The following is a 576,716-nucleotide window of genomic DNA, read 5'->3' on the forward strand; positions in this document are numbered from 1 at the left end:
GCTGACAGTGACCATCATCTTGGGTCTTCCTCTGGCTTTCCCACGTTGGCAGGCCCACCTAGCCCACTCTTGTACCTTTTTCATGGGTGAGGATAGCACTAAGCCTTGAAGAATAGCAGCCCAGGCTCCCACCCGTCCAGCTTCCTGTGAATACGACAGCCTACATAGGGTCAAAGTAAGAAAGGCCAAAACCCACCTTCCCTCGTTCATTTCTGGGTAACCCTGGGTTCATCTGGGCCAAAAGACCTCAGTGCGACTGGCACGGTGGTGTCGGAATATACAATTAAATGCTTGAAAGCTTGTGTGCTCTGTTCTCAATTAGAAGAGCGGGGCTGAGAATACTTTCCATACGGCTCAGGCCCTGCCACTGTCTGGCCTGGTCGTTGGAAGGGTTTTCTGTGGGGTCAGCCATGACGGTGAGAGACACAGGCCGTGATTCCGTGGCAGAGCGCCAGCGTGACATCTGTGGGCCCTCTGTGACTTCGGGCGCAGTTCTTCTCCTGCCAAAGAGACATCAATGGATCATCTGACAGCTCTGGCCGTGCTCACAGACTCGCTGGGAGAAATCCCCGCCCCGGCTCAGGGCCTCACTGTGGAGGTTTCGGGTCTTATCTGAGCCAGAAGGAAAGCTATAAGCTTCTCCCCCAATCGGTGACTTGCAGGTGACTCACCAGGCACTTCTGTTCGCATGTACCCCCTGGAAACCCATGTCTGAGAAGCTGGGACATGTGGCTCCTCAGTCAAATGTTTGCTTTTGCTCGCTTTTGTCTGAGAAAGCGCATAGCTTGGTGCTACCTAATGCTAAACATATGAATATCTGGAAACATCTAAATATGCTGTGCTCTATAGACAAAACATCTACACAGGGATGGTCTGATTAATGGAGTTTTCCAGTAAAGCAGAAACTGTTCCTTGTTTCATTCCTTACGGTTGCAAATCCTTCTAAACTTGGATTGACTTTTTCCCTGCCTCAGTAAGTGGAGGGTAGCGGGCAAAATCCAATTTTATCTAATGTTTGGGTATCATTATTGCCTCCACAGGCATTTTTGCGTCTTGACAGTATAGGCCATTATATTTCATTCATTCAATAGACAAATATGTATTGAGTACCTGTCATTGTTCTAGGCTCTGGGGATACGTCAGAACGAAACCTCTGCCCTTATGGAACCTGAATCCAAGTGTGTGCGTTTGTGTTGAGGTGAGGGGAAAGACAGGGATGAAAAATAAACAAGCAAATGACAGATAAATTCTACCTGGTGGGAAGTATTCTATGTGCTATTGCACACTTGAGGGGCCCAAACTGAGTCACAGAGCAGCCAAGCCTCCCCAATAGTGGGCTGTCCCCCACCCAGGAGAGATTTTGTTCCCTGCCCAGAGTCCCTGCTGCCTGAGAACCTGACCAATACCTTCTGTCCAAGCTCAACAGCCCCCTGGTTACCTATGGCTGAGATTTGCCAATTAAGCAGATCATTTGGTGCTCCAATATTTTCAGATTCATTTTCTGTCACTTATCTGCCACCGTCCCACCTCTACCTGGGCCCTCGGTTTCCTCTGTGATTGAAGCCATGACTGCGCGTGACACTCACCCTCCACAGGGTCCCCTCGCTATGGGAGGGGTGGGGATGATGCGTTTGGGGTGAGACAGCAGATGGGTTGTTTGCACCGTAAACTTTCCCCATTGTCATGAGGTTGGAGCAGTGATAGCTAGAGGAAATATAAACAACAATTTCCCATGCACATTTTATGTCTCTGTCATCCAGGAGTGCCACGCCGACATGAACACAGGATTCATTTGTTCAGTGTTTGAAGCTGCAATGTGCCATAAAATATACCATGGCCCTTCAAAGAGTCGGTTCACAACAGCCTGCTTTAAGAGGTCACCAAAGTGGCCTCTTTTTTTTTTATTTCAGGAAAATAAAACAAAAATATATTTACAAAACATTGCCCTTGGGGGAAGTCGAAAACATTTTTCCTATTTATGATCTGGTCCTTTTCCACTTGACAAATATCGCTTGCTCTCCTCCACCCACAACCCTGCCCTTCCTCCTGCTTTAGGTGGGGCCGCAGTTCACATGGTCTTCTGGTGAAATAACAAGTGTATCTGTACCCAGCCCCAGCCCAGTAGAGCCCAAATGCCAGCAACTGAGGGGACGTTTGAGGCCAGCACTATTCTAGGAAGGGGACAGAACAGAGAAGAGACACTGATTTGGGAACCCACCAGAACAGGCTGTGGTCTTCATTAGAAAAATGTTTTCAGTGTAGCTGGTGAGAGAATGTTAGGAGACTGGACCTATCATTAAATAGCATTAGGTCGATCCATATGAAATTATCATTTTTGAGTCAAAAATAGTCGTTATTGGCAATGTCATCTGGTTCCATCTGAAAATGAACAATAGCTACCAGTTATTGATTCCTGCTTGTGTGCCAGGCATTGAATTAAGCACTTGATAGCAATTATGTCAATTAATCTTTACAGTGACCCAACAGAGTGGTGTCTGAAGTTGGGTTCCCCAGGGGTGGACTCTAAGATGAGTATTTGTGATTTATTAAAGCAGTGCTGCCAGGACAAAAGCAGGACAGGGCCAGGGATGAAGCCAAGTGAGGATATGTGTTTTGGGCAAAGTCTCAGCCTCATCCTGCGTCGAGCTCTGGAGCTTCGTTTACTCCTCAGAGTTTGTCCCACCTCAAGACAAGTGAGCTGGGCTTTGGTGTGCCTGCGGGCCATCTCTGGTCATGGGTGCCCTCCGGAGTCCACGCTCAGACTCATGCAGCTCTCTGCGTACCTGGGTGAAGGGGCTCCAGTAGGCCACATGCAGCCTCTGAGCAAGGTCACAGGCGCTGGCCAATAGAGGCAAAGCACATGGAATCCGAGGGAGGGGAGGGCCACAGAAATGGTGAGGGGGCCCTGGGCCTCCAGGCAGAACATCTTTGGAGACCACTGGAGGTAGGTGTTAGTTTCATCTCCATTTCACTCACGAAGCAACTGAGATTCAGAAGGATAAAAGTAACTCAGCTCCTGCTACAAAGAGGTAGGACCAGAACTCTGCTGTCCTGAATGGGCCACTGTCATCCTCTAAATGTCAGTTCCAATGTCCTTGGTCACCAGGATCAAGCTGGTGGTACCCGGCTCCTCCTTCCCTTAGAATGAGATTTCAGAGCCTACTTGCCTCATGCAGATGGATTTGGGTGGCAGGGGGTGGTGCGGAGGCGGTGTTGCCCGAGTGACTGAGAGCCATAGCCTGTCGAAGTCCATTTAGCAGGAAGCTGGACTTTTCATCACATTAGCTCTCCCCTGTGCCTCTCTAGGTTGGAAAAGGGGCCTTTCCGGCATCCAGCTCTGTGGGATCTGCTCCCGTGTCCCTCCATAGTCCCTGGAGCCTGTCCTCCCACTCAGGGGTGCCCTGGCACAGGCAAGGGTGACCTGCTGCTCTCCAAGGCCATGGCCGACGGCAAAGCGCTATCCAGTGTCACTGCCTGAGAAGGGTATTGCTGCTGTGATCAAGAGCTCACCCCCAGCTGAGCCAGGCCAAGGGGCACATGGGCACCAGAACTCCTGGTGAGGGGGATCCCCTCCAGCTGCTTCCTCTGCCCTCCCTCCCCCGGCCAGGTGCCGTCACTTGCCCTTATTTAGCAGCCCAAGGCGGCCTTCCCGAGGGAGCTGAGTCAGAGCTCTCCAGCCGAGGACCTGCCATAGTGGGAAAGATACAGACTCTGGAGGCTGGATGGGAGTTAGTTCACAGTCCCTGTTCATCCACTTACTAACTGGAGTGGTTATTTAACTTCTTTGTACCTCCATTCTGTCATCCATAAACAGGAAATAACAATACTCTACCCGGCAAAGAATGAATGAGATGTTATCTGTCAGTGCCTAGCACAGAGTGGGGATCTGAGAACTGTTTGGTCCCAACATTTTTACCTTGGCTTTGCTGGCACTGTCTCCTGTCCCATTACCTGTCTTAACTTTGGGTCATTGTGTGCATTTTAATTCAACCTAGCTGCCCTGGGCTTGCTTGGGTGCAGGGTGCAAGCCAGAGAAATGTGTCCTTTATTTCCATGTGTTTTGAAAGGATTTGTCCCTTCTGGGTTTCCATCTGACTTCTGTCCAAGAACACAAAGGGCCTGCTTTTTTTTTTTCCCCATTGATCTTGACTAATGCAGAGCTAGCACCTGGCCCTCTTCACTGAATTCCATTATCCTCCACATGCTAATACCTCCTCAGATGAAGCTCTCTTGGACAGCACACCACAAGAGAAAAAGCAAAACGCTACAAGACCCTGAGATGATGGGTCCTGCCCTGCTCCAGCCTTCTCCCCCATACATAGAAATGCTGCCCTAGTTTTCAGCAGCCTAATTGAACATCAATCACTTCAGAAAAAAAAAAAAAAAAACCCTGGTTTGCCACCCACACCATTGTGCTAAGAATAACTTCTCTCCCAGCAGTAGAGCTGGTCAGAGTCACTTCCTAGTGTTTCCATCTGGAATTAGGTGTGAGGATTCAGAAAGTGCATTTGTCCATTTTGAGTCTGCAGCTGGCATGGGCCCTGAAACTTGAAGTCTGACAAGAAACCTAGAGTAAACATCCAAACACTTAAATACCCGAAAATCTGTCTCCTGTTGAAAGTCTTTTTCCCTTTAGTGTGTTGTTTGGATCTCATTGAGTCTGTTCTTCCTAGTTTGTCCAGGAGTCAGTTTTAAATACTGACTTTATTTACTGAGATGTGGCTCAGTTGAGCTCAGCATCTCATAGTTGAATTCTCAACCAGCAGGACTTCTTGATGAACAGGATCATGGGTTTACTGGTTTCAGGCTGAAATTGGGTTTTTGGAGTGACTGGATGTCTGGCTTTGGGGAAAGGATCATTTATCCTTTAATCTTCCAAATAAATAGAATCATCCACTCATTCAAAATCTATTTCCAGAATGCCAGCTTTTTGCCAGGCACTGTGCTACATAAGCGCCGAGGCCATGAAGTACACACAATAAGATGCCTTCTCTACTCTGTTGGAGATTACAGTCTGATACCAGAGATTCCCTAACCCTGGCTGCACGGTGGAATCATCCGGGAGCTTTTCAAAAGTACTTTTTACGTGTATTTTCTTCTTTAATCCTCACAATAATCCTACAAAATAGATACTGCTATTGCAGTCATCTTGAAGATGTGGAAACTGAGGCACAGTTGAGTGAGTCACTTGCCCAAGGATATTTAGCATCACAGAAATAGAATAAGACCCCAGGCGCTCTGCTTCCCGAGAGCTGTGCTAACCGCTGAACTGTCCTGCCTCTTCGTGTGTGGAAGCGTGAGAGGGGCTGGCATGTCTGGAGATGGATGGGGCATGTGACAAAAGAGAAACTAGGGAGAGGAAGCTGGAGAGGTGGGTGAGGGCAGGGCAGGAAGGGCCTAGGGAACCCAGACTAGGAGACCGGGTTTTATCCAGCGGACAGTCAGAATAGCTGCCACCTGTACCAATGAGAGTAAGAAGGCATTAGCTGCGGGGCTCGGGATACATTTCTACACGACAGAAAGTAGGTCAGTGTTTTGGAAGAGAGTGCGGAGGTGCAGGCGCTCCGTGACGACAATCAGCTCTGACAGCAGCTCCGTGCTGAGTGGGGAGGAATGTGAGAAGGGCCTCCTGCTCCTTTCCCCCCCCACTGAACTCTCGCTTCGACATGTTATCTGGACCTCAGGGGTCAGCCCCAGAGCATCTGGCTCTGTGCCTTCCCTCCCTGGAAGCTGCATGACCTACCCAGCGCCTGTGCCCACCAGAACCTTCCTACACAGCACCCGCTCATCGGAGCACAGGACTGAGTGCTGAGCGGGCGGCCACGGATGAACCGGAAACCCGCGTCCTGCCCATTATCTAAGCCAGCAGAGAGGCTACCTATCCCCTCAGAAGCAGTAAGTGGTAATAGTTACACATGAGCCTGGGTTTGAATCCCAGCTCCAGCATTTAACTATGTGATTTGGGGCAAGTCCCTTGACCACTGTGGAGATCAGTTTTCTCATCTGTAAAATGGGGTGGCCATTCCTACCTCTCAGGTTTGCTTTAAGAATTGTAGATATCATTCATAAGGCACCTGGTAAACGTGTCTATGGTTCTCAGTAAATGGCAGCTCTTATTATGCCCAGTTAACTGCCATTACCGTATCCTAAGCTCCTGTGGGTCTTGAGAGCCCAGGCTGAGCACCCTTTGTTTTGCAGCTGAGAAAACTGGGGCCTAAAAGGGATCCGTGGCTTTCCCAGGATCACCTGGAATCTGAACAGCAGAAGGGAGCAAGAGGTACCTGTGAGCAGCCTCACTGAGCAAGGGTGAGAAGTTCAGCTCAGGCTTGGCCATGGTCACTCACAGCCTTTGCTCTGATTTCCTCTCTCCATGATGGCACGGATACAGCCTTTCTGGAAGAGCTGTGTGTACGAATAAGCTGTCATTCCAAAGTGCTGAAAAGTACTCCACAGGTGCCAAATCATGACTCTCCATGGATTTCAACACCTCCGTTGGCATGCCTTCCTGCCAGATGCAAGCTGCATGAGGACAGTGTGCGTGTGTGTGTTTGTCTGTGTGTGTGTGCACGTGTGTGTGTAGGGGATAAGGAAAGGGACGAGGAAGAAGAAGAGCACACAGAAAATTCCAGATTTTCCAGCGCCTGTTTCCATACCTGAACCCCAGCACACTGTGGCTTAGCCCCCTGCCCTACTACTCAAACAGAAGTGCTCTCTTTCTTCCCAGGTCCTCTGCAACCTACTTTCAGCCACCTGTTGGAGGAAGGCGTGAGCCGTTTTGCTGAGAGGCAATGATTTGCCCAACCTTCAGTCAACAGAGCCAGGGACTCAGTCCCAGGTGGCTGGTGTCAGATAGGGTGTGGAATGGAAAAAGCATGGTATTTAGAATCAGACAGTTCAAGATTTGAATCCCAGTTCCACTGCTTCCTAGCTGTGTGACCTTGAAAAAATTACTTCTGAGCCTCAGTTTCTTCATCTGTAAAAGGAAGAAAATTTGCATTATTTGGAGACATTAAATGAGAGGACTACTCTGGCACATGACTGTTTCGTTCCCACCCCAAACCCTGCCCCCATCCCAGTGGCTTTCTGCACCCGATTACCACCGTGCCTGGGCTGATACTATGTGTTGACTTTAACTGTGGATTTGGAAGAGTCAGAGAGACACCAGTATGAAGAGGTGGCTGCTGAAAGCAAAGCCTGCCTCCCCCAAAGAGGCATCTTCCTTGGAGAGGATGGCCTCGGTACCTCAGGCGTTTGGGATAAAAGCAGCCATTGTTGGGGGGGGCACCCACGTTTGACATCCCGTGGCAGAAGAATGGTGCAGAACCCTGAGTGGGTGTCTTGGATATAACAGATATGCCCATAGCCTGATTGTGTACCTCTCTACTAACTGGGTTTGGCAGGAGGCCAGGTGAGGAGAGGGCAGATATGGGCTGGGGCTACAACGAGAGAGGCTGGACCTCTCTGCACCTCTCTCGGCCCGCAGAACTGCAAGGGAAGTGTTTGTGGAGAGGTTCCATGACCCTCTCTCTTAGCTTCTTTTCCCTGCCTGGCCCATTCTGGGTCCCCCAGTTCTGGGGATACAGATCCCTCTCCCAGGACAGGGGATGGTGTCCATGAACCCCTCTCAGAGAGGCAGAGGTCCCCACTGGGCTCCTAGCCTCAGGTTCTGGGCCTTCACTCAGTGTCTTAGCAATGGAAATTTCCAAACACTCAGATATACCCACCACAAGGGGTCATGTAGTGACTCCAGGGTAGGTGGGAGAGAGGAACTGTGGCTTGAACTTACTGTGTGCCAGGAAAAACGATCATCGTAGTGGTGGTAGCAGTGACCATGTATCCATCTCTGATTTAATGCTTTACACATATTAGTTCATTTAATCCTTCCAGCAACCCTGTGAGGGAGGTACTGTTAGAAACCCCATTCTACAGATGAGAAAGCTGAGGCATTAAGAGGTTAAATAACTTGTCAAAGGTCACACGGTTGGTTAGTGGAAGAGCTCAAAGGCATGTGATCAAACTCATGCAGTCCAGTTCCAAAGTCAGCCTCTTTTCAACAACTGTACCCTCCTCTACTGCTTCTCTTATTTAATCTTGCTCCAAAGTCCTAGGAGGTGGGTGTTACTCATGGCATAGGTGAGGCAACTGAGGTTCAGAGAGGTTCAGTGACTAGGCCAAGGTCACACAACCAATTAAGTGTCCATGCAGATCTGTGGGACTCTTTCCACTTCACTGAAGGGCTTCCAGGAGAGCAACTGAAACCTTGACATCACCTCTTACCCCATGGGTAACAGGGAGGAGTATGCAGAGGGGGCGCCCAGGTCTTTGCGCACTGCCCAGCCTTCCATCTCAAGCACACTGGCAGGCAGCCATGAAAGCCCCATCCCTGCCTCTTTGCCTTTCAGACCTCATCCCAGCATCACCCCAACATCACTTCTCCAGGAGCCTTGGCTGCCTCGACAGTCTAGGTTCTTTATCTGCTAACATAACACTTGCCTTGCTTAGTAATTATACATCCACAGATGTGATTGTGTAATTATTGTCCATTTTCCTGATTATATTGTAAGCTCCATGAGAAAAGAACTTTGGCTCTTACTAACATTATATCACCAGCAATTAGCATGCTGTCTGGCATTCAGTACCACTGAACGATGATTTAAGTGAATGAATGAATGAGTAGAGCACCTATGAGGTTCTAGATTCACACTTGGCCCTCTGTCTCCATTATCCCCAGTCCTGGCAACAACACAGTGAGCTAGTTACCATCATTCCCATTTTCCTGATGAACAAACTGAGGGCCAGAGATGAAATGAAGTGACCCTTGCTCAGTCAATGGGAGGTGAGATCAGGATTCACACCCAAGTTTGCCTGACGCCACCCCAGTCTTCTCTCTCCTTCACATCACTCAGAGAAGAAACTGGAAACAAAAAAGCAGTGATAAGCGTGGAATTTCCTGGTGGTCCAGTGGTTAGGACTTTTACTGCTGAGGGCGCAGGTTCAATCCCTGGTTGGGGAACTAAGATCCCACAAGCCATGCAGTACAAGCAAAAAAAAAAAAAAAAAAAAAAAAGCCGGGATAAGGGGCTCTGCTCAAGCTCCTCCTCTAGGGAAAGGAGAAGAAAATGAGGTTGTTGATACCGGACAGGATTGAAAGTCAAGAATAAAGGATCAAAGGCAAGGGAAGAGCTAAAATGGTCATGGGAGGAGATTCTAGCAACCTGTCTTTGATAATTCAGCAGGAAGTCAGTCTTACAGGCCAGATGCCTTGGAAGACTGGATTCTCCATCTCCACAGTCAACTCTTCAGGGTCCCCTCTACCCCCTTGGAAAGGATAAAACCCTAAGAAGCAAATGATTGTGAATAGGAATTCATTCACCATCCCAAAATTCAAAAAGACAGTCTTTGTGGAAACGAGGAAGCCAGGGTGACATGCCTGACAGTCTTCTTTGCAGCCTTAGGGAGACTGACTGTGTTAGATTCACATTTGATGTATGTCCAGACTGCCTTGAGGAAAAAAATTTTGATAAATGTATCAGTGAATGTCTAAAATTCTCGCACAATGTGGAGCTTCAAGAAAGATGCCATTTAAAAAAAAAAAAAGACCGAATGGTATCTTGCCCCACTGTTTGTAAAACCATCTTTCTAAGCCAAAAAATAAAAGAAAATCCTTGTATATTTTGTTCTTTTCCACCCTTCAAGCTCTTAGGTTTTATTTGCCTTGGGTTTGGAGAGCGAGTAGAAATCAACACAGCTGTTTATGTTTAGTGGCTTCGAATGATCTCAGGGCGCAAAAGATCCTCACGGGTGTCTCTGCATTGTTGACAGTTTTTAGACCAGCTTTCACTCAGCCAAGGGGTAGTGTGAACTAGAATTCCTTTTTACATGTGCCCAGCAGGGTTCGTTTCAGGCATACAGGGGCCTACTTTCTTCTCCGTCCTCTCTCTTTCTGCAAGATGAGGACTGTCTTCAGGCTAGCGTCGTGGCTAATAGAGACAGCTTGGTGGGTCAGTCAGAAAAGGATGGATTTCCTAGTCCCTCTCCTCGGGGGCGGTCTTGGCACTTCTGCAGAGGAGGATTCTATTAGGAGCTGCTTCCCTGGAAGGAAGGGAAAACAGGAAGGGTCTCTGGAGTAACTGTTCCTGGCTGTCTTAGAAGGACGGAACCCTGCTTGTTAGTGACTTTCTTATCTACAGTCATCCCTCAGCAAATGTGAGGGATTGGTTCCAGGACCCCCTCGGATACCAAAATCTGTGGGATGCTCAAGGCCATTATATAAAATGGCGTAGTATTTGCATATAACCTACATACACCCTCCTTCCGTACACTTTAAGCCATCTCTTGGTTACTTATAATACCTAATACAATGTAAATACTATGTAAATAGTTGCTAGGGCACGGCAAATTCAAGTTCTGCTTTTTGGAACTTTCTGGATTTTTTTTTTTTTTCCATCTGCTGTTGGTTGTATCTGTGGACCTGGAACCCACGGATACAGATGGCCAACTGTATATAGATCTTATATATGTATATATATATAACTAAACTGGATTTAACTGAACTGGATTTTAGTTTAACTAAAACTGGATTTTAATCTTTTATAGCTAACAAAGCTTTTGTCTGTTTGTTTGGGAGAGGACTCATCTCTCCTGCCTGAAAAGGTGGAGGGCAGAGGTGGATATAAGCTAGCTAACTTCTATATCACCAGCATTTGGCACAGGGCTTTGTTCACTATGGGGCGTAATGAGTGTTCCTTGAATAAATAAAAGTTTAAAACAAGTAAAGATACTTACTTGAAAAATGCAGCAAAATTGCATGGAAAAGTAAGTTGAAATCAACCATAATCCCAACCCTTTAAAACAGTGATAGAAAAATAAGAAGGAATGACCAGTCCCCTAACTTGCTCCTCCGAAATAACCGCTATTAGTATTGTGATGTGATTCCTTCCTTCTCCTTCTCTTTATAAACGTATTTATTTATATATATGTAAACACACATAAACATATTAGCAAGTTTTAACAGTAGCCAAACATGTATGTAAATAATAACATAAATACCCCCACGACAAATACTTTTTTTAAAAATAAATTTATTTATTTTTGGCTGCATTGGGTCTTCGTTGTTGTGTACGGGCTTTCTCTACTTGCAGCCAGCAGGGGGCTACTCTTCGTTGCGGTGCCCGGGCTTCTCATTGCGGTGGCTTCTCTTGTTGCGGAGCACAGGCTCTAGGCACGCAGGCTTCAGTAGTTGTGGCACGTGGTCTCAGTAGTTGTGGTGCACAGGCTTAGTTGCTCCGTGGCATGTGGGATCTTCCCGGACCAGGGCTCGAACCCATTTCCCCTGCATTGGCAGGCGGATTCTCAACCACTGCTCCACCAGGGAAGTCCCGACAAATACATTTCAAATAAAGGAAAAAGAACCACAAAGTACATACCAAAGTTCTACATGATTATTTTTGTTATCCATTGTTGAGATTTTTCATGCCAGCACACCTTTTCTGAGCACAGACCTTCATGAGTTAACTGCTCCAGGCCCTCCTCAGAGAGCCCTGAACCCTGGGCACCATGCACCTCTCCCAGGGCCAGGAGCCCCTCTGCTAGCAGATGCTTACCAGGCCCTGTACCTGGGGCAGAGTCAGAGGGTAGGCAGGAAGGCTCACAGGAGGAAAGCAGTAACCCAAAGAGGAAATGGGTGGAGGGAGCTTGGAGCATGCTGGCTCCTTGCCTGGGGGCCCGCACTGACCAGAGGTCAGGCTGCTTGATGCCGTCTGCATGGCTGACTCCCAGGCAGCATTTGGGCAATTACCCAGCTGCCTTTGGGCTGCACAGGCAGCTCGACTGGCTGAGTGTGTCTCTCAAAAAGAAGATCTTGCACAGAAAGTAATAGAAGGCCTGGGTTTTTCCAGATTGTCCGTTCACATTGATTAAAATTGTCCAGGTTCTTGCCTCTTCATCCCCCACTCTAAAGTGTTGAGGGAGCAAAGTCTTTGTAGCATTTCTTAAGGCGGCACTTTTCAATTTGCCTGCAGCCGGGAGCTTTATTAACAGACAAATGCTTGGACTCCATCCCCAGAGTCTGATTTAATTGGTCCAGGGTGGGGCCCGGGCAACCCTGTGTTTTCAGTTCCACAGGTGACTCTGATGGACAGCCAAGGCTGTGAAGCCAAGTGTGAGAACTGATTCAGAGTCCATGAGTGCCTGTTTAAAATGCAGACACGCAGATTCAGAATTCTAGGTCTGTTGGGGATGTGCGGTTAGGGTTTTGATCCTTTAAGCCCCAGTTATTCTTAGGCTTCTATTGGAGTGTTAGTTCTACTATTTGTCATTTATTTCCCTGTTTGCTTGCCCTGTTCTCTCAGTTTTTCAGTTGTGGAAAAGGGCAACCCTCAGGCTGGAAACAACAGTTGCATCATTCTTTGAACCTTGAGAGCAGGGAATGAGCACTTATTCTTATTTGCTCCCCGTCATAATGCCCAGAGCCTGGCACATAGTTGGCTCTCAGTTTATTCACTGAGTTAATGATTGAGCCACACCATATCAGATAAACCAGTGGTTTACCATATATTTGTTTGACATTTAGTCAGGGCTATTGCCTCAAACACCTGTAAACACACACACGCACACACACATTCACACGTACTCCTTACACTCCAGCCCTGCAGGTAGAAGAAGCCACTGTCTTCAGCTCTCAAAAAACAACCCAGAGATTACCGTTGAGCATACTGATCTGCACACATCCATCTGGAAAAAAGTAGATTAGAAGCAAGTGGAGGGGGAGGGGGGGTGAGCAGACTTTCTGAATAGCTGTTCTAAGGTTCTTACCCCAGTTTCTCTGCAGTCTGAGATGGGTGGGCTCTCATTTCAGCCACTACCAAAAGGTGAGCATTTGTGCCAGTGCTGAGATAGGTGTCATAAGTTGCCAACCCATGCCATAAAAAATTAAGGAAAAGTGCATTTTTGAAAATAAGCTAGTCTGATTTTTTTTTTTACTCTCAAATAAATTCAAGAATGTTTGCTTTTTATATTATTCTAGAGACTGGCAACATGTCCCTTCATCATTTATAGTAGGGGTCTCCAAGAGTCTGTTGATTCTTTCCCCAGATTCCTGCATTTTTTTGTGTGTGGTAGGCTGGGGTTTAGATGTTTCAGGCTCTCTTAGGGCTGTCTTCTTGGGAGGTCAGGCGCAGCCAGGGGTCTTTAAGTCAGATAAAGGATGGGTTGATGGGGTTGGTCACTTGCAGGTCAGCTCCGAAGCCCAATTTACACTCAACTAATCACCAGTGGCTGATGTATAGGATCAGAAAGCAGTACAGCTGGCACATCCTGACCTGAGGATGGTTCTTACAGCCAGAGAATTGCCGAACTCTTTGGATGATGATTCAGTGGTCCTGGGAGCTTTGGTAATATGTTTCAAATTGGGAGATTTTGGAAGTTTAGAGTCCAAAAGAGAAAAAGAGAGAAGGGTTGTCAAAGTTGGGATTTAAAATAGTGGGCTGGGACTTCCCTGGTGGTGCAGTAGTTAAGAATCCGCCTGCCAATGCAGGGGACACAGGTTTGAGCCTTGGTCCGGTAAGATCCCACATGCCGTGGAGCAACTAAGCCCATGCGCCACAACTACTGAGCCTGCACTCTGGAGCCAGCGAGCCACAACTACTGAGCCCGCGTGCCACAACTACTGAAGCCTGTGTGCCTAGTGCCCGTGCTCCGCAACAAGAGAAGCCACCACAATGAGAAGCCCACGCGCTGCACCGAGGAGTAGCCCCCGCTCACTGCAAAGCCCACATGTGGCAATGAAGACCCAAAGCAGCCAAAAATAATAAATAAATAAATAAATTTTAAAAAATTAAAATAAAATAAAATAGTGGGCTATCCACAGTGCATATCATTTTTTTAAAAAATAACGTTAAAAAAAACCTGGATAGTGTGTTCTTTCCAAAGCAGTTTGCCATACGCTGAACCAGTGTCTTCTTTAGCTGCCAATGCTTGCCAGACTTATTGATTTAAAATGACTTCATTCATGTTAACACAGCATCTATGTGGAAGGAGTAACTTTATAGGACATTTTTATAATTTGAGGTGATCTTATTTAAGGAGGAATCTTGCAATTATCTCTTTTGCCTCAGGGAAAATATAGCTTTTTTTCCCCTTTGTCTGGTTATAATGACAAATTATTTTGCTTTAAAGAAGGAAAATGAGGGAAAGACAGGAAAGATATAAAGGGAGATGAAAAATGTTCCAGGAAAGAGCAAATAAAATTGTTAAAGGGATGCAGAGGCCAGGAAAAACTTTGGAAGTAGACTAAAAGATTCACTCCTTTTCCATCAAGAAAGATGAGAAGTTATAAGACTTCAGTTAAATAAATCACATAAGGTTAAGGTGAACTGTCATGTGTTTACCAAATCCTAGAGTATTAGGAAGAGGTACTTTTCAAAAAAGAATGCATTGTTTTTCATATTAGTACATATTTGAGGGTCTCAGAATCCAAAAAAATGACCTTGGTACAAATATGATTTAAATGGGAGATCCAAGACGGCAAATACATAGCATGTATGTCATTAGGTCTCTTTCTGTACCCATGACAGACATTATTAATTGATCAGGCTGCTGTTTCCAACTTAACTAGATACATGCACCCTTGGAATTCTTTTCAGCACAGTGTGACAGAAAGTCAGTTAGCTAGAGATGGCCCTTGAGATGAACCCATTTTGCTACCTATGGATTAGCCTTACTACTCAAAGTGTGAGCCCAAGACCACCAGCATGGGTGTCATGTGGGAGCTTATTCTGAAACCAGAATCTCAGCCCCATTCTAGACCTACTGAGTCAGAATCTGTATTTTAGCAAGACACATAATTCTTATGTATATTAAGGTTTAAGTGGCCCTGGAGGAGCACTGAATGCATGATATATTCATTAGGGTGGAAGTTCTGAAACTTCAGAGTGCATCAGAATTGCTGGGTTAAACACTTGGTAAACCTAGATTGTTGGGCCCCAGCTCCAGAACTTTTGGTTTAGAAGATCTAGGGTGGGGCTTATCAAACAAGCTTCCAGGTGTTGATGCTGCTGGTGGTGGTCTGGGGACCACACTTTGAGAAAAACTACATTAAGGCCATGGAAATACTTTGGAATATCTCCATGACCTTTAAAGTCAAAGACTGCAGTATATTTCCATAACTCTTGCTACATCTGGCAGAACCAGAATTCTGAGTAGGAGAGTCCCAAGGTTTAATACAGCATAACATCTCTTATGACCTTATGTACCTGGATCTAAAAGGCTCTCCCCTGGTTAATTGCTGCTGGCACCATTTACTCATCCATTTGATGACAATCCGGGTAGCTATTCTGTCCACAGCATTATACTCAATGCTGAGAGAATCTAATAAAGGTTAAAAATGCAGTTCCTAACTTCAAGAGGCCTTCTCTTTAAGAAGAAAATAAACATGAAACCATAAATAACAAGGTGGCATCAGATGGTAAAGGGCTGAGTGCTAAGTAAGTGGCACGGGACACGTGTGCTTTAATTTCAGAGGGAGGAATACCTGAAATTGTATACAAGGCTGTGTGCATTTCAGTCTCGCTAGAGTAGAAAGTTGCTGCATAGAATGGGTGGAGATAAGATAGGAAAGGGAACAGGCCAGGGTAAGAGGCCTTCTTATTTCTTAATACTGCTTTGAGAGATTGTTTTAAAACTTTATTTCCTGCGATCTGGATAATGACAAATCAATGCTATCGGCATTGAAAATCAGGCTATAGGGTGGGCATACTGTGAAAACCTGTATCTCAGAGCCAGAGAAGAGAAACAGCTTATAAACAGAGATGACTGGGGTGGGGTGGGGTGGTGGGGGGGTGTTGTGAGAAGCAGTAATTTAATAATAGGGATAATAATACCCAACTTACTGGTCTCTCACATAGCTAAGTACCTGTGCTAAATGACTGTAATGAACGATCTCGTTTAACCAAACAACAGTATATTATATATATGTAGTCAAACCCCTTCCTTACTCCCAGTGAGAACCGAAGCTTTGTAAGCTTTGTCAGAGAACTTGCCCGATTTAAATCCAGGTAGTTCTCCAGGGGTGGGGGCTTCTCATCAATGAGGGGTCTGGCCTGCCTGTGTCATCTCTTCCAACTCTCAGCGAGGAACCCATAGAGCACCTGGGACAGGAGAGAAGTCCTCAGGCGAATTAAAGTCGAGGAACCTGTAGGGCCAGTGCGTCCGAGGCGCGGACAGGGAGGGGCTCCTACATGAAGCGCAGCAAACTTTAGCCCGAGCCCGCCGGGGTCATGGAGCTTCTCCTGGCTTCCTCTGGTCAGTCTGTGGTAGGTTGCAAGGAGGAACCGTCTTGGGGCGGGAGGCTTCGCGGGGTATTGTATGTGCCTATAAATACTTCAAATAGTTAAGTGAAATGTGCAGCCTTTGAAAGCTGGAGAGGAAGCTATTCGGAGGCCCCCCAGCCCGCCTGGAAGAGCTGGCAGAAAAGAGAAGAAATGGCTGGCGCGTCCTTAACGCGGGAGACGAGGAACGGCCCTGCCCAGACCAGATGGGGGGCCGCGGGGCTGCAGGCGCGACTCCGGAAGCCTCAGACCGTTAAGGTGACCAGAACAATTTTAAAAAGGAAACAAACTTCCCCGGAGCCTTTCCCGCGGGGCCCCGAGGCGGGCGCTTGCGTTCGAAAGGGCATTTTTCAAAAGGTTTCAGCGACGCGGGGGTGTCAGCCCGCGGGGGAGCGCGAAGCCCGAGCAGCGCTGCAGAGCGGCCACCAGCTGGCTTTGTACTTGCGGCCAAGCGCGGCCCTAGAGTTTCGGCGGCGGCCCGGGAGTTGAGGCCACGCCCCCCTTTGCAGTGAGAGCCGCGGCTGCAGATTGGCCCGCCACGGACCAATCGGCGCGCCGGGGCGGCCCGGGCTGTCAGCGCGCGCCGCAGCCGCGCGGGTAGCAGGCTGTCCTCCCCTGCGCGGAGCCCCGCAGCCAGCGGAGCCTTCCCGGGAAGCGCGGCGGCCGCTCGCGAGCGCTGCGCTGCCCTGCCCAGCCCGCCAGCCGCGCGTCCCGGTGCCCGCGCCCCACGGCCACAGCCTTGCTGCGCTATAGCGCACGGAGCATGTGCAGACCCGCAGGCGCCGAGGTGCTATCTGTCCGGCGGGCTTCTGGGCAGTGGTGACTGTCACGCGTAGAGAGACCTTTCGGGAGCTCTCGCCGCGCCTCTGCGTAGCGGGTGACACTGCGGTGCTCGCGATCAGGGCGCCAGCTGCCTCTCGGTGAAGACGTCTTGGGCTCCGTGCGCCCTCCCTCTCCCCCCTATCGTCCTTTCCCTTCGCCAGCTGCTTGCTCCTTAGCTCGCCCGCTCACACCCGCAGCCTCCCGGAGCGGGAGGCGTGGGTCCCCGCCGCTTCTCTTCCAAAGGGGCCTCCTCACTTCGGAGATGCAGTGACAAGTTAATATGGGCGTCCAAGCCTCGAGTTCCCAGGAGGAGAATCACAAGAGGCAACAGCTCCTGAGCACCCGGAGCCCTTGAACAGGCCGCCCAGGAGGGGCGTGAAACCCGGCTGCAGCATCCGTCCAGGTGGGACCAGCTGAGCGCCGCGACCAAGGCGAGCTCGCCGGATTGCTCCGAGATCCCCGACCCGGGGATATTTTTTTCTTTCCCTCGGCTGGTGGTGGGCGCCTCTCGGGCCGAAGCCCGGCGCCTGCTCTGCTGCCCGCGCTGCCTTTAGCGGTCGCCTCCGCCGCCGCTGCCAGGGACGTGCTGGGAAAGCCGAAGCCCCGGGAGAAGATGCCGGCCATCCTGGTCGCCTCCAAAATGAAGTCGGGACTGCCCAAACCCGTGCACAGCGCCGCGCCCATCCTGCACGTGCCCCCAGCCCGGGCGGGCCCCCAGCCCTGCTACCTCAAGTTAGGAAGCAAGGTGGAGGTGAGCAAGACCGCCTACCCTAGCCAGATCCCCCTGAAATCGCAGGGGCTGCAGGAGCCGGCGGGGGAGGGGCTCCCGCTGCGGATGAGCGGCTCGGTGGAAAACGGGTTCGATACCCAGGTGAGAGGTGCTGTGTGCCGGGGCACTGTTCTGGGAGAAGGGTGAATACTTGCGGGGGGGGGGTGTTGGCATGGCCGGATAGGGGACAGGGCTACCCTGTGGGCTGAGAAGGGAACCGTCCCACTTAGGCCGGCAGATTGGGGGTTGCGCGCGGAGAGTGGGCTGGCCAGTGGGTGTGGCCGGTGACCGAGGTTTGCCTTAAGGAGCTCTGTGAGACCGGGGTGCGGGCACGTCTGCGGCTTCCTTCTGGCGGGCACGGTCAGGGTGTTCTCAAAACTGTGCCGCACTGGAAAAGTCAGGTTCTGCATGTTGAGAGCTTGGCCCCAAGAAGGCAGTGTCTGCTGCAGCGTCTGTCTGTCTGTGTGTCGGTTCAGCAGAGATTCTGTCCCTGCCAAGGAATGGTCCGAGGCCTCGTTGGGCTCCACGCCCTCTGGCCTGGCTGAAAGATCCAGGGAAAGGGGTCTGGGGGTGGCAGTGTACCTGCTCCCCTCGTCTTGAAGATGCCTGCCCCTGCCCCATCCTTTGGGTTGACAGGAGTCCAGGCACGGTGCTGGGACTGCAGTAGAAGTGCTCGGTGCACCAGCGGAGGCAGGCAGCTGGAGACTCCTAGCGTCTCGGCTGGCTGTTGCGGTGGGCGGGGGTGCCTGCCTCAGAATGGCTGCCCGAAGCTAAGCCCCTCCTTCCTGGGTAGCAGATCCTGATGCCGGTAGCCCGGGTGACTGGGGCCGGGGTGGGGGGATGACTTGAAAAGAATTGATGACTTCTACCTTTCCAGACAGAGCCCGCATCACCCAATTCGGCTGGGTGACGGGCCCTAGCCATGCAATCTCTTTTAAGGAAATCAGCAAGGGCCAATCAGGTTCTCCTGGCCTCCTGCCCTCTCTGCTGCTTTTTTTTTCTTTTTTCCTCTTCTGGTAGGAGGGAGCAGGGGCGTGCTGTATTTTCTTGGCAGTTAGTCAGCAGGGACTTTTGGGGACAGGCAAACCTGACGGATGTGACTGTCCCGGTCAAGAGAGGCGGGAAGCCAGCGGGGGAGGTAGTTTGGGGCTGGTGTCAGGGAAGTGGCAACAGACCAGCTGACCTTTTTGGCACCTACTCTCTGCTGACACTGTCTCCACCTTCTCCTGGAGATTTCTCTGATCAGAGGCTAGAACTCAACACATTCCTAGCCTTTCTGATGGAGGAACTGGAGCTGGAAGCTAATTGTAAGCAGACTTTTGGAACTCTGGGTTGGAGAAGGCCCTCAAAGCAGATTAAGCTCCCACGCCAGGCTGATAAGCATGCCCCTTGCTGCTGCACTTGCTAAACATGTTTGGAAGCTGACAGGTTTGAGTGATGGTGTGTGGGAGAAAGATTTCCCCCAATGCTCCCAGGGCCTGTCTCTGCCAGGGTTTTGTGCTCTGCGCTCTTTTTCTGCCTTCGACACAGGTTTGTACGTGGGCTCTGAAATGGGAATGAGCTTGGGGGTGCAACCTTGTGAGGGTTTCCCCTCCATCCTTGGAGACGGGGCTGATGAGGTGTGGTGGGTGGTATGCAGGAGGCCAGAGCAGTGACTCCGGGATGTGACACACAGCCTCCAGCCTGATGAGGAGGACCCAAGGAATGAGGGGGAAAGTGGACACTGGGATCGTTGCTACCCAGGCAACTGTTCTACTGTTGCCCATTTGACCCTTCATTTAACAAACACTGTCGGTGGACTTGCCATGGGCAGGCTCTGGAAAGGTGATTCATCCCTCTTTTTCCTGAAAAAATGATCTCCAGCTGCTGCCGGAGGAGCTGGTGTGGTCCAGTTCCCTCGAGGCTTTTCTTCTCTCCCTCGCCCTTGGCCCACAGTCCCCTGGCTGCCCCCACGCCACCTGCCTTGCCCTCAGTGGGACCTTGTGTACTGACCATGTGGATGGTTTGGATGGATTGCTGAGGAAATTGGCCACTTCCCAGTGGGCTATCCTGTTTTTTACCAGCCTGCCCTTTCTTTATTCATGGCCGAGCTTCCTGGAGGCTCTTCTCTGTGGCAGGTACAGATCCTTTGTCTCACTGCCTCACCCTGGCATCCAAGTGACATTGGCAAAAGGGGTTTTCCCATCTTTGGACAAGGCTTCCTCCCCCTTTGCCTGACATGGTGTCCATTCACCATCCAGGAAAACCTCTCCATACGGATCGAGGACTGTGTCAGACTTGACACATCTGGTAGTCCTGGACTCAAAACCTGGTATTTATCACTAGAAGATACTCAGGAGATGATGAGTTAAATGGCAAATTATATCTTGGGGCATCTGACTCCCCTTTTATTCAGGGGGCTTTGGGGAGAAGGCTGGGTTGTGCAGTGGTCAGTAGCACAGGCTTTAAAGTCAGGTGGATATCCCTGGTATCCTGTCTCCACCGTGTACTAGCTGGTGACCTAGTCCATTAACCTCTCTGGGCCTCACTGTTCCCATCTGTAAAAATGGATGTTAAACAACCACACAAATTATGAGGATTAAGAAAAAGAACATATGTAAAGTGTCATATATACATATGTTTATATATAAACATATACATACATCATATAGACATATGTATAGACATATATAAGTAACATGTGTAAAGCCCAGTGTCAGGCAAATAGGAAACACTCAATAAAATGAGCTATTCGTATTGCTAAACCAAGAGATGGGGCATTGTTGAACGTAGATCTAATAGCCTCTCAGTGAGAAAAGGCATAGCTTATTCTGTCAAGCCCTTGAGAAGGTATCATTCAGTTTGCAAGGATTTACAGAGCATCTGTCACATGCCTAATACAGTACCAGCCATGGTGGGAAGATGAGAGAAGTGCCTGATGTGCCAGGCTCTTTACATACGATCTCATTTCATTCCCACAGTAACACTTAAAGCATATATAACATTTTCTATGACAGTAATTTCCTGTAACATCTTCTTTAATGACAATAATATAATAATGGCGAGTCATCACATAGCACTTCCTATGTGCCAGGAATTGTTCTAAAAGACCTCATTTGATTCTTACAACAATCCAATGAGATAAGTGTTATTATTCTCATTTTACACATGAGGAAACTGAGGCAAGGACCGGGTTAGTAACCCCGTGAGTAGCAGAAGTAGAATTAGGACTCGGACAATCTGTCTCTGGACTCCAAGTCCTAAACCAGCATGCTGTAGAGAGAGAATCATAGGGACTTGCCAGTTACTCGCAGGCCCTGATTTCTAAGACCACTGCTCTAGCCATTGAGCGGGAAGAGTAAGCAGGACTTAGCAAAAGGTAGAATAACTTGCTCCAGGTCATCCTGCTCCAGGGTGGCGAGTGGGGGACCCAGCTCAGGTTAGTCTGGCTTCCAGGCTGGGGGGGGTCTTCCCCTCTTCACAGCTGCCTTCCTCCTGGATGCTCTGGCGGATGTACAGGGTGATAAGACACGGCCTGGGCCTTGGAGATCTTATAGTCTAGTTGGGAGGCATGACTTGATGTACCAAGGGCATCAGGCACAACACGAAGAGGGCTGAGAGGTATGCTTGGGGCTGAAAGGAAGGAAAAGGCCACCATGGCTGGAGAAGTCCTGAGGGCCTCACGGAGGAGGCAGGAGATGGCGGGCTCCAGAGATGGGCAGGAATGGCTGGCTGGGGAGGAGAGGGGGTGATATGAGCATGCCAGGGAAGGAGGAGGAGCAGGGCCACGCAGTGGTGCGGAGCAGGAGTGGGTGTCACCACCGGGAAGCCGCACCTTCGCCTAACAGGTGATTGCTTCGTATCTGGTGTCTTCGTTTTGAAAGGTAATCATGAGCAAAGAACAAAGGCTTCTTGCAGTTGAGGGATTGGATTTGCGTGCTGCCTTCGTGGTCCGTAGTAATCCTGAGCATGCAGGGTAGTTATGAGAAGGTGGAAGGATGGTGTCCATAAAAGACCTGTTTCATAACAGCCCCTTGGGAAATGACAGTGATTATTATTATTAGCTTAGGGTTCAGGATATCCAACATGGTAGTGATGCGGAAAGGACGTGGGTCTCGTGGCTTTTATTAGGCAGCGACTCTCTTGAGCCAGTGACAACCTGTTCTCCCCCAAGCCTGCTGTCCATCGCCATCAAGTGTGAAAAGACCTGACACAGCCAGCAGCTAGCTTTTAGGTGCAGCCCCGCTGTCGACTTGCCAAACCCCTCACCTTGAATCTCTCCCACAAACCTACAGCTGGGGCTCGACCCCCAGAGAGAGGAACTGCTCTGCAGCCACACATCCCTCCCGAATTCCCCTCCTGGTGTTGGGATACCTGGGCCTTCCCCCAAGAATGAACATTTATAGCATCTGCTCTGTTAACATGGCGTATAAATTATGACCATGTGCAAAGAATTGTTTTAGAGATCTGCTCTGTGTTAGTTCAGAAACTCTGTCCGGCTGACCTTCAGATAAGGAATGCTTGTGAGCTATTTGAGGAGAGGTTAGCCTATTTTTAAGAAGCAGTTGCAGGGGAAAAAAATTATATATATAATATTTTGATATTTCCTGTTTTTAGGAGCCTGGGGTTCAACTTGCAACTCATTTCTTTAAAAAAGTAATTAGAAGTGATTGAAATCCTCTGTGGGTGTTTTAGATGTTTAAAAAGAAAGCGCAGGCGAGGCCCCTGGGAAGAGAGCGCAGCTCCAAGCTTGCAACCTGTTGCAACTTTGCCCCATTGTGTTTTGATTAGAATCCTTGCTCCATCATCAAAGTTGATTATGGATTTGATTAGTGCATTTTTCTGCTATTGTGTTATTCCCTTTCTTCTCTTCCTCGGTTCTTGGAGGGGGAATGTGTAGCGTGGTTATCTGCCAACATGCAAGAATGTTTATAGTTCACGTATTATTGCTTATTCCATGGGTTAATTTTCTGAAGACACTTTAAGGGTGGGACTGGTGGCTAATTTAGGGTATCATTACGTGTGTATATATGTGTGTATAAATACATCTACTTCTGGATATGTGTATATATACATATATACACACACATATACAAATATATACACATGGAACAGCTTAAAGTAATGAGCACATGTAAGCACACACACATCAAAGGCCAGGCTGGGGGAATTACAGCCCAATTTCCAGCTTTCAGAATAGCTAGGTTTGCTTCCCACTTCTCATACTCCCTTCCTCTGTGACCAAGATTGAAGCACCAAGTCTTGGTGTCCCATTTTATTGAGTTATAAGACATAAGAGATGTGGCCTTGAGAGAGGTGTTTTAATTAGGCCTTACTGAAGCTCCTGAAGCCAGTCTGAAAAAGCCAAACCACCCAGTGAGATTTTGGCTTAAGGTCAGAGACTCTTATTTCTTAGAATCAGTCTCATCAGCAGGGAAGGGAGTAGTTAGGGGGCATCTGCTATGTGCCAGGTAGTAGTAGACTGCTATAAATGATTTTATGTATATATAAATTTTATGTGTATATGAAATTTAATGTGAAGCACAAGAAACTGGGTAAAATGTAAAGTGGCCCATGCCTTTCATATGAGGAAGCTGAGACCAAGGGAAGTTATCACTTGGAGACAGTTTTAAATGGTAGATTACACTTAACTGAGAGACAGACCTGGGTTCAAATCCAGGCTTTGGGCAAGTTATTTAACATCTCTAAATGTGTCTTCATCTATAAAGCAGAAGCAATGATGCTTATAGGTTGTCTGTGAAGATTCAGTGAGATAATACAGGTAGGTTGCTGAGCACAGAGCCTGGCATGCAATAAGCAAGGAATATGTGATATTGCCTATTTTTATTACCCAAGGTCAGAGCCAAGTTTGGAAACCAGATCTGCCTCATTCCAAGCCTGTGTTCTTTCTACCCTACCTCTCTGCTTCTCAAGTGCACGGTTGATTACATGGAGGACAGATGACTTGCACTGTGGAAGCAGAGAGCATAGCGGGGCTTTGGTTAGATGAATGAGGGTCAGGGTCAAGAGTAAATTAATGTAGTCATATCCAGAGTTGTGAAATGAAACCTCCACATTTTGGTCCCAAACATGCCATCTCTATAGCACTAACCAAGCTGAGGGATCTGCTGCAAACCAAACTTATGGGAACCTCCTTTGTACACCCAGTCTGAGCTGGCACTGTCAAGGTGATTGAGTGGAGCTGGCCAGTCTGACAGCACTGCCCAGGACCAAGAATGGAACAGTCCCATTGATTGGGCTTCTGAATGGTTTCTTATTGTTCTGAAGGCAGAAGGAAAGCCCTCTTCTCTTACTGCTGGCATGATTGTGGTGGGAGCTGAACCTTGTGATCAGCTTGGTCATTAAGGTGCCCCAAGGCATGGCCAGCTGCCCAGTGGTGTTTTACTGATAGCCACGGGGCCACTTTCAATGGTGACTCTGTCTCTTGGTCACATTGTTCAGAGATGGACAATGTGTTCCTAGAATGTCTTGGGCAGAATGGTTCATGTGATTTTGGGAACAAAACTGGGTCAGGCTTTTGTGCTTCAGTCCACACAAGACACTAGTGAGTGACACAAAAGTTTTCGCAGGAACCCCAAGTCGCCCACGCAGAACCTAAAGAATGACTCATGACTTAGTGCTCCATTTCCCAAGGAAAACAGACCCTCTTTTGTGTTTTGCAAACAGTAGCCCCACAGCCTCAGAATATTTTCTCTTTCCTTCTAAGTGAAACCTTAATACCTTTAGTGAATTTTGGTTTGTTCCAACCTCCCCTGTCTTGGTGGAAGAGAAGATAGGGTAGGAAAGGGGGCTTGGTCAAGATAATTATAAAGTTCTTTTGGAGCCTTTGAACAAAATCAGTTACGAGAGTGTGACACCGGAAAAATAATAATGGGCACTGACACTGACAGAGCATAGCCTCTTACCAGCATAATGCATAGCACCAGGCATGCATCATTTCATTTAATCCTCCCAACATCCTGTTACATAGAAGCTACTTCCTGAAGAGAATAGAAATGACAGCTCTGGGAATCAGCAACTTTGGTTCTAATTTTGTCTCTTTAGATGCTTTGCTGCATGACCTTCAATAAGTTACATTGTCTTTTGAGCTTCAGTTGCCTAATCTATAAAATGAGTAGGATGATACTTGCTCTACTTTTTTTGAAGAGTTGTTGTAAAGCTTAATAGAGGTAATTATTATGAATGAGACTCTGGTTTACACATCTTACACCATAAATACCCTTTGAGGAAACCAAGGGTAAGAGAGGTTAAGCTACTTTTCCAACTAGCACAGCTGGTTAAGTGGTAGACTCAGGATTTGAACCCTTATCTGTTTGACCTCAAAGTCAAGGTTCTTAAATAGCAAGTGTGAAAGCACTTTTTAAAAAATATCTGAAAAGGCATTGTTAATACGGAATCAAAGTAAATTGCTGTAAAATTTCCTTTGGTGTGGTATATATGACATCTGGCTCCTCCCCTCTGCCCCAGAGTTTAGAAATATTGAATATATTCATTCAATATTAGATAAACATTAGCTGCTTCATCATATCAGTTAACCTCTCTGGGATTTGTAAAATTCTAAGTGTTCTGATGCCACAAGGTCCACTAAGGCGTTATCACTGTGTAACTGGCAAGGCTGGTTCTGGACAGAGGAAGGGAAAAATGGGGAATTTGATCATTTGTTGGCACGCAGAAGCAATCAGAAAAATTCAGATTATGGGTCATCGTTAAGACAACAGGCCTGGGATCTTCAAAACTGATAATGTCATGAAAAACAAAAAAATTTAAAAGGTAGATGGAGAACTAAACTATTCTAGAAAAGGAGACTAAAGAGCTATGACAACCAAATCCAATGAGAGATCCTTGACAAGCAAAACCATAAATGCTAGAAAGGTCGTTTTGGAGACAATGGGAGATATTTGAGTACAGATTGTATGTTAGATAGTATTACTCCATCGATGTTAATGGTTTGGGGATAATGTAAGAAAATGTCCATTTTCTTGGGAGTTACATGCTGATATATTTAGAGGTGAAGTATCTTGATGTCAGCAACTAACTCCCAAATGGTTTAGAAAAAAAAAAAAGGTGAGTATATCTGTAGATAGAAGGAGAAAGAAAATGTTGTAAAATGTTAACAACTGGTCAATCTAGGTGAAGATATATGTGCGAGTCTTTCAACTTTTCTGTGTTTGAACTTTTTCAAAATGTTGGGAAGCAAAACAAAGCCTTGGCTAAAGAGTATACATTAGCAATCCCCTTGACATCTGTGGTGTATCCATGAGAACATATATGAGGTAGGAGTGTGTGTCAAGTAGGAGTGTGTGTGTGTGTGTGTGTGTGTGTGTGTGTGTGTGTGTGTGTGTGTGTGTGTGTGTGTGTGTGTGTACGTACTCACTCACAGTAAATAGCCTGGCCAAGTTTGTTTCACTGGGTTTAGGGTCTGGACTCCTTATCTCCTTTCTGGTGTAGTGTGAGAATCTTGGCTTAATTCCTCTTCTTTTATGAGAAGGGTTGCTGAAATTTTATGGAAATCATAAGATCCAGGTTGATTTGATAATCTCTTATAAAAATCTGAGATGTTTCCAAGGTTGAAAGTATAAAAGAGATTTTTTTAATGAGGAAATTTTTTAAAATATGAAAATACCTGGTTGAATTTTACTCATCTAGGCATGAAGCAGGCAAGGACTATGAGTGGAAGCAAGCTCCTTTGTCTGCTTTAACCTCTTCCTCTCCTCACTACTTAGAACTCCTTTGCCTGGCTAAACCCGTCCCATCCTTGACCCGTTCAAGTTCAGGCTTAGTGCCATCTCGTCCAGGAAGCCCTGTGCCACCACCACAGTCCGGATGCAGTATCTGTCCTGTGTTCTCCCATAGCCTGCTCTGAGCCCCCATCGCTTGGACTATGGTTGCTTATTTAGCTGGACCATGGCTTCCGTGAGGTCAGGGATGTGTCTCTCATGATCTCTGCTGGTACAGCATCAACACATAGTAGGTTCTTAGTTCCTATTTGCAGAAGCAAAGAAGGATGGGAGGGCGAAGATAAAAGAAAGAGTTGAAAAACAGGATTGAGTGGATATTGAGCACCAGCTGTGTTCCTGAAGCTGCGGCTAAGCCATATGGCTTCTGCAGAGCTCCCTCTTGGCATGTGAGCTGAGATGATCCCATGATGGTGGGTGGCCAAGCGAGGCCAGTGTCAAAGCTTTCCAGCGCCAGGTCTTGGGAAAACTCACCTGGTTGGGTAGCAGGAGGAGGCAGATTCTTTACACAAGGCTGTTTACAGCATCCAAGCTGGCGGGCTGCTCCACTGGAAGAAGGTCTGTCCAGCTGTGATCATGGCGGTACAGTAGACGGGAAGGGTTGGATGGGCTTCGGAGGGCTTTGGCAGATTCCATCCCCACCCCCACCAATAACTTTGGAAGGGGGACCTGAGAAGGGTTCTGAAGGATTTTAGTAGGTTAAGAAAAGAGGATAGGACAAGCCTTCCAGGAATAATGATTTCAGCAACCACTTATGTGCCGTTTCCATACGAAATCTCACTTAATCCTCACACTAACTTTCTGAGCCCATGTTATTCACCTTGTCTTATCAGTAAGGAGAAAAGTGAGGAGTCAGTGGGCAGAGGCCTGAGAAGGGTCATGGAACTTTTACAGGTCACACAGCTGGTGTGAACATTTGCAGGATTCCAACCTGGTGTTTCTGAGTCCAAAATCTGTGCTCTTAACCACTGCCTTCTTCTGCCAGGAGTTGGAAGAGGCCTGAATCCTATACTAGGGTGCTGCTTTAGAAAACCAAACCTCCAAACCCTCTTCTCCTTGGAGCCCGCTCTCCATTTCCCTGGCCTTGGCCTCCTCACTGTCTCCTTGTCAGGGCCTCCTGTGCCTGTCCCAGCCTATTGCCAGAGGCTCTGCATTTACAGAATGAGGAGCCCCGTTGGATTTTGCTCACATCTTGCTGCAATCTGGGCATGGTCTCCTCTGGCTGCTGCGGCTGCTGTCCCCCAGGTCACCCCCGTGCTGGTGGGCTGGGCAGGGCCATGTGCCTGACAGCTGGCAGGACCTCTTTCCTGTACTCCTGCTGCAGCTCTGCAGACAGTCCCCATTTCATACTGGTTTGCTTTGATTCTTTTCAGACCTGAGAGTGACGCATGTTGACGTCAAAAAATGTGGGCCACGAGCATCCTGGAGCTGTCAGACCTTCCAGTGTGTGAACTTTGCTTGTTAACTGTCTCTGGACAGAGGAAGGCAAGCGCTGGAGGGGAAAGTACCATTTGGGTGACAAAACCAGATTTAGAAGAATCAGGCTTACTTGGATGTCTGCTTAGTGATCTGTGCCTCTATGGACTAGATATTTGGGATGTCTGAGACAGTGTAGACCTTGGAGGCCATCTATTCCCAAAGCTCCATTGTGCAGATGGGGAAACATAGCCCAGAGGGGGGCGTGACTTGCCCATGGTCACCCAGCTTTGAGGGCAGAGCAAAAACTGGGATCCAGGCCCCCTGACTCCTGGCCCAGTGTCCTTTCCACCTCACTCATGGCGATCAGATGTTCTGTTCTGAAGTGCCTGATGTTTTAAAGAATTAGAACCAGCCCTGAGCTATGTTCTTTTCCCCTCCATCTACTAAGTAGTTAAGTATTGTTTTAAAAGAAAAATTTATTGAAGTATAGTTGATTTACAATGTTGTGTTAATTTCTGCTGTAGAGCAAAGTGATTCAGTTATACATATATATACATTCTTTTTCATATTCTTTTCCATTACGGTTTATCACAAGATATTGAATATAATTCCTTGTGCTATACAGTAGGACCTTGTTGTTTATCCATTCTGTATATAATCATTTGCATCTGCAAATCCCAAGCTCCCAATCCATCCATCCCCAAACCCTGTCCCGCTTGGCAACCACAAGTCTGTTCTCCTAATTCTTTCATATTTGAAAGCTTTTGCATTTGGCTTAGCGGATCAGAAAACCAGGCCCTCTTTGTGGATCATATAATTGTGGCAACAGACCACCATTCAACACCTCCCATGGGCCACTCTCCATACATCATCTCATTTAAGCTTCACCACAATGTGATAAGGCTTGTGGCATTTCATCAGTTTCATGTATGAGGTGCAAAGGAGGTCGGTAACTTGACCAAGATCACACGGAGTCAGTATTGGAACTCTCTAATTTCACATCTGTGCTTTTTCTACCAAACACCTTAGAGCCCCACCCCCAGGCTGGAAGTCAGAGAGACCTAGGTTAAGATCCTACCTCCCCATTTATTTACTGGACATCTAACTTCCCCAGTGCTGGTGTAGGGCCTGGGACACTGTAGGCCCTCAATAAATAGTTGTTGAACTGCAGCTTGGACAAGTCAGTCTAACCAAGCCTCCGCTGCTTGAGGGAAAGTGTAGCATTTCAGTGGGTCATGCAGATCAAAGCAATAGTGTATATAAAAATGCCTGGCATGGGGTAGATAAGATCACTTATTTACTGAGCACTTACTATGTGCTGGGTGTTCTTCTAAGCACTTTATATGGATTTACCCATTTAATCATCATAAAAGCAATAACCTCTGAGGTAAGCACTTTTGTTATTCTCTCCATTTTACAGGTGAACCAAGGCAGGTAGACCATAAGCAACTTGCCCAAGGTCACCCACCTATAAATGGAGGAACCAGGCCTGAAACTCAGCAGTGCTGGCAAAGCATGCATCCTTACCCACCGTGTGGTCTTCCCTCCGTGCTGCTCCTAACTACACCCAAATCTAGTTGAGGGTGGGGAAGAGAGATGAGGGCACGGAGATGGAAAACAACTTGTTTAAGGTCCTTTAGCGTGAGAGGTAGTAAAACCCAACTAAGATTTGCCTTCCTAAAGTAGCCTGGGGCTCTGTTCTTTAAAAGGCGCTGCCTCTCTAGTGGGAAAGGACAAACTATTTAGTCCTGGGAAGCACTCCCAAACGGGAGATGGTCACTAAGAATCAGTGACTCCCAATTTGCCTGGGGGAACTGTGTGGTTTTCCCCTTGGGTCCCTGCTTCTCATCATTTGGAATCATTTCTTCTCTGGATTGCAGAGCAGAACCAATATAAATTTGACCTAGTCCCTAGAAATGTTTACCTGGCTAAAAATATGCCGGCTTTGATATATTTTTAGCCAAATTTAGATGTGAAGTATATGCATTGCCCACACCCATGTATTAGGCATGAACTGTTGGTACATTTTGTAACAGGAAACTGCTGGTTTTCCATTCCAAAGAACTGGAATTCGGTCAGAAATTTGTCATTTGCAAATGCCAACTCTCACCACATTCCACTGCTGTTTTTAAGAATGTCTCGTCACCTGGATTCGGAAGAAGCAGGCCATGGGCGAGGCCAGGCTGGTCAGGCTGTCTTGGTGCCTTTTCTCCGGGTCTGGTGCCTTCCAAGCAACCTCCGCCTGGCTCTCCCCAGGCCCACGCCATCTGCACTGTGTTGCCTTTGGATTAGTGTATGGGCAGACAGGGTGCTTATTTTAGAACTGGAAGGAGAAGAGATGTATCAATAAAAAAAAAAAAAGCTGGGAAGGAAAAATCCATTCAGTGGTTTTAAAATATCTCTCCCTTAAGAGGACAGATTATTTTTGTTTCTTAAAAACAACTGGGTGATTTGCTCCTCGAAACAGAGTTGGAATGAGAGATGTATAAGACTGTGAAAAAGGAGGGGGCTATCAAGGTGGCCTATGGGTTTCACCACCCTGGCCTTTTCACACAGCGCAGGTCATTTCCCCCAACCTCCAAAGCCTCTCCTGCTCCTGGCTGGCAGGCTCTGGAACCTTAGAACTGTATCACAAAGATCCTGTTTCCTTACCTCTTTATTTTGGAGATGATGAAGCCGAGCCTCGGGGCCTTTGCACTTGTTCTTTCTGCCTGGAATGTCTTCCCCAGATATTGACGCTGCTTATTCTCTTACCCTCAGTCCCTGCTCAGATGCCCCTTTATCGGTGGCGCTTTTTCTGACAACCCTATATAAAATAGCAATCCATCCTTTTATATCTCCTTGCCCTGCTTTAGTTTTCTCCAGAGCCAGAGCAGTCTACTCTAGACATGTTCTGTATTTATTATCTTGTGTCTTCCTCTATTAGACTTTCAGCTCCATGAGAACCAGGGCTTTGCCTCTCTTGTTCACAGCTGTATCCCCTGAACCTAGAACAGTGTCTAGCACATAGTAGGTGCTTACTAAATATTTAGTGAATAAACAGTAGGGACTTGTACAGGATTCCAGGCAGGTCTGGGACTAGCATCTAGGTCTGACTCAAAGTCAAGGACTCTTACTTACACTGTTTCTCCAGATGCTACTAAGAAATCTACAGTGATCAGGTTGGGGAATTCTTACCCTATGAGCAGACTCTTACTTGGTCCTAGTTGAGAGCTGGATCCACAGTAGAAGAGAGAGGTGAGAATTGGATTTGCCAGCGTACACTGGTTCCTTTTTGTCTTCAGTTTTCTTTCTTTCTTTTCTCCCCTCCCCCCCCCTCCTTCCTCCCTCCCTCCCTCCCTCCTTTCCTTTCTTTGTTCTGGCTACTTTTTGTGCTTTAACCCTCGTTAATAAAAGTATGGTCTATGGACCAGCAGTAATAGCATCCCCTGGAGGCTTGGTAGAAATGCAGAACCTCGGGCCTAGCCCCAGACTTTCTGAATCAGAATTTGCATTTTAACCAGACCTCAAGATATTTCATAGGCAAATTAAAGTTTAAGAAGCAGAAGAACAATTACGTCCTTACCCCTTCAGAAGTACTTAAGAGAAACCTTCCTATAAATACTCAGTTGCATCTTCTGTCTGGAGGCACAGGCCCCATTGCCTCTAATAACCCTACCCTCTGATTAGGGATGGGAGGGATGGACCCTAGAAGAGGGTACCATAAAAGAGACTTCTAGAATCTGTGGCCGCTTCATTTCTTACATTGCTCTGTCTTACTCACCTGCGCACTGGGCTTTGTGGCTAATGCTTGGTCAGCGTGATGGGAGGCTGTAATCTGCCTGGTAACTGCAGAAGGAAGGAAGATCTTGTCTTTGGCCTGGGAATTCAGGATCAATGGACCTCAGCTCTCCTCTCCGCTGGTGTGTTCTAGGCTGGCCGAGATGGCATCTTTCAGGACCTGGAGGCAGTTCCATCCCAGCCCTTCTCACAGCCAGCGGTGAAATCCTCTCCAGCCCCTTCAGCAAAGGGAGGACAGCCCTTCCCTTCGTCTGAATAGAGCCCAACTCCCAGGATCCTTTGCTGTTTGGAAGTCTCCTTCCAGTTCTCCTTGAATTGCAATAGGAAATTGCATTGCATGATTCTAGCATAGCTCCGTGAAGGAGTGTGCCCCAGAGAACGAAGGGGAGCGGCTCGCTCCAGTGGCCATGCTGGGGTCTCCATCCCCGCCTAGGGAAGCCCTGGGAATGGGCAGGTGCCGTGCAAATGTAATCTGTCTCCCTGCTGAGGCGTTTCTTTCAGTCATGCTGCGGCTGGGTACTGATTTGCGGAAAGCCCATTGATAGGAGCAGAGCAGATTAATTGAGCCCCTGGATCAGGCTGTTTGGTGAAATTATTGTCTAATGCTTTTAGAGGTGGGAGTTTTTTTGTCTCGTTCTGTGTAAATCAGGGCTACTTAAAAGCTGCTTACACGGCCACTGGTACCATAGAAACCGCCCATCCCTGAGCACATGCCTGGCCCAGTCAGGCATGGGCCACTGCAGGTGGAGGAAGAGGACTTGGTCACCTTGCTCTGGAGTCCACAGGAGGGAGGAAGGTGGTGGAGAGAGTCAAGGGGGGCTTTCTGTTCCTTCCCCAGCTCCCCTAGACTTGTCTCGTTTAACCCCATCTGAGTCACCTGGAGGAGGGACATCCCCAGCCCCCCTCAAGTCCAGACTGGGTCCTGATGGGAACAGGGAAGCTGTCCCATGACGGGGAGATGATGAGTCCGATGCTAAGATGTTTGCGGGAGTGTGCATGTATGCACGTGAGTGCACAGGCACGCGTGCGTGTGTGTGCGTCCAGATGCTCCTTGAGGGGCTAGAGGAAATCCATTTCGACCGCTGGCAGCACCCTAGCATGTGAGCAGTGAGGCTGAAAGAGCACTGTTGTGCGAGTCGAGAAACTTGAGTTTTCTCTCTAGACCTACTTGAGCAAGCCGCATGACCTGGGCGCGTGGCCAGTCATTCTTTGCCGGGACCACGTGGAGCTGTCAAAACAGAACACACGTCCAGACATCTCCCTTCCAGATATAGGCCTGGGATGAGGCTTCGGCATCTGTATTTCTCAGGGCTCTGCAGGGGATTCTGTTGCACGGTCTGGGGTGAGAGCTACTGGAGTTGAAACCAGCTCTTTCAGAGAGGTCAGGATAATGAAGTGGGTAAGAGCAAGCGGTCACGGCCACATGGACCAGGGTTTAGATTCCAGCTCTGCCCATGTAAGGTGAATTGCTGATAAACTTGTCCTTTCTTGCTCATCTGCTCTAGAGGCATGAGAGTCACGACCTCACAGGGCTGCTCTGAGCCTTAAAGTGTATGAAGCATGTGGCAAATACCTGGCATGTGATGAGTTCTCTGTAAATGTTAGGTCTCAGGTGTGTGTATTTGTGTTTTCTGCTGTACTCTAATATATGGATAGAAACCTCTCAAGTTAGTCCAAGGAGAATGCAACTGGGAAATGAGATGGCAGAGCTCAATTAGTGTAATTTGGCAATAAGGAAACCAATTAATTCATTCTTTCAGACAGTTATTAACAGGAAAGGGAGTGTGCAAAGAAAGGTCCTGCGGGGCCAGAGCGCGATGCCAGGCGTGCCCCTCTTCCTCCACAACGGTGGTTCTTAAACGTCACTGTGCATCCGTATGACCTGGGCACCAGTTAAATATGCAGAATCCTGGGCCCCAGCCTCAGAGATGCTGATTTTGTAGGTCTGGGGGAGGCCCAAGAATGTCTTTTTTTGGCAACTGAATGTGCAGAAGATGGTCTGCAGCCCTCACTGTCTGACAGAGGCTGGTCCAGAGGGAAAGGTCAACTTAGATGATTAAGAGAAGGAGGGAGCTTGGTGAGTGGGGGCAGGCAAGAATGGGAGCCTAGACAAGGTGAGAGGAGCTGGGTTGGAACGCATGCATGCGAGATGCAGAGAGAACAGAGCAGCATATTCAGGATTTCGTGTGCTGAGTAGAGGGTGGAGGGCTCTGGTGGACAGGGGGCCCCGGCTCCTCTCCCTGCTGCCAGGGGCCAGGGCTGCCATGGAGGGTGGGCGTCATACCAGGATGTCAGCCACTGGAAAGGGTTAACTGGGACTCCTGGTTAAGGGCTGTGAACCCAGGGTATGTGCCCCTTTGTCCTCTGCTTAAGGCCCAAGCTGGCTGCCTGTAAGTTGCCTGGCAGTGCCCATAGAGTTCAGCATCTGTCTCTCTGTTTGCTCATTTGGAAATCAGAGCCCAGGAACAGCCTGGGGGTGGGGAGACCTGGAAGGGTAAAGTCAGTATGAGATGCTCAGGACCCCAGAGCGGGGTGGCAGAAGGGGCGCCAGAGATGAGAGGAGGAGTTGTGTGTTGTGGGTCAGTGCTCCTTATCACGGGCTGTGTGGGCTGAGAGGGGCCTGAATCAGAGTGCCAGGTCTACGAGGGGCCCATTGTCCACTTGTGAAGGCCTGAACCAAGATATCCCCCTAGCAGTGGCCTTTGGATCTGCTGGTGACAGGAGAGCACATTTCCTGGGGTCTTCCATGGATCAGGAAGAGCTATAAGAAGGGATAGAGGGGAAGGGAACATTTATTCAGCACCTACTATGTGCCAGGCTCCATGCTACATGCTTACGTGTTTTACCTCATTCAGTGTCCACCTTAGGAGGGAGGTATCAGGAGTCTCGTTTTACAGGTGGAGAAAGAGAGGCTCAGAGAGGTGAAGCAACTCGCCTAATCCCACACAGCTAGGACTTGGCAAAGCCTGGGCTGGAACTCGCTCTGTCTGGCTGCGGCGAATCGCCCTCAGATCCTCAGTGAACGTAGGGGAGGCCCTGCTGCTCAGCCCTCAGGTGTGGGCCCCTCGGAAGCCTGGGCGCCCCGTCCGGGGCAGGGGCGCGGTGTGGGCAGAGCACCCCAGAGTCCCGTGACGTGTGGGGCATTTCGGTGCCCTCCGTCAACAATCCAGTCTTCAGTAACGCTGCCCTGGCTGCCGGCTGCTTTTGCCACAGCCAGAGACCCCACCCACACAAGCGAAGGCTGCGGCCAAGGGCACCCAGGAGGGGGGGAGGTGCCCTCCAGAGGGGCCTCTGCAAAGCCCCTGAATGGCCCCATTGAGGCGCAGGCAGGATGACAATGGCCCGTTGGGGCCCTCGGTCCGGGTCCGCTGAGCTGAGAGGGCTGGGGCCCGGCAGGCAGCGCCGGCTCAGAGGCCAGATGCTGACTTCCAGGGCAGGGAGCCAGCGCCCCTGACGCGCTCTGAAATGCCAGCCCCGCTTAATGGGGAGCAGCCAGTGCGGACTCCACACTCCTCCCCGTGCCGGGAAGACTGCGAACCCGGCTCCCAGCCACAGGCCGGCTCTCCGCCTCCTCCTGTGCCCAGGCCGGGCCCTGATCCGCGGACACTGGGGACTGTGGTCAGCTCTTTCCAGGGTCCCCTCGATCCTCAGGGCATCATTCTCAGCCCATTTGGAGAAATAACACCCACCCCAGTAACTTAGGGCACCCGCAGGTGGAGTGGCTAGGTAAAACGCAGGCACCCAGTTAAATTTGAATTTCCAATAAATAGTGAATAACTTAAAAATTATGTTTAAGTATGTAACAAATAAAAATAATCGATAAGGCCTGAACCAAGATGTGGGTCCATTTGGTGTGTCATGGACACACTTAAACTAAAAATTATTGGTTGTTTATGTGAAATTCACATTTAACAGGGTACCCTCTATTTTCCGTTGTTAAATCTGACAATCCTAGCTAAGGAAGCCATGGTGGGCACACGCGTGGAGGCGCTAGGACTCAGCTAGATTTTCATCCGTGCCGCCAGGGTGGGGCACTCCACCTCCCGCTTCCCGTACCTGGGGTGCTGGCTGTTCCACTTAGTAGGTGCTTTACTGAAAGGCAGCCACTGCCCCCTGGCTCTTCCTCACCCCCGCTTCCACGAGCTGCATCTTTCTCCCCCAGATCCCACAGTGGGAAGGGAAGCTTTGAGGTGCATTTCCAGTTGGTGACTATTTACTGAGCACCTGCCTGTCACACTGGGCTGAACCCTGGCGACTTAATGGTGAATGAGCCACACGTGGCCTCTGCCCTCAAAGGAGCTTACAGGCCAGTAGGGGAGACATGCAGTGAACAAACGAGCAACCACGATTCAGCAAACCATGAACACTGAGGGCGGGTGGAGGGAGTCACAGATGGGCTCTCTCTGAAATCCCAGGAGGACATCGCACCCACACCTGCACAACCATACTAACACAAAGAATAGGGGTCTTGGAGTTAGAGGATCCAAGTTGAAATCCTGGGCTGTATCGCATGGCTGACTAGCTGTGCGGCCCTGGGTAAGTCATTGAACCTCTCCGAGCCTCGGTTTTCCTCATCTATCAAGTGGGAACAATATACCTTGCCTCTGGGACTGGTGTGAGATTCCAAGTAAAATAGTGAAAGGAAACATGTACTGCCAATGCAGGGTTCTAGATGGAGTGAGTGTGTGTGTATGTGTGTGTGTGTGTGTGTGTGTGTGTGTTGGGGCATGGAGGGTAGGAGTGGAAGGAGAGGGGAAATACAGGGGGGCCAGGAATGTTTAGGCCCCAGGCCTTCTCCATGCCCCTCCGTCCTAACCCCCTCAGCACACTGGTTCTCTGCCTGGCATTGTTATTGTCAGTTTTTTATATCATTCTCCTTCTGTCTCAGGTGAATAACAGTGATACCAGATGTTTATATGGTATTTTACTTTTTGCAAAGCATAGTGATTAAGAGCATGGGCTGGGGATTCAAACAGGCCTGGGTTCAAGCCTTGTCTCTGCTCTGTGACCTCAGGGAAGTACTTAACATCTCCATGCTTAGTTTTCTCCTCTGTAAAATAGAGCCTCACATGTGTGGTTGAGAGGATGGAAAGAGACCCGTCACATAAAGCACTTAGTGTGGAGCCTGGCACGTAGCAAGTGCCCAAGAAATGGGCAGCTATTAACAGGGTCTTATTTGAGTATCTTAACAACCTTGTGAGGGAGTAATTATTAGGTGGAGAAGGGAAGGTTAGGGAGCTTAGGTCACCAGCCTAAAGAGGTATAGTCAGAGGGATGGCTGTGGAGACTGCACCCCTGGCTTCTCTGGAGGCCTTTGGTCACCCGGGCTTCAGGGGACTCTGCTTCTAGCTTTCATCTGGATGCCTCTCTGAGGAGTAGCCGGTTTCAGGCCCTCCTTGCCCAGTCGTGGTCTGGTCCAGACACCTGGGTGTCTCCCGAAGATCTTGACATGCCTGCTGTGCTAGGCCTTGCCCTGCCCAGCCCCCTGGGAGGCAGAGAGAAAGAACATCCTTTAGGAATCTGAGGATTTATGCGCGTCACACCATCCATTCTTCCTTTGCCGGGCTTGAAGTCTGAGATGTGGGCATCTTTATTACCCTCTTAAACCTTTTTGTCAGCCGATGCCTGCACAATTATGCTGTTGGCCTGGATGCTAGTTTTATTGTCTTGAACAGAAAAGCAGCTTTGAAAAGAGGGGGCATTTCTGAGGAGTGGGTGGGGTGAGCTTCTCACAGGAGAGGCCTTTCCACCTACTGCTTCACCCTCCTGTGGGAGCAGGTGGATTAAATTGCTACTTTAGGTGATACTCTGGTTTCCAATAGAATAATGATCAACAGCCTGCGATTGTTGAGGGGAGGGGAAGGGAGGTCATCTTTACTGAGCACCTGCTGTATCCACAGCACTGTAGTGGGGCTTCTTTCCCAGCATCGGGTTAGGTCCCCTGACTACCCTCTAGGGTCAGGCCTTAGACCCATTTTGCAGATGAGCAAAATGCGCTGGAGAGGCTGGCTGATTTGATCTAGGTCAAGTGGCTGGTAAATGGTAGCACCAGCTTTTGCGCTCAAGAGCGTTTGGCTCCAGAGCCCATGACTGGCTGTCTGTCACCCACACACCTGGGTCTGCATGCAGCATCTTCGAGGACATAGCGTGCTCCACCTATCAGACAGCGGGCATTAAGCCACTTGGTGCCATTAAGTGCCCAACCTCTGGACAGAGAACCTAGGCTTCTGAGGAAGATGGGACAAGAGCTGGTTTCTGATCTCCCGTCTTTCCTTAAAGAGGATAAAGGATTTGGGTACGTGGAGGGAGGAAGGAGGGTTTTCCAAGGACCAGAAGAACCTGTGCAAGGCCTAGAGGCAGTAATGATCATGGCCATCATGCAGTGAGGGGTGACATTGAAGAGACGTGCTTTGACCGAATATATATATGGGAAGGTGATGCTCAAGGCAGGCTGGAGGCTGGAGAATGAGGGCCTTGAAGACCAGTCAGGGACATTTGGTTTCAGTCCCAGAGAGTGAGGAGCCATGATGGGATTCTGAGTAGGGGAGGGCAGGCTGAAAACAGTATCTAAGGAGATCATCTCAGAACACTGCGATGAAAAGGATGGAGACTAGAGGCCTGACCAGGGATTGTTGGCAATCTTAGTACTAATATTGATGATGGTGATGGTGATGGTGACAATGGCCAATGTTTACTGAGTGTTTACTATGTGCTAGATACTCTTCTAAGACTTTTACATGTATTAACTTGTTAAAAGATTGCAGCAGTCTTATAAAGAAGGTACTATTATTAGCCCCATTTTACAGATGAGGAAACTGGCACAGAGAGGCAATAAGGGCTTGGAATAAGAACGGGCATTGAGGCTGGAGAGGAGCAAGTAGACCTAAGAGTCATTGGAGGAAGAACAAGCAGAGGGCTTGGCGCCCCGTGTTGAGGAAGAGATGAAGGAGGGGAGGCTGTGTAATGACTCCAAGGGAAGCTGTTGCTTTTTGATTGCAGCCAATTTCCAGGCGGGTAGTTACGGGTGAAGTGACCACGCAGCCAGCAAAGGGCAAGGTAGCAATTTCCTCAATGCCTGTGAGAAAATGTAAATGTAAGATTTGAAAGGCAGAATATAATAAACCAGTGCCAGACACAGACACCGCAGCACGAGCGAGGTCATCAGCTTCAGGACGGGGAGGATGGCTTAAGAGAAGGGGACCTGGATGGGTCAGTTTCAAGAAGGCTCGTACCAGCCGTTTCCTTCCTTCCACGTGCTGCCTCAAAACGTGACTGCGCTGGGTCCCTTTCTCTTGAGCTCTTTGCCCTTCCTTCCTACTCACACTCAGTCTGATGCAAAACAATTCATGCTCAAGCATTCCTGACCAGCTGGGTTAAGTATCTGTCTTTCCAGGTCACACGGTGGCATTTTAACAGACCTTTGGAAGTTTGACTAAAGGAGGTGGGGAAGTGAGTAATCCCTGTGGGCTGGGCAGGGACAGGAGAGGCTCACACATTTCCCCCCCCCAGAAAAAGGTGAGAAGGCTGGAGTCTCCGCCTGGGCCTGGAATCAGAGGCCTCGGACCTGGATCCCCAGTAAAGTCACGGACCGCACACTCTCTCGGCCAGGTCTGCCATGGAGGGCTGGGCCAGGCCCGCGATCCTCCTCTCAGGCTGGCGGTGTGGGAAACCACCCTCAGCCCTCCAGCCCCACCTCGGTGGTATGTAGTTATTATAAGCACAGAATCTCCGGTCGGCCAGGCCAGAGCTGGGTCCTGGCCTCATGCTTTCTTCTCTGTGACCTTAGTTTTCTCATTTGTAACATGTGGATAGTAATAATACCTTCCTCATAGCATTGAGGGGACTAAATCAGAGAAGGCCTGTAACGTGCTTAGCCCAGGACCCAGCATGTAGTAAGTGCTTACTAAATGTGAGCTGCAGTTGTCACTGCAGCCCCACTCTGAACCTCTCCAGGAGACCTAAGACTTCTCCATGGGTGTTGTGACTAAGCCTGGTACCTGGCAGCTTGGTGCCGCTGGTGGCAGTGGTGCCTGCCCACCCTCCCTGGCTCTCTCAGCCAGATACGTGGGTGGTATTGGGGTTAGCGTTGCCCTGGGAGCAGCCCTCTCCCCTGGCATCCTAGACAGGGTCTTGTAGCATTCCTTTCCAGCCCTGCAGAGGTTTCCATCAGAGGTAATAATAGTTCCAGCCAATACTTACAGACCACCTACTGTGTGCCAGGCACTGGACTGATTAATTTAATCCTCACAACTATTCAGGAAACAAACACTGTTGTTACCCACATTTTATATGGGAGGAGATGGAGGCACAGCAAGTTTAGGTCACTTGCTTGCGCTTGGAATCGTACAGCCGAAATCAGAAGCAGGACTCAGGCTCCTCACTTCTATGCTGTTCTGAACAAAGGAGTTTGAAGCCTTTCCCTCTGCACGATGCGTGAGATTTTAATAACTTCCCGAGAGCCCAGGAGGTTTGCTGTTTCTCTGAGCGCAAGGGACCAGAGCCATCTGTTGGGTGCTTTTTTGAGGGAGCTGGTGTGACTTGTTTCAGGGTAAAATGCAGAGAAATAGCATCACTTTTTTTTTCTCCCATGGTAAAAATAAGCTGCAGGGTTGGGAAGAACAAGCTGAAGTTGGGAGGCTGACGTTGTGGAGAGGAAGGTGCTTGAGTACTAGGGGCTGCCCACCTGGGTGCCATCTGCTGCCATCTGCCCAATTTGGGGCCTACATCAGCCTGACCTTCCAGCACCTGTCTGGTCGCCAGCATCAGCTATCAGAAGCACAGGATCTTTCCAAAGGGATTTTGGCTCAAGGCAGCTCAAGGGACAGAGAGAGGTCCATGGGGGGTGGTGACAGTTCAAAACACATTGTCCCTTCATAGTATGCGGCAGTGACCGTGTATCTCGCCCTCTTGGTATCAACCAGCTCCAGACATAAACTGGGCATGGCTTTTGATCATGAAACATGTTTTTTAAAAATGAAAAACTAGAAGTTGGTGAAGTTGAGATTATGTTAATGTATGCAGTTTCCACTGCTGCTAGGATTAAAAATAGCTTCCTCTTAGGAAAACTGGAGCTACTCACTGTCAGTCTGCCTTCTAGGCCACCTCTTGTTGGGGTCCAGGGCTGCCGGGCTGGACCCAGGGCAGCCTCCATGAGGACCTCCATGGCTGTCCCAGGCCCCGGAGCTTTGCTGAAGCAGAAGATAAAAGAGACAAGAGCAAAGTCTTTACCAGTATGTTTAATACAACATGATCTGCTGAGCTTCAGTGAGAACTCTTGTCAGCATTAAACACCCAGGGAATATTCTAGTCCTTCCCAGGGAATATCCTGGGGCACCTAGCATCTGTGCTAGGTTTGTGCTAAGCAAACATACTGATTGATTTGGAGATCAAAGTCAATAGCCATCATTTGTTGAATGCCTACCATGGGCTACGATTTTTTTATATATAAGATTTCTCATGTCTTGCTCATAATAAGCTTATAAGGAAATTACAATTATATCCATTTCACAGAAGGGATACCTGAGGGTTACTCTGTATATTTGACTTGCTAACAATCAGAGAACTAATTGATGGCAGAGCTGGGATTTGGACCAGGTGTCTACACTCATAATCACTTTGCCAGCCTGCCTTCCCCAGCCATCTGGATTTGGGCAACAAAATGCAAGTACAGTTTTGACCCTTGAACTACACGGGTCCACTTATATGCAGATTTTTTTCAGTAGCAAACACTACAGTACTACATGATCCGTGGGTAGTTGAATTCCCGATTGCAGAACCACAGATACGGAGGAACTGGTATACAGAGGGCAGACTACAAGTTATACTAGAATTTCCCACTGCATGGAGAGTCAGTGCCCCTAACTCCTGCATTGTTCAAGGGTCAACTGTAATTTGGAAAGATTTGGGGACCTCTAAATAAATTCACGAGGCTCCTAAACCAAAATGCTTACACTCCACTCCACAGGAAGGAGAGAGGGAACTTGCCCCATGTCACTCAGCCAGCAGACCGGCCGAGCTGGGATTCAGACTCACATCTGCCACCTCCAAAGCCCAAACTTGCATGACATCTTCTGCCCCAACTCTGCTGTTCCAGGTGTTGATCATGGCTACCCTTTGTGTTCATTTTAATCAGATTTCATCAATATAAACATTGGTGGAGTCTTCCTTTAGGGATTGCGTAGGCAAAGCCTCCCCTAGGCTATATAGGGCCCCTGACAAATATTTTTGAGGGGTTCTTATCTATATTAAAAAAGTTTGTTGCCAAAAGTCAGTGTGCCAGCACCATTTGGATAGGGCAACCTCATACAATCTCATGAAAGAACTTCAGTCCCAGCCAAGAGGATCCACACTCTTGCTCTCCCAGAATTGAGGCCCAGCCATGGAGCCCAAGACACCATTGGGGTAATTTCTGGAACTCCTTGGGGCATCTGGTCAACACCATGAGCGGGTAGAAGTTCAGAGGGGTCCCTGAAGGGAGAACTGAGGACAGGGAGCCCCATGATTCCAGGTGTTAATTGGGGCATACTGGCTGGTCCCAGGCTGTGGAGGGAGACTGAAGATTTCTAGGAAGGCACTCAAAAGCCTGATTTAAAGGACAATAGTGAGCACAGAGGCAAGAAAATATGAGGGAAAGAAAGGGAAGAAGGGAGTGAGTCTGTCTTTTTATTAAACATCTTCTATCTGCCAGGTACAGTGTTCAGCAGGGTGGGGAGGGAGAGGCCAGGATAGGGTGAACAAGGAGGACAGAATCCATGCTTTCCTGGATCTTACAGCCTGGTGGGGAAAACAGGCATGAATTACATCATTACAAGGAGGAAGGCATAGAATGAGTAGGGAGGCAAGGGGCCCATCTATCTAGTAGATAATTCCAAAGCAGAGTAACATGGTGGAAGGTGGTATACCATGATCACAGACTTTTGGGTCAAAGAGACTGGATTCAAGAACCGTCCTTGACTTACATACACTACCAAATGTAAAACAGCTAGCTAGTGGGAAGCAGCCGCATAGCACAGGGAGATCAGCTCGGTGCTTTGTGACCACCTAGAGGGGTGGGATAGGGAGGGTGGGAGGGAGGCGCAAGAGGGAGGAGATATGGGGATATATGTATATGTATAGCTGATTCACTTTGTTATACAGCAGAAACTAACCCACCATTGTAAAGCAATTATACTCCAATAAAGATGTTTAAAAAAAAGAAAAAAGAACCGTCCTTGCTCCTTCCTAGCTCTACACCTCTGTGCAAGACACTTAAACTCCAAGCTTAGTTTGCTCATCTGAAAAACGGGGATAAGAGTTCCTACCTCCCAGGGTGCTTGAGAGGATTCAGTGAAATCGTGCACGGAAAGAAAGCCCTCAGCTGGAAGTCTGATGCACACACAGTGCCCAATGAATGGTGGCTGTTGCTCGTTATTATCTGATTTCTCAGGCTTAAGTAGATCCAAAGCAACTGACTAGGAGGGCCGGGGTAAGTAGGCACTCTGACAGCCCAGTCGTCAGCTGGCAGTGAAACCACAAGGGAAGAGGGGACTGAAAAATCCACTGTTTTCTCAGCCCTGAGAGCGATTAATGATGGTTGTGATGCTTCTTGAGCCACGAGGAAGAGGTAAACTTCTGCTTAATGCATTCTGATTTTTGAGAAGGTGAGGATGCATAATATAGGGCTTTCGGGGGGATAAAAAGGGCTAAAATAACAGTTTGGATGCTGGTTATGTTTTGCACGTCGTGTGGCCCAGGCAGAGCAGGAGCCCCTAAATGTACGTGTTCTGAGGATGCATCTGGAGCCTGTCAGCCTTGCTTAGGCTGGATTTCCAGTTTGGGAGAGATGTAGATCTTAAATGGGGGTGACAGATGTGGGAGAGGCACATCCAGGAGATGAAGAGACAACTCCATCTGCTTGGTTCTGGAGAAAGTAGGGAGACTACAGTCAGTGGGTGGTGGCTTTTCCTAGTGAGGAACTTGCGGGTGAGATCTCAAGGCAGAGGCGGTGTTTATAGCCAACGTAGACACCTAAACTGGATATCCTGACGCCTGGCGTGGTAGCTGCAGTTGGCAGATGGGGCTTGTTTGTTAGGGAGACCAGGGAGGACCGTTCCTGGCCACTGTGAGGGGACCTCTGGGTCTCTCCCCGTGCAGGAGGTCACACGGCTTTTGGTGCACGGGCTCTGTGACAGTTCTCTGAAGCTGTCTTAACTACTGCAGATGGGAAACGTCTGCTGCTGTGCTGTTTGGCTGCCTATAGGAATGCAGAGCTATATGCTGGAGCCCAGAGCCACCCTTGGAGCGCAACAAGTTAGGTTCTGTCCCCTGGGCCGCACGTTGTACCTGTTAGAGAAGAGGCAGTAGCTGGAGAGAACACACAGCTTATACCAGAAGGAACAATGTAATTAGAAACATATACAAATCCTACCCTCTCCCCTTACAATCCTCCTGTTTGGTCAGTAACATTTAAAATCACTTAACATATATCAGATTCTATGTCAGTCTGTTCATGTATGTTTTCTCATTTAATCATCATAGCAACCCCACTAGACAGATTCTCATTCTATTCCCATGTTAATGATGAGAAAAGGGGTAAAGAGAGGGTAAAGTGTTCAAGATCACACAGCTAGGAAATGATAGAGTAGGAATTCAAATTCAGGTTTGTCCCCCTTAAGTATTACTTCAGAGGTCATACTGAGGCCCCTGAATCCCTCTGTTTTGAGGGTCAGTGGCAAATTTTTAAGGTAACGTTGGCAAGCAGATGGCCCTCAGGCTGCATTAGGTCTGTGGATACATTTGGCAAAATCTTTTGGGAATGACTTTAAGTAGTGTTCTCTGTTTACCACAGTCCCCTCCACTCCTGGCTGTCTTACACCTGGCCAAATGCTTGGCCCCTTTAGGAATGTGACCTTACTATTCTTGGCTAAATCTTTCTTTTGCTTGAGTCAGTGGTTGAGTCAGAGGGATTGACAGTGTCCTAGGGGGAAAATATCCTCTTTTTCCCTCTTAGGAGGAAAGAAGAGCTGGCAGTTCCAGACTTGGCCAAGCTGGGTTGAAGAATTTCTCAGGGCCTTGGGTTTTGCTTTTATGCTTGGAATTCAGCTTTTGTGAATTCAAGTTTCACAGGGTATCTAAAGAGGACTATGGGGAGGGAAATGCTTTATTCTGTCCTTGCAGAGGAAAAGGAAAGTTCTCCCATACTGATCAGTGCTCCAAGCAGGCACACCTCGGAGGGTGGCCATTTGGCCCACAGTGAGGAATCATTTGCACTGTGCCCTTCTGGGGGCACCTACTATGAACAAAGTAAAGTACTGTGTGACGTGCTGGGCGGGATGACTGCCTGCAAGCATCGAGGGACAATAAAACTTATTCACAAAGAACTAATTAAAGGCGTACTGTACTAATTTGTGGTGGGCCTTGAAGTTTGGAGGGGTTTTTTCAGCAGAAGTAGGGTACTTGGCGACCCAGGTTGAGTGAACATCACGGGCAAAGGCATGGAAGTCGGAAAACACGGGAGACATAATCAGGGAAGGAGAAGTACTGATGTTTGGGAAGATGCAGAAGGAAGGTCAGGCAGGAGAACCAAACCACCGCAATCCCCGCTTTGGTAGCCCAGTCACTAATAGTAGCATTTATTGAGCACTTACTGTATATCCAGGGCATGTTAAAAGCACACTCCATATATCATCTCCTCTGATCCTCACAATGAGCCTGTGAGGGAGATACTGTTTCTTATCATTATCATCAAGTTTGCAGAGTAGGAACCTGACGCAAAGAGCTCAGCGTCGTGTTCAAGGTCACCTAGCTAGTAAACCCGAGCGTCTGGCCCCAGAGTCCACACCCTAACCTCTGCCCTGTGCTGCTTCCAGTAGCAGCCAGCAGCCCCAGCATGACGGCTGTGAGACTGTGGTAAGAGGTGAAGAGAGTGAGTTAGACCCTGTCATGGCACCGTTTTCAAAGTCTGGAATCAGGACCCTTTCCTGGATGGCCTTGGCCTCCCCTAACAGTTTGTCTTCTCCCACTTACCCCTCCCAAGGCCCTTATACTCCAGTCTAGCCAAACTCTTTTGGAAGAGCATGAACTGGGGAGTTACGTGGGCTTAGGTCAAATTCTGGATTACTGCTAACTACCTCTGGTGACTTTGGACAAATTACTTATTTTCTAGCCTCATTTTCCTCATCTGTAAAACATGGGTGATGATAGCTCCTGCCCTCATAGGCTTGTTGTGAGAGTTGAAGGAGATAAGTGCATTTAACATGGGATCTGGCACATAGTTAGTGCCCCGTAAACAGCTGCTTTGAGCACAGAATTAATTTCACACGTGGTCATCGCCTAGGTCCAGGATTGGCAAAGGTGTGGGTGTGGTTTGCAGCGTTGGCTCATGGACTCCTGCTGCCCTCCACATGAGATGCTCCGGGTAGGACCTGGCGGCTAAGGTTTGATGCATCCTTGCTCTGCCCAGTGCCTGGACCGATAGCTGGGGCGCTGGCGCCAGGAAGGTTACAGGAGCTGGTTGCCGTCCACTGGGACCTGGGCTGGTGTCAGCCCTGCCTGGCTCTAGATAGTGGGAGTAGCGATACTTCGGTCCTGGTGCACAGACAGGCAGGGAATCAAGAAACCACCCCTGCCCCGGTCCAGACAAATTCACATGTGGGCAGCCGACAAGCCTAAGTTCCCCACTGCTGCCTGGGAAGCCATGGCTGCTATTGCCATCTGGTGGTGTTTTGCAGCAATGCACGCGTGGAGACTTCGGCAATATCATTATAAGCTTGTAGCATCCTGGGGAGTGAAGGTCCAATTCAACGTGCTCACAGTACAGAGGGCAAAACTGAGCTCCAGAGAGGGAAAACAAGTGAAGTTTAGGAGGAAGAGCACAGTGAGAGGAGTCATGTGACCTAGGTTGAAATTCCACTCCCGTAGTTGGGATTTCAGACATACGACTGAACTTCGATGTGTCTGTGTCTTATCTAAAATGTAATGAAAATCCTCCACATCTACTCACAAAGCCAATGTGAGGCTCCCATGAAGGGCTTTATAAACTGCAAAGGATTCTGTAAGTGGGGGAGGTGATGGCTATGGGGTTGCAGCAGCAAAGAGAGGTCAGTGCTTCTGAAGTTGTGAGTCAGGAGACTGGCCTTTCAGCTCCCCTGACCTCATCGGGAGGGACCACCGACCACCCAAGCCCAGCTTGGAGATAGGAGCAGGACTGGTTGTGGCTCATCCAGCTTTGCTGGCCCAGGATATCTTAAGGTGGGTGAAGCACAGGGGTCTCCAGTCCTAGCTGTGTGTTCCAGGCCCTTCTTCCTCCTGAGCCTTGTCTGTGGTCTCCTTACCTGAAGTGGAAAATGCCTGGTGCTTGTAATTCTCAGTTCTGGGCATTGGAGCTTGTGACTGGGTTTCCCCCAAGGACAAAACTCTGGGTCTGAATGAGGGACAAGACACAGCACTCCAAGATAAGGCCACATAGAAGGGCTGGACTCAGCCCCAAGCGGCTTCTCTTGCCCCAGGAATGTGATGGTGTCTGGACCTGGACACGGAGCATTAGCTCATCCCTTTCTGCTGGTGGACAAAGGGCCAGTGTGCTGCATCAGGCGGTCATCTCAGCGGCTTCTCCTTGTCCTGCTGCAGCAGCTGCTGGGCTGGTCCAGCTCAAGGAGCCTGGGGTGTCTGTGTGCCCCACCAGCAGTGGAAGGTTTGGGTCAGGCTGGGGCCATCCCCATCCTCAGGCCATAAGGGTCCTCTTCAGGCTGTGATGTGCTCCCCTGCCCATAGCATCGCCTTCCCCTCCCCTGAGTTCAGATGCATTTGATATTTCTTGAGTACCTAATATGTGCTAGACATGGTGCTGAATGTCTTCACAGAGCTTGTCTCATTTCCTCCTCAAAGAAGACTTTTAAGGGTGGGGTAGTTGTTCCCATATTACAGATGAAGAAACTGAGGCTTCCAGAAGGTGCCACTCAGCTAGTGAAGTGGGAACTTGGTTTTAAGCCCGAACTTTCTGCCTCCTTGTATGTATAGAGTCTAAGAGCGCAAGACCTTCCAGAAAAAGACCTGGAACGAAGAAGGCCCACCCTAGATTCCCAGGCTTCTCTGAGCAGAGAGGGAGGATCCCAGTGACACACTTTGCCAGAGACCCAGTGAAATGCTCCCCTGCCAGCCTCGCCCTGGCAAGGCCTTACTCTCCAACCAACTTCATTCCCACTCACCTAGCAATCACCTCTATGAACAGTTTATTGTGCATCCTTCCAGAAATTTTTGTACAAAAACAAGCATATTCAAATACATCTATTCTTTCCTCCCCAGTTGGAATCTCCCCATACACACCCTCCTACAGAGGTCTTTCTCTCCTCACCGTCTCTTGACACAGAGATCAAATGCCCTCTCTTTAACTGCTTTATTGCTGTCCATTGCATGGCTGTTGGCGCTACACAGTGTATTGGCTATTGCCCTCCTGATGGACATTTCGGCTTGTTCCAGTTTTTTACCACCATGAACAACGTGCTCATTATACCTTTATCTGTGCACAGTTGCACAGGAAGGACTGTAAGATGGATTCCTGAAAGCAGAATTGTTGGGTCAGAGTACATACTCTTTAGATTTTACTAAACACTGCCAAATGGCTCTCCAGAAAGTTTGTACCAGGTTATACTCCCACCAACAGTGGGAGTAGAGAGTATCTCCGCCTGGAAAATGAGTCCAGTGGTCAGGTTGGACAGCAGCTTAGAAGGTATGATTCCAGAGGCATCCAGAAACCGCTCCCCCTCCCCCCTCAGGAATCTCCCTTTCCATCCAGCCGTGGTGTCGGGAATTCCTATTCATTCCTTGACCTGGACATTGTCTCCAGAAGATTCCGATGTCTAGGAACAGACATCAGTCTCAGAGGAACAAATCTGGGCTCTGGGAAGGGTAACAAGGGAAGCCCATTTGCATTCATTAGCAGTGGACTTGGTCAGGGCTACATTATGACTTTGATGGGCCCTCACTTTTGCCTTTGTGGACCCCTTCCTCCATCAAAAACAGATTTTAAAAAAAAGTAAATTTTATAGCTGCATTGCTATAAGACCAATATATAATATATTGGTCTTATACAAATATAATCCAGGCTGGATTATATTTATTTTTTTTCTTCTGATTACAAAAAATTTAAAATATTTTCACGGGCCCTAAGCACTGTGCCTAATGGGTAAGTTGGCCCTGGACGTGGCCCCCAGATGAGCGCTCCACACACCTGCTTCCCTCCCTGTTGTCGTCCTCCCTGACCCTGGCTTTTGACACTAGGAAGGTATGAAATTCAGGCCATTTGGGTATAGTTGACCATCACATAAAACACTGGGCAACGTTTGGGTGATCACTAAGAAACTTGCAGTTTTCAAAGTGGTTTCACCAACATGGTTATCCTAAAGCATTATGCCCATTTTACAGATGAAGAAATAGAGACACTGACACAGAAAAAAGAGAAGTGACTTGTCCAAAACATATGGCTAGTAAGCAATAGTATTGTAAAGTCAGCTGCAGCCTCAGCCCCCTGCACACCCTCCTGCAAGACCAGCTCTGCTGCCCTGACTCAACTTGGATGTCATGATACAACTTTGTTCTCTGAACATAGTCAAGAGTGCAACTTTACAGACGACAAGGCAATGACAGTGCCACATCCCGACAGGCGCACAAGTGGAGCTCCACATATTTGCGTGACATATGGAAGCCAAGTGCTTCCCGAATCTCTCCCTAAATAACTGACTTCAGTTTGTGAGTGTGTGTTTTTTTAAACTAGAGTAAAATTGATTGTCGCACATGTCTGGAATCTCATTTTAATGTAAGTAGAGCATGATTAGAAATTCGGAATTAGTTGGCTCAGCATTAATTACCTCTCTACTACACTTTTTATTTATGGAGTGTGTTTACTGTCATTAACTAGGAGAAGGCTGGAAAAGCATGGAAGGAGGATTAATCAAAAGAAGGCAGATTTAATAAGGAGTTGTGGATGGCAAAATTAGAAATGGATTTCTTTCTTTTTTATTTACATTTTGTCTGATTTCCACATCCTTTTCATTCATCTAACCCCTTTGCCAAGTGCCCCCCTCCATCTCTCTTTAAGAATCCTGCTCTCACTCCCCTCTTGTTGCCATATCCACAGTGTCAGTCAGTCATATCCACCTTCCAGAATACTCCCTCCAGTCCCGACTGAGAGGAGCCACAAGACTAAGCTTTATAAAGCTAGGCTCTCATCATGTCCCTTTTAAAAAAGCCGTGATGATTATTATCATTATTGTCTACCTTTTATTGAATACTTATTATGTCATCACTCCTATTATTTTACTTGCCAATAATACTTTGGGGTAGGAATAATTATATCCAGCTTATAGATGTGAAACTTGAGGCTCAGAGAGGTTGAGTCAGTAATTTGAGGTCACACAGCACAGATGGAGGACTCAAATTAATCACCTTCCATCACACTGTGCTATTCTCAGACAGGACGACAGAAAGGACTGAATCAAGCAAGCTCACTAGATAGCCAGGAGTGGACAGGACCTGGGACAAGAGCTGAACATCCATGCGCAGATCACCCAGTGTCCAAGCTGCCCTTGGGAGGAGGCAAATCGACTTTTGTCCCATTCCCGGCCTCCGTTGCTTCTCCCTGACTGTCTCCAGGGAGTGATATTGATCTGGTTTCAAGATGTTTGGTTTTTTAAAACTAAAACTCGAGTTGGCGTAGGCTATTCACTTAATACTTTGCCTCAGCAGTTATTTCCCTTCCAGGAAATAGCCAGTGTCACTTTCCCTCTTGACAGTGATCCCATCTGGAAATGGAGAACTCTCTGCCTAGGTGGAGACCTGGGAGGGCCTAGAAGACTCGGCCGCGATGCCAGGGCCCCTGCCCACTGCCCCCAGGGCCCCACTGACCGGGTGGCAGGGAGATTGTGCACAGCCCAGGAAACCTGAGCACACGGGCAGTTGAGCGTAGCATTTGCGGGATGTGCTGGGCATGTAATGAGACCTTCTGGAGGCTTTGTGGGAAGGCTCTGATGTGCACTGAGGCCTGGGACAGGGCTGACCAGTGGAGTGGTGGAGCCAGGGAGATTGAATTTCCTGCAGAGGAAATCGCCTCCAAGTCGCATTTGCTTCCAACTTGTTCACAGGCCCTTGCAGATGCCCATATGTGCCCTGGGGTCTTCACATCCATCCCATGATACAGTGAGGCAGACCTGCTTACCTGCATTTTACAGATTAGGTAACCAAGGGTTGTGGAGTTCAGCTAAGCCAGCCTTGGTTATTGAGCATCTGAGAGAAAGGCAGGCAGGCACAGGAGACCTGGAGCCCACCTTCAAGGAATCTGGGAGAGGGAAAAAGAAATGTCCCTGGACAGCTGGGAGTGAAACAACTTAGGCTGGGGTTGAATCCCACCTCTGCTACTTCCCACTGTTTAGCCTTTGCTGAGTCTCAGTCTCCTCGCCTGTAAATTGGGTATAATAACACTTGTACCACGAGCTCCTTGGAGACAAGAGCTGTGCCTGCCTTGTTGTCCATCTTATCCCAAGCACCTAGCATGGTGCCCGGTACAGAGTAAGTGCTGGATAAACACCTGTTCATTGAATGAACATTGTTGCGAATATTCAAGGTGACGATATGAGCAAAATGCTTCTGTAGGGATTCTTGGGACACACTCGTGGATGGGGGCTTTAAAACTCCCTGGAGGGCTGAGCGCCACTTCTATAGAGAGCTGCAGGCCAAGGAGAAGTAGGCTCAGAGGAGAACAAGGGCATCTCAGCCGGGCTCCCGAGGAAGATCGGATGCTGAAAAGACAAAGATGTGCATGAACATGATCAAGGATACTGACAGGCAGAGATGGGGGAGGACTGACCAAACTACAAGGCTGGTAACTGGCAAAAGACCGGATTGGAACCCAGAGATTCTAACCCTCAGAGTGTCATTTCTGAACCACTCTTTTAAGTTTCACTGACAGATTGTTTAGGCATCCACTGTAAGATGCTCTTAGAATTTCAAATGGACTCATTTTTAGCAGCAACATCACGCTGAGCGTTTGACAATGATTGATTCATTTCTCAGTTTATTTTTAATAAGCTTAAACGCTACGGTTGCTAATCGTTTATAGACATAGTTAATGCAGCATTTATAGTTCCTGACTCCACAGGCCCAGAGCTCATTGTGTCTTCATGAAAATGATGAAACCAAGAGGTGGGAGGAGGTAGGGACGTCCCTGTTGCAGGTTTGTCCTCACTTCTTTAAACATCTACTTCGCCACTCCAGTCACCGGCTGCCACCACTGAGGTCCCAGTTTGACTAAACTGTCATTCCATTTTATTACAACTTTATTCTCTCTGTCCTAAGCTGGTTGATGAGGGGCTAGCTAGTAATTAAGCTCACCTGTCAGAGTTTGGCTTAAGTCAGAATGAAGTACATTTCTGCAGCTTCCCCCTTTCATTTCCCTGGATGTCAGGGCATCTGAATTAAGTTCCTCATGGGAACAATACCTGACCCAAAAATGTTAGAACAGGGGTTACCGAGATGGAAATTCAGTTAAGTTACCTACTTGTCATGACTTAGAAGAGCTGTGAGTTCTCAGGCTGCTTGAGAAAACTATTCGTTTGGGAGGAAAATTGAGTTCCAAACCATAATAGCCAGTGGAAGCAATTTCTGGGATCACAGCATTCAGATTTGATATTCATTTGTCCCCCCAGAGAAGAAATTCAGGCAAGTCCAGAGACTTTGACAAAGAAAAGTGCAAAGTCCACAAAATCTTTCAGGGCAGCTTGTCATCTGCGGGGAGGCCTGCCTCATGTCTGTGGCTTTGGGGGAGCCGTGGCAGATACTTTGTTCCTTCTGATGGGCCATATGAGCCAAAGGCTAGATGGAGCTTTGTTCTTGACTCTTGAAAATTATAGTCTGATGTACTTCAAAGGGATTCTAATGAGGACATTGGAGGCACAAAGAACTCAGCTTTGCAGATTCAGTTTTCAAGTCCCTGAAGTTTGGTGCTACTTGATGTCTCTAGCTAGCCTCTTGCTCTTTCTGCCTTGCTTGTGCGTGGTGGGGATGGTCTTAAAGGACCTTATCGTTCTCACCTTCCTTTTTCCCTCTTTGCCTCTGATGTGCTCATCTCGCCCAGCATTTCCTCAACAGCTCCTTTCTGAATTCTTTACGTGCAAGGTTTGGCAGAAACAGCCTTCCTTTCTAACATGTTTATTAAAGACATTTTCTGAAAGCCTATCAATCCTGACCTTACTCACTTAAACAAATGCTCCTTTTCTCTCACCACGGCCATAGGTCTCATTTTTTTTAATGTATTTTTCTCTCACTCTCTTGACCTTTTGAACAATTCTTTAGCCTTTGCCAGGAAAGAACTTGCTATCCCAGGCTCTGCACACATTTGCCACCTCTGTCCTGGTAGCTTTTCATACTGGTGAGAATCTAGCAAACTCTATCCCTCCCTCATGCTGCCTTGGTAGCCTTCAGCCACTTGTTCTTTCAATGCTATTTCCAGACCAGCCCCCAAAGTAGGAAGTTGCAGAATGTCCAGTCTGGAAGGGACTTTATCAATAGCTCTATCCCTCACTTCAGATAGAGTAACTGAAGCCCAGAGAGGGAAAGCCACTTGCCCAAAGTCACACAGGAGACAGAGACAGAGTCACACTAGGGCCCCAGTCTTCCTCTTGGCCCTTTTTACCTTCAAGAATCATTTCTACATGCAAAAGCCAAATTGAATACAAATTGTACCTCATTTATGGAGTATTAGCTGTGTGCCATTCATTATGCTAAGTGCTTTTAACATATACCGCATCTAATTCTCAGCAGGTACTCTTTGAGGTGAAATCCATTTTACAGATGGAGGAACTGAGGCAATGGTATGCTGGAGCTGGCTAGTACTGGCTCTCAAGAGCCAAACGTGTGTCTCTTCCCAATTCCATGTTCAGTGATTTCATGCTGCTGACTGAAATCAGCGACAGTGTGAGTATTTACACCACAAAAATGGGCGAATGCTACAAATCAGGGCTTTTCTCCATCCCCTGCCCCCCTCTCCTCCAGGAGATCTAGTTTACCGGCATACCCCTGGGCTTCCTGTAAGCTAAGCAGTTTGCCCAAGGACGCACAGCGGGGATGTGGCAGCGCTGGGACCTTTACCCAGGGGTGAGTGACTTCAAAGCCTGAGCTCTCAGCCATTACCCTATATAGTTAACAGGGCCAAGTTGTCAGACTCGATCCTCTTGGGCTGGAGGTGGTGGTAGGAGAAAGCTGATGCATAGGATTGTGGCAGGGTACGAGGTACCCGTATGCAGAGGGACCACGCCTGGTTGGCTGGATCTGGCAGCCCTGGGAGCATTTCTCAGGTTCCCTTGCTCCAGCGGCATTGGCTTCCTTGCTATTTGGGGGTTTTCCAAGCACACTCCTAACTCAGGGCCTCCGTCATTGCTGTTCCCACTGCCTTAAATGCTCTTCCACCCATCAACACAAAGCCTGCTCCCTCACTTCTTCTAGTCTGTGCTCTTCCCTGACCAACCCATCAAAAACAGCACCTCAGCAGTCTCTATTCACTTGCTTCAGTTGATTTTCATAGTGGCCTATGAAAATCATGGCCTGTCTTCATAGCACATACGCATTTGCTTTTTGTCTTTCTCAGCCAGGTCCGTGAAGGTTGGACCTGTGTCTACTTCACCATCATAGCTTCGGAGTGCAGACCAGGGAGGGATCAGATGGGTAACTTAAGGAATCTCAGCCGTTATTCTACACCACTGCTGCCTTTCTTAGACTTGCCTTAGGTAGTCAGCTACTAGCTCGTATTCATTTGTAAAGGTAAAGGGCTTCTCCTTGGCTCTCTGATCTCATGGGATCTTCAAAGTCTACAACCATCTTCTCTCCACCCTGGAGCTGTTTCTTTCATGTTCTCACCTTCCCCCCTCAAATAGACCAACAGTCACATCTGTCAATGCTGATTTGCTAACAAATAATTAAACATTTTACAAAGGAACCTTTGACCCCAAGAACTAATTACATTCCCATCTTAGAAGGTGAGTGTAGCTGTGTCCTTTAAACTAACTCTTTAAGCGGATGATTGGGACTGATTGAGTGTGACCTTTAGGGAAGCAAATACGAGGGGATTCAGGTAACAGTCAGCAATGGAGTGGCTGCAGGGATCCCTGCAAGGTGCCTGTTCACTCATTCTGACCTGGAGGGTCACACCAATGCGCTCTCCCACATTTCCTGGGTCATGCCTGGCAGTAAATACATAATCCCTCACGTGCATACACACACGCACACACACACCTTCCTTTCTGATTTCAAACATTTTACAAGTCCATTGTAGAAAATTTAGACTACATGGAAAGAGTAAAAGAATAGTTAAAAAATTACTTGTGATCTCACCCCTGAGATAACAACTGTGAATATTTTGGTCAGTTTTCTTTTAGTCTTTTTTTCTACCAATTACCATCTATGTATTTTCTGACCTATAGTTTAAGAAACTTAATACATCATGGACATCTTTCCATGTGATTAAATATGCTTATACACAGTCACTTTTATTAGCTGGAGAGTATTTAGTGTATGTAGGTACCATGATTTAGAAATAACGTTTGGACAGTTCCGTTGTTTCCAACTCTAGATTATCACAGATGATGCTGTGATGGACTGTCTTAGACCAACAGGGATTCATCTCATCGTCATTAACTTCAATTACTACAACTCAATGCTGTGGACTGAATGTTTGTGTCCCCCCACCCTTCCAAATTCACATGTCGATGCCCTAATCCCCAATGTGACTAGGAGAGGGGGGCCTTTGGGAGATAGTTGCGTTTAGACGAGGTCACAAGGGTAAAGCCCCTTTGATAGCATTAGTGTCCTTATAAGGAGATGAAGGGACCAGAGCGCTCTCTCTCTCTCTCTCTCTCTCTCTCCCGCATGTGAGAATACAGTGAGAAGGCACCTCTCTGTGAACCAAGAGTGCTCTCAGCATGAGCCCCACCATGCTGACACCCAGCCTCCAGAACTGTGAAAAATACATGTCTGTTGTTTAAGTCACCCAGTCTATGGTGCTCTGTTATCATAGCAACCTCACTGAGACCTCCTTCCTCACTAGAATGGTGCCTATATGGCAACCATGATTTTACCTCTGGGCCTTTGCATATTCTGTTCCCTCTGCTTGGGTAGCCCTTTCCACTTCTCCCTCAAGCTTTTTTTTTTTTTAATTTTTGGCTGCGTTGGGTCTTCGTTGCTGCGCGCGGGCTTTCTCTAGTTGCAGCGAGCGGGGGCTACTCTTCATTGTGGTGCGCGGGCTTCTCATTGCGGTGGCTTCTCTTGTTGTGGAGCACAGGCTCTAGGCTTGCAGGCTTCAGTAGTTGTGGCACAAGGGCTCAGTCATTGTGGCTCGTGGGCTCTAGAGCGCAGGCTCAATAGTTGCGGTGCACGGGCTTAGTTGCTCCACGGCATGTGGGAATCTTCCCGGACCAGGGCTTGAACCCATGTCCCCTGCATTGGCAGACGGATTCTTTTTTTTTTTTTTTTTTTTTTTTTTTTAATTTTTTTATTTATTTATTTATTTTTAATTTATGGCTATGTTGGGTCTTCGTTTCTGTGCGAGGGCTTTCACTAGTTGTGGCAAGGGGGGGGCCACTCTTCATCGCTGTGCGCGGGCCTCTCACTATCGCGGCCTCTCTTGTTGCGGAGCACAGGTTCCAGACACGCAGGCTCAGTAATTGTGGCTCACGGGCCCAGCCGCTCCGCGGCATGTGGGATCCTCCCAGACCAGGGCTCGAACCCGTGTTCCCCGCACTAGCAGGCAGATTCCCAACCACTGCGCCACCAGGGAAGCCCTGGCAGACGGATTCTTAACCACTGCGCCACCAGGGAAGTCCCTTCCTCAAGCTTTTTTACCTGATTATCATAGGTTTTTTTTTCTCCTCCAAGTCAGACGTTTCCGTATGTTTTAATATTTCTGAAATGACAATGACTGTAACAGCCAGTGTGTGTATTTGTGGTGGGAGTGAGTCATGGGCTTTGAGAAATATCATCATTCCTCTTCGTCCCTCAAGGCTCAGCCGGGCAGTAATTCTCTGGGTTTAGGTTGTCATAACCCCTTGGGCTATCACTGCACTACTCACACTGCACTGCACTTGCCTGCTGGTTTCTTTTCCCTACACGAGGACCTCCTTGAGAACAGCAAAAATGTATATTACGTTCCCGTGGCTACACCTCCCAGTAGTTCAGTAGCCTGAGCTCCAGAACGGGTGCTGAGGTCTGCGGGGAAGGGAGTGGTTTGTCCCCTGTCCTCCCAGCTGAATAGGTAAATGGAATTATTTCCTTGTTCCAGGCCCATTGAGAGCTCCTCTACAGAGCCCTTTGGGAGTGGATCAGAGCACTTCACCTGCCCTACCTTTGAGGTTAATGCCCAGTTCAGGCCATTGTGGATATATGTATTTGCTTTGAGCAAGGGCAGGGAGAAAACTTGGCAGGCGGAGGTTTTGGTAATTCGTGCCCACGTGGCTATAGAAAGCTTCCAAGAAACCACGTTACCAGCAGAGCAATTGTTTTCACTGTGCTTCAGAATGACACTCAAGAGTCAGGGGACATGCTTGAATTTCAGCTTTACAAAAGGCCCTACTTGTGATGTCACCTTTCCCCTCTGTCCCTCTCGCCCAACCCAGATACAATGACCGTGAATGAAGTTGGTCACTTGAGCTTCTCAGGACCCCTTCCTCCCACCTTCTCCCCCTCCCCCACTCCCTTCTGGGTCTTTCTCTTTGTCCTGAGTTCATCTTCCCTTATCTGCCTCTGCACAACTTTTTGTCTTGTTTTTTATTGATTAACTCTAACTCCAGAAAGACTACAGTGCGTACCTGTTACATGGGAATCCGGGCTGCACAAAGTTGGGAGAAGAGAGAGCGTCCCTTTCCAGCTGGGAAGGTGGGGGAAGGCTTCATGGGGAGGCAGCTGATTCTTGAAGGATGGGTAGGATTCAAATGGGTGAGGAAGTGGTAGAGGAAGGGCAGAAGTCACTCGAGCCTCGGGCAGGAGTCAGGCATGGTCAGGAAGGTGAGGACTGTGGCCAAAGGAAACATTTATGTGTAATGTTTATAAAGTACCTGCAACATGCCTGCCACCAAATGTCCCTGGGTCCCTGCCACCAGGTCCCTGGGTCTCCAGCTCATGTGTCTGTGTGGGCTTCTCTCATTTTTACCCCCGTGACAGCCCAGCCTTCCAACTTGGTACCTCTCCAAGTTCAAACTGAAAAAAACTCCGTGAGCATAAAAACATTGGTACCCAATTTAGTCTTTACTGGACATTTTGAGGGGAGGTGGGGAAAAGACCTTATCTTGTATACCTTGTCGCAAACAACTGAAAGTATCCAGTAGACATTTCTGTTTTCTCCAGAAGCCCTCCTTAGCCACACCATGGTATTGGGCAGGGCGGGGTGCTCCCTCCTTCCCCTGCTCTTGCTGGCCCTTTTTATCTCTTGGATTCTTTCTCTCCCTTTACATTCCTCTCTCTTTATCAGCCGATTCTTACCACCCAACTTACACACTACAAATCCATCATGTTAATCAACAGCCCTCTCCACCTCCACCCCCAGGTTCTTGATCTGAGCCCTTGAGATCCGCCCTCCTGCAAGTGGCCTATTAAGCTCTATTTTCCAAACAAATGTGATACCTCCTCAAGAGAAATCCTAGTGGCTACATATCAATAGTTTCCCTCTTGTTACACGTATATTTTCTCATTCAAACTCCCCCCAAAGCCCTTCTGTTACCTTCATTTTATAGCTTAGACAACTGAAAATAAGAGAAGTGAATTGGTTTGCTCAAAGTCACACAGCAGCCAAAATGGCAGAGGTGAGACCTGAATTCTGGTACTTAAAAAAAAATGTATAATAACCATCTCCTATACGTGGAGTGTGAGGAGGGTGACTTTAATGGGAGAAGGGCTAGGCATGTACGTGGGGACCAGTATTAGTTTCCTGGGATTGCCATTAAAAAAGTACCGTAGCAGGGTGGCTTGAGACAACAGAAATTTATTCTTCCCCAGTTCTGGAAGCTAGAAGTCTGAAATCAAGATGTCAGCAGGGTTGGTTCCTTCTAGTAGATCTGAGGGAGAATCTGCTTTATGCCTCTCTTCCAGCTTCCGGTGGTTGCTGGCAATTCTTGGCATTCCTTGGCTTGCAGACGCATCACTCCAATCTTTGTCTTCCTTTTCATATGGCGTTCTCTCTGTGTGTACCGGTGCCTTCATGACCTTGTTCTAAGGACATCAATCACTGGATTTAAGGCCCACACTAATCCAGTACTAACTACATCTGCAAAGACCCTATTTCCAAATAAGGTCACGTTCTGAGGTTCCAGGAGGACATGAAGTTTTGTTCAGACACCATTCAACCCAATACAGGACCAGTTCATGAAGCTCCTAGAAGGTAGAGCCAGGAAGTTTAGACTGTGAGCAAGGAACAATCATGAAGGGTTTTTGAGGAGGATGACAGAATCCAATCAAATTTCCACCCATTAACACCACCACCAGCCCCCGCCTGCTTCAAATCTAACTGGTTCTGAGTGATTTCTTTCTGGCTACAGCTCCTTGTGCCTTGTTGCTTTTTTAAGGAATTAAACTGGGTGGGTTTCCCTCAGCAGGTGGGTGTTTCCGAGAATGGCAATCTCTACTTCCTTTTGGAAACTTTGCATGTGAAACTAGTCAAAGCCTAAAGCATTAGTCACAACAAATCTGCTCCTACTGGACGTTAAAAAGACTGAATGGGGCACCAGGTTCTTTTTGGTGAATGCAGTTTGGCTCCCCTTCCCATCGTTTGCCTCCAGCCCCTTGGATTCCTTGGACTTTGTGCCCAGAGCCCCTTTCCTGAATTGTCCCTGGTGCAGGAAAAGCTGCCAAGTCCTGGTCAGGCCACCTCTGATAACCTTTCCGAGGACAGGGGCCAGGTACCGAGGCAGGGCAGGGGGTCAGCCTGGGAGGGGCCACTAGGCCTGGCTGATCCACGGGCAAGACCCTGGTGCCCAGTGAACTCACCTGCCAGCTGGAAGCGGATGACAAAGCCCTGGGTGACCGCTTCAGTGCCCCGCTCTGACCCACCCCCGGCCAGTGCTGAGCTATTTTGATGTTGCTTTGAGGCTGGGAGAGCACTAGAACTTTGGGCCTCCTCTAGTGGCCGAAGCCACAGGCTCCATCCGTCTTTGTGGCTTTGCCAAGCCCTCGACTGGCCTACGAGGGAGCGGGCTTGGGAGAGACGCACTTGGCCTCAGTGAGTGTGCAGAGGCCTAGGGCTTCTGTTTATTTTGAATACTCAAAAATAATACTCAAACAGCATGGCAGGGTTTCTCCATGTTGGGCCCAGCGTGCTGTCTTCAGATTCTGGACTGTAGGTTGGATGAGGACACAAGCATAGTGTGGTGACCAAAAGAGAGTTTGAATTCCTGATTCAGAGGCTTTTCCTCCACTGCTTCTGGCTAGCTGTGTGATCTCAGGCAAACTGCTTGACTTCTCTGAGTGTCCGTTTTTTCAGCTATAAAATAGAGTGGATAATTCCTAGTCCTCATAAGGTTTCAGAAGCAAGAGCTGAGAGACTTTATGTCAAAGTGCTAAAGGCTGGATAGTGTATAAGGAGAGAGCATAATGGAAAATGTATAGCCCTATATCTGTACACAGTAATAGCTTACATTTACTGAGGGTATAGTTCCTGCTAGACAATGTTCTGAGTACTTTTCATGGATTGTAGTATTTAATATGCACAATGGCCCTAGGAGTTTATGCCATTCTTTTCTTTTTTTTTTTAACATCTTTATTGGAGTATAATTGCATTAATGCCATTATTATCTCTATTTTACAGATGAGGAAACTGTGACTCAGAGAAGTTACATAATTTGCTGAAGGTCAAACAACTAATTAGTTGTAAAGGCCAGATTCAGGCTCTGGAGCCTGTAGGCTTAACCCCCAGTGTATGCTACTCCTCTCAGTGCAATCATAATCATCTTAAAACTGCCTGTTACTGGGACCTAGTCTCAGACAAACCCTGAAAATACATTGCCTGTAATCCTCACAGCAGCTCTGTGATACAAATATTATCACCTCCCCTTTAGAGATAAGGAAATTTGAGATGAAAGATTCTGTTCACTCCATTTATTGAGCACCTACTATTCTGTTTAAAACACTGGAGACACAACAGTGAACAAAATGGGGGGCTTCTGCCTTCATAGAACTTATATTTTTGTGCTGGGGGACAGGTGATGAAATACATAAACAAAATAATTTCAAATTATGGTGATGACGATGAAGAAAATAAATGTAGTGATGTGGCAGAGTGACAGGAGATCTGGTAAGGCCTCTCTGAGGAGGGGCTGTTGGAGCTGAGACTTGAATGGTGAGAAAGAGGCAGTGGTGTGATCTGCGTGGGGAGGAGCTATGTCAGGTGAGGAAGAGGAGAGGTCTGTGAGGAACAGAGAGGGGGCTGGAAGAGGCTGGGGAGGGGAGAGCAAGGGTGCTGGGGGTCAGGGGGACAGGAGGCAGTGGCCGTGGTGGAAAGCAAGGTGACTCTTGTAAGAGTCAGCGTGGACTCATTTCTGCCGAAGCTGATTCTGGGGGCAATTGTGCTGCCATGTCATCGGCCATGTGTCCAGTGAGGGATGATGGCCAGACCTGGGCAGGGCAGGGCGGGCTGCTGGGCAGCCTGCTTGGTTAGTGGGTGGGTGGGCTCGGGCTTGGCGCCTGTGGAGCCCTCTCTCATTTTGCTGCAGGGTAAACAGTCAGCAGGCCTGGGGGCTCAGGGGTTCCCTCCACACCCACACGGGCTGGTCGTCACACTCTGATGCATCTAGGAATCGGCACAGCTGGTAATCACCTGTGACTTAGACCCAGGCCGCTGGCAAAGTGGGAGCCAAGACCTCCCCAGGAAGGCAGAGCAGTTTCCTCGGCCCACTTTTACACATGCCCCTGGAGACCTTGGATCTTCATTTATTACAGATTTTGTAGGAACCCCACCATCTACAGAGAATTGCAGCGGATGTTTTAAAGAGCCTAATGAGAATTTTTCCCCTCTTGAGAGGAGGAAGACGCTTTGTGCAGTTGATCAGCATGAAATTGCAGCCCTTTGGACCTGGAAGATACTTTATTTTTTTTTACTTTTATTTTTTTTAAATAAACATTTATTTATTTTTGGCTGCGTTGGGTCTTCGTTGCTGCGCACGGGCTTTCTCTAGTTGCGGCGAGCAGGGGCTACTCTTCGTTGCAGTGCGCGGGCTTCTCATTACAGTGGCTTCTCATGTTGTGGAGCACCAGCTCTAGGTGGGCGGGCTTCAGTAGTTGTGGCTCACGGACTCTAGAGCGCAGGCTCAGTAGTTGTGGCACGCGGGCTTAGTTGCTCCGCGGCATGTGGGATCTTTCCGGACGAGGGCTCATACCCATGTCCCCTGCACTGGCAGGCAGATTCTTAACCAGTGTGCCACCAGGGAAGTCCTGGAAGATACTTCAGAGACAATCTTGTCCAACACTCTCACTTAGAAGAAGAGACTAAGGCTCAGGTGTTATTTTAATTTAGTGTCGTGAAAAACAGTTGGTAAAAGTCTTTGCGGATAATCAAAAACCAAACAAATATACCTTTTCTGATTTAGTAAACAGAGTAAATAGACTGATTGAGGAGCGGCTGGCAGCAGAGCAGAGCGGGACTGCTGGTGTCAGATACAGGATTGGTTCCCACCTGGTACTTACTAGCTATATGTTCCGGGGCAAAGTTATTTAATGTCTCAATTTGTAAAATATAGATAATAGTGGATGCTCAGCTCATGTAAACTGAATAAAATACCATATAAACTGAATAAAATACCATGTAAACTGAATAAAATACCATATAAACAACTGAATAAAATACCATATAAACTGAATAAAATACCATATAAACTGAATAAAATACCATATAAAGTGCTCATCGCATAGTAAGTATTCAATAAATGGCTGCTGCTGTTACCATTTGAAGGGGCAGACGCAGAAGATGCAGATGACTAGTGATGCAGAGCAAAGGAAAATGCTCAGTGATGGCAAGATGGGCTACAAATGTGATTATCTTGAGCTCAGCCGTCCATAGCATCCCTGAGAACTGATCTTTATTAACTCCCCTCCAAAAGTTTGTTATGTGATCATTTGCCTCTACTTCCTGAAAGGCTATTTCTAAGACAAAAATAGTCCCCATGAAGCGAGAGTTCCGGCACATGAATTAGCGGTTTGGAACAGAGATTAGTGTTTTTCATTTCAAGAGCAGCCCCAGCACATCTGCCAGTGTGTGAGCCTTGAGATGGCTCCTCAGAGAGACAGGCTGGAGAAAGAGGTGTCCAGCCTAACCCAGCTGTTCTAGAGCCTATCCTTTGTCCCATCCCAACTCAACCCTGGGGCAATACAGTAAGGTGTATTGTATTTTAAGGGGACAGTTTCTCTTATCTAATCAGTTCCACTATGGTTTCCCGTTGAAATTATCGTTGGACAGGGATGTCTGTTCTTAGTCATTTCCCTCTTGGCTTCGGGGAGACTGCAGGCATGAGGAAAAGATTAGAAGACTCATCCACAGCAGCCGCTAACTCACAAGCTCTGACAACTGACCATCCACTGGTGACTCAGGATCAACTCGTCCCTTCGGTGGGCTCTGCAGGGGCTGGGCCGGGCCTTGCCACTCCCTGTTTCTTTCCCCTCTGCAGAATGCAGTCTCCATCTTCCTGTTATGAAAACAGCATCTTTTCAAAATAAAATTCAAAGAGTAGGAAGAATCAAGAGCCCTTTGCAAGATAGAATTTAGCTGAGAGGACCAAATCGTGTCCAATATCTCGGGTTAAAAAGAATCAGCTGTGAAGTACAAATGCAGTTGACTTTGGCCCTGAGATCTATGGGGAAAACTGGGGGGAAAAAAGAGCAACGAATCAGCAGCACAAGCAATATTTGCTGTGAGCTGTTGCAGTCATGGGTGTGAGTAAGTAATTCTGTCCCAGGATCCTATCGAGTTTGGTTTGTGCCTTGAGGTGTGGAGTTTGGAAAGGTACCAATGCTGATGGTTCTTCTGCTTTGGGGAAGAAATGAAAGGAAATCCCTGTGGGAGTGCTGTTTCTTTCTTTTTTTTTTTTTTTAATTTATTTATTTATTTTTGGCTGTGTTGGGTCTTCGTTTCTGTGCAAGGGCTTTCTCTAGTTGCATCGAGCGGGGGCCACTCTTCATCGCGGTGCGCTGGCGCGGCCTCTCTTGTTGCGGAGCACAGGCTCCAGACGTGCAGCCTCAGTAGTTGTGGCTCACGGGCCCAGTTGCTCCGCGGCATGTGGGATCTTCCCAGACCAGGGCTCGAACCCGTGTCCCCTGCATTGGCAGGTGGATTCTCAACCGCTGCACCACCAGGGAAGGCCAAGGGAGTGCTGTTTCTTGAAAACCTGCTGCTTACCTGAGCCCTGTGTTCAGGAGGCCAGAGGGAGTCTGAAGGAGCTCGTGTGGAATCTGAGCACAGGGGCTGATCATCTGGGCCAAGGCTCAGAGCCAAGGCCAATGTGAATGTCCAGATCACCCAAGGAGAGGGCGGGGTGGGGGGGTGGCTTTGGTCTTTGGGGTGTCATTTATTCATTCATCTTTTTATTGAGCACTTACTATGCCCCAGGCACTGTTCTAGTGAAACAAGAATAGAGAAGTTTCTGTCATCATGGAATTTACCTTCTTGTGGGGAGATACAGACAAAACACAAGTAAACAAATGCATTAATACGTTTATTAATAAGAGAGTGACAAGTGCTGTGAAGAAAGTAGAGCAGGGTGATGTGTTCCAGAGTGGCTCAGTGAAGACCAGTCTGGGGAGGCAGCATTAGAACTGAAACCCCAAGCACATGAAGATGGGCAAGCCTGGTCCAGGCAGGGGAATCCCCAACACAAAGGCTCCGGGTAGGGACAGGCTTGGCTCATTCAATGAACTTATCAATGGCCAGTGTCCCTGGACCGTCCTGCATTTGTGGCTTGTTTCAGCTTTATACCTCGTGTACTATAACCCCAATTGGAGTATCCAGGAGTGTCTAGAACTGCTTTGGGGACAAGCAGAAATGATTACTCAGAGAACTAATGCTTCCTTCCTTCTCACCTCCACATCTAACCTACCATCAAGCTCTGCTGGTTCGTGCTCCCTGTGTTTTCTTAGGTGGGTCCACTTCTCCTTCTTCTCCACTTCTCCACCTCTAAACCAGATTCCTCACATGCAGTCTTGCCCAGTTCCCGTCCACTCTCCACACTGTGTTCAGAATGATCTTTTAAAACTTCAAATCTGGGGGGATTCCCTGGCGGTCCAGTGGTTAGGACTCCACGCTTCCACTTCAGGGGGCATAGGTTCAATCCCTGGTCGGGCAACTACGATTCTGCATGTCGCACGGCGTGGCTAAAAAATAAAACAACCAACCAACCAAACAAACAAACAAACAAAAACAAAATCCAAAAAACCTCAAATCTGCTCATGTCACAAACGCACGCGTGCACACACACACACACACACACACACATACGTACATACACTCCCCTCCTTGGTACTTTTTCATGACTCCTCTTGCTCTCAGCATAATCCCACAATGACATACAAAGCCCTGTCTATGCAGCTCCCCTATTTCTTCCCTAACCTTATTTCCAGCCATTTGTGGCTTCACTTTCCATGCTCTAGCTACACAGTCTTTCATCCAGTTCCTCCAAGTTGCTGTACTAGTTCTGGCCTCGGGCCTTTGCACAAGCCTCAATGGCTCCTAACCTGTTCTCCTTCCATGCATCTTGGCCTCAGCAACTTCTCCTCGGGTCTCTCAGCATAGCTGTTACTTCAGCAGGGATGGCTTCCTCGTTCTTTGACACTATGATATTACATAGGGTCTTTCGGTTTCATGTGCCCACTAGCACTTCATATTTTTTTCATAACTCTCAGCACACTTGTATTTACTTGTGATGTCTCTTTCTTGCACTAGTCCGCAAGCTCCACGAGGGCAGGAACCATGCCTGTCTTGTTTGTTGCTCTGTCCTCAGCACTTAGAAAGTTTCTGGAGCACAGTAGACACTTAAGATGTAGTTGTTGAAGGAATGAACACTTACAAAGACCTTGAATCTGAAATGTTCCACTTGAATGTGCTACTTGCTTTCAACAAAATGAAATAACAGGAGACCGTCTGTATTTTCTGTTCCATTTTCCTACCCTATAGAGATGGTGGTTGATATCTGGAGTTCAAGAATAAGCATAGCGAGCAGGAATTCTGGCAGATGCACAACCTGCTTAGGAAGTCTGTTCTTGCCTTCGACTATCAGAACAGTGTTATTTTCTTTGGCTCAAAGGAATCTAAGACTGTGTATATTCAGGGAAACAGTATAGACCCACGGTGTGGAGTCAGGGCCAGGGGTGAGACTCCAATAATAATCAAGTGAAAGAGGGTTGTGTGAAGCCTGCTAGGGGACATTGCCTTTCTCAGTGGCTGAGGAATTGGAACATTCCCCCTTGTGTCAATGTGGAAGTGAATGAATTAAGCTCCGTTTTTTGCGTCGCCTGGAAAAATACCAGTGCTGTACTTACCGAGTTCCTGAAAGCAAAGCCCACATGCCACTCAGTCTCAGCTCTATGAGAGACTGTTATAGGAAAAGAGAGTCAACATTCACAAACGATAGGAAGTATCACTGAAGTGGAAAAAGATTAGAGCCATGGATTTCGACTTTTTTGAGGTTACACACCCTTTCAAAATTCTGACAAAAGCAGTGGACCTCCCCTCCATACCCCTTCCCCCTCTGCAAAACGTATATTTATATAACATCCTCCCATCCATGGGGACCCTGGAGGGCCTCAGGTTAAAAATTCCAGTTAGAGGGTCTGATTGGAAATTGAGGAGAAATATAGCTAATAAGAGATGACAGTGAAGCACAACTTAGACAATGTTTGGTCTGAAGAATAGAATAGAAATGCTCCATAATTAGATTTTTCCATTCCTGAAGTTCTTTACTTTTTAGAAGTTGGTTGGCGAAGGGTGAACATGTGCATCAGAGTGAAATGAGGTAGACCTTTAGGACCTGGGGGCAAGCCACGCTGAGCATCTCCCAGATTTAACCACCCATGGTGATCCATCCACTAAAATGTGAGCCCCATGAGGCCACGATTTTAGTCTGTCATCTTCACTGCTGGTCCCTGGTGTCTAGCTCAGTGCCTGGCACTTAGTAGATGCTCAGTAAATATTTATTGAATGAATGAATCAATTAATTAGTCTATCCTGGGTTGTCCCTGTTCACTGTATCTTCCTCTCTTTAGTTTTGTTCTGAATTAATCAGATTCCTTAGTTTTGATTTATTTGTTCAAGAACTGTTTACTAAGCACCTCCTAGCCTTCTGGTGGACCATTGTTGTTCTCTAGAATAGAATAACATGAGATTAAAGGGCTCCTGCTCTGGGTTAAAGTCTCAGTTCTGCTGCTTGGGAGTGATGAAAGCCTCAGTTGCCTCAACTGTAAAATGGGTGTGAGAATTAGATAAGGTATGCAGCTTAAGCACTTAGCACAATTCTTGACACACATCTTTGTGTCGTTGTAATAAATGTCAGCCATTTTATTATTTATTACCTGGTTCCTCTGCCATATACTTCATTGGCTCCTTTGGGGACCTCTTTACTTGCTGAGCCCACGTTTCTGAACCTCAGAAACTAATTGTTATCTATAAAGCAGATAAAGTGTATGCAGCCTTTAAAAAGTCCCAGAATATTCAATCATGGCTATATTTAAGGATTGGGGACATGACTAATTTTCACCCTTTTCTATTTTTCTGTATTTTCAATTTTAATTAATAAGCATGTATTACTTTCATCAGTTAAAAAGTATTGTGTAAGAAAAAGTATTATAATGAAAAATGTGTATTTTCAATTTTACTAAATTCAGAGGTAGAAAACAAGGATATTTTATTGTATCTGGGCTAGAGAATCAATTCGAGAACTCAGTTTGTCCATTATGTTGCCCAAATAAAAATGCCCAAACACAAACACCAAAAAGGGAAGGGTGCCTTCCTGAGCAGACACGGTTGTGTTCAGTTTAGAGGACGTAGGATTAAGAACTTGGACTCGTGGCTTTGTCTCCCAGCTCTACCTCCGCTGAACTCCGTATGTAACGCTGGGGAAACTGTTCCACCTCTTTAAGCCTCAGTTTTCTCATCAGTGAAAGGGGAGAGACAGATGGAAAACATTTTCCTTATAGATTGTTATGAGCATGAATATCTTACTTCACACGTAAGTCTTCAATACACTCTTTTTTCTTTTTTCCAAGTACATCAGTAACATTATCATTCTTTACGTTGTATGTGACATGTTTGTCACAATAGGCATTCCAGAGTTGAGGCATTTGAGGTGACAGATACTAAATGGTCATCTGAGTCAGTATTGCCTTAATGAGAGCATCTGCGCATTCTCACAATTGTAAAGTCTCCATCCCCTTCATTTTGGTGACCAACAATACTACCGTAAATGTCTTCGGTTTTCTGAAGTTCACAGGGTATTAATATGCTGGAGCACTATGTAAATTTAAAGAAGTTATACAGAGCATTTATTACCTTGGTATAAAAAATTTACATTATATGCATTTTGTGCATGTGTGTATATACGTCTCCACTTTGATGTCTAATCATCATCTCAAACTGATCATGGCCACACCAGAACTTTGGATCTCTCACGCCCATCTCGCCAACTGCTTCTCCCTTAGTCTTCTGCACTCAGTAAATGGCACCAACATCTGCCTAGTTGTTCAAGCTGAAAACCCAAGTTGTCCTTCACGCCTCTCTTTCCCTCACCTCCCGTATGTGATGTGTCTCAAACCTGAGCCCTCCTCACCACCGCCACTGCCGCCATCGCAAACAGAGCTACCATCCTCTCCCTCCTGGGTGAGTAGACCAGCGCCAGCCCACCTCCCTGTGCCACCCGGGACCCCTACGGCCATTTCCCTGTGGTGGAGCCAGAGGAAGCGCTGACAGGTAGACCCAGGTTGTGCCACTGGCTTGCTCAGAACCTCCTGCCCCGATCCCAGCAACTTCCTATAATATTGGAAATGAAACTCAAAAATGGCTTACTGTCCTTCAGATCTCAATTTTAGGGGATAAGCCAACTTCTTCTGTAAAGGGCCAGATGGAAAATGTTTCAGGTTTTGTGGGCCACATAGGAGTCTATCACGTTGCCATCGTCTTCTTCTTCCTTGCCTTCGTATTTGTGTCTTGTTTCTTTCTCCATCTCTGTTTCCTTCTCCTGTAATACCACTCATTTGCGGCAAGGCGACCCTCTTTTAAACGCTCGGCCCTGTTGGCTCGGTCTAATAAAGAGAGATCAGGTGAAGACGCCAAGCTGTGCTCTGGATGATAGCGAGGACTGTGAGAACCTAGTTCCACGTACCGTCGGGGTCTGAAGGGTGAATCCGAGTGTGAACATGGGGGTGGGGAGGAGCAGGGAGAGGAGGGGAGCAAAGCAAGGCTTTGAAGTGAGGGGAACTGTCCAGCTCCCAGGAAGCTGATGTCATTGGAGCATCCCTGGATAAGTGCTCAGAGGAGCCAATTCCTGATGTCTCTCGAGGAGGGAGAGAAGCATCTCTTGGAGCCAGAGGGAAGCACTGAGATCAGCTGTCCTTCCCTGGAATATCCAGCTAAGCCAGCCTGTGATCCAGTTAGTACAGACATTGAAGAGATGGTGCTTATCCGGCCTAGACGGGACATGGTGGAAAGATCTGGTATTTCTGGAGCCATTGAATAGAACATGGTGACTCCCAGCCCCAGGCACAAATACCCCAGAGTCTCCTCCTAGGGGCCCCTTTGGATGGGTAAGCGAGAGGGGTGCATCTAGAGCAGGCAGGTATACCCTCCGCCCACCCTACACTCCCACCCTGCCTTGTTTTAGTCCAGAAGCTTCAGAAGAAATAGGCTTGGATCTGGATCATTGCAAAAGAGAGGCTGGGCCCCTTCCTGGGGCCATTGTAGGAGGCTACTCAGGGGCTGGATGGGGTGCTGCACGGGATGGTCCTGTGGAGGACTCCAGGAGGACTTGGTGCCACACACCCTCAAATTCTAGCTCAGGGTCAGACAATGAGCTTTGTATTAGGCAGTGAGCTTGGCTATAAACTGACTCATACACCAGGCAAGGACTGGACCAGCCCTGGCCCAGGAGCCAGGTTAGGGAGTGAAAAGATATAGGAATCTCTTCCTTGGATGCCCCTTAGGATAGAAACTGGGGAGTGTAGAACAGGGGAGTCCATACACTGTCCAGACTGGGGAATTTTATGTCTGAGATCATGAGTCTAGTTCTTGGTTTTAGAAAGTAAGACAGCTGTAGAATATGGGGGAAAATGCAATGATAGTGTAAATCAAACTGTCCATCACAGCCGTGCCTCAGGAGCTGAAGGCAGGAGGTCAGATGGTTTGGGATCTGATGACGGGTCTGCTGTGTGGCTTTGGACCAGTCACTTGACCTTTCTGGCCTTCAGCGTTTTCACTTGTACAATGGTAATGGTAAGTCTTGACATTGTCATCTCGTTGAGTTATTAGGATTACCAGAGAATTAAGAAAGTCTTTGCAAAGTTAAAAAGGCTCTAGTCATGTATAACTTGGTCCCTAATCAAGTTGTGTGAAACAGTAATACCAATAGAAATAAGAAACATCCAGTGAGCACTGACCATGTGCCAGGCACCATGCCCAGTGTTCATATGCATGTCACATGTGGTCCTCACAGCAACGTTTAGAGAGGGAACTGTATATATATATAGATAGATAGATATCCCCATGAACAGATGAGGTCATAGACCTCACAAGAAGTTAAATAACTTGCCCCAGGTCACACAGCTAGCCAGGGTGGACCAGAATCTAAATTCAAGAAGTTTGTTCCGGAGGATGCACTGGGACCTCGAGGGCCTGTAGCCCAGATCTCCAGGCTGCCTGCCCACCCTACTTGGCTTCCTCGGAGAAGATAACCACAGTCTGTCCAGAGAAAACCGACCCATCACTATCTCTTCCCTGCAGACGGGTTCAATCCCTGCCAACTGCAGAGAGGCTGTGGGGCTTTGACACAGCTTGATGTTTACCAACTCCAAGAGCCAAGGGTTCCAATGGGGTGGCAAATCCCCACCAGGCCTGGGACACAGGAGAGGTGCAGGGAGCAGGTGCTCCTCCAGGTTATGGGGGGCAGGCACGTGGGGTGGAACTTTCTCATTCAGGATGGGCCTCCCTCCCTGCATGTTGAGTGGGTCTTGGAAGAACATTTCCTTGAGAACGCAGAGGCAGGGAGGCAATCTCTGAAGGGCAGGCTGTTGTTTTCCATGTTCTCATCAGGAAGAAGAGAAGGAAAAGCAGTCAGTGCTCCCTCCCCGCAGCCCCTCCTTCAGGAAGGGGGCTATCCAGCCCTCCTTCACAACAGCACAGCGTGTGTGGCAGCCCAGGCCTCTTTGCTCAGCAAGCCTGATACTTTTCCGTGTAGTGGAGTTTGGCGAGTTCGGCCAACAGAAAGTGGTAGATAAGGGCTTCGGGATGCCCCTCTCTGAAAATTCCTCAGGAGCCTTTTCAGATGGATGGGGATGGGGAAAGGACATGAAAACAGGTAAAAGAGGAATTATTGAAAGAACTGTGGCCTTTGTCCTGGACAAGAGAAGACCCAGGAAGCCTGGGCTCTGTCCATATCTGAGGGGCCGCCCTGGGCAGGTGAGTTCGGAGTGGCCTCCACGGAGTGGAGGAAGGAAAGTCAGGGAATAGTGTAAGGAAACACGCAGAAATCTCACAGAAGGAAAACGCAGCATAACGGGCAGATGCTTCCAGAAGGGAAAAGAACCGCCCTGGGGGCAGTGAGCTCTCCATCACTGCAGGGGTTCAAGCAGAGGAAGGGGGTCCCCTTGGCAGAGGCTTTGCTAAGGCGGGGACGTGTGCCCCGTAGGAAGAGAACTCAGGGGTCCTGAGGACTGCACAGCCCTGAGAGTCTATGGTTGTGGGAAGAGGGAGGGTGGGAAATGGGATGGAATGGGATAGACTGGGATGGAAGTGGTGGCATATTCACTGCAGGCCTGGGCTGCCCTGGCCTTTCCCTGCCCCTACACCGGACCGCGGCTCTCCCTCTCCATTCTGTCTTGGCCCTAGTGCCCTGGGACCACCAACCTCCCTATTACTTTTCCTTCCCAAAATAACTACTAGCCCCCCACCCCTGCCCTAATGTGCCCTGCTTGTTGCTGGGTGGCACTACTGGATAATGGACCAGAGGACTCATTCTGGGGCTGTGTTACTTTTCTCAGGTAATAGGATGCCATCCCCTGGGTACAAAGCCCTTGCCCCAGAAGCAGTGGTTCTCAATCATTAGTGGGCCTTAGAATGAGCTGCAGAGGTTGTACAAAACACAGACTGCTGGATCCCACCAGAGATTTTCATTCAGTAGGTCTGGCGTGGTGCCCAGGAATTTGCATATCTAACAAGGTCCCAGGTATTGCTGATGCTGCCGGTCCGAGGACCACCCTTTGAGAACCACTGCTCTAGATGACCCATAAGGCCTATAATCCTAGGCCCAAGGCTATGGATTCAGACAAACCCGTGGTGGAATTCCAGCTACACCATTTATGAGCTGTGTGATGATTGGCAGTTTACCCCACACCTCTGTGCTCCCAATACCGGCTCTGTAAAATGTTGATGGTAATACTTTCACAGAGTTATTGTGAGGATTGAAGATGGCGATTAGCTTAGACAGTGCTGGGGACATTGCTAAAAGTAGGCAAGTACTCAATATATGTTAGCGACTTTTATTATCAGAATAAAACAGTGGGGATTTTTAGACATCCCACGTCCACCTCCATAGGATAGTGGTGTCAGAGCAGAGAAAGGCATGCATTCTCCTCCAATTGTGCTCCATGTGTTGGGCCAACCCCATGTTATTCTTTACACATCTGCTCTGTGTGTGCTGGAAGGATGGGGATTCATCATCATAGGGCCATCCTTCAAATCTGGGTTTTGTGTCGGTGGCCGGCCACACATTCTGGGTGACTAGCTCCTGGTGTGACTCTGCAGCTTGTAGGACACAAGAATTAGAGTTGGGTCATCTTAGGTCTCTTGTCACGTTTCTGTTGGAGTCCCAGAGCCCCTTTCTCTCGTCACTCATATCCTGTTATGAGGATATAACTGATAGTTATAATAATAGAAATGCAAGCTTAAGTCTTTTGCTGCAAAGTCTCAAAGTTAAGTGGAAAAATCTAGGGCTGACTTCAGATGGCCTGGAGCTGCTCTGAATGTTGCTGAAGAGGGGGACCCTCTGGGAAAATACATACCAGTTTCCACTTTGTGGGAGACGTATCTTGAAGTGTGTTACTTGGAATAGTAGCTGGAGAAATGCTTCACCCAAAGGGTTCTATAGTCAAATTTGGGAAGTACTCCATTTCTGGTTTCCTACCAAGAGCTCCAAGATGCTCACTAGCGTATTTAAGCTTCCCAGGAGTCCTGCAGTTGAGACACATATGTAAGTTTGTTGAACGAAGTAAACTTTGTTTACCATCAGTTAATTTTGGGAAACTAGTTCTAGGAATCTACAGTTTTCCAGGTCCTTCATATGTAGTATCTTACCTGATTTTCAAAACAACCCTGAAAGGTAAGTATGATCATACCCATTTTATGGAAGAGGAGGCAGAGCGGTTTATAATTTGCTGCAGGTCACAGAGCTATTTAAAAAAAAACCTACAAATTGCATGACCTGAGAAAGAATTTGGTGCATTTGGTGGAATTTTATTTGTAGTAACAACAATCATTAAAACTAAACAAAAACAAAAAACAAGCAAAAAACAAAAACAATCCTCCCCTGACTAAATGGGAATGGTACCTATTATTTGTCAAAACCCTTTCAGTGGAGTACATTTATATTATTTCTTGATCTTAGGCTCATGTTATGATTATGATGTCACCACACAGAGAGATAGAACAGCACAGGGTAAGAATGTAGATTCTGCAGCTAAACAGAGTTTAAATCCAAGCGATGTGACTCTAGGTGAGTTATTTAACTTTTCTGTCCTGATTTTCTGTACCATGTAATTTTCAAACCTATATCATAAGGTTACTATGATGATTCAATGAGATTTTACATGCAGACTTCTCAGAATGGTACCTGGCACATAGAAATTCAATGAAGGTATTAATTATGTTGCTGCTATTGCTTTTGTTAATAGTACTATTATTATGTAAAGTCCATTTGTCTTGAGAACCCTTGAGAGTGGATTTGGATAGCAGCCAATAAGGTCTAAGACCTAGTTTGGTGGTCTCATTAAACAGCTGTGCAACTTTAGACAGCTCACTTACCCTCTCTGTGCCTCAGTGTCCTCTTGGAAAATCATGCCAGCCGTTCAACTTAGTTCACAGAATAGTTCTAAGAGTAGTTACCTGGGTAACTGATGAGAAAGTGCTTTGATAAATATAACACCAGGTCACCTTGAGTTCTCGCTGTCCACATTTGACTGGAGCATGACCAGAGAGGAAGTTGTGTAAAGGGGTTGGCTTGGGAGAACCTCTCTACTTGTCTTACTCTAGGAGCTGAGAAATGCCCTGGACTGCCGAGGCCGTTTGATCAACAGCCGCAGTAATTATGACCAGTGTAATTTCATGGGCCTGTACGGAAGCCAAAAGCAAGTCATTAGTGGCGCTGGGAGTTTTCCTTTGCTCAACAATGGCGCCCTCATTCTGGGATTTCCCTGCTGTCCTCTGTTGACTTGGAATAGAGGGTGATTGTGTACACACACTCTCTCTCGGCTGGTGCATCTCAGACATCTGTTTCCTCCTGTTTATCCTCAGCTCAAGCCCTGTGTACTGGATCCAGAGAGCCAGCCCTGATCCTCTCCCCAGGGGCACTCATCACAGTCACCCTCTCCTGGGCTGCGGGGGAGGAGGAACCCTCAGTGTGGATTGTGTACACTGCTGGAGGGGTGTGTGTGTGTGTGTGTGTGTAGCCATCTCCTGTGAGATCAGGAGGCCTAACAAAAGTGGAATCAACTTACCTACTGCTTTTGTTCCAAGGGGAAAAAAAGCCCCCATTGGGGAATAATTTTTAGCCCACGTCTAGGGTATTTGTGTCCCTTTAATCGTTCAATCATGTAACTTTTCTGTTGAAAGCAACTACACTCCCAAGAGCAAAGTTATTAGAGAGGCGCTCAGTTCCTCAACAGTTCCCAGGAAGTGTAGACCATGGCCCCTTGGGAAAGGCGCTGCCTCTTAAATTGCTAACCTTAATCCCCAGGGACCAGAACTGGCCCAGAATGAAAAGGCTGATCCCACAGGGAAAATAAAATAAACGAAACCACACCACCCTCTCCCCCACCAAACCACAGCCACTGAAAACCAAACAAAGCAAAACCCAACACCCTAACACACCCCAGTGAGAGGTTGAGGGCAGCTCTGTTCCAAAATGTTTCTCTGAATCATTCAGATGCAAAACCAGAACAGAGGATAAAAATTAGAAGCCATTTAACTTTCTTAAGTGCTTCCACAATAACTATCCATATTTCTGTGGCCGCAGTTTTGCGGCAGAAGTTTTTCTAAATTTTTTTTTTCTTTTGCTTAAATCGTTTTATTTCACCTTATGTGAACCCCTAGCCCACCTAAGTGGACTCGATAAGCCTGAAACAAGTCTTTAAGCCACTTCCCAAAATGTCTGTGGGTCCCCATGCCCCAGCACCTCCCTGGGGTCAGAGCTGGAGGTGGCGGTCCTCAGAGTGGGGGAACTGGAGGGAGGACTGGCCAGGTGGAGGCCCTTCAAAGGGGGGTCAGAGGTCACCCAAAGATTGTGCAATTTCAACCCTTATCTGCCTCACTGAGGTGGTGGGAGGGGAAGGGGCTGGAGGAGGAGCCCCCAGCCCTGGGGTGCTGAGTAGAGCAAATAAATACCGGGGGCACCTGGCAACCCTCGGACGTGAGGGATAAACAAGCTCGCTCTTTGGAGGTGTGTCCTCCATTGCTTGGGACCAGTTCGGCTGCCTTGTATAAATCAAAACCTCTTGCCTTGGAGCTTTGAATTTAGTCTTTTATTCATTAACCGTGAAACTTATTTTTTACCCTACTCCCCCCTCTATGTTTGACAGTGTTTGAGCGGCTATAGAGAGAAATAAGATAGAAGCCTCACTCTCAAAAAGCTCTTCTTCGACTAATATTTAAAAGGAAATATCAAATATCCAGATTGCCAGCAAACAAGTGAATCTTTAGTCTGAGTCACCATGGATTTCTGATTTCTTCCTGAGGGCCTGCCCAAGATGCCATCATGCCCCGGTGCTTCCAGCCTCACAATTCAGTTGGGTTTATTTTTCATACATTTTTCATGTTACAGTGGAAGGAGCTGTATACGGGGATTCTTCTGGAAATTGGGGGTGGGGTGGGGGACTGGATGATCTTTCAGCCCCCTGTAGCCCTGACATTCTGAATTTAATTGTGTTTAATTATACCAATGATAAGCCAAGCACTATTCTGCATGTACAAAGATGAATAAGGTAGAGCACCTGTTTCTAAGCAACTTATAATCTAGTGGTAATAATATTAATATCAATACTAATACCCGTAACAGCAAATAAAACATACCAACCTCAAACTCCAAGAGAAGATGGACTATTATAAAGGCCGTCAAGAAGATAGAAACAAAATACTGGGGACCACAGAGGAGGGTGTAAATAGTTCTGATGGGGGAGAGATTGAAGAGCAATTCACCAACTAAGTTAGTTTTGCTCTGGGTCCTGAAAGAACAACATGATATCGTCCAGCAGAGAATGGAAGGAAAAGCACTTCTAAGCTGAGGGAACAGCCTAGGTGAGGGCGTGGCAGCGTGACCGTGAGTGGCCTAGTCCTGGGGAGTGAGCAGCTCACAGGTACATTGGGAGGGGCGATCGGAGACCCTGTTTTTCCCAGAAATTCTCTACCACCACCTGACCCCCTTCACTGGAAGGAAGAAAGTAAATTGTATGGGGAGCGACCAATTAAACCCTGTTCGGGGGAATACAAGAAAAGTCAGTGATATTTAGTATGTGCGCTGGGAGATGCCTTTACATAATTCTTTATATTAAGAGAAAAGGAAAGAAGGTGTGGGGGGAGAGGAATCCTTTGCTAGCCCAGCCAGCCCAGCCCTTTCTAGGGGCGTATTCATTCATTTGCGGACTTGTCACTGTGGTGCTGTGTCTGCCCTCTTGAAAGCCATACATCTTACTTTCAAACCCCCCAATTGCCTTGGACCCCCTGCAGACCCCAGCATTCCCAGGCTGACCTATAGGCAGGGGGCTCACTTTCCCGGAGGTTGGCAGAGGGGAGATGGCACCTCCTGTGCTCAGGCTCTCCTTGTCCCTGGCTTTCAACAAGAGTTTTTTCTTCTCCAGGAAGGTTTAGTGCTTTTCTTAAATTTGATGCTCAAGTCCTGAAAAGCCTGCCAGCTGTGTACTTTTTCAAGCCTTTTATTTTAATTTTTATACATCTTCTTTTTCCATATCCAAGATTGCAGGGCCCTTCCAGAGTGGGAAGGAGACTTAAAATAAGTCTGAAAGCCCCTTGCAAAAATATCTGCTCACAGGTCCTCTTCATTATCCCAGGATGGCATTTCTGTACTTTCATTTCCTGTAGGAAGTTTGACAATAACACAGACACTGCAGAGATAGTGGGTGAGGAAGGCTGACCTGTTTGGCGGCTTCTGAGATGGTTGAACAGAGCCAATCACTCTCCCTCTCTGAGCCTTTATCCGCAAAATGACCTTTCTTAGCAGGGCTGTGATGAGTAAGTGAAAGTTGCCCTGTGCCATGCTTAATACATAGCTGCTAATATGGCTAGGTTTTTCATTTGACAGGTGATGCTAAGCTCTTCTGTGGCATTTTTCTGTTCAAGCCCAGTTATTTGGGGAAAAATTAGTGGACTCCCCATGTCAAGCTGACTAGCTTATCCCTTCCTCTGGCGTGGCACACCGCTTCTGGTCTTAACTTTGTTAGCCTTGTACCACGTAAAAGCTGACATCTCCCCACAGTCTGCCTCACGTGTGGGTGGAAAGGCACCAGCCCACATTCAGGCCCGTCTAAAGAGCCCATGTTGTTTGCTGTTCCACGGGCCGGCCCCCACTGCGTCTGAACTTTCCCGTATTAGTCACTGCTTTGGCTGGGAGAGTGGAAGACCCCTGTTAAACTGAAATCCGTTATCTGGGAAACGCATTAAGCCATTAACAGCCGGACACAAATTAGTTTATCAGACAGGGGCTGGACTTGCAGGATTTAGGAGTGAAAAGGAGCTTCACAGATCATCAGTTTATAGGCAAGGGAAAGAAAGTTCACAGGGGAGCAGGTCTTTGGGATTCTAAGCCACAAACCCAGCTTTCTGGCCTGGCTCTCCTCCCCTCCTTATTCTGCCTTGATGAGCAAGATGGACGCTCCCACTTTTATTTAGGAGATATTTATCACATGTCTACTGAAGCTGGGCTGAAATTCAGAGAAGCAGACAGGAGGGAAGATAGATGTGGGAATAAGCGAATGCTGGATGATATGGGATGGATCTCTTGGATGCTGGGGATGGAAAGGTCTGGAACATAGGACACTGTCAGCAAAGGGCAGATTCAGCCTCTGGGGGTGGGCTCAGCACCACCAGGGAGGGGTTGCCCAGTACTAGAACCTGGAGTCCTGCCTTGTGGCTGCCATGAGAGTATAAGAGAGTTCACGCTCAGGGAGCTGGGCTAAGCTGCGGGTGTTACTACCTGCAAGGGTCAGCACTGAATGGTCAGGCCCAGGGGATGGGTCAGAGGCCATGAGCTGAAAAAAGAGGCTGACAGCTGGGAGGAACCAGACTGCACTTCAGGGCAGATCTTCACAAGCCTTGTTCCCACCGGCTCTGTCCTATGTGGCCCACACATAGAGAGGCTGATCTCTTTCTCTGAATTCATATCGAAGGCCTTGATGGGAGATTACAGAAATGAGAAGGAGAAGAAAGGTGCTGGGAGAGGCAGCCTGGTGAATGAGAAACAGCTCTCCAAGGTGTAGTAGGAGGTTTAAGGAGCCACGTCTGTCCCTGAAAATCTGCAGGGTCCTGACACCTACTTGGGTGAATGCACAGCCGTTACCCCTTGGAGCCACTCATGGCATCTGTGGCTTGCTGGTGACATCAGTCTCCTTTTCTATACACGTCTCCTCACTCAGGTCCTTATTCTGTCTCCCATGTGTGATTTCAACAGCCTTCCAACTGGTCTCCGTCCCTCCAGCCTCCACCTTGTCAAAGCCATCCTCTTGCTATTAATAGAGAGGTCCTCGTAAAATGGGAACTTGGTCAAATCACTCTCCTGATTTATAAGAATTAAGGGTAGAATCCCCTTTATAGGGACCTAGCCTGCTCCAGCCTAACAAATTGCCCCACTTCCTGCCACTTCATCTCCACATTCTGACCACACAGAACTTGCCATGCTTTTTCACTTCTCTGCATCCTTGAACGTGCTATTCTATCTTCCTGGGATGCATGCCTCCTCTTGTGCAGCCTGCCTTCATCCTTCCAGATGCAGGCCAGCGTCACCACTCTGAAGTTCTTCCATGCCTCCCAGTCTTGTTCGTAGGTTTTTTTCTTTCTGGGCCAGCTGTACACTGTATAGCCCTCTTCTGAAGTGCCTGTCACATTGCATTGCAACTGGTGGTGTATGTGTCCATCTTCCAGTAGACTGTGTGTGTGCACGGTAGGAGTACACACACACACACACACACACACACATCAGAGAGGAACTCCTCTGATTCTCAATACCCAGCACAGAGCCAGGTAAGTGCATCATGGTAGATGATCAAGGAGAATTTGGTAAACAAGGTAACATACCTGTGGTCTGAAGGGTGTGAGACCTGAAACGCAAGGCCACAGGATTTATTCTGTTTAATTAAAGCTGGGACAGGTGCCCTCTCAAAATCCCCACCCTTCAGATTCCTCCTTCCACTGTGACTGGTGTTTTCCATCTTTGACCAGCAAAGATTTTGATTGGGAACCAAATGCTCATTCAGTGACTTCTGGGAGACCTGTAGTTTTTTAATATTCTGGGTATCCTAGAGAATGTGATAAACCTATATGTGTTTCCCCAGAAAATGCACAAACGTCCAGTCTCACAGCATTTTCTCATAACCAGAAAGTTTCTGGACTCCAAGAACCCCTGGCTTAAAATAGCTGCAATAGAGAGCTTGTGTTTTGCTTTTTTGGCCAATACGATTTTGTCAAGATTTATTTTAAGAAAAAAAAAGTTATTTAGAATCTTGTTTTCCAAATACATATTTTAATATGGAATATACTTTTTTAAATGACACCTGCTTTCCCCTTTCTGTGTTTCCCTAGGATGTGCCCCTTCCCTGGAGGAGCAAAGGTGACTGCCTTTATTTCATTCTCCAGAAATATGTGTGGAGATGTACATAAAAGGGTCTCTTGTAGACATTCAGTCTAGGTCAGGGCCTCTGGCAGGATGTGGGGTGTGCTGCCTGGGTCTGGCTCAGTCCTCATTGCAGAGGAAGCTGCATGAACTTAGAGTAGGACAGTTGTCAACAGTTTTCAGTAGGGAAACATTTACTGAGCTCCCACTCTGAGCCATACACTGTTGCAGGCACTTGGGGACACCATGGAGTTTCTAGCCCAATGGGACGAGGCAGAAAATAAACAAGAATACAAGTTAGCTAAGTTTACAAAGTGAGCAGAACAAGGAAGGAAAGATGACTGTAATGGGATAGAAGAGTGTGGGAAGGAGAATGTCACTACAGGAAAAGTCAGAAGTCCCTCTAAGGAGGTGACATGAAAATGAGACCATGGTCAGGTCTAGGGGAAACTGTGATCTAGGGAGCAAGACTGTCAGGTGCAAAGGTCCTGAGGTGGGAAGGATTTCCATGTGTTTTTTTTTCTCAGTGCAGCTTGCAGGATCTTAGCTTCCCCACCAGGGATCAAACATGGGCTCCGGGCGTTGGAAGCTGAGTCCTAACCACTGGACTGCCAGGGAATTCCCCCTCCGTGTGTTTGAGAAAAAGAAAGAATGCCACTGTTGCTGGAGCACAGAAGTCAGAGGGAGAGGCTGGGAGATGAAGTTGTAGGCCATAGAAGAAGAGTTGGGATTTTTCAACTATGAAGGGAAACCAAATCCTGAAAGCTTTAGTTAGGTAGGGCAACATTTTGATCTAACTGGCATGTTTTAAAGATCACTTTGAAAAGATTAGGACCCATTTTATCACCTCCTGTCATTTTGAACAGTTTATTTATTTATTTATTTATTTATCTATTTATTTATTTATTTATTTATTTATGGCTGTGTTGGGTCTTTGTTTCTGCGCAAGGGCTTTCTCCAGTTGTGGCAAGTGGGGGCCACTCTTCATCGCAGTGCGCGGGCCTCTCACTATCGCGGCCTCTCTTGTTGCAGAGCACAGGCTCCAGACGCGCAGGCTCAGTAGTTGTGGCTCACGGGCCTAGTCGCTCCGTGGCATGTGGGATCTTCCGGGACCAGGGCTCGAACCCGTGTCCCCTGCATTGGCAGGCGGATTCTTAACCACTGCGCCACCAGGGAAGCCTCCTGAACAGTTTTGACTACTGAAATGAATGTGTAATAAGGCAATTGCTTAAGTTCTCCTCATAGCTCTCTATCAGCAGGGGAGAGTCAGGATTTCCATCCCAAGATGTCAGAGCAGCCCCAATCAGATACAGCCCTGAGGTCTGGGAGGCTAGTGTCATCTTGCCTTGGGGAGCTGAAGGATTCCTGAGCCTTTTCAGGGTACTAAAAATTGCTGGGGAGCCCTGGAGGGTCACTGCCAGATTAGGGGATGCTAGACCCAGGCCAAGGGTTGGGCAGGAAGGTGTGGAGGTGCCCAGCCCCCAAAGTCTCAGAGGAGGGCACAGGGTGGAGGGGACAGGTCCCTAGAAAGAGCCCGTGGCAGGTGGGAAAGGCAGAAGGGGAAACAAAGGCCACACAGCCTTTTCCTCTGTCCGCCTGTCGTCGTCGCCTGCCCCCTCCTCCTCCCCTCCACGGACGTCCTTTCGTTGGCAGCAGCAGCCAGGTGTGTTTGAAAACACTCGAGTCCCGTCCTTCACGTAGCAGGAAATAAATGCTGCTGGGGAAGCGGCGTGTGGGCTGGCGCGGGTGTGTGCGTTGCCGGGGGTGGGGAGGGGGAGCGGTGCAGGGGGCGGAGAGGGGTGGCGATGGTGCATTCACCTCCAGCTGCTCCGGGGGCGGCGGCCCCAGAGCCGCCACTGTCAGACAACTTGCATGAGTTCGGTGCGGAAACAAAATGCAGATGGAGCTGAGCACACTCGGTTAGGGGCGCGGGCTCAGGAGCCGCGAGGACCGGGGAGCCACTGACTGCGCTCCCGCAGCCCCCGGCCCACCAGACCTTCCCTATTTCTGCCTAGTCTGCTCCGCCTACCCACGCCCTCCCCGAAAGAGTTAAGTACCTCCCCGCTCCGACCACCTCTGCCCCCCCCTCCCCTCCCCCCGCCCCCCGGCCCCGCCGTGGGGAGCCGGCCAGTTGAAGCGCCGGGGGCCAGGCGGGGCAGCCCGCGGGCCGGCGAGGAGGCGGAGAGCCCGCCGGCCCCGACCCCCCTCCGCCGCGGCCCCAGCGGCCCCCGCGCTGCGAGGCGCGGGCGCTCGGACGCAGGGGGAGTTGTTTGATTTGGCGGAGGCGGGGAGGCCGGCTGGGAGCGAGCGAGGGAGGCACTAGAGCCGGGCAGCGCGGGCGCCGGGCTCCTGGGGAGGGTCCCCGCGCGCGCGCGGCAGCGGCCCCGGGCGGGGGCGAGGCGGCCGCGGGCGCCGGGGATGCCCGGAGGGGCCGGGGTCGGAGAGGACAACTCTGGACGGGGCGGCCCAACCTGCCGGGCGCGCGGGCAGGTGCTTCGGCCCCCTCCCCCCCTTTTTTCCTTTTCCTCTTTCCCTTCCCTCCTCTCCTTGAAGTAAGATGAGCGTGATGCTGTGGCGCTGGGACCAGAATAACACCACCATGAAGCTGGTAAGGGTGGACTGCAGCCCTCATTCCCGGGGCGCTGCTCTACTTTTTATTCCTCACCCCACCCCCCATTAGGAACTGTCTCCCGTGATGGAAAGCCCCTGAAATGCATCCAGTTCTTGGTATTTCCCTTACTGTTTTGAAAATAGATTTCAGGGTTTTTTTTTGTTTTTTAAACCAGGAAAGTCGATATGCGTATGTGTGTGAGCGATTGAAGGCGGGTGGGATGGGCTGCATTATCTCCCAGACCCTTCCACCTAGGAATTCCTGGGGCTTTCTAGGGTTGCACACGCTGGGGATTGTCTCCGGCGCGTAGGTCGGAGCTCTCATTGCGGGTCCCGGGTCAGCATGGCCTGCCCGCCTCTCCCCACCCCGCCCCCACTGTTTTGATAGTTTGGGGATGCGCGCGAGTGTTGATCTCTATTGCGGTTTGGCTTGTTTGGGCAAACAAACGCGAGCCCAGCTTGAATATGCACTGCGACCTCTTCTCCCGCCTCTCACAATGCCTTAGTTTTCTTTCAAGCTTGTAAGAACCGTCTAGGCTGCAGGTACTTTTTCTCTCCTCCGATTTCAAAAATAACCGCCCATCACTCCTGGGACGGCAGAGGAGAGCGGCGTTTTTCTCCCTGCCCCAGGAAGTCTGAATTGTTTCTCCATCACAAGGAGAAAATGTGATCGGAAGGCTCTTCTTTGGGTTTTGCTTTTGTGATTTGTTTTTTATCTGATGGTTTCAGCTGGCGGGGACCTTAATTCCCCATAGAAGTCAGTCAGCGCTGAGGCCAAGTGAGTTACCCCCTTGGATATCAGTTTCCTCCTCAGTAAACTGGGCAAGTTTTCACCTTGTAGAGCGGGTGCAAGGATAAGGAATGATATTTGTAGGTTTCTGACCCAAGATAAGGATTCAGTAAGGAATAGGTGTTATTAATAAACTGGAATTGATACTTATGGGGTGAACTCTTTAAAGATGCTACCAAAAAGAAAAAAAAAGTCATAGCAGCTGCAGTGGATACCAAGAGGCTAAATCAACCTAAGCTGGTTCTTCATATAATGAACTTATTTCTTGGAAAAATGGCACCTTGCTTTTCATACTTCTTGTGTTATGTTTGGCCTGTCTAACTTTAAGCTACTATTTTACAACTTCGTTTAATGTGCTATAACATTAGCAGATGTTATGCACCTTTGCTGCACTATGCCAGGACTCCAGTTCCCTAATCCTTTCCTGAAATCTTTCTCCAACCAGACTGTTGTGGGAGAGCCCAGAGTTTCGCACATTTTCTCTCCAAGCTACACCTGAGATGCTACTTTAAGATACAGCCCAGGAAAGTTGGGTCCTGGTCTGGACTGGGTAGTGTCAGGCTGCCAGACCTAAATGCTCTCAAGAAAAAAAGAAGAAAGAGTTATTTCCCAGGCAGGGAAAACGTGGAGTATGCCAGGGGACGGTTTTCTAGAGCTTGGTGGCAGGTGGCTGTGGTAAGGGCTGGGATGTCCTCACTGCTCCAATACAGCCTCCCTTTTAGCCTATGGAGGGAGCATTCCCCAACTTGAGTCTCACTTTTCGAATGAGCTGTGAGGACCACCCAAGGTAGCTGTGGTCTGACCAAAGTACCCCTGTGCCAGGTGGGGGAGGGGCTAGAGGCGCTCAAACAACCTGGGAGCACTGGGGGAGGCGGCAGCTACTGTCCCAGGCAGAAAAAGCTGATGACTGCATCTTGACATTCAGAGAGCCTCTGCTACCCTCAAGGATGGGCCTCAGCTTTTCCGCAGAATCCTAGAAACCACGGACACATCATTAGTTGACACCTCATTAGTCTGTCTTTGGTTTCATCATTTACTGTTTGATTTACCAGTTATGTTGTGTGTTTCCTCTGTGCAGAGCCCTTTCGTGGTGGGAGGCCGTGCTCCTTGCGAAAGACTTCGCTCTCAGGTGATTCTCAGTTTGAATTCCAGCCTTGCCACTTGCTAGTCTCCGAATCAGTTTTCCTCTTCTGTAAAAGACGGTTTTACAGCCCTCTTTCCCAGGTTGTGAAAAGATGAAATGAGAATGTAGAAACAGGATCCAGGACCAAGTCTGATATATGGGTACCTAAAAATGGGAACAACAGTTGTTGTTATTATTGTTATTTTCTTCAAAGGTAAATGTCCTGCTCTCCATTGTGCTCTTGGGTGAATGGTTTTTTCTCCTAATGAGCTTGAGGAAAACAAACCTTTTTTACCTTTGAGTCATTAGTGGCCCTCTATAGGAAGGAGCTCTCTGGGAACATCTTGGAAGTCAATTGTGTATGAATAACCATCCCAGAATGGGGCCTGGGGCCAGAGGTGGGTGCCTGAACTTTTATCACTGATGCAGTTCAATAAACATGAAGTCAGTTAACCCACAGCTTGCAAATTCACCGTTCTGATTGAATAGTGGAACCAAAGGTTTTGCTTCATGTTCTATTTTAAGGTTAATTGGATCAAAATAAGGCTAAGAGTAATTAGAGGCAGAACTTGCATCTTTATGTATTATCTCTGCAGGGGGATGTCAGAAAGGCACCTGCCCACCTAGGGTAGAAGGCAGTAGCTGATAAATCCTTCTCTGTTCAAATCCCATCTGACAGGGTCACAGAGCCTTTGATAAAAGTGAGAGGGGACTGCTCAAGCCTGAAGCACCCACTGGGAGGGGGTAAGCACAGGCCTAGAGCATGATGTAGATGGTCCTGACATCCTTATCACCCCCCTTCTCACTTCCCTTCTTTTAGATTCTTTCAACTTGGGCAGGGCAAGGAGAAAAAAATGAGGCCACTTCTGGAGCATCTAGTGTCCTCTGAGAAGTGGCAGAGCCACCGAATGGGGAGAGGAAAAGCAGGGTGGGGCGGCCACCCTTGCAGCCTGTCGTCAGGCGGAGAGGCAGGCACTCCAGCTAGAGAGGCCCACAGTCACAGCTCTGTTCAGGAACAGCTAGCCGTGCGACCTGGCTGCATAACCTCTTCAGCCTTGCTTTGCTCATCTGTAAATGGGTACCACAGTGCCTCACAGGGTTACCATGAGAATTAGAAGTGTGCCGCAGGCTTTGATCTCAGGGCCCAGCGATGAGTTGACAAGCGGCGGACGGTTGCTCCTGTGATTACAAGGTGGTCCAGTAGTGGGTGCATGTCTCTGTGCACAGAGGAAGCACTCAACAGAGATATTCCCACTGTTAACAGTGCTCAGTTCGGGGGGGAGATTATCAAGGATTTTTTTTGGTCTATACTTCTGCTTATATTTCAAATTTTGTGCAATGCCCATACTTTACATTTATCATCAAGGAAATATAGAAATAGTAGTACTGCTAAAATAATCATATAATGAATGTTCATCATATTAATAGCTAACATGCATTGATCCTTTACTTTGAGCTTCATTCCATTTCATCCCCGCCATAACCCTATGAAGGAGAAACTACTCTTATTCCCACTGCTCAGATGAGGAAATTAAAGCTCGGAGAGGTAAGTGACTTACCTAACATTCCAGGGTTAGTAACTTGTAGAACCTCTGGCTTGTCTGATGACAAAGTCTGTGCCTTGAATTGCTCTGTCGTAAAACTGTGGGTGCATCCTGGGGACCAGTGGGGCTTTCTGCTGAGCTAGGTTTGTGTGAATGTGCTGTGTACAGGCCTGTGCTTACCTCCGGGCTTTCTCTCTGTGAGGGGCCTTTCTGTGAGTTGCTACCCACTATTATCCTCTTTGGCCAGGGAGATGCAATGAGCCAGGTGAAGAGGAAAGGAAACACAGTGAGAGGGGCTGGGTTGGGTCATTGCCCTTCAGTGTCCTGGAAAACACTTATGGGGCCCTTCCTCAAAATGGGGGAGAAAGTAGCTCTGAATGAAGAATAATTGAGAATAATGATGATGAGGGAATGCGCCTCTGACCTTTGACCTTTCCCCAGAGAGGCATTGATCACAGGCCCCTTGGTCCTGCCCACAGCCAAGCTAACAAGCAGATTAAAAGAGGTCAGTGGGTTAAAGGGCCCTGTCTGCCTTTCTGCAGTTATACTGCTCCCTCCTAAAGGCAAGGAGGCCATGGACACTGCAGAGCCCATGTACGACCTGGTTCTGTGTTTAAAATGCAGTGGTCCTTCAGCTCTTATTTGTCTTTCTGTGCATAGAAAAGTGACAACTTTTGCTTTTTTTCCGGATAAAGCTCATTGACCACTCACCTGAAGGTATTCCCTTCTTCTGCTGGAAAATATCAGCAATTTCAACTCTCAGAAACTTCTAGAACTTTCTCCTGCTTTCCACTAATTGTAACTGGCATAGATTTTTACCATATCCCAGGTACTGAAGTCATCATGTCTTTTCTGTTCATTCCAAAAATCTCCAGAGCAAGAAATTCCATCCTTTCCTGGAGAAACCAGGTTGAAATATACAGGAACATTTCAGTATGCATTTCTGCTATAGGTAATGAGCCATCATAGCCTTGATAGAGTTTTCAGAATTGAAACCAAAGCATGTAAGGAAGGTTCTGACTCTGGTTAATTACTGAGAAAATAAAGAAATGGATATCGGGAGGGGAGGAAAGAAAACCGCTGAAATTAGTGACTTCCTTAGGATGACATTTTAAGGTAACACATTTTCCTTCATTTTGGTGTTGATATGGATGTAGAGATTTATAATTGGTCCCTCTGGTGACCCAGTAGTGCTCGCATTACTTTTGCCATCGTTTTTGTGTGAAGCCGGCAAAATATGTATATTTTTTGGTTTTGTTTCTGGTTTCTGTCATAAAATGCCAGTCACCCTGAAGGCATGTGGCTAAGCTTTTCTTCAGGGTGTCTAGGCTCTCCAGGATATGTGGACCAGACTGCCGTCATCCATCTAGCTGTGAGCCTAGGGTTCCTGGCTGGGTGACACAGGGGCTGTTCCAAAGGGTTGTTCGTTTTGACTCAGATGTTGCAGATGTGCTGGCTCTCATGTTATAGGAGTAGCAGCCAAGGAGGTGGAGAGGCTGTGAAAAGAGGGGAGAGGATAGAATAAGTTGACAGATAGTGTTTAAACAGGGTAATAAGAAGGTATGATGGAGATGTTTGGGATGGCTGGGGGATAGGAGAGGATGGTCCTTGCCACCACAGATACTAATTACATCCATTCAGGACACTGTGGTGGGGGACAAGGGTTAGCGCCTGCGTCATCTTTGTCATAGTAGAGAAGGGCAACATGCTCAAAGGAATATGATAGGACCCAAAACACAAATCTGTGGGAAGGAGTGTGCTTTAAACAGGGATTTACCAGCTCAAGTATGTGCCCTGGGCTTTTAAGAGGATGTATATCTGCAGAGGCTCCAGGGGGAGTCTTGGTCCACAGCTGAAGCTCCTGCCAACTCCTCTGGCCTTGTTACCAATGTGAAGTTTCAGGAATCCAGACTGCTCACTATGTCATTCCTGGTAGGAAACCTCTTGTGGGATCCTGCTTACTAGTGGATGAAGCTCAACCCCTCCATGGCATTCAAGGCTCTCTAAGTGACAGCAGTGTTTTTGTTTTTGTTTTAATTTAATTAATTAATTTATTTTTATTTTTTGGCCACACCATGCAGCATGTGGGGTCTTAGTTCCCCGACCAGGGATCGAACCTGCACCCCCTGCGTTGGAAGCGTGGAGTCTTTTTTTTTTTCTTTTTTTTAATTTATTTATTTTATTTTATTTTTTTTAATTTTTTGGCTGCGTTGGGTCTTCGTCGCTGCACGCAGGCTTTCTCTAGTTGTGGCGAGCAGGGGCTACTCCTCGTTGCAGTGCGTGGGCCTCTCATTGCGGTGGCTTCTCTTGTTGCGGAGCACAGGCTCCAGGCGTACGGGCCTCAGCAGTTGCAGCACGCAGGCTCAGTAGTTGTGGCTCGCAGGCTCCAGAGCACAGGCTCAGCAGCTGTGGCGCACGGGCTTAGTTGCTCCGCGGCATGTGGGATCCTCCCAGACCAGGGCTCGAACTGTGTTCCCTGCATTGGCAGGTGGATTCTTAACCACTGAGCCACCAGGGAAGCCCCGGAAGCATGGAGTCTTAACCACTGGCCCACCAGGAGAGTCCTGACAGCAGCGTTTTAAATCTTGCTCTGCAGGGCCTCCAGATAGAAGCTGTTTGTTCTAATCAGCCTGGGCAGCCCTGTGATTTTCCGCTTTCACTGCTCCCTGGGACTAAATACTTCTTCCATCTGTCCATGTTCTGTCCCATCCTCCAAAGCTCAGATCAAGTCCCCTTTCTCCTAAGAAGCCCTGCCTGACCACACACTCTCTGGGGATCTCTGACAGGCAGTAGCGCTAACCCGCCTTTGACCCCATACTGCCCTGAAGCCTTGTGGTGCTTGTGTGTGTGCTGTGTCTCTGCTGTCAGGCTTAAAGTGGTGGTTGGTGGTGTAGATGGTCAGCTTCACTTCCCTCCCAGCTCTGCCACCAACAGTCTGTGTGCCCTTGGAGAGTATCGCTTCATCTCTCTGAGGCTTCATTTCTTCATCTATAAAATGATGAGGATAACTCTTCCAAACTTGGGGTTGTTTGATAAAATATATGTATTTTGAGCAGCACCTAGCACATAGTAAATGCTCAATAAATGTTCACTGTTGTTCCAATGACGATGATGCATTCATTCATTCGACAAATATTTATGAAACATCTACTACAAATGGGGATACACAAGTAAACAAAAAGCCATTTTTGCCTGCATGGAACTTATATTTTAGTGGAGATGATAAGCAAAATCTGTATTTTTACGTTGAATGCTATGGAGAAAAATACAGCAAAGTAAGAAGAAGGATAGGGAGGGTGGGAGAGGTCTCTCTTTAATGTAGAGTGGTTAAGTAGGGCTTTACTGCAAATGTGACATGGTTGTTTAATAATAATTATTATCATTATTATCACCCCTCAGGGAGGCATTATAAGTAGGCGACTGTATAATTTATCATCCAAGCCGGGACACTTCTGAGAGTGAAAGGGGGTACTATGAAGAACTGCACAGGGATACAGGTGTAAATCAGTCCTGTCCTGGGCAAAGTGAGATGCTTTCATATTTATACTTGGTTACTCCAAGCATCTAGATCGGCTAAAATGTAGTATCACGTCAGAAAGGCCTGGTCTAAATCCTTGGTTCTGCCACCTCCTAGCTGTGAGATCTTGGCCAAATCATTTAATCTCCTTGCATCTCAGTTCCCTCCTATGTTATGTATACCTAAGAGGGATTTTGTGAGAATTAAATGAGATGATGCAAGTAAAGTATTCGGTGCAGGACCTGACACCTCATAAGCAGTTAATAAAAATTCATTACCATTATCATCACCAGATCAAGGACACAGATTATTCTTTTTTATCTCTCACTGTGCCTGGGAAGTGGTTGAGGATATGCAAGGTGGGTGAATGTCAGGGTTGGAAATTTGGCTGAGCAGTGGACTTGGGAGATGAACTGGCTTAGTCTGCAAGGTAGTTACTTCCATCCCTACTCATAGAATGTGTGAGTCACACAGCGTTTGGATGCTGGACTCAAATGCCCGTTGGGGGACTTTGTGCCCAGGCAGCCACAGGAAGAGTTGGACAGTGGAGTCTAGGACTAACAATCTTGGGATGTTCATTCAGGAAGGGGCCCCATGACTAGTGGCCCCTAACAATCCACTTCACAACGGCGGAAGCAGAGACTCAGAGATGAAATGACCTGCCCAAGGCCTCATGGCTTGCAAGCAGTTTTAATACACCTGCCATTACCCATCCAGCAAACTGGTATAACAAAGATTATAAAGAGAAGAGAGAGCACTTAGAATTCCACCTGGAAAAGCCATGTTTCTTTGGAAATGGGCCGCAGATGACGTAACCCGTCCATATCCCATTACCCGGTACTTGGCTAATCTTTGTACGAAACTTGTTTTGGTGAAACTTGAGCCTGGAAAAGCCAACTAAAGTATATTACTTTCTCACTGTTGAATGCCTCCTAGACTTGGGCTAACATTTAATCTAAAGAGTAAGGTGATATTTCCTGAGATAGCAATGAGTTCATGTTTTGAAATTAAATGAACTGAGTTTATTGTGTCGGTTGGCTTTTTCTTTTTCCAGGCGCTAACCACAGTAGTAAATGTTCTCTCCACAGTAATGTCTGGCTGCCGTATGGGGAGGAGCGGGGAGCTATAGACACGGTAGTGTTCAGTCCTCAGAAGTTGTCTCACTGCCTCTCTGGTTAGGTACTATTCCAGACTGAACTATATTTTGGTTTAAAGGGGCCCCTATTTGAATACATAGATTTCTGACCCAGGAAAACGTGGGGACAGCTAGGTTTGTGTTACTTTATATTTTCTGAATCCATGCTCTATGCCCTTTGCCCTCTCTCCCTCTTAAGTTGCTTCTCGCTCAGTAAAAGGGGGCTGCACATCTACCTTACACCAGGGAAAGAGGAGAAAAGTTCTCGGACAGAAAATTAGTCAAAAAAGAAAAAGCATGTATATAATCAGATAACACTAGGAATCTGGAGTTTGGTGCATTATCCTTTAACTTAGTTCCTGGAAGCGTTCTATATTGTAAGAATGTGAAGATTGATATATGGCTGTAGACTTCTTCAAGGAGACAATTGGGGTTTCAAGGCTGTATATGGTGCAGTTTCAAGATGTTTCAGTTGCTAAGCCCTGTAGGTTATGTCTCCAGAGTAGCCATTGTGGGTAAAGAATCCCCTTTCCCATGCCCCCACCTTGCTTTCGGCTTGCCTGGACCCTCTGCAGATGCCTCCTAGACGCCTGCAGTTGAATCTCCATCATCTTTGCCTTCCCCGGAACCAACATAGCACCTGGCACACATACGTGTTCAATGAATGAAGCAACTGTAAAGTCACCATTTTGATTTTTCATCATAATGCAGTGTTTTGTTTTTTTTTTTAGTTTTAAAATTCTGTTTTTTAAAATTTTTTTGAAGTATAGTGGATTTATAATGTTGTGTTAGTTTCTGCTGTATAGCACAGTGATTCAGTTACGCATATATATATTCTCTTACAGATTCTTTTCCATGATGGTTTATCACAGGATGTTGAATATAGTTCCCTATGCTATACAGTAGGACCTTGTTGTTTATCCATCCTATATATACTAGTTTGCATCTGCTAATCCCAAACTCCCAATCCTTCCCTCCCCCCATAATGCAGTGTTGAATTCCATAAAATGTAGTGTTGTGTACTGTAAGGTTAATGAAATAGCTGGAGTGAATCTGAGCAGTAGCTGGCAGGGGTTCCTTGGTTCTCTCTTGGGGTTCCCAATCAGTCTGGGTCCAGGCTGCAGTTTGGTTCCCTCCCAGTAGAGGTCCACTCCAGGTTCAGTGTGGGTTGAATGTTTTGGGGTTCTGCAGCTGCTTAGGAGGACCAAGAGAGTGGCCGTTATTCCCAGAGTTTTCTGATACCGTGGCTCCCTAGGCATATTGGGCCTGGGGAGTATGAGGGGTGTGGCTGTGGAGCTCTGCCTTGCGCCTCCCCAAGAGGTGGTCCTTTCCCCATCTCCCCTTCCCTCCCCTCCCCGCTCCTTCTCACACACATGCATAAAGATAAGACCTTTACCTACCCTTGTTGGAGAACGGGATTCTGGGCTGAAGCCTGGAGCAAATCACCAGGCCATTTAAATGGGAAATCAAGTTATCATGAGGCCCAGTCATCTCAGGGTTTTACTGTGTGTCCCAGCTGGAAGTTGATGGTTCTGGGGCTCAGCTCTTTGCAGGCGGAGTTCATTCACCTTGTACTATGTGTGGGGTGTAGCTGTGCTCTGGGAGCAGAGGGGTGTGGGGATCTGATGGTGACCTTTTGATTCTGATATTTGGTGTCACCTTTGCAAGAAGAGAAGCTGCAGGCCGTGCTGCCTGTGTCTCTGAATTTCCCTGGCCCAAGACTGTCAGCTGGAATGGTGGTCTTATACTTGCTCCAGGTTGTGAACATTCTGTGTGTGCCAGGTTCTGTGTTCTGGGGAAGGCAAAGATGACGACGACATCACGGCTTTCCTCCCAGGGTTTATGTTTTGGCGGGCTTCTCTCCATAGAGTGAACAAAAGCTCAGGTAGTGGCCTGGGAAAGACATTCTTTGGGTAGGAGTGTTGTTCGGGGTGGGGGGGTGGTGAGATTGTTCTGGTTGTCAGAAAAAGGGGAGTTTAAAGATTTCTGAGGCTTTTATCCTGGGAGAGCTGGGCTGTCGCACTGTCACTGACCGACATCAGGACCTCAGGAGGAGGAGCAGGTCAGAGAGGGAGGGGAATGGGGCATGATGGATAGGTTTGGTAGTGCCGTGTTGGAGTTATTCATATCATTTTCCAAGTTTTATTGAATTCTTATCTAAACTGTGACCCAAATTATGCAAGGGGGATGTGAATGCAACATAAATCAAGGCTGTGCCCTCCTCCCTCCCTAAGGACAAAGACAGGTGGCCTTTATTAACCTGGGTAAGCACCTTTTTGGTACGCCCCTTTTAACTCCCCAAATCCAAGACTTCTGATAAATTGTGAAGAACACAACGCAGGCCTGAGTCCAAAGGAAGGCTTCCTGCCTTGTCTCCCGTGAATTGGCTACAGGGTTGACCTAACTGGATTTCCAGGTGGAGACTCTGAACAGTGAGAGAAAAAGGGCCAGAGTCGCCTGCACCCCAGAAGTGAAAGAGACGGCGTGGAGCCTGACTCTTGCCTTTAAACACAGTCATCCACCCACCAGTAACCTGAGACCCCAAGGAGTACTAGTCTCTGCCAGGTCAGATTAGACCCAGCATCTCCTGTAGGTGTGCACATGCGGCCAGAAATCCTACTGGTGCTTCCTCTTTGGGGAATCCAATGGGATCTTGGGAAAGAAGGAAAAGCTGAGCGTTTCTGCTCTCTTCCCCAACATGCTTCCCTGCCTTCAAGCTCTTAACAGACCAGCTGGAAGGGCCAGGCTAACACAGGGGGAACACGCTTCTACAAATGATCGAGCACGAGCTGTGTGCCAGCCACTGGTAGGCACAGGAAACCAGTGTACCTGAGAGCTGTGGTCTAAAGCAGGACCTGATCACCATCCAGAGGCTGTGGACTGAGTGCTGTAGGAGATGAGAGGGAGGCAGCCTGTATGGTGCATTGATTTTGGAAACAGAACTTGGTCTACATCACCATCAACGTGGCCCACAAGTTACTTGTCTGAGCCTCAGTTTCTCTATCTGGAAGATTGGTGGAATCCTTTCCTCTGAGGGATGTCAGAAATCTAAAGGAGATACGTATGTCGTAGCAGGATGGCATACCTAGAGAGTTGCCAGTACACAGCAGGTGCCAGAAAAGTCAGACTCCTCTGAACTTAGATGCAGCAAGGATGGGTACCGTAGGGAAACCTTGAAAATCTAAGGCTTGGCACTGGGCTTGCAAAATAGGCAGAACTGGGGACAGAAGAAAGGAAGGGTTCCAAACATGGTGAGTGGCAAGTCTAAAGAGACTCCTTTTTTTTTTTTTTATTCTTTTTCAAATTCTTTTCCCAGTTAGGTTATTACAGAATATTGAGCAGAGTTCCCTGTGTTATACAGTAGGTCCTTGTTGGTTATCTGTTTTAAATATAGCAGTGTGTACATGTCAATCCCAAACTCCCAATCTAGCCCTCCGAGACTCCCATTTTTTGATTTTATGAAATTTCTTTTATAATTTAGCAGCAGAGAGGATCATGAGTAGGACCACTGGGTTTTTTGAGCCCAGAGAGAAAGGACTGACACTCTCTCCTCCTCCAAGGAGCCTGTTGCCAGTCCCACTTTTTACTTTCTTCGTTCTGAGCCGTGTGGTTCCGAGGACAATTTAACATGAATATTTCCAATTTAATATGTCCCAGATGTGGCGCTAAGTAACCCCTCAGACTGTCTCCCATCCTCACTGTTCCTACTTCTGAAAGTCAGCCTTCCTCAACCTTGGCACTAATGACATTTGGGGCCAGATAATTATTTAATTTATAGCAGCATCCCTGGCTTCTACCTATGGTAGAATATTTGGTAGCGACCCCCCCCAGTCGTAACAGTCAAAAATGTCTCCATAAATTTCCAGATGTGCCCTAGGGCGCAAAATCACTGCTGGTTGAGAACCGCTGCAGTAAATGGTCCTCTGTTTAGCAGAGGCTCTAGCCACTGAAGAACCATCCTGGAGTCCTTCTTTCCTGCCCTCCTTCATCCCAATAGCAAGTACTTCTGCTTGAAGCTTGCCAACAGATCTAGAATCTGACCACTTCTCATTTTCTCATGTGGCACCATCATCTTTCACTCAGAGAACTGCAATGGCCTCCTAACTAGACTCCTAACTAGTCTCCGTAGTGTCGCTATTGCCTGCCCGCAGCCCATTCTCCATACGGCACCAGAGCGGTGCCAAAAGAAAAATGGCGCCACTTCATTCTCTTGCTTCACGTACATTTCAGTGGCTTCCCTTTGCACAAAGAATATAATCCAAACTTATCACCTTGGCTTAGAAGCCCCTGCACCAAGTGCTCTGCCTGCCTCCCCATCTGTCATCTCTACCTCCTTCGGCTGCTCACCAGGCTCCCGCACCATCCTGCCTTGAACTAACCATGTCTTTCCCACCTAAGGGAGTTCGCCTACAGTTCCCTTGACCTGGAATGCCCTTCTCCCCACTTTTTACACGACTAGCTCTTTCTCATCCTTCCGGACTCAACCTAAATGGAGATCCTTCATAGAGACCTTCCCTGCCCTATCTATCTTATGTAGGTACCCCCTTCAAAATCTCAGTCCCTTGTTTTTTTCCTTCATCACACCCATTGCATTTAGTAATTGGCTGCCTGCTTAATTAGATGGCTGGCCTCCATGAAAGCAAGCATCACGCTTGACTGCTTTTCAACATATCTCTACTACCAGGCGCAAGATAGATGCCCAGTGTGAGTTGACTAAATGAATGAATTAATCTTATCATCCTTGAGGAAGAGAGACGCCATTGCTGTAGTTTAAAATTGGTAGCCGTGGACCTCTGGAATTAGACTTCCAATAAAATAAGTAATATACCAGTTTTCTTGTTTGAATCTCTCAGGACTGTTAGCACACTGCCTAACAAAGAGCAGCTGCTCAAGGAATAATTGTTGAATGGATGAATGACTCAATCTTATGTAGTAAGAATTTGTATAATACATATTATATGAATGCATAATGATTAAAATAAGCAGACTTTAAGCAAGTAGTTGAAATTCCAAAACCATTCTTTGACCTTCTCAGATTTTTATAGGGAAGGTTTGATTACCCGCCTCCCACCCCCAGCTCCAAGCTTAAGACATTGATGCTATTTTCAGCCATTATTGTTATGTAGTTTTAAAAAGTAGCTGGAATGTACAAATGGCATACTGCCTGGCCCATGGTAGACGTTCAGTACATGTTTGTTGACTTGAGTTGAATCAAGTCACTTAAGAAAAAGAGAGGAGAATTAGGTAGGTTAATGTACAGCGAAGCGAATTTGGGTCTCATCTTGGAAGTGAATCAGCAAATCTACAGGTTATGATTAGAGAGAGACAAATTTAATAGCCTTTAAGAATTTACAGTCCGATGGGAGAGATGAAGACTTTGGAGAACTGGATAGCATATAATTATACTAAACAGCATAGTACTGTTTTGAATATCTTCTGAGTTGCTTTGATTTAGCATTGGGTTTTTTTTTCCCTCTTTCTGGACCAGACTCAGCTGTAAGAAGCATGGAGAAGTAATGAAGATTCTTGACATTCTCAGACTGCTTTCTGGGAATCCTGCAAAGTCCCGACTTCTTCTCTGATTACTCTTCTCATGGCTGAGTTCAAGAGCATTTTGCAAACCCGGACTCTGAATCTGGGAAAATGCTTTATGACCATTTTTATGACCTCAAAGCAACCTTCTGAGGCAAGTTATTTCCCTATCTTTGCCAAAGGGGAAAAACCAAGGCCTGGTAAATTGCCCAGGATCTCCCAGGCTCAGATGCTCGCTTGTGGGCGGCTCTCATGCTCCCGGCCACATGCCATCTCCTTCCATTAGATGTGCTTTGGCTGCCCTGAGAAGGGCCTGTCAGCAAGCTCAGCTCACAGTTCCATGGACTTCATGGTCTTCCTCAGGAAGGAGGAAGGCCCATTTCAGAGAACCATATACTGTTAGTGCTGTGAGATGGCAGTGCAAAGTCCTAGCCCAGACCAATCTTTTTCTACTTGGACCAGCTGACATCCAGAGAGGGAAAGTGATTTGCTTAAGGTCACAACCCAGTATTTCCAACTTCCAGCCCATTGTATTTTTGATTCTGACACAGTTGTCTCTGATTAGAAAAGCATTCTCAGCACCCATGAGGTTCCATTTTTTAGAGGCAGGATAGTGCTGTGAGCAGAGCAAGGCCTTTGTTTTTTTTTTTTTTTTGAGAGGTAGTTAGGGCAATGGTTAAAGCAACGCCTCTGGAGCCAACCTATCTCGGTTCTTATTCCAGCCCAGCTGTCCACTGTATGACCTTGCTTGACCTGTCTGGGCCTCAGTTATTCTCATCTGTGAAGTGGGATAATCATAGTACCTCCTCATCTGGGGTGTGTTGAAGATTACGTGGGTTAATATGTGTAAAGATCTCAGAACAATACCTGGCGCAGCGTAAGGACTATGTAAATGTTGCTCTCATTATTATTGTGTGATTCCAACTGCTCCTTCCTGGCTGTGTGACTCTGGGCAAGTTATTTGACATCTCTGAGCCTCAGATTCCTCCTCTGTGGGAATAATGCTGGCCTTACAGGATTGTTGAATAGATCAGAGGACATGCATATGAGGCACCTGCCTATAAGTAGGTGCTGAGCGAATGGCCAGATCGTTTACTGCCTCTGAAGGGGTGAGAATGTTGTGTTTGGGAGCCAGCCGGACACAGCATCTGCCACCAGGTTGGTGCTTAAGTTGTTCCTTTCTCTTTCTGTTTCCAGAAGGGGGGACTCTAAGGACTGGAACTGCTGCCGCTTCCAGGGAAGAACTGCAATTCCAATGACTGACTGACTTTAAAAGAATGTTACTTGTATTTTTTAAAACGTTTATTGAGTACTTGCTAGGTGGCAAGCACTGTTCTGTGCCTTTACATGCATTATCTCATTTAATCTGCACAATAGCCCTATGACATAAGTACTGTGATTATCTCCATTTTATATATAAGGAAACTAAGTCTCAGAAGCTGATAACTTATCCTGAGTCACATAGTTGGTGAGAGGGGGAGCTACACTATTGAACGCGGATCAATCTGGCTTGAAAAGTTCACACCCTTAACCAGTGACTGCTAGGAACTGTGGCAGGCCCTGGTTGCAGATGAGTCCTGCGGTGGGGGTGGGGGGGGTGACATCACTCACACCAAGGGCACCAGAGGAGGACGCGGAGCACCCTGCCGGGTTAACCATTACCACCTCCCCAGCTGCCAAAGGAGCCACGTCCTCGACTCCTCCCCTTGCCCTCCCGCCCAGCCCCGCACACCGCATACGCCAATCTGCTGCAGCCTGGGAGCGCGCCAAGCCTGCCAAGTTCCCTTCCCGCCCAGGTGCGGAGCGCACGGGGAGCAGGTCTGCAGGCCCGGAGCTGGGCAGGAAGAAGCTGAGCCTGAGAGCTGTTCAAAGGCACATCTTAATCTGCAGAGGAGAGAGACCCTGCAGAGGAGAGAGCACATGGCTGCCGGGGAATACCCGCAGTAGCAGAGTTCGGGCACTATAGAGTTCTTTCCTCAAAAAGAGTTCACAAGTGAGAACATCTGTGCCTGGTCACCTTTCTTAAGCTAGGTAAGAGCTTGGAGCAAGCTGAGTGGTTGGGTTGGAACCCCGGACTGTAGCCATCCAGAGGGCAGGCACTCATCCCCCTAGGGGAGAGTGTGGCTGGGCTGAGGGCAGCGGCTGGCAGGTGTGGAAAGCGCATGGGACTTGGAATTGACTCATTCAGACTACAGCTTTGCTGTGCACTGGTTATCTGACTCTGGACCTCATTTACTCCCCTCTAGTACAGAGACGGTCTTTCCTTCCCACCTAAGAGGATTTCTAGCAGGGTTATATAGTGGACATATGTGAGTGAAGGTGCCGGGCCCCTAAGAGATGCTTTGCGAATGTTCCCCTTCTCCTGCCAAGTCTGTGCAGCCCCACTGCTGGGCCCCCAGGGGGGCAGGACTGCCCTGGGTATGCCAGGGTGCCTGTTCTTCACATGCATGGCTAACTTATATACCTAGGTGGTAGTGAGAGGTGATGAAATTCAGAAACTGAAAGGAGAACCTTCCTTTATGCCTGTCTCCCTAGCAATTACATGTTTAGATCCAGGTCACAGGCTTTAGGAACTCCTGTGCCAGTGACATTCATGGGTTCTTTAGCCCCTCCCCACCTTCCCCCATGAGTTTTTCTGGAAGTCAAAGCCCTCACTACCAGGGGGATTTGGTTCTAAGCAGTAGAAAGCATGACCCCCTAATGGTGTCAGGCCCAACACGGTGGTCTGCTGCAAGGGAGAGCACGCCTTGGAAACCAAAACCATTTTCCAGGACCACCGATGACCCACGTTCTAATTGTCTGGCATGTGCATCAGGCTTCCAGAGGAATGGAGAAAAACCTCTGTTCCTCCATGCTGCCACCCCTCTGCTGCTCTTTGAGGAAGCTGGGAAGCAAAAGCCTTCTCTGCAAACTTGCCAGCAATTATGGAACTCAGCCTCTGCCTGGATGCAGGCTCTGGTTTATATGTCTCCCTTTGGGACACCTCTGCTTTATTCGGGACGTCCGTCTTCATTAATAGGTACCCTTAATACTCTTATCTCAGCATGCCTTCTGGGTTTACTGAAGCATGATGCCAGACCACATTCCTCCTTGGAAGTTACAGTTCGTTATGGGGAGGTTTCAGCCTCTCAACTTTGAAACTGCGAAGTAAGAATGGGCTCGGGTTATGGGGGCAGGTAGGAGGCAGTGGAAGACAGACTGGAAGCTCCTGACAGCACGGTTTTGAGTGAGCCGTTTTTCTTTACTATGGATAGAGATGCTGCCCTGAGCTTATCTTAACGCCTACTTTATATAACAGCAGTTGATTGTTGTTCAATTCAAAGATGTTTGTTGCCCATCTCGGAGTTAGAACAGGTGGCTGGGTGTATGATCAGTTTCACTTTTTATGATGGTTGAATTTCGAAAAGCCAATCCAATCAGGTAAAATTCCAGCCAAGTTATAAGTATTCATTCAGGAAGCTTTGATTCAGTGCCGAAGTGTGCCTAGGCTTTTTCAATTGCTTTTCCTCACTTCCTTCAGTCTCCACTACCATCACCTGGCCCAAGCCTCTCACACCTGGACTACGCCAGCAGCCAGGTAACTAGGCCCCCTACTTCCAGTCCTGACCCCACCCCCTCCGTCCATTCTTCCCACAGGGGCCAGAGTGACCTTTTGAAAGCTTAGATCGTTTATGCTCCCTGTTTAAACCTTCCCATGGCTGCCCGTTGCATGTCGAATAAAATCCCCTCCCCCGCACCATCGTGGCTTGCCGGGGTCCTGCGCCATCCGGGCCCTGCCTGCCGCCCAACATCACCCCACATTACTCTTTTCTCTTTGGGGGCAGGCACTGGGGACGGGGTGCCTTTCTGTTCTTCTCACAATGTCCGGCTCTTTTCCACCTCTGGGCCTTGGTCTTGGCTGTTCTCTTGCGCAGAATCTTCTTACCTGGCTCTTCGCATGATTCTTCCTTCTCTTTTTATCCTCAGAGAAGCCTCACTTTCCACCCGCCCTCACCATAGCAGTGACCCCTTCAGTCACTAGCTCTGTCGCTCTCTTTCCTTCCCTCGTAACACACCACATGCACTGATGTTGTCTTGTTTATTAATACATTAATTTCTGTATCATCCATCTCACCCAACTTATAGGTCAGTTTCATGGCTTCAGGGTCATGTCTGTTTGGTTTTCTACTGAATCCCTGACACCTAGCACAGTATCTGGCTCAAAGGTAGGGGCCAATAAATATTTGTCAAATGAACGAATGACCAAACTAATGGGCAAGGTACTTGGCGGGGTCTTCTGGAAAGGGACATCTGTACTTGGAGTTGTAAGGAGGCTTCCTTTTCACCTCACCTGAGCCAGCCATGTTCCTCCTACCGCCAGCTATTGTTAGGATCCCACGCCAAGTATACCGTTGTTACATTGTATGTGAAGCCTTTCTTACGTTGCATTTCTCGCATCCTCTCTGAGGTCCTAGTCTTGTGGACAAGCTGCAGCTGCCAAAGAACCCAACTTGGCTGCCTTACGCAGTAGATTTGACCTCCCCTGCCCCCCACCCCAACCCTGCCTCAAACGGTTGTGGACCAATGTGGTATTTGCAATGAACATCACAACCATTTCCCCAGAAGACTTTTTCCCTTATCAAACATATTCTAGGATGTGCTTTGTGACATCTCTGCTAAAAATGACCATAGTAGGTCCACAGGGAATTTAGCCTCATCCTGCACAAATTCATGGTGAGTTACTTCATTGGCCTTATTGTCACCCTTTTCTCTTTTGCCCTCTTACACTGGGTTTTGGGGGCCCCTAAGTGCCAGTAGTATTTTCGTGGGATGGCTAGAGAGAAAACCACCCACCTCCTTTTCCTCTCATAATTGTGGATCTACATCATGGGGTTACCTTAGCTCTGCAGCCATATGTCTATGGCTGAGGGAATCAGCCACAGCCTAGTGCTATTTTTATTTGGCACCAACTGTATGCCAACACATTGTTTCTTGACTTTGGAAGCCAGCTTCTCAGAAGAAAACTGGTGTGTTTGTATCCCACTGAGGATGCCTGGAGTATAGGCACTTGACCCCTTGTGGCCACACCTGCTTCAGTTTTGGGGGGGGGGCATCCAGTTGGAAGAGAAGAAGCCCATGACCCTGAGAATTGCTTAGAAACTCTTATCCCCCTCTCTACGCTGGCAGGAATGGAGGGGAGGTAGGCTGTTCATTCTAGCTTCAGTATCATTTCTGTTCATGAATATTCACAAGGACCCAAAAGAAACAAGTATGTTTTAAAAGGGTATATCCGGATACTAACATTTCCCCCCATTAAGATTCATTTATTGGAATAATTTATTGCAAACCTTTCTTCTCCCCCAACCCTGGGATTATATGTATCAAAAACTGTATTTAGATAAATCAGTTCAACTAAAGACAATCATTGAAATTAATGATTTCATTTAGAAGGCATAGCTGCATCTTTCTGTTCTCCTCAGCACCCCATGGAGTAAGTGGGCACCTGAAGGTTTCCTTTCCCAGGCACAGGAGTGAGCCAAACGAGGTTGAATAACCTGCTCAGGGCCACAGTCTGCAAAAGGCTATTGAGATTTCTGATGCCATTGGACAGTCTTCCTGGAAGACCAGATTATTCCCAAGACCCTGAGAAGAGAAGTGGGACAGAAAGTTATGTAAAATGAATTATGAATGTTCTCAGAGCCATCTCATACTATCCTGATAAGATCATTTGAAATTCCCCAGAAAATATATTTATTTTGATTTTGATTTAAGTCAATGTCACCCAAACTTAGTCATTCTTATGCCATATTCATAGTTTTGCCATATTTGTCTACCACTTGTATTGCTTATTTACTTACTAGTTTTCTTCACAGTAACTACTTAATTTGAGGCAGTTTATTTAAAGAGGAAACTATATACTCCAACTACAAATGCAAAAGCAGTATCATTGGGCATAATAGAAAGTAATCACAAAAATAAATACATAGGCATTACAATAAGATGTTCACCAGTGTGCAGTCTAAAATTTTACAAAGCATACCACCAGGGGTTCATCTACCACACTTGTGAAACACAGACTTACAAAGCAAATCTGACTCTTATTGACCAGAGAGAAAGAAAGACAGACCAGGGAAAGAAGGAGGAACTATCAAAGCTCACAGAATGGTCAGAAAGTTTTAGTCTAAGTCTTAGTGCTGAGTTTGCCACCTCATAAGTGTGGTGAAAATTTGTCCCAGTGACAGATCTGCTTTTGTCATCCAGGTTTGCTTTGGGACAAGTGTTGTCAGTTATTTCTTTTTCCCAGCATATGATTTTTGTAGATACTTGGAGCCCTCCTTGGCCGTGGGCACTGTTGGGTAATATACACTCTCGTCTATCAGTTTCACAGGCTGTGGCTTTGAGAGGTGCTGTGGGAAGGTGGCTGCTTAGGCTGAGTCAGCTACAAGGATGAAAATAAATCTGGATCCCTGATGGACTCATGATACAGTGAGCAGCCCCTACAACCAGAGCTAAGCACTAAACTACATACAGATAATGTGATAATTACTGAGCTTGAGAAGCTGAAGAGCAAACTGGGTGGAGCGGGGGGGGGGGGGGGGGGGTGTCTCAATAATTTGGCATCAGTCCAGGAACTAGGAACCATTCTAGGTAACTCAAGCAGGAAGGGATTTAATACAGGGAATTGGTAACATACAAAATCGCTAAGAAGGACAGAAGTTAGGAGGGTGCAATTGGACTCTTCATCTTAAGGCCAAGCCACCACAGCTGAGATCTAGAGGGCCTGTTATGCTAGAGTTGTTATACTCCCCTGCTGCCCCCACCCACCTACCTCTGACTCCCACGAAGCTGATTACCAGATTCTGAAACCTGGAGTCTGGCTTCCACAATCACTCCCATCTGTTGTAATTTGCTTGCCAGTCCCCTCTGCCTCATGCCTGCCTTCTAGACCTCATGCAAGTGCAAGTTGTTGGCAGAACCTAAATCACACCCAGAACCCCCGCTGCAAGGGAGTCTGGGATATGCTTCCACGCTGCAGTATGGAAGTGGAAGAGAACATAGCAGGGGACAGAAATGGATGCCGAATGCCAATAGACAACATAACCATGGGGAGATAAGGCAGATAACTAACCAGGATAAGTGTTCCAATCCCAGTTAAATGGTAACAAGCAGTACCAGCAAGGTCACAGGAAAGAGAGAACAGTATTGGTGTGATCTGGACCTTGCAGAATTCTGGTCAGGGTGTGTAGGGGGATGTGGTAGAGAGGTCTAGGTCAGGAAAATCAAGAGGTGGAACAGCGCAATGGTATCAACCTCTCTCCTGGCATGAAGGCTTAAAAATCTCCAATTTCTTTTTTCTTGAATGGGCCCTAGGTTCCATGCATTATACCGAGTATGTTTCACATGCAGTGTTTCCATTCTTCCTCTGAATGTTATTTCTTCTCATTTTAGCTTCAGAGAGCCTTAATAACCCACCTCAGGTCACACAGCTATTAGGCAGCTGAGCCCTGTTGCTAAACCCAGGTTAGGCTGACACTGAAGCCAGTGTGCCCAGTTGCTAAGCCACACTGCCTCTCTCTGCAGGGGAGACTGAGGCCAGGTTATCATGAGCCATGAATGCCAAGCTAAGGATTCTGAACTTGATCTCAGATGGTAAGAAGTGTCGCTAACGGGCGGTGTGAGAGCAGGAGTGTGACGTGGTGGAGGTGCAGAGATGAATGTAGCAGGAGGATGTGGGCTCAACCCGCATGAAAAAGGCTAGAGTCAGCAAGAGATGAGCTTTTGCTCCTCCCGGTTTTTCCCCTTCATTTCAAAGAGAGTGAACTCTCTGCTTAACAGATCCTGAATCCCAGGTGATTTTGGGTTTTCATTTTGGTCAGTGAAGCAGATTCCTTCTGCTAAGGAAGGCTAAGAGGCTAAGAGCATTTTCCCTTCACTCACTGATAGTTTTTTTTTTTAAATTTTATTTATTTATTTATTTATTTTTGGCTGTGTTGGGTCTTCGTTTCTGTGCGAGGGCTCTCTCTAGTTGCGGTGAGTGGGGGCCATTCTTCATCGCTGTGCGAGGGCCTCTCACTATCGCGGCCTCTCTTGTTACGGAGCACAGGCTCTAGACGCACAGGCTCAGTAGTTGTGACGCACGGGCTTAGTTGCTCCGTGGCATGTGGGATCTTCCCAGACCAGGGCTCGAACCCATGTCCCCTGCATTGGCAGGCAGATTCTCAACCACTGCGCCACCAGGGAAGCCTCACTGATAGTTTTGATCTTAGACTATGGCCCAGGATCAACCTTCCAATACAAGTCGTTCTATTTCTTTTTCTTATTTATTTTTTAAATAAAATCCAAAGAAAGTAGAGGGAAGGAAGAAATAAAGTTAGCATAAATTATATAGAAAATAAATAATAGAGAAGATCAATAAAATTCAGATATTGTTTCTTTTAGGACATTAGTAAAATTTTTAAAACCTCATATTGATACTAATGAGAAAAAAAGAAAAAGGCATGAAAAAATCATTATCAGCAAGAAAAAGGGGACATGGACATAGATTATGTAGACCTGGAAAAGTTTACAATAGGGTAATATGGACAACTTTTTACCAATTTGAAAATGTTGAAGTAATGGAAATTTCTAACAATATAACTTTCCAAAACTAAAACAAGAAGAAATTAAATCTTGAATAATCCTATTTTCTTTTTTTTAATGTTTATTTTTTATTTATTTTTCTCATTAGTCATCCATTTTATACACATCAGTGTATACATGTCAATCCCAATCTCCCAATTCATCACACCACCCCCACCCCCTGCCGCTTTCCCCGCTTGGTGTCCATACGTTTTTTCTCTACTTCTGTGTCTCAATTTCTGCTCAGCAAACCAGTTCATCTGTACCATTTTTCTAGGTTCCACATATATGTGTTAATATACGATATTTGTTTTCCGCTTTCTGGCTTACTTCACTCTGTATGACAGTCTCTAGATGTATCCATGTCTCTACAAATGACCCAGTTTCATTCCTTTTTATGGCTGAGTAATATTCCATTGTATATATGTACCACATCTTCTTTATCCATTCGTCTGTTGATGTGCATTTAGGTTGCTTCCATGACCTGGCTGTTGTAAAGAGTGCTGCAGTTAACACTGGGGTGCATGTGTCTTTTTGAATTCTGGTTTACTCTGGGTATATGCCCAGTAGTGGGATTGCTGGGTCATGTGGTAATTCTATTTTTAGTTCTTTAAGGAACCTCCATACTGTTCTCCATCGTGGCTGTATCAATTTGCATTCCCACCAACAGTGCAAGAGGGTTCCCTTTTCTCCACACCCTCTCCAGCATTTGTTGTTTGTAGATTTTCTTATGATGCCCATTGTAACTGGTGTGAGGTGATACCTCATTGTAGTTTTGATTTGCATTTCTCTAATAGTGATGTTGAACAGCTTTTCATGTGCTTCTTGGCCATCTGTATGTCTTCTTCGGAGAAATGTCTATTTAGGTCTTCTGCCCATTTTTGGATTCGGTTGTTTGTTTTTTTAATATTGAGCTGCATGAGCTGTTTATATATTTTGGAGATTAATCCTTTGTCCAGTGATCCATTTGCAAATATTTTCTCCCATTCTGAGGGTTGTCTTTTCGTCTTGTTTATGGTTTCCTTTGCTGTGCAAAAGCTTTTAAGGTTCATTAGGTCCCATTTGTTTATTTTTGTTCTTATCTCCATTACTTTAGGAGGTGCATCAAAAAATATCTTGCTGTGATTTATGTCAGAGAGTGTTCTTCCTATGTTTTCCTCTAAGAGTTTCATAGTGCCCGGTGTTACATTTAGGTCTCTAATCCACTTTGAGTTTATTTTTGTGTATGGTGTTAGGGAGTGTTCTAATTTCATTCTTTTATATGTAGCTGTCCAGTTTTCCCAGCACCACTTATTGAAGAGACTGTCTTTTCTCCATTGTATATCCTTGCCTCCTATGTCATAGATTAGTTGACCATAGGTGCCTGGGTTTATCTCTGGGCTTTCTGTCCTGTTCCATTGATCTATATTTCTGTTTTTGTGCCAGTACCATATTGTCTTGATTACTGTAGCTTTGTAGTATAGTCTGAAGTCAGGGAGTCTGATTCCTCCAGCTCCGTTTTTTTCCCTCAAGACTGCTTTGGCTATTCGGGGTCTTTTGTGTCTCCATACAAATGTCAAGATTTTTTGTTCTAGTTCTGTAAAAATTGCCATTGGTAGTTTGATAAGGATTGCATTGAATCTGTAGATTGCTTTGGGTAGTACAGTCATTTTCACAATATTGATTCTTCCAATCCAAGAACATGGGATATCTCTCCATCTGTTGGTATCATCTTTAATTTCTTTCATCAGTGTCTTATAGTTTTCTGCCTACAGGTCTTTTGTCTCCCTAGGTAGGTTTATTCCTAGGTATTTTATTCTTTTTGTTGTGATGGTAAATGGGAGTGTTTCCTTAATTTCTCTTTCAGATTTTTCATCATTAGTGTATAGGAATGCAAGAGATTTCTGTGCATTAATTTTCTATCCTGCAACTTTACCAAATTCATTGATTAGCTCTAGTAGTTTTCTGGTGGCATCTTTAGGATTCTCTATGTATAGTATCATGTCATCTGCAAACAGTGACAGTTTTACTTCTTCTTTTCCAATTTGTATTCCTTTTATTTGTTTTTCTTCTCTGATTGCCATGGCTAGGACTTCCAAAAGTATGTTGAATAATAGTGGTGAGAGTGGACATCCTTGTCTCGTTCCTGATCTTAGAGGAAATGCTTTCAGTTTTTCACCATTGAGAATGATGTTTGCTGTGGGTTTGTCGTATATGGCCTTTATTATGTTGAAGTAGGTTCCCTCTGTGCCCACTTTCTGGAGAGTTTTTATCATAAATGGGTGTTGAATTTTGTCAAAAGCTTTTTCTGCACCTATTGAGATGATCATATGGTTTTTATTCTTCAATTTGTTAATATGGTGTATCACACTGATTGAATTGCATATATTGAAGAATCCTTGCATCTGTGGGATAAATCCCACTTGATCATGGTGTATGATCCTTTTAATGTGTTGTTGGATTCTGTCTGCTAGTATTTTGTTGAGGATTTTTGCATCTATATTCATCAGTGATATTGGTCTGTAATTTTCTTTTTTTGTAGTATCTTTGTCTGGTTTTGGTATCAGGGCGATGGTGGCCTCACAGAATGAGTTTGGGAGTGTTCCTTCCTCTGCAATTTTTTGGAAGAGTTTGAGAAGGATGGGTGTTAGCTCTTCTCTAAATGTTTGATAGAATTCCCCTGTGAAGCCATCTGGTCCTGGACTTTTGTTTGTTGGAAGATTTTTAATCACAGTTTAAATTACATTACTTGTGATTGATGTGTTCATATTTTCTATTTCTTCCTGGTTCAGTCTTGGAAGGTTATACCTTTCTAAGAATTTGTCCATTTCTTCCAGGTTGTCCATTTTGTTGGCATAGAGTTGCTTGTAGTCGTCTCTTAGGATGCTTTGTATTTCTGCAGTGTCTGTTGTAACTTCTCCTTTTTCATTTCTAATTTTATTGATTTGAGTCCTCTCCCTCTTTTTCTTGATGAGTCTGGCTAATGGTTTATCAATTTTGCTTATCTTCTCAAAGAACCAGCTTTTAGTTTTATTGATCTTTGCTATTGTTTTCTTTGTTTCTATTTCATTTATTTCTGCTCTGATCTTTATGATTTCTCTCCTTCTGCTAACTTTGGGTTTTGTTTGTTCTTCTTTCTCTAGTTCCTTTAGGTGTAACGTTAGATTGTTTATTTGAGATTTTCTTGTTTCTTTAGGTAGGCTTGTATAGCTATAAACTTCCCTCTTAGAACTGCTTTTGCTGCATCCCATAGGTTTTGGATCGTCGTGTTTTCATTGTCATTTGTCTCTAGGTATTTTTTGATTTACTCTTTGATTTCTTCAGTGATTTCTTGGTTATTTAGTAACGTATTGTTTAACCTCCATGTGTTTCTGTCTTTTACATTTTTTTCCCTGTAATTGATTTCTAGTCTCATAGCGTTGTGGTCAGAAAAGATGCTTGATATGATTTCAATTTTCTTAAATTTACTGAGGCTTGATTGTGACCCAAGATGTGATCTATCCTGGAGAATGTTCTGTGTGCACTTGAGAAGAAAGTGTAATCTGCTGTTTGGGGATGGAATGTTGTATAAATATCAATTAAATCTATCTGGTCTATTGTGTCATTTAAAGCTTGTGTTTCCTTATTAATTTTCTGTTTGGATGATCTGTCCATTGGTGTAAGTGAGGTGTTAAAGTCCCCCACTATTATTGTGTTACTGTCGATTTCCTCTTTTATAGCTGTTAGCAGTTGCCTTATGTATTGGGTGCATATATATTTATAATTGTTATATCTTCTTCTTGGATTGATCCCCTGATCATTATGCAGTGTCCTTCCTTGTCTCTTATAACATTCTTTATTTTAAAGTCTATTTTATGTGATATGAGTATAACTACTCCAGCTTTCTTTTGATTTCCATTTGCATGGAATATCTTTTTCCATCCCCTCACTTTCAGTCTGTATGTGTCCCTAGGTCTGAAGTGGGTCTCTTGTAGACAGCATATATATGGGTCTTGTTTTTGTATCCATTCAGGAAGCTTGTGTCTTTTGGTTGGAGCATTTAATCCTTTCACGTTTAAGGTAATTATCGATATGTATGTTCCTATGACCATTTTCTTAATTGTTTTGGGTTTGTTTTTGTAGGTCCTTTTCTTCTCTTGTGTTTCCCACTTAGAGAAGTTCCTTTAGCATTTGTTGTAGAGCTGGTTTGGTGGTGCTGAATTCTCTTAGCTTTTGCTTGTCTGTAAAGCTTTTGATTTCTCCATCGAATGTGAATGAGATCCTTGCTGGGTAGAGTAATCTTGGTTGTAGGTTCTTCCCTTTCATCACTTTAAGTATATCATGCCACTCCCTTCTGGCTTGTAGAGTTTCTGCTGAGAAATCAGCTGTTAACCTTATGGGAGTTCCCTTGTATGTTATTTGTCGTTTTTCCCTTGCTGCTTTCAATAATTTTTCTTTGTCTTTAATTTTTGCCAATTTGATTACTATGTGTCTCGGCGTGTTTCTCCTTGGGTTTATCCTGTATGGGACTCGCTGCACTTCCTGGACTTGGGTGGCTATTTCCTTTCCCATGTTAGGGAAGTTTTCGACTATAATCTCTTCAAATATTTTCTCGGGTCCTTTCTCTCTCTCTTCTCCTTCTGGGACCCCTATAATGCAAATGTTGTTGCGTTTAATGTTGTCCCAGAGGTCTCTTAGGCTGTCTTCATTTCTTTTCATTCTTTTTTCTTTATTCTGTTCCGCAGCAGTGAATTCCACCATTCTGTCTTCCAGGTCACTTATCCGTTCTTCTGCCTCAGTTATTCTGCTATTGATTCCTTCTAGTGTAGTTTTCATTTCACTTATTGTATTGTTCATCTCTGTTTGTTTGTTCTTTAATTATTCTAGGTCTTTGTTAAACATTTCTTGCATCTTCTCGATCTTTGCCTCCATTCTTTTTCCGAGGTCCTGGATCATCTTCACTATCATTATTCTGAATTCTTTTTCTGGAAGATTGCCTATCTCCATTTCATTTAGTTGTTTTTCTGGGGTTTTATCTTGTTCCTTCATCTGGTACATAGCCCTCTGCCTTTTCATCTTGTCTATCTTTCTGTGAACGTTTGTTCGCTCTTTTTCTTGTACTTTTTTTTTTTTTTTTTTTTTTGTGCTTTGATAATGACATTGATGATTTGATTTAACTTCCTACCTGAGCTGCTTTGGCCATGGTAGTCAGTGGGAGTGGGCCAGCCTCTGTGGAAATGGACCATGAGATGTGATGGTTGTAGCTGAAAGGAGCAAGTTCTAGGACAATGGATGCATTTTCGAATCAGAAATACCTGGTTCGAATCCCTACTCTGCTTCTTTGTGTTTGGGACTTATAGGACTCTGGGTACCTTCAGCTTCCTTGAGCACCAGTCTCCTTTACAGAGTAGGGTAATGATGCACAGACCCTCATCAGGTGGTCAGAAGGGCTCAGTGAAGTCATGTGTGTGAAGTATTCATCATGGTTGGTGTGCATATGGTAGGAGTTCTGTAAATATTGCTCACTTTCCCGTTTCCGCTTTTTGCGAGCAGTGTTAGGTGGTGCTGATCAGCTGAAGTCAATTGGTGTGTACGTGGTCCTAATGACTTAGCCTCTAGGGTTTTCTCTCCTAGTGGCCCTGGTCTGATCCCCTCCCTCTGGCCCCCAGAAGCCTCAAGGTAGACAGAGGTGCATTCCAGAGCTACCTAGGCGAAGGGCCAGTGAGCCAACCCTGAATCATGGTTGCCTCCCAGTGAATAAAAGCCCTCACCAAACACCACGTGATGGTGTTTGAGTTTATCTAGCCAGTGCAGTGCACCCACCCAGTCCTGAAGATGTGTGTCTCTTTTGCCATCATAGGTGGAGTGCACTCCTTCTCAATCAGTGAGACCCTCTGACACGATCTCCTTGACAGCTCCCACTTCTCTGCCAGTGCAAAGAGCTTGAGGCTTTTTGTAATTCTCCAAGCATCTGGCCCATCTTATCCAGATGACATTTGGAATTTTAATCTTCTAGTTACGGGTTTTCATAAATCTGGTGTTTGAAATCTCACTGCCAGTCTCCTCTGCTGTGGGAAAATGGTTTTAAAAAGATGTGGGGAGAGGGTGGTCCATGCATGTGTGGAGATAATTAGAAAGTGCAGGGGGCTTTTTGCAAGGGGCTGTGGGGTCCAGAACTCACTCTGTCCAAGCACTACGATGGGTGCTTTACATAGGTTATCCTGAAGCTCCTTTTACATGATACCCATTGTACATATAGAGGAAAAACTGAGGTTCAGATATATTAAGTAACTTGCCTGAGGTTACCAAGTGGACGGTGGAGGGGGTTTTTGAGTCTAGGTTTAACTGACTTCAAAGCCTGTAGCTTTTCCAGTACACCTGACTGCCTCCTATTCATCTATGGGTTCCTGGAAGCAAAATCTCCAAATCCATAGATCTGAGGTACTGGGACTACCCTCGCTGGTGTTCTTTTAACCCCTCTAGCGCTCACCTCCTCCAGGGGGTTAAGGCAGGAGAGGTGAGCACAGGCTGGGCTCTGAAAGACTTTGCCAAGGTCTCGAGAGTTGGGACTTCATGTTCAGGGTCATGGGATGACATTGAAAGTTTTGGCAGGAAGCGGCATGGATCAACTTCAGCAGTTATTAAAGTCCCACCCTGTGGCAGATGTGACAGTCCTTGTCCTTTTCCTGTTGGTTGATTGGAAGCATTCTTACGCCCATGTGAACTCTTAGGTACTGTTATACCTTCGAGGACCGCAAGGATCCTAGGCCCCCAGGTGGGGAACTACCAGTGGAGAACATTTTTATAGGATTTAGAGGTGAAGGAGAGTAAAGAGGGCATTCCGAATTACAGATCCTCACTAAGTCCATTCTGTAAATGCTCAGTGTTGTGTCCCTGTCACCAAAACTCTTCTAAGATGCTATGACCCCAGGTGAGTAGAACAAACCACCCAGTGGGTCCCGGTGTGGGCAGAAGTGTGCGATTTGGCATCAGTTGCCTTGTACAAGGAACGTGTCATCTCCCTAGACTGGCCAAGCTAGGTGCCGGGCTGTAGCTCACCTGGACATCTGTACTGGTAGGGGGAGAGGGGAGGCTGGGGGAGCCCCTTGAGCTTCAGCAGGTCTGTCTCCTGCCTCTGCCAGGACAGTCCAGCATTTGCTTTTTTCTCCTGCAGAGCACCTGCAAACTGTTAAGGAAGAATGTTCCTTAACATTCAGACAGATGGGCATCTGTCCTAGACGCAGCAGTCCCAGTAGCAGGAAGAGAGCAGGTGTGTGGGTGCTGTTCAGACCCTTTCTTTGTCTCCCCCTTGCCTTGTTCCACATATAGTGGTGAGGGCATCAGAGCCCTGAGAGACTTTGTGTGGACTCAGCAGTCAAGAGGAGGCCGGAACACGTGCCTTTTCAGGAGAGGAATTTGATGGAGAAATTGTTTTAACTGCCCGCCCCTGGGTTTCAGCCCAGGGCCTCAAACTTGGAAAGAAGAGCGTATCTTGGCAGTTTCTCAGAGCCCAGGGGAGCCCCACGTCTTGTACTAAATTGACACACTTGGTTTGATTGATGCAGGTGTGACATTGGTGATGGTTTTACAATGTTCCTGACCCCAGCATCCTCCCCATTATCCTGCTGCACCTCCGTCCTCCTCACAGCGAGACCCAAGTTCCCCTCTGGCAGAACTGAGTGTATTGTACTTGCTGGCAGTTCTGTTCAGACGGTGGCACTGGGCCCACTTCTGACAAGTCCAGTGGGGTTTTGTGGGTTCCTCTGGATGTTCCAGCACTTAGGGGTTGGCCCACAGCCTTACAAAAGAAAGAGGGCTCCAGCTGGCTGCTTCCTCCTAGACACATCTGTAGGTATCTTCAAGGTTCTTAGACCCCCAGGGTTGGAGAAGCAAGGAAAATTCCCATTTCCCCCAGCATATCAAATGTAAATCAGTTCTTCTTCTCATTTCTAGGTAGATAACCTGCAACCGGCTTAGTAAATTCCTCTTCTGACCAAATGGTTTTACTCTGAAAATCCAGGCCCTGAACCGATCTTAAGCTTAGTGTAAGGTGTAAGCTTAGTGTGAGTCTAACTTGGTAGCTTGGGGATTCCTTGGAGAGAGAGAGAGAAAGGGAGAGAGGGAGGGGGAGAGAGAAGGAAAATAGTTGTTTGTGTCTATGTGTGTGCATGTGTGAATAGGTGTATTTGTGTGTACGTGTGTGTGTATTTTCTCTGGAACCTCTTTGTGCTTTCATTGTACTGTGATTAAACCGTGAGGGTGTGTGGAAGTAAAGTTGGGATCTCCAAACACCTGGGATCCCAGCCCAAACTCTAGACTTGGGTCATTTCTGTAAGCTCACAGCTGCAGAAAATCTCCCCATCCCGGACAAAGCTTGAGGCCAAATGAACATTAGGGTCTTACTTCAGGACCCAAAGTATTTAATTAGTGTCCCATACGTTTCTTCATGGAGTTGTTAGGTCTGAGAATTTCAGAAGCACAAAAGAGAACTTCATTTTTCCGGGGAGGTTTCGTTTTTTAACCCCTGAAGTAACCTCGCAGTTTATTTTTCCTCGTCCGATTGCAACCTCCCAAGTTGCTGACATTTCACCCTTGAAATGAGTCAGTTTTGATCAGGGATATGGCAGCCAGACAGGTCATCTTTACTGTCTGTGACTTAGTCCAACCAGTTTGGCAACAACAGGGTCCCATCCAGCGTGGGGAGTGGAGAAGGGTAGGCACAAAGGCGGCCTGCCCCCTGACTGTAGCCAGCACACTGGCCCTTTGCTCCCTGCACCCATTGGGTCTCCCAGAAAGCAGCTTTCTTGCCAGCCATCTACTGCTGTGGGGATAAGGTTCCTGCTGCCACCCTCTGGCCCCTCCCCCTTTGCTGTGTCTCCTCCAAGCCCAACATTCCTCCAGATTGTTAAATGATAAACAGTTTGTTTTCACTGCCTCCCACTTTCCTTTTCCTGTTCCCTGTTTAAGACTTACTTCTCCCTAGGCAGACTGTCGCCGTTGCTGCTCAGGGTCTGAGTCTTTCCCAGTAGAGAATGTCAGTTTCGGGTTCCACCCGTGGAAGTATGATGTCCGTAGCCCACCTCGTGGACCATTAGAAGGATATGGCTGAACTGGTGGCCTCTTTAGGCATGAGGACAAAGAGGCCAGTGAGTCTGTCTGAGTTTGAATCCCGACCCCATCACTTACTAACTCTATGGCCTTGGGCAAGTTATGTCACCTGGTGAGCTTCAATTTCTTCAAAATGTAAAATGGACAGAATAATAGTCCCAAACTATTGCTGTTGTGAGGATTCCAGTAGAAGTGCCTGGAAAGTGCATAGTCTAGTGTATGTCACATAGTAGGGGCTTACTAAATAAGAGCTGTTATGTCACATAGTAGGGGCTTACTAAATAAGAGCTAAGATAATTGCTTTTATTTTAATAATCATCATTGTCATCATTATCCATCATCACCCTCTATCTGGAGGAGAACAGCCAGGGTGTGAGAGAACTGAAACCTTGTTCTGCAGAATATTTAGAGGAAGTTGAAACACTTTTATTATATACAGACTCATGGAAGAGATACTATGCCACCTTCTATCTCCCAAGGGCTGGTAGGATTCATCTCTGGGCCTCTCCCCATCAAACAAAACCAAAATTTAATTTAGCAGAAGGAAGAGCTTTCTAAGGTAGTGTCAGATGGCTTCCTTAGGGGTTGGGGAGGTCTTCATCCCTGGGAGTTTGGGAAAACTTGGCACAGGGTTTGATTAGGGGATTTGTGCGTCAAGGAGGAGGGAGATTGGGCAAGAGGGCTTCCAACCTTAGGACTGTCTGATTTCGGTTCCTGTGCTATTTGTTTTCTGGGAAAGGCCACCTAGCACAGAAGGTATCATATTCCCTACTTATACAGCGACTTGATGTGATTGCTGAGGGCTCCCCTGACCACTTGTGGTCTGTAGACTGGCTTCTTACTATATCTTTTAAATAAGGCTATGTCCGTGCTTTAATTTTGGCTTGGATGAGTAATTAATTCAGGATACTTAACAAAGCAGTTAGGCCTTATTGTGCTGGCATAGTGTTCATTCATCCTGGAGAATGGTTTTGTGGGGACAGGAAGGGTCTGTGGGGATGGGCCGCTTGCAGGACTTTTGCTCACCCACACTCATAAGCCTGCTAGGAAAGCCTGAGTTGCGTGAATGTAGCATGCATCTTCATTCGCAAGAAGCTAGTGAGACTGACTACAGAGCACACACAGAGGTGAGCAGACCCATCTTCTGTTTGTTATAAACAGTCATTTTGATCGCAGAGAAAGGCTTCCTCTCCGTTTCTCTCCAGGTTTGTCGTGTCCTTGTGCAAAGACAGTTGTGCGTTCCAGACTGGGGTTTATTTTTACCAGCGATACAGATGTTTCTGCTCTTGTGCAAGATTTCATTAAAGCTCAGCCAGCGGTTTACTGTGGCAGAAGACTGCCAAGGTTAATATTTCTGCAATACATTCCCTTCTGTTCATTCTTGGCACCAGCAGACTCCCAGGTGGGCATACACTTTATTAGTTATATGCAGCATATCAAATCTATGCAGTGGAATCGCCGGCACATCTGTTGAACTCAGACGGAGCCTCTGACTGCACAGAGTACCTTAGTTTTGCCTTGAGAACCAAGCAGGGGGCTGTGTCCTCTGGTGAGTATCGGCTCACCCTTTCATGCCCCTCTCTAGTTGCAGAGGCTGCCACAGCTACTCAGTTTGGGACCGGGACAGAGGACAAGAGAGCACTTGGCAGTGAGAAATGCTCTATCCTTCCAAGTGATGTCCTGAAATGGTGGGAGCATAGCTTCATGATGAGGACAGATGTGGGTTCAAATCCTGTGCAGCTTAGATGAGTCACTTATCTCTCCAGAGTATCTGTTTCCTGATCTGTGCAACGGGTAGTAATCCCTGCCTCAGAAGATGTCGTGAGGATTCATTGAGATGCTGCATATAATTAATAGAGAGGAGGCAGAATGCCCTGGCTCAGGAAAGCACCTGTGAGTGGGAGCTGTCCGATGACTGCTTGGGAACGCTCTAGTGGCAGAGGACCACAGGCCCAGGAAGCCCCCAGTGCTACTCTCTGCTTTGGCAATGGAGAAACTGTTTACAACAGAACCGGTTCTTCTACCTGCGAGCACCAAGGAGCCAAGTTAAAAATAATAGCAGCCCGACTTGTTTGGTGTGTGTTTCCTCTGCCTCAGCCCATCTGTGGCTGGTGGAATTGGGAAATGGTCAAACAAGCATGGGCCTTGTCTAGGAACATTTGGCAAGGGTAAGGAGAACTTGGAGGAGGGGAGGGCCGGGATTAAGTGCGAGACAAGGGTGAGATGTTTTAATGTGATCTGTGGCCAGGGTGCTTAATGACTTTTGCCACTGATTTTTTGAGTTCAAGTCTGCCGGTTGCGTCTGAGGGGAGAGAGCCAGACCTCATGCACTTCGGGGTGGTGTGTGTGTGTTTCTGTGTTTCTTCATGTCTCTGCTGCTTTGTAGGGTCATCTGCTTGAAAGTTTATAATGTTCATCCTGGCGTTGTAAGACTCCACTGAAGAAGGGACTGTAGAAAAACTACTTGTTTTCAGTTATATTTTCAGCAAACATATGTCTAGTTATCTAGGATTCTTTTTTTAATCAGTGCTCTGCAACCTGTCCTTCTCACACACCACAGTGCAGTGGCCATTGAGATTCCTAACCTTGAGTCTTGCAGGATGTCCAAGTGCTTTCTGAATCATCAACAAATGACAGTCTTGTTTATTCCATTTGAAATGCAAGGTAGATTTTATGCCCATCTTGACATAGTCAGTTGCTCGTGGTCAAATCTGTGAATGGTGTTGGGAGGGGGTGGAGCGCTTTATTAATCAGAATATTGTGATAACCAGGACATTCCATTTCTTGGCTGTACTGGATGACAAATGACACCATGGATAATGTGTTCCCTGCTGGTTTCTTCTTAATCCATCAAGTCCATCCATTCTTCCTTCTATCCTTTCATCCATCCATCCATCCAACAAACACTTATTGCCACTTGAATTGGCACTAATCTTGCAAGGGAATATGGAGATAAAGATCATAGCTCCTGCCCTCAGAGACCTTAAGATGTGAAATAGGAGTCAAGACCCTTAAGAACCTGGATGAAAAGCCCGAGGACAATTTTTGGGGGGAAGAGTGGTATTTGAAACAGCTGCTCTTTGAGAAATACACAGGATTCCAATTTGTGAAGGCTGTGCATTGCCACTGCAAGACTAAGGGCCCAGAGCCTGGAAAGAGGTGGTTCTCTATGAGGAATTGCCAGTAGTTGCACTTGGCTAAAGTGAAGGGGAGGAGTGGGATATAACTGTTACCGGCTTAAGTAACACTTCTTAAAAGTCAAGTTAAGCCTTTGAGACTTGATTCTGTAGGTACTGGAGATTGCTTTCCTGGTAGGTGTGGCCAAGGGCAGACTTTCTGGCCCTCCTTGAACATGCTGATAGATTCTGAGAGGTCTTCCAGTTTTTAACAAGTAGGTGTTAGCCGAGAGATGGGGGGCAGTCTCATGACAGGTGGTGGCCGATTCAGCCGCGCCAGGCGTACGTAGCACTGTCTCCAATGCCTCCTTTCATGGCTGCTTCTTCCTTTCCAAACCTCTCCTTACTGTTCAGTTTTTCTCACTTTTGTTGACAGTTTTCCCACTGTGTTCAGGCATTCCTGTAAGACCTGCTCTCTAGCCTCACCTCTCCGCCCTCTAGGAATTTGGGAGTTTGGAGAAGGGGTTTCAGCCTCCATGACCTCTTCTATGTTTGGAATCTGTCCCTTAGCTATAAATAAGGCTGTTGCTTAGTGCCAGTATTGATGGTATTTGCAGCTGTCCTCTGGGAGATGGACTCAGACGAATAACCCATTTTCACGAGGACATGGCCATTAGGTGACAGCTATTTATGATTCCTATTGACTAGGCCCAAACCTGAACTGTCGCTGACATTAAAATTTCATGTGCCGTGAGCCGCTTTTCCTTATCTGGTTGTCTCTTTCCATTTATTTGAAATATCTAGCCATGTTTATCGAGGTTCTTCAAAAAGATGAGCTGCGGAATCTTGAGGGAATTCTGCGTTCTGGCGGCTGGGGTTTTCCCTAGTGGACCTCTCATTCCCCCAGCAGCCCTTTCAACTGGGGTGTTCACACCTCCATTTCACAGAAGAGAACACTGAGTGTCAAAAGGTAAATTGCTTGCCCAGAGTCACCAGGTCAGTCGGTAAGTGACAGAGCCAGAATTCAAACCAGCCAAAATTCTGCCTGGCGTCAAAGCCTGGATAATTTCCATGAAACCATGCGTGTCTGATTTCTGAACCTGGAATGTCACTCCAGAGGGTTTTATTTATTTATTTTGTCCCCTGATAGTTCAGTCACTTGTAGTTAAGTAGTTGATTGAACATGCGATTTTTAAAAGCTCGTTCATGCTGAATTTGCCTGGGTAGCCACAGCGTTCCATCTTTATGGAGTTTCTTTCCCACACCCTTAGATGAAAATAAACAAGGTCCTAAAATGTCAGGCGAGATTCCTTCTGGCTTTATAATCTAATGTATTTTGTAGATGGCTGAATTCTCCAGTGAACTTCTCATTGGAAAATATTCCTTTCCTGAATTCTTTTTCTCCATCAAAGGGATATTACATGGTTTGTGATAACTCTTTCTTAGCGGCCTTGACATTGAAGTTCTGTGTAGGAAATGATCCTGCATCAGTCACCTCTGCTGTCATCGGATCCCTTTCATCTCAAGTACCTGCACTTCTTCAACTTAAACTTTGGAACAGGATCAGGCCTGGGGCCAGGGGAAAAGAATGTCTTGATTTCTACATTAATGGTGATTCTTAGAAGGAAGAAGGTATAGTGGTTAAGAACCTGGTCTTTGAAAGCAGAAGACCTGGGTCGACTGTCAGCCTTGCTTCTTGTTAACTGCTGGACCTTAAGCAAATAACATCTCTAAATCTCAGTTCTCTTATCTTTAAAGTGAAGATTCATTTCTGGAGAGGGGGTGGAGAATTGATCGTAATATTTTCGTATCGTTTTTGTATGCCACCATTTGCTAATATTTTGAGAGATGAGAAAAAGCAACGCTGGAAACCTTCTTTTGTGGGACATACTTAATAACCATGCTGCCTCACTCACCAAATAATGCAGATTTTCTAAATATTAAGAAGTAACCTGGGTGTTGATGAAGTGATCTTCTCTCCTCCTTTCGGAGATAATTATTCCTATATCTGTATATAGAGCGTGATCTGATAGTTCTCAGTACTACCAAGGCATCAGAATTCTCTAGAGAACTTTGAAAAGAAAGGCAGATGTTTGGGTCATTCAAACCTACTGCATCACTCTTTGAAGGTGGGACCTGGGCATCTGTGTTTTTTAAAAGTTCCCCAGGGGACTCTGCCCTGCTCATGTAACTGGCATATTGGGTAAGTGTAATGTGTGGATTGTGGGCAAAGCCCATGAGTTTTTTTTCCTGCCACGGGAGGAAGGCTCTCATAGCCCATGGCCATTCTGCTCATTCATATAGACAGTCCCGTGGTCACAATAACTTGCAAAGATAGCCTCAAGTGAGAAACTAGAGTATCCCCCCTCTATAATACTTAATCAAAGCTCAAACTTGAATTGTCAGGCCCCTGCAGAGGAAAAGTGAAAGCAGTCTGCCCTCCCCAGCCGCCGGGGAACTACGCAGAGGAGAAAGGGGCTTACTCAATGGTGCCTCCCTGAGCTCATTTCCTGCTCTGTTGAAAGCTGAGTCTTTCTTTTGTGGAGCACTTCAAGGGCCACTTCATAGGAACCCCTGATGAACCCTGGTGTGCGCTCCCTCCAAGAAAACACCAAATCTCTTGCCTCAACAGTGTGGGCTGCAGGCTAATCCCAGCCTGTAACAGTCTCCTGACTCCATCACTGAAACCGTCCATCGTACCCTCCCTCATCCCTCCAGATTCTCAGGGCAGGAGTCAGATCTTAGACCACAGCATCTCTAACTGCAGGAACATTCATCTTAGGCTTCCCAGGGACCCCACTGATGCACCCCTGACCCAGGTTTGAGTGAATGGGTAGAGCACGTGCTCATAGCACAGTGGTCTCCAGTGATACCCTTCTCCCCCAAATTCTCTTTCTCCACACTTTTTCATCTCTTTAATATCCTCCATCTGATGGAGCAGGAAAAGTCTTGAAACTGGCTCTCCAATATTCCTTTGTTATTTTATTTATTTTTTTAAGGAAGTTAATTAGTTAATTAATTAATTAATTATGGCTGCGTTGGGTCTTCATTGCTGCGCGGACTTTCTCTGGTTGTGTTGGGCGGGGGCTACTCTTCGTTGCGGTGCACAAGCTACTCATTGCAGTGGCTTCTCTTGTTGCGGAGCATGGGCTCTAGGCGTGCAGGCTTCAGTAGTTGTGGCGCACGGGCTTAGTTGCTCCGCGGCATGTGGGATCTTCCCAGACCAGGGCTCGAACCCGTGTCCCCTGCGTTGGCAGGCGGATTCTTAACCACTGAGCTGCCAAGGTAACCCCAGTATTCTTTTGAAATCCTGCATTTTACACATTTGTCCCAGGCTTGCTTTGGTGTCTCTGTTTAAGCTCAGACTTCAAGGCAGTCCACTTTGTCATGCTGAGTGACCTGCATAGTGGCCAGTGGCATGGGCTGTCAGGTCCGAAAGGCTTTGTTTTCAGACCTTGAGTAAGTGTTTTAACATCTCTGGACCTCAGATTCCTCATGAGTGAAAGTCATAGAAACTAACTCAATTTGTGAGGATTAAATGTGACGTATGCGTGTAAAAGGGCTTAGTGCCTGACATGTAGGAAGTGCTGTGCAGTACCCATTATCCAGTTGAGTTCAGCTGAAAGTCTAGCCATCTTAGCTGCCCTGTTTAAAACTCCATTTGCTGATGGGCAGCCAGCTGGAGAGGGGCTGCGTCACTGCTGCTCCTTGGAGAAACACTTCTCTGGCTCAGCCAATTCCTTGTGTGGAAGCCACTGGGGAAGGTCCCATTGAGAACTGCTTACAAAAGCAGGGTCACAAGAGCTAACAGAATTAAGCAAGTTATCAGGCAGTAGGAAATGCAGTTAGATTTGCATCTGTGAAGCAGATGGCCAGCACAAGATGATTGCATTAGTTTTATTATGTCTGGGGAAATGAATTTGTCACTTTAATTTTTTCTTTTGTTTTTTAAGAAAGAGACGTGATTTTGTTATCTCTGGCCAAAGTGATTTGTAGAAAGAGTGTATCCTTTAATGGAAAACAAGGGATGCAGTAGGACCTTGAAAAACCCTTGTCTTCTAATTGTCTATTACTAGTTGGTACAATTCTGTATATAGAATGTGGCCCAGAGAACAGAAATGCTGCCACCTATTGCTGGTGAAAGCTGGGCTTGTGTTTCCAATCATAGGGAGGATTTTTTGTTCCCCTTCAAAATCTCAGACCATGGGGCCATTGGGTATTAAATTCACTTTTGGAGAGGTTTTTTACATACTGAAGATCTTAGGATCTGGTGTGTTCTAATTTACATTATTAATTACAGTGTCTCACGTCACATTTTGATCTGGTTAACTTGAGGGACCCTCAGGTGTTTTGATTCCTTCTTTTAAAGGTGAGGAGGAATCAAATGCAGAATCTTTAAGAACAAATGGGATCTTTTGAGTTGGGGCCCAGGGTTGTTAACTGGGAGATTCCCAGCACTTATTCTTTGGGCACAAATAGTTCTTTCATGGCCCTTTTGAAAGGATCAAAGCACAACCTGGAGTTTTGAATGGCCTTTTTTTTCTGTTAAGTCCTTTTATCCTTAACAGTTACTAATGAGCATTCAAGGAGACTCACCCATGCAGAAAGAGTTTCTGGTACATAATAACTAGGGTATAGACTTTATATACATTACATCCATGTATGGGGGGTGGTGTGTGTGTATAAGTGAATGATGTTTCTGAAATTCTGTGATCTCAGATCTAACTTCAGGAAAGGCATTCTGCCCTTGAAATGGCTAAATCAACAGTCTATCCATGGGTGTTTAAGAGTTCAGTTTTCAAACCTGGCTGCACACTATAGTCGATGGTGGAGCTTTGTGTGTTATCTTTTTTAAGTAAACTTTTCTGAAAATTTAAATCTACTCTAAAAGCTGTGAAGATAGTACAGAGAGCTGTCATATACCCCACACCCAGTTTCCCCTATTGTTAACAACTTGTATGGTATGTTTGCCACAATTAATGAACCAATATTAAAACATCATTAACTAAAGTCTGTACTTTATTCAGATTTCCTTAGTTTTTTAATCTGGTGTCCTTTATCTGTACCAGGACCCCATCCAGGACACCTCATTACATTTAGTTGTCATGTCTCCTTAGGCTTTTCTTGGCTGTGACACTTTCTCAAACTTTCCTTGTTTTGGATGACCCTGACAGTTTTGAGGAGTACTGGTTGGATATTTTGTAGAATGGCCCCTCCCAATTGAGATCAGTCTGATGCTTTTCTCATGATGAGACTAAGATTGTGGGTTTTGGGGAGGAAGACCAGAGAGGTCAAGTGCCACTTTCATCACCTCGTATCAGGGGTACCTACTATCAACACAACTTACGGGTGTGGATGTGTTGATCATCCAGGTAGGTTGGTCTTTATCAGGTTTCTCTGTGAAGTTACTCTTCCCCATCACTTCCATATTGTTCTCTTTGTGCAGCCCACACTTAAAGGAGTGGCAATTCACGTTGTCAAAGGAATGGCAATTCACATTGTACCTCCTTGAGAAGAGAATACTGACATAAATTATTTGGAATTCTCTTTGCATGGGAGATTTTTCTCTTCTCCCCAGTCATTTATTTATTTATTCAACCTTTTATTTCTCAGTATGGATTCATGGATATTTGTTTCATACGTTGGGTTTCAATCCAATACTATTAATTCTTTATTACTCTTGTTGGTCAGTTGTTCCGGCGTTGGCCATTGGGAGCTCTTTCATTTAGCTTCTGTGTCGCTGTGACAAAACCCCATTCATGTATTTTGGTGCGGGGATGTATCCTGCCTTTCTGGCACTATAATGTGCTCCAGGCCCATCTGAATATTTCCTGTCGCAGCCCAAGAATCAGCCGTTTCTCCAAGAAGCCCTGGTTCCTGATATTGGTAAACAGTATTAGAAACCAAGATGTGGGCACTGGGTGTGCTTGTTGCCACTGGGATATCATTGTTTTTAGATCTTTTCAGTTGACAGAACAAGGAAATAAATGTGTGCATACTAAGGCATGTATCTATAAATATTGTATCTAGGTTAAGCTAAACATTAGTTTATACCGATATACTATATAGGTCAGTATATAGTTATACTGAAACTATAAACTATTATTTAGTTTATAAACTAAAAATAGTTTATAATGTATAGAGAGCTTCCAACTCGAACCAGTTAGCACGTGGATCATTCTAGCATTCCTCCCTTGCTGGTCTGTAACCTCCCACTCCAGCAGTAAAATCCCCTGTGAAACTTCTTAAACACCCCTGTGCCAGGACCCCATGTCCTGAGGTTGATTTAGATGCCTACCTGGGACCTGGGCATCTGTATTTTAATAATCTCTAGACAGGTTGAATTTTTCCATTACAGGCTCATGGTGCCATGCACTCATCTTTGTAGCATTTGCCACAAGTGCCCTCTGACATCTTTTTCTTTATTTTTACTTGACATCCTTATTTGATTAATACCTGACCCTCCCTCAAGATAAGAAACTCCATGTCCATTTTGATCATCATTCCATCCCTAGTAAGTGGGTATATGTATATAGTGGGTCCTCAATAAATATTTGTTGAATGAATGAGTAAAATTAAATACAGTGTGAATGAGGAGGGAGGAGAAAACGAAATGATTTATCGAACCCTTCCTACATGCCAAATGCCTTTGCAGATGCTTTCAAAATATAGTCCAGTTCAGGGATCTGAACTGGGTCTGACTGACATCAGAATCATGCCATTTCTGTCAAGGAATTCCTACCACTGGAAGCGCCTTGCCTTGTCTCCTGCCTTGCATGTCACTGGAGCTCCCACTGGCCTGCATGGAGCTGTGTGGGTGGCCCAGGAGGAGGCCAGAGGGGGAGAAATGGCAGCACCCACTTAGAGCCTCACCAAGTCCCCATTAGGAAATTGACTCCTATTTGGTTTGGGGAGGGGGTGTTTTTTCCTGCCTTTTCATGCTCACAATGAAGGTGACATTGATTTACGATTCAGTGGGTTGAAGCTGGGAAGGGAGGGTTCTATGGGTAGAAAAGATCAATTAAATGATTATCCCAGCTGCCACACACTAATGCCTTTCTTACTGAATTTCAGAATCCAGGAAGCAGAAGGCCACCACATTTAGCCTTTTACAGGAAATCTAATTGCCAACTTTGTGATGCCAAGTTTTATTAAATTGGGAAGAGTCAATCTTAGTGGCTGGCAGTTTCAGACATGACGGAAAGCTTCCCACTGGCCACCTGGAATTCTAAATGAGTTCCTCCTGTCCCTTTTTGGGTGCTTTCGCTGAAGTTTTATGAATTTAACACTTTTGTGATTTATATCTTTGTGATTTTTATTTGGGGTCCAGGGTGCTAGGGCTTAAAGCTTGGCAAGAAGTCAAAAGATACTGGATTCCTACTCTGTGCTAGGCGCTGGGCTGGTGGCTGGGGATTTTAGCCAGGAGAAGAACCACAGATTTCTGTTGTTTATAGAGTTCTCCACCTGGAACGCTCATCCCCTATTTCAGTGGGTTCCAAACTGTAGTGTGCATGAGAAAAACCTGGAGAGCTTGTTCAAGCCCAGACAGCTGGGACCCAACCTCAGAGTCTCCGATTCAGGAGGCCTGAAGTGGGCCCTGAGAATCTGCATTTCTAACAGGTTCGCAGGTGATGCTGATACTGCTGGTCTGGGACAACCGTTGCCCTGAGTTTTGGCATGATTGCCGCCATTTTGTCAGTTAGGTCTTTATTTCAGTGTCAACTCCTTAGAGAGGCCATTCTTGAGTTCCCTGACATAGGATCCCTCCTCCCCTCACCATTCATTCTCTATTGCATTTTTTTTTTTTTTTTTGGGCCGCACCGCGCCGCTTGCAGGATCTTAGTTCCCCGACCAGGGAGCGAACCCGGGCCCCTAGCAGTGGAAGCGTGGAGTCCTAACCACCAGACTGACCAGGAATTCCCATCTACTGCATTTGCTTTATAGTATGTATCATTCTCTGATATTAACTTGCTAATCAGTTTATTGCCATTTTGTCTCTCCCACTTCTCATCCTCCGTAGAATAAAGCCCCATAGGGCTCTCTTACTCACTGCTGCCTCATCCCAGCCTAGAAGGGTGCCTGCCCCAGAGTACGTGCTCAGTAAGGTCTTGAATGAATGAAGTAATTACAAGCATAATGAGTCTTAGAAAAGAGGGGCCTAGGACACCATGGGAGTGTAACAGGTAGCCCTCAGGCGGGGAAAGGCACTGCATTGCATCCTACAGGGAGCAGTTTCTGGGTGTGGCCTTAGTGTCAATTTCAAGCACTGCACACCAGCGTTTTGCCTGCAAGGTTGTAGGCTGTGGGGTCTGGTGGGAGATTGCAGTCGGCCACTCCAGATTTGTTTAATTTTTCCATAGCCTTTCCATGGTCCTGTCCACACTGAAAAAAGGCCATCTGAAGAGCAGATCAGAATTCCATCTAGCAGGCAACCCCGGCACAGACCGGTTTGGTAAGCTCCCAGGTCCCAGTCGCTGAGCTTAGCAGGAAGCGAGGCCTACCTGAAATAGACTGCTTCTAGGGACCTTCCTCCTGAAGTCTCCACTTGCTGCAATCTGGAACCCGAGGACCCTGCACAGACAGCATTTTCAATACCTCTGCAAAGTTGAATGAAGGCTCACACTCTCTTCCTTTACAGGAGCGAGACCTCTGGGTAGAAACATGCAGGTTCCTCTCCATCAGCATTTTTAGAGAAATGGAAGGGCAGGCACGGTTGTGCCTCCCTTTGACAAAAAGGACGTCAGGCAGAAGACAAGACACGTGAGGGTCCCACGCAACTAATGGCTTAGACAAAGGTTTTTCAAAACCTCTCTGCAGAAGCTGAAGCATCAGGCTCCTGCCCTTGTGCTGCCCGGTTCAAGTGAAGTTTGTACAATCCCTTGGCCTTTGCCCAGCCTTTGCCAAGCATGGGGGAGGGGGGAGCCATTCCCCAGGTTCGTTTGCCTGGGGCAGCAAAAGGAACTGTGATTTCTTTCCCTCGAGTGTGTCATGAAAATATAAACACAGTTCGATTATTTTGGAGGGCGAAGAGAATGGGGTGGGGGAGATGAGGGGGGAGAATGGCAGCAGTGTAGAACTGCGGCTGAGGGCCAGAGGGCTGCCCAGTGGGTTGTGGTAACATAAGCTGCCGCTATTCAGGAGGTGGCCTGTGTAAGAAAATCTGACCACAGTGGGAGCATGACTTCAGCTAAAATTAACCTTCGAGGCTTCGCACGCCTCCGCAGTGCTTTGAACTAGACACCCCGGGAGGGCGTAGGCCATGGACTGCAGGGACCGAGCGTGGGCTGTGGGTCGAGCCATGCCTGTAAGCATCAACTTGTGGGTTCCTGCCCGGGGAGAGAGTCGGGATTCCTGCAACCATTATAAAATGGTAAGCCACCTGGAGGGCCACTGGCGGGGTCCCTGGGGAGAGGTGATGAAGTTTGTTTGAATTGGGGCTTGTGTTTAGAGACAGTTCTAGTTTATTTTCTACACCTGTTGGGACCCCAGCTCCCTGAGCTGGCTTTTCATCTGCAGAACGCTTGGCTGAGCTAACTGCCACCTCGTTGTCGCTTTTTGTTTCCTGTGTCCTCGCAGGGTGAGGACCCAGTAGTGTATTTTTAGAGCAGGTAGGGAAGAATCTGTCTAGAAGCTGTTGATGGCCTGAAAAAATACAGTCGCATAAACCAAAGGCAACAATCTGGTGGGCCGCAGACGCCAACAGGTGTGGCAGGTCTGGGTGTTTTCTCAGTTGTGGGCCTCAGCAGGTGCAAACGGGAAACAAGACTGACCTCTGTAAAGGTCTGAAGAGGTGTAAGGGAGTCCTCCAGGGGGCTTCACTGCAGAAAGGATCTGTTTGGGAGGTAACTCGAAGTGATTTCCCGTCCTGTGAGACCAGGAATGGCCCAGGCAGGGCACCGCTGACCTCCCCCACTGCTGGTCGGACAACTTGGACAGGATCTTTCAAGCCGGACAGCAGCTGCCCCTGTGGCTTTCCATTCACTGTGGGGAATCCGTTTGGGATCTTGCAACACAGAGCAAAAAGGCAAGATGTATTTCTTTTCCTTTATGTCTCCTTCACCTTCAGACAGTTAATGCGACCCTGGGGCCAATGGCAGTCTTGATGCTTGTGGCAGAGGGGCGCCCCGGTTTGATAATCAGACCAGTCACTTTGCTGTGTTTTCGTTTCGCTCGCAAACAACGGTGTAGTTTATCCTCCCCTTCCCAGAACGTATCCCTGCCCCTCCCCCCAACTCAACTTTCTAGGCAACATGGTTATAAGGTGTAGAAAGGATGCATTTTCTGGGGAAGAGCGAATTTCTCTTATTTGTTTAATGATTACTGGGTATAACTGACCTTGGAATGCTTGATTGTAAAATGTTTAAGCCACGAAACGTTCGCTTAGGTGAGAGGGTAGTCTTGCCCTTTACGTGTAAGGGTATGAATGGAATCGGTGTGAACCATGTAGAAAAAAACTCCCCGCATGGAGCTATCTTCTGATGCAGCTTTGAGGCCATTTTCCATATGAGCCTCTCTGTGGAACCCTCCGAATATTTTATATCCTTCTGTGGCCTCCGTCCTCTGGGTGTGTTGGCTCATTAGAGGTAGAGGGCTACTGGGATATTGGACACCGGTGTGTCTTTTGCTTTAGAGGTCTAACAATACCTAGGCCAAGCGTGATTGATGGAGATGTCTTTGGGTCATTACTTTGACATTTTAGCTCCGGGATCTAGGCTCACAGCCCCATGGAAGAGATTTCTTTTGAGGTAGGATGTTAAAAATAGACATTTCAGTAGGAGGAAGCTGTGGTATGTGATTCTGAGCTTCGATGAACACATCTCGTGTTCTGCATGGGGATTTCCATCTCCTGCTGAGCCTGGCTGGACACACACGGAACTTGAATTCCGATTTTCTTAGGAAGAGAAGACTCCCTCCTGTTCTGTCCTAGAACTCCCTCCCCATCACGGCATGTCAATGACCTGGCCTGGTGTTGGTACCTGCCGAGTGACACCTAGATGGCTGGACTGAGTGAGAATACCTGGGCCACAGTGCTGATGCTAATCATTGACCAGCTGAGCTCTCCCTTTCCTCATCTATGAAGTGGGGAGAATGCAGTGCAACCGCCTCCCCCTTTTCCCAGGATTGTGGTGTGGCTCAGATTAGATTGTATCTACAGAAGGGCTTTATAAGTTATAAGCACCGCAGATGGGAGGTAGTGACTGAGTTGTAGTTAGGACTTTATGTATTCTTCTTGAGATGAATCAGTCAGGGCTTACTTCCAGAACTTTGTAGAATAAACAGTATCTTTGTGCAAATCGTTCTTTTGTGCTCCAGGCCAGGTTGGCCCCTTCTTTCTTGGGTGCCAGCTTGGTATCTGGTAGTCTTCCTAGTAAAAGCCTATTATAAAAATACAAAACACAGAACCCCCGAGATTTCCCCAGGCCTGAGAGCTCTTACATCTGGGCTGGAGAGGGGCCCGGGGCACAACGGCCACTTCCACCGTGGCCAAGTCTCTTGGCCATGGAGTTACTCAGGAAGGAAGGAGGCTCCTAAATGGAGAACGAACAGGGCAGCGTTTCCTGGGGCAGGGCAACGCCAGCCACTGCTGGGAACTGCCTATCTCCAGAGATTTTTAAAGCCTTTGTCACACAACTTTCCCACAAATGACATAGCACTGTCTCTGGCAGGCCTAGTGCCTCTCTGCCCAATGGGACGAAGCTCTCTGACCATTTTTGAGGATGCCAGACCTTCTAAGTTTCCCCTTGGAGCACCTGGACCTTCCTTAATAAGCATCATTACCCCTCATTGGGTACCTGTGTGCGTGGGCTCACAGGTGCTGCACATTTTTTCTCATCAATCCTTAATATAAGTTTATGCACTAGGTACCATTATTATCTCCATTTTACTGATGAAGAAACTGAGCTTGCGTTTAAGTGACTTGCCTGGATTTGGATACGTTCAGAGGTGAAGCCAGGATCTGATCCCAGATCTGACCTCACCCTCTTAACCACTGCACACCATTTTCTCCTTGTCACTAACATAAAATTCAGAGAGTTCACGGCTGTCACCTTTTCTGTGCCAACCATAAACCTGCCTGGAAGTGGGGGAGAATAAGGACACATGGTACCCCGTTTATTTCCCAGGGCCCCTCATCTGTGCCCCGCCCTCTTTCTCTGGGTGGAGCCCCACCCACCATCTTGCTTTGCCCCCGCCTCACGGCCCCTCACGCAGAAAAGGGGACTGCCCCCGGCCCCCATGCTTGGGGTCTTCTCTGGATCTGCTTCTTCCTGATGAATCAGCCTGCTTTGGCTGCTTAATCTTCTCAAGAAACCTGACCCAGGGGAAATCCTTAAACTGTCATCCACTACTCAGGTTTCCTGGGTAAGGGAGCATCCTCAAACAGTTAGCAAGAGTGCACACAGTTTGTCCCGTGGGTTGTGAATTTTAGTGAGCAATGTACTGCTCTCACCTGCAGTGATCTGATTGGCCGGCCACTCACCTGCAGTGATCTGATTGGCCCCAAAAAACCCTTTTACCATTTAAAAAAGACAAAAAACTCTCTCCCAAGCTTGCCAGTGTGGTTGCCTTTCCCCCTAGCCATCTCCTGGAAGTAAAGCATTGATGACTCCATTGGGAACGTAAATGTTAGTTGGGAACAGTGACTCACCAGGCCATCCCTGGAAGAGCTGCATACCTGGGACCTAGGAAGCCCTGATGGAATGGAATGGAACATGTCAGGTGAGTTTTGACCACCAGGGTCAGGCTGAGATGGGGCCAGGCCCAGTGCCCGGGAATGGGGAGATCCGGAGCAGGGCCAGTTGGGACACCTCGGTGGGTGGCGGAGTCAGTGTAAGGGGCAGGAAGGGGCGAGGCAGCTTGTGGACCATAAATATTTGGGAGACTGATGCTGGAATCCAGGAGGCTTGTGCGGGAGGAGGGATGAGGCCACCAAGAGGGCCTGTCTGCCAGCATTCCTTGAGTGAGTGCCTTAGGACAGGCACCCAGTTCGGTGCTACATAGGGGTACCACGAGCTCGCCATCTACCCCTCGGCCCTGTGGATAAAGCTCATCACTCTGGAACGGGAGTAACCTAACTGGCTCTGGCTCACTCTCTCCTGCCCCTTCACCCACTGGGAAGCAGGACGTGGCACCTTAGGCCTTCCTAAGAAGGATTCCACTAGCCCTAGAAAACACCGGTAAGAATATAGATTTTATTGAAGATTTGAAAGGGCTGCGTTTAGACCATGTACAGGTTCATTAAATGCCCCTTGATCTTGTCTCCAGGGCTTCTTCCTTCCTCCCCACCCACACAGCCTTCCTGCTTCCCGGTCGGTCCAGCTCCAAACCTCTTCTTTCTCTGCCTGAACTCTGTCTTTCTGATGCAAAGCATTTTAGCTCACTCTGCACTCCTCTAAATTTGCACACTCATACACATTATTTTACGTAACAAAGAAGCTCCTCCTTGGTGTGGGGTTGGGGGGAGGGGGGAGGGGGAAGAAAGGAACATCCCGCCCCCACCACTCACCTGTGCGCGCCTAGTGGAGGTTAGCAGTGGGCTCACGATTGATAGGTAGCACTTGCTGATTTCCAAGGTAAATCCTCCTACCAAGGCTGATTTCAGTCTACCAAATGTGACATCTCTGAACTGGCAAGAGATGTGCAAGACTATACCATTATATGCTGTTTCTCTCATGTGGAGGAAATAGATGTAAATCACCTGGAGCATAAACAATGGCAAAATGTAGAAAGATAATTTTAAAGGAAGTGATAAGTTTTGAGTACGACTACCTTTAAAGATTTAATTGTAAGTTTATATAATGTAATTTTAAAGTATATATAATTCTATGTGTATACAGTTCAGAAAGCCTAAGTGAATCTGTAATGACATAAAGCAGATCCGTGTTAGCCTTGCAGCAGTGGTAGAGTGAGGGACGGATTATAAAGGGTTGCAAGGAAGTTCTCGGGGTTGGTAGAAATATTTGTTATCTTTTTTTTTTTTAAACATCTTTATTGGAGTATAATTGCTTTACAATGGTGTGTTAGTTTCTGCTTTATAACAGAGTCAGCTATACATATACATATGTCCCCATATCTCTTCCCTCTTGTGTCTCCCTCCCTCCCACCCTCCCTATCCCCCCCCCAGGTGCTCACAAAGCACCGAGCTGATCTCCCTGTGCTATGCGGCTGCTTCCCACTAGCTATCTATTTTACATTCGGTAGTGTATATATGTCCTGCCACTCTCTCACTTCGTCCCAGCTTACCCCTCCCCCTCCCCGTGTCCTCAAGTCCATTCTCTATGTCTGTGTCTTTATTCCTGTCCCGCCCCTAGGTTCATCAGAATCATTTTTTTTTTAGATTCCAACATTTGTTATCTTGATTGTAGGGATGCTTTCGTGGGTGTATGTAGATCAAAACTCATCAAATTTTACATTTGAAATATATGCAGTACATTACATGTAGATTAAATCTCAATACAATTGGAAAAGGGATTTTAAATTGAACAATTTTAGATTAAATTATTTTTTCAGAATGATCAGTTTTCTAAGTTCAGCTTTATCATACAAAAGAGTGCATTTTTATTTGCTTCATGTATGTTTTGTTGTGACCTCATGGATGATTGGCCTATATATTTGTTTTCAGGTCCATATAGGGCCATATATTTAAGTTTGGGGATAACATAAAAGTAACTTAAATTGGCCTCACTTTCTTCAACTATAAATTTAAGGTTGTATCAGATCACCAGAGGTTCTTCAGTCACTGAAATTCTGTAATTGTAATTATGGATGAATTGGTCTCTTGGGATTCAGGATCACCTCATACGACAACACTGTAGAGAGATTGGGACTATCCACTGGAGATAGTCCCAATCTATCTGTTCCAATATCTGTCTACTGGAGATGGACATTCCTGGAGATCAGGAATGTCTCATCATTTCCTATTAATCCTTTCAGAGAATATTTTGAATAATTTTAGGCCAATGTGGTAATGCAGAGTTGAACAACTAGAAAACAACTGCCCAAAGGTGAGAACTCAGTCTTTGGTATCTTATTTTCGATGCAGTTGTAAATGGGATTGTTTTCTTAAATTTCACTTTCTGATATTCCTTTATAATTAATGGCGGGTTAACAGCTAACTCACAGATTTCCTAAAAGTTTAACAGTCAACTCTCCAGAGCCAGTACAAGCCTACTCTAGCATGTGTGTGTTTCTGTGTGTGTATCGTTTTAAAGAACACTTTAATGTCCACAGTCAGGTGGGTCACTACCGTGTTGCTGGAAATTCTCACAGCAAAGTGTTACCTACCAGTGCCTGTTCTGTGTCCTGTGCTACGACTGGTCTAAGAGATACGTGAATCATCGTCTTGATTTCATGGACTTTATGTTCTAGGCAGTGAAGGGGGACAGATTCATTCGTCCATTCCATCTATTCATCCATCTGTCTGTCCATCCATCTGAACGTTCACTGGTCTACCCCTCCATTTCTTGTCCAACCGTCCACCCATTGACCCTCCAGTAAGTCAGTAAATGCTTGTTTATTGAGCTCCTGTAGGGAGTCAGGCATTGTGCTAATGTTTCAAATATGCAGAAAATTTGTTCTCTACTCTGGAGAAGCCCCCAGGTGAGATGTGGATGGTTATAATTAATAACCATGATGAAGCCATGTGCAAAGTGCTTTTGGAGCCAAGAAGAAGGAACAAAGAATTTCCTGTTGGGAGTGAGACAGTGAGTTGGGAATGGCTTTACAGGGATCGACACTTGACTAGGCTTTTAAGACACCGAATATGCATTTGCCAGGTGGTGGGGTAGAGATGGCACTGCTGGCAGAGAGGATGGTGTGGGCAAATGCACAGGGGCTGGGTAGCTAGGCACGCAGGTGTATTTAATTGTAGGTGCACTAGGATTTCAAAGAAGGGAGAGAAGCCTGGCAGTCGGGGCTGGTTTCTAGAAAAGAACATCCTGCCAAACGGAGGGGATGCGGGAGGACACGCCAGACCAGAAAACCCACCAGCAGGGACCGAAGTTTAACGTGGCACAGAACCTGTGGTGTGAGTGGTGGACCAGGGGAATTTGTGGATTGGGGACATGGAGACGAGGTGGGAAAGGAAACTAACATTTAAAGGTTCCTGGGACTTCCCTGGCGGTCCAGTGGTTAAGACTCTGTGCTCCCACTGCAGGGGGCACGGGTTCGATCCCTGGTTGGGGAACTAAGATCCTGCATGGTGTGGCCAAAAATAAAAATAAGTTTAAAAAAATTTAAAGGTTCCACCTAAGTGCCAGGCGCTGTGCTAAGGACTTTCCAAACATTCTCATGTAGTCCTCACAGTAGATGATAAATTATTATCCCATTTTACAAATGTGGAAGCTGAGGCTCAGAAAGTGGCTTGCTCAACGCCTTGCCATACTCCGTGTCCACATGTGTGAGGTCCCTTAGGTCTAATATTTCCCTTTATGCATTTAACAACCCTGTGAAGAGGAGACAGACTCAGAGAGGTTAAGCAACCTACCAGAGGCTACCCAGGACTCCAAGGCTTTGGACCTGGTAGGGCCAAAATCCTGGGGAGCCTGTGCCTGGGAAGCTAAGCTGAGGCATCTGGGCTGGACAGGAGCGACCGAGAAGTGCAATGGCCGGCACCCCCTTACCTGCAGTCTGCAGATGAGGGGAACTGTGGAGGCTTGGAGGACCGGAGGGAGGCTCATATTTAAAAGGTCAGTTCATGACCAGACGGGAGGGAGGTCTGTATTGTTGCCCAGGTTGTCACCAGCCCCTCAGGTGTGGCCACCCTGCCAGGCAGCTCTCACAAGCTCTTGTTGGGTTTGGGGATGTTTGCTGTCAAAGAGTGTACTCAGCAGCTCCGCCTACCCTCCACCCCATCTCCTCCTTCCCTCCCTCCAGGCCTGCCTTGGGCGGGGACCTGGTTCCCATCACAGCCATAGAGGAAGCTCTTGGGAAGAGAATATCTCTAGTTAGTAACTAATGAACACAGGAAGGGAGAGAAAATACTTGAGAAATTCCAAGTGGGCTCTGACATTTGACTTTCTTGGAGATGCTGGACTTTATGGTAAAAGTTATTCAGATCTTGCGTCTAAGGTTGGAGTAGGTGAGAGGAAGTGCTGCAGGGGGAACCCAGTTTTATTCTGAAGGCACCCGTGATAGTCTTCATCCTTACTTGGCCTTATTTGACTTTCCAGGGAGACCCTCGGGAGACCTGGATGCACGTGTTTTGTAAAGGCTGGTGGCCGCCGGACCAGGCTGCCTGGCTCAAATGGAGCATCACCATTTATTAGCTGTGGGACCCCGTGTACATTTCTTAACCTTTTAGAACCTCTGTTTTCCAGTATGTAAAATGGGGATGACTCATTTAGTCAGCAGATATTTAGTGAGCACCTACTGTGTGCCAGGCACCATCCTGGATGTTTGGAAAAATTCAGTGAGCAAAGCAGATGAGAATTTTTGTTCTCCTGCAGCTGTCACTCCAGCAGGGAGAGATTGTAGATGAGATCACAGGTAGAAAATGCCTGGCACACAGTAGGCTCTCAACAGAAGCACATCCTCCCCTCGTGCACAGGTGGTGGCCATAGTGAGGAAACAAATGGGAAAGGACTGTGTATCCTGTCAAGTGCAGGGCAGAGCACAGCCTATCCCAGGAGGACAGAGTGCAAGCAAGCGAGGGGCATCCTAGGCATCGAAGGTGGGTCAACCCAAGGTGTGGGGTAAGCAGGCGCCTACGTGCTCATCCTTAAGATCTCACCAGTGCCTCCCTGCACGTTCACCAGCCTGGTGTGTTTTTCTAGAGGCACAGTTTCAAAACCTCCGGAGTTGCTGTGCACGCCCACCTGCGGCTGGTTGGTGTTCCCGCAAGACAATGCCACCATTGTGTGGCTGAGGGGCCCTTCCCAGGCCGGCCTGGTCCACTTCAGGCGGGAGGAACTGGGGGACTTTGCTCCTGAGCATTTCCCATCCGGATACAACCCTGCGGTGGTAACTCCTGTTGTACTGGCATTTTTATTTTTGCGATGGTGACACTGTTGTGAAATGATGTTTGGTTTGTGCTTTGGTGACATGGGAAAGTGTCAGCTCCCCTCTTGGATCTGTTAGGCGTGAGTGACAAGCAGCCAACTGTGTTCCCAGGGGCAGGCGCGGGTGACATTGAGGTGCCTGTTGTGCAATGAGCCTCACCCTCGCTGGTTGCTTTTCCCACGCGGCCGTGACACTCACCCTTCTGTCGCTCGCGGCTCGTGCGTGGGCCTCTGAGGAGCAGTGTAGCATCATTAGGAACCAGAGTCTCTGCTGTCAAAGGCTGCATACTAGTGTGTGACATTGGGACAGTCATTTCCCCTCTCAGAGCCTCCATTTCCTCATCTGTAAAATGGGGGAAATAATACCTTCCTCACAGGTGAGTTGGGAACTAAAGGAATCCATTGTTTGCCACGTGTTCACAGTGCATGGCATCGTCTTCATGGTAATGATAATTGGCACTAACATACTGTGTGCCCTTACTATGCACCGGGCATTGTTAGATGACCTCTTTTTTTTTTTCCTTCTCATCATCTTTTTTTTTTATTAAATTTTATTGGAGTATAGTTGCTTTACCGTATTGTGTTTCTGCTGTACAGCAAAGTGAATCGGTTATATGTAAACATATATCCCCTCTTTTTTAGATTTCCTTCCCATTTAGATGACCTCTTTTCAATCTTACAAGAACCTGAATAGGGAGTCGACCCATTTTACAGATGAGGAAACGGAGGCTCAGACATAGTTTAAGGAACTTGCCTGGGATAACTCTGCCGGGAAGTGGTTGAGGCATGTCTGGAACCTAAGCAGTCTGACTCTAGAAGGTGCTCTCTTTATCAATTCACCATAGAATTTGGCGGATGATAGTTAGCATCCTACACAAGGCTGCAGCAAGAGTGGGACCCAGCAGAGGCGGCTGCTCAGGCAGGGTTTGCTCAAGGCACCAGGGCGTACATGCAGCTCTGAGCACCTTATCTTGACTTGATATCATTCAGAGGTAAAGTAGGAGGAAGGGTGGTGAGGGGAGTGGATGGAAATTCGGATTAGCGATAAGCCCTGCCCCTCCTCTAGTCACCTGCTGTGTATGTGTGTGCACACGTGTGCATATCCCTTAGGGACAGAAGCATACTTATGGGCAGGTGTCAGGGTGGCTCTTTGGTGGTTGTGCATACAAGTATGTAGGTTACTGCCAGTTAAAAAGGGAGAAAACCAGCAGTGGGCTCCTCCCTCCCCCTGCTGCTATCTTCTGGGTCCAGACAGGGATGTATACTCCCTGGTGTAAACAAAATCCTGTGAACCATGTTCCAAAACGTATATTGAGCACGGGGGCTGGCAGTCCCATTCTGCACGTGCTCGCGTGGGAGATACAGACCCCAGTCACATCTAGGTGCTCCTGGAGCCCAGCTTTCTAGCAGCCTTACCTGGCTAGAGACCAGCCGAGAGCCAAGAAGCCTTCCCTACCGACCCTCCGAGCAGCTCAGAGGGGTGCCACAGAAGCCTCCACTTAGGTGTTTTCATCAGTGGAAAAGTCCTATCAAGGCTCCTGCTTGAATGGTACTTCTTTTACTTTACATCTAATTTTAAAGACAGTCCAGCAACTCTGCAGCCTTAAGGGCATCCTTGTATGCAACAGAATGCTATTCATAGTGACGTCCACAGGTCATCAAGAAAACATGGAATTGGGTTAATTTTAAAAGCAGGGATCATGATAATCTATTTGGGAAAGAGTCCCAATGGCATAGTTAAAAACTGGCTTTCAGAAGTGGAAGCTCTCAGTAATTTAGAATGACTTATTCCCCCAAAACTTATATTAATTTGAATATGAATAACCACCATTTATTCAGTACTGTGCTCCAGACACTGTGTTAACCATTGACATACATGTTTTCATTTCGTCTGTAAAGCAAACCTGCGTATCACCACCGCGTAAGTGAGGGGCCCCGCGCTCAGCTGGCCCTGACTCATCGTGGGCCACCTGGCTGGTAAGAGGCAGAGCCAGATCTGACCCCTGGTCCACGCCAGCTCCTGAGATTGCAGACACACTGCCCTTGTATAATTACCGTGGTTGATGAAAAACCACAAATGACCTGAGTAACGCATCGGGAGATGGCAAACATGGGGATGGAGGAGAGTCGTTGACCTCTAGGGTGGGCATGTAGTGAGAACCACGGACACCGGGCAGAGCTGGACTCTTCCTTTGAGAAAACAGGGAGCAGTGCCAGCTTTCAGGCTCAGCCCCTGCTGGGCTGTGTGGCCTGGATTGGCTTCTCTGTGCTCCCCCTCTTTTTCCAATGTATAGGGCTGGGGACACCATTCACCCATCTGAATGTTTGTTTCAAGGCAGTGGTTTTAATCAAGGCAGCGTCTACATTAAGAAAGGATATATTAGACTCTGATGGGGAGAGAGGGGAAGAGGGAAAAAGCCACCAGCTAACTTCAGGCCCCTTACTTCACCCCAGGCAGTTAAAATGATCTGTGGACATGTGGCCACACCTGTGGGGTAGGTACCGGGCTCTTTTTGAGATGCTGGGGATACAGAAGTGAATGTGTTAACCAGCTTTGCCCTTAATAACAAATGGTGCATTTTGATTGTCTTAAAACTGTGACTAATTGAATAATCATTCTTTGTGGTATTCAGGTGCTGGGTGGACACTCTATACTATTGTTGCAATACCATTTTTTGTGCTTCAGGACAATCAGAACTAAACCATTTAACCACACACTGCACAGTCATGGAAATGATAGGATGTTGATGATGTTTCCAGAGTCTAGAGCGGGACATTGAATAGAGGCCGAACAGTTGAGTTCTCTTTACAACTGTTGGACTGGAAACCACCTCAGATGCTAAACGACTAGTGTACTTGTATCTTAAATCTCCACCCTGGCATTTCCTGCTAAGAGATATGTTGTACTCTTTTCCTCCTGGAACCGCTATGCTAAAAGCTATCTGCTGCCTTCAGGATCCATCACGCTGCCTGCCCGGCATGTTGGTCTGCATTTAGAGTTGTTAGGGCAATGACTTTGGGTGCAGTTATTTTATGGAATTTTGGGAGGTTTCTTCCTTAGAGTGCCCCCATCCCCCTTCATTTGAGAGCTAATTGCAGTATAAACTTGGCACCTTCCCCGCTGGTTTAACAGCAGTGCAATTTTTATCAGTTTTCTTGTTACAGCTAATAATCAGGTTCTTTACTTCGCTTGATCTGTCAAGATTTTCCCTCTTTGATTTCAGCCTGTTTGATATGGAATGATGTGGAGTTATAGCAAACAAATGACACACTCCTTGAAATTCTGTCAGGGCTAATAACGTGAATCAAAACGAATTCGCTCTTCAGCTGTCATTGTCTTCCTTCCCCTTTTTTCTTTTCAAGCCTCTGACAGCAGCTCCTTTCCCTCACCGGGCGCTTCTGGAGCACTGGGTCTCCCGTTAGAGGGGGTGGGAAGAGTGGTAAACTCAGCGAGATGGGTCAGAGCCAGAGCGGGAAAGACTCCTTCAGATACTGGTGTGAAACGATTCTAGAGCCTTTTCCCCGAGAATCTTTTCTCTGGAATGATGTGATGATTTGGAGTTGGGGGTGGGGATGGTTGTTTTATTCTTTCCTAGAACTGCGTGGTTCTTTGTCTTGCCCGTTTCTACTGAAAGTTCACCGATCAAGGATGAGTGGGCTCCAGCGTAAAAGTAACAGAAGCCCTAAGTCTTTAGAACTCTGAGGAAGGAAAGGCTCTGGAGAAGTTGCTTCTGAGTGCCTGAGGCTTACAGAGGAAGCCCTGCATGCCTTAGCCCTTGCTTAAAATCTTTCAAACACACAGCAAGTGAGAGGGATGGGGCTGAAGTATGTCAATGCGTTGCAGGGCCCATAAAAACGGTGTTTCTTAAAATAAATCTAGGCATTTTCTTGTGACTCACTTCTTCAGAAAGTCGAGAGCTGGGGAGAGGAAACTCCAGATAATCAATGATTCTTGGTTGATGGGTCCTGATTAACGAGCTTGCACTATGGAGTGATTTATTTTCTCTATTCCTTCCTCTTTTCAGTCAATAAAGAGACTTGAGATCCTGGTTTGAGGATTCACTGAGAGCTCACATTAAGTCTCCAATGCAATCAGCTTCCCAGGGGTTTGCCCTTTTTCTCTCCATTCAGCTCAACCCCGGCAACCACTTACTGACCACCTGCTGTGCCCCCGCCTTGAAAGACACTGTCTCTGCCACAATCTGGGGGTGGGGTGAGGAGGTGGTGCCAGCGAACAGGTTCTCTGCTTCGTATGCAGCTCGGGATGCAATGAGGAAATCAAGGGTGACTTCCTGGAGGAACCAGCGTAGGAATGGAGTTTTTTGGGGTGGCCCCAGGTGGAGGCACCCAGGTGGGTGGGGTGGCAGGAGTTCAGAGATAGGGAAGTGTGAGGTCCAGTTTTCCTGAGGGTAATTGTAATTATTACTGAGCCCTTGCTATGTGCAGGCATATTATGTCATTCAGTCCCTATGACACAGACTGGCCACTTTTTTCTGTTAAGAGCTGGACAGTAAATATTTGAGGCTGTGCGGGCCAAAAGCCTCTATCACAACTACTCAGCTGTGCCATTGTGGTCTGAAAGCAGCTACGGATAACAAATGGGTGTGGCTGGGCTCCCACAGAACTTTGTTTACAGAAACAGGTGGTCCCTTGGGTTTGGCCTGGGTCACAGTTGGCCAGTCCCTCCCTGCCTTATCATATATTTGGTATAATTCCCATTTTATGGAGGATAAAACTGAGGTACAGAGAGGTGAAAAGAAATTCACATGCCGAGGGCCACCTTGACTTGGTCGGTTCCCAAGCCCAGGCTTTTCACTTACCCACGCACTGCCTGCCCTGTGAGGTCGACACTGGCTGGGGAAGAGTGGATGGATGAGAAGACTGCCTTGAACTGCAGTGTGAAAAGTCTGCCTTTCATTCAGTGGGGAGCCGTTGATGATTTTGTGAGCAGGTGATAAGACTAGGGCTGTGCTCTTGGAAGATTAAGTTGGTTGTGGTATGTAGGTAGATTCGAGTTGGGAGAAGCAGAGCTCTGTCTTAAACAGCGTGGGGTAGAGAGGTTCACTTCTTTGGCAGAGCCATTTCTGACCACTGTAGAACTTGCAGAGTTCTCCCTGGTATACCAGATACCTGTGTGGCCTCCCCAGGGCTCCACACTGTGTGTGCCGGTGGGTGAGTGGGAGAGGGTTACCCCTGTACTCGTTGAAAGAAGCTTGCTTAACCTTGGTTTCCTGCTGGATTGTATAGACACAGAGAGGGCTGGCTTTAGGGAGGATACGTCTATTTTAAAATACCCTTAATCACCTAGGAAGGGAATGAGCAGAGGTACCTGTATCCCCTCCCACTCAGCGGTGTCCTTGTCCGTGGCCTGTTCTCACCTCAGGTGATGGTTGTAGGGCAGATGGCTTTAAGCTTTGGGATGTTCTCGTGGTCCCTCAGACCCTCAGATGGTAGGATCCCTCCAGGGCTTGAGACATCACTGTGCTCTATCTCCTGTTTAGGGAAGATACCAGCCTGGAATCACTCTCTGGACCAGCCTGGCCAGTTTCTGGCCTGCTTTTCTTTTACAGTCTACCGTGGTTTGTGATTCCAGATGGGGGTGCTCCAGACTCTCGAAATTGTACCTTGTGAAAGAGAAGGGGAGTGAGTCTTCAAGTCATTTGTGTCCTGGAGGTTCAGGGTAGAGGCTGTGGCTGGTTTTGTTCTGGCCCATTTTATAATGCTGGTAGTCAAATTTCTAATTATTCTTTTTATTTACTGAACACTTAGCATGTGTCAGATTCTGTGTCCTTTATGTGTATGAACTTGTTTCACCTTCATAATGGCCCAATGATGTAGGTATTATTATCCCCTCTTGTAAATGAGGACACCCAGGCCAAAGGACACAGACGTAATAAGCTGCGTGGCAGCTAAGATTTAGAGTGGTCTGCTGACTCCAGTGCCCTCCTCTTGACCACCTGCTGCCTCTGCTTCCTGAGTCCCACGTGGGTCAGGTCAGGGGCTTCCAGGTGGTGCTTCACTGAGTCTTCACAACCACCTTCTGAAGTAGACCTTACTGTGCCCATTTTACAGCTGGATAAACTGAAGCCCAGAAAAGGCAAGTGACTTGCCAAAGGGCATTCAGACAGCAATGGATAGGTTTGGGGTTTTTATTTATTTTTAAATAATTCTTTCAGTGTGAACATAACTGAACAGAGAATGAGCCGAGTCAGTAGGACGGTGTCATGGAGGGGGTGAGTGAACTGAATAATTTATATTTGTGTTCAGAGAAGCAGTGTTGGAGAGTGTCTAAGGGATTCTAGAGTTAGTCAGCCTGGGTTCATATCCTGGCTCTGCCACTTCCCTGTGATCTTAGATAAGTTACTTTACCTCTCTATACTTTAGTTTTCTCCTCTGGAAAATAGACACAATAATAGCATCTACCACAGAGAATAAGGATGAAATGAGTTAATGCATGTAAAGTGTCTGTACCAGTGTCTGGCATGTATTAGTCTCTGTATGTGTTAGTTGTTATTAAGCTCCTACTCTGCATAAGGCACTTTTTTTCGAATATGTTATATCACTCAGTCCTCATAAGAACTGACAAGTACATGGTATTTATTCCATTTTACAGATAAGAAAACCTAGGCTCAGAGAGTTAAATAGCTCACCTGAGGTCATACACCCATTCCTCCAGAGATACATGTTGAGAAATTGAACAAAACAGACCCAAATCCCCACCCTGGGGAGCCTCCAGGGCTGGGACTTGAACCCAGGTCTTTCTCTTTTCCTTTGAATGTTTTTCCCTTTCTCTCTCTCCCTCTTAACAATTTCATCAAATGACCTCTCAGATTGGCCATTGTAATGACCAAGATGGCGCTCGACTTCCTTAGCCTTCTCAGTGCTTGTGAAATTGAAAATGATCTTGCTGAACTAGAGCTTCTATCTGACAATTTGGGAATCATGAGGAAGGAAAGTGACACGGATTTAAGGATTAGATGCCATGGTCCGAGGTGTGAAATAGAACCATATTGTGGTGTGGGTCTCTGCAATGGAAGCTTCGAGTTGGGGGCTGGGGGATGGATAGGCGTCGTCTGTTCTCCGCGCTTGATGAAGTGGAAAGTGCACGTCTGCCTTGGCCCTTCTTGGGATGAGGCCTTCACGGTCCCAGGTGGAGTAGTCAGAGGTGCCGCCTCCCTCGAAGGGCCTGCTTTGCAAGTCCAGGCCCTGGCCCTCAGTCCCCATTCCGGGGGCCTTGAAGGGCAGCACCCCACTGTGTGAGATTCCTCTGAGCACAGTGCTGGGAAGAGCAGGATGGAGAGTGAGAGCTGGGGCAAGGCCAGGGTTTCCACTGCTCTGTGAGTCACGCGAGATCTCGGAGCAGGCCTGCTAGTGGAGATACAGTGATCACTTTCATCATTTGGGTGGAGACATCACATGGATTAGTACGTGAACTGCACCTGCAAACATGGCCCAGCTGAGGTGGGATACTTCTCTTTCTGAGCAGGCGTGGGTTTGCATCCCTCCTGGGGGAAAAAAAGGTGCTGATAAACAGGACCTGCACGTCCCCCACAAACTCACAAGTCCATGCGTGAAACTTAGCACTCAGAATTGACAAGGAGGTTTTCAGTTTTGTTTTTGGCTTATGTCATTTAGGGAGAAAGTTTTTAGGCGAGAGTTTTCTTGTGTTTGTTGGCTCGTTGGAAGCAAATATCCTTTGTGCCGATGATTCTGTGACTGGGAGGGGCAGGTCTCTCCGTCCCCCAAGGGGGTCTGCTTTCCTGATCCCGTGGTGACCCAGCCTCTGCCTTTCGGGCGCTGTGCACACCGATGCTGTGTTTAAATCTGTTGGAATTTGCTGGGGTTTTTTTTGTTCAGAGAATCCCAACTGTGAAAATGATGCCAGGCTTTTAAGTTAAACTGATTAAATTTGAGATGATTGTGAGGCCATTAATAACCCCGCTCACACAAGAGTAATTGAAGCGCTCCGTGTTTTGGTACTTGGCTCCTTTACAAGGGACCCAGGCTCCTGAGAACTCAGCTAACTCAATAGCCCTCCTTTCCCTGAAATGGCCCATGAAAAGATGCCTGTTGGGTGGTAACCTCCCCATACGTTTTCTCAATAAAGAGAAAAAGATGGGAAGGGGCGGGGTAGGGCAGTGGGGCGGAGGGGACCTCGCCTGCATTTAGAGCCGCAGCCTCTCAAAGCCGTCTGGCACAGACTGTTTAGTTCCGTGTCCCCTGTCCCATTCAGGCCTCTGCATGTTTTGAAGCTTTCTTTAGCTTTCTCCTGAGCCAGATCTCTCAATAGGTGAAAGCCTGGCTCTGGCCAGCTGAATACCCCATGGGCACAATGCACCGCATGTTAATGGCGCTGGCTGGCCCCAGACAGCTCGCCTGCGGGGCAGTGGCTCCTATACCGGCCCAGCAGCTGCCTCGGATGGAATCTGACGGGGTTCCTAAAGTTGCCCGTTTGCTTTTTTTGCAGATCTACACGGACTGGGCCAATCACTATCTAGCCAAATCAGGCCACAAACGTCTCATCAAGGATCTCCAGCAAGACGTGACGGACGGCGTCCTCCTGGCCCAGATTATCCAGGTTGTGGGTAAGAGCAGATTTTACGTCAGGGGTGGATGAGTTACCATGGAGACCAGTCCAGGCGGGGCCGAGTCTGGCAAGAGGGACCGGAACCCTGACATCTAAAAATGCAGTGTTTCTGTCACATGTATGACACTTTTTTTGACTCTGTCTTGTGCCGGGGGAGTGAGGGGTACCAGCTTGCTTTTCCTGATAAGATCACCCACGTGGCAATCTCATCTTGATTCTCTGAGAAGAAAGACTAGCAGTGGCTGGGGGGAAATGCTGGTGGTTTGGGGAGGGGCTCTCTGTCCCCTTTCTTACCTCCTACCATCTTTCTGGCTCTCTCATTTCCCCCCCGTGATGGTGCTTTTTTGTGGATTACTCTGGCAATATTTCAAAAAAAAAAGGCAATATGGGGCTGGTTTATTCCTGTGAACTCTAATCGGGTCTGAGAAATCAAAGGATCAAACTCCGCAGAGGGCTGGTTCTGTTTTTCATACTAGGGGAAGGGAAGTGGAGCGGTGGGGTTTTTAATGCCTTGGCTGTGTGCAGGAGGAGAGGAGTCACCCTGGGCAGGCACGTGGGTGGAGGCTGGGCGCAGCTTTGCCTTGGGTCTTAAGGGAAGCACCCCAGTGGTCCTGCCTGAGAACTTAGAGCAGACCGTGGAGGCGGGAGGTCAATTAGATGGCATTAGGCTGATTGTTGTCGCTGGCAGCTTTAGCAGCCGACTCATGCCAAAAGAGAAGGCAGAAAAAAAGGACAGAAGCCCCAGCCCCTCAGGCGTGAGTTCTTATGGAAAAGTTGCTTATCCTTCAAGTGAGAAGAAGCCTTGTATAGTTCTAGCTCTGCTCACATCTGTGGAGACTGTACCTAAAAATATAGGTAAGTTGCCCTTAGGTGAAGATTTTGGACTTTCAAAGAGAAAGATGCTTCCCTGCTGTCCTAAGATTGATTGAAGACCAGCTTCCATTGGTCCTCCTTCTCTTCTCTCCTTTTTCCTTCCTTCCCTGTATTAGTTTGCTGTTGCTGTATTAACAAAGTGTCACAAACTTAATGGCTTAAAACAACATATATTAACTATCTCCCAACATATATTAACTATTTCTGTGCATCAGAAGTGCAAGCATGGCTTAGCTGGGTGCCTCTGCAAGGCTGCAGTCAAGGTGTTGGTCAGGCTTGAGTTCTCATCTGGAGCTTGACTGGGGAAAGGGGTCAAGCTTACTCAGATTGTTGGCAGAACTCATTTACTTGCAGTTCTAGGAACGTGAGCCCTGGTTTCTCCCTGACTGTTGATTGGAGGCCACCCTCAGCTCCTAGAAGACCCTCTCAGCTCCTTGCCACATGGGTCTCTGAACATGGCCTCTGCCACCTCTGTTTCCCTGTCTTTAAAATGGGCGCAGGGCTTCCCTGGTGGCGCAGTGGTTGGGAATCTGCCTGCTAATGCAGGGGACACAGGTTCGCGCCCTGGTCTGGGAAGATCCCACATGCCACGGAGCAACTAGGCCCGTGAGCCACAACTGCTGAGCCTGCGCGTCTGGAGCCTGTGCTCCGCAACAAAAGAGGCCACAATAGTGAGAGGCACGCGCACCGCGATGAAGAGTGGCCCCCGGTTGCCGCAACTACAGGAAGCCCTAGCACAGAAACGAAGACCCAACATAGTAATCAATCAATCAATAAATAAATCTTTAAAAAAAAAAAAAAATGGGCGCAGCCATGCCTGCTTTGTCTGAACTTGTGGCAGTCTTGGGAAAGGCACAAGGTAGGTATCAGATATGAAATGTGCTTGGATACTGGAAGGTGTTTCTGGATAGGACTTGGTAGCCACTGCCTAGAAAGATATGTGTAGAAAGATGAAGAGGCCTCTGAATCGATGTCAGAGTGTCACGATAGATTAGTTGTGTCTGCCAGGGCCCAGCAAAGGTGAATGGTAACATGTGTATCCCAAATTTACTAAGCATAGTGCTAGGGAAATGTAAGCTAGCACAGTTTTTAATCATTGCTCAGGAGGATGCTTCCCTGAATCTATTCAGATGAGCTGAACCTCCCTAGACAGTGACCTTTCTGGGCCTGAACTACTGGACTGCGAGTTCAGAAGCTCAAGCTAGTACCACTGATGCAGGCTACCGCTCAGGCCACCAAGTTGCTTCCCCCCAGCCCTCCAGGAGAGGCTCCCTCTGCCCAGGGACTCCCTACTAAGTAAGGCCAGATGTCAACACATGGAACTCTACCCCTGACTGTGCCAGGCTCACACCCTCTGCTCTGGGTGTGGAGAACAGAGGCCCAGGATACGGGGGGATGAGAAGGCAGCTAAACATAGGCATCTCCTATGTGACTTCTTCCCTAGACTGTCCATCAGCCAGTTCAGAACATTTCATCTCAGAGTGTCTTATGAACACAGATCTCTTGGTTGGGGGGCTGGCGGGAGGGTACAGCACTCTGGCCAGGATGCTAAGCTATTAATTGCTATACTCCCTGCTTCCCCCACACATGTGCCTATAAAAGGAAAATGTAAAAATGTATATTTGTATGTGTACATGTTTTTAATATATACATATATGTGTGTGTGTGTATACACACACATATGTGTGTTGGGGGTGGGTGTATCTCTCTCTAGTCTCCCTAAGATTTTCCTCGAATTGGAGTCCTAGTGACTCCATCTGTATTGGACAGAATTCTAGTGGTTACAGTTGCTCTTTGGCTGGAGAGCTCCTACTCATTCTTGAAAGGTCAGTTTCTCCCTGATACTTCCTAGCTCCCCCAGGCAGAGCTGGAGGGACCCTCCTCTGTCATCCTACTGACTGCTGTATTGGGCCTGGGTCTCTCCAGGCCTGGGTCTGCGTCATCTTTCTTTCTGGGTTCACAGCATTTAACACGGTACCTGGCGTGCAGTGATGTTCAAGAAGAGTTGAGGAGATTAGGGATAAGAATTTTATTCACTGCAACCCTTGCTTCCCTAAGCCTGGCTCGGATTGTTTCCAAAAGGTGGCCCGGATGTTTTCCCTTACCAGTATTTAGTATTCTTCTGAGCACTCCTCTAAACTGTATGTCACACCCTCCTCCTTTCCAGGATTCTGGTGCAACTCTAAGGTTTAGAAGGGACCTTTTAAACGCTTCAACCTGATGTGTGAATTGCTTCCATGAAAAGTAGTCAGCAGAGTCTATTAAAGTAGTCAGCAGATGGGCAACTTACTACCTCCTCAACTAGTTCTAATGATGGAGAGTTAGAATTTTTTAAAAGCTCTTGTTTCATTAAGTCAAAATCTGCCCGTCCTTGGTAGTGTCTCCCTACAAGTACTAGTTCTGCCCTCCAGAGCTACAAAGAGCAAGCTAATCTGGGACAACTAGAGCATCAAAATAATTGAGGACCATTGTGGATTATAACTGTGGAATGAAATAGGAACCTACAAATCTGTATTCATAGATAGATATATAAATAGATGATCTGTCAATGGAGGAGAAGAGAGAACTCAGCTGTTCGGGTGAATGTTGACTGATAAATGTAGAAGAGTTGCAGCTGTGATGGTAAAGGTTAGTTAAGGCAGGAATCATCAATGGATGCTGAAATCTAGAGGAGAAAGTTTGATGGAGAGCAGCTATTTACATGGTCTCAAAGTGGCTCTCCACTGATGGCTTATTAGTTGCAAAGGGAACCATAGTAACCACGTGGGAGAATGAGGCGTCATGACCAGGTGATCAAAAGTACATCACTGGTGAGGAGCAGCTGGATGTCACGTGCTTCCTGACGTGGTACCTCGAAAAGAGTGCAACATCACTTAGTGTTGTATTGCAATCAGGGATGGAAAACCTGAAACCCATCCTGAGGAATCTCAGACAAACCCAAATTGTGGAACATTCTGTTAAAAAAAACTGGCCTGAATTGTTCCAAAATGTCAGTGCTGTGAAAGACATAAAAGGCTTAGAAATTGTTCCAGAAGAAAAGAGATTAAAGAGACCTGACAACTAAATGTACCGCGTGATCCTGGACTGGATCCCATACAGGGGCATAAAATGCTATAAAGGACAATTTTGAGTCAGTTGACAAAATTGGAATATTGGAATTATAGTAATGTTAAATTTTCAGAATTTTAAAATTGTACCATGAAATAATATCCTTGTCCTTTGGAAATACTAAGAGTGAGGGACATGATCTATGTAGCCTACACTGAATTGATTCAGAATTTTTTTAAAAAGTGTACCTATACAGAGGAAGAGGGAGGGAGCGAGAGAGGGAGAAAATGAGAATGAATGATGCTATATAGGAATTCTCTGTACTGTTCCTGTAACTTTTCTGTAGGTTTGAAGTTACTTCAAAATAGTTAAAAAGAACACATCTACATGAAGGTCCATCAAAACTTGCAGTCAGGGAGATTGTCCTTTTAAGGGACAACCTGTTCCTAGGCCTGGGAGGGAGGAATGTTGTGCGTAATGATTAAGGATCCGTGTGCTATGCGGCCTGACCCATGACTGGGGAGCTGGGGGGCTGGGTTAGGAGGGTAGGAATCAGGGAACGTTTCCTCAAGGAATTTATCTATAAGCCAAGACCTCAAACTTGGAGTTAGCTGGGTAAAGTGGTCAGGGAGGGCTTTCCTGGTGGAGGAAATAATGCGTAGAAAGGCTGGAGGGTAGAGAGTTAGAGGCTCAACAAGGCAAAATAAGGCCGGACTACCAGGTACAGGGCAGTGAATTCTGGGCTTTAACCTAAGGAACAAAGGCCAGTGGTTGAAGAGTCGGTTTTCAGCTTGGGGATCTTACTACCTCCTCTACTATTTCTAATGATGGAGAGTTGGAATCCTTTAAAAGCTAAGATGTGTAACATGAAGGAAAACCTTAGATGCTTTTCACAGACATTGCTCCTACCTGAGTCTCCATCTAGCCCAGATGGGCCCTAGGGTCTAGCCATCTCTTTATCCATCCATCCTAGGGCTGGTCTTACCAGATAGTGGGATATCTTGGGGCCCACACTTTTCCGTCATTGCCTTCTGCCCATTAGGCAGAAAATAGACCTTTTGCTGCTGCCTCTTAATGCCCTTGCTTTAGTGACTGAGGGTTGGGTGTCTGTGTTCAGCCTCTTATTAGTGTGATTATCTTCTTGAGTCATGAGCTGCCCGAAGCCGGCAGTTGCCTGCCAGCCCATCACGGTGCCATGTCCGTGAGTTATTAGAAAGGTTTACGAGGCCAGGATAAACAGCATGAATCAAGAGGGAGAGACAGGCCTCCCTCCTCCCGCTTACATTGCTGTCACTCAGGGAGGATGCCAGAAGGGGTTGGAGTGAGCGAAGGAGAGAAGGGGCGGGAGAAAGGGAGGAAAGAGGAGAGAGAGAGGGAGGGAAACAGGATAAACAAAAGAGGCTTGGAGAGAAAGAGGAAGCCAAGACAGAGAGGGGATGAGAGCAGCTCACTTTCCACCACCATCTGGGCTGCCTCTGAGCACAACCAGGAAATTCAGGCAACACGCCGGACTCTACCTTCTTTCTGTTGATGACCTGCTACCATGGCGTGGCCTTGGGTAAGTCATCTGTCTTTCAGTGAGGGCAGCCAATTTTGCTAGACGTTGCCAGGGCCGCCAGCTGCCCTGCACATGCATAGATGCCATGCATAGATGCTTGGGCTGTTGAAATGCCTGGAACCCTTCCGAGGAGGTCTTTTAAGAAGTGATGAGCTTGATTCCATTCTTCTCAAAGTGCACTGATGCTTTCCAGTTACTAACTTGTCACCTTGTGTGCAGACAGGTCACCACATTAGAGATTGCTGGAATGAATAAATTACCATTGGCACTTCAGGATGCCAGTTTTAATCACAGTTGAAGACTTTGGGGGACAAATGCCTTTGCTTCTCTGGTTATCTTCTCTGGGGCTGTAGCCAAAGACCCCCTACCCCGAATTAATAAATTCAGCTCTGAGGACCAAGCTCTTCTTCCTTCTAACCAGCAGAATCAGAGCTGCTATTATTGCTCTAAGTATTTATGACAACCACAGAAATTCTTGAGAATTTAAGTTGAAGGAGAAGTATTTAAATTACATGAAATTGGAAACTAGGAGGTCCAGACTTTTTTGCATTTTTATTAAACATTTATTTTGAGTTTGGGCTGAGTCATTTGATCTCTTCCCATGTTTTCTTTAGAGGGTCATGAATAGGCTTCACCCCATTGGTTTATTTTGAATGTTGTAAAATGGCAGCATTAGGCTTATAGGAGCCTAATGAATTCAAGGAGCACCTGTCTGTGGTTTAGGTGACAGACCATGAAAAGGAATTAGAGGGATAATTAGACCAAATCCCTTGGTTTTGTTTATCCAGAAGGTATATAAATAATCTTTAAAATGACTTCTCAGGATCATAGTTATCCATCCTTCACTTTAATGAGCACTAATGAACTGGGTGTTGATCAGAATCCAGTGACTTATGACTTTGGCCATCATGAGTATCCACCTGGAAGATACCTTGAGTGGCCTTGATTCTCAAAAGCCATATCAGTGTTGTGTATCAAAATCCAAGGTCAGAGTGCAAGCCTGCCATAATTTCCCATGTATGAAGGAGTGCCATTTGTCAAGGATCTTTCTTTTTTTCCACCTTCAGTACAGACATTTATATATACAAGTGAAAGAGCAGCTGCCTCAAAATAGACAGTAAAACTTTGATTCATTGGAATGTTCAGAATACTCCTTAGTTCCCCTCAACAAATACATATTGAGTGGCTCCTGTGTGTCAGGCACTGTGCTAAGCCCTAGGGTTATAGTAGAAAACAAAGCAGATGAAAATCCTTGTTTTTGTGGAGTTTACATGCTAGTGACACATTCTGGCTAATTGTATTTTCTGGTGAACTGAAGAACAAACATCCGTGAGTTATCCCATTCATTGGGCATCCTTTACGTGCTTTTTAAAGGCTTTAAGGCACCTCTTTTGGGAGTAGGGAAAAGCAGGTGGAGGAAGCTTCCTAAAATGCCTATCCCAGTGTTCTTAAGAGCTGAGAAAACTCAATTGGCTCTCTGAAGACCGAGGTCTTCCCAGGTGGGTCATAAGCCTGAATATCTATTACTTTGGGCCAGTTCTAAAGAAGGTGTAGATCAGGCTGAATGTATACTAACCAGGCTGTCTCTGGTAATCAGATTTTTAAATAATTTCCTGCCACTAGCTTGCTTTCTTATTTTTTACTTCTTAAGATGAAAACACTAGAGGAAAAAAACCCAATTGAGGTAACGGTGAGCTATATGTGGGTTCAGGTGTTCTAAAACCTCAGTGTCCTGGGACACTTTGATTCTGTTATCCTTTTCAGACACTTTTCAATGTCTTTTCTCTTCATGGAAGTTTTAGGTGTCATAGTCATTAAAATCTGATGTGATATATATATATATATATATATATATATATATACACACACACACATATATATATATATTTTTAAATGCAATTTTGCAAACACTTGTTGAGCCCTAAGGATACAAGTGTGAAAAACAAAATCTACATGTCTGCGTAGCTGGGGGAGACAAGAAAAGGAGTTACACATTAGGTGATTAAAAGCAAAGTAGAGGCAAGTCCAGGGTGCTGGGAGAGCAAAGAGACCTAGTGGGACTTACCCTTCTGGGGGAGGGGGCATTCAATAAAGGGACATGGGATTGGGGAGGAATCTCATAAAGGCTTCACAGAGGAGGCAAGTCCGTAATTCTTTACTGTGAACTCCTAGCTGAGTTTCTGGGCTTAACTCAGATGGAGACCTCAAAAAAGGGAAATTTTATTTTATATATTTTTTCATAGATGATAAGAATATATATTATTGGATTAATGATCTCTACCATACATAGAATACTCACTGTGTGCTGGGCACTGCACTAAGCAGTTTACCGGCATCATATAATCTTCTTCTCACAGCTCCTCCTGTGAAGTAGGTAGTATTAGCTCCATTTTATAGATGAGGAAACTGTGGCCCAGAGAGGTTGTGTTACATGGCTAAGATCACACAGCTGAGAAGCTATAAAGCTGCGCTTCAAACTGGGGTATCTTCGCCTCCAAGCCACTACACGTACTGCCTTTCTTGTAGCACTGTAGTTGCAAACTCATATGTCTTGGGCTGTGTCTTGCAAGGATTCCTCCATACTTAGGATGAAATACATTCACCATGGGAAGCTGGGCCTTTCTTCCCTGTTATTTATTTGATTTCCAGCTTATTCCGTACAGCCTCTTTCTATCACTTCCCTAAATAGGTAGGTAGGTACTCTTTTGACTTCAATAGTGTGTGTTCCAGATCTAATCTGGACTTACTATATGACCATGGATGTGCCATTTTTAAAGTCTCACTCTCTTGTTCTTCTATTGGCCACCACTTTGGGAATAGAATCAGGACAAACAAAAGCAATCTTAGCATTTCTGGCTAAAGATGGGGTGAGATGCTGTCATCTATGGCTTTTGTCCCCAGGAGCTGTGTTGTGGCTGGATGGATCCACTCTGAAGCACCCTATCTTTTGTGGGCAAGTTGCAGTTGCCTTTTTCAGAGCCTAAAGCACAGTCACAGCTCAGGCCGTTTCCCAGTCTCCAAACATTTCCACCATGCCCCATCAGTCCAAGACTGTCATCAATGCAGTTGTCTCTGCCTTAGATGACAGCGACCTTGCCCCAGCTGTCCCTGGAGGGCGGCAGCTCGATGAGTAAGTCCCGAAGCTTGCTAGATGCGTCTCAGTATTTCACATGCCTGCGTTGGTTGGACAAACCCCAGTATGGGCCTTAGGATTTTCTTGGCCTCAAGGGTCCTGAACATCACTGCTCAAAGTGTCTGTGATGATTATTTATTTTTCTGACTTGTGTTTCTTTTTTCAGCAAATGAGAAGATTGAAGACATCAATGGCTGTCCAAAGAACAGATCGCAAATGGTAAGTGGTACATGGGCAGCGAGTGTTTGTGTTATGTTAGTAAGCCCTACCTCTAAATGATATTGACCATCTTGAAAACATTCACACCACAAGCTTTACTCTGGGGGATTATATTAATAAACTAACAGCCATTTCCAAATAGCCATGGTTTGCTTCTCTGACATTTGTTGGCATTTACTGGAAAATGGCTGTGATTTTTACGTAGGTCATGAGACAGAGAAAATGAAATATGGTCCTTGCTCTTAGAAACAAGTTATGCAGAACTGGTGCAAACATACCCTTGTTTAGAACTTGGGCTGATATGACTCTTGCTTTTTCCTCAAAGACCCACAACAATTTCTGTTTGTGTATGGTGCTGGGGCACAGATGGAGTGATGGTATCGTAACAACCATCAGAGATTGGGGCGTGTGGTCTGATTGCCTTTAAAGGTTAGAATGATGTGAAATCAGAACTGTGACAGGAAATGTGAAATGTCCAATCACATCCAGACCATTCACAACGTAACCTTGACAAGTGACATTCTCTCTGGCGTGATATGCTTAAGCTCTGATATTATAACTTCAAAAAATCTTTAAAAATCTATTCTGTTCTTGTTGCATGTCCTACACATAATCTTTGAATGAAAATTCATGATCACTGTTGAGTTCAGGGAGCATTGAATTGTGACACAATCTGAGTGCTTAGTTTTTCCCTTAGAAATGCTTTTCAAATATGAATATTTCCACAAAGATTGTATATTATCAGAGTCTGTTAAGATGACGCTAATACCTGTTTAAAATACGAAGATGGCAACTGAAGGACAACCTTTTCTCCTGGACGTTAATTTGCTTCCAGAAATCTAAAAAAAGGGGCATAATTTGTTTTCTAACCTCACCCTCCTCCCTTTGAGTAGACACAATTGGATAGTCTCATTCCAGAATACACTGAAGTGATTGGCCTTCCTTGGGTTTACTGTTTAATTTTCTGAATTGTTTGTTATCCCAGTGAGTGGACAGATAGCCTTTTCATCAACTTTTTATCTAGACACACAAAGTTTCTTATTATAAAGAGGAGTGAGTGTGCCTGGCGGGGGCAGGGGGTGTCATTTTTCACGTTAAATTCTGAAACAAGTTTCTCTTTTTTTGTTGTTCCACTGGAGATTTTGTTTCTTTTTGTTTGATCCAGAGAGCGGCCAGTCCTCACACAGGAAAGTCCCCATGCAGACATCTCATGGCTGCTTTGACTTTTGGAAAAGCTTGGCTGCTATTTTTGCCAGAGCTACTACAGCTGTCTGGTGTATTAATAATTGAGAAAATTTGGAAGATAGAAGACTTAATTTTAGTGCAAGCATTTTACGCATGCAGTCATAGCTTCTCATGAAAGAGATGTAGTATTTCCACCTGGGAGAGAGATGGATGCGTTTGTCCCAGCCCATTATAATGCATGTGTACAACTGACAGTTTAAGGTAGTGAACCTTTTATGCTGTTTGGTGCATTTGTATTTTCTGTACCTTCTGGTGGAGATGTTTGCTGTTAAAGTCCACTTTCAAGCTTACAAAATAATACCGTCACCTCAGATTCTTCTGTGCCAACTTAGTTTATGTAAATATGTTATGTATAATGCTACATAACACCAACGCAATTTTGTGGTTTCTCTATAACTCTTTCAGCTATGGAAGTATTGGGTTTTTCTTCATGGACTGTGTTTTTTTTCTTTTCTTTTTTTTTTTTTTAAGAACACAGGAATATAAAATCCTAAAATTGTCTGTGGTAATTAGTTCCAGCTCAGGGGCGGGGGAGGGGGGGCAGACAAGGTCTGGTGGTAAAAGTGGCAGAGAATAATTCAGCAGACAGGATGTGAGTCCAGGAAAACGTCAAAACCTCCACCACAGTCATTCCATTCTGTAGGAAATGAGAAAGGCGATGATAAGGAACTCGGGGCCATTGTCCTTTCACCTACATCACAAAGCAATGACAAATCCATAACGCAGAACTCATCTAGGGCACACAGGAAGTGCTGCTTACACACAAGCACAGGTGGTGTTCTGGCTAGTAGGACACCTGTGTGTATGCGTGTGTGAGCACATACAGAGTTAAAGCATGTCTACTCATGGGAAGTATCATTTGGGAAGATGGCATAGCGGATGAGCCACCATTTCTAGATTCCTAGAACGTTAAACTCCCAATTAGGCTTTATTTAGGGCAGCCAATGATAAAGATTTGTTGTTGTTTGCTAAACGTTGCCTGTTTGGAGGAGACCAGAAGGGAACATGTACGGAGAGCATCATGTTGGCACAAAGAAGATGACACACAACGAGAGAATAGGAGAGAGTGTACCTGCTGGGAGGGTAGCTGTGACTCCACTGAAAATCACCAGCATAGAGTTATCGTGCTCACAGAACACAGAGCATTGTCAGAGGCTTTAAATAACGGAGACAAAGGAAAACAATTTTGCTTCAGAGCAGGGGGGATGGGTGCTATTTCAGTTTTCAAGCAGCAAATTATTTCATTAGCTCATCGGTGGGTAGGCACGAGAGCTTTAGTTTTACAGGTAGGGTGCCTCTTCCTCCTCTCGTATCCCCCTCCTCCTGACCTACCAGGCTGCCCGGAGCTCTGCTCTCCAACTCCTGAGCTCCAGGCTCTGCTTCAAGTTCTGCTCTCTTCCCAGAGGATGTGGAAGTGAAAGCAGACACTTGTGGCATATGGCCTAGAGAATTCCAGAGGCCCTGATGCACAAACATTATGGGCATGGCACAGTATACTTCTAGCCTGTCGGTCAGCACACGGTCACAGAGTGCCGACTAATGCCAGGCACTGGACTAGACCAGGTTAGTACCCCCGTGAACAAGATGGGGTCCCTGCCCTCAGGGAGCTCAGTGATGAGTGGGCAGGAGCCCAGAGAACAATTAGAACACTAGAATAGTGCAACTGCTCCCATAGACATCTGTGCATGGCACAGTGGGGGCCAGTCCACTCCAGGAAAAGGGGAGGCTTAGGAATAACTTTCAGGGGTTGAGTCTTGAAAGGCAAGAGGGTTCACCGCAGGGAATGATGAGTGGAAGAGGATTCCCATTTCTGGAGATTCTGTTTACCTGAGGATATCCTGGACCCTGCAGAGGAAGGTTTTGCAACATTTGTTCATGGATCCTACCGTGTGCCATCAGCTGTGTCTGGTGAGACTCTTCTGGCCTCTCCTCAGTGTCAATCAACCCTTTGTCCCGTTGTATCCGAGGTGAGGGATAGGGCATGGAAGAGACCAGAGTGCGACAGACCCCAGAAGCATGGTGGTCTTTTCAGACCTGGGCCAAGTCTTCTGTATTCGTCGTCACTCCCCAGGTGGCAGCGCCTCAGGGAACAGCCCCATTGGACCCTGGAGTGAAGTTTTCTAAAGGAAAGTACCCATGGCGATCAACTCCTGTGGATGAAAGTTGAACCATGGGGTGTGAGAAATGGTGGTTAGTATTGTTAACATCAGCCCTCACAGGCATCCACGCAGTGCTTTAAGGCCTTTCACACTCATGGGCACACTCGACCCTCCCGACCCTGCTGTAGGCCAGCGTATCAAGAGACACTGGTGCCGGCAGCTGGAAGGCTGTCCCCAGGGAGAGGCAGAGCCAGGACCTTCGGCATCTCCTGTCACCCTCTCGTGGCCCTCGTAAAACAGGACTGTGCCTGCAGCCGAAATGCAGAAGCATGGCAGTGGCTTCCCTTTCCCAAGCAAGCCTGGCCTCAGCTTGTGTTGAAGGAGTCCTTTGCTCTGTTTCAGTCTGGCATAGATGCTTTGGGGGCCAAATCCTCGGAGATGGAGCTGTAGAAACAACATTCCCCCCACCTCCTCACCCCCCAGTCCATCCACTTGGCCCTTAAGTAGGTTTGTGTATGTGCGTCAGAGCTGGTTAAAATGTTTCTTCTGTTTAGCATTGCCACGGCAACCCATGGGGCATCTTTTTGGCTTTCAAGTGGTGTGTTCCACAGGGTTACGTGTGTGTTTGGAAGGAGAAACGTTGCTTGGAGCACAGCCAGTGGACGCTGGGGCTGCCACTGCCTTGTGCCTTGAACCCACTGTATTCCAAGACTCTGGCTCACTTTGGAGCCTAAGAAAGGAGCAGCAGGGGGTGGTTTTCTTTTTTCATCATTATTATTTTAAGTGGTTTGGCTTTGCATTGTTGATTAGAAGAGGTGCAAAGTTAGGAAGGCTGCCTGTCCTTTCAGGCCCTTTCAGTGGAAAGCCCTGGCCTGTTTTCTGCTCTGGCCCGGGATCATCTGGGGCCTCCCATTGCTGCCCACCTGCCTGCCCACCTCCTCCTGGGCCCTCAGGGAGTCCTGCCTTCTCCCCTCAGCCCTTCTAGACCGAGGGCCTGCCTGGGCTTGGGAACCAGACGGGCCAACTTCGAGTTCCTTCTCTGCTCTTCTGTGGCCTTGAGCTAATTATTTAACCTCTTGAAGCCTCTATTTCCTGTTCTATAAAGTGGGATTGATAATAATACGAACCTCATCAAGTTTTTGTGAGGACTAATGAGGCAGTCAAAGTGATAACGGCGGATGACAGTAATGATGATGAAAATAAGTCATAAAGCCAAACAGTGTTTGCCGTGTGCCAGGTGCCATTCTGAGTGCTTCACAAACATCCTCTTAGTTCATCCTCCCAACAGCCCTTTGCGGTAGGTGACCTCATCACCCCCCTTCTCCATAGCACATGGTCAGCACTCAGTCAGCGGTGGTTTCTCCAATGATGATGATTTGTTTTAGTAGCCATTCAGGTACTGGGGGACATGGAACCCTTGGGAAATCTGAGAAGAGCTACCGGCCCTCTCCTCCCCGGATCACACATACCCCGGAATTTTGCATATGGCCTGAGCAGCTCACGGATCCCAAAGGCCTCTGGGGCGCCACAGACCCGCACATTCGGTGCCTCTGCTGCTTAGGGCACTGGTCTGCTCCTCGCCCTGTCCTTTCAGAGGCCCCTGTGGAAAAAGGCAGCAGCTAGGTTCCCAAAACAAGAGGAATTTGCCCTTAGACACAGAAGGACAGGACACTGGTTTTCAAACTTCTGTTCCATGAGCAGAACCACCCCCCCTTTTTTCCCAAATAAAATTGTATGTGGCACCCCACGTGTGAAAGTGACAAAAACTGCACTAGTGCTTTACATAGGATTAGGCAGCCCAGGGAGGGCCACCGTAGCATCTCCTTTCACCTGCCTCTTCTCTCCCCCTCCCCACTGTCACATTTGCCCCTGAAGCCCCCTTTCAGAAGGCCAGCCCCTGAAAATGCACAGTGTGATGAAGCCTAGGGACCCCCTACCCGGGCATCAGGTTCCAGCTCTGGAATTCTCTGGTCCTCCTAAGTCTCCTGTAGGAAAAGAGACCATCAACTAGGTCATCTTCACCTCTAACCTCTGGAGGTTACAAGGCATCAGGGCTAAGAGCATGGGCCCTGAAGGCCAGCTGCTTGTGACCCAGGGCATGTTCCTTAGGCTCTCAGGGGACCAGTCTCTGTAACGGGGTTAGTAACAACACCTGCCTCCCAGGGTGGTTTTCAGACATGCATGAGACCATCTGTATGACAGCATGCCCGCATGCTGCTGAGCACAGAGGAAGCACACAGTTGATGTTAGCTCTTAATAGGATGAGGTTTTTCAAGATACCTCAGTATTTTTAAAGAAATAGATGTTTCAAGACTGGCCAGCCTACCTTTGGGTGAGGGGATTACCACCGTGGCCCTGGCTAATCCACTTGGCCTCCCGGCACTGTACTTCCTCCCCCGGGAAATGTGGGAAGTAACAGCCCTATGAATAGGTGCAATTATTGTCTGTATTTTGCACGTGGAGACTGAGCTTTAAAAGTTTTTTTTGCCTCAGACTACTTGCCTAGGAGGCAGAGCTGGAGCTTGAACCCAAGTCTGTCTATTTGGAGAGCCTGTGGTGGTCCCTTCTGCGACAGAGAAAGGGCATAATAGTCTCCACCTCACCAGTCCCTTATTTCTCATTCGTGGGCACAGTAGAGCCAGCTGGGTTTAGCTGAGAGTTAGTGAGAAGGGAGGAGAGTGAGTATTTCTGGAGATTGCCTGAGTTGACCTGTCGATGGGAACTCAAGAGCTGAAAAAGGGACAAGTGGCCCCCAGTGAAAGGCAGCCTCTTGAGAAGCCCAGGAAGAGCCATGGCGCCAGGTACCTCCGACTGTGTTCTGCACAGAGCTTCCTGGGCCAGGAGAAGGCTGTCTGTAACAAGATCAGGTTTCCAGCCCCAGTGACCTTGAGCCCTCCCAACAGCTGCCAGAAAGCCGGCCACATGCCTGGGGAGTGTCTGAGATCCTTGGGCAGCTGAGTTGCCTCTTCCCTGGGCCCTTGCACCTATTTTTACATGGCCCTAAGGGCACACACGTTACAAAACCAAGAAAGAATGAAGGAGCGTCCACGGGCCCCTTAGAATTTAAAACAAAGTGGAGAGTCCAGGGCCAACATGGGCAGGAAGCATCCACTGCTTCCCATTCAGGGGTCACGTCTAGCATCACTGCATGTGTTGTGGCTGACATTCTCTTTCAAAGATGGCGGCCATCTCCATGTCTGTCTCTTACCTTTTTGGTCACCTCTCTGTTCAAAACCATCATTGGCTCCCCATTTACCTCTCCATACTCTTGAGCACACAATAGAAGGGCCTTCACTATCTAGTTACCACCATCTCCTGCCACTTGGCCACTCAAACTCTATACCCCAGCCATACTGGAACTTGGGGTGCCCCAAGGAGGCCCTGTACTTTCATGCCTTGTACTTTGATGCAAGCTGTCCAGTCTGCCAGGAAGACCTGATGATTGTCCCACCTGGGCAATGTAACCTTGAATATTCAGGTTAACTGTTAACTCAAGTAATTGAGATAATTAGGTGCCTTTTGTCCCTTGTGTTCCCAGGTGTGAAAGCATGTCTCATAACCTGCTCTTTGTGGTTGTCTGTTCAATTGTCTTCTTGAAGGAGATGCTGTATCTTTCACCTGAGGATCTAAGCACCTATCACTTAGATGACTAGCATAGAGTAGGTGGTTAATAAGTGTTGGGTGGATGGACGGACAGATGGAAAGACCAAAGAGGGAGCTGGCCTGGATGTGTCCATGGGGCTAGAGGATTATAACATACTGTTATTCTCATATCATTATCTACTGTTGAGCAGTGATTTGAGCGCTGGGTGTTCACTTGGAAATTCTTTATGGGATTTAAGAAATAGATATTTGGGCTTCCCTGGTGGCGCAGTGGTTGAGAATCTGCCTGCCAATGCAGGGGACACGGGTTCGAGCCCTGGTCTGGGAAGATCCCACATGCCATGGAGCAACTAGGCCCGTGAGCCACAACTACTGAGCCTGCGCATCTGGAGCCTGTGCTCCGCAGCAAGAGAGGCCGCGATAGTGAGAGGCCCGCACACCGCGATGAGGAGTGGCCCCCACTTGCCACAACTAGAGAGGGCCCTCGCACGGAAACGAAGACCCAACACAGCCATAAATAAATAAATAAATAAATAAATAAATAAAGTATATATAAAAAAAAAGAAATAGATATTTAACACTATTCTAGAAGTGTCTTTCCTTCTCTTAATTCTTTTCTTCCTTGGTTTATCCAGAGGATCCAAATAGAACATGGCAGCTAATTTTTCGTTTACTGAGTTCTTTTATGTTGCTTGAGGTAGCATTTTTAGACATCTTTACAATTACCAGAGATGATTAACATTGATAATAAAAATGAAGATAATTACTGTTCTAAGTGATTTACATGTTTTAACTCACTTTATTCTCATAACAACCCTATGGAGTAAGAAATATATTTTGTTCATTCCATTAAAGGGTATGGAGAACTTGGACCCTGATGCCATTTGCTGTGCTCTGCCAGGGGCCAAATGTGAGGCACGTTGAAGAACATCTCGTTCTTTCCCCCTCATGCTGTAGAGCCTAGGGTTATTGCCTTTGTCCCTGATTCTGTCTGGGTTTTTATATAATATTAATAGCAAATACATATACAGTACATTGGGGCAATGTTTTAGACATTTTATCTGCATTATAACTGGTTTTATCTTCACAAAACCCTATGAGAGCAGGTATTTTTATTATTTCCACTTCACAGGTGAGGAAACTGAGGCAGAGACAGTAAGTAAGTTTCCTCAGGTCGCACAGCTAGTAAGTGACAAGCTGGGGTTTGAACCCTGGAAGCCTGGCTCGAGACTCCATTCCCTTAACTCTTATGCTATCCTACATATAAGGAAATAGATGGAAGAAGAGAAAATGACTGACGTGGAGGTGCAAAAATTATATTTGTAATACTGTCTCCTCATGTAGGTAAGGGCAGAGCTTTGGGATGAGGCATTCCATCATGGCAAGGAGATTTGGGATGAAAAAGAATAAGCATGGACTCTGGAATCAGGCAGACCTGGGTCTCACATACTGGGCAGGTGTGCTGGGCAAGTTACTGAAAATCCGAGTCTTTTTCCTTCTCTGTAAAAGGGAGATAATTATGGAAGTTGCCCCCAGGGTTGCCAGGGATGAATGAGAGACGGTATTAAAAGCACCTGGCTCATGAAGAGAGCACATTAGACTGTCATTCCCTTCTCTGTTGACAAGTCACATATTTCCTAACTATTAACTTGTGCATTAAAAAGGCTTTTCATATTCAAAAAGTAGGCACCAGTGTGGTAGGCTGAACAATGGACCCCCAAAGACATCGACATTCTAATCCTCGGAACCTGTGAATATGTTCTCTTAAATGACAAAGGGGACTTTGCAGAGGTGATTAAGTTAGGGATTTTGAGACAGGAAGATTATCCTGGATTATCTGGGCAGACCCAATGTGATCACAAGGATCCTTCTAAGAGGGAGGCAGGAAGGTGAGAGAGAGAAGATGTGACCGTGGAACATGGAAACAGGTCAGAGGAGAGAGAGGAAGAGAGGGAGGGAACATGGGGAGTGTGGGGGAAGGGGAGAGGGAGAGAATGAATGAGAGAGAATGAGGTTGGAAGATGCTACTTGGCTGGCTTTGAAGATGGAAGAATGGGCCATGAGCCAAGGAATGCAGGTGGCCTCCAGAGCTAATAAAAAAGACAAGGGGACAGATTCTCCCCTAGAGCTTCCGGAGTAGATGCAGCCCTGCGGACTCCTTGATTTAGCCCACTGAAACTGATTTTGGACTTCTTTTTTTTTTTGTTTAATTTTTATTGGAGCATAGTTGATCCACTCAGCTATACATATACATATATCCACTCTTTTTTAGATTCTTTTCCCATAGAGGCCGTTACAGAGTATTGAGTAGAGTTCCCTGTGCTATACAGTAGGTCCTCATTAGGTATCTATTTCATATACAGTGGTGTGTGATTTTGGACTTCTGACCTCCCAGAATTTTTTTTTTTTTCGATCCCCAACTGGGGATCGAACCTGTGCCCCCTGCAGTGGAAGCATGGAGTCTTAACCACTGGACAGCCAGGAAAGTCCTTATTTTTTTTTTCCTCCCAGAATTTTAAGATAATAAATTTATGTTGTGTTAAGCTACTAAGTTTGTGGTCATTTGTTACAGCAGCAGTAGGAAACTAATACACTCTGGGATTCAAGCAAAGTAACTCTGACTGTATTAGCAAGCTGTTCGGGTTTATAGCAGAGGCTCATTTTGCCACTGTGTGCCTGTTAAGTTTCTGAGTTGACTGGAAGTTGCCTCCCTTGATAGAACACTTTGGAATGGAGTTTTGCACATCCATACATTTACTGCAGGTCATTGCAAGGAAGTGTGCAGAGAGAGAGGCCCACATTTAGTTTCCAGCACTGTGACCATATCATGGGCTGCCTCAGATACTGAGCTCAGATACTGGGTGTGGCAAGTGCCATTTCGTCTATTATTTAGAAGTGGATACGCGGTATTCCTGATGTGAATGTAAACTCAGGAGTAAGTACTATGCTCCCTAACTAATGTGTGTTTGTCTTGTAATTAATACGACATTTAAGCATACTTTATGAGAGACTTATATTTCACATGCTAGGTAATCCCGTCAAAGCTTTGTAGTACGTATAGCGTGTTTTTTTTATCTTTTAGTTCAATGAAAAGCTCCATATTTCCAGCACCTGGCCTAGTGCTAGGTACGTTGGAAATGCTCAGCTAATCTTTCTCAGAGCCAAACAATAAATGGTCCAGCCGTCTGGGAGCTTCCCAGAGAGTGGGGCGATGGTACCCGTCAAGGTTTCATATGTGAAATACTAGGCACTTTAAAATGCTATCAAGAAACTTAAGTAATCCGGTGGTTTCCCTGGTGGCGCAGTGGTTGGGAGTCTGCCTGCCAATGCAGGGGACACGGGCTCGAGCCCTGGTCTGGGAGGATCCCACATGCCGCGGAGCGACTGGGCCTGTGAGCCACAACTACTGAGCCTGCGCGTCTGGAGCCTGTGCTCCGCAACAAGAGAGGCCGCGATAGTGAGAGGCCCGCGCACCGCGATGAAGAGTGGCCCCCGCTTGCCACAACTGGAGAAAGCCCTCGCACAGAAATGAAGACCCAACACAGCCATAAATAAAATTTTTAAAAAAAAGAAAGAAACTTAAGTAATCCTAAACCAAAAAATTCCCAAATCCAATCTTTTATAAAAGTGTATGGAAGTGATACCATGATAACAGATTATTTTCATTAATAAGGGAAGGAGTGTTTGGAGTTTTGGCAAAACCTCCTGTAGCCACTGGGCTTCAGCTTTAGTGAGTAGGAGAATCACCTGGAGGGCTTCTTCGAACAGTGCTGGGACACCCCCCTCCCCCCCCCCACCCACCCCAAGAGTTCCTGATGCAGTAGGTCCGGGAAGGAGCTGGAGAATTTGCATTTGTAACAAGCTCTTGCTGATGCTGCTGCTCCTGGTTCGGTGACCTTACTTTGCCGACTGTATCTTAGAGCCGAGTTAAAAACAAAACTTCTTTTGGGATATGGCTGTGCAAATAGGCATTTAAACATCTATCAGTTTGCAAAGTTCTTTAAATTTTTAAAAATTAATCTCTCTAAAGGTTTATTTAATTTTAACTATTTTTTTAGGAACGCTATGTATTTTTGATTGAGGTATAATTCACAATTCATATCAGGTGTGCAAACATAATGATTCGACATTTGTATATATTGCAAAGTGATCACCACAATAAGGTTTAACTAAATATTTTTGAATGAACCAATCAGTTTACTTTTTGGAAGGATGAGGACGCCTTAGACATCCTCTTGTCTGAGAACTGTGGTAAGTTCTAAGTTGATAGGATCTGAATTGTGTCTGCAGCTGTGGTGTTGGAGTTTGCAAGTGTCTTCTCTACCTCTTCCAGTTCACTTAAGCTCTGTGACCCTTGGTTTCCTCCATTGAAAACCCAGGTGATAATCCTTTAGCACATTGTCCTTAACTGCCTGCATCCCACCAGACGTTAACTTCTTTGAGGGCGGGGTCTCATCTCTCCATCTGCCCATACCACCTGACATCTGTTGGATGCTCAGGGAGTATTAACTGAAGAAATCCCCATTACACCTACTTTGAAACTGAGGCATTTTGAGTGGCAACATGTGGTGCCCCGTAAGGTTAAAGAGCTTAGCAAGTATGTGGATGGGTGGGGAGAGAATAGCTTCAGATCTTGAGCTGAAAGAGAAATTGGATGGTGATTTATAACCATGTAGATTGTGGTTTATATAAAAGCCATCTGGCTTCATGCTTGGATCCATCTCCCTGCATATGTCTTCATGGGGTTCTTATGTTTCAGCCTAGCATCAAAGGGGTGTTTTGGTATGCATCTTTGTTTTTTATTTTTTATTTTTTTCCCATGAACTAGAACTTAGCAAGGAATTCCTGTTGGCACTTTGGTAAGGCATAGTTAGCCTGTGGTGTCTGCGTGTTGGGAACTGGTCAGTAGGTGAACGCCAGTGTGCTCACTTAAGCAAAGAGAAGAGAACAGTGGCCAACAAGCTGAGTTCAGGTCCCAAAAGACCTTTTAAAACAAAAACTAAACAGCTGCCAACCATTAGATGAAAATCAATATACTTCACAAAAAATGATCTTCCAGCTTTTTTAAGGAAAAAAATGGCAGTACTGGATTGGCACTCCACAGGCAACAATTGGCTAAAACTGGAGAGCAGCTGTCCTCTTTAGGTAGATGTAGACTGCGTTAGTCATACTCCCCACCATTCCCTATTGTCTTATACCCAGCCTCTTTTACTTAGTTTTTCCCTGCCTACCCCCTGCACACATTTGAGGTTTTTGACCCACAAACCATTGTATTCTTATAAGTATCATGAACTTCCTAAGGAATCCTAAACACTGGCATATGGTAGTTTGAAAAAAATCCCTGTTATGGGAGCATTTCAACATCAAAATAATGCCTGTAATGTTTATATTGGTTTAAATAATTCCTGCCCTAGAAGATTTCAAACACTATAAAAGAACATAAATATCTTCCACAAAACGTGTCCAGAAGGATGTGGGAGAAGTCACTCCTTCCTCTGCGAAGTGCCCTTTGTCTTTCTGATGTAATGATTGGGTTTAGTTTCGATGGATTGATTACCTGCCTTGTCTTACTACTGGAGGGCCAGGGAAATGACAAAACGGGGTGGTCATTTTTCTCCCCCTCAGCAATAGTGAAGCTGTTGCTGCTCGGTTGTTAATGCCCCATGTTTGTGTAGACTTCAGAGCTTACAAAACACTTTCCAGTAAGTGTTCGAATTGCAACTGTGCCATTTTAAACCGTGATTTTAGGAAGGCACTTTAACACTCTATGCCTCCATTTCCCCATCGAGAGAGTTATGATAATACCTACCTTATCGGGGCTTCCCTGGTGGCGCAGTAGTTAAGAATCCGCCTGCCAATGCAGGGGACACCAGTTCAAGCCCTGGTCCGGGTGGATCCCACATGCTGCGGAGCAACTAAGCCCGTGTGCCACAACTACGGAGCCTGCGCTCTAGAACACGTGTGCCACAACTACTGAAGCCTGTGCGCCTAGAGCCTGTACTCGGCGACAAGAGAAACCTGCACACCACAACGAAGAGTAGCCCCCGCTCGCCGCAACTAGAGAAAGTCTGCGCGCAGCCATGAAGACCCAACACAGCCAAAAATAAATGTAAAAAAGAAAAAAAAAACCTACCTTATCTAACTGAAAGGTGAAAAATAACTGAAATAATAATGTACGGGAAAGAATCTAGCCCAGTGTTTCATGTTTTCTAAGAGTGTAAATATTAGTTTCTTGGGAGGGATAAGAAAATGATAATTATCCCCATTTTACTGAAAGGAAAACTGAGGCTTGGGGAAATTAAGTACCTTGCTCAAAGAGAGCCAAGGAGCTCTGAGAAACCTATGGTTCCCCAGACTTCACCTCTGGTCCTGGGAAATCCTTGATTTCCATCTCCCCTTTTAAAATTTCCTCTTTGTGATGGTGCCATCACAATGCCGATGACGACCCTGTGGCATGAGTTGGCTTTTCCTACGGAGTAGATTCCCACATTGGTGCGAATGTGGTAACAGTCATGTAGAGTTGCATAGGGTGGCAGAACCTGACGAAAATCTCATCTTTCTCACACTTTCCCCTGAAGGAACAGGAAGGCAAGAGGAGAAGGGTAGGTGACCTGGGTTACCCTTCACTATTGTGAAGGACGACTAGTGCTTGCCTTTTATGGGAAGTTTTGAGATGAATCAGCTTGGAATGAAAGTCTTGCCCTGCCCCACTTTGCTTCTATAAGGGGATAGTGCAGAAGAAATTCTTAGAACTGAAGCAAAGGGCCTTTGAGGGCTTAGCTTGTGAATGGGGTGTTTCTTCTGACTTTATGTATATAAACCAAAGTGTATCATCATCAGTCTTTTGAAACTCCTTTGAGAGACACTTGCAGAGATTTGATTCTGAGTTTCAGAATTTACAGATGCTTTGTTTATCAGTGGCTATAGAGTGCTTTATTTTTATGATCACCTGGCAGTATAATTTTAGCTTTTGGAGGGAAGCATCTTCCTAATATATTGATAATAGGTAGAACCATATGAAATGGCCAGTATGTAAACATTTTTACCTACAAAAATGGCAACTTTATCTGGTTCAACTGAATACTTGACAAGGATGGAATGAGTAACAGGTTCGCATTATATACAAGAATTGTCACTATTTCTTCACAGGTGCATTAGCGATCTTGTAGCCTTGGGAATCTCAAGGATATCCTGTAATAAAGACCTTCCTTGTCTTGTTTGTTCTCCTCTTTCAGTGACTTTGACCACACCTCTGACATTCTGGCTGTGGCAGTAAGTAGAGTTGAGAGTTACTTTAATTCTTGATGATATTCTTAATTACTTTTAATCTCATATAATTTTTGGTTGGCAAGTAACTCTTTGCCTTGATCACAGATTTTGGAATTTGAAACTATTGGCCAAATCTAGTTTCTTGGTGTATTTTGTGTACTACTTGGAAAATCTCCCAAATTCTATATTAAGGTCCACTAGGAGGCTATAATTCAGGCTCAACTCTTTAGCTATACCTACAAACAGCTTTTGAAATTAAAAAATGGATTGAAGTGTAAGGTATGTGAAAGGTCCTAGTATTATGCCTGGCATATGATAATTGTTAGCAACATCTGGAATTAGACTGTAAACAATGGTGATTTTCTTTTTTTTTTGCCCACACTGAATGGCTTGTGGGATCTTAGTTCCCCAACCAGGGATTGAACCCAGGCCCTCGCAGTGAAAGCGTGGAGTCCTAACCACTGGATTACCAGGGAATTCCCAAATATGCCATTTCTTTTTTTTTTTTTTTAATGGCGACTTTTGAATTACATCTCCTGCAGAAATTAACACTACAGGTGATACATACAAGGAGAGTATAATAGAACAGTTGGCTTCCTTCCGGCCATCATCACAGTGAGAGAGCAAAGTCTTATAGGATCCTGAGTTGAGTATTAAAGCATTTAAATTTACCTGCTTGGCTTTACTTCCCTGGTTACCAGTGCTGCCAGGATGCATCTTGCACTTAGGTACATCATGCTATCCTTGGAATTGCGGGGTAGGAATCCATGGATCAGCTACTCACGACCAACCCGGAAGGACCATAAGCTGCAGACATTGGCAAGTTGGCTGAGCCACAAAACTGAGTTTTACAGGCTGATGTGAGGGAACTGGTCACCAAGCTGGTGAGCCAAGTGTAACTCTTGGCCTTCATCTACAGATTAATTATCCCATTACCCTGTTCTTTTATATGTGTTGGTTTTGTGGGTGAAATGATAGATTCTAGTGGTATCTCCAAAACTGAGGATTTACTGCACTCTTGGGGTGTATCAGGGATCTGCTGTTTTGCTTTATTTTGCATTTATGTTCTGCTGCCTCTTGAAGACTTTGTGGTGGCTTATGGGTTAAAGCATGGAAATATGGCAAAAATACAAAAAGCACCCAGACCTTCTAAAAAGATCCCAGTGAGTCAGTGTCAGGCTTTCAAGTAGGTGAGCTGATAGGTCTAAGTTAGCCTGTATCAACTTTGTTTAGTGGGGTGATATTTGCTTAAAGTCTGCTCTTGCTCAGGAGGCTGTCTTTTCCACAAGGGAAAGACCACACTGTCTCATCACCACTGTTTCCCCTTCCGCTAGAGCAGGGCCTGGGAGAGAGTAAATACTCAATCATCACTTTTCCAGGAATGAATGAGGCTGCCAAGTCCCAGTTCGTCCCTGGGTGAAATTCTTCGACAAGCACTGCTCTTCCCTGTTCGTTCAAGAGGCAGTTGTGTGTTTGGGGTCTAGAAGTTGGAATCTGAGTTTGTATCCTTCTCTGTAGGTGAAGCCAGAAGTTTTCTGCAAAAAAAAAATGTTTGATTCTTCTTAACAAAACTACTTGTCTAAGGCTTAGGGTTTCCTATGTAACTTAGCAGAGGAGACTTTGACCTGAGAGCTTTTTAGATAGAAAATACTGATTCCAACAGGCTCAAAGTGAATTCGAGCTTCAAGGAGCCCATTCATAGAAAGGCTGTACTAGTGTCATAATTTAGTGGATCTCAGAATGTCTCACAACTCCAAATGATCTTTCCGTTTCAGAAAATGCCATGGGTGTCTAGTACTCTGCCATTATGGGATTGTGTGAAGGGCTTTTTTTTTTTTCTTTTTAACGTCTTTATTGGAGTATAATTGCTTTACAATGTTGTGTTAGTTTCTGCTGTATAACAAAGTGAATCAGCTATATGCATATGTTTATCCCCATACCCCCTCCCTCTTGCATCTCCCTCCCACCCTCCTTATCCCACCCCTCTAGGTGGTCACAAAGCACGAGCTGATCTCCCTGTGCTATGCGGCTGCTTCCCACTAGCTATTTATTTTACATTTGGTAGTGTATATATGTCAATGTTACTCTCTCACTTCGTCCCAGCTTACCCTTCCCCCTCCCTGTGTCCTCAAGTCCATTCTCTACGTCTGTGTCTTTATTCCTTTCCTGCCCCTAGGTTCATCAGAACCATTTTTTTTTAGATTCCATATATATGTGTTACCATACAGTATTTGTTTTTCTCTTTCTGACTTACTTCACTCTGTATGACAGTCTCTAGGTCCATCCACCTCATTACAAATAACTCAATTTCGTTTCTTTTTATGGCTGAGTAATATTCCATTGTATATATGTGCCACATCTTATTTATCCATTCATATGTCGATGGACACTTAGGTTGCTTCCATGTCCTGGCTATTGTAAATAGTGCTGCAGGGAACATTGTGGTACATGTATCTTTTTGAATTATGGTTTTCTCAGGGTATATGCCCAGTAGTGGGATTGCTGGGTCATATGGTAGTTCTATTTTTAGTTTGTTAAGGAACCTCCATACTGTTCTCCATAGTGGCTGTATCAATTTACATTCCCACCAACAGTGCAAGAGAGTTCCCTTTTCTCCACACCCTCTCCAGCATCTATTCTTTGTAGATTTTCTGATGATGGCCATTCTGACTGGTGTGAGGTGATACCTCATTGTAGTTCTGATTTGCATTTCCCTAATGATTAGTGATGTTGAGCATCCTTTCATGTGTTTGTTGGCAATCTGTATATCTTCTTTGGAGAAATGTCTATTTAGGTCTTCTGCCCATTTTTGGATTGGGTTGTTTGTTTTTTTGATATTGAGCTGCATGAGTTGCTTGTATATTTTGGAGATTAATCCTTTGTCAGTTGTTTCGTTTGCAAATATTTTCTCCCATTCGGAGGGTTGTCTTTCGTCTTGTTTATGGTTTCCTTTGCTGTACAAAAGCTTTTAAGTTTCATTAGGTCCCATTTGTTTACTTTTGTTTTTATTTCTATTTCTCTAAGAGGTGGGTCACAAAGGATCTTGCTGTGATTTATGTCATAGAGTGTTCTGCCTATGTTTTCCTCTAAGAGTTTTATAGTGTCTGGCCTTACATTTAGGTCTTTAATCCATTTTGAGTTTATTTTTGTGTATGGTGTTAGGAAGTGTTCTAATTTCATTCTTTTACATGTAGCTGTCCAGTTTTCCCAGCACCACTTATTGAAGAGACTGTCTTTTCTGCATTGTATATCCTTGCCTCCTATGTCATAGATTAGTTGACCATAGGTGCGTGGGTTTATCTCTGGGCTTTCTATCCTGTTCCATTGATCTATATTTCTGTTTTTGTGCCAGTACCATATTGTCTTGATTACTGTAGCTTTGTAGTATAGTCTGAAGTCAGGGAGTCTGATTCCTCCAGCTGTGTTTTTTTCCCTCAAGACTGCTTTGGCTATTCAGGGTCTTTTGTGTCTCCATACAAATATTAAGATTTTTTGTTCTAGTTCTGTAAAAATTGCCATTGGTAGTTTGATAAGTATTGCATTGAATCTGTAGATTGCTTTGGGTAGTACAGTCATTTTCACAATATTGATTCTTCCAATCCAAGAACATGGTATATCTCTCCATCTGTTGGTATCATCTTTAATTTCTTTCATCAGTGTCTTATAGTTTTCTGCCTACAGGTCTTTTGTCTCCCTAGGTAGGTTTATTCCTAGGTATTTTATTCTTTTTGTTGCAATGGTAAATGGGAGTGTTTCCTTAATTTCTCTTTCAGATTTTTCATCATTAGTGTATAGGAATGCAAGAGATTTCTGTGCATTAATTTTGTATCCTGCTACTCTACCAAATTCATTGATTAGCTCTAGTTATTTTCTGGTAGCATCTTTAGGATTCTCTATGTATAGTATCATGTCATCTGTAAACAGTGACAGTTTTACTTCTTCTTTTCTGACTTGGATTCCTTTTATTTCTTTTTCTTCTCTGATTGCTGTAGCTAAAACTTCCAAAACTATGCTGAATAATAGTGGTGAGAGTGGGCAACCTTGTCTTTTTCCTGATCTTAGAAGAAATGGTTTCAGTTTTTCACCATTGAGAATGATGTTGGCTGTGGGTTTGTCATATATGGCCTTTATTATGTTGAAGTAGGTTCCCTCTATGCCTACTTTCTGGAGAGTTTTTATCATAAATGGGTGTTGAATTTTGTCAAAAGCTTTTTCTGCATCTATTGAGATGATCATATGGTTTTTCTCCTTCAATTTGTTAATATGGTGTATCACATTGATTGATTTGCGTATACTGAAGAATCCTTGCATTCCTGGGATAAACCCCACTTGATCATGGTGTATGATCCTTTTAATGTGCTGTTGGATTCTGTTTGCTATTTTGTTGAGGATTTTTGCATCTGTGTTCATCAGAGATATTGGCCTGTAGTTTTCTTTTTTTGTGACATTTTTGTCTGGTTTTGGTATCAGGGTGATGGTGGCCTTGTAGAATGAATTTGAGAGTGTTCCTCCCTCTGCTATATTTTGGAAGAGTTTGAGAAGGATAGGTGTTAGCTGTGAAGAGCCTTTTTAAAGGTCTGTGTGAGGTACCACGAGACTCTTGACATATGTCAACTCATGTACTCTTCACTAATGCTCTGAGATAGGTATCAGCATTCCTATATTACAGTTGATGAATTTGAGGCTTGAAGCAGTTAATAATTTTCTTAGGGTTTTGTGGGTAGTTTCTAAGGGAACCAGAGTCTAGTGTGGAGTTCAATATCTGTATCAACATATACTGTTCCTTAATAATTGTGATGGAATACAAGTACCTCCGGGTGAGGTGACATGTTGGGAGGCTAGTAGCAGGCCCTTCTGCCTTGGTGTGAATTGGTTTATCAGCATCTCTTCAGGAGAGGGGTTGCACATCAGGTGATGGAGAGGAAAACCCAGGAGGAGGAATGGAAGGCAGACCAGATAAGCTTGTTTAATTCTCTGTTTTGCCAGAGGCCGACCCCAGACACAGCTTTGAGCATGTCATGGCCTGAGCATTATTGACCAGGGACATTCATATCGGAATTGACAACACAGTAACAAAAACTGCCAGTTATTGGGCACCTACTAAGTACCATACACATATCCTCTCATATGATAACCACCACCACCCTGAGTGGTAGGTGTTATAATGCCCATTTTACAGATCAGGTCACTAATCAGGTTAAATTGCTGATGATCATAATTCAGTAAATGGCAGAATCAGGATTTGAACCCAGATCTGTCTGACCCTTTGTTATCCTGTAAATATCACTCTTTAGCCCTCATCACTCCCCTTTTAGCATCTATGTCAGCTCCTAATGGAGGCCTCCACTTGGAATAATCCCTTTTGGGAGTGCTAGGACGTTTGGGATCATTACTCTGAAATTGTAGGAGGAGAAATGACGTGCAGAATGCTGTGCTGAACGAACATGCACAAGGGCATCCTTTGGGCCTTTCCGATGATGTTGTTCCCCGGTGGAGTTTTCACCCTCAGAAGGACTGCTGTATCCAAAAGCAGGTACTCTGCAGAGTTCAACTGTAGGCCTCTATTCTGGGAGCCTCCAGAGTGAGGACTGGCTTTGCGAAGTTAGCCACAGCTCCCCTTCCAGGTCTCTCTCTTTGTTTCAAGGGAAAAATCGAGAAGTCAGAAAATAATAGGGAAATGAAACATTCTAGGCAGTAGGAAGCAAAGTGGAAAAAGATAGTCACTGGAGGAATTTGAGATTCTTGTTTTCAACTTTTTTTCTCCTCTAGAGAGACCCTTTTTGTATCCATATGGACTTACCCATTTGCTGTAACAGCAGAGAGACTCCTATAAAATTTTTTTGAAAAGGAATTCTTGACAACATCTTGGAAAGCCTAAGTTATAAATATCATAAAAGATAAGGAGGATAACATTGCCAAATTAAAGGAAGGAGTCGGGCAAGGCACTAACGCGGCACGAGAAACAGTCTGACAGAGCGACTCAAGCTCCATCCAGCCCCCGAGTCCCACGTTCTTAAGCTTTCTGTTTCAAAGCCACCAAGAGAGCTAGAGATGACTTTCTGAAATCTTTGATGCTTGAATGGCCAGAGCTGGGACAGAAGGTATGGAGCCCCTTGTACTACCGGCCAAAGATGGCTTTATGTGTTTGTCAAGTAAGCAGCAGCATGTGGGGCTTACAAGGAAAGATGCTCCTGAACGTTTCCCCACCTGGGCGGATTTGAAGCACCAGCATACATTTCCCTTTTTCTGGGGTCCCCTTCTAAAATTAAAACTACAGTGTCTGGGCCCTGCGTGCTCTGTCCTGTGGTGATGTGCATCTCCAGGACCATACTGTGACCCATGACCATGTAAGTGACCATATGATGCTGCTGGACCCCAACACTGACATAGGTAGAGAAAAAAGTGAAGCTGGAAAATCATGCGTCAGGTCATGGTCCCTAGGAATGCAGAGCAAAAAGACAACACTGGTGAGATAGGCATTTCGGAGGGCAGTTCCCCAAAGTATATTTTGGTTTGGTTTCATGGTTGGATTTCTTGTTTTTATTTTTTCTTCTATTCTATTTTTATTTTTGGAAAGTGTCTGGGGAAGGAGTGTCAGGAGAGCATGGAGGCTTGTTAGATAGGAAACAGACTTCCTAGTACATGTGACCACAGATGCTGCCCTACCCTTCCCATCCCTCCCTGTCTCGGTGCCCAGCCCGGATGTCACTGGAGCCCCACCTTGAAGGCACTGCTTGATCCATCCCTAACACAACATAGCCCATCCTGCAACTTTTGGACCAGAAGGGCTTGGCCTGGCTGCTGTTGCCATGGTAATGGAGTGTCAAGGCTTCCTTAAGAACAGGAAGGACCCCTCCCTTCTCTCCTTTTCCACATCAGCTCCTGAATATGGCCCAGCACTCTGCTTTTGCTCTGTGTCCTCTCTCATTGCTTTTCTCCTTTGCTCACTGGCCTCCAGTCATTCCAGCTCTTTTGGTTCCCAGAATATGCTGGGCTGCATCCTGCATGAAAGCTTTCCAGCCTTAGAGCCCCTGTGATGGGGATGTTCTTCTCTTCCCCACTCTCGGTGCCCAGCTCACTCTTACGTCTCAGCTCAAATTTCCCTTCAGTCAACAGACATTCTCGAGTACCTACCATGCTCCCCATGCTCTTCTAGGTGCTTGGAGCTACATCAGTGAACAGAACAGACAAAAAGCCCTGTCTCTGTGGACCAACTTGCTATCTCTTCCTTAAATTCTTACCTGACTCCCCATCCCCCCAGGCTAGATCCTATCCTTTAGTACATGACAGATGCTATTGGTGTACTGTTTATCTAGTGCCAGTTCCCCTACGTTAGACTGTAGGTTCTAGAGGTCAGGGATTATGTCTCTTTTATTCACCACTGTATACCCAGTACCAACACATTTCCTAACACCCAGAAGGTGCTCAGTAAATATGGATGAAGAAATGGATAAATGAATGGATGAATGATAATTGTTTTTGTTGACAAGTAGCAATAGCAGGTGTGAAGATCACACACACTTCTGGGAGGAAGTTGTTTGTATTGATAAGAGGCTCAAGAAGAAGCTACACTGTGCTTTTGCTGTCCCTAGAACTTGCAAGTTCTCGCTCAGCCTTGTCTGGGGTCTAGGTCTCCCACTACTTAAGCTCTAGGCGTTTTCATGATTTTTTTTAAAAATTATTTATTTGATTTATTTATTTTTGGCTGCGTTGGGTCTTCGTTGCTGCGCGTGGGCTTCCTCTAGTTGTGGTGAGCGGGGACTACTCTTCGTTGCGGTGCGCGGGGGCTACTCTTTGTTGCAGTGCGTGAGCTTATTGTCGTGGCTTCTCTTGTTGCGGAGCACGGGCTCTAGGCACGCGGGCTTTAGTAGTTGTGGTGTGCGGGCTCAGTAGTTGTGGCGCATGGGCTTAGCTGCTCTGTGGCATGTGGGATCTTCCCGGACCAGGGATCGAACCCGTGTCCCCTGCATTGGCAGGTGGATTCTTAACCACTGCGCCACCAGGGAAGCCCGTTTTCATGATTTTTTAAAAATGGCTGTGACCATACCTGACTTTAATGCAGCATTTGTTTGCCTCCCTTCCAATTTCATCTTCTCAGGAAGGAGACCTTCAAGGGGTGCGGTGACAAACTCTGAACTCATAAAAACTAGCACCCCATTTACTCGTTATGCCCAGAGCCCCATCTTCCCCTGGGCTGCGATAGTGCCGGTAGAGATGGTCTTCGTCTGCATTGATCATTTTCATGAGCTTTGCACTCAGCTACACTGGTATTCAGAGAAAAATGCTACCATGACAACTGCCACAACAGATGGTATTTGATCAGTCTCTAAGCTACCAAGGAGATATACAGCAGTGCTTCTGAGGTTTGCATATTTTATGTTATCATGAGACCCAGTCCAGCCTTAATCATGATTGAAATGTGAAGTTTTCCATTTGCCTCCGATCCCCCCTCCCTTCTCTTTCCAGTTGTTTGCCATTTGTTTTGATTTTCCTTGCTCTGTGCCTGGCCTGTTTGGGGATATATTTCTGGATGTGGGAGACATAGGCTACAACATACATGGTCCATGGAAGTTGCCCTGCAGGTCTGAAGTTTAGAGACTGTTGAGAAGCTATTCAACTTTGGGATGGACAGCCTGGCTGAGAGTGGGAGAAAGGCTTAATTGCAGCCTTTCTCTCTTGGATGTTCATGGACCACACAGGGTTGAGGCCACATACGGCCCCAAACAAAGGGAAACTCTGGGAAGTACATCTTGGTCTTGGTTTGTCCCCTTACTCCGCCCACTCCTCCATCCAGCTCCTTTCTGCTCCCAGGGTCTCCGGTGTTGTGGTCCCCCTTCTCAGCTTCCTGCCTCCACCCCAACTAGCACTGCAAACTCCAGGAGCTTGATCCCAGAGCTCTTGGACCCATTTCTATGACAACAACTACAACAGCCTTCTCACCCAGTGCCCCTCCCCACCCATCAGCAACACTGGAATGTCAGACTTCGCACAGATTTTTTTTCAGCTAATTTTGGAAAGTAGTTTATATTGGCCGCTATGTGTTAATGAACAACTTTCGTTGTATTTACATACTTTGCTGGTGAAGAGTCTTTTCCTTCACTCTGCCTCTCAACTTTAACAGGATTCTCATCTTGCACTGCATGTCTGGATCCCATATGAGCCATGAGCCTCGTTAAAGATGGGCACTAGGACCTCACTGTGCTGTGCTGAGTGCCCCAGGGTCCTGCCACCGTCCTGTCCCCTCCAGGGATGTGGTGGGAGTTTGCAACCTCAGTCGTACTGGAGGACGGATTGTTTACCTGAACAGTATTTATAAGAAAACCTTAAGGTGAATTTGAATCACAAGAGAGCGTGGATCAAAGAAACCTTCTCCTCTTCTGATCTCATTCCAAGTGAAGCGGGAGGTTGGAATCCACATCTGACCCTATGCTGCTTCCCAGCCCCGTGCCCTTCCTGGGGTGCAGATGAAAAGAGCGTGGGTCTCCGCCGCCTTGTCGGGAGTGATTTTTAGCCTTAATGGAACATTATTAAACAGTGGATTTGAAACTTGAGGAATGTTTTTTGAACTCCTCTGTGAGCAGAGAATTCATGGTAGAGGGGAAAAAATTCAAGGCGCTTGATGGGCTTATGAATCGTCTTTTAAATGATGACCCAAGTTCTTACTTTCAGGTTTTACATTTTCTGGGAGTGCAATCTGGCCATCTGGATAGTGTTCCCCGTTTCATCTCCTCTTTAGGAGAAAGCATTCCTAGTGCCCTTAGGTCTCCTCCTTCACCTGATGTAGGGAGATCGTAGTGCTTCCCTTGTTTATATGCTCTGATTCTCCTGGAAATGGACGGGAGTCAGGGGGTGTATGTCGAGTGGCTATGTGGACCCTAAAGAGAAGGATTACGTAAATGTGGGCTCCTGGACTGGGGGGAGACTCTGGACCAACACTGTCAAGAGAATCGAGCACAGTGCCTGGCACAGAGCAGACATCCGCACAATGATGTTGATTGAGTGATTGAAAGAATCACATCCCTCAGGTTTCTCACCCTTGGCACTGCTGACGTTTGGGGTTGGACAATTCTTTGTTGGGAGGGAACTGTTGTGTGCCTTGGAGGGTGTTTAGCAGCCTCCTTGGCCTCTGCTCACTAGATGTCAGTTCCCCTCAGTGTTGTGACAACCCAAAATGTGGCCAGATGCCCCCTGGGGGGCAAAATCTTCTTCCTTTCCCAGTCTTCCTTACTCAGCAAAGAACCATTGATCAAAATTATGAAATTGGTTGACAGAATGATAGGACTGTAACCAAAATCAACAAGAGAGGAAATATTCTAGGTAACCTGTTTATAATTATTTCTCCCCTTAACAGAATTTAACATTTAAAAAGAAAGCCCCATGGGTGAATTGAAATGTACCAAGGGTAGCCTTGCAAGAAGAAATTGCCATGGACTTTATTTTTTTTAATTTATTATTTATTTATTTATTTATTTATTTTTGGCTGCCTTGGGTCTTCGTTGCTGCCCGCAGGCTTTCTCTAGTTGCGTCGAGCCAGGGCTACTCTTCTTTGCGGTACGCGGGCTTCTCATTGAGGTGGCTTCTTTTGTTGTGGAGCACGGGCTCTAGGCACGCAGGCTTCAGTAGTTGTGGCACGCAGGCTCAGTAGTTGCGGCGCATGGGCTCTAGAATGCAGGCTCAGTAGTTGTGGCACACGGGCTCAGTAGTCATGGCGCGTGGGCTCTCTAGAGTGCAGGCTCAGTAGTTGTGGCACATGGGCTCAGTAGTTGTGGCACATGGGCTCTAGAGCGCAGGCTCAGTAGTTGTGGTGCACAGGCTTAGTTGCTCTGTGGCATGTGGGATCTTCCCAGACCAGGGATCGAACCCGTGTCCCCTGCATTGGCAGGCGGATTCTTAGCCACTGCACCACCAGGAAAGTCCCACCATGGACTTTAAATGGTGCCACATACATCAAATGCTCCATAGATGTGACAAGGAAACGTACTTCATGCTCCTTGGAGGGAAAATTCTATAGAATTGCAGTGTTGTAGTAGCGCAGTGCTTTTCTTGAATATGTTGGCAGGTGTCCCTTTTTTTTGTATTTAGTGTCACACTGCCACACTGTTGCTGAAAAACTTAACCTACCCATGTCAGCCCACCTACATGACACTTCCCAGGATAAATATCAATACCAAGTGCACTATTTTTGATTTTGCATTAACAGATTCAGGGGTGGTCAGATTTCTCTTCTCATTTTCTATGGGGTCATAATTGCCAAAGCCTCCCTTCAGAGCCATGTGTAAGATATTATATTAGAAGAAGTAGGATAGGGTCCTGTATAGCACAGGGTACTGTATTCAGTATCCTGTGATAAACCATAATGGAAAAGAATGTATATATAACTGAATCACTTTGCTGTACAGAGAAATTAACACAATATTGTAAATCAATTATACTTCAATAAAATAAGTTTAAAAAAATAAAAAATAAACAGTAAAAACACATACACACCAAAAAAAAAAAATAGGATAGGATTATAGGAAGAGACAAGCGGTAGAAGAGGAATTTTATAAGTTTACTGTGATTTAAATGCTAGTGCCTTTGTGTAGAGGCCACAAATCCTTTTGAGTGGTTTTGGTCTGTTACCACTGTATACAATATCATGAAATAAGGATTGGTATTTTCTCAAAAGCAGGGTTTTGTAATAGAGTGCAATAACATTTAGAGAGATGATTTTTATTACACTTCTACATGGAAGCCGATTGCTCCAAAACACCTTGCACAGGGTCCTCCCAGCCATTCTCTTCCTTCTTCGTCCTCCCCCTCGCCCCCCTTCCCTCCAAGGTGGTAGCACTTGGTTGTCACTGTCAGTCATCCTGCGCTGGAAAGAAGAAAGGAGAGTTTAAAGCCATCTCATTTTTCCTCCCTCTTTGTAAGAAACGATTTTCTGCGATGGTGGCAGGCATAACGTGTAGCATCGGCATTTATTTCGTTTGTAGGAATTGCATTCTACCCCTTTTCTTAGAGATGAAACAACGTCTCCCAGATGAAGACCCTGGAAGGTGAGCTGTAAGCTGAGAAAGAGATTGGGAACCTGAGCTAAAAAATGTGAGGATGGAGTGACCTCAAGCTCAGGGTTGAGCGGATTCTTTTAGAATGGATGCAGTTTTATTCAGGTGTCCCTGAGCTTAATTTAACGTGTTTGGAAGCTGTGAAGACTGGGAGCAGAGAAGGAGAATGCCAGACATCAGGGGAGGGTGGACATGAACTTCAGGAAGACTGCCTTGGAGCCAGACTGTACTCAAATGAGAGCTCGTAAAATGGAGACACTTCACCCTGTGGCTCTGAAGGAGCCATCAGGATATTGCTTGGGGGAGGGGAGGGAGAAGGGTCACATGTACGCTGTGAAAGAGAGTCATTTATGAGTTCACAACAAACCCCATGGGTCAGATACTGGTTGGAGTTCCTAAGCGTGTGGCTGGAGCCTGGGAAGTCGGGCGGGGGCTGAGGGGTTGCGGAGGTGAGGAAGTTCTCCGCTGTGAAATGCAAACCGTGTGAAATCCAAAGTTCCCTGTGCCAAAGTCCAAGGCAGTTTCTCTTATTTTTGGTCACCGTTGACATGAATCGAGCCCGAACAGTTTCCTGTAGACCAAAAAATAATTAGCCCTGACAAGGGAAAGGTCTGAAGGCAAATCAGACCTTTGGGAATGATCTAATTGCTCTTTCCTGAGGGCTGGACATGAGCTTGCCCTTGGCCGTGCCCTTGGCTGTGGCATCAGCCCTGGAAAGCCCGGGAGGCCTCCCAGACCCTGGTGGGGTCGGGTCCCTTCTGCCACAGAAAACACAGAGGACAGAGAGGTTCGGTGAGTTTGCAGCTCTCCCTGTCCTCTGCAATGCCTGCCATCCTGAGAATTTTGTGAGTAAACACTACCCAGATTCCCGCTGAGACGCCCATTCACTCTTTTTATGCTTGACTGCCCACCTCCTCGGGGGCTGGGAAGTCTCTCCCAGCTGCTGGTAGGTGGAAGGGTCTCCTAACCTTGTCCCCACCTCTGTGTTTCTGGCAGCTGCTCAAGTGTTCAGGATAGCACTGGTGACAGTGATCAACACGAGAGCTCCAATTCCACCCTGGTTATTTTTGGCAGCCGTGAGCAATCCAAGGCCTTGACTTCTGGCGCTGTGTGTGGTTGGGATATTAGGTAGCCTTTTCCTGTGCAAGTACAGACAAAGGAGAGTACTGACCTGCACCCATCTATCCATCCGGTGTTTTCATGTCATTTTTTCCTCTTTGAGAACCTTAGCAAATGCACAATGAACCCTCTCTCTGACATAGACTTTTGTTCCTAATAAGAGATGGCTCTGGAGAAGACTGAACATTTATTGAGTGTATATTGTTGTGTTTTTTTTTCCCCCCCTAGATTGAAAACATAGATGCCTGCTTGAATTTCCTGGCAGCTAAGGGAATAAACATCCAGGGGCTGTCTGCAGAAGGTGAGTCTGAGCACTTGTCATAAAGCTGCCCTTTCATCATTCGAAATGCCCACCTGTTACTTATTGATGACATTTTTAGCGTTAAGCCAAGGGGTGCTGGTGGGCTTTTCCGGTTTTGTCTCTTTCTGGCTTTGAGGCCACTCAATGCTTGTCTACACTTGAGGATGCCAACTTTTTGACAACCTAAAGAATCTCTCTGAGAGTGCCAATCCAACCGTGCCAGCCTTGTCGGCAAGACACGGAGGGAGCAGTAAAGACGGAGCTGCTTCTCTTTGAGAAGGGCTTCATCAAACAACACCGATTTGATTCACGCAACCGGCAATTTAGTTAATTATCAAGCCAAGCCTTATCTGTGGGAGAGAGAACACTTAACCACAGAGCATATTTAAACTGTGCAAGTTCCCAGGGAAAAATGCCTAATCCTTATCTCTTAATTTTATTAGAAGAAGCAGCACTTTTCCTAGCTCCCCCCCGCAAAAAAAGCACGTGATTTATTAATGAGGTGCTCCATTTTGACATCGTGATTAGTTTTTAATTAACTCCAATTTGGTGGCTAATTAGCACATTAGCGTTTGCTGGTGGTTCGCTGTTCATTAGGTGTTGGTCTGGAGATGGCCGGTCTGAATTCTTAGCCTCCTCGGGCAACAGCTCACTCTGGAAACTTGCTCTGTCTCTCTCCTGTTTGTAAATACAAGCAGCTGCTAGCTCCAGAGCAGCCATAGGCCCCAGTATCCTCCCAAACTCATTAGGCTGCACCTCCTCCAGTTTTCTCAGAACAGGTAGAGCAGTGTGGGCCTCAGATGACACCACCTTTCCCTATCCTGGTCGCGTTTTGCAGAGTTGCTGGTTAGCATTGACTCTGGTAGTTAGGGTTGGGGAGGCGGGGAGCGTTGCAGAAGGACGCAGCCCAGTGGAGCGTAAGTTTGCAAGCGTGATCCTTTGGGGGCCTGTTCCTTGCCTTTGCTCTGCTGTGTGGTGAAAGCTTGGTTTTCCTGGCTGTGTTTCTGGGCTGTAGTCTCTTCCAGTGTTGCAGGTGGGCGGCCGCTATTGGTGTCTCATGTCTGCACGGAATTCCCCAAGTGGGACCTCTAACAGGCTGGGGCTGCCCCGGGTCAGACACGGTCACACTGCTTCCAGAGGTCTCTGAGGCAGCTTTCGGTGGTCAGCCTTAATCTCAGCTCTGAGAGAAGGGTCCATGGAGGATTCCTTTGCTCTGGGCTATGGGCCCTCCTCCACGGGGGATGAGATCTAGGCTGAATGGCATGTGGCATGCGCATCGCTGGGGCGTGAGGGGTTGGTGTTGGTGTTTCCATGGAGAGGTAGGGAGATGCAAATTTCTATTCCAAGGAGCACATTGCTTCCTCCTGGTAGAGAGTTCTCGTGCTGGTGGAGGTGGCAGGCACACATTCCTCCTAGGTCCTGGGCATGATTGGATCCCGGGCCTGTGCACCTCACCCGCAGCAGAGCACCAGCAGGGGCTTCTCTTCTACAAGTCACGCTTAGCAGAAAGGGCTCCAGGAGATGCAGACCCTGTAGGCCAGCTTCATCTCATGTGGCCTGGAGGTGACCCTGGCCACCCCGCCATCTATCTACCCATTGTCCTGCCTTCTGCCTGTCCTGTCTCTCCCCTGCCCCATCTTCTCTATACCTTAAGGCATAGAGAATCTACTCAACAAATATTTGTTGAATGAATAAGTACCAACTGTGCTTTTAAGGCTTTTATCTGCATCAGCTCCAGCTCTCACAACTGACGTTGGAATTTATAATATGCTGAGTTTACAGATGAGGAAATTTTCCCTGAAATAAGTTATGAAGCCCGCAGTGAGTGAGTGGCAGGGCCAGGATTGGAACCCAGGTCTGTGTGACTTCGGAGCTCCTGTTCATGGTGTCTTTGGGGAAGGCAGATGGATAAAATGTGGGCGTGCCATGTACGGGTGAGAGAAATCAAAAAAGATCTAGAACCTTTGTTGGCTGGAACGCTGTCTCGGAAGATGCTGGGCAGCCCGTGAAGGCATATCGTGCAGACAGACTCAGCCCCAGCCCCCTGGTCGATGGTGGGATGTGGCCCTTGTGAGTCTGAGCAGAGAAGAGCAGACTGGAACCAGTCTGTTGAGGAATCAGTCAGTGGGGTATAACCATGAAGTAAGTTTTTCAGTAACTGCCCACACCTGTGCTATGTTGACCCCCATCTTTCCTGCTTGGTTGAGACTCATTTAACGATATCTGGGCCAGAACCCATTCTCTTCAGCCTTGTGCAGTTATTAGAACAGATTTATGTCAATACTTAAGACTCAGCCTTGTTCATTTTTAAACTTCAGTCTCAGACTCAAAGCTCTTTTCCCCGGTGCCCCTCCGTGCAGGTGGCTTTCGAAGGTTGAGGGGGGCTGGGGGATGTGATGACTTGATTTCCTTTCCCTTCCCTCGTTCCTGTGCCTGAGCCTCCAGGATTGGGGCAGCAGCAGAGGCAGCAGAGTTCTGCTGGTGGTGAAGTTGCTGCCCTCCTCTTGGTGGGCCATCATTTCTACTGTCCCCAGTGGGGGCCTCTGCATGCCCTGCTGACCGGCACTCACTCCCATGCTGCTCCCAGGGCCTCGGTAGTCTCTTGTGAGATTTGACCACTCCTCCAGCTCACCCCCAGCTGGTAGAAGTCACATTCCATCCCCCTGATTCAGGCCTCTCTTCGTCCCCACACTAAGGTGGTCCTGGTAAGACCGTAGGCCTCAGTCTCACAACCCCTGCGTTACCCACCATAGAGCAGCAGGCATGTGTGGGCTCTGTCTTCCACTTGTAGTGATGGAACAGGCCTCCTGTCACCTGGAAGTCCCCACCATACAATCTCTCTCCAGCTCTTTCCCCCCAGCTTAGGTGGCAAACAGGCAGATCTGCCAGGTCCCTGCTAAGCAGGTGTCCCAGCTGGGCACTAGAACACCAGCACCACCACCTGGAGTGATTCTCTTGAAGCCTCTACTCCCTCGACTTCAAGGAGTGCAAGGACCCCACTGTCTTGCTCCTTGGTGAGGGGGGGAGATATCCTGTCTCTGTGATCATCAATCATGACCACCCACGCCCACCCTCAATGACATTCTCTCATCTGGATCTTCTTATACTGATTTTGGGCACGGTGGGTAGAGGCTGGTGATGATGGTCTTTGGTTGTAAGACTGATTCTGGACTAGTGCAGTCTTGTGGGAGGGTAACTGGTCCCAACTTCTGTCAATTCCTTGAACTTACAAAGCAAGGGTACTTAGAGCCTGTTTTCCTCAAATGAGCCTTATTCACAGTTTCAGGGCTACAGGAAGTACCTCCATTTGACATACTGTTAAGTTATAGGAGTGGAAATCATGTATCGAGGACCCACCAGGTACAGCCCCTGGGCTAAGTGTTATACACATTTTAGTTTATATCCTATTTAATCCCCCACAGCAACCTTCCGAGATCAGTATTCATATTACCCCATCTTACAGATGAGGAGACTACGGCCCAAAGAGATTGTTCCTTGTGGCAAAAGGGAGGCCTACAGAGTCAGCAGTGGTCAAGCTACTCACATCTGTTGATTCAAGTCCTGGTATTTTATACTGCTCACCACTGTCTACACTTCTAACCACCCCCATAACTACTAGAAAATCATTATAGTGTTTAAAGAAATCATGTAATTTTAATGCTCTTTGTTTTCCTTTTGAAGATGATTGATTGCCCTGAGGCTCCTCCTCTGATTTAAAAAAAAAAAAAAAAATCAGCGGTTGGAAAGCCTCATAGGCACATCTCCACCCTTTCCCAGTGACTAAAGCCAGGTTTGGAACCCGGGAGGGTGTGTGCACCTGTCCTTGAAGCATCTCAGCAGCTCAGGCCCTGCCCTGGCCTGCCTGCGAGAGAGCCACAGGGAGCCTTTGTTCCAGGGCACAGACAGCTGATGCCTGCGAGCAGGGGCTGCAGGCCCAGGTGAGGCCCGTGGAGATGCTGCTGGTTTGGGGCTTTTCCTGTCCCCTGCGTGTTCCCCAAGATCGGACCCATCCGCTTGCTCCTGGAGACTTGCCAGAGTCCTGTGAGCTTGGGCCTCAGCCTTCCCCAGGGTGATTTTTTAGATCACTTCAACCCCTCACTCCACCTGTCACAACCATCTGTAAACCTGTTCCTGTGAGGAGGAATGGCCTTTATCCCTGGGAGTTTTGAGAACACCTGGGGTTTGCGCTACCTGGCCCTGAGCCCATCCTCCCATAATGGGGAAGCGGAGGTCTGGAGGTGAAGACATATCCTATTTAGTTAAGCACGCATTTGCCGGGCACATCCTATATGCCAGGCACAGTGCTAGGCACCGGGGTACACGGAAAGTCACGTCAGTCATACAAAACTAGCTTTAAATTCCAATTAATGAGAGAGCTGTGCTGGTGGTATGTACAGGCTCCAGTGGTGCCCAAAGAAGGCTACGATCAGCTCTGCCTGGGACAGGCAGGGGCTTCTCAGAGACGGTGATGTTTCTCCTGGGTTTTACAAGTTGAATAGGCTTTCACCAATCGGAAAAGGAAGGTGAAGGGAAATTTAGATAGAAGTTGGGGCATAGGTAATATGATGGGAACAAAGGACTAGCTTTTTATCCGTCTTGCAGGTTGGAGAAACAGAGGCAGGAAGATGCTTCCAGGTGACTCTAACAGGGAGTATATGCTTTAGGAGTGAAATCGGTTGCTGACTTGATTAGTTCAGACCTGGGTTTGCTGCCCTGATGGCCAGAGACCTGATGCTGAGCTTTCTCCTCCTTTCATCCTGAGCCAGAAAGCAGGAGGTTTTTCTGGACCGTTAGGGTAAAAGCAGCACGTAGATTGTCTCCATCTCCTCCTACCCACGTCACCTGAGTTTGGCGGTGAGTGGGGCCATTTCTGTCCTTCACCAGCAGGGGGCCCTGTTGGCCCTGTTCCCACCCCTTCATCCACTTCCCCTGTGGGCAGAGTCACTGAGGGGCTTTGCTGAGCAGTACACAGAAGGGCTGCCAGAGTGGGGTGGAAAGTTACATGCTGAATGTGGGTGATGTAGACGGCCCAGCTGGAGGAGTAACGCCACAGAATCCACAGTCCCGAACCAGCCGGGTGACCTTACACCGTGGCTTAAGGGGATGGAATAGGAATTCTGAGACTGCGGTCTGAGGCAGCCCTCCCTTTGGCTCCCAATCCCTTTCCTACAAAGCAGGTTTCTTTGTATTAGATTATTCCAGTGATTGTGCCTTACTAAAGCAGGCCTGAGGTTTCTTTTAAACAATGTTGAAAGAAAATAACTCTATTATCCTCCCTTCTTGCCTAACATCCCCCTAAAGCATCCATGCAGATTAGCGCCAGCCAGTGGGTACGGAGATCAGTCAGAACCCAAGGAGGTTCAGAATCAACGCCATACTGAATTCTAGTGGAAATTGGACTATGGCCCGTGTAGTTTATTCTTCAGTTTACATGGGGGCAGCCATAGGAGAGAAAGAAGAATAGGGTTCTCATGCTGGTTTAGATACCAGCCTAGCTCATGTCTCCTTGAACAAGCCGTATGTCTCTAGGTCTACAGTTATTGCCTTCTCTACAAATCAGGAGGGTGAGGATAGTTGATCAGAAACAGAATGATGTTCTTTTTCCAAAGCCTCGGGAAATGTCATGAGGGGAACATTTTTGTGGGCTGGTGGATTTTGTTTTTAGACAGCCTGTGGAGCCAACTTACCAGGCCTCGTGGCACACAGAAAAATGCCATTTGGAAATAGGAAGAGAACACAATTCTAGCTATTTTGGACCACCCATGGCATAAACTGTGTGGCTCGATCCCAAACAGAGCATTCACCACGCTTGAGTCCTGTGTTCTGAAAAGAAAATTAAACAGTCCAAAGGTCCGCCAACTAGTGAATGGATAAAATGTGGTCTATCCATGTAATGGGATAATACCCAGCAATATAAAGAAACAAACTAGTGATAACGCTCTCACCTGGATGAACCTTAAAAACATTACGCTCCGTGGAAGAAGCCAGATGCAAAAGACTGCACATCCCATGATTGCCATTTATGGGGAAATGCCCAGAATAGGCAGATCAATAGAAACAACAGATTAGAGGTTGCCTGGGGAAATGGGTTTGGGAATTGACTGCAGATGAGCACTTTTTAGGGTGATGGAAATATTCTAAAACTAGAATTTACTAAACTTACTAAAAGTCATCACACACTTGACTTTATGGATATAAACTATATCTCAGTAGAGCTGGTTTGTTTGTTTGTTTGTTTGTTTTAAAAAGATGACCATTGAGTTTTCTGTAAAGTGAGATTATCATGGTTGATTTTCTTTTTGACACCTGTGACTGTGGCCTGGAGGGGATGTGCAGGAAGAAGGGCTTCTTAGTCTTCTCGTAGTTGAAGAGCTCTGTGCTGAGTTCTGAGGGGGCCGCAGGTACAACGACGGTATTTTCTGAACCAAAAAGGGAAATACAGAGTCAGGCCATGTCCTAGGTGCGTTGCCCTTATTTTCTCATTAACCCTCTGTTAATTCTCATAGCATCCCTGTGGGGAAGGTGTGGCACACACGTGCCAGTTTTAAAGAAGAAAACAGGGGCTTCCCTGGTGGCGCAGTGGTTGAGAATCTGCCTGCCAATGCAGGGGACACGGGTTCGAGCCCTGGTCTGGGAAGATCCCACATGCCGCGGAGCGACTAAGCCCGTGAGCCACAATTGCTGAGCCTGCGCGTCTGGAGCCTGTGCTCCTCAACGGGAGAGACCACGATAGTGAGAGGCCCGCGCACCGCGATGAAGAGTGGCCCCCACTTGCCGCAACTAGAGAAAGCCCTCGCACAGAAACGAAGACCCAACACAGCCATAAATAAATAAATAAATAAATAAAATTAAAAAAAAAAAAAAAAAAAAAGAAGAAAACAGGCTCAGAGAGGTTGACTCTTGGAAAAACTTTGAAGTCCATAAATGATGGACTAGAGAGATTCAAACCCAAGTCTTTGTGGCTCTAACAATCAGTGATCTTTATAATAAAAATGCTTCCTCCTAAGAAAAAGTGTATTTATGGGAGCACTGCGCTGTGTCACAAATTAAAAGATGTTTTCAGGAATAACAGAACAGTTATGAACAATAAATGACTGAACATCCACAGCAGGGAGAGAATATGACGGAGCCAGCTCCATTCATCTGCCCTGGGCTGGGCAGGTAGGTTAAGGGGGTCCCGATGTGGATATGCCTGCTTTTTGCAGGGGGCAACCCCTGAGCCCTTGGATATGCTGAATTGCTAGTTCTTCCCTCCTTTGTTTTTCTTGCATGGTTTTAAAAAAAATGTATTATGGGATATTTGACACATCCCATAATACAAGAATACTTCTAGAAGGAGAATAAAGAATACTTACATGGCCATGAGCGAACTTAAATAAAACATTATCTGGTGTGCTTTTCAATACACGACCCATGATGGGTATGTAAGTAAGCCTGGTTACACCATGTTGGGAGCCTGGGCTTTGAGCTGGAAAAACCTCGATTCAAATCCCAGCTCCAGCATTTATTACCTTGGAGAGGTTTCAGACATTTCTGAGCCTCTGTTTCCCCTTAAGTAAAAGGGAGATAATAGGCCTCATTTTCCAGGTTGTAGGGATTAAACGGGATCATGTATGTAAAAAGCTTCTCTTGATATATACTAATTAGTAGTAACGCTATAAAAGGCACTAAAATCTTACACAGATTTCATCTGTCATGATTATAGCTCTGTTTGCACCCTTCAAGGGATTCAATTTTGAGGGGAAATTGCTTTCCCGAGTTCCTTAACAGGTCGTCACCTGCACGCCAGCTCTTGATTCTGTCCTGCCTCCCGTCACCGTCCAGCCGAGGGCCCAGGGGTGTGTCCCTTTACCCTCCATCTGCCCATGAGGAAGATGCCCATCTTAAAGAAGAACACTGAGACTCAGAGGTTGAATCTTACAAAAACTCAATCTATAAACTGAATCATCCCAGCCAAGCCTCACACTCTGTGACATTGGTGTCCTTGTCAGAACATTTAGAAGCAGAAGCGGAACGGGCCGCAGGTGTGTTCTCCTCTGGTTTCCTTAGGATGGAGAAGGAAGCAGAGCTGAAGGGTTAAAGCTGAGCCACCCAAAGAAACTGGGGGACTTTCCCACATCTGGGGACACTTTCTGTGCTCCCTGCATTGCACACAGTGGTTTACGAGCATCTTGACTTGTCCAAGTCAGCCCTGGCTTACACCTGTTTTCCTAATGTAATCAAGAACTTCTCCCTCCCACTCTCAAAAATGATGTAATTTTCATGATAAATTATAAGGTCACATGGTAAAAACCATAATTTTTAAGGCATGAAACCGGAACTGCATGGGAATCTCCTACAGGATTCTGAGGCTGCTGTGGTCATACAGTAACCAAGACCAGTGAAGGACGTGACTGTTTACAGTTGTGCTTTCACATCTCTGCTCTGGTTTGATCTGCAAAACAACCCTGTGTGATGGGGCAAGCTGTGTCAATATTGTCATTTGAGGCCCAGAGAGATTAAGTGACTTGTCCAGGGTTGCACAGCTAGTAAGTGGTAGAGTACAGACTGCAACTCATGGCTTTGGTTTTCCGAAAGCTGGGCTCCTGCCGGTTTTGTCCCACAATCAGCACATGCTAGCTTCCAAAGCAGAGGGTGAAAGTTGGATTTTAGTAGTTTGTATTGTCAGTTTCTTCAGAGGCTGGAAAGAGGAACTCTCCAACAGGAAGTAATTCAGCCTGACCTAATCAGCAGGATCAAACCCCAGGCCACTGACAGGCTTGCAGGGAATGGGGCTTGTTTCTGAAAGAACCCCATTCATGCCTTCTGCCCCTCAACTGGTCCTTGGAGGAAACTCTGGTTCCTTTGTCAGCATCCTCTTGCCCAGCCTGGGGCTAACCTGGAGGTGTGTGTTACCCACACAGGGGAGGGGGGCTTCCCTTCCTCCAACCCCACTCCCTCTAACCCCCTTGCCAGTTCAGAAAAAGAAATTCTGCCTAAGGGTAGAAGCAAAGCAGAGGGAGCCCCTAGGTTCCTTCTTCTCTGTCCCCCATGCTGGGTGGCCCTATTACTTTACCCTCAGGGTCAGTTTAGACCCTGGCCATCAGCATCTGGTGTTAAAAGAACTGCAGAAAAGGAGGGATTGCCCAAGGGGAAACACCCTTGCATCCACAGTCTCTGCCTGTGAATAAATATTTTATTCCTTCTCTGCAGCACTTAATGCATGGCTCGAGGCAAATGCGTTTTTTAACATCGGAAAAATTACGTCTGGAATAAAAAATTTTCTTAGCCCCAGTCTGCACAAATTTCTTTTAATATAGGAGAATTTTTGTGTGAGTTCTTTATGGAAACAACCCCTATCTCCTATTCCCACGCCCACCCCAAGTTCAAGTTATTTATTCAACAGGCAAGAGAGACACAGAGCCATCTGAGGGCAGGATGATTGGGCGAAGCAGGGCGAGGGTTTTGGAGTGGGTCGGCAGCCACTGGCTCACTCCGGGTGGCTTGAAGCGCAGAGCACGGATTGGGCAGGGCCGCGTGGAGACCGGTGAGTTTCCCGCGGTGCCTCTGTCCCTGGACGGCTTGCTCTGTGTCCTGAACAAGCACAGTCTTGCTCGGGACTCTGTCTTTTTCAGTTGTGTCCTTCCTGAGAATTTCCCCCTGGCACTCACCAGACATCCCAGTTGCCGCTTGCCTCGGGTATCCACTCTAATCCCAGTGGGGAGAATCAACTAATTTCTTTGTGGTTTAGGCCTGATTTTAATTGACTGGAACACCAATTAAGTGTTCAGGAAATCTGTCATATCCTAGAGGGATTAAAACTCGTGCGAGGGCTGAAGCAGCCTCTTGAAAGGGTGCGAGACAGGGCTCCCCAGAAAGGCTTCCTCCTCTAACCAGAGTCTCTTCACTGTCTTGCAGAGATCAGGAATGGAAACCTCAAGGCCATTCTAGGCCTCTTCTTCAGCCTCTCCCGGTACAAGCAGCAGCAGCAGCCCCAGAAGCCACACCTCCCCTCGCCACTGCTGCCCTCCGTGTCCCCGGCGGCCGGGGCCCCCTCCCAGTGCCAGGCTGGCGCTCCTCAGCAACAGGTGCCCGCCGCTCCCCAAGCCCTGTGCCAGCCTCACCAGCCAGCGCCGCACCAGCCGTCCAAAGCACAAGCTGAGATGCAGTCCAGGTGGGCTCTCCTCGCCAAATGATACTTCTGCTTTTTTTTCAGGGGTCTTCTGCCCCACTGACCACATTCTAGCCTGTGCCGGACGTGTGTGTCATTTGCGCCTCTTCGATGCTGAGAACTGCCGGTAGTTAGTGGGGAATTAGCGTGACCTTGAAATGGATGTGCCTGGCGGAGAGGTGTACTTTTATAGATCAGAATCGCCAGCAGCCAGAGCTAATTAGCTGCTCCTGCCTGAACTCTGGCCTATTACCCACGCACACGTTCATAGGCAATCAACAGCCCCTAAAATAGACTTCAAATTTCTTTTGCGTGTCTGCCTACAAGCTGGGTGTTCAGTGTTATATGTGCAAGTAATTTCCCTTAGTGGAGGCAAAAGTTCTCCAGCAGATGCCTCTGCTTTGCCAGAAGAGAAATACTGAGAACACAGAAGAAAGATGGCCGGTGGTTTTTAGCAGGGAAAGAGGCATTCCCCCTTCCCTGAGGGGGCCGGCATCCCCTCATGGGGAGCAGTTACCATTAAATGTGACTGACTTTTGTTGACCTTAGAGACCGGGTAGCAGTGTCAGCTGTGGCCCTCTGCTTTTTGGATTAGGACCTAGATTTTGTTTGTTGTTTCCAGAGGGACCCACGCTTGCCAGAGGGACTCGCCACAGAATGATAACGCTAGCAGAACGCTGGGGCAGTTTCCATCTACTCTGTTACAGTGTATAGATGCATTCCTAAACAGGTGATCTGCAGAAGATCACCTCGTAAAACATTTGTTTTCATGACAAAAGAAGGAGGAGATTAGGAACTAGAAAGTTTTTGACTCATAGTAAAGTTCTGGAGAAAAGTCCACCATAATTGTTTTTTTTTTTTTTAAGCCATAAACCTTTAGCTATCAAACCTAAAGGCCACTGATCGAATTGATTGCTTGATTTCATTGAACATATGCTAAAGAGTAATGGCTTTTTCTTTCCAGTTCCCCGAAGCACCAGCATTAATAATCGTAGGTTTTCTCACACACCGTCATACCCTTAGTAGTCCATTGTAGTTAGGCAAAGCACAAAGTGGTTCAAACAAAGCAGCTGCCTTATAGATGGTTACAGCTTTTTTCCCCCAGGAGAAGCGCTGTTTCCCAATTGTGATGGTGTTAAAACTAGCACATCTATCGATGTGATGTAACTCAGAGCCCCTAACTGATTATCTAATTATATCCAGTCCCCATTATGGAAATGTGTGGGCTAGTAGGAAAGCCTGCACTAGCAGTGAGGAACAGGCACCCAGGCAGCCAGCCAAGGCACCTTTGCCTTGAAGAACCACCTGGGTGGGAGCCATTCTCTGCTCGGAGATCCCCGGTGGACCTGGATGATTAAATGATCAGGACATCATTTCCCACACTGCATTTTGCAGAGTGCTTATTCCCTGGATGGTAACATGCAGCGGAAGGGTTCTATGGGGGAAAAATCGGGAAATCCTCTGGGTTAAGTTGTGTAACTGTTACTGCAGGGTCTACTCAGATCCTTGAATCGGCCAATATGCATTTCATTTATCCAGTTAGTGTTTGAATGCCTTCTGTGTGCCCGGCACTGTCCTAGGCACTGGGGGGCTCAAGGGTGAATGAGATAGCCAAGGTGCCTGCTCTCTACTTTCTACTGGAGGAGGGCAGGCAAACAAAAGGGGAAGAGAAATATCCGATGGTGGTAGTACAATAAGATAATGGGATCAGAGGGACCTGGTTGATAATTTAGGTTGGGTTGATAGGAGGCTTTCTCTGAGGACATGACACCAAAATGGAAATATGAATGACAGGGAGCTGTCCGTGCAGGTGTAGAATAGATCAGGTAGCGGGAGCAGCCGGTGCAAAGGCCCTGTGGTAGGGGTAAGCTTGGCAGCTTGGAGGAGCAGAAAGAAGGCTAGTGTGGCTGGAGTTCAGTGGGTGAAGGGGGTGTGAAGTGAAAGGCAGCCTATAAGCAAAGAGGGCTGACCGGTGGCCCCTAGAGTTCTGTAGTCCCATGGCCCTTGAAGTGAGGTCACAGTGATGGCTCTACAGGCTAAAGAGTTGATATTTCATTCTAAAGGTATCAAGCCATTGGAGAGTCTTGAGCAGGAGAGAGACTTGATTTGATTTACAGTTTTTTTTGTTTGTTTCTTTTTTTAGTCACTTTTGTTCCTCTCTGGAGAATAAGACTCTGGGAGGGTCAAGAATAGAAGGAAAGACCCTAGCTAAGAGGCTTCCGTGGTCCTCTAGATGACAGTGGCTTCGATCAAGGTGGTAGAGCAAACATGGAGATGGACCAGTTCAGGATATTTTGGAGGATGAGCCAACAGAACTACTATCTAGTAGATTGACTGTCTAGAGTGAGGGAGAGAGGAATTGATAGTAGATGGACTATCTAGAGTGAGAGAGAGAGGAATCACAGATAAAGCCGAGATTTCTGGCTTGAGCGGTTAGGAAAATGGTGGCATTTCTTGAGATAAGGAAGCCGGGGGGCGGGGGGGGGTGGTTAGGGTGGGGGGAGGAACACATGTGTACTGGGAATCTTCAGAAGGCAGCGTAGAAAGCATTCTCAAACTGAGCCACAGAACTCTTATTTTATAGAGCATCTCATTGCATAGCTTTCCAAGGAACATGTGTTGAGAAACACTAGGCTTTTGTCACTGAGCTATGCTAGCCTGAGGCATCCATTTCCATAGTAAGCAGTTGTCTTCTCAGAAGAACCAGATGGTGACTTCCCTGGTGGCGCAGAGGTTGAGAATCTGCCTGCCAATGCAGGGGACATGGGTTCGAGCCCTGGTCCGGGAAGATCCCACATGCCGCAGAGCAACTAAGCCCATGCACCACAACTACTGAGCCCATGTGCCACAACTACTGAAGCCCACGCGCCTAGAGCCTGTGCTCTGCAACAAGAGAAGCCACTGCAATGAGAAGCCCGTGCACCACAACAAAGAGTAGCTCCTGCTTGCTGCAACTAGAGAAAGCCCTCGTGCAGCAACGAAGACCCAACACAGCCAAAAATTAATTAATTAATTAATTAATTAAAATCGTAAAAAAAAAAGAACCAGATGTTACAGTCAGGACACCCATCTCCCAGTAAGAAAAAACATCCTACTATTAATAAACGCTTTACCTAGGGGGACTTCCCTGGCAGTCCAGTGGTTGAGACTGACTCTGCTCTTCTACTGCAGGGGGCAGGGGTTCCATCCCTGGATGGGAAACTAGGACCCTGCATGCCACGCGAGGTAGCCAGAAATTTTTAAAAATAAAAAATAAATGCTTTACCTAAAGAGGAGCCAAACTCACTTAAGCCAGGTTTTTATATCCATTTTTTCCAGAGTAGTTCCTGCCATCATGGCCCCCTGACCCTGCAATGTGGTGACACAAACTGGCTCTGGAGTTGCTGTATGTCCTCATTCATCCCTTATTTGGCCCATATTGGGTTACTTTCACAGATGATTTGTTTTATCCATTATATACTGATAGTTTCTAATTTTACTTCCAGAGGATAATCTTGTTCTCAAGGTCTAGAGATGTGATACCCCATGCTCATGCTCTGGCTGTAAATTTAAGAGTAGTAAAATCACTTCCCTGGCTTTGTTTCATTGTATTTCTATCCCCAAATTCTGACTTCGATAACCAAAGTCCCAGGGATAATGGTTCAGACCCTTGATCATTAACGTCAAATGTTGATGCAACCCCCAAATACCAGGTTTGTGTTGATCCTTCATTAGAACTCTGCCAGATACAAGCATGCCTAAATACAGTACCTCTCAGGATAGCAAATACTAAAACTTTACAGCTTTTCCGTAGTGTTTGTTAATAAGAGAGTTGTGGAAGCTGAGCAAGGAAATTTGAGATATCGGCATGAAGGAATCACAGCAACTCCTCTGTGATGGCCGCCGAATGGAGACTCACTTTTACCTGCAGCTCTTCTCGTTAATTTACGTGATGGCTGAGAACTTGATCCATATTTCACCTCATGAAATTCCTCTCTATCTGTGTCTACCTTACATATTATCAATATTTAGCTTTCTAGAAAAAAATCCAAACAATTACTTTCTTTAATTCATTCACTTCTGTCTCTTCCTTCACTTCCTAAGTTTAATGACACTAACATTGTATTTCTCACCTCATATCCTTTTACGAATGTGGCATAAGATGTATGGATGCAAGAAAGATAAATATTTCTTTCTTTCATAAGGCAGTAAATAAGTTTAACCTTTTATTAAGTCCAACCATGATTCTTCATATCCATAAATTTATGGTTCAAAGCCCAGAATGTAGCAAGTTCGGAAGACTTGAAATGATCATTGCTTATACCATGGAGAGCAAAAATTCCCAAGACCAGCAAAACGTGAAAACATCTCCACCCTTGTTTAGGGTCAACTTTATGGGCTATTCAGGACATTCATCGAAAAACCACCCTGGTAGAACAAGCATGCAAAATAGAGACATCTGAATACTTTAGAACGTTACCAAGTTTACTTGTCCGAGACCCCTGGCTTCAGTGTCATTGTGGAAGAAGGACTTATAGTGACTGATACCAGAAAAGAGATTTGGAGTTAAAAAAAAAAAAAAAGAAAACCACAAAAGTTCTTAGATAATCTCGATAGCAATTTCTTCATGTTGGAAATTTATCAAATCAGACCTAGAAAGAAGGCTGCATATTGTAGAAAAAGCGGGCAGAGGGAAACCCAGGGGCATTCGCATTATCACAGGACTCCTGTTATTTATTTGTGTGTCTAATGCATCTTCTCTCCCCTCACTCATCTCTTCCACTTTTTTCTTTCCTATCATGCAGTGCATCTTCCAAGGACTCATCACAAAGCAAAATCATCCGCTTCACTCTGGGTCAGAAAAAGATCTCTAGGTTAGACTTTCTCCGCGTCCCGCGAAGCATGGTTTCAACCCAGCCCCTTGTTCCTTTTGTTCTGGCTGCGTTTCCTTTTGGTCCCCCTCCCCGTGTCATGTTTGCAGTTTGGGAAAACCAAACATGCTTTGGCTGATGACCCAGTGTTAGAGAGTTGAGAGTGGCCATGGGGTTGTTGAAGGGGTGTGTGTGTGTGTGTGTGTGATCTGTAAGTGAGGTTGAGTTGTACGTATTGTTTCTGCATTTCATTGATTTTTTTGTCTTTGATTGCTTGGACATCAAAGTCCATTCTGATTTAGAGAGGTGAGTTTGTAGGTGGTTTTCCATAGTAGTTTTATGATGAGTTTGGCTCCCTGCTCTGTCCTGGCCCTGATCCCACCTCACCTGCATCTCATTTATGTGTGTTATGCTTTTTGTTATTGGTGCTGTCATTAAAATTACTAATGTGGGATTGGTTTTCTCTTGAGTTTTAAAGACCTGAAGCATGAATCCAGTTGTTCAGAGGAGACAAGGCAATAAGGCAATGTGTCATTTTTATTTCTGGGTGCTCTTGTGTACCATGTGTACCATGGACAGATCACCTCAGTTCCCTGAAAATAAAAATTAGGGCTGCTTACTAATTCTCTTGACTCAGTTTGGCATCTACCGCGTCCTGTCAGGACCTGTTTCAGGGTATGGCAAACGCCAGTTATATCCCTGTATCTACTCTGTTTTAAAGGTATCAACAGCTAACTTTTATTGAATGCTTATTATGTGCCAATTTGAATACATTATCTTTTTTAATCTTCACATCGGTATTCTTGCGGTAGGTCATGTTATTAACCCCATTTTACAGATGAGGAAACTAAAATTTAGGAAGTTCTCGGTAAGTTATCAAAGTCACACAGAAAGTGGAAAGACCAGGATTTGAGCCCAGGTAATCTAACCCCAGAACCCTCACTTTAACCACTATGTTACATCTCTCCCCGCCCCCTCCTCCTCCTTGAATTCTGGTACTTATGTGGTTGTTGAGGCTGCTTTTTAAAATCTTACGTTTCAGCCATTCCTCCTGGCCTTTGCCTCATGTTGCCCTTGTAGCATCCTGACAGAAACAGAGTCTCCTCCTCATTATGGCTGGTATTTCTTTTTCATTGAATTCTCACGTAAAGGTAAAGGGATGGCCAGACTGCATTTCTCTCTGTATTCATGCAACAAATAGGTACAGAACGTCTGCTTGCTGCCCCACGCTCTTAGGCTCCAGGTGGGTGCCTTTTCTAATCAGTTAACTTTTCTAAAAAGCTTACGCATGGGGAGGCCCAACTCAGGATCCGTCTGGGTGCAGGGAGAAGCCACAGGGCAGCTGCTTCTCTGTAGAACAAGTCAGCATGTTACCCAGACTTGGTTCTGGAGGACCTACATTCATCACTGCATCTCATAGGCATGAGTCTTAGTCTGCTCAGGCTGCTACTACACATCACCATAGGCTGAGTGACTTAATGGAGATTTATTTCTCACAGTTCTGGAGGCTGGGAAATCCAAGATCAGGGTGCCAACATGGTCGTGTTCTGGTGAGAGCCCTCTTGCCGTTTTCCAGATGGCTGTGTTCTTCCTGTGTCCTCACATGGTGGAGAGCAGAGAGAAAGCAAGCTCTCCCGTCTCTGTCTCTTCTTCCAGGGCACTAACCCCATCACAAGGGCTCCACTTTCATGACCTCATTACCCCCCAGAGACCCCATCTCCAGATACCGTCACACTGGGATGACAGCATATGTATTTGGGGAGCAGGGGACACAAACATGAGATCATAGCACCCTGCTAGAGAGTGACTGCTTTCCCAACAGCACGAGGCCCAAGTCAGATAGACAGCCTCTCCCCACCACTGCACTGGTAACCTGGGATCCCATTTTTTGTGTTTTGAGTGTCATGCAAAGTCCATACACAGGAAAGGAAGGGGGTGGGGAGCTTGGAGGAAACCTGAAATCTAGTGTTTGTTCCCCCGATGTGCTTACTTCTGGAAGAGAGAGAAAACAGGAACTAGTTGGGAAAGAATCTAATTGGAAGCACATGCCCATCCCGTGAATGATCTATTATTATCAGTCCCAAATGATGGAAGGAGGTGGAGTGGGGTTGGGGGGGAAGAGAGGAAGAACTGAAGAATGAGGGCGTGTCTGCCCTGCCCTGAGGGCGTGCTGGGCACAGGGCTTCCAAGTTGACCGAAGCCAAGGTCTGGCTTTCCATCAGGGTCCTGTCTGTCACCTAGAGTTTCTTTTGGATACATTTTGTTTCTGACGAGCCTGACAAAGGGATGGTCTTCATTTTATTATTCATCTAACACTCCTTGCCTTCGGCTCCCCCCCACTTCCCCGCCCCTAGACTTGAGCACAGTCTTGGTAAACATTTTAGCTGATCAGGCACCACCAGGGGTAGTAGTAAAGTCTGGTTGCCAAAAGGAACAGCCCTACCTACCCCTCTGGCTGAGCAGGATACCTCTCCCAGAGCTTTGGAAATAGGTCTCTTGTTCAGGTGCAAACATTGATTGAACACCAGCCAGAGCCAAACACCTAGATAGGCACCAAGGATGTTGAGCAGGGTGGGAAGCCTCATCTTGAATCTACGGGGAAGGGGCTTATGGAGGGAACTGGTACAGGGATGAAGGATTTCCATGAATTTCCACCTTTGATCACTGTATATTGCCTCTTGGCATCCCTGGTGAGCCTCAGGTATTTAGGCTTATTCTACCTGTGGGAGGCATTGAAGCATGGTGACGAAGAGTGCAGCTTCGCAGTCAAACCTAACAAACCCCGTTTTCACCACTTACTATGTTACCTGGGCCAATTATTTAATCTCCATGAGCCTGTGTTTCCTTACTGGTAAAATGGGGTAGTCCTGCCTCACTCACAGTGCTATGGGACTAAATAAAGTCATTTCCAGTCCTTTGCAACCTGGCATGTAATCAGTGCACCATAACTAGCTGATAGGGTGATGTTGGTGGTTTGGGTTGATCTGGGTCAGCTCTAGCGAGTCTCACAGAGTCGATCTCTATGCGACCATCTCGTGGAGAAGAATCAGTGTGGCCAGTAGTTCAGCCATCTCTGCCCAGCTGCTGAAAAGCAGATGTCGTGGAGCTGAGAGGTTCAGCATTTAATCATCTTGTCTAGCAAAAGCATCTCCAATTATGACCTCCGCCCTCCCCCCCCCACCCCCAAGGTCCTGAGCATGTGCACACAAGCTGCCATCTTTCCTGGGAGGGCCATCTTCTGCTCCCAGCCTTTGAAGTGGTTTGGGGGAGAGGAACGGCTTTCTTCCCATCAGCACGTACAACGCGTGGAGCCGGGACGCACGCACAGGTTATGTGCCAGGAACAACAGTCTTACCATCCTGCCTGCTCGGCTGTGCACATGTTGGAGAAATTGACCATAGCTCCCATAGCAGCAGGATTTTCCTTCTGCCTCTTTGTTACACCTCTTCCCTTAAACTTCATTTTTTAAAAAAGCAACGTGTGTGTGTTTCAGAGAACACATCTGTGTCCTCTCATTTTGTAACTGTTGTTTGGACATGGGATGATCATGGGAAGTAGAGTCCCTCTTGCAAAGGAGCCGTTGAAACCTTCTGGCACTCTGGATGATGCAGGGTGTAGATGATTCGAGGTTGACTTGCTGCACTCTCCTCTCTCTGCTTTTTCTTCATGAGGCAGGCATCGCTGGGCAGCAGCTGTTTTGGTATCTGCAGCTGTTCCACATGAGCAAGACCCAGCTCTGCAGCAGAATGATGCTAATGGACAGACAGCAGCCACTTGCAGGCTGGGGCTTGAGAGAAGTTCTCCTGATGCACAAGGATGTTAACAGTAATGAACTTCAGAATGTTAGCCAGGGGCCTGTGTGACTGTGACCTGGAAGCTACTCTGCTTTTCAACTCTAGCTCTGTTCTCAGCTTCCCTAATGAATGCCTCCTTGCTGGAGGACAGGACCAAGTCCAAGGTTCATAGTGTGACATTGAAGGCTGCCCCCGCCTGGTTTTCCAGCCTCATTTCCTCCCACGCTGTCCCCCAAGCCCCAGCGCACACTGGCCTTTCTTTCTTCAGTGCTTTTTTTTTTTTTTTTTACAACCTTCTCTCTGCATGACACCTCTGCCCCCTACCTTCTTGCCCTCTACTCACATTCTCCTTCCACATGCCACATCTTGCTCTGGGGTTGCTTTTATTTGGAACCTTCCCTGACCATTCCAACAACTTCCGAGGTCATTATTTCTCTTCTTTGAATTACTTCTGACCTTTCATATTCTTTTATCAATGCGTATGTAATTGAGATGTCAGCTAGGGTCAATCAGCCCCTTAAGATCTAGATAAGATTGAGCTAGAACCCTGTGATAATCTTTTGGGCCACGATGATAAAACACCACAGGCTGGGTGACTTACAAGCAACAGAAATTTATTGCTCACAGTTCTAGAGGCTGGAAGTCCAAGATCAAGGTGCCAGCCTGGTCGGATTCTGGTGAAGGCCCTCTTCCAGGTTGCGGACTGCTGACTTCTCGTTGTGTCCTCATGTGGTGGAAGAGGCAAGCTAGACTTCTGGATCCTCGTTTATAAGGGCATTAATCTCACTCATGAGGGCTCTATCTAATGACCTAATCACCTCCCAAAGGCCCCCCCTCCTAATACGATCACATTGGGCATTACAATCTCAACATATGAGTTGGGGTAAGGAAGGACTCAGAAACACAGACATAGCACATCCCTGCTTCAGTTTGTGAAGTCCAGGTCCCTCACCTGGATTGCTCAGGTATTTTAGGATCTCGTGGTCACCTTTGGCTTTGAAATCCTGTATTCACAATTCAGTCTGAATTAATTCAGTTTGTGGATTGACTCATCATCCCAAGGGATGTTTTGGTTCCCTCCTGGGTGGATCCAAACGAAGCTTTTTTACCTTACTTCCCATCCATCACACATTCATTCATGGCCTTTGTTTGTGAGGCAGACTGCTGAAAATTTCAGAGGGATGGAGGAGGCTTGCTTTGGAGCAAGCAACTGTCCAACCCCATCCGCAACAGAACCCAAGTTTTAAAGCACAGTATTCACATAGATTCCTTCTGACACTTGGAAGAAGTTACTTGGTCTCCATCCAGTTTTCCCATTTGGTTAAGTTAAGGGAGCTGTCCTTACTAGGGTGTAATGGTGATGAGGTAGAGGGTGACATGAGTTGGCTTGAGCTTTATGGTGGCTTTTGATGGCTCGACATGTGCCAACCATCCCTTATTGTCATGTCAGCTGCCCTCAAGGCCTTCGAGACCTCTTCCATGTCTCAGAAAACTTGGTACAACCTGTAGCCATTTGAAGGATGGGTCACTCCCATCAGAGTAGCACCTCTAGGTTCTGACTCAAGGAAGAGGATCTGATGGTGACCACCCCTGGGAAACCAGAGCCGTCTCAGTTAATCCAAGACTGGGGATGTTTCAGTCTGGACCCCACAGATGGCTCAGAGGTACCCCAAGTGTAAGGTCTTCGTCACAGATGCTTGGATGAAGCAGTTTCTCTCCTCGAATGTTCCTTAGGGAGATGATGAATCCTGTCTGCCAAAACCTGTCTTGCCTCTTTGGAAATGTTGATCTCCAACTCTTGTGTGTTGATTTTTGTCCAGCTCTCTATTGCTGCTTTAACCTAGATCTGCCTGATTCCTTCCTTATTTGTCTGGTTCTTTTTTCTACCATAGCATGTTTTCTTTATGACAATGTCCAATTCCTTTGTGAATCTGTGCTCAGCAGAAAGGTTGATAAGGGGAACCAGCATGCACTGAGTACTTACAACAGGCTGGACCTTAAGTCCCATTCCAAGTTTACAGCTATCCCATTGGGTACTTTACTATTATTCCAAAGTGACAAATACGGAATGTGAATCTCAGATCATAAGACTGGCCCAATGTCATGTCCATATTTGTATGGGAAAAGCTCATATTTTATCCATTGTACCACACTGCCTCACAGAGGACCAAATTGCCTACCTCATTCAAGGGTGTGGCCATCCCATCCAATACTTTGATTTCTTGCCTCTATAAAGGCCCTGTGCTGCTCTGAAAAATCTGTGGTCCAGTCCCAGGTGAGGGCAGTGGGGCCTCTCAAGCAACTTTTCCCTCCTCGTTGGAACGCATCTTTTCCCTCCTCGTTGGAACGCATCTTTTCCCTCCTCATTGCTTTTTGCTTCCCTGTTCTTTGCCACGGGAGTAGAATACTGTCACCTGTGTTACCCTGCACCACTTAAAACTGTTGCTGTGACATCATTTTGGAACATGTCCATAATCCTTTTGCAGGCCTATCTGTGGGCATACAGACTCCTGCAGAGTCCAGCCCCGAGGAGCCCCATGTCTGCACCTGCAGTAGTTCTGCCATTGGCTGTGAGTCCTCGGGTAACATTGTCCGTCTTGGAGGGCTTGCAGGGTGCTGTTTGCATTGGAAGCAGAACCGAGAGGTACCAAGATCCCATTGCTGGACCTCCTTGATCAGTTGACCTGGCCGCCTCTGGTCCGCAAACACAGGCACTGGCACTGCTGGTTTTGCACCCCACTCTGTGCCTGTCTTCATGCGGTGACTATCTTCACTAAACAAAATGGGGTAAATTAACAGAGGGGCAAATCCTCCTAATGCAGTGGGAAGTGAGGCCTTCCCTCCGCCACTTTTGGGGGGAAGAACTCACTGCCTTCCTTCTCTCCTAGCTCCCAGTTAAGGAACTGGGCCAGGTTCTTCTTAACTGGATAAATCTTATAGTCCTCTCACACCAGCTCATGTTCTCTGTTTACTCTCCAGCCATCTTTTCTTGCTCAGCCAACAAGAAAAATTTAAAGCGTTTGCCTGCTTCTATCTAAAATGCTTCCAGACTGCAGACTTCTTTGGTGCTTAGAGATTTGTGTGGAAAGAGAAGGCTGAAAGCTTTATGAGTTGAAAATTCAGACTTATCGCTAGATCTAATGCTGGTCAGCTGAGGTTCCAGTGGCTTTTCAACACTGCTAAGTGGGTTTTAGCTGAAAGATATAACTAAATATTTCATCATTTATTCATCTTTCAATTTTAATGATTGGAAAGAGTCCACGTAGTAGTCCCTGAACCAAAATTCTGATTTGCGGAGTCATAGCCTTAACTCTTTGGGGAATGGGCCATAATATCTTTAGACACATTACCAAAGATTAGTCTACTGACTTTATTTCCCAAACCACCCAAAAATGAAGTGTTTTATTTAAAGGGAAAGTGTGTGTTTGTCTTTAGGCTAACAGATTCCTGCTCATTTTACAGAAAGAATGTATGATTTTATCCATCTACTGTGCAGAGAAGCTGAGCTTCAGACTCAGAGTAATGTCTATGGAGACAGGTTGTCAGATGTTGAAGGAAAATGTATGTCTCTGAACAAATGTTTCCATCCAGTACATAATTTTTCATTGCAGATGAGTTGGGTTCTGAGGTAGCAGTTTCCTTTCTGACCATCATAAATTATATCTTTTTCTTGATACTTACATCCCTAGATTATGGCAAAAACCATTTTCAGTATCTGTCAAAAGAGATGCACACACAAGTTTAACAGTTTAGAGTCTTAACAGGCCTTTATGTTCTGCCCTTGATAGAATTAGAGATGACATGGTTTGGCCCTATTGAAAAGTAAAATTACTCATCCAAGAGAAAAAGGAAGATGAGCTTTGTATTTTTTTTGGCCATGCTGTGTGGCTTGTGGGATCTCAGTTCTCCGACCAGGGATTGAACCTGGGCCACAGCAGTGAAAGCCCAGAATCCTAACCACTGTTACACCAGGGAACTCCCGAGCTTTGTATTTCTAATCAGCAGACATATTCATATATTTCTGTCTGTGTTCAAAGGAAAACTACTGACACTTGGCTTTTGGACTTTACTGGGGTCATTACTAGCCTAGATGTTTGTGGTGGTTCCAGTAAGTCCTTGGACTGGCAAACCGCCACCGACCCGATGTCTTGAATGGTTTCTTTTACCTCCTGCATGACTGCAGTACCTTCTGAGGTACTGCTGTTCTCCTGAGACTGAAGCCATTACTCTGTTGCTTTTGCATTTTAGACTTCCAGGTCCTACCGCGAGGGTATCCGCTGCAGGCAGCGAGGCCAAAACACGCGGAGGGTCAGCCACTGCTAACAACCGACGGAGCCAGAGCTTTAACAACTATGACAAGTCCAAACCGGTCACCTCCCCACTCCCACCCCCACCAGCAAGCAGCCATGAGAAAGGTAAGCCACCTTCTTGGGGGTCCTTTCTGGCATCTTCCTTTATAGCAGATCCAGTTCTATTGGGTGAGTGTGGGGTTGCAAATAGTGATGGGAACGGTCACAAGGACGTGCTTGGCTGGCAGGAACTTTGTTAGCAGAGGTATTAATAAGGTGGGGACAATATTACATATTCATAGTTGCCAGCAGGAATAGCTGTGTTTGTCTGGGTGGAGCCCAGAAGACACACAGAAGCAATATAGCATTTGCAATTTGAAAACATTCATAGAACATTCTCTGTACAGGAGGTGGTTTTCTAGAAATGCAAGCTGCTTGGGGCATGCATTTTGTGCACTGATAAGGTTTTTACCCATCAGAAGTGATGTGAGGGAAGTTAGGAACAAGGAGGGTTTTCACCCTTTGAAAAAGTCCGAAATGTGGGTTGGCTAAATGAATATCTTGGCTACACATAAAGAGTAGGCAGCATTCCTCTTGGTGTTCTGATAATGTAGCTCTTACCAAAAAAGGATATGATTTTTTCCTATGCATAGTACTGAGCTTTTAGGTTGGGGGAGAAATGTAAGTAGCCCTGTGGGGACTCTTGCACAGAAGGTAGTAAAACAAACCTTTGCTTGCTGCAGTCTGTATCTCATGAGACATTGGAGAAACAGGGAAATTGAAACCGCTCAGAAGATTCTTCAATAATAGACAGAGCCCTCCCTTATTCCTCCCATGCAAAATGGTCTAGACTTCTTAGGGGGGCATGCCCAGGTCCCTTGGAAGCATTTCCTGCCTGGTAGTTTGGAAGCTTCCTAGGGCTTGTCCTGGATGTACCCCCTCCTCCCCTGGGACCCAGGAGACACCCCCACCCGCCCCCCGCAAAGTGCTCCAGGGGACTGGGCAGCTCTCCCACCGTGAACGAGATCAGAACCTCCCTGCCCGCACCTCTCCATCCCAGGATAACTTAATCCAATGGAGCTGGGCTTCCCCCCACGCCCACTCCCACCTGGAACACTGGAGGAAATATGAAGGAAATCTGTGTAAGGCTGACATATATATGGCAGAAGTTCTCTCTGGCAAGGCATGGGGAACTCTGCACCTAGCACTAAAGCTGTAACCAGAATGTCTCAACCAGTCGTGACTCTGATCCAGCCTTTGGCTTCTGCCTCAAGCAGACCATTTTTCTTCTTCTTTTCTTTTTCCACCTCCCTTCCCCTCTCCTTTCCTTTTCTTTACCATACCCCGTGTATTCTTGTTAAAAGTGTGTTTAAATTACAAAAATAACGAATGCTTGTAAGATGGTGTAAGTTTCTATCAAATAAAAGTTCTCCTCTATATGCTCCCTGAAGCATACCACTATAAACCATTCTATGCATATCCTTCCAGATACGTTTATGTATATATACATAATATAGAAAAGAGCTAAATTTTGTTGAGTACCTACTGTGTGCCTCATTGAATTCCCCCAAAGTGTGTTGTTATCCCCATTTACAAAGGATGAAACTAAGGTTAAGGGAGGTTAAGTGGTTGCCGAGGTCACACCAGCAACAGTGAGAAATGGAGTTGGAACTGAACCCAGGCACTTTGGTTCCAGAACCACAATTAATACTGTGCTTTTCCTGGAAGTGGAAAAGACATGCTTGAAACCCTGCCACTGAGAGCTGGCTCGAGATGTGCAGGTTGAGGGAGCGGGGAGAGAGGAGAAGGTGTTTGGGAACCCTGCCCTTGTCCCATAGTCCTTTGGGGAGCATAGACATAAAACAGTCTGAAGGACGGGTATGAGGCCAATGTCCAAAAAACTGAGAAAATAAAGAAAAGGTTCCCCTTGGAGGGAACATATGTGGGAAGGTGCAGGGTTGGTGGCTGGACCACCCAGAGCCCAGACAGAGCCCACACAGACATAGGGCCACTCAGGCAGCCCAGCCAGGGGCTCCCCACTGGCACTGGCACAGCCACCAATCTGCCTCTGTCCTGGGCAGGGGTTGCCACTTGTGCCTCAAGCAGACAGGCGGGAGGCCCCCTGAAGGACGGTGGCTGTGAATGCTAATAGAGGCATTGTCCCAGGGAAGAACTCCAGTGTCAGGAGGAGAGGAAATCATACTTACTTGTTGAGCATGTAACATCTGCTAGGGACTTTGATTTTCACTATGTTATACTTGATCTTCAGAAACATTCCATGAGGTAGATATTACCCCAGTTTTACAGGTAAAGAAGATGAGGCTAAATGAGATTTAGTAACTTGCCCTCCACGTTAATTGAGTGCTAGAATTCATATCCAGGTCCGACTGCCAGCTTTGAACTCTGGTTCTGTCCTGTCCCCTGGGATGTCTGTGAGGCGTGTCAAGTGAGGGGATATGCGTGAGAATGCTGTGTGAGCTATGTTGCGCTCAAAATCCTGCAAGGATTTACAGTGATAAAAATTACTGATAGAGGTTCAGGTGCATGGGAGGTGCGTTTATTATCCCTCTCCTATCCTGGGGAGCTGAGGTAAAGCAAGGTTGGGGCAGACCTAGATTTTATTTATCTATTTATTTTGGCCGAGCCACGTGGCTTGTGGGGTCTTAGTTACCCGACCAGGGATCGAACCCGGGCCCTGGCAGTGAAAACGCTGGGTCCTAACCACGGGACCGCCAGGAAATTCCCAGGCCTCGGTATTTTTTACTAATACTTTTCCACCATCCTGAAGTAACGGGGTCATGTGATTTTACCTTCAGAGACTCGTTATTTCCTCCTCCTTTCTTCATGTTCCCTGTGTTCTCCCTTGAATCTGACCTTGGTTGCAGACTGAGGTAGGCGGCTTGCGTGCAAAATATAGTTTGTGGGGACGGAACAGAAATAACTCAGCCACCTGGCCATGTAAAAGACACAACAGGTACTTGGGTGCATAAGATATCATCCTTCACCTGGAGAAATCTTGGAGAGAGAAACTGTGAGCATTTGAATTGCAGTTCATTGTGGTTGGTGCTGTAGTTGAGGTGTGGACTGCTTTCCCATGAGGTCAAGTCCGTGATAGGATCTCATTGCCTGTCCTCCCCTGAAGCTTTCTTGTGAGTCAGTCAGACCTGGACTGCATTGTGCTCTGGCATTTCATTCTCAGGTGAACCAATTCATAGGCTTTTCTATGTGATCCATTGACCCGAGAATTCCAGTCCTAGGAACTGATCTAATCACATCAGTAAGTTCAATGAGAAATTCATTATTCTGTCAATAAATGACAAAAATATTTCAACACCTAGTCCCAATTTTTAAAAAGGATTAAGAGGAATAAAAGGAGATTGTAACAGGCAACTTTTCAAAAACCTCAGAGCGCTTTATACTTTGTGGGGAAACACTAAAGCATTCCTCTTAAAATCACACCCAAAGAAACAAGTCCTCTTTTGTCATCATCACTGAATTTAGTTCTGATTATACTGGGCAATCAACTGAGATGTAAAGCAGAAGAAAACTAACAGGTAGTACTTCAGAGCTAGAAAAAAACCTCAGGACTCACACAATTCATTATGTTGTTCCATAAAGTGACCAAGTACATTGTTGATAACACAAAACCCAGAAAGAAATGATCTGTACAGCAACACGACCTGTTAGTTTTCCTAGAAATTCAAATTTCAGATTTTGTAGGTTTGGAGGAAAGTCTGCAGAGCCTTAGCCTTTAGGAAAACCTGCCAGTTGTTTGCTGTATCATTACCACTGCCATGGTTTAGGTCTGCGCTTGGATTCGCACTCCTGCAGGCAACAACCGTGCAGAGCCCTGCCTGGCCTGCAGGATGTGTCAGCAGGATCGGCTGCGAAACATCTGTCAAGGAATGGCCAGGACGCGCGGCTGCCCTTCACTTCCTCTGTTGGCTCCGAGTGGCTCTAGGGCTCCAGGCCAGAATCACAGATTTTCAGGGGAGAGGAAATAGCTGTTCTTTTTCAGCATTTGTGACATGATCTGTTTTCTCTTCCTTCCATTCCCTCACTTACATCCTCTGAACAGGTTAACACTGCCAGAAATCTAATACAGGTCTAAAGTATTTAGTCCATCATACAAATTTGGAACGTTTAGTATTCCTAGACTGAATTCTGTGCATATGGGGGAATGTTCTTTTCTGAATAATAAGGTTTTCTTCATTTTGTAGAAAGCATATCTTTACTATATTTTCAATACAAAAATAATTATATTAAAGTGTTCGAACAACACAAATTTATTAAAAGAAAAAGAACCCTATATAATCCCACCTCTCAGACAAAGCCACTGTTAACCACTTAGTTTATATTCTATATTTTTTTCATGCATATACTATCACATTTTTTGTTTGTTATTTTAAAGTTTTTTTTAATATTTCCTTTTTTTAAATCAAAGTATAGTTGATTTATATACTATAACATTTTGATAAATTTTTCCTAATGTTTACTCTTCGGCAGGAACTATTTGAACTATTTAAATCAATAAATAAAATCAACAAGTCGTGGACAGCCCTTTTTATAGGTCATTCTCTTTCACAAAATAGTTGCATAGTACTTCATAGTATGAATTTACCTTAATATTTTTAATCACTTTCATTTAGTTTGCTTCTAATTTTTTGATATTATAAATAGTACTGAGATTAACATCCTTGTAGGTCTTTTTTGCATGTATACAACCATTTCAGTGGAATTGCTGCATTGAAGAGTGTGTATGCACATTTTACAGTTGTTTTAACAGTGCCAAATTTTGCTCCCCAAAGGTTATCCCTGTTTATAATTCCCAGCAACAATGTGTGAGAAGGCTAGTTTCTCTCCACACTTGACACTTTTATTTTCATTCTCTTGGGCAAAAAATACCTTGTCTTAGAAATGAAGCAAATTATTTTAAGAAGCTGAAATAACAAGATCATTTGCTAAAAACTGACTGTTTTTATTGACACTTTGCTGAGAGTCACAACTAGTGAGTGTGGCATAGTACAAACGCACTTGGGTTTGAGATCAAGCTCACTACCACCTGGCATGACCTCCTTCAAGACACTTCTCCAGGCCTCAGTTTCCCCTTCTGTAAAGTGAGTCTAAAGTCCTCTGGCACTAAGCCACTGTGAAGTTTTCACTGGCTGTTTGGCCTTGCCTAATGTGAGCCCCATCAGCGCTTTCTGGTGGGTTCCTTCCTCGGGTGTTCATTCTCTGGGTCACTTTCTTCCTCTTTGTTCACTCCTACCTGTGGTGGCAGAAGAGGAGAGCCAGACGTGGCTGGAGACGGGGTTTTACAGCCTTCAGCACGATGTCATATCTGAGTAACATTGATTTAGAATCTCTATAAACTTGTCACTTAGTGGTTGGCAAAGCAAGTTCTTTATCAGACTTAGTGGTTGGGAGAGGGAAGCACGAAGAAGTTGCCCATGTTCTGCCGTTAATCAAGATGCTGACCTAAAATTACAGTTTAGACTAGAAGGAATTGATTCAGTGGTCCAGGTCACGCAGAAGAGAATATGGTTGGGGTGCACCTGTTTCATGTTGTTTCTTGCCTTTATTCGTTTTGTCACCATTTGTGCCCAGCTTTGGACTGTTCGTAGAGACGGTGAGAACTGGGAGCTGGATAGCCTTGGGGGAGGGGCGGTGCTCACTTGTCCTGTGATAGGGCTGTGCTCAAAGTGGTGAGGAAAAAGATCCGCTTAGCCAGAATGCTGGGGAGGACCTCAGAGAGGTGATATCATTTGCCCTGATTTCCATCTGAGGATTTTTGCTGAGAGCAGAGGAAGGGGAGGCTGGGAAGGAATGATGCATCCACTCTTCTGGTCAGGTGTTAATCTGGGAGGACCTGTGTTGTGTTCACTGTGTTAATAACCTCATGCCCCGTGGAGGGCCTGTAGAGGGAAACTTCTGTAAGATCGTTTCAGTGGCAGCGTAGGACCTCCCTTGGTCATCAGGGGACCTCTGCCATTCCAGAGCTGTCACCCCAGGCAAGGGGAGAGCTTGGGTACCCGTCTGTGCTCATGGGTGACAGTCACCTTGGTTTGGGAATCAGGTGTGACATCACCATGACCCTCCAGCCTGAAGCCATAATTGTCTGAGGGCTTAAAAAGTCATCTAGAGGTTTGAACCAGGGTATCATTGCATTTAGAGAAGTCTCTGGTGTTATCAAATGAAATGAATAGGTCCCACTGCTTGCTGCTTACAAAATCAATTCTCACAGATGTTGATAGAAAGGAAAGGTGCCTTTAACCAGAATGCTGGCAATCTGGGGAGATGGTGGACTCAGTGTCCCCCAAAACTACCTCTAAAGATTCTACTTGGCCATGAAAGCTTTTAAAGGGAAACAGGGAAGTAACCTCAGTTAATCATTGAGATACAGGCGGTCAGAGTCGTCGCCATCCCCCCGTGTGCAGGCTTATGGGCAGACTTGTCAACGCCTCGTGATCTTCCTCTAGATGCTATCTTGTTCACACAGTTTGGTCACACAGTTTGTTCGGGAGATTACCGAAGGGGAAGCTACGGAAGAGATCTCGTCGTCTGTTAATTACTTATTCTTCATTTCTACTTCTTTGATCTAGGGAAAGAACTGACAAGTTAGGCAAGGTATTGTGTAATCAAAAGATTTGAAAGGTGTGTTTGGGCCGGAGATGAGTAGAGCATGGGGGGGGGAGGGGCGCCTGGTTTAAAAGTTAGTTACAATACAGCTTTGCTAAAGTGACAAGAAAAGGGGCTTCCTGCTGAGGGCAGTTTCCTGCAAAGAGCTGCCTACACTGGGAGAATCATCTAGAAATGACTCAGCTGACCCCGCTGTCGAGGTGGGCAAGCAGGATGAAATAGATGCTTCCAAACCTAGGTACCTCATGTGGCACTGGAGGCGAAAAGAATGTCTGGCAAGTGTTCACACCGGTTGCACCAGTCTCTTGGGCCAGAATACAGTTACCTCAGGAGAAAAGGTTTGGGCCCTGCAATTAAAGAGAAAATGTTTACCTTGAAGACAGCCAACTGAGTTTGAGTTCTGGCCCTGCCACCTCCCAGGAGCGTGGCTTTGGGCAAGTGCACTGCTCAGTGCGGCATGTGTTCAGAATCACGCTCGGACCATCACAGGCCACCCCTGGCACCATTCCACTCCTCAGGGGACGGAGGGGAATCACAGGTTGTCGGCAGGGCAGTGCGGACGTTTCTGTTCCATAGGAGTGGTCCTCACAGCATATAGACAGCAGTCCACGCAGAATCCAGGAGCTGTCACTCCCCTCTCCCACCTCAGGGGACAGCTCAGGTGTGAGGGAACAAGACCCACAGGGGGCAGGTGTAGGAGTCTCTGTAGCTTAAAAGCCACGTGACCCACAGGAGCCAGTATCTCTTGTAACAGCTCCACATGCAAAACTTCTGTGGTTCCCACCGATCGGCTTGGGCCCGATCGACAAGAGTCACAGCACTCAGAGGAGCCCAAAATGACGGTGGCCCTCAACAGGCCCTCATTTATAGCTCTTGTCCGTCCAGATGTGTTATGACTATCCAGGGTCAATTTTATCATGAGCAGTGTTGCTTGATAACATAGCTGACATTCTATCTTTATCAAGTTTCCAGGGGAACAGAGATAGAAGGTTAACCCAAGGTCAAATTCTCATGCAGAAGGGGAAAAGGTTTTGTTAATCCTTTTCCAACAGCAAGTCACCTCACCTCTCAGAGATTCAGTTATCTACGAAGCAGCAACAGGCCGCTCTAGCCCTAGTGATGGGAGAAAGTCAGATGTGAAGTGTTTTCTCTCATTTTTTGTAGAGCTCAATTCAGATTTCCTGGCGTTGTCACCTCTGTCGGTTGAAGACATTTCTGTGAAGGGTATGACTTGTTTCCTAGTAGCTGACGTTGACTGACAACATGGGTGTCATTTGCACAGCTTGAAACAGTTGCTACATCTGACCTTTCTAAATCTTGTGTAGTCCGGTTGTTTGCTGTCTGTTAGTGGTGCCCTTTTACAGGTTGGGGGCTGGGGGTTGTGGCTCCTGCAGTAAAGGCAGGTTTCATTTTTCTCGTTTGCATTTTGCACCCTGGTTCCCTCTTGTTCTAAACAAATTACTGACGTCTAATTGAAGAGATGAAAAGTCCTAAAACACATGGCATCTCTCCCCAAAATAGTGCCTCCACAGTAACATTTTTCCACTCCGACATAGCATCTGTAAATTACCCCTGTGTGATGGAAGAGAGAACAGGTCCCACATGGTAGCTCTCTGTTAGCTCTGAAGCACACAGCTCACGTCCTGTGGTCTGGTGGCACGGTGAATTCAAGACTCTAGACTGTCGTTTCTCAAGGTATGATGAATGGGCCACCTACACCAGCATCCTTTGAGGTAATTGCTAAAAACAGAAATCCCGAAGCTTTACAAACGTCCTCCTAATTCAGATTTCTGAGTCAGAGTCTGAAAGTCTACATTTTACACCCTTATCGTTCTTACAACACTGAAGTTTGAGAACGCCTCTCCTAGGAGGACTTCTTGCTCCCCTTTGAAAGAGCATGCTACCTTCTAATTGCCCTTCAACTCTCAGCAACTACTTTGTAGCATGTTGTTATGGGGAATGGAGATAAACGTGTTAAGACGCCCAAACTAATGCCTGGCATATAGCAGGAGCTCAACGCGTGGGAAACCGTTTACACTGGCATGTTACATGCATTTTGTTGTACACACATTTACACTTATTCTCAGAGTCAGCAGCTTATACTGGGTAGACTTAGCTACTTGCATAGGTCTTTGTATCTTTTGGTTTCTTGCTATTGCCTCATTAATCTCTAGTGACATTCTTAATTAAAAAAAAAAATGACTCAATGCTACCTTGTTTCAGTTGAGCTAATAGAAAATAAGGAAATTGATTTGGATCCCACACTTAGGTTGGAAATATAAAAAAGAGAATTGTCCCTGTGGGATCTAGATAGGGTAGCGGAGGGAATACTTTGCACGGAGGTGGTCTGAGGGGGAAGTCAGCTTGCCCTTTCCCTGTTTGAAGAGTCATCTTCTGGCTCTTTCTCTCCCTGCACTTGGAGAACTTGGTGTTACTTTATGAGTGGAAGAGCAATCTCCTGTTCAGAGGAAGGGTGAGCATTGGCAGAGCTGCCTGGAGGGGAGCCTGTGTGATGATCCTTCCTTCCCATGCTCCGGCGTAGCCTTTGTCCTTAACCTCTAGCATTAAACTAAAGTCAAACATGAAGGTGAAAGAACTCTCTCTGGCCACCTTTGGGAGCCATTGTTTTGATCTACTGTGTAATTCAGAAGAGCCTTCAGAGGAGGAGACGTATCACTCCCTCTAATGTGTGACACTAACAACCTTCAATGCTAAAGCCATCCTTTTTCAGGGAGAAGAGTAAGAGGGATATAACCATGTTTGCTTTTCTCTAAATAGGGATGTGTTTCAAAGCCATGCGGGACCTCATGGTTCTGCTGTATATCCTTTCTCGAAAATACACTAAACCTGGCTTTTTGTAACAGGATGAAAGAGTCAAGAAAAAGAAAGAAAAGAAATCATTTAGGAAGATGAAATATCTGTTTGATTAGTCTTGTGTCAGGAACCGAAAATGACCAGTTGATGTTCATCTGATTTTCAGGTGATAAATCTCAGCATTTCTTTTGCTTCCATCTTCTATGTGCAAAGCGTCACACGTACACGAATTCAATTTAATTTCAAGGATCATTGGTAGGGGCAAGTGTTTATGTTTCTGGGGGCTCCCCTAGTCATTTTTATCCAGGTGTCATCTGTAGTCAGGTCTTAGTTTAGTTGTTCGTTTAGATGTTCTTTTTTGGAAAAAAAATATTTTCCTTCTCCAAGTTAGGTATTTGACAGTGTGTATTAGCATGAGAAGATAAATACAATATGTGTGGGGATAAATGAGATTAACTTTTCTATGAGCGCACGTGGCCCCTATTCACAATGAAAAGTACAAGAAGAGAATGCTGGTCAGAACAGGGAGAGTTCCTGAACAATAAAGCTTGAGAGCTCCGTGTAGCTCACCAACTCGATGAGGAGTTTCTCGTGAACACGTGTGTGGTTGCCTCTGTGCTAAGGACGTGGCATCCTCGGGCATAAATGAACCTAACAGATAAAATGGCTGTTTCTCAGCTACAGCTTGCCTTCTGCAAGCTTCTGAGTCTGTGCATTTCATTAGGATAACCAACACATATCCCATGTGTCGGGGAACCATCTTCTGTTGAGGGTGTCAGATGAGGGGTCATGCTGAGAATATTTGTCTCCAAGATAATGGTCATAATCCATCTTCATTGTGGTGAGACTGCCGCATGGGCCTTTGGTAGGTGTCACACCATGGAGATAAATGGTCATGCTGCACAGTGGTTTATGCCAAGGCATTGTGGGCACAATTTACATGCTTAGTGTCCTGGGAGCTCCTGCCATGATTTCTTAGTGACAGTTGTGTTGATTCATGGGATTGGCAAGGTTCCCCAAACTTTGTGGAGATTCGACAGTTATTAGCTGCTGATGGAAATCAGCATCCTGGCCTACTTCCTTCATAAGAGCAAAGGTAAAGAAGGCCTCCCCACACCTGATGCTCCCTCTGCCTGTTTCAAGATGGGAGAATCAGAGGATTCTTATGAAACGTGGAGAGGAGTAGGGAATCAGTGACCTGTAATAACTCACCTCGGGTAAAGCAAAGAAAAAAAAAAAAAAAAAAAAAAAAATGTCCTTTGGCTCGGAACAGTCCAGGACGGTGAGTCTCTGCTTCCCCCTACTGCCCAGGTTTTGTATCGTATCCGAGTAGAGCCTTGGTTTGCGGGCTGGCATCCTCAGGGCACACTGGGAGGATAATGACTCCAGACTGTCCCAGCGTTTTCTTCCAGGCAGAGCTTTCCCACGTTTGTTTCCACAACTTAGGAGAATGTATGAGGACTGAATAAATAAAACCCACACTGTCGGTGTGACCCTGTTCACGTGGGAAGGTGGAGAAGCGCGCTCTCCAGTGGCGAGGAATTGACAGCAGGCCTGAGCTGAAATCGGTCTTCACGAGGCTGTCCACTCTCTCCCTTCAGCAGGCCACCAGCCGCTGGATTCAAGAATCAGGATTAGCCCTAAGCATAAGGATCTCTGAAGGCACTAGTGGATTTTTGCTGCAAGAAAAGTTATGCTAGATTTGACTCCAGTTTTAAAAGGCAGGTAATTCCAACCAGACTGTACAGTGTGCAGTAGATGAGTCTCTCTCTTCTCATTAGGCTGCATATTCACGTACTTGGAACTCAATCTTTCATCTATTCACACGCCATTGGGAACCTCCTCTGTCTCAGGCATCATGGTAGTCACTGAAACTTCAAAAGTGAAAAAGGCAGGTAATGATCCCTGCCCTCATAGAACTTACAGTCTAGTGGAAGAGACAGCTATTACACACAACACAAGTAATCTCGTTACACTGTGTGATACCTGCTCTTGAGAAGAAGATTAGGTGCTATGAGTGAGAATAAAGGAGGGATGAACCGAATTCTCTGGATTAGGTAGAAGCCCATCAGGGTGTGAGACCCAGAGAGAAGTTGGCAGAGGTCTGCTTTGCTCAGCACATCCATTCTCCCACCCAGTGGTTAGACACAAAAGATGTTTTAAGAAACAGTTTTATGGAGAGAGACCAGTTTCCTTTTAGAAATGAAAGTCTATATCCTGGGCCAGCTTTTTTTCTCCCGCTAGCCATAGAGGGCAGAACTAAAAAATTACAAGGATGCAAACTTTGGCTTCATTTAAAAAAAGGAAAAAAAACTCTTTCACATTTGTCTTCTCACAGTTGAATAGGCTGTCTTGGGTGCAGGGAGTTCCCTGACTCCAGAGGAACGGATACAAAGGCTAGATCGTCACTCACTGAGGTTACTAGAGGGGAGTTTTCTTGCATCAGTAGGTAGATTGGAACAGATATTCTGTAAGATCCCTTGCAAATATAGGATTTGATTATCCCAGGCAAGGGGTAAAGTTGGTGTGATTTTAGTAGGTCCTGGAAAGGCCTGGTAATGACACATGCTTCCCCACAGTTTGTGGCAGTTCCCAAAGCCCCACCTTTGGATTGGTTCCTTTGAAGGTCTTCATTCCAACAATGTGCTTTATTCTTCATGCTGCTTACCCTCTAGGGTTCATTACTGAATGAAAGTTGCATTTCATGCAGAAAGCAGCCTGTGTGCAGTTTGCAATGACTTCCTTTACTCCATTCACATACTCGGGGAAGATTTCTCCCTTAACTTCAGATAAGTTGTCTGGAACTTGCCAAACTCATGCTCTGAGGCCATCAGAGAGGCCACAGGCGAGGACCCCTGCCACACGGAAATAGCCATGGCCACTGAGTGAGAAGTTACTCGTGCTTGCTTTCAACCATTTTAACGTTGGACTCATTTTCTTGCCCTCTCCTGAGAAGAGCCAGATACAAGCATCTTCAGGCAGGTATCCATACAGAATTATTTTTTAAAGTCTATTTCACGTATGTGCTGTAGGGGGCAGCATTCATTAGGGAAAACCAGGGAGAGAGAGCCTTCCTTCTAGGAAAGAGTCTCTGGGCCCTGTCGATAAAGGTTTCTGCACACCTGAGACTCATTCTGTCCTATTGTTCATGTATGAATGAGGCTCTGGCCCTTCGGTGATAAACCTCCTTAGCGAGCCAGGATTACTTGGCCTGATATTAAATTCACCTGGTCTCCAGTTAATACCAGTGAGTACCTGTGGGGGGCAGAGTGACTTTTCCACAATAGGACTCATGTGCTAGGGCGAGGAGGCTAATCCAGATCACCTGACTCCAAGCTTTCACTCTTTTAGCCAAGTTCTGAGCCATTTTGGTCTCAAACCCTCCGTCAGACATAATGATTATTTCCCCCGGAGCATCTTCAAGCCTGTTACCTACTGCCTAGGTAATAGTAAATAATAGTAGAACTTGTGGGAGGAAACCTTTTTCTGGACTTCAGCCTTGATAAGGTTGGTGAAGCAGGTTCTGACCGAAGGAGACTCCTGTCTCCTCAGGCCCTAAAAGTTCTGGTTTCAGATGATAGCCATTTATTATTTCTCACAAGCCTACAGGAGGACAGGGCAGCTCTGCTGAGGCGTGCCAGGCTCCGGTAATCCCGGTGGGGCTGGCTCACACATCTGAGGCCGTCTGGGTGGTGTGTAGGATGCCGGCTGGTCTGCACTGGCCTCGGCTGAGCCAAACCAGCTTTTTCAACCTGGTCTTTCGTCCTCCAGCAGGCTAGTCCATGCTGTTCTTATGGTGATGGACAAGTTCTGAGACAGGGTTGACGTGTGCAAGGCCCTTTAACACCTAAGCTCTGAAAAGTGACATCGGTTCTCTTCTGCCTCATTGTGTTGGCCAAAGCAAGTCACACGGTCCGTCCAGATGCGTGAAGGAGGGAGGTGTTGCGAAGTCACACTGCAAAGCCTGCAGGATCCAGAGAGGGGTGGAGATCTAAGACTGTTTTTGCAATCCATCTCCACACTGTGTAAGTTGGATCCAGTATATATATACATACATATATATAGAGAGAGAGATATATATATATGGATTGATTTCACTTGTTGAGGTAACAGTGCATTAGCACTGCAATCACATGAAAATGAGAATCCTCTGAGCTCATTAAAGGGGAGCTGGGGGCGTGTAGCTCTGAGAACTCTCAGTGGGGAGAGTGGCTGAAGTATCCTTGGTTATTCAGTCCCACAGAAGTTCTCTCTGACCAGCAGACGCAAGCCATTCATTGCAGGGCACAAGCCCCGCTTGCTTTATGAGACCCCCTTTGGCCAAGGTAGGAACTACCCATGAAAACAGCAGCCTGCAAAACAGGTCTGGCTCTGCCTAAGCCTGTTCTTGGGCCTCTGGGATCCTTGGTCTTCAGATCCCCTTGCTCCCCTGCTTTCTCTTTTCCGTACCAACTGGCACAAGTTGCCATGTAATGAAGATGGCCTGAATGCCAGCCTGGGACTGCAGGACATCAGGGGTCTGACCCTAGCAACTCCACCTGATGGCTGTGTGACTTTGATGACTTCTTTAACATCTCTGAACTTCCAGTTCCTCAACTCTAAAATGGAATTGAGAATGGCACCAACCGCAAAGTTATTGGGAGGATTACATGAGGTGAAACATAGGGGAAAAAAATACCCTGAATTATGGATGTGAAGTTTATTGAATGTGTGAATTCATGAATGTACGAAGCCAGAAATGACTGCAAGGGGCAGAATAACCACAGCAGCTGAACAGAGAACCCCAGAGAGCTAGTTCTCTACGCCCGGTCTGTTGCTTAGGGTCAGAAGTCTAAAGCACCCATGGAACTGCCTCTTTCTGCTTAGCTACATCTCCGTGGTGCAGGATGTTTTTGAAAACCAAGGGACCAAGAAACACAGGGTGCCCTTCCCTGAAAGAACAGCTTATTAGCAAATGAACTCTTGTCATAGCTTGGTGAATATCCATCTGGTTCTCTTTTGCTCCTGGTGTCTTAGAAATGTAACCTATTGATTCTTGAAATGCCCCCACTGCCACTCATTGAGGGAGGGGAAATTCAAGACAAAAGTATTGATTTAGACAAGCAGGCACACTAGATGAAGCATTCATTAGGTTGTCTTTTTTTTTTTTTAAATAAATTGGCTGCTAAAGAAGAAGAAAGAAGATATATCTTCCAGCAGAGTTTTAAACAGAGGACATTAGCCAACTTAACAATGCTCCTCTAAAACAACTTTAAAAGGTCATGACGGATGATTTTTGCAGTGTTTTGGAACAAAGCACCCTTGGATTAGGATAGGATTTTTTTCTAAATGTGATTCTGTATTTCCTTTAGTTTGTCCATCATCCTTCAGTCTGGGCTCTCTGATCATCTTAATGCATCCAAAACCGCAATTTGAAATAACCTGCTGCCCTGCTCCTGGGAGCCAGTGACTGAAGGATCTTTTGACAATAAGAGGAAAGACATTGTAGCTGAACTAGTGAACAGCCCAAGGAAAGGGGTGGAATGCAGAGCGTGGGCTCCCTTCTGTCTGGGCATGCCAAGATGCCACGGCTCTGGCCTTGGGGTGTCCATCAGCCTTAGTGGTCATGTCTTGGCAACCAAAGTAGCCACTGCTGGCCGGAAACTTATCGGGACTGTTCACTCTCATTAAGGAGTCCCTCAGATCACCTTCTGGCCTGAAACGCTTCAGAAATCATCAAACAGCTGAGGTAGAGGCCGGATTCCTTGAAGTGCTTCCAAAGGCTTTGGCATATCTGCCTTTTGGATGAACTTCACTAAACAGAGAGCTTTTCAGGTCTGGGTCCTGGCCAGGGGAGCTCCCTGGGCACCCAGCATAACACTGAGCTGGGGGCGGGAAGGGTGGGAGGAGGAGGTTGGCTCTTCCTGACCCACCCCTCCCCCCCTCCTCCCCCTCCTCTCCCTCCTCCTCCTCCTCCCCCTCCTCCCCCTCCTCTTCCCCCTCCTCCTCCCCCCCCCCTTCCCTTAGCTCTTTCTCACCTTCACTCTTCATCTGCAAAGGTAACTTTTCAACACCAGGAAAAGCAGCCATTTTAGAGAGAGTGGGTTTGTAGTTAAGGAGCAAATGCCTCTGTATCCTCCGGGTCAGCGCTGTCCAATAGAACTTTCTGCAGTGACGGTGGTGTTTCACATCTGTGCTGTCTAATGTGATAACCACTAGCTACATGGGGCTGTTAAGCACTTGAAATGTGGCTGGTGACAGTGAGGAACTGAAGTTTTAGTATATTCAATGTTAAACATTTAAATGGCCACATGTGGCGAGTGGCTACAGTATGGGACAGCACATCTCTGGATAGTAGTTCAAGGAGCAACCAGAGGGTCTGCTGCTAAAGTCCATCATGAAAAAATGGCTTCCTGGTCACAGAAGATCATTGTATGATTCCATTTATATGAAATGTCCAGAGTAGGCAAATCGATAGCAACACAAAGTAGATTTGTGGTTGCCAGGGCTAAGGGTCAGGGTGAAGGCATACAGAGGGGCATGGGGAGTGACTGCTAATAGCTTCGGAGTTTTTTTTGCTGTAATAAAATGTTTTAATTAGGTTGTGATGATAGTTGCACAACTTCATAAGTATACTAAAAACCAGTGAATTATACACTTTGAATGGGTGAATATTATGATCATGAATTATATCTCTATAAAGTGGTTTTAAAAAAATGGCTTCCTTTCCTGCCGTATTTGAGTAGATGCTCTGACCGCAGTTCTGTTCCTGCTCAGTGGTGTTTGGTTACGTGCCTCCCCCTTCCGGGGCCTCAGTTTACCCTCAATAAAATAAGGGCATTGCCTTTGCCACAAGGGTAATGCAGAAAAGAATTCCCAGTCCTCCTTTCCCTGTATCTATTTAACTTTAATCCAATTCAGATGGGCTGATCCCTGGGATAGAGAATGAGCCCCCTTTTTCTAGGAACCCAATTCCAGAAGCTCCCCCAGTTCCAGGAGAGCCCCAGGCAGTAAGCAGAGCTTTGAGGCAGGTAACAGAGTGCCCTGCTCTGTCCATTCCCTCTGGAACCGCAGTGTGGAAAGCCTTTGGTGCCGGACTAGGAATTTTAAGTAATGGCTGAGATATTTATCTTTTTGCCTTTGATCCAGATAAAAGCAGATTGTAACTTTGAGTTGTCATTTGATCTAATGCACAGAAACAGGTTTCCATACCCTTGGCGAGCATAGATTCCTGGCAGGCAAAGGAGAGATTCCTGGTTGTAAAATGTTGTGCAGCTTTCCGTGGTTTGTGGTTAGGGGATCCTGAGGAGTTTCTGGGAAGTCCATTTCTTTAGGAGCAGGCTTGAGCTGGTCTTTTTATTCTCCCACTTCTCATGTGGGCTTTTGTAAAAACAAACCTGTCAAAGGGTCCAAAATCAGTGACGTGAGAGGAAGTAATTGTCATCCTCCTCCTCCTCCTCTTCATTGCTGTCAGAAAGCCTTACATGTGTGCCAGCAAGCAGCTGTTACAGAAGCCTGCCTTATAAATAGCTGTAGGGCCTGCTGTTAGTGTAGATGGGGTGGTGGGCCGTGAAGAGAAAAGGACCTCGTAACAGTAGTAATGAAGATAACGGTCCTGGTGAGCTGCTAGTTATTCAGGTTTTCTTACTGGCCTAGAGGTGTTTCAGGCACTTTGCATGCATAGCCTTGTTCAATCCCTCACACCACTACCAGGGAATGTCAGTAGTATCTGATCCATTTCACAGATGCAGACACTGAGGCTCAGAGTGGTGAAATAAGTTGCCTACATCACGCCGCCAGCAAGGGCCAGAGTGGAGATTTGAACTAGGATCTGCATGATTTCAAAGCTGGTGTTTTGCTTTTTAACCATCCTGCTGTCATACAAGCTCGCTTTGACTAAACTCACCAATCATTAAGCCCCTTTTTTGTGTCAGGTTCTGTGCAAATTACTGGAGATGCAGCTATGACCAAAACCAGCAAATGCCGGTTGAGTGGTAAATTAACTACATAGAAGGAGAGAGTATTCTAGGCCGAGGGAACAGCTTGCGGAAGAAGGGGGGGGCGGGGACGGTGAGGGAGAGCATGGCAGGATCAAGGGAACAGAAGTTGAGAGCTTTCTTGCACGTGTCTGTCTGAAGCAGGCAAAGTGACCTTGTCAAGTCTACCCAGCAAATCAGTGCTACACTCTTAAGTTCTATGTAGGCAGGGAACAGGCTTCACGTTCAATAAATCTTTGTTGAAAGAACAGACGGTGGCCGAAACGGGATCAGAACCCAGGTTTCCTGAATCTGTTTAGTGTTCTGGGCAATCTTCTTACTCTGAGATCTCTTGGACAATTCCAAATTGGCCTTGGACAGGGGGCGACTGTGATATTGTGATTTGTGATAAGAAATATTTATTTGGTTTTCATCCCCATTTTTGGCACAGAGCTCCTAAAATCCTTGGAATTTTCTAAGCTATAGGAGTGGTAAAGGTGTCTTTTATTCTGTTAGTGAGGTGACTTTGGACTGCACCTAAGCATGGGGGCTGGTGGCCAGTGGAGCCAACCTTGTGATTAGAGGGTTGTAACTTTCAGTCCCACTCCTTGACCTCCGGGGAAGAGATTGATGTCAAGCACCAGTGGCCAAGGATTTAATCAGTCATGCCTCTGTAATGAAGCCTCCATGAAAACCCAACAGGACAGGGTTTGGATAGCTTCCGTGTCGGTAACCATATGGAGGTGTGGGGAGGATGGAGGTCATGGGAGCTCCTGGTCCTTTCCCGGTACCTAGTCCTAGGCATCTCTTCCATCTGGCTGTTCCTGAGTTATATCCTTTTATAATAAACCAGTGATCTGGTAAGTAAAATATTTCTCTTAAGAGTTCTGTGAGCTGCTGTAGCAAATTAGTCGAATCCAAGGAGGACGTTGTGGGTACCTTCAGTCTATCTGGTCAGTCAGAAATGCAGGCTTCTGACTGATGTTTGAGTGTTGGTAGAGGGTTGGGGGTGGGAAGCAGTCTTGTGGGATTAAACCCTTAACCTGTGGAATCTGACACTAACTCCAGGTAAATAATGTTAGAATTGAGTTGGATTGGAGGACACCCAGCTGGTGTCAGAGAATTGCTGGGAGGTGTGGGGAATCCCCCCAACACACAGACACACACACACACACGCACACGCACACACACACACACGCATGCATGCATGCACACACACTGGAATTAGTACTAGAATCCTTTTAATGACCTAGTGTACCTCCATGGGCCGGTCAGAGCAGAAATCAATTTTTGGAACATCATGGCTTGAGCAATCCCAGCCTGGGGGCAGAGCTGCCCAAGGAGCTTTGCTAACCTGATGGGCTTTCAGTAAAAGAGAAAGCACATCATGGTCCAGTGATAGTTTTATTTGTGGACACAGGGACCTGATGGAGCTGGGTGGTGATGAAGTCCTGGGCCGGCTAAATCCCAGTGAGTTTCAGTGTCTGTGAACACACGTGATGACTTATGCAGCCGCTGGGGCGATCCTGATGGGTGCGATGATGGGTTGCAGGGATTTCATCAGTGAATTTCTGCTCAGTTAGATCTCAGCCGAGTAACTTCTTTTGGTGCTTACATTCTAATTTCTAAGCAAAATGCCTATGTTTGGTAGTAGTTCTTTAACTTTATCTCATTAAATAAAGATTAGGGAACTATCAAAAGCAAGATGAGCTAAGGCCAATGTTTTTGAGATAGAGAAAGTAGGAGCGGAATTTATATTTGGACTCGAGGACATTTTGGCCTCTTTGCAAAAAAGTGATTCTCGTGCATTTCTGTGTCTCTTGAAAAAGGCTGTTCTGCTTTCAAACACCCACAGCATGGGGCAGATCTTTACATTCTACTTAAACACAATTGGACTTTAATGTCTATACTGCTGGCTACCAAGATGTTAAGTGAAGCAGAAAAAATATGTTTAAATGTAGTATTTTGAGTATGAAATGGGTCACTGTTGATCTTTGTGTTCCTTTGACCTAGCACAGAAGAGATATTTATTACATAAACTACTGCCTCCTGCAGAGTTATTTATCTTTTTTTATTGAAGTATAGTTGATTTACAATATTGTGTTACTTTCAGGTGTATGACAAAGTGATTCAGATGTATAAATATATATATATTTTTCAGATTCTTTTCCAGTATAGGTTATTGCAAGATATTGAATATAGTTCCCTACACTATACAGTACGACCTTGTTGTTTATTTTCTGTATAGTAATGTGTATCTGTTCATCCCATACTCCTAAGTTGTCCCCCCCTTCCCCTTTGGTAACCATAAGTTTGTTTTCTATGTCTGTGAGTTGGTTTCTGTTTTGTAAATAAATTTATTTGTATTATTTTTTAGATTCCACATATAAGTGACATCATCTAATATTTGTTTTTCACTATATGAGTTACTTGACTTAGTGTGGTATTCTCTAGGTCTATTTATGTTGCTGCCAATGGCAATATTTCATTCTTTTTTATGACTGAGTAATATTCCATTGTATGTATATGTGTGTGTGTATGTGTGTGTGTGTGTATATATATACACACACACACACATACACGCACACACACGCTACATCTTCTTTATCCATTCATCTGTCGATGGACACTTTGCATCCATGTCTTGGTTATTGTAAATAATGCTGCTATGAATATTGGGGTGCATGTATCTTTTCAAATTAGAGTTTTCATCTTTCCCAGATATATGGCCAGGAGTGGGATTGCTGCATCATATCATAGCTCTATTTTTAGTTTTCTAAGGAACCTCCATACTGTTTTCCATAGTGGCTGCATCAGTTTACATTCCCACGAACAGTGTAGGTAGGAGGGTTCCCTTTCTGGAGAGTCCATTTTAAACGCCCATCTTCATGAAGACCATCCCATTAGTTTAGCTGGAAATCTTCACCATTGGGAACATGACCCTGTGGGTGTGTCATTCCCTAATCCTTGGATAGTTTCCTAGGGACCCAGACTGTGTCTGACTTCTCTCCGTACTCTGCCTGCCTTTCCAAGGAGTATCACTTTGTACATTTGTTCACCCAGCATGTTTGCCTCCAGACTGGCTTCCATGAGCTGAAAATTCATTGGCATCTCAGAGGGAAACTAGATGAAACAGACACTTTGAGTGCATAGTTTTATTTAAGACAGGGACAGGGCATGTAATCTGAGTTGTGGAAGGGAACCCATGCATTCCTGGCTGCTATTTTAAGACTCTCCTCCTAAATTGATATGCTTCAGGTTTATTTGGTTTAACTCCTGCTCTGGAAGTTGGCTTGTTTCTGTGCATCAGAGTTGTCATGAAAGCAGCTCCTCCAGGATTCCGGCCGGACAGCTGCGGAATAGCTGGCATTTTTCTCTCCTTCACTCTGTATTGACAGCAGGTTTGAATCACCCTGCCCTGTTTTCTGTAACATAACCAGGCCAGAAATCATTTGAAAAACATTTACGATGCCTAATTTGATCTTCTTTTCAATGAGAGAGTGACATTGCCTGGTACATTTTAGGTTTTTGTGTTTGGAGATGTATTAAGAACATAAAAGGACCTCCCTCTTCTGCCTCTCCTATTTCCTGCTGATCAGCATGGGAATGGGGGATCCTTTTACAGTTGGGAAGATCCCATCCGCCCTCTGCTTCCGCCCACATCCTTGGACATTCTTGGAGAAATCTGTCCGCTCATTCTTTTGCTGCTGGCCACCCCAGTTGGGTCATTCCTTCTTGTCAGCTGGATCTCTGGCGGGCTTTCTTAAGCTCACCCAAATCCCTGACAGAGCTCCTCCTCTTCATACAGAGAGAGTCAGAAGTTCTCCAAATGGTAAGCTAGTAAAATGTAAAAACTTAGCCAGAGGGCTTCCCTGGTGGCGCAGTGGTTGAGAATCTGCCTGCCAATGCAGGGGACACGGGTTCGAGCCCTGGTCTGGGAAGATCCCACATGCCGCGGAGCAACTGGGCCCCTGTGCCACAACTACTGAGCCTGCGCGTCTGGAGCCTGTGCTCCGCAACAAGAGAAGCTGCAATAGTGAGAGGCCCGCGCACCGCGATGAAGAGTGGCCCCCACTTGCCCCAACTAGAGAAAGCCCTCGCACAGAAACGAAGACCCAACACAGCCAAAAATAAATAAATAAAAATAAAAAAAATTAAAAAATAAAAAAATAAACTCAGTTATATTAAAAAAAAAAAAAAAAAAAAAAACTTAGCCAGAGCTGCCCGTGTGTGCCCCTGCCCAGCTGCAAGCCAAGTTCAGGCCTTCCTCTCCCTGAAAGGAGAACTTTGAGGCACAGAGGAGAGGGAGACAGGCAGCCCCAGCTCCAGTTCCAGGTCGGCTACTGATTCAAAGAGTGACCTTGAGCAGTTAATCGTGCTCTCTGGGCCCTGGGTTTCTCCTCTTGAAAAAAGGGCATCATACCAGCTGACTGAGTGCTTCCTTTCAGCTCTAATGTACGTTGATCACATGATGGCTCCCTGACGCATGGTGCCTGCCTCTGTGCCTTTCTTGTCCCTCGGCCTTCCTTACCCTCCTACAGGTATTGCCTGGTCTCCAGAAGCTAATAATTCTCTGGATAGCACTTTCTCTTGTCAAAGCCAAAACAAGGACTGCATCCATGGGAACTGCCATTAACCTAGACGCCAGCTGTGGACATGATCAGCCACCTTGTACCAGCTCATGAGAGCCAACTTAAAAATTTTTAGGACTCTCAGAAGACTGTTGATGTCATGTCAATAGCTTGATAGCTGCCATGGCGGGAGTATTTACACCACAGAAATCGGCACACACTGTAAATCAGAACTTTTTTGGTCTTCTTCAGGGTTGTTAGATATTCACTAGTCTACCACAGAGATTCAGATGAAATTGATCTGCCAACTCACAGGTGGAAGAAGACCCAGAGTCTTTCTGGAAGTGTTATGTTTTACTGATTTTGTTTTGTTGGGGTGAAGGTGGGGTTACATTACTGTTGGTCAGTAGTATTTGTTCCTAGTTCCTGTTTTGTTGAAATACTCGAGCCTGTAGATCATGGCGCTTCCCATCCTATGTGCAGTATCCCTCTCTTGGCACTGGAACTGCCCCACCTCCTTCTGTCCTCAAAAGAGTGACATAAGGCTTTGAGCTTAGATTTTTCCTGAAAGTTTAAGGCCATGGAGGGGTTACAGTGTTGCAATACGAACACCTTCAAATTGAATATTGGCTGTTCCTGTTCTTAAAAGTCCTTCAGCTTCCCTGACACTGAGAATTTCTCAGTGACCACATTTTGTTTTGTTTTTAAGACTCCAGCTTCCTACTGTATTGTTCAGTTCTCCTCTTCTCCCTCTCCCTTTCGTATGCCAAGCAGTTGATCTCTGTTTTCTTGTCTCCTTCCAGACCATGCCCCAGAGCCTCATCTTCCACACTTCCTTGGATATGGTGGCCCATATCCAAGGTATTTCTTAAACAAAGCTTCTAAGAGGAGCTCTGGTACCAGCTATTAAAATCATACTGTTTTTCACATTCCTCCGTCTCCAAAGCTTGGTAGCTGACTATCTCCAGTTAGCAATTCGTTTGGGCCTCTCACCTTCTGAGATGGCCTACACTCTGTGGAATGAGTATCTTTCTAAATAAATCCACTTCTTACCTTAAAAAAATAAATAAAAATAATTCATTTTAACTCAAAGCTGGTGCACAGCTTTACTGTGCCAATTCAGTGCATTTATTTGCTGTGTATTTATTGAGTGTTGACTTTCTACCAGCCTTTATGGTTTCACTGAGTCCATCGGGGCCTTAGTTTTTGGTGGGAGGGAGTCTGCAATCAGAAGTTATCTGATTTTTTTTTTTTTTTTTTTTTTTATTGCGCAGGCTTCTCATTGCGGTGGCTTCTCTTGTTGCGGAGCACAGGCTCTAGGCGTGAGGGCTTCAGTAGTTGTGGCACGTGGGCTCCGTAGTTGTGGCTCGCGAGCTCTGGAGCGCAGGCTCAGTAGTTTTGGCGCACGGGCTTACTTACTCCGCAGCATGTGGAATCTTCCGGAACCAGGGCTCGAACCCATGTACACTGCATTGGCAGGCGGATTCTTACCCACTGCGCTACCTAGGAAGTCCAGAAGTTATCTGATTTTCATAAAGAAGAAAATGACTTTTGTTGAGAAGGGGGAACTTGTCAAGTGAACCTTGGAATACTGAATTACCATTTCTCCTCTGCGTTTGACCGTTTAGAGGGAGCTGGTCTGCTGTCTCACTTGAAGCTTCTGCCTTATGGAATAGTTAGTGGTTTCATGCAGGGGCCTTTCATGCAGGGGCCTTTCTCTCAAGTGTGCCGCCTTTGTCGGTGCTGGTCTGTCTCTGAAATGCTTTCTGCCCTCCTTGTTCCTCACTCTTTTTTCCCACCAAGTTTCTACTTCACCTTTTAGGTTTCAGCTCAGACTTTGTTTCCTCTAGAAAGCTTTTCCTGGGCTCAGTTTGAAACCCCTCCTCTGTGTTCCCACAGCACCCTGCCCTTATTCTCTGGTTGTCCTCATCACACTCTATGCTTATCTTGTCCATCCTTCATTTGCAGGTGGGGACTGAGCCCTCTTCTCTTTTCTGTCCCTCGCCATCCCAGAACTTGGTATCTAGAGACTTTAGGTAAATATTTGTTGGTGGGGTAAATGAATGAATGAGCTGTAGAATCATGATTTACAGCTCAGACCCTGGAGCCAGTAGATGTGTACCTGTCATTTGACATTGGACAAGCTACATAATCTTTCCAAGCCTCAGTTTTCTCATCTGTAAAATGAAGATGTAGCAGGATCTACTACTTAGGGTTATTGTGAGAGGTAAATTAGGCAATGCAAGTAAATCGCTTAGAATAGTGCCTTTTATACCATGTATGCTCAATAAGTTATTGAGCTGTTTTTAATTGTTAAAATCATGAAGCGTAAATGATAGGGACATAAACTGGTATTTTTGGTATATGTACCAAAAAGCAATAATTTTCACCATTTAACTGAAGGCAAATGATCCTCTTTCCAAATAACATCGAAAGCTATGTCTGTGATTCTTCAGTAATGAATACTGATGTTGAGATATGCAGCTTGAAGCATCACGTGGCACTTTCAGTTAGACACAAGTACTAAGGAAGAGAAATGGGATAACATACTTTTGAGAAAAAAACAAATCAATATGTATTGAAACATAAAGTCTCTGTTGTTGCTGCTAACTGGCTTAACTAGAAAATACAGTTAGCTAGAATTATCTCTTTTCAGTTATTTAAAGCATTTCTAATTTGCATCTTTGCAGTAACTGACCTAATGATGTTTATCTAATCCTCGTGCATGCATTCAACCACTTAATCAAACAACATTTACCCTGTATCAGGTACTGGAGAAAAAAAGATGAGTGAAACAGAGCCCCTGGCCTCGAGGAATTAATATTCTGGAGTAAGGTCAGCAAACTTTCTCTTAAATGTCCAGATAGTAAATACTTAGGGCTTTACGGGGCATAGGTTCTCTGTTGCAAGTACTCAGTTCTGTCATTGTAGTAAGGAAGCAGCTATAGACAATATGCAAAAGGATGAGCATGGCTGTGTTCCAATAAAGCTTTATTTACAAGGTTGTGGACATAAACAACACGGACCTACTGTTATAGCACAGGGAATTGTATTCAGTATCTTATAATAACCTATAATGGAAAAGAATCTGAAAAAGAATATATATATATGTATGAATCACTTTGCTATACACCTGAAACTAACACAACATTGTAAATTAACTATACTTCAATTAAAAAAAAAAAAAAAAGATTTGGCCGTCAGGCCCTGGTTTGCTGACCCTCTGTCCTAGAGGACATAGGTACTTAGATTGAGCTAAGTCTGGACCAGGCAGGGTCAGCACCAAGGGCTAAGGCCTGTGAAGGACAGAGGATGGGGAGATGAGAAGAGGATGAGATGGGCTGTGACCCTCACAGGAGAAATGGGTTAGGGAGGTGGGAGTGCTGTGCTGGGTGAGGTAAAGGAGAGCAAACCAAGGCCAGGAGGAAGAGATGCATGGCTTGATGCTGAAGCAGGCGATGGCTGGTGTAACTAGGGATCAGTTGTCCCAGACCTGCACTAAACAGCCCACATACTGGCAAAGACCTTTCGCTCTTGGGAGATCTGATTGAACAGCCTGGATCCCACCTCAGAATTTCTGCCAGTTCCTGTGGACTGCCTCCCCCAGCTGATCTCTTGGAAGGTTGTCTCCATTCCACCCTCACCCTGAACACGGAAGCCTATTTCCTTGATGGCTTCCAAGAGAAACCCACTCACAGCAAGCATTTCCAATTTTTTAGTAGCTTTTGTGGCAGTTTATGGTGATGTCACCGGGAGGGATGCGTTGCACATCACGTGTCCCCTGCCTTGCTTGTCCCGCCCACTTCCTTTCCCTCTTTTTCTCTTTTTGATGGGACCAAGCAATTATTTCCTTTATCTTCTGCAAGACATACAGGTTCTCCTAGGACTTCAGCCTCTGGCCCAAGTAACTTATTAAGGAATTCTCCTACCAGAAACAACTCTCTCATCCTAACAGAAATTCTGGTGTTCCCATTACCCTAACAGACGGTGGCTTCCCAGAAATATGCTACTACCCACTGCTCAGCCCACAACCCACCTCCCACCCCCAACTGCATAGCTTTGGTCCCGGCTCTATTACTTTCTCAAAGGAGAGTGAGGGTGGGGCAGCCCTCTGTAGCCTCCGTGTTGGACAGACCTTGGCTTGAATCTCACCTTTGCATTCACCTGCTATGTGTTTTCAGGCCAGTGACTCAGTCTCCCTGAGCCTGATTTATTGTTCTGTGAAATAGACTTGACACCGCTCTCCTCGTTGGGTGGTTGTGAAAATTCAGGAAAAGAACCTGCTTGCCAAGCTCGGTCCTAGTTAGTGTGGGGCTAATGCTAGTTGTCTTTTCCTGCCTTCATTTCCTCCTTTAAGTCCCAAATTGGGGGTATAAACTTGCATCTGGGTTTCTTTCACTCATTTATATCTTTGTTATTGCGCTATGTGTCTCTTGATAGAGGAAGTTTAGCCATTTGCCTTGAACTTGTGGCTTCTGGATTGACAGCTGGGAGGGACTTGATCAGTAGTTGGTTTGATAATAGTCGAGACCATCCACTTTGTTTTGGCTTGTCAGCCAAATTTGGGAAAGAATGAGTGTGGTGTCCGCATGCCTGTTTTTTCCAGCCCCGACTGGGAGGTGACTTGTAAGGACCCTTCATTGCGGAAATAAATTCAGTACGTGTGCTGAATGAAGGGAGTATATGCATGCTGGGTGAGCAGGGAAGAATAACATTCTGATTGAGTTATGTGTCCCATTTTTCATTATGCCTGGAGGCAATGGCTATGCCCTCAGAACTCCTGGGTGTGATTAGTATCATGAGTGCGTTTGGCTGACCAGATTTTACCCTGATCACGTGGAGAATCTATATATTTTTATTTTAATCATTTGGTTTGGGTGCCTGGACACTTTATTTCCTTTTAATACTTTATAAAGAATTAAGTTCTAAAAGTTCTATGCAAGGGTGACAAAACATGGCTTGAATGACTTCCGGGACTGCCTCTTGCTCCCAGACTGAGTGAGGTAACCCACTTTGCCATCCAGAGTTCCATAAGCATTCTCCTATGGCAGTGTTTTCACACTTTGCTGTTACTTCTGCTCTATGGTCTGTCTCACCCATAAGACTTAGGACCCCTTAAAGGCATAGATTTCATATCTATTACTGTATCTCCAGCACCTGGGAAAGGACTCAGAAGAGTCAGAAATGTTGGAGGGATGGGATGGGATCTGATGGATGGAGGAATAGACACTACATGTTGTGGTGGTTTTAGGATTCCAAGGAGAAACATCACCAAATAACTTTAAGCCTCAATCATATTCCTGGTTACTGTACCTCCAGAATTCATTATTCAAGATGACAGAGATCCCCTGGAACAACACTTAATAAGCTTTGGCATGTGTAAGTGTGCGCTAAAACCTCCAAGCTGGTTCGTGAGCGTGCCTGGTTTCCACATTATATCTCATAGCCCTGCACACGGGTGAGAAGCTTCTTGACTGCTTTTCACCGTCATTCATGTGAAGAGCCCTTTGAGTCTTACAGAAACAGAGCAGATGTTGCCAGGAGTGTCTGAGTCATCACGGCAGACAGTGAGAGCTGTGTATTATCTGGGCTGCCTCCAGTGAGCCTGGTGAGGTGGACAAGACACACAGGCCAAAGCCTGCCTTGCACGGGGCCCTGGTTCACAGAGGAACAGAGGGAGCTTGCCAGCGATCTGCAGTCAGCCTGGATGGGGCCGTGGGAAGCGTCTTACGGTCCGTGGGTACTTTGGAACGCACAGGGCCCCAAGAAGCGCAGCTTTTCCTCCCTCTATAAAATCGGGGCAGGGAGAGCATTTAGGGTACCCCCTCCCCGGCCCCATTCTGCTTATGGGACAATTCCACCAGGACTGGGTACAGCGATCCCTTGCTTTAAGAAAGCCCAATATTAGTAGGGGGATGAAAGTGAATCTGCATGCAGATACTTTTGCAAAATGCTCTCCCATCATTGCTCCTTTGCTCCTTATAGCGAAGGAAGAGAGCTTCGGTCACCATCTCCGTTTAGTGAAGTGCATGGGTTAAGAGCATGGACTTTAGTGTTCAGATTCTTGCTCTGTTGCTTCCTAGCCATGACCTTGGGCAAGTTGCTAACATCTCTGAGCTGCAGTAAACCCACTTCATGAGATGCTTATGTGTGAATTAATGACATCATTAGTTAAATGAATTCGGTAAATGAAATTATTTAGTGCACTTTGCACAGTCCCTGGCACTTGGTTAGCACTCAGTAAATGGTAGTTAGGGATGTTAGTTTTAGTTTTACTTATGAATAAGCTGGAGTTTAACTAAACTAAATGACTAGGTCAAGGTTACCAGGCTATTAAGTTGGACTTGCCCCCATCCGCAGAGTCCTGTGTTTGCGCAATTCTTAGGGTGGTGTGAGTTGCACAGAGCAGAATAAAACAATTACCTTGCCGTTCTCTCCACCTCATCATGATTCTCTTGTTTTTAAAAGGTGTCTTAGCTTTACAGCAGAGTTACTAGATTCCTCTAAATGAGTGCTTCGCTTACAAAAACTCAATCTACCCCCAACTTGTCACAGCCAGGCCTGTTGTATAAAACAAAACAGACACCTGAAGGAAATTGCTTCCCGATTTGGATGAATAAAGCTGATGAGCAGTCCTTAGGGACATTTTCTACCTCGGCGTATGTCTTTTTTTTTTTTTTTTTTTTTTCAGAAGAAAAATTCTGTTTTTCCATTAAGGAGACAACTGTCAGGTGAAAAGGCTCAGAAGTCTGGTAGAGCTGGGTGTAGATCAGTGACGGTCACGAAGCCCCGGAATTATTTGATCTATCTGATACCACGTGTCTGCATACTTGGCAGAATCAGGATAAATGACTGCTTTTTTTCCCTCCTGTTCCTGCACTTTTGGCATAATACAATCATAGATAGTGAATAATAGTCCAATTCAGCTCTCAGTTTCTGCATTGATTCCCCTGGAGAAATACAATAAGTTAGTTCTTTGGTTGGCTGCTGATTTTGATTGGCAGAAAAAATAACAGCAGAAAGATTGCATTTTGCCAGCATCCTAAATTCTGAAGAACAAAAACCATACTTAAGTTATTGCCCGGCTGTTTGACATCGCCATTTTTTAAAAAGAGTCTCCTGGAGAGAAAAATTCTCTTTTTTCTCCTGGAAGGAGTTAAAGGTCAGAGAATTTCGCTGTAGCATCTCTGAAAGCTGTTGATGGAAGACTTGATGAAAATACCGTTATCTTGTACCAGAAGAGGAGCACGTACTTTGAGAGTCCAGTTGAGGGTCTCGTCTTCAGGCGGGTAGACTGGGAGTGTAGCTGAAATGTGTAGACTTCAAAATAAAGTTGCCTGGCACTAATCTGTTTGATCTTGAGGCACCTAAAGCCTCGCGCCTCAGTTTCTTCATACCTATCTCATTGGATTTTTAATGCAAAAGAAAAAAGTCAATACAATGAAAGTGCTTTCTCGCACAGTGTCTGCGCAAAGTGCAGGCTCTGTCAGTGTTGGCTGTTATTCTTATTAATATAGGATTATTAAAGTTGTTACAGGTTTTTTTCTTCCATGGAAACCTTTTGTCAAATAAAATCTTACTTGTAAAGAGAGCTGCTCTGGTAGAAGTGGAGCAGAGCAGGTTGGGTCAACTCCCCTTTTCCACAGTTGCTGCGAACACTCCCTTCCCCACCTCACCCCGCCTCCTTGGCCGTGGAGCCCGGGAAGCTCCCACCTTCCAGTGCTGTCGTGGGCCCTTGACCTCTCCTTGTCCACAGAGCAGACCTGAGTCATGGGCCTGCCCTGACAGGTGTTGCTTTAATCCTTTTTGATGGTTCACTGTCAGTGGGTGAAAAAAATCAAAGGGAAAAGAAGACACCTCAGTAAGAAGGTTTCTTCCACTTTCGCCTTTTCCCAGATCCTCTCTTCTCCAAGCTGAATGTCTCCTTCATTTCGGCCACTCCTTGCTGAGAATAGTTTACGGTCATCCTCAGATTCTAGTCCTTATCCTGGGCAAGTTAAAGATTTCTCAGCAGGACTTCCCTGGTAGCGCAGTGGTTAAGAATTCACCTGCCAATGCAGGGGACACGGGTTCGAGCCCTGGTCCGGGAAGATCCCACATGCCACGGAGCAACTAAGCCCGTGCGCCACAACTATTGAGCCTGTGCTCTAGAGCCGGCGAGCCACAACTACTGAGCCCACGTGCCACAACTACTGAAGCCCGCGTGCCTAGAGACCGTGCTCCGCAACAAGAGAAGCCATCGCAATAAGCCTGCGCACCGCAACGAAGAGTAACCCCTGCTTGCCACAACTAGAGAAAGCCGGATTGCAGCAGTGAAGACCCAACGTAGCCATAAATAAATAAGTAAATAAATAGGTATGTAGGTAGATAGATAGATAGATAGGTAGATAGATAGATAGATGTTCTCAGCGTGTTGTAGTAAGACACGAATTCTTTGATACCTGGATGACAGTCACCTGGGGAGCTAGTCAGACCTCCAGCTGCTTGGCTCCATCCCCAGAGATTCTGAACTGGGAGGTTTGGGGGCAGGGCCAGCAAAGCTACTTTATTTAACGAGCCCCAGAGTCCTAAGTTCAGTAACAGCTGTGCCGTTTACTGATTGGGAGACCTTGGAGAAGTCATTACCTGCCCAAGGACCTGTTCCCTTTTGAGGAAATGAGTGACTTAAAGTAGAGGATCTCTAAGAAGCCTTTCCAGGTCCAAAATTCTAAAGATTTCACCATTCTAGCTCTGGTCTGAGCTGTGCGCAACAGGGCAAGATCCTTACATCCCTTCTTCTAAATGTCATTCCTGTGTTCATACAGTCCAAGATCACATCAGTTTTCATGGCTGCCATGTGTCAGGACTGAGTCACAGTGAGCCTGTTGATAGAAATCTTTTTATAGACATCCCCCTGCACAGCCATGACCGCTGCTTCCTGTTTTCATGTAGCTTTTTGGCTTTAGTACAGAGCCTTATCCTAATCCTTTTGAAATGAAAGGGAACAGGTACACGTTAAGGATATTTAGTGTTCAAAATGCATATCATGAAAGCATTCCACAATTTACTAGATTATAACTTCCCAGGGGAAAAAAAGGTGCTTCTTCTTCCTTCTCCTTTGCATAGCTCTCCTGATTAGTGACTATTACCTGTTAGACAGCAGTCTTATCTGCTTTGGGTTACATTCCCATTTTCTGCCCCCCTCCATTAGGACAGTTTACCAGAATGCATCCTATGATAGGCTGTTTCCTTAAGCTATCCCATAAAATCAATTCTATGGCAAAAAATAGGTTTGGGATTCATACTATCCCATTATCATTTTGGATATTCCCAGTGCAAGTGAGCATGTTAAAGGCTCTGAAAAGTCCTGCAGGCAAGAAAACTGACTACTCTTTAGCCCTCTGTTTTCTAAATTTACCTGAGCCTGGAACCCCTTCTCTCTGTTACTGCCTGTTTGTATTGTCTAATAGAAGGCATTCTTGTTTAACACTGGTTTGGAAGCTTCTATTTTGGAGTGCCCACCCCTTGCCCAAAAGAGAAAACAAGAAGACTGGGCTGGTATCTTAGGCGAAGAGAGTCTATAGCATTCCTTAACCAGCTCCATCTTAGGGGGATGTATTTCTAATAGTGTACAACCATTGCACTCTGCCAAAGAGCTGTTAGCTGTGGACGGTGACCTCCTGCGAGAATGAGATTTGCCCCCCTGTAAAGTGTTTATCATCTCTGTGAAATTTCATACACCCTTGAAGCAAGGGAGAAAGTTTTCTACGGCCAGTTTTGTACTTATAGCCGTATACGGTACAAGATAGAGAAATGGCTTGACCAGTTAAAACAAAAGCTTTCTCTTCAAACATATTGCTTGGGATTTTGAACAAGTAAGTTCAAGAGAGAGGAAAGAGTTGTTTTGATGGTGATAAGCCTTCAAGAAATGAAAGATGAAGAATAGGACCGCTTTTTATTGTTAAAGGTATCTTCCTTCAGGTGTCAGCAGTCAAATGATTTGTCTCCTTACCCAACAGAGTGGGAGCATTTACCAATATGTATAGGACACTTTTTGATGTAAAGGGTGTATGGGAGGGAGGGAGGGAAAGATTTTAAGAATTCTCTTTCTAAGGTGTTATTACCAGGTCAACCATAAGCCCAGCTGTATACTAATATTTCAGGCAAGTTAACCTTTGTTTAGTTTCCCCAGTTCTTTATGGCATTAAGTAGGATTGGAAAACGTACCTTGTAAAGCTGGAGAAAATGTAGTGACAACTATGTAGGAAAATGGTACTTTCTTCTTTTACTGCCTTTTAGCTCCATCTAGAGCAACAAATGACCTCATTACCCATAGTTTCACTTGGTTTTATCCAAAATAAGCCACGGAAGGGAAAGAATTACCTTGAAATTACATTCCGCACATTCATTTTTGGTCACGCCCTCATAAGGTACTGGCGTGTTTATACGTAATCTTTTTGATGACCCAGTATAGCAAAATTCTCACCATTCATAGCAGGAAACGCATTAAAAGCATCACCAAGGATTCTAGTCTTCTGAGTTCACTTAGTTGTAAAGAGAACAACTGGCACGGTTAGCCAAGAGGGACAAGCCAGGCACACCTGATTTTAATTTTGAGCCATATGGAGGGATCCAGTGTGGGTAATAGTTGTTATTTGTTTATTGATTTCTGGGCACCTGTCAGTGCATCACTTTCACTAAGGGAAATGAGCCAGTCTTGAAAGGACAAAGGCACGGATTTCCAACAAGCATTTCTGGGACCTAGTGCATCAGCCATTCTTGTGAGTAAGCTAAGTGTGACCACTAACTACAACGCAGGGCAGCAAATGTCAGGACCCCAGAGAAGGCCTGGAAGAGGCTTCCGTCTCTTTAGATGAAAAGAGATGGCCTCTGGTTTGGGGGTTCGGGAGGTTTCCTAGAAGAAACGGCATGAAAGGTAGACTGGGGGGGGCGGTGAAAGTCAGGTAGGGATGTGAGGCAATGAGGGGGGCAAGGAAGCATCCCAGTTGGAAGAAACAGCTTGACCAAAGAGTCACTGATGGCCAATTTAAGGAAGAAAAAGCCTAGTGGTGTAATTTGCTTCCCTGCTTGAGTTTCTTAAAAAGGATCACTATTCCTTTGAAGCAGATATTTTTTCAAGCTAGAATAAAATAATACTAATAAATTAATATTCGAAACTATGTAATTTCATGTGATTCATTAACATCAAAGATAAACTTTAGTTTAACAAACATTTATTGAGCCCTTATTGTGTGCCAGACCCTGTGCTAAGCACTGGAAATAAAGTAGTAAACCCCTCACCCGTTTAGGCTGTGGTGGTCAGAATTCGGTTACTTGCAGCCAAATGCAATCTTTTTCTTTCTTTCTTTTTTTTTTTTCATTGTGAACATTCCTCCCTTCCCCCAGCCCATGGCAACCACCCTTCTACTTTCTGTCTCTATGAACTTGATTACTCACGGGACCTCTTATAAGTGGAATCAAACAATATCTGCCTTTCATGACTGGCTTGTTTCACTTAGCATAATGTCTTCAAGGTTCATCCATATTGTAGCAAGTGTCAGAATTTCCTTCCTTTTGAAGGCTGAATTAGTACTCCATTGTGTGTGCATGCGTGTGTACGTGTTTGTGTGTGTGTATACATATATATATACACCACACTTAGCTTATTCATTCATTTATCCGAACAATATCTATTGTTTAACCATTGATGGACACTTAGGTTGCTTGCACCTTTTGGCTATTGTGAATAATGTTGCTATGAACGTGGGTGTACAAATATCTGTTCAGGTCCCTGCTTTCACTTCTTTCGGGTATATACCCAGGAGTGGAATTGATAGATCATATTCTATGTTTAATTTTTTGAGGAATTGCCATTCTGTTTTCCACAATGGCTGCACAATCTTCTATTCCCACAGTAGTACACAAAGGTTCCAGTTTCTCCACATCCTCACAAACACTCGTTATTTTCTGTTTTGTTTTGTTTTTAATAATATCCGTCCTAATTTGTATGAAGTGGTATCTCATTGTGGTTTTTGATTTGCATTCCCTGGTGAGTAGTGATGTTGAACGTCTTTCTGTGTGTGTATTGGTCATATGTATATCTTCTTTGGAGAAATGTCTATTCAAGTCCTTTACCCATTTTTCAATCAGGTTGTTGTTGAGTTATATGAGTTCTTTATATGTTCAAGTCCTTATCAGATGTATGATTTGCAAGTATTATCTTCCATAGTTTGTTTTTTCATTCTGTTGATTATGTCCTTTGATGTACAAGTTTTTAACTTTGATGAAGTCCAACTTACCTATTTTTTTTTTTTTTGCTCATGCTTTTTGTGTCATATCCAAGAAATCATTTCCAAACCCAGTGTCATGAAGTTTTTGCCCTGTGTTTTCTTGTAAGAGTTTTATAGTTTTAACTCTTACATTTAGGTCTTTGATCCATCTTAGGTTAATTTTTGTATGGTATAAGGTAAGAATCCACCTTCATTTTTTTGCACATAGATATCCAGTTTTCCCAGCACATTTGTTGAAAAGACCGTCTTTACCCCACTGAATATTCTTGAAAATTATTTGACCATATATGCAAAGGTTTATATCTGGCCTCTCTCATTCATTGATCTATATGACTGTCTTTGCCAGCATCACAATGATTTGATTACCGTAGCTTTGTAGTAAGTTTTGAATCAGGAAGTATGAGACCTCCAAGTTTGTTCTTTTTCAAGATTGTTTTGGCTATTCAGAGTCCCTTGAGATTCCATCTAAATTTTTGTATGGATTTTTCTATTTCAACAAAAACATCATTGGGATTTTGATAGGGACTGACTTAACAGAGCAACTTTAAAGAAAATATTTGTTTATATAAATCATCATTCTTATTCTAACTTGGATGTTTTAGGAGCCTATGGAGTTGTAGACACAAAATGATCCTTAGAGAATATGAATCCAGAGCCCAGCTCCCTCTACACCATGCCCTTTCCCTTTCTGTACACTTTTCTTGGTACTTCTCCTGACGCCCCCTCTCCATCTTTCTGTACCTCCAAGGATCCTCTCAAAGAAGGAGTTGGAGAGAAACTATGTTTAAGCCCATGCCCTTAATTTTAGACATTGATCACAACAGTGTTGAGAAGGCGCCTCGGGCCAGGCTCCAGGAATCCTGAAGAACCACTAAGTGGATTGAGTGAGGTTCATTTACGTGCCCCTCTGTGGTCCGGTGGCTAACATGGTTGTAAAGAAACTGACCTGAGTCACTCTGGAAACAATCTCCAGCCTGTATGGCTAGAGTCCATGAACCTACAAAAAAAACACAAAAAACAAAAACAAAAAACTGGTTTCAATTGTCTGAACAAATTTGAATGCTCAAGATTGATACCTTGACAAATTATAGGAAATTGTAAACATTTTCCCAGGCCCAATTATCAGGCCTTTTCCTGAAGGTGATGGAGAGGATTTAGGCAGGAACCATCCCCAGGGCAGGTTTAAAATCATAGTAGGGTGACTGGAGCTGAGGTCAGCTGGCCTCACTGCCTGGGTGCCTGCTGCCATCCGGACCAGACCACCAATGTCTCCCTAAGTAGGAAGCTGGGGACAGAAGGGGCCGGGGACCAGTGCTGGCCCTCTTGGAAGTAGAGAGGAAGAAATGCTTATTTATCTGCCTTGGACAGTATTTCCATTTAGAAAGTATTTTGGTTACTGTCAGGGAAGGTTGAGGCTGGTTGCCAGAAAAACCAAACTTTTCCCCTCCCCACAGGAGGATTAATGCTCTCCCTAAACTCTTAAAAAAAACAAAAAAGCCTTTTCTCTTCTTCAAAGGCCTCCTGTTTCTGCAGTATTTCAAATGAGACTTTTCCTTTTTGCGATGGTTTGTCAGTTGGTGGTGGGTGAACCTGGCGAGCTGGCCTTTTAAAGCCGAGATGTTCAGGCTGCAGGGTGTGGTCCACTGGTGGGTCATAAAATCCGTTCAGGGCCCCTGTGATCAGCATTTTAAAAAATGGACTAGGGCAAAATATACCGGTGTCTATTACATACAGTAAGTCTTGATATTTTTAATTTTACATATGGATATTTGGGATGTTTATTGGGCATGATGTAATGTGTTATCCTTACTATGTTTAGTAATCTGAAACTTAAGACCGTTATTCTTAAAATTACCTTTGGCTAAACAAAGGCCTGGTCATGTTCCCAGATCTGGCCAATTCTCAGCAAAATGTCGTGCTAAACAAATACATATAAATAAATAAAGCTATAAAAGTAGCCATTTCAGATGAGTTTTTTATTTTTTTATTTTTTTATTTATTTATTTTTGGCTGTGTTGGGTCTTCGTTTCTGTGCGAGGGCTTTCTCTAGTTGCGGTGACCGGGGGCCACTCTTAATCGCGGTGCGCGGGCCTCTCACTATCGCGGCCTCTCTTGTTGCGGAGCACAGGCTCCAGACGCGCAGGCTCAGTAGTTGTGGCTCACGGGCCCAGTTGCTCTGCGGCATGTGGGATCTTCCCAGACCAGGGCTCGAACCCGCGTCCCCTGCATTAGCAGGCAGACCCTCAACCACTGCGCCACCAGGGAAACCCCTCAGATTAGTTTTTGAACCTAGTCCTTATTTGGGCCTTCTGATTTAATTTCTCTTGGGTTGATTGCATTTTCCAAAAGAATAAATTGAGTATAAAACAAGTATTATTAAAATACTTATGTATTTTACATATAAAATAAGTATTTCTGATTTAATGGAACAGTGTTTCCCCAACTTTAGTCTGTCACAAACTTTCTGCGTGATTTTTGCCACATTGGTGAACTGCTTGTGTTTTTATTTGTTTCATATTTTCCTTAAATCAACTCAAATTAAATCTACATCTACTGTCTGTGAAACTGTTGATTTATATATGGGCTGCTTATCTATTCTGATACGCAATAAAATAAATACGTAACTTTTCAAATATAAAAATGTTTATCCACGTGCCATCAAAAATGTTCATCTCACCTCTTTACCCCACATACCATTATTGGGAGAACACTGGTAGTCAGAACATTTCTTTTGTGCTTTCCTCCTTTTGCTGTCTCAGATTCCTTTGTTCCAACAAAGGTTCCTATACCTGAGAAAAGAAACTAGAGCTGTTAGTTATTAGAGAGAGAAGTGTTCTTAATTTTAAAGAACTCCCCCTGCCCTCCCTCCCACACATTTACTTTCATAGAATACTAGCATTTTTGAATTCACTAGCAGCTCATTGAAGGTTGAGTATACCTTGACCCAGCCAGTTTTCTGCATTTATTGGTAAGCATCTTAAGAGAACCATGGAGGGGGAATGATTGACATTAAAGAAACACCTGTATGTCGCAGCACAGGGAAACTCACTTGTTCAGCGAGTGGACTTAGTTGCGTTCTTGGGGCCCAGCCTCACAGGGTCTCTTGGAGACTCGCTGAGATTTGAATGGAAACAGAGCTGAAAGGATTCTAGAGAAAAAGCTTATCCTCTTTCTTACAAATGGGGCGACGGGGGCCCAGAGGGGCAAAGTGGTATACCTGGGGTCACACCTTCAGCTGGTGTAAAGCTTGAGGCTTGGCCTGCCTCCCCACATCCTCCCGCATTTATCTCACTATCTCAGGAGGCTGGTAAGGAAAGTCTCATGCTGGGAATCACAGAAGCCTTGTGTTAGAAATGGCTGCTTTCCACTTCAACCAAGATCTGAGATCACTGATGTGATACCCTAGGGATGACAGAAACATGTCAAGTTCACCTGGACAAGACCACTCATGACCTGGAGCCCCTTCACTGTTAAGGGGTTTTCTGGCTATGACATAATGTCAAAGTATTGATGATCTGATTCTCAGGTGCCCTGTAGCCCTGCTCAGGGAACTTCTGTTCTAGAAACCAAATTCAGAATCATCCGCCAAGACTACTCTTACAGCTGTAATGAGTAGCCTTGAAATGTCCCCATGATCCTGTAACCAGGGGAGCCCAGGCAAAATGCCAAGTAGAAATTCTGAAGCTCTGAGTCCTGATCCTGAGTTTGGACTGAAAAGTTTTAATAAAACCCTAATGACTAATCACAAATTTTGAGTCTCTCTTGCCTTAAATGTGACTTGCAAAGGTCAAAACTACCAACCAACAATTCAGAAACCATTTGCTATTTTCTATGCTCTGGCAGGCTTTGGGACACAAGGGTGAATGGGGGTGGGGGTCACCTCTGCCCTGGAGGAATTTACAAACCAGTGGAATAACAATGAAGCTTTCCCAGACTCCCTGGGGAGAATTAGGAGATCCCAATGCTTGGGTCTCCTGGGACCATGTACAGCCCTCTAAAGCTTTGACATTGTTTCTGTGCTCTGTTTTGAGGTCCGCTGCCCCTTTGGGCAGTGAGTTCCTAGAGGGCAGGGGCCGTATCTTACTCAACTCTGTATTCCCAGTCCCTGGTGTAAGTAGGTGGCCCTCCAAATGCTGTTATAAAAAGGGAGGCATGGACAGTGTCCTGGGAAAACAGAGTAGGGAGAAATACCAGGTGATGTGATGCAAACGAGAGGGTTTGCATCGTTCAGCGAGGGTCTCAGGTAGCTTGAAAAAGGAGGAAGGCACGTGAGCTGGGGTTTGCAAGACAGGGAAGAGTTTCTGGGAGCTGTTTGGGGAACGGCCTGCGGAATGCCCGTGTGTCCGCCGTGGCTACACTGCGTGGGCCCCTTCCCTGCACCTGGCACCTTCCCTAAAGGAGACACACATCTTTGGTTGGTCTGCACATTTCTCTTAGACAAAGCCAGGCATCTGTTTAGCTCTGGATCTGTCCTTAGCTAGTTAGTAACAACTGATTTCTAGCTGTGTGTGTTGAGGTTTAAAAACACACAGAAACGCTAGGCAGGGGCATTTCTTGTCCAAACGATTTCAGGCGGGCTTTATAAGAGTTCCAAGGAATGTGTGGGAGCAGAGAAGTGACACTGATCCATGTCTGTCTCAGCAGGGAGTATGCCTGAAACTCCTTTAGGAACGAGGGGCGTACCTGTGGTCGTGATTTGTTGCAGCTCCTGTAAGCACATTGCCCCCAAAGCCCCTTTTTCTTTAGGGCTTCTTTGCTACCAAATGATAAGCTGTATTTATTAATTACATTAGTTATCATCTGTTCCTCGCTGCCAGAGTGTAACCTCCGTGAAGGCAGGGGTCTCGGCACTGTCACTGAGGCATCCCAAGTGCCTAGAGAATGTGTGGCATATACTAGGCACTCACTGAATATTGATATGAATGAATGTATTGAATGAACGAATGAATGAATACTTCTGCCCCAGATCCGAGCCCAAGTAAAGGGAAGGACAGTTGTCCTGAGAGAGTGGAACTCGGGACTGGAGGGTCACCAGTATTTCCTCCAGGGCGCTGGCCTCTGTGGCATAGGCTGCCTCCTTTCCAGTGGCTGGGCTGGTTTGTCCCCCACCACGGGTATCGTGAATATACCCAAGCAATAGAAAAGGCGATGCCCCAGAAGTACTCTAGTCATTTAAGTGGCTGTTGTTTAGATGTGTTCTTTCTCACAGGAGGTAGCTGTGATGCAGTCCCAAAGAACACTGTGTCAGGAGACCTGGGTCCAAAGCCCAGATTTGTCCATTTCCAGCGATGTGATTGAGGAGCAGTCATTTGCCCTCTCTGAGCCTTAGTCTTGTCAAACGGGGGCAGTAACCCCCTTCACAACGTGCCTAGCGCCGCACCTTGTGGCACCCAGGAAGCCCTCCATGAGCAGCGTCGCACCCGAGGAGGCCCTCTGAAAGGCCAGTAGTGTGGGTGGGTTCTGTGAGCCTGTTTCCCAGGCAGTCCCCGGCTCTCCCCAGGAAAAGATCCAGCAACGCCCCTTGAGTTTTGTTAGGGAGGATCATGCAGCAGCCCCTGCTCCAAACCCAAATCCCCAGTAAGTCAGGAAGATGTATGTGTTTTAAAACATTGGGAGGTCTGCGTTGGATCACCCTGGAGCCGTGGCTTCCCGGAGCAGCTGAGAGTGAAGGGAAGCAGTTCCTCTGCCGGGAGCTCTCCCGGCTCGTGTCCCACAAGGGGCTGCCTTCACTCGGCTTTGGCGGCCGTTGACTTTTAAATCATAAAAAGCCGCTCTATATACAGTTTACTCTGTTGCTAGAAGGCGGCAGAACATAGGTATTTAAAAAGGGAAAAAAAAAAAAAAAAAAAAAGAACAGAAGAAGCAGCCGTTAATCCCGCCAGGCTTCTGGGCACTGGAGCAGTTGCGGATGACAAAAGTTAATTAGAAACATGAGCAGTTTAACCGAAAACACTTGTGACAATTGGAAGGACAGCCTTTCGGGTTGGAGAAGTTTTCCTAGGGAATCGTTGCGGAAGAAAGTGGCTGCCGCTGGGTAAGTCGTGTCATCGTGACTCTGCAGGCACAGATGTGCTCTTTGGGGCCGAGGCACCGCATCCTGTCTGCACCGGGCGGGCGCGGCCGTGGGTGGGTGTGGGCGCTGGGCTCAGCCATGTCCCTCTGACAGCTGCCCTGACGTCGGGGACGGAGCTGCGTGGCTCCGAGTGCTGCCTGAGGAAGGGCGCTGCAGGGTTCATGTCTGCAGTCTGGGCCACCTCGGTGCCTAGCGGAGCACCAGTTTGGAACCCGCCCTTCTCAGAATAATTCCAGTTCTAGTTTGGAAATATTTTGAAGGTTTTCTGAGAAAAGAGTCTGGCCGGGGAACTACTACTCCCTGACCGCCAAGGGGGAAACCTTGACTTTCAGATAACCTGCACGTTTTCCTGCTTACGGTGAAGGCTTGTGCCCAGTTCATACTCTTAAGCTCAAAAGGCTTTTTTATTTTAACTCTAACTTGCGTTGTGTTCGTAACTCTTTAAAAGTGCCAACGTAGGAAAAACGTATTTGCTTTGATGGGATTTAGCAACTTTTGTGGGTAATTCTTCTTCTGTAAAGATTATACTTGGTTTCTCTTTTTCTGGATTTTTTTTTTTTTTGGTCTGTTCTGTTTTAATGTCTCTGCTACATTGTTTTCTTAAAGTTGGATAATTCTCAATTGTTTGGCTTAACTAGGAAACGGGGTTGTGGGTTGAGTCATTCAAAACAGGAGATGTTTCCTACATCATTCCTACACCATCATAGTGGTGATGCGGATTTTTGTTTTCCCGTAAACATATGTGCTTAATATTGCCTTGTGCGTGTTGATGTTAAGATCAGCATGCATTCACACAGCATACACCAAAAGGTGACAAGGGGGGGATGTGAATAGCGTGTGAATAGGAGAAAGTCAAGGTAGAGTTTAAATTGAGCCATAGGTAACGCATGAAGCAGGTAATGGAGGTGCGCGGCATCTGGGTTGGAGCGACTGGCCGTGTAGCCGTGGCCGATGCCCCCTCGTGATCAGTGCAGATCCATGGGTGTGATTCAGGTCTCCTTCTCTTCCCTGCCTCTGCAGAGCCTTTGGCGAGTCCGGCCCCCTCCCACCCCGGAATGAGCGAAGATGCACCTGCTGCTCTGGAGGGCGGCGGCTGCGCCCCTGGTAATAGCGGCGCCTCCTCGGCCATCCCCCAGCCCGGCACGGCCTCCAAGCCCTGGCGCAGCAAGTCGGTCAGCGTGAAGCACAGCGCCACGGCTGCCACGCTCTCGGTCAAGCCTCCTGCACCCGAGGCCCCCAGGCCCACCCCCGAAGCCCTGAAGCCAGCCCCCAACAATCAGAGGTCCATGCTGGAAAAACTGAAACTTTTCAACAGCAAGGGGGCTTCCAAGGTGGGTGAGGGCCCGGGGTCACGGGACACAAGCTGCGAGCGGCTGGAGATCCTGCCCAGCTTCGAAGAGAGCGAAGAGATGGAGGCCGGCGGTCGCCCGCTGTCCGCGGCGGGCCCCACCTCCAACAGCCCCAAGATCGCGCTCAAGGGCATTGCCCAGAGAACTTTCAGCCGGGCGCTGACCAACAAGAAGAGTTCCCCGAAAGGCAGCGAGAAGGAAAAGGAGAAACAGCAGCGGGAGAAGGAGAAGGAGAAAAGCAAGGACCTCGCCAAGAGAGCCTCGGTGACAGAAAGGCCAGACCTCAAGGAGGGGCCGAGAGAAGACCTCAGCGGGGTGGCGGTGACCGAGGTGCCAAAAAAGTCCTCCAAGATCGCCAGCTTCATCCCCAAAGGGGGGAAGCTCAACAGTGCCAAGAAGGAGGCCCCGGCCCCTTCCCACAGCGGGATACCAAAACCAGGAATGAAGAGCATGCCCGGGAAATCCCCAAGTGCCCCCGCGCCTTCCAAGGATGGGGAGCGGAGCCGGGGTGGGAAGCCGAGCTCGGGGCTCCCCCAGCAGAAGCCCCAGCTGGACGGCAGACACTCCAGTTCCTCCTCCAGCCTGGCGTCCTCGGAAGGCAAAGCCCCAGGAGGGACCACCCTGAATCACAGCATCAGCAGCCAGACTGTCAGTGGGTCCGTCGGGACCGCCCAGACCACGGGAAGCAATACTGTCAGCGTCCAGCTACCTCAGCCCCAGCAATACAGCCACCCCAACACTGCCACGGTGGCGCCTTTCCTGTACAGGTAGGAGCGGCTGCCCCCCTGCCCTGCCGGGGCCCGTGGCCAAAGGAGCCTTGCTGGTGAATTCTGGGTCTCTGAGGGTAGGGGTCGGGACTGCTACCCGGGAACATTGAGGCAGACAGCTCAGGTGCCGTGTGATCAGTGTGCTTGAGGGACGGTTAATTCAGCAGGGCTGGGGGGAGGTCAGGAAGCTAAAGAGTGGAAGTAAAATGTGAGCTGATCCTGGGATGAGGAGGAGCGGCCCAGGCACATGGGGACCCAGGGGCTTTGCAGAGGCGGCGGCAGCATGAGCAGAAGCTAGGAGGGTGGTTTGCTGTCACTCGACAGGCTCCAACATCAGTCCTAAAGCATCCTGAATGTACTTTAAACAATGAAAACCACAAAACCACCTTGCTGAGTAACGGAGACTTCTCACAGAGGTGCTTATCTTAAAATTCCAGATCCTCATGGTTTCTTACCCCATCACACGTATTAAATATTTTTTCTTTTCTTTTTTTTTAAATTAAAAAAAAATTTTTTTTGGCTGTGTGGTGTGGCTTGCAGGTTCCCAACCAGGGATTGAACCTGGGCCATGGCAGTGAAAGCCCAGAACCCTAACCAGTAGGCCACCAGGGAATTCCTTAAATATATTTTCGGTCCCTGCTCTGTGCTGGGATTTCTCGAATGGAGAACAGGATGAGGAAGAAGGGTAGCCGTAAGGAGGGACTGGTTCTAGAAGAACCAAAGAACCCGGGTGGTATTTGGGGAGACAAGCCTGGGTGTTTGCGTCTGTCCGTTATCGGTCCCTCGGTCTGTCTGTCTCTGATGGCACATCCGTAGCACCACGGGAGACCATGTGGAGCCAGGTGCTGTGTCTGGGTGGTTCTGGCCTACGAGCGCCTCTGGTTGCACCACACACCTGTACAGGCTGGAGGACACTGGCTCCGGGTGATGCTGGATGCGTGGGATGAGTCCTCTCCGGGCAGATGAGAGCCTCTCAGCCCTGCTCTTGGGGGTTCCCAGAACCTTGTTCACAGCGCTCGACTCGATCCCGTGCTCGAGATGTGCAGGGCAGTGGGCCACACTGCACAGCTGAGCGATAACTAATACCTCTCCACAGCACAAGGGGACCGATGGTTGAAGGTCACAGTCTGAGCACTTACTTCACAGTTTCTACCCTAAGTATATACACAATCACACCTGTACACACACACTCATACACCTATAGTGGATGCACATCAGGGACAGTCACACGTAAGGACACAAGTACACATTCATACATAAAATGCAAATACACATATTCACACGTGTTATTTACATACCTGTTCATATGCACAGACTCAGGCCCATGCTTTCAGCTTCCCCTGTTTACATGGTTCCCCAAAGAATTAGATATTTCCTCTATTTCTTCCTGAGGTGAGTTCTAGTAGGTTCTGTCACCGTTCCTGCCAAGAGCTGATAGAAAGTCTGGTTCAAGCGATTGATTTCAGAGTCAAGCCCGCAGCATCCAGCCTGTGAGGGAATGTCAGGCCTTCTGAGGAGAAGCTCTTTCCTTTTCGTTGCTTACCCACCCCTTCAGTGAGGGTCACGCCAGACCTTTTTAATGGGAGGCGGTCATCTTTGTATTCAATCAAGTCATCAGCTCAGCTAACAGTCCTGAGAAGGGTGCCAAGGCTTAGATAATGACTCAGCACTTGTCTCCATGCTCAGCTTTTTATAAACCGTAGAGGCAACTGAATTGCTTGCCGTGAAGTTTTTATCATGGCAGTCACACGAATAGTCTTGAGGTGATGCATATTCAAGCGACTGTTCCCAGATTCTTGATCTGCATTTTCAGAATTAAAATACGTGACAGTCTGATCACCATCAATCTCTCACCCCCGCTCCTTTTTTTTCTGGCTGTAATTATTTGAACGATTCTAAAACGTTTAACCTTTTTAAAAAATATTTCAAGATTTTTCAATGAGAGGAAAAACTCTTAATGATCAAGAGCAAATGTCTGACAAATACGAGGAAGGAGAAAACGTCACATGTGTCTGTCCAGCTGCGTTTTAGTGTTTACGCTCACCCTGTGTGATGTCCTTCTGTCTCCTCTGAGGTGCCTTTCCTCTAGGTGAGCCAGGTAGGAGGAGGGAAAGAAGAGCACTGGGATAGGAGTCAGATGCCTGGACTCTGCCTTTTATTCGCTTGTGAGTCCCTGGGTGGCCTTGGGACCTGGCTGCAGGCATAGCTGTTGAGTATGCACCGCGTGAGTGCAGAGACCCAGCTCATTTAATCATTCTCACAACTCCATGAGCTGGCTACCCTTTCTATCCCTGTTCTGAAGGTGAGCAAACTGAGGCCTAGAGTATTTAAGTAACTTGCTGTAGGTCAAAGAGCTGAGAGCCAGAAAGCTAGTGTCTAAAGCCAAGTCTGTCCCTTTAAGAGGGGCCAAGTGCTTAACCACGAAACCGTCTGACTCTAAATCACCGCCTCGCTTTGAGCCTCATCTGTAAAGTGAGGAGATGGGGCTAGATTAGAGGATTTTAGGAAATGGTTTAGGCTCCCTTTGTGCTCTGAGATGCTCTCTCTCAAATTTATAGCTCACTGTATATGCCTTACAGCGCTTCCCCCCGAACCTCTCCACGTTAGTGATGGTACCAAGGGAAGAAAAGGAAGATAAATCACTTTTGACAAATAACTCTGAGTAAATCATAGTTACCGATTCAGAAGGCACACTGGACACCTCTATTGCTTTACACTTTACTGCTTTTATGTTGTCTCACCTGTGATTTTTGTGGCAGCCAGGGGAGGTCGCTGTCGTAATCCCCGCTTGAGGGCCAGACACTCAACGAGGTGCAGTGACTTACTGAGATGTGCGTGGCTATCAAGTTACGGACTCCACACTGCAGCCAGCTCAGCGTTCAGACTCCGAGTCTAATGTTCCTTCTAGCACCCAGCATCGTTCTAGACTTAAAAACTTCTCATTTATCCGTTCAGCACACCCTGCCTGAGCGCCTGCTTGGCATGTGAGTTGGAACAGATCGTGTTCTCATGTGCACACATCAAAAGAGCCAGTCTTAGCCTTCAGAGAGCTCTTAATCTAGTGTAGGAAAGGTTTATCCATTAGATCATATTATAATAAGTGGGCATCGGGAGAATAGAGACGCACAAGAGGTGGAGACATCTGCTGGCCAAGGACTGGGGCCAAGGTGACATGGGGACTGTGCCTGAAAGGTAGATTAGGAGCAAACTAAGGAAGAAAGAGGAAAAGAGCCTTTAGGCAGAGGACACAATGACTACAAAGAAGAAACTGTTAAGGACAGGGTATGATCTGGGAATGGAGAGGAGCCACATGTGGGTGGAGCACAGGGCAGGGCTGTGTGTAAAGGGCAGGAGTGGCAAGAGACAGGGCTGGAAAGGAAGGAAGGAAGAATCCCACGATGTAGGGTACCTTCTATCACAATTAGGACTTTAGACCTTATTCTGTGGGCAACGGGAAACCATCGGAGCCCTTTAATCAGAAGGTGACAGGATCACATCGGCATCACCGAGATCAGTGCAGGACAGAATGGGGAGTGGACCACACCTAGGGACAGTCTAGAACAGAAGTCATGGTTCACGTGCCTGCTTGGCTCCACAAAGGTAATACAAAGGAGTGGTTCAGGGTGAGTGGGACTCTGGTAGAGGGAACCCCACGCCTCTCTAGAGGGGGCCGCCACCACATGTCACCAGCAGGTGGCGCCCCGCAAGAACGTGAGCTCAGTCCTTCCAGACTTGTTTTTACTGGGAGAAGGCAGAAATCCAGAATTTTTGTGAAATCTCCCAATTTTTAAATGTGGAAATGAATTCAGAAGCTTTAAAAAAAAATACTGTGGAGACCAATAAGGATCAGTCTGTGGGCTGGTTTCTATACATGGCTGTCGCTGGTAACCTCTAGTCTGGAGGCAGCGTACCTGTTCACAAAGTGCTTCTAGGGTCTGGGCAGAGATGGCGAGAGCTTGGACTCTGGTCAAGGGAGCATGAAAATCCTTTAAAGGTCGAGATGGCAGGCATGGGGAACCGATGGTATCGGTAGGAGGGCAAAGGGGGGAGCATGGATGGATGATGTGGGGTTATCAGTACACATCCGCCACAGTCTGTTTTAGACAGTTCACATTGCTGGCAAACACTTTCTTCACAGGGAGTGAAATCTGGTTGAATCAGCTCAGGATGCTAACGAATTAGTAACGTTACACCCATGGTTATGTGTCTGAGTATAATTATATGTTTGCCTGGCACGCCAAAATAAGCAGAGGTAATTGTGGCAAGAGCACATGACATGAAGCAGTTGCCTCGATTTGCTTGACAAAAAAGGGCATGGAGAAGGTTTGGGGAAGTACAGATTTCAGTCAGGTGTTGAAATAATGATCAATGAGACCTTTCATCTCAGAAGCTCTGAGCTCTGAATCAGACCTAGAGGACAAACACATCTGCCTGGCACCCACTCCTGACTGGTTGTACGGTCATCTTTCCAGAGACGGCTGTGTCAGGAGGATCTGGGGGGGGGGGCCTGGGGGCTGTAAGTGGAGTCATGGAGTCATCTTCATGCTTGGCTTGCTGGCATCGCTGGTTACTTAGAAGTGGCTCTTTTTGGCACATGTTAAACGATCCAAACCATCCAGTACTCGCCAGCATTTTTCTGGCTAGACCTAGCTCCCCGAAGGGGATGCAGAGACGCGTCTTCCAGTGAAGGATTGCAGACCCTCCGTTTGGGTGATGAATATTTCATCTTTTACAGCTCGGTGGCTCTGTCTGTTTCTAGGACCTTGCTCCACGTGCACCAGTGAATTATTTAGCATACATCTGCTGGTCTGCTCTGTTCTAAAGCTTCTTGCCGAAGGAGGGGATAGTCGGGGCTGTGGTCGGGACACGGTGGTCCGGGTGTGCTAGTTTACCCCTTGTGACGAGTGTGTCTGCTCTGGTTTGTGTGTGAAGGTCCCAGACAGACACCGAAGGGAATGTTACTGCCGAGTCCAGCTCAGGGGGTGTGACCGTGGAGCCCAGCCACTACACCAAGAGTGGACAGCCTGCCCTGGAGGAACTCACTGGTGAGTTTGGCGCCTGGAAATTCCGTGTCTCTTGGTGGTGAGGCCTCCCGTGCAACCGTCTGCTGGAAGGTCCCGAACCCAGCTTGATGTGAAGTTGCTTCACTGTTGCCTTGATTGATGAGCCAAACAAACTGAATGTCTGTCTTACTACCTTCCTTCTCTTTCTTCTCCTTCTCTCATGATCTACTCCCTCCTCCTCAGAATTGTAAATAAGTCTTTTACCTGTTGGCCATTCTGTTTTAAGGTATGCTCCTCTTCACTCATGTAGGGGCTCTGGGCTGCTCAGATACTTCACTTTGAATCTCCTTGTTCAATCTTCAGATAGAGTTGCCTTCCAAAAAGACTTGGAACTCTAAAATGTATTGACTTTTTCAAATTTCCTTTAAGAAGCACTGATTGAAAATTGTTCTGAGCACCCTGGGAACAGTTGGAAAGAAGATTTCAGCATGCTTCTTTTACCAAAACCAAAAACAAAAACAAAAGCTAAATTTTATTTAAATATAACCCAGACAAGGATGATTAAAGGGATATTATATCACATAAAATCATAAAATCTGCAATTGTCATATAGTTAATTCCACAAATATTTATTAGTGTTATACTGTCACATTCTTAATTTAAAGAAAAAAAGGTAGCATCAGAATTAGAATTCCTACTGCAGTGTATTCCGAGCTACCACCTTCTCTGTCCCTTGTCCCCCGTTCCCAGCGCTGTGCCCTGGGTTCCAGCAACTTCTAACCAGGGAAGGGAGTGGTAAACCACATATTTAGCAGTGGCTGAGTTATTCTTCGCATATCTTACCACTTCCAGAGTTGGGTTAAAAATTGAATCCATGTTTAAAATCCATTTATTAGACTAAATATCCATGACCCCACCATATTAATAGCCACATTACAGCTGTGGAGTTGGTCTGCAGCCCACATGATCGACTCTCATACCCGTTTGACCATTAGCTCTGAGTATTAATTTCAGAGAATCTGAGTGATTTCACTCTTTCCTTCTGGTTCTGCTGCCTGGGCACAGTGATGGGGCAGAGAGGTTTCAGGCCACTTGTAAGTGATCCATCTTACAGTGGTTTAGGGCCCCATTTAGTGGTTTGGGATTGATTTTATGTTTCCTTCTCTCCCAGGTTTTAGCTCCCCTGCATATGAGGACATGGATAGTGCAGGAAAAGGGCCAGCTCTCAGGAGAAGGGTGTGGAGTTTAATTACTACTCAGGTCTCCACACACATTCCAGATTGTGTTCGTATGTGCACGCATCAAAAGAGCCAGGCTGGTGATTCAGAGGCCGGCATGGGTCAGATGTGTGACTCGTGGAGGAGTGTGGAGTCGTGGCAGACATTGGGGCTCAGTGAAATTCACATCTGAAAAGCAAAAGCGGCAGCCGGAAAACATTCCACATAACAGTTAAATTTCACAGGGACAGATGGCAGCCTGTGATCTTTTCACTCCTTTATCTTTTTCTCCCCATGTCTCCTGCGCATCAGGACAGTAAACCAGGTGAGAGCTCAGAAAGCCTGAGATGCTGTCGGTTTGGGGACCAGAACAGTGCAGCCGGTCATGCCTGATCAAGCACCCTTTGGTGTAAAGTCAAACGATGTTAGTTGCTAAGGACAATATCTGAATCAGGGTGACTTGTCTTTACATTCAAGTAGTGGAACTCACGTGGGCACCTGTAACACATGCGGCCGTACAGTTAAGAATTTTATGGAGACACTACATAGTAGCTTGTATGTATGAGGTTGAATTCAGCTTATGTACAGCCGATCCCTTGAAATGACAACAAACGAGTGTATTTAGGAATGGACATTTATGAGACTATTTGATCAATTGCTTAGTTCCTCCCCCTTACTTATGCAAGTAGGTGGATTTTCCCATGGTGCTCTGTCATTTACATAGCGTTACACGTGAGTCCTGCATCTCAGATTGTAACGTTAGAAGGAACAACGTCCGCTTATTATCCAGTCCATGAATCCCTTCGATCATTCATTGATGAATTGTCTTTCAGTCTCTGCTGGAATACTTCTTGTGATGGAAAGTCTATTCCTTCACGAGGCAGCCCTTCCATATTTTATTGGCGATAAGTAGTAATAGAGTCTTTTATCCTTACCTTTCTAAATCACTGAGTATAATCCAACCTCATGGACAATTTCCATTCTTTTCCATGTAGCAGCGTGTCCCTTAGCCTCCCTCTTCCAAGTAAAAATCCCCGGTTCCGTCCATGTTCCTCATGGAACACCCTGACATCCTCACCTCTGCTCTATTTGGTCAGAATATGGTGTTCTCTCCATCACGGCCAGTGGCTTGAGGGAGCACTGCCCTTGGTAGATGCAAGAGAGCCACAGGTAGACATGGAATAGTTCATTCAGTTTTTAATTTCTCTGTATATGGGCTTTAAGGCCCCAGCCATTTCCACCAGGGCACGGCTGTGTGTTTATTTTGTTCAGGCTATGGGTTGGTAGGGAGATCCTACATTAAGGCCATCTTCCAAGCAGGTAGAATTGGCAGTTCAGAACGTGATCACCTGAGCAAGGCAGGTAGATTACTGGTTTGTGTTTCTGCGTTGCTCTTGGGATCTGGGTATGTAGAGCTCCGAGAGGAGCAGATATTTCCTAGTGGGACCCCTCAGAGGGAAACAGGACACTCAGATTCAACGAGCCCTCATTTCGTGCCAGGCGTATCATGTGTCATCTCATCTGATCCTCCTAACCTTGAGGGAAGGGGTTTTATCCCCATTTGACAAATGATGTTCGGAGAGAATAAGTGACTTGCCTGAGGTCAAGTGGCTGGTAAGTGGCAATGCCATGATTCAAACCTTTATCTGTTGGAATGCAAAAGCTATCCTTTTGCTTCAGCCCTACGTTGACCAAACATCTTGTGGACAATAAATATTTCTTGAGCATCTATAGATTTGTGTGGGGTTATCAAAAACAAAGGTGAGATACCACTCCATATCAAAGATCTTTGAATTTCTAAAGGAGAGTTAACAGGCAAATGTGTCATTCATAGAGACGTGGATAAATACAGGCATACCTTGGAGATATTGCAGGTTTGGTTCCAGACCACTGCAGTAAAGCAAATATTGCAGTAATGCAAGACACACAGAGTTTCTGGCTTCCCAGTGCATATAAAAGCTCTGTTTACACTACACTGTAGCCTGTTAAGTGTGCAGTAGCATTATGTCTAAAGAAAACAATGTACAGGACTTCCCTGGTGGTGCAGTGGTTAAGAATCCGCCTCCCAATGCAGGGGGGCACAGGTTCGAGCCCTGGTCCAGGAAGATCCCACGTGCCACGGAGCACCTAAGCCCGTGCACCACAACTACTGAGCCTGCGCTCTAGAGCCCGTGAGCCACAACTACTGAACCCACGTGCCACAACTACTGAAGCCCGCGCACCACAACAAAGAGTAGCCCCTGCTCGCCGCCAAGTAGAGAAAGCCCGTGTACAGCAACGAAGACCCAACGCAGCCACAAATAAATTAATTAAAAAGAGAAAAGAAAACAATGTGCATACCTTAATTGAAAAATACTTTATTGCTAAAAAATGCTAGCTATCATCTGAGTCTTCAGTGAGTCATAATTTTTTTTGCTGGTGGAGGGTTTGAAATACTGGGAGAATTACCAAAATGTGACACAGAGACACAAAGTGAGCAAATGCTGTTGGAAAAATGGCGCTGATAGGCTTGCTTGACACAGGGTTGCCACAAACCTTCAATTTGTAAAAAGCATAATGCTCGCGAAGCACAAAAAGTGAAGCACGATAAAACAAGGTATGCCTATAAATATAGTTATTATACTGTTGTGTGTGATTAAGTTAATTAATGAAGGTAATTTGAAAACTGGTCCCTAGACTTAGCTTCATAATAAATGTTCCCTGCAGGGCCTGGAGCTATCCAAAGGATCAGTACCTTTTTGGCAGCCTTTACACAGATAAAATGTGGTCAAACTGGCAGTAAAAGATATTTAATTGATGGCCCAGGAGATAGATGCAATTACATTCCTCCACAGCCATTAGGGGAAGGTAAAATAGATATTCATCATTGCTTTTGTTTAAAAACACATACATATATATATATGTATTTTAAAGAATTGGATGGGAAATGCAGGTTTGACCACTTTTTAGATAAGAGAAAAATGCCTTCCAAATTTCTCTTGGTTAGAAGTGGGAAGAAAATTGAAAACACTGGCATTTTCAAGGATAGAGAGTTTGCTATAGCAGATTATCTCCATATAATCAATCATTTAGTCCATTCCCCACCCTCCAGGCACCACCATGCTGAGAATAATCTAAGATCATCTGTCTCAGAAGGAAAGTTAATTCTGTGACATTTCTTATAGAAATGTCTATAAGAAATGCCTGTTGCACTATTAATGACAATTGCTGGAAGTTCTACTTGGTGTCTGCTCTATATCCCACTTGCTGCTGCCCATGTGTACTATGTTCTATATAGAGATTTCTTTAGAAATATTGCTGAGCACTTGAAATAGTCATCAGCTTTTAAAGATCCTTGATTGTGGTCTTCTCAGCCCTCCTGAAATTACTCTGAGGGAATGATGTGTGATTCCTTTAATCACTATTTTAGTTATTTGGCTTTTCCTCTCCCCCATAAGCAGCCCAAACTAAACAGAATAGCCGGACAACCCGAAGCAAGGCTTCTCTGAGAGGGGACGTGGCTTCCTAGCTTGTGTGTAGCCTGTTTCTCCTGGGATGTTTGTGCCAACTTGACCTCTCCGGGCCAGGTATTTAGTGGGATGGGAAATGTTGCCCAGGGAATGGAAGTCCCTTATCCCCCAGAGAGAAACCTGAATCTTCTCGAATGCTCCCCGCTCTGCAGCACCAGCTGGCGTGAGCTGAGTGCTTTTGGTGGGTGCTGCGCTCAGGGATCTCCTTTTAGTCCCTACAACAGTCCTTTGAGGTCAGCGCTGTCACTGTCTTCGTCTAGGACCGCGGAATCTGAAGGATGGAGAGAGAGGGTCAGCACCTACCCCGTGACCACTCAGCCAGGGAGTTAAAGGAGCCAGCATTCGAGACGACCTAACAAATTGAACAAAGGAAAAGACAAACCTCTCTCTGGAGGAATATTCATGATTAATAAGTGCAGATCTTTTAACCACTACAAATTAACCATCTGTAATGTCAGGCCAATAGACAGCAGCACCTATCACCCATGGGTGAGAAAACCAAAGATCCTTCCTGGGCAGGGGTCAGACCTAATGTGTTCGTGGCTTTATTGGAGACAGTGTGAAAATGTGTGTGTCTCAGGCTCGGCACTTTGCTTTTCCCACGAGCTAGACTTCACCTGTTGCTGGAGGGACCTGCAGGGAGAAGAAAGACCTCTCTCTCTCTTTAGATTTAACACCTTCCTTTGGGCAGCTGCGCATTTATTCATTCATGCATTCATTCTCAAATCCTTCTCGAGCACCTGTGGTGAACCAGGCCCTGAGCAGGGAACGTGGTTTTGGTCACAGGCGCAATTGCTGTTCCCAGGAATCTCCCCATCTATCTGAGAACTAAAATAGCTTTAACCTTTGTCTCTCCAGGGGAAGATCCCGAGGCTCGGCGACTGCGGACAGTGAAGAACATCGCTGATCTGCGGCAGAATTTGGAGGAGACCATGTCCAGTTTACGGGGAACTCAGGTTACACACAGGTATCTGGAGCGTGAATCACTTTCCTGAACCAGCTAGTAACTTGGTTTTCACATGGCTGCTCCTGCCACGGTGTGTACCCGCCACTAGCCAAGTGATTTGGTTAATAACGGAATAAATAACCTTGATCGCCGAATGTGCTGGAATTTACCAAGAATGCCATACGGCATGCAGAAGTGTCAGGAGCAAAAATCCGTGGAGACAAATTCCTCCCCAAAGCAGAAGGTTGCTAAATCCATCCCATAGAGGATGTTGCAGACCAGCTGTATTTAAATTTCCCTTTGCTTGCATTTTCCAAAACGATGTGATATTATGCTGTTGAAACGAGCAGGTGAACTGTATTTGACCTGTGTGATAAAGTGAATAACTCGAATTCCTACCCGGCCTCTGATCCCCAAGCACTCTGTAACGTTGTTAGTCATGCACGTGTATAAAACACGGACAGAAATATTTATAAAAACGTAGGATCATGTTTAAACCATGATTTCGTTAGATGAACTCTAGGATTACACTGGGAACATTTATCAGTTTCTTTTCATTGTTGAGCAAGAAGGTGAAGAGGGTGCAGCCCTGGGACATCCTTTGTGATTTGGGCAGAACCAACTTTTATGGTTTGTGTTTGGCCTTAATGATCAAGGTAAAGTCCCGGTTACCCCCGTGAGCTCCCGGGTTGGGGGTGGGGGGTCTCCCCTGCTTCTCCAATTTCAGTCTCTTTGATAAATGAATACAGCAACGAGACTGCTGGGCTCTACCACGGCCAGCAGCTACGGCAGATTGGAGTTAAGCACTGTGGGTTCTTAAAGAAGACCAGGGCCCGAACCTTAGGAGTTCCCAGTATAAGGAAAGTCAGGCTGCTTCCAGGATCAGAGGGAAACAAAACAGATGAGGCACCTAATTGATTCTCCCAGAGAAGAGTCCACTGGGGGTGGGTGGTGATGGCATGGAACCAGGTGCTGGACCCTGCGACTCTTGATTAGCTAAGAAACATCCCTCTTTCCACCATCATCATTGAAACTGATTTAATGTATGTTACAGCAGTTTCGTGGATGTCTTGGCTCGGGCTAGGTGATCATGACAGGAGGAAAATCTTCCATGCTTTCTTCTGCAGGAAAGACTCTCGCTCTCTCTGCTTAGTAAAGAGACCCCAGCGTGTCTCTGCATCTTGATGGTGTGGTGAGACCTGCAGGGCCGGAAAGACAGTGGACTGACTGCAAAAGAGTCTTTGGAGGGCCAGGGACGAGCTCCATCTCCTGGCAGTTTCAGACTCAGCTAGTTTCATGCGTCTCAAGCCCAGGCATTTACCACTCTTTTCTGGCCTTTTGCTCCCAAAGTTTGTCATTTTGGACAAAAGGTGGGAGAAGCAAAAGTGTGTGTGTGTAGCGGAGTTGGGGGGATAGATGATATTACAGAGTTAGAAAATCAGGGCCCTCCCCACCTGCTCAGTCTGGAGAGAACTGGGGATGTGAACATGGGATCTTAGGACCTTGAGAGTGGATGGGTGCATCCTGCCTTTAGGAAAAGTGAGCTGAGATGCAGCGTCCTAGGATGAATAGGCACACAGCTACCTTTATGCCCCATTGTTATCAGTCCAGAGTTTTCTACTTCCTTTCCTGGGTTGGAAGAAGATTCCAGTAGTTAAGATTGTTTATTTAAAGTAATTGTTAGGGGGTATCTTGTACCATGTTTTAGGGGAAAAGTCTGTGCTGGGCTTTTCAGAATGTCACGTAGATGTGCAGCTTTGTCTTCATTTTTAACAACAGAGCTACACTGGGTGGTATATTGGTACCTTATTTTTTTTTAACTTATTTATTTTATTTTTGGCTGCATCGGGTCTTTGCTGCTGTGCGCAGGCCTTCTTTAGTTGCAGTGAGCGGGGGCTACTGTTCGTTGCGGTGCCAGGCTTCTCATCGCGGTGGCTTCTCTTGTTGCGGAGCACAGGCTCGAGTTCCGTGGGCTTCAGTAGTTGTGGCTCGCGGGCTCTAGAGCGCAGGCTCAGTAGTTGTGGCACACGGGCTTAGTTGCTCTGCGGCATGTGGGATCTTCCCGGACCAGGGCTTGAACCCTTGTCCCCTGCATTGGCAGATGGATTCTTAACCACTGCTCCACCAGCGAAGCCCAATACCTTATTTTTTTTTATTTTTAGAAATTTCGTGTAATGTCTGAAACGTTTATATTAACATATTTCCATACAAATAACCCAATGAAAGTTTAGTATTAGTTGTTTTGTTTGTTTGTTTTTTTATAGGGCAGGTTCTTATTAGTCATCAATTTTATACACATCAGTGTATACATGTCAATCCCAATCGCCCAATTCAGCGCACCACCATCCCCACCCCACCGCAGTTTTCCCCCCTTGGTGTCCACATGTCTGTTCTCTACATATGTGTCTCAACTTCTGCCCTGCAAACCGGCTCATCTGTACCATTTTTCTAGGTTCCACATACATGCGTTAATATACGCCAATACCTTATTTTTTGATCCTCTTTTGTATATGGGAAATATTTCATGATTCTAAAAAAATAAATGAAAGAGAATATAAACTGCAAAGGCTACTAGGCATATTGGGGTCTAACCCAAGGCCGGTTTTATGTTTTTAGCACATTGGAAACCACGTTTGACACCAATGTCACCACGGAGATCAGCGGGCGCAGTATCCTCAGCTTGACGGGCAGGCCCACTCCCCTGTCCTGGAGGCTCGGCCAGTCCAGCCCTCGGCTGCAGGCGGGAGACGCCCCCTCGATGGGCAACGGGTACCCGCCCCGAGCCAACGCCAGCCGCTTCATCAACACCGAGTCGGGCCGCTATGTGTACTCTGCCCCCCTGCGGAGGCAGCTGGCCTCCAGGGGCAGCAGCGTCTGCCACGGGGACGTCTCGGACAAGGCAGGAGATGAGATGGACTTGGAGAGCATCAGCATGGACGCCCCCGGCTACATGAGCGACGGGGACGTTCTGAGCAAGAACGTGCGGGCGGACGACATCACGAGCGGGTGAGTACCTGGGCCGCCTCTCTTTTCACGGAGCAGGGGAGGCGTGGCCCCTGCCTTCTCTTCTGCGGGGCTTATTGAAGTTCTCTGGGGGAGAGCAAACTGCCTTCCTCACGTCCTGTTCATTTTGAAGGCTGTGTGCCCTGGAGGGGAGCCTTCTGGGCCAAGAGACGTTAAGACTTGGGCCGCAGTCCGGGCTTGGCAGTAACTCGCTGGGCAATTCCAGCCAGGCTCCACCGGCAGCCAGAGTGACACTTGACAACAAACCATACTGTGTCAGTCCTTTAAACCAAACCTTATGCTTAGGATAGAATCCAGACTCCTGAGCCTGGCCTACCTGGCCTACAGGATGTGGCCCTTACCTGCCTCTTAGAGCTCGTCGTCCTGCACTCCCCTTGCTTCTGCCGCTGCAGCTGGTAATTCTGTCCCTCAGTCTCATCAAGCTCTTTCCTGCCTCAGGGCTTTTGCACTGTTTCTCTGCCTCGGTTCTATTGCCCAGATCTATTCCCCTGGTTCCTTCTGGCTGCTCGGCTGGCATCTCTTTGGAGGGGCCCTCCTTGACCCTTCAACTTGAAGTCCTTTATGTGACCTGCCCCAGGCCTAGTTTCTGTCACCGTGTCTTATGCTCATTTGGAAGCTTATCGCTGTTTAAAATTATCCTGAGGATGGGTTTATATTTTATCGTTTCCCCGCCCGTTCCTGCTTACAACAGCAAGCGCCATCATGCAGGGACATTGTCTGTCTTGCTCACCACTGAATCCCCAGTGCCTTGTACATGTAGGAGCTTATAAACGTTGCTGAATTGGTGAGCACGCGGCTCGATGGATGAAGGAGCAAACCCAACCTCCCTGTAACATGCGAAGTTGAGGCGAGTGACGAGATGATGTCTGAGCCGGGCTGTGACCACGTGTGGCCCGAGGCTTGGCTTCTTGTTTTTGCCACACTTCCAGATCACTGTGGAAGCTGAACGAGCATCCATTTGCTCCACTGCCTGTGAGTTCTTCATCTGTTAACCCGGCTTGCCCAGAAGTCCTTCAAGACCTTCTCCCCCTCTAACATTCTAATAGATAAAATTACAGATAATAAAAACTAGGCATGATGATCATGCCACTCATTTTCCTGAATGTAATGATCAAGAACCCCATGGGTGAGTCAATGTTTTCATAATTTTAACAATAGCTCATTATCCTACTATGTGCCAAGCACTGTGCTAGGTGCTTTATATATATATTATCTTCTTCTATCCTCACAGCAGTCCTTTGAGATAGGTGATATCATAATCCCCATCTTCTGGAGGAGTAAACTGAGGCTCAGGAAGGTTAAATAACTTGCCCAAGTAGTTAAGAAGCAGAGCCCAGGGCTAGTTCCTTAACCACCGTACTGCCCCATCTTGCCCAGCATTTTATTGCTGTGTTGAAATAGCACAGCTACTTGAGTTTATTTCAAAATTGATTTACTTTTGCTTAGTTCTACCTGTCTTACTAGAAGTGTTCTTTCATTTAATTCGAAGCTTAGAGATAGAGCTGCTTTGGCTTTTTGCCTGTTACTTTTAGAACCATCCCATAGTGAAATCTTCAAAGACAGGAGCCACCAAACCCTTACGGTGTAACACGTTTCTGCTATTATCCAAATGGCTGGGAAAGTTAATGGCCTGATAAATCAAATGATCCAGTTAACTTAGAGCATCATTTTGTGTCTCTAGTTTTACATGAACATGAAAACAGTAACACATACCTGTTACTAAAATTACATGTAATTTAATCTTTTATTACTCTTTAGAAGACCGTTGGTATTCAGCGTGGCCTCAAGGTTATCATTATCACTTCCCACTGTGATATACTACCAAAATACTTCGGGATTATTTTGAGATTTTCATATTTTTTAAGAAAGTTTATTCTCTTGTCAGGTCAGTCTTTTAATAAATGAAGATGTATTTATTTTTATGTACTACTGACAGTTTCCACAAGGTGGAGACATTGAAACACCGTAAACTGAACCTTAGTGATGTTACAGTGAGACATTCCTAGTTTCTTCAGCTATTCAAACCAAAGCCTTTACCCCTGCTGAAAGGCACAGATGTTTACATTTCACTTCCTGCTTTGGGAAGCTTACATTTTTAGCAAGTGAGATAGTGCTTAGAGCAAGTGTAGATAAAAGTGCGGAAATGTAAGCAAACACCCAATTACTGAAATTGGAGAACTCTGGTCTATTTCCAACTCCCCCCAGCCCCACCAATTCCTTTTAATGTAGAAATTTACCTACACAATGAGGAGAGGCAGCCCAGATGGCATTGAGCTCCTAGTTGTGACATTCTAGAGTGCTAGTTAAGCATGACTCCACACTGGAAATGCACGCGAGTTTCTGCTTTGAGGCCAAGTTATAGGTTTGCCTGTATATGCAGAGTTCAGGGCACGCCGTTTAATGTCCTTTGTACTCAATTCTTTTTCCTTTTATAAACATGACAAGGTTGTAGATATTGAATGACTGGTCATTTAGTCTGTACTTCAGAATCTGCCCAATATAAGTCATATTGCTGAGGCAGTTGGTGTAGTGGAAAGAAAACAGACAGATACCAGACAAGCTTGAATCCCGCTCTGCCACTCGCAAGCTCTGTAACATTAAGCACGTCATTTAACGTCCCAAAGCCTCAAAGCACTACAATTAACTTGGTTTTTAACCTTCTACAATTAGATTTCTCTTTGAGGTTGCATCTAATTAATGGCAAGTATCTGATAAAGACACACAGTTTTCAGACAGGGTTTAGATGTCTTATCAACCTCAAAGGTCCCGGCACTTGGAAACAATGAAATGATTACAGTTTTCATCCAGATGTTTGTTTGGCTTAATGGAAACAGCCTCGATGTATGAGTAATATATAAATCAGTATTGAGGCTCTTTGAGGAAAGTTCTCGTAAAAGTTTACAGCAAGTTTAGTTAGCAAGGCTGAGGTGGAAGTAAATTCTAGTTTCTGAAAACATATGGCCTTTGTTTTTAAAATGACACTGGACCTCAGCTTGGTAGAACAGCTGTTTTTTGATGTCTCCAGCTCATTGTCTCCCCTGGATATGATTGCACGTGCACCTGTGTGTATCATTCAGTTCTCCCTAAGGTAGGGCTGAAGTTACTTGATTTCCTTGGTGTTTAGCTAAGGAACTAATGGCACATGCCTTTGGTCTGTGTGTGTGTGTATTTATTAAACCCTTCTATTGCATTTAGTATGTGCCAGGCGTGTCTAAGTACTGTGCAAGCAATTGTCTGACCTCACCACTTCATTTTATTAGATTGATAAATTGGGCTTCGGCTGTGGTTAGTGGAAAAGGAATTAAAGAAACAGACGAAGATGTCTCTTACCAAGTTTTGATCTGTGAAGCCAATCCATCTACTCATCTAAAAATTCAGGGTGCCATATGGTATAGAGTGAAATTAAAGGGACAGACTTAGTGTCCATATGTTCAGAAAGATTTTTTTTTTCTTTTCAAAGGAGTCACTGAGTTGTATAATGTTCCAAAGTATGAATATACCTCCCTTCCTGGAGAAAAGAATGACCGTTTAAATTTAACATCAGAAGTTTCTCCAAGGGCCTTTGATGGCTTCGCATTGCCTGTGGGAATAGATCTCAACTTCTTAACTGAACAAGGGAGGCTGCTTACAGTCTTTCCCTCAGCTGCCCTCCCGCCTCCACCCTGTTCACATCCCTCCTCACACACCCCACGCTCCCCAGTGCCCTAGGCTACATGCCATTTGTTACCAAAGGCTGTTTCCTGCATTTGCAAAAGCTTTGTGCCACAGGACCTGCCTCTTTCTCCCTGGAATTTCTTTACCCTCAAGCTTATCTGAGTGATCCAAAAAAACAAAAAACAAAAAAAACCAAACAAGCAAACACCTCCTCTGTGATGCCTTCCTGGACACCCCCAGTCAGTTAGCTCTGTCTGGTGTGTTTCTGGTGGTCTTGGTTCACACCCAACCTTATGTGTGAACCTTTCGCTTAGCATGGGAAGTGTTTGAGAGGGAACTGGATGGTATTGAGGAAAGGATATGGTCTTAAGAGGCAAGCAGATTTGAGATTTAATCTTGGCTCTGCCAAATGAACTGGAACAAGTTTTTAACATTTGGGAATTAGAGAGAACTTGAAAATCACCCGGCAGAGTCTGGGATGCACAAGAAACATCATGCACAATGTGTGCGTGTGTGTGTGTGTGTGTGTGTGTGTGTGTGTGTGTGTGTGCCTTTCCTCCACCAAACATGGAACTCCCAGAAGGCAGATAGTGCCCATTATTTGTCTAAACTGAAACTAGCACAAGTAGGAATTTAATAAATATTTTGTGAATGGTCTATCCTTCATGCCCACCCTCACAGGACGCTGGGCTTGTATAACTTGCTACCACCAGCTGTGAAAGTCAGTGATTCTATGTACAGAACACTTGGAGAAAATCAATTTAGCCTCTGGTCTTTTTTTTTTTTTGGTGTGATGCATAGCTCCATCTAGTGGCCAATATAGGGTGTGATGCTGTGGTTTTGATTGCTTTTGACTCAAAGAGTCAAAGTCTTGTATTGGTTTAAGACTCAGGGCTGGTGTTATTCAAGGCTGAGAGAATGGAGATTGTAGCAGTTGGATCATCTTTCAAATGTGGCCTGACCAGAAGTCTAGTGCAAGAGAGAACATGGGGTTGTGAGCAAGCTGGTCTTCAGAGTTGGCTTTCTGGTGGCTAAATTCTTCCCTGTTGGGTGTCAGGGATTACGCAACAGATACCACATGTGCCTACTGGGAGACTTCATCCCGCAGAAGGTGAGGAACCCATCCCTGCCGAATTACTTGTAGCTCCATAAATATGTCATGGCATGTCTTAGCTCAGGCTGCTATAACAAAATACCGTAGACTGGGTGGTTTAAACAACAGACATTTATTTCTCATGGTTTTGGAGGCGGAAAGTCCATGATCAAGGTACCAGCATGGTTGGGTTCTGGTGAGAGCCCCTTTGCTGGCTTGCTGTGTCCTCCCAATGCAGAGAGAAGCAGGTCTGGAGTGTCTTCCTCTTCTTCTAAGGGTACTAATCCCATTATGGGGCCGCACCCTGTGACTCATCAAACCCAGTTACCTCCCAGAGGCCCCACCTACTAATACCATCACATCGGTGGCTGGGGGTTCACCATAGGAATTGGCAGGGGTGAGAGAAGCACAAACATTTAACCATAACGGAGTGTTTCAGGCTTCCGTGTATCATTTGCATGTACAGCACCCTGTGTTGCCTTTCCCATCATTGCCTGCCAGGTCACCTCCTTGAGTAAGCCTTCCCTGATCCTATCCAAACAGAGGTGGTGATTCTTTCTTCTGGGCTCTCATGGTACTTGACGTATTTGTAATAGCACCGATAGCACTGCATCGGAGTTATTACAAATATATATGTGTGTATAAAAGCAAACACAGCGTCCATACACAACGTTTTTTTAGATTGTTTCAGTGCATTATTTATGAGGAGGAGACAGAGCCCATACCTGTCACCACCTCTTAAAGGTCAAAGTCAAGTCTGTCTTAGATGCTCCCCTATCTTCATTGGCTAGCACAGTGCCTGTTCCATAGTAAGTGGCCAATAAATATTCGTTGACTGAATGCTGCAGCTGACTTTCAGCGAAGCAAGACCAGTCACATGCCTCTGAATGAAGAGGTGCCTCAAATTGAGGCCCCTTGAGCTTGATGCCCCACCCATGTGACCTTCCTTTCCTCGGCTCTGTCCTGTACACCAACTATTCCAGACCTGTGACTCCCTCTAGCCCAGTGAGCTGGACATCGGCAGTGCAGGTAAAAGAGACAGAGGACCAGGGCCACACACCATGGGAGTGGTGGGTGGAGGTAGAGGTGCCCTGTTTCTCTCTTCTTTCCTCCAGTGACCGTCATGGGACAAATGAGGGAAGCGTTTCTCAAGTCAGCGCAGAACACAGCGGGCGCACCGTGTGTCCACAAGGCGGTAGTGATAGCGCGAAAGGCTCTTTCTTATCTGGTGAATGTTTCTCATGGTCTTTCCAGGCCAGACCTGAAGTAACCTTGACAGGCTGTTGTTCCTGGCAAACTGATAGGAGAGGAAGCCAAAATACTCCTTTTGGCCAAAATGCAGCCTGGAGCCAAGATAAATGATTTTAGGCAAGGCTGTCCTGAAAGGCACAGAGTCATGGCAGGGTCCAGCCGGGTGTGGCGGGCACCTCTGGGATTTGAAAAAGGTGGGCTCTTGTTTCTCCAGCTTGATCCCCCTGAAATGATCTTGGCTTGTGAGGCTCTTGGAAGGCTTGGGAATTCTCAGTGATGTTCGGAAGGTGGAACCATCATGGAAAGGTAGAGACTCAGCTCTCTAGGCAGACAGATCTTTAGGGCCTTCGGCAAACCACTTGCCCCTAATGCACTGCATTCCTCTTACACACACACACACACACACACACACACACACACACACACGTTAAAAAAATACGGTGGTGCTCCAGCATGAAGCCACAGGTCCAGGGTAGCCCAGTAGTTTGGTGGTGGGGCTGGACCAGGTCCCAGTTTATCAGCCTTTCCATTCCTCTCTGCTTCCCTTGGTGTTTCCTCGCTTCCCCTGGTGATTCATACATGTCTTAGCAGGGTGTGAAATCACAGAAACTAGAAATACTTCACCCTGTCTCATATTTTCCTTGGTGTTAAATATCGCAGGCAAACCCCATGACCTCCGTTTCCCTTGGCAGCTCTCTGGGTGGAGTGAGCGAGCACAGGGAGTCGGGCAGGGGGCAGGATTCACTTCCCCAAGCGTCGCTGAACAGGTGCCAGCTTCCCCCCTCACGGCCGTGATGTCATCTGACACGGGCGGTCCGGCTGATTGATGGCTCTGGTAACCAGTATCAGTTGTCCCCAGTGGCTGGGACAGCGTCACTTGCACATGTCTTCTTCCCATCTTCTTCCCCGCATCGCAGACTCCCTTGATTTACTGAGTGTGGGAAATCGCTCAGCCCTTATCGGCAGCTGGGCAGGCGGTTTTATCAGAGGAGAAAGAACGATTGAGCTGACGGCGTGCTGGAAGCAGAGAAATTCTCCAGCCTTCCCAAGCCTGCTTGCGCCACTCACTGTTGGTGAGTTAGATTGAACAGGCAGAGAGCAGGATTCAAAAAAGATTTCCCGGAGAACAACCTCCCAGAGAAATGAAGCGTGGTCCAACTGTGACATGGGCAGCCCAGACCGTTACTCGTAATAGCAAATGTTGGCTTAGTAATTCGTGGGGAAGAGAGAAAAGAAGGGAGCGTCTTGTCTTCTCAGGAAACGGGGCTTAAGCCCTGACTTCTTGGGAGTTTTCCTAGCTTGCTTCGAGATTGGAATCTCTTCCAACTCCAACCCACCCACAGCATCTTCAGGGAAAGAAGGGGAGAAGGGAACAAAAGTGAGTGCTTTGGGAGAAGAAGACCATGCCTCAGGCCCTTCTGAAGTAGCCCCTGCAGGGGCTGCTCACCGCCCGCTCGCCCATCCTCAGTGACATCCTCCAACGCACAGGCTCTCCTGGAGGTGGAGACTGGAAACCCTTCCTTTGGCCTGCCTTCTCGGGAGGCTCCAGGCAAAAGGCAGTAAAATTCCATTTAAAAAGTGTTTACTGAGTTTGTTGCGTACTGGAGACTGTGCTAAAGGCAGTAAGACCAAAGGAAATTAACAAGCCCCAAGGGCCCGAGGTCCTGACAGCACGAGGACGCTCGCAGAACGGGGAGGAAATAGGTCAGTGTAAGAGCGGGGAGCTCCAGAGACGGTAGGAAGCAGTGCCTTCTGTGGGGACGATGAGGGGGAGATAAAGGGCCGACTGTGAGGTGGGGGCATGGGAAGTCCAATCTGGCTACCCTGCCCTGGGCTGTGTGTCCTGGAGCACGTTCCCTGTGCCCATCTCAGAGCTGCTGTTTGGCTTCCGTGAGCTCACGCCTGTGAACCTGGCCCCGAGCCTGGCTGCATGGACAGAGCACTCAGCACTACCACCGTATCCACCGCCGGCAGCAGCTACAGCATCTTCAGGACCTGTGAGCTGGGCCTTGAAGGATAAACAAGAGACCTAGGTCAAGAGCAAGGGCATGAAGACATACAGGTGTGCGGCGTATAGTTTTATAAGAATGGTGCCTGGGCTGGGTTGGATGGAGATTCAAGACGGGAGGTGGGGGAGCTCAGGTCAGAAGCTCTCAGAGTCCAGGGAGGGGTGACACCGCTCCGGGTAAAGCCGAGGCCCTGGGAACGGGCACATGGAGTTAGAGAGACTCCTTACATTAAACTCCGCCTGACCTGAGGCCCGTTGGACAAGGGGCATGGAGGCACCGGCGAGTCAAGGCCGGCTCCCGGGCTCCGGCCTATGCCGATACTGGCTGGGAATAGTTGACGTCTGTCCTCAGCACCCTCTTGGCACCACCCACTGCCCTTAGATGGTCTCAGGCCTCCGGGCCACCCCCGGACCAGGGCTGGCTGGCGGTTCCAGCAGAGTACGTGGCAGCCTCTGGAGTGTCATCCCCAGGGCTTTAGGAAAACCCCAGTCCCACAGCCTCCCGATTGTTGCCCTGGAGAAGCACGGGGCCCAGTAGGGGATGCTGCCCTGTGCTCAACACCTAATTCTAACCCAAGGCAGGTGGTGATAAATGTTCCCATTGAGAGGCAAAATGTGGGCTGAGGGCGTCGTTCTGACCATAGCGCAGACCCCTGAGGGTGCCTTTTCTGTTCTCACTTTCTTCTTCTGGGAAGCAGGCTTCCCTCATCTGCAAATGAGAATAATAATGCCTGGAGTTGCAGTGACTGATTGAATGAGGTGACATATGCACAGTGCTGCTGGACCCTTCCAAGCCCTCCTCATAATAATGGTGCTGCTGCCAGGATTAAATGGGATATGATGTACACATAATGCCTCGTTCGGAGCCTGGTGCCAGTAGAAGTACTCACTATATGTCCTTCCCTTCTACCCTTGCTCGTTCCCAAACCCTAGTGAGACATCTCCTTATAGTGAGTGGGGTTTGAAATGAGGCTGTAACTGACATTCATGTGGGAAATAAGAATCCCCCTAAACACTGCAGCTTCCATCCACTGCGCTGGGGTAGAGAAACCTGCCGCCATGAATCATGTTTAGCAAGGCTCTCCTTCCTCTGCTTTGCACCATCTGGACCATCTGCTGTCTTGTTGGAACAGACTTCCTGCCCTTCACAGGGCTCTTCGTTGGTAAGCATCATCAACAGAACACACAGACGCTTTGGCCTTCCTCAGATCAGCCCCAGGTGTTCAACCAAGGGAAATTCTGCCTTGGGTCCATTAATCCACGCTGCAGAGAGACTCTGCATTCTAATTACTGAAAATCAACAAATATTTAGCAAGTGTCTTCTCCATCCCAGGCTTTGCTCTGGGGTATCTGACTGACAAGATTTGTTCTCAGGCTGACCATTTGGTACACCTTCTTTTGGGATCTCACTTTTGATCATTATAGGTCCTCATCAGGAGGGACGGTGAGCTCACATTTACCAAAGGGTGCTTACATATCCAGGAAAGACATATTCCAACTCTGTAGCTCTCGATGGGTGACGGGGAATAGGGGCTAACATGTATCACACACCTTCTGTGTGCCAGGTACCTTACATAACCCTTAAACTTTATAGGATGTTTTTATTTTACTGATAAGAAAAATGAAGACCCAAGAGGATGATTGTTTACTTCATTGTTTTTTAAGCCCATGGAGGAGAGAAAAAAGATGGCTGCTATTCTGCTATGTCTTTCCCTTTGTGTGCAGGAATTTCAGTGTGATCTTGGTGCCTTTGTTGCTTTGCTCTAGTTGGGTATTTTCTGCTTCCCTCTGGACACCCTCTCTTATAGAGTCTGCGGGCTCCTCTTTCACTATTTAGTGCTTTGCAAATGTACCTTGAATGGAGAGAACTATGTCACAGGTAGACCTGAAGGTCCTCTATTTTTCCTATTAAGCCTTTGCATAGCTCTCATCTAGAAAACCCAGTCATATTTATCTTTATCTTAAGTATATAGATCACTGAAAACACCCTTTCCAGCTCTTTTTCAAGGGCCAGCAGCTACAGAGTGGCTCAACAGATTTATGATAGCGAGGTTGGAGGATACCAAGTTCGAGTTGAGGTGAAGATGAAAAGAAACATTTGGATGAGCTTGGGAGTATTTTGGCCCTGAGACAGTAAGCCCATGTTGAAAGACTCAAAAAAAAAAGAAAAATAATAATAATAATAGACCATATGTGCCTGTACTCAGATCAAGATAAGAAATTTAAGTTTTGTTGACAACTCATGATCCTCTCATCATGCTGCTCTGGAGACGTGGTATGATGGAGGAAACTTTAGACTCGTGGTCAGAAGACCTGACTTCATATTCCTTGCTTGCCAGCTGTGTGACCTTGGCAAATTTGCTTCCTTTTCTGAGCGTGTTTCCCACCTGTTCAGTGGTAGCCTGCCTCTTAGGTGTTTAGTGAGAAAGAAAGGAGATAGTGTTTCTAAAGTGTTTGGCACATACAGAATGGTTGTTCCTTTTGGGCTTTTTGGAATTATGCATCTGTTTGCCTTCCTACTCCTTTATCCTACTTAGAACATTATTATGATGATGTAATGCTGTTTCTTATTCTTGGGCACAATAGCTAGATATCTGCTAACTGGGTCAGAGTCCATCTGTGTATTAGGGTTCTCCAGAGGAAGATTTGATGCTGCATCTCAAGTCCAAACACAGCCTGGAGGCCGAATTTCCTCTTCCCTGGGAACATCTGTCTTTTTTCTCTTTTGGCCCTCAACTGATTAGATGCGGCCCACCCATAATCTGGAGAGTAATCTGCTTTACTCAAAGTTTACTGACTTAAATGTCAATCGCCTCTAAAAAGTACCTTCACAGCAGTATCTAGGCTAATGTTTGCCCAAGTGTCTAGGTCTCACAGCCTAGCCAAGTTGACACATAAAATTAACCATTAGTCTGCCAGCAGACCTTGTTGTATGATCAGTAGAAATGAGTCATCCGGGCCAGGAGGCAGCTTACCTGTGGTCTAGAGACAAAGAACAACACAGCTTGTAGAAACATCTGTGAGAGCTCAAGGCTAGTGCAACCCCCCCCCACCCCGATATGACAACAAATCATGAGTCTGTGCATGCCTTGGAAAATCATCAAATCCCTTCCAGAATCCCCAGGTCCTAATAAGAAATCTCCCGAGAAATGGAGGTTTTAACCTTTCCTCTTAATCTTGAAATAACTACAGAGTTAAACAGACACCCTGGCATGGATACCTCTGGAGGGCTGATGATTTTTGAGACCCCCAAAGTGAAATAAGAGTCAGAGTCTAAGGAGAGGCCCACGACTGTCTCCAGGATCTTCCAGCTATAAATCAAGCCCACATTCACCTCTTGATCTTGGGACAAGAGGGAGATGGGGTCTGTGGTTCTCTCTGCTGCATCGTTGAAGTCCATGTCCCAGTTCCCAGAGCTTTGCGCTTGTAATCACCCGGTCATCTGTCTTGAAATGAGAAATCTCACATACTTGAGCAGTGAAGTTTAAAGGGTGAAGTCAGCTCAAGTTGTTAGAAACATGGGACAGAATAAATGTGGTGTTGGCTCTGCTGAGATGGGAAAAGACCACATAGAAGTCGACCAACAGTGCCCGCTAGTGCGTGTCTTTTAGCCTGTCCTGCAGTAGCGGTGCTGTAATTCACAACAGCTAAGCTGCTTTGGGGTCTCTGTCATGTGCTGGGCACTCTGTTGAGCTCGTGACATGCATTGTCTCACTTACTGTTTACATCAGTTCTTTGAGATAAAGGCTGTTTTTTCGTCCTTTTTTATGATTGAGGAGACCAAGCTCAGAGAGGTTAAGTTACTTGAATAGGTCACACAGAAGGTAATGTTACCTAGTCCAGGCTTGTACTGCTCATGACATGACAGGCCAATAAATTGAGAGACGAGTTGTTGGGGCAAGGAATAGTGACTCTGTTTGGAAAGCCAGCAGATGGAAAAGATGGCGGACTAGTGTCCCAAAGAACCATCTCACCCAAATTAGAATTCAGGCTTCATTTATACTAAAAGGGAGGAGTGTGGTTGGTCCTTGCAAACTTCTTGGTGTCAGAATCCTTTGTTCTTGCAGCTGCCCACGTAGGTCAGGTCACGATGTTCCTGTAAACCTCCAATAAGACAAATGTTATGCTCTGTTCTGCAACTTTTTATCTCTATATGAATGGAAAAGTGTTATACCTTTAAAGGTCAGAGCCTTGAGAACTATCCTGTATACTTCAGGCTATAGGCAACATTCTTAACTTGTAGCAAAAACAGTAGAACACAAAGTAAAAGAAACAGATCCGGGCTTCCCTGGTGGCGCAGTGGTTGAGAATCTGCCTGCCAATGCAAGGGACGCGGGTTCGAGCCCTGGTCTGGGAAGATCCCACACACCGCGGAGCAACTAGGCCCGTGAGCCACAACTACTGAGCCTGCGCGTCTGGAGCCTGTGCTCCGCAACAAGAGAGGCCGCGATAGTGAGAGGCCCGCGCACCGCGATGAAGAGTGGCCCCCGCTCGCCGCAACTAGAGAAAGCCCTCGCACAGAAACGAAGACCCAACGCAGCCAAAAATAAATAAATACATACATAAATAAACTCCAATCTAAAAAAAAAAAAAAAAGAAAAAAAAAGAAACAGATCCAATATGGAGTCTGATTTGCTCTTCCCTATTACAGTAACAGCTGGAACCAAGTGTTTAACTGGGCTGGAATCAGAGCCTGTGCTCCAAGAGCTCTGTAGTATGGCTTCTCCCTGTAGCTCTGATTATATGGAAGTCACGACCAAAAGGGAGGAGTGGGCATCTGTGGATATTGGAAACCCTGGGTCTCCCCTATGCCATATTAGGGAGCATTAGGACTATAAAGAGAGATGGAGGGCGGTGTTCGAAGGGTAAGGCTTGGAGGGCTGAGTTGCATAGGAACTTTGAGAAATACTTGGCCAGCGCTTGTGCAAGGACCAAGGAGGCTGGCTGGGGAGGGGGCAAAAGCAGATACTTTTATTTGCCTCAAAAGCATTATTTCATGTTTCATTTCAATTAAATATCACAGGTCTTGGCTGTAGCTTTAGAAACACTTGCATCAACATTCTCCACGTGCTGGTGCGCAGAAAGTGAGCCGGGGCAAAACTGGTGCTGTGTGTTTTGGAAACAAAAACCAATGAGATGGTCAGAGTCAGGAAGGTTCAGAGCTGGAGCCCCCCTTGCAAGGTGATTTCTTGAAGCACCTCACCATAGCCTAGCTTCTTGTTGTAAAATCTCATGGAAGTGGACATTTCCATCACCGGCGGTTTCCAGCCTTTGTTGATGTGATACTGAATTTCTCCAAGGAAATTCTAGTCGTGTCGCCTCCCACCCACTGCGAACCCAAACAAAACACACAATTACAAGCTCAGCGCCACCTGGATACCCCAGAACCATGCGCGGCAAGTTAGAGCTTTATTAAGCGAGTGACTTTTGCCTTATGCTGGGGGAGTTGTTAATTAAAACCACTCACCCTTTAAGTTGGGAGAGAGGGAGGGAGACAGAAATTGAGGACAGCTAACAGACTGGTTTCCCCCCGCCTTTGCAGGCTGGCGTAGCTATTTTAGACGTGGACACAGACTTTACGCTTGAATAAACCATGCTCCAGAGGTGCGTGCAAGGTTTCCTGGGAAGAGCTTTCATTCAGTGCCCTGCAGCCAGGCCTCCTGCATACAAAGAACCTGCCAGCCTCTGACCAAGTATGCATAACAGTTAATAATAAGGATCATGGTGGTAATAATAACAACTACCTGGTATTGTTTACTGAGCAATATTAAACGCCTGGCACTGTGTCCAGCCCTTTATATACCTTACTTCTTGTCAGCCTTGCCGTAATCTGTGTGGTCGTCTGCTCATTCTCCTGACAAGGATGCGGGGGCTTGGAGGGCATCAGTATCTTGCCCAAGGTCGCAGAGCCTGGTGAGTTAGGGAGCCGGGACTCAAATGCAGATACCTGACTGCAAAGCAGCAGTGCAACCACTGTGTTGGGTTGTTACTGAAAACCTTGTAAGTTGTGTAAACATGTTAAAAATCTAACTCCTCTTCTCCCCTTCAAATCTATTTCTCCTCCTGTATTTCCACATCCATTTCTCGTGCACAGCCCAGAAGGAATCTCAGACTCTTCTGTTCCCTTGTTCCTAGAAGGCCAGTCACCCAGGCTGATGGATTCCGTCTCTTCACTTTCTGCTGCCGTGGTTCCCTCTAGTGTTAACGCTCACGCTTCTCCTCCAGATGATTTGCGTTCGTCCCTTCCTTGCTTTCTTTGCCTCTGATCTCGTCCATCCAACAAATCTATCCTACACTTGGGTGAGAAAACTCTTTCTAGAGTATAACTCTCATTACAGTATCACTTGCTTATAATTTCTCAGTGGCTCCACCTCGCCTGCTGGGTAAACTCTGTGTTTGAGTTTCTGTGGCTGTCTAACACATGACTTTAAAATCTGGCTGCTTGAAACCAGCATTTGGTGTTGCTCACAGGTCTCTGCCTCAGGAATTGGGACAAGGTACAGTGGAGACGGCTTGTCTCTGCTCTACCAAGTCTGGAGCCTCAGCAGGGAGGCCCCCAGGGCTGGAGCTGGTTTGATAGCAGGGGTACACGTCACCCCACAGCTTGTTCGCTCACACGCCTGACACTTGGGCTGGGATGACTTGAAGGTTAGGGTGCCCGTACCTCTCCATGTGGCTTGGCTTCCTCACAACATGGAGGTCTCAGAGCCCCAGGGGCAAGGGATACAGTGAGCAAAGCAAAGTTTTCCTTTCTCTCATCTACCTTGGAAGTCACAGAGTGTCACTTTCACTGGACCACATTGGCCCAAGCAGATTCAAAGAGGGAGCATAGATCCCACCTCTCAGTGGGCAGATCACCTTGAAGAAGACCACGTGGGATGGAGACGTTGCTGAGTCATCTTCGGAAAGTTACAGTCTGCCACATCCTACCCCCTGCATTGTCCAGCATGACGACACACAAGGCCCTCCATGGTCCCACACTGGAGTGTAGGTTTCGTGGAGACACAGCTCGTCTTCCTTACTGACCACGAATCTCCTGTGCCCCACAGTACATGGCACAGAAGAGGCTCTCCTTTTCATTGAGGAGCTAATGAGTGACCTGCTTGCCCAGCCTCGTTTCTTGTCATCTCCACCATCCCCTCACTGCCCAGCCCTCCCCCACGCACCCTGGTCCCGCCACTCTGGACCACTGACATTTTCCTTGATGTACATACCACACTCTTAGACCTCTGTGCCTTTTGCACGTGGCTGCTCTCTCTGTCCATAAATCCCTCCCCCCTCCATTCCCATCCACCTGCCACAGTCCTTTAAGAATCTGCTGAAGCTGGGAAGCCTTCCCTGGCAATGCCAGCAGACATCGCCTTCCTCCTCTGTGTCCCAAACACCTGGTAATACCTCCCAGATGGCTCCTCTCAGTTCCTTTTGCTTTGTCTGTTTGTATAACTGTCTATCCCTTAGACTAAGATATCCTTGAGCAGAGAGATTGTGTCTTTTTACGCCTGCGTTTCTAACATCTTCTACCAGAGCTGCTGTATGTGTTTAGTGACAGGTTTGGAATGAAGGGAGAGGGAAAGAGGGTAATTATAATAGTGGTACTGCTGGCGCAGATGCTACTGCTGGTGCTGGTAATAACGGCAGCCAGTGATTGTGGAGTACTTTTAAGGTGCAGGCACTTTTCAAGTATTGTATTCTTGAAATCTTAGGGAAATCCTAGGAGGCCTATAACACTGTTATTATCCCCATTTTATAGATGTGGAAACTGGGGCTAAAAGAGACAACTTGTCTAAGGTCATCCAGCTACTAAGGGGTGCAGCCAGTCTCAGGAAGCTTGAGGACTCAGCAATTGAGATCCAAGCACCTTCCCTTTTGGTGCTGCCACCTGCTGGGTTTTAGGTTCTGAGACCCAAAGATGCTTCTTGGTTTTAGAGAGCTCTATAAATCCTAACCTTCAGCTGATGAGTAGGATAATAATGTGGGAGGTGAAAGAGTATCTGCTGGTTAGACAATGTCTGTTTTGTTCTTGGTGCCAGGTTTGAAGAGGTTCAGAATTAAGCAAAGGTTTGTTTAGGGAAGTGTGACGAGGAAGGAAAAAGGGTTCAAAATGTAATAGAAATATTTGTAGAAACTAGATCTGCTTGGCGTGGACAATACTTAGAAAAGCAGTAGGTTCCAGAGGACCAAACTCAAATTGTGGGTGGCAGTTAGACTTTCATTTTTCATTTCCTAAACACCAAGGTTACTGTTAATCAGTGTAATGTAAAACATGCTAAAAATCAGACCTAGTCAAAGTGGGCTGGGCTCTTTTTTAAGGACTTAAGCATCCTATTCCTGAGAGTAATCAAGCAGAATCTGGAAACCTGTGTCCACATGTTGTAGAAGGGATTCTTGTATGAGGTGAGAAGCTGAGAGAGAGGACCTGTAAAAGTGTAAGATTCAGGGGGTCCAGTTCCCATAGGAATGACTGAGGTCCTGATAAGGATGGAGCGGAGCTGGGCGTCGTGTTCAGGAGAAGGTCTCTTTGACAAGACTGGTTTCCACAGGTCATGCCAGCCTGCGGGTGGTAGCAGGGCACCAAAGCTGTTCCTTCGAAAAATGTTCTCACCCATGCCCCCTTCAAATAAACACAAAAATCAGACCCACCTCTTTCCCCTGCTGCAGGTTCTGGTCTGGCAGATGTCAGAGTAGCTGTTGAGAATCAGTCAGCTCAGGGGCTGCACACCTGCCGAGATGTTCCTGAAAGTTACACTTGTTAGGTTGTATAGTGAAAATGATAGGTTTTTAAAAATTGAAAGATAGTTGATTTACAATGTTGTGTTAGTTTCAGGTATACAGCACAGTGATTCGGTTATATGTATAACTGAATATATCTATTTTATATATAGTAGTGTAAATCCCAAACACCTAATTTATCCCCCCCCCTTCCCTTTTGGTAACTGTAAGTTTGCTTCCTATATCTGTGGGTCTATTTCTGTTTTGTAAATAAGTTCATTTGTATTTTTTTTTTAAGATTCTATATATAAGCGAGATCATATAACATTTGTCCTTCTCTCTATGGCTTATTTCACTTATTATGATAATCTCTAGGTCCATCCATGTCACTGCAAATGGCATTATTTCGTTCTTTTTTATGACTGAGTACTATTCTATTGTATATATGTACCACATCTTCTTTATCCATTCATCTGTTGATGGACATTCAGGTTGTTTCCATGTCTTGGCTATTGTAAATAGTGCTGTTATGAACACTGGGGTGCATATATCTTTTCAAATTAGAGTTTTCTCTGGATACACGCCCAGGAATGGGATTGCTGGATTTTTTAAAGTGTAAAATGTTACAGTATTGAATAAGCCCGCTCTCACTACGCAGGGTCGAGGGGATGTGGCTTTGCCCCTGCCCTGTTTGAATGACTCCTTCCGCTTATCTGTCTCCCATTCCTGTGAAAGTGGAAACGTTTGAACCAGTGGAAGCGTGAGAAATTCAGGGACCCTGTTCCTTTGTACAGCAACAGCCAGCTGTTGTGACTGCAGCTCCTACTGCCCTGATAGCAGGTAACTTGAGTATCCTGTAGACAGCCAGCTTTTGCTTGATTGCTGCTCTGGAGGTCACCGGCCGGGGTTCTGGCTCCCTCCCAGCCCGCCCTTCCCGCCAGTGCCCCAGCTGCCACGCGGGTGCCCCTGCCGCTCCCGACGTTCACCGCCTGGGCCGCTCCGTCTGTCCCCAGGCTGGCTGGTTTGCCTGGACGCTTGGCTGCTGGTGTCTCCTGCCCAAGTTACCTCCCGAGCTCCAGCAGCCACCCTGCTGTGGGGAGACACACCTGTCCTTCTTGCAAACATGCCTGTGGCACTGTCCAGGCCCATACCTGTTGAAATTCTACAGGGAAACAGTTTTTGCCTTTCCAACTGAACTCCCGGCTCTACTGGTTTCACTTTTTACTCCTTTTTAGAACATCACGGACAATGGGGAATTCAGCCAGGGGACAACATGCCTGCCTTCAGCTCAGGTGCATGAGCCACTGAGAGTGGCATTGACCTTGTTCCCTACACCGGGTACTCTGCTCATGCCATGCTGTCCCTTGAATGGGACCTATGACCCCTCCCTCTAAGCCTTTTCTCACTAGCTGCCCCTGCCTGGGGGACCCCCATCTTCTTAGAAGTCTTCCTTGAATCCTTTAGCTAACATAGTCTCTATTAATATATTTGACTTTACTCTAAGTCGATGCAAGTATGTCTCACTTCTTTGTATTCCCCAAATGTTTAACACATATATCATACATTAAAGCAACTTAGTTCTAGGTTATTATTTATTCTTTCATTTAGTCTACCAAGAACATTTGTTAGGTACCGATCTCAAGAATTCTAGGCAGAATCTAGGGGCTGGGGGTAGTGAAGCAAAAATACAAGCTCGAAAATAATAATTATAATAATCATAATTATAATAATACTGGTCATACATTTGTTGAAGTTGTTGGGTGAGAGGCTGGAAGACAAGGAGATAAATAGGTAAACAGTTAAAACAAAAAGGAAAAAAAAGGAACTAAACTTTATCATAAAAGCTTTATTGAACACAATAAATTTATTGAACACAAAAATATATTAAAATGAAAACACATCAGTGGCTACTTTCTAGTTGTGTTTCCTTGGGTAAATCACTTAAACTCTCTGAGTGTCAGTTCTACATCTGAGAAATCATCAGACCAAGTAATCTTCGGAACCTCCCCCCACCCCCCGATCTAATATTCTGTAGTTCCGTAAGACTGTGTATTATTGGTGTTTTTCTTAAATGGTTAACTTTTTTTTAAAAATAAATTTATTTATTTATTTTAGTTTTGGCTGCGTTGGGTCTTCGTTGCTGCGCGCGGGCTTTCTCTAGTTGTGGCGAGCGGGGGCTACTCTTCGTTGCCGTGCATGGGCTTCTCATTGCGGTGGCTTCTCTTGTTGTGGAGCATGGGCTCTGGGCGCACAGGCTTCAGTAGCTGTGGCTCACAGGCTCAGTAGTGTGGCTTGCAGGCTCTGGAGCACAGGCTCAGTAGTTGTGGCTCATGGGCTCAGTAGTTGTGGCTCGTGGGCTCAGTAGTTGTGACTCGCGGGCTCTAGAGTGCAGGCTCAGTAGTTGTGGCGCAGGGGCTTAGTTGCTCCGCGGCATGTGGGATCCACCCGGACCAGGACTCGAACCCATGTCCCCTGCATTGGCAGGCGGATTCTTAACCACTGCGCCACCAGGGAAGTCCCTGTTGGTGTTTTTCTTAATGCCTGGTTGCATTTAAGGTGAGGTTTTAGAGGTACAACCTTTTCAGGCTGGTGTCCTAAGTGGGAGGTGGGGGAGATGATCTTAAAAGACATCCAGTATCTCAGCACTAAGATGCTAGAGGAGGCAGAGTATGGTGAGTGAGGCCACCGCACTTCAGTGTGCAGATGAGCAAGGTGGGGTTTTTTTAATTCTTTTCCATGATGGTTTATCACAGGATATTGAATATAGTTCCCTGTGCTATACAGTAGGACCCTGTTGTTTATCCATCCTATATATAATAGCTTGCATCTGCTAAGCCCAAACTACCAAGCCATTCCTCCCCCACCCCTGCTCCTCCTTGGCAACCACAAGTCTGTTCTCTATGCCTGTGAGTCTGTTTCTGTTTCGTAGATAATTTTGTTTGTGTCATATTTCAGATTCCACACACAGATGATATCATATGGTATTTGTCTTTCTCTTTCCGACTTTCTTCACTCAGTATGATAATCTCTAGGTCCATCTGTGTTGCTGCAAGTGGCATTATTTCATTTCTTTTTATGGCTGAGTAGTATTCCATTGTATATATGTACCACATCTTCTTTACCCATTCATCTGTCAGTGGACATTTAGGTTGCTTCCATGTCTTGGCTATGGTAAACAGTGCTGCTGTGAACATAAGGGTGCATGTATCTTTTTGAATTATGGTTTTCTCCAGATAGATGCCCAAGAGTGGGATTGCTGGACCCTATGGCAACTCAAGCATGGTGTTTTAATCATTGAGGAGCACATCATTTGTTTTTTGGAGTTTGTACAATGTTGGACCCCACAGACACTTCTTGGAGTAGGACAGACATTTACCAGCCTTAGTAGGAAAGGGCATTTTTCTGTGGCTCCCATGGGAGGGACCCAGGCATTATCTGGGGAATGCCAAGATGGAGGCTGGGCTGATTTTTCTTTTTTTTGGTGGCCCTTGGTTTGTGCAGGAAGCCTTTTCAATTTAGAATTTTGTTTTGATTTTAAGATTTTAAGAATTTCAGCATGCCCTCTTTTACCAGGATTATGCAGTGCAGCTTTTTGCGGGGAAGGGGTGGGACCCCAAAGAGGCAGCTGTGAGATCTGCCTGTCGTGGCTCAGGGCGGGGAGGGGCCCCGTCCCCACTCTCAGCCACAGTCTTGTTCCTTCCATGTGAATATATCCTGAGACACTTCTGTGACTGTACGACACATGTTTAGATGGCCTCACTTAATATGGAGGCCTGGTGCTTACGTAGTTCAAAATCTGAACTCTCCAGGAGGAAAATGGCTGGCTCCCATCCTCACAGAACTTTAACTCAGTGTTTTTCAGACTTAAAAAAAAAAAAGCAAAAACTCTCATATACCTTAATGTGAAGACATCACACTCTGAATTGGGGGGAGGGGGCATGTGAGAGTAAGAATAAGTGTGTCTTTAGAGAATTGCCGTCTCTTCAGTAGTTCCACGCGAACCAAAATTCTGTCAAACTTTATAGAATACCTTATAAAAAACATTGGGCCTTTTTAGTTGTTTGTTTAAAGTGGTAAATTTATAACATCAAATATGCTTTTCCAAACTCCTGCCCCACCCATGGAGAACTGGTGTTCTGGCTGCTTGGGTGCTGTTTCTGAAGGTGACCCAGTGCTCACGGACAAATGGAAAAGCACACAGGGTCAGGCATCCTATGTTGTCAGCTGTTGTGTCTACTGGGCTTGCCGGATTTAGTGGCAGGTAATTCGAGTATACTTGTGGTCACCCAATTTTGGCTTAATCCCTGTGCTTGAAAGCCAGAGGCCTATATACGTATTTCTTTGTGTTGGAAATACATTTATCGAATTCCATTTAGAATGAGTGCCCAGAATAATGATTTTCTTAATGAAAATGTTACCTAGTAGAAATTTAGCATCTAAGACCACACAGTGAATCCACTGTACATTTTAGATCCTTTGTATTGGTACACGTATGTCTGTGTGAACTGTCTAATTTCCTTGCCCCAACCCAAGGCTGCCTGGCAAACACCTTCTCATCCTTCAAGATGCCACTTGAGGGTTTCTTCCTCTAAGAAGCCTTTTCTGGCCCTTCTCCCTGCTCTGGCCCTTGCTGAGCCCCATGCAAACATTGACATGTCTGTTTCCCTCACCCAGACACTAAGCCCCTCAAGGTCAAGGACTGGATCTGATTCTTGTATCCCCAGCACCCAGGCCAGTGCCTGCCTGACAGCAGGGGCTACATAAATGTTTACTGAGCAAATGACACCACCTCAAAATGTGGACCATGTCTAGGGCAGCAGCCTGCATAGGGCTCTAGTGCGGTGCTTCCTGTAGCCTCCCAGCTGCTTCCAGAAATCTTTGCTGAGGTTGGGTGATGTCCCAAGGCCTGCTTTATGTCTCAGAAGGGGTTGCCCCCCAGTTACGTTAGTCACCTTCGTCCTCCACCTGTTCTCAGTACCCCTCGGCATTTCTTTGAGCCACAGTCTAGATAAGACAAAGTGAAACGTACATAAACCTAAACTCAAGTGCCAGCTGGCTTCTCCCCAGTTTGGAAGTGACCTGGTTATTACCTAGAGGTGTCTACATGGAACCAAAAGGGAAAGAGACTCTGGATGTCTGATTCCCACCGCTGGGAGCTCTAGTCATCTTGGAAAGGAAACACACAATCCTGAACGCCAGCACAAATTCCACCGACTCAAGGTGAAAAGTGAACTTGTGTCGTAGAGAACTTTAGGGGTCAGGGAGTCATGTCAGAAATCATGGGAATGATAAGGTGTAGCAGCAACCAGAAGATTGGCAAACGTGTCCAAGTGCATGAGAAGTGCCTGGGAGGACAGATTCTTTTGAAACAGAAGGTTATTTCAGGGTAAGGGCATCTAATTATGACACCCCCGCTGAGCCCCCCACCAATGACCCCCAGTACTCTGTATTCAGCATACCTGGCATTGCTCACTTATGTCCCTTCCCAGTCTGGGCTTCCACAGTTGGACTGTTCTGGGGCCTGTAGACCTGAAAGTCCACGCACAAGAGTTAACTGATATTTTAGAAGAAACTTAGAGTTCTAACAACTCTTATCAGGCCGTGATCTGAGATGGAGGGGCCATTAGGAATCAGGGATCGGGTACTTTTAACATGCATGTTGCCTCCTTAATACACAGGGCCAAGACTAGTTATTATAAGGATTTGAAAGTTAAGTTACTGTTACACTATAGTCACATTATGGTGACTTTTTAACTAACTCTTAGGGAAACTGAGGTCAGTCTAGCTCACAGTTCCTCCATCCAGCTCTCAAGACTTAAGCCAGCATTTCTGACAGCTTGATCCTGACTGCAAGAAAATTATTTAACCAAAAAAAAAAAACGAAAGACAGAAAAAGAAAATTACATGTCTGTTAAAAATACAGATTTGAGGGAAGGGATGAACAGGGGAGGACAGAACGTTTTTAGGGCAATAAAACGTTAGCTGTGTGATACTGTGACAGTGGATACATATCATTATGCATTTGTCAAAACCCATAGAGCTATACAGCACAGTGAACTGTAACGTAAGCTATGGACTTTGGTTAATAGTGTATCAATATTATTGATAATAATGTTAGTTATTAGTATCAAATAATTATTAGTATCAAATAATAATGTATCAATATTAGTTTATCAGTTTTGTTTTGTTTTTTTTTAAATTAATTTATTAATTTATTTATTTTTGGCTGTGTTGGGTCTTCGTTTCTGTGCGAGGGCTTTCTCTAGTTGCGGCAAGTGGGGGCCACTCTTCATCGCGGTGCGCGGGCCTCTCACTATCGCGGCCTCTCTTGTTGCGGAGCACAGGCTCCAGACGCGCAGGCTCAGTAGTTGTGGCTCACGGGCCCAGCTGCTCCGCGGCATGTGGGATCTTCCAGACCAGGGCTCGAACCCGTGTCCCCTGCATTGGCAGGTGGATTCTCAACCACTGCACCACCAGGGAAGCCCAGTTTATCAGTTTTAACAAATGTATCACACTGATGCAAGATGTTAATAGGGGAAACTGGTGGTAGGGGAGAAGGAGTTTAATGGAACTCTACTTTCCTCTGTGCAGTTTCTCTATAAACCTCAAATGCTTTTTTAAAAAAGGTCTATTTAGGGCTTCCCTGGTGGCGCAGTGGTTGAGAGTCTGCCTGCCAATGCAGGGGACACGGGTTCGAGCCCTGGTCTGGGAAGATCCCACGTGCCGCGGAGCAGCTGGGCCCGTGAGCCACAATTACTGAGCCTGCGCGTCTGGAGCCTGTGCTCCGCAAGGAGAGGCCGCGATAGTGAGAGGCCTGCGCACCGCGATGAAGAGTGGTCCCCGCTTGCCACAACTAGAGAAAGCCCTCGCACAGAAATGAAGACCCAACACAGCCATGAATAAATAAAAAAAAACAAATACTTAAAAAAAAAAAAAAAGGTCTATTTAAAACTGCAGGTTTGGGCCCCACTAATGGCATTCTGCATCTGTGAAGCTGGGGCCTTGGAGTCTGCATTTTTCTCGGTTCCCCAGATGATTCGGGTGTATTCTAAGGTTTGAGAATTCCTGGATATCAGTCAGTCTCCTTTCACCATCTGTTTCATTCCAAGAAAGAGCTTAAAGGGGCTTTGTCTAGAGAACCGTCTCCTGTGTGCTAGAATGTGTTTCATCTTTCAGTAGGTGGACAAAAAGCTTCCTGCTCATGCTAGAAATACTTGCTGCAATCCCACACTGACAGTTGAACCACAATAAAGAGAATTCAAGCCAGACCAAATTCCAGACATGGGGACTGTCAAATTTCCAAAGCGTGCAGCCTTTCTTCAGGAGGGTACCCTGCCAACACCCATTTTAAACAAGCATAGTTATGGGTTGTAATGAAAAATTTATATGTGTGTATTTATTTAAATAGGGGTCATAAATAGGGATAAATTGTTATAATCCCTGGCTCTCTATGTGACTGTGTATTTTATTAGTACAGTTATGGATTTTTTAAAATGTATGTATAGCATTGATATATGTATAGATCCGTAGGCAAGCTAAATCGAAATGCTCTGGTAATCAATGCTAGATGGAATTTTGTTAAACTTGTAAAAATCCACATTACATTTTGCAAAAGATGCAAGAACCATAGCAGCATGTTTCATCACCATGCAGGAATTTTCCCGCTAGTTCAGTCTCTCCTCTGCTAGTAGTTTGGTGGAGACAAACCCAAACCCACAGCAGTGGTGAGATTGAGTCTGTGTGCTAGAAGCCAGGGTGACTTGTGAGTTACAGCGATGCCATGTGCCAGTGCGAAGTCCGTTTACAGCAAAGACAAGCAAACACCTTGCTCTGCGGAAACTGTATATGTCGAAGGGACCAACTCAGCCAGGATCCACTTCTACCCTAACTCCGCAGAGGGGCCACTGACACAGGGCCTGGGCGGGGGTTGGGGGGGGTCCTGTGACCTGACTTGAACTGGATACACGTTTTATTCATACGAGAGATGGGTTTTATGGCTTTCACGGGTTTCTCTGAGGGGTCCACAACTTAAGAAGATTTAGGAATTTCTGCTTTAGATGGTGGTCTCTAAACTGCTTTTGGTTGCATCAGAAAGAGCTTGTTCCTCCATTAGACTCTGTATTTGTTTTTTAAACATACATATGCTTTGTGACTGAAACACTGTGCATAGTATAATACCTGCATACACGCAGGATTTACAAGGGACGTGATAAGAACTAAATATAAACAGAAGCATTTTGGTTTTCACCCCTGTGGGTCATCTTATGCTCCCCACTACAGAGACCACTGCCTGAGGTCACTGCTTTCCATTCTTTAATGCACATTAGAACGACGTGGGGACCGTGTTGAACTGCAGGGTCTGATTCAGGAGGTCTGGGACGCCGCAGCTCCAATAAGCTGCCAGCTGGTGCTGAAACTACTGGTTCAGCGGCAGGTAGAGGAAGAGGCAGGTGTTGGGTTTTGTGGCGTGACCCCTGCAGTGTGCCTTGCGTTCTCTTCCAGCAGCTTTGCAGCACCTAGCTTGCGGAAATAAAGTCTGTGGCACCACTTTCACCCAGTGAGGCTTAATGGGGCCCCCTGGGACCCTTTGACTCCTCCTTTCCTCAGGGCTCCCTTTTCCTGCTGTTACCTCTGTCTCCGTGGCCTGCTGGAGCTGAGCTCTTGCCTGACTTGCTTAGCAACGTCTTTGCACTGCTCCCCAGAGAGGCGTGCTCCGGTGACTAGGTAGCCAGGGTAGGCTCCAGACCTGCTGAGCCTGGATCGCTTCTGCAGGCTTGCCTTCCTGCTACACCAGGGTCGGAGCATTGAACCAAGGTTTCCCCAGTCGTCTGACTCACTTCACAGCCAGGACTGACTCGGTGAGATGGAAATGAGATGCAGATGAGCCACAGACGGAGCTGGTGCCCCTTGAGCTGTGGATGCTCCCGGTTGGTGGCTCCTGGCCATTGAGGGAACTTGCCTGCAGTGAAAGTGACATCTATTTGCCATAGCCCTGTTCTGTGCTCTGAGCCCAGGTGGCTCATGGTATGGCCTTGGGTGGCTGCTCCAGGATTCAGCGAAATAAGGGCAGATTTTGCTGGAAAGGAAAATTGAACTCTCATATCCTCCTAAAAAGAGCAAGATACCAGCTCGGGGATGTCCTGAAGAGCCAGCTGTCCTAGAGCACAGTGGGAAGCGGTGCTGATCGCTACCCCAACCCTGCGCCGAGCAGGAAGGTAGGAAACTGGTCCTGTAGGGGCACATCCCCCTCTCCCTCTGCCAGCAGAGTTATTGGAGGAGTTCCCCAAAAGACATGAACACCAAAGAAATGTTTCTTGATTATTTGTGTTGTCTAGTCTGGATTATTTATACCTGAAGTCCTATTATTGCAGGGAAACCTAATGAAGAAAGACATTGGAAACTTAGACTTTCTCTCTGAAGGCCGCTGTAAGTTTCATTTCATTGTGTGTCAGTTTGGGGTGGTCCATGATACAGAAGTAGCAACAACCTGTTCTTTGATTTTTAGATATTAAGGCTATGCAGTGGGTAGGGTCTTAGAATTGCTCTGTGATACGTTTCCGTACTTGTCATTGGAGGTGAGGGCAGCAGGGGGGTGGATTGGTAAATGAAATATGCCATATTTGCCTCAGATTTTGTGCCTAAAACCTGAGGGCAAAGCAGTTTCCAAGTGTTTCATTAGTAAAATTTTAAGTGTTCGCCTAAATTTTAGTGCTGCAGTCTTACTATTATAATTATTATTTTTGCTGGAGAGGAAAACTGAACTCTCACATCCTCCCAAAAAGAGCACTGAAAAGTTTAAAAATCTGTTTTTTTCCAACCATGTTTTTGCATTTCAAATGCATCTTCTCCCCTTAAGTCAAATGTAGCAGATTCTTTTTTGTCACTAAGATCAACTTTCTTCAAAAGGATGCAGGCAGCTTTGTTAGACTTGCTTGTCAGTTTGTCCTTCCATGACCCAGAGTGAAATTTATTCATCTGACTTCTAAGAGGCCCTAAACTAAAGGGATCCTTTTACGGGTTGGTCCAGAAACTCAATTTACATCCTAATAAACTTAGAATATAAATGTCAGGCCTATTGTAATGGAGTAGAAGAGCACTGTGAAAGCATTGGTTGTTTGGGGACTTGGGTGTTGGTGAAACTCAAATGCAAGGTCTTTTCATCCGCCCACATAACTTTATTTAACCTTATACAACGAGGTATGTGTTGATGTATATGTTCATATATTTATATTGATGTTGGAAAGGAATAGTTTTTAAATATGCAATTCTTTTATTCCATTTTTCTTTGCTACGTTCACATTTAAACCAAATGTGTGTCCCAGAAATACAGACAAGCTGACATTTCTTTGAAGAAAAGTAATCACTGAGGCTTGATTTTTTTTTTTTTTCTATCGGTATTGCTTTCATTTCTTGCCTCTGAGAGTTTTTAATTTTTTTATGCTGTGGTCTATTAGGAATACACTGAAATACATCAGTGTACATATTTTTCTCCCTTCCCATCCCCTCTCACCTCCCCCAGTTCTTGACAAAAGGTGATTCCCTTTGCGATCAGTGCGCGAGCCCGTTTGTATTCCTTATGCGCCAGGTTGGGAACTTTGGGAAGGAGGGGTCCTCTTTCCCTCCTTCTGAAGGTGACTCACAGAGCCAGTTTCACTTGTTCTACATTGTTGCCTCACTATGTACATTTAAAGAAGGAGAAGAGATCTGTTGACACCGTTGGACTCAGAATTTAGCGTATTTGTTCTGACAGGTCCTATGAGATTCCAAAGCTTTTTCATAGCTCCTGTCAGTTACACAGGATGCACCTATTTTGTTGAGAAAGTTCCTTGTCATAGGCTTTTTGCCTTCACAGGTCTCTTTTAGCTGGAGGGGTGGTGAGGTCTACCCTGCAAGTCTGGTCATTCCCCGAAGGTCTGGGGTGACTCAGACAGGATCCAGACAAGCGGCGTGTTCTGAAAAATCTACAGGAGATATCAGTGAGACAGTGCTCGCCAAAAATGGAGTGTTGAATGGGGGAGGTATCAAAAACCTGTTACTCACTAGCTTACTACCTTCATAGCTTCCCTGGCTTCCGGGCAAATGTCTCAGCCCAGCCTGGCCTCCCAGCCCTTCCTGACTGTGCCCCGGTCCCCTTGCAGTCAAGCTCCTGTCTTTGTTCCTGCTGCTCTGGCAACAGTGAACTACTTCCCATCCTCTTACCCTCCTCTCTGCTTTTGTACATGTCATCTATGTGCCTAGATGGATCCTCCTCCTTTGGCTGGCAAACTCCTATGCACCCTTCAAAGGCCAACTGTGACTCCTTCCCCTTTATGCGCAGAGCCTGTCATACATCCATCTGGAATACCGCTCATCCTGCAGTAGGAGAGTTACCTATTTACATATCTGAGACCCTTGTTGACTTTGAGCTTCACTAAGCAGGACAGGAATGAGACCTTTCTGTCTCTGTAATCCCAGCCTGGCACAGAGCATGTAATATTTGTGGAATTGAAAGGGGAGGAGGGACTGCAGAGTCACTGCTCAGAGATACGAGCCATCGCTGCTGCTGATAGTAACAGCAGCTAATCAATTTTAAGGGCTCCTGATATAGCAGGCTCTGGGCATTATACACACTGTCTCAGTCTACCCACCACGGCCCTGTGAAGTTAATGTGTAGTTTCACTCATCTTGCAGATGAGGAAACTGAAACTTGGAGAAATTACCCTCCAAAAGTGACAAAGCTGGGATTAGAACCCACCTACCTGTACTTGATCTTGACCTCAGTTTCATTGTCTTCATCTAAATAATAGAGATAAAAATAACACTTGATAAGACTCTTTTGAAGATGTCATGACTTATGTGAGGCACGTAGCACAGCACCCAGCAAGCATCAGTAACCATTAGTGTTTGCTAACGGTTTGTATTTGATGCACACGAGGGCCCTCAGCTAGCAAGGGGCAGGGGAGACTCTGAACCCCGGACTCGCTGACAAGTTAGAGCCATGCTCCTAACTCTGATGCTCGTGGGCCACCCCAGGGTGCCCCAGCCTTGAAAAGCAAGAAAAACACCCCACAGACACCCTGTCTCTTTAGCAGAGGCTCCCGCTCTCCATCCAGGAGCCTCTGGGGAAGCAGCGGAAGGGGGAGGCAGAGAACCCCCTCCACCCATCACTGCGGAACTCGGGAGGACAGTGTGGAAATTGTTCAGTTGCCTGGTGGCTTAGGACCCCAGCAAGCCAGCCTTAGGATATTACCAGCACCTCATTAGGCTCCAGCACTAATTATTTATTTCTCCACGGAGAAGGAAAGTGTGGCCCTGGTGCTCAGGGATTCGGTCCCTAGATCAGCTGGTTCCTTTCCTTCTGACCTCAGGCAAGTCACTGCATCTCCGCCCAATGGGAGCCTCTGATAAAGCTCCCAGAGATGGGGTGCAGCCATCCCTCCCAGCCTCCTGAGCCTTCAGGAACATAAGCCTTTTCACCTTCCAGGGCGAGGGCTGGTCTTTTAGATAAGCACACCAGTGACGGCTTCATCTCTAAAATGATGCTTCCTAAAGGGATGAACTGACAGCAGTCTATATTAATGCATTCAGTAGCCAATTCCTGTAGAAATTTGAGTTGAACCAAAAAATGTATGTTTTTCATTGAGACCAGAAGAGTTATTAAAAATATATACAGAGCTTTTTATAAACCAGACTACTCTATTTGGTGGATAATAATTTTAGAAATAAATACTTTAAGTTCTTGAGTGTGAGGCTGGTTCAAGTGACAGCTATCTCCAGTGCTGTGCTGTCTTGCAGTGAGAGGACATAGAATTTATTTTGAATATTAAAAAAAAATATGATTGAATATGTTTTTACAAATCTCTGGGAGAAGAGGTAAATTCCCTCTTTTCCTTAACCACCTCTGACTCCTCCCTCCCTCCTTCCCTCTCTTTCTTTCTCTCTCCCTCTCTCTCTCTCTCTCTCTCTCTCTCTCACACACACACACACACACACACACACACACACACACACACACAAAATGAATGAAAAAGATTTGTAAAGAAACTGGATCGTTGTCACATTGGTTACATTTGATTCTGGCTTTCAGTCTTTGGTGCATTTGAGAAGGCAGAGGATCCTGATTTATCCTTGACTTTCCCCTCCTCTCTGCCTAAACAAAATCAGAATTCCCAGCAGCAGTGGACACGCTAAGTTAGCACATCCAGTCCCGTCTCTCCAAGGCCCCCCACCTTCATCGGTGGTCAGTTTTTGACACCACCATCTTGCACCCGGTGTTAGTGGGCCTGGGGGCTGCAGCACATCTCAGCATTCAGTCTCTGGAATGCTCACCAGCCTCTGCCCTTGGCCTTCACAGAAAGCCAGGGCTGTGTATGTGTGGGCCTCCGTCTACATGCCCGGGTAAGTGTAATTGCCCAACCGTGTGTGTTGTTTCACCAGCAATAAGAATCCAGCAGGGAAATGAATGCTAAAATTAGTTTGTCCTTTGACAAGATCTCCCCAGTTGAAAAATTTTTGTTTATCTATATGGCTGAGCAGACTTTGCTAAAATCGAAATTAACTGCCTTGTTTAATGGTGCAGCAGATTGTGTTTTGAAGAGTTTTCACTGAAATCTCCTTGAAAGGACATTTACTCTAGAAAGTCTAGCCTCTGGCAGAGTTACTGCATTTTTCTGTAGGTGTTTTTTTTTCTTCTTCTTATGTTAATTGTGGGATGCACACATGGAGTCCACCACTGGACCCAGGGTCACTACGTCTTTTGGGTGAATGGGTGGGTGGGTGGATGGATGGGCAGATGGGTTGACTGACAGGTAGACAGTTTAATTGCCGTATGTCTTAGATGTCAAATTTGCTGACATATAAGAGGAAGAAGAGCCTGTAATTGGCTTCCTCCCAAAATGTTTTTTGCTGAACTTCACCCTATGGCTGTATCTTTGGGCTTCATTCAACAAAAGCAATATTTATTAAGCACTTAGTATGTGTTAGGCACATGGGATATAGATTTGAACAAAATAAAATAGTCTCTGCAATCAAGGAGTTCACTATCCAGCGTGGGGACCAAGCATCCAAAAGTCATTACACAAATAATTATTTAACTATAGCTGCAATCGCTGGGGTTTTTGGTTTTTCTTCTTTCTTTTTTCTTGAGGTATAAGTCAAATACCATAAAATTCACCATTTTAAAGTGTACAATTCGTTGGGTTTTAGTATATTCACAGGGTGGTTTTTATCTTACAGTTGAGTGAAAAAAACCAGTCTGTTGTGTTGTTTTGCTGGTGCACAAACAATCGGTTTGACTGACTTCAGCAGATTTTCCATTTTGCTGGCATTGTGATCATTAATGTCATAAACGGGGGATGAATGGGGCCATCAGAGAAGTCAATTCAGACATGGTATCCTGGAAGCTGCCCTAAGGGAGAGTTCTTCTGACCCAAAACAGAAGCTCTTTCTCACCCAAGATGGCTTCTGTGAGAACTTTCTTCTCTGACCCTAACTTGACCCTACTGGTTCTGGGAAACCTCCACAGCGTCCTGTAAGTCTGTTTTTCTAAGAATATATCCTAAGAAGTTCCTAAACTAGAGGTGGAAAAATCTCAAGGGTTGAGAACCCTCAGGATCTACGCCATATATTCTAAAGCCAAGATACCAAATGCAGTGAAACATTCCATGATGTAGCTCAGCTGACTGTTGCAGCAAAACAACCACTCATTCATTGGTCTTCTTACTTCCTATTATTTGACTTGAAATGCAAATCACTTGCAGTTTCAGATGCATTGCGGGTCTATCTGATAGGGCCCATGTGGGAATTTAAGGGATCCGAGTTTGGATTCTGGCTCTGCTCAAATTTTGCTTTGAATTCTTGTTCTCCTCTGGAGATGGGGGTGATGGCACAAGCAGTCTCCTTTGTGGGGTGTCGTGGAGGAGCAAAGGTACATGAAGTAAAGCTGCTTTGGACCTGAACTACCTCCTACTGGTAGCTAATCTTTCAGGAACTGGTCTGATTGGTAGATAGTCAGCCATCTATACAGAAAGTTTCAGGGGTCTCCCCTTCCCCCTGACAACACTGATTTCATCAGAAGATAGCTTTGTGGCATCACCAAGAGATCTAGAAAAGTAAAGGAGCATTACTGTTATTCAGAGAGTTTGGGACACCCGCCTTAAGACGTATCAGAGGTGAAATTTACCCTTGTAGCTACTTCAAGATGATGACTATCCTAATAACGTCTTCTGTTTATACGATCTTATACAAATTATAGAGCGCTGTGATATTCCTTATCTCACTAATTCTCATGTCCACCTTGTGATGCAGGAAGGCTGTGATATTCACACAGTTTAGATGAAAAACACAGGACTCAGAGAAGTGACTTGCCCATGACAAAGCTGGCTCTTGTATCCTCCATCTTTTCTTTCTTTTCCTCTTAAAAGCTTGCCTACTTTTTCCACTGCACTGTTCTATAACATTTTTCCCTATGATTTGCCGATGACTTGTCAGTTCCATTCACAGTACTTAGGTAAAACACCTGCTTGTATAACTGCTGACATTAAAAAGAATGTCATGAATGCATCTGACAGTTAATTTTATTTACTAGTTCCCTTCTGCTTCATAGATTCCTGTGAGTTTGGGTTAATTAAGCCGACTTATTTTTGCTAGCAAGCTGGTCATCCTTTGGGTTGAGTCAGCTGAGTTATCCCTGGGCTGTGATCGGTGACAGAGCCTTGGGAAAGCCTCAGTTCCTTCCCCCTTAGAGCACGGGATGGCCATGCAGGGCTTCTGGATATGAACCGCAAGATGGCACAGGACTTGCTCTTAACCATACATTTGCGTCATCCTCTTCTCCTTTCAAAGGTACATGACCGATGGTGGACTTGGCCTCTACACCCGCCGCCTGAACCGGCTCCCTGATGGGATGGCTGTGGTGCGGGAGACCCTGCAAAGAAACACCTCCCTGGGCCTCGGAGATGCTGACAGGTAAGCCTGCTCCACTTGGGGTTGCCCAGGTGTGGAGGTCATTCCAGAGGGGCCTGAGAAATGAGGGCGGTGATAGTGAGAGCGGATGGGTGCTACTTTAACCCACCAGAGAGGTTGGGAGGCCTTGAAGCTGGGCCTGGGATTAGGAGCTGGCACAGCAGGAGGGAGAGGGCTGCCGACCAGCTCTTGCGTCCTGCTTCTGGGTGGGATGGTGCTTCTGACAGCACGAACCCGGCGATCTCAGGCTGGGCAGTTTTTGGTGTTGTTTTGACTGTTGCTACTGCATCTTTATCAGTTCAGCAGGCCCTGGGGATCTGCTTGGCTTCCTCTGTTAGCCAGCTTTCTAGGTACTGCACCTTGGAAGGAACAGAGTCCCTGGTGATGCACAGAAGGTCTGTGTGTAGAAGAGAGCTCTCCTGGCCGTGGCTGAGCAGGCTTCCCCATAATTCTCCGGTTGCCTGGTGACAGGAGGCAAGGCTTAACCATGTAGCTTTATACACTGCATGCTGAGTGGTTGACATGACAGGACTTGACCGGTCTTCATTGCTTCAGAGACAAAAAGAGCTTCAGAAAACACTATAAGAAAGAAGAATATTTGGCCTCTAAGTTTCTAGTCTTTACTCTGACACAAACCAATTCTGTGACCATGAGCAATTTATTAAAGAAGGGGCTTGGACTGTATGATTTCCAAGATCCCTTCCAGCTCCGATGTGCTATATTTCTAGATTTCAGTACCCTTTAATGATCTGACTGTTGAAGGATTTTTCTGGCATACTTGACCTCTTTCCACATCTGGGTTGATGAGACATAACATGGAATTTTAAATTTATTTTTATTTATTTATTTTTGGCTGCATTGGGTCTTCGTTGCTGTGTGCGGGCTTTCTCTAGTTGTGGCGAGCGGGGGCTGCTCAGCAGTTGTGGCGCAGGGGCTTAGTTGCTCCGCGGCATGTGGGATCCTCCCGGGCCAGGGCTCGAACCTGTGTCCCTTGCATTGGCAGGCAGATTCTTAACCACAGCGCCACCAGGGAAGTCCCCATAACATGGAATTTTGATATGAGTGGTTTGAAATCACTGTGCCAAATATTTGTATCACAAGCCCAGCTTCTTACTATTCTCTTAGCAGGACATACTTTTTTTTTTTTTTTTTTTTGCTTGTTATTCCTGTTAGCTTTAATCACATGTTTAAATTAGAATCCTTGACTCTTAAAAACCTTAATTTCTAGTGAAAACTAGGAAGTAAGCAATTATGAACTGAGCAGGACATACTTTTTTACAGAGTGATATAACTTCTGTAGTTCTCTGGCTTCAGAGACATAGGGCAGCATTATTTTGAAGTTACCCCCAGAAATGGAATTTGCTGAAGAGGAATCCTCACCTTCTCTGGGGAAGACTTGGAAGCTTGGGCTGCTGTGGAGAGTGCTGAATTCGTTATCGGGAACTTGGCATCTGCCCAAGGCCCAGGCTCTGCCACCAACTCGACCATGTCCTTCTCCGAGTCTCCCCAGCATCCAAGGTGGTGATTGATACCAGAGAGGACAGAAGACTTTCTACTACGGTGCCAGCTCAAGTCAGCTTCTTTCCTGTAATTTTATTTAAAGTATTGGTTTGAAAATTCTATAGAAAGATGAACTGTTTGAGAACTGCTCTTTCTAAGGCTAAAACTCTCTATAACTAAAATCTTTAGAGTAAATATCAGCAAAAGAAAAATCAGTTGTTGTAACACCCCCACTGGAGATTTCACAATTTGCTAAATTATTTTGCTTATTTGCGTTCTCTTGTAAACATGGAGTTGCTTAGTAAATCTATTAGCATAAAGTGAAAGCCTTTTTCCCCTTGTAGCAAAAGCAGAGTCTGCAGTAGGCAATTTAATTTAATGCTTCATTGCAAGGTTAATGGAATGATCATAGATCACAGCTGAGCTTGTTCCTGCTTTTGGAGGTGGAGGATTTGGGCGGAGACTGGAAAGATGGGTGGCATTTGTTCTGTTGTTCCAGCTCAGCCCCTATGGTGGGACCAAGTAGACAACAGTGTCTCCTGGTTCTCTCCAAGCTGGAATTGCTCAGATGTGATCATTTAATAAGACTGAATGGATAACTGACCAACTTTTTTTTCTTTTTTTTTAATAAATTTATTTATTTATTTATTTTCGGCTGCATTGGGTCTTCGTTGCTGCACGTGGGCTTTCTCTAGTTGTGTCCAGAAGGGGCTACTCGTCATTGTGGTGCGTGGGCTTCTCATTGTGGTGGCTTCTCTTGTTGCGGAGCACAGGCTCTAGGCGCGTGGGCTTCAGTAGCTGTGGCACGAGGGCTCAGTAGTTGTGGCTTGCGGACTCTAGAGCACAGGCTCAGTAGTTGTGGCGCACGGGCTTAGTTGCTCCGTGGCATGTGGGATCTTCCCGGACCAGGGCTCGAACCCGTGTCCCCCGCATTGGCAGGCGGATTCTTAACCACTGAGCCACCAGGGAAGTCCCCTGACCAACTTGTAAAGAAAGAATTCAGGTGGCTTTAAAAAAAGGATTTAATAATGCTTACAAATTTTCTATTTTATATAAAAGTTTTGACCTGTAGGCAGTGAGATATTCTGCATTATTCTTGAATATGTTAAATTTCTTTACTCTCCAAAGTTAGTGTAAACAGACCATAAGAATTCTTTATCTTTGGCTAAGTTGAAATAGCAGTAGATTTGTTTCTTTCAAGTTCCTCATGTAAATCTCTTCCCAAAACTATATTCTACATAAGTGTGTCCCAAAGTGAGAGGCTAACATTAATAGTACGGGAAATAATTTTAGGTGGTAGACAGGGAAATACTTCTTTTTAACAATTACATTTTAATTGTAATTAAAAAAAAAAAAAAAACACCTTACAACTAACATCTCAAACCCATGAATTTACAAATATTGCTTAGGGTAAGGATAGTGTAGGCTTGGGATGATTTAACGTGAAATATCAAGGAAGAATATCACATATGGTGTGCAGATATATTAAAAAATAAAAAGTAGTATGCAAATGGCTGCAGGCTAGGTAATCCTGTTCTTACCCTTGAGTTGGAAATATGTGGTTTAAATAATTTAGACAAGTGAAAAAAAAATGCAGAGAACCCAGCACCTTTCCAGAATTCTTCTCTTTTAACCTGAAAAAAAGAGCTTATTTCCGTGAAGTTTTTTATAAAAAGACAGCCCAGTCCTTAAGGATTCACACACAAGCAGTAAACTACATGAGTTCTACAAAGGAAACAGGAAAAGTACTGAGAGATGATTTCTGATGAGCCCTCAGCAAAGGGAAGGCAAGCACAAGAAGGGCGGACCACCTCACAGTGCAAACAGGAACATCATTGACCTTGGCAGTGCAGCCCCGAAGGGCAGCTCTCCGGGGGAAGGCCCTAAAGGACGCCGACCCACCAGGCAGGCCGTGGCTGTTGGCGACGGGATGTAGCTGGGGTATCTTCAGGGTTATTAAAAGTAACTGATAGGAACGTGTACCTTCAGAGTCTGGAAAACAGAGACCATATCTGTTTGTGAGTCTCGTTATGTCACCAGCCAGCTTCTGAGAAATAATAAATGACGATCGTAAATTCAAGATGCCAAGTCTGTCCTTGATCTCCTGTCACTCTTTAGGGTTGCCACCCGTGGGCTCTAGTTTTTACCTGATAGTCATCAGGGGCAACTTTCAGCAAACTAGAGCCAGCTGTCTGAGAAGGGAGGATCAAAAGGGACAAACGGAGGTAGCTTATTACAAGCTGTTGCCCCAGATAACAGATAACTAAAGAGAGCTTTGGCATGGAGGTCTGTGGGCCGGCAGCCTGGGAGAAGGAAAGAAAACAACAAGGAGGGCCCAGGGGCTGGGCCCACAGTCGCATGGTTTGTGGAACTCCGGCTGGTTGCACGCACTGCTGTCTCCTCGGAACCCATCAGAAGTTCTTGAACTCCAGTGAGTTGAGTGTTTTCAAAGCTTAAAGGTCAGCTGTGGGAAAGTTTCCACTCTCAGGTCCCTTTCTTTGTCCCCCCAAAGCACCGCTGTGGCCCCTTCCGGCATCGTGCTTTAGCAGGCAGTGGGCTAAGACAGTTAGATGCTCCCCCGATGGTCATGTACGTGTCATTGAGAGCACGTGGAGGACAGAAGCCAGGCTTCTGTGCACATAGATGCCGAGGAGGACTTTGCATTACTTGGTAACTTTCTTCTCAACCATTAAAACGCTTATCGAACACCAGTTGCTTTTATTAATTTAGGTAGTAATAAAAATAGCAGAAAAACTAATGCCGCCTGTTAAAACGTCAGCCTGAGACTTGAACAAAATGAAAATTGCCCTCTGACATCACCAAACAGGAAGGAGAAACTATTTTGTTTTGTTTTGTTTTTCCCTTGTTACAAGATTTTCAGTGCCCTGCAAATTCTGCACATTTTAGGTATTGAGATGGCATTTCAGTTGGGCTTCAGTCATTGTATAAACTGGACTGTCTGCATTTGGGACCCAGGCCTTGGTGCTCGGAGCCGTCCCAGCTTCAGCTTGAACAGGGAGTCCCACAGTGTGAGGATGTAACTATGCAACCTGGTATTTGACCAGCCTGCCAAGCCAGGCCCTCCTTCCTCGGTGGGAGTGTCACAAGATCTCCAAGAGCCCAGGGCACTGCTTGGCTTTGTGATTTGTGTGGAACAACACGGCCTCCTGGCACCAAGCAGTGCATTCACAGATTCAGCCCCGACCTGGAGAAAGGAGTTGAATCCAGGCCAGAGCACCCCAGCCAGCAGATGCAATTGGTAGGAGCCTTCACCATGTGGTAGGTCCCCAACCCAGCTATTTCTTAGGCATCGCCCCTGCTGGGATATGCAGGCTAGAGGGAGCACAGATGGGAATGACTTCTCTCCTCGTCCTCCCTTCCAAGCCTGGGGTAAGGAGAACAGTGACCCCCCACAAAGATGTCCCCGACCGTATCCCCAGCACCTGTGAATATGTTACGCTACATGGCCAGGGGAATTAAGGTTGCTTATCAGCTGACGTTTAGATAGAGTGCCTTGGATTATCCAGGTGGGCCCAATGTAATCACAAGGTCCTTAAAAGTGGAAGAGGCAGGAGAGGGGGGCAGAGTGATGAGGTGTGAGAGGCACATCACCCGCCCTGGCTGGCTTTGCGGATGGAGGAAGGGGCCACAGCCAAGGAATGTGGGTGGCCTGTTTAAAAAGGAAAGGGCAAAGGAACAGATTCTGCTCCCCTCCAGCCTCCAGAAATGAATGTAGCCCTGCCGACACTGTGATTTCAGTCCATGAGACCCAATTCAGACTTCTGCCTCGAAGAACTGTAAGACAGTACATACTTACTGTTCTCACCCACCAAGTTTATTAGAATTTGTTACAGCAGCAATAGAAAACTAATACGCATCTTTACCAGAAAATAATAAAACACAAGGAGGAAAAGGGCAGGGTGGGAGGGATTGGGAGACTGGGGTTGACACATATACGTTATTGATACTATGTATAAAATAGACAACTGATGGGAACATACTGTACAGCACAGGGAACTCTACCTAATGCACTGTGGTAACCTAAGTGGGAGGGAAGTCCAAAAGGGAGGGGATATCTGTATGTGTATGGCTGGTTCATTTTGTTGTGCAGGGGAGGCTAACACAACATTGTAAAGCAACCATACTCCAGTAAAAGTTAATTTTAAAAAAAGAAAATAGCAAAAACAATCATAGTCGCTATTTCCTGATGGATCGCTATATACCAGGAACTGTGCCAAGCACCTTACAAACTTTGTGTCATTAATTCCTAACCCTGACCCTTTGAGAGGAGGTATTATCCTAGTTTCATAGGCTATGAGAGGGTTAGGTTACATCCACAGCTAACTGTCTATAGTGTCCAAGCTGGAATTGAAACCCAGGCCCACCAGACCCCCCCAGAGGCTGTAACCACCTGCCATACTGCCTGCTCAGGGAGCCCTCTGTGCAGGGATTCTTCCCTAGTTCCAGCCCGTATCTTGGTGTCATCTCGTTAATTGAGGCCCTACTCACTAAAAAGGTAAACAACGTCCAGATGCCTGGAAAGGCGAACTCCATCCTTAAGGGACAATGCAAAACAGTTTGCATTAAGAGGGAAGAGGGAATATTTCTTGACTCCTCTCCCTCCATCCCACACTTTTCTCACAGGGACACTGCAGATGGGCTGACCCTCATCCCTTATCCCATTGTGATTTCAGGCCTCAAGGAAAAGGCCTTTCTTACACAGTGCTGGGCCAGTTTACCCCTTAGCCTCCTTGCAGGTTTGGAGGAGGGATGCCTGTTTGTGGATTCTGACCTGCTGCCAACTTGGGTGGTTTGCTGGAGGAGGGGTCCACAATTTCAAGATCCCAGGCCAAGGCTGATCCTTCCTTTTAATGATCCCAGAAATCCAGGGCCCATAGAATCTGCTGAGATTCTGCAGTCATTTGAAGAATTCTCCCTGCTCCCGGCTTACCACTGTAGTCCCTGAGGCATTGCTGGAGTTTCTCTACCCAGAGTTTGGGGGTCTGCAGGCCTACTTGGCTGAGCCATGGTCTAAGGAGGGCTCCCCTAAAATGTTCCCTCCCTCCCCCTCGCTGTCTCCTCTCTGTGTCTTTTGAGCACTGTCATTTCCTAATCTTCCCACCTTCACCAAGGAAGCCAAGGGGGCGGGGTTTGCCCTTCTTTTATCACTAATCACACTTCATGCCATCTCTGGCTGCCAGTATTTGAGCCCTGTTTCCCTTGCATTCATGTGGTGGGAGTGCGGGACTGAAGATCTGTACCGCCCAGTGTAAGGACCCCCAGTGGGTTGTGGCCATGACAGTGTAAAATAAACCAAATTAAAAGTCAGCTTCTTAGTCACATGAGCCACATTCAAGTGCTCCCAGGTCCCACGTGATTTGGGGCCACCCTATTGGAGAATGCAGACACTCTTCAGTAGATAGAGAACATTTCATCACTGCAGCAAGTTCTTTTGGGCAGCGCTGATATAGACCAGCTCATTTCTATTTCAAAAGGCAGCTGTGGAGTAAAGAGAAGACATGGGATTTGCTGTAGAGGGACCCTAGGTCTAGTCAAAACTCCTGAGTTTCAGGGTTTTGTCTCTAAAATGAGGACAGTATTCACACGTGCCTCACAGGACTGTTGTGAGGCGGGCCCAAGGTGACGGTAGGGAAAGTGCTTTATAAAGTACGGAACAAAGATAAATACACTGATTATTCTTCGGCCTGCAAGCCATTCAGGGCAATCTGGCCTCTAGCCCTCTGCAGTTCTCTTACCTTTATATTAACTTAACTAATAGTTAAGCCCTCTTCTTTCCGTAAGAGCTTAGAGTAACTATGTATAGTAAAAGAACAATTGTAAATTAAAAGAATGAAACATTAGGACAGAAGGAAATGTAAGTTAGAATATGACATGTAGAAAAGGGAGAAAATTGAGAATACAGCTGTACATAAGGTCCTACATGGTTGCGTATTTGCGTGGTAATTCAGCATTGAGATTCCTACTGGACTAAGTGAAAATGAACTTTGCCTTCCTGACTGTTCCCATAATATTTTGTCTTCATCTTGCCTTGCTTGGCTCAATCAGTTGATCTCTCTCCCTCTCCCCCTCTCCCCCTCTCCCCCTCTCTCCCTCCCTCTCTCTCTCTCTCTCTCTCTCTCTCTCTCCCCTCTCTCCCTCCCCCCCTCTCCTCCCTTGCTCTCTCCCCTCCCTCTCTCCCCTCTCTCTCTCTCTCTCATCTCCTCCTCTCTCTCCCTCTCTCTCCCTCTCTCTCTCCGCCCTCCCTCTCCTCTCTCTCTCGCTCCCTCTCTCTCTCTCTCTCCTCTCGTCCTCTCTCTCATCCCCTCCTCTCTCCTCTCTCCCTCTCTCTCCCCCTCTCTCCCTCTCTCCCTCTCTCTCTCTCTCTCTCTCTCTCTCTCTCTCCCTCTCTCTCTCTCTCTTTCTCTCCCTTCCCCCCCGCCCCACCTCCACCCCTCTGTCACCCCCAGCCCTTCCCCTCTCTTCCTCTCTCATACTCCTGGCCTCCTCCTTCTCACTGCCTCATAACTGCCTATTATACCCACTAGTGCCCCCAAGCGTTTTCCTAGTCCTGCATTCCAGGGTTATACTCATTTTCTTCGAATAAGAAGATGCCTCTAGTACAGTGCCCAGCATCAATGATCTTCATTGTGTTTTTCCATCCCTTTCCGCTTTCTTCTCCTGCCCGTGTGTAGCAAGAGAACACAAAGGAGAGAGTGAAAGTCACTTTCATTTTAAAGCTCATAAAAGGAGCCTTAGAGGCAAACCTCTATTTCCGTGGTAACAGGCTAATAATTACTGCATTGGCCTTTCCCAAGGGCCTCTTTTCTGCCGGTACCACTGGCTTCCTTTTTAAGTAAGAGCGGCTGCTTGTGGAATGGGTGGGCAGAGGCCACCTGTGCTGAACGGGGAGCAGCGTTGACAGGAAGCAAACCATCTGCACCTTCAGCCACAAAGGAATTCTCCCAGGGGGTTGTAACAAGAAGAGAAAGAATGGTCTGTGGAGTATCATTTCTCATCCATGCAGTGTTTTCACTTAAATTAAAAAAAAAAAAGGCAGTAGAGTGGCCCCACGAGAACCCTCCACTCCCTTATGCTGCCCAACTTCATGGCTTTGTTCCAGGGCATGCCATAGGAGAAGCACAGCGGAGTGTGTGTACGTTAGGGGACAGGGAAGACAGTCACTCCCCCAAAGCACATTTTCCAAACGTGGTGCCTTTTCAATAGTTGCTTAAAGGTAATCTGAAGACTTGATGGTTGTCCAAAGTATGGATGAGAAGATATCTAGCAATACAGAAGCAAGAGTGACAGGTCAAAGAGAAACAACCATGTGCTTCCCTGGCGGTCCAGTGGTTAAGACTGCAGGCTTCCACTGCAGAGGGCGTGGGTTCGATCCCTGGTCGGGGAACTAAGATCCCATATGCCATGTGGCGTGGCCAAAAAAAAAAAAAAAAAAGACCAAAGGAGGAACCTTTTTCTGTGCTTCCTCCCCCAGAAACTTGAAGCATAGGCCCCCATCCCAAACTCAGAATCTGACTACGCCTGTGCCCTGGAACAGAAAATAACATCATGTGTTTTAATCCGAGTACCTGGGCCAGTGTTTGCATCAGTTACGACAGGCTAGGTTGTGCTGCATAACAAACAACTCCCAAAACCCACCCTCAGTATCTGGCCATTGCAGATCAGTGGGAAGCTACGTTGTACATCATTCTCACCCTAGGACCTGGGGTGCCAGAGAAGTGACTATTTAGAGCATTGATAATGTCCATGGCAAAGAGAAGACACACTGCCTCTTAAAGCTTCTGTCCAGGAATGGCCCCTGTAACTTCCACTCATTTGTAATTGGCCGAAGGAAGTCACAGGGGTACACTTAAATTCAGAGGTGAAGAGAAGTACATTTTTGCCAGGTGCCTCTGAGAACAAAATATGTGGAGAACTCCTTAGTGACTATCATTGTTTTATTACATACAAGTGGCAGCCTGAGCCTAATACTGCCCCCACCCCACCGCATTATGTAACCAACTCTGAATCATGCAGTTCATCACATATTCACTACATACCTATCAGACGCTGGGCACCATGGCGCCTAGTCTAACTGATGGCCTCGGTCGGGGATGGTGAGCCCGTAGATGAAGAACCCGCTGACTGAACTGGCTGAGGAATTTTAGACAATGCTATGGGTCAGTTGCATTTCAGCAAAGTATTTGGCCTGTATCTTGATATGTGACAGCTTATAGAAAATACTGATGACTATTTAATATTGACAGAGCATCTCCCATGCACCAGGCCCTGGGGATCCAAAGGTGAGTCAGGACATCGTCCCTGCTCCCTGCCCTCAGGAAGCTTACAGTCAAATTGAGGGGAGAGGAGCCTTAATAAGCCCTCATAACACCGTGTGCCAAGTGCCAAAGAGATTTGTGGGAACCGGAAGGACCAGGGGTAGCCCTGAGGGCTAAATGTCATCCTACATTGGGAACTTGTTGTTACTGTAGTGAAATGCAGGAGGTTTCTTTTCCTGTCAGTGATGATTTGAGAGATCCTTTAAAAATATTACCCAAGTGTCAAAATAGGCCTGCTTGTTTCATTATCCACTTGGGATTTTCCTTTTGTTTCCTTTAATATCCTTTGTCACGTTTGAAGAGCAGCCTAGCTGTGATTTCTGTGACTGAAATGCAGGAGCTGATGAAATAAGCCTGGTGTAGAAGGAGCCCTTACACCAGCTGTGGAGAAGTGTTCCTGGTTCAGTGTAGCCTTTAGGCTGGTCACGCTGGACAGCTGTGCCAGCCCAGTTTCCGTTCAAGGTTACCTTGCATGTAAATGTATTTTCCCAAGGCTGCCCCTCCGAAGAGAGGCTTACCATGCAAGGCTGGGGGAGAGAGCGCCCTTCAGAGTCACCAGCCGCAGCCCTCTCTCACTTTGCCAGTGAGGAAATCCAGGTCTGGGGAGATGGTTTGTGGTCCAGTGACTGCTCTGTCCTCCAGGCTTTGGGGAGCAAAGTCATCTCGGCGTGCGTTTGGAGAGCATGAACTCTGAGTAGCTGATGAAAGCGCACATTATCCCTTTGGTAAGGACAAATGCAGTCCATTCAGTAAGGGAGGGAGTGCACTAGGAATCAAGAGTCCTTGTCCTAGACCTGGTTCTGCCACCACTGAACATCTTGGGCAAGATGCTTCCCCTCCCCGAACCCTTCGTTCCTTCATCCGTGCAGTCAGATCTGCCGATGTTTAAGGTCCTTGAGTTCCTGGGACTCGGTGTTCTTATTTGTCATTTGAAGGACAGAGTTGCAGAATGACTCAGGACCGTGACTCATCCACACAGGGCAGGGACCCCATGAACCTTTCGGCTCTGATGATCTCGATGACAGGTGTCGTCGTGCGATGGCGTTTCTATTAGGAGCGCGGTGCTCGTCCAGGGCCCCTGGTGTGTGCAGACCCAGCAGGCTGAGGGGCCCCTCTTCTTCCAGAGGAGAGAAAGCCTCAAAGTCCATCCTTACTGCACTTCAAAGCGAAGCCACGAGGCACTTAGGGAGAGAGAGGCAGGTAGCAGTGTCGCTGATAGCAGGCACAGATGAATGCCCAGGGCTGAAGGACCGAATGAAATCTTGCAAAAGGGGAAGGCAGGGCAGACAGAGCTGTGACCGGGAGCGGTGGGTGTATGTACCTTTCTGACGCTTCGGAGAAAATCTATTACACGTGATAATGGATTTTGCTCTAACTTGGAGCTTCCCCAAAGTTATATTAGAAGTTGAAGCTCATGGGATTGTAGTCTTATTTTCATTGAGATAAAATTCCAAGTGACTGATAAGCAGTGAATTGTATTTACTTTGATTGGTGTTTTGACTCAGGATTTAATTAGATTTGGGAGGACATTGTTCCCTAAATCACCACTAGCAGCGGCCTCTGCCTGTCCAAAGGGGAGCGGGCGGCTTTGGGAATGAGCAGTGTCGGGGGCTTGGGGCGACTTCCCTACACTGTGATTTTTCATGCAGTTGGCAGGCTTTGTGCGGTACACCAGCGTCCTAGAGGGCAAAACTGGGAATGGGTTTATACAAGACCATGAGCTTTACGGATAAGGGAGCAGACTCTGAAAGGTGACATTCCTTCCCAAAGCCACAGTGCCATAAGGCGCAAAGTTAGGATTTGAATTCAGGTCTCTCTGGGCACAAAACCTTTGCTTTCCATCATCGTGCTTGCTCCCTCTTTGTTCAGAGGCTCAGTGCCATCCTTCCAGAAGGTGACCCTCACTGGGAGCTACATGAGTGATGGACGAGCATCTCCTTAGTGCTTTGCACCGGCTGAGGTGCTTGCAAAGGTGACAGCCTGGGGACCGCTGACCTTTGAGACAGTCCTCTTCCCAGCTCTCGTTTTTCCCATCTGGAGGCTGGGTCATAGGAATGCCAGAGACTGCGGCTCAAGCCAGGCTCTGCTGCTGCAGAGGGAACTCTAGCTCTTCCTTAAGAAGAATTTGAGGATGCTTCAAGCCGTAGGAGTCATATTTTCCTCTGTAGGAACATTTAACTTCTTCAGTGCCAGAACCTCCAGCAGAGGCTTCAGAGTTCCCTTTGTCCTGCTGGTCACACCTGGTGACCTTCAGGGTCTGTCTTCTCCGGGAGTGGCCTCTGCCATAGACCCCTATGGCTTTTGTGTCTTGGGACTTAAGGAAAAGGAGGCCGGCTTCGTGCGCTCCAGCTGCAGCCCTGTTGTTTTCCCTTGTCCGCTGCGCACTTTGATTTATCGCCCTCATTAATCCGTGGTGCTCAGTTCTGTAAAATTGCCTGAAATGAGATCTGAAGGGGGACTCTGACATTTTGAGGGATGTTGCAGGATTGTGTGGAGGAGATTAAATGGGGACTGAAGGAAATGAAGTGGTTACATGCCTCGGTGGGCTCAAAGCCCCTGACTCAAGGATTTCTGTCGTCTCCTCTCTCTTTAGCTTACGCTGAGATTTGGGGAGAGGCACTCACAACCCCTCTGGTGGCAAAATGAGGCTTAAAAAAAAAACAATCCTCCCTGGCTGCCTCTTTGGGCTTCTGAGACGTGGACCCGTGGGTAACCCACGAGGGTGCGGTAGTTGAAACCCTAGAGGAGACGTGCAGCAGAATCACAGGGCATCTTGGCTGGGCAGGACTCTCATGTGTTGTCTTGTACAGGGTACACAGGTGGCTGCGGAGGGTGAGTGCAGGGGCCACACTGGGTGTCCTGCCATCAGCCAGAAGCTGAGTGCCATGCAGGCAGATGCGGGTAGATCTCCAGGTACACTCTGCCTTGTTCTGTAGGAGCTCTTGCAGGGAGACGGGATCATTTTTCCATTGTCAGTGTGGGAGCAGCTCGTGAGAGCTCTGGGTACACCAGGGATGGAGGTCCCTTGGGAGGCTGTCTAAACTCCTCCATAGGACTCTCGGCAGTTTGCAATCTGTGGTCCTGGCCTCTGAGCCTCATTGTCAGCAACAGCTACTTTTCTAGGTATTGTCCTAAATGCTTTGCATATTTGCTCTAACCTCCCATGGGACCCAGTGAGGAGTTATCCCCACTTCACAGTTGAGAAGTCCTGGGTCAGTGGGTCTAAGTGACTTGCCCAGGGGCACGTGGGCAGTGAGTGGCAGAGCTCAGATTCCAACCTGGTCTGTCGGACTCCAAAAACATGTTCTCCCTGGGGTGCTGTGCTGCCCGCCTCTAAAAGAGGAGGGTGTGCCAGTGATGAGTAGTCTTTGATCCAGCTCTCTTCTAGAATAATCAGGAATAACCTCCTGGCTTCCCTTACCTCCGTAACCCCCCGCCACTCATGCTCCAGGACTGGCCCCAGCCCTGCCTTTCCTAGGAAGCCTCTTTGCCCTCTCCTCTCCTCCCCTAACCCCAGACAGGGTCCCCCGCGGGCCTCTCATCCATCCAGGGTCTCCCGGTAACCCGTGTTTTGCTCTCTGGTAGCATGTAGCATGCCTTTGGAGTTGTCTGCCTCCAGGTGTGGTCTCCCCTGCTAAACTAAAGGGAGGAACCGGAATGGTATCTTACTATACTCAGCATTCCTGGACTCTGCACGGGCCTGGCATATACAGTAGTAGATGTTTGCTGTATAATTAATTTACAGTATCCTAAGAATGATTAATAAGACTTGCTGAATATTTAGGTTTCCTCTCCTTTTCCATCCAGTCTATTGGCAAATCTTGGGTATAGTCCCTGCAAGTGATCTCTCACATCTCTCTGCTTCTCACTGTCTCTCATCTGCCATCACAGGGGTCCAGGCTGCCATCACCTCTCGTTGAGCTCCCACTGTGGCCTCCTGACCGGGCTCACTGTTTCCTCCATGGCCTTCGTGTGGTGCGTTCTCCACCCAGCAGCCATTGTGATCTTCTTAACACGTACATCAGATCTCCTCTGCCCCCTGCCCATAACTTTACCTCAGTGGATTTCCGCTGCACATAGAATAGAATCCATACTTCTTACCATGGTCTCCAGGGTAGGGCATGTTCTAGTCCCTGCCTGTCTCTCTGGCCTCACCTCATTCCACTTTCCCCTCCCCAACTCATGCCTTCCTCTAGGCCCTTGAACTTGCCAAATGTCTCCCTTCAGAACCTTTGCATGTGCTATTCCTTGTGCCTGGAATGTGCTTCTCCCACTTCCTCCTTTCTTTTCATAAGGCTGACTCATTCTCATCCTTCAGGAATCAACTCAGACATCTCACCCATCTCTCAGGGAAGGTCCCTGACCACTCTCTCTAATGGTCTCAGCTGTTAGTGTCTTCTGGAGCATCCAGTCTGATTTTTTCACATCCCTATTTGCATTTGCATTCATTTTTTTTTTTTTTTTTTTTTTTTTTTAGTTAATTTATCTATTTAATTTTGGCTGTGTTGGGTCTTCGTTTCTGTGCGAGAGCTTTCTCTAGTTGCGGCAAGCGGGGGCCACTCTTCATCGCGGTGCGCGGGCCTCTCATTGTCGCAGCCTCTCTTGTTGCGGAGCACAAGCTCCAGACGCGCAGGCTCAGTAGTTGCGGCTCACGGGCCTAGTTGCTCCGCGGTATGTGGGATCTTCCCAGACCAGGGCTTGAACCCGTGTCCCCTGCATTAGCAGGCAGATTCTCAACCACTGCGCCACCAGGGAAGCCCTGCATTCATTTTTATTTATTTGTCTGTTATGTCTTTCCACTAGACTGTAAGTATCAGTAAAACATAAACTAGGTCAGTTCTGTGTGCAGGTGAATCTCCTTCCTAGCACAGTGCCTGGCTCAGAAGGGTGCTCATTACATATGTTCTTGAATGACTGTCTGGCTCTGTGATGCAGGGACAATATGCAAAATACTTAAAGCCATTGAGGTGCAGGCACCAGCCAACCAGAACAGGGCACTCACCAGTCAGAACAAGGGCAACAAGGCAGTGGCAAACCAGAACAGGCACTGACCAATCAGAATAGGGCACTGGCCAAGCAGAACAGGCACTGACCAATCAGAAAGAGGCATCAGTGGTGGTAAACAACTCTTATTGCCAGCACAAATCAATTCTGGTGCTGGGGCTTATAGTGATCCATCCCACTCAGTCCTCATCCAGTCCTCAAGTTAAGTTAACCATGGCCCCAACCTGCATTCAAAAAATGGGTTTGTTGGTATCCAGGAGCTTCTCCTGTGTGAGACTGAATGGTTCGACCCAGCCCACTATCTTTCCCGGAAAAAGGATTTCAAACCTGCAACCCCCTGACATGTTTAGACTCCAGCTTTGCTGCCTCCCAGCTACATGACAGAGATCAATTAACTTAACCATCCTGAGCCCCCATGTCCTTGTCTATAAAATAAATAATAATGAGCCCACTTCCACTTCGTAGAGTAGCTGTGCAGAGTAAATTAGAGTAGTGCAGGGGTAATGTTAGCACAGCGGCTGAGCCCAGTTAAACAGCAGCCAGTTTTGTTTTGTAAAGGATTAGCATACCAGTTGCACAGATGAGGAAAGAGAGACACAGGAAGGTTGAAGTGCCTAAGTTGGGGGTCCAGGATGGAAGTATAGGTCCTGCCAACCCCAGGTCCAGCACTGTGGCCACTTGCCTGCATCACCTCTGTGCCCCAGCATACCCTTCTCTTTGTGATTCTGCTCTGGGGGACAGTCTCACTCAGCTCCTGTCCCCCTGCTTCTCCTACCCTTGGGGAACTCTGGCTGAAGAAAAAGCAGAAGATATCATTTAAGGCCAGAGCCCCCCATGAGTAACTGCCAAAAGCTGAAGTAGTCGGCGCACTCCACATCCTGGCAAGAGGCCCCACTCTTGAAACCAGCAGGCTGACCACAGCATAACAACATCAGAGGTGCAAACCTGTTAAAATCCCCAGCAAAGGTCTTGAAACAGAACTTGAAAGGGTTTATGACCCTGTGGATTTAAATGTCTCTCGGAGCCAAGCTATAATTCCAGCTCTTCGTCTGGAAGTCAAGATCAGAGCCATAATTTGAGGAGGGCCTTAGAACACACACCGATTATGTTTCAAGACACAAGCTGTGGGCTGTGCTGTGGGAGCGCCTGGGGTGCTAACCGGGCAGGGGGTATGGAGGGGAGGGGAGCGGGGAGTAAAGCAGGGTGTCTAGCTGAGGCAATTAAATGTCCTTACTTCTCACTTTAAACAAGGGCCCCGAGGTAGCCTCCCAGAGGGCTGTGCTCTTAATGATCTGGGATAAAGGGCTAGAGGGCAAAGCCAGCAGGCTGGTAGAGCTAATGCAGGCTCTGGCCTTGAATGTCCCTGCAGGAAGTCTGGAGCGGAGGGCCTCTGTCCATAAGCAGCACTTGTCATGCTAATGACCCAGCCACCACGCCAGTGCTGGTGCCACCAAGGTCAGCTCCCAGACTTCAGATCTGAGCTCCACTGGGGCCAGAGAGCTGGGCGGCCTCCTCAGCATGGCTCTTCCGACCGCTTCCTGGCGTGTTCTCATGTGCTGTGTTTCCCGGCACAGCCCCTCTGCTCTCATGGCCACTGTCCTGTCACTCCACACGTTAGCCCGCGCATAGCCGCAGTGATCCGCCCCAAATGCCGATCTGACGGCGCGTATCAGTGCATCGCTCACCTGCCTAGAAGCATCTAGAGCGGTCCACCCAACCTCGGCCCCGACTGCCACACCAGCCTCACTTCCCACTTCATAATCCGCAGCACCAAACCTTTCACAGTTTCTAGCACACTCCACGATGTTCTACGTCTCTGTGCCTTTGCCCTTGGAAGGCCCTCTGCTCAGAATGCCCTCTCCTGGCCCTGCTTTGCGAGGCCAACTGACACATACACTTCTTTCAGCGTTCGGTTCCAATGTTTCCTTACTAGGCATCTCAGACTAAGTAAGTTTCTTTCCTGGGAGCTCCCAAAGGGCCCCATGCAATCCTTTAATTTCTAACAAAATCTTAACTTATTTTTTTTCTATTATCTCTGTATTAAGCTTGAAGACAGGGATTATCTTAGTTATCATTGGGTTTCCAGGACCTGATAATACAGTGTTTGGCACACAGTAGGTGCTCAGTCAGCACTTGTTAAACTGGACTCCTGTTTTAGCCAGATGAGTTATGTTTCCCCAGCTTGAGGCTTTGGCTTTTCACTGTGAACATGGTTGTTTTTCTCGCTCCCAGCACTGGTTCAGCCCTTAGCTGGGTGGGTGGCACAGAGTAGGTCTTCAGTGAAGGATCAGGTGCCAGCCTGACTGAAATGACTGGAGTGTGACTGTCCCTTCCATCCAGTGGAGCGCTCACCAGGACTTAGCATGTGTAGGGTGCTGAGCTAACCCTGTGGGTACACAGGGGTCTGGAGTGGCGCCTTCTTTAAAAAAACCAAAGGCTTCTCCGTTATCTCAAAGACCAGGTCATGAGCAACTGAGGGAAAGGGCAGGGGACTGTCGATGCTTTCTGATTCAGGGGTCAGAACGAGAGCGCTAGAGCAGGATTCCTGGAGGAGAGGGGACTTTTAGGTGGATCTTGGAAAACAAGTGGGATATCTGAGTGGTGAGAAGGATAGAGACAGTCCAGGTTTGGCAGGGAGGGAAATGGGACGGAGGGAAAGGAGGTCCCATCCCTGCAGGCTGTGTTTTCCAGGCTGGCTGGTGCTTTACTTGGATACCTAAAGCCTCATCTCTAGTAGCCATGTCCCACTGTGCCCTTCAGGAGTCACCTCCCCCATCTCCAGGCTGTGTCAGAGGTCATCCCTGTGCCCTTCGAGAGGAGCCTTCTGAAAACAGACCCTGATAGACGCAATAGCTGACTTATCTGTAGATGTCCTGGGGCTTACCGTATTAAAACTGGCCACCTCCTAATGATTAAACACTACACAAACACCCGGTGACCAGGGTGTCCTGCCATAAATGGGTTGTAAACCAGGGGGTGCAGCAGCTGTCCCACTAACTGGAGGGAAGGAGGCTGGAGAAATGCTTTCTGCCCTAAGCAACGAGCCCTCTGACATGCACCCAGAGAACAGACCCAGAACTTCACTGCACCTGGGAAGGAGGTGGGGGAGGGGAGCGGTGGGGTTCTGAGGTCACTGAGGGTGGAAAATAACAAGCACCTCCCTCCCCTCTCTTGTGCTAGGTGCATTAAGCTGTGCCTTAGTGGGCATCACAGCCTGGCTGGTGAGTTCGGTGTAACAGATGGGGAAATAGAGCTAGTAACCGATGGGGCTGGATTCAAATGATGTTCTATTTCATCTGCATACCCATCTATGAGGGGAAAACTATCACCACCACCTTCAAGTTAGATGATGCAACTGACTCAGAGAGGCTAGGTCATTTGTCTGGAGTCACACAGCAAGCAGGACTAGAACCCAGGTCATCTGACCTGCGTGCACAGCCCTCTCCATTATCTCACATGACCACACACTGCCCCCAGCCACTCCCGAGGGTCAAGGGACTCAAAGGGCCAGGTGTGGGACATTGCCTCTCCTATCGGTACCCACTCCCCACAATCTCTGAGTTAGCTCCACTTGAGTCCAACAGGTAAAAGAATCATACCTGCTTCTGCCTTTTGCTTCTCCAGGAAGGAGGCCACTGGGCCCTATTGGTGGGAAAAGTAAGGGGTTCACGCCCAACTACCTGCACGCACTCTTCCTAGTGGTTTAGAAGGGGCAGACCACGGCTATGGGCGTGAAGCCTCTTGAGAGCCAGGGAGGAGAATGAAGCCCTCTTGCCTGGCAGACTTAAATGTCCTTCAGAGGAACCTTGAGTTTCGGGACGCACAATTCTAGGGTAATCCACACCTTCTTTGCGCTCTGGCTTCCCTTCTGTGAAATGGGCGTGTGAAGTCCTGGTTTCTCCTCTCCCGTGCAGCTCGCTGCACCCCTAGGACAGGTGTGGCTCCGGCCTCAGCAGCCCACGTTCTCCCTGCTAGCAATGAGGAAACGACCACCCGGTGCTAATGGAACATAAAGCGATGTGCTCCAAGGGCAGTTTTGATGCTCTGATCAGGTTACAGTTAATTCTTTCAGAACCTCCTTCCCTGGGAGGCACAGCCTTACTAGCCTCAGAAATTCCCTTTCCCTGCCCCAGGGCCTCCTTGTAACTTAAGGTGGTTCTGAAAGAAGATAGCATCTAAATCCACTGGGTTGCTCTCCAGGCTACAAGCTTTAGCCCCCTTGCCGGCCTGCACTGGCCTCCCTCTTGTTCCAGATGCCACCAAATGGGCTTTGGGGAGTCAGCGTTTCTCATCTGTCTTTCTTTTTCTTTTTCATGCTTCTTTGGATTCAAGACCTCAAACCTGAGGCAAAATGCAGTGGTTAAGAGCCGAGGAATAGCCTGTCACCCAAATAATTTGGCTGGGATAGCCCAAATCCCAGCTCAGGCACTTACTAACCAAATGACTTAGAGTAACTTAAGGCAGACATTTAGAGGCCCTTCTTGGTGTAGTCGGCATGAGACCCACCAGTGAGAATCCCAGTAAACGAGAGCATTTATTCAGAAGGAAGATTTGGCTCCAAGGTAGGGCAGAAAGGAAAGTGTCTTCTGATGCATCCTCGCTGGACTGCGAACCTCTGCCAGTGGACACCCTCTCTGTCCGTCTTAACGCTGTAACAGCCAGGGCCTGGAAGCCCCGTGCTGGAAGCCCCATAAATGTTTGTGAACAATTTCAGTGCCAAGTGCTTCTGGTTATTTTTAATCATTCTTTAAAAGCAGAACAAGGGGAAATGAGTCCCGTCTGGGTTGAGAGCTGTTCAATTCAGAGAGGAACCCAGCAAAGGGAACTGACATTTCTGAGCACTTCCTGTGTGCCTGGCAGTGGGCTGAAGGTTCCAGGATCTCACCGCGTTTCATCCTGCCAAACTCCTTCTGCGAAGTCAGTGTGACCTTTATTTTTCGTGTCAGGAAACTAAAATGAGGTGCAGAGGGGTGAACTTACCTGAGGTCAGACAGCTGGACAAGCTGGGTTAATAATAGTAGCAGCAGTAATAGTAGTAGTAGCAGCAGTAGCAGTAATAGTAGTAGAAGTAATAGCAGCAGTAATAGTAGTAGTAACAGTAGCAGTAGCAGCAGCAGCAGTAATAGTAGTAGCAGCAGCAGTAATAGTAGTAGTAGCAGCAGCAGTAATAGTAGTAGCAGCAGCAGTAATAGTATAGCAGCAGCAGTAATAGTAGTAGCAGCAGTAATAGTAGCAGCAGCAGCAGTAATAGTAGCAGCAGCAGCAGTAATAGTAGTAGCAGCAGCAGTAATAGTAGTAGCAGCAGTAATAGTAGCAGCAGCAGCAGTAATAGTAGTAGCAGCAGCAGTAATAGTAGCAGCAGCAGCAGCAGTAATAGTAGTAGTAACAGCAGTAATAGTAGCAGCAGCAGTAACAGTAGCAGTAGCAGCAGCAGCAGTAATAGTAGTAGTAGCAGCAGCAGTAATAGTAGTAGCAGCAGCAGTAATAGTAGTATAGCAGCAGCAGTAATAGTAGTAGCAGCAGTAATAGTAGCAGCAGCAGCAGTAATAGTAGTAGCAGCAGCAGTAATAGTAGTAGCAGCAGTAATAGTAGCAGCAGCAGCAGTAATAGTAGCAGCAGCAGCAGTAATAGTAGTAGCAGCAGCAGTAATAGTAGCAGCAGCAGCAGCAGTAATAGTAGTAGCAGCAGCAGCAGTAATAGTAGTAGCAGCAGCAGTAATAGTAGTAGCAGCAGCAGCAGTAATAGTAGGAGCAGCAGCAGTAATAGTAGTAGTAGCAGCAGCAGCTAACATTTATGTAGTACTTACTATGAGCCAGGCACTTTACTGAAACTTACTCACTTAATCCTCATGGGAATCCAATGAGTTATGCTCATTTTACAGATGAGGAGACTGAGGTACAAAGAGGTTAAATAACCTGCACATAGTTGGAGGCGGAGCTGAGACTGGAACCCTGGTCTCCACAGACCATTTTTTTCTTGTCTCCCAGAAAGCGTTAGGAAGGACTTTGTAGAATACAGAAGAATTAGATTATTAAGTAAAATGGTGGTCCTTCCTTTCCTAGAGGTCTTTAAAATGAGACTCCGCATGCCCAGGGTGTGTGAAAGGAATTTTCCTGGAGGTGTAGGGCAAGGGTGCGGGAACCCGTGAGCCCCGCTGGGACCTAGCCATATCTCTCCAATCCTGACAGGGTTGGCAGTATTCTTGTCACTGAAGAAACTGGTCTGCCCTTCTCCAGAGTGAAATGACAGGTTGGAAAAGGCTGTGAGAGTCTAAATTTAGCCAGCAGAACGTCTTCATGGTCACCAGGAAAAGATAGGTTTGACAGGTTGGCTGGAGGACAGAAGCCAGTCCTTGAAGAAATCAGTTCTCCCTTGGAAAGTAAGTCAGATTCAGTATTTATCTCCACTGAGCCTGTGGTGTGAGCCGTGGATCAGGGGCTGCAACCAGGAGCACCGCGGGGTGGGTACCAGGAGGTAGAGCCGCCTCCTCGCCAGGGCTTCTGCTGTGGTCGTCTGCCCGGATCAGCCAGCGTTAGAATAACCGCCTACTGTGCCCACCGCACGCTTTGGATCCTTTGCTTTATGGTGCTGGTGAGAATTTGTCAAAGTGTTTTATGTCCACAGAATGGGAGAACATCATCATTATGCTTTACTTCTTGCGCTAGTCTTATGAGACGTGTCAGTGGGGGAGGCCTGTTTTGTGGAGGCGGGGGAACAGAGCCCAGATGTTTCAGAAATCTCAGTCTGTGTATTTTAAGCTTAAATCAGTTAGTCTGCTTTTCCATTACTAGGTAGGCCTTCTGATTTAAATGTGTATTGAAAGGTTCAATGTTCTCTCATAGTGAATTTTCATTTTCACTGAAGTGGGTGTGTCTGTCTTCATTTGTATCTGTGTCTTTTCTCTCTCACCTTTATTGTCCTTTCCTCAGCTACTTCTTGAGGTTCACAACCTTCCAGAGCTTTCCCTGCCCCCTGACAGCCAACAAAGATTGCAGGGACACAAGCAGAGCATGCTTACAAATCAGCACCTTCCGCGCTACCCTTAGGACTCTGCTCAGGCAAAGATAGAGGCTCAGAAGAAAATCATTCACACCGCGCCGTGTCCCCGCGGCAGCCAACGCACTCTGGAAGAGAAGTTCGCCAGTGTGGGAGACGACTAAATTTAGACTTGTGTATTTCTTTTTCTGCTGCTTGTGTCTTTGATCTACTTGGCAGTTGAAAATTGAAGTTCCTCAGATCTTTTTTCCCCTGGTTATTTTCTAGATAAACCGTTTGCACAGAACAGTATGTGTGCCTGCACATGCTTAATTTCCCTGGCATCCGATAAATGTTTTGAAATAGGGTAATGCTGGAAGCACTTTTCATTACCTTAAAGTGCTTTGCGTAAATAGAATTGATTCTTTTCCTCGACTGCTGTGATGTTACTGCTTTTTTCTTAAATGGATAAGAGCACTCTAACTAGCTTCCCTTCTTATCACTTCCATCCTGTTCAACCATCTTTTCTGTTCCTTCCTGCAGCATTTGCTGGCAAATGAGATTTCATGGCCCTGCATGGCTGCACAGGTGTCTGTGAGACCTCCCTAACTGTGGGATGGGAATTTGGAACCCTTTGTCTGTAAGAAGAGAGACAGGGGGTGGGGGATAGTAAAGCAAAACATGGGTTGGGGGCTGGAGATCTGAGGTCCCACCTTGGATCTGTCACTAAACTCTGTGTTCTCATGCAAGTTACTTCCTCTCCGCCTGAGCTCACCCATAAAATAAGGGAATTGAGCCACACGGCACCTAAGTTTCTTTTCAGATCCAAACTTCTAGGGTGACCTCAGTTCATCAGATAGACAACCCTGTATAAGATTCAGGGTTAGGTAATTGCAAATGAATTGCATGGAGGTAGCTGCTCGTTGAACTCAGTGAAGTCTGAACAGCATCTCCAGAACCTGCAACAGATGAGCTGTGAGATCATGGTGTGACTTGGAGCTTCCACGGGCTAGACATAATAATTTTTAAAATGCTGGGTTTGTCAAAGAAATCACACAAGATGCAAGAAACGGCGGGAGATGCAAGAAACGGCGGGAGATTTCTAAACTGGGAAATATAGCTGGGTAACTTCCCTTTGTTATATCTGCATCCCTGCTTCCCGTAGCTTTTCCAGAAGCAATGAATGTGTCTCAGGATAAAGTTCAAACTCTGTTACTAGGCTTACTGTGAGCTCTAGCCCCATTATTTCCTGCCCCTTCTTCCCCTCTCTGCATCCACACTGATCTCCAAACCATTCCCCCAAAACTATCCTCTCTTGTTTCATAGCCTTTGCAGAGCCTGTACTCTTGACCTACCATGTTCCCCTCCGTCCCACCCACAGCTTGGTTCTTATCCTTAAAGGCTCACATTAAGTGTCACCTCCTCCAGGAAGCCTTCCCTGACCACACCAACTCCCAAGACCAGATTAGCTGACCCTCCTATTTGCTTCCATAGTATCCTAGAACTGTTCCTTATCAGAGCACCAAACACATCATATTATAAATGTCAGCTACTCGCCTGTCACCTCATTTATGCGCAAAGCATCTTCAAGACAAGGGCCTGTCTTACCACCATCGTATCCTCATTCCCCAGGCCAAATGAGAGTCTGCCCAGACAAGTAGATGAGCTCCAGCTCACACAGCTCAGCTTGTTCTTGGAGCCGGAATTCACTCCCAAGGCTACCTGTCTCCAAATCCTACCTCTTTTCCACTCTAAGACTTCTCACCTTGACCCCATCTTCCCCGAACTATGACATCCTCCTCTCTCGAGACATCTTCTATGATCTCATAAGAAACAAATAGTGGGGAAAAATGGCATTTGTGTCTCAGACATTGATTTAGAGCCTCACAAGACTCTGCCCCATGTATAAGACCGGACATGAGAAAACTTCTGTCGATTGACTTAAACAGCACAGGGCCTGCTGTGCTTATGGGGGCTCAATAACAGTGAGGTTGCTTTCCCCCCAGAGTTTGCCGCAATCTTCCCGTCCCAGATGCATTTGTGAGATAAGTACATCAGGCACTTTTTTGGTTGGTTGGTTTGTGTGTGTGTGTGTGTGTGTGTGTGTGTGTGTGTGTGTGTGCGTGAGTTTTGAAATTCAAACACGCCTTCTGCCTCTTGGATTCCAGCAGCTTTAAATGTCCTTGGAGTTTGTAGAAAGGGACCCAAGTCTGTAATTTGTGTCCAGCCGTGGCTCTTACCAGAACACAGACATGCCTCTCATTACTGCTAATTGCAGTTCTACACTGGGTGATGTGGACTCAAGCTTCGTTCTGTGACTGGTAACCTATTTTATAGCATTGGCTGCATAGGATACATTACAGTATCTTCCAGGCAGCTGCTCTTTAGGTAAATTAATACCTGGTATCTATTTCCTTCTCTAGGAATCTTTAAGTACTGTAACAGAGGCTTTCATTTAAAGCTGTGCAAGGCTTATTTCACCAGATTGCTATTTGGAAGTTCTAACAAAACACCTTTATGAATAGTGGCTGTAATACCTTTAATCTACTAAACTTCCTGACTTTTTAAACCAAGTGGATTGCTAAGAATGAAACCAGACTTTCCCGTCTCTCTGCTCTCTTCCTCTCCCCAGCTCTGCTCATGCATCTTCAGGACCGAGGCGCTGGGGTGCAAATTCTTTCTTGTTATTAAGGCACTGAACTAGAAAAGACCAGGTAACACCATGCCATTTCTCCAGACTCCAGGTTTTGTAATTACCTGGACTGACCCACACACAGCTTTCTTTAAAAAGCAAGTTTGGGTGAGGTTTCTGTTTCTCATTAAAGCTTAGGATTTAAATATAAAATTAAAGGTGATTTTCTTCCTTCCTTGTTAAAGAAAAAACCAACATTTTATTTTGGAAAAATAGAAAATACAGATAAGCAAACAGTAGGGAGAAAAGCAAAATGTCATCATAACATATGACTCAGTGAGATTCACTCTCAGCACCTTGGTGACTCCCAGACTTTTTTCTCTGCATGTAACCACTTACACATTTTATTTTTGAAAAAGATCAAAAATTTCTTGAGCACTTGCTACGAGCCAGACATTGTTCTACGCTCTTTACATATATTGATTCATGTAATTTTTACAGTAACTCTAGAGTAGGAACCCATCGTATGTTGCTTAAGCAACATGTCCAAAGTCAGGCAGCTGGAAGTGGCAGAACCAGGGATTGTGACTCTGTAGTCTTTAATTTTAACTGCTACGCTCTATAACCTCTAAAAATGGAAAGGGTTTTATCGTCTACTTTTGTAGTTTGACACTACTGCATGAGCATCTTTTTATATCAGGATCCATCAGCATCACTTTTGATGGCCACGCAGTTTTCCATTCTACAGTGGAGCCACAGTTCGATGAACTCTTTCCCCACTGAAGGTTTTTCGGGGCATCCCACTCCTTTTGTCATTACAAACAACAGTGCAAAGACCATTCTTGGAGCTAAATGTATGCATGCTAGCGTGAGCTGCAAATAAAGACTGTATTCTATATTTTCCTTATAATTCTGACATTTGTGTGTGCAGATGACGCCCTTGGGGCCCTGTTAGAAGAACGTAGTCTTGAGTATGTTCTGGCTACTGGGGATGGGGCTGCCCTGAACCATTCACACACTTTTTGTCTCCACACTCCATTGTTCCTGGTACCGTGTCTGGGAGAAGGTTGGCTGAAGAATGGAGTTTCTGTCTGGGCCCAGCCAGCTGCCTGCAGCTGGACCTACAAATTTAGTGTCAGTGTGCATGGTGCTCTGAATTGAATGAGCGTGTTTATCTTTCTCTCTGAACTCAAATGAAAATACAGAAGTGGGATCTACCATGATGTTACCCGCCCTTGGAGTCAACTACTCCTGTAGAGAGGGAGAGAAGAAGGGAAGAAAATAAAGGGCCCATGGGTATAGGTTGTTGTCAATGTACTTAATACTCGAGCAATGAAGTGGCTATTGGTGAGGTGAAGTAAATTGTCCCCAGTGGGCCAAGTACCAGGCTCAAGGCCAAAATTCAGAGGTGATGAGGGTGGTTTCAACTCGAGCTCTGCTTAGTAGGGTCTTACCAGCAGTGTGGCCTTGGGTAAGTTACTTAACCCACTGCTTCTCAACATCCTCATATATATTAGGGATAATAATCCCTAGTACATAGGGGCTTATACCTACTATATAGGGAATGTCAGAAGGATAAAATAAGACCAGAGGATTTAGCACAATAACTGCCATGATAAGAATTCAATAAAAATGAGAGCTTAAAAAAAAATCCTCAAAAGGACACTGACTTATGAATCAGGCAGACTTGTTCTTTAGCACTTATTAGCTATCTGTCCTTCAGCAGCGTACCTCACCTTTCAGAGTTGTAGATCATCTGTGAGTTGGGGACAATAAAATCTATCTTACTAGAGTATTTTGAGTTTTGATATCAACAGTGTACATCCCTGGCACACAGTTGGTTTTCCGTACCCATAGCAAAATTTGTAAGCACTTACTATGTGCCAATCACTTTGTTTTATTTCTCTTCCCTCATTCAAAACAGTTTTTCTCTTAGAGACTGATGGTCAAATGGAAGGAGTTTAATTCTTAACCAGTCTGTAACTTTTCAGCTAGTCACCCCACTAGGCAAATACCTAGAATAAGTTGGGCTCTTTGCCAAACTTTTTTTTTCCCTTTGACTTAGACAAGATTGTGGTTTAGAGATTGTGAACCTATTTTATAGTCCCTATAAACTCAGGAGGGAAACAATGAAATACCAAGCTAAGGGACAGGACAGCTTTTCTTTTTTTTTTTTTTTTTAATCAATTCCTTTATTTATTTTATTTTTGTCTGCATTGGGTTCCCGTTGCTGCACGCGGGCTTTCTCTAGTTGGCGGCGAGCGGGGGCTACTCTTCATTGCGGTGCGCGGGCTTCTCATTGCAGTGGCTTCTCTTGTTGCGGAGCTCGGGCTCTAGGCGCGCAAGCTCAGTCGTTGTGGCTCAGGGGCTTAGCTGCTCCGTGGCATGTGGGATCTTCCCGGACCAGAGCTTGAACCCGTGTCCCCTGCATTGGCAGGCGGATTCTTAACCACTGCGCCACCAGGGAAGTCCCAGGACAGCTTTTCTTATGAGGGACTCAGGGTTGTAGGAAGGGTTCCATGGGATGAGGTATTTACAGCATTAGAGACAACACCTGACACCTAGAAAGTCTGCAGGAAATTCAGGGGCTGAGGGCTCAGAGGAAGCATGAGTCAAATTCGCCAGACAAATGAATTTTCTTTCAAAAAGGGATTTCAGCGGGAGATCTAGGGGTGTAGACTTATAAAAACGTTCATGCTTGGAGGAGTCTTTGAGAACCTCTGGGGTGGCAGTCGGCTCGCCGAACAGGCAAGCAAACTGAGCCATCGTCAGGCAGTGATTTGGCTGAACCCGGCACTGGTCAGTGTTTTCTCCACTGCTTTGCAGGGCACTTCCAGCGTGAGAGCTGAGTGACCCAGGGCCAGAGGGAGCACCTTGGGTGTGTGGAGTAACGAGTGAGTAACGTGAGACTAGAGTCTGCGGACCGCTGGCTTCAATCCCAGCCAGCTCAAGGCTGTCCCTGATTAGCACCTATTCCAGCCTCTCCCCCCGCCCCCCAACCCCGCTCATTATCTCACCACCTTGCACTGAACACACTCAAGGATGTCCTTGCAGCTGGAGCCACGTGAAAAAAAGCCAAAGAGTGGCTTTGAAATATTTTATTCATTACCCATCCATCTTCATAGAGATAGATAGTAGTCCAGCTGCAAAAATAAATATTTGAACTCTTGGGATTCTCCCTATGCACCCATAACAGCATTATCAAAATACAACCCGTTATGGCCAATGGTATTATTTTAAATTTCCTTTATTTTTTTTTTGTTTGTTTTTCGAAAGACCAAACTGCCATGTGGATTTGCTTCTTTGGTTTTTTGTTTTTGTTTTAAATATTTTCTTCTAAATAACCAGGTTTGTTACCATGACCAAAGATGCAGGAAGCCCTAGCTCTAAATTGATCCCTAAACACCAGATGAACTAACTTTCTAATCTGCTGTTACTCCTTATTGGCCGTGGAGACAATGACAGGAATCTTTGTGGCTGTTGTATATTAGCCAAGGATGTTTGGGATGGGGTTTATGGGATAATCTCATTTTATTATGTGGAAAGCTATAAATAGGCACAAAATTAAAATTTTTCACCAAACTGTCAACTTTTAGCATTGCACAGCATTCCTGTACAGGCAGCCTAGGCACAGATTTTTCTGACTTTATAAGCAGTAATCTCCTCTTCTCCCCTCTGATGTGCTCCCACAGCTTACTATGCTTTTCTTTCGTGGCATGTATCATGGTTTGCAATTAAATGTATTTTTTTTTTATTTGATTGCCTGACATCCCCACCAACACCACACTATAAGCTCCATGAGGGGGAGAGTGAGACCTTTTCTCTTTTGCATACCACTGTTCACCCAGCACAATGCCTGGCACATAAAAGTCAGCACCCAGCCAATATTTTAAAGAGAACAGTCACTGGGAATATAGTAGAAGACATGATATTATAGAATCTGGTGGAAGGGTAGATCTAAATAGGACCAAGTCCAAAGTATTAGAAGCAGCTAAAGGATAACGTGTTAGTGACATCTATTGGCACAGTGACCTGGAAATGTTTGCTACTCTAAGCACGTGGAGTTATGGAAACTGTACAGGATTTGCCATCTGAAGGCATGGGCTTCGATCTGTCCCTTAGTACTTGTATGACTATGAGCAAGGCGTCTAGGTTATCTGAGTTCCAGTTTGTTTTTCTGTAACGTAAGGATAATAATACTTGTTGGCACAGTTGGGAGAATTAAATGAGATTTATAGGCAGTAAAGTATGTAAATCTGAATTATCATTGTCATTGAAAATAACGTTGGCCTCGCGTATCCTTTGTTGAAAATGCTGCCATTTGGGAGCTGGTTTGTAGTTTGTTGGCACCCTGTTAGAAGAGGCATCTCTGGGACTTCCCTGGTGGCGCAGTGGTTAAGAATCTGCCTGCCATTGCAGGGGACATGGGTTCGAGCCCTGGTCCGGGAAGATCCCACATGCCGTGGAACAACTAAGCCCGTGTGCCACAACTACTGGGCCTGCGCTCTAGAGCCCGCGAGCCACAACTACTGAGCCCAAGTGCCACAGCTACTGAAGCCCGCGCACCTAGAGCCTGTGCTCCGCAACAAGAGAAGCCACCTCAATGAGAAGACCGCGCACCGCAACTAAGAGTAGCCCCCGCTCGCTGCAACTAGAGGAAGCCCACGTGTAGCAACAAAGACCCAACGCAGCCAAAAAAATAAATAAAATAATTTTTTTAATAATCTATATTTTTATATGTATGGAAATTTGTTAATATAAAGGTTTCAGACATTATATGAAATTTCTAAAAATCTTAAAAAAAATAATAATCTATATTTTTTGTTTTTTATAAATTTATTTACTTATTTATATTTGGCTGCGTTGGGTCTTTGCTGCTGCATGAGGCTTTCTCTAGTTGTGGCAAGCGGGGACTACTCTTCATTGCGGTGCATGTGCTTCTCATTGCAGTTGGCTTCTCTTGTTGCGGAGCACGGGCTCTAGGCGCGTGGGCTTCAGTAGTTGTGGCACGCACGCTCAGTAGTTGTGGCTCGCAGGCTCAGTAGTTGTGGCACACGGGCTTAGTTGCTCTGCGGCATGTGGGATCTTCCTGGACCAGGGCTCAAACCTGTCTCCCCTGCCTTGGCAGGTGGATTCTTAACCACTGCACCACCAGGGAAGTCCCAAAATAAATAAATTTTTTAAAAAAAGAAAGAAAAGGCATCTCTGATGTTGTATTGAGGACAGAAGGTCTGGTTTTGTGATCTTAGGCTGAAGATGCCGACACCCAGGGTCCTGTTCTCCAGTCTCCTCTATCCAAGGTTTTGTCAACAAGCCTCTGGTTTCAGATTCAGAATGGGAGGGGAGTAGGCAAGGATAACAGAGTGGATACTCTTCCTGATGAAATGAAGCCTTTTGTTTAGAGACAGAGGAGTATGCGTGCTCTTTTACGTGTGAGGACCCGCAAGCGTGAGCTCCAGACAATCCCAGGAATTAATCAGTTGAAGGTAACAGAAACTGCAACCCCTCAAGATAAAACATCTGACGCTGAAATGTGACTCTTCTGTCTTTATAATAAGATCGGAGGACGGTATCACCTCCTCGCTGGAAAAGGAGGGCAGGACCCACAATCTGTAAATGCAAAGAATAAGCCAGGCGAGGACCAAGTGGAAGCAGAGATTCTGCATAAGCACCTCAACAGGAAAGGGGGATTTCTCATTTATCCAATAGGTCCTGAGACCCAGGAAAGAACTGGGGAAATGGAGGTACAGAGGCACACGGACAGTATCTCCAAAGCTCTTTCTTTGGTACCCCACCAGGATCATCTGTTACTAATGGGTCTGGAGTTCTCCAGAGGGTGGACTTTGTTTTCCATTACCACCTGCCACCACCCCCGCCACCCAGAAGCATGGTGGCCCCACTTCATCTCCTCAGACACACGGCTCTTCCCTCCCTCTGGCCTTTGCACAGGACTTGCCCTCTGCCTGGAACCCCAGGCTTCCCTCCTTTTGGTGGCTGGCTCCCTCTCGTCTTTTGCATCTTAACTTAAATATCACTTCCAGAGATGCCTTTCCTGACCACTGGTATTTAAAGGAAGTGCCTCCTGTGACTCTCTTTCCATGCACCCTGTTTGTTTCCTTCATCACGTTTCCCGGAGCGTCCAGAATGACTTTCCTTGTTTGTCTCCTCTGAGTAAATGGCTCCATCAGGGCTGGGGTATTTTCTTCCACTCGCCCTTAAATCCCCAATGTCCAGTCTGGAGTCAGGTTAGGCACTAAATGGTTGTTGGTTGAATGTTGTTCATTTTCTACCCCAAAGCTACCTCGTGTCTTATAATTTCTGTTAAAAATCACAAACTCCCTAGTGTTAACTCCTATACTGGGAAGGCTTTGCTGAAGACCTCTGGAGTATTTCTCCCCTTCCCACTGTCTACTGCAGATCGCAGTCAGTAAAACTCAGTGGTGGGCGATGCGATGCTTCTCATTTTCACAGGTATTCTTTTAGCCCCTTATCTTCCCATTCTTGTTCATCCATCCAGGAGAGCCTTCCTTCCTTCTCTTCTCTCTTTGTTCTGTTATTAGCAAACCAGAAGAAGGCAACCCAAATGAGCATCAGGCTGGCTCCTGAATTAAGGAAACAAAAGGTGATAGAACGAATGTGAAACTAGACCTTGTGTAAAGCCACTGCCATGAACCTCAGAAGCAGCTGCCCTTAACCTGGGGCTTATGGACAGGCTTCAGGGGATCAGTGCATCCCTGAAATGGTGCACAAAATGTCAGCATACATTTTTGTTTACAGAGAAACAGACCTGGGTTTCTATCAGATTCTCAAATGGGTCTGTGACCAATCCAAGTAAAGGATTAAGAAACATTGAATTAAAGTCCTTGGCAGCACCAGAAGTTGCCAGAAGACTGCACAGAGAGTTCAGTTCACTGTTTTGTTCTCCTGTACCCAGTTGGTCCAGGACCACATCATCGGGGCCCTAGGCACTGGGAGGAGATCTCCCAAAACAAAAGCAGACAGCACTCCTGCCCTCAAGGAGCTTACTGGTAATTTTTTTTGGAAAATACAGACAATAATACCCCCTCCCCCAGACACACACACACACACACACACACAAAATAAATGAATAGTGGGCTGCCTGGTAAGTACCATAGAGTGGAAAGTAACTGGACCAGAGTCTAGAGGGAATCCCTGAGGAGGTGACATTCCAACCAAGACGTGAACCATGAGAAGGAGGCAGCCATGGGGAGATGTGGGGGGAGAGCATTCCACGCAAATGGAACTCAGCACAGGGCCTGTGAAATGGGAAGAGACCTAGTATGTTCCAGGACCCAAGTGGGCCCTACACTTGAACATAACGAAGGAGAGGGGCAGAATGGCAGAGGGAGTGGGCAGGAGTCAGATCTCTTTTAGGCCAAGGGAACGAATGTGGATTTTATTCTAATGAATTTGGATTTTATTCTAAGTTCCCTGGGAAGCTCTTGGAGTGTTTTAGGCAGAAAGGCAACTTGATCTGATATATACCTGAAAGGTCACTGTCACTGAAGTGTAGCTGATGGATCCTAGCAGGGCAAGAAGGAAGTCTGGGCGATCAGGGAGATGGCTGACGGAGGAGAGAGATGACGGTGGCTTGGGCCAAGGTGATCTTACTGTAGATGCTGAATAGTGATCAGGTTCAGAGTGCATTGGAGAGGTATAGCCAAAAGGACTTGTTGGTGGATTGTAGAGGAGGCATGAAGGAAAGAGAGACTGATAGATGACTGGTGGATAGTGGTACACTGACTGGGAAGGGGACGACTTTGGCAGTGGGATGCACACAAATTGGAAGTTGGAAACAATAGTTTTGTCTAAGGTGAATTAGATTTGAGATGTGTTGAGTACACAAAGGGGGCCAGGCTAGAGAAGCAAACTTCAGAGTTGTCTACGTCTAGTATTTGAAGCCCCAGATGAGATCACCTAGGAAAAGACTAGGTAGAAAAGAGTAGGGGACAAGAGACTGAACCCTAGAGGTCTGGAGAGGAGGAGGTTGAGCTAAGGGACACAGAGACACAGCCAATGAGGGACGATGAAACCAGGTGCAGATGATGGCATGGAAACCTTGGAAGAGACCCATTCCGGAAGGAGGAAGCTGCCAACCTAGCTACATGCTGCCACGTTGGTAGCAGAAGGGCCATTGGCTTTGGCAAGAATTAAGCCATTGATGTTCTTGGGAGAAACAAAACAGTTGCAGTGGAGCGAGGGGGACGCAAGTCTTCCTGGTGGGTTGAGGAGACGGTGGGCCATAGGAGTTGGAGTATAGACAGCTCCTTTGAGGTGTTCTGCTGTAACATGGTCATGGAGGAGAATATGGACGTGGGGTTAAAGAAAATTTTGTTTTATTTGATGAAATAGGTGATATATTTCTTGGCCAGTGGGAAAGAGCCAGTAAAAAGAGAGAAACCGACGATGTTGGAGAAGGAGTGAAGTATTAGTATTATTTTAATATTAGTATTATTTTAATAAAATAGTATTATTAGTATTATTTTAATAAAAGTATTCATTAGAAATAAGTGAACATCTTTTTAGATTCATTTCAGTGGTGTTCTGTTTTCTCTAATTACTTACTGTATTCTAAGAATAAAGTTTCATTCTACTCTTTGATACCTGGGTAGAGTTGGTCACCTGCTTTTTGGCTTAAAAAATGGCTCTGTGAGTTAACCTGAGAACCGTGACATCATTGATAACATTGTTTCTGTGGAGAAAAATGTTGTGAGTTCTAGAAGGTCTTTGGAATTTGGCCTATTTGGAAACCAGGGTCAGAAATGACAGGGTAAGCTTGGCTCTTTGCGAAGAGCCAAAGGGCATCTGCTCTCATAGAGTTGGTTGACCTGCCTTCCTTTTCTTATCTCCTCCTGTTGCTGGATCTCTTAGCCATACTGAGTGTTGCCTTTCAGAGCATGGGAAAGCCCTAGCTAAATTTGAACCCGTAGCTGCAAAGAATTCAGAGCGTTTCATATTAAAGATGTGATCTTTACTTTTAACCACAGGGAGAGGACTGAGATCCTTTTAAACTATATTGTCTTGTGTAATAAAGTTGCCCTTGAAAAATATTGTGCATAATTGTATATTTAGTGTTGAAGATTTACACGAACTTTTATATAAGGAGAAAACTCCGTTATTCACCCTCCTGTGCGTCTCTCCCAGAGTGAAAGCCAAGATGCTTACAGTGACTTGCCAGGTTCTCCTCGGGGACCCTCCTCCCTCCCTCCACCCCTCTGACCTGACCTCCTAGGCTCCCTTTGCTTCACTGCTCACTCTGCTCCAGCCGCACTGGGATCCGGGTCTTTGGAATGAATGTGCAAGTTGTATCCTGCCTCAGGACCTTTGCACTGACCTTTCCCTCTTTTAGAAGGCTCCTACCTCCAGAATATTCACCTAACCAACTCCCCCACTTCTTTCAGATCTGTCGTAATCATCCCTTCGCAGGCCTTCCCTAACCACCCTATGTAAAATTTCAGACACCCCTCCTTGACAAATCACAGCCTCTTCCCTACATTATTTTTTCTCCTTTGCACTTATCACTATAACATACTCTATAATTTACATTTTGTCTCATTTATTGTATAGTTCTATCACTAAACAGTAAGTTCCCATTAGAGTAAGGAATTTTTTGTCTATGTTGTTGACTCTCGTATAGCAGGTGCTCAGTAAATATCGGTTAGTTGAATGAATAAATGAATGAATGGATCCCTTAGTTATCTTGGCAGTTAATTTGCATTTTTACATATCATATTTGCTTAAAACAAGGAACAACTGCAGGAAACAGTGGGAAATTTTTATGTGTGTGTATGTATATATGCCTATGTGTGTGTGTGTGTGTGTGTGTGTGTTTATGTATGTATGTCTCTATATACGTAGTCGTTCCATCTAAATTAACCCAGAACTCAGCGAGATTCTCAAACAAGTCATGTTGTAAAGATAATTCAGTTCCAGAGACAGTATAGAAGGTAAGAGGAATGGTTTAAAGCATCTTTGTCAGCCAGAGTTTGGGTCCATCCTGACTTTGTCTCAGTAAATCTGGGCTACACTGGCCTCCCCTGAACTCACCCATCCCTCACCCAGCCTCTGCCTTCCACTTCCCACTGCAGAGGCTGGCCTCAGTTTTTCACCTGGGGGAGGGCCCTAAGGGATGAGATGTGAATGATTAACTTTGGTTGAGACTCCTTCAAGATTACAATCTCTGCTCCTGGACACATTTGCTTTTTTGTTCACCTGGGAAGCCCCACTAGACCCTCGCTTCCTCTCTGAGCTGACCTTTTATTTCCCCCCTTTTGGGTCGGGGAGGAATGGCTCTTCATTCCCCCTTTGAAAGGCTTCTGTTTGCTGAGCAAACATTGACCACACCGAGACCTTGCTTGGGGCCAGTTATTGCTTCCTCGCCTACCCTCCCCCCTTTCCAAACACACACACAGAACCCCCTATTCCCCCAACTGATTGGAGAGGCAGCCCAGGCCAGGGAGAGAGCCTTTCTCAAGGAAAGTCTTTGAAAGCTGCCGGGAGCCAGCTGGTAGGATTTTTGGAGAGGGCGTAAGGGTTTTGGAGAGCATCTTAATCCTCCTTCATTTTAAAATAAAAGCTTGTGGCTATGACATTATTTTGCCTTTGAATTCTCACTAATAAAACAGTTGTTCATTGTTCACAGCATCTGTTTACATAGCTCCTTCTGAATTCCTTGATTACAGGTTTTAATAGGGATTAGTTGGTGCAACCCCTTCCCATCCCAGAACTGGGATTCTCTCCCGTCCCACCTCCCCTCCCAGCCTCTGTACTGTAATGTTTAAAGTAGCCATGCATAGACCGAGCATCTTTAAAAAAAACAAAAACAGAAACCATGAGGAATTAATGCATATTTTTGTTGGCACTGCATCAAAATTGACATCACTGGAAATAACGTACGTCATTGTTAGCTATACAAATAGGTATCTTTTCCCTCTCAGGTTCAGAAGTTATCTCTGTAGGCTAATCATTTCAGTTAAATGCTTTGCATTCAATTGTTGATGGAATGAGTTAAGTAATGTTACCGTCAGTGATTTCTGTGTCATTATTAATAGTAGCAGTTTTAGCTGAGAGACTTTTTCCAACATTTTAGCACAGTCCATGGGTTTTTAGAATATTCTTTAACGTCTAGATTTTATTCAGCTTGACCAACTGTTACCGACTCCCTTGGGACCGTAGGAGCGCCCTTCCACTAGGTGCTTTACGGTAACAGTTTCCGAGTTTGGTGTTAGCTTTTGCTTTGCTGAAACTTTTCACAGCTGACTTGGTACTAGCACTCAGGCCTGACCTCTCGCTCCTTCAGCACTTTAGGGGTTAATTTTGTTGGTGGATCCGGTTTCTTTCCTGGGCAGGGGAATGGAGATCCCCTTCTAGCTGGTACTTCAGTAGCAGAGTTGCTGGGTGCCTGGAATTCCCAGGCCCGGCGTGGGCTGGCTGGCTGGCTGGCTGGCTGACGGAATTGCCTTCGTGAGATTCATTCAGCTTCTTTGTCTGCTTTCTCTAAGGACCACAATGTAGTGAAATGCTCTGGCCTAGGAACCTTACAAGGTAGGACGATATTCTAAAATTTCTAGGGCCTGGGGCAGGGTGTGGTGCTTGTACTACCTTGGATGGTATCGGAAAGCCAGGCAGAGAAGCCAGTGGTGCAGCTGCCAAAATCCCAGTGAGCTAAGTAGCGGGGGAGTCACTGGTCAGGAAATTCAGCATCCTTTTCCTTCCCACCCCCAGCCCTTTTCATTTTAACCTTGATAGTCTTAAAGGCAGCCGGACAGAGCATTACCCAAATGTCCTTGGTCCACGTGGACATTTGGGTAATGTCAATATTTTCCAGACCATCTTATCAAATTAGGCTGCTGAGACCAAAAAACTGGGTGTTGATCACTGGCTATCTTAGGTCCTTATTTCAGGCTTTTTGGAGGAGACCTTTGAACCTGGGGGGATGGGGGAACTAGAGAGAGGCAACATGGGCCCCTCGCGAGGGGTGCTGGTGGTTCAGAGGGCCCTGATTGAAATGACTTGCATTTGGAGGTTTTATTTGGAGTCTAAGAAGCCGGGTGAACTTGTGGTTGTGTTTACTAATGCTGCAAATTACCCGGTGGGTTTTTTTGTGGAAACTAGGCTCTGGGAGAGATGGCATAGATTTAAGTAGGAGTACTTTTCTTGTTTGCTAGGGCTGCTCTAAAGCTGCCCAAAGAGGAGCATTTTTATTTTTAAGCCAGACAAGGGGAAGAGAAAACAATGTTCATTGCCACCTACTACTTGCCAAGCACCTAACAGACATTGTCTCATTTAACTTTTCTTGCAAAGCCAGCAATATTATTTTAAATTTTGAGGTGAGGCAGTGGGAGCCAGGAGAGGTTAAGGAACATGCTTAAGGTCACACAGATACTAGGCAAAGCTGGGACTGGCCACCACTCTGCCTTCCTTGTTGGGCTTGGCAGATGGCTCCGGATGGTTTTATCTGTAAGTTTAAATGTGGATTCAGCTGGGTGAAGGGCAGTTTTTATTGTGGAGGACTCACCAAAGTGCACATGATACTTACAAGCACGGCCTGCCTGGGCCTTTCAGATTCGGCTTGTTTCTGGAGCGGGATGGTATTAAAAAGTAACTCTGCTTTGGCAGCAGGACCTACCTGGGAGTTTGCTAATCTCTTTGAGGCTTTCGGACTCATGGATGAATCTGTGACTGGATTTGTGCTGGTTGGCTTTGTACCTGGTTCAGGGGGGCAGAAGCCCAAGTGAAAGTCAAATCTGGGAAGGTCAGTGACCTTGGAGTTGGCCTTGGGCTGCTGGAACTGTGCCCTGGAACTCTCCGGCTGCCTCCCAAGAAGCTGGATTTATGGAGTCCCGGAGGGAGAGGTTGTACACCCAGAATGTTAATGCTGACCCAGGCTTGGCACTAGCCGTTCACATGTGTGACGGGGGTGGCTAATTAGCTAGGGCTGAGCTGCTCTTGGGTCCCAGAGCTGATTTTGAGTGTCTGTTTCTTGACCTGAGTTCCCTTCCCTCCCCATCCCATTGCCCCAGAAGACCCCTGACTGGCAGCCCTGAGGCAATTGTAGTTCTGTTTTGTGCATTCAGGTTCCTGGACTCCTAAGATGTATTGGGAGGTGAGTGTGAGTATGTGTGGGTGGGCGGTGTTAATGGAAATGTTGGGACCCTCACATCCCCCCCGCTACTCTCGACCTAGGGCAGCCAGTCAGTGCCCTGTCTGGGATCTCTGCCCCAGCTTACCTTTAACTACTTGGAGATGTTTTTTTTTTTTTTTTCTCCACCGGCCTCTTTTTTTTTTTTTTTTTAATGATTATTCTATGTTTTATTTTTATTTATTTTATTTATGGCCGTGTTGGGTCTTCGTTTCTGTCCGAGGGCTTTCTCTAGTTGTGGCAAGTGGGGGCCACTCTTCATCACGGTGCGCGGGCCTCTCACTATCGCGGCCTCTCTTGTAGCGGAGCACAGGCTCCAGACGCGCAGGCTCAGTAATTGTGGCTCACGGGCCCAGCCGCTCCACGGCATGTGGGATCTTCCCAGACCAGGGCTCGAACTCGTGTCCCCTGCATTGGCAGGCAGATTCTCAACCACTGCGCCACCAGGGAAGCCCTGGAGATGTTTTTGAAATAAGTTGACTTCATTAAAAGGTGTCCTGGGTTTTTTGGAGAACAAGTGAGAGTTCAGAGTTCTTATATGACTGTGATCTCCTTAAAAGCCTCTTTGCCTCTGCTCTTAGGTTGAATGAATGTGGTTAAGAAGAGCTTGGGTTTTAGAACCATGCAGATCTAGGTTCCAATCCAGCTCCATTTATTAGCTCTGGCACCGTAGGCAGGTCACCATAGCCCCTGTAAGTCTCAGTTTCCACATCTATAAAAAGGGACCGTTAATAGTTTGTGCCTTATAGTGTAATAGGAGTGTGTGGGTTAACATATGTAAAGTGCTTTAGCAAAGTGCCTGGAGCCCACTATTAAAACTTTTCAGCTTGTGTAAGTGTTTGCTGCTATTTTCATTAGCTATTGCTGAATTCTGTTGATGTATAGGGTACTCATATCTTCCGGTAAACAAGAACAACAGGACAAGTTTGTTGAGATCTTTGGCAAAAGCCAGGCGGCTGTGGACCAAGTGTCAGCAGCCTTCTCTGGTGGAGCCTTGGAGGAGAGAGGCCTTTGTGTAGCTGAGGTCAGCAGACACGCTGGTGCCTATTCTAACAATGAGGGTATAGGGCATCTGGACCAGAGCTCTGGGGTTTGTAGCCCAACCAGCCCCTGGAGCCAAAGGAGGAATTTCACGCTTACTCAGGGGACCACCTACTTGTTGAAGGAGTGAGTTACCAAAATGGGACAAAGGTGCCGTGGGGTGAAACTCAACCCCGGGCATTCTGAGTGCTACTAAATCCCCTTGGAGCCTTCTTTATGGGGTTCCTGTTTCCCTCTCTCCACCTCAAATGATTGGCCTTGCACCTGGCACTGTCTGTAGAAGCTGCTTCTCCCCTGGGACACTGCCCATTTATGGCAGCAAGCTCTTGCGCTAGAACTTTATCATCTATTTCATATTGTGGGCCTGTGTCTCCTTCCTGCGGTCCTTGCAAAGTCCCTGGATCCCGGACTGCAGCTGACAGGAGCTGGTTATCTCCTCTGTGCCTGGAGATCTGATGTGGTCCCACAAAAGGCTTATGAGGACGGGGCGTTAATTAGCACCAGATCACACAGGAGGAAACCTGGGTCTCCTGGAGGTGCAGATGCTCTGACAAAGAAAATGGCAGGGCCAGGGTTCAAACCTAGATCTATTTTGCTTTTTCCTCCAGAGCATATGCTGCCTCCATGCAGAGCCTTGGGGGTCTGTGGTACCCTAGCCCACTGCTAGATGAGACTAAATTTACTGGGATTAGTATCTAACTCTGCCCTTTCTTTAATTTGAGCTCAGGTTCTGGGTCATTTTGCAACAGCAAAACCCTGTAGGCTGATCCCAGGGGTGAAACCAGGAAGGGTGGCTTGCTTGTTCATCGCTGTTTTCAAGTAGCTATCTTTTTTTTCATGTGGAAAACTTTAAAGTCCTTTTAATACACGTGTAGGTGTTCATGAAAATGTGTCAAATGAATAAATAAATGAGGTGGTTGAACGCTCTTGGATCTGTGTGTGAATCCCAGCTTCAACAGTTCCTAGTTGTATGACCTTTGGGCCTTTCTTTCCAAGCGTTAGTTGTCTCATCTCTAGAATGGGTGTAGAATTAGTCTCTATCTCATGGTACCCAGGAGAAAATATAAGTAAGCCGTCAATAATAGTTATTATTTTTATCATAGAGTTGGGCGGATTAAATGAAAGAATGCAAGTAATATAATTAGCATGGAGTCTGGCACAGCTTTAAACGTCAATTAAAGTTGTCCCTTATCATTCTCAGATAGGCAGCGAAAGGTAGGTTTCTGCAGGAGTCCTGTTGCATTCTTTGAAGGTCGATTTTCTTAATAGGCTCCGGCAGCGTTCGGAGGAGGTGAGGCCCCTGAGAAAATCTCCTGGGGAGGAAATAGTTAACATACCTGTCTGGTGGGAAATGGAGGTAGCCAAACCTTTTCCCTTCCCCAGGGGTTGCTGCTAAGCCCTGGTTGGGCTTGCTCACTCATCCACACCAAAGGATCTCATTCCGCTGGGCCCTGGGGTTTCACAGGAACAATTGCCTTGAACAATAGCCAGAAAACAAGTTCCACCAGTCTGGGCTTTTGCAAGTGAATACAGCTGTCTGGTGGGGGGCACAGGGCCCTGGAAATGAGCTCTGCTGTGATTCTGGAGCAGAACTGGAAAAGTGAGCAGGTAAGGCCGGGACACAGCCCTGGGTGGCTCTACGTGAGGGCTTAGTCACCAGGAGAGAGGCAGAGACGGGGGCAGGGGCTGTCCAGACTGTTTCTGAGAACGGTGAGGGCCTTCTGGAAGTAGACCCAGTCTTTGGGGTTTTGGGGGAGAGGGGATTAGGATCCATTGCTTTGTGGAGGCTGCTTTTGAGAACCAGAGTTACAGTACTTCATCTCTGCTAACCTGCTGTGGTTTATTAGTGAGCAGAGAACTAATATTTATCTGCAATCTGATTTTTTTCACATCATTTAAGCATGCCTTTCCCTTGCATAAACAACATTATCTCACAGGGAGTCCATTTGGAAAGTGTAATGACCCTCCAGATCCTTCAGTAACTCCTCAGAGTCTTTTGCTGAAAGCCAGGATTCCTCATGCCTGGGCGTGTAAATCCTAGTGGAAAAATCTGTTTAATCATCCCTCTAACCTTGGGATTCGGTTTTGCCTTTTTATTTCATGGAAGATGAAGTTGTAAATATAGTATCACATTAATTCAGAACCATTACAGATTCCTGATATATCAAGATACTCCCCAGAAGAGCTCAATATTAAAAATTTGTCCAAATTAGAGGTGATTTCTCAGGCGGGTCTGGTGAAAGCAGGTTACTCTTCCTTGGTTGTATGGAATGCTAACTCCCTAGAACAGTGAGGAAAACAGGGAGTGTGAGAGGCTGGAGTAATTTATGATTCTTTCACCTGCGTTTTTCATAGCAGATAGCTTGTGTTTGGGCTGTTGAAATTGTGCTTTAAGCCCTCTGAGTGGCATTTGAATTCCTGACACAGTGATGTCAGAATCTCTTGTAAGACTCTGAAACTGGATCTCCTTGTCTTATGGGCCTTTCCATTTTTTAATGGATTTTCTGGTCACTTTGGAGAGCCTTGGCTCTGGTTAAAATGCTGTGTCTTGGCCAACATGGGGTCTCATTGATATTATACGTGGTTGCTGTCAGCCAGTCGAGGTTCTTTTGAGATTCGGCTTGTTAGCAGACAGAGACTTTGAAGCTGACCTACATGTACTCTCTTTCTGATGAGAGGCATTAGACCCTGGTTGAGTCCTATCCTGATGAGCTCTGGGCTCTTAGCCTCGGTTCATCCAGTGGAAAATGGGAGGTGGAATAATCCATGTATCATGCCTAGTACGGTGCCTGGCATTTGGTAAACACCGCCAATGGTGGCTTTAAGTATTAGGTAAGATTGCATCTTATTCCTTTGTGGATAAACAGTGTGGTCTCATGGAGGACCTCTATTGTGGACTGGGTTGTAATGCCTCAGTAGGAGGGTCTCAAACTCAAATTGCAGGGTCAGTCAGGTAGCATATGTGAGTGCAAAGACTCAGATGGGGGGTTGAGTCAAATGGGAAAGCACATGTCTGTCTAAAGAGAGCAGTTACAACTCAGGGCTGAGTAATCATCTCCTATGTATAAGATATTGGCACCTATTCCAAATATTTAAAAGACTCAGTGTGGGCTTTAAAGATAATCATTTAAGGGGTGAAATCAGCAACGAAGAAGCCCAGAAACTAGGAAGTGCAGTTACTTCTTTGGCAGCTTTTACTGAATGAGAGGAGGTGCTCTGACCAGTGGGGACCTTCAGTGCCCCTTTGCCTATACTAGCTTTTCTCTGAGCTTAAACTCCCAGGATGGCAGTTAGAAAGCACCTCTGGGATGGTTGCATCCACCTCCCTCATGAGAAACTGGGAACTAAGAGTAAGTGACATGTCCAGACTCTAATAGGAAGCAGTTCTATTAGAGGGGAGTTCTATTAGAGGGGAGGGCTGGGGCCAGGGCCTGGTTCTCCTGGCTCCTTGGCTTTGCCACTTCCAAGCCTTGAAGGAGAGAGCAGCATAGCAAAGAGCACCAGTGGGCCTGGGCTTTGGCATGCTGCCGTCTATTGCCTTGTGCTGGCACTTGGCTGGTGGTTTGAGGGGCTATTGAAGGCTGTAGAAATGTCTGAAACCAGTGCAGTTTCCTTTGATGACCTTCCCATTTTACATTTTCCTTTGTGTCTGAGCTACGTGTTCTTGTCTGTCACATCTACCGGCTTTGCGGTCAAGGGTGGGGACAACTGAGTCATCACTGTACCCCCCGGAACCTCACGTGGTGCCTGGCACATAGAGGGTGCTGGCTGACGGGGTGAGATGAACAAAATGAATTCAAGGCCCCTGGCTCGGGACTCAAAAACATTGCGTTTAGGAGCCTTGAAGAAAAATAGCAAATGTTTGGTGGAATTCTTTCCGCCCACCCACTGGCAAAAATAGGTGAAGGTCATCTTCCAATCTGATCACTTATAACTGCAGTTGTGCCCTGATATGATCACCAGTGGAGGACCTTTCATTGAGGAGAGAAAAAGGGACATGGCTGTGATCTGGAGGGGAAATGATCTTTTTGTGTTGATGGTTCTGAGGAGTCAATGGAAACATCTTCTTGCCATTTCTCTAGATGTCCCAGCCAAAGAATTTATAGGGCATAAACATCATATGCTGTTTTGAAATTTAAAAAAAAAGACGGGAACCAGCCAAGCTGTGGGCCCCACGTCCCTTTTAGTTTCCTGTGACAGAACCCGGGCCAGGAGGAGGCCCCCAGAGTCCTTCTGCTTGTTTCCCAAGGCTGTTGAACACAGTGCTGTTTCCACTAAGACTTTTGGAGTAGTCTTGGCAGTCTTACAATACAGAGTGAAGGTGAAGTGGAGCGGGAAGAACTGGTGAAGAGAATAGATGCTGTCTTGTGTTCATTTATTCTTCTGGTCGTTCATATAAAAATCATTCATTCACTCACAAAATGAAATCTGCTTTAATATTTTTCTAAATGTCTGAGGAACGCTTTTGTACCCAAAAAGAATGTCTTAGAATTAATTAGGTTTTACTATTCAACTGTTGAAGCTTTAATTTTGAAACCTATGTTTTCTTACAAATCTTATCTGTAAGTCAAGTATTTTTGTATACATTAAGAACGTTTCCACTTGTTATTTGATTAGTACGTTATTAATTCAGACTTGAATTTAATTAGTACTGTTTGCAAACTTGGATAATTAAGTTTCCTTAAATATTTTATTTTATTTTATGTATTTTTTGCTGCACCGCGAGGTTTGTGGGATCTTAGTTCCCCGACCAGGGATCGAACCCGGGCCCCCAGCAGTGAGAACGCCAGGTCCTAACTACTGGACCACCAGGGATTTCCCTCCTTAAATATTTCAGATTGCATTCGTAAACTTAACATACCTGGTTTCCTCATGCTCTCCAAAATGTTGGATGGGGTAGACTTTAGCAGCCTAACAAGCAAAATCTTTCTCAGCACTTAAACAACCCTTGCAAATCACATAATTTATGACATTTATAGCTTCAGTTTGTCCAAAACACTTCAATTCGTTTTACAGTCCTGAATCAATTTTTAAATCTTTCATCTTAAAATCTCAAATCAAAACTCAGTACTCATTTAGGTTCGAATCACAAGGACTATTCTTTTTAGAATCTCTAATAGGCCGTATATTTTTTAAATTATTATAAACATATAGAGATTACCCCAAGTGATCACAAAGCTTTCACCACCCTAACTTAAGTATTAATAGTAGGATTTATTTCATTATCTCCCTTCATCTTTTTGAAACTTTCCCAGGATTTAAAGTCACTTACTCCCAGCTGAAGGGAGGAAGTTTATCCTCTCAGGTGGGCTCAGAACCATCATGTGATTTTTCTCAATCAGATTCAAGGGCAGGATGCAGGAATGGTCCAATCATATTCCGGAATGAATGTTCTGGAGCCGTGGCTGAGTACCCTGTAGTTCTTTCTGCCGTGTCATCTGGGTCCCTGGAGCCTCTTACCTGGAATTTTGTTTCACCTCACTGCAAACACAAATCCTCTGGGTTTCTTTCAAGTTTGAGTCATAATCATGTTTTGTAACCTCTTTCAACATTTATCGCCCGACTTGGGTCAGTAGACTTGTACCCCATCCCAGGTTGTACCTAATTTCCTTTGCCACTTGATTGGATTCAACTAATGTTCTTACTGCCTGAATGAATTCTGCATGCTTTCCACATTTTTCCTGTCTGACTCTCAACCACACGTCTGGAGTCGTTTTAGAAACAAATTGCAATTCCCCATTAGTTAGCACAAGTATACCGAGTGACAGAAACCTAAGCAAACTAGTTTTAAGCAAAAGAAAAGAATTGTATTAGTTCTCACTGTTTGGTCTCCCAGAAGTGGCTTCTGGCTTCTGATCTGACCTGGATGCAGGAGCTCAGGTGATGTCATTCCTCTTGCCTCTGCTTCCCTGCCTCTGTGCTAACTGCCTTCTAAGGCAGGTAAGGATGAAGGGGCCAGTGGGTCCGAGGCAGCTCTAGGCTTCCTTTGCATTTCTTCCAGAGCTGTGTGTCATTCTCAACATCTCCTTTGGGGGGGAGTGCTATTTTAGGCAAAGTTAAAGAGCTCGTGCCAGCACTTTGTAACTGTGAAGTTCATGGACAATGTGAATCTCTAAGAGGGGGCTGGCATACCCCACATTCTCTTGTTCGGACCACGTTGTTATCACAGAGCATCTTATGGACCTAGTTTTCCTTAGGATGCTTCTTGGAACTCACTGACCTTGATCTTGGTGGCTCATGACCGTTTATAATACCCTGAATTTTAGGGAAAGGACAAGTTGGAGCTAAGTGATTTTATATCTAGATAGATCCGCCAATGTCCCCAAAGATCCAGAAGTGAGGGAGACATGGCTGGTTTTCCGAGTGTGGGGACAGCTCTGGTTTCTGGCACACAGACAGCCCTGGGGGACACCAAGGCCGCTCTTGTTCAGCATGGACTTCCCTTGTGTCACTGCTCCTTCATCCTCCTCCTTAATTTCCCCACTCCACTCTTCTGTGGCGTAGATCATTGGTTCGCCCCTTCTGGGCCAGCTCAGTTTCAAGGACTTCCTGTAATCTCATCATAGCCGCATGATGCTCTGGGCACCGACGTGGGAAGAATCGTGTGTGTGATAAGTGCCACATGCCCCTCTGCAACAGCCTCTCAGTGTTGAAAGGCCACAAAGGAAGAGCGGGTACAATTTCAAAGCAAAAAAATCTGGGGCTTGGATTCATGGGCATTTGTTACTAAGTTCCCTCCTTCCTCCCCTCCAGCCCCACTTGTCTCCTGGCTGTCCTCTTTCTTCTTCGTTGGATTATAGGAAATTTTAGATACGTTAAATTGCTAACCCCGGAGAGCAGATGCAATTAAAGACTCATGGGATTTTCTTTTCATCATGAGAGTGGATTAGAGTCCTTTCCCGTCTGTTATGTCACCCTTTTCCCAGCAGAGCCTTCCACAGTTGCCAGCGTAGGTGGTGTCATCCATGTGTCACCCATAAGGCAACTGAGGCAAGGAAGTAGTGACTTGTCAGAGGCTGAAGTGGGAGGGAGCTGGGCTCAGAATCCACTGCTGGGGCCGCGTTTGCGTCAGAACTTGCCCTGCCTGTCTCTCCTGTACGTGAGTTCAGTCAGGAGGTGTTTAATAAACACATACTGTGTGCCTGGAGATGGAGTTGATGTGAGGCTGGCATTGCTGTGGCAGCACTGCTCTGGAGGTGGGCTTCAGGGTCAGGGAGGGTTTCACTGCCAGCTCTGCCATGCATCTGCAGAGAGCCCTGGACGGCAGCTCTCACAGCCTCAGTTTCCTCATTAGGAAGCAAGGCCACCTGTGAGGGAGTAGGAGTGTTGCTGAGAACATGTGCAGATACTGAAGAGTTGGCATGTTGGCAAGTGCTCAGCCAACGGCTGTTGTGAAAAATCGGATGATGCAGGCCAGAGGGAGCGCATGTTCTGAAATTAGACAATTCAGCGTCTTAAACCCAATTCCAAAGTGGACTGAACGGCACTGGGCAAAATACTTGTTCTTTCAGCCTTGATCTCTTCATTTGTCAACTGGGGAGGATAATAGGTCCCTTACAGGTGTGATATGAAGAGTGGAGAAATAAATGATGTATCGGAAGCACCTGGCATGATGCCTGACACCTGGGATGCACTTGTCACTATCACTAAGCAGACCCCTGCATATACTTGGAAAGTAGGACAGACCATCATATGGAGAACAACTAGAAAACGGCAGGAGTGTATAGAATGAACCCAAATGCAGAAGACTGTGGGAATTCAGAGGAGGGGATTGTGAGGGTGGGCCAGAGTATTTGGAGAAGTCCTTAAAGGAGGATTCGGAACCGGATGGAGCCCAGGCCAAAGCAGTGGAATCACAGGAGGGAGGTCGGCTAAGACCCAGAGCTGCGGGATGCTGCAGGCCCTGTGAATTCATCCCGAGTCCCCTCCTGAGCCCTCACACTTCCTGCCTTTATCCTCCCTACTTGAGAACCACCTTCGCATGTTTCCCCTGCACTTGTGTGGGACCCTCCAGGTGGGCTTTAGGAAGCCAAATTGGCAGGCTGAAGGGAAAGGTGATGAAAACAGGTTTGCACTAAGCGTCGTCTTCCTGCCTGATCAGCAGAGCTCAGACAGGCATCCTACAAGTTGGTGGAACAAACTGAAACTTCCTTTTGATTACTTGGGGGGGAGTATGGGGAGCTCCTGGCTTTCTAAATCTCAGATATTGGCATTTCTTTTTTGTTGTTTGGTTTTTTTGGTTTGTTTTTTCGAGACATAGTTGATGTACAATATTATTTGTTTCAGATGTGCAGCATAGTGATTCAAAATTTTTAAAGGTTATACTCCATTTATAGTTATTATAAAATATTGGCTGTACTCCCTGTGCTACACAATATATCCTTGCAGCGTATATATTTCGTACATCGTAGTTTGTACCTTCTAATCCCCTACCCCATCTTGCCCCTTGCTTCTTCCATCTCCCCACTGGTGACCACTCGTTTGTTCTGTGAGTCTGTTTCTGTTATATTCCCTAGTTTGTTGTATTTTTTTACATTCTACATGTAGGTGCTATCATATAGTATTTCTCTTTTTCTGCCTGACTTATTTTACTAAGCATAATGCCCTCTAAGTCCATCCATGTTGTTGCAAATTTGCATTCTTTTTTATGACTGAGTAATATTCCATTGTATGTACATACCACATCTTTATCCATTCATCTGTTGATGGACACTTAGGTTGCTTCCTTATCTTGATAATTATAAATAATGCTGCTGTGAACATTGGGATGCATGTATCTTTTCGAATTAGTGTTTTTGTTTTTTCGGATGTATACCCAGGAGTGGAACTGTTCTGACACTGGCGTTTCTGAGGCATCAGGCTGCCGCTGTGCAGGCCTTTCGGTGAGGCACAGCTCACTGTGGAGGGCTGAGTGGTGGAGTAACATGGTTAAGTCAATGCTTCATCATCACACGGCCCCGGGTGTAGATACTGACCCTGCCACTCCTGCTCTGGGATCTGCTAGCCTCCTGAACCTGGGCTTCCTCCTGGGGAGGTGGGCCGTGTCGTATGCCCGTGTGCACTGAAAATTGATGTAATAGAGAGCCGTCTGGCATCACAGTAAAGAGGGTGGCTCTGGGACTTCCCTGGTGGCGCAGTGGTTAAGAATTCACCTGCCAGTGCAGGGGACACGGGTTTGATCCCTGGTCCAGGAACATCCCACATGCCACGGAGCAACTAAGCCCGTGCACCACAACTACAGAGCCTGCACTCTAGAGCCCATGAGCCACAACTGCTGAGCTTGTGCTCTAGAACCCGTGCACCACAACTACTGAGCCTGCGCTCTAGAGCCCGTGAGCCACAACTACTGAAGCCCACACGCCTAGAGCCCGTGCTCCGCTACAAGAGAAGCCACCGCAATGAGAAGCCCGCACACGGCAGTGAAGAGCAGCCCCCGCTCGCCCAACTAGAGAAAGCCCGCGTGCAGCAACGAAGACCCAATGCAGCCAAAAATAAATAAATAAATTTATTTTTAAAAAAGAGGGTGGCTCTGAAGCTGGGCCAGCTGGCTGCAGGTCCTGCTCCACCTCTTACAGTCTGACCTTGTGCAAGGCGTCTTACCTTTCTAAGCCTCAGTTTCTCCACCTGTACAATAGAAAAACAATAATACTTACCTTTTGTCACTCGATCAAGTAGAACAGTGTTACACTGATGCTGGAAGCTTACTTTATAGCCTCCTCAACTTCCCACTCCCATGTGTCTAAATCAGCAAGTATTTATTGAGCACCTGCTGTGTATCTGCCACCCTGCAACCAAACAAATGAGAAAATGCAACCGGCTTGATGCTGGCCGGGCGGGGGGTGGAGGTGGCACTGCAGATAGAGGGACCAGGGAAGGCCTTTCTGGGGAGGTGACTCTTCAAGTGAGAAGGAAGAAGGGACAGGTGACCAAGAAGAGGTACAGTAAATGCAAAGCCTTGAACACGAACACCCAGAGCCAGTGAGCGATGGAGGCGGGCCCAAGACAGGACTGGACGGGGAGGCTGGATCACAGGGTCTTGAGGGCCAGAGTACAGAGTTTGGGTCCCTGAGAAGCCACTGGAGGGTCTGAAGCAGTGGAGCAATAGATCTGATTTCTGTTTCACAAAGATCATTCTGGCTGCCGTGGGGAGAATAGATGGTCTGGGAGCAGACGAGGAGCACGGAGCGCAGCCGGCCTGTTGGCAGTCACCTAGGCAGAGCTAAGCAGCTGGAACCACAGGGCGCAGGGGTGGGGAGGGCCGTGCACACTGGGAGAGATTCTGCAAGCAGAGGAGGGCGGACCCGGGGGTGGACTGAATGTCTTGGTGTTGGGAAGCAGGAGGCAAGGCAGAAGAAAAAAAGAATTATTGCTTGGAGATTTGACTTGAATGGTGGGGGACAATGGTCTCGATGGAGTTGAGGGTTGAGAAATGGACTCTATTTTCGATGCATCCTGGGATATTATTAGAGTTAGAACTGCCAATGGAGTTGGTGGATTTTGCTGACTTTTGCACTTTCCTTCCCTTGGCTTTTTTGCTCCAGGAGTGGAGTCCAGGGAATTCACATAGCAGTTCTTTCTCCCGCTCTGAGCCCCAGGGAGGGTGCCACTGCTGTCTCTCTCTCTGCCCCGCTTTCAGCTCCAGCCCCCAAACCCACTGCTCCTCCGCTGGCTCTAGGCCTGGCAGGTAGCCCTTGGCCTTTCTGAAGTTCCCGAGATGAAGCTGAGGATGGGGTAGGCAGGGTGTAGGTGTTTAGCCACATCTGCTCAGGGAGGTGCCCACCCTTCGGGGGAAGGTACACATCAGCCACTTCACCCAGCTGCCAGACGAAACGGATGGATGGCACCCTTGAAGATGAGTCACATCAGAGGCAAAGGAGCTCTGTCTGGGGCTTTGTGACACCGGAGCCTTCGGGGATGGTACACGCTTGTCTGTATCGTCAGACGCTGCTGAGCTGGCGCAGTGTGAGGTCTTGGTGCTCAGGCTGTGTTTGTCTTGGCAGCTGGGATGACAGCAGCTCCGTCAGCAGTGGTATCAGCGACACCATAGACAACCTCAGCACGGATGACATCACCAGCTCCTCCATCGGCTCCTATGCCAACACGCCTGCCTCCTCGCGTAAGAGCCTGGATGTCCAGGTAAGGAGCAGGGTCCCTCCCAAGGCCCCTGCCAGCAGAGAGCCTTGGGCCTGTGGGCCAAGGGGGCTGTTTGGGATGCACAGAATCTCCAGGTCTGTGAGATGAGGCCCGACCTCCTGCTTGATGCCTGTGCTCTTATGTCTTGACTCTATCCTCTACCTGCAGGGAGAAGGGGGGGTCCAGTATCGGGGTACGCTAAACGGGAGTGGGGAGACTCACCGCTCTCACTGTGGTGGCCTTGGCAAATCCTGTTTCCCTCCCGGACCTCAGTTTCATCATCTATTTGTAAAAAAAAAAAAAGAATGTTGGACTCCACTGGCCGTTGTTCTTAGTCTGGAGTGCGTGTCCCTGGCATTCGTCTGATCCCTCGAGAGTGCTGGGGTGGGAACAAAGTTAAGAAGCCTGGGCTGGAAGACCAGTACATCCCAACAGATCTGTGGGTCATATCCTCCTGCCAGTGTATTGTATTTGGCCCACAGTATCACTCTTCTTTTAAATGGGATTGCATGTCAAGTTTCTTCAAGTTCATCATTTCACATGATAGTGAGCTTCTGGTTTCTCTTGAAAAATCAGAAGATATTGCCTTCCTGAGTCTATATTCTCCACAACCAACTGATGTCCGGGTGTCCCCGCCTTTGGACAGGGCGCCCACGCCACTGTGTGCCAACCAACTACACCCTTCAAATACCTGCCTGTCCCGAGGCACTTGAGTTTCCAACCCCTGCTTTAAACCTTCTGATTTAGTGTTTCAGATGCAGTGCTTCCACAGCAGTTTTGTGCAGGTGTGTTTGCTTCCCCTCATAGCTTCCCTTAGTGGTCAGAGGGGTTGGTTCTAATAAGCCCATTTTACTAGCGGACAAGCGAGGTGCCATCCTCACCACCAGTCCCCACGCTGGGACAGATCGGCACGAGGACTGGTCAACCACGGTGGCACTGGCATATACGGACTGCAATCCTTTTCATGATGAGTCCCTCCCACCAGTGGGGCCCGCTGCCTCGGGTGAACCCCTGTGAAGGTCTGATGGGGACGGAGTCTCCCAGAGGGACCTTTTGAGGGCAGAGCTGACACAGCCCCTTCTTTCACTCCCTTCCTTTCACGTCCGCTTCCTTTCTCCGCTTTCTCACTCTGGACAGATAGGAGCTGCTTTGGGAATCTCTTTGCTTTCAAAGGTATCTTTTTCTTTGAGGACGGGGCTAAATGAAGGATGTGTCAGAGTGTGGGATTAATTCTGTACCACAGAAATGTAAACACAGACTGCCTGATGAAATCTATTAGGTGTTGCCTCTGGGATTGCCTATGACTTCTTGAGTTTTCATTTTTAGCCTGAATTTCTAATTATCATTGGCAAACAAGGGTGGGTTGTGGCTGCTAAGGGAAAAAAAAACTACCCAAATGAAGGGAGCCCAGAGATTTGGGGGGTACTGATAATGTGCCATATCTTGATCTGAGGGGTAGTTATGTACATTAATTTCAGAAATTTTCTTCCAATTATATACTTAAGATTGTACATTCAGTATATGAATGTTATACCTCAATTTTTAAAAAGTTAATTTAAAAAACCCAAAAAAAACGTAAGCCACACCACCAACTGATTACTGTTTAATTAGTTATTAGACACAAGTTAGAAACACCCAGCCAGACTGTGTCCCTACCACTTGCCAAATGTTATAATATCCACAGTTTCCGGGACTTCCCTGGCAGTCCAGTGGTTAGGACTTGGTGCTTTCACTGCCGTGGCCCAGGTTCAGTCCCTGGTCGGGGAACTAAGATCCTGCATGTCGTGGGGCACAGCCAAAAAAAAGATATCCACCGTTTTCCTTTCCTTGTGGACACTAATTTTTGTTTTTTTCTGAGACTCATTTTAATTTCAAAGTAACAACAACCAAGCTTCTAGACAGTTCTTAGATACGGAGCTGGGGAACTAAGAGAGAAGGAGAGACAGATGGAGACAGAGAGGAGAGAGAGATCTGTAAATCAGTAGGTTTCTCTCTTGTTTACTTGCAAGGTAGGAAGAAGCTTGCTCCTAAAATGCTCACTGAGCCAACAAAACACTGTTGGAACAGTCTCCTTGTCTTTGTTCCCTTCCCACAAACCTGGAGTTAGAATCTGTTTTCCACATTGATACAGAGTAAACATCTGGGATTTACAAATGATACATTTGAATTTGGTTAATGTCAAGGCCCCCCCCCCTCCTTGACCAGCTCTTTGCTTTCATCTAGCAAATGTCACATCAGAAAAGCTTCAAGAATATTACACAAGCATGTCTTTTGACCAAGATCAGAAAGATAACGTCAAGGGTTGTAAAGAGTTTACTATTTATTGGGTTGTTTTTTGCTCTACAATTACCTGAGTTTAAAATATTTAAATAAAAATTAAGCAAGTAGGTCTTGGAATAAAATAAATGTAGACTTGCACCCATAGTTACAAAGATTCCTGCTGAGATGGTTTCTTTGGAATTCCTTTGTTCCTGTCCAGGGAGCATCTCCAAGTATCTGAATCCACATAAATTGCAGCCTTCTCCCCTCCTCCCCTGTAGCACTCTGAGGAAGGCTAAGGGCCATTACTCCTCTCGGAGCAGCGTCAGGCAGCGGGAAGGTGTACACTGCCATCCTCCCCAGGGCTCATTCAGGTTCCCATCACACATGGGTTTCCCTGGACAAATGGGCAACACAAAGCATCCCGGGCGAGGCATGGAAAGGCAAGAAGCAGCAGCCCAGTGTGTCCACTGGGAAAGCAGGTTGAGGACAGGTTGCCTGCCTAAGTTTTCATATTTGAAAAGCCTCTGAAGACCAGCCAAAAGGAAGTACATCTAAGGAACAGGGGAGCTATCGTCTGGAAGCCTAAGGAACAGCCTCGTTTAGCTGCTTGAGAGAGGCGGCAGCCGGTAACAGAGGAGCAATCCTTGGGGGATGGAAGTCCCCTTTGTCTGTGAGTGACTGTTTCCTCAAGGATGTTGAGGAGCACAGGGAGGGTCTTCGATGGGGCACCCGTGCCCAGATATCCAGCATCGGCCTCTGCTCACTGCTTCTCAGTGTGCTGGGCAAAGCATCTCCCTGCCTGGGGTCTGACAGCCTCTTGACCAACTTTCTCCAGGAGAGCCGGTGAGTCTGGCTGCAGTGTCAGGGAAAAGGTACGGCCTTTGAAGTCAGGGTTGAGCTCCTAGCTCTGTGGCATCCTTGGATAAGCTCAACCTCTCCAAGCCTCTGCCTCCCCGTGATTACATAAAATCACGGTAACTAGGCTTATCTTGAAGGGTGAGTGTGAGAGCGATATGGACATTCATTATCTGAACACGCTTTCAGATAAATGAGCCTAATTCGTTTTTTCTTTTTTCTTTTTCTTTTTTTTTTTTCTGGCTGTGCCACTCTGCTTACGGGATCTTAGTTCCCCGACCAGGGGTTGAACCCCGGCCCTCGGCAGTTGAAAGCACTGAGTCCTAACCACTGGACCTCCAGGGAATTCCCTCAGAGCCTAATTCTCAATAGTTGCTCAGACGGTTCGTTTCGTTTCTTTCCTTTCCTTTCCATTTCCTTTTTCCCTTTCCTTCCTTCCTTCCTCTATATTACCTATCCCTCTGCTTCTCTCCTCCATTCATGTCAGGAACCAAAAGTTGACTGTTATTCATGTCCTTTCTCTGTAGTGTCAGAGCATTTCATCTTATGTTTTGCAGCATTTTGTTTTTAGGACAGTGTGTTGGTGGCAGAAGACTTTCACACGTGAACATCACTTCCCCACATCCCTTTCATCTATCTCTTCCTGTCCTTGTGACTCAGCATTTTCTCCCAGTCTGTGGAAGTTTCCATTCCAGGTGCCAAGGTACAAGAAAAGGCATATGTCAAGATTCCTCTCATTTTCACTGCCTTTGAAATTTTAATAAAATATACAAGGGGAAAAAAATGGTAATTCCATGTGAGTTTACTTTTTGCTACTGAAGGAAACAAAATTCTGAATTCTGTGGCAAGGATTCCTGTCCTGTGTGACCCTGAGTAATCCTGGAGCTCTCTGGATGCTCTCTGGATGATGGTCTGGACGTAAGGATAGGGTTTGGCTGGGGTGTGGGTGGGGCACCCCTTCTGCCACCTGCTGGGTCCTGCTGCTCCTGACTTGAGGCAAGTTACCTTTCCTCTTCACACCTGTGCTTTCCTTGTCTGTCAAATACGGATAAAAGTGCAAGTTGAGAGGATTAGATGAGCTAATAATGTGTGCGGAGGCACCCAGTGCCCAGTAAGAAAGGCGGCAGGTGATGATGCTGGCGCCGATCCTAATTTCTGTTATTACTGGGACTCCAGCTTTAGCCAGTGTAGCATCTCAATCTGCAGGGGATGGTGTGGGCTTGAAGAGGGCAGTGTCTCTGGCTTCTTAGAGGCTTGTGGCCCAAGAGCACAAAAGACAAGTACCCTGTTCACCTTAATGCAAGACAGAAATAGATTAAATGCTAAAGTGCCGGAGATTTTCAGAGGGGGGACAGTTGGTGACAAAAGAGCCACTGTTAAAATTGAGTCCCTCCACATTGAGCTCATTGCGCCCACCGTCAGCTCTCTGAGACACCTGTCTGTTATCACCCCTGTTTCATGCACAAGGTAACAATCTCAGAGAAGCTCAGCCACTTCCTTCAGGGTCACACACAGCACAGGAGGCAGTTGCAGCACCTAGTACTTGACCTCAAGTCTGTCCAACCCCAAGCCCATGCTCTTCCCTCCACCTCCCGCCCCACGGCTGCACCTCGCTCCTCAGCGCCTTGGTTCCATCCTCTCGCTCTCAGAAGACTGGCCTCCCCTCTTCAGTCTCTGGGGAACCTGGGCCCTCAGGGGAGAACTCTCCCATCTTCCAGGCCCTCTTCCTCCTTGAGTGTGGCTATTTCCCTGCCTTCCCTCTTAGATGCTGAATGAGTAAGTGGGCTTGCAGGTAGGGGCAGTAGAAAAATCTACAGAAAGGAGGTACCACTTGAGATGGGAACAGCTGGCAAAGGGGAGGGTGCAGTTCTTTGTACATCCCATGTGGCCGTCCTGCTGGCCCTCCTGTTGTAAGCTCTGGGAACAGAGAGGCTGGCCCTTCTTCATCTTTTAATCCCTCCTGGTGCCACCACATGATCTGACACACAGCTCAGCAGGGGTTTGCTAGGGAGATGTGCACTCACAGCCAGTATAATGTCCCGGGGCAGAGGCTGCTGTGCCGAGAGCAGCTGGGAAGCCGGCCACCCTGGACCACATTGTGGGGCTGTGATGGTTGGATAATTGTTCTTTCCAGTGGGGGATTCAATTGTAGTCCCAGACCAGGGATGTGTGCACTCTCTCTGCCACTGGGGTGGAATCAGTTCTGGAGGTCCCACCCAGAGGCTAGGCTGGAACTGCTCCAGAATTGGAGCTGGGGAACCACCGGCCAGTCAGGATGGAAGGAGAATCTACTGGGTGTAGGTATTATGTTAGGTGCCCCTGGACATGCAGCATCCTCAAGTCCTTGGACTTGTCCTCCAGGAAGGCAGCATGGCATGATGGCTAAAATATGGGCTCCGCACTTCGGTTCCCCAGAATCCTTGCACTGTGTGATCTTGGGCAATTTTCTTTTCCACTCTGTGCCTCAGTGTTCTCATGTAAAATTGAGACTACGAACTGTAACTTCCTCATAGGTTTCTGGTGAAGATTAAGTTAAATGGTACCTGTAAAGCACTTTAGCCCAGTGCCTAGCACATAGTAAATGCTTAGTAAATTTTAATTGTTACTGCTCCAACTATTAGCATCACTATAATTTGATCAGGAAAAATAAGGTATAGGAACATTAAAAGAATAATTAATGCAGTACCCCAGGATGTGGTATGTGCTAAGTTTTCAGTACCTCTTAGAGTGTAAACGGATGTGTTAGAATGTACTTGAACATAAGCTCCAGGAGGTTAATGATTTGTATTGATATTTTGTTCTCATTCATTGTAGTATTCCCAGTACCCAAAAGCTTGCTTGGCACACAGCGGTACCGGGTAAATATTTGTTGAGTGAATGTTTCCAAAGCCAAGATATTTTCTGCCTCAGGGCCTTTGCACATACCCTTACCTCTACCTGGCCTGCTCTTCCCTAAACTCTTCTCTCGGTAAGTTTCTGCTCATCCTTTAGGACACTTCTTCAAAAAGGCCTTACCAGACCACTGTCCCTTACCCCCATCATCATACTCTAAATTACATCACTGCCTGTAATTCTGTCTCAGACTCCTTGTCCTTTTCCATTTATTTGTCTTATATTTCCAATCCCTGCCTCTTTCACTGGACCGTAAACTTCAGAAGGGATGGGAACCAATCTTACTCACAGATCCTCAGACTCACCATAGTGCCCAGCAAACCACAGGCATGGAGGAAATTCTGGTTGAATGAATACACTGGGAGGTTTAGAGGGAGGAACACGGGCTGGTGTAGTTGGGACATGGAGCAAGTACCGTGAGTTTCCACTTATCTGTAAAACTGAGATGAAGGCAGTTCTACTTAACCTGCTCACCCTCCTTGACCAGATAGCGGTCGCGATCGGATGAGGTCGTTTTGTTAAAGTGTGCTGTAGCTCGAGAAGCATGTGTTCGCCGACCGATGTGCTCATGTCCTCACCAAGCCTGATTGCGTGCCTGCTGTGGGGACGCCTCTGTCTCTGTCCTTTGCCGCAGCTGAACGATGAGCTTCTTGCAGCCCAGGAGTGTTTCTGTCCTTCCTCCTCCCTCTCTCTATGCCTAGTACCTCGTGGAAATGTTTGAGGAATGACCAAACAACTGAAGGCACCCGTGAGGTGGCTGAGGGAGAGGGGGGAGGCTGTGTGGTGGTGCTAGAGAGGCGATTGAACTTGGGCTGCTTGTCTGTATGTATCTTAGCAGGTTCAGGCCTCTTCCAAAGAAAGCTGGGCTAATTATATCCCTTGTCTGCCCAAAGTCCCACAAGAGGAGCAAGCAGTGGTATATGAATGGAGCTGGGGTGGGAGCAGTCACCCTCTGGCTTTTAGCGTGGTGTGATGGGGAGGGAAGCGGCTTTTGAGGCTTTGCTTCCTCTCAGCCCCTCTCTCTCCCTGATGCGAGGGGAACTAGCAGCCGCCCTCTCTCGCTCACTCTCGGTGTGTTAGACTGTGGCGCTGTGCTAGATCCAGAGATCTGGCTGCCAGTGGAGTGATCGGGAGCTGGCAGAACAAAGGGAGATGGGCTGGGAGGCCGTGAGCTGGATAGAGCTCAGGCTGCCGGAGCTAGAGGAGGCGCGTCGCCAAGTGGCGGAGCTGGTGGCTGAATTCTTGTCACAGCTCCGTCCACTGGTCCTCCTCCATGGGGCTCTGTCCCTCTTTCTCCTCTGGCTCTTTTTACTCTCCTCCCTCACTCCCTTTTAGGACATATTCGTATGCTTTACTTTCCTTGGACCCAACAAATCAGGCTTCCTAACAAGATAACCAGAGTACAAAGGCCCAAAAGTTTTCAAGTAGTCCTCTGTTATTTTTCCCTTAACTTGTCCAGTGTGTGGGCATTTTTGCTCTGGGGTGAGGGGCTCTCTAGCCTGGGGTTTGAGAAGGACTGATTCAGAGGGTCTCCTTCGCAGACCGACGCTGAGAAACACTCACAGGTGGAGAGGAATTCCCTGTGGTCCGGCGACGATGTCAAGAAGTCAGACGGAGGGTCAGACAGTGGCATAAAGATGGAGCCGGGGTCGAAGTGGAGGCGGAATCCTTCTGATGTGTCTGACGAGTCCGACAAAAGCACGTCGGGCAAGAAGAACCCCGTCATCTCTCAGACAGGCTCGTGGCGGCGAGGCATGACAGCTCAGGTGGGCGTCACCATGCCGAGGACGAAGCCGGCTGCCCCGGCAGGCACGCTCAAGACCCCAGGAACTGGTGAGTCAGAGGCCTGCGTGGGCACTTGTCATTTTCAAAACCTGAACCGCAGTCACTCTAGCGAGGGCTTGATGATACTTTTTAAATCCCTATAAAATGCACAGGTATTTCTTCTTAGGGTTTAGACCCTGCTCATAGCCAGCTTTCAGAAAGGTTCACATCCTTACCTTTCTCCAAGTGGAAATATGTAAGCATGAGAGCCTCTTAAATTCTGAAGATGGTTCAACTGCCGAGACGTGTTGAATTGGTTTAAGCATTTGCTGGGTCAGAGCTGACATACCCGGTGAAGGCTATTCAAGAGCACGTGGGTAGGAGCTGTTGGTGTGTTGAATTGATGTTGTCCATGATTTAAGGATGTATGTAAACAAGGGCAGTGTTTTTGCAGGAAGGTGGGGTACCCCTTGAAAATGATCGGGACAGCTTTTCAATGGACAGAGGGAGAATGGTCAATAAAACACAAGATCTCTTTCCCAGACATATCAGTGATTGGCTGGCTTTGCTTTATTCTGGGTAAATTTAGATTGCTTTGCGAATGAGGAAAACCATTGACATCTCCTAAAAGGCTCATGGTGACAGTTGTAGACACGATTATCTTTATAAAAAGCTCTTTCCTCTGTCTCCCAAGGGGACTGCTTTCCCCCAGGAGAAAGCGAACTAGTTCTTTGGAGGAGGGGAGAATTTTAAACAGTCTGAGCTGGCGGAGCTGGCTTCTTGGTGTGCAGGCTAACCTTTCTGATTTCTCTCTTAGGAAAAACAGATGATGCAAAGGTGTCTGAGAAAGGAAGGCTGTCTCCCAAAGCCTCCCAGGTGAAGCGCTCCCCGTCAGATGCTGGCCGCAGCAGCGGTGATGAATCCAAGAAACCCCTCCCCGGCAGCTCCAGGACGCCCACTGCCAATGCCAACAGCTTTGGGTTCAAGAAGCAGAGTGGCTCTGCCGCTGGTTTGGCCATGATCACAGCCAGTGGGGCCACTGTCACCAGCAGGTCAGCCACGCTGGGCAAAATCCCAAAGTCGTCCGCACTTGTCGGTCGGTCCACCGGTCGGAAGACAAGCATGGATGGGGCTCAGAATCAGGATGACGGGTATCTGTCTCTCAGCTCCCGGACAAATTTACAGTACCGGAGTCTGCCAAGGCCCAGTAAATCCACCAGCCGGAATGGGGCTGGGAACAGGTCTAGTACCAGCAGCATAGATTCCAACATCAGTAGCAAGTCAGCAGGCCTGCCGGTGCCCAAGCTGAGGGAGCCTTCCAAGACAGCCCTGGGCAGCTCTCTGCCAGGTCTGGTCAACCAGACCGATAAGGAGAAAGGCATCTCATCCGACAACGAGAGCGTGGCTTCCTGTAACTCAGTGAAGGTGAACCCGGCAGCCCAGCCTGTGTCTAGTGCGGCTCAGGCCACTCTCCAGCCAGGGGCCAAGTATCCTGATGTGGCTTCTCCCACGCTCCGCAGGTAAGTGGGTAAATGGCACCGAGCGGAACTGGAATACGTGGAGTGGCATCCTGGATTAATAACTTCCTGTTTTCTTAGCTGAAGCCACCTCTGGTTTTCTCCACTTCAGTCCTTGGGTAAAGCTGTTTGGTCGGATGCTGCCAGGAATTCTGCAGTCAACTGATTATTTTCCCATGTTGGCATGAAAAACATAAGCCTCTGGAATCAATCATCCTGGGTTTGAATCCTAGGTCCACCTTAATTAGCCACCATGTAACCTCTCTTAATAATTCTGCCTCCGTTTCCTCATCTGTAAAATGGGGGTGATGATACCTACCTACGGGTTCTTGTGTCCATTAATCTATGTAGCTACATCTGGCCCATAGTAAGTACTCAATAAAAGTTAGCTACCATCGAAGACGAGATCCTAATACTCCCTTAGATCTGGATGGGGAGCTCAAGGGAAACAGTTTTGTTTTCACTCTGTGGCTCAGATTCCTCATCATTATGCCAGACAGTGGCATAATGGCCAGACCTTTTCCCCAAATGGTCCAATATCCCCCACATACTTTTTTATACTGCATGCATAATTCCAAATTAGTGCCTGAAATTTTAGCTTCCTTTAAAAAAACAAAAAAAAGAAAGAAAAAACAACTCAAAGCAGAAGCGTTTCTGAAAAAGAGAATTTGATTTCCTATTACCTGAAAAAGGCATTTTCCTGCATTTCCACAACGGGTGGAAATTTGTACCTTAAAATTGATTATTCACTTTTTAAAAACAGTTTCCTTTCAGTTTATACAACTTTTGCCTCTCCATAGTATCTCATTATAATATCCACTGGACCACTTTAAAACTGCAGCTGCATAGAGCAGAGTTCATCCTACCTTTTCAGGAAATTTCTTGTCATAAGAAAGAGTAAGTCCAAGGATAGAAAACTTCGCAGTGAAAAAATAAAAATTATGTGCACATGTACATATTTGGGGATGAGTGGGAATGTTTGCAAAGCCTTCAGAAGAAGCATTCCACATGAAAGGTATAATGCAGCAGTTCACTGTTCTTTGTCTAGACTTGATTATTAGAATTTCAGTAATGATTATTTTTTCAGGGAAAAGTCCTATTGGGCTGCTCTTTGTTGTTTTAACAGGTTGCCTTGTAAATGAAAATTTTCTCTGCTTCTTGCCTCAAGTATTATATGTAATATTCACTCTTTGGTATTATAGATTTCCTTTAGTAACTACAAAGGCATTTTACTAGACCCTTAGGCCAGTGTAATAGAATACTTGAAAATGCATGCAGCTTCTTAGGCTGTGGATTGAGCACCTTTCAGCCCATTCCTAGCAGTTACATGTTTCCTAAATTGTTAAGGTGTTCTGAATGCTCTCGTTGTGCATTAGTATGAAGAAGAGGAGTCTTAGGTGAAGTGTGATAGCTCTCTTCAAATGGTTTGAAGGACTAACAGACAAAAGATTGGGCTTTTTCTGTGTAGTTACACATAGCAGGATTAGGAGCAAGGCATAAAAGTTGGAAGAAGGTGGGTTAGATTTTGGTTTTGTAACAATTGGAAGTGCTTGGCAATGGAGCCAGTTAGCCTTTGGAGTATAAAGTAGTGAGGTCCCTGACACTGGAAGTATGTAAGCACTCTAAAGCCAAGGTTCTGCAACAAGATAGTTCTTTCTCTGTCACCAGGCAAAAAGTGTTCCTCTTCTGTCACCAGACATTGTAGTGAGGGTTGATTATGTGTTTATTGATTTTTACAACAATTGGGATTTGTAACAACTGTTTGGAGAGGTCGGAGGTCAAACTCACACCACTTTGACTAGCTGGGTGAAGGGCAACCTGCCTATCATAGTATGTAGTAGTATCGTCTCTTTTCGGAGATAACCTGTTCCATGACAGTTTTAGTGGACAGAATAAAGCCATTACATTGCTAGAGCATGTACTGTCCTTTGACTTTAAGACAGTTTCTCCATCCTAGCAGAGGACCCTCTGCCAACGGAAGAGGGGAGTGTCTGTGCCGTACCCTGCATTCTGACAGCACATTTGTGGTCATGAGCAGTGGGGGAGATGACGTGCAATGGCATTTCTGTGTGTCTATCACAGAGACACAGTTCACACCCAGCGTGTCTGGTCGAACATCTTGTGAATCCCACAAGGTTTGTGTGTATCACTGGACAGTACTAGCTCTCTGGCCTTAAAAGACACATCTTTCAGGCTGGGCTTTCATGTGAGAATACATCTGAGAGGATACATTGCCCAGGCCGCCTCCAGATCTAGCCTCCTGTTCTTGATTCTACATGTTTGCTTATGAGATCAAAGAAACCAAATCCTTTGGAGCTGAACTGTCATAAACGGAGTGCCTGCTTTGTGCCTGGGGTCATGGATACAAAGGTGATTAAGGCAGCTCTTTTCCCTTGAGATGTTTCCTGGGCAAGGGCAGTTTTCTAGTTACTCTATTTATGGAAAGAAAGGAAAGCAAGATGTTGGACCAGCGAGGGATAGGCCGGTAGAAAATTACTGCCCGTCTCCCTTTGGCTCAGGTAGATCCAGGGTCTCAGCAGCAGCCTAGAACTTGAAGGTGGAGCCTTTGCTCCACCAGTGCCCTGGCCGGCTGTGTGTGGCAGCCTTTCCCAGGGGAGCGCCCTGAGCCGTAGAAAGGACCGCGCCTCCCTCCCCAGGGACTCTCACTAGCTCCCGTGCCCCGCCCTCCTCTGATGGGCCGGCGCCCCTGGGCTTTGGGCGTTCAACCCGTGCAACCCTTTGTCTCTTCGCAGACTCTTTGGTGGGAAGCCTACCAAGCAAGTGCCCATCGCCACAGCCGAAAACATGAAAAACTCGGTGGTCATCTCCAACCCTCATGCCACCCTGAGCCAGCAAGGTAACTTAGAGTCCCCCTCGGGCAGCGGCGTCCTGAGCAGCGGCGGCAGCAGCCCTCTCTACAGTAAGAACGCAGACAGCACCCAGTCCCCCCTGGCCTCCAGCCCCGGCTCCGCCCACTCGGGCCCCTCCAACAGCCTCACGTGGGGCACCCACGCCAGCAGCTCCTCGGCCGTTAGCAAGGACGGCCTGGGCTTCCAGTCGGTCAGCAGCCTCCACACCAGTTGCGAGTCCATTGACATCTCCCTGGGCAGCGGAGGGGCGCTGAGTCACAACTCCTCCACCGGCCTCATTGCCGCCTCTAAGGATGACGCCCTGACCCCCTTTGTCAGAACCAACAGTGTGAAGACCACACTGTCAGAAAGGTTGGTGCTGTGCATTTGGCTGCCTTTATCTCCCCGAAAGACGCCCTTCCAAGAGTCCAGAGATTATGTCAGGAAGCCCAAGTGTTAACTCACCGTTGCTGGGAGGTTTCTCTCTTTCTGATCGTCTCTCCAGAGGGAAGCCAGTTTGGGATGGATTAAGCCAGGCTCTGCTTCCTGTTAACTTTTTCACTGTGGTTTTTCTCAGTGCATGGAGCTGCTGGAAGTCTCTTGGGGGCAGATTTCATGCTGCCTTTTGAAAGGGCATTCCGCCTTCGAAGTCCTTCCATTTTATTGTTTGTTCATCAACTACCTCTTTCCCTGCCCCTTGTAATTGTGTGGTCCAAGCAGGTCCAAGCTGTAGCCGCAGAGCGCGTGGTGGGGTGTTCCTTAAGCAGCTGAGTCCATATGCTGGTCCTCGGGGCAGACACCCTCCTACTTGAAGGGCCGCAGGCCAGAGTGATAGGAAATCAAGAAACCAGAATTGTCCTCAAAGCTCTGAATCTCACTGCCGTAGTGATACATGTCCATTTTCTCCACATGGAGAAGAAAGGCAGTATCGGCACTGGAAATGAGACGAATGTTCTAGTTGTTGCATATAATAACCCCACCCCCTCCTCCCAATCTAATGCTCCTTCTCTTGTTTTCCACCTGCCTGGCCTTCTAGCCCTCTCTCTTCCCCTGCCGCTAGCCCTAAGTTCTGCAGAAGTACTCTGCCCAGGAAACAGGACAGGTAATGACGTTGTAGGCCGGGGACGCCACCGAGCCTCTAGCTTCCTCTGCCCCCCTGTGTCAAGCCAGATGTCTTGTGTGAGGCTGTTGGCTTGCGGCTTCCGCTTGTGTTCGTGGCCCCGGTGTGCTCTGTGACCCCCCAGACATGCCTGTGAGGGTCTGTTCCGCTGCCCACAAAGCTCAGGAAGAGATGGAGCGGGGCGGGCCCCTCCTCTCCCAGCTTGGGAAGGAACCTCAAACCTGCCACCTGGCGAGGGGCGGCAGAAGCTCTCACTGGCATCTCAGCCTCCCCGTGGCATGCTCCTGCTTCCTAGCTTCCTGCCCTTTCTCCTCTCTCCCCTCCCCCTCCAAGCCCAGAAGTGACCTACCGCCCACCACGCGGCTCTGCGGCCCGCACCTTTGTCTCCCCCACCCCTGCTCCCCAACGCAGCTGGCTGTTGGCCCTCTCAAAGGCCTTTGCTGCAGTTTGGCTCTGTGTCTCGCAGGCTGTTGTGTTCTGTGTGCCCGTTTTCTGTAACAGTAAGAAGACTATGTGGAGTGTTGCTGGCCCCCAGATGCCCTGAGGGTGGGCCTCAGAGATGGACCTTGACCTTGAGTTTGTGGGGAAGCCATGGCTTGGCCAAACATAATGAGCAGATGTTGTTTCATGCTAGGGGGAAAAAAAAATTAATGAAAACCCTCTTCACCCCATTAACAGCGACAACGTTGCTTTTGTCAGACTCATAGACCAAGCCTTTAAACCTAGCTCTTTGGAAATCCAAATGCTGTGACTTTATCAGCCAGCAGGTCGTAACATGCCCCAACTCTGCTCAGGGCTCAGCTCCCAGCTGCGCCCAATGAGAGCCTCGAAAACTGAGAGGGACCTGGAATTCACTTGTTACAGATGAATTCCAAATATGCAGACTGCTGGCCTCTTGAAACTCTCCAGCAAGTCCCTTCTCTCACTTGAAGTCATCGCCAGTGGCATTTGGTGGTGGGCCAGAGTGGTTAGGGGTGCGGGGAGCCTGGCATCTCTGTCTGCCGCGGAAGGCATGGGCTCTGCTTCCAGATGGGGGCAGCTCCTGAGTTTGGCTTTGAACCCGCGGAAAAGGAGGAGCAGTTGGGGCCGAGTGGCTCAGGCCTCCTGGGGACGGGGTTGGAGGATGCTGGGTGTGAACGCAGGCCTGGGTTTCCTCTGTTCCCGTGGCTGTGGATGTGTTGCATGCAGAGGACCGCTCCCTGGTGAAGTGAGTCTCTTCCTCCAGGTCTCTTGGCTCCTCCTTAGCCTTTCCCCCCCTCATATGGCCTGCTTTCCCTGTGCTTCTCTGAGGTTCTTATGTTTGTTTTAACTTTCCTACAGTGACCCGCACCTTGATAGGAACACTTTGCCTAAAAAAGGACTCAGGTATCTGTGTTTTCTCCTTGCATCCATGCCATCTGGTGTGGCTCTGGGGCTTGGCTGTGTGGCTCTCTCATGGCTGGTGGGGCTCGGGCTGGGCTGGGGGTCCCCGCTTTGGCCACCGCAGCAGGACCCTTTGGATGACGGCTCCCCTCGCCACCCTCTCATTCTCATCTCTCCATGTGTCGGCTTCTTTGCTTGAGCAGAGGCTGTGCTCTTTCAGGCTTTCTGTGGTCAGACCATCTCATGACAACCAACCCTGAGCAAGCCCGGAGAGCAGTTACCGCTACTTCTGGGGCCAGTGGGTTTAATCGCTGATCACTTCGCCATGACCATTCCATTCACGGGCTGTCTTCCAAGAGAAAGGATATGACTTGTAGCATGTTGATTTGTCAGCCAGGACACAGAGCAAAGGAGAGAAATATTCCCCCCACCACCCCCGCCCAATTTGAAGATTTTTAACTTTCTGGCCCATGGAAAGTTGCTAAGGACAGGCGTTTGCACTTGTCTGAATATTCTAATGGAAAATCGGGTCAATTTTCAATGCCCAGCAAGACATGGGTGTGTTCATTTTTTTTGATGTAAAGACTTTCTTTCCAAGAGCGAATGTCCTTTCATTCACTGTAAGTGATGGCTCGTTTTTGGCGCTGGTCCTGGTGAAACAAGATGCTATAAGTCACCACTGCTCACGCCATCCACCTCACTTTGCCAACCAGAAGAACTTCAGTCCTAACGCCTGCCCCGTGACCTTAATGTCACACGGTTACAGCTGTCATTTCTCCCGCTCTCTAAACACCTTGTTCTCTGTAGCATCGGCTTCACCCTGCACCGAGCAGTAAGTGCTTTCGCAAAACACGGAACTTGGAATGAAATGTTTCGTTGCTGTCATGTATGTCTGTAGTTAATAACCAGCAGTTCTTAAGGCTGAGAGCGTTTTGACCAGTAATGGGAGGTAGGTATCAATGCTTCCTTTCAACAGGAGTTCCGAGTAAGGCCAAATCTAAAAATCTAAGAATAAAAGTATTGAAAAAGCCCCCAACAGACCTCCCGAGGGAGGAAGTTCAGCACGGTGGCCTTCGAGGGGGGAGTTGGCAAGGCCTTTTGTACTTAACAGTTTTCGTCATGCTTGTCGGCACTCAGGCTAATGCTTAAATCATATCCACTCTTCACGTGAGTTTGACCTTGATGCCCCAGCGTCGCTCCCAGAGGAAGCTCACGTCTTCGAACATCAGCATTTCGTAATGCTAACGTGTATATTTCTGGAGCAGATCTATTCTGTGAAAATTATGTAGCTCTGGCTTTTAAAATCTGTTTTTAAAAAAATTCAGAATAGAGGTAAGTGACAGGGAATCCTCAGGCAATTGATGGGACCTAGAAAGTCCAACTATAGTAAAAACATTAAGGAAGAATCGTGTTTATGTTCCCTCTCACTGTGACTCCCTTTCTAGCTCACCCACTCCATACACACACACATCCCATACCAACACACTGACAACTCCTTGTCCTAAGTCAAGAGGACCCCTCTATTTACGTAATCAGTAGTAACCCCACGGTAATCTGTTTATAAGTCCAAAGTACTCTGGCCACTGGGGCACTTTAGACATTCGAGATGCTGCCTGTGGGCATAATGAGAAGAGCCCACAGGCAGCATCCATAATGGATTTGGGAATCAGACAAATATGGATTGAAATCTCGGCACGTGATTCAAGGCAGGCCGTCACCTTCCCTGAATGTAAAACAGGAATAATAGCATCTGTGTTGCTGGGAGAATCCGAGGCTTCAGTAAGATAATGTCTGTCTATGAAGGCACCTGGCACGTTGGAGACGTTCAATAAATCATTACCAAATACGTTTCAGAATTAATGATGAGGTGGACCACGTGACTTCTGAAGACCCTCCCCTGTGTGAGACCCAGTGATTTGGGGTTCCTTTTGTGAAGACTGGTTTCTGCCAGATTCTAGTAACTACTGTCAGCGTCGGTCTCCTCATACCTTCCTGTACGTGTCTGGTTTCTGATACTCTGTGATTCATGGCCACTTACTTGCGCTCCAGAATGCAGGTGCCATGAGCTATCTAATTAAAACTTCCTCAGAGCTCTGACAGCAGCTTGTTTTGTTGCTTCAGTCCTGTCAAGGTGGAGGCTTTGAAATGACACCGTCATGAATCAACATGTTACAGATACGCCCAGGGACAGCTCTTTTGAGCGTTTACCCATCTTGTTCCCTTTATGTAGTTCCCTCAAAACTGAAAGGAATTGCAGTTTTCCCCCAAAGACAGCCAAGTGGCAAAAAAGGTTTTGAGAAACTTTGTGAGTTTCGGGAATGTGTAGCGATCTGATTTTTCAAACGTCATCTTTGGATGTATATTTTCTTTTTATATGTTTATCGTCAGCTCCAGAGAGCTCATTTTCATAAGCGCTGTTCGTAGTTAATCCCAGCCTGCTTTCTGTCTGTCCAGGTACACCCCCACCTCCCAGCTTCGCACACAAGAAGACGCAAAAGAATGGTTACGGTCGCACTCTGCAGGAGGCCTGCAGGACACTGCCGCCAACTCTCCTTTCTCCTCTGGCTCCAGTGTAACTTCTCCCTCCGGAACAAGATTCAACTTTTCTCAGCTTGGTGAGTAGCTACTTGGCATTAACTGTGTTGATCAGTGCCTTAGGGCAGAGGTTATCTTGCATTTTGAAAGAGACATGTGGTCACATCACTCTCAGTATCTGATCAGCCCTCAGCAGTGTAGTTTGATTATAGGCAATTGATAGCAAAAGAAAAGAAAAATGTGTTTTGGTTCTCTATCAGTAATTTTCTCTACATGGTTGATATAGGTGGGGTTATAGCAAAGAGCAAACCATCCGTGGAATGAGAAGAATGTATTCTAAGACCTCTGAAGATGTAGGTTTTATAGCGTATCCCATGTTTGGTCATCCTCATTGCTTTATTAAACCGGAAATAAAGATCAGGTTTTGACTGAGCAGATATTCTTGGAAATGCCTACCGGTGACATCATGCTTTGACTGGCACAGTGAGGAAAGGAAAAGAATTTGTAACACAGTCCCTGCTGACATGTCAACGGATGCTTTTTTTAGAGAGACAAACACCCACAGAGACTCATAGATAGGTAAAAGAGAACAGTCCAAAGCTTTGTATGAATCCATGTAAAAACTGCATATGATCCGATAGCAAGTATACACAGTTAGAAAAAGGAAAGAACAGTCCTGGCTGAAATGACTGGGAAAGGTTACACGAAGGTGGCAGGATGTGAGAGCTGAGCCTTCCAAGACGGAGAGGGAAATATTTTTTCCAGTCTCATCTCGTTCTTTAGAGAGGCAGCCTTTTCTGATTACTGTGAATAATAAACTCAATCTTTAAGGACTTCTAATCAAGTAAGGGTTAACTCTTCATTGTTAGTGAACCGAATGCATACTTGTGAACTATTGTACCTGACTGAAATGCACAGGATTTTAATAAGAAAGCCAGTTTCGGCTAAGGTAGATGCACGCCCTTTGCACTGAAGCTCTGCAGGCACCGTTATGAAATCCTCCCCATCTGAGACGGTGAGACCTGTGCTCATATTGTTCTCTCCTGGCTGTAACTCTTTGAGGCAAGAGTTTCTTGTCATGCACAAATGCTTCCCATCTGATCAAAAGCCCGGCTGGACTATTTTGGGCTTTTGGCTTTAGGGAGAATTGTTCCAGATGAGCCCAGAAGGTAATTAACTCATGCCTGGAAGGTGACACTAGCTTGTCTGAATGTGCCAAGTTGGAAAGCTGAGGCCCAGAGCCTCGCTTTGGAACTGACCCACCTTTCCTCCCTTATTTTTAGCTGTAAGTGTGTTACTCAGATGCTGGTGTGACCACCTTTGAGAAAATAGACGAGGGAGAGAAGTTGACAGGGACGGGGTTGGCTGATCGTAAGCAGCCTCCTCTTCGTCCCCCTTCAGGATTTGAACCGGGACGTGAACCTCCAACCCTTTGACTGACTCCTTTCCTTCCAGCGAGTCCCACCACTGTCACACAGATGAGCTTGTCCAACCCGACCATGCTGAGGACCCACAGCCTCTCCAATGCCGACGGGCAGTATGACCCGTACACGGACAGCCGCTTCCGGAACAGCTCCATGTCCCTGGACGAGAAAAGCAGAACCATGAGCCGCTCAGGCTCATTCCGGGATGGGTTTGAAGAAGGTAAGAAGCAAGGAGATTCACCCTCTCTCACGCTGTGCAGAGCGGTTAACAGTCCTCTATACCGAGTTCACTTCGTTGACCTAAGAGTCCACCCGTACAAGTTTCCAGCTCGCCACTTACTGTGGGGCGCGGGGCTGGGGAACTCTGCATGGTAGGGTCTGACTCTTAATTAACCTCGCAGGACTGTAGGGAAGACAAAACACGGGTGAACCCTGGAGTTGACCGAGTTCCTCTCCAGGCTTCTCTCCCGTGGACTTGGGCCCTAGCTTCTTGGCATGCACCTCCATCGTGAGGCTCAGCCGCTGGCACACCATCTTGGCAATGCCAGTTACTGGAGAGTTCGTTTCCCTGTGCCAACACACCCGTATGGCTTTGGGGAGCTGTCGGCAGCCGCGCCTCCCCCCTTCGCTCCAGAATTTTCTATTTCTTTTCTCAAGCACCAGTTTTTTTAAGTTTGTTGCTTTCAGTTTTGCCCTTTTCCTTCTTTGCTTGCTAATTGGGAATATTTGGTGTTGGATTTTTATGTTTTGTTCATTTTAATCAGAATTTGGGGAGAAAACTACAGTGGGCATCTTCATCAGCCATCTTCCTAACTCAGTTCATTTCTCTTTCCTACTTCAGTCAAAGTGTGAGTTAGGGGAGCAAACAGTCAAAATGTTGGGAAGGCACATCACCCCCACCCCCAAAAGCTTCCCAGAGATGGGGATGATAAGACATTGGTGTCAGTACCAGTGACGAGTGGTTAAGAATATGAGATTATAATACCAGGGTTTGAACTCCAACTCCACTACTTCTTAGGTATATGATCTTGGGCAAGTTAACTTCACCTCTCTGTGCCTTTGTATTTTCACTGATGAAGTAGGAGTACCAGGCTCATGGAATTATGAGAATTAAATGAGATAATATATATAAATGTTAATCCAGTAATGTTAGTACCTGTTACAGCCTGAAAACTGAGCTTCAGCATTGATGTCCTGGCAGCTGGAAGTCCCCAGCCAGAGGAGGGGGGACTCTTGGAGCAAATGGAGCCCAGGCGGAGGGCCATAGCCTTAGTTGTGCCTTTTCTGCCAGGGACAGAACAGAATGGGGGTGGGGAGGGGAGGCACAGGCACTTCCCTCTGCTCCTAGCCCCTGTGAGAATGGGGAAATATGCCCAGCATCCTCCTGGTAGGAAAGAACAAATAAACTTGTGACTGTCGAGGAAACCCCTAAACAAGTCAAGAGGGAGAGAGATGCAAGATGTCAGCTTCTGCCCTGCCCAGTGTTCTTTTTAACAAAAGTTGTAAAGAGTTTAGTTACAGAGCAGTTGCCCCCTGGTTTATCTTCCTTAATTCTCTCCACTCTGATTTATGTATCATTTGCGTCCAGTGAGCAGACACTCGTCTGTAAACCCATCTGTGGGAACCCACTGGGACAGAGGATTAAGGAGGGGCAGAGCCTGAGTTACTGAGAGCGTTTTGCTGGATTTAAGAGCTAGAAATCAGTAGTAATCGTGGAGGGTACGTTGACCGTAAGGTGAAAGAGTAGGCAGTTTGTCTTTAACATTTTTCTGATCAGTGGGCGAACCAAGCATGGCCACAAAGCATTTCCCAGCCCTCCTGATAATGACTCGTGAATGGAGAGTGCCCTGTGCCCTGTTCATCTGCTCTGTCCCGTGTGTACCTGAGTGAACCATGTTCAGTGCTGCAACTTGTCCAAACAAGCACACTTGACCTCATAAAGGTCCAGGACCATTACAGTATCATCATCAGATGGGTATTTTTTATTCCATCTGGAATCAAGCCGTCAGGCAGCACAACTGTGGAATATCTGGGATGTCAAAGTGACATTGATAAAAAGGGCTTGCCCACAAGCAGTGTCTAGACTTTTGTAAACCCTGATGATTCATGGTGATGTGGAAGTGAAGCGCAGAGGTAAAATCAAATTTGGGGAGAAGGGGTAGAGACTGCTGTCAGTATACTAAGAAACATGTAACATCTTCATCTTTTGGGAAATTTGGCATCAGATTGATTTTATTTCTTCCAAGGCTATTAGATTACCAAAACAAAATAGGGCTTGTGCAATTAGGTGTTTTTAATTCCATTGGGGGATGACTTTTTTTTTCCCCTCTTGAATGTATAAACTCCTGGTACTGCAGAAACAGTTGGGAAAAAATTCACATCTCATGTTTGGACTGAATAGAACCTCCTTATATTGATAAGAGGCAGTGAGGTATATCATATGCCAGAAAGCAGAAAGAAATTTAGGAAGAATTAGCACAAGTACTTGAGTGAGGTTTTTGTGGGATTTAATTAGCACTTTCCATTTTGAAGGAAATGGAAGTCATAAGTATGTAGATGAGGTACAGGCATGGCCCAGGTGCAACCTTTCAAGGTTATTTCAGGTAAATTAATTTCCATCAGATGCATTATGCAATCTTCAAGTCAACTTTAATAGTGCACTTTAGGGAGATGCTTGAGGCACTTTTCAAATGAATGTCTTTGGAGAAAAAAAAATCCAGGGACTTTACCAGTCATCCCTAAGAACTGGTACAGTCTAAATCAGTTCATATGGAACCCACAGAAACGGAGCAGCTTATTAGTAAATAAATCTTGTGTTGCAGCTCTCCTGTGTTTCTAGCCCCAGAGTTACACTTGGATTCAAGTCCTGGCACCTCCACTGTTAGCAGGGTGACTTTGAGTAAGGGACTTGACCCTGTTCAGCCTATTTCCTGTTCATTAGAATGTGGAAAATAAGTATAACTGTACCTACTTCAGAGGACTGAAGTGAAGATTAGGTGAGATAAATCCTGGAAGGCATTTAGCAGAATGACTTTGAAAGGGGTTTATAGTAAGTACTCAGTCAATGGTAGCTATTGTTATAGTTGTCATGTTTTGTTTTATCCTTCTCCCCATGGGCCATTTCAACCCCATTTTGTTTATGGCAAAGTTGAACAGAGGAAGTGACCTGGGGACTTTTTGCAGCCAGAACTATGTCCTAAACTCCTGATTCTCAGCCCTCTGTGTTTCTACTCAATCCTGCCTTACACTTGTCTCTTCCTTGGCCACAGCTGGGCTTTCTTACGTGTCTGAAGCAAACCCTGAACCTTCATCAGTGTGGTCTCCGTTTTCAGTTATGCTTCCTTCGCTGGTTGAGAGGGCAGCCCATTAGCCATCAGAACTGCATCTCATTCTCACCGACTCCTTCCTTCCACAGCCCCCAGTGGCAGAGCGAGAACTAGAGTGCAATACCCAGACTCACTTTCTCTCTCTGCTGCTGACCAGCTGTGTGTGCTTGACCACATGGCTTAGCCTCTCTGGACCTAAATTTACTCCTGTGTTCATTAGGGATAGAAATTCCTGCCCTGTCTGGGAGTATTACCTACAAATTCTCTATGATGATGAGGATCACTTCAAACAGTAGTATGAGGAAGTGCTTTGATTAGTATGACGCTGAATATATACATATATCTACATCTATATCTATAGATGTAGATATGTGTATGTATATATATATATATGGTGCCCAAGTGTGACAACAGAGGCATTTGTTTGCTTTATTGGCTGGAATATGCCCGGTTGTCTCATTCCATCTTGTGATTTCACCCCTACCTGTGCCTTCTAATTCTTCTCAAACATGCACTTTTTGCTTGTTTGGTCCCAGATTATGCCTGTGTAGATTGAACGAGGGGTTTAGGAAACCATTCTAAATATACCAAAAAGCTTTACCAAAAACAAAAAAACCCTCAGATACCAGTAAACAAGGTCAGTCAAGGGCAAAGCCATCTCCAGATTTCTGGTCTGCAGATTCTGTTCCTGAATGCTGTAGGACCTTAGGCAGGTTGTTTCACCTCTCTGGGTTTCAGATTAGTCAGTGGCAGAGAAGGCCTAGGTATTCTCTGTGGTTCCTTGTATCTTCAGAGTTTTGGAGGTACAGGTATAGGGAGGAAGCTGCAGAGCATGCTTTTGCTGCTGTGGCTTTGTACGTCTCATAAGCATTCTGTCGTCCAAAAGTACCCCAGCCGCACAACCCAGGCTCTGCCTTGGCTCAGTTTTCTTGAAGGAGGGCCAACTGCAGTGGTTCAGGCAGCCATATTCAGCTTTGGGTTGATCTGGAAAGCAAGGACTCTTTCTTTGGACCACAGCCTTGCTGTTGCTATTTACAAGTGAGAGGAATTAATTACAGAGGGAAATAATTACCTCCGCCCGAAGCCTGTGCTCCTCTCTGCCTGCGGCCCCAAGCTTGCCTTGAGGTATCGCTGAAGGCAGTATCAGTGAATCCCTGTGTATGAGGCAGAGAAATAGAAGAGACAAACCTCCATTTTTCAGCAGCCCAAGTCCACGCAGCAACCCTGCGCAGACCTCTGGAGCGGGCGTCTGGCAGGGCGGTGTGGTTGAAGGGTGGCTTTCACCTCTCTTCCCTCAGCTTGGCCTCCAGCATAATTTCCCCCCCTAGTGTCTGTGTCTTGGGGCTAAAGTAACTTACCCCTTTGGACCGTCAGGCCCCTAGGCTGGGGCATGAGAGGCCTGTCTGTTAATGTGTGGACATATTAACACTGAAAGCCATTATTGGCCGTTAACACCTTAAACTGATCTTTTACGGGCATGGGCCAGATGAGTCATGGATGGAGAAAGAAAGGAGGAAAAGATCTAGGACCTCGGGCATTGCTGAAGAGGGTGGATGTGAGTGGCGGTGTAGAGATAGCCTCAGAGCAATTGGCACCGTCTAAGAGAGAAGAGGACCAGAAACACGAGCCAAGAGCTGTGTGGGTTAGAGGAGGGAGGAAGCCCATCCCGGTGGCTGTCGGGGAAACGAGATAGGGCTCCAGGAGAAGATGCTCTTTGAGCCGATCCTGGTGATTTGGATGGGCAGGAATGGGAAACTTCCTAAACCGAAGGAACTGAACGGGCAGAGACTCTGAGACGGCAGAGTACCACGCAGGCCATGCTTGAGAGAGCCGTGCAGGATTCAGAGTGCGATAGGAGCACCTAAATGAAGGATGGGAGGTTGGAAGCTTTGTTGGGGCGACGGTGTGGAGGCACCGGAGTGGTCGGCTGAGCCGTTGCTGGGATATCTGTGGGCAGGTAGCTTCTGCCAACCGCTGATCCAAGTTGAGTTCACTCCTTGGGTGGTAGGTGAAAGCCGTCTAGTACACATGGAAAGTTCCTCCCCAGCCTCCCACTCTCAGACCGCAGGTGAGAGCGCAGTGTGGGGTAGAAGCATTCCACTCCTGGTCAGGGAAGCTGTGCCCCATTAGAAGGTCTGTGATGTCTCAACAGGCATATTTCTGTCTTTCAAACAAATTGTTGAGAGATTACTAAGAAAATGTCTTTAAAGAATCTGGTTTCCAAGAAGAGAAGTCAGCCAGAATACCTAGTCCTGGAAAAGACCATGGTTTAAATTACATGAAAACAGAAAATAAAATGTCTCCATTGGCTGGGGGCAGGAGGGGGTGAGGAGGGTACAAGGATGGTACCCAAAGTACCAGTCACAAACAGAAAAGAGGACACTTTGTAGATATGATAGAAATCAAATGAAGAATCTATGTTTCTGTGGATATGTTTTCTAAACAATGTTCTACCACAGGGTCATCTAGAATGAATTTACCATGGCCAACAGCCAGCCTCCTATGCTCAAAATAATCAGCTCGTCTTTTTGCTTATACAAATGGCAGATGCTAGCAACCCAATCTTAACCCTAAGGGGATACATTAGAAAAAAGAAAGGAATAAAATATGCTGGAACAGAGCAGGTAAAAGTTGCCTCTGGGTAATAGAATTATGAGTCACACAGGTTATGGCAGTGAAAATGCTTCTTAACATTTCTCTGTACTTGAAACACTTAGCTTAGTAATTATGTGTTATTTTGATAGTTAGAGCAGGGGTAGTATTTAGAATGTTGTAAGAAAAAAAATGTGGTAATAGAGAAATGACTCCCATAGAAAATTATTCCTTACTTGACACTGACCTGTCACCAAACCAGGAAAGGTTGGGTCAAGGTGAGGTTAAGTTGCTCCGAGCCTGGTAATGTCCTCTAATGCTGAGTTTCTCCTTCCCTTCCCCTTTTCGGCTCCAAAGTAGCCAACTGTGCAATTCACCTTTTCTTTCTTTTCTTTTTTTTAAACAGTTCATGGTTCCTCACTCTCCTTGGTCTCCAGCACGTCATCAATTTATTCTACAGTGAGTATAAATCAATGCTGTGTGGCTATGTGTGTCAAAAATAAAATACAAGCATGTCTCCTAGAGAGAGTATTTCCATTATAAGGGAATCAATTAATTAGGGAACAAGGTTTGAAATTCACGAACAGTTACTGATGTACCAACCAATAAATCAGGAGGTGACTTTTGTTAAAGTGGCAGTGTGCTTCGAGTGGTAACTAGTTAGAATGTATGAGATGCCTTTTTCAACTTTGTGTCTGCCTCAGTTTCTTTGTCTGTAAAGTAGAAAGAACAACAGCCCCCCTACCCTGTGGCGTTGTAACGAGAATTAAAGTTATGAATATTACTGTTCACTGCAATATAAATTCCTTGAGGACAAGGACTTTTTTCTGGTTTTATTCCTAGTGCCTAGAACCGGGCCTAGCATATAGTAGGTGTTCAAAAAATAGGTTTGCATGAATAAGAAAATGCACGTAAAGCAATGAATAGAGTGTACGCAGCACAGAGGAAGCTCTCGTAAATGATAGCTGTCATCAGTGAGAGGTCTACTGAACAAAAGCCAAACTTAATCAAATATAGTACTGGATTTATTCAGTATGCTTACTTTTTATAGCTATGTGCATAACTATCTTAAAAACTTTAACTCGGGAATTCCTGTAGGAAAAAAACATTTGATTAATTAGGAATTGGGAATTCTTTAGCCCTTAATTCCATGGAGGACAGATGTTTTAATAATTCAGTTTTTGGTAATGCCAGGTATCTCGGCTCTGTAGTGGGACAAACTGTAGATAGCCCCCTGTAAGTTAAAGACCATCCCAGAATCAAGTCAAAGAGCCCAGGGCCTGACTGTTCTTTCTTAGGCCTGTAGCGAGCAAACAGACTTCAGAGGTTGCCGACACGGTCTGATTTGAAGGACCTAGAAACGTTCTCTTCTGCTCCTACCCATCTTGCCCCTCCAACTCCACAGGACCTCTTTGCTCTGCTAGTCATCTTGTCTGAAGTTTTGTCAAAGTCCTGGCTTTCATTTTAAAGACTTTATATATGGTAACCTTGGGAAGGGGTTATTTAAGCCGTTATCCAAGAAAGCATAGGGATGGCCTTCTAACTATCAGCTATTGCATCTACTGAGTCCTTTCCTCTAGAATGAAACTCTGTGACATGGGTACCAGACCAGAGGTGGTACTTTTCAGCCTAGATTCACTTCTTCCACAGTAGTTACTGGCACCAAGTATTGATATATGCCAGGCTCTGGGCTGAGCCCTGAGGACGTGGCTTAGGTGGAGGAAGGAGCCTGCTTCCGAAAGAGAAAGCCAGAGGCACAGAGGGCACAGGGGGCATGTGGAACTCTAGTTTCACAGGGTTGGTGCAGTGCAGCCATACCAGACATTTCAGTGCCCAAGCCCCATGTTTTCCCGGGGAGTTCCCAGGGTTTCCTGTCAACACACTGTTCATTCAGAAAAGTGAAAAATGGGGGCTGGCCTGCGTCAGCCAGCCTGGGAGGGAAAGAGCACGAGCTCCTCCACCTGTGAGAATTCAGATGCAGGAAACCATCACTTGCAGTTCCTGGCTGCTTCCCCTTCACGCCAACCACCGGGAGTTCTTAGAGCTACAGGCCTCTCTTTCAGTAGCGTTTGTTCTAGGCGTGTGGACCTGAAGTTCGTGTTTTCATGAAATTTGAAATTGTCCTTTCTGAGTTGATATAAATTCACAAATTACCAAAGACCTAATAATAATAATTTTTAATTCCATGTTTATCTGGATAGCAAGAGACCCGAGGCCTAGTCATAGTTTTTCCCTTACTGTATGACTTTGGACAAATTACCTCCTTATTCTGAGGGTCTCTGTTTTGCCCTTGGCCTCAGGGAGCTCGGCCAAGTGGTCTCCGAGGTCCCTACAACCTCTGACATTCCACTAGTTGGTGAGTCAAAGGTTCCCATGTACTGTTCTTTATATGTGCCTTCTCTGAGAATGTAAGTTGCTTTTGCAGACTTTTTACAAAATACTCTAACCTTTGAATATTTTCACGATGGAGTGGTATGCTAATTCCAAGGAAAACTGCAAGTCTGGCCAGGCGGTGGTGTGTGGTCCCTTATCTATTATTAGCTCCTTGGTGATGATGAAATTCAGAAACAAATGCTCAGGCGCCTTTGTAAATGAAAAGGTAAATAAGTTCGTATTTGCTGTCTAAAAAGAGATCTTTGGAGTGTCTTAAGTTGCCACCAGCCCAGACCAAAGAGTCTGTTTAAGACCAGAGTGTTTTAAAGGCTCTTATTGGATGATAATAGGCTTTCTCCCCCCTGAAATCTCTGTAATTCTTAGATATTCAAGAATGTTCATTCTGGCTGAAATTTGCCTGTAATTTTAATTACAAAGGAAAGAAAAGACAGCCTGATGCTAAACAAATGCCATGAAGAGGTCATGGCCGGCCCTTGGAGTAGAAAAAAATTGAAGAGGCCACATCTGGCATCAGATTTGCTTTCTTCGTTGGTAGGGAGCAACAGATGAGTTCCCAGGGGAACTGCCTAGCGGAGAGAGGCCCGGAGCTTCCCTCGGAGTTCCCAGATGCACAGAAGAGCAGCAGCAGCTGGGGCAAGATACAAAACACATGATTTCTCCAGGCTGCTGTTGAGAGCAGGATTCCAGCCCCAGAGACAGGTGGGCACCGAGACAGACAGTGGCAGCCGCCCAAGGCAGGCTGTTGATAGAAGTGTTTAGAAGTAGGGCTGGTCCTCCTTGGATGGTTCAGCCTGCTAACAGACCTCCATTTGCCTCCCAAATGTTAGATAGCTGTGACGTTATCACCATTAACTTTTCTCCTTTGGATCAGACTCAGAAGCCAGGGCCTTATTTCTGGAAGGCCTCCAGGAGAACGTCGCTATAGTCAGAGCCGGAGAAAGTGCTGGTTAAGATCATAGGCTCTGGAGCCAGACTACCTTGGATCCAATCCCAGTTCTATCACTTATCAGCTGTCGCCATGAGCAAATTATATTAGTACCTTCTGAAAGGGTTGTTATGAGGATTAAATGAATAATGAATGTCAAGTGCTTGGAACCGTCTCTGGCATATAGTAAGTGTTCAATAAAATGCTACTTATTATTACCAGAACGTAAGCAACATAAGATGTGAGGGACTTGGTCATGTTCACAGCTGTATCCCAGGTTCTTAAAACAGTGCTTGACACATAGTTAGAAATCAATAAATATCTGATGGTGGTGGGGATGAATTGATAGACAGGCAGACGGACAGACAAGGAGAGATGGCTGAATATTATCAGAGAGGGAAGAGTAAGCCCTGAGGACGTCTCCAAACCTTCTCCTGAAAGTGTTGCTTAGATGAGGAGATTGTCCAGCTGTGTGGCTTCGGGCACGATATCTAACCTCTCTGAGCCTCAGATGGAATACAAACCTACTTTGTGGAGTTACTGCAAGGATTAACTGATTTGGCCCCAGTGTACCTAACAATTACTTACTGTTGTTAGAAGCCAGCCTGGAGGGAGGGCCTTCTGGGGCAGGACCAGGAGTGAGGGCGGTGGGAGCAGGATGTGAAGGGCGGTCAGACAGGAAACTCACCTGTCCCAGCTGTTAGGTATAGGGACTACAGGGCCTAATGAATCATACGCCTCTGCATCCTGAACTAATAGAGAAGTAGAAACCAGAAACCAGATGCTGACTTTTTAAAAGAATGGGTTTATCACTAGTGAAATTGGATTAGGACACACATAGAGGACTCAAGGACAAAATAGGGTCCTTCCTGATTTTCACTCACCTACCTGGCTCCCAAGTCACTGTTCCACCCCAGGGAAGTGCAAATGGTGGGGTGTGGAGAGAAGGGCAGGAACACTTCCAATATTTCCAAGAAAGGGTGTGTTTGCGGGGGCAGTTGGGGAGGGTTGGGGGTTTCTTCATTTATGGACCCCCCCCCCGGGAACCCCAGAAGAGAGAAGGAATAGTTCCTCCAACCCATGTGGGCTCCCCCTATGGGAAGAGATAAGTAGCTCGTAGTCTCTGACTGGCCGATTGCTGTGTCACCACAGACCCAGGGCCCAGTATGGCAGGCTTTGCCAGCAAGAGGGCCTACAGGCTTCGTCTTTACTCCCCAGGGTCACAGGTAACTGGGGGACCAGAGATGGAGCGGCAGGAAGGTACAAGCCACCTTCATCCTTACAACCTGGGGAGTCAGCAGGCTGGCTGACAGGGCTTCCCAGCCCCCCTCACTTCGGGAAGCTTCCTGACCTGCTGCTTCAGTGCCCTAGGGAGATGAGAGGGAGGGATAAAATGGGGCAGAATTCATCTATGAGCCGTCCTCCCTGCCTCCCAGGTAGGATTGCCAGATTACATACGGAATGCCCAGTTAAATTTGAAATTCAGGTAGACAACGTATAATTTTTTAGTATAAGTATGTCCCCAATATGGCATGGGACATACTTAAACTAAAAAAAATTCAAACTCAACTGGGTGTTCTGTTTTTTTATTCGCTAAATCTGGCAGCTCTGCCCTAGCTTATCCCCTTCTCCTCCCAGCTTCTCCCTGTCGTCATCTCCACCTGGGAACAGGGGGCTCCTCACCACCAAAACAGGAGCGTATTTCCTAATCCTTTCTAGTTTCTTAAAATAATGTGCTGTTCATATTTGGCCTTCCTGATTGGTCATATTAATTGAACCACTTGATCCAGAAAAGTCCATCAGGAAAGAAACTAATAAATCTTTAAGACTGCTCTAAGTGTCCAAATATGGTACTCCCTGTAGGCAGGATTATACTGTTCTTAGTTCCTCAACTGGTCTAATTTCTTCTATGTTTTTCTTTACAGCCAGAAGAAAAGTGCCAGTCAGAGGTAAGGAAGAGTTGGCTAGTTGGATTTTATCTTTCGCTATTATCAGTTATTTCTCCCAGCTCAGCCTGTAAGTAGACTCCCAAAGCAAGTAACTCTGTCCCTTGTTATCTTTAGATTCGCAAACTACGGCGGGAGCTGGATGCCTCCCAGGAGAAGGTTTCCGCTTTGACCACCCAGCTGACAGCAAATGTGAGTACAGACCGAGGGCGGTAGCCATTGCTACCTCTGAGCATTATAGAAGCAGTGTGGTATAATAAAAAAGACATAGGCTTTAGCATCGTGGGTGTGAGTGTCAGCTCTGACACTTACTGGCATTGTGCTTTGGGCAAATTCTTTAACTTCTGAGCCTGCCTTTGCTCATCTGTGTGTTGGGGAATGATAATATTTAGCTCTCAGGGGTGTCATGTGATCAGTACCTGAAATAGATTAAGTGATCAGAAATGTTCATTTCCCTTTCTCTTTCTGAAAATTTTCATCTTAAGAGAAAAAAAAATTTAAGGCTCCACAGTAAATAGCTGACTGCTCTGTAATTATAATATACACAAGTACGTGTTCAGGAGGCACTGCCAACTGGCATTCAATTCAGCAACTGTTTGAGTGCCAACTATGCCCCGGGTACTGTGGGTTCAACAGCAAAGCAGGCACAATCACTGTCATCTTAGTGTTCTTTCTCTGGTACAGCAGAGAGACAAAACAGTTTTGCTATAACATGATAGCTGTTGTGATAGCAATAAAGGGTGAAGGTTGCAGTAATATATAGGAGGAGCACCTAGATCAGTCTTGGTGGGGCTGGAAGAAGGCAGGAAAGGCTTCCTGGAGGAGGTGACATCTGATGAATGCTGTGTAGGGGAGGATGCATGGGAAGGACAGCATTCTAACCAAAGAGTAATTCGTGCAAAAGCCCACGGTGCATTTGGAAACTATAAATAGCTCAGTGTAATTAGAATCTATGGCTTAGATGTGGGGAAGAGGCTGGGGTGGAGGGGAGAAGGAAGTGGAAAGGAGGGAGGCATCGAAGAAAGGCAAGGGTCAGGCCACATCATGAAGGCTCTCAGCTGTTAGGTTAAGTCAGCTTCCTAACTGTGGTGTGGTTATAGGATTTGAGGGGTCAGAGTGGAGGCAGAGATCTCCTACCCCATCAGATCAGTCTATAAAGGAGCCGCAGAGCCGTGAGTTGGCAAGGGCTGAGGCTCAGAAGGCAGGGCCTGAGGTTCTGGAAGGTGCTGAGATGCCTCAGAGGCAGGGCTTCCTGCTTGGGAGCACACAACCCAGCTTGAGATCACATATCCGTGTGTGTGAGCCTGTCAGAAAGCCACCTGCGTGACTCCCAGCATGCTGTTAAAATGAAAAGCAACTTCAAAAGCTTGTCTTCTTTGGACCAGGAAGGTAATTGATATTTATCTGCAGCTTTTGCCCGCATAATTCCTGGCTTGAGCCTGAGTCTACTCAAGGAAACTTTCCAGTTCACTTTAAAGTCTGCGCATGAAGTGCCTAGCACAGTGCTTGACCTTGATTATAGGCTCAATAATTGGTAACTACCCATAACTATTCATTCTCCCGAGCTCTCTTACATTTCTGGAAATCTTTGGGGTTTTTTTCAAAACCCTAATATACTAGGCTACTGTGTGTTTTATAATCCTTTATTTCCTTGACTTCTTCCTCCGTCGGTAACTCTATCCAAAGAAGATCAGAAATTGATGTTAGATCTGAAATTTGAGGCTTAGAGCCTAGTTAAGACGGCAGAGGTATTCTTCTGTGGGTAGTCTTCATCTCAGTAACCAGATGCATGCATTCGAATCCAGCACCTACCCCAGACCCGGTGAGCCAGGGGTCTCCTCGAAACATGTGAGGTTTGACAAGTGATTTGGAGCTACTCCCCTAGTTAAGAATTACAGCTGCCAATGGCTGCCCCTTACTAATGAAAAAATAGTAAGTAATTTACTTATCAGTGAACTTGGATTAATTCCTCCAGTGACCTCATGCTTCCCCAAGGGACCTTACATTGGGCCATTTGGAACTATCCTCTCTGATCAAGAAGAGTGAGATCTCTCACGTATTATTATTATTTCAGAAGTACGTTTTGCTCTTCACAAAAGCCATTGAATCCAGTATTGTTTTCTTTTTTCTTTTCTTTTCTTTTTTTAAATTAATTAATTTATTTTTGGCTGCGTTGGGACTTCATTGCTACGCACAGGCTTTCTCTAGTTGCGGTGAGCGGGGGCTACTCTTCGTTGTGGTGCGCAGGCTTCTCATTGCCGTGGCTTCTTTTGTTGCGGAGCACGGGCTCTAGGTGCATGGGCTTCAGTAGTTGTGGCACGCGGGCTCAGTAGTTGTGGCGCACGGGCTTAGTTGCTCCGCAACATGTGGGATCTTCCCGGACCAGGGCTCGAACCTGTGTCCCCTGCATTGGCAGGCGGATTCTTAACCACTGCGCCACCAGGGAAGCCCCAGTATTGTTTTAAAGTAAATATTTAGTCTTGCCACACACCACCAGCAGTGCTGACGTGTTTTACTGTCTGCCATCTTTCTCGCAGGCCAAGCTGTGTTTGTTTTTCTAGGACGAACTACTCAAAGCCACCTTCTCTGAGTGTTTTTATACCACTTGTGTTTGTTTTCCTGGGAATACGAGAATGCTGCTTGCTGAGAAGGCTGTTGTGCGGCTCTAAACCAGCCTCCTGGCCCATATTTTCATAATCGAGATCATGACACAAAGTCAGTCCTTTTGCTCGCCAGCAAAATGTGATCCTCTGGTTCTTCAGAGCGAATGTGGTTCCTTCTTGAGTTGCAAAAACACTCTCTTGATAGCAGTCTTCATGGGGTCAGGTTTTTGCTTTTGTTTTTAACTGAAGGGAAATTTTGAATGCCCACAAATAGAATCTTGGGGCAATCAAACGAAGAATTGAAATAAATGGAAATTCGGTCATTTAAATTTGACCTTGTCATTCCTTTGAAATGCAAGGGTAGCAGTCATTCTTTTTCACATCCATGTCCTGGCTTCACTCACTTTGTGAATGTCTTGAATTGGTTGGCTTTTGTTCTGCCACATTGTCCCGGGCAAACTAAAGCATATCTCTTTATTTTAAAATGCAAAGGCATTTTCTCAATTTTTAATAAAGAGAGAGCGTGCAATCAGAAAGAAGCTGGCCAGTCCACTTAACATTTCTATCTCAAGTGCCCTTGCTCCCTGCCAGTTCCTACGGCCAATGGAAAAGAGACTCAGCAGTTGATCCTAGAGATGTCTTATCCTCCGTCTCCCTGTTTGATGAAGTCCAGTAACCGAGGCCTCTCACTCACCTGTCAAGTCTCTCCTCCTCAAACTGAAATGTCCACTGACCCTGACCCTCCTCACAGCACAGGGTGACGGCTCCTCTCCCACCCTTGTCTTCTTCACTCTGTGCGTCAGTCACCTTTTCCTCTAGAAGTTTCCAGAACCATCAGATCTCACTTCTCCCAAGACTCAAGTATCTTGCTGGTCCTTCTGATTCCTCCTGTGACCTTCTGTGTATCTACCCACCTCGCTCCTAGAACCCTTTCTTGATGTCTCCACACCTGTGTTCTCATAGTATCTTTTGTCACTTTCTCAGTCCCAAACCCCTTCCTTTCCCTGCAGTCTCTAGTCATTCCTGTGTTTTGCAATTCCTTGACAGTTTATAGGTCATTTTCAACTATATTGTTTCATTCAGTGCTCACAATCACCCTGGGAGGAACATAGATATTGCTTCCATTTTATAGATGAAGAAACTGAGGCCAGTAGGATTAGATGAGTTGTCCATTCTTTATCCTTGGTTTTAACAATATTATCAGGATCCTAGGTCAGCTAACTAATATTTCACCTACTGCTCTGTGGAAGAAGGAAAAAGGCTTAGTGTTGGGACACAGAGTTGCATCTTGCCCTTGAAGAGGGTTTCAGAGAAAGGGGCAGACAGGGAAGCATCACATTTCTCAATTCTATGGTATATATTTTTTTCATGTTTTTCACAACTCTGAAAATTGGATGCATATTTCAACTATAATTGGCGGCATTTTTAAAACTGTCTTTGTAAAACGTAAAATAATGGTGTGTCTGATGCCGTCTTCTAATAGGGATACAAAAGTGCAGGGGAGCCCCAGGGAAAGTCATAACTCCAGGGAAAACAGTGGGCAGGTTCTCTAAGGAGGTAGCAGATGGGCCTTTCGGTGGCTTTTTATTAACCAGGATTATAACAAGCAACATCTGCCAACCACTTTGTTCATTTATCCTACAAACACACTCAACGTGAGGCTCTACTGTGAGCTTGGTGCTTGCGGAACAAAAGGTCATCCTGCAGTGTAGTGGAGACCGGCGTAAATCAGCAATCACAAGAGTGTGTGTGTTTTTGTCTGTGATATCACCATGCGTACATCAGCAGTCCAGTGTGCTTGTGAGAGTGAATAGGAGGGAACCAACCCAACCTGGGGGTGTCTTGAAGGCATGCGCTGAGGTCTGTTGAGAAGGATGAGTAAAAATCAGTTAGGGAGGCAGTTGGGAGAAGAGCATTCCAGGCAGCGGGGAAAGCATGCAGAAAAGCCCTAAGGTGGGAAGAAGCACGGGGCGTGAAGGACGTGAAAGTCTAGAGTAACTGGATCCCAGAGAGTGGTGAGGAGTAAGGCTCAAGAGGCTGAAGAAGTCGACAGGGGCTAGCCCACGTGGCTCCATTTGGATTTCCGTCTTTAAGACCTGGCACCCTTTAGGCACTCCTACCTTGCAAGATAATGTAACTGAAGGGAAATGTGTCTTTCCCCTCCAGGCTCACCTCGTGGCGGCCTTTGAACAGAGTCTTGGAAACATGACAATCAGGCTCCAGAGCTTAACCATGACAGCTGAGCAGAAGGTAAAGCAGAAAGAATGCTTCTTCCCTCCCTGCTTGGAATTAACAACAAACCTAAAAACATTATCCTCTTTTATTCCAGAGAGTTGTATAGATTTTAGTGTGCTTGTTGGACTGTTGGAATTGAATCTGAAAGAATAGGTCTGCTGAGTGAAAATGTGACCTAGATGGAGTGGCAGTTAACTGCATCGGCAACAGATCTTAGTCCTATTCTTTCTGCGTTGATGTACTCACACGTGCCTATTGAAAACTGATTCAACCTGATGTTTGACACAAAGGTTTCCTGCAACTCCTTCATTCTCTACCCTCCTCTAAGCTGACGACGCTAAGTTGTACTTCAGCTGAACTCGGTACAAAATGATTTGGGGATGACCACTGGTTTTTTTTTCTATTCCTCAGGATTCAGAACTGAATGAGTTAAGAAAAACCATTGAGCTGCTGAAGAAACAGAACGCAGCTGCCCAGGCGGCCATTAATGGGGTAATTAACACCCCAGAGCTCAACTGCAAAGGTAAAGGGAGAGAAACAGCCTCAGACCAGCGACCTGCCTGCCCTTAGGAACCCTCCCTTGACAATATATGATGCAACCTCCCTGCCAGAGGGTGGGTGTCCGTGTCAGTCGGACAGGTCCTAGAAGGCACTTAATCCAGTTACTTCCAGCCTCTAGGAAAACAGCTGTTCCAGCTCATCCTCTTCTCTGATGTATCTCAAAATGGAAGAAAATATATCTCTGTTGGCAAAGTGTCAAAGTATTTCATAGCCTTAACGTCACTAATGCTTTGATATTTACATATTGACTTGGGACTGCCTGAAATGGGTTCGTCTCTCATTTGTCCCGGAAAATATTCTGGAAGGATTGCTTTGTCCTTGTGTATCTTACTTGGGTGGTGGGGGGAGATATGGGCATGAGGAGGAGTTACGTCCAGAAAATGATATGAAGAGAACTGATAGAAAAGTAATAGTGAGAGTTAACATTTATGGAACATTCACTGTGTTCTAAGCACCATGCTCAGTGTTTACATTATTTCATTATTCCATTTTCTCTCCACAACACGCTTATGAGTGCAGTGCTGGTCCTGTCCGCATTGTACTGAGGGGAATACTGAATTTTAGAGGCGAGAGTCCCATCCTGAGGCCACAGAGTGTGAGAAACAGAAATGGCACGAGAACCCAAGTCTGCCCCTGAAACCGGTGCTCTTAAAGACCAGGCTGTCAGGGTCGTTCTGTGATTGTGAGGAACACTGTCTGCAAACTTTATTTTGGTCTCACTACCGTTCTGGGCAGTGTTATTTCTGGTACCACTGTTATCTCAAATGTCAGACCTGGAAAAGCGAGGCTAGAGGTGACGTGGGAAGGATTGGCAAGAGCTGGCCAGGCAGAGCAGAGGGAGAAGAGCATCCCAGGAAGAGAGAATGGCACCTGTAAGGTGGTGAGGACATGGGCTTGGCATGTCCAAGGGCATGAAAGAAGGCTGGCGCGGGAGGAGCGGGGAGAGCAAAGGAGGAGGCACTCACGACACAGATGAGTATTGCCGCAACTCACAGACGCACTTTAGCTCAAAAGAGTGAGTGTGGGGGGACCTCTAAGCCTCCCCTGACTTCTGTTTTGTAAAATGGAGAGAGCCCTCCTTTAACTGACCAAAGAGGGCGTAGCACTCAGCTACCCAAGGACCTTAAAACCAGCATCACGGAACAGAAGGTGATGTCTAATGGGAAATACCTCCTAGTCCTTGGGTGTGTGGACTTAGGTGTAAATCCTGGGGCAAAGGAAGGGGCTCAAGTCAGCAGCTCCTGATGTCCTGCCTTGGGTCTCCAGGAAATGGTACCTCCCAGTCCGCAGACCTCCGTATCCGCAGACAGCATTCCTCCGACAGCGTCTCCAGCATCAACAGTGCCACCAGTCACTCCAGCGTGGGCAGCAACATAGAGAGTGATTCAAAGAAGAAGAAGAGAAAGAATTGGGTAAGTGTGCATCCAAAGAGTCTCATGGGCACTAGCAGAGTCAGGCTAGGAAACAGTGTGCCCCAGATAGAGCCCAGGCTAGCTGTTAACTTCACAACATAGACCTTTGGGAGTCAATCCAGAGAAGTGGCTTGTGGACAGGTTTCTACTGAAATCAGGGTGGTGCTCAGCCAAACCCTAGGATTTATGAAATAACGACCTCTTTGTAGTTTTTCTGTTTCATGAGACTACGTGAAGCCCTCATCTTTCATTTCATACGTGTCATTTCTTCCTCATCATATGCTGGCCACAGAGTTCCAGATACTAGAGCAAAATTACTCTTAAGTGGTTTTTTCCTTAGTTCCAGAGTCTTTTTTGGAATATGTGTCACTAGTTATCCCATCGTTAACCGTAGTCCTTATCTATTTATTTACATAATTGCCTATGATAGCATTAAATCACCCAGCCTTGTCTTTGAAAAATTTTTGACCATTTGCTGTAAGTAAAAGCTTCATAATGTAGTTGTTAGCAGTTAGTGAGTGGTTCTAAATTGGGGGGGGGGGAGAGGCGGGGGTCATACCTCAGAATAGCAAATATAATAGAACCAGTGTCCAATGCAGTGCTTCTCCATGCTTCCATAATCCCATCGAGCTACTTGGCCTTCCCTACGGTGGCCTCTTGAACAGTTTTTCCCATTCTTCTTGGGAAATTCCACTCCCCTCTCCCCATCCAATTTTTAGTTCCGCTGTCAGGGCTGTGACAGTCAGTTCTGACAGACGTTTGCTGCTCCCCGACTTCAGTGCAGGGACACCCCGGGTTGATCTGAAGTTGGCCAGGACTCACAGGGCCCCGTTTGTCAATGCTGACAGCATCGTGTTTTCACAGTAGCTTCATTGTCCTCATTCATTCCATGCACTTCCCCCTCATTTTGTGTTATCTTGGATGGGTGGCGAGGTCTAGTGATGGAGGAATCGAGGATTTAGTCATTTTACTTATTGATGACTCGCGTCGGAGGCAAGCCGAAAGGCCAGTTCAGTGTGATCCTCTCATTGTTCCGATTAAATTTTTCCTTATGTTACTAATGGCTTTTAGTCAACTCATTTGCTATGACTTAAACAAACAGAATTAACTCATGTTACTGTTTCTAATGTGCTGTTGATAAATACGGTCTGATTTAATTATCAAAGTGATGAGAATTATTTTCTATGAAAAATCATGATTATCCATTTTCTTTAATTCAGGAAATAAAACTTGTTTATTTTAAGACAACTCTTGGTTACCAGTGCAATTGGGGAGGATGGATAATTGGCATCCTTAGAGAATCCCAAAGCTTAATTTTGTCTAACCTTTATCATCTCCTCTTCTGCCTGGCATTTTACCAGAGGTTGAGGCAAGGATTTAGGTTGATGTATACCAAATCCTTCTCTTTCTGTGACTACTCTCTGGAAATATGGCCATAAGTAGGAAATGGGAGAGAAATGGGATCCAGACTCGCCCACAAGCTGGACATGCAGTTTGCTATGGGTGAAACTTTGATGGGAGACAATTCCCATTATTTCAGAATGACCAATTTTCTGAATTTCACAATGGCTAAGAAAATGCCCAGAATACGTTTTCAGTAGGAAAAAAAGACTTTAGAAAAAGGAAATTACTTTTTAAAAGACATTTTTCAAGATGAAACTTTATTTTTTGGCCTAGAAAAATACATGCTTATCATGGCTTTCAGAGCAGACATCGCACTTTAAATGCTTTATGTTCTCACTAGAATTTTCAGATCCATCTCATGGTTTGGGGAATCTGTGATATACCAGTTCCTTTTTCCCAATATGGTTAATACATTTCTTTAAAATATCATTTTTTTGAGCAAGAAGCGAGACAGCTAATTTTCTGCTTTTATTATATTACTTGTATAGAAGGGCAGCGGGGGCTCCTAAGTATATATATCAAAGAGCTATGCAGCCATGTTGGGACCAGTGCAGCAATGAAGCTACCCTTGCTAAGAAAAGAAGACATGCTAAAAAATAATAATAATAATAAGGCTTAGAGATGACTGATAAAAGGCCAGAAAAGAGTGAGGAGTATAGGAAGGTGGGACAGTCATTTCAACCAGACAGAGAAGCTTGCAGAGCTCAGATGGTAGGGGCCTGCAGACTCGCTCTTCCTCTCCTTCCATAATAGAGGAAGATGCCCTTAATACTTTGAAAGATTCCTGATCCTACCGGAAACCTCCTGTCTGTATGGTGTTTATTATTAGCCATGTCATGTCTGAAAAGTCCGAAGCTTTCCCTGTCACTGGCTTTCTCTGTTAAAAATTGTCTTTTTTCCTTCCCCTTCCCCATTTTTGCTTGCGTTTTCTCTGGCAGGTCAATGAGGTAAGCAAGACCAACGTGAATATCAGATACCAAGCTAACCCATCCATTGATATGACTAACCTCATCCGCATCCGTCACCGTGTCTGAGCACCCCGCTTTGTTGCTGTGTCACCTCCTCCTCCCGACATCCATCTGCTGAGCCAGGCTCTGTCTTGCTGTTGGCATCTAGTCTTGAGCCAAGAGTAGGCATGGAATGTTATCCACAGGTCCAGTCCCCTGAGCTGTCAACACCAGATAACTCTTCTTCCCTTAATGCACTGATTCGAGAGAGCTGTTGGGAACCTTTTTCATTGCTGGGGGGAAAGCGTGGGAGAAGTAATTTGCTGTTCACTCTGCATGTCTCCGTTTTGCCGAGGCCTAAGGGGTGGTCTCAGCTCCTGCCAGGCTGACGGTCTTGTGTATTCAGTTACGCAGCTCCTTCAAGCAAGCCTTCGGGAAGAAGAAGTCCCCCAAGTCGGCATCCTCTCATTCAGACATTGAGGAGATGACGGATTCTTCTCTGCCTTCCTCACCAAAGTTACCACACAACGGTTCCATGGGCTCCACTCCCCTGCTGAGGAACTCTCACTCCAATTCTCTGTAAGTCTGTCTGCCGGGGTCACTATGGTCAGATGACATCTTTGGCCCCTGGGAACCCTCTCCAATAGGAATGGCTAGCAGTCCTGCTATGTTCCTTGGGGTCCTTTGTGTCTTGCGTTCATAAGACCGTGCATATTCTTTCGGTGTTTTAGGACCAGAGAGTTTAAAAGAGAAAGGAAACGAGTTTCTGTTCTGCTGGCCTCGGTGTGCATAATTAGTTGTCTGGTCTTGGGCAAACGGCTTAACCTCTCTTTGTTTCCATTTCTTTGTCAAATTGGGATAGTGGTTGTCTCATACTATCCTAAGAATTGAACAAGATAAGTGGATGTGAAGAGCTACAGCCAGCTGTGCTCTGACAGGGAGATGATGGTATAAGTGTTGGCAGTTTGGGCTGAAATTCTGGTTCACTTGGGTGACGGGGCTTAGAGAGATTACACTTTTCTTCTTTGATCAACATTTAGTGTTGACTCTTTCTCTGAGGTCAGCACTCAGAAATTAGACGTTTAAAAAAACAGAGCGATTCCGTGACGATTCTCTTTACCAAAGGGCTGTATATTTCGTCGAGTGATTCATCGCCATGAACTCTCCCAGTCGACTGTAAATGAGTCCGTTTGTACAGAGCCCTTTGGGAACACAGCTGGTTGAGTGAGACAGGCAATTGCTCCCTTGGCCTTGGCTTAGGTGCTGTTGCCCTTGGCAGAGAGGTACACAGAAGGGAAGAGTCATCTGCTCTTGCCCAGCCAACCTCCCGTGCTTTCCACCGAGCACCCATTGAGCGTTGTTCCATCAGGGCGCAGGGAGACAGTCCTGTGCCCCATCTCAAAACATGAGGCCGAGAATCTAGAGGCAAGAAGAGGTCAGGAATAGCTTGGGACAGGCAGGCGGGGACCCGGGTGTCTGCTCAGAAGGCGGCACAGCTGACTCCCTGCAGCGGTGAAGAAGATTGCCCCTGCAATAGGGCAGTCAGAGCTAGGGCTGAGTTCCATCAGAGCCCTTGGCACAACCAGGCGAGACGTGAAAGAGGAACCAGAGCTCAAGGGGTCTGCAAAGGCAGTTCCCGCGAGATAAGATAGTGCCTGGGAGAAGAGGACCGCTGTGGCTGGGGTCAGAACAGCCAGTGAGCTAGGGTTGGACAGTGGGGTGGGGTAGTGGTGGACACCTCAGTTTCTTCACCGGTGAAAGTGGGATCTGCATCATGGGTTCTCCTGAGGGCCGGGTCAGATCCCGTGCGTGCAGGGCAACCTCCTTCCGATCTCAGGAGGTCAGGTCTGTGGCGCCGTCCCCAGGTCCACTCAGCCAGCCAGCCCGCCCGCAGAAGACAGCAGCCTGCGCCAGCGTCCCAAAGCCGGCTCACCAGACGGGTGCAGGAAACGCGGGTGAGAGGGTGGGCCAGGCCTTGGTGGCACGTCGCCTGCACGGACTGCACACGAGACAGGCAGTGGAAGCAAGGAGACAGAGCGTAGAGCCCTGGCTTTTCTATGAACCCACCTACCAGTGAAGCATGGCCTTGTCAGGGTGTCTGCTTTACTTAGGTCAGCAGCTCCTCTTCTCTCGGGGAGCACCCTGGTAAGAGAGAGGCCTTGCAGACGGGCACTTCCATCCTGGGCAAGGGCGAACCCCGAGCAGGGGGAGGGAGAGGGGTGCTGAGCGCTGGAGTGCAGTGCCCGCCTGAGGCCCTGTGTGCTGGCGTGAGGGTTAGACCAGCGTTCAGGAGTGTGAGTCCTGTTTGACCTGAAGAGTGCCCAAGAGGTAAATAAAGGACAAGCTGCCTGTGACTCACCTGCCATCATCCCAGAGCATCTCAATCCAGTTGTCTGTTTCCCGGCCAGGAGAAAAAGGAACTCCTCATCTGTTCTTTATGCGTTGGTATAAACTTCTCATACGACAGCCCATGTGAGCAGGACACTACCCAAGACGGTTCTGGAGAGACCAAAGAGAATATTAACCACCCCTGGGGATTAGGGCCTGCGGGGACGTGACACAGTAGAGCTGATTCCACTCCTGGGGTCTGCTCCGTGCCAGGCGCTGTTCTTGGCTCCGGTGACAACAGTGTACGAGACGATCAAGTCCCAACTCCGGTGTAGACCCTATATGTCAGGGGGAGAGACGGGCATTAAGCACATAAAGCTGGATAAACTAGAAGAATCAGATAGTGCCGAGCGTTCATGCTGGCAACTGAAACAGTGTGTTGGGATACAGAGTGCCTCGGCAGCAACTGCAGACGGGGTAGTCCAGAAAGGCCCCTCCGAGGAGATGGCGTTTCAGCCGAGATCTGTGTGCCAGGAAGAACCCCTGGCTAGTTCTCGTCGGTAACACTAGCTGCCGTGACAAACTCAGTCGCAAAGGTCGGCGCCTTTACCCGTGACTGTTGATCTCTGCTTCCTTCCAGACCCAACACAGGTTTCCCTCATCGGCAGGCGGCCTGCCGTGTGGTGATGCCAGCACCAAGACTGCCTCTGTCCTGCGGGCCCGTGTCCTCTGCTGAGTGTCCAGCCAGCAGGCGGGGAGGGGAGAGAGTGTGGAGGCCCTGCAGGCGTGTGTCGTGGACCAGGCCTCTTCCCACAGTCCGCTGAGCAGGGCTTCCGGCCTTGGCGGGAAGACGTGACATGAGCGTGCCCGGGAGGGAAAGGAGGTGGGCCGTCGTAAACCCGTGGCCGACTCTGCCTGCCAGCAAGCAGGGCAGCCCTCCAGACAGAACCCAGAGGCAGGCCCGGTGTGTCTGAGAAAGGGGGGGCCGGCCAGCTTGGCTGCTGCGTCACGGGCGCGTGAGGAGGTGGTGGGAAGGAAGGCCTGCCGTGCAGAGGCGGGGCCCAGGACACGTGAGGCTTTGAAGCCAAGGTGAATTTGCGGCTGATTTCCTGTGTGATAAGTATAGGCTTTGGAGAGTTTTCAGCAGGAGCGTGAGATCATCCTTGAATATTCCTAGACTTGCCACTCGAGGACTTGGGTGTGTGGTGGCGTTGTTTCTGGCATGAGTGGGAGACACACACGGGGCCAGGTGGGGAGCAGCGGCTCTGGTTTGACCGTGCAAACTTTGAGATGCCTAGTAGACATCCCCGTGGAAATGCCAGCCAGCCTGGAGTTCCTGGAGGTGGAGATTTGGGAGACGTGGGCTCAGAGGTGGTTTCGAAAGCTGGGAAGCTGGAGGGATTCTCCAAAGGGGTTGAATGGAGATGGCGAAGAGGCAGAGGGGCAAGGACTGAGCTCTGGGGCGCTCTCACACCTCAGGTTCAGGAAGAGAAAATAGAGCAGCCGGCGAGGTGGGTGGAAACCCCGGAGCAGAGAGAAGAAACTGTTTGGAGGCGGGGGTAGTCACTGGGCCAGAAGCTGCCGGGCGGCCAAGGAGCAACGCATTCGGCCTATGGGGCTCCCGGAGCCTGTAGCAGGAGCGCTCCCCCAAACCACTTTCCCCATAGGGACTGGGGGGCAGGCGGGCCCACCCTTTGGCTCGCCAGCCCTTTCCTGGCATTCCACGGAATCCATGCACGCTGGAGATGTTTGCTTTGGGTCTGGTTTTCCAAAGCGTGGGCAGAGAGCAAATGCTTCTCTCCAGCCTTGAAGGGTTTGTAAGAATGTGCAGATCTAGACGCGAGAGGGCGTTCAAAGAAGAAACCAAAGGCAGAGGAGTCGGGGCTCAGAAAAGTTCCTACCCCGTGGGCGGAAGGAATGGCCGTGTGGGAAGGCAGTGTTTCCCACACTAGGGTGTGTAAAGTTAGGTATGCTCCCAGCCCTGCCTCCTGGGCATGACGGCAGGAATATGCTGGAATTAAGTGTTAGGGGCTGAGTAGGAAAAATTAACATCAGGTTGCTTCAGTAAGTGGTCCATAGAGGGGACCAGTGTGTGTTCATCCATGCCTGCTGGATGAAGTTCAGGAGCTTGCGCCCTGGAGTTAAGCAGACCCATCAGACTTGTTTCTGATTCTCACATTTTTAATGGGCATGTCAATTTCTTTCTGTCTCAGCCTCCCCGTTTTTAAAATGGAGATAATTGTAGTGTCTCTTCCCGAAAGTTAGTAGTGTACGTAGTGCATTAAATAATACGCTGCAGATGCCTGACACAGTGGTCTATGTATTCAGGAAACATTATGTGCCGATCAGTGTGATCAGATACTACAAATGAGGCAGAGAAGAACCCTGGTCCTAGGGGAGCCAGGGGCCATGCAGGGAGTGATTATCAGTGACTCGGCAGAACCAGGGGAGAAGGCTCTGTCCTGGGCAGTAGGCACAGGGGGACTAACTCTTAGCTGGGGCTTGTTTTCAACATCATGTCTGTTGTAGGACACCCCTCCTGTGCGGCCTCGCTGTGCTGTGTTTCTGAGAACTGGCCGATTTGTGGGGGACACGGGAGGGCCTTGGACTCCAGACAGACTTTCTTCCTTTTAGTTTGCTTCCCTTTGTAAAGTGATTGTTTGGCCAAGCTTCACAAAGTAACCCATGTGATAAATTCCACAAAGTGGGTGCGGAGGAGATGTTGTCTCTCTTGCTGAGAAAGCTTTCTGGGGAAAAAGCACAGGCCACGTGAAGGAGACTGGAGCAAAGCGCCTTGCCGTGTGACAGACAGACAGGGTGGACTAAGGCTGATTGTTCTCTGCAGTGAACTGGAATCTTCGAGATCTATGCAGGACATGGTTTGGCTAAGACCAGAATGTCACAGTGGAATTTTGTTCAGACTTTACACTCCATTTAAACCCAGAAACCATAGTCCTTTCCCAAGAAAGAACCAGTTTTTGCAAGCTCCCCTCGAAAACCTCCCAAACCAAAGAAAGTATGACTGTATAGTTAAACCCTACAAACCACAGGCTATCCAAAGCACGGAGAGCTGGGGGGTTGGCAGGGGGTAGAGGATGATCAGATTTCTAAAGACATTACTGTCTCTCTAGCCCTTTTAGTCCCAAATCTGTTGGCCTCAGTTTCTCATAGGTATGAAATGGGAATAATTATAAGATTTTTCAAGGGTCTGTTGGAGGTTTCAGATTTTGAAGTGGAGAAGTTTTCTTGGATGCTGACAACTTTTTAAAATAGGAGATGATTTTGTATCTCTCAAAACAGTTCAGGGTGCAGGTCAAGAAAATAGCCACAAAAAGATTTGGCTGTTCAGGCGTTAAATTTTTCTTCTAGTCCTTTCTGCCCCTGAAATACAATTACATCTCTTTTAACAGTTATCATGGTTCTCCTTGGGCAATTAACATTTCCACTCCCTCTCCCAGTTTCACAGGTCAGGTTTGGTTTGGCCTCAGATCCAGTACTTGGGTCCTGGAGAGAGGGCTCGAGTGATTATTTCTGCACAGACCACGTGCTCACCATGTCGTTCAGAGATAATCAGCTTCAGCTTTGTAACTTCATGAACTTGGGCTTTTTTTCCTTTCTTTTTTCTGTTTTAGTTCCAAGAAATGTCAAAGCTTTCTCTTCTGGATCACCCCACACCTCAGCTCCTATAATCTTTGAAATCAACAGAACTTTTCTTTTTTTTTTTTCTTTAATAGAAACTATCTTTTCTAACATTGCAATTCATCATGACTTTTATGATCTTCCAGTTTGTGCTGACTTGCCAGTATCTGAAGGGCAAACCTAAGTAATCGAATAAGGAACTCAGCCTGGAAGGTCCACCTCTTAAAACAGAGGGACTCACAGGGTCCCACAGTCTCCTGATCTGGTGTCCAGCTGGGGAAGGAGGACAGCTCACTATACTGTTGCATGTTTTCAGATAAAATTTTGGCTTTCATGTCGCATCACTCTCTGCTAACTACCTGAGATGTTTCTCTTCCTTGCCATGGGCTTATTAAGCAGTATGGGGGGGTGGGGGAATAAAAGAATGTTTCTCTCTCTAGACACCTTTAGGGGAGTGGGCTTTAGAATGTGACCAGAAACAGACTAGCATCTTCCACCCGTATCTTTAGGTTTCTTCCCGTTTTTGGCAAATAAAAATCACCCTCAGCTGTCTGACCCTGGAGTGTCTAATCTTTACAACAGACAGTTGACCTCATTTCTCTGAGTGGGTTTAGATATCAAGGGCCATGTTGTATCTTTATAGGGGCCCAGCTGTGTACACATCACGGAGGGTTTCAAACCCCCAAGGTTACCATTCCCTTTTGCTGGCTCCTGTTTATCCCTAGATCACTGGAATTTGGCTGAAAGGCATACCGGAGCCATTCAGATTGCCAGAGCTCTGCAAAGAAAGAGTGTAGAGAAGTCATAAAGTCTGTGAATTTCAGGTGCTTTTGATATTGTCACTTCCGGGAAGCACCGGGCAGCTGGTTATACGGGGTTACTCTTTAACAAACCTGATGATGACGTGGTGGTCAGTGGAGGACTTAAAGGAGCTGAACGCAGAGCCGCCTTGGTCAGTAACACTCCTCTTTCCCTAGCATCTCGGAGTGCATGGATAGTGAAGCCGAGACGGTCATGCAGCTCCGAAACGAGCTGAGAGACAAGGAGATGAAGCTGACCGACATCCGCCTGGAAGCCCTCAGCTCTGCACACCAGCTGGACCAGCTGCGGGAGGCCATGAACAGGATGCAGGTGAGATCCGGGAGTGCGGCTGAGCCCCGGGCTGCCCGGGGAGGAGATGCTCCTGCCAGGCGCCCTCCGCTGGGATAGCCTTCTGCACACCTAGATCGGAAGCTTCCCTCGAGGCTCAGCCTGACGCCTCTTCCTCTGCCAAGCCTTTCCACGTCCTGCAGCTGGAAGAGTTAGTGTAGTGCCCTCATCTGGATCCCTATAGATTTGTTCCTACGGCCCCTCTCACCTTTTGACACGGATTGAAGGCATTCGAGTCTCTGAGCCGTTCTGTTTTGCATCCCTTTCTCTGGATGTAGGACCAGTGCTTAACACATAGTAGGTTCTTTATAAATATTCATGGAATGAAAGACCACTGTGGATTCTACTAAATCAGCTTTCACTGGAGAGCAGCGTTTCCCAGAGGAGTTTCAGTGAAACGCTCGTTCCATAAGAAACTCTGTGAAAAGAAGGCTCCTTGATCAAAAATGTTTGGGAAATGCTGCACACTATGTGCCCCTTTCAGATTCACAATGCATACCAACTTATTAAAGGCTCTGAGAAGTCCTGCAGTAAAGGTCTGGGTTGAGAAACCCAGAGTTTTCAAACTTCCTAGATAAGACTTTTTCCACTTACCACCCAGATTCTGGGAAACATTTCTGAGGTCTTGTCAAAGGCCAGCTCTTGGACCCTCCTGTGCCAGAGAGGTCTTGTGGGGGGACTTCCCTGGCGGTCCAGTGGTTAAGACTTCACCTTCCAATGCAGGCGGTGCCGGTTCGATCCCTGGTTGGGGCACTAAGATCCCACATGCCTCACAGCCAAAAAAAAAAAAAAAAACAACCCAAAAGAGAGAGGTCTTGTGTATACAGCAAAGGCAGTGACCACTGTTGAATCTCTCTGATGGTGTAACTTATTCTGCCTCCATGGCTGGGATATGCACTTGATCCCCGCAGGGAACTTTCAAATCCCTCCTCCAGGAAAGGCTTGTTCGCATGGTAGCCGCCTAGTAAGTGAGCTTCTCTCTTACCCTTCGCAGAGTGAAATAGAGAAGCTGAAAGCTGAGAACGACCGGCTGAAGTCGGAGTCTCAAGGCAGTGGCTGCAGCCGGGCGCCCTCCCAGGCGTCCCTCTCCACCTCCCCAAGGCAGTCCATGGGGCTCTCCCAGCACAGCCTGAACCTCGCTGAGTCCAGCAGCCTGGGTGAGTGGCGTCACAGGGCCTGCAGCTGGCACTCTGGTCTCTAAGCAAGAGCCCCAAGATGAGCAGATCAGCAGATCACGTGGAGAGGCAGCAGGCGTGTGTGTGCTTAGGGTGTACGTGTGTGTGGGTGTGCGTCTGCTACCAACATGAGCCCAGCCAATAGACTGCTGTCATGCTTTGCTCCAGCGCCCCAACTTCTCCAAGCCATGAGCTTGGATCCCCTCGCCCACCATGCTGAGTTCTGTTTGATCCATTTTGAGAGGCTGACCTGCAAGCTGTATGCTGCATACCACCCGCCCCCTGCCCCACCTGCCCTTGGTAAGCCGACTGGGACGCTGGCTTGGTTTATGACCTTCCTGCCTTGGGGCTGGATTCAGGCTGGCTCGATAATTAGCGAATGTGATCTAGGCAGATCACACAGGTCTGTGTGTAAGCATATCGAGGCTGATGCTTTGATTTCTTATCCATGACGCTGCTCTTGCTGTCGTTTTGGTTGAGTCTCCCTCGCACTTCCATTTGGCAAAGGTACATCGTCAGCCCGCTGGCTCCTTGATTGGTCCACTGTTGGTTTCTGTGGTTGCGTTCTCCATTCTGCCCTCTCCCCCCGCCACCCCCCATCCCACTTCCCCTGCACCACGACACCTGGTTTGTCCCGCTGCTGTGCCGACGAGCAGCGGGGGTGTCAGGAAGCCGGCTTTGCTGTCCCCGTGTGCCTAAGGCTGTTGATGTTTTCCATTCGCAGACATGTTGCTGGATGACACTGGTGAATGCCCGGCTCGGAAGGAAGGAGGCAGGCATGTTAAGATAGTTGTCAGCTTTCAGGAGGAAATGAAGTGGAAGGAGGTTAGTTGGATCCCTTACCCTGCTTGGCCTGTCCCTTCCCCAGGTAGAACTACCTAGCATAGTGATTCCATCATCACGCCCCGTCACCTCAGGCTCTGAGGTGATTTGGAAATAGTACTAACGCTTTCCCTAACTAACCCTACTCCCCAGCAGCATTTTGACACCGTGAAAGTGAGCCAACGGCCCCTCCCTGCCTCTCGTGTTTGAAAAGTGTGTAAAGAGTTCTAAAGATGGTCCACACTGCACCACTTTCAAGTATCTAACTAAACGCTAACATCAGTCAGAAACGGCTTTTCTGAATTTAGTATATTCCCAAAGCACTTCAAAGGCAGCTAAGCACATTTAGCACGGAAGGTACAGAAGTAAGCCACCCAGATTCATCCGACCAAGAGCACCTGTTTTAATCCAGTCGTCAGAGGCTGCTGACCAAGTAGAAACTGGGAGGTAGAGGTGGTCAAGCCCAGAAGCACACAGGTGGCTAGCAGTGAAGATGGTGGGGCACCCTGACTCACTGAGGCTGGGAATCTGAGTTTTCTGAGTAGTTTCTGTTCTCTTCCAGTGTCTAGAGGTCATACCCCCGTCAGAGACTGTTTTAGGGTGAGGGCAAGGGTTGACAGTCAAAGTTGATTTTTAGTCGTCAGTTAAATCTAAAGGATGCTGAGAATGACCATCTCTCAGATAAGTGGGAAAAGACCTCCTGAGCCCCTCATGTAAGTCCCTTGAGGCTTTTGTTTGCTTGTTAGTTCTGAGTATTTTAGCCAACACGCTGTCATAGGCTCTGAGAGCTTGGGAGCCCGCAGTGCCCATCAAAACAAAGCGTCTGCAGCCAGACTTCTCTGCCAGGGGATTCTACTTTGTGGCTGGCTGTCTAGTCTCACTGACGAGGGCAGCCCCAGGATTTTGAGCTGCCAGGGGTCTGAGCATGATCTAGTTTAGAAAGATCCAAAAAATAGTTCAGAGCTTAGCTGGTAGAGGGATAGACTATCAAGGGGGAAGTCCATTCTTATAACATTCTGTTAATAAACACAAGTGGTATCTGTGAATGCATTTTATTCTAATGATCATCAACACAAACAGATAGATCTTACATTTTACGGAAGTCTGTCACTTTCCAAAATTGTCTTGTTCTGGATCACCACAGCATCCAGATGAGGTTGGCTGCCCAGATTTTATCATCTCCATTTTACAGTTGAGAAGCCCAAGACCCAAGCATCACTTACCTAAGGCTGTAAGGCAAGTGATGGGGCCAGATCATCTCACTTCAAGACTGTTGCTCTTTTCTCTGCTGATTTTGCTTAACCGCCAAATACACCCCCTCCTCTCCCCACCTCCCTCCACTCTCCTAATTCTATATTCTTATCAGCATGTCAGATATTTTAAAACCAAACAAAATGGAATGTTCTATTAGTTTCCTTTAATCAGTGTGATCAGTTAGCCCCCACTATGCAGAGCCCTGTGGGCAGAGAGGCAAAAGAAGTAGAACAAAGATTATTTTTTGTGAATTTCCTGGAGTTTTACTAGTTTTCTGAATTGGACATGTTTTAACTTTTAATTAGAAGAAAAGAAATCAATACTATTAAAAAACAGAAAAGAAGAAAAGAAAAAATAAAAACATCCTGAAGGAATTTAAGATCGAACAAGGAGACAAACTTGGTAGACAAATAAGACAAATACCTAAAAATAAACAAGTGCAGAATATATCATCGTATAAGTTGTGTACAGAACTGTTGAAGCAATGTGAGCTCTGAGCCTGGTGGGTTGATCATTGAAGGCTTCCTGGAAGAGGTGAGTCGGTAAGCAAGGTTTGGAAAGGGAGAGATGGCAGAAAGGAGAGGGGAGAGCATTCCCCGCAAAGGATGTGTGATCTACACACCATATGAGGTGCACAGTCGGTAGAAGGTTCTAGATTCCAGAGAGGAGATCCTCTCTTCCTAACCCACAGGTTGCTGTTTTAGCAATAGGGGAGGAAAGTGTTTAAGACCATTGCATTCAGTTCAAGTTACATCTGGTGTTAAAACAAATAGGACTTTTCTTCCCCTCTCAAACCATTGGCGGAGTTCTAAGACAATCTGAGTCCTCTGCTAACCTGAGTCAGAAAGGAGCCACCTGTTTTTCACCTGCGGACATTTCCTTGCCCTTAGGATTCCAGACCACACCTCTTCCTCATCGGCTGCATTGGAGTTAGTGGCAAGACGAAGTGGGACGTGCTCGACGGGGTGGTTAGACGGCTATTCAAAGTAAGTGCTTCGTGAAGACAGCTACGGCAGTGCACCCGAGCGGGGGCCTGGGCCTCGGGAGGGAAAGGGCGGTTTGTGGCCCGAACCTGGTCATTCATCGGGCCTGTCCCCTCTCCCACATCCTTATGTTGCTGGGACTTGTCCCCTGGCCCTCAAGGGAACAGAAGGAGGATGGTAAGTATAGGCTGGTAACAGGACCAACTATTCTCATCTGCCCTTGGCAGTGGTTGGCCAGCCAGGGAGAGGCATTTCCCTGGTCTTGAGCGATTATATGAGCCTCTCACAGTGAACTGCTAATGTCTACATTCTCTTCACCTTAGAATTGCGTCCTGTTGAGTATGTTTTGCAGCGTGTGTTCTGGGGCTACGACATCATGTTTCCACCCTTCATTTTGGTAGGGGGATTTGATCCAACTTACCCTGCGTCCCATGCCAACACTTCAGACTCTGTGATTTGTGCTATGCGTGACACTGACTTCTGATCCGTGGCTGGTGTCAAGGCTGTTGGCACAGTTATTTTTCTGTTGATTCTAATCACATCACTGGAGTGGGTGTTTGCCACAGGAGAAATTACTAATGAGCATCTAGGTGAACCCTGACGTACTGGGTGATTTGAAAGAAGCTTTTGGTACCTTTTTTTCTATTGACCTGAAGTAGTTCAATAACCAGAAGTGTTCATTAATCACATCCCCTGAGTATTAATAATAGCCCACATTTTTTGTGCCAGAGACCACATTGGTCTAGTTGAGTTGGTCTGATATCAAAACCTGACTTTTAACTAGTATACTCTAGTCTCCTAGCATCTAGACTCAGATGGCTTCACAGAGAGAAAATTCTGTTCTTTGACCCAAGCTCGCTTCCCATCTTGACAGGCCAGTCTGTAGAAATGAGACGGAGTGAGAGACAGGAATGGCTTAGAGCAGACCAAGCCTGCTGCCCCAGCCGAAACCTTATCTCTGCTGATGGGCAGTTGGGACATCCCTGGATTAGAAAGACCACAGTTGGGGCTGAAAAGAGCCTGTGAGGCGTCACATGTGAGGAAGTGAGACCATTAAAGGTAGAGACTTGTTATCAGGATTCCACCTCAGTCGTGTGGCTACCACAGAGCCCATGGACTTCGTTCCAAGTTCACTGACCTAAAACCTTCCGGTCACTCATCTAAGATGGAACACTTTCCAAATTAAACACACGTTTGTTTGTTTAAAACTCTAAGCTGCTTTTTTTCTAGCAGCCTGGGGTTTTGTTCCCTTTGTCATTATATGGCCTTTGACCTGAACCAAAAGAAAGGGCTGGTGGAGAGATTTCTTGTCAGAATTACTTTTTCATGCATTTTCCAGCACCATTCACAGGCCCCAATGTCTTTAAGGCTTCAGCTGAACTTATAGGAAAAGCAGCTTAATTTTTCCGTGCTTGGTTCATCCAGACTAACTGTTCACCATCTTGTTAGGGTTTCCCACCCTCCCATCACAAACCGAATAAATCTGTACCTTAAGGGGCCTGTGATACCAGGGCGTCCTCCCCAGAGAAAGTCAGCTCTTCTGCCCCTCGTTCCACAGCTCGATTTCAACTCAGGCATCAGCTGGGAAAGAGGAGAAGATGACCGTAAATCACCCAGTGAAGACGTGAGTCTTGGGCAGATTTTTCGCCACACCTTTGATGGGGTCTTTATTTTATTTTGTCCAGGAGTACATCATTCACGTCGACCCCGTGAGTCAGCTGGGGCTGAACTCTGATAGTGTCCTCGGCTACAGCATTGGGGACATCAAGCGCAGCAATACCTCCGAGACCCCCGAGCTTCTTCCCTGTGGCTACCTGGTTGGAGAGAACACAACCATCTCTGTGGCCGTCAAAGGTAATCCAGCCCATTGCAGGGGTGGGAGCTTCCAGAACTGTAGGTTTTGTTCTGTGACTGGGCACGGGAACCTGTGGCCATGATTTTGTTTGTGCACGTATATGTGGGTTGTATTTTTTTCCCCATCCACCGCAGTTACTCTTACCTAAGCAAGTTGAACGGTCTTCAGCTTTTTCAGCGACCGTCGGAAACAAATAATTTTAGTTTATTGCTGAAATTACATAACAAAAGGTGCCATTAGCCTTATGACTCTGAGATGATGGAATCTTAATAAGCCTGTTGAAACGGGGCTCCACTGATACCAGTGAGTTACTCTTGCCGGCGAGACTTGGATGCAGTCCCATTCTACAGATGGGGAACCACGATGTGCTGTGGGCCAGAGGGGAGTTGCTCGGAGCACCCTGTGGAAGCAATGAAGCTCCTGCCCACGCACGATGCTGCTCGAGCTTCCAACTGCCTCATCACCTAGAGAGGCTATGCCCGAGGCTAAAGTTCAGTGGAACTTTAGACTCACAAAGTATTTTTTGGGAAAAAAAAAAGTTTCACGGCCAAATAAGTCCGGCATCGTTATTCCCATACAGGTTCTCTAAAGCCTCTGTCCTTTAATGTCCTGACCCTTGCTGTTAAAAAAGCTGTGTGATCCGGTCTGACACAAATGCATTTGACTGCAAAACCCCTTTTTTCCTATATTTTATGAACCACTTAAAGAAGAGATTGCTAAACACTGTCCTAAGCTCAGCCTTCACGGTATCTTATTTCTTCCCTGGAATCTTGACTGTAGTTTTGGGGTTGTTTGATGCAAGCTTTGTTTCCTAACTGGGAGGTTTTCTAAAAGCACCCCAACATTCCTCATCAGCAGGAATGAAGATCTTGCCCCCCTGGTGACCAGTAGCATGTTTCTGTTGGAGCCTCACACATAGCCTTATCTTGTTGGCATTCCATAATTGTGGCCTTGGGCTGCAAGTGACAGAAACCTACTCAAAACTAGCTTTAGCCAAAAGGAAGCATACAGGCTCAGGTACCTGGAAGATCCAGGTATAGGCTTCAGGCGCAGCTGGATCCAGGTGCTCCAGCAGTACCATCAGGATCAGGCCTACCTCGGCTTTGCTTATTTTTTGAGCTTTCTGCACATAGCGAATGAATGGCCCAGATTCATCCTTCTAGCTTAGGAACCTAGAAGAAAGAGAATGTCTTTCTGGAAAAGAGTGACAAGAAATTCTTAGGGGTGATTCTGGCCCACCATGGGTCCAATGCTCATCACCAAATCAGTTGTTGTGACCAGGGACAGGCTTTGGCCCGGCCTGGTCACAAGCCCACCCCTTTGGTGGGTGAAGGTGCTGGGTCAGCCCTGCTTGGACCGGCTGGAATGAACTCCTTGCAAGAAAGAAGAGTCCCACTACAAGGGGAAGGAGGGGAGGGCTGCCAGGCACACTTTGACAACAGCTGTCCACTCCAAGAACCCTTTAGGGAAAGCCTGATACACCATGACTTTAAACTGCGTTTCATCCACGCTGGCGAGCAGGTGAGCGCTGCAAGCACTGAAGGGTAAAAGGAGTGACCCGTTGCTGAGACCAGAGCAAACCTCTGTAGGAACAGCGACAGGATTGTCTGCTTTGCTTCCCGAACAGACCGCCTCACCACGGAGCCTAGCTGGTGCTGCTCTCAGCACATCACGTTGTTTTAGCATCTCTAGGGATCAGCTCGGGTTTGTTTTTAAGCGATACCTGACTCTTCTGTTTTCCTGTGGTGCTTGACACTTACGCCTTCAAGGCACTGAAAACCACTCAAGGGGCTTCCCTGGTGGCTCAGTGGTTGAGAGTCTGCCTGCCAATGCAGGGGACACGGGTTCGAGCCCTGGTCTGAGAGGATCCCACATGCCGCGGAGTAACTAAGCCTGTGAGCCACAACTACTGAGCCTGCGCGTCTGGAGCCTGTGCTCCGCAACAAGAGAGACCACGATAGTGAGAGGCCCGCGCACCGCGATGAAGAGTGGCCCCCGCTTGCTGCAACTGGAGAAAGCTCTCACACAGAAATGAAGACCCAACACAGCCAAAAATAGATAAATAAATAAATAAATAATTAAAAAAAAAAAAAAACACTCAAGGATTTGAGCTGAAAGAGATCCGTGAGCTGCAGATGATTCGCTTCAGTGGCACCGGGGCAGGGGCTGTGGCTTTGTGTGCTCTGAAGTGAGTTCGTCTGCAAAGTAGTCACTGCCAGGGGGGTTTTTGACAAGAGACTGAGAGAGCAACGTAGATGCAAAGAGAGGGGTTTCAGTGTGTTTTAATCCCTGCCCCGTGTTTGTTATTAAGTTTAGACAGGAGACCCTATCCTCCATATTTTTCATCAAACTTTGAGCCCATGTAGGCTCTGTTGAGACCAGTTCTAGGAAAGTCTTAGGCCTGTACCCAGAAGATCTCATTTGGGATCCTTCATCAGGATGATTCTAGAACAGTCACTGTGCTATCTTTGGTTGGGGAAGATTGGAAACAAATGTATAGATGCGTTAGGGGGGTCTGTTTGCAGTGAATTAATTATGTGGATGGAAGATGCTACTGTAAAACAGAATAAGTGCTTTTCAGTTTATTTTTTGCCTACATATAGTGGTTTCTTGAGGTCCTTTTTTAATAGAATTGCCTTAGGTTCTGGATAAGTAACCTTGGCTGGATCCTCTCTTGGGAATGATATGAAGAAAACAGCTCTTGTAAAGCCAACAGCCCTGAGTAATGAAGTTGTCCCAGGCGGGGAGGGGGAAAGATGTTTCCTCTTGTTGTTGGAGAGGCTCAGCCTAGGTCTGCCAGTATTCACATCCCCAAATCAAATGGTCCCACCTTGCGTTTTTCCTCATCTTAACCATAAAGCGTTGATACCTTCATGGTGTGTCTGAGTGTGGACAGCAGCGGCACCTGGCGTGAAGGAAATAACAGGGTGAAGAGGCAGCCCCAGGGTCTGGGTGGACACGGGAGATGCACGTTTGGTTTGAGCCAACACCACCGGTAATGGTAAATCCAGAAAGACAAGTAGGGCCCAGAGTCTTATGAATTCTGCGGAGGATGGATGAGGACTGAGGGGCCAGATGTTAAAGGTGAATCTGTGTGTGGGTGGCAGTCAGCCAAGCCAGGAGCCAGAGCACATGGTGCTGGTGAAGGGAGCCTGTGGTGTCCCTGGGTGGGCGGGGCCGCCCAGGAAAGGGATAGCCTTAACGTTTTGGCAGTCCCAGGTGGGCAGGCACAGAGAGCCACCCTCTCTGCGGGGCTGCGAACACTTCCTCTCTCAAACACAGGGCTCGCGGAAAACAGCCTGGACTCGCTGGTGTTCGAGTCCCTGATCCCCAAGCCCATCCTGCAGCGCTACGTCTCCCTGCTGGTGGAGCACCGGCGGATCATCCTCTCTGGGCCCAGCGGCACTGGGAAGACCTACCTGGCCAACCGGCTGTCAGAGTACTTGGTGCTCCGGGAGGGACGGGAGCTGACAGACGGGGTCATTGCCACCTTCAACGTGGACCACAAGTCCAGCAAGGTGAGAAGGTCGTTCAGAGGCTGCTGCTTAGTCCTTTGAGAACTGGTGATGCCACCACCCCCGTGAGGGCAAAGCAGCATTTCCTACAATGCTCACCTCTGATGGTTATAAAAGCCTGGGGAAGGAGGTCAGAATGGAACTAGCAGAAAGGAAGGCTTTGACCCAAAACTTCCCAGAAAGAAGTTCCATGTGTAAGTCGATGTAGTTCGTTTCTTACTTCCCCGCTGTGAGTTGGGCACGATGCTCAGTGCTGGTAGTTCTTTAAGGTCAACCCAGATGCTTCCACTTCAGTTTACCAAAAATTCATCACGAACCTACCAGGTTCTCTTGTTTTTCCAGAACAAAACCTTCTTTTGTGGAACAACAATAATAAGAACAACAGCTCACATGTGCAGACTGCTTACCCCGGGAGCAGCAAACTGAACGCCCCACAGCAGGACCTTCGAGGAAGTAGTTGTCACAATCCCATTTTACAGATGAGGAAACTGAGGCTCGAGGCAGATGACCATGTACCTAAAGCCACTCAGATAGCACTGAGCAGTAGACCGGAGCTCAAGTCGATGTCTTAGACCCCAGAGCCAGCAAATAGGCTTGATCCTGCCTCACAGGGAGCAGTGGAAACGTTCGGACAGCCTGACCTAGTCCCAGCCTAGGGTTATGAGGTGTTTTCTCAGACTTGTTCATTATCCATGCAGTGGTTGTTGATGGGTGATTCACTCTGGCCAAGGGGGCCAGGAAGTCAAAGGTGAATTGGAAGTGACTCTTTCACCTTAAGAATCACCTGGCATCCTTGAAGATGCAGCTCCCAGACCTCATTCCCAGATGATCTGTTTCAGTAGGTTGTGTGGGGCTGGGAATTTGCACCACAAGTTCTCCAAGTGACGTGGACACAGGGGCAGGACTACGGGAAGTGGTCAGAGCCCCTGTACCAAGATCCTCTGTGAATAAGCTCAGGAAAGGCGCCCTCTCCCGGGACCAGGGAGAGAAGGATCCTAGGCACGTGGCTGGAGGTCGAGCCAGGCTTGAATTCAGCCCCCACTCACTCCCCTTGGCCAGGCACCCTTGTACAGAGCACAGCTCCCCAACTGTACCCTGCAAGCCTGCATAAGGAAGAGAGGGCTCCAAGCCTCAGGATCCCTGGCCTTGTCAGATGCCGGAGGCCAAGAACCCACAGTGGAGAGGAGCTAAAAGGAAAAATAACTAGTAACTTTAAAAATTGGGCTGCTTCTATTGCTAAAAGCCACATTTTGACTTAAAAGGGAGGCGTGTGTGTGTGTAGGAAGCAGAGGAGGTATGACCCCCTGAGCATCCAGGCCAGCGTGCAGGACAGTGGCATGGGGAGGCGCCCACACCGAGTCCAGATCCAGCCCTGCTGCCGACCCTCTGTGCCATCTCAGGCTGCTCACCTGACTGAGGGATGCCTCAGCTTCCTCATCTGTAACATGGAGACAGTCATAGTGCCCACCCCAGAGGGTCAAATTGTTGGGCACAGAAGTTCATATGTGTGAGGTCCCAGAGCCGTGCCTGGCGCAAGGTCACTCCATCCTCATGGTGATGATAATACCATCAGGAAGTTGTTCTGGGTTCACTGGCTGGCCCTTAGCTCACCGTTTTGGCCTTTCCCCATCGCACATTCTTCTTTCTCTTCCTTTTCTGATGCGCCCCTTGCCCCAGCCGTGCTGAGCTGTGTTCTAGTGCCAGCTCCAAACAGTGCCCTGCCCATTCTTCACAGTTAAGGCCAAAGGTTCCCCTTTCACCCAGACCTTCCAAGGCCCCCCATGCGTGGAGACCACCCCCCCTGCACCATTCACTGCCTGTCTGCCCCAGCACTCGTCAGCAGGACATATGTGTGTTTGGGGGAAAGGGGGTCCTTTGCTGTGCTGATTTATCAAGGGCTTCTGTGTAGATGGCTCTCAGGCAGTGCTGTGGATGTACGGAGGTGTATGAGGCACTTGCCCTCAGGAGCTTCCTGGGAGGTTGGCAGAGTAAGAAATAGTAGCGCTTCTAGAGAGTGCTGGAGCAGGTGCAGCACCATGCCTGGGCACCCCCATGGTGCCTGCTCTTGCCCAGGTTTTCTGTTGCCTGGTGAATTCCAGAAGCCAGGGCCCAGGCCCTCCTCACCACTCCCCCGCCTGCACCCCCTGCGCCCAGGCAGACTCCCTGTAGCGGGCAGGCACTCAGCACCGGTTACCGCGAGGCCTCAGGAAGGACCCCGATGCCGGTGCCAGCCTGGGGCAGGGGAAGGCGCCGAGTACGTGCGTCTTCCTGGGGGCGTTCACCCACTCATTCCTGCCCGGCCTCCGCAGGAACTGCGCCAGTACCTGTCCAACCTCGCCGACCAGTGCGCCAGTGAGAACAACGCTGTGGACATGCCCCTGGTCATCATCCTGGACAACCTGCATCATGTCAGCTCCCTGGGCGAGATCTTCAACGGGCTGCTCAACTGCAAGGACCACAAATGGTAAAGGCAGCTCTGGACCTCGTGGCCCCTGGGAGAGACGCGTGCTACAGGGGGTAGGAGCGCTGCACGCACGTGGCAGGGAGGGGCTGGGGTCGCATGGCGGGAGGGGCATCAGCCATCTCCCTAGGCCCTTAGATGCCCCGGGGCGCTGCGACACCTCCTCCAGCTCTCCTACCCTTCATTTCCCCCGCAGCCCTTATATAATTGGCACGATGAACCAGGCTACCTCTTCTACTCCCAACCTGCAGCTTCATCATAACTTCAGGTAAGGAGTCATGTTTTGAGTACGTGCTGTATGCCGGGAACTGTGAGCATTTTTCCCCGCTTCACTCATTTGATTCTCACAAAAGCCTCAAGTCGTTAAATTTATCATTCTCAGTTTACAAGTGGGGAGAATTAAGTGGCTTGTGTGAGGTCACAGGTCACAGTCAGATGGCAGGGCTGACTTGCACCCAGATCTCTTTGAGGCTAAGTCCTGGGACAGCAGTGCCCCGGGGGCAGCTCTGGGCAGGGACTGTCGTCACGCAACCCTGCACGTCACCAGTGGCACGTCTGTCTGTCCCAAGCGGACATGAGCAGTGAAAGCTCCTGCTTATGAATGTCTTCATGGAGCAGAGTCTGTGGCCTTCGAGCTCCAGCTGCTGTGAGCCCTCTGCCCCAGCCCCGTACCGAGCTACCCCACTGCTGGGGTGTGGGACTTCTGCCATGCTAGGTTGTGTGGCCTCTCGCCTTGCCGTTGCGAAATGCCCTTCGCCCAGTCCTGACGCTCAGCTGACTCCGTATACTCCTCCCCTGCCTGGGGCCTTAGGTGAGGATGAACAGCCGTCTCCTGGGGTGAGACCCCCCCCGGCTCATTTTCATGGCCATTCTGCTGGCATCCCTGTTGAAAGTAGACCTGAATTGCAGTTATCAGAGAAATACCAGCTCCGCCAGGTCACTGAGATCATGGGTCACCTCTGCATCCAGGCTGTCCCAGTCTTATCCATGCTTTCTCTTGAACGTCCCTCAAGACCTTTCTGCTCCTGCTTCCCTTCACTGCCACATCATCTCCCAGCACACTGTTGCAGTCATTTTCTAACCAGTATGCCTGCCTGCCCCTTGGCCCTCCTGCAGGCCATCCTCTGTGCCAATGGCAACTGGAGTGAACATTCTAGAATTCAAATCTGACTGTAAATCCTCATGCAAGAAGTCCTTCAATGGCTCCCCATTGCCTCCAGAATGAAATCCAGGCCCCTTAGGTTGCCAGGTCAAGTCTAAACTCTGGTTTCACTGAACCTCTGGCAGTTTCCCCAAACACCCCACACTGCTGCTCATGCCTTTGCAGATGCTGCAGCATGCTCTCCACCCCACTGCCGCCCCAACCCCTGCTCCTGCCTTGCCTCACGTGGCTGCTCCATTCATCTCCTTTGGTCTCAGCTCAGATGTCCCCTCCTCTGAGGAGCCTTCCTTGATTTCCCCAGGTTTCATCATCTCTCGTTCCTCTTATCTGCCTCCTCCGCTAGACTGTGAGCTCCTGGGGAACAGGGACTGTGTCTGAGTCATTGTTACAGCCCCACAGCCCAGCATGGAACCCGTCACAAGCACAAGGGGCAGTTAGCTCAATGGTCAGAGCTCAGCCTCTAGAGTTGGACTGTCTTGGTTCTAATCTTAGCTCTTCTGTTGACTAGCTGTTTGATCTTGAACAAGTTACATAACCTGTCTGTGCCTTAGAATTTCTACCTGTAAAATGGGTGGCGATCATATCTATGGCACAGGGTTGCTGTGAGGAGTTGTGAATTGATGTATGTGCAGTGTTCAGAAGAGTCCAGTTTGAGTATTAACATATGCACCTTCCAGCTCTAGTGAGCTTTGATTCATGAGGTTGGCCATAGTCTTTGTCATGGAAAAGTGTTCCTGACTTCTTCCAGGTGGGTGCTTTGTGCCAACCACACGGAGCCCGTGAAGGGTTTCCTGGGCCGGTTCCTGAGGCGGAAGCTCATGGAGACGGAGATCGGTGGGCGGGTACGGAACATGGAGCTGGTAAAAATCATCGACTGGATTCCCAAGGTCTGGCATCACCTCAACCGCTTCCTGGAGGCTCACAGCTCCTCGGACGTCACCATAGGTGGGGAGGGGAGGCCGGGTGGGTGCCGACAGGCGGGCTGGCAGGGGAGGGAAGTGCTGCTTCTGGGGCCCTGGCCTCCTCGGATGGCTGTCCCTGGGCCCTGGTAGCTGGATGCTGCACTGGCCACATGGATAGAGAAGGGGACAGAAGGACAGGCACAGCCTAGACAGACCCCGGGCTGTCTCTGCCCTTCTCTCCTGCCCAGAGCTCTGGGGCTGATGAGCAGCAGAGACAAGTGTCCAGCCCCAGGCTGGTGCAGAAACTGGGGGCTCAGTGAGGGGCCCCCACCCCGAGGCTCCCCCAGGTGGAAACCACCCTGTGGGATTGGCTTTGCTTTATAAATAAAATAATGTTATCGACATTCCTAAAGCTTAAGCTTCAGAGAAAAAAAAAAAAGATCACTGGTCATTCCACCATCCTGATGTAATCATTGTAATTTGAGCTTATTTTTTCTGTCCTTGTCCGTACATGTTTCATGTAGTTGCAATCACAGTGTACATACAGTATGTTCTTTTTATTTTCACTTCAAATTGTCTCATGGGCATTCTGTATTGCTCTGCAAAATAATTACCCTGCGAAATAATCAAATGTGGGTGCACCGTCACTTCCTTAACTGTTTCTGTTCTCTCGGACATCTACTGTGCTTCCATTTGCAAAGGTTAGGACTAATAATATCTCAGTGAACATCTTTCTGCATAAAGCCTTGCCTCCCTTTGGGGTGATTCCCGAGAGGAGCGTGGTCGCAGGGTGGGGTTAGGGAACCCAAGCATCCTGCTCTGTGCCCACCACGTGGCCGTTGGTATTTCCGCTCTCGCTCGGAAAATGCAGGGTCCCTCCTGTGAGGGGTGCCCGGGCTGGCTTCTCCTGCCCCCCCGTTTCAGTCTGACTGAGTTCCCTGTGGTCCCCAGGCCCCCGGCTCTTCCTGTCGTGCCCCATCGACGTGGATGGTTCCAGGGTGTGGTTCACCGACCTGTGGAACTACTCAATCATCCCCTATCTCCTGGAAGCCGTCAGAGAAGGACTCCAGGTAAGAAGCACACTGCCCACTGACCTCCTCAAAGTTCGAGGGACTGTTCTAGTGACCAGAGGGGTTGTCTTCATCTCCCTCTTCAGAAATCTGACTGACGTGAGGTGACAAGCCCTCACCTGTGAAGCCATCCGTCTAGCGCAGTGTAAGACACACTGGGCTGCAGATCCTGGCTCTGCCACTGTTAGCTGTGTGACCCTAGGCAAGTCATCCAGCCTCTCTCTGCCATAGTGCCCTCATCGATGGAAGAGAGAACGATAGTACCGTGCCACAAAGAGTTATTGCCAGGGTTCAGTGACGTCATGGCCATCAAGTGCTCAGCCTAGTGAGTGCACAAGAACTGGACTATGTCACTTCACAGTTTGCAAAGCATCTGCTGTTTGATTCAAGCTCTGCATTTGTCCTGGGGTTAGGCAGAGATTTTTTGGTTTTATCCCCATTTTTTAAGAGAAAATTATGGCTCAGAGTGAATAAGTGACTTGTCCAAGGTGAGGAAGTGGAACTTGAAGAATCTGGGATTTGCATCCAGGCCTCAGGTTCTTGGCCCTAAGCCCCATGGCACTCACTGCCTGACGCCAGGACCCCTCACAGGTGACCCTGGGCCCACGTGGCTGCCCATCCCTCCTGCCCTGCTGCAGCTGGAAAGCCCAAATCCTTCACTTCTCACTCAACCCAGGGGCTAATGCTAGGAGCTTAGCAGTAAATTGGAGATTGTAACAGTTTTACTGTTGAGTCTGGAGGTGGCCTGAGAAGGTTGTCCGCTTTCAGGACCAGTCTGAGTAATTAGCAGGCATCACGCACGGCTGAATTGTCCAGGAACGAGCTTGACAGCCGGGTTTCTGAGGGCTGTGTTTCCTCAGTACCAGACAGTGGGAGACACATGATGCTGGTGGAGGGCCCGGGGCGGGGGGGTGTGCACACCCACATGCATGTGTGTGACGGTACACGTAGGGATTGCACACCCACATGCACGTGTGTGACGGCACACCTTAATGGCTTCCGTCAGGGTTTGTCATTTGTGTACGTTTAGCTGAGCCTGGCGGATGTTCAGCTGCTTTGTATCTGTAACATGCAGCAGCACTGAGGGTCTTCGGAGACATTCAGGACAACCAGGGCTTGAAAAGGAAGGTGGTGCGTCTCTGGTCACTGGTATTTCATTGAACTGGAGCGTGTAGGCTGCGTATTCAAGCCACCGTGTTCAAATATAAGTGATTGTGAAGGCAGAGAGTAGCAAGAAATTCGGCAATCCCTTGACCGGCCTTAGTTTCCAGTGTCTGAAGATCATTAATTGATGGCAGCATTTTTTTTTAATTATAATTGACATACAGTATATTAGTTTCAGGCATACAACATAGTGATTTGATATTTTTATACATTACGAAATTACACTATGGTAGGTCTAGTTACCATCTGTCACCGTACAGAGTTATTACTATATAATTGACTATATTCCCTATGCTGTACATTACATCCCCATGACTTATTTATTTCACAGCTGGAAGTTTGTACCTCTTAATGCCCTTCAGCTATTTCTCCCATTGATGGCAGCATTTCTATTTTGTCGAATGTGGCTTTTGAAAGAAAATATGAACGATTTCAGATCTGTCAGTGGACTCTCTTTAGGTAGATAAATTCACTGGGTAAAGTAGCCATAATCTAGTCTTTACTCAAATGGATTTGTTAGGACCACAAACCCAAACAGCCACCCGGTCACTCCTGTTTTCTTGGGATGCCCCACCTGCTGGATTCTTGGAGTCTGTTTCGTTCCAGAAGCTTCTCTCTCTTCCCATCAGGGGCTTCCAGGGACTGCAGTAGAAACCTGCGCTGCTCAACAGAAGCCACAGGAATTGCAGGGGAGGAAGGGGCACTGTTTCCTTCTATTTCTGCCTCACCTCTCACTTCTCCCCTTTGCTTCTTTGCCCAAATACGTCTCCTGGTGCAGGACAGGAGTGACCTAGAGTGTGCTTGGAAAAAGTCGTGGGTGCTGTTGAATAAAGGCTTCCTGCCCAAGGAGGCACCAACCAGGAGGGGTAGGCTTTGCTCTAGCCTCCAGCTACACATCAGAGGCCCCTCGTTGGTCCTCGCTAAGGATGGACAGTGCTAAGGCCCTGCTCCTTGGACCTCAGCTTGAAAGAAGACCTTGTGGGCATGGCTATGAAAGTGGGGTCTGATCTTCCCTGCCCGTCCTGGAGAGGTTGCTGAGGGACTGGATCTCAAGGGTCTCTTTCCCACCAAGAACAAGGAGGCTGTAGGTGAAAGGACTTGGGGGTGGCTGTGGAACAGCCCGTTTAGGACAAGGAACAGAAACATGCCACCGTCTCAGGAGACTCACCAGTTCACTGTGAGGCAAGAAAAGTCATCACTTCCCTGTGCTGTTGAGGTCTTTTGAAGGACAGTCTTTCAAGAACATGGAAACAACCAGAGGAGGCAACCAGAGTTAGCATTGTACCAAGTTGCTCAAAAGTGAGCCCTCCTGCCCCAAACCTGTGACTTCATCCCATTCTGCAGCCTGGGAGACCCCATGAAATCTGCAGATTCATGAGGAACCCTGGAGTGTCCTTCATGTCTCTAGTTTTGAAGGAAAGTTTGATGACATTTATTGAGAGGCTGCTACCTTCCAGGCACTGTGCCAGGGGCCTGACAGGCATGATTCCGTTTAGTTCTCTGCGCCCAGTATGCATCTTACAGACGAGGAAACCAAGGCTCACAGGAGTTTTTGACCCTTCCCCAGTTCACTAGGCGGGGTGTGGATGAGCCAGCGTCGTAGCCCGTAGCTGACGCCTCGGTTACTTCCGTGATTTTCAGGCTGTCCTGAGACCCCTGTTACTGCACCCAGACCCCTCAGGTGGCTCAGGGAACCAAGTATTGTGTTTCACAGCATCATGTTCTACATAAGGTTTCATTTGACAAAAAGACTCTTCTATTCAAAAAAAAAAAGTTTAAAATTCCTCACTCTCCTTCGTGTTACCTTGAGTCCCGAGCTCACTGTGTGCTGGGCGCTGTGCAGGCCATTTACTCCGCCCTGACCCTGCGAGGAGTGCTGTGGCCATGAGGCGAGCGCACTGTGGTTCAAAGCAGTTAAGCCCTTGGCCAAGGTCATAAGCTAAGAAGAGGTGGAGTCCCCAGATTGGGCTGTGGCGGGGCCGCTGGTGGTGGCTGGCAGCACAGAGACCCTGCTGCCATCAGGTCTCACCAGGGGCTTCCAGTCAGCACCCCCAACTGGCACAGCCTTGCCTGGAGGAGAAGCGGCATCGCCCCCTAGTGGGTACCAGGTGTCATTGCAAGTTTTGGCTCCTGAGTCTTTTCCCAGTAGAGTGTGTGTGTGCGCGCGCAACTGCTTGTAGGCTCTTCCAGAATGTGTACCTTGATGCCTTCGCGTGTGATAAACATGTGCATCCCACAGAGTCAGAAGGTGCCCAGTGGCCAAGTTTTCAGTTTCCAGTGTCTTGGCTCCCTCTTCCTGACCCAGTGGGCATACGAGGCTCCTCCCTGCCTTGCGGAAAGTGAATGTCCTGTCTGTCTGTCTGTCTGTACCACTGTCTGCTGTTTCCCAGAGCTGCCTCAGGGCTCTGCAGTGGGACCAAGGAGCGTTACGATACATCCTTTGCTTGCCACGGTACTTACCCAGCCATTCATCTTAGACATGTCCAGCGGCAAGTGGGGAGGCTTGTAAAAATATTCTCTGTTCTTGCAGACGACGTTAGATGTGCCCAGGTGTGCATTTGTCTTATGACTTAGTCCTCAGCCCTATTCCCCTTTGGAATTTTCATTGTAAACACTTGCCAAAGTGTCTAAAGCCTGCAGAGTCACTCAAAAGACCCCTGTCTCCCTGGTGGAAAGGGGAGAGTGGGGAGCCATTGATCAGATGACCCAACTTGCTCTGAGACTCTGGGCAAACCTCCCACTGCTAAGCCTCCGGTTTCCCATCTGTAATCTGAAAAGTGTGGACTAGAAGAGTTTTTTCAGGCTGGCTCTGTGGAGCCCCAAAGTTCCTCAGGCTACTCATAATAGGGTCAGGGGAACAGAGCAAAAATTTAAAAGCCACGGGGCCAGACCCTCTAGGAACTTGATGAGCTCGGAATTCTAGGCTCTGTTGTTCTGCAGCCCTGAGCATCTTCTCTTCCAAGCTGGAGGATGGAGACAGAAGCAGTAGCTGCCAGAAACGACGTTTGGTTCAGCCTCACACATGTGAAATCTGGCTTGGGAAAGTCAGCTGAGTGCTGTAGGGAAAGCCCTTGGAGGGAGAAGCTTCTACCAGTTGCAGGAATGTTTCTCATCTGCAACAGGCTTTTTCAGTTCTAAATATCCCCAAGCGCTTTGTGTTCCCTTCCTCCCTGACTCATACCCATGTGCACACGAACCTTCACATGATCCCTTCCTGCTCGGACCATGAGTCGCCTTTCCAAGGTCAGACTGAGCTCTCAGGCCTGGGAGTCACCGCTGCCCCAGGTTAAGGAAGGTTTCGCAGTAGACAGGGCTGGAGCACTAGACAGGAAGGGCGCTGGTGTCTGAAAGCGCTGAGCTCATAGAAGGCTGTGTATCTTGAGTGGAGGAGGAGGCGGCCATGGAGGAAGGGAGGTGGGCGGGCCTGTCTGCAGTGTGGGCAGGGCAGGTGCTTCCCTGAGACAATCGGAGGGGGCTTAGGCAATCGTGAGACAGCAAGCCCAGCCCAGGTGACGTGTCCTCGTCGGGTAGACAGCCTGGCCTGCATCTCCCTGCTCCGGTTTTGGCTGAGTCATGTGGCTCTTGCCGATACCGAGTGGTTCAGAGTGGAGTCTGTCAGGAGGGGTGGAAGAAGGGAAAGGCCCAGACAAGGATGCCAGGGTCCTGGGTTCGAATCCAGCTCTGCTCCGAAACCTTTCACAACTGGCTCTTCTCTTTAAACCGTAAGTTCTCCATCCGGTAGATGAGGCGGCTGGGACCCCAGTTCCTTCCAGCTGAGGCAGCCTGTGACCTGGGAAAGACGTGATTTTATCAGTCAGAGCTCAGCTCTCTTGTACTGTCAGCCTTCTCTCCCCACATCCCCCTCCCTCCCCTCTCAACTGTAAGAGTTCTGGGAGGACAGAGGGAGCAGGCAGACGGACAGACAGACTGCGGTCCAGATGTAATTCCACTCTAGAGTCCCCCCTGCAGCCGTTGTGGTTCAGGGGGCTTTGGTCTTTGTACCCCTGTGATGCCCTACAGAGGGGGTGCCCTTCCAGAGCCACAGGTGACACTCTCCTGGGTGGGCACATCTTGTCCTGGCTGTGAGCCAGTCCTGCCACACCTGCTCAGACTTAAGTGGTCCACGGACCTGGGCAGACTTGAATTCCAGTTCTGCCTTCTCTCGTCCCTGGGCCTGGCTCCTTGTCTGGGAAACTTGGGTAGTGATGCTTCCTCTTGGAATCACATGGTGGTTAAACAAGATATTTGTCAAGTGCTTCTCGTAATCCCTGGCACACAGTGAGCTGTAAGGTGTGGCGGCAGGGGTGGTGTTAAAGAGGAAAGATACAGAGAAGGCACCCAGCTACGTGAGATGCAGAGCCTCGCCTTGGGAAGTGGTGCAGCCTAGGTTTTTGTTCTTCGAAGAGTGTATGTATTTCTTGAAATTGCCAGAAGAAGTCACTAAAATCATTGTATTATTCGGTATTTCAGGCTTAAGGAAAGGAGCTTGGAGGCATGGTACTGGTCTTACAAAATTATGTGATAATTCCGCTTTAAGAGCAAATTAGTTGTTTTGGGCAATTTTGAAAAATACATGAGGGAGGAGAAGCAATTACAATTCCAGTACCCACATGGAACCCCTTTAACAATTTGCTGTTCTGAAAGTGACCAGCGCCTCTACACGGGGGCTCTGAGAGTCAGACTCACTTTAAGAAATGGGGTTTTATCAAGCCAGAGCCATTGGTGACCTCTGCCTGGACTGCTGATACCCAGCACCCCATCTGTGTGCCGTGGAGGAGGGAGGGTACTCAGTGGGATGACAGCACCTCTTTCCAGCTCCACATTCAGTGACATCGTGTTGGTAATTGATTGGCCACGGTGGGAGTATTCATATCATGGAAATTGGCAAACACTTCAAATCAGAGAGTTGTTTTTCAAGTCGGATCAGCGAGGCTTAGAGTTGAGGGCGACACAGTGAGTCAGTGGCAGAACTGAGATGTGAACCCAGGTCAGGCTGACTCCAAAGCCAGTGCTTTTACTCCCTAGGTCATGCTGCCTTTGGTCTTAGTACATCAAGGTGTCCGTGCCTTGGATGATTTCCTTAGGATTTCCTCTGGAAGTGGAATTACTCCATCAAGGGAAGCGTAATGCTGGGCTTGGAGAGTTTTTCAGAAAGTTGCAAAACCAGGCCTGCAGAAGAGGTCTCGGCCCACTTCCTAACTGTTCCTTCTTTGTCTGTTTCCAGCTGTATGGAAGGCGGGCCCCCTGGGAGGACCCCGCCAAGTGGGTGATGGACACCTATCCTTGGGCAGCCAGCCCCCAGCAGCACGAGTGGCCTCCCCTCCTGCAGCTCCGGCCCGAGGATGTCGGCTTTGACGGCTACTCCATGCCTCGGGAGGGGTCAACCAGCAAGCAGATGCCGCCCAGCGATGCTGACGGAGACCCGCTGGTGAGTTCTCGGCTTCCAGAGCGGCTCGGCATTCACTGAGCACTTACTGTGTATTGGGCCTCATGCCAGGCACACCGGAAATTTGGAAGTGACTGAGCCCCAGCCTTGCTTTGGAAGGCTAGACCTATCCCAAGATTTGGGACATTTTTGCCAATATTTTCTTCCTTGTTTTTAGTTTTTCACTCTTGTCTTTAACCCCTCTGAAATTTTTCAGATACAAGTTCAAGAATTTGATTTTTCTCCCTAAATGTCCCTACACCACTCTTCGCCCTCTGGTTTGAGTGCCAGCTTTATCATGTCTTGCCCAGTAGCCCAAGCCAAATGGTCAGGAGCTTAGGCAGGGAGAGGTTTGAGGGTGGGAGGGACTCATGGAGGAGAGGGCAAGGGGGCCTGAATGCAGGTCCCCTGGCCAGTGACATGAGTTAAGCCTTTAACGCTGCCTGAGCACCTTTACTCCCCTGATGCTAAAGCAATAAAGACCTTTTAAGAAGAACCTGGGTCAGAGATCACACCACTACAATTCTAGAACTCTCTGCCAATGTAAGACCCATACATAGGCATACTGCGAAATTAGACCTAATAAATCAAAAGCCCTATTAAAAGAAGGTTGAGGGCTTCCCTGGTGGCGCAGTGGTTGAGAATCTGCCTGCCAATGCAGGGGACACGGGGTCGCGCCTTGGTCTGGGAGGATCCCACATGCCGCGGAGCAACTAAGCCCGTGAGCCACAACTACTGAGCCTGCGCGTCTGGAGCCTGTGCTCCGCAACAAGAGAGGCCGCGATAGTGAGAGGCCCGCGCACCGCAATGAAGAGTGGCCCCCGCTTGCCGCAACTAGAGAAAGCCCTAGCACAGAAACCAAGACCCAACATAGCAATCAATCAATCAATCAATCAATCTTTAAAAAAAAAAAAAAAAAGAAAGTTGACGCACATATACCAGAACCTCCCATGGTTAAATGACCATTATCATGCTATAAATTTAACCCTGAGCTCTCTTGGCAACTAAGGCAAAAGGAAAAACACTGCAAAGAATATTGCTTGCATTACCTATTGAAAGAACATATTCATAAGAGATGCGGCAGGATTAAAAGACAGTCGGCTTGCTGTTCTATCCCTAGTGACTAACTGATTTGCTAGATAAAATATAATAATAAGAGGTGCTTTGGGGTTGTCTGCCACCCCTGACTGGCGGGATGCAGCTGTGGTCCTATTGAGACATTTTAAACGGGAATTTTATTTTAAATGGATTTAGGGCTTGTATTACTAAGCACAACCTAATCTGCAGTGTTTACCACAGTGGTTTTCCAGAGGAAAGGATCAACCTGTAAAAGGCCATTTCTAACGTTAACCGTTACTAAAAGCCAAAGTCATGGAACTATTTTTGGGGGTTCAAGCTCATGAACTCTAACTTATGTAAAAATAGAATTTAGGATATCTAGAGGAAAGAATGGCCAGCTCAGCCCTGGACATTCTTTTCTTAACCAGGGATATTTGTGTCACTGACTAAACACAGAAGGCATTTAGGTAAGACCTGGGGTTCTCCGAATAGTTACATAGAATTGTCCTTCCAACCTCAGGCTCCCAGAAGTCAGCTATGCCGGCCCAGCTACCTCTACTTACCAAGTTAGATACTTGGTGTTTCCCCCCAAGTCCTGTTCTCTCTGCCCAGGACCACAGGTGTCTGCTATGCTAGCCCTCTTGTTAACTGATCTCTCACTCTCCTGAGACTGAGGCCTCCAGGAGGGCAGGACTGTCTTGTTTTTATTCCAGACCATATACTATGGGTACACAGGGAGTGTTTGATGAGTGAATGAATAATCCTGGCTGCGAAGGATTTTTCCTTGTGCTTCCGCTCCACCCCTTCCCGGTTGCAGCCATGCCACCAGATGGTGGTGCTTCTGTGGTTGGCCCACCCAGGCCCACTCTGCTAGACATCCTGAGGGGCAGCCAGCCAGGGGGCAGCTGGATTTCACGCCCAGCTGCACCAAGTCTGAAGATAGCTCAGAGAGACCCTATCTTCCTAATTTTGCTAGATAAAATATAAAATACATACACACACAGTTTATAGTTGTAAATAAAATTAAAGTATTGGTAGTTTTCAGTTCCCCATCTCCCCTTGAACACAAATGACCAATAGACTGTAGACCAGGGAAGACGTAAGAACACTGTCTTTAAACTCTTAAGAGAAATGATGGTGATGATGATAGTAGATTTATCACATTTATTCAACAGTTACTATGTGCCAGGCCCTATGCTAAGGGTTGAATACACATCATGTCGTTTAATTCCCTACTTCAGCCCTATGGGATGGGTACTGCCGTTTTCTCTATTGTATGGATAAGGAACTGGTGGCTCAGATACATTAAATAATTGCCCAAAGGTTTCTGAATTGGAATCCAGGCCTCTCTGTGTTCCGAGGCTCTGCTTTACTGATGCTGTCCTCCGCCTCCCCATGGAGGCCTTGACAGGAGCTGGAGCCCAGGTGACTCCAGGCTGCCCTCTGGCCAGAGCCAGGACTACAGATGGGCTCGATGCTTATCGAAGGGGGAACCGTGTACCTCAAGGTCAGCGGTGCTGGGGCGCTTGGCTGGCATCTCACCCAGGCTGAGGGCTATATTTGAGTAAGGTGCCCCTCCCAAGTAAAAAATATATATACATTATCTTTTAGAGAATTTTGTATTTTCAGTGATCTGCATGTATTAATCCACACCGTAACGTTATAGGGCAGGTATAATTATTCACATGTGACCAGTGAAGAAACTGAGGTGTAGCAGTTAAGTCACTGGCCCAAGGTCATGCAGCTAGTAAGTGGTGGAGCCGAGACTTGAACCCTGGAAGCCTGGCCGAGGGCCCGTGCTCTCGTCCACTGCGGGCCACAGTCCCCAGGGTGAGTCTAGAGGAGGTGGCGTGAGCTTTGGAGAGGCCAGGCGTGGCCGGCTGACCGGACCGGAAGCCACGTCGCAGTCTCCGCTCTTTCCCCAGATGAACATGCTGATGAGGCTGCAGGAAGCAGCCAACTACTCCAGCCCCCAGAGCTATGACAGCGACTCCAACAGCAACAGCCATCACGACGACATCCTGGACTCGTCCCTGGAGTCGACTCTGTGACGGCCGGGCCACGGAGCCTGCCCTCCTGCCCTCCACCTCCCTCCCCTGCACCACCCTGAGGACGCCCTCCTGAGCCAGCCCCCGGCCTCGGCGTGAGTGCCGCGCGAAGACCCGGACCCTCCTCGTCCTCCAGCCTTGACCTGGGTGCAGGCGCCCCGGGCCAGCCGCCTCGGGACCGCTTCCTTCACAGGGAGAACTGCACCATCTTCTGTGTCAATTATTGTTTTGCCTTGTTGCTGTGACCTTCCTAAGACACTGAAAGATACTTCTCGGGAAAGGACCATCACCGTTGAAATGAAAAGGATTTAAAAAAAAAAAGCCAACCCACTTGAAGCTCTGAAACCAAACAGCATCCTGCCCTCAGCGGCCCAGAGACAGAAGAGATGAGAGCAGAGCTGAAAACGGAGACAGCAGGGCTTCCTCCGCGCACAGACCCTGCAGCTCCAACCCCGCTGCCAACCTTCCAACACACCGGCCACAGAGAGATCTGATGCCAGCTGGGGCCCTTGCTTTGGTCACACTCAACAAACTGCAGAGCCGCATCACAGGAAAAACTTAGGAAAAACAAATCGTGCTTTCTCTTTGGTTTGTTTCTTAAATGGTGCTCTCCTTACCCGAGAGGTATTTTGCCTGTTCCAGTTCACCCCCGCCTTTCAGACCCATCAGCCTCTGGTTCATCCATAAGTGAGAGTGAGGCCGAGCGGATGTGGCTGTAAACGCAGAGCTGCATGTGTCTGTTTCCTTCTCGTACAGAAACGAATCAGGTCTTACTCCTGCTAACACTGTGTACAGTGAGAATTGGTCTACCTTGGCGAACCGATCACCCCTTTGACGATGAGGTTGAGTTTCTCCCTTTCTGACTCTGTTGATTTTGAAGACTTTTTTCCCCTCCCCTTCCCCTCGTGGTCAGAATCCATCCTTTGGTGAACGTGAGAACCGCAGGAGTTGGCTTTTGGTTTGGTCCTGCTGAGTTCTGGTTTTCAGTTGTCCCTCCTCACAGTTCTGCACACTCGCTGCCTCCTGCTGGGGCCGGGGTCGCTGTGCCCTTGACAGTGGACCAGGACCCCGTCCTCAGCGCGTGGGTGAGCGGGACCTTGCCTTTCCTCCTCGTCCTCGAGGCTGCAGGACACACGTCGACACCTCCAGCATGCCAGCCCCGACCTCAGGTGGGGTGTGAGGTCACCTCGCAAAACACTTGCACTTTCCCCAGAACCAACGTGACGTCACACAAGTCAACAGGTGGAGGCAGCTGCTCCCTTCCAGAAGCTCTAGCCTCCGGCGGACGAGCCTTGCCTGACCTCTTCGGTGCTGACCTTCCCAGAGCGATGCCTTAACTGGTTTTGTACTCACCGTGTTCATTGATGAGTGTCGTGCCTGCCTGGGGTCTATTTTTCTGTTTTCCCCATCAGAGCAAACAGGGCTAACAAGTCACCTACTCACTAGGAGAACTCAAGCTAATGTGACTTTTCTCATCCAAAAGACTCATTCGTGTGGATGCGTGACTGTGGGAAAAAGAAAAAGGAAAAAAAAAAAAAAAAAAAGATTTTTTTTTTTTTTTTTTTAAGGTTCTTATCAGTCTCCAGCTAACGCCCTGACTAGACAACGATCTGTCTTGTGCAGGAAAAGGCAAAAGTTCCTACCATGTTACATGACATTGTTGAGCCATGCTCTGCTCGTATGTGTCTTCAACATACCGGTATTGACCGGTGGTCAATCTTTGAGTCATTTGTTTCTGTTTTATTTTTATCGGACCCCCATGGGGGGAGTCTCTGTTAATGATCAGGGTTTTTACTCCATTTTTTTTACATTTCTATTTCCAAAGGTCCCTCTCTCAACATCTTTTATTTTCTTACCACAAGAGCGTGACCTGAAACCAGTCACATTACATTGGATGACACCATTTGCTTCCTCTTTGAAAGGAAAAGGGGAATGTGTCCCTCCAGCAGGTGAATGGAAAACCTCTCAGCGTGCTCTTTTCTTTAATCACAGTAAACTCAGACTCTATTCTGCTAAGCCTTCCTTAGTCATCTGGGTGTGTGAGTGTGTCTTGTTCTGTTTTGTTTTTCATAAAATGTTTAAAGCATGTATTTAGCCTGTGACCTCAGGGGTCAGTCACACCCTGAGCCTTCTGGTAAACCTGAAGAATGGTCCTTCTCAATTTATCTCCCAGCAATGACCTTACACGCTCATACTGTGAATTTGGGAGGAGGTGCAATGGACTTCTCCTCATGGGCAGTTTTCCCGGTCACCTTGTGAGTAGACACCTGCCAATATCCTTTGAAACTTTTTTTTTTTTTTTTTTACAGCACCCTCTTTTCTCTTTCTTTTCTCCCCAGTCCCACAGACTTCCCTCCCACCGGGTCCAGGCTCAGCGCTGAGACCTCTGTCCCTGGTGCTGCCTGACAAGTGAAACGGTGGTTTCAAGGAGTGTAGCCTTGTACGAGTCACAACTCGGGGTCTTTCCTACAGTTTCCGGAAGCAGGGTTGTCTGATATGCACATTTCTTACTTTGGTCCTGTTTTGCTTTTGTGTCACTCACCTTTGACAAAGTGACTTTGTGCTCATTTAGGGCTCTGTCCGAAATGCTTCCATTTTGCCTTTTTCTACAGTTAGGCTAATTTTGAAAATGTATGAAATTCTATGCAACATTTGTGTTGAGTTACCAATGGAAGCCAAAAGTTTTCTTTCCAAACTGCCAAGAATTTTACAGGCCATAAGTGAGATGGGAATTCCCTTTAGTTTAAGGTGGTGGGTGGGCAGGGGGGGACACGGAACGAGACTTGCCTAGACCTTTGTTGTATCTTGGGGACATATTTTATTGTTGATGCTTAAACTTCAAAATTCTGTGTATTCGAATTTGATAATGGCGAATCTACTTCAAAAGGAAAAAATAATCCAACTTTGTGGATATGAAATGGAAGGTTTGCTGTTTTGATCTAGTTATTTCCAGTGGAGCAGTTTATGAAATATGTTCTATAAGATGTACATTTTTTCATTGTAACATAGAAATTGTAAATAATTGATTAAAGTGCTGCATTTTGATGAATTTTTTCTAGCCATTTTTAAAGAGAAAACTAGGAATTGAGTATTTTGTGTACGGTATGTTTCCGTCCTCCCTCCCCGTCCGCCGTCCCTCCCTATTTAATTTTCATTTGTCATGAGGTTTTTGGATTTGCCAGTGATCTGCCGGAGATCATGCCCCACATCATAGAGAATAAAGCTGATGATTGTACCAGTCTTAAATTATTCATGATTCAATAAAATTGATGCTTATTTATTCAGATTAGTGGTTTGGCTTTTCTGTACTAGAGAACGTCCTCAACGGAGTTCAACTTCATGCCAGGAGGAAGTCATTCTTATTTGGATGCAGGAAACACAGCGAGAGCCCCCCAAAATCTGCAAACCCATCTTTGCTGCTGTGTCATCGACATCCTACCTCTTCTCAGTTCCTCGCCTCAGTTATTGCCTGTGTGGAGCTTCTTAGCAATGCAGGACTTTGTGCTCCTCCCCAACTTTGAGTCACTGGGGATCTTGTGGAAATGCAGATTCTGACTCAGTAGGTCCAGGGTGGGACCTGCGATTCTCAATTTCTAAGAAGCTCCTGGGTGAGGCCAACACTCTAGGTCCTAGACCACACTTTGAGGCAAGCTCTATCTATCAGTATCCAGCCACGCCCCCCCACCACCCCCCAGTCGACCCCTTGGCACAGGAAAGATTTTTTTTTTTAATGTACTGAGTACCTACTAATTGCCAGATGCTTTCCCAAGTGCTCCAATATAATCTACAAAATGACCCAGAGGAGGTAAATATTCTTACTCCCGTTTTACAAGTGAGAGGAAACACGAAGACAAGAAATCAGGCTCAGAGAAAACAACTTGCCAAGGATCCTGCAAGCTAAGGGGTGAGAGAGTTGGAGTTTCAGCCCCGTATTCCAACCCCAAATCCTGCCTCTCATCTCAGGGGCCCCGTTCCGCATTGCAGCTGATATCCACTGCAGAGCACAGGCAGTGGGAGATGACATCACATCTTAACCTTCACTTTTACCAGAACAACAGAAACTGTAAAGGCTTGGTTTGAAGTGAGGCCTGTGGGGTCACTGTGAAATTGATCCAACCCAGCTGGCTCAACTGCTGGTGATGTGAAATGCCCAACACAATGTAACACACAACAGTGGCCCAGCCAGGGGGCAGGTAAAGAATCCAGACGTTGAGAATAGGCGGTTTTTAATGCCTGTCAAAAAAAAATGAAAGAGAGCTGGTACAACGGTGTGGCAACTAGATATCCTGAATTTCCAAGGTTTTCCACATCAAATATTCCACCTCTACGTTTATACAATGAAATATTACTCAGCCATAAAAAGGAGCAAAATAATGCCATTTGCAGAGACGTGGATAGACCTAGAAACTGTCATACAGAGTGAAGAGAAAAATACCATACAATATTTCTTATATGTGGAATCGAGAAGAATGGTACAGATGAACTTATTTGAAAAGCAGAAATAGAGACAGATGTAGAGAACAAACTTATGGATACCAAGGGGGGAAGGGGGGTGGGATGAATTGGGAGGTTGGGATTGACATATATGCACTACTATGTATAAAATAGATAACTAACGAGAACCTGCTGTATGGCACAGGGAACTCTACTCAGTGCTCTGTGGTGACCAAATGGGAAGGAAATCTAAAAAAGAGGGGCTATATGTATACGTATAGCTGATTCACTTTGCTGTACAGCAGAAACTAACATAAAAATGTAAAGCAATTATACTCCAATAAAGATGTTAAAAAAATATATATTCTTCCCAATCCATTTTCTTAAGACATTCTCTCCCTTGACCATAAAAAGAATTTATGTAAAAAAATAAAACATAAAAAAGCAAGAACTATAGAAAGCATCATATGTAATGTATTTAATGGTAAAATGTTGAATGTGTTCCCTTTCAGATTAGGAAACGGATAAAGAAAGATGCCTCCTTTCATCAGGTAACATAGTAGAGAACCCCAGTCAGCACAGAGAAGCAAGAGAAGTAAATCCTGAAGATTGGAAAGGAAGAAATTGGACTGTCTTTACTTACAGATAGCATTATGTACTTAGGTCATCCAAAAGAATTCACAGATAAATGATTAGAAATAATAAGTTGAAAATTTTTGCTAGATACAAAGTCAGTGCATGTAAATCTATTGAACATCTATATGCACCTAAATTTTTTTTAATTTAAAAATACCAATTTCAGAGCATCAAAAATATCAAATACCTAAGAATAAATTCAATGTAAGAGGGGCAAGACCTCGGAATTCCCTGGCGGTCCAGTGGTTAGGACCCCATGCTTCCACTGCAGGGGGCACAGGTTTGATCCCTGGTCGGAGAACTAAGATCCTGTAAGCCACGTGGCACGGCCAAAAAAAAAAAAAGATGGGCAAGACCTCTACGTAGAAATCTATAAACCATGGGGAGAAGTGAAAGACCCCAAGATATGGAGGAATATGTGATGTGTATGGATTAGATGACTCAGTGTGAAGATGTCAGTTCCTCCAAAACGGTCTAGAGAGTTGATGCAAGCCCACTCCAAAGCCCGACATAATTTTTATGGAATCGACAAGATGGTTTTACAATGTATAGTGAAACGCAAAAGGTGAAGTATAGCCAACTACTGAGCCTGCACTCTAGAGCCTGCGAGCCACAATCACTGAAGCCCGCGCGCCTAGAGCCTGAGCTCCGCAACAAGGGAAGCCACTGCAATGAGTAGCCTACTCACCACAACGAAGAGTAGCCCCCGCTCGCCGCAACTAGAGAAAGGCCGTGCGCAGCAACGAAGACCCAACGCAGCCAAAAATAATAAATAAAATAAAATAAAATAAAATTCTCTAAAGAGTATTAAAAAAAAGAAATAGGGTCTTTGCAGATGTAATTAATGAAGAAGAAGTTCTATTGGAGTAGGGTAACTCTTAATGCACTATGCCTCGTGTCCTTATAGGAAGATAAGCTAAGGATATGAGGGAAGAGGGCCACGCGAAGGTGGAGGCGGAGGTGGGAGCTGTGCAGCTGCAAACACACCAAGGATGGATGCCCCTTGCTTCCACCAGAAGCTGGGGGGAGGCGAGAGAGGATTCTACCCAGAGTCTCAGAGCACCGCCCTGCTGACACCTTAGTTGCAGATATCTAGCCTCCAGGACTGTGAGAGAATAACTTTCTGCGGTTTTAAACCTGCCAGTTCGTGACACTGAGTTATGGCAGCTCTAGGAAACGCATACAGTTACATACCCAACAGAAATGCATGTATACATGTATGCACCAAGAAATATGTGCACACGTGTTCACAGCAGTTATCACGTTCATTATAACAAAACCTGGAAACAGTCCACAGGTCCGCTGACAAAATTGTGATGTCAGTGTCCTCCGGCAGTGAAAATATTTGTAGGGGGATATTGAGTGAATGCTGAGTGAAAGCAGCCAGACCCAAACTGATGCCAAATGTGTGATTCCATTTACATAAAGTTCACACTGCCGTTAGGTGGGGGCATGTGTGGTCATAAAACTAGAAGGAAAAGCAAGGAGGACAGAGGCAGTGTTCAGGAGGGATAAGAGGCTCTGGGTTGCTGGTGGTGTCCTATTTTGTGACTTGGGTGGTGATTTCATGAGCAGCTGCTTTGTCATAGATCGCTAAGCTGTATATCTTTGTGCACTTCTGTCTGTGCGTGTTACACTTCACAATAAGGTTTTTACAAAGTAAATGCTACCCCAGGCTGCCCGCCTGGCCGCCACACCCAGTGAGTGCTGCAGGGCAGCTGAGAATGCTCCTGATCGTAGCAGACTGAGCTTCCCAAGCCCATAAACCAAGGACACTGTTTGCGTCCACCTCAACACTAACTGATGTGTGAGCTTGGAAGGGTTAATGCCAGTTCCCTATGCCTCAACCCCCTCTGAAGTAAAATGAGGCTAAACCACCTGTGTCTTGCAGGATTCAGGGAGGCGATGCATCCAGAGGGTTCCCGATGCCGTGAAGCACTCACTCCATCTCCCTCATCCTCCCAGCTCTGGCTCCTCTGGCTGTGCAGTGTCTCCAGTGTGTCAGGGGACAGAGCTGCTCAGCCTCAGATGGGAGATTTGGGTCCAATAGGGGAGGATGCAGAGAGGTGAGTCTGGACCCCAGACAAGGGGAAACGTTCTGAAGTTCACGAGTAGGGAATAGGATGCTAGTAAGCTCCCCATCACCATGGGAGTCCAAGCACAGAATGGAGGACCACCTGACAGCAGCAGCGGAGGGATCCCAGCCCTGGTTGGCAGGTGAGTTCCAGTGGTCTTTGGAGCTCTGCTTGCCTGGCAGGATCACTTCAAACAGGGCATAATGGAAAGAGCACTGGGGTCTAGAGACCTGAGTTACTGGCTCCTATCCTGGCTGCCTTCAGACAAGTCCCACCTACTCTCAAGGCCATAGTTTTCCCATCTGTTTAATGAAAGGATTGGACTAGCTCAGTGGTTCCCTAATATGGCTGACCACCCCGAGCCCAGGAAGCACGTTAGAAACAGACTATGGCCCCCCTTTAGCCCTGGAGAATCGGAAGGAGCTGGGGACTGCCGGCTTCTCCCAGCTCCTTCCATTCCAGTGTGCAGTTACAGGCAGCCCTTTCTACTCACAGTGGCCACGAGGGGGCAGCAAAGCCCAAGCAATGCCAATCCTCCATTGGGATGGACGTGCCTTTCTTGGCAAAATTTCCTCCCTCTTTCTCTCTCCCTCCCTTCCTCCCCGCTCCCCTCCCCCACCCCCCTCACCCCCCCCCCCACCCGCCATATTACCAAAAAAGGATTGGATATGATCCTCAGACAGTTGAGTGTAGTATTTTCCCTTCTACCCCATGCTTGGAGGACGAAGCTGCATTCTCTAATAAATGGAATATGGAAAGGAATTGACGTGTGTCAAGCATCCTGTTAAGCCAAGGAATTTGCCTTCATGGATTCATGTGACCCGCATAACAATTGTGTGAGTGGGTATCATCATCCCCACTCTATAGACTGTTAAGGGACTTGTACAAGGTCTCAGAGTAAGGATCTGAGCCCAGGGCCCAGTCAGATTCCAAAGCCTGGAGTCTCTCCTATACCACATGGCGCCCTCCACCTGCAGTTGCTGAAATGCTTACATCCATAACCTCATTGCTGGTCCACCTCGGCCCTGCAGGTTAGGCCCAAGAAGCCATAGTTGCATTCACAGGAGGATGCAGATCAGAGAGGGGAAGGAAATTGTCCCCAAACACACCTGAGCTAATAGTGCTACCAGAACAAGAACCCAGGTGTCCTGGCTTCCTTTCCTGGGCAACTAGGGAAGCAGCTAGGCACACAGGCTCTGGAGTCCTACAGAATGGGTTTAAATCCCAGCTCCGCCAGGAATAAGCTGTGACCCTGAGAAAGTTGTTACTCCCTGAGCCTCAGTTTGCTCATCCGTAAAATGAACATGAAATATCCACCTGTAGTAGATGCTGCGTCCTTCTCAGCATCCATCATCCCCTTCTTCCTAATTAAATCCTGATGGTGTGCAGGCATTTACCCCTCCCGCACAAGGTCGTGTGACTCAAGGAGGCTGACCCCCATCCCCAGCTCCAGGGTGGAGTCAATGGTCTAATGTAAAACCCAGTCTATTTCCTAGGGGATGGGTCAGGAATAGACCTATGATGGGGTTTGTGGGAAAGTCTTTGGGGAAGGGGTGACTTCCGGGAGAGTTTATCTCTTAAGAGAGATCCTCAGGGGAGAAACGCTTCCTCTTCCTCTGACTATCGTCATGTCTGAAAGGTGACCTCCGACCTGGTGCCGTCATCTCGAGACCAGCCTGAGGATGAAGCAGCGAGGAGGAGAGCAGAGCAGAGATGGAGCTGGATCCTGTCGTCCAGCCACCGGCTCATCTGCGGCAGGAGTCCACTCTCCCTCTGGATGCCCAGTTAAATGAGATAATGCGTGGAGTCTGCTGAGTCCAGGTTTCTGTAACTAGACACTGGGAGGGAGCCTGGAGGGTGCTTGAGGGACGTACCACCTGCTGAGACAAGTCCTGTAAACCTCTGAGCGCAGCGCCTGGCGGCAGCAAGCACTAAACCAGTAGGAGCTGCTTCTCCTCTGGGGGTTGCCTGTCCACCACAGACACCAGGGCGAAGGCCTGGGCCACTCTGTGCGGTGTAGAGTGCTGGCCAAGACCTTGTGCTCTGCAACTGGCCTGCCTGGGTTTAAACCCCAGTTGTTTTAAACCCTGCCTGGGTTCAAACCCCAGTAAATCCACTTACTAGATGTGTGACCTTGGGCCGGTCACTTAACATTTCAGTGCCTCTGTTTCCCCACCTGTAAAATGGAGGTGATAATAACAGGACCTACTTCTTGGGGTTGTTGTGAGGATTGAATGAGTTGAGATCTGCGAGGCTCTGAGAACAGCGTGTGGCACGTTGTAAGCGCTCAACAAAAGTTAGCTGCTATTGTCGTATTTGTTCTGAAAAGGTTAGCAAGATCTTAGGGTGGAATTTTTTTTGGCCTCCTGCCTAGTGAGGACAAATATAGTTCGTTACCTGTGATGGGAGTGCCCCCAGTGTTACCAGAAAGGGGACCTCTTCCAGGGTCCGAGAGTGGGCTCTTGTCTAACACTCGGAAATGAATTGTCCAAGGAGACACATGTCCTGACAAAGCAAAAGACTTTACTGGGAAGGGGCGCTGGGCGGAGAGCAGCAGGTAAGGGAACCCAGGAGAACTGCTCTGCCATGCGTCTGTGGCTCGTAGTCTCAGGGTTTATAGTGGTGGGGTTAGCTTTCTGGGTTGTCTCTGGACAGTCATCTTGCTCGTGCCCATATTTGGTCTGACGCAGGTCCCTCCTGGTGGCGCGCATCTCTCAGTCGAGATGGATTCTAGTGTGAGGGTTTCTGGGAGGTTGGCAGGACATATTATGGGCTGGCATCTCCTCCCTCCTTTTGTTACCAACCAGGGTTCTTGGCCTTCCCCAATCAATACAAATTGACTAGGGGCCAGACAAGAAATTCAGGCAAGGCTTTACTGGGGCCCCTGCCGCAGCAGGGGTGAGCGAGAACAAACCACAGTTTCCCTTGCTTGCTCGCTCCCCAAAAGGGGACAAGTTTGTTCCTTATATGGGATGAGGGTAGTGGTGCGTCCAGGGGTCGGGCCAGAGGGCCGGCTTAGGTGTTTTGCCCACCCCTTAGGTGGTGTTGTGTGCAGGGGACATGCGCAGTACCTTGCTTTTGCTCCTGACACCCTATTTTTGTTTCAGGCTCTTCAAAAGTGGCAGTTGGGTTTTTTGGTCTCTTTGTATCTTTTGGGTCCAGAATTTGCCCCAACTGCATATGCACACAGCTATTTTTAATCCCATGTAGTTTCTTCGTATTTTGTTGCTGGAGGAGAGGTGTGTCCAGGTGCAAGCATTGCAGCACTGCAGCAAAGGGTCCCAGGTCCCAGCAAAGGGTCCCAGGTCCCAGCCTGTCTCATTTTTGGCCCCTCCCAAATTCTCCCAGCTAGTTTTCAGCAGCAGCGCTGCCTTCCTTACCGGGACCTCCTGTTGTGAGACAACTCATGCAAGGGGTTATTATTGTGCTTGGCCAGGGTGGGCAGTTTCAGTCGATGGTTCCCTAGCATTAGGAGACCTGGGTTCCAGTTCAGACACTGCCATGAACTTGCTGTGTGACCTTTAGAGAAACATTTCCATCTCTGGGCTCAGGATGGTCAGATGTGCAACAAAGGCAACATGCCCGTGAGATCTCTTTAACTGCTGACCTCTTCCGTTGTTCCCTTGGCATGTCTTTGCTCTGTATCCTGATGTGGGTGAGCCCTGGACCAGCCTCAAGCACCAGAACAGTGGACGAGCTTGGCAGGTATCTGTGGGTTCGAATCCTTCCTCCCCCTGCTGTCTGGCAGATGAACGAGGAAGTCCTGGGTCCACAGTGAGGTGCAATCTGTTGTAATGCAGCTGCCGTCTTGAAATTCTTCCTAAATTTTGAACAGGGTGCCCTGCATTTTCATTTTGCACTGGGCCCTGCAGATTACGTAGTGGATCCTGGCTTAGATTCATGTGCCTGAGTCCTGTGTCCATTCATCGAGCTGCATATGGGGGACAGCCAGCCACACCCAGACCACATCGACCAAGAGTGGGGAGAGCTGGCTCGCCAAAGGCAAATCGAAGCGTTGTAACCAAGAGAAGGGAATGATTGCTACGTGGGCAAAATTAGACAGATGTCCATACCAACATGGAAGTGGGAAAGTTCCAAGGATGTGGGGAAACTCTGTGCCGTTCAGTCTGAACCTCCACAGTGTGTGTCTCTGTGGAGAGCATCACACAACCGTATTAGTAATACTCAACCCTTTCCCGTGCCAGGCACTGTGCTAAGCATGTTATATGTAGTATCTCGTTTCATCCTCACAGTGACCCTATGACGTGAGTATTATTAACCTATTGCTAATAATAAGTATTATTAAGTTAATAATTATTAAGTCAATAGTAAGTATTATTAACTTAATGTTAAGAGACATTGTCTCTTCCGCCTGTAATGGGACAACCAGCTAAGGAGTACCACCCACACTCTCTCGATGGGCACAGTGCATTGAGAAGTCCCCCCAACCCCGTGTTCCCGGCAGCCCTGTGCCTCCCCTTCATGGTCCCCATCGCTCCACTGCAACGGGCTGTTACTGTGTCTCCTCCACACATGGTGTGCTGGAGGCATGCTGATTCCACCATGGGGTTCTAGCACCTGGCACAAAACTTGGCTCCTATCAGTAAAGGTGATAAGGACAGAGAATAAAGAAAGACAGAAGGAAATGCAGACGTTTAAAGGGCTCAACATGGGAATTCCCTGACAATCCAGTGGTTAGGAACTAAAATCCCACAAGACACATGGTGTGGCCAAAAAAAAAAAGGACTCGATGGGGAGAAAGTGAGGTAGAAGGAAGCCAAGTTCAAGGAAGTTCAGAAGGTAAACACCCTAGGTGTGCACATGAAATCAAGTTACATCAGCAAGGATGGAAAAATGCTTACAAATGAAGACCAGCGGAAACAAACAGACCTAACTGTGCATCAGATTGATGACAGAACTTTGTACAATTTAGTGGAATATAATCTTATATTTACTTGTAGGCATGCTGATGGTGGTGCTGATGTAGTCATTCCAGTACTATTTTGTGAGTAATGTATGTAGGTTAAATCAAATATATTGTATGGGGTAACAATAATTCTCACATACTGTGAGAGAAGGGAGATGAAAATATGGAATGGGGAAGAAAAGAAGAACCCTATGCTGCTGTAGATGATCGGTATGATCTCTCTGTCTCTCTGTTTCTGTCTCTCTCTCCTCTAAGGGCATGGAAGCAATGATATTACAGTACAAATCAACACACTTAGCCACCAGATCTTGATATCTAGATACCATTCCCCATTAAAAAATAAACCGGAGCTTCTTAGGGAAGTGGCTGATTCCACGTATGCGGCAGAAAAATTACAAGGTGAGCCTGGAAACTCTGGTTGTCCCAGAAAGCATGGAGGCGCTTAAGAGCTACTGGAGACATATCTGAGGGACTCCCATTAGCTGAGTCTGAGATCACTGAGCATCAAAAAGAATAATGGTGGTGATGCATCATAACATAATTGACTAAAACAAACATCCGTGGGTCCACGGGGATAACAAAAGGTTAAGGGTGCCACTCAGAGGTGTACCGCTCAGCCTCAGGCCTCCCTCTTTTGTCAAGCAGGCATAAAGGGATAGTTTGAAAGAAGCTGGGGAGACAAAGGCGAGGAACAGTTCTGCATACATAATATTATGAAGTAGAGACTTCATGGTGAGAGAGGAGGCATGAAGCATTTTTTTTAAATGGGAAATTGTACTTAAATTCCAGATTTCCCGCTTCCCCCAGGCAATCTGACCACTTCCCACATGGTAACAAACAGCTGGAGGGCGCAGCAGTCTTTTGGGGGGGCTCCAGAGTCCCCGCCAGTCCTGGCCCCCTTCAGTGTGTGTCACCTGCCTGATCCCTGAAAGCATCTGCATTTATGACCACTAGTTAAAACTGCACCTCTGAGAATTAGTGTCTGCATTAGGAGTCAGGGACGTGTGTGTGTGTGTGTGTGTGTGTGTGTGTGTGTGTGTGTGTGTGTGTGAGGGAGAGTATTTGATTCAGCGTTTACTAACAGGACAATTGAGAGAATGAAGAGGTAAACTCCCACTTGTGAAGACGATTTGCAGGGACTCTTCCTGGACTTCACGAAAGAATTTGGGCCATCACATTTCTCCTTCTTAGACCTAGAGTGTCCAGCCACCACTACTTGCCATGCAGATGCCTCTTCTTTGTCTCCCATTCTGGGGAAGAGTAAGTTATCATTATCATGTGGAACAGGAGGAGAAGCAGATAGAATTGGAGTGAGACCTTTCCCGAGGGACAAGGAGTAGAGTTTTCCAAAAAGTCAGTGGAAGTCTTTCTGGTTAATGTATGAAGAGGGAGGCTCTTTTGAAGGGAGGCCAAAGGTAATGATGGGGTGGAGTTGAGAAGCAGTGTTAGGAACTAGGAGAAGGGTGTGAGTTCTTAGATACTGCAAAAGACATTGGTGGTTGTCCACCCAATAGCTATCCTACCCTTCTGACTAATAGAACCCCAGTTTCATTCAGGCAACAATGTGCACAACCACAGAGAGTGAACCACAATTGGCCTAAGCCAAAATGGCAGCTCCTTTGCTTGTGATGGGTCAGGACGTGGGCCTGGATCCAGTTCTGTCCAGTGAGACAGAAGATGTCTGCTGGAGCATTCTGGGAAGGATTTCCTCCAAGATAAAAGAGATTCATGTGATAAAAAAGCTCCCTTTACCATTGTCCTTGCTCCCTTTGCCATTGTCCTTGTGGCTTCCTGTTGTGGATGCTATCATGTGAAGAAGTGATGACTGGAAATGCAACAGACATCTTGCCACCCCTGAAAAAAACAAAAACTCAAAAGCCAACATCTAAGGAAGGTTGAATAGAAGGATGAAAAGAGCATGGGTCTTGATGAAGTGTTGACGGACAAACAAACTCTAGGCTGCCCTATATCCTGTTCCCATGAACTAGGGGAAACACCATGTTTGGTATACAGCTTACGTCTTCCACCTTTAATGATTCCAGCCTTCAAAAAGCATGGTGGGGGTGGAGAATCTAGGGACAAGGCAGTAAGGGAAGTACGGCCTGGTCCATATTCACGCCTCTACTGTTGCCCATGGAGAAGTGGCAGCATCCTATTGGGAAGAAGGGTCCAAGAGTCCTAAACAATGATGAGCAAAAAGATGAGTGGTCACCCTCAGGGCTGCTGGAAGTGGTAGGGGAGTCATTATGGCTCCAGGAAACACTGCCATACAGACAACTCAGAAAGATTTTAAGAGGAAAATATCCTCCTTCCCGGTGGGAGGTGACCTTGAAATATGAGGGAGGGAGGCTGATGATGCAAGTTGTAAGAAAGTATAAAGTTATTAGCATGCAGTGCTCTACCTATAGAGCATGATAAGCCATGCCAGAGAACCTAAGTTTCAGGCATGATCACCTGAGGAAGAAACATGACGTTTGATCAAAGGCCATTTTGGTCAAAAGCATCCTATGTGAGCTACTTGGTGACTTGCTGGTCTGTGTTAGTTTCTTTTCCTATTTCAACATAAATGTATGTTCTGATTCAGGGCTCATTGGTGGATCACAGTAGGGTCATTTAGGGCCAATTAAACAATTTGATCTTTTTTTCCTCTCTCTTTCCCTTGGGCCCCTGCCAATATACTCCCATTTTAATTATGGGAACACTGAGGTCTAAAAAATTATATTAGCCAATCATCTTAGTACGCATGGCAGTAAATGGCAGAGCTAAGATATGAACCAAGATCTATGTGTCTTCTTTCCTCATGTAACATTTTGGCTCTTTGACAATACATTTTAACCTAAAAGTTTGTCCAAGATCAGAGGAGCTCGGATCCAACTTCCTCTTGTTACTCTTCTCAACCAGGTAACACAGGTCTGCTTATCTGAGGTTTTATGGGCAATTCCTTAACTTACTTCAATAGCATGCTTTGTGCATAATAGCTGCTCATCACATGATTTGTGGTTATTACTCAGACTTAATAGCAGAAGTTTGAGGCACAACAGAAGGACAGAAATTGGGGGGTTCCTTTATTATTTTCCAAATCATGCCCTTCCTTCCTTCCGTGCTCTAATCATTTCTCGAATACCTCCTATGTGCCATTTACCATAAAGCAGCTCACTACCAGAGATGGTATAAGCTAGTAATGGTTAAGAGCATGGCCTCTGGAGCAAGACTGTTTAGGTTTGAAGCTTTGCTCTGTCACTTGCTAGTTGTGTGATCTCCAGCAAGTTTCTTAATACTTTGTGCCTAGATTTCACTATCAGTAAACATAAAATAAGTTTATCATAGAACCTACCTTATAATGTTGTTATGAGGAATAACTTAGGCAATAAATGTATTATTTGTAGACTAGTACCTAGTAAGCAGTCAGTAGATTTTAAATGTTATTACTCTGTCTACCTGTAACTTGGCCTTGAATAAGAGAGGTCAGCTTCATATCCCAGGCTCCACCTCCAGACTGGAATCCAAAGCAGTGTGTCCATCTCCCTTTTGCTCTCCTTTATCAAAACCCACTCCCTCTTTCTCCCCACTCTCTTCTGCAGGAAATCCCATTTCCCCCAATACCCCCTTGCTCTTTGCCCCCATTCGGCATCTATCCCCCGAATCTACCCCCAAGGTTCATTCACCCAGAGAAGGCTTCACCACCTAGGTCACTCCCAGTCCTCATCTTTTTCCTGAACTCCAAAAGCACCTGTTGTCAGAGCCCTGTCCTGCCTGCCTGTTTGCCAGCCTGTTCTGTGGCTGCCTTGTCACATCACACAGACTGTGAGTCATGCCATGGGGTGCAGGGCGTGGGAACGTGTCCCATGTCTTCCTCTGAATTGCCCCACACACACACCTGTGTACGTAATCAGTGCCCATCAGAGCCTGCTAGATGCCTGACTAACATCATCCGATCATGCACCTCCCCTTTGATCTTCACTCCACTCCCACTCTAGTCCTAATCACCAAACTCTCCTTCTCTGTCTCTCTCTCTCTTTTTTTTTTTTGGCTGCGCTGCGCGGCTTGCAGAATCTTAGTTCCCTGACCAGGGATCAAAGCCGGGCCCCCTGCAGTGGAAGCGTGGAGTCCTAACCACTGGACCACCAGGGAAGTCCCTCCTTCTCTCTGAATGTATCTTTCATCAGCCCACAGACATGCTCCAGAATCAGCAGACTTTAAAAAAAAAAGAAGAAGAAAAGCAAACCAAGAACCTCCCTTAACAACGCATCCCTTTCCAACTCCTGTTCCATTGCTCTGCTTTTGTCTATAGCCAACCTGATTGAAAAACTTGACTATTCTTGTCTCTGGTGACTTTCAGACTTTTTGACCATGACCCATAGTAAGAAATGCATTTTACAAAGCAGCCCAGGGCACACACACTCAGTGTGTAAGCACACACACTCTCACACAAGCACCCACACTCACACACATGCACTGGCATACACACAGTCACACATAAACACACATATGAAATAGAAACAAACATTTCAGAAAACATTACTCATGGAATATACACTGAGATTTTCTATTCCATTCAATGCTATGTTATGCCATTTCATTAAAAACAAAAAACAAAAAACTGGCTTCTATAGACTGAATGTGTCCTCCCACCCTACCTGCTGCCACCAAATTCCTATGTTGAGACCTAATCCCCAATGTGATGATATTTGGAGGTGGGGCCTTTGGGAGGTGATTAGGTCATGAGGGTGGAGCTCTCGGGAATGGGATTAGTGTCTTTTTTTTTTTTTAATTTATTTATTTATTTTTATTTTTGGCTGTGTTGGGTCTTCGTTTCTGTGCTAGGGCTTTCTCTAGTTGCGGCAAGCGGGGGCCACTCTTCATCGTGGTGCGCGGGCCTCTCACTATCGCGGCCTCTCTTGTTGCGGAGCACAGGCTCCAGACGCACAGGCTCAGTAGTTGTGGCACACGGGCTTAGTTGCTCCGCGGCATGTGGGATCTTCCCAGACCAGGGCTCGAACCCGTGTCCCCTGCATTGGCAGGCGGATTCTCAACCACTGCGCCACCAGGGAAGCCCGGGATTAGTGTCTTTATAGCAGAAGCTTGAGAGAGCTCCCTCACTTCTTCCTCGGGGTGTGGAAGGCATCTTCTCCATTTGAGAAGACAACTGTATACCAGCAGGTGGCCCGTCACCAGACACTGACTCTGCCAGCACCTTGATCTCAGAAGTCCAGCCTCCAGAACTGTGAGAAATAAATTTCTGTTGTTCATAAGCCACCCAGTCAATGGCATTTTTCTTGTAACAGCCTGAGCAGAACTGTTGCTCCACTTCCTTTCTCCTATTAACTTCTTGACATTGAGAAATGTTTAAATATATTAAAGTTCAAAGGACAGTATAATAAACTTTGTTGTTACCACTTAGAATTTACAGATGTTAACACTGTCATATGTCCTTCAGATTTAAAAACATGTCCCCTACACTCCCACCTCCCATTTCCCTTTCTTCCTCTTTGGAGGCAGGAGTTGGGTTTTTATCCTGTCTGTGTTCTTAAACTTCTACTAAATCTATGTGCATCTACAACAAGATGTATTTTTCTAAGTATTTGAAAATTTTGTATTTCACATTTAAGTTTTGGGTTTTTAATTCATGTGAATTTTTGCATATGATGTGAGCTCAGGATCAAAGGTGTACGTAATTTTGGAGAGACAGTTGTCCCAACATCCTGTATCGAAGTGCATGCTTTCTCTCCACTGAATGAGCAAACAGCAAGGTTTTGTGTATTGGTTCTGTTTCTGGGGCATTTATTCTTTAATTCCCTTCCGTTTGGCCTACACCCCTGTCTCAAATAAAATTGGTCTTCTCAGGGTCCCTGATGATTTCTATCTAGCCAGATAGTTTGTATTCTCATCTTGACTGCCTTTTTTAAAGTTTCGGGAGAACTGGCATCCCTCTACTTCTTTGCCTCTATGACAACCTACTTCTGCTGGTTTTCCTCCTACCATGAGTGCTGCTTCCTTTCCATCTCCTTCACAGGTGCCTTCTACTCTATCCAGTCCCAGCACAAGCTCCTCCTCTTCCTTCTCCAACCCTTCTTTGGCTTAAAAAAAAAAAGTACACAAATGATACACAAATACGTTGTTTCCAAAGTAGAGAAATGAAACAAGGCGAATCCATAAGAGGAACATAAAATATCCCTTTTTTATTTTTTTTTTATTTTTATTTTTTTATTTATTTTTGCTGTGTTGGGTCTTCGTTGCTGTGCGAGGGCTTTCTCTAGTTGCGGCAAGTGGGGGCCACTCTTCATCGCGGTGCGCGGGCCTCTCACTATCGCGGCCTCTCTGGCTGCGGAGCACAGGCTCCAGATGCACAGGCTCAGTAGTTGTGGCTCACGGGCCTAGCCGCTCCGCGGCATGTGGGATCTTCCCAGACCAGGGCTCGAACCCATGTCCCCTGCATTGGCAGGCAGATTCTCAACCACTGCGCCACCTGGGAAGCCCAAAATATCCCTTTTTTATTACTCATCACCTGCTTCCCCACAGAGGCACGTGGACCGTTGGGTGTGGGGGACTGAGGATGTGAGCTGCCCCACTATGCACTCTCCCCTTTATCTTCTGTAGTCAAACCACCCAGAAGTCAGATTACACTGAAATGCAAAGCATTGCCCAGTTTAAACTGGTTTTGCTTCCTTTAAGTAGGTTGTTGATTAATCAGACCTGGAGTTATTTTAGAGACAGCACTGTGCACGTGCAACATGGGAACCCACATCTCCAGGATGAGCCTGGAACCAAGAATCTTTAGTCTACGGAACTCAAAGAATAGAAATGTTGCCACCGGAGCCCTTTACGAAGCAAGAAGTCCTTCAATAAAGAAAAGTCAGCTTCCAGCAGCACGAGTAACTTGATTACCCATAGATGGACTGATTCCAGACTAGCCAATCAGCTTCCAAGTTTGAAATTGCCCTAACCGGTTAAATTTCACCCTCAACTCTGGATAGGGGAGATAGCTGTGAGCCCTGCTTCCTGTCCCCTCGCCAGTCGACCTTGCAATCAAGCTTTCTTTTATCACAAGCCAGTGCCATGGTATTGGCTTCAATGCATGCTGGGCAGCAAGCCCAGGTGGATAACAAGGTTTCCCTCCCACACAGCTGTGTGCAGCTCTGTGACTGAGTTCTGGCTCACGGTGGAGAAGTTCAATTTGTGTGTGCAACTCCAGGGATGTGCCCTCAGAGAAAAAGACATGCCCTTCTCCTCATCTTTGCTCCTTTCTACTGTTTGGTTGCCAGAGCCAGAGCAGCCCCCTGGGACCCTCCAATACGTGGGGTTTTTTTCCCACACCAAGCAACTTTGCATTGCCAGCTGGGAGTTCTTCAGTTCAACTCAATGCTGACACTATTGGTGTGGAGATGGAGTCAGCTGCCAGGAGTCAAGGCTCAGCCCCACCAGACTTCAGATGCCAATTCCAAGTGCAGCTTCTCACCTGTGCTTCTGACCAAGAGGCTGTGAATCGGAGGTTCCTCCAACACCCTCCTCAGTTTCCATTAATTTGCTAGAGCGGCTCACAGAACTCAGGAAGCCAGTTTACTTACTAGGTTATCGATTTATTATGAAAGACTAGAACTCAGGAACAACCAGATGGAAGAGTTGCACAGAACAAGTTATGTAGGAAGGGGCACGGATCTTCCAGGCTCTCAGTCACTCTCCCAGCACCTCCATGGGTTTACCAACCCAGAAGCTTTCTAAACCCCGTCCTCTTGGGCTTTTAGGAAGGCTTCATTACGTAAGTATGGCTGATTAAATCATTGGCCATTGGTGATTGAATTCAATCTCTAGCCCCTTTGCCCTCCCCAAAGGTGTGGATGGAACTGAAAGCTCCAACCGTTTAATCATGTTGTAGGTTCCACTTGCCCCCAGCCCCCAATTTTTTTTTTTTTTTTTTTTTGGCTGCGTTGGGTCTTCATTGCTGCACACCAGGTTTCTCCAGCTGCGGCAAGCGGGGGCTACTCTTCGTTGCGGTGCGCGGGCTTCTAATTGTGGTGGCTTGTTATGGAGCGTGGGCTCTAGATGTGTGGGCTTCAGTAGTTGTGGCGTGTAGGCTCAGTAGTTGTGGCACACAGGCTTAGTTGCTCTGCGGCATGTGGGATCTTCCAGGACCAGGGATCGAACCTGTGTCCCCTGCATTGGCAGGCGGGGTCTTAACCACCACCCCACCAGGGAAGTCCCTGGCCCCCATTCTTAAGTGCTTTCTGGAAGTCACCTCATTAACATAAGCTCAGGTGTTGTTGAAGGATGTTTGTTATGGATAACAAGACACCTTTACCTATCTTATCACTTAGGAAATTCTGAGGGTTTTAGGAGCTCTGTGCCAGAAAGGGGGACAAAGACCAAATACATATTTCTTATTATAAATGATAATATCACAGACCCCAAAGTGGGAGCTGCCTATTGAGGGAGACAGGAAGACCCAGAGACGCTGTTCCAAACCCATCCTTGTATACAGGAGAGGAATGTGAGTATTGTTGTAAACCTTTGTTATTTGGGATTTTCTTTCACACCCAGAATTGACCTAGCTCAAGCTAGATATCCTTTAGGATCTTTATTAATAAATATATCTTTTCTTTTCCATGAATGAATTCATGTATGGGTCTGTGGCTGGCTTTTTTACTGAACAATACAGTACACTCCACCATCCTCCTCACCTCCCACATTTAATTCATTCCTACAACCTGTAGGTCCTTTTAGCCCTCGCCCTCTCTGTACCCTCACCGCCACTCCCCTAGTCCAAGCCACCATAATTTCTTTCTTTCTTTTTTTTAACAGGGCTTGGTCTTTGTTGTTGTTGGCTGAGAGGCTTGAGAGATCTTAGTTCCCCGAACTGGGATCGAACCTGCGCCCTCAACAGTGGCAGTGAAAACACCGAGTCCTCACCACTGGACTGCCGGGGAATTCCCCCACCATAATTTCTAAGTGTTGCTAACTGATCATTCTGCTTCCACTCTTGCCTGTAGGTAAAACCAGTTTATTCTTCAATCCATTCTTCACCTTGTGTTCAGGATGATTTTCTAAAAAACACAAGTCAAGTCATGTCAAGCCATATTAAAAGCCCTTCTGTACTTCCTGTCCCATGTAGAATGAAACTGAAGCCCTTTAACAGGGCTACAAAGCTGGGAGAGATTCGCTCTGCCCATCCTCTGACTCCCATTTCTTTTTAACCACATCGTGTCTCTTGGTTCCTTTCTCCATTGTCACGCCCTTTGCAGACTCCTAAGTCATCTGGAGCATCCTTTCTACAATATGTGCCCCACTGGTGCCTGATATCTGCTAAAATGTCACCTCCTTAAAGAGGCTTTCCCTGGCTAGCCCTGCACTCTATTTCCCTTATAGCCCTCATCACCATTTGTAATTTTGTATGCATCTGTTCATCGACTTGTCTCTGCCTCTCCTGCTGGACTGTAAGCTTCCAAGACCAAGGACCCTGTTCGTTTCAAGTATCACTCCATCCTCAGGAACAACCAGAGATCCAGACACACAGAAGGCACTCAGTAAATACTTGTTAAATGAAAGAACCCTGACTTAGAGTTAAGAAACCTTGGTTCAAGTGCCATCTTTACTGCTTACAGGCCGTGCCACCTTGGGGAAATCAGTCAACTTTCAGAGCCTATGTGGAACATGGGGAAAATGAAGCCTGCCCTGATTATCTCATGGGGTTGATGTGAAAATCAAATGGGATGAGGTAAGGTAAAAATTTTAAACTCTGAACAAATGTGAGGGGTTGATTTGATGTTGAGGTGAGGAAAACTTATGTGAGAACTTAGAATGAGGACCTACTTTCTCAAATACCTGTATGTAAAATAGGCCTCTGCAAACCAGTCTGTCCAAGGCCTTGTTAATAATTAATAACTGTTCATTGCTGGTCATTTCCTCCCATTATACAGCTTGAAAAGGAAGGTTTTCTTGGAATACAAACTTTAGCACTACTTACGCCATCAATCCCAGTAAATGAGTCCTTTTGAATTAAGAATGAGGAGTTTAGTGGCAGCTGCTAGTTGAAAGTTTTTTGCTAAGAACAATAAAACCTCAGCTCTCTCGCCCCTTGATCTGCTTTGCTTAGTTTGTTGGTGATTGCTGGGGTGTGGTATTTACAGAAAAGTTTAGAAAAGTGCAGGAGGTGGCCTGTCCTTTCGCATTGGATGCCTACGTGGTGTAAATAATCCTCTTTTAATCACAGTCTAAACATGGTCCTAAAACAAGATGTTTGTGCCAAAAAGAATTCCAGGAGGCATTACCCTGATGGTGGGGGGTTTGGAGGGGGGAGTAGGGATGAGTGGCTTAAATAATAGAATCATCAGCCCCACTGGGCTTGGGCAGGGGGTGGGGTGCACACTTTTGTTGTGTGGATTACCAAAGAATGAATTGAAACTTCACTTTTCCTTTTAGTAATCACCTTACTCTAATAGTACTTTTGCCATTTAAACTATAAAGAATGTGGTCCTGTTTTCTCCCTTGCAACACATCTATACAAATACACTGGATTTTTTAAAAAATATTTTATTTGGGAATGATTTTAGATTTCTACAAAAGCTGCAAGGATAGTACAGAGAGTTCCCATATAATCACTTATCTTCCCTAATGTTAACACCTTACCTTACCACAGTACATTTGTCACAGTTAAAAAAACAATATTGGTACATGATTGTTATCAACTAAAGTCAGTCCTCTATTCAGATTGCCTTAGTTTTTACCTAATGTCCTTTTTCTGTCCCAGGATCTCATTTGATTGGGATTGTTTTTTTGTTTTGATTTGTTTGAATTTTTCTAAAATTTTTATTTTATATTGGAGTATTGTTGATTTACACTGTTGTTAGTTTCAGCTGTATAGCTAAGTGATTTAGTTATACATATACATATATCTATCCTTTTTCAAATTCTTTTCCCACTTAGGTTATTAGACAATATTGAGTTCCCTGTGATATAGAGTAGGTCCTTGTTGGTTATCTGTTTTAAATATAGCAGTGTGTACATGTCAATCCCAAACTCCCAATTTATCCCTCCCCGCACCTACCCCGATTGTGATTGTTTTTGCATCAGCATCAAAAAGTCATTTTTTTTGAATTTTAATACATTATTATTATTATTATTATTTTAATTAATTAATTTATTTATTTATTTATTTTTGGCTGTGTTGGGTCTTCGTTTCTGTGTGAGGGCTTTCTCTAGTTGCGGCAAGCGGGGGCCACTCTTCATCGCGGTGCGCGGGCCTCTCACTATCATGAACTCTCTCGTTGCGGAGCACAGGCTCCAGACGCGCAGGCTCAGTAGTTGTGGCACACGGGCTTAGTTGCTCCGCGGCATGTGGGATCTTCCCAGACTAGGACTCGAACCCGTGTCCCCTGCATTGGCAGGCAGATTCTCAACCACTGCGCCACCAAGGAAGCCCCCATTTTTTTTTTGAATTTTAAAGTAAAACCATAAACTTAAAATCAAGGAAACCTTTTTCTTTTTGGAGAGTGTAAAATTGCAGACTTACAGGTCTTTACCAGGAAAACCATTTCTATAATTATTTAATATTGTCTTTCCAAATTCAGACTGTGGGACTCCAACTAAAGACACTCTTTAAAGGAAAGCATGAATATCTACCCAAAGGACCCCATGTAGAAGCTGCAGTTGGTAGTGGAGTGGAGAGAAGGGGCGGAGACTTGGGTTCTATGGTCCCTTTTCCCTTAGTGGAAAAAGAATGTGCTGGAGTCTCTGCCATCTGGGTAATTAGGTGAAAGTTACTCAGCCTCAGTTTCCCATTCTGTCACATGCAGGTATTGATGTTTCCACAGAAAGCTGTAGTAAAAGTTAGATGCAAACTAAATGGAAGCTTTAGCAATATGCCCAGCACACTAGGACTCAGTAGCCATTACTGTTATTCTTTTACGTGTAAAGAAAGGGAACGAGGCGTTTTGGAAATGTTTACTTAGTGGCTGCTTGTTTCAATTTATTGCCACTGAATAAAAACATCTTATAACATTACTGTCCACAAACACACTCAGAAACATTCCTCCCTCTGCTCTTCCTGGTATGTCTTTCTGGAAACAAAACAGTATATGGTTTCCTCTTCCTACCCCATAAAAATAATACCATCCTTCAAGACTTGGGGCAAATTTCTCCACAAAACCCACTAAATGCTGGGAAAAGGGGACAACCAGGAAGATCATTTGTCATGGTGATTAAAGGAAATAATGTATATAAAAATGCTAATCACCACATCTAGCATGTAGTATGGTCTGAAATAATAATAATAGTAATAATAATAGCTTTTCTTTGAGATAGTGGCAGTGAGAATGGAAAGAAGAGCAGAAAATCTACTAAGGACTTACATACCAGGACAGGCCTTAGAGGGTGATCCCTTGTATGGAATGGATGAGAGAGGGAGAGGTCAGGAATGGCACTTGTCTCTAATTTTTGAGCAAGAGAGATGAAGGCATTCATGGAGTTAGGGGAAGACTTGGGTGGGGGGTTTTCTATTGTTGTTTTTTGGGGTGTTTTTGTTTTTGTTTCTGCTTTGTTTGAATGGAGTGTTGCAACTAGAAGACTCGCCCTTGGTCCTGGGCATGTGGAATTTAACAAGTTCTTGGGACATCCAAGGGCAGATATCCAAAGACTGCTGCTTATCTGGGTCTGGAGCTGAGGAAAGAGATGTTCTAGTGCAAGGTTGGGGTTCACCATCAAACAGATGTTAGCTGGAGACAGGAGAAGATCACCAGGGTAGCTCATGGAGAAAGCAGCAGCAAGGGCTAAGGATAAAGAGAAACATCTGCGTTAAGGGTAATGAGCCCAAGAATGAGCCTTTGCCAGCTTGAGGGGCTGAGAGACATCCAGCAGTAGCTAGAGGGAACAGAAGAGGAGATTTTTTAGGGTATGTTCGGAGGAAGGGATAAAGTTGATCGTGTGTCAATACTGATAGGAAGGTGCTACTGAGAAAGGTGGGCTGAAGATGGATAGAGAAGGGATCCCTGGAGGGAAGAGTTGACAGAGGAGGGAGGGAACTGAGGACCTGTGGAAGGCACAGGTGTGGTTGCAGCTAAATTTTTATGTGGAGTGGTACGAACTTGGCCAAATAGTTTCCTCCCATCTCTCCCCTAGTAAAGCACTTCATATGTTTAAATGATGAGCTCTCAAAGTGTGATCTGGGGACCCTGGAAGTCCCCAAGACCCTTCCACAACTGTACAGTGGTGTTTTCTGTACAGTAGGGGTTGCATGTGCAATGGTGTCTCCCTCTGACGGCTAATGGAATATGTGCTTGTATAGTCTTGTGTTTCTTAGAATTTTCTAAGGTGGTGAATTTAGATTTATGTGCATTTTAGTGATTAACTTAGCTTTTCTTTTCTCAGTACTTCTGCTGTGCTTTTACAGCTCTCTTTACTTATACCTGCTATGACATCTGTAACCTCATTATCACCCAGTAAATTGCTATTTTGAAATTCCCAAATTTTCCTTGTGCCTATGCAGAAACACAAGAAGTGCACATGGTTGTCTTGTTTAGCAATAATATTTTAAAATGTTTTGAAAATGTTCTACACTGTAAGATTTTGCCAAAAACTGCTATTATTTTAGAATTTTATATTTTATTTAAAAATAAAAGAAAATGTGCCATGTGTTTTTCTTATATTAAGGGTGAATTGTTGGCTTTTGAAAGGGAGACTAGAAGAGTCACTTTCTCAACCCATAGCTGCACTGTCTATTTCTAAAGATGCTAAAACAGATAAAAGTGACATATCAGAGTTCATGGAAGGAAGGAATATACTGCCCCTCCCCCCCAATAAACAAAAACAAAAGCTGGATGAAACTGCATAAAAGAAGGAAAATATGTTAAAAGTTAATTGATGTAATAATTTACCTTTATTGTCTTACACAACAGACCATTCGGGGATAGTATTATGGTTCCAATTAAATTGTACTATTATTCTGAGACCAGTCATTCAGAGTTCAAAGAAAGGAATTGAATTGCATTTTTAAAACAAAGATGTGAGGCACTCTTTAAAAATTAAAAATTGTGGGCTTCCCTGGTGGCGCAGTGGTTGAGAATCTGCCTGCCAATGCAGGGGACACAGGTTCGAGCCCTGGTCTGGGAAGATCCCACATGCCGCGGAGCAACTGGGCCCATGAGCCACAACTACTGAGCCTGCGCGTCGGGAGCCTGTGCTCCGCAACAAGAGAGGCCACGACAGTGAGAGGCCCACGCACCGCGATGAAGAGTGGCCCCCCGCTCGCTGCAACTAGAGAAAGCCCTCGCACAGCAACAAAGACCCAACGCACCCAATAAATAAAGAAAGAAATAAATTTATAAAAAAAAAAAAATTAAAAATTGTTACGGATTTTCAGACTAGAAATGGAAAGGCCGCTAAAGCATCTCACAGAGTAAGTTAGCATCTTGCATTAGCTAAGGAAGTACACTCAGCAGCTGAGACTAATTAAAACAGCTGACAATGCTGAACACCTGCTGGATGAACAGTCAGTAAAAGAAGTCATGATGGTGCCACTTTCCAATAGTAGAGTAACTCATCAAAAACAGAGTTAATAAATCATCTGCAAAACTGTAATTTTGCTTTGGAAATGGACAAATCTGCAAAAGTGCCTGGACATTCTATTCTGTTTGTATTTGTTTAGTATTCAAAACAGCTAATCATCAAAGAAGATCTGTAAATGCTTGACAGCAAATGCAAGTGTTGCTGAAGTATTTAAAGTATTGAATACCTTTTTTTTTTTAATTTATTTTATTTTATTTATTTATTTTTGGCTGTGTTGGGTCTTCGTTTCTGTGCGAGGGCTTTTTCTAGTTGCGGCAAGCGGGGGCCACTCTTCATCGCGGTGCGCGGGCCTTTCACTGCCGCAGCCTCTCGTTGCCGGGCACAAGCTCCAGATGCGCAGGCTCAGTAGTTGTGGCTCACAGGCCTAGTTGCTCCGCGGCATGTGGGATCTTCCCAGACCAGGGCTCGAACCCGCGTCCCCTGCATTGGCAGGCAGATTCTCAACCACTGTGCCACCAGGGAAGCCCTGAATACCTTTTTGAATCTTATGTTTTATTCAACTACTGTGTTGACATTTTTAGGGCATTTTTAGTGCAAAATCGGTTGTCGGTACAACTACTGGCACCTTGGCACAAATCAAGGCAGGGGTGCTAAACTACACCAGTGGTCATTGCATTCTCTGCTGCCTCCTGCCCACAGACAGCCAGTTTCACTTAAGAATGTGGTTGGTGGGGCAGAAAAAATTATTAATGTTATCAAATTTCAATGCTTAAGTATATAATATATAATCCTTTTAATACTATGTATGATGACATGAGAAGTGTGCATAAAGAACTTCTACATCGTGAAATGTGATGGTTATTTCAAGGAAAAGCACTTTGAGATTCAACTAGCCACATTTTTCATGGAACTTCATTTTTACTTGAAAGAATGATGGATAGAAAAACTATGGTTTCAGACGGGTATCTTGTAGACATTTTCTCAAAAATGAATGAAGTGAGCCTTTCACTTGAAGAAAAAATTGTAGCATTTGTCCCCATATAAAATTAGAGTTTTCAAATAAAAATTTAAATTTTGGAAAACTTGTATCTGCCACCATGAGCTTGACAGCTCCTCAACTCTTAAAACTTCTATGATGAGATGGGTGATATTAACAAATGTGATGTTTGATAATATATGGAAAGTGTCAATGTTTAGAATATTGACATTACCCAGTGAACCAATGTTTTCCAAATGACCAATGCATGATGTTACAAAATCAAATATGGGTAAAATACCCATTCAAAATGCAAGACAGACCAATGGACTTTAATGTAACATAGTTGAAAAGTTCATTGATAAGAATTTAGATTTCAAATTGCTACTAACCTTTAAAAAACTACCACTCATCAAGTTTTGCTGTTGTACCAAAGAGCCACAGTCATCTAAGGTTAATCAAATACTGCTCATTTCCATTTGCATATTTGTATGAAGCCAAGTTTTCTACAGATAAGAGAATTCAGCTGTCTCCTATTAAGCCAATCATTAAAGAGTTTTGCAGAAATGTAAAGCAATGCCACTTCCTCTTTCTAATTTTTTGTTTTGTATATATACTTATCTTTCATAAAGTATGGTATTTATATGGATATTTAACAAAATTGTTTTAAAATGAAGTAGTATTTAAATTTTTTCTCAGTCTTAATTTCTTATACCAAAAATATCGATAGATAAAACCCACAGAAACAAAAAAATGTTTTAGATATTCAGTGATTTTTTAAGAGTGTAAAGGGGTTTTTTAACACCACAGTTTGTGGATCACTGGTTTAGACCACAGGGAGGAGAGCTGGTGGTTCAAGAGGTTTAGGTGGATGAGAAAGGTTTTTAAATAGCCAATGATTTTTTTTTTATTTGGATTTCTTTTTCTTTTTAATTAATTAATTAATTTATATTTTATATTTGGCTGCATTGGGTCTTCGTTGCTGCCTGCAGGCTTTCTCTAGTTGCGGCGAGCGGGGGCTACTCTTCGTTGCGGTGCGTGGGCTTCTCGTTGCGGTGGCTTCTCTTGTTGCCAAGCACAGGCTCTAGGTGCTCGGGCTTCAGTAGTTGTGGCATGCAGGCTCAGTAGTTGTGGCTCACAGGCTCTAGAGTGCAGGCTCAGTAGTTGTGGTGCATGGGCTTAGTTGCTCCACGGCACGTGGGATCTTCCCGGACAAGGGCTTGAACTTATGTCCCCTGCATTGGCAGGCAGATTCTTAACCACTGTGCCACCAGGGAAGTCCCTAAATAGCCATTGATTTTTTCTCATAACTTCAGAATATTAAAAAACATAAAGATCTATTAAGAGTGCCTATTGGTTGGAGTTTGGGTAAATGAGTTTTTACCTGTTTAGTCAAGGAAGGAGGATGGTGTATTAGAGTTAGATGCACCTGAATTTGAATTCTGGCTGAGGTAAGCATGGGGAAATTACCAAAACTCCTAGCCTCAGTTTGTCCTTCTGTATTGTAGGATAATAATATCTACCTTAGATGGGTTATTGTGAGGATAAAACTTCATGTAAATCTTCACTACTTAAAGTGTGTTCTGTGGACCAACAAGGGGTTAGCAACGCTAAATACCCAGAGCTCTGAATCATGATCTACATTTTGATGAGATCCCCAGGTGGTCTCATGCTCATTAAAGTCTGAGAAGCACTGATGTGTAAGGCACCTAGCAGAATGCCTGCCTGCCACATAATAGGTGTTCAATAAAAATTCTTTCTTTGTAGTATTTATTATTCTTCACCTTATAACTATTTTAGTCTTTTGGACTAAAGTAATTGGTTTGATTTTTTTTTTAATAAATTTATTTATTTATTTATTTCTGGCTGTGTTGGGTCTTTGTTACTGCACACGGGCTTTCTCTAGTGGCGGCGAGCAGGGACTACTCTTTTTTTTTTTTTAATTATTTATTTATTTATGTGTTTATTTATTTATGGCTCTGTTGGGTCTTCGTTTCTGTGCGAGGGCTTTCTCTAGTTGTGGCAAGCGGGGGCCACTCTTCATCGCGGTGCGCGGGCCTCTCGCTATCGCGGCCTCTCTTGTTGCGGAGCACAGGCTCCAGACGTGCAGGCTCAGTAATTGTGGCTCACAGGCCTAGTTGCTCCGCGGCATGTGGGATCTTCCCAGACCAGGGCTTGAACCCGTGTCCCCTGCATTGGCAGGCAGATTCTCAACCACTGCGCCACCAGGGGAGCCCCCAGGGACTACTCTTCTTTGCGGTGCACGCGCTTCTCATTGCGGTGGCTCCTCTTGTTGCGGAGCACGGGCTCTAGAGCACAGGCTTAGTAATTGTGGTGCACGGGCTTTGTTGCTCCGCGGCATGTGGGATCTTCCCGGACCAGGGCTCGAACCCATGTCCCCTGCATTGGCAGGCGGATTCTTAACCGCTGTGCCACCAGGGAAGCCCAATTGGTTTGATTTTTAAAAACACATCTGACCAGTTAATTTAGTGTTTTTCTTTTACTTTATTATCGGCCTAAGTAATCCTTCAACTTTCAGATCTATGGTCTAGACTCTAGAGTGTGTCTGTCCCTCCTTTAATTTATTTATTTATTCAACACATATCAAACACCTAATACATGTTAGGGACTATGCATGACACTAGGAAAACAGTATGCAAAATGAACATGATTCTCACCCTTGTGACGCTCAGCTAAAACTGGCACTAAAATGAGCCAAAATGTGCCATTTGTAATTCTCAAGAAATAAAGCTTTGTGCATATGGGGGAGTAGCAAACATTTTTTAAAAACCTCCAGAGTATATTTTTTTCCTTTTCTGGGTTTTCTTAACTTTTATTAATACAGAAAAAAAACTTTATTTACATCACATAATACTTCTTGGTTTGAATTTTACGTTGTCTCATGATAATATTGCTTACCTCAGGGAATTCCCTGGTGGCCTAGTGGTTAAGTTTCTGGGCTTTCACTGCCATGGCCTGGGTTCAATCCCTGGTCAGGGAACTGAGATCCTGCAAGCTGCACCGTGTGGTGTGGCAAAGAAAACAAAAACAAACAAACAAAAATATATATATTGCTTACCTCAAATTTTTTTCACTTGCCTGCCATAATTTTGACCATTGCTGGATTTTTAAATCTGCTAACATGTGAGTTATTTTTCCAATACTGAAATATTACTGAAATTCTGCACCCATTGAACAACCCCCTATTTCCTTGTGACCCCAGCCCTTGGCAACTGCAATTCTACTTTCTGTTTCTATGAGTTTGACTACGTTAGATACCTCATATAATTGCAATCATATAGTATTTGCCTTTTTATTACTAGCTTATTTCACTTAGCATACGTCCTCAAAGTTTATTCATGTTGACAGGATAACATGTGACAGGATTTCTTTCCTTTTTAAGGTGGAATAATATTCCATCGTGTGTGTATACCACTTTATCTCTTCACCCATCGATGGACATTTGGGTTGTGGAAGCTATTGTGAATAATGGGAATGATGTGAACATGAATATCTCTTGGCTATTGTAAATAATGCTGCAATGCACACGGGTGTGCCACTAGAGTACTTTGATGTAGACACAAATCCATCCCCATGCCTGAAAATAGTTCTCGACTGTAAGTAATAACTGCAGGCTTGAGCTGGCAGAGAGGGAGAGGTGGGCCATTTCTGGCCAGGATTCCATCTCTGGTTATCTCTCTGGGCAACAGCAGAGGGAAGGAGAAAATAGCCTGAATCACTCAGAGCAGAGAGGGTTTCCTGTCTGAAAGATTGTATGCCTACCATATGCAGGACACCACGCTAACACTTTCATATGTATTGAGGGGGAAATGTAGGAGATTTCTTGAATTAAGATAATTTTCCCCCCAAATTCCCATGACAATGAAAACAGTGATTGCCAGTGTCAGGAATGGGCCCAGCAGGGCAGGATATCAGGACCTTAGCATAGAGAGGGCTTGTGTTATTTGAAAAGGGAGTTGAGAATAGAATATATTCAAATTTCAAATATAATGCAAACTCTTGAAATTTAAGCTTAACAACTTTTTTTCCTGGCTGTTGTGGTGTGGGTTAGGACAATAAACAAATGTGTTATGTGGCTGATGTGGCAGAGATCAGTCTCTCAAAGAGCACAGAGCCCTCGCCAGGGTTCTAACCTGATGTTCTTTACTGGTTGCTGGTTAAATAAATCATTTTTGCTGAAAGTTAGTCTTTAAAGAAATTTAGTTTCACTGGGGAGCCCCAGAGTCTGTATCTAGGCTCCCAAGTCCTGCCTGTAGATGTCATTCCTATTAAAATCAGTTCATACACAGAAGTCAAAACCAACTTTGGGCTTCCCTGGGGACTAGGAAATATGCCTTCAAGGAGGGAAAGAAAAACCATTGCAAAGTTGAACCACTTAAACTGACTTTCATTGTTGTTTTCTAGTCCATCATTTCAGTCCTTAGAGTAGGGGAGAAGGATCATCACAGACTCAACTTGTTGACATCACTTGACTGGAGCTATTTTACTTGTAACCATAGCAAAATTGGCTATTTTATGGTACAGGGAAGCAGAAAAGGCACTGGCCCGAGAGTCAGAGATGGGTTCTAGTTCTAGCTTGTCCTCTAACTAGTTGGGTGCTTTAGACAAGTGCCTTCCTCTCTTGAATATGAGTATACCTTCTGTAAATTCCAGCATCACTTGGACTAGAATAGCTGCATTCCTTGCACTAGAATAGCTCTAACATTCTGTAAGTTAGGGATAACATTTTATTGTTGTGTGCATCCTACTTTTTATTTGGCATTTGTTCATTTGATACATATATACATATATAAAAATCTGTACATGGTAAAAATACAAAATAAGTATTTTTTTATAAGTTACTCAATTAAACAGCTACCTTTTTAAAGTTTAAAAACCATTGCAAGAAAAGAGAGAAGGAAATCTAGTCAGTCCTTTATATCATTCACAATAAACTTGGTATAAAATATCCATACAAGTGTACAAAATAGTGTACAGTTCACAAAAGCTGTGCAAAGACAGCAAAGGTCTATGAAAAAAAAAATCAAAGAGGCTTGTGGGTCTCTCTCTGTTCACATCATGCCCAGTGCTCAGTGAAACCTCCCCAGAAATAATAAAAGGGCACAAGGTAGAGTGCTTGGTGCACATACTATGCATGCAGAAATAGTAAAGAAAAGGCTTTAAAACACACACTCGAAATAGAGGCCGACTCTTCCTCCCATTTACAGAACTCACTTCTTTGCCCAGAGAGCATTTGGAATATGACACGTAGAAAAGACTCAATATTTATGTGGTACCTTAGACCAGAAGGCACGGGTAGATTTTTTGAAATTTTTTTTTCTTTTTTTTTTTTTTAACATAAAGTTACTTGCCTTTCTTTTTTATTTATTTATTTATTTATTTATTTATTTATTTATTTATGGCTGTGTTGGGTCTTCGTTTCTGTGTGAGGGCTTTCTCCAGCTGTGGCAAGCGGGGGCCACTCTTCATCGCGGTGCGCGGGCCTTTCACTATGGCGGCCTCTCTTGTTGCGGAGCACAGGCTCCAGATGCGCAGGCTCAGTAGTTGTGGCTCACGGGCCCAGTTGCTCTGCGGCATGTGGGATCCTCCCAGACCAGGGCTCGAACCCGTGTCCCCTGCATTGGCGGGCAGATTCTCAACCACTGTGCCACCAGGGAAGCCCCTCTTTTTTGAAATTCTTGAGCTTTCTAAGGGCACTGCTACGGGAAGACTGGGTTACCAGTGTCTGGAGTTGGGCAAGAGGCCCTCGCTACCTAAGATGGGAAGGTGGAGGGATCTAGGAAGTCAGGGGTCTTGAAGTTATATGCTTGATGTTGTGACTCTTATCTCGGTTTCCTACTTCAGAAAAGGTTTCTTACCTTATAGGGTTGTTGCTGCTGTAGACCAGCAGGGCCTGGCTCACAGCTAAACCCTGGCTGGGAGAGTGAACACCCCACTGTGTTGAAAATATCTTGCAATAAGGAGGCTAGACAGGGGCCCTCGCGGCAAAGTTAAGGCTGGGACCAAGACCTAAATTTAACTTATGCGGAGAGGGCTGTTAGTAGGTGGCGTGGGGCAAGGGAATGTCGTTGAGGGGCAATGGAAGGGGCCAGGGTGCCCTCGACGAGGCGACAGTTCTACAGCGGGGAGCCGCAGCGTCTGCGCAGCGGGGGCAAGTGAACACGCACCGAATCCCACCTCTTCAATTTCAAAGCACTTATAATCGGTACCCCGGGCGCGGGAGGGCTTCTAAGACACGGTGATCTCCTCCTCCTCGCCCTCCTCATCCTCCTCGGAGTCGGAGAAGTCCGAAGGTTTGTCGGGGCTGCCAGAGTGCGCGGGCGAGTGGGGCAGCGGCCCTTCGAGGCGCGGGTCCCGCAGGTGCCGAGGGTCGGAGGACGGGTGATGATAGGCCAGGCGGTGGCGGAGGCTGCCCGGGCCCTCGTCCTCCTCCTCGTCGTCGTCCCCGGGACCCTTCTGGCCCACGTCGCTGAGGTCCGGGTGCGGATTGAGTTTGGTGGGAAGGGTCTGCTCGCGGCAGCCCCCGCTAGACAGGAGCTCGCGCTCCTTGGAGTTCCGCCACTTCATGCGTCGGTTCTGGAACCAGATTTTCACCTGGGGCGAGAGGGGTGAGAGCCGGGGAGAAGCAGCGCTTAGCGCGGAACCGCCGCCGCCGCCGCCGCCGCCGCCGCCGCCGCCGCCGCCGCCGCCGCCGCCGCCGCCGCCGCCGCCAGTGGGCGGGAAGGAGGCCCCGTTCTTCCTCTCTTTGCCGGCTCCCCACCCGGTAAAGTGAGTTCGGACCGGAAGTGGCCCGCACCCTACCCCCACCAGCTCGGCTGCACGCACCTCTCGCCCTCTCTTCCGGCACCTGGCCCAGGTGGGCGGGGGTGGGGGAGACGCTGGGCGCGGGAGCGACGGGGCGGGGAGAGTGGCGGGCTATCGCGAGAAGCCTCCGGGAAGCTGGCTCGTGCACTTACTCCCTCCCTGGACCTTACCGCGTCTGTACAATGGGACCTAAGGGGTTTCAGAGAACCTGCCCGTTCGTACGATGCGTGGGGGGAGGGGCTCTGGGGAGACTGCCCTCACCTGTGAGTCTTTCAAGCCCAGCTTGGCCGCCAGCTTCTTGCGGTCGGGCTTGCTGATGTACTTCTGCTTCTGGAACATCTTCTCCAGCGCCTTGCGCTGCACGTCGGAGAACACGGCTCGACGCAGCATGCCCCGACGAGGCTTGCCGCGGGCGGCCAGTGGCCAGGAGAAGGTCCCCGGGATGGGCACGACGCTGGAGGACGCTGCGGAGGCCAGGGGTGCGAGGTGAGTGAGTGGGCGGTGGCCCGCCCGGGCCGGTGGCGTCCGCCCCACCATTGCGGCCTCCTTAGGTTTTTCTCTCTGATCCCTTCATCACTTTAAAGCTCTGCTTTTTCTCCCCCTGGAGAATAGGCTACGAACCTACAAACCTGCGAGAGTGAAAGGCGCTTTCTGCCCAAATAACTTTCCCTTTCAGCCGTGCAAACCCGGATTAGGTAAAACCACGGAACCACGGAAACACAGAAAAGACCCCCCACAATAGCCTATTTCGTTTTTCCATTCAACGGTCTAAGGGAAACTAACTTGCGTGCATCAGCTAATATAGCTGCAGAAAAAAGTAAATTGTAAAAATAAAGTAGCCAGCCACTGGGTTCCCCCCTAAGCTTTTAACACGTTTGTGGCTTTTGCATTCTTTAGATGAAAACGAGGTGATTTACTGATTGGATAAAGAGGAGAAAATCCGCTTTGGATTTTTTATGTTTTGAAAAATCCAATCAGTATTCATCTTTTTTTATATTAATCTTTCCTCCCCTCCCCCACAAAACGTAAAGAATTCGGCCAGAATACATGAAAAGTGGCAGCTAATTAGCACATTGACCGCTTCCCAATGGGTATTGGCATGATAAAAGGGGGGAGAGTTTCGCTTTAAGGGAGAAAAAAAAAACCCCAAAAGAAACAGAGACTCTAATGAAGCGTGAATGGTAATTGTGTAGTAATGAACTAACAGAAAAAGACTAAGGACAAGCAGCGAAAGCCATATATTACTGGGACAAAAGAGATTTACACTTTCAAACTAAACACAACTGCAGGCCAAGACCATTGGGAGAATACTGATGGCAGAGGCTTCTCTTCCCCGAATCATTTTCATTAAATGGACATGAAAAGCTATTTATAAAGCTCGGGTTGTTTTTGTTAGAGCATTGAGATGGGGGAGAAAGGGAGCAAATTCCATTATCAGCAGTAGCATGAATGGTGAGGGGGGGTGAATTCTCTCTCCCCCTTTCAAAAATCAATTGCTTGTTTCTTTCGCTGATATTTGGAAGTGCTGTCGAGGTTCTACCCATCCCCCACCGACCATGCCCAGTCTCTCTTCCCTTTATAAGAGTTCCTGTCTCCTTAATCTTGACCAGCTGCAGAGTTTTTGAGCCATAGTTTGAGTCACCCCTGGGATTCCAGGATGAAAACGTCCTGGAACCTGTTTAAGGTGATTCTCCTTTAAACCGGGACCCTATTATGGGTTTCCCTCCGACTTATTTTACGAGCTCTAGGATCTTTAAAACGGTATGGCGGTGGGGGGACGGTATGAGAAAGAGTTTGGGAAATCAGGTTGGAAATAGAAGGTTGGGGTTGTGGGAGGATCTAGTCCCCCTCCCCCTGGGCGACCCCAGGCATCCCACACAAGAGGGCACCCCATGTGGTCTTGTGAAAAGCCTGAAGCCCTGAATGAGTCTTAAAGAGAAATTAGCCCCGGCTGGTAGGTGTCTCTCGGAGGCTTGGAGGGGCGAGGGTTGGTCTGTGTGTGGCTGCCCGGAGGAGCTGACCAATTGGTCATGGTGCTGAAACCTTTGTGGGGAATCGTGGCCAAGTGCACTGACTCTGTGGGAAAACGGCGGCGTGAAGGGATGCCAACAGCTCCTCGCCGGGAAGGGAACCGCCTCAAATTTGGACCATGACAATTCCTGCTAATTTGTAGAGCAGGGAATTGGTGCAAAGTGTCAAGCAGTCACTGCTTGTGCTAAATAGGGCATCAAATTGGCGCGACGGATTCGTGAATGTTGTACGCCTTGCAACCTCTGAACCGGAGCGTAACCCCGTGGGGTGGACGGAGAAATATGGCTTCGGGGCAGGGAGCGACGGGGTGGGGCTGGGGAGACGCCCAGCCTCCTGAAAGGAAGGGGGGTGAGACCTACCTGGGAAATAAGAAGATCTGATGAAAGGCTGGAAGGAGCCTTCAATGTAGGGAAAGGCGAAGGTCTTGGGAGGGACACTCTGGAGCAAGGCGGGGGACGTTTCTGGGAGAGAGTGAGGAAAGGAGGAACAGAAGGAGGGAGACAGAAATGGAATTTGATTAAGTGCATGATTATTGTACAGCACAGTGAATACACGACATGATTAACCTTTCGGCTGGTTTCAAAGGCATCTTACTCAATGTACTGACACAGTAAAGTAAACCTTTTCCTAACACTGTCTCTATCTGTGGAACCCCCTCCCCCAATAGTCCTCAGCGTCCTCCCCCCCCAATGTCATCCTAGGCACTAACGAGATAGAAGAACTGGTGGGGGGGGGAGAAAAGAATTGCAGATCGATAATACTTGCTAAGCTAGTAAATATATTGTCTTGGGTTTAACAAAAACTGGCTTTCAGAAGCTCAAGGACAGAAAGGCAGACGTCCAGGGGCGTGCGCGCAATTTCACTGCGCCAGGGAACTGTGCGCGCTCGGACTGTAGGTGTTCAAATTCATTCTGAGGGTGGGGCGAACCTGGAGGCTTTTCTTCCCGGTAATCGTCTTAACCTAAGTCTCACATTGCTTGACAGTGGGGCCTCGGGGATCTTGCATACGTGTGTGCACTGCTGTGAGCGTGGGTACCCGCTGCGTGTGGGAAACTGAGGCCAGAAGGACTCTGCATCTAGACCGGCCCTTAGCGTTTTGCTTTCACTTACCAGTTCTGGGCGCCGAAGAAAGGATGGCGTTCACTCCAAACTTCAGAAACGTGGGCTCGCTGGCAGGGGAGACGGCCGTCTGCGGTGAGCCGCCCCGCCGGCTGCCTGGCCCCGGGGAGCCCAGGTCCGAGGCCCCTGTGTCTGTGAGAGCCGCAGGGGCCCCCTGCCTAGGGGGCGACATGCTGGCGGTGGGCACGCTGCGGGGCAGGTAGGCGGGGGGTCGGCTGATGCGGATCAGATCCTCCACCAGGAAGCTCGAGTGGCCGGAAAATGCCGACTGCAGGGACTGGGGCAATGTTAAGGTGGGCGTGGGGCGCAAGAGGCTGGGGTACCCGGCTGGGGGCGCGAGGAGGCCGGGGAACATCATGTTAGGCGAGGGGCGGGCGGAAAAACCCTTCTTCCAGTGGCCAGAGGGTAAATGCTGGGCTTCCCGCCCCTCCCGCCCTCTCTCTTGGGCTTAGCAAACGTCTTCTAGTAACGATCCCACTTGGGTGTCTGCGAGTCCTCCTCGGTCCTCCCGTCGAGGTGATGGTTTTATAGTGGCCCGCCCGTTAAAGCGTTTTGAAAAGTGACAGCTCTGACAATGAAGTTCAACAAAGTTCTCCACTCGAGCTTCATTCGCCGGAGGCTCTGGGCGCGCTGATTGGCGCAGGGGTGCAATTTATGATTGGATTAGTCTTCATAAGCATGGCCCGCACAATGGGCTGGCAACAAAGGCTGGCGCGCATCAATTCTGCGTATCGACCGCCTCCTTGCAATACAGTGCGCCCCCAAAGCTCTCGCCGGGAGTTTTTGTTCGGAAGCAACACCCGGGCTAATTAAATGCCTATTTAGAAGTTTCAGATGACATCTTGCCTCATAGAAAAGGAATTATTTAAAGAATGCACTAAATTTATTTGCAGCTCCCCTGCTGAGCCTGGAAAATAAATCAATAAATATTCATAGAAATTCATCTCCAGGCAATCAGCAAAATAATCCTCCCCCCTTGTGGGGAGGGCAATGGAAAATTTCAAGTCAGTGAACATGAAAATATACTCCCTCTTTGGTCTCTGCCCTATACATTACTCCAGCTGAGGCATAAAGCAGATGTGATGGGTGGGTTAAATAAATGTGGGGTAGGGGAGTGCCGTTCTAACAACCCAGGGAGACTTGAAATTGCTGCTTTGGGGCTATTGGATGTGTGTCCCTAGGATTGGAGGGGGGAGGTCTTGATTTGAGTTATTTCATGTTGGGAAACTAATTGAGATTGAGAGAGTTAGTGGATACCTGAATAGTAATATGACTCTCCTGCAAACTCCCAGCAACTTAGAAAACGATTTTCAGCGACGTATCTTTATAAGTGTCACTGAGGAACGAACGGCAGTTCACCCGGGGGAGGATCAGAGGAGAGCGTCGAAAAGGGGCAAGGCAGCCGGATTCCATTCCCAAGGGCTTACCTCTGCTGGAAGCTGCCTCAGGCAAGGACACCTGGACGCTGTGGGTGCTCTGCTGGCTCTTTCCTAACCTCTAGAAGCCCTCGGCAGTTTCAGTAGAAACTCACAGCCTGGACTTTTAAAAGCACAGCAGTGAAGTTTGGGATTTGTCCCGAGAGAGTCCTACCCATTGCGGGCGCTTAACCCAGCCAAAGTTTTGCTGCTTCTTCATCAACTGCAATGTACAAACACGTGAAAACAGCACGAAGGACGCGATTCCCAAAAACGTTGGTCCACATCAGGAAAGACGATTCTTACTTAATTTGGTGCCTCAAATGAGAATCTTCCTGTAGACAGTACTTTGTTTTCTGCTGGGTTGGGGCTGGGGTGGCGCTGAGCCTCAATTCCGTTTCTCGGCTCGGCTAGATAACAGATGTGTAAAATGTCCCATTCATTTCTTTAGTGTGGCTGAACCTCCCCAAAGAGAAGTGTGCAGCCCGCCAGGCCGCCCTGATCCTATTAACCATGAACTAACTGTCACCTTCAGCTGGTTTTCCTTTTTTGCTTTTTAACACAAAGCTTTCTCAAAAATCTTATTAACCAGCTTTATTTCTCTGGATGGTTTTGTTCAGGGCGTTTTGTGTTGATGATCTCCATGTCGCTGCTTTAACCATTCAATAAAAGTGCATCTGCGATTTATATCACATTAAACCAGAAATGGAGCCCGCTAAAGCTCTCCCTAGATTCAGATTAAAAAGTTATTTAGGTCGGGCTCTGGAGCCGAATTAATGCTCCAACATGACGCAAGTACGGAGTTTCTGAGCCCAAGACTGTTTATGGAGGCATTCTGGGCAGCAGGCCCTGGAAAACCACTAAGGAAAGAACAACTGTTAAATAAGTGGCTATTTAAATATGGGAAATGCGTTGCTCAAGTTAACTGGAGTCCCCTGGAAACGAAAGAGACAGGTCTTTGGAGAACTTCAAATGTTCCTCTTTTTGAAGCTTTGCCATAAAATAGGGGAGAAAAAGTCGAAAGTATTTGAACACCTCTGCTCTAACCTTGCCACAGAGTTTTCATTCGCTATCACCCCTCCCCACCAACTGCTTTCTGGAAGCAGGAGGACCAGCTCTGGTTTTTGCATTCTCTCCCTCCTTCTCTTCTCTTCTTTTTCCCCTCTTCATTCCCTTCCTCCTCCTCCTCCTCCTGCACTCCCTCCCTCCTTCCTCCCATACCCCCCTTCCAGGAGCGGTTGCCAGTTCCTGGAAGGAGGAAAGCCTGGACTAGAGGTGTTGGGTTTCCCATCAAGGAAGTCGGGGTGTAGCTCAGGGGTATAGCATTTGACTGCAGTCTACTGGAAGATAGAGCCTACATTTGCAGGGTTTTGTATTGAGGGGCGGTAAGGACTCAAAGCCAGTCTAAGGTACTTCCTGACCCCCCACCTCCTTCCCTAGACCTCCTCGCCAGCTGAGGTATTTCCCTGGGTGTAGTTTTTACAGTTACTATCTTGACAATTGACACGCTCCTTGGTTCCCACCCTTACACACACACACACACCCCGGCCATTCTGCCTCACTCTAGACTAACTGCTGCTAATGTCTCTTCTTTTAAAAGGGGGGCCTGACATTTTTTGGAAGGTGGGTCAACCCCTTGCTGCGATCCACGTGTTCTTGGCCTCCAGCGGTCCGTCTCCATAGCCTTTTTGACTTTTTCCAAGGGGAAGAGTGAAGGCGGGGGCGAGGGCTGGCGGCCCGTGAAAAGGCAAAATAAATCCTAAGGAAGCAAGAAATCGGACGAAAGGATCTTACTTTTAAGTGATTTCCTTGAACGAGTCTTTTCAAACTCCGCCATAGCCTAAGGGACTGCTCAGCCGGCGGCTGCGGCTAAGACCTGTGACTAATGCCGTTTGACCTGAGCCCTTGGGGTTTTGTTCGTCCTGCCATTCATTGTAATGTCGTTATCTTCAAGTTTATTTCAGAGAAGTCACTAGCGTCCTCTCTCCCAGAGCGGGGCTTTCTGTCTATTTCTCTTTCAGGGGGAAAAAAAGACGGGAGGGGAAAAGAGAGAATCGGAGGCGCCGGTTGGGGTGAAGATCCTCGCCTGTGCCGCGGGCGCCGCTGCTCGCTGGGGGAAGGCCTCAGTAGAGGCAGCCGAGGCTCCCGGGGCCTTCGAGGCCAAAGCCGCCGGAGCCTCCCTGGGAAGGCAGGAAGGGCTCCCGGAACCCGTCTGGGGTTTCTTTCCCCCCCCCCCCCGCCACGCCCCCGGGGCCTTGGATAGCTGGCGGGTCCCTGCCCGATGCGCCGGGGTCTGGCCATGGCGCACCCTCTCCAGTGTGGGTCGAGGCGTGGGCGCCTGCCCCGGGTAAGTGCAGGCCACCCATGGGGAGGCGAAGTGCCTGAAAAGTAGAGAGTGGCTTGGTATATTCCTCGCCCTCAGAAAAGATAACGAACTTAAGTTCGGGAAGACTGGGACCCCAGGGTCGCACTTTGCAAGGGTTCAAACCCCCAGGCCGTGGCGCTTCCGACCGGAGCCGCCAACAGAGAATGCTTTGAAAGTTTGGCAGGCTGCAGGGTGGCGGTGGCGTCGGAATTAGCACCCGCCTCCTGGCTTCTGCCGTCCCAGGGAAAAAGAGGGAGCTGATGCGCGAGGCAAAGGAGGAGGGCGGCGCGGCTCGGGCTGTATAAGAGCTTTCCTACAGCCCCAGCTCTTTAGGCGAGCCGCTCTATTAAGACACCTCTAAGGGGTTCACCTTCAGAATAGGCCACAGGGAGCTACCGGCCGCCCCAGCCCTTTCTAGCATCTCCCCACACCGCTCATTCCTTTCACACTCACTCCCCCCTTTTTCCTTGAAAATCCTTCTATTGTGCCAATCAAGCAGATGGTTTGCAGGAAATATAGCTTGGCCTTGCTGACCGAAACTAATTTTAACTAGCTTTCCAAGCCTGAAACGTTTGTTTTGCTCTTACAAAATAGCCCCCAAAACAGCTGGCAAGGGTGAATTAAACCCATTAAAGACACATTTATAAGAAATTATATTCACATAGATTGCCTGAGCCCCCTTGTGCAGCCTAAGAGGGGAGAGGAGCGCATTTAAATGAAAATGTCGCTGAAAGCGCCCCTCCTTAACGTAGCCTGAAAGTCTCAAAAACATTTTACTAAATAGATTAACTTGACTATTGTCTTGCATCACATTTATCAGCTTCATTAAGTGAATAGCTGAACAAATATATTACGCATGCATGAAAAGCTCTTTTTCGAAGCGCCTCATTGTGTCCTCAGCCCTGACAGGTGGTTAACTGTGTGTTGTGTTTTTTTGTGGGTTTTTTGTGGGTTTTTTTCTTTTTTTTTTTTTTTTAACCCGAAGAAAGAGGGTGTCTTTAGAGCAGGGCTGTGCGCAGGCCCGGCTTGGTGGGAGTTTACTTTAACTGGCTGCTTGGGCTCTGCCGCCCAGTGATATTAGCACCGTGAGATGTTGGCAAAGGCGATCTGAGCCCATTCAAGATAATCAAAATTAAATTTTGGTGAGCCGAGCCTTGAGTGCTTTTTCTCTCCATCACTCCCACCTCCTTGTCTCGGAAATTAATTTTATAATGCTTCTTTTCAAAGCTGATGTCCGCCCCCCCCTCCCAAAAGTAAATTGCCTTTGCGTTTCCTTGATTAACCGGCTCTCCGCAGACTGCAGTGTTAAATATCCTTTTAACTCACATTTGGATCCATTTCACTTTACTGTGTGTATTTGGGGAAAGTCCTTGTCTCCCAGGCCTCAGTGTTCCTGTGTGGGAAACAAGGGACTAGGGCCCTAGAAAGCTCTCTAAGGGCCCTTTCAGGTCTGACCTTCTAAGGTTTAAAAATTCTCTGCTCTTTGTCACCCCACTGCGGGTCCCAACCCAGCAGCTCCCAGCGTCTGGCCTCCACCTGGAGGACCTGAAAGACTGCATTTCCGGGTACTAGGGGCGAGCCCTGAGTGGAGGGAAGAAGCGCGGAGTGAGCTGGAGGCTTCAGTGCAGAACGACTGGGCTCCTGCTCCTCGGGTCTCAAGATCCACTAGGAGCCCTTAGGTGCTGGGCCCTCGCATCCCACCCAGCATCCCGCCCCGCATCCCTCCCTGCGGCGGACTTCTCTTCAGTCCTGGTCCCGCAAAGAGGTGTGGCCTGATGCCAGGTGTAAAACAGGAGGTGTTGCTCCCTGCATCGCTCCCCTGGTCCTGGGAGTTGCTTTTCAGCCTCTTTAATTACTCCTTGCGCTCCCCGCCCCCCTCTCCCCCCATGAACCCCTTCCTCGCCTGCCCCCGCCCCAGCTTTGTTCCCCTTCCCCTCGTCTCAAGCTGAAACTATTGGTTTCCTGTCCCAGAATCTTTGAGGGGCGCCGAGTGGGAAACCACATAGGATCTTTCTCTGGACCTGAAAGAAACGGCTTTTGTCGACGGTGGGAGGGAGAAGAGAGGGAATATATCTATTCCACCTTCTCAGCCCCCAAGGACTCAGGGATGGCTAGCAGGTGCCTCTTAGCGAGGCTGGGTTTGCGTTGGGCTGGAGGTGGCCCTAGAGGGAGTTGGCAGTCTAGCGAGTTGGGTGGCAGATCCTGGAGAAATGGACGCCACCACCTACGACCGCCACCCACACTTCAAGAATAGAGGATTCTGAGAAGACTGGTCTTGTTTATGTGCAGTGGCTGTGTGAAGTCGGTGCTGCCAGATTTATACCAGTCTTTCAAGCTATCTCTGGGGAGCTCGCTGTCTCGATATTAAACCTTAATCTTGTCCAACATTTAAGAACCCACAAGGGAAAAAGACTTTTGCCTATGGACTGAGATTCTGTTTCCCAAACCAGAATCTTGTTTCACCTTCTCCTTTTTCATGTTAAAGAAACCAGATGGCATGTTTTCAGACATAGAAGGAAGAGGAGTCGTTTTAGATCTAGAGCCAGTTGGTTGCAGAAGGTGGGGGAGGTGGGGGGAGGGAGCATCTGAGGCTAAACATTCCAAATTCTTCAGCTCATCTTTGAAATGTAGAGAGTGCCCTTTTGGGACAAAGAGGTATTTTTCTAATCCAGTTACTCGTGGGAGGATTAGAGGTAAGACTGCTAGTTCTTTATAATGTAGTAAAAATTCATTTTAAAAATTATTTTTCTTCTAACAGGAAGTGAGTCTTGATTTGGTCAGAGGAGGGACCTATCAGAGAGAGAGGCTGTTTGGAACCATGAGTCAATACTTGAGAGAGAAGTATTCTGATGTGTATGGGGCTCTAAGTTGCTGAAGGTTTGTTTTGCCTGAGGCTGAGATGGGTTTAGAGGTTATTGCAGGAAAGAGAGAAGGATAAGTCCCCAAGACTTTTGCCTGCTCTGCAGTTCTGCTTAGTCAGTGTAGGGAAGCAAGAGGGAAGCATGAGAGAATGTGACATTCCTCTTACTTGGGGAAGGGATGGGGGGAAATAGCCTTATTTTAGGGTGTTCCCTATACTGCACAAAGGCCTTAAGACTAACTGCCAGCTGCTGTCTACAGGAGGAAAATCAAAACATTCCCTAGCCTGCTTACCCTCCTCCAGTATCAACTTTTCCCTCTAACTGCAGAGAGAAAAAGATAGTAATCAGACAGAAATGCCTTCCATTTCCTTCCTGCCGGCTTACTCTCCATTCTATTCACGTCTCCACCGAGTCAGGTCCTCTCCTGCCTCCTTGGGGACAGTGTTAGTTATTTAATCTCCGTTTGCCCTTCCAAATCCACCTCCTACTCCTTCTCCCCCTTCTTTTATCCTAAGAGACCGGCAAAATGCATCTAGGGAAATGCATTGACACCAGCATACCCTGCTGGTTGGTTTCTTCTGCTTTGCTTCAGTTAGTGGGAGGCAATGGCACCAACTCAAGGATAGGAGGAGAGAAAAGTTGGGGTATTTCTTCCTCTCACTCCCTTCTTTTTTAAAAATTTATTTATTTTATCCATTTATTTTTGGCTGCATTGGGTCTTAATTGCTGTGCGTGGGCTTTCTCTAGCTGTGGTGTGCCGGGGCTACTCTTTGTCGGCTTAGCTGCTCCACAGCATGTGGGATCCTCCCGGACCAGGGCTCGAACCCAGGGCTCGAACCCGTGTCCCCTGCATTGGCAGGCAGACTCTCAACCACTGCGCCACCAGGGAAGCCCCCTCCCACTCCCTTCTTGCTTTGTTGCATTTCTGTGAATAACTGTAGCTGCAGCTCCCAAGCTCACTGGGCCCTGCGATATAATAGCTTTCCACTTTTGCTAGTCTTTGGGTGCATTAACATTCCTTGTTTATTCCCTTAACCTCACCTGCGCTTCTGTAAGTGGTTCCTTCATTGGAAATATTTGCTGCTGAACTCCTGACTGATACAGGGACCTTGTTTTTCATTGTCCTCTCTGTCTATAGCTTCAATACCCCCTTCACCACAGGTTCTTTCAAACTGTGCTCATTTCAAAAGGACCGTGTCTTGACCTTATGTCCATTTCTAACTGCATCTTTTTACAGACTTCCTCTAACTTTTGTGAGGCCTGAGACAAAACTATAGATGGAAGTCTGTGGCCCACCCTACTCCACTTCCCACTCTGACTCCATTCTACATCATGAAGGCCATGCATCCAAGAGTGTGGACACCTGGTCCACTTATCCAAGATCCATCCATATCCCCTGCACCCTCTCCAAACAGCCAGAGGTTTAGGGATGGGCATGCCTCAAGTTTAGGGATGGGCACACTAGTGACATTGTCCACTCATGGGAAGATAGACCTAGGAGAGGCTCATGTAGTCTTTGAAAACAGGCTTGGTTTCACTTGGGTAAAGAATTCCAGAGCCTAAAAGGGAGCATATAGGCTCTAGGTGAGCACGTCCCTTTGGCCACATGGACATGGGTGGAGCTGGAGAGGAGCCAGACTGGGGCCCTTTCTGAAGTTCAGGGCCCACACAAGTTCCCTGTTTGTCCAGGTCGAAGCATGGTACTTCTTTCACAACCAGACTTTTTTGAAAAGCAACATCTAACCTTGCTTTCTCCTATTCTTGCCACCTTCATGACCTTTCTCAACCTGCTGCCACCACATTCCACTGAGATGGATTTGTTAGTGTCATTGATGCCAGGCCTGTTGGCAGAGTCAATGATCTTCTCTAATTCTATGTGGCCTGCCTACAGCATTTGTCACTGTGGACCTCTCCCTTCTTGGCTTCATGGTTTTCTTTTTCCTCCTCAGACTGTTCCTTCTTGCTCTATTTGTGAACTCTCTTTTCTCTGCTAAGCCCTTAGATGGTAACATTATTCTGGGTTCTGACTTTGGCTCTTCCCCAAGACAGTTATTGAAATTCTGCTTATTACTTATTCTACCCCTGTTGAACTACATGCACTTCCCTAATTATGCCCCACTCTCTCAAACCCCAGTGCCTTTGTGCACACTGATCCTTTTGGATTCTTTTCACCTGGCTAACTTCCATTGGTTGGGAAAGATTTGGCTTGAGCCTCACCTCCTTTGTGATCCTTCTTTGACATGTACTCTGAGGTCTATGTCTGTTGGATATTTTCTTGTAGTACCTAACACTCACCTTTAATAGTGCATTTATTACACTGTATTTAGAGTTGCCAGATAAAGATACTGGATGCACAGTTACATTTGAATTTCAAACAAACAAATATTATTTTAGTATAAGTATGTCCCAAATGCTGTGTGGGATATACTTAGACTAAAGAAATTACTCATTGTTTATCACAAATTCAAATTTAACTGGATATTCTGAATTTTTATTTGCTGGCAACTGTACCTATTGGAATAATTTACATGTTTGTTTTCCCTGTAGACCATGAACTTCTTAAGGGTAGGCACCATGTCCTTTGGCTCTGTGTCCTAATGCCTGGCACATAGCATGCATTCAGAGAATGTGTGCAGAGCGATAAAACCTTCAAGTTTGGGAGCACTTTGCTGCCTCATTTCAAAGGACCTTTCCTGCTTTGAAATTCAGTGTATTTAGTTCACTGATCTCTCTTCTAACCTCGTCTAAAGTCTTATCATTATTAACTCTTCGTTTTATACTGTTTGGTTCTCTAGATGGTAACCAGATGGGAAAGCTCCCAGATTTTGTCAAAAGACTGATCTTCATCTGTATCTCCTAGGGCAGTCCTCTTTGCTGATTTGAATGATTAGGTGATGAGGTCTGTTGGCATTGTTGGTCATTATTAGATATTACTGGTGAATATGCTTAGTTGACTAAATATGTTTAACAGAGAGTCAAATTCCATAGCACAGGAACCAAGCTCGATTAATACATATACACTAACTCTTGGTCTCACAGCATTAAATTAAGTAAATATTTAATTTTCACAGTGTAAGTAATGAATCCACTGGCAGATCCCCACCCAGCCCTCACTTAGGGGGTATAAGTATATGTGTTTTTTATACATGTTTATATACATACATAAATATATATGTTAATGAACTCATCACTAAGAGGAATTCTGTGGTCCAGAAAGCAAAAAATTGCAGCTCTGAAAACTGGTGCCTGCCAGCTAATCCTTAGGTCTTAGGTACTAAATTGGTTGACGTGAGACAGAAAGCCAACACAGACATGGGTATCAGAATTGGTTAATTATGGTGGAGAGGAAGTTAAAGAAAGCAAGACTCTCAGAGAAAATGCAGAGATATCCAATTTATTATCAGAAAAAAAGTCAGAATGTAGAACTAGAGCTGCACTGTCCAATGCAGTAGCCACTAGTCACATGGAACTATTCAAATTCAAAGTAGTTAAATAAATAAAACTTAAATAATTTAAATAAAAATTAAATTAAATTTTAAAATTAAAATTAAAATTAAAATCTAGTTCCTCAGTCACATTTGCCACAATTTAAGTGCTCAATAGCCACATGGGGCTAGTGGCTACCATATTGTATGGCATAGATATAGAACATTTCCATCACTGCAGAAGTTCTTTTGACAGCGTTGACTAGAGTTCCTGAATGTGAACTGAATCTGTTGGCCTGGGGAAATGGAAACCTAGAGGAATATGACTGTCATATTCAAGTACTCGAAGGCCTGCCAAGAGAAAGAAAGTAAGTAATGAGTTCTAAGTTACTGGAAGGAACCAAAGAGAGGCCAGATGCATACTTTACAGCAACTAGAGATTTTTTTTTTTTTTTTTTTAATTTATGGCTGTGTTGGGTCTTCATCTCTGTGCGAGGGCCTTCTCTAGTTGCGGCAAGTGGGGGCCACTCTTCATCGCGGTGCGCAGGCCTCTCACCGTCGTAGTCTCTCTTGTTGCGGAGCACAGGCTCCAGACGCGCAGGCTCAGTAGTTGTGGCTCACGGGCCCAGCTGCTCCACGGCACGTGGGATCCTCCCAGACCAGGGCTCGAACCCGCGTCTCCTGCATTAGCAGGCAGACTCTCAACCACTGCGCCACCAGGGAAGCCCCGCAACTAGAGATTTTAAAACATAAGTCAATTCTTATTGCCCCATCCTCTCCTTTCAATCAACAAATATTGATTGAGGTCCTACCGTGTACCAGCAGGCACTGTTCTAGGTCTGGGAACACTGGAGTGAACAAAACAGACAGAGCTTGTGCCATCTTGGATCTTCTCATTCCACTTAGGATGAAGTAGGAATGGGCCCCTGCCAGGCCCTCCCCCTCCCCCTTCCCCTCCTCTACCACAGTCCTGTCTCCCAACTCTTCTCTCTTCCTCTAAGATGCCAGGCTCTTTCTCACCAGCATACCTTTGCATATGCTTTTCTCTCTGCTTGCTTCATTTGGTTAACTCCTGCTCACCCTTCAAACTGCAGTTTAAATGCTACTTTCTCATCACCCAGTTTTAATCACCCTGCATTTTTTTCTTCTTGGCAATATATCTATATCTATATCTATATTTATACATATACAGTAAGTCCCCTACATACAAACCTTAAAGTTGCAAACTTTCAAAGATGCGAACGTGTGTTCTATCAACATCTGACGTGAGTGAAACTGCAGCTTGCCCTCTGCCTCCTAATTGCTTACGATCCTTCAGCTCTACCATCTCCCACCTCCTCTCCCTCCTCCAGTCAGTAACTCTTCTTGCCTGTTCACTCAGTGCCAGTCCTTGTATGCTAGCTGTTGTGCTGTACTACTGTACTTTTCAAGGTACTGTACTGTAAGATTAAAAATGTTTTCTTTATTTTTCTGGGTTTTTTTATAAGGTCTTTTTATTTTTTTATTTTTTATTTTATTTTTTAATTTTTGGCTGCATTGGGTCTTCGTTGCTGTGCGCGGGCTTTCTCTAGTTGCGGTGAGCGGGGGCTACTCTTCGTTGCAGTGTGTGGGCTTCTCATTGTGGTGGCTTCTCTTGTTGCTGATCACGGGCTGTAGGCGCGTGGGCTTCAGTTGTTGCAGCACGCAGGCTCAGTAGTTGTGGCTCACGGGCTCTTTTTTTTTATGTATTATTTGTGTGAAAAGTATTATAAACCTATTACAGTACGGTACTATATAGCCAATTGTGTTAGTTGGGTACCTAAGCTAACTTTGTTGGACTTACGAACAAATTGGAACATGCTCTCGGAACGGAACTCATTCGTATGTAGGGGACTTACTGTATAAAGAGAGAGCACACATTGTCACTCACTAGCTGTGTGACTTTGGGCCCAGTTACTTAACCTCTCTGTTCCTTAGTTTTTTCAACTGCCTTATCTAAAATGGTAATAATAAAACTTACCCTAAAAGACTATGAAAAATGTTTATTGCCTAGAACAGTGACTGGCTTATATTTAGACACATAAGAAATTTAGTACCCTTTCCTCTCAAGAAACTAAATATCCTAATCCTATACCTGATTTCCTTTTAAAATGTCAGTGAAGGACATTTAAACCAATAATAATAGCAACAGCAATGATAATGATAGTTAGCTTTATTGAGAACTTACTATAAGCCTGGTACTGTGTTAAATATTTTCCAGGCATGATTTACAATAATCCTCAAAACAGCCTCATGAGGTAGATATTATTATTATCCCCACTTACCTACAGGAGGAGGTACAGAAACTTAGGGAAATTTAACAACAGAACTAGGTTGGCTTTGCATTGTGTCAGCCTGGCTAGGCTGAACTCTATTTCTCAGAATTCCCTGTGCAGCGTGACTCCAGTTAGGGTGGGCCGCTAAACAGGCTTGAGAGATTTGGAGGGTGGAAGGAAGCAGTGGCTGGTTTGTCACTGACCAGCTGGCTTATGTCACTGGTGTGAGGCAGCTGGTCCTCCACTTTCCCCAGCTTCTCTGACTCCTGTGTTTACCCCCCTTAAGGAGGGTGTTGACTTTTGCAGGACATTCACACCAACAAGGTCAGAGGCAGTAGAGACTGACATGGATTTCAGTCTGTCCTTGTGGGGTTCCAGCTTGTGTTTGTGGATTTCAGCCTGCTCCTGATATGTGTATGGTATACTGCCTGTTAGTTCTGCTTCTCTGATTCAATCCTGACACACAGTTAATAAATACCAGAGCCGAGGCTTGGAACTCAATCTGACCCTAGAACTTACGTTCATAACCATTATTGTGTACTGGCCCTGAAGAAACTCTAGGGATTTTGAAGGTAGATGAGACTAGTCTGAGGTTTAAATTTTAGGCCTGGAGCCCTCTTCTGCCTTGAAATATTACAGCGATTAACAGGTCATTATACTCATGGGCCAAACTGACACTCAGAGGGCATATAGCAACTGATAAAGTTTACCTTAGTTTATAAAAATCAAAAGTTCTCAACATGGGTCATATAGCCAATGTTTTGAATAATTGTAAATGGAAAGTAACCTTAAAAATTATATAAAAATTAAAAGTAAAAAAACTTCTACTACTACAGTAATAATGATGATATGAGCACATATTTAGCATCTACAGAATTTCAGGTACTGCTCGAAGTGCTCATGTATCAACTCATTTAATCTTCACAGTCCTCTCAAGAAGTAGAAGCAGGAGTTCCAACACTTACTTTATTCATAGAAGTAGGTATTAGATTTCAAAAAAGTGAACTTTGTGAGGGCAAGGGATACAGAGTGAGAGGAGCTGTTAGTTCCCTGCTCTGACAAAGGGAGATAGATATAGATGAACCTTAGGTCTCCACTAGCTCCATTTTGGAGAGTGTATATCTAAAGCACTTAACACATACGTATCAGTTAGGATGATTTGGGCTGCAATAGCAAAAGGACCCATCCAAAAACAGAGTAAACTACAAAGAAAAGTTATTATTCCATAAAACAAGAATGCCAGAAGTAAAACAGGTCCAGAGTCCATTAATTTATTGTCTCATTGATATCATCAGAATCCAGGTTCTTTCTCTCTCCTCTGCCATCCTTAATGTGTTGAGTTACCCTCTTTGGCTGGCTCCCTCATGGTGTCGAATGGCTGCCCCATCTCCAGACATCACATGCAGGTGACAACATCTAGCAGAAGGAGAGTCAGTTTATTGTCTTCTCTCTCCTTTTATCAGCAGGAAAAAAAAATCTTTTCCAAAAGCCCACCTGGAGGATGTCTACTCCTATCTCATTGGCCAGGATAGTGCCAGTTGCTCATGTCTAAGCCAGTCACTGGCAAAGAAAATGGAATTACTATTTTTTAATTAAATGGATCTAGGGTAACCTTCCTGGAAATAGGAAGGACCTAGCTTCCTGAAATACATGGGTGTTAGATTTCTGAACAAAGAAGATACTGATTAGCAAAGGAAAAGGTGTGTGGCTTTATATAGGCAACAAACAGTGTCTGTTACTACATGTTAAATAAAGCAAAGTGTATAAAATGTGCCTTACCCAAAGCTAGACCCATGGATGTGTCCTGGTAGCTGCCCTTTACCACTGTGTCTTACTCCTGTTTTTTAAAAATTTTTACTGACCACCACAGATACTGCCAATGCTCACCAATGCCCATTCTTCTCTTTATGAGGACACAGACAACATTTTCTAGCTTTCCTCACAGTTAGATGGAGCCATAGACCCTGTTCTGGGCAATGGGATGTGGGCAGAAGTAATCTATATTACTTCCAGGCTTGGCATATAAAATCTCTCAAGTACAATCCTTTTTCTTTTTTCCTTCCATTGGGACATGAAGGCCACATGTCGGGGTGGCAGAGATACAACATGTAATGAACCTGGATCCCTGATTCATGGCTTGGAGGAGAGCCACCCATCTTGTATTGGACTGTGCCATGAGTAAGAAATAAGCTTTTATTATATGATTTGGGGGTTATCAGAGAATTTATCCTATCGTGACTAATGTACCCATCAAATCATCTTCCTTGTGCCTTGTATTTTGAGCACAGGGGCTGCAGATCTGGTATGCAGGTCTCAGGCTGCTAAGAGGGTTATCTGAACATGCATAAAATCCCATGCATGTTAAAAATAAAACCCCTTTCATTGTAGCCTTACTTAAGTACTTCCGGTGATAAGGAACTCACTATTTCTAGCAAGAGATAACCTCTGGTTAGTAAGAGATAACATATTAATGAAAGATGGCAAATACACTTCAGTTCATGTGCCTAATCTCGCTGATTAGTAGTTGCATTTAAGCTACTATTGATATGTATAGAAGGATTCTAAGATCAACTCTGGGTGGCCTGGGGAAATTTTCTGCTATTAATTAATAATGCCTTCCAGGGCTCTGGCAGCAGGAGCGGTAGACCCCATGCTCCATGTAGCATCTGTGGTTTGAGAACTATGAGAACTACAGGGAGAAAGCTCATAGGAAAGAGGTTTGCCATTAAATAACGGGACTCAAGGGGATTGGATCTTGGGATACGTTTCCAAGGATGATGATACAGTTGCAACAATAATTATGCCTTCCGTTCAGCGAGTACTGTGCTAATGCTTTATATATATATATTATATCCTTGTCTCCTCATAACAAGTCCATTTTACAGACAAAGAAACTGAGGCTCAAAAATGTAAAGTAGCTTGCAGGGCATCATGTAGTTAATTTAGTGGCAGAGGCAGATTTGGACCAGGGTGGTCTGACCCAAAGTCTGTGTTCCTACCCTGTCGCCTATGCTGTTTATGGAATTAGGGAGCGAACTGATTAAAGATTTCTGAACTTCAGTTTTTGTTGTGGGGGAATGTGTGGTACACTGTAGGAGGTTTAGCAGAATTGCTAGCCTCTACCCATTAGATGCCTGTAGCATACTCCCCCCCCTCCCTCCTAGAGAAAAATGTCTCCAGACACTGCCAAACTGGCCCCGGTTGAAGACTAGTGGGTTAGAGGAAGGCACGCCCTATGTTTGGAGCATTTGTGGTTCTGGGCAGGCAGGTGATCTGGGAAGGGGCTGAAGAGCAATCTGGGAACTTAGGGGGCAAGGGGGTCCATTAGGGTAGCTTGGGAGCCTTTGTCACATGAAGAAGGCAATAGCATTGAGGAGGCTGAGTCCCCTAAGCTCATGCACTAAGTCTCCCAGATATTTCCTGTTAAGGGGCAGGATTGAGGAGGGAGAAGCTTGCAGGAGAAGGTTCCTGTGGCCCCAAATTGTAGGTAAAGGAAGAATGTGGAGTGAGGATTTTAACCACACAGGTCACCCTGAATGCTATTGAGAGCCTGCCGCTGTGGGCACATCTCCTACTCAGTAGATACGGAAGGAGTGTTTGTTGAGTGAATGGTGACCAGTCAGACCAAAGGAAGGGAACAAAGCAGTTGCACTTATTTTTAAGTAAAACTATGGTATGAAACAGCATTCTTGAGGAGTCACTAAATCTGTACTTGGCAGACAATAAGCAGCAAATTTTAGACATTTGGGCAAAGGCACCAGTGTTTGGGTGAAAGAAAAAGACAGTGTCTCTTTTAGTGAAAATGAATTACCAAAAGCTAACATGTTTACTCAATGCCTCTTTAACTTTTAAATGGAAGTCTATTTGATATGAAAACAGAGGTGTTCGCCGCTGGCATAAACAGAAAGTAAGCTGCTTTGAAAAATATATGAATGGTATTTGGCAAAACCAATAACTTTCCTTGTAGGTAGGTGTTCTGAGGCAACGTTCATGTATTTCAATTCTTATTACTTATTTTGCTTTCTCTTATTCTCAAAGTGAGTAGCTTCTTACTATACGTATTTAGTTAGAATGTGTTTTAAAGGGTTTCTCAAATTCAGAGCCTCTAGAGGGATGGTGGTTACAGAAGGTATCCCTGCCTTCATCCATTCAGAAACACAAGCGTTGCTGTAGGGTCACTGTCCTCTATTTTAGAGAAGCTAAAAGAAGTTAAAGAAATATTTAAGCTAATTAACTACAAAGCTGACAAACATACCAACAGCACAAGTTCAATGTCATATATAATTTCTGCCCTTTTCTCAAAAAACCAAGTACTACAATCAGTTGGGGTTGCTTTTTAACAAATAAAGCTGGCTTTGTTTTCATCCTCTCTCATTTCCATTTTTAGCATAGTTCACAAATTCATATTTTTTTCTGCCACCATTCAAGATATTTTTCTCTGGGTTATGTGCACTAAATGGTATAAAGCATGAAGGGAGAGGGGACCGTTGTGGTCTGTGCTATTCACATTTTGCCTGTTAATCTAATTACCAAGGTAGGGGCTCCAGAAACTGAGCTGCCCACATAGAAAAGCTTTCCCCCCACCTGGTGGATTGTTTAGCCAAGCTTCTTAAATGGGCAGAGTTTGGGGTTGGGGGGCAGGGAGAGAAATGAATCTTTTTTTGTTGTTGTAAGTTTCTGTGCAGAGCAACGGAAAGAATTTAGTGGTTGTCAACATGAGTTTAGTACAAAGGTATGGTTTAAAACGTAGGTTCATTTTGACTGAGCTTCAGGTCACGCAAGCCTAGGGAAACCTGTGCTGCTATTTGTTTTTTGTGTGTTTTAAAAAGAGTTCAGAAGACGCCAGGGAGGGAGATGAAGCGGAGATGGGGGCGGGAGCGTCCCAAGGGGATGACGTCCTTTACAGGGTGGATACTTCAGGGGTGTTGTTTCCAGAGGCTCTCAGTGACGGACTGTGTGAAAGGGCAGCTTTGAATGAACAGCCCCAGCCAGGCCTGATTTTGAACTGGTTTTCAGTCCTTGATTCCTACACACAAAATAAAATACCTTGTCGAATAGAGCCCATTGAGTGAGGATGATGGGCTAAGAGCGGGGGTACGAGGTGGCAGCGTGGGTGCTTGTTTATCGAAGAGGAGTTGTCCGTTGTTCCTGGGGCCGGTGAAAGGAAAGACGCCAGAATCCGATGGCTGGGGTAGCATTGATGTGAGGTAACGGGGTAATCGGATTGAAAGGGTGCCATAGTATTTGTGTCAGTTCACATCTCGTCAAAGGAATAATATGAGGTGCTACCTAGCTGAGGCTTTGGCCCGGGGGGAGCGGGGGGAGTTCTGTTAGCAAGCATCCAGGCCTCATTGGATTCAAATATAAATTAATTCTCACAGGAGCATTGCCTGATTAATCTATTTGCATAATAGTAGAAAAACTACAGAGTGGTTACTCTTTTTTTTTCCCCCCCTCTGTAGGGATTTGGACAAGAAAAGGTTTAAATTCATTTGAAAGAAGGGTGTGTGAGAAGTCAGCAGAAAAAGCCCCCTCTGGGGCTCCCAGGGCTGTTTTCTGGATGGAAGGGGTTGGTAGTCGAGGCAAGGCCTGTTCACCCAAGAAGTTTAACTCTTCCTGGGAAAAATCACCTTCTTCCGAGGCCCTTTCCTGGCACTTGCTTTAGGGGACTTCGCTCTTGGCTCAGATGATAGTCTGAGGTTCAGAGGAGGAACAGGCCCCAGGTGAGCTGCCCCCCTTGTTTCAGATTCTGGTCCAAGACCATGGTAGTTTCAGAAAATATATAGATAGGTTCCCTTCTGACTTACTCTGCTTCATGGGTGTTTGTGAAACGAATCTCAGGTCTATTTGCCATTCCACAGAGAAACAAAGTAATTAGGTTTCTAAAACTCATGCCATTTGCAACCTGTTTTGACTAAGCATGTTGATTCAATAAGCACCTGCTTAGCCCTGCCTGGTTCAGTATGTGATGGTGGGTGTGCTGATGGGATCAGTGTTATCTTTTTAAGAAACCACATTATAAAAACAGAATGTGAAAAGGGGGCTAAGGATTCCCGAGTTTCAGATTTTCAATGTCAAACGTTATTTTTCCTGCTGACACTTCAATAATAGAAATTTTAAATGTTGCTATAAACATGGCTTAGCAAATCCAGCTTTGATTACTTCCAGCCTCTGCTCAAGAATAAAGAGCCTTCTTTCCATAGTCTTACAGACACTATCTTCAGTACTTCTTACTCATTCTTATCACCTTTATTCCCTCATCTTCCATTGTTGTGATAAAGAAAGCCGCAAGTCATTCAAATGAAGCTGCCATGTTGGCTCAAAATGCTTCTGTTTCTACAAGCTCCAGATGGAGATGCTTTAAAAACAATGGCAGGGCAAATCCTACTTTCTAACTGATTGCATGGTTAATTCCAAATTTTATCATGAAAACTTCCTGCTATAAGAGAAATGCCTATGGTAGGTGCTCAACAAACGTCACTCTCACTTTCCCTTCACTTGAACATATCGAGGACGACAATGAGAAAATTCCCTTGTTTCTTAGGAACATCCAGGAACAAGAGCCTAATACAGCAGAGAGGGAAAATGATGTTCTGGGAATGTCAGCTGCTTTGGGGGTGCCCACCCGCCTAGGATCCCCTTCTTTGGGATCTGTACTCCCTCAACTCCTATTAACAAGCGTGAGCCTCCAACAGTTCTTTTTTTTAAGACTTTTATTTATTTATTTATTTTAGAGCAGTTTTAGTTTTACAACAAAATATCAGCATCACTTAACCAGAATGGTACAGTTTTGCCAACGATGACCCTACATTGACAGGTCATAATCATCCAAGTCCATAGTTTACCTTAGTGTTTACTTCTGCCTGGTGTTGCCTTTTCTATGGGTTTGGACAAATGCATAATGACACGTATCCATTGTTACAATGTTATACAGAGTATTTTTACTGCCCTAAAAATCCTCTTGCTCTGCCTAGTTATCTCTTTCCCTGATCCACCCCTGGCACTCAGTGATCTTATTGTCTCTATAGCTTTGCCTTTTCCAGAATGTCATCTAGTTGGAATCACACAGATTGGCTTCTTTCACTTAATAATATGCATTTAAAGTTCCTCCGTGTCTTTTCATGGCTCGATAGCTTATTTCTTTTTAGCACCGAGCAGTATTCCATTGTCTGCATGTGCCACAGTTTATCCATTTACCTATCGAAGGACATCTTAGTTGTTTCCAAGTTTTGGCAATTGTGAATAAAGCTGCTCTAAACATCTGTGTGCAGGTTTTTGTGTGGATATAAGTTTTCAGGACATTTGGGTAAATTCCAAGAAATACGATTGCTGGATCGTATGGTAAGAGTATCTTTACCTTTGTAAGAAACCTCCAAACAGTCTTCCAAAGTGCCTGTACCATTTTGCATTCCCACCAGCAATGTATGTAAGTTCCTGTTGCTCTAGAGCCACCCCAGCATTTGGTGTTGCCAATGTACCAGATTTTGGCCATTCTAATAGGTGTGCAGTGGTATCTTACTGGTGTTATAATTTACATTTACTTAATGAAAACCAAGGCGTATACTTACGTTCAGAGTATACTCAATATACTTACTCCGAAAGACAGTCATCAATTTTTGTATGTAGAACTGTGCTAGCTACCGAGCCAGGGAAGTTAACCCACTTTCATGCGTCCAACATCTTATTATCTATCAGGGAAACAAAACAAACACATTCCCACCCACAAGCTCATGTATTCTCACCAGTTGAGCATTACTGGGAAGCCGTTGTGATTGAGGGGCAAAGTGATTATGTTGCTTACTGGGTGAAACTGATCAGACAAGGAGGTCCCTGGGACCGAGTAGGGCAGGAACTTGTGAGCAGCAGTATTGCCAAGAGAGGAGACCGCTCATCCTGGCCGCCGCTAGCGGTAAGAAAAGGATCTCAGGCTCCAGGCATGGAACCCAGCACGCTCTGGTTTGCTCTGGATGGGTCTCAACTGTGACACTGCACTCAGTCCTGGATAAAAACTGCTTGTGAGAGGTGCTGAGCCTAGTGGAGGGGTTCTGAGGACAGCATGGAGTCTCAGAGAAGGAAATCAGACTCATTCCACACGGCTTCAAGGAAGTAGAACTGGGACTAATCAAGGAAAACTTATTTGGCTGAATACAGATAAGACCTTTCTAATAGCTCACTCTGTAATCCATGCAGTCTCCACCTAGCCGTCACAGTGACCTTTTTATACATAAATTGCTTCAAGAAATGCCCCTGCTTAAAACCCATCCATGACCTCCCATCGTGGCCTCCTGTGCCCTGCTTCATCGGCCCCTGCCCACCTCGCCAGCTTCCTCTTACCGAGTTCACTCTGTGTTCAGTAAGCTCTAGGTGCCTTCACCTTTTGGTTCCTGGAACCAACCAAGCTATTCTGTGGTTCAGGGCCTATGCAAAGGTTATATTATCAATCCTGGCTAATTCCCCCCCATCCTTGAGATAGAGCTTAAAGATGGAGAATTTTCAGGCTTTACTCTCCAAATGCATCTGCAAATCTGATCTTCTTCTCACTGTCTCCACCACCACCTGCTATTCCTCACCCCCTTCATCTCTCACCTGTTTTATTGCAATAGTCTCTCTGTTTCTAACCTGGTACAACAGTCTCTGTATTCAACACAGAAGCCATAGGGTCCCTTTTAAAATGCAGGTCAGATGATGTCATTTCTCTGTTCAAAACCCTCCAAAGCATCCCATCTCAGAATAAAAGCCAAAGTCCCCGTCACCTTGCCGTCTTCCCCACTACCCTATGATGCCTCAGACTTCACCTCCTGTTACTCCTCCCGCTCTCTCTGCCCCAGAAACAGCAGCCTCTCTGTGGCTCTTTGAACTTGGCAGGCATATTCCCAACATGCGGCCTTTGTCTGACTGTTCCCTCTGTCTGAATTGCTCACTTTCCAGATATTCATTGTCTCATGCCTCACCTTTCTCAGTTCTGGCCTCCAATCTCACCTTAGTTTAATGAGTCCCTCCCTGAACTCCCTATTTAAAGGAGAACATCCGCACCCCCTCCAATCCCCAAGGTAGAGGTTTGGAAAGATCCTGACCCCCTCAGGGGTTTGTGATGGTTCTGGTATGGCTAGAGCACAGGGCTGAGACCGTGGGAAGTAGATGATCACTTTGGATAAATTGGCTCCTGTCCAACTGTGGGACGTGTTCAAAGGCAGACTAAAGATGCTGGACTTTTAGCCTATCGGAAGCAGAGAACCTTTGGAAGTGTTTAAGCGGGCAGAGTCTTGATGAAGCAATTGTTTTGGACAAGTTATTCAGTTGGTGGGGAATTAACCAGGCAAACAGCATGTCTATGGATGAAGATCAGAGCTAAGTCAGAGTCCTGTGAGACGCATACTCAGAGAGTCTATGTCACTGGCATTTATTTCATTTACTACAAGTAGGTTGTGCATATATTACAGAACATCTATTCTGGGGCATATAAAGAAAGAGGCAACAAGGCCTCTTCCTTTGCAGAGATGGCAGCACAGCGAGGATTCTGAGAAATGAGGAGTCCTGGCTTGGTGACGGGTTTTCCATTCCGGGAAGCGTTCTGGAGTCTCCGAGCTTCCCTTGGTGCTGGGCACTGCTGTTGTCACCTTAACTGCACGTCCTTTCCCCCAAAGTGTGCTCCCAGACATCGTACCGAAGAGGAAAATCTTCAATGGCTATAGTTTCTAAAGTAAATTTATTATTCATTATTCACATAGATTAATTTGGGTCTGCAGAGCCAGCCCTTCAGGGACTAATTGATTACTTATTTCCTTGCAGGCACACAGTTTTCTCTGATGTGGATCCTGCCTCTGTGAGACCAAGGGTTAGGTCATGGCTCCAGCTGTTCTTTTAATTCACCGTGACCTTGGGCAGTCACTTCACCTTTGCCCCTTGATTTTATCATCTATAAAGTGGAGACATTGATATCATATCGAACTTTCTCAAAGGGATATTGTTGCAGAGAAATTAGTGGACTTTTAAAGGACTTAAAATATAGAACATATAAATATGTTATCATTGGTATTATATCACAACCCCCAAAACAACTACTAAAATAACTGGTGCTACTACTGCTGCCTATTCTTTTTTTTCTTTTTTTAATGAAATTATTATCCATTATTTACTTCATGGATCATGACTTTAGTGTTGTCTCTTATAAGTCATTGCCATATCCAAGGTCATCTAGATTGTCTCCTAGGTTATCCTCTAGGAGTTTTATAGCTTCGTTGTTTTACCTTTAGGTCTGCGATCCATTTTTGAGTAAATTTTTGTGGAGGGTGTAAAGTCTGTGTCTAGATTCATTTTTTAAAAATATTTTTCAAATTTAATTTTGTATATTTTTTAAAATTTAATTTGTATTTTATTTATTTCATTTAATTTTGTTATTTAATTTATTTATTAAATTTAATTTCCCACCCCACCCCCCAAGGCAACCATTGTCTAATTTTTTTTTTCACACCAGATTATGATGCCCATTTTTAAAATTTGTTTTAAAGTTTATATTATTTATTTATTTATTTTTATTTTTGGCTGCATTGGGTTTGGGTCTTTGTTGCTGTGCGCGGGCTTTCTCTAGTTGCGGCGAGCGGGGCTACTCTTCGTTGTGGTGTGCGGGCTTAACACTGCGGTGGCTTCTCTTGCTGCGGAGCACGGGCTCCAGAGCGCAGGCTCAGTAGTTGTGGCTCACGGGCTTAGTTGCTCCGCGGCATGTGGGATCTTCCTGGACCAGGGATCGAACCTGTATCCCCTGCATCGGCAGGTGGATTCTCAACCACTGCGCCACCAGGGAAGTCCTGCCTATTCTTATTCTGTACTTCTTTTTCTTTTTACAACTAGAACTGAAAAGCAGAGAAATATCAGATCATGCCCACATCCCTGGCAACAAGTTATTTTTTCCTTTCAGAGAAAGATCCCTCTGCAGGTCCCTCTCAGTTGGTCCTCCAAAGCTCGTCACAGTGTGTACCAGTCACTCTGCATGGGATGGCCATGGATAGTACCTGGGCTACTTAAACACTATGTATTAAGTAGCCCAGGTATGATTACCTGTGACCAGGGGATGATTTTTCCCTTCAGGGGACATTTGGCAATGTCTGGATACATTCTTGGTTATCACAAATTTGGGGAGTGGGGGGTACCAGAAGAATGCTACTGGAATCTAGTGGAAGAGGCCAGGGATGCTGCTATTTAATGTGCAGGACAGTCCCTCAAACTGTTGTCTGGCCCAAAATGTCAATAGTCAAAGGTGAGAAACTCTGAACTAACCTAAGGATTTTAATTTTCTTCTAAATTTGTTTATTATAAGCAGGTTTCCTTTTCTCTTTTTCATTTTTTACTTTTTTTGGTTGAGGAATAATTTACATATGGTGAAATGTGGATATCTTAAGTTTAGTTACAGTTTGATCACTTTTGGCAAATGCAAATATCCTTGCAATCCAGATTCCTATCAATACATAAACCATTTCCATAACCCTTAAGAAGTTCTCTTCTACCCCTTCCCAGTCGGTTCCCACCCCACCCCCCAAGGCAACCATTGTCTAATTTTTTTTTCACAACAGATTATTATGCCCATTTTTAAAATGTGTTTTAAATTTTATTTATTTATTTATATTTTTGGCTGCATTGGATCTTTGTTGCCGTGTGCAGGCTTTTCTCCAGTTGCAGCGAGCGGGGGCTACTCTTTGTTGCGACGTGTGGCCTTCTCACTGTGGTGGCTTCTCTTGTTGCGGAGCATGGGCTGTAGAGCACAGGCTCAGTAGTTGTGGTGCACAGGCTCAGTCACTCCACCGCATGTGGAATCCTCCCGGACCAGGGCCCGAACCCATGTCCCCTGCATTGGCAGGCAGACTCCCAACCACTGCGCCACCAGGGAAGTCCCCCCATTTTTTAAAATTAAAAAAAAAATTTTTTTTTGGCCATGTCACACGGCATGTGGGATCTTAGTTCCTTGACCAGGGATCAAACCCGCACCCCCTGCAGTGGAAGCGCGGAGTCTTAACCACTGGACTGCCAGGGAAGTCCCTGCCCATTATTTTTGAATGTTAAAAGATGTCATATCTGGAGCATGGTAGTTGGTAGGGCTAGTTAGAGCAGAGATGATTAGACCCCAGGGACCAGGGAGCTGGCCCATAAGAATGAGGCTCGAGAGGTATGAAGGAAGGGCAAGTCACATGCAAAGAGCAGACAAGCAGGTAGCTGGCATCGGAGAGATCTTGCAGCCAACAGCTGACAGAGATGGTCAGGTGGGTAGGAGAGAAATAAAGGAGAGCCAGGGACAGGAAGCAGGGCCCTAGTCTCGGGGATGCAGGCGGAGGGGCTGGGTGAGGGCTGTTGGCTGACTCAGGCAGAGCCAGGCTGCTTGAATAGAAGCACGTGTTGAGAATCTTGTCAGGGGAAGTGTATTTGTTTCCTTGGGCTGCCGTAACCGATTACCACAAACTTGGTGGCTTAAAATAGTAGAACTTTATTCCCTCACAGTTATGGGGCTGGAAATCCAGACTCAAAGTGTTGGAGCGCTAAGCTCCCTCTAGAAGCTGCAAGGGGAAAGTACGTTCTTTGCTTCTTCCAGCTTCTGGTGGCTGTCTGCTTTCCTCGGCTTCCTCGGCTTGTGGCCACATCCCTCCAGTATCTGCCCTGGACTTCACATTGCCTCCTCCTCTTCTGACTGTTCTCCTCTGTGTGTCTCTTATAAGGATTGGATTTGTCACTGTCAGTGTCACTGGTCATTGGATTTAGGGTCCACCTAGATAATCCAGGATGATCTCATCTCAGGGTTCTTAATTACATGTGTAAAGACCCTTTTACCAAATAAAGTAACATTCATAGGTTCCAAGGATTTGATGTGCACATCTTCGGTGGGAGGTAGGAATTTTTCAGCTTACCACAGGGAGCAAAGTTTAGAGAGAAGTTTTTTGAATTGGGCTGTGAAGTCGGAGTGAGCCCACTGCAGGGCTGGCTGAAGGCCAAGCTGAAAGTCCACAGATCTCAGTTCCTTTATACTTCTCCAGTCTAAGGTTGGGATTCGTTCCAGGGAATGAAGGACATTAACATTTGTTGAGCATCCAGTACTGCCAGGCACAGTTTTAAGTGCTTCATCATCAGATTCCTTTAATTCTAACAGAGACCCTCTGAGATAGCTATGCCATTTTCCCCCCTTCATCTCTTTGTATTTTGAAAATAGTCAAACTTAGAGAAAAGTTGAAAGAAAAGTACAGTGAACACCTATATATCCTTCTCCTGGGTTCACTAATCGCTGCCACGTTGCCTCATCTGTTCTCTGTGTGCTTACGTATACATCTGGGGAAGGGAAGCTGAACCATCTGACAGTAAGTTATAGGTATCCTGATATTTCAACCCTAAATAAATCAGCAGCATCCCCTTGATTTGACACATGAGAAATAGTTACTTTTATTTGACAAACGAAAAAATGGAATCTCAGCAATGTTAGGTACATTTCTCAAAGTCTCAGAACCAAAATACAAAGCCAGTGTTTGAGTACAAGTCTGTTTGACTCTCAAATATATGCTCTTTCTGCACATTTTTATTCATTTATCTGTTTATTCATTTAGTGGTTTTGGTGGGGCGGGCAGCTATATGCACTGAGGATACACTGATTAAGGCATGCAAGGTGGAAAGATAATAGCTTGGTAAACAGATAAATATAACTAAGATAACTTCAGGGTCTGTGATGAACAAGGACTTGTAGGGGAATAGTGGCGTACAGCCTGGGAGGTTAAAAAATGTATATAGGTCATGGCCCCTGCCTTAAAGGAGATTGTAAGGGAGCAGGATTCTTAGAATTGAGAAGTGGGAGTTGTAACAGTAAGGAGACGTCTCTTCCTCTTCTCCCTTTCTCAAGAAGCTTCAGCAGGAGATGCTTTACCAAAAGAGAGGGTAAACCAAGAAGGGAGAAGACACAAGGTCCTGGAAATAAGGGATCCAACCCAGAAGAGAAGCAAAGGGAAATCTGGGGCAGCAAGACCAGAGGATGCAGTGAGGAGCAGGAGAAGACAGAGAATTGATGATATCTGATGCATATGAGCACAAAGTAAAGAGAAGAGTATTTAGAGGTGTTTTAGAATTCTGAGGGAGAGTTTTAGAAGAACTTAATGAGAGCTACACAGAGAGCTATGTAAAGAAAAAGAAGAAATTATTAGCTTCAGGAAAAAAGAAAAACACAATAAAGGCAGTGTAACCATTGCCTACTACTAGCTCATCAGTGCACAGTATTTGCATACTTGTAGTAAAGGACACATGTAATGGTGATTGTACCAAAAGTAGAGATAGAATTATTGTGGGAGAGTGGTGGGAGACATTGAGAGTGAGGGGTAAACCTTCACCGTCTGTTATGGAAAGTCAATAGCTAATGTCTAAAATGTACTAGTCAACAAAACAGAGCTAGAAGCAAACTGTTTAGAAATATGAAGGTAAATAGCAGAAGAAATTGTTAAAAATATAGGAAAATAGTTCTATCTGGAAAGTAGGAGGAAGGGGCTAAGGATTATTATTGTAACCTTTGTAATATCATTTAACAATTAAATGATGTGCATGTACTACTCTGATACAAATAAAAATGAACAAAAGTTGGTAAAGGGGAAGGAAGAGAGGGAGGAAGAGAGAGAAAGCAAGAGGTAGAGGGAGGGAGAGAGGCTGACTGAGTTGAATTTCCTTTTCTCTGCTGGTCTGGAAGAAAAGAGCATGGCTGGGTTAGAATAAACGAAGATTCAGAAAAAACAGCCTCAGGGGTAGATGAGGACTGGAAAAGGATTTTGATTATTCACAAACTAGATAATCAGACCTTAAATTATTTAAATTAGATGTTCTAGAAAGAAGGCTGTGTATCCAACAGAAAACAAGGGATCAGTACTCTTTAATGTTGAAACCAGATTATCTAGAGTTGATCAAGAATTCCTTATTATATGAGCTCTTCAGATTGAATGGTTCTTAAGACATTTTCATCTTGAAATTGTATATGCTTTTTCCTCATTCCTAACTTTTATAACAATTTTATTAAGTAATAAGTATAGCTAAGTATAAATGAACTCCCAGATTGTGTACTTCAACTTTTTAATGATTTTGTAATTCATCCAAGATTTTTTCCAAATGCTTCTTATTTTCAAGAACTTCCAGAGTCTAGAGATAAAAACAGAAATAAGACCTCAACGTTGCCCTTGATCTACAAGGGATATTTAAAATATTTTAAGTTAGGTCACAGGGTATATAATATTTATATTTTTCTATATTCTATCTAATTTGTCAGGGCAATCCATTTTGTATTTTTAAAAAGTTAACATTCCGAATTAACACTAAATTTGTTATATTGGCCTGTATTTTTATTTCATTAATAATATTGCTTGCATTTTCTAGACCTTTCCCTAAAAGCACATATTTAATTTTCCTGAGTTGTTTTGGTTACAAATTCTCCTGACTGTTTTTAAATTTTCAGCTTTTATTTGTCCACCTCTGGTATTCTGAACTGCTGAGTTTCATCATAGCTGTGATATGAAAAGGGCTATTTCCCTAAAGTCTCTTTTAAAAATTGCCTTTTACTCTTTAACCTGCTATAGAGTTTATGTAGAATAATGGAACCATTTCACAGAGTCACTCCTGTGAATATTTGCCTTGCACATGGTAGACAATAAATGTTTCATTGAACAAATTTAGGATTGATGACTGTTCTTATCTGGGGTCATAATAGGTGAGAGTTAGTCAATTTGAACATATGTAGAATTTAAACACAATCTGATGGGAAATACGGTATTCTTAGTGCCTTCCCTTCAATCAAACACCAATTCTTTTAGCTTCGATTTGAAATACTTCTGAATTATTTGCCCAATGGTAGGTTTAGAGAAGCCTTCCCCTATAATCCAGTCTCCTGTTTCTTTGCTATTATCTTCAGTGATTGAGTCAGATCCAGAAAACCCCAAACTGGCTTTCTTTGAAGTTAAAGACTTTTGGCTCCACCCAAGCTTAGGATGTCAAGTGAGAGTAACAACCATTACTAAGACAGTAATAAGGTTAAAAAAAGAAAAAGGAAGAAAAGAAGGGCATACAGAAGGTAAACATTCATTATTATTTAGAATATGTCAAGTTTTAGGTTCATGAATATATAATTGAATCAATATGATATACCCCTAGTCCTCTAAAAATTTTCCCATTCCAATAAAAGTCTTTATAAATCTAGAAATTTTAGTACTTGGATTATATTCATTTAATAAAATTGGGTTGAATTATATGAAAATATTTGGTCTAACTTATCTACCATAGTTTGATTATGCTACATAATGAGATAGAAATCCCTAAGGTAAATCCTGACTCTGCAGCTTCCGGCTTACGATTAGGCAAGTCTCTGCATGCTTTTTTGGCCTGTCTATCCCTCTGGCTGCACCTCAAAGCAAGCTCATCCTCACTCTCTGTGCTCCAGCTCTATCCCTCTCCCTCCACCCACAGGGCCTTTGCACAGGCAGCTCCCTCTGCCTGGAATGCTCTCCTGTACCCCCCAACGCCCATCTCATTCCTACGCATTCTTCAGGTGTCATTTAAAATGTCATTTCCTTAAGGAACCCTTCCCTGACCTCCAGTCTACATGAGATCTTCCCACCATAGTGTTGGTCACAATGGCAATCAATTTATTTCATGATTATTTGGTTTTTATTTTTCTCCTCCACTAGTTGAGACAGAGATTATGGCTGGTTTGTTTATCTTTGTTCCCCTTTGAACACCTTGTCTGACAGAAAGTAAATGTTTAGTACGTATTTACTGAGTGAATGAATAAAAGCTGTCACTCAATGCTTTTATTAATGTTCTGTACCTCAGTTTACTCTAAAATGGGGATCATAAATCCTACCTCTCATGCTTGTTGTATGGGTGAAATGAGGTCTAGGGCTTGAAAACATCTTGAATGGTGCCTGCATGTAGTAGACATCAATAGATATTGAATAAAGAGTTTAAAAATAATAGTACTTCTTCAATATGTGAAGCAGCACTTAAGTGCAAAGCCTTGAGTGTTAGCAACACCGTTCATATGATGATTTATACTTCATAAAGCTCTTTCCTCTACACAGAGTGGCAGATCATATTTTCCAAAGATGGCCCTACCAATATATGTCTATCGCCTCCCACATCATCATCTTACAGTGGCACTGACACTCCTTCTGTGGAGAGGTGGGGTCTCTCCTTGAATCCCAATGGGACATGTGACTAAGGGAAAATGGCAGAAGTGATGCTCTGTGACTTCTGGCTTGGTGATCTGCCTAATCAGGCACTTAGCCCTAACCTGCTGCCATGTTGTGAGGAAGCAGTGAGGTAGTCAAGAGTCAGCACTGACCATCAGTCGTGTGAGTGCACGAACCCTCTGAGATTCCAGCCCCAGCCATTGATTGGCCCCAGCTGATACCAAGTGGAACAGAGATAAGCTGTATCCACTGAGCCCTGTCCCAGTTGCAGATTTGTGAACAAGGTAAATGTCATGGTTTTAAGCCACTCTGGTTTGGAGTAATGGTTATACAGCAATAGATGACCAGAACACATGGTCATCACCGACCCTGCTGTACTATGCAGCAAGCAGGGTGGGTATGATCATTTATTCCCATTTTTGAGATGAGGGAGCTGAAGCTCACAGGGGTTCAGTGACTTCTCCAGGATCACATAGCTAAGTAGTAAAGCCCTAGCATCTGGATTTCTAGGATTTGTCTTCCCAGTACCCCCAAAGTCCTGACTCTCCTTACATGGGCCTCAGAAGTAGGGTGGGTACCAACCCTCTGGGAAATCCCACCTCCTGTTTAAATAGGCTTGGGAGGCTTGGGGCCCCCTTCTCTTAGAACTTAGGTTCCTTCAGATATGTGAGTGTCCTGGTCACACACTTTGGAGAGAGGAAGGATAAAATTGGAGCAGATTATAGCCTTAGATAGTACTTAACTTTTCAAGGCGCTAGGCATCCCTTATGCCATAAAAGTTCTCCACTGAGGCTTGGCAGGTGTTACTTACACACACACCAGACAGAGAAAGGTTCAGAGAGATAAAGAAACCAGTTGGAGGTGGATCCATGCCTCTTGACCCCAAATATGGGTAGAATTTTTCAAAAGGTTTATCTGCCACCCACCCCCTCCCCACACACCCATACACAAACTTGGTTCACCATTTTTCATCACAAGGAACTCAGTGGAAAGTCAGCTCCCACAGTGACATCAGCTTTGATTACCCTGACTAGACAGAGTATCACAGCGATTGAGCATAGCACATGGTACCTAGTAAATGCTCAGTGGGACAGGCATGTTTTGAAGGCTCCTGGTGATGATAGGATAAAATCTAAACTCCTTTATATTGGGCATGCACAGAGCTCTTTCTGATTTGTTCCTCTCCCTGCTCAGCCTTGTCTTCTGCCGCATGGTCCTCGCCCACCATACATCAGCAGCAGTAAGAGTGCTATCACCTGCCTCTCTGGCCTTCACGTCTGCCTGGGGTGTCTCCTTTCTGCTAGTCTGCTGACAAACTTCTCCTTCTTCAAATCTCAAGTGCTGTCTTCTCTAAGAAGCCTTCCCTGATGCTTCCAAGCCAACTCAGTCAAGTCTTGCACCGAAGCAATTTTATTTTCCTTTCTAACTGGATGCACTAAAATCAAAGATAGAGACTTCACCCTTCAAATGTTTTCTTTCCCAGTCCTAAATGCTGTGCCTAATGCAGAGAGGGCAGTTAGAAAAGATTGACTTGATGAATAAATTATCTCATTTAATCCTTATGACCACTCCGTAAAGTCGGTACCTTTACAGTCCCATTTCACAGACAGTGAAACTGAGTTCAGGAAGATGAAGGGACTTAGGGTACCATGGCTAAGCAGTGGCACTAGGTATCAAATCCAGGAATGTCTACTGCCAAAGCCCCTTTTCTTTCTCCCATGCCAACGCTGTGGCTGCCTCACTGTTCCGGGATGGTTGGATTAACAACTAGGGAAACAACAAGAAAATCCTCTATAGACCAAGGCCACCCTGGAGCTCTCTGCGCTGCTCTCAGGAAGTCCCCCACCTGCTCTGTGAGTCAACACAGCTCAGAATGCACCTTTCAAATTAGCTGGTATGATTAAAGGTCAGTGCCCTTTGTCCCTCACGTGATTATTTTTTTTAGAGACATTTTCCTGATCATGTGATCTATTATTTCCACGCCCTAAACTCTCTAGAACAGCTTTAGGACTTGGGCTGCACCTGATACCCTTCAAGGTTTTTATGTTCCTGTGGACCCCCTCTCTCCCCCTCCAGATTAACCTGGGTTTGAAGTTTTGATTCATTTCATTCTGCATTAATGGGGGATTCTGAACTCTCTGCTGCTTTGAAACAAGCCCTACTGGTTCTGTTGGCTATATGGTTGCAGAGGAAATGATCTTCTGCCACGTAGCTATAGAAAGTCGAGTGGCAGAAGTAAATTAACCTACCGTTTCCACAAAGGGATATGCTGAGAATTGCCAACAATATTTATGTGGGCATTGTGCTCCCAGATACACTTGGATGGCAGTGAATTGTCAGTTACTATGACAAAATAACTGAAGAAATCAATCTGCCAAGTATGAATAGCTCTCAATGGGCTTCAAGGTTCTCAGGTTAAGGGACCCGCAAAGCTGACAGCGGTTGGGTCTCATATCGATATGACCTCCATTGGGGAGCATGTAAATTAGCGGAGATGGAAGCAAAGAGGTCTGTTCCCCCTGCCCCTGCTCCCAAGAAGGGCATTTTCCAATATTCACATGGAAATGAAAGACCATTTTAGAAGCCCTGGAAGTCCAGCCATGTTAATTGATTCAAATCAGGCCTTTTCTCCAGAAGAACCTTGAAGACCTTTCTAAAACACATACCTGCCCAATTCCATAGAAGAGACATGAGTTTCACCTTCGCATACGACATTTTCTTCTTCCTTATTCGTCCTCTCCTCAGTCTCTAGCTAAGTCACATTGGATTGCACAAAAAGTAACACACTGTGGATAAATCAAGTATGAGTCTCTCTCTCTCTCTCTCTCTCTCTCTCTCTCTCTCTCTCTCCATATATATATATATATATATACATACATATAGGCACACGCCCAGTAAGAAGTGATTTTTCAGATTCTTCTCCATTGGATTCTAGGCCATCCCTGGGGTCCTCTCCATTTCAAAGAAAGTGATTTTTTTTGTAAGTTTTCTAAAAAATTAATTAATTAATTTATTTATTTATTTTTGGCTGTGTTGGGTCTTTATTTCCATGCGAGGGCTTTCTCTAGTTGTGGCAAGCGGGGACCACTTTTCCTCGCAGTGCGCGGGCCTCTCACTATCGTGGCCTCTCTTGTTGCGGAGCACAGGCTCCAGACGTGCAGGCTCAGTAGTTGTGGCTCACGGGCCTAGTTGCTCCGTGGCATGTGGGATCTTCCCAGACCAGGGCTCGAACCTGTGTCCCCTGCATTAGCAGGCAGATTCTCAACCACTGCACCACTAGGGAAGCCCAAAGAGAGTGATTTTTAATAAAAGCTTTTTATGGGTGAGTACTGGATAAATTCCCATCCTATTGATAATAAAAAGAAAGATAAAGCTATTCATTGGAACATTTGTAAGGACTTGACTTCTGGAGCAAGAATTGGGAGGAATAAAATATTGAAAGCCATAGGCTGTTTAATTTCATTTCTGTTATCATTGCTGATTTGTGCTGTGATTTTAGGGTGACTCATGTAAATCCTTTATATATAAATAACCCATAAAATCAAGTTCTGAGGAAATTTGATATTCTTTGTTCTAAAGGCAAAGGATTATTAAAGTAATTATGATCAGAAAAAGAATAAAAGAAGTCATTTTTCTGTACCAAAAATCTAAAATATCAGACTTGGTTCTATTTCTTACCAACTAAGTCTTCTTTGTGAGCTCTATGAATTGTGTTCTATACATTTAAAATAAACTAAGAGAAAATGTTAACTTAAGATTAACTCAATGTAAACATGCTAACATGAAAACTGGAAGAAGCACTGCAGGAGTCAGAAAGCCTGGTTGAGTACTTAGGATAACCACATAGTAGCTGGCAAAACCCCAGTTCCATCACCTGTTAAATGGGGATAATTACAACCAGGTCATAGTTAATGACACTGAGAATTCAGAGATGTCAAGTTGGTCATCTTTGTAGTTGTTGAAAGACACGAAGTCTCCTCTGGAAAGGTATTATGGAGGACAAAAGAAGAAACTCTAAAGAATTGCAAACAGTGTATAATTCAGTATTGAATATTGTATTAGGATTTTAGAAGCAGGAGACTTGCGTAAGGGTTGGAGGAGTCAGGAAAGGCATAATGAAAGATGCAGAACTTGGTCTGGGCCTTGAAAAACAGGTCCAAATGTAGTTTTATGCAATTATTTAATATTCTTTTTTTTTAATTTTATTTATTTATTCATTTATTTTTGGCTGTGTTGGGTCTTCGTTTCTGTGCGAGGGCTTTCTCTAGTTGCGGCAAGTGGGGGCCACTCTTCATCGCGGTGCGCGGGCCTCTCACTATCGTGACCTCTCTTGTTGCAGAGCACGGGCTCCAGATGCGCAGGCTCAGTAGTTGTGGCTCACGGGCCTAGTTGCTCCACGGCATGTGGGATCTTCCCAGACCAGGGCTTGAACCCATATCCCCTGCATTAGCAGGCAGATTCTCAACCAGTGCGCCACCGGGGAAGCCCTATTTAATATTCTTAATATGTAAAGAGCTCTTTAAAATCAACAAGTCAAGCATACCAATAGCAAAAAAGGGAAAGGACATAAAAGATAATTCATAAATGGCAAAAATATCAAGAAGAATGTTAAAATATGCAATCTAATAATGAAGGAACTTCAAATAATAACATGCTTTCCTCCCTCCATTTAGTTGGTAGAAATTAAAAAACAAAAATCCTTACCCAGCAGTGAAAAGATCGTTTTTGCATCTTGTTCATGGAGGGTAAATGAATACAACCATTTTGGAAGACAATATGGCAGTATAAAGAACATGAAAAGTGTTGTTTAATCTTGATGAAATCATCAGAGATGTCCACAAAAATACAAAATACTTGTACAACATGGAGCTACTTATAGTAGCAAAAAATGGAATTACTAGATACCTAACTATAGGGAATTGGTTTAATAAATTTTGATATGTAATATTAAGAAGAATGTTTTCAAAGACTTTTCAATGGCATGGGAAAATGTATCTGGCATAATAAGTGATTAAAAAGCCAGGTTAAAATTATACATAAGATTAATTCTATTAAAAATGTCCTCATATATGTGTATTATATAGGTATATTTAAATGTATATTACAGAAAAAATAGTGACTATTTCTGAGTGACAGGACTATGGATGATTTTTATTTTCTATTTTATAATTTTTCTAAATTTTCTATATGAACAATAAATGTTATTCCTTTGTATGTATTGTGGTTTTGTACTTAGTTGAACAGAGAAGTACTGATGTTATTGTTTTGCTTTGTAGAAAATCTATTCCATTTTCTTGGATAACTCTTTGTTGCTTTCTTCCCATTGGGTCAGTGATTTATTTTTGCTACTCTAGAATCTTGCCCAAATGCCATATTTCTCATGAGTTAGGAGGCACATATCCTCTTGTCATTACCTTTATGCAATGTTCTTTCCTCCTTTTGGCCAGATCATCTATTTTGCAAGAGGCAGTAAGAATGGTGCTTAATGAAGAGCATGGGCTCTAGTCTGATTGCCTGGGTTCTGTAAAACCTTAAGCAAGGCATTTAACCCATACCAAGTATCTTTTGGGAGTGGTGGTTAGTAAAAGATGCTTAATGAATATTTATTAGCTTGTTGAAATGAATGATGCAAAACAGATAACAGGAAAAGAGAGGCCTAATATCTACTATCCTATATATACTACCTTCCATGAACATTTACAATGTGCCTTCCTGAGTAGAGAGGCAGCATATTTTAAAAGAGTAGACTTGAAGCAGAATTTCAGCCCCACCAAATAGTTGCTGTCTTCCTTGTGCAAGAAACTGAAACTTTCTAAACTCATTTTACTCATCTGTAAAAATGGGGACTAGTAAGAGTTCTCGTGATGATTACCTTTGTAATAGCACTGTTCAATAAATATTTTCCTACACTTCTACCTCCAAACCCTATTTCTCTTTTCCCAAGGCAAATGAAGTGTATCTTTCCAGGCACTTCATTCCTGTAGGTCCTGCAGTATCTTCTATGGAACTTGGTTAACCTAATTGCAATGACAAACTGCCTTCTGATCAGCAAAGTTACAGTGACTGATGCTATATACAAATAGTTCCCTTCGATTTATTCATTTTCAGACTTCTTTTTCTTCTGTTACACTTAAACATTTCCCTGTAACTCTCTATTTGAACTTAATTGGCAGAATCAGCTTCTGTTAAACATGAAGCTTTCCTGTCTGTGAGAATGTCTTTTTTTTCTCTGCAAGTTCTGGGAAAACTTAGCAGATTCATTCTTTTAAGGGAAGTGATTATGTGATAACTGGCTGCAACTTTACCCTAAATGTGTTCATATTTAGTCTCTTTCTTGCTCATGTCTTCCTGAAAAAGAAAAGAGTAAAACTAAATAAGTCGTCCCTCGTTGAATTTGACATAGATGATTATGAATGACTTCAGAAACAAACCCCAGTGCCCTATGAGGCAAATTATTTGAGCCCACCCCATGTGACCTATAATGTTTATGGTTTTTAAGAATATAAGAGATCTGGTTTAGGAAGTAATTATAAGAAAGCCAGATTGCAGAGAAAGAAAGTGAGAAAGAACCCAGTGGCATTGAATTCTAAAAGTCTGCCTAGCAAGAAGCCAGAGTAGGAGATGTGTAGTTCAGAAAAGGGTTCGACTCCTTTTGAACCTTTATATTCTCTAATCCTTGAAACAGGTTTGCTCTCTTGTTCACATTCACTAAAGATCCAAAACAGCTGGGTAAAATCTGGAATAATATAGGGTTACTGTTAACATGTTTAAATTGAGATCAAATCTTAATCTTTTTCTTTTCTGTTTATTTGCTTCAAAGGGTTTCAGGGGCAGTGATGTGAATTATTCTGCATGTGCTTGATAGATTTTAAGCTTTATGAGAGGCAAGATGCCTGCTGACTTTGTGAGCATGAAAAGACCACTCTGACCAGGGTTTTCAGATTCGGTTAGTCTGAAAGTAGTGACTCATGTAGGTCATTATTCCCACAAAGGCAAAAGACTTGTCTAATTGGACTACAGGTGGTTTATACCAGGTTGTCTCTTTACCTTAAGACAAGTGGAGAAAATGTTTAGGTGAGAAATGTTATTCCGGTTTATAACAAGGCTCACAAATTAATTTTCCAATTGCTGAGTTCTGAAGGAGATTTTAGTGTTAGAAGACAAAAACGCAGATATCCCCGTATCCAACGACTTTGTTCCTCTTCTACCTTGGCTTAACTGAAATTTATGAGCAGTTGCATTAATTTTTTTTCAATTTCTCCTTCTCTGAAACTTCTGGAGAAAGCATCAAAATCAAATGAAAAGTTTTCCTCAAAGAGCCACATTTAATTAACTTACATAAAAGATGCATTACTCATAATTCAGTTGAAATTTAGAATATTTAAATTTGATTATCTTATTTCCTCTTCATAAAGATGTAAATTTGAAACACATTTATTTAGTGGAGGAGTTAAAAATAGTTTTGTTCTCTGACTTCTTTTTTCATTGCTCAAACGGATATCTCTAGGTTTTATATCTCTTGTCATTTTCCTAATGAGAAAAGATGTCAAGTGTCTTTACAAACCTTTCAGTTTGTATTTGGTTCTGGAGAATTTTTAATTTAAGTATACTATGAATATAGCCATACTGCCATCTGAGGAAACTATGGCTGGTTTTTTTAAAGAGATCTGGTTTAAGAAAAATCAGACATATGAAACAGATTAACAAGGGGGTGTTTATTCGCATTAGAAAAGTCTTCTTCACTTTACAGAATAATTTACACTTGAGTTCCTTTAAATGCAGCAGTATTTGTGCATTTGAAATATGATTTTATATAAAATGAGTTTTTTCCAGAAGTGTGTATTTATTAGTGTTAAAATTAGTACTTAAATTTTATTGCATTAGTCTAATTACCCACATAATTATGGTTTTAAAAAAGCTGTACTTTCACGTGAACTACCCACAAACTGAGAAATATTATTTATAGAATATTAGAACTGGAAAGGAACTTAGAAACACTTTAATAGAGCCCTGTGTCCATTTGGTTTTTCATTGTTGAGCTCGCAGTTAGAAAGGAGATGCAGAAAAGTTGGCCAGCATTATCAAATTATTCCCGCTCTCAATTTGGAAGTGTGTATGTATGTGTGCTTGTGTTTGGTGTAAGAGGTTGGCCAAAATTTCACAGCTCAAAAATGATCAAAGGCGCGTTTTCTACAACCCGGTATTCAGCAAGTGGCAAATGAAAAGGAAGGGATTTTAAAGTCTTTATGTGTGCTTTTTATTTTTAAAATACATGTCATTCAGCACAGATAAATGTAATAATTTTTAATGCTATTTGGCCTTTGTTCACCTCCGCGCTACCGCCTTCTCATCTCTGTTTCTTTAAACGTCTGAATTTGAGAAATCTTTTGAAATCCTCCCTCTCCGCCCCCCTCTCGCTATCCTGAAGACAACACACACTCCAGGTCACGCACACCAAAAAGACTCCAAGTCACACGCACTCTCTGGCCACACACACTGGCCAGAGAGGGAAAGGGGAGACATTTTACAAACATTTCAAAAAGGAAAAATATCAAATCAAAGACAGTTTTGCCATGGGCAGTGGCAACGTATCTACCCGGCTGTCTATGACCCTCAATAAAAATCATGTTCAGAAATGGTGAAAAGTCTAGCGAAGCAAACTGCCAAACAGGAGGAAACAGAACCCTTGAGGAAAGGGGCGCGTTCATCGTTTTACAGATTTAAGGAGGGACCGGCAGGGGCTGCTTTAGAACCGCTCCAGGCTGCCCCTGCACGCACTTTGCGCCGAAAGCTGGGCGCTGGACCCTTTGAACTCTGGCCGCTCGACAAAAACACCCGTTTGAAAAGGTGGCATTCACTGGGCTGTCAGAATTAAGCGACACCGAATTAAGGCGCTCATAAGACCGCGTTGGGCTCAGAACAGAGCCTCCGGTTTTAATCCCGACATTTTGGATTAATATCAGGTGTTAATTTCAAACAGGGCAGCCCTTTGGAGGAGATAAAGAAGGGAACGTCATACTTACTAAACTTTTTTTTTTTTTTTTTTTAATGCTAGAAGAGTGTGGGTGGGGGGGGGGCGTTGCGTTTCTTATCACAAGAACCCCGGTAGCATTAACTGCGTGCGGAGGGAGTAATTGTGAAGTCAGGGAAAGATCGAAACAGCACTCTGCGTTCCTCCAGGTCCCCTCGGGAACGGCGGGTCTGCGAGGGGGAAGCGCCCTCCGCGCAAAGGCGTTTTGCAGAGTGCGGGAGCCCCTGTTCCCGGAGTGGCCCGGAGTCTGCACCCAAAGGTAGGAACCTAGAGGCCGCCTCTATCTGCTTCCCGGCCATCAGCCAGGGTCTTGTGAACACCCCCGTCCGAGATTCTCCGCAAAGGGTGGCTTGGAGAGGGTGGAACTTTGGAGTGCAGTTGTTCTTTCTTCTTTTGAGTGCAGTGTGAACACAAAGGGCCAATTTGGGCCTCCTGGTCTGCGGGTGCTGGTGCGCTTCAGACCGGTGTCCTAGCTGCGAAATCAGCCACCCTTATCGCACTCTCACGCCAGACTCCGCACTGTTGAGAGCAGTGGGGCCCGCGGCGTACCGTACTCGTTCCATTAGGCCCGTCGGTCGAGAGGCCAGAGCCCGGCGTCAGCAGAGACGCGGGCACCCTCGGTCCCCCTCGGTCCCCCGCGCGCCCCGCCATGGGTTGCTGCTTTCCCGCCGGTTGCTTCGGGCCGGGCAGCCCTTCTTCTTTCAGCACAAAGGGTTTGAGGTGCATTGCTTTCTTTGGCGTAAAGCCCTCGCCGGGTCAGAGTGAAATCTCCGCTTTTTTCAGGAGCATGGCAACACAAAAGGTTTAAGGGGGGAAATTGTTAAAAGGAAGCCCTTTTCTCTTTAGGCTGAATGCAGTGGGGAGATTAAAACTTTCATTTGAGATTTTGCAGTATTCATGGTGGTGGGCCCATGAATGGGACTGAGTCAAAGCCCCCAGCGCTGCTGTGTGTGCCCTTTTATCTCCCGCACATCTTCAGACACAGGTTGTTTTGCACTTGAAAGAGGGGAGAGAGGGGAATGTGGGATTTTGACAGCTGATATTGGCCTCTGAACCCTTGATGGGGATTTTCTAATTAACCCCAAGTACCCATCAGGTGGCCAACACAGAATGATTTCTGTCAGAGAGGGCAAAAAGTTTCCCATTTTGATCAGATGGACGGGAGAGTTTTTAACGTTCAGAGGAAGGAAATTCAGGAAGAGTCTCTGAGCACAGAATTGGAAAAGCCTGATGGAGCAGGCTGGGTTAGGGGAGGCAGCCGTGAGGACACCGGTAACGGAGGCTGTGTGCGGGCCATCTAGACGTGGCCGCCATCAGATCATGTGGGGAGGGTGGATGGTTGCCGAGACTGGGAGAAAGTGATTCTGTGGGCTTTGAGGGTTAGAGCAGCTAAGACGTTTGGGTGGAGAGCTCTAACTTGTAGTTTGACTTATGTCTGGACGTGGGAATTCCCATTTGTTTATTAGGTGATTTTAATTCTAGTTCAAACCCAGGACTCTTTGCCAAGACCCTAGCATTTGCTAAAATCAATTCCATATGGTTTTAGTAAATACACCTCCAGTTGAAGAGATGATGGAAATGGTGTATCAGCCTTTGTCAATGAAGAGAGAACTACTGATTCGTTGGTTCAAAAGCAAAACTGGTGGGTTGTTTTAGAACAAGTCCCAAGAAGAAATAATAAGTTTGGATGATGAATTTACAAATTCTAAGTCCCTTGGGGATTCAGTTTCAGTGTATTTGGGGGTGAGGTCTCTGAAAAGCATGTGTTTAAAAAGGGCCCCAGGCAGGTGATTCTTCTGATTGGGCCAAGCTCCAGGGCAGTGTTTCCCAGGTTTCTCTGATGATAACAAGACTAGGAGTGCTTGTTTAAAAAAACCAACCAAACAGACTTTGGGGTTCATCTTCATACTGAAAACTCCAGTGGATAGTTCTGAAAGTGTATATTTTTTAACAAACTTCTCAGCGTGCTTCCAAGGCCCCCAGATCTCCTGTTTTTTCTTTTACGCCACTGGGTGCTGCTTCCCAGTCTCCTTCACAGGTTTCTTTCCAACTCCCTGACCTTTAAATGTTGAGAGAGCTCCACTGCCCAGTGTTTGGTCCTCTTCTCTTTCTAAGCCCCCTTCCTTAGTGATCTCACCTAGTCTTGTGGCTTTTCTACTAGACCCCCAAGTTACAGCTCCAGCTCAGATGTCCCTTGAGCTCTAAACTCTCCATCTATCTAATTGTTTGCCTGGTATCTCCACTTGACCTTGACCTTTGTCCTAGAATTATCTCTCAGGCATCAGAGAGAAGGCCATTGTGGCTGGAGCATGCAAGGGTGGGAGGGCAGTAGAGGTGAGGTTGGAGAGGAAGGCAGAGTCAGATCATTAGGGCCCTTTTAGGCCATAGGAAGGGGTCTAGGTTTTATTTAAAGGGCCATTGGAAAGCTTTAAGGGTGTAAGGAGTTGGGGAGACATAACGGGATCTAATTAAGTTTTCACAAGGACACTCTGGCTGCCATGTGGAGAAGGAATTGGAGAAGGGCAAGAAACACAGGAAATGGAAGCTCAGATAGGAGTCTTTTGCAGTAGTCCAGGCAAGAGATGGTGGTTGCTTACTGCAAGGAGGAGCACTGGAGAAGGAAAGAAGTGGACAGAGGGGATAATTTTGAAAGTAGCAACATCTGGACTAGCTGAAGGATTGGATTTAGAACATGAGGAAAAAAGAGAAATCAGGATAACACCCAGGTTTTAGGCTTAATAATTTTGATAGTGGTGCCATTTACTGAAAGAAGTAGAAGGCCGTGCTTCCTAACTTTTTTCATGTTGTAACACATATAAAAAATGATGCTATTTGTAGGATTCAGTGAGTAAACTAGAGGGGATTTGCAGATGTCTATATGAGGCTTGGTGAAATTTTTCTTTATATTTTCTTTGTATATTATTTTATTATGATAAGAAAAATAGAGTACAAAGCATTAGGGAAGATATAGCAAATATATTTAAAAAATACCTCTTAAATAAAATTTTTTTAAAAAATTTAATGAGCAACTTGCTTTGGAACATTGCTTCAATGAACATGACTTTTTTTTTAATGTCAGCTTTTAAACTTGAAGTAGCTACACACCATTCTGATCAAGACTGTTTAATGATAAGCTCTTCCAATTCTTTTTTTTGGGGGGGGGGGAAGGATTTTTTATTTATTTATTTATTTATTTATTTATTTATTTATTTTTGGCTGTGTTGGGTCTTCGTTTTGTGCGAGGGCTTTCTCTAGTTACGGCAAGCGGGGGCCACTCTTCATCGCGGTGTGGGGTCCACTCTTTTTTTTTTTTTTTTTTAAAGATTTATTGATTGATTGATTGATTGATTGCTATGTTGGGTCTTCGTTTCTGTGCTAGGGCTTTCTCTAGCTGCGGCAAGTGGAGGCCACTCCTCATCGCGGTGCGCGGGCCTCTCACTATTGCGGCCCCTCCTGTTGCGGAGCACAGGCTCCAGACGCGCAGGCTCAGCAGTTGTGGTTCACGGGCCCAGTTGCTCCACGGCATGTGGGATCCTCCCAGACCAGGGCTCGAACCCGTGTCCCCTGCATTAGCAGGCAGATTCTCAACCACTGCGCCACCAGGGAAGCCCCCGCGGGGTCCACTCTTAATGCCGTGCGCGGGCCTTTCACTATCGCGGCCTCACTTGTTGCGGAGCACAGGCTCCAGACGCGCAGGCTCAGTAGTTGTGGCTCACGGGCCTAGTTGCTCCGCGGCATGTGGGATCATCCCAGACCAGGGCTCGAACCCGTGTCCCCTGCATTGGCAGGCAGATTCTCAACCACTGCGCCACCAGGGAAGCCCCCTCCAATTCTTGAAAATCACAACAATGAAAACCTTTTTTCACATGGGAGACAAAATTAGAAATATTTTTCTCACCATTCAAAGACTTCAAGAGTTGCAGTTAAATGTAAGGACTTTTAATGTTGAAATCTCTTGTAATATTTCTAATGGATTTCAAGTCCAATCAGATATTTTCATTTTCATTATTTGTTCATTCAACAAGTATTTATTGAGGCTTGCTAAGTGCCAGGTACTGTTCTAGACACCTAAATACCAGGTCTTTCAAAATAATGATTAAGCCCTAATTTGCAGAATCTGCTTGCCTGCCAGTAGCTCATCTGTCACAATATGTCATCTGATTTATGTGAAAGGGGAGAGTAAAAGCCGCCAGCTGGAGCCCACCTGTGTGGCCCCTAACCTCTGTCTCTTTGTCCTGTGCTCTGTGCTCCTTGGGCACCTGAAACTCCTCCAGTAGCTCTGAGGGTGTTACTTGCCCAAATAAGTGAGGGCCAGGCATAGCTCATTTTGTTTGCTGATCTGGGGGTTCATGAGACTGCTGGGCATGGCATCTGGCCATGCTCAGTGATGCTACTTTCAAAGGATGCTTGAGTAGCTGCATAGGACCAGAGACAGCTATCCCAGGGCCTCTGATGGCCCCAGAGTCCAACTGGCCACCGTCACAACCTGATACCTCGTGGCACACGTGGGTGCTATGGCACTTTGGGTAAGGGGCTCTAAATCAACCAGAATTGTGTCTCCTGCCCCGTTCCCCCTCTCCCCCGCCCCCATTCACATATGAAGCCCTAACCCCTAATGTGACTGGCCTTCATGGAGGTAAGTAAGGTTAAATGAAATCATAAGGGTGGGGTCCTAATCCAGTGTGGCTGGTAAGAAGGGAGAGGGAGAGGGAGAGAGACACACACACCTTGGGATGCGCAAAGCACGGAGGCAGGGCCATGTGAGAACACAGTGGGAAGGCAGCTATCTACAAGCCAAGGAGAGAGGCCTCAGGAGGAATCAAACCTGCCGACATCTCGATCTCAGACTTCCAGTCTCTAGACTTGTGAGAAAATTAATTTCTGTTGCTTAAGCCACCTGGTCTGCTGTATTTTATTATGGAAGCCCTAGCAGACTAATGCAAGAACTGAGCCAAATGCAGAAGTTTTCAAGCTTGGCTCCTTGTTGGGACCATCCGAGGAGCTTTAGACAATACTAATGCTTGGGTTCTCCCCTCAGAAATTCTGATATGATTGGCTTGGTGTGTAGCCTGGGTATCAGGACTTTTTTGATGAGTCCTAAATATCAGCCAAGGTGAGAACCACTGGGGTAATGGGTAGAAGTTTCGAGGAAACAGTTTAATTTGACTGAAAAACAAAAACAAAAACAAAAATTTTTTGTTTCGGGTCTGCTTAATGAAGTGGTTAGATAACCCCCCTCCGCCCCCCTTCACATCACTGAAAGTATTTAAGCAGAGGTTGGAAATGGTGCGAGGGTTTCCTGGGAGAGGTTGCACCAGATCACCAGAGTACCATCGTCCTGGGAAATGGAGCATTCACCCTGTCACCACCCCCCAAGCATCCAACCTCACCCTTGCCTGACCCCGCACGTGTGGACATTCTACTAGAGCACCCTGGATCCCTCTCACCTGGTAGTTTCTGATCCACACCGCTCACTCTCTGATGTGTCTTATTTGAGTGTTTCTCTGTGACCTTCCAGGTCCTCACCATCAAATGAAGAGGCTAAACTTGAGGTATTCTAAGCTTCTTTCCAGATCTCAGATTTCTTAATTTTAATCAAGTAAAAATATAGCTTCCTGATTGTAACAGGAGATGGGAATTAAGTGAGCAACTTCAAGCCATATCAAGTTCCTCTCTAAGAGAAAGGCAGATTTAGTCAATGAGCTATGCTTATTTCTACACAAATTGAATTAGTAGGAAATGAAAGGGTCACCTGCTAGAGATGTCCCTTTGGCCCTGGCGGATAAATGCTTTTCTAGACTGACTGCCTGGGAAAGCTTAAATTTGTTGTGGGCACACCTGTCAGCCTTGCTAGTGTTTTGTTTTGTTTTTGTTTTTGTTTTTTTTCTGCTAGATGCTTATTATCCTGTAAACTGGTGCAGTAAATCGGCACAGAAGGGGGTGGTGTGTCAGGCATTCAGGCGATCTCTATATACCCCCTAACTGCTGGAAATTATGGGCTCCTGGGAGAGGGGAGACATCAGAGGCCTTTCTGCTCTTAAGCTTTAGAACCTCAAGTGGGATTTGCCTTCCTGTATGCTTTATTCCTCCTCATCGTGGATTTTGGGACTCAACCTGCTCTTGTAACTTTGGGTCCTGCCCCAATTCTCCCCACTGGCATTCTCCCCTTGCTAAGTGCAGCTAGGGAGTAGAGTACACCTGCTCTGCGGCCCCTCTTATGCCACCTCTGAAACTAGCTGTGACACTTTGGCATTGAACCATTTCATGTCTGATAATGTGGGAAACAGGCAGGAAGTAACAAAAGTGGGTGTAACAGTGATTTTAAGCCCTACAGAGTTTTAGAGTCAAAGCCCCTGGCCTTCTCTTCTTGCTTCTTTCTGATGGAAACTAAAAGCCTAACATGAGAATGAGCGTCATGTGTGTGTACATGTGTTGTGTATGTGTATATATACATATATAAAGATACTTATTTTAAAGAATTGGCTCACATGATTGTAGAGGCTGACAAGTCTGAAATCTGTAGGGCAGGCTGGCAGACTGGAAACCCAGGTGGGATTTGATGCTGCAGTTTTGAGGCAGAATTCCCTTTTCTTCAGAAAACCTCGGTTTTTGCTCTTAGGGCCGTCAACTGATTGGATGAGACCCATCCTCATCAAGGGTAATCTCCTTTACTTAAGGTCAACTGTTAACCATATCTAAAAAACACCTTCACGGCAACACCTGTACTAGTATTTGATTAGATAACTGAGTGCTCTAGCCTAACTAGGTTGGCACATAAAATTAACCATTATAGACACTAAGAGGCCAGCAACCTCTGGGCCCAACTTTTGATTCAGTCTCTGCAATCTTCTAGGTTTTTGGGGAAAAAACCCATCATTTTTGACCTTGGTTTCTCTTTCTAAAATGATCTGGCCTATCTGTGGACGTTGCCCCCACTGAAAAACTAGTTTGAAGGTCAAGGCCAAAGAGGCATAATAGACTTATAGGATGATATTGATGAAAAGGGCTTGAAAGATGATCTGGTCAAGCCCCTCAATTTACAAATAAGGAGATTGAAGCCCAGCAAAGAGATGCTATTTAAAGCCAAGAGATTGTGACCCATGGCTGCAAAATGTCACTACAGCCATCAAGTGTATTGTGACAGTAATTGCTGTATTTTCTTAAAAATGGCTCTCAGTGACCATGTGCTGGCTTGGACGTGGGCAGGATCCTGCATAGACTCAGGAATATTCATCAGGTGCCTATAAAGGAACCTTCTGGAGATTAGACCTTAGTCGAGTACAGTCTGTTGGCATCTAGTAGTAAGTGTCCATATACTGAGAAGGCATGAACACACTGGGCCATCTTGAGGTAAAAACACATAAGAGAAAAGGTGGAACCCCTGTGAGAAAGGAGGAAGAAAGAAGGGTGACTGGGTGAGGAACTAATGCCAGAACTACAAATAGAATATATCTGGTTTTCCTCTTCCCTCTCTCTGAAGGCTCCTTCTCACTCTCCTTTACTGGCTCATCCTCCCTTGCCCAAGTCCTTTAAATGCTGACATTCTGCGAAGTTCAGAGCCCCCTTCTCTTCTAACAGTATCCTCTCTCCCTAAGTGAAGCCATCAACTGCATGGCGTCCATGTCACAAGTGATCCTCCAGTATGAACCTGCAGCACAGATAACCTCTGTGAGCTACGGTCGTGTATATCCGACAGCCTGCTAGCATCTCCATTTAGATGCTGCCTCAAGCTCAACATTCCTAAATTTGATCCCACGCATCCCCACAGCCCCTGTCCTTAAAACAACAGCAAAGCGCGAATGAAAACTCATTTCGTCTTCCTCCAGGGTTTTTGTTTTCTCTGAGTGAATGGTATACCACATCCATCAAATTGGACGAGGTGGAAACTTAGGACACATTCTTCACATCCCTCCCTGTTCCCCATCATTATTTCTTCAATAGCTCTCAAATCCACCCACTTCTCTACATCTCTTATTCCTAAAAAGCACATCATAACTCAAAAGAATTTTCCCAAACTGAACCCACTCGTGCAACCAGCATCCAGATTAAGCAACAGTACATTACCTGCTCCCAGAAGCCCCCCTCGTGGCCCATTTCAATCACTAAACTTCCCTTCAATTAGTTATTCACTAGTTATGAATGGCATCGTTCAGTATGAACTCTTTTGTGTTTCAGACTGTCCTGTGTGGAAAAAAAAAAATCTGATGATGTCTTGTCATCTGACTCCCTTGTTTAAAACCTTTACATGGCTTTTTATTGCTCATTAGATAAAGACCAGGTTTTTCAGCCTGCTGCTTCTCTTACCATACTGCCTTGCTCTTCTTTCAAATACCCAAATATGTGTGACCCTTCTTGTCACTAGGTCTTTATATATGCTGTTCCTTCTTCCTGGCATGCTTTTCCCACCCCCTTCTTTACTCCCCTGGGCTAATTCCTTCCCATCCTTCGGATCTTAGCTCACCTTAGTCTTCCCCCCAAATAGATCAGGTTCTTCTATGATCTCATAGCACTTTTCCTTTCCAGCCCTTATCAAAAGATGCTGTTGATAACCGTCATTTTCCCTGGCCAGCCTATAACCTCAGTGAGAGGTGGCAGTGACAGCATGAGCTCGATGGGGCCGAAATGGGGGAGACCACAGAATGAAGTGGAGGAGGGGAGCCCCAAGGACAAATACTGCCCACCTTGGTTTTGCTTAGACCAATTGAGGATAGTTGTTTCTCACCCCCTAAATTCACTATTTGGGGAAGGGTTTGCCTTATTTATTTGTTTGTTTATTTATTACAAAGTAATAATCACTGTAAAAATTCAGTCAGTATAGATGTATATAGAGGGAAAAATAAGTGAAACCCACTTTCTATTGTAATCCTAAATCTCTGCTCACCCCAGAAGTGACCACTACCAGGAATGAGGTGTACATCCTCCCAGACATCCTTCCCATGCATTTACAACATGTGAGTGTATATAGATTTCGGGGGTTTCTTTTCAATTAAGTGAGGGCATATTATGTATATCTTTCCATGACAGTACATACAGATCTACAGAGCACCCTTAAACAATTTCTACTTCACTAATTCAGATAAACCACTACTTTCCATTCTCTTTATTAAACATACAGATGCATGCTTGAGGCCCCATTAACATTCTTGGCTAATAGGTCACTCTGTAGCCACCAGGCATATCTGCGCTCATGGGTTGAGTTGTATGCTTACCAAGAGTGAGTTGTTTGTTCCCAAACCTGTTTATGCCAGTTGTCCTTGCTACTGGAGTTATATGATTTAACTAAATATGAGGTAAATCAATGACATTTCAGTGCAAAATGAAAGAGAGCTGTTGTTTCTCCAAAAACTAAGTTTGATGTTTTGGGATTAAGTTCAAAGATGATCACTAAAACAAATTGCTATCCAAGTAAAGAAAACTGGGACTACTGGGGAAAAAATAGTAAAAACGAAAGATTTTATACTTGCTTCTCAAGTGTCTTTAAGTTCTCTGTACACTTAAATAAAAATGAAGCTGGAAATGATATGTGATGTATTACGGGTGTGGTTTCTCTAAGAAAGATGACACAGAGCACCGATTATAAGACTTGTCCTCAAAGAAAAGCATAGGCCTCATTTCAGGAGCTTGGCAGATTGATGTTCATATACATGTTTTAGATTAAAATAACATGTTTTAGGTCAGTGTGTATTATTTTGCTTGTTCCTCTGTTTTTTGTTTTTTTTTTTTAGTATTTATTTATTTGGTCGCACTGGGTCTTAGTCGTGGCAGGTGGGCTCCTTAGTTGTGGCATGCAGTCGCTTAGTTGTGGCATCCATGTGGGATCTAGTTCCCTGACCAGGGATTGAACCTGGGTCCCCTGCATTGGGATGTGGAGTCTCAACCACTGCGCCACCAGGGAAGTCCCTGATCTTCTGCTTTAGCTGCGCCTTCAACTAGCTGACTAGCTCCCAGCCCCGCCTGCGGGAGCTTCCACTATATGATAGGATAGGAGAGGGTACCATGCCATATCATCCCATCCCATACCATGCTGTAATGTACTATTTATATTTTACCTTTTTTCTTCAAACTAGATAGTAAGAGCCAAAGTGTGTCAGGACAGCACATAACATTTTAAAGTCATTTAGTGACTTTCTCTGTCTCTCTTCTTGTCCCCCCCCACCCCCCATAATGACCATGTCCCAGGCACTGTGGCAAGCACATATATTCCCTATTTTATATATTTTTAAAAATTTTATTTATTTTTGGCTTTGTTGTGTCTTTGTTGCTGTGCGCAGGCATTCTCTAGTTGCGGTGAGTGGGGGCTACTCTTCGTTGCAGTGCGTGGGCTTCTCATTGCAGTGGCTTCTCTAGTTGTGGAGAACGGGCTCTAGGTGCATGGGCTTCAGTAGTTGTGTCTCCCGGGCTTCAGTAGCTGTGGCATGTGGGCTCAGTAGTTGTGGCTCGCGGGCTCTAGAGCGCAGGCTCAGTAGTTGTGGCGCACGGGCTTAGTTGCTCCGCAGCATGTGGAATCTTCCCGGACCAGGGCTCAAACCTGTGTCCCCTGCATTGGCAGGCAGATTCTTAACCACTGTGCCACGAGGGAAGTCCCTGCCCTATTTTATATTGACAGTATCCCCATGGAGTATATGACATTATTCCCATTTCAGAAGCGAGTAAACAAGGCTCATATAACCTATACAACATATTTCTAAGTGGCAGAGCTGAGATACAAATCCAAGTCTGCTTGATTCAATGTCTGTGTGTTACCAGTCGGCTCCACTGCTTCCCCTGGTCCTTGATCCAAGAAATTGAACTCATCGCACTCACACTAGATCAGAGACTCTCAAAATGAGATCTTGAAACTCCTGGGGGCTTCCAGGGCTCTTTCGGAGGCTCAAAATTATTCTCATAACAATACTAAGATGCTATTTGATTTGTTCTCTCATGAGCGTATAGTGGACTTTTCCAGAGTCTACGTGACATGTGATATTGCCACGGATTCAAGGCAGAAGTAGCTCTGAAGATCCAGCTGTCTTCTATTAAGCCAGACATTAAAAGGGATTTGCAAAAATGCAAAACAATGTTAACTCTTCTCCCTATTTTTTTGTTTTGGAAATAGAGTTATTTTTACCCAAATAGGTTATTTATGTTAACAAGTTACAGTTTTCGGAATATTGAATTAACAAATATTTTAAAAGTTTCTCAGTTTAAATTTCTAATAGAATGATAACTGACAGATATAACACACATAAACAAAATCGCTTTGGAGTTCTCAATAATTTTTAAGATTGTAAAGGGATCTTGAGGCCAAAAGGGGGAGGGTATATGTGGGCATTTTGGTACTAAGTGATGAGTAGGATCCAGCCACGCAGGTGGACTATAGCACCCAGAGGCTGTGGAGTCAGACGTGACGTAATCCAGGAGAAGGATCAATGTTAAGAAAGTCCAGCTGGTTTTGCCATCATTTTCATATTTCTGTTATAGGGATGAGATCCTAAAAGTTTGTATACCTCACTATGGAGGCTGAACTTTATCGTACGATCATTGGGAAGCCAGTGGATGATTTTGAGTTGGAGAGTGACATAAACAGAAGTCAAGGCAAATGTTAAAGGTGTCGTTGGAAATTGAGGTGGTTGGATAATGAAGAGAAGAAGGATTCAATGCAAGCTTCTGGCTCGGAAACTAGGAAATCAGAATGTTGCAGGGACTTGCCTTTGGTCACACAGCTTGGTGACAGCAGAGCATCTGTAATAGGTGTTCCCGAGCTCGTTTGCTTTCTGCTGTACTGAATAAGGCATTTTTCATCCTCCTCCCCTGGTTTCCTTCCCCTCTAAACCTCAACCAAAGAAAAAGAAGAGAGAAATGGGCACACTCTTTCCAACTCTATGCTCTCCCTGTCGAGGGTGCACCACCGGAATTCAAAAAACATTTCGAGTAAAGCTGCTCTTTGGTGGGTCTCTTTCGTCAATTACGATGGTGCTGCTGTGTGATGTTTGGATTGTACACGCATAAATAGAGCCACATGAGGCTCGTAATAGGGCAGGATGGGCAGGGTGGTCATGTCACAGGGAGACACTGTTGGCTGAGCTGGGCTGTCTCCAGTGGCCCAGGTGAAAGCAAGTGCTGGGGGCTTGCAAGACTGTGGGTTCTGACTGGTTATTGCTCCCCAGCCCAGGCTGTAAGAAGAAGGCACAGTCATCGCAGTTCTGATGGGTGCTGGAGCCTTAATAGTAAGTCGAATCAATCTTGCTGACCCTTCTTATTTCAGCTGTTGCTGTGACAAATTGTTTCTTTGCTGAAGTTCAGCCCAGGTATCAGTGCGGTGTGTGTGTGTGTGTGTGTGTGTGTGTGTGTGTGTGTGTGTGCGCGCGCGCCTGCGTGCCTGTGTGTGTATTTGGGCAAGGGTGGGTCTGGTTAAGGAAGCATGCTAAATTTTAGGATGCCGTAGAGTGCATGCGTGCTGGAGGTCTTGAAAGAAACTTGTTCTGTTTATCTTATGTCATTCTTCTCATTTAATTTTAAATTCAGAATGTGAAAAGTGGTTATTTGTTTTTTAAACAAATTAGATTTTTTTTTTAAAGATCAAATTTATAGAGAGAATGTTTTGCTTATCTCTTTTAAATTTTATTTATTTATTTATTTATGGCTGTGTTGGGTCTTCGTTTCTGTGCGAGGGCTTTCTCCAGTTGTGGCAAGTGGGGGCCACTCTTCATCGCAGTGCGCGGGCCTCTCACTATCGCGGCCTCTCTTGTTGCGGAGCACAGGCTCCAGATGCGCAGGCTCTGTAATTGTGGCTCACGGGCCCAGCTGCTCCACGGCATGTGGGATCTTCTGGGACCAGGGCTCGAACCCGTGTTCCCTGCATTGGCAGGCGGATTCTTAACCACTGCGCCACCAGGGAAGCCCCGAAAAGTGGTCATTAATCACAGTCTGTGAACATTTCCACTTTATGTTTTGGCCTCAAGTGACTAGATGAAAAATCAAAAGTTCCTCTATTGAATTATTATCTGTAATTTAAATCCCTTCTCTGGGACCCTGAGTATGCTGACATTTGTAAAGTATTCCTAGGCAAGCAAGGCAGGAAGGTTTCCATTGGGAAAGGATTTGGTAGCAGAAACTGACTTCCTGTGTCAGTGTCAATTGGTCAAATCCATCGGTTTTCCTCCCTCCATGTGTTGCGGGATGTACCCTCAACTTTCTATTGGTGATTTTCAGTTTCTGATGTAGAACTTCATACAGTTGAGGATTAGAGGAAAATTTTAGGGGGAAGAGTTATGTAACAGTAGCAGTTGGTCTCAAAGTTTCTTATGGTCTTTCGAGTTAAAACATTCTATGTGCAATATTTTAGTATATTTTAACTATTTACTTGGTAATTTCATTCAGATGTCCCATGAGCACCTTCAAGCCAGTATGTGATAATCTTGTTATTTTCTGGCCCAAACTTGCTCCTTTTGTGTTCTCTACATTAGTAATGGGAACCACGAAGCTCAGAGTTGTCCAAGCCAGATCCCAAAGGATCTTCATTCTTCTCTTTCCTTTGTGCCCTACACCTAGGGTAACATATAATTAATCACTCAAATCAAGGCACTTTCATAAGTGCAAGGGGGCACTGTTAATAATTAACCCAAGGCAATGGTATAAACTGAAATTGTCTTGGGCAAACTGGAACATATGGCCTCCATATGTAATGTATAATCTCCATTGTAATCCTTAAATGTCACTCAGTCTATTTCCTCTTTCAGTTGCCTTTGCCACTGCTTTGGTTTAGGCCCTTACCAGCCGCAACCTGAACTAACTAACTGCCTCCTAACTGGTCTCCCTGCTTCCAGGCCTCTCCAGTGCACCCACCGTTCCCATCCAGGTCGCTCCCTGGCTTAAATCCCTTCAGTGGCTCTGGGTGGGAGGATGAAGACCAAACTCCTTAGTGCAGAACGCAAGGCCCTTCTTGGTGGCTTCTTCCCCTTCCAGCATCCTTCCCACCCATTTCTTCTCTACACCCACTTCTCTAGTTTTTCTGACTTGCTTGCAGTGCCTGACATTGAACCACCATGCGTCACGCTTTTGCACCTGCTGTTCTCCTGCTCAAAATACTTAACCTTCTTGTCTGTCTGCCTGAAATCGTTCAAGATTTAGCTCAAATGACCCCTACTGGGGAGGACTTTTGCAATGTAATAACTATGGGTTTAGCCTATGAGAACCCTGAGGGTAAGAGTTGTACTTGATCAATATCGGGAAGCTTTGGACCTCAGGTAGGACTGCTACTGATTTTTGTGTGAACCTTAAATGGGGTCCCCCTCTGGGCAGTTATAACCCCCACAGGCTCACGGTTGGCAAGCAGAGCTTAGCCTGGGTTTTAGATCGCCATTCCCATCCATCCTTTGTTCTGCACACAGACTGCCGACCAAACCAAAGGTGCAGGCCACCCAATACTCTGCACATAGTGGACCCTGGGTGAATGACTGTTGGATACATGTCTTCTAGGATGTGAAATAGCTTAGTCTCATCATTGTTACACACTTGCTACCAAAGTGCACGTGCTATAACCCTGCCCCCTCTGTCAGCCCCTCCCTTCTCTCCTAGGACACCTTAAATACTTGCTGCTACCAATCCTCCTGCCCCATCACACTGGACTCTTCCCAGTGAATCCTTTGGTCATTTATTTCATTTTCTTACTGTCTCTTTTGGCTGGTAAATGCCAGTTCAGATTGTCAATGTCTTTTTTCAGAGTGACATTGGCTTACGTTCACTTACCTAACTTTACCTTCTTGACCTGCTCACTTGATGGGCACAGCAATTTATAGCCATCATTTATCCGTGTGCCTTTCTGACCAAAAACAGTGTGCTTTTATGGTATTCTTAAGGTTGCAAGTGATAAAAACTCAATCTGAACAAACTTAAGAGAAAGGGGTCTTTAGTCTGTGGATTCTGCTGTGTCTAGTGGATACCAAGGACAGGGCTGCATCAGGGCCCCAGAAAACCTGGACCGGGCACAGGAATGCAATCAGGACACGCTCTGTCTCTAGCATTCTGCTCTAGGTGCATCTGCTTTATTTATCTCTTCGAAAATTTGTTATCTCTATTTTTCTGACTCGTGGTGAACAACAAAGTCATTGATAGCCCATTAAGTTTTTTTTTTTTTATAAATTTATAAATTTATTTATTTATTTTTGGCTGTGTTGGGTCTTCGTTGCTGCACGCGGGCTTTCTCTAGTTGCGGCGAGCGGGGGCTACTCTTCATTGCGGTGTGCGGGCTCTAGGAGCGTGGGCTTCAGTAGTTGTGGCACACGGGCTCAGTAGTTGTGGCTCGTGGGTTCTAGAGCACAGGCTCAGTAGTTGCAGTGCGCGGGCTTAGTTGCTCGGTGCCATGTGGGATCTTCCCGGACCAGGGCTCGAACACGTGTCCCCTGAGTTGGCAGGCAGACTCCTAACCACGGTGCCACCAGGGAAGCCCGCCCATTAAGTTTTTATGGTGCAACTTTATCTACCTGAGAGGGATTGAAAGACTCTCTCAATCCCAGTTCCAAAATCCTGAGGCAGAGGCTCCATGTTTTGATGTGAGACAGATGTACTGTCCTGGACCAGTGAAGGTATGTCATGTAAGAGCATGGCAGCTTCTGCAGCAGTCATATAGAGGCAGACCAGGAGAGGAGAGGTCATGAATTCACTCTCAACGAGGACTTACTATGTACCCAATGTGTGTTCACTGTGCTAGAAGAGAAGACACAGAGGTGAGCAAGCTGACCTGCTCTCCCGGAGCTTCTGTTATGATAAGGAAGAGAAATCATTAACTAGGAGCCAAATGAACACTCTAATTATGAGGTTGATAATGGGTATGAATAGGGCCAAGGAGGGCTGCTCTGAAGAAGTGACATTTAAGCTACAGGTTAAAGGGTAACAATGAATGAGCTTTTGCAAGAACTGGAGTAAAAGCTTTCAAGGCTCCTCTGGGACGAGGAGAGGGCAAGTGCAAAGGCTCTGACCTGGGGAAAGGATTGAGGTGTTTCAGAGTCAGAACAAAGCCCTCTGTACGTAACAGAGAATAAGTGAGGATGAAAGTGTTCTGAGATGATGTTGGACAGGAAACGCAGAGGATTGTGGGCTGTGGTAATGATACTCAGCAGTGGGAAGTTATTGAAAGATTTTGAGAGGAGTTAACATCTCCTGGTCCAGGGGCTATATGGGAGGCATGGGTTGGAGAGATGAGTGCAAATTCTGGGAGACTGGGAGAGTTTGTCACTAGGTGGTTTGAACTATGGTTATACTAGCCCCTTGGCAACTACTTGGATATGGAAAGAGAGGGAAGGGGAAGAAGAATCAGCAATGTCTCCTGGAATTTGGCTTAAGTAACTGGATGGGTAATGGTGGTATCATTTACTGAAAAGCCTGGAAGGAGACATGGGCTGGTGTGGGATGAGAGGAAATCAAGGTCCATTTGATGACTAATTTTGAGATATCTGTAGGATATCCAAATAGAATTGTCAAGCAGCCACTCTGGTATGTTAATTTGCAGCTGTTAAGAGAGATCTAGACTAGAGACATAAATTTGAAAGTGCACAGATAGACCACTATTTCAAGCGGTGGCACATGTAATGTGCTTGACCTCCAAGTCGATCATTTTAAAACACCCCCTCCTCTATATGACAAAATATTTTTCATAATAATCATGTAATAATAGGTAATATTCAAATTTTCTTTAGCTTTAAAAGAAAAATTAACAATTAAAAGCAATACATTTTCATTTTAAAGACATTATTCAAATTTAGTAAAATATTTCAGTATGAGTTATATATTTTACACTTACCAACAGAAATATTACACCTTGAAGTTCACACTCAGTTTCACTGTTTTAAAGACAAATAAAAACTCCAAATGTTCACGTAGAATGACAGGATTGAAAAACTCAAGTTTGATTTTACCATTTTACAATCACTGTGCCGTCATTGTTTATTTTAAATCTACTGCCTAACCACGGGAATATGTAGTGCTACAGGGGGAACAGACATGAACTGTACCTGACACAAGATTGAATAATTTCAAACTATTACTAACCTCTCTTGAAATGAATGCATGTAGCAGAGTCTGCACTTGTCCTGTGGAAGAGGAGGAGGGCTGACTGCATAAATGGGCATTCTCCAGATGAACTTCCATGTCCAATACAATGCTTATTAAAGAATAAGTAATTAAAATATGCTAATTTGAAACTTACATATTTTTATTAAAACTCAACAGTAACTGCAGCCATTGTTTACAACTTAAATCAATAAAAGATACGCCCTCCCACCTTAGAAGGAGTATTTTGTTGCTGACACTGTTTAGAATTGGTGATAATGAAAATTAGACCCACACATAGCTGGTCCTATTGTTGTTTTAATAATCTCTACAGACCATGCATCCCCATTGCCTGTACCAGAGATGGATAGCTCTCACCGCCCTGCCCTTGGTACCCCTCTGATTATAAGCTATGGGAATGGCTGAGATAACCTGGGAAGAAAGTGCAGCTGGAGAAAAAGGACTAGGACCAAACTTTGAGGCAGTCTTATATGTAGAGAGTTACGGGGAAAAAAAGATGAAACAACAAAGGAGACAGAAGGAAGAACCATTGAAGTAGGAGGAAAATCGGAGTCTAATTTCACAAAAGCAAAGGAATAAACGCGTTTCAAGGAGAGTGTGGTCGGTGGGGCCCAGTGTTGCTCAAGATCATATGAGATGATAACTAAAAAATGACCTTGAATTCTGCAGCCCATATCTGGTGGATGACTTTGACAAGGTCAGTTTCAGTGGAGTGGTGGAAACAGAAGGCAGATGGAAGTGGGCTGAAGAGTGACTGGGGGATTAACAGGAGTACATCTAGACAACTGGTTTGAAAAGTTTTACTACAGTTGCCTGAATTTCCCAGTAGTAAGTATAAGAATGAGATTGGAGTGGGGAGGGGCTTTAGAACCTAAAATGCATATGTTTGGTGGACAGGGAATTGTGGGGCAGTAGGTGGTAAAGAAGGGCATGGAGACAAGTCACTGCTAATTTTCTCACAGGTCGCTGACTATCTCATGATTCAAAATATCCATATAGTCATCGTCCTCTAATGAAACTTGCTTTTCTAAGGCACCTTTATGTGAAAGTAATTTCTGATTTAATGCTGTTGATTTCCTCTTTGTTGTGATTTTCCTAGCAAATACATTATTAATTTTTATATTACATTGCCAATGCATGGTTGTTCCTTCAGCGTTGTGGGATAATAGGCTCATTGATTAATTGGGGAACCTAACTTAACATTTGTGGCTTTAGGAATATGTGTCCCAAGAGTCAAACAATGGAGTATTAGTGTACTTTTGCATTTCAATCTGTTTGTATATTGGAGGCAGTCCATTTACAATTAGATAATTATAGTGCCTTCCATTCTTCCCCTTGGCAATGTTATTTTGCAGTTCCTCTCATCCAGAGACAGACTCTGTTTCCCCACCTTTTGAATCTGGACTGATCTTATATCTTATTTTTGGACAGTAGAATGTAGTACAGACCATGTGTTAGTTCTGAGTCTAGACCTCAAGAAGCCTTGATTGCTTCTGTTCTTTCTCTCAGAACTTTGCCATTGCCATGAAAATAAACTTGGACTAGCCTGCTGGAGGATGAGCCGCCATGTGCAAGCAGAGCTAAGTCATGCCAGCCAAAGCCATCCTAGACCAATCTGCCCACAGTCAGTACACCAGCTGACCCTAGGACGAGGCCCAGTTGAGATCAGCCAGGTCTCATCCAGATCAGCAGAACTCATGAGCATTAATAAGTGGTTGTTGTTTAAGCCGCAAAGTTTTGAGTTGACTTGTTTACCAGCAATAACTAACTGATAGAGTCATGTAGCCTTGAACCTTCGGAGATGGTACTTAAGATGGAAGCTGAATGCGCTATGATTAAATACAGCAATACTTCTTTCAATTACTTGGAGCTTCAATATAGCATATGCTAGAAATGCATTACTCTGAACATTGAGTTGTGGATGTTATTAGCTCATAAAGAAGTGATTATTTTTAGTGTATTCTGATGAAAAGCGTTCATGGGAAAGGGCCAGGTTAATTTTACTTAGATTCTTTAACTCTGATTTTCTTCATGCCCATCCCATGACCGTCTCAAATCTTAATGTTACGGCGACATAATCACATTCTTTTGCTCATTAAGTAGAAGGCTATGATTTCAATTTGGCTTCTTCTTTGAGAGAAGAAAATTGCTGAAATGATACTAATGAAATGCTCACTGACTTACATGCCCTTAAAAATATCTCAATTATTTGTGTCAGTCTCTTTTTTTCTTTGACCTTTTTCCATAAGCATCTACTTGGCATATCTACAAAGGGATGTCTTCCTGCAGAGGGGAAAGAAATGTTCACCGGTTCTAAAAAGCTGCTGTCAGGATCCTGACATAGGTGAAGATTTTTTTCTCTCATCACTACATTATTTCCCTGAACAGACTGTAATTTCATCAATTTTCCATGCTTATGGTCATGAATGCTTGACATTACCGCATCTTAACATTAGCAAAAAAGAAATTTCATGGCTTCAGTTTTCATTTGAAGACAAAGAAGACATGAAGATCTCATTAGAAATATGGTGTGTCTCCTGTTGGCTCACACCTGCTTTCCTTTGCTTTTCCTTTCCTTCCTGTTGATGCCAATGGCAGACATTGCTCTCCACCTGCCCATCCCCTTGCCCAATCCCTGCTGGTAACAAGGAGGTCAAAACGTTTTCAGAAGCCAGTTTTTGTGATACATACACATGGTGGTGCTTATAGAGTCTGGACTCTTCTTTCCTTTCAGTATCAAAGAAATAGCCATTTTTGGGGAAACTTAGGTAGCATTTATAACAGATTTATTTCCCTTTGTATTTCTTAGACTACTCATGTGGTTTTGAAATGAGATGAATGCATTTTTCTTTCAAAATTTGAAATTGTAAATTATGATAAAACCTACTAAATTTAGAAAGAACTCTATCATGTGGGGAAGTTCATTACTTCTTCAAGTTTTTTCTGAGTCTTCTACTTACTAGGTGTATGACTTTGGGCAGGTTATGTAACTTTTCTGTGCCTCAGTTTTCTCACATGTAAAATGATAATACAGTCAGCCCTCAGTATCCATGGGGGATTGTTTATAGTACCCTCAAGGATACCAAAATCGGTGGATGCTCAAATCCCTTATGTAAAATGGTGTAGTATTTGCACATAACCTATGCACATTCTCCCTCATACTTTAAATCATCTCTAGACAACTTATAATACCTAATAGAATGTAAATGCTATGTAAGTAGTTGCCAGTGTGTGGCAAGTTCAAGGTTTGCTTTTTGGAACTTTGTGGAAATTTTTTTTTCCTGAATAGTTTTTTTTTTAACATCTTTATTGGAGTATAAATGCTTTACAATGGTGTGTTAGTTTCTGCTTTATAACAAAGTGAATCAGCTATACATATACACATATCCCCATATCTCCTCCCTCTTGCGTCTCCCTCCCACCCTCCCTATCCCACCCCTCTAGGTGGTCACAAGCATGGAGCTGATCTCCCTGTGCTATGCGGCTGCTTCCCACTCCATTCCATTCCACTCCACTCCATTCTCTATGTCTGTGTCTTTACTGAATAGTTTTGATCCATGGTTGGTTGGATCTGTGGATGTGGAATCCACAGATACGGAGGGCCAACTATAGTAATACCTACTTCACAAGATTGTTATGAGGCTTAAGTTTGCTAACACCTGTGAAATGCATAGGTCAGTGCTTGGCACACGAAGCATTCAATAACTGTTCATTTAGTTGTTATTCTTAGTTTTTATTTTAAAATTATTTATACATATTTTGTTTTTAAGATTATACTCTTCCTCATAAAAACCTTCTCATAATCTCTTGCATGAACTTGATGTTTACCAAGTTACAAAGGAGTTCTTATCTGGTTCGCAAAGCCCCACAGGTGTGGACAGAGCAGGGATAATCATACTTATTTTACAGATGAGGAAAAAATTAAAGAGAATAATCACATGATCCAGCAATTCCACTTCTAGGTATATACCTGAAAAAATTGAAAGCGAGAACTCAAGCAGATATTTGTACAAAAATGTTCAAAGCAGCATTAGTCACAATAGCCAAAAGATGGAAGCAACCCAAATGCCCATGGATGCATGACTAGATTAAACAATGGGGTATTATTCAGCCGTAAAAAGGAGCGAAATTCTGATATGTGCTGTAACATGGATGAACTTTGAAGACATTATCCTAATGAAATGTCAGACACAAAAGGACAGATGTTGTATGATTCCACTTTATGAAGTACCTGAGATAGTCACATTCAGAGAGACAGAAAGTAGATTAGTGATTGCCAGGGGCTAGAGGGTGGGGAAATGGGGAATTATTGTCTAGGGGATACAGAGTGTCAGTTTGGGATGATGAAAAAGTTCTGGAGATGGATAGTGGTGATGGTTGCACAACAGTGGGAATGCACTTAATGTCAATGAACTGTATACTTAAAATTGGTTAAAATGGTAAATGTCACGTTACGTATATTTTTCTACAATAAAAAAGTGAAGGTTTCTACACATGTCATAAGTATGAATAATAAAAATACTCGGAAAGAATAGACACCTTCCTATGTTGTATTTTAACTGTATCATTTAGAGAGCACAAGGCAGGTCTTTGAGGACATTAAAGTTTTAAAAATTTATTTTACTTTAAAACTAATGTGGACTAATTGAAAATTTGAGAAGTATAGACAGGCATAAAATGAAAATAAAAGGGCCATCCCCCTTTCCTCTGATGCTCTACAAAGTAACTTTTGACGTGGTTTTTCTCTGTATCCATTCTGTCTGGCTATATATAAGCAAATATATATATTTGGGTGGGGGAGGGGAGGAGACTACTTTTTAGAAAAATACATGGGCTCAATGGTACTATTCAATAACTTTCATTTTTCCCTTGATATCATATATTTAAATTCAGAAATAGATATCTACCCATTCTTTTTAATAGCTGCATAATGTTCTATAACTTCTCCCCTCTTTTCCTTCCCTTTCCCTTTTATTAAAAGAAACTTTGAGTTATAATTTAGGTAAAATACACCTATTTAAAACGTGTAGTTTATGGCATTTTGACAAATATATGTAACACCCTGCTAGTCAAGGCGTAGAACATTTTTATCACCTCCTTAAATTCCCTCACAGGTATTCTCTCAAGATTATATATATTCTTTTGTGAAATGACAGTCAAATATTTTGGCAATTTTAAATTTATTTTATTTTTATTTTTGGCTGCGTTGGGTCTTCGTTGCTGTGTGCAAGCTTTCTCTAGTTGTGGCGAGCGGGGGCTACTCTTCGTTGCGGTGCGCAGGCTTCTCATTGCAGTGGCTTCTCTGGCTGCGGAGCACGGACTCCAGAGCACAGGCTCAGTAGTTGTGGCGCACAGGCTTAGTTGCTCCATGGCATGTGGGATCTTCATGGACCAGGGCTCGAACCCGTGTCCCCTGCATTGGCAGGCAGATTCTTAACCACTGCACCACCAGGGAAGCCCGGCAATTTTAAAAATGGGTTACTGTCTTCTTACTGAGTTGCAAGTGTTCTTTGTATTTATTCTGGAAATAAGTCTTTTGTCAGGTGTATGTATTGTGAATATTTTTTTCCTCTTTGTGTGAGGCTTGACCTTTCTCTTAACAGTGTTTCTTGAAAATCAAAGTTTTTAATTTTGATAAAATTCAATTAGTCAATATTTTTCTCTTATTGCTAGTGCTTTTCTGTCATGTTTAAGAAATCTTTGGGCAGGTTCCCAGATGTCGTGGTGCAGTCAGCAGTGGCTTGGGCTTCCACACCCGGCTGGGTCGCCAGTTCACTGGGGTTGGCTGGTGGTGTGAGCTCCTTCAAGGGGCAAATGGCCGAGTATCCAACAATCTCCACTGACTTCTTGGACAGGGAGAACCTGAGGGCCCACACCTTCTTCCTGTCCCTCTGCCATAAGGATCACATGAAAGGATTAAGAGGCCCTACTTTGAAAAGAAGGTTGGAGTACAGATGAGGAAACTGAAGAACCAGAGAGGTTAAATTAGTTGCCCAAGGTCACACAGCCAGTAAATGGCAGGACCAGGATTTCCACCAGCTTGAAGGTTTACTTATACTGTTCACTGTTACTAAAGAGTAGTCAACTAGTTGTTGTTAACTAAAGATTTTGGGAGAAACGAATTATATCAACAGAAATTGAAACTCCTACCCAGATATCTTTAGTCAATGAAGCATCAAGAGAGAAGGAAGAGATTGTTGTGATTCTCTTACCCGCTGGTCATTGCCCAGGATCAATTACATTTTTATTTCAGGGCAATAACAGAACTGTCTTGTACATGGGAGACTTCAGACTCTCAAAGGGAGAAGCTGCTAGAAGCTTGCATTCTGGGGGCAGACTGCAAGGCATCTTAGAGTGTGTACTTATATACTACTTTCTGCAGTCCAAAATATTATTAAATTCCTAGTTGGGTGGAGTGTCTGAGTGAAATATCCGAGCTGGTTTGAAGCTGGATCGTTCGGAGTCTGTACCATGATGTGTGGCTGAACTGCTAAGCAGCTTACGGGTAGGAGTATTAATCAGCCTTAGTGAGGAGTTAGGAGTCCAGGTTCTTGTGGATAAACGAGACATTTAGAAACATCTGACATTCTTCATCATCTTACAGCAGACGGTAGCACTCAGATCCACACATGTCGGCATCCAAAAGCAGAAGAATATTTTCAGTGGAATAAGTTACGCTGCAGAATTACTTCCAAAAATAGAATTCCACTTCACACAGTCAGCATTAAGTCATCCACTATGTGGTTTGGAGAAAGAACCAGAAAAAACAATGTCATTGTGAGGATTGGAGAGAGTTCGTACAGAGCTCACTTTTTTTTTTTTTTTAAACTCCTCCTACAGTGAGATTAAAGATATTTTGGGCCACATCTGTCCAGTGAATGTTACCAAACTCAGGTCCGGCTGCTCACCACTCAAAAGTCAGTACCCGGGCTTCCCTGGTGGCGCAGTGGTTGAGAGTCTGCCTGCCGATGCAGAGGACACGGGTTCGAGCCCTGGTCTGGGAGGATCCCACATGCCGCGGAGCGACTGGGCCCGTGAGCCACAATTGCTGAGCCTGCGCGTCTGGAGCCTGTGCTCCGCAGCCAGAGAGGCCATGATAATAAGAGGCCCGCGCACCGCGATGAAGAGTGGCCCCCGCTCACCGCAGCTAGAGAAAGCCCTCGCACAGAAACGAAGACCCAACACAGCCATAAATAAATAAATAAAATAAATAAAAAAAAAAAAAAATTAAAAAAAAAAAAAAAAAAAAAAAAAAAAGTCAGTACCCGAGAGGCAGTTGTTGGTAGAAAGGAAAATTGCTTTTTTTTTTTTAAAGTTCTATAGATGGATGATGGGGATGGTTGCACAACAATGTGAGGTTTTTTGTTTTGGGGTTTTTTATTTTATTTATTTATTTATTTATTTTTGGCTGTGTTGGGTCTTCGTTGCTGCATGTGGGCTTTCTCTAGTTGCGGCGAGCGGGGGCTACTCTTCGTTGCGGTGCACGGGCTTCTCATTGCGGTGGCTTCTGTTGTTATGGAGCATGGGCTCTAGGCGGGCGGGCTTCAGTAGTTGTGGCACGTGGGCTCAGTAGTTGTGGCTCACGGGCTCTAGAGCACAGGCTCAGTAGTTGTGGCGCACGGGCTGAGTTGCTCCGTGGCATGTGGGATCTTCCGGGACCAGGGCTCGAACCCGTGTCCCCTGCATTGGTAGGCACATTCTTAACCACTGAGTCACCAGGGAAGTCCCAGGAAAATTGCTTTTAATCAGAATGCCAGCAATCTGGGGAAAAGGTGAACTCATGTCCCCCCAAACAACCAACTCCAAAGATTTTGCTCAGCCATGAAAGTTTTTAAAGGGGAAGTAATCTCAATTAATCATTGAGATGGGGGATCAAACTCGTAGCCATCTCCCACTGTGTGCAGGCTTGTCGACGCCTTGTGATCTTTCTTTAGATGCTATCTTGTTCACACGGTTTGTGAGATTACTGAAGGGGAAGCTACTAGGAAAAAGACCTGGTCTTCAGCTAATTACTTATTCTTCATCTCTACTTCTTTGATCTAAGGGAAGAACCAACAGGTTAGGCAAGGTATTGTGTGATCAAAAGATTTGAAAGGTGTATTTGGGCCGGAGATGAGCAGATCTTGGGGGTGCCTGTTTTAAAAGTTAGTTACAAGAGTCTCTTCTTGGACCCCCTAGGTGCACCCTTTCTCATTTCTTAGATTAAAATGAGAGATCTCTTGGAGCTCCTACTGTCTGCACCGGTGCCTAATTCAGGATTTTTGCATGCCTCTGGGTCCAGGCTGGAGATACTGGTGGAAAAAAAAAAATCCCAATAATTCACTGCTGAATTGGTCTTGTTTTGAGTTTTATTCTTTTTATTTCTTTCTTTTTCTTCTTTCTCTTTCTTTCTTTCTTTCATTCTTTCTCTTTCTCTCTTTCTTTCCCTTTCTTCCTTCCTTCCTTTCTTTCTCTTTCTTTCTTTCTCTCTCTCTCTCGTCCTCCCTCCCTCTCTCTCCCTTTCTTTCTCTTGCTTTCTTTCTTTCTCTCTTTCTCTTTCTTTCTTTCTTTCTTTCTTTCTTTCTTTTTTCTTTCTTTTCTTTTCTTTTCTTTCTTTCTCCTCCTTCTTCTTCCTCTTCTTCTTTTTCCAATCAGCCTGCTATGATTTCCTTTTCAGAGTCCTCAGATGCTGTCCCATGCATTCTTTACAAGGTTTTTAGTTGTATAGTGTAGCAGAGACAAGGTGCACTATAAAAAAAAAAAAGAAAAGTTAGTTACAATGTAGCTTTGCTAAAGTGACGAGCAAAGGGGCTTCCTGCTGAGGGCAGTTTCCTGCAAAGAGCTGCTCACATGGATGCATATCCAAATGCCATTCCAGAAGGCACAACTATGGATAAAGTTAAAGAAATCTTCAAGCCTTCATGCTGGTCTTCCCCAAAGTATGGAGCCAAAGTATAAACCACTTGGAAAATTGAAGAGAGCTAGAACAATCCACCTAGACTCAGGAGGAAAACAATGATCTCTTTGATGATCCTCTCCCTGTACTTTTAAGGCACAAGGTTCCAAACCAGCAAACTCTTCACCCTGAGGTATTTCCCATGGTGACTGCAATATCACAAAACCAGCCTGACAAACTGAGAAAGGCACAGGATGCCTCAAAGCAGAAAGTACGCCAACCTCTCTTTCGGCAAATGTTACAGATTATGAAGAATCCATCAGTGAAAGTGAAGAATTAGAAATCACAGCTTCATCTTAAGGATTTTCATTTAGATTGCTTTGAATTATATAGATCAATTTATGGAAAATAAACATTTTGGTAATATTGAATCTTCCAATCCATGAACATTTGGGTCTTCTTTAATTTCTACCAGTACTATTTTTTTGTTTATTTTTACTATACTGTTCCTAACTATATTTTGTTAAACTTATCACTAGGTATTTCATATTTTTTGATGCCTTTATATGTGATATTAATAATAAAAGTCATTTTTTCTTTCCTTTCAACATTGAAAAAATGCCATTCCATTATTGTTTGGCTTGAGAAATCAGTGATAATCCTTATCTTCATTCTACTATATGTGTTGTCTTTTTTTTCCTTTCTGACTGCTTTTAAGATAGTCTCTTTATGATTGGTTTTCAGCAATTTAATTAAGATGTGCCTTGATGTGTGTTTTTATGTTTATTCTTCTTGGAATTCATTGTGATTTATGGATCTGTAGATTGATGTTTTTCATTAAATCTGGAAAATTTCCAGCCATAATTCATCAGATTTTATCCTCTCCAGACACTCCATCTCCTTTCCTTCTGGGAACCCAATTACCACTTGATGTATTTCCAGAGTTCATTGAGGCACTGTTATATTTCTAAGCCTATTTTCTCTGTTGCTTTAGTTTAGATAACTTATGATGCCATGCTAAATTCACTAATATTTTCTTCTGCAATATCTAATCTTCTATTAAGTCCATCCAGTGAATTTTTCATTTTAGAAGTTGTATTTTTAAGATCTAGAGGTTCCCTTTATTTCATTTTTATAGTTTCCATCTGTCTCCTCATTGTGTTTGTTTTTATAAATCTGTGAACATATTTATAATAAGTTTTTCAAGTCTTTTTTTTCAACTTATTGTTTCTCTTATTTTTGGTCTATTCTAATGATTTAGTTTGCCACAGGTCATATTTTCCTGACTTTTCATAGGCTATTAATTTTTAAGTTATATTCTGGACATTGTAGGTTCTAAATCTTTGAGAGTCTGGATTTTGTGATCTCCCATTAAAGCATGCTGAATTTTATTGGGCAGTTAATTTTCTGGAAGATCAGATTTATTCTGTAAAGACTTTTGAGGGACTTTCCTGGTGGCACAGTGGTTAAGAATCTGCCTGCCAATGCAGGGGACATGGGTTCAATCCCTGGTCTGGGAAGATCCCACATGCTACAGAGCAACTAAGCCCGTGTGCCACAGCTACTGAGCCTGCGCTCTAGAGCCCGAGAGCCAAGGCTACTGAAGCCCGCACGCCTGGAGCCCGTGCTCCGCAGCCGGAGAAGCCACTGCAATGAGAAGCCCACGCACCGCAAAACGAAGAGTAGCCCCCGCTCGCCACAACCAGAGAAAACCCGCGCGTAGCAACGAAGACCCAACGCAGCCAAAAATAAATAAATATATTAAAAAAAAAAAACTCAAGTCATCTTGAATCCTAAAAACTCAGGACTTCCTACCTCATAACTTATATCTTACTGCCACCAGAGGGCGCTATGCAGGGAAGATGAGCTAGGTTTTTATTCAGTACCAAAAACCCTTCTAGGATTTTTGTGTTAACACTTCCAGGAAAACTTGAGGCTTTCCTCACACTTAGAAGTATGCCTTCTACAGAAGAGATGCTTGATAAATATTTGCCGATGATAAGTAGGAAGAGGCCAGGTGAAGAAGTGGAGGAGAAATCCAGAGAGCTGGGTTCTGGGTGCTTACCCCTCTCCCAAGTGGCTGTGGGATCTGAAGCACAGCCGCACAGCCTGATGGGGCTTTGTAAGTCTTTCTGTAAAACAAGAATAATGGGGTTATTGGGGGAAATAAAATAATCTATTTAAAAGGATCTTGAAAAATATAAAATGCTATACAAATATGACAGGTAAAGAAATGTCCCTATGAAAACAGACCTGCAAAATGTTCTACTCACCGGTACATTATCCTCTTCAGTAAATGATGCCCCAAGCCCTAACACGATGCACTTATTGCCAAGGGCCTCAAACTGTGTGTGTCTGCTTCCCCTTCCTGATGTTGATGCAGAAACAATTTTTATCCTGGTTAGCACGTTCCTGGACACGGGCTGCTCATGAGGTAGTTGTATGTCATGGTTGGGCCTGAGGTGTATCCAGTTTCCTGCTGTGATAGGGAATTACATACACCCTTGACGTGTTTTTTTTTTTATCCATTCAGTCCCTGGCATTCAACACACACCCAGAGATTTCACTGGAAAAACCGGGGAAATTGGTTTAACACCCACTGGGTCTTCCACGGTTCCTTGAAAAATTACATGTTCCTCAGTGGCACCTCTCATTGCTTTTCCAAATTAGCAAGAAGTGACAGTCTTGGGCTTCCCTGGTGGTACAGTGGTTAAGAAACCGCCTGCCAATGCAGGGGACACGGGTTTGAGCCCTGGTCCGGGAAGATCCCACATGCTGTGGAGCAACTAAGTCCATGCGCCACAACTACTGAGCCCGTGCGCCTAGAGCCCGTGCTCCGCAACAAGAGAAGCCACCGCGATGAGAAGCCCACGCACCGCAATGAAGAGTAGCCCCCGCTCGCCACAACTAGAGAAAGCCGTGCACAGCAACGAAGACCCGACTCAGCCAAAAATAAATAAAATAAAATAAATTTATTTAAAAAAAAAAAAAAAAAAGAAGTGACAGTCTTGAAATTTAGAGACACGTAACTCATAAATATGCATTCAGTACTTTCTGGCCCAAGAACACAAATCTCTACAGTTTTGCTGTCCTGAAATATATTCTGCTGAGATTATGTTTTCTTCTTCCTCTTCTAGGCTGCCCCACACAGATTAACCTTCTCCAGTACCCTTACATCAGACTGTTCCTGGAATCCAGAAACTCCAGTGTTTTCCCACTTCCCATAGAAATCAATCAGATGCCTCCAGATCCCATGATGTCCAGCCCACGCTGCTCCTGTGTCGGTCGGCTGCACTGCCAGTCAACCTGAACTTGTCTCTGCCTTCTGCACATACTCCAGGCTTTCCTATCTCTGCTCGTGCCCTCCCATCCCCACCTGCATCTGGCCGAGTCCTGCTCGTTCCTCCTGGCAGAATTTAAATGCCAGCCCTTTTTTGGAGTAATTTCTTCCACCTCTCAACTCTCACTTAATACTTTCTGCTTTGTGCTCCAGGGAGCTATGACTCTCTTCTTCTTGTGTCCGATTTATCTTTGTGTTCCCACAATATCAGCACATGATAGGCCCCCTATACATATTTGCTAGGCAACATAGATGAATGGAATTTAATCTAAAGGGTCTTTAGGGAGTACCCCATTAGAATATGTATCTATCCAAAATTAAAGGTTGTCTTTTCTTTAGAAGTAGTTATTTGTAGCCATTTCTATTGTCTTAGTTCCCCAGCTGACCCCTTCCTGAGGTCTGTGCCTGTTTTTGCTAAGTTTTTACTTTTCTCCATATTAAATTTACAGTTTATATCAAGCTCACTTGTTTAAGTTTTTTATTTCTGTTCCCACTGTTCTCATGTCCCTTTACAATGTATGCAATTACATGAGCTGCCTTTGAGAGCAAGATTAGATTTTAAATCTTGTGATTAACCTTTCACTTTACGAGATTGCCAGCTCCAAGTTTCTCGCACACTTCTCTTGTTTTGCTCTGGACTAATTTCTCTATTTCATCTCTTTTGTTTTGTGTTACTTTGTAACTCAATTCTTGGCTGCATAGGCCCCGCTTGGGAGAATTTCCTGCCTCCCTAGGTTTTATAGAATGAGTCCTCTGCATAAAATCAAACAAATCTATAAATGTTGGAAAACAGCCTATCTAAATCTGCCCGGTTAAGAGTTCCAGGTGGCTACCAGAGTTGCAAGGTTCTTGTTATTCTGATATTTTGAACACAAGATCTTCAAAGAAGACGTTTTGAAAATTTACTGAAAATACAAATTGCATGTATTTACACATGGAAAATTTTCCTAAATAAAAAACTACTTAGCTTTAAATTGGAACATTAGATTGGAAATCTTTTCAAATTCATAAACTGCTGAGGTTTTGGTCTACATTTGTTGAATTCTTATTTTTTATCCAATTTGTTTTAATTAAAAAAAGAAAAACACTTTTGAGCTTAGAAGACCACTTTAAATTTTACAGTGCAGTAGAAAAGTATTTTGCCAGTGACCCAACAAAAATGATAAAGGTGTGTATTTTAAAAAATACTTACAATACATTCCTTCAGGAAATAACTAATTTACAAGTAAACAAGATATTTGATGTTTTAAGATCTTTCTCTTAAGATCATTGCAAAAACTTCCAAGAATACTTGATTTCCTGGCAGTTTGAATACAACTAACATGAATAAACAATCAGTATTTAGACCTACAAAAGAGATTCATTTATAGTAATTGGTTATAGACAACATCCTAGGCATGAAATTAATTCCAGCCTGATCTGAAAACCCTGATAGTGTTAAAATGGATGTTTAATGTGTTATTAGTTAATGATATTTCATCTGAGGACCTTATCAAGTTGCACACAGCAAAGCTGTTGTCATTATTTTTTACTCTCCCAAAGTGACACTTTAATGAAATGTGTCAGCACACCAGTGTTAGGATACGTTTCATTAATGCCCAGCACTTTTGTTCTATGCTTTACATTTGGAAACAGATTTAAGTATTAAGTGCCTCTAATGTCTGCAGCCAGGGAATCCTTTCCGAATTTGTAACAGTGACCAGAACAGACCGCATTACACTCTCCAAATGGTGTGGTTTTGCATTTGAATGTCTGAATTATCCCGGTTTCTTAGAGACGACCAAAACGCCAACATCTTAAATCCTCAAAATACTGTCCGCTTCATTGAATGCTCGTGATCTAAGCATATGTGTAATTATTCTGTAATTCTCCCCAAAATGTGATTCCTTGGAAATGCATACTAGGTTTCTCCTATTGTAAATGCAATGACTATTTCTTTGTGGCCACTTCTTTAAATACGGTAACAAGCAAGTCTGTGTGTCTGTGTGAACCGCCTTGATAATGATGATTTCTTCCCAAGCTCTCCTTGGGACACCCATTGGGGAAAATACGCCCTGCATTTGTGTAAGAGAGAGACCCTGATCACGAAAAGACCATTTAAGATGGTATACATTACAACTAGAGGATTTCTTGCCAGAAACAGGCCTAATGTCACTCACAATAGCCTTAGAAATAGTCTCAGATAGTAAGTCAGACTTTGCACATGTTACCAGGGCCAGCTGTGGTAATCCATGGCTGCATATAGATTTTAGAGAAGAATAGAATCCCAGGCTCCTTTAAAAAAGCTTTGGTTGTGGTCAACCATGGAAAATTAAAACATACACTTTAAAAACTGACAGCTGGAAAGAAAAGTGGTGGTGGAGGGGGGCAGGATGAAGTAGAAGGGATGGTTAGGGTATATTTTAACTTCGGTTTTTATTTTAAAGTTTTGCACTTTCTTTGGGAAAACCCATCGGTGGCACCTTTCCCTGGAAACCACCTTAGTGGGCAGTTATTCCCAGCTGTGAGATCCTGTGTGTGGAAGTCCTTTGCAAATGGTTAATGTCTCCTTCAGATGTGGCTGGGCTGTTCTTATTACAGCCCCTCATTAATTCCAGTGTGAGTCGTTTAATTTGGCCTTTTGGTTTAGCAGAGTGCAGTGGGTTTGTGGGTGTTTACTGGTAAATACAAACGACCATGGAATGGGGGGGCCGGAGGGGAAGGAGAGTCAACTTGCAGGATCATAGTTACTCTGTGAATAATTTGATAATCACTCCGCAGCAGGTGCTTGCATTGAGTCATTCCTCCTCTTGGCATAATTTTGCAAATAGCTTGGCTTTTACAGCCTGTGCCATTCCCGCAGCACCATTTCTAATGGTAGCTTTCAAAATGATTTCAGCATCATGTGAGCTGGGACATTAGTTTCCTACTAGTCCATCTCAGTTACTTGTTTATTCTTGGCAATAAAATTTTTAGAAATTTTAAATCTGGGAGAAAATACTGGGAGACAGTAGGAAAATCAGTCTTATTGATCATTTAAAGGAATTTTAAAGTTTGAATTAAAGGAAAGCCGTTTTAATCTTTTCAAAAATACGCAAGCAACAAGTGAAGAAGTGAAAACCTTGGCAACTTTTGTACTTGAGAGGAGGATAGTTGCTGGGGGTGGAGGGGAGTCAGGCAGTGGGAGAGGGGTTGGGAAACAGCCCCCATAGTGAAGCCTGTCCTCTGTACTTGCCAGGCCCCCATGAGTGATGCCTCGGCTGTGTTTCCATTAGCATTAGAAAAGACCAATTTTATGTTGCAAAGTCAATTTTAGAAATGTAAAAGAAATGACAGAAGTAAGAACTCAGGATGCACTATGTTGCTAGGAGGTTTGGATCTCTTCCCAAGGACAGAATGATGTGCATAAAATCAGCAAAAGATTTCTGAATTCTTCATCATGTTTGTATTTATTTTTAAAGTACTGTACTGTATCATTTATCTGGATGTTATTTATTTGCCAGTCTTATGAGAAAACAAACTGAAGAAGGCTTCTGAGCAATAAAAATGTGTCCCTAAGTCTGCTCACTAACTTTATGACTAAGAGAGCCCCTCAGTACTCACTCAGAGCCTAATTACTCGTATGTTACAAATACTTCTAACACACATGGATATCCGCTTCTCCAGCTCATAAAAGATTAGAAGCAGCATAGCAGATGGGGAACAAATGAGGAGAGGATCTCGGACATACTGGGAGCAGCAAGAAATAATAGCTGACAGCTTGATTGTGAAGGGGGAGACAGAAAATCCATATAAAGCAAACATAACACTATGAAAGCTTAGCAGTCTGGAGCCATTCAGGGTTTTACAGTTTACCAATCCCAGAAGGTCGCACTGTGTCATAGCCTAGAATAAAAACTGATGCTCATAATCATGACTTTGAGTCATCAAGAAAAGATTGTGTTGTTAAATGTGCCTGTCTTTTTATTTATTTTTTTAATCTGAGGCCTATAGCCAGTGTTTATGAGGCACTTAACTTTATAGAAAAAGGAACTCAGTAACTGTCATCTTTATGTATAGCCCCCAGAGTCATGTTTCAATCTTGCCCATGTGCAGGCATTCATTTTCCCATATATTGCTGTCATGAATGTGAATGTGCCTGTCTTTAAAAAGGCATATGTAGAATAATTTCCACTGGAATTGGCTAATATTTGATATTAAGATACAAGTCTTTGTGCTTAAAAAGGTGACCTTTAGTACTTTGGAAATTACTATTTATGTGGAGATTATTTCTCTCTCCATAATGCCAAATAATTAGTATATAAAAATTCCTCATGCTTTGAGTTTTGGCATAGCTAAATGTTCTTACTCAAATTGAATTTTATAATTATAATTCTTTCTCTAGTGACACAGCTGGTATAGTGAGAAAAAAAAACACTAAAATGAGAATCAGAAGATTTTCTTGGTCCCTGCTCTACCTCTGAGATGCCAGGCGTTATGGGGAAGTTAGTTACTCTCTGGTGCTCAGTTTTCTTACCTATTCAGTGGGGTTCTCAGACCCCATCCAGTCTGACAAACTATGATTTTTTTGAAATGGTAGCTCAGTAAGTGATAGGTGATTCTCTTTGTGCTTGATGTAGGGCTGAACCACAGAGGCTGCCTTCCATCCTGTGGGGATTAGAGGGACTAACCTGAAACTTTACGCTCACCAGCATCCTGTTAAGGTATTTTAAAATGACTCTAAAAGGACTTAGAGCCAAAAATGTTAATAACCTTTACCTCTCAGTGGTGAGAACACAGAAGATTTTTCTTTTCTTTTCTTATGCTTTTCTCATGTTTCCAACATTTCTAAAACAAATGTGTATTATTTTTATAAGGAAAAAAAAGCAATAGAAGCTATTTTAAAAATATAGACACAAAAGAGAAAAACTTGAGGCCTTCTAAATGCTTAGAGAAGTTCGGTCTTAAAGGCAGAGCACGTTTGAAATAGAAGGTGGATAATGTTACATCCCCGGAAGTAGAAAATCCACTTGGCAACTATTATGTCTGCCACATTCAGGACTCTCAAAATGAGTGGTAATTTTTCAGACTTGAGGAATAAAAGTAGCATCCAGCAAACCAGGGGAATATGGCATTAAAAGAAAAATCCCCAAATAAACAACTACTTATAATCCTGGGCTCCCAGCTGCCTTTTGTCTTCTAGATGATTATCATGGCAAAATATCCTCCTTGCCAGGGACAATCGCATTGTGATTTGTCAAATGCTAACTGGTAAGACAGGAGCATTTTTCTAGACTCTGAATCTCTGGGTACTTTCCCCAGGATCATCTCCTTGGATAATTGTTAGAAAATCTGCAGCCTACCCAAAACCTGTCTAAAAATACTGGAGAAATAGAGAAGGATCCAGGAGGCTGATGAAGCTCTGAACGTGTAATGTCCCAGGAAACTGGCCGCCTGGGTGCTGCCAGCAACTAGGGAACCAGTCGATCGCCGCTCAGGAAAGTGGGCCTGGCCCGGACAGCCCCAGCTTGGCAACAGCTTGTGGGGAGTAAATCCTCTCACTGAAGGTTTTGCTTAATCTGAATACATTCAATTTCAAAATCTGCCCTTGATCTAAGCCCCTTAAGCTTCTGGGGGAGGACTAAGGGCCTTCAGGGTCAATGCCAATAACAAAAGGTAGGAAAAATCCACCTTTCCTCATATCTCATTGCTGCATTCTATAAGCTGTTAACTCACTGCAGAAAATGTTTCCTTTCAGTGAAGTTGTCTTTAGAGAACCCTCCTCCCTTCACTTTAAAGATGACATTCAGTGCTTCCTTTTTTAGATGTTCAACATGTTCAGTAGAAGGAACACCAGACAAAATGTTAGGAGGCCTGGGTTATAACCCTGAATGTGCCCCCACCAGCAGTGGGATTGTGGCAGAGCAACTGCTCTGAACTTGTGTTATCAGTACAGTGAGTTGGTTGGGCCAGATATATTTTTCTCCTAACTGTGGTCTTTGTTAACACTTGTCCTTATAAGTGCTTTCCCAGGGGCGGGATGATTATAATCAAATAAGCTTGGTGAACACTGAAGATCACATCCCTCCTTGGAGATTCACAATGTCCATCAGCATATTAAAGGCTCTGAGAAGTCCTGTAGTAGAGGAACTTTTACAAATGTTTTCAATCCAGTATTTCCCAAACTTCTTTACTAAACCAAGAAGCCCCTTTTGTCTGGTAATTCCTATTTTGAAACCAGAGCCCCATTCTGACAATGTAATAGATGGTCCTGTGTCTGATCTACATTTTAGCAGTTACATGAGTATATATGTAGAGGGCATGATCAAGATCAAGGCATGATATCTTTTACATTGATGGGGGCTTGAGGTTGGGAGATATAATTTATTCATTGGTTTAGGGAATTAGGATCCAAAACGACTCAGCAGTTGCATTAGTTTCCTGTGGCTGCTGAAACAAACTACTGCAAATATGGTGGTTTAAAACAACAGAAATGTATTTCCTCACAGGTATTATATTGGTGTTGTATAGCCATCTGTACAAATGCAATATGGTGTAGAGTTATTACCCAAATTCCTATATGTAATGTAAGACCCTGTGTCCCAGGCCATAAAAGCAGTATTATGTAGTAGTGAACAGAGATGAATTCTATTAGATCAAGATATGAGTGCAGACCTATCACTTAATATCTACATCACCCTAAGAAGTTATTTAATCTTCAAAGCCTCAGTTTTCTCATCTGTAAAATGGAGATAATAATAGTACCCATCCCAGAGAGTTGTTGTGAGGATTAAATGAGATGAGGCCTGTAAAGAGCTTAGCATGTTGCCTGGCTAATAGTAAATGCTTAATACCTTCTGGCTGTTATGGTAATGCTTATAATTGTAGGGTGGGAATGTATTCTGGGAGACCCCCAAAGGAGTAGGAGCACTGTGGTAGAGATCTGGACCCATGGCATATGAGAAGGACCGTCCCTGGGGGACACGAGATCTGCCTTCAGTTATGCAAATATGTTCTCGTTATTTTTCAAGGGATAGAAATCCAACTTAAACTAAATTAAAAAAAAAGGAAATTAGTAGTTTAACACCCCTAACTTAAAAACTTAGGGAAATACTGGCTTTGGACCTCATTGGATACAGGGATTTAAACAATGTCCTTAGGGGAATTCCCTGGTGGTCCCAGTGGTTAGGATTCCACGCTTTCACTGCAGAGGGTGTGGGTTCAATCCCTGGTCGGGGAACTTCCCTGCAAGCCACATAGCGGTGGCCAAAAAAAATAATAATAAACACTGTCCTTAGGATTTATCTTTTTCTCTTCAGCGCTCTATCTGTTCTGCCTTTCCTCTGTGTCAGTTCCATTCTTAGGTAGACTTTCCTCTCATAGGGGAAAGATAGTTGCCAAGGGCACCAGGCTTTCCCTTAACTTCTCAGCAGTTCAACCAGTTTCCAAAATATCCTGGAATTGATTTTCAAGGTTGTCAGGTATCCTGTAGCAGAGACAGGTTTTCTGACATGGGCAATCCAGGGTTGAACTCTAAATGGCCAGGCTTAGGTCACATGTCTCTCCCTGAACCAACCCCTGTGACCAAGGATTTGAAATGCTGTGATTGACCAGCCTGGGTCCCCCGTTTGTCCCTGAGGCCCCCTGGCTTAATAGTGAGGGGAGTGGGGTTTCCTAAGCACACTCAGGGAGCTTTCCCAGAAGGTGTGGGAATGAATGAAAGACAAAGCCATAAATATCCCCTATGGCTGTACTGGGGACCTGGTGGCAAATAGTGAGTAGAATCTTTCCTCTGCCTGGCTGACTGCTCATCTGTTGTTCTGGCTGGCTCATTGACCCCCAGGCAGAGTCTAGGCGGAGAGAGGCTGAAATTCATCCAGATACCACCCTTAACGTTCCCTGGGGCTGCCCTGCTCCTATGTCCAATGGACCCCAGAGCTTCTGAGCACATAATGTATTATCCACCCTGGGACACTTGTGAGAGTGAAAGGGGACGCTATGAATAATTGTGCTAGGACAACAGGCATAAGCCAGGGCTGTACCAGGAACCCTAGGACATGTAATTATCCTATTGCGAGCCAACCCAATGCAATTCCGCCCAGTTCTACCAGTAGTGACAGAGCCCTTACTGTGCTGGCTCTGGGGCAACAGGTGAAAAGGTATCAATTTGGGATGTTTGTTGCAGTTTTAGCAGCTCCGTCTTCTCTTCCCTTCCCCAACTCATCAAACCGTGTTTGCTAGCAGAGGTGTACTTGTCTATCATGCTCCTCAGCGGGAGAATGAAAGACCTCTGTGTTGACCCTTTCAGAGACATAATAAATATAAAGCCTACTCTTTCATTCTGGAATATCAGACTCTGGCTCAGGCTAAGGAATTCAAAGTATGAGTGAGTAGATGGGTGTGGTGAGCTTGAGACAGAGCCCCTCCCTGGCCTTTAAGGCCATACCCCAGTTTTCCCAACACCATTTATTGAAGAGACTATCCTTTCCCCATTGAGTATTCTTGGTGCCCTTGTCAAATGTTAGTTGACCATTTATGCATGGGTTTATTTCTGGGCTCTCTGTTCTGTTCCATGGTCTTTGTGTCTGTTTTTGTGCTAGTCCCATTACTGGTTGATTACTTTAGCTTTGTAATATAGTTTGAAATTAGGAAGTATGATGCCTCTAGCTTTGTTCTTCTTTCTCAAGATCGCTTTGGCTATTTGGGATCTTCTGTGGTTCCATATGGATTTCAGGATTTTTTTTTCCATTTCTGTGAAAAATGCCATTGGAATTTTGACAAGGATTGCATTGAATCTGTAGGTCACTCTGGGTAGTATGGACATTTTAACAATGCTAATTCTTCTAATCCATGAATACAGGATCTTTCCATTTATTTGTGTCTTCTTCAGTTTCTTTCATCAAAGTCTTAGAGTTTTCAGTGTACAGATCTTTTACCTCCTTGGTTAAATTAATTCCTAAATATTTTATTTTTTTGATGCAATTGTAAGTAGGATTTTTTTAAATTTCTTTTTTGGTTAGTTTGTTCTTAGTATATAGAAACACAACTAATTTTTATATGTTCATTTTGTATCCTGCAACTTTACTGAGTTCATTTATTTGTTCTAACAAATTTTTAGTGGAGTCTTTAGGGATTTCTGTATGTAAGATCATGTCAAACAAAGATAATTTAACTGCTTCCTTTCCAATTTGGATGGCTTTTATTTCTTTTTCTTGCCTAATTGCTCTAGCTAGAACTTCCAGTATTATGGGTTTTTTTTTTTTTTCTTTTTTAATGTAGTTGACATACAATACTATGTTAGTTTCAAGTGTACAACATGGTGATTCAACATTTAAATACATTACAAAATTCCAGTGCTATGCTGAGTGGAAGTGAAACAGTGGATACCCTTGTCTTGTTCCTGATCTTAGAAGAAAAGCTAAAAAAAAGAAAAGAAAAGAAAAGAAGAGCTTTCAGCTTTTCACTGTTGATTATGATGTTAGCTGTGAATTTGTCATATATGGCCTTTATTATGTTGAGGAACATTCCTTCTATACCTAATTTGTTGAGAGTTTTCATCATGGAAAGGTGGTGAATTTTTCAGATGCTTTTTCTGCATCAGTTGAGATGATCACATGATTTTTATCCTTTATTCTGCTAATGTGATATATCACATTTGTTGATTTGCATATGTTGAACCATCCTTGCATCCTAACAATCCATAAACAAAAGAATGAAATTGGACCCTCATCTTACACCACACACAAAAATTAACTTGAAATGGATTAAAGACTTAAAATAAAATGTATTAACCTGAAACCATAAAACTGCTAGAACAAAACAAAGAAAAAGCTCCTTGAAATCAGTCTTGGCAATGATGTTTTTGAGTATGACACCAAAAGCCTAGGCAACAAAAGCAAAAATAAACAGGTAGAACTACATCAAACTGAAAGGCTTCTGTACAGCAAAGGAAGCAATCAACAAAATGAAAAGGCTACGTACAGAATGGGAGAATATATTTGCAAACCATATATGTGATAAGGGGTTAACATACAAAATATATAAGGAACCCAAATCATTCTGATATGAGGGATATTCTTCCACTTTTCCTGCCTATGCTCTGGGATGTGAGATTGGTGATAATCGGCTTCAGGAACTTGAACTCGCTGGTCCCAGTACCTCCCCGCAGACACACCTCGTGCTGGTAGCTCTGGGACAGGGTCCCCGTGCCGCTGCTGTAGCAAAAAGCAAACAGCTCAATTAAAAAAATGGGCAAAGGGCCTAAATAGACATTTCTTCAAAGAAGATATGCAAATACCCAACAAGTATGTGAAAAGGTGCTCAATATCACTAATTATTAGGGAAATGCAAATCAAAACCATAAACCTTGCACCTGTTAGGATGACTATTATCAAAAAGACAAAAGATAAGAAGTATTGGTGAGGTTGTGGAGAAAGATACTACACCATGCTCATTCCTACCTTAGTACCTTTGCTCCTGCTATTTGCCCTGGTTGGCCCACTCTGCCCTCAGATCTTCCTGGGGAAGACTGTTCCTCTGGATCAATCAGATTTCACCACAGATGTCATCTCCAAAGATCTCTTTCCTAACCACTCAATTTAAATAGCTCCCTCACTTCATATCTCACACTGTTGACATTCTTTGTTGTGGGGACTGTCCTTATGCATTGTAGGATGTTTAGCAGCATCCCTGACTTCTACCCACTAGATGCCAGTGACATGCCACCCCCCACTCCCACCCAAGGTTGTGACAACCCAAATATCTCCAGACATTGCCAAATGGCCCCTGGGGGCAAAATGGTCCCCAGTGAGGACCACTGGTGTGTTTCTCTCATGATCTGGGGGCACCAGTAACTCCTGATTCAATTCCTTGCTGGCTTCACTATGATTTCCCTCACCATTTACATTCCTCTTGTTAAAGCTCGTGCTCTGTTTGACTCTTTGGTCACACAGGGCTATCTCTCAGCTTCTGTTTATTCTAGATTCCTCATTGAGGAGGAATCATTTCCAGGAACGGGAACTAGAAGTGGTTGGGAAACTAACGACCCTTATCTGGAAACATGAATAATGGGCTGATGAATATGCTTTTCTGTGGGCCATTCTCTGCAGGGCACAAACTAGCTACAGGATAGAGAGGCAGATTTGGCTTACAGATGTGAAATATTGGGTTGGGATGGTGCTTTTGATATTTTAAATAGTATGCTATTAGGTGAGACATGTACTCTCCAATTCAGCATGGCATCACCACATCAGTGCATCAGTGTCTTATATCTGTCCAGTTCACACATCTATATGGCCTGCCTGGCCACTGTAAGCAGTTGAAGTTCATGACCAATCATGCTTTAGACATAAAGTACTCATCTAAATGGAATATTCTAACTCTAACCTATTCACAAATAGAGAATGGTGCCGTTGACAGTGAAAGATGGGATAGCTCTGTAGACAGTTTTATTTGTATTTCTACTGTGGGGTCCAGCATCATAGACTCAGACTGTATTTATTTTCTCCCTTAGGTAGAGAACTTTGGACTCTAGATGGAAAGTGTTCTTTTCTTCTTCACATTGACACCTGCCTATTTGCATTTGGAGTTGTACTCCTGAGTTTAGGGGACCAAGTGGGAGTAGCTAGAAGAATCCTGGTGCCCTCATATGATTTTGGTGACCTTGTGCTATTTGAAGACTCTTCAGATTCTTTCTTGGGTATTTCACCTCCTAAGAATGGATTGCTGATGCATTTAATTTTATCTTTTTTTTTTTTTTTTTGACAAATATGGGGCTCACCAGGCTGGGGCTTAATTTGACAAGAGCATTCCAGTAAATAAAAGCTAAACTAAAATACTTTCTATTTCCTGATGAGAAGGTATAGCATGTGCAAACTCTAATCATATTAAAGTATTTCTGCCAACTGCTTATTACCTCAACAGTAATTCTTGTGGGATTTAATAAACAGCTTATCTGTTACATCCTCAGAGAAACTTCCTCTCTTAACTTCTATGGCAGCTCATTTGTACTGTTCTAAGGATCCTTTTATCATTACTGCCTTGCTTTGTATAAGGAACAATTTTTTCCTTCTAGACTGTAGGGTCCTAGAAGCCTATGATCATGCTTCACACCTTCATGTCTCCACCATGTCCAGCAGAGGGTAAAGATGCACAGGAGATTCTCAGTATGTTCTGTTGGATGAATGAATATGTGATTTGAAATTTGGGAAGGGAATGCTGCAATTAAAAAAAAACGTTTTAAAAAGAAAATTTGCAAAACACAGATATAAATAGAAAACAGACATTATCTATACCCCTATTGTTGACAGTCACTGTAAATACTTCAATGTCTTTTTTCTTTACTGTATATTTAGATAATATATTTTGCCATAAAATTGCAATTACACTTAAATGCAAGTTTGTGTCGTGCTTTATTTTTACTCCTTACTACGTAGTTTGAGCATTTCCTAAGTCATTAAATATTTTTCCAACACCATTTTGAATGGCTATGTAGCATTTCAATGATGGCTAGATAATGATTTACTCATGGACATTGGACTGATTTTAATATGGGCTATTGCAGATACGCTTTGATGAACGTCTTTATGCAAAAATAGGATATATAATTTGATATGTTCTTAGAAGTCAAATTATTATACCAAAAATTTAAGAGCTTTTGGTACACGTGTTTGCAGCTCCCTTCCATTTTTCTCCATAGGTGTCCCAAAACAAATTTATTAGATGGTACTTTACTCACAATAGTGATGCAGAGGATGACCAACTTCTGCGCAGTAGCAGCAGTAGTAATAACTGTAATAAAGATAATAATAATGACACCTGTAGATCAAGTTACAGCTTAGAAAGTGCTTATCTCTCACTTATCTTCTTTTGTACTTAAGACTTGTTTTCTCTTGTACTCAGATATTATTTCTGTCTTACAGAGGAAAAAAAAACGAAAACTTGAGAAGATTAAATGGTTTGTTCAAAATCACATAACTCATTGGAAGTCTTATATGTTCTTTCAACCACGCCAAGAGGGTTAGAGACAAAAATGAAGAGGAGATGGGGATATGGAAGGACAAACACAACAAATGTAACGAAAAGAACCTTTGAAGTTTGGATATAACCTCAAGAAAGAGAGTGGCAACATTTTGTGAATAGATTTGGAGCTAGGGCTGAAATTTTAAATTCTAGGAACATTTCAAAAAGGGTAGTCCCTTAAGCTCCTAAACCTCAGAAATACTTTCCTAAAATACCCTGATAAATTTATACCTTTGTGGCCCCCTAATTGTGTCTGGTTGGAGATAACGTTCTAGGCTGGAGGTGATTTTATCAGGAGAAAAGGATGTCTAGAACTTGTTTTAGGTGCCCAGACACTGTCAGAGCTAGAAGGGACTTTAGAAATCATTTTCTCTGATTCCCTCATATAAACTAAGTCTCAGGAGAAGTAACTCACTCAAGGTCACACAGAGATTCAATGTCAGGGTTGAGGCCAGACCTGAGAAATACAGTGTAAATCTGGACAGAGTACAGAGAAGGAACCAGGTTAAAATAAAGCAAAGCAATTTTTTTAAAGTTCTGGACCAAAGGAGTTCTTAATTCATTTAGTATGAGTATTCCTATTGTGTTACATCCAAATGCAGTTTCAATTTACACATAATGCAAGGAAAAACCCTTGTAAATCACACAAATAAGCTTTCCTGTTTATTTTATTATACTTGTTTTTTTACCTTTAGCTAAGTAATTTATTTATTAGGATTGTATGAGTCATACAAATAAGAAAGCAGAATCATGCATTACCAGGCATCTTAGTAAAGTATAAGTAAATCAGACCAATTGTTTCTGAACCTGGTTGATTCTCAAAATCGCTTGGAGGACTTTTTGAATGTACACATTCCCAGAGCCCCACCCCAGGGATTCCAATTTAGTAGATCTGATGAACTTGACTACTTCCTCCTAAACTTGCTTAAAAAAAAAAAAAAAAAAAAAGATTTTCAACTGTAACTGAATCCTTGAAAATAAGATCATGAATTCTCAGGAATTCTTAACATATAAACACAGAATGCTTTTCTGGAAATGTCAAAGTCAAGTGACCATTCCTGCTTAAAAATTAATTTGGGGAGGTAAACCACTAAATCTCTATTCAGAATGACCTTATACTTAGAAATGTCTGAAAAAATTAAGCTAGGGAGGCAGTAATAGGCAATAAATGGATTTTCTGTTGTGTAAATGTTTATACAGATGTTGTAAGTGAGACTTTAAAAAAAAAAACCCCATAGGTTGCTGACAGCAGACAACTTTGCATATGTGTGTTAACAGGAGAATGTGCTGTGTTTCAAATGAATGGGGAAGCCGGTCTAAATGACTTTCAGATTAGCTGGAACAGATGGAAGGGTCACAGTTGAACAACTTGACACACCAGCATAAAGGCAACATTGGAGTGGAGTTCATTGCCTCTGACAGATACTGTCAATCAACCCCGGCACTCTCTCAAGTTAACCAACAGTCTGGACCTTTAAAGATTTAAAAAAGAATTTTTTAAAAAAAAGTATTTTGAGGGCAAGAACTGGAATTTATTTTTTTCCAGGACCAAACTCTATCCCAGACTAACTAGGGTTTTTAGACAGGAAGCAATAGATTATAGACATTTAGAAACTAATATGATATAAAACTTGGCATTAGGGGCTTTCAATAATAAATTAAAATTTAGTCCACATGATGGCTTTTGAGGGTTCTTTTGTCACACTAATTAGAATACAGTGCAGAATACAGAATGAAGGAAATGCAAGTGTTTTTCTTAACTATTCAGCTTGGATTTTGATCAACTGTTGTTATAACAATATGTACAGCAAATATTAAAATATACTATAGGTTATTTTTTTCTAGGTCTAACTTTGTAACTTGATATGTGTTAAAACTTTTGCCTGCGGCGCGCAAATGGTAAAAAAAAAAAAAAAAATTATCTTCCATTGTGACCTGCTCCTCAAGAACAGGATGGGGCTTGGGAGGTAGCTTTGTCCTCTCAGGCCACTAGGGGACCCTTGAAGAGTCTGAAGACCCTTCCGGACCATCAGCCCCAAGTGGACTCTGCAGAAAGCTACTGTTTTCTTTCCTGCCTCAACATAGCTGATTAATCCGAATTAACACATTGGTTCCTATGTGCTTCTATGCCTGTTGCTAGAAGGTTGGAGTCCTGGAAATTTCAGAAAGGGGATTGCAAAAAAAAAAAAGAAATGTTACCATTTGCAACAATATGGATGGATCTAGAGGGTATTATGCTAAGTGAAATAAGTCAGAGAAAGACAAATACCATATGATTTCACTTATATTCACTTTGAATTCACTTTGAATCTAAGAAACAAAACAAATGACAAATGTGATACCACAGAAACAGACTCATAGATACCGAGAACAAACAGGTGGTTGCCAGAGGGGAGGGGGTGAGGGGATGAGTGAAATAGTTGGAGGAGATTAAGAGGTACAAAACTTACCAGTTACAAAACAAGTCACAGGGATGATGCACAGCTGGGGGAATATAATCAATAATATTATGATAACTTGTGGGTGACAGATAGTAAGTAGGACTTAGCATGGATGAATCATTTTGTCATGTATAGAAATACAAATCTCTATGTTTTTCACCAGGAACTAACATAGTGCTATAGGTCAATTATACTTCAATTAAAAAGGAAAAGAAAGGTGATTGCTATTTGCCCTTCTCCTTGTCAAGGGAAGGACTCTGATTTTGATCATTGGCTGACTATGGACCCTAATAGTCTGAGAGTGCCCATGGGAAGCAGAGAGGAGATGCTAATTATTAGAAGCGTAGGGAATGACACAGTATGTGTCATGACTAAGTGATTAGCTTTATAGCTTGATCTCTGTCTTTTGAACCAGTGGCTTGAAAAGCAGATGGATCATTGGAGCATCGTGCTCATGGTATTTATATGGCCATTTTATATCCTAAATACATTTTCATAGGACCATGGACTGTAGCCCAAAGCTTCAGAGGGTGGAAAGCAATTCCCTTAACTCTGTTCTTACCCAAGTCATAGCATCACCATTTCCTCCACAAACAATGATCCATCTTAGAAAACCTGTCTTATTCACAGCCTAGAAGAGGGAGCCCAAAGAACTGCATGATTCCAGCCTGGTCACAGCCACTTTTCTGATGTAGACACCTGGATCAAGCTTAGCTAATTAGGGTCTCTGTCCTGGAAGTTGAAATTAGGTAAGGAGACTGAGTCAGGTGGCAGTGTTGGTCACCCAAGCTATAGGCATGTAGGGTAGTCAACATGGCTACCCAAAGCCTCAAGCAGGTAGAATTTTGGGAGGAATAGAAACTAAAAGCTTAGCAGAGGAAACTAATCCATAAAGAGGAAGAGGAAGAGTAGGTTAGAGATGGACAAAGGAGTCAAGGTGAGAGATCCACATGGCTCAGGTAGAGGAAAAGAATGGATAATTTTTCTGTGTCTCATGAGACCTTGCTGTACTTTCTGTAGTTGGTTTGTGGGAAATTCCTTTTTATCCTCGTACTAAACTTACTTAGTTTGACAAAGTTTCTGTTTTTTTACAAGCAAATATTATGACTAGGAAACCGTGAAATTTCCATTTATTTCTTTAATTTAAAAAGTTTATTGAGCACCTACCATGTATCTGGCATTGTGCCGTCCTTGGGAGATACAATAATGAATGAAAAAGACAGCGATGGACTCCTCAGTAGTTTACAGTTCATGTCAGTGTCTTGTAGTTTCCCCACCATCTTCTCCAAGCCACTGGTGGGGCTTGTACTATGAATACAGAGAAGTAGACCAAAGTCTTCCTCTGCTCCAATCTCTCTTCCTTTTTCCATCCATTTCTTTGGTAACCTGCCATCTAGGTGCCAAAATGCACTCACTGTGGGTGACTACAAGGAGGTTCTTTTTCCCACTGTTCTCTGCCTTCTCACTTTATTTTATTTTATGTTTGGCTGCGCCATGCTACTTGCGGGATCTTAGTTCCCTGACCAGGGATTGAACCCAGGCCCTCGGTAGTGAAAGAGCAGAGTCCTAACCACTGGACTGCCAGGGAATTCCCTCTGCCTTTCCATCTTAAAACTGCCTTCTCCATGTCCAATTTTCATAGGTCCCTGCTAAAGAATAACTGTGTATTAATGAATCATAACATATGAATGAATCATTAATGATTTAATTTGGTATTTGTGTCACTTATCTGTTCCTAAGGGGAACCATTTTTAACCATTATAGAGTGTACGTACAATAATGGCATTAATACACTTGCAATGTTTTGCCACCGTCATCCTTATCTAATTCCAGAATATTTTTATCACTCCCGCAAAAAAAAACCCCTACCTATAAGCCCTTACTCTCATTTGCCCCTCCCCCAGCCCCTGGCAACCATTAATCTACTTTCTATCTCCATGAATTTACTATTTGTGGACATTACATATATATAGAACCATATAATATGTGACCTTTTGTGTATGGCTTCTTTCACTTAACATTTTCAAGATTTGTCTATGCTATAGCATAGACACTATTTCATTCCTTCTTATGACTGAATAATATTTCTTGTATGGGTATAACACATTTTGTTTATCCATTCATCAGTTGAAGAATATTTGGCTTGTTTATACCTTCTGGCTATTGTGACTAGTGCTGCTATGAACATTCATGTGCAAGTTTTTGTTTAAATGAATGTATTTTTAGAGAAAATTTGATATAGAAAAATTGCAAAATATTCTATAAAGTGAGCAAAAGCCTATGAAATTATAATTAGAGTCAGATTCAATTTTATATTTCAATGTATAAAGACTAGATGGATAGAAAAATCTCCAAAAGATTCAACTGTTACTAAGTCACAGATCTATGGATGATTTTTTTTATATTTTTCAAACTTCCTATAACATATAACAAGGAAAACCAACTCATTTAACAACTTATCTAAGCAGCTTATTTAAAAATGAGTGCTTGGGAGGTGAGAAAATAGAGGTAGTGAGTGCTATCTATTGTTTTGAGGACCATGTCACACAGGAGATGCTAGTCATGTAGTACTAGTAGAGGATGAATAATTGAAGGATTTTTAAAAAGATGGGTGATTTGAACATATTTGTAATCTGCACAGCAGGGTCTGGCAAAGAATGAAAGGGTAATAATATAGGGGAGAGAGGAAGAACAAGGTCCTGATCTCAGAGAAATCAGAAAAGGAAGTGATCAGGGATAGAGATTGGCCTAAGAATGGGAAAGATCCATCTTCCTGTTAGACGAGAGGGTGGTTGGGTGAGAGTGCAGGCACATGGAGATGAGCTGTAGGTATACAGAGAAAAGTGTGAGGGGTTTCATACCTAATATACTTAATATTCCTGGTGAAATAGGTTAAGTCAGATGTTGCAAAGAGTAGGATGGATTGTGTTGTAACCTTGAGGAAGAATAGTGAAAGCTTGGAATGTGCCAGGGAAGTAACCAGGCATACCCAGACTAATGCAGTACTCAATCTGCTGTTTATTGCCTTCACTACATTCTAAAGTTCATTAGTTGTACTTTCCTTGTTTAAGAAGACTTTCCTCTGTGTAGGTTTTTTTCCCCTTTTGTTGCTAATTTGATCCTGTTTTATAGATGCAATAGCTTCTAGAGCTTATTGACAGTACAAATTGGAGACATTTCTATAGTTCTCTTCTGTTTAGGTCTTTATATCTTCTCATACCTCATATTGGCCCTTTCTTTGGAATTGCTTAATATTGCTATATATCCAGAGAATTCTTTCCTTTTGCTCATCCTTACAGTGCGAAGCCTCTATTTGTCCAATATTGAGGTTTCTATGATTGATTATGTGTGACCTTTATATACCGCTTTAAATTTAGATGAAAGGGAAAGTACACACTTCAGATTTACTGTCGTGTTGCTTTTTTTTTTTTTTTTTCGTGTTGCTTTTTGACTCGGTTAGAATTAGATTGGACTGTATCCGAGATATGAAATTACAGTATTTTAAATGAGAGAGAGATTTGTTTGTGTCATATGTAAAGATCTAAAGACAATCAATCTAGGGCTGGTAAGGCAGCTCTCTCCAAGTCCTGAGGGACGCAGGCTCCTTCTAGCTTTGCCATCATAAGGGTGTGTTTCCTATGCCCATGGTTCAAGATAGAGTTCCAGCCATCACACCCACATTCCAGATAGCGGGATGGAGGAAAGGGGAAAGAAGAAACTAAGGGAAGTTTATGGAAGCTACCACATGATACTTCCACTTACATTCCATTGGCCAGGGCTGAATCCTACCTGCTAGGCAGGCTGGGAAATGCACGTTTTATTCTAAGCAGTCATGTGCCCCACTAAACATTTCACTACTTAGAAAGAGGAGGAGAATGGCTATGAGGGGCAACCCACAGTCTCTGTCACTCACTGATCAGAGAAATCACTTCATCTCCTGGGGTAGAAGGAAGCAGCCACACCAGCAGTGTCTAAGCAGGGCTACTGACTTTTGTGTGTAAGATGTTTCTTCCTTGGGTATAGCTGAGTTAACCTCACCCATTCTCTTCTCTAACTTGCAGGACTGCTCTTGCCAGGATCTACCTTTGGCAGGTCCTTTGTGCGTTTTGACCAACCATCCAGCCATGTCAGGTATGGTCTGTTGCAACGAGATTCCCATTCCTTTTGCGTTGTAGCATTCTGCCCTTCTAGAGGCTTTAGGAAGCTTGAAATCTGATTCCCAGCACTAATTTCCCCCAAGAAATGCTGCAAGGCAGGGATTGCTGTTTGGGTTCCACTGGGGTTTCTTCCATTGACAACTCATGGCATATGGTGCTCCCTCCAGACAAATGGTACTGCTTGTGTTAAAATCTGCGGAAATTTCTTAAAATTGCTGGCATGTGAGTTTCCCTAGCTTCCAGTGATAAATTGGATTTTTCCCCTATAATAGTTGATTTTCTTTGATAATTTTAGTAGAAATTTTATTGAGAGAGGGGACATTAAGCATAAAGCTTATTTGGCCTTCCCTGGCGATCCAGTCGTTAAGACTCCGCACTTCCAATGCAGGGGGCATGGGTTCGATCCCTGGTGGGGGAACTAAGATCCCACATGCCGCAGGGCGCGAAAAAAAAAAAAAAAAAAAGGCATAAGGCTTATTATCACATTCTTCAATCAGAATCTATTCTTCATCTTCCTTAGAGTGTCATAGGTGATAACTTGGCATATCCCCTCCACTACTCGGCTGTTTCCAAAATTGAGATATTAATATGCATAAGACTTTCTGAAGGCTTGAGATCACTTTATCCAAGAAACCCCAGAAGAGATAAACACCACTGTGTGTAGAGAAGTTTGGGTAACTAAAAGTCATAAACCCATTCAACTAACTTTAAGGAAAGGGGGGTTTTTGTAAGGATGTACAGAAACTGAGTCAGGAACCAGAAAACCACCAGTGCCTCAGGCAGCTGCTCTCTCAGTCTCTCTCTTATTTCTCATAATAATGTTGCTCCTTCTGTCCACGTCTGATCCAGGTTCCTTGCTCTCTATCACGCGGCATCCTCCTAGCCTCAGGGTACCTATGGTCCCAAGCAGACACCGCAGCCCCAGGTCTGCCTCAAGACCTTTCTGCTCAGCTCTAGCAGCTACTGTCTTGTTCTTGTTCTGAAAAGAAGAATCTGGATTGGCACAGCTCAGTTTTGCTAACAAGTTTTTTAAGCATAAGTCACAGCTTACCGGACAGGCTGCTCTCCAGGGCAAGCCCACCTCAGTTCACCTCAGCTGAGGCATAGAGCAGTGTGAGAAGCACGCGGTGCAGAACACAGCTCTTTAGAGCAGTGACGACTGCAGCTCTTGCTCGGCTCGTCTGCCTCCGTTCTAACCTAGGTTGTGTCTAGGACTGCTCCACGTTCATTGTCTTCTTAGCCAACAAGAATAAATGCTAGGGGCTTCTCTGGTGGCGCAGTGGTTAAGAATCTGCCTGCCAATGCAGGGGACACGGGTTCGAGCCCTGGTCCAGGAAGATCCCACATGCCGCCGAGCAACTAAGTGCGTGCGCCACAGCTACTAAGCCTGTGCTCTAGAGCCCACGAGCCACAACTACTGAGCCCATGCGCTGCAACTACTGAAGCCCGCACGCCTAGAGCCTGTGCTCTGCAACAAGAGAAGCCCGTGCACCGCAATGAAGAGTAGCCCCGGCTCTCTGCAACTAGAGAAAGCCCGTGCGCAGCAACAAAGACCCAACGCAGACCAATAAATTAATTAATTAATTTTAAAAAAAAGAATAAATGCTAGCCTCCTTAGCCACGCATTCAAGGCTACACCCTCTTAAATGTGCCCACTTTGCTGATCATGCCTCCCACTCTCACCCTCTTTGCCAGACTCACTGAACTATTTACTGCAAAACCCACCATAGATATTTTCGCCTCCAGGCTTTGGTCACACTGTGCCTACCTTCCCTCCCCCACCCCTGCCATCCTTCAAAGGCCAACTGAAGTTATTCTTCCTTTATACCAATAACAGCTACTCTTTGTTGAACATCTGCCATGAACCAGGTATTCTCCCAGATACTTTACATACATAACCTCATTTAATCCTTTCTACTTACCTTTCAAAGTAGGTATCATTATACCCATTCTACTGGTGGGCAAAAGGAGGCTTGGCGAAGTTAAAGTACTTACCCAAATTCATGCAGGGAGTAAATGTCAAAGTTGGAATTCTGGCCCCAGAGTCTGATGCAGAGTCTATACTTTTTCTTAAACCATGCTTAGTCGTGAAGAATTTCCTGATGAGTTGAAACCCCAGTTTTCTTGCCCTTTTTTGAATAGTACTTGATGTCTATTCTGCATGACTGATTTGACATTTAATAAATGACTACTTATGATATAATTGTCTTTTTAAAAATATATATATATTTATTTTTGGCTATGTTGGGTCTTTGTTGCTGCGCGCGGGCTTTTCTCTAGTTGTGGCCAGCGGGGGCAACTCTTCGTTGTGGTGCACGGGCTTCTCATTGTGGTGGCTTCTCTTGTTGCAGAGCATGGGCTCTAGGCGTGCAGGCTCTAGAGCACAGGCTCAGTAGTTGTGGCGCACGGGCTTCTCATTGCAGTGGCTTCTCTTGTTGCAGAGCACGGGCTCTAGGCGCGCAGGCTCAGTAGTTGTGGCTCGCGGGCTCTAGAGTGCGGGCTTAGTAGTTGTGGCGCACGGGCTTAGTTGCTCCGCGGCATGTGGGATCTTCCTGGACCAGGGCTCGAACCCGTGTCCCCTGCATTGGCAGGCAGATTCTCACCCACTGCGCCACCAGGGAAGCCCAGATATGATTGTCTTTTGGGGTTTGAACCTTCCCTCCTCCAGTAAGCTCTAAACCAGTGGTTCTCAATGGGATGGCATTGCTGCTAGGAGGCATTTTGGAAATGTTTGGGTGGGGACCAGTGATCACATTAATTGGAGAGGACTATTGTCATTTACTGTGCAGGGGCAATGCATAGGACAGTCCCAGGCAATGAATAATTACGCCACAGTTCACAAAATTTTGTGATGTTCCACTGGACATTCAAGGTTAACAACTTGTTTATAATTATCCAAGGCTCAAACCTAACTCTGTTTTACATAAAGACACCAAGTAATCTTTGCACAGTTTAACATACGGAGAATTTCCCAGGAATGCAACAACCATTGGTAAAAAATGAAAAAGGACAGTTATACTTTGTTTAACATGGCCTTTGACCAAGAGTTTTTTTCACCATTTCAGAAAATGCATCCACTGATGGCAACACTGCTTGTGGTACTTGAGTCTCCACAAAATATAGCTATGTTGTTCTGCTTTTATAGTGATTGCATTTACAATAATTCTATATGTAGATGAAAACTTCTGACCTCTTATAACTGCTAGTGTAAGCTTCTTTTAAGCATTTACATATTGAAATACATGCTGTTTTATTATAAGTTATTTTCCTTTATTTCTCCTTTATATTACTGAAGAGCATCATTGCTTTTTTGGAATTACATATGTAGGTAGGCTAAATAACATAATATCTGTAAATAATTTTCATATAGTGAAAAGGATGTTAACAGTATGTACTGGGAGAGAAGAGGATGAAGAAGCAGGTCTATGAGCCCTGCTAGGGCAAGGACCAAGTCTCATGCTGGTCCAAGCCAGATGGACTTCCCAGAACTCCTGGTGGAGCTTCGTGTACTTTGGAAATAGGTCAGCATTTTGGGGATCTAACCAGGAGCAGGAAGGTGGCTCCAAACAAGACTGCTAACTGCTGAGGCTATGGGTGAGGAAGGTCCCTATCTCTCAGAGCTCATTCCTGTTTGAAAATTAGATGGACAGTGCAATGTCTCTAGTTCCCGAATGTGCCCTTGGGTCCCACACTTTTGAGCTCTGACTGTTCCTCCACCTGGAAGCTCTTTTCCTCCCCCAACCGATCTCTGCAAGGACAAATCCAGCTTTAGCTTTTAAGGCACAATTTTCCTGATCCTATCCTTTCTCCTCCCTACTCTTGAAAACTGAACTAATCTCTGTTTTTTCTGGACTCCTACGATATTTTGTCTGCACCCCTTTCATGGCACAGTGGATTTTCTAAACTATGCCTTAGAGTTCTTTGTATGTAGTCTCATTATCCCACCCAGAGAGTGAGTTCTTGGCCATGGGGATCTCTTCCAGACTCATTTCCATATCCCCACACATGGCAGAGGACCAGACACAGAGTAGATGTTCAATAAACAGTTGCTGAATGAATAAGTGAATTACTGACAAGCAGTCCTACTTTATGAGGCTGCGAGGAAAGATGTCCCAAAGTGATGGATTCTCTGCAGTGGGTTAGAATTAGGGCGGGATTTCCTTTGAACAGTTTCCCCCAAGCTTTCCCTCAGAGAGCTTCGCACTGATCCTAATTGGGGACCAACTCGAATAGTACACAAATGCATTTATTCTTGGTAAGAGAAAGAACGCTAACGTGCTCAGTGGGGCAGCCTCCTCCCTAACGTCCAACCCTACTGATTTTATTTTTTTTAAGATTTATTTATTTATTTTATTATTATTTTTATTTTGGCTGTGCCGGGTCTTAGTTGCGGCACATGGGATCTTTGTTGAGGCATGCAGGATCTTTCGTTGCAGCGCGTGGGCTCTTCGTTGTGGTGCGCGGGCTTCTCTCTAGTTGTGGCAGCGGGTTTTCTCTTCTCTAGTGTGGCACGCAGGCTCCAGAATGTGTGGGTTCCAGAGCATGTGGGCTCTGTAGTTTGCAGCACGTGGGCTCTAGCTGAGGCATGCGAGCTCAGTAGTTGCGGCAGGCGGGTTTAGTTGCTCCACAGCATGTGGGATGTTAGTTCCCTGACCAGGGATCGAACCCGCGTCCCCTGCATTGCAAGGCGGATTCTTTACCACTGGACCACCAGGGAAGTTCCCCTACTGATTTTAGAAGATCTATACACCAATCAGCATGTTGATCAAAACCCTTGTGGTTTCATCAAGGAAGCGTTGCTAGTGCTTGATATTTCAAAACAGAGACCTCAGAGACAGTTCTCCTTGAAGTTTGCGTTTTGTACCAGTGATGTTCCAGAGGAAATGCTGGGGGAATAAGGGGAAAAAAGAGGGCTGCCCCCACTTTTAGATTCATTTTCCTCTAAATGAGAAATCTCTAAAAGGGTCTCTCTATCTTTCTGGGAGAGAGGAGGCAAAGCATTCATTTTGTTTGTTTCACACAGTGAAATAAAAGGTGAGCAAAGAGTACAGAATAAACAGAGCAACAATAAAAAGTCTTAACATACTTTTCTTCCTAAGCGGTCTCAAGCCTCAGTGATCTTAAAACAGGCCTTTGAGGTCATGGGGATATTCACTTCCATTATTTGAATGAGGAAATATAAAGTAATAGGAGGAGGTAGTGTCTCCTTCCCTGAGAAGCCAGCTTAGAAAGATCTGAATGGCAGGTGGTCAGCATCCTTCAGGAGCCAGAGACTGGCCTCAAAGGGCTCCTAAGAGTCTGGTGAATCAGAGGAATAACAAAAAAACCCAGAATAATAATATAGTCATCAAATCTATAATTTATTGAATTCTCTTTCCTACTGGGCACCGCGGAAAACACTTTACATACATGGATCTATTTTAACCTTTGATAGAAAAGAACCTATGAGATAGATTATTTTTAGCCCTATTTATAGATGAGAAAACTGTGACTCAGACAGGCAAGTGACTTGCCCAAGACCCCGCAAATTAATAAGTGGTAGAGCTTGGAATCACGTCCAGCTTCGTGCTGCTCTAAAGCCCGGGTTCTTCTAGGACATTCTGAAGACAAACATGCCCCCAGCGTATCTATGTCCTGTAGGGATGCCCTACATTTTCAAAACCAAAAGAGACAGGGCTCAGACAACAAACAGAGGTTTTTTTCCTTCATAAAAAAAAAAGTCTCCTACAACCCAAATAAATAAACCCATAAGAAGAGCAGGGAGAAGGCCAGAGCCTCTGGGAGTTGGCCTTCACCTGCAGAAGAAAGCACAGAGATTCCTCCTGGGGACCGATGGCCCCATTTTTTTCTCTCTTGTTTTGGAACGAGGCTTGGCTGTCAGGCTTTGATTCAGAACAGGAGTGCATTCAGAAGCATCCTCTGGCGAGGCTGGGAAGCTGCTCACATCCCCGGAAAATTCAGTGGGAGAAAAAGGTTATGGAAGCGAGCAGGAGTTTATTCAACAGTGTCTGAGGCCTTTCAGAACCATGAGTGAGTGTCTATAAAGAAGCAGTCAAGCATAGGCTGGGAATTATCTCTGTTGGGTGCCTACCTGTGACAGGCCCTCAAGAGCTGCTAAGAGGCTCATTCAGTTCCCCGGGGGACAATGGGCAGTGGGGACAGACAATTCAGAGGAGTCTATCATTCTGGTGGTGTTATCTTTAGCACTGAATAAAACCGGAGTTCCCCCTTTCTGCCTCCTAGTCAGCACTATTTTTAGGAGCCAGTGGTACTTTTCAACTCTCTTTCACTATTTTTCAACAGGTTCACAAGGGCACGAAGTGCAGTATATAAAAAGAGGATAATGACTTGAGTGCAGGAAAAGGCCCAATGAACAGAGCAGCCAAGCTTGCCGGGGACTAGAATAGATGAAAGTTTGGAGAAGAGTCAAGAAGAAATGGCATTGTCTGCATGGAGAAATTCCCCATTTTACATACGGTACTTCTGAGATGCTAAAGTAGACTTTCTGAAGTTCAAAGTTTAGAGGAAAAGGAGTCAACTTTGAACCGCCATGAGTGAAAAGCTGGGATAATGCGAGGCGGCCTTCTTGGCTAAACCATTCGTGGTTGTCTTGCGTGTGCCTTTACTACTCGGACGCTGATGCGTGAGCTTTCTTTTCGCGGCTGGTTTCATGGGTGTGCAGTCTGTGCAGTCACACAGGACCCCAGGCTTAGAAGGGCCCTCATCTGGTTTAATGCTCTACCATAGCTGTCTTGAAATTCTTGATAATTTTTGAGCAGGGGACCCCACATTCTTATTTTGCACTGGGCCCAGCAAATTATGTAGCTGTTCTTGGATTAGAGAAACAAAGAGCTGTCACATTTACACAGTCCCAGACACCAGCCCTTTGCTGTGTCAGAGTTAAATGAGGAGTTAAAATATAATGTGTATTATATAAACCCCCCAGTTGTGTAGCCTGTCCTGTTTTTTGTTTGTTTGTTTTTGCTTGTGTTTTCATTCCATGCATTGTTCCTGTTATAGGGAGAGAGTTGGTGCTGGATTTTTTTTTTAATGCATGCTATTTAAAAATTCCTGGAGGAGGGAAAGAGTCTTTGTGCAAACCTGTGTCTGTGCTCTCTGAGTAATTCTATACTCTGTGTTCCACATGGGATTCCTCATTCGAGATTCCCTTATGTGATTCCGTGGCCAGAGGCTCAGGAGGAAATGAGGTCCTTATTGAAATCTAGGGGGAGTTGGATTCATCTTGGGGAAGTTTTTTCCTGGTCTGCTGGGTATGGGGAGGAATAAAAGAAAAGTCAGCCTTTCTGTCACTCTTTCTGCCTGCTGTTTCTAAGCCCAATCGCAGCCCCAAAGTTGGTGACATCCAGAAGTAAGACGACATTTACGGAAATAGAGGAGAAATGAAAGTTAATACCGTGGGGTGGTGTCTCCCTCGATGGGGATTGGAAGTGTCTCACATTAAAATCAGAGCAGGGCCAAGAGCATACCCCTGATGATGCCCTGCTCCAAATAAAAATTGTGTATCAGTGACATGTTACCTAACTGACGCTGGATCTGAGAGTTGAAGAGAGAGATCATGCCAAACTATGCTATGTAAACTTTCCACCCTTTAAAAGTTTTTCTAATTTCAAGGGGAAATTATTATTAACAACGATAATAATGACAGTAAACACAGGAAACACACTGGGATAATGATCACAGATGTGGCTTCAAATCTTGATTCCTGCATCTCTAACTGTGATCATGGGCAATTTCCTAACCTCGCTGATCCTTGGTTGCTTCATCTCAAAAGGATGGAGGAGATCAGGACGATCCTACATCTCAAGGCTTTTGTGAGACTCAGACTTGGCTAACCTGTCTTAAATCACTTGAAAGTGGAGAACGTTGTCATAAATGGTTAAAGGCAGTTCTCAGCATTCCAGACTCTATTATTTGGACACAGAGCCCTTCCCACCTCTGTCCCCTCCACCCTTTTTCCCTCCTCAAGCTTCTCAGTCCTTGTGTGCTCCGGGAACAGTCTGGGGCCCACGTCTGGAATGTCCAGGTTGCCGGCGGGAGCCAGAACCAGTATCTGTAGTGAGGGATCTGAGACCCCACTGCCAACCCCAACCCCTTGTCATCTTCGTGGGATGATTGTCCCATCGGCCATCGTTCCCTCACCACTGGAGTGTTACCTCACAGATGGAGGACCCAGTCTGTGGGAAAGAAGAGACCATGACTTATCGGAACATATGGTTTCTTAATTCACGTTAAAATGTCTGAACCCTGTTGCATCTGGTGCCATTTTAGTTTGTTAAAAATGCCACACAAGGCTGTGACTAAAGGGGAAGAAATGGAGAAAAATACAGTTATTACACACTCAAGAGCCGGGTTTTGCGGCTCATTACCCAGTGGCCTCCGTGACTAATTAGGTTTTGTCACTGTTGCTGGGTCATTATGCCTTAATTTTTTTGCACAGTTATTCAGCCGTCACTTGAGGAAAAATGAAGTAGAGAAATACCCTTCTCTGTCTCTCCTGCTCTGAATCACTCACGCTAAAAAACTCTCCCGGCAGAGAGTGCCCAAAACTGATGAAATGATCATTTTGCCACAAAGGGACAAAGAAGTGTTAGTGGATTAAAAAGGCGCTTCTTTATCTGATGGCAAAGGCCTCATTGAGGAGCAGAGGGCACAATTCAGTGGGGAAGATCATTAACTTTGAAGTCAGTCATCCAAAGATAATGTTTGTCCCTTTGCTTCCTTTGTTGCCCAACTGGCCTTAGCAACCTCTATTTTTTAACTCGTCCTTGAAAAAACTGGGGGAAAACGCATAAGAAAATAAAGGCCTTAGGTCTTCTACAGGCTGCAGGCCTAGGTTAATTTTTGCTGGCAGCAGAGGAAATTGAAGACACCATGGTATTAGCACAGTGGGGCTTGTGTTGGGTCTGGGATAGTAAAAGGACCCATGGTGAGAGGGGAGACATTGGTGTCAGTCACGGGGTAGGACGCCACAATGGCTGGTAATTGGCGTGGGTCCACCTTCTACGTCTGTCCCGCTGAGCCCGCAGCCCCCGGCCCACTCTTGAGCCCCATCACTAACAAGTAAACAATTTATCAGGGTTAGGTCTCCTGCGGGTTGCCTCATCACACGCTCCATTCAGCCCCGGTACCCCACCCCCCAACCCCCGTGCCAGCCCCGCCACACACACAAAAATTTACGTACACCGTGCAATTTGGGGCAGACGCACCATGTAACAACAAATTTACAACAGGCCTACCATGAAAATGGCTGTGTCAATATAGCTGCGAACTGGGGTAGCAGAGCAGCTGTGTCGGGCCAGGACTGGTGGCCCCCGGAGGATGTCAGGGGGAGAGGGTCACAGGCATCGGATCATATCAGAGCTAATTATGACCCCTGCATTTTTGACACGATAACTCACACAGATGTTCACTAGAATCAGTCAATGTCTTATAAAGAGCCTAGCCATGTTAACTTCATTCTCTGGATTTGTTTATTCGGAGCTTCGTTCTTTGCATGGGTTGAGGCTCTTCAGGAACCAGAGTGCAGGGCTTGGGGCCTGCGGTGAGGATTTTGACAGAGTTGGCTGTTGTATGGAAAACAGAACACTAGACTGTTTGGAAACCCCAGACCTGTCTCCTTTACCAGCCGTGGGGCTTTGGTCAAGTTACCAGTTTCATACCCGATGGGCACGTTTTGCAGATTGCATGAGCTTTTGGGGGAACTGTATATCTAGTATCATAAATAATTCTGTGTAGGGACTTCCCTGGTGGTCCAGTGGTTAAGACTCCGCTTTCCCAATGCAGGGGGCCCGGGTTTGATCCCTGGTCAGGGAACTAGATCCCACACGCCACAACTAAGACCCAGTGCAGGCAAGTAAATAAATTAATTTTAAAAACTCTTAAAAAATAATTCTACGTTGATAGAAAAGTAACTTTTATTGAGCATCTCCTACACGCCATCTCATTTAATCTCACAACATTTCTAGGAAGGAAATGTTGTCATCAACCTTTTACAGAGCAGGTAAGTGAAGCTTCAAAAAGTAAAGGAATAGTAGGTACCAGAAATGGACATTAGAACCAACTCTGTCTGCCTAAAGTTGATTCTGTTTCCTTGTAGTTTTGCTAGGAACCAGATAGTCTTAGGGAATTTTAAATACACCATCTCATTTTCAGATTGATAAAACACAATTCTGTCTCCTGGAAAACATTTCTTTAGAGGATTGGGATGGAAAGGGAAATCCATTTCAGATGGGCAGAGCTTGTCAATACGAGAATATTTTGTTTGTTTATCAATTTCTAACATTCTGTCATTGACTTTCACTATGAGATTTTTTTATCCAATCCAACATACCCTCAATTATTAGACACACACTATTTCATGGGCCACCAGCAAAGAAAAATTCCTGCCACTTATAATTTTAGTGTGCTATTAATTATAGGACTTCTGCCTATTTAGGAGATATTAAAATGTAGAAAACTGTGCATTTTAGAATCAGATATATATACTTGGATCTCAGCACCGTAGGGCTGGTAATTTTTTCCAAGTTCTTCTTGGAGAAAGCACTGACTTTATGCGCTGTTTCTCGTCTCTTTCTCAGATGCCAGGAGTCTAGGCAAATCAGGACTGACGCATTAAGCACCGCATAAATAGTAAAAGAGGGAATGAGTGAGTGAAGTCCCCGTGTCTTAAGCTTCTTCTCCTGAGAGAAGGTAGAAACCGCACCTTAGGGAGGAATACTTTCTGTCCTGTCCAAGTCCCCAGGTCCTGTTTTACATTTGCACCCAGAGATGAAGGAGGTCGAGACCAGAGACTAGCTTCTTGGCCTTTACAGTTGGGAGTCTGGCTGATCCTGGTGCCCCTGGGGTCTTTGTGTGGGGTGGCCTGAGCCAGGGTCGGGGAAGGGAGAGGGGCTGTCTCCCCAGCCAGGAGTCTCAGCACCATTGTCCTCTGTAGCAGCTGAGACAAAAGAGCAATTTTATGCTAATCAGTGTACGTGAAATGAGCATTTTTTATAGCTACTTTATTTATTTATTTATTTATTTTTGGCTGTGCTGGGTCTTCGGTTCGTGCGAGGGCTTTCTCCAGCTGCGGCAAGCGGGGGCCACTCTTCATCGCGGTGCAGGGACCGCTCTTCATCGCGGTGCGCGGGCCTCTCACTATCGCGGCCCCTCCCGTTGCGGGGCACAGGCTCCAGACGCGCAGGCTCAGCAGTTGTGGCTCACGGGCCCAGCCACTCCGTGGCATGTGGGATCTTCCCAGACCAGGGCTCGAACCCGTGTCCCCTGCATTAGCAGGCAGATTCTCAACCACTGCGCCACCAGGGAAGCCCCGAAATGAGCATTTTTTACAAAATTTAATTCTTTCACTTGGAAACCCAGTAAAGGAGCAGAGCCAGTGCAGCCGCATTCCTCAGTGAGGCGCGCAGCTGGGGCGGCCTTGGTCGGGAATGTGTGCAGGCAGTGGAGAACCTGACATAACCCGCCTGGCCTGGCCGTCTCTTTAGTTGGCTCTTCAACTTGGGGCCCTGTGCATCTCGGGGCAGTGTTGCAGCTGGCTGTCTTCGTGGAGATGAAATGAATACACTCACCTATTGAGGAGAGAAGGATCCATATTAGAGGGAGAGGGAAATTGGCTGCAGTATCAGGAGCAAAGGAAGTAGGAAAGAGTCTGCATGAACCAGACCTACACAAGGCAACTATATGGGTAAGGCTTCCAGAATAAGGCAAGGGTTTTGAAAAAGCAAAACACTTTCTGCACATAATCTGCTGAGCGTTCTCCATTCTTCACAATGTGTCTCTAACCTCCTTAGATCTCCTACAAGCTTCCGAGGCTCCCGTGCTCCTGCCAGACTATGAGCAGACTATGAGCTCACCAGATTCCATGCCTTTGGCCTTGCCCTGTTGCTTCTATTGCTGCGATTGACCTTTCATTCATCTGCCTTATCTACTTCATCTCCATCTGTCAAAATCTTATGCATTCTCTTCATGTTCTGAATCAAATGACCCTTCTTCCTCCACGCGGCCTTTCCTGATTTCTTATATCAGGAAGGATGTGGTCTCTCCTTCCTTTCAACCCCAGTGACACTATCTTAGAGTTCCCATGGTGCCTTGTGTGGTAGTCATTTTGTGTCATTTCATGACTATAGCTTAGGACTGCCCAATGCAGCAGGTTGCTACAGCCTTCAAAGGGCTGTGTCTGGGAGAAACACTCTCCACCAGGTGAGGACACTAAGACAGACCAAGATACAGACACTTAGAAATACAGTTCACCAGCCTGAACACAGAGCAATTTTTATAACTTTCTTAAAATAAAAAAGAACATCTTTAATATTAAAAAAAAGAAAAACAAAAAGAAGTTTTTAAAAATTGCCTTAATTCTACCACTCAAAGCAGCCTAAAGTTAACATATTGGCCTTTTTTTCCTTATTTTTTTTTTCCAATGCACATATTTTTTTTTCTCTTAGCAATATAGTTTAGGGCTTCCCTGGTGGCACAGTGGTTAAGAATCCGCCTGCCGATGCAGGGGACACGGGTTCGAGCCCTGGTCTGGGAAGATCCCACGTGCCGCGGAGCAACTAAGCTGTGCCACAACTACTGAAGCCTGCGCACCTAGAGCCTGTGCTCCGCAACAAGAGAAGCCACCTTAATGAGAGGCCTGTGCACTGCAATGAAGAGTAACCCCAGCTCGCTACAACAACAACAAAAAAAGCCCGTGCGCAGCAATGAAGACCCAACACAGCCAAAAATAAATAAATAAGTAAATAAATTTATTTAAAAAACAAACAAAAAACAATATAAACTACTCCCCCTTCATTAAATTTTCTTCCATAGCTAACTTTTTCTTTTCATTTTTTGACATGGAAACTTCCAAACATATACAAATATAGAGAGAATGGTATAATGAATTCCAGTAATATAATGTAGAATATAATGGATGAATACTATAATGAGTTAACATATTTCTCTGCCCTCTGTATTTCTTATAAGTTGGCACTTACATCTCAGAGTATGGTCCTGGGCCAGCAGCATCAACACCTGGGAACTTGTTATAAATGCAGATTCTTGGGACCCACCCAGACCTGTCCAATCAGAAACTTCAGTTGAGGGTCCCAGCAGTCTGTGTTTTCACAAGCCCTCCTGGGGATTTGAATGCACACTGGGTTTGAGAGCACCTGAACTAGAGGTTTGACCAGATGCAGGATTGACTTTCTGGCATAACCGCTTTAGAGGAGGTGCTGTGTAAGTCCATCAGGAGGGACACAGTGTCTGTTTGTCTCTAATGTTTGCAACCCTTAAGGATTATTGCCTACATCGAGGCTTCTCATACTCTGTACTATTGACATTTTGAGCCAGATATCCCTTTGCTGCGGGGGACTGTCTTGTGCATTTTCAGATGTTTAACAGCATCCCTGGCTTCTATTCACTAGATGCTATAAGCGCCTCTTCCCCGGTTGTGACAACCAAAATTGTCTCAGATGTCAAATGTCCCCTGAAGGGCAAAATGGCTCCATTTGAGAACCACTGACCTAGACTCATTATTTCCATAGAGGTTGCAAAATGTTGATATTCTAAATACATCATTCAGTCTTTAGTTATCAGCCGGTGTCCTTTTATAAAGACAAACTTCCCCTCAGCAGCTGGTGACTTACAGTGAGGTATAGTCAGTCCTATAAGAAAGGCAGGATCAATGCTACATTCTTTCCCTTTATCAGTTTTTAAAGAGTTGGTTCCCTAGGCTCTTCCGAAGATCACAAATGAAGTTTTGTTTTGGAATCTTTCGATTAACACTTTGAATTATGAATTTAATCATATTTAATGTGTTCAACCCATTGATGTTGTTATTCTCACTGATATTCAGATTGTCCCAGCTCTGGCCGGTGGAAGACTCTTCCAGTTGGCCTAATTTAAATGGCTGCAGAAAATGTAAGAATGTATTTGAAAGTCAAGGCAAGTGGTGTTTGCAAGTCGGATCAGCAGTAGTAATATAGGGAGGTAACAGAGGGAATGTGCCCCAGGTGACACATTGTGACATAGTCCTTCATTTACTCATTCATTCCTTCAGCAAACAGATATTGAATCCCATCTCCCTGCCAAGCCCTGGGAATATAATGTGGAGGAAGGTAAGGTTCTCTTCTCTCATAGGTAGGGTGAACGTATAATTTCTTATGCAAACCAGAACACTTTTAAAAGGGAAAGGGAATGCTATTAATAATTACACAATAATGATACTGGCTCAATAGGCATTAACTAGGACTGTTTTGAGCAAACTTATGGAGATGATACTTTCCTGACTGGAACCCCACCACTGGGCTGTGTTTCACGAGCAGGGCTTTGGGTTTGGGTTGACTGTTGAGGAGGATCCTTATTCAGGCAGCCAACTTGCTGATCATGTTACAAAGTCCCAGGGAAGAAGGAGAAGCCAAGTTATCAAAACCTTGGCAACCCAAGGTCGAGACCAGACAAGCAGGAAAGGTGGTGATGCTCTAACCCCAAACTGTAGACTAAGGTTCCTTGAACCCTTTTGATTCAGAATTTGAAGATCAGAACTTATCCTATGGACTGGGGCCACAGTATGACCAAAGGTGGGCACTGAATGATCATGGGGTGAGTCCAGGAGGCCTTGATGGATTGTGTACCTGTCTTCTACCCCTTCTGGAAGACAAGCTTCTCAGGGTCTTTGGATCTCTTCCCCTTTGCTCCTGCAGCACCTCAGTGGATTATTATACCTTGTTCATGCAAGGACGGGGAGGGACCCTAAACTATTTTGGCTCATCCTTTTATCGTGAATGCCTCTCACTTTACCGATGAGAGCCAGTTTTCTAACATGTATACTATTTAACAGGATACTAGGATCATAACTCATAATACCCCCTTCTTGACAGCCTATATGCCAATTAGCAGCATGTGATTTATTGATCAAGAATGACCTGGCCTCCTCTGGAGTGTATCTTTTCTGAGATAGCACTAGCCAACTGCTCCTGGGTAGTACATTCTAGACGTGTGAGCTGACCGCCCCTAGAGTTACAGTTTATGCTTCCTGATCCATCCATACTATCACAAGGTTATAGTGAAGTATTTTAAAGCACTGCAGACATTGTAACCCCCATACTGCTGACCACTGCACTGAGCTGTCGAAAAGGAAAGTCCCAGAATCAGAGAAGCAGAGAGGCAAGACTATTTCCCTAATAGTTTTACATGCTAGCTTCTCATTTCACGTCTCAGAACCTCGTTTTCCGCATCTAAAATGGGAATAACTGTGCTAGCCAAAGTTAACACGGTACAACCTTGTGGTGAGTTCAAGTAAAATGTTAATTATCGTCCTCTCATTATGTCTCTGTCAATTACCTGTCCCCATGTTCTTGGAATCACTTATTTAAGCTAATTTGATGATTGAGGTCCTGTAATCCCTGGAATTGAGAGAATAGGTTTAATCTCCAGTTCAGACTGAATGACACCTGGATGTGGTGAAAAATGAAATTAAGCAGATTATTTGTTTTACCGATACAGGTCTTAATACCCATATATTTCAAAACATCCTGAAGTGTGCCTGGCTTTGTTTTTTCAGATTTCATCCGAATGTGGACTAGGCCTAGTCAGAGCTTTGGTTTGAAAATTAAGCCCTACTAATTAACATTTGCCTGATGCCCCCTGTGGATCCAGGGTTGTGTTCTCAAAAAAGAGTGAAAAGCAGTTCATTATTAGGTCTTTGATATGGGATTCCAGACATTTAGAGTCCCCCCCCACCACCACCCCGAATCAGAGTCTTTGGCGGTACAAAGACAAAGCACTGGGGAGATTAATTTCATGTTTCAATACCATGTTTTATCCTTTGTTGTGTGAAAGGGAAGATTTTGACTCTTCTTCCAAAACCGGAAACCTCTTCCCTTTTTGCAGGAACATACACAACCAAGATTGCCTCTTACTGCGTTAACTTTGTCAAGTTTACTTTGGATGGTTTCCTTTTTGCAGTTTTTAAAAGATAGAACAAGGTTCTGTTGAAATCAATATTTCCTTTTTATGCAGTTTGCTGCCTGCTCTGTGGATCCATTTCCTCATCTGTCAAAATAGACAAAATGATTCCCCACCTCATTGACCCATTGGAAGTTGTAATATCAAACTATCAATAAGTATTTGAAGTAAGCCAGCTTTGGAAAAGGAAGTCTAAAGTAATTAAGCCATTATCTATAGAGTATATATGAAGTTTTCATTTATGAATTTGTACTTTCATGTATTTATTCAATTAATTCAACAAACATGTATTGAATGCCTTCTATCTGCCAGGTACAAAAGTGAATATAGTCTCTGCCCTTAATGAGCATCCAGTATGCTGGATACAGACTATTCTCTTGCTTCCCCACATTTTAAATCTCTTTTTTAATCCTCTCTGAATTTCATCAGTGTCCCTCAAAGGTGACACAAACCCGAACTGTGTTGGCTGGACTCAAGATTGAAGTAGCAAAGATTGGCTAATGCTGTCAATGTGATTACTTTCTATGAGGGGAAAAAAGGTAGCAAACATTGGTAATTCTAGATTTATTCCCCTGTGAGAAAAGTTCTTAGCAACTCAAAAAGTAAAACATTTAAGTTATTCCAATGCTTCAAATTTTCATGAAACAAGAATGGTATAAATTCATACCCATGTTTTTCAGTTGAGTGCCTACTAGCTCTCCCATGATTGTAATTGCATTGTTCCATTTTTCTCTTTTTTCACAAAGGTAGTGGGCATCAGATGTTGAATAGGCTGTATAGTTCATGCCAAAATACCTAGATGTCCTGCCTACATAATAGTAATCATGTGTATTTGGAAGGCATTGTACATATTTGATTTCATAGTAGCAGGACATGTGGTTTATTAATTCAATTTTTCATTTTTGATTCAGGTAAACAAGATAAAAACAACACAACCCAACAACAACAAAAATAAAGGAAGGGAGATTTTGTGATTCAAAAAATTGTAAATGTGCCCTGGAAACCATTCTGCCCTAAGAACGCTGCTGCAAATATGACATGGTGATATCTTCATTCGTTATCTGGCTTTGAGGGTTGCTAAGTTACTTGCCTCTGGGCCTCTGTTCCCTATGTAATTGATCTCTAAAATCTTTCTGTTGTGAAAATTATATAGCTCTATTTCTGTTCAGTTACTTGAATACAAATGAAGGACTATTCTGTTGTGGAATTGTCGTTTCTAAAGGAAACATCTGAAGTGGCTATTAATGCTCTGATGCATAATTGGTTAATTTCTTCTCCTGGTGGCAATGGCTGTATGTATGAGAGATCATGAGGTTTGGGGTCGGCATTTCCTCATCATCTAGTATCTGCAGGACCTAGAGAAAGGATTTCTCCACAGGTTCTCAGTCTCCCCATTATTAAAAGTGGCATTAATAAATGGAACTTACAGGATTTGTGTAAGGATCAACTTGAGAAGATGTATGCTGTCGTAATGTGTAAGGGATAATCCAAGTATTAATCTCACTTTCCATCTTACTTCTAATGAATGACCATTCATTAAGCTCTCTGGTGCTAGGTGCCTCATAATATCACCTCAGGTACATGTTGCACATTGATATTGTTATCACAGAATTAAAACTGGTGTTCTTTTTTTCTGCTACCTCTTACCTCCTCCCTGCCAAAGCCAGGACCGTCTGGAATCTATAAGCTTGCCTGAAGCTCTTTCCGTTACTAAGAATTGTAGAACCTCTTGCAATCACATGCAAGGAACATCTGCTCAGAGAAGCCAGTCAATATTGTAGAAAAGTTCAAAGAATGCAGCCCATTGGTAGTGTCAGCTTTACAACCAGGAGGTAATGGCATTAAAGGGAATGGTCATAATACCCAACAATAGTGACCTCATTAACCAGTGATTTATCATGATGAAAAGACCTGTTTAACCTTTGGTCTCCACAGGCTTTTCCTTTTAACAAAAAAGTCTATTATTTCAAGTTGTCAGGAGATAATTTGTGAGTTGTTAAAGGACAGATTTGATTACTCTTAAGACAATTATATGAAAACTGTACTCACTGCAAGGTGCCTACACAACAATTTTTGTTTTCCTCAGTCTTTTTTTTCTGGGAACAGACAAAAACACAGGAGTTTGATGACTTTTGCCACAAGAATCAATTGCAATTGTACCTTCTAATGGCCCTGCTGTAGATGTCTGGTTACAAATTGGGCTTTCTTTGAAACTAGTGTAAGGGAGACTTGAGTGAAATGGGCTCATTGGCATTTAAGACAACATGTCAAGCTCCTCTGTCAATTCTGTGCAACATTTACAGAGGGACTATTGCGTGGTCCACTGAGTTGGACACTGTGGGGTGGGTACAGCAGTGGATGAGGCTGGGCTCTGCATTCCAGAAGCTCAGAAACTTCTGTGGAGATGCTCTCTCAGTTTGTATTTTTTAGAGCCCTTCTAATGACTCATGAAATGATTGTGTACCTGTAGGTCTCCTGCTGGTTGGTTCTGGCAATGGCCAAGGGGCTCTCATGCTAAGGAAACTGATCAGAATAACATCAAAGAGCTAGGAAACAAGAGAGAGAAAAAGGTGCATGTTTGGGGTTTTGCAGATTGCTTGGAATTATTAACTCTGTGAATTTTGTCCCTGTGGTCCAAATTGAGGAAAGAGAAAAACTGTAACATCTGTGCCACTCCAGGTCTGGGCCTCTTTAGAGCAGAAACTGTCAGTTGTGACAAATTGACCCCAATTGTATGGAGGCTTTTGTGAGGTAGACAAATGTCCATCAGGGTCTCAAACGACCACCACACTCAGTTCACTTGTGCCTTCTCTCTAATTTACACCCTGAGGCCCTGAGGTGAGGGACCCTTCTATTTGGTTGCCTGACCACAGTAAATAATACCAACTGGAGAACTTTTAACTGAAGATGTTTAGAAAAAGACCAACTTTCAGAATGGAATGGCAGATAGACATTTCAAGTGTCCGCTCACATTGTTTTATTACCGATGCAGGGGTATAAGAGATATTGGAAATATGATCATCCTTGATGAGATTGTATTCAGAGGTAAACCTGAACTCCAGATTTTGGTCATAGGTTAAAATTTTTGATGCTGTCTTTAAGAAAACATGTTGCTTATTATTCATGTTGTTCAAATATCTTATATATTGTTTTGAATGTTTGCTCTTAAAGACTAATTTCAAATTTTTATATCAGTATTTTCTTGGGGAGTACTGTTACCTACTGCCTGGTTTTAGTTGTTTGCTAATTTTTAAAATTTTTGTTTAAAAAATTATCTTCTTCACAAACCTAATAAGTTATTTCTGATTTTATTAGGAGAGAAAGAATAAATAATATCCAATTTTACCTTAATAAATATTTCTACCTGATTATATCATTACATGGATTTCATTAAAAGAAATAGATCTAGGCTCTTGAAACACCTCAAAATCCAGTAATTATACAAAATAGTAGTGAATGGAGAGGAAGGAACTAATAGAATCCATTCTTAAATTGCCATTATTAATTTAATCAGTTTACCTTTGAGTGCTGTATACCTACTAACTTCCACAGAAGTCTGAGGCAGCTTAAATAAGGTTGTAAGACAGATAAAATGAGAAGTAAAAAAAATCATATAGAGGAAGAGTTGAGTAATGTGACCTAGAGACATAGTTATTTGGCTTAAGCCAAAAGGAAATATGATAAATTACATAATTCCCATTTTATAGTAAATGGAAGTACACGGGTGCATCAGGAAAGTCAAATCTTTTCCTGGGGGGAAAAATTCTAGAAAGGACTTTATAGATGGTTGGGTTTTAAACTATTAGCTTCAAAATGAAAACCATTCAGATCATTGTCTTCTAAGGTCCTGGCCTTCACATTTCAGCAGAGGAAAAGCCTGGAGATTAGGATTTCTATATAAACCTTGCATTCCACTACTTGAATATAGCAACAAACTAGAGGAAATTAAAGTTATATCTATTATCTCAACTGAAAAACCTATAAATGAGTAAATACAGAACATTTTTCAGCAAAAAAGCTAAGACAATGGGAGAGAACAGGGGTGTATCAAAATCAAGCTAATTATCTAATTGCCTGTAGCGATTTTACAGACAATAGTCAGGCCCTTTGGGAAGGGAGGCTCTATCCTTCTTGGATAACAGTTCCAAATGGGCAGTGAAAACCTTAATCAGTAGGAATAAAAACTTTGAGGAATTTGGAATTTGGGTAGAATTAATGCTTAATTTACTGAAATTGAACAAAAGAGCTATTTATTTTGACTGTTGTAATTATATAATTTTTCTAACATTTCTGGCACTTTGTTACCTAAGGAAGAAAACACAATTGAATGTTTCCTGATAATTCTGGATCTTATGGCTTTGGGATCATCATTTTGAAGAGTAATTCTTATTATAAGATGATCTATAAATCCTTTGAGGGGCAGACTCTGCCTTGTTCGTCTTTTCTATTATAGGGCTGAGTAGGGGCCCAATAGAGAGTAGGTATCTGTTACCACTGGCTGAGTTGAAGGGAAGTGTCCAGGATTGGTGAAAAGGACTAGGGTAAGGAGACTTCTGTATGCAGTGACCCTGGCAAACACCCTGAGCATTGTTTGTTTTAAATAAACTCCTGGTAGAATCTTAGGATTTTAAAACCGGAAGGATCCTTATGTTGAGGTTTGATGTGGCCAATCATATCCTTTCCCCTCCAATTTCAGGAAGAGTTGAGAATTAGTCACAGATTGCCAGGAGAGCTAAATTGGGAAATGATCTTGTATTTGAGACCCAGTGGAATTTCTAGAATTGTTACTTGCTTATGAAGAGGAGATTGAGTCTGCAGGATGGACAGGGACCCAAATCAATTACAAGGGAAACAACTGACACACACACGGGCACGCACACACACACGCATGCACACATACACGCACAGGCCTCTACACCTGCCTTAATAGCGCTTCTAGAACTAACTATCTGTGCTGAAGAACGAGTATTTTCTTTTTTTATTCTTATTCAATATTAGACCCATTAATTTGCCAAATGCAATAAGAATGAATTACTAGAGAAATGAAAGGAAGAAAGCAAAGACATATAAAACACAAATTGCAATGTTTATTAGATTCAACAGATAAAAAATTGCGTTTCCATTAATATAATAAAACAAACAACAGGTTAAAAAAAAAGGAATTACAAAACTGTATATATAGTTCATTGAAAGTACCTATAGGCAATCAATATATAGAATCATTATCACACTCATAATTTTTGCCACTTGTCAAGCATAACAAAATTTAAAATTATGAGTGAAATAGCAATTCCCCACATTTAATGCATATATGCACACTTTAGGTGAATGTTGTATATATCGATGTTATTTGTATTAGGTTTATTGAGGTATAATTTACATACAGCATAATTCACCCTTTTTAGGTACACAGTTTGATAAGTACAAAGGTGTACAGTCATGTAACCAATCAAGATATGGAATATTTCATCATCCCAGAAAGTTCCATTGTGCCCCCTTACAAGTAAACCCTTCTCCCCAAACTCCCAGTCCTTGGCAACTACCTGTTTTCTGGTGCTGTGATGTTTCCTTTTCCAAAATGACATAAAAATGAAACCATATATGATGTAGCCATTTGTATCTAGCTTTTTTCACTTAACATAATGCTTTTGAGATTGAGCCATGCTGTTGCGTGTATCCATAATTCATTACTTTTCATTGCTGAATGGTATTCCATTTGTATGGGATGTGTACGATCTGTTTATCCATTCACCAGTGGATGAACATCTGAGTTGACTCCAGTTTTGGTCAATTATGGATAAAATTGCTATAAACATTCGCATACAAGTCTTTGTGTGGACACATGATTTCATAGCCCTTGAGTAAATACCCGGAGTTGCTGTGTCTGATGGTAATTGTATATTTAACTTTATAAGAAACTGCCAAAATCTTCCAAAGTAGCTTCCCATTTTACATTCCTACCAGCAAAGTGAGAATTCATTGCACACCAACATTCCATACTGTCATGTGAAAATTTTTCAGCCATTTTAATAGGTGTGAAATCATTGTCACTTTAATTTGTATTTCTTTAAATAACTAATGAAAGTGAGCATCTTGACATGAATTTATTTGTCACTATAATCTCTTTTTTGGTGAAATAGTTCAATTTTTTTTACACAATTTTTCCAATTTAAATATTTATTCATCACATATACCAGCTATTGTGTTACATATTGATGATGAATAAGTCTACTGGAGATATATATTTAGCCAAATAATTAGAATACAATATGATAAGAACATGGCCCAAACTTGATATACAGAATCACATATGCATAAAGATAATTATTACAATTACTCTGCGACATATGAATGACACAGACAAGATAAACAATGTAAAACCAATTGGATCACTTTTTAAAAATTTATTTATTTTATTTGTTTTTGGCTGCGTTGGGGTTTCGCTGCTGTGCATAGGCTTTCTCTAGTTGCGGTGAACGGGGGCTACTCTTCGTTACAGTGCACGGGCTTCTCATTGCCGTGGCTTCTCTTATTGCAGAGCACGGGCTCTAGGCGCTCGGGCTTCAGTAGTTGTTGGCACGCAGGCTCAGTAGTTGTGGCTCGCGGGCTGTAGAACGCAGGCTCAGTAGTTGTGGCGCATGGGCTTAGTTGCTCCGCAGCATGTGGGATCTTCCCGGACCAGGGCTTGAACTTGTGTCCCCTGCATTGGCAGGCGGATTCTTAACCACTGTGCCACCAGGGAAGCCCTGGATCGTTTTTAAATGAAATTTTTCACTTTGAAAAATTTAGATAATACAGGTACAAAAAAAAAAAAAAAACAAAGAAGAAGAAAAATCACTATTAACATTTTGGCCTGAATACTTCCACTCTTTTTTCTTTATAATTATTTTTTCTTAATTTGCCAAATGGGAACATACTACACCTACTTGAACATCTTTCTATGGTGTTAAATATTCTTCTACAATATCATTTTAATGGTTGCATTGACTTGAAACAAATATACTACCAGCTATTTCTCCAGAACAAATGGGTGTATTTGGGATCAGCAAAGAATTACAATTCAGGGTCTGCAACCATGGCAAGCCACATGCAAGTCCCCTGCACAGCAAGAGAAGGAGAATGCTTTTATAGAGGGGAAAAGGAAGTTGGGAGGGCTATAGTAAACAAAGAATCCATGACTTTTCATTGGCTGAGTTATTGCCAGGAAAGAAGAGGAGGTCTGTTTAGTTTTTTATTAAGTCCATATTATCTATTTTTTCCTTTATGGTTCATGTTTTGTGACTTATTTAAGAAATATTTGCTTCATATAAAATCACAAAGATCTTCTCCCATGTTTTATTCTAGGAATTTTATAGTTTTAGGCTTACATTTAAGTCTATGATCATTTTGGGTTAACTTTTGTATATGTCGTGAGTAAAAATTGAGATTTCATTTTATTTGACATGTAAATGTTCCACTTTTCTTGCATCATTTACTGAAAAGACTATACTTTGTCCTTTGAATTACCTGGACATCTTTGTCAAAAATCAGTTGACTGTATATCCGTGGGCATGTTTGTAGACCCTCTGTTCTGTTCCATTGGTCTATGTCTATATTTACTCAAATATTTCACCATCTTATTAGTATAAAACATTGTAATAAGTCTTGAAATCAGTTAGTGTTCTACTTTTTCAAAGTTGTTTTGGCTATTTTAGATACTTGATTTTCCATACTAATTTTAGAATAAGCTTTTAATTTATAATTTATACAAGATATCCTAATAAGATTTTGATTGAGGTTGATTTGACTCTATAGATCAATTTGAGAAGAGTTGGTATCTTCCCAATACAGAATCTTACAGTCCACCAATATGGTATACCTATTTATTTAGGTATTTAATTTTTCTTATCAGTGTTTTATAGTTTTTAGCATACAATTCTGGCATATATTTGGCTAGATTTATCAATAAGTATTTCATGTTTTTCAGTGCTATTGCAAATGCATTTAAAAGATTTCTGATTGTTCATTGCCAGTATATAGAAATATAATCAATTTTTGTATATTGACTTGAATATTGCAACCTTGATAAACTCACTAATTACTTCTAGTAGCATTTAAAAAAAAAAAAAGATTCCGTGGGATTTTCTACTTAGATGACCATGATGTCTGCAAATAAAGACATTTTTAATTCTTTCTTTCCAATTGTTCATCTTTTATTTCTTTTTCTTGCATTGTTGCACTGGTTACAATCAATGTTGAATAAGAGTAGTGAGAGCAAACATCTTTGCCTTCTTTTTTATTTTAGTGAGGAGAGCATTCAGTTTCTTACCAGTAAGTATAATATTAGCTATAGGTTTTTCATAGATGGCCTTTATAAAGTTGTTGAGGTTCTTCTCTATTCATAGCTTGCTGAAAATGTTATCATGAATAGATGTGGATTTTGTCAAATGCTTTTTTTTGCATTTTGTTTTTAGTCCATTGACATGATTGATCAACTTTCAAATGTGGAATCAAATTTGCATTTTTGGAATAAACTCTATTTAATCATGATGTATAATATTTCATATACTGATGGATTTGATTCGATAAAATTTTGTTAAGGATTTCTCTGTTAGTAATCATGGGGGATATTAGCTTGTTTTTTTTTTCCTACAATGTCTTCTCTGGATTTGCTGTCAGGGTCATGCTGGCCTCATAAAATGACTTCGGAAATATTTTTCCTCTATTTTATGTAAGAGTTTGTATAAAATTGGCATATTTCTTTCGTAAATGTTTGGTAGAATTTACCAGTGAATACATCCAGGCTTGAAGTATAGTTTGTGGAAACGTTTTTGATAATCAATTCAATTGCTTTAATAAATAAGGACAATTCAGATTATCCATTTCTTCTTGAGTAGTTTGTGTCTTTTAAGGAATCTCTCTATTTTACCTAAGCTATCAAAATCATTGGCATAAAGATGTTTACGATATTATCTTATAATCCTTTTAAATTCTGAAGGCTCTTTATTGATATCCTCTCTTTCTTTGCTAATATTGGTAATTTATGTCTTGCCTCCTTTTTTTCTTGATCAGTATGGCTAGAAGTTTATCAATTTTATTGCTCTCTTCAGAGAATCAGTGTTGACTTCATTGATTATCTCCATTATTTTATTTTTATTTTATTGATTTCTGCTATTATCTTTTTTATGTCCTTCCCTTTGCTTGATTTGGTTTTAATTTGGTCTTCTTTTCTTAGTATCATAAGATGGAATCTTACATTATTGCTTAAAGGAATTATTTGTTTTCCAATATAAACATTTAATGCTGTGTATACATTTACCTCTTGGCTACATCAATATTTAGTTTTTAATGTGAAAAATGAGCTTGCTTCATGGATTGACAGATTTCTAAATACTAATGACAATGTGTGCATTACTTATCATGGATCAGTCATAAACATTTTGGTCAGCAGGTCACATTTGAGTGTCTCTGCTTTAGAAGACGGGACCTGGCTTCTAACCTAGGTTTTCTCACCCCATGGCTAAAGACATGAGGGCTAGAAGGAGAATATTGTACCTGTGACCTTTTGGCCAGACAATCAGAAAGAGAAAAGGACAGACCTTGTGGAAACATCAATCTTTAACACTGCGTACCACCCAGGAGAGAGAAGGGGCTGCAAGGAATCAGACACTAGCCGTTTCCCACCTTAGGTAAGGGTCAGTGAAAGGAAGGGCTAACAGTGCCATTCTGATACCTAAAAGAAAGTAGAAATTGCCAGTCTACAGACCTATATAAATAAGGAGAAAGAGAGGCCATAGCACCACTCTCCTTTCACGGCCCCCATTACCATCCAGTTTTCCAATTGACACACCTTAAAGATAAACTACGACATTTAATAGTTTCCTAACTAAACTCACAGTGCTTAAGTGATATGCCTAAACTCAACCAACTGGTTAATATTAACAGGAGAGAATAGGACTTCCCTGGTGGTCCAGTGGTTAAGACTCTGTGCTCCCAATGCAGGGGGCCTAGGTTCGATCCCTGGTCAGGGAACTAGATCCCACATGCTGCAACTAAGACCCAGTGCAGCAAAATAAATAAATAAATAAATAAAACAAGAAAGAATAAAAGATTTTTTTACTTTAATGTACCCTTTTCACAATATTAAGTTTATCATCTTTTCCTTGACTTTTAGCTTCTAACTAAAATGCAGGGGGGTGTGTGTGTGTGTGTAGAGAGAGAGAGAGAGATGTGGATTTTAATTATTTAAAGGTTTTGATTAATCAACTTCTAGCTGATACAGATAAATGTCATATCAAAGATTTCTATCCTAAGAAATAGGAATTTTTATTCAAGTATAGTTGATTTACAATGTGTTAGTTTCAGGTGTACAGCACAGTGGTTCAGTTATATATATTTCAGATTATTTTCCATTATAGGTTATTACAAGATATTGAATATAGTTCCCTGTACTGTACAGTAAATTCTTGTTGCTTATCTATCTTTTAAAACTTATTTATTTATTTATTTATTTGGTTGTGACAAGTCTTCGTTGTGGCAGACGGGCTCCTTAGTTGTGGCATGTGAACTCTTAGTTGCGGCATGTATGTGGGATCTAGTTCCTGGACCAGGGATCGAACCCAGGCCCCCTGCATTGGGAGTGTGGAGTCTTAACCACTGCGCCACCAGGGAAGTCCCTCTATTTTATTAATATATGTAGCAGTGTGTACCTGTTAATCCCATGCTCCTAATTTTTTCTAACCCACCTCCCTTTCCTCTTTGGTAACCATAAGTTTATTTTCTATGTCTCTGAGTCAGTTTCTGTTTTGTAAATAAATTCATTTGTATTATTTTTTAGATTCCACATATAAGTGATATCATATGATATTTGTCTTTCTCTGTCTGACTTACTTCACTTACTATTATAATCTTTAGGATCATCCATGTTGCTGCAAATGGCATTATTTCATTCTTTTTTATGACTGAGTAATATTCCATTGTATGTATATACCACATCTTCTTATCCATTTATCTGTTGATGGACACTTAGGTTGCTTCCATATCTTGGCTATTGTAAATAGTGCTGCAGTGAACATTGGAGTGCATGTATCTTTTCAAATTAGAGTTTGCGTCTTTTCAGGATATATGCCCAGGAGTGGGATTGCTGGATCATATGGTAACTCTATTTTTAGTTTTTTAAGGAACCTCCATACTGTTCTCCATAGTGGCTGCACCAATTTACATTCCCACCAACAGTGTAGGAGGCTTCCCTTTTTTCCACACCCCTTCCATCATTTATTATTTGTAGACTTTTTGATGATAGCCATTTTGACCAGTGTGAGGTGATACCTCATTATGGTTTTGATTTGCGTTTCTCAAATAATTGGTGATATTGAGAATAATTTCATGTGCCTGTTGGCCATCTATATGTCTTCTTTGGAGAAATGTCTATTTAGATTTACTGCCCATTTTTTGATTGGGTTGTTTGGGTTTTTTTGATATCGAGTTGTATAAGCTATTTGTATATTTTGGAAATTAACCCCTTGTCAGTCACATCGTTTACAAATAGAAATAGGAATTTTAATATACCATATTGTTAATTGTGAGTTATGTCAAAAGTCATTTATCTTAAGAGCCTGGATCTGTCTGACTCAAAACTCTGTGCTGTTTTTCACTTTGTCTCATTTCTTCTCACATGTGATTACAAGCCCCAAATAATAAAGACACTTGATGTTTGCTTCCCAAAAGCATAATTCTCTTGCTGTTTTCTCAGTTGGGCAACACTTGCCCCCAGGGTACTGACTCTAGGACACAGGGCTCTAAATAACTGCCCTTGTTTTCACTTTACAAGAGGAATGAAGGCTTTCATGGGTCTGTTTGAAGTTGAAATTAGTGTTGAAAGTGAGGTTGCTCCTCTTACTAAATTGTCCCAAGAGCAAGGAGTCAGGTGGCTCTCTCTCTCTTCCCAGCCAGCCTCCCACCCCCAAACCACACCCCTTTACTAAAGCAAAGGAGTATGCATCTATCTGCATAGTCATTAAAATGCACGGAGTCTCGGAACTGGCTTTCTCTCCCCCCATTCTGCTGCCTGACAAAGGATTTGGGACAAAAGACCTTCTTCCCGGTTTGTAAAACAGTTGTGTAAAACTTGGACTGTAAAGTCACAGTTGACTGCTTTAATGTGGAACAGCTGGGAGGGTGTAGACGCACTGGCAGGTTGAGACAGGGACTGGGAATGATCCTCCATTCTGCCAAGGGTCGACTTAGTCACACCACCTGCTGCCCCTATTATGTCAAGAGCAAACCAGTCATGACAGCCTCAACAGACGGACACACGGCACCAGACGGTGCAAGGGAAGTTAAGAAAAGATAAATTAAGTGATCAATAAAGATAAGGGACCTGCTCAGCAGTAAATGGTGCTGACAGACCAGACAAAACATGAAGCAAAGGGGCATTTGATGACGTGGGGGTGTGCGGGGCTTAGCGTCAACCTTCATAGTATTGACATTTCGGAGACCACTGGGACATTGGCAGTGGATTTTTCTGGCTGGGCTGACTTGAGTTGGAGGTGGCTGCCTTTATCTTTCCATTGTACATGGAGACGGGTTCAGGGCACAGTTTAGAAGTGTAGTAGCCACATACACGGAAGAGGTCACTACTGGCCTTGACCCAAGCCAAACTGAACAGTGCATCGTGGGTGAAATCCAAGGTTAAGGTCCACAAAGCTTCCTCTTTCTTTTGACTTACATGTTGAACATTCATTTATTCATTCTATCTGGTCTTTACTGAGCATCTGTTATGGGCTAGGCACAGTGCTAGGCCCTAATGGGGATGGAGGTATGGTAGTGGTAGCAGTGATGATGATACAAGATTGCAGTCATCCTCCTAGAGGATATTGTAGACTAATGAAGGAGGCAGCCCATTCCACTTTAAACAGCCCACCCCCAAAACGAGTTTAGATATTGTCTCTTAAGTACTATAGTGGAGGGATGTACAGCATGCTAGAGAGTGACTAAGTCTGCTTGAAGGAATCAAGAACACTTTTACAGAGGAGGCTGGGAGGGCCAAGTTCAAGGAAAGGCATTTCTGGCAGAAGAAACAGCACCAAAAGCACAGAGATGTGACAGATTTGGGCTTCCTTCTCAGATCTGGATCTGGGGGGAATTCTCAAAGTCACAAACTACTCAAGGTTGACTGATTTAAACAGTATAGTCTTATTAATATAAATAGGAGGATATTGTGGAGGAAAAAATTTAAATTAATTTTTTGAGATGAAATCTGATACTTCCAAGAAATTTTGGGCTTTTCAATAAAGCTATTTCAGGCTTTGTCTCCAGATATGCCTGGGGTCTGTGCTTATTCTTCTCTGCCATCAGTAAAAAAGTTTGAGACTAGTGTATGAGGTGGTCAGTTTGGTGTAGCTGGAAAATGAGGTACATGGAAGGAGGGGTTGGGATGGACAGAGAAGGGAGTGAGAACAAGACTGGTCAGAGAAGTGTGGCCATAGTGGGAAGGACCTTGATGCCTCCCTTTTAGATAGAGTTTTACAACATACAAAGTACTTTTACAGAATTATTTCATTTGACCTTCATCATAACCCCATTAATGACTTTGCAATGGGGATAATTGAGCACATGTATGAAATTTGTTGTTTAAAAATTGGAATTTAAGAAAGGCTCTCTGAGTATAGTAACAAGAATGGACTTGATTGGAAAGACAAGAGAAAGAAACTGAAATTATTGAGTGCCTATGAAGTGCCAAGTACTTTATCATCCATTATCTTATATGGGTTTGACTGCAGGTGACAGAAAACTCAGAATAAGATTAATTTAAACAAGGTTGGTTATTTTTAATCATTCTTAAGAGATGTTCAGAGGTAGTCATTACAGAGCTGGTACTGGAATCCCACTGTCTCAGGATTTAGGCTCCTTCCGTTCTCTGTTAAATTATCCCCAGGGGCCACGAAGTTTTCTGAGTTCCAGCCATTATGCCTTTGTTCCAAGAAATAGGAAAGATTAATGAAGTGCCAGGTAGTACTCCTAGTTATATCTCACTGGCCAAAATTGAATCATGTGACCATGACTAGCTGCAAAGGGAGGTGGGAAATGTAGTCTTCTAAGTAGGCAGCAGTATATGCAGATAATAAGGAAGGGAATGGATACTGGGGTCAACGACTAGAAGTTTGGCCACAGAATTATTATCTAGGCAAGGAAACAGTTCAGAGAAGTAAATTATTTGTCCCAAGTCACAAAACTGTAAAACAACAGAGCCTAGATTCATCTGTAGTTCTCCCTGAATCTGAATCTGATGCCATTTCTATTACAACACTCCGCCGGGACATGGCCTGTGGGGATATGGAGTGGTGGTGGAGGTGTGGGTGAGGAGTAATAAAATTAAAGCTGCAAACATAGGAGTACATGGAATAGCATAATACAAGTCAGAATTGAAGATAAAATAAAGAATCTCATATCCTATTTTTAGTAATAGTAATAGACTGCTGTTGCTTGAATCTTGACCACATACAAGGCTTTGTTTTATTTTATTTTTGATTGTTAAAATGATTTATTTTTAATTTATTTTATATTGGAATATAGTTGATTGACAATGTTGTGTTAGTTTCAGGTGTACAGCAAAGTGATTTAGTTATACAGATACATGTATCTATTCTTTTTCAAATTCTTTTCCCATTTAGGTTATTACAGGATATTGAGCAGAGTTCCCTGTGCTATGCAGTAGGTCCTTGTTGGTTATCTATTTTAAATATGGCAGTGTGTACATGTCAATCCAAAACTCCCAATCTATTGCTCCTCCCCACCCTTCCCCCCTGGTAACCATATGTTCATTCTCTAAGTCTGTGAGTCTGTTTCTGTTTTGTAAATAAGTTCATTTGTATCATTTTTTTTTTGATTCCACATATAAGCAATATCATATGATACTGTCTTTCTTTGTCTGACTTAACAAGGCTCTATTTTACATTAGCTCATTAATTCTCCCAAATTTGGGAAATAGTTATCATTAATTCTTATTTACAGATAAGAAATCTAAGACTCGCAGGGGTTAAGTAATATGCCCAAGTATGACTCTCTCTTTGGACTTTATTTTTATGCCACACTATCTCTCAATGTATCATTAGAAAACAATGAATTTGGATTTATAGGTTTTTATTTATCAGCAGTGTTTTTGAAGTATTACTATCATTAATTCAGAGCTGAAAGAAACCTTAGTCCTCACTATTCAATTTCCTTTTCACTAATAGTGGAGACACAGAAATGTAACGACAACAATGACGACAATGACAATAATTATAATTAAGGTATATTGAGTGCTGTCGGGTAGGTGAGTCTTCCAGCCTTGTCTCCCAATGCTGGCCCTACTTCCACTCACTTTCTACGACCCATGTCACAGGAAGAAGTGTTGCTAAAATGAATAACAAGAATCTAAAACATGGACTGGGTCATGGTTATCAGTAGACAAGGTCACTGTGTTAAAAAGCACCTGCCATCTCCTCCTGCCTGTATGGTGAGCAGATCCAGAAAGAGCTGGCACAGCAAGCTGGGCCTAGTCACCTCTCTCTCCCTCTCCCTACACGTCCTCCTCCCACTGCTCCTGTTTCCTCTCTCTCTCTCTCCCTTTTTCTCTCTCTCTTTCCAAACCTAACCAACTTTTTCTCCCTCTTTCCGTTGACCTCCCTCCCACATGAATCCACCAGAAGGTGGACGATTCTGAGATTTAAATTTAGGAGGAGAGTGGGAAGGCTCTGCCTAGTCCTCAAGCTAATACCATGTGCTCCATCACAGCTTTTCCAGAACTCAGGACCAGGGGGTGCAAGCAATATTGCCAAAATGGAAGTTTAGTTTCCATTCAGCTCTTGTTCCTCAAGTGTTTATCTCCCTCAAAGGAAAGGGGTGATTGCAGGGCAGGACTTGGACACACCTGGGTTCCTCACTCCGATACTATCAATTCATCCTTCACCAGTGAGAATTGACCACGTGCCAGGTACTGTGCTCAGCACTTTATGTGCAAGACCTCACACTGTCCCCACAGTCACATGCTAGTAAAGCTGTTCTTCTTACTGACGAGGAATCCAAGACCCACCAAGCGAAGGACTTGCCCAGTGCATGGCAGTGCCACCAGGATCAAAATCCAGGTCCGTTGGACTGCACCCCTTGCTCTTTCTGAAGGCTTATGTTGGTCCCCTCCAGTGTGCGAAGGGAGCCTCGTATACCAGTCTAGTCTTGAGTGGTAGCTGTGACAATCCTAAATTAAGTAGAGGATCCCAGTTTTCCAAAGTTGTTCCGATAGTGACCATCCTAGTCTTTGATGAATGCTTTGTATCTGTGAGCTGACCACAAATCAAGCTGGCTGTGGAATGGTTTCCTTTTATGAACCTGGCTCCACAACCCTAGTCCATGGAACTTCATGCTTCATGTTGCCGTACCTGCTTACTAGGCCCACCAGCTCCAAAAATGAGTTTAGCCAATGACTGTAAGTGTTGTGACAGGGTGTGGCTTGCACCAGGGGTGGCCATCTCATGCCGCATTTGGCTGTTTTGCCTTCATCTAGTCCAGGTTTTCTTAGCAATTTCTGGAGGTCTTTTTCCTCCACACATGACACTTTCTGATTTAAATAAGTGAGACATTGGGGGTATCATGGAGAAGCCTGCAGCAGAGTGGCCGAAGACACCAGCCCTGGTCCAGGCTCTTCATCCCAGCCGTGGGCCTCTCTGATGCTCACCTTCTCTGCACACCACTGTCTTCAGCTGCTTAACAGCGTTGACAAAAATGCTATTGAGCTCCAGTGAGTCAATAATGTGCATGAGTGTGTTGTGAAATAACCAAATAAACGTCGTTTTTTGGTAATGTCTTCCATAGTAGAGTGTGAACTTTTCAAGAAAAGGGACCATGTCTTATTCACCTTAGTTACCTGTAATCAGGGAGAATAACATCTACCCTACTGGATTCTTATAAGAATTAAATGAAAATATAAAGCACCTAGCACAGGGCCTACATAAGTAGGTGGTAAATAAATATTAAATCTTTCCCACCCAATTCCTTTTTTTATGTTCCTAGGCCTTAGCACGTGCTAAACATAAGTAAATATTGAGATAGGCAGTATAACATATGCGTTAACAACAATGACAACAACAATAATAATAATTGATACTTATATTGCGCAGAGTCTGTACCAGGCAGTATTCTAAGTGCTTTATATATATCCACTCAGTCTTCATAAATATCCTTCTAAAAGGGTCCTGTTATTATCCTTGTATTACAGATGGGAAAATAGGCAGGAAGAGGTTAGTTAACTTCCCCAAGACATCATGGCTAACACCTAGCTGAGCCAAGATTTGAACATACACTGTCTGGGTCCAGAGTAAACAGCATAAACCACAGACCATATGTTCAATTGCAAATGGCCCCAAATTCTTTGCAGCTCCTCCCACCAAGAGGCAGAATCTATTTTCCCACCCGTTAAGCCTGGGCTGGCCTCGTGACTTGCTTTGATCAGTAGAATGCAGGGAAGTAACCGTGAGTTCTGAGCCTAGACCTCAGTAGATCTTGCAGCTTCTGCTCTCACTCTTTTGAAAGGCTGCCTCCATATGAACAAGTATGCATTAGCCTCCTGAAGGATGACATGGAGGGAGGGCCAGCTGTCCTAGCCATCCCAGCGAGGCCTGGCCTTATGAGAGAGACCCTTCTAGGCCATCCAGCCCCAGCCATGCCAGCCTAGATCAGCATAACCTCCCAGCCAAGCCACAGAATCATAAGAAATAATAAAATGGCTGTTGTTTTAAACCACTAGGTTTGGAGTAGTGATTAGGCTGATCTGCTTAAAGGCTGTGTGTCCTTGGGCACGCTGCTTAGCCTTCCGGAGCCTCCGTTTTATTATCTATATGTGAGCATAATTATTCCCACTTCACAGGATAGTACATGTTTGGTACCTGCTGTATGGTGTGAGTAGGTGCTCAAAAAATGTTAACTTCCTTCCCCATGAAGAATATATTATGTAAAGAGAAGTTTGAGAGGAATGCAAAGTGGCTAGAAGATCAGAATTACAAAAATCGTAATTTGTAATCAAATTGTAGATCAGAATTACAAAAATTGAAGAAGATGATAGGTCCCAAATGCTTGGAACAGATAAGGAGGTATACTGAATTTTGCTGTAGGGGATTTGGAGTATTGATTGCATGACTGGATTTGAGGATCTTTAAGGTTCATCCTATTCTTGACGTTTGATGAATCTCTGGCTTCAAGAATCATTATGTGAGCCAGGATAAAACTTTCTCCTATTCTCTTTTCCTCACTACCTTTCCAACTAGATTTCCTTGATTGCCCACTTGGTAATTCTGGGTAGTGGTTGAAATCTTACATGCTTTGTTGGGTGACCCTCTTTCTAACCCTACCTTAAACACAGCAAGAGTAGGGACTCAAAAATGTTAGCTGAATTGAGCATCAAGCACAGGGGATCCAGTTGCTTTAACAGGAATGGAAAAATAATTAAAATCATAAGGGCAGAGGGAGGTAGAAATGGCAAAATTTTTCTTTTACTGATTGATCAAACACACATAAATGCCTGCAGGATGGTTACTGTGTGGTGTTTTTACTTATTTGTTGTCCTGGCTTGTTGGCTTGGTGTTTTGTTTGTTTTGTTTTTAAAGATTGGATTTTACTGAGGGAAACCTTTTATAAAAACTGTCTCTTCAGTTTCTCTGTCTGTTGCCTATGGGGGTCTCATCTGAATTCCTTGATCTCGATAAATGATTTCACTAAAAACCCTGCAAATGACCTAACTCAGACTTGCATTTGGGGGATGGTTTTTTTTTTTTCCTTCATTAAAGACATTTAAAAACATAAACCCAGGGCTTCCCTGGTGGCGCAGTGGTTGAGAGTCTGCCTGCCAATGCAGGGGACACGGGTTCGAGCCCTGGTCTGGGAAGATCCCACATGCCGCAGAGCAACTAGGCCCGTGAGCCACAACTACTGAGCCTGCGCGTCTGGAGCCTGTGCTCCACAACAGGAGAGGCCGCGATAGTGAGAGGCCCGCGCACCGCGATGAAGAGTGGCCCCCGCTTGCCACAACTAGAGGAAGCCCTCGCACAGAAACGAAGACCCAACACAGCCAAAAATAAATAATAAATAAATAATAAATAAGTTAAAAAAAAAAATTAAAAAAAAAAAACATAAACCCAATTGAAATGGAATATTTCAGCAAGTGATAAAACTAAGTTTCACATCAGAATTTTTGGGAAGCGGTCGAGGCTGTGGCTTTTAATAGAGAGAAATGAAAATATAAAATAAACCTTCACAGGGTCTGAGTTGAAATATTCTATACTTCTCCAATATTTTTAAGGAAGAAAAAAAATTCCCCAATCCACATTTGCCCCCTGTCTCCTCTGGCTTCAAGCTCTGGCCTCGTGCTCATCCAACCTCCCTTCTTCACTCTTTGCTGGTGGGAGTCCTCATCTCCAGGCTTTGCAAACCCCAGCCCGGCTGATGAATCAACATCGTTCTGTCTGTGGCGCCCCATACACTTTGGAGACAATGGTCAGCTTCAAAGTTGGCAGAATTGTCCAGTCTGGTTTTGTGAACGATACTAGTGGGACCACATTGTCGGGGTGAGGGGTGAGACAATGGCGCATCTCTGACATCACCAAGCACAAGAAGCTCTGTCTCCAGCTGTACAAACAGCACAGGAAATGGATTTTTTTCCCTTCGTGTTATTTTTTGTCTATTAAAATTATGCAAACCCAGCAAATACAACAATTGCTTTGTTAAGTCTCCGAAATGTCTAACGATTCATTTCCCAAATAAGGAGCCTGCGGTGCCTTTGATGCTGAGGATGGTTAATCCCAAATGTGGAGAACTAATAAAATAATCAAAAAAAAGCCCCCAGCAGTGTTGATAAATTTCAATGATCTCTTGCTCTCTCTCCCAGGATTGGACGAGGCGGGATGGGGCTACCTTCAAGTAGTACTTGAGTCGGAGCTGCATTTTCTCTTCCCTGGGCCCCTGTGGCCGAATCGCCTTAGCGGGGCTGGGGTTTGGAGGTGCTTGGGGCCAGAGGAGACAAAGCAGGCCCGCTTCACAAAGGCAGGGGAGCCAAAGGAAGCAAAATTGAATCTCTAGCACCCTGCTCCTGAGTAAACAGACAAAACTAATGGGTCTGCCATTTCTCCTCCCATCCAATTACTGGGCTCCAGTACAGAGAACATGGCGGCAGCAGCTCACACAAATTCTAATACTCCTAATCCCTTCCACACATATAAATCTCACATCCACCCACATGACTTCATTACCAAAGCCACCCAGGCAGGCGGTGTGAAGGAATGGGCCCACCAGCTGCAGAAACCTGCCTTCTTCAAGTTTTAATCAGCTAATGAGGGGTATGCAAATGAAAAGCTTATGGGATTACGGCTTGTCCGACAGCGGTTCACCCTGAGTGATGGAGGACTAATACAGGTGTTAGTAAACGGGTTATTAGGCCCGGCCTAATTTAGGCCTATTCATGCTGGCTTGCACTCTTAGCCTAACCGTTTGTCCTCCCGCTGGGGGCTCAGCAGGAGCCATCTTTAGGCCTGTGGTGGGTCTGATGTGAACTCCTACTAAAGATATGAAGTTAATAAATCCAGCTCTTGGGTGTTTAGGCGTACACAACAACACAAGAGCGGTCTCTAGTAGAGGCTTTTCTTCCTTCCCCACAGGGAGAAGGGCCTGAGAAACGGCTGTGAAGCACTGAGAGGGAATTTTATCCAACATGATTCACTGCTTATTACTGCCTTTACATACACCATCAGGCAAATGCTATCCGGGAGTTGCACCTGGCCCATCATATTTTTTTTTCTTGTGATGCAACGCAATGACTTGGTTTCCCATCTCCAGAGGGATGTACCCGGTACAGCCTATCTGCAGAATGTGCAGCTGAGGACAGGAGTCAGAGGCCGCCTGGCTTCCACTGGGCAATTTCCTTGGAGAGGTCACTACCATACAGGGTCAGATGCCCAGCGCTGCCCGCCTGAAGCCTAATATGGTCCATACTCCTCCTCTGCAATTCTGAAATCCCCAAAGCTCAGAAAATCAAAGGTTTTTTTTTTTTTTCTTAATAATTCATGTGGCAGCAAAGCCTAGCATGAACTGATGCGAGGCTTCTTATAATCTATCCCATCAAATGTCAGTGTTTATATATTTTTTTGCCAAAATGTTAATATGTCTGATTATGAGGTGCTGCTGAGGGTTTTATGTAATGTGTAGTATATGTTTGATATTATCGTTCTCAAATTAAAAAAAAAAATCTGAATCCTGAAACATACCTGGCCCAAGGGTTTCAGGAAAGGAGTTATAGAACTGAATAACCAGTTAATCCAGAGACAATCAAGATTCTACTTGATTGTCTGCTTGATTTTGACAGTCAAAAAAACTACTTTATAAACCTCTACGTGAAAGAGGAAACATTTTCCAATGACTAGGATACTGGTAATAAGTACAGGTTAGCCTCTTTCTAGTCATTAAGTTACCTGTGAAAGCAAAATAGTAATCAGAAGTTAGAGGATAAGGGCTTCCCTGGTGGCTCAGTGGTTAAGAATCTGCCTGCCAATGCAGGGGACACGGGTTCAAGCCCTGGTCCAGGAAGATCCCACATGCCGCGGAGCAACTAAGCCCGTGCGCCACAACTACTGAGCCTGCGAGCCACAACTACTGAAACCCGCACGCCTAGAGCCGGTGCTCTGAAACAAGAGAAGCCACCGCAATGAGAAGCCTGTGCACCACAACTAGAGAAAGCCCGCACGCAGCAATGAAGACCCAAAGCAGCCAAAAAAAAAAAAAAAAAAAAAAGAGGATAAGCATAGAATAATTCAAAAAACAACAATAACAGTAGCTAATATTCATAAAGTATTTAGTATGTGCCAGGCTTTGCAAACACTGTGTGATTTGGCACACACAAAAATCTCCAAAGCAGGTACTATTATGATTCCCATTTTACAAATGGAGAAACCAAGACTCAAAGAGGTAATCTCCCGATAGCCTGCAAGTATCTTGAGAGAGATTTCATCCAGATTCAGGTAAAACATAATAAATTCTAGTTACCTCGCAGCAGAATTCCCAATTCTTGTACCCAGAACACTCTAACTTTACCTCTCTCCCTGGGATGCCATAGCAGAAACATTGACCAAGTATTACGGATAACTTCTGGTTCTGAATGTTATTTGGCCTCATTATTTCCTCATGACAATCGACTACTTTCATTTTCTTTTCCATTATTCTCACTTTTCTGAGAATACAACCTTCAGCATTTCAGGTTTACCGTCTTGTGGAGCTTTCCTCTTCCTTCCTTTCCCATTATTATTTATATGTGTGTTTGCTTATAAAGTATCTTGAGATTAGAATTCCAGGCTTAATTTATCCTCATGTCTCTAATAGTGACTAGTACAATGCTTGAAACATGGAATTCATTCACAAGATACTTAATGAACATCTGTTGTAAGCCAGATGCTGGGAAGACAGCATAGATGAAGAAATAGATGAGGTGGAAGTAATTAACATTTATTGAGCATTTACTGTTTTCATTCCTAGACAAATACTAACCTGTTTAATTCTTCCAAAAATCCTTGGAAGAAAGAGTTAACGTGATCTCAACTCTGATTGTAAAGCCGGAAGAGGTGAAATGAATTGCCCCAGGTCAAAGAGTTAGCGTGTAGCAAAATCGGGGTCAGAATTTAGGCAATTCAGCACACAGTACCTGCGTGCTAAACTATTTTGCCAGGTTGCCACCCTACAGGAAATAGTCTGTAGAGATGTCCGCAGACTCATGAGGAAAACTAACCTGTAAAACAATTACAATTCAGTAAAACCAGTGTAAGAATGCTAAATAGTGAGAACACAGAGGAGAGGTTGACTGCCTGGAGAACCTGGGAAAGCCTCCTGGAGGAGGTGGCATCAATAGATTGACTGATTCATTTACTCTTGTTTATTAACAGGTTTTTATTAAATACGTACA

At 45.7% G+C, this 576,716-nt stretch overlaps 2 protein-coding genes and 1 pseudogene across 8 annotated transcripts; 2 read left to right on the forward strand and 1 right to left on the reverse strand.

Moving 5' to 3' along the window:
• The first annotated feature begins 17,010 nt into the window (after window positions 1–17,010).
• On the forward strand, window positions 17,011–416,155 carry NAV2 (neuron navigator 2). Of its 7 annotated transcripts, none has more exons than XM_036862156.1 (40): window positions 17,011–18,018; window positions 143,641–143,758; window positions 152,539–152,591; window positions 180,202–180,274; window positions 190,172–190,427; window positions 195,209–195,277; window positions 203,317–203,483; window positions 244,699–245,794; window positions 250,727–250,839; window positions 256,382–256,490; window positions 259,086–259,475; window positions 292,031–292,153; window positions 341,801–341,936; window positions 349,484–349,775; window positions 350,524–351,226; window positions 353,977–354,444; window positions 355,109–355,174; window positions 356,513–356,557; window positions 359,009–359,169; window positions 360,545–360,733; window positions 366,838–366,890; window positions 371,676–371,699; window positions 371,814–371,888; window positions 376,466–376,549; window positions 376,946–377,057; window positions 378,362–378,507; window positions 380,850–380,858; window positions 381,265–381,437; window positions 387,803–387,956; window positions 388,969–389,131; window positions 389,874–389,974; window positions 392,116–392,211; window positions 393,894–394,062; window positions 397,346–397,581; window positions 399,888–400,042; window positions 400,236–400,307; window positions 401,950–402,146; window positions 403,055–403,173; window positions 409,562–409,765; window positions 412,747–416,155. In XM_036862156.1, exons 1-40 carry the CDS (start codon window positions 17,761–17,763, stop codon window positions 412,870–412,872), a joined length of 7,353 nt encoding a protein of 2,450 aa, XP_036718051.1. In that variant the 5' UTR covers window positions 17,011–17,760; the 3' UTR covers window positions 412,873–416,155. The 7 variants fall into 7 exon arrangements, 6 of the variants coding, with proteins under 6 accessions (XP_036718051.1, XP_036718057.1, XP_036718056.1 ...); XM_036862162.1 differs by having other exon boundaries at window positions 17,011–17,898; XM_036862157.1 differs by lacking the exon at window positions 380,850–380,858 and having other exon boundaries at window positions 17,761–18,018.
• Window positions 416,156–446,106: 29,951 nt separating this feature from the next.
• On the reverse strand, window positions 446,107–451,022 carry DBX1 (developing brain homeobox 1). The gene is made up of 4 exons (XM_036861157.1): window positions 450,377–451,022; window positions 449,626–449,727; window positions 447,497–447,699; window positions 446,107–447,025 (listed from the first exon to the last, which is right to left on the reverse strand). Exons 1-4 carry the CDS (start codon window positions 450,741–450,743, stop codon window positions 446,660–446,662), a joined length of 1,038 nt encoding a protein of 345 aa, XP_036717052.1. The 5' UTR covers window positions 450,744–451,022; the 3' UTR covers window positions 446,107–446,659.
• A 61,150-nt stretch (window positions 451,023–512,172) lies between these two features.
• On the forward strand, window positions 512,173–515,240 carry LOC118899547 (annotated as a pseudogene).
• The last annotated feature ends 61,476 nt before the right edge of the window (window positions 515,241–576,716 follow it).

Source organism: Balaenoptera musculus, chromosome 8 (assembly GCF_009873245.2).
Source record: "Balaenoptera musculus isolate JJ_BM4_2016_0621 chromosome 8, mBalMus1.pri.v3, whole genome shotgun sequence".
Taxonomy (NCBI): Eukaryota; Metazoa; Chordata; class Mammalia; order Artiodactyla; family Balaenopteridae; genus Balaenoptera; species Balaenoptera musculus.

What these genes read in the sequence shown, in the direction of transcription:
- NAV2 (XM_036862156.1), top strand. Translation starts at nt 17,761, where the DNA reads ATGCCGGCCATCCTGGTCGCCTCCAAAATGAAGTCGGGACTGCCCAAA. An exon ending in GGAACTCAGGTTACACACAG is followed by an intron (nt 256,491 to 259,085) that starts GTATCTGGAGCG and finishes TTATGTTTTTAG; the next exon opens with CACATTGGAAACCACGTTTG. An exon ending in AGGAAATGAAGTGGAAGGAG is followed by an intron (nt 389,975 to 392,115) that starts GTTAGTTGGATC and finishes CCTTGCCCTTAG; the next exon opens with GATTCCAGACCACACCTCTT.
- DBX1 (XM_036861157.1), bottom strand. Translation starts at nt 450,743, where the DNA reads ATGATGTTCCCCGGCCTCCTCGCGCCCCCAGCCGGGTACCCCAGCCTC. An exon ending in TTCTTCGGCGCCCAGAACTG is followed by an intron (nt 449,728 to 450,376) that starts GTAAGTGAAAGC and finishes ACTCTCTCCCAG; the next exon opens with AAACGTCCCCCGCCTTGCTC. An exon ending in TGGGCTTGAAAGACTCACAG is followed by an intron (nt 447,026 to 447,496) that starts GTGAGGGCAGTC and finishes CTCTCGCCCCAG; the next exon opens with GTGAAAATCTGGTTCCAGAA.